Source organism: Rhinolophus ferrumequinum, chromosome X (assembly GCF_004115265.2).
Source record: "Rhinolophus ferrumequinum isolate MPI-CBG mRhiFer1 chromosome X, mRhiFer1_v1.p, whole genome shotgun sequence".
NCBI classification, from domain to species: Eukaryota; Metazoa; Chordata; class Mammalia; order Chiroptera; family Rhinolophidae; genus Rhinolophus; species Rhinolophus ferrumequinum.
Genome location: NC_046284.1, coordinates 25,037,109 through 25,583,289, shown reverse-complemented (window position 1 = coordinate 25,583,289; position 546,181 = coordinate 25,037,109). Strand labels below are relative to the sequence as shown.

At 38.2% G+C, this 546,181-nt stretch overlaps 2 protein-coding genes across 14 annotated transcripts; both read right to left on the bottom strand.

The window, feature by feature from the left end:
- Positions 1-82,499: 82,499 nt before the first annotated feature.
- ENOX2 (ecto-NOX disulfide-thiol exchanger 2) lies at positions 82,500-536,792 on the bottom strand. Of its 13 annotated transcripts, none has more exons than XM_033118206.1 (15): positions 536,468-536,792; positions 535,097-535,158; positions 369,879-370,022; positions 230,541-230,675; positions 210,454-210,609; positions 200,291-200,497; positions 171,954-172,187; positions 169,572-169,784; positions 167,714-167,820; positions 155,016-155,130; positions 135,628-135,809; positions 133,414-133,521; positions 89,773-89,881; positions 87,038-87,123; positions 84,036-84,412 (listed from the first exon to the last, which is right to left on the bottom strand). In XM_033118206.1, exons 4-15 carry the CDS (start codon positions 230,635-230,637, stop codon positions 84,281-84,283), a joined length of 1,746 nt encoding a protein of 581 aa, XP_032974097.1. In that variant the 5' UTR covers positions 230,638-230,675; positions 369,879-370,022; positions 535,097-535,158; positions 536,468-536,792; the 3' UTR covers positions 84,036-84,280. The 13 variants fall into 13 exon arrangements, with proteins under 13 accessions (XP_032974072.1, XP_032974097.1, XP_032974116.1 ...); XM_033118225.1 differs by having other exon boundaries at positions 535,110-535,158; XM_033118283.1 differs by lacking the exon at positions 536,468-536,792 and adding an exon at positions 536,313-536,322 and having other exon boundaries at positions 535,099-535,158.
- Positions 352,874-353,624, bottom strand: LOC117029200 (serine/arginine-rich splicing factor 10-like). Its single transcript, XM_033118297.1, has one exon. The coding sequence runs from the start codon at positions 353,604-353,606 to the stop codon at positions 353,055-353,057; it is 552 nt and encodes a 183-aa protein (XP_032974188.1). The 5' UTR covers positions 353,607-353,624; the 3' UTR covers positions 352,874-353,054.
- Positions 536,793-546,181: the final 9,389 nt, after the last annotated feature.

Sequence of the window (546,181 nt, the reverse complement as noted above, 5' to 3'; positions counted from 1 at the left end):
CATCTATTATAACTTCCCCTTTTTCATTTCTGATTCTGTTTATCAGTGTCTTCTCTCTTTTTATCTTAGTGAGTCTAGCCAAGAGTTTTTTCAATTTTGTTAATGTTTTCAAAGAACCAGCTCTTTGTCACATTAATTTTTTCTATGGTCTTTTTGTTCTCTATTTCATTTAGTTTTGCTCTGATTTTCATTATTTCCTTTTTTCTGCTGAATTTGGGTTTCATTTCTTCTTCTTTTTCTAGTTATTTAAGGTGTAATGTGAAGTTATTTATCTGGGATTTTTCTTGTTTCGTGAGACAGGCCTGTAATGATACTAATTTCCCTCTTAAAACTGCTTTCGCTGCCTCCCAATAATTTTGATAGGATATATTTTCATTGTCATTTGTTTCTATGTATCTTTTGATCTCTGCTCTAATTTCTTCTTTGACCCCATCATTCTTTAAGAGTATGTTTTTAATCACCATGTATTTGTGGGTTTTCCTGCTTTCTTTTTGCAGTTGATATCCAATTTCAAAGCCTTGTGATCAGCGAATATGCTTGGTATGATTTCAATCTTCTTAAATTTGCTGAGGCTAGTTTTAGATCCCAACATATGGTGTATCCTTGAGAATGTTCCATGTACACTAGAAAAAAATGTATAGTCTGATGTTTTAGGGTGAAGTGCTCTATAAATGTCATATAAGTACATTTCATCTAATGTGTCATTTAGGGCTGCTGTTTCATTATTTATTTTCTGTTCTGATGATCTATCCATAGCTGTCAATGATGTATTTAGGTCCCCTAGTATAATTGAGTTTTGGTCAATCTCTCCCTTTACTTCTGTTAGTAGTTGCTTGGTATATTTCAGTGGTCCCTGATTGTGGAGATAAATATTTATGACTGTTATGTCTTCTTGTGGTATAGTCCCCTTTACCATTATGAAATGTCCCTCTTTGTCTCGTTACCTTTTTTATCCTGATGTCTGATTCATCTGATATCAGTATGGATACACCTGAGTTTCTCTTGATACCATTTGCTTGGAGTGTCAATTTCCACCTTTTCACTTTGAGTCTCTGCTTGTCCTTGTAGCTGAGATGTGTCTCTTGGAGACAGCATATGGTTGGGTGTAGTTTTTTGATCCAATCTGCTACTCTGTGCCTTTATATTGGTGAGTTCAATCCACTTAAATTTAGGGTGATTATTGATATGTGAAGATTTCCTTTCATTCTATCTTTAGTTTTTTTGCAAGACTGTGTCTCCATTGTTTCTTTGCCTTTTTGTCATTGTCTATTATTTCTGTGTGGTGGTATTCTATGATTTTTCCCTCTGTTTCTTCTTTTATTAGTATGTGTTTCAGTTCTGGATTTTTTTTTTTTTGAGCAGTTACCATTAAGTTTATGTAAAAGAAAGTTTGATGTTTAGAGTATTCCATTTTCTTCAGCACGCTAACTTCCTCCATTCCTATATTCTGGTTCAGGCCTTTACTCTCCCCCTTTTTATGTTTTGCTTGCTACAAATTGTTCCTGTTTGGTGGTCGAATAGCCTCCTTCAGTATTTCTTCTAGTGCAGGTCGTGTATCAGAAAATTCCCTCAGCTTCTGTATGTCTGGAAAGGTCTTTATTCCTTCTTCATATCTAAAAGATATCTTTGCTGGATATACCATTCTTGGCTCATAATTTCTCTCTTTCAATAGTTTGAATATTTGGTTCCACTCCCTCCTGGCTTGTAGAGTTTCTGCTGAAAAATCTGATGATAATCTAATGGGCTTTCCTTTTTAGGTTACCGTCTTTTTTTCCCTGGCTGCCTTGAGGATTCTTTCTTTGTTGCTGATTTTAGACAGCTTCAATACAATGTGCCTTGGAGAAGGCCTGTTGGGATTGAGGTAATTAGGTGTTCTATTTGCTTCTTGGATTCGAGGATCCAGTTCTTTCCAAAAGTTTGTGAAGTTCTTATAGACTTCCCAAACTTCTGAATATACTCTCTGTTCCCTTCTCTCTTTCTTCTTCTCGTATGCCCATTATTCTTATATTGCTCTTTCTGATGGAGTCAGAAAGTTCTTGTAGAGTTCTTTCATTTCTTTTCATTCTCAAGTCCCTTTCTTCTTCCATCCGTCTCATTTCTAGGTTTCTATCTTCGATGTCACTGATTGTTTCCTCCATCTTGTCAACTCGACTAACTGAACTGACTATTTCATTCTTCATTTCTTCTATTGAGTTCTTAATCTCCAGAAATTCTGTTTGGTTCTTTTTTAAAATTTCAGTCTCTTTGGTAAAATACTCATGTTGTTCTTTGATTGTGTTTCTGAGTTCATTAAACTGCCCTTCTGTGTTTTCTTGCATCTCATTGAGTTTTTTCAGAACTACAATCTTGAATTCTCTGTCATTTAAGTCACATATTTCCATATCTTTAAGTTCATATTCTGTAGACTTTTCACTTTCTTCTGAGCTGTCTTGTTTCCTTGGTTATTCATGGCAATTAATGATTTGTTATTTCTCTTCCTAGACGTCTCCAGGTGTTGGTTCTGCAACAGGGTGATGGAAAGAGTTATTTCTTTTGTTTTCCAGTACTTGTTGGTAGAATGTTTTATTTTCTCTCCTACTGTAGTCTTTTTTTCTCTCTCACCCTGTAGTGTTATGTTTTCTCTGCATTATTCCGGCTTCTCCCATAATGGGGGGGATTCCCTGGAAGGTGGTCTTCTTGTTTGTGAATAGTTTGTCTGGGTCATAGGGTGCAGCGTCTGTGTGGGGATGCGGAGAGCTTTTGAAATTCCAAAGCTCTTCATGCACAAGATTCAGAGCCCATGTGTTTCAGCAGGTCTGTTTCCTCCTGCAGCGATCTGCCCACATAGGTGGGGACGGGGCCTGGGTGGCTTGTGAGAGGTGGCCCAGAGCAATGGCAATGACCACCACCACAGCCAATCCTGCTTCCACAGCTCCCTCTCCTTTGCTGGAACCAGTTGGGCTGCGAATCTGTGTCTGCGGACCACAGTTCTCAGAACTGCATATATTCTGTTCTTTTGATCTGACACTGATACTGTTCTGCTTCTAGCACTGGGCAAGGGGGGGCGGGGCAGCTCTGGGAGGGTCGGGAGAGGGTGACTAGTCTCAGTGCCTAAGGCTTCCATTCTCTGTGGCAGTGAGGGCTTCAACCACCATTTTCAGCCTTTTCTCTTCAGTCTTAGCTCCGAGGTCTCTGCCGTGATTGTTGGGTTCAGCTGTGTTATATGCTGCCCCCTCAGCCCTGTGGGCCATAAGCAGAACCCTAGCAGTCCGAGTTCTTCCCTCTCCCACAGTTTCGGTAGTTCTGGGATGCAGTGAGCTTGGAGCACTGAGCTAGGTCTGTGTCCTGCACCCACGCAGCCCTGTCTCTGCACTTCTCCTTTCCCTCTTCCCCTGCTTGCACAATTTGCCCACCTACCTTTAGATGAATTCAGTTGTGAGCCTCTTCATCTTGCCTGTCTGCTGTGCACATAGTCATTTGTGGAATTATAGTATTTGAATTTGTTGTAAATTCCAGGGGAGATTTCCACAGGCTCACCTCACGCTACCATTTTGATGACATCACTTCTGATTTTATTAATATGGGTCCTCTCTCTCTTTTTTTTTGATGAGTCTGGCTAAAGGTTTGTCGATTTTGTTTATCTTCTCTAAAAACCAACTCTTGGATTCATTGATCTTTTCTATTGTTTTTCTGGTTTCTATTTCATTTATTTCTGCTCTGATCTTTATTATCTCCTGCCTTGTACTCCCTTTGGGCTTATTTTGCTGTTCTTTTTCCAGATCCCTTAAGTGTGAAGATAAACTGTTGATTAGTGATTTTTCTTGTTTCTTTAGGTAGGCCTGCAATGCTATGAATTTCCCTCTTAGGACTGCTTTCGCAGCATCCCATAGATTTTGGGTCATTGTGTTTTCATTTTTGTTTGTCTCGAGATACCTTTTGATTTCTTCCTTGATCTCATGGTTGACCCATTCACTATTTAGTAACACGTTATTTTCTTAAATTTATCAAGACTTGTTTTGTGGCCTAACATGTGGTCTATCTTGGAAAATGTTCCACATGTGCTTGAGAACAACGTGTATCCTGCAGCCTTGGGGTGAAATGCTCTGAAAATATCGATTAAATCCAAGTGGTCCAACGTGTCATTTAAGGCTGTTATTTCCATATTGATTTTCTGTCTGGAAGACCTGTCCCTTGTTGTCAGAGGTGTGTTGAAGTCCCCTACGATGACAGTGTTACTGTTGATCTCTGTCTTTATGTCAGTCAATATCTGTTTTATATATTTAGGTGCTCCTATGTTGGGTGCATAGATGTTTACTAGGGTTATGTCCTCTTGTTGGATGAATCCCTTTATTATTATATAGTGCCCATCTTTGTCTTTTAATATATTCTTCATTTTAAAGTCTATTTTGTCAGATATAAGTATTGCAACTCCAGCTTTTTTCTCATTTCCATTTGCATGAAATATGAAATATCTTACTCCAACCCTTCACTTTCAGCCTGTGTGTGTCTTTTGATCTAAAGTGAGTCTGTTGTGTACAGCATATGCAAGGGTCTTGCTTTCTTATCCACTCAGCCACTCTATGTCTTTTGATTGGAGCTTTTAATCCACTTACATTTAAAGTGATTATTTATAGGTAAATAGTTATTGCCATTTTTTAAATTTGTAGTTAGATTGTTTTCATCTTTCTTCTGTTTACAGAAGCCCTTTTAATATTTCCTGCAATGCTGGCTTGGTGGTAGTAAATTCTTTTAGCTTATTCTTTTCTGGAAGCTCTTTATCTCTCCTTCAATTTTAAATGATAGCCTTGGTGGTTAAAGCAATCTAGGTTGTAGGCCTTTGTTTTCCATCACTTTGAGTATCTCCTGCCACTCCCTCCTGGCCTGCAATGTTTCTGTAGAAAAGTGATTTGATAATCTTATAGGAGTTCCCTTGTATGTTACCCGCTGTCTTTCTCTTGCTGCTTTTAGTATTCTCTCTTTGTCTTTAACCTTTGCCATTTTAACTATAATATGTCTTGGTGTGGACCTGTTTGGGTTTATCCTATTTGGAACTCTCTGCACTTCCTGGGCTTGTATGTTGGTTTCCTTCATCAGGTTGGGGAAGTTTTCGGACATTATTACTTCAAATATGTCCTCCATCCCTTGCTCCCTCTCTTCACCTTCTGGTATTCCTATGATGCACATGTTATTGCGCTTGATGTTATCCCAGAGGCCTCTTAAACTATTTTCATTGGTTTTTATTCTTTTTTCTTATTGTTGTTCCGTTTGGGCGATCTCTGCTAATTTGTCTTCTAAGTTGCTGATTTGATCCTCTGCTTCATCTAACCTGCTGGTAATTTCTTCAAGTGCGTTGTTTATTTCAGTTATTGTATTCTTTAGTTCTAACTGGTTGTTCATTATGATTTCTCTAGCCTCCTTTATGTCATCACTAAGCTCCTAAAACATTCTTATCATCAGTGTTCTGAACTCTGTCTCTGATAGGTTGGTTACCTCTATTTCATTTGGTTAAAATTGTGGAGGTTTCTTCTGTTCTTTTATTTGGGACATGTTTCTTTTTTTCCCCATTCTGGCTGACTCTCTGTGTTTGCCTCGATAAATTAGGTAGATCCCCTAGGGTTCTTAGTTTTTGCTGGGTTATCTTATGTAGTATGTGTCCTTTATATTTGACTTTCACCACTTCCTTCTTCTCCTCTGCGTGTGTTCCAAAGGTGACTCTTGTGTCGTGTATATTGTCCTGTTAAAATTGATCTTTAATTGCTTTTGTTTTGTGAGTAGGTGGGATTGACTCCTAGGCTGACTAGTTGTGAGACTTGGCTCTGCCCACAGCGGATATTATGCTGTGTGAGGGTTGACCGCTTAAATGAGGCTTGGCTTCTATGGGCTCTTGTGCCTGTAGAGAATTCCCTCTGGGTGTATCACTTGTAGGTCGAACCTGGTAATACTCTGGTTTGGTCTGGAGTTGGCCTCTGGGTGTGTTGAATCTTGTGCCTCTTGAGCTGGGCCCTGGTGTAGGGCATTTTCAGAACAAAGCAAATCACCAAGCACAACAACAACAACAAAGAAAAAACCAAATATAGTTACATGTAAGAACAACTGATAACCCACACTCAACACAGGCAAAAATGTCAAAGATACAAAAACAAAACAAAAGCAAAAAAAGCAGCACCAGTCTTGGCTTAAGCCCACCAAGTAATCTCCAGGTTGTCCTCTGCTGTACCAGAGTCCTCTGCGTATTGTGTAGGAAGATCCAGTCACCTGGTGCCCAGAGTGACCTTGGGATTGCAGTTTTAGATGAGTGGGGCTATGGGATCTGGATGGTAGTTTTTACAAAGTTAGTGCAGTTTCTGCTCTTGCCTGCACATATGCGCACTGAGAGTAACACAACCAGCCCTGTGCCCAGGTCTCCTGAGTGTTAGGGCACTTCTTCCGTGTGTGTGTGTGTGTGTGTGTGTGTGTGTGTGTGTGTATGTGGAGGGTGGGAGATTTCTGAGCTGCTGAAAGCCAAGAGCTGCGTTTGCCGCCTACTGCTGATCCCTGGGAGTGTCCCTGCTGTTGTAATTGCCCTGCCCTAGGCAGGCCAGAATGGGTGGGGGCTGGGGATGGAGGAGTCTTCTCTCTCCCAGTCCAGCAGTGTCACACTCTTCCTGCAGGCCAGAAAAGGTGGGGGCTGGGGATGGAGGAGTCTTCTCTCTCCTAGCCCAGCAGTATCACACACTTCCAAACCTCTTCCTGGGGTCAGAGCTACAAGCTGAGTCTTTCCATATCCTGAGCATTACGGCTCCACTGTAATCTGACACTACTCCTCAGTTTAAGGGTCAGCTTGAGTCTCTGGACGGGCAGGAGTAGGATTCGGAGAGTGGTGGGAGGTGCCCAGGTATGGAGTTTATGTCCTTTGTCTGACCTAGGGCCCAGTTGGAGGTCTCAGCCTCAAATGCTGGATATGTTGCTCTCTTGGTGGGAGAGATCAGCTGTGGGACACAGGGAAAGAGCCCACCTCCTGGCTTTTGTGGTATCTGTTCTGTCCTGGGACCCCCTGTGTCTCTGCAGCTGCAGATGCAGGCATGTCTCCACTCTGCTCCCTTCCCTCTTCACCTACTCTCCCATTTGCCCACTTTCAAGTATGATGAGCAGAGAGTCCTTTGATGGGTTATAGATGTTCAATTTGTGGTAAGTTCTGGAGGAGAACTCAAGAAGTCCGCCTCACTGCCACCATTCCTATGACGTCAGTCTGGTTGTCTTCTTGTAAAGACCCCAGTCATATTGAATTAGAGTTCTACTCTACATCAGTATGACCTCATTTTTAACTTACTGAATTATATCTGCAATGACCCTATTTCCAAATAGGTCACATTCTGAAGCACTGGGAGTGAGAACTTCAATATATCCTTTTCCGGTGTCAACATAAGCAACATCCAAACCTGTAGAGTGTTTTTTTTTTTTTTTTTTTTTTAATGAGTTTATTTGAGCCAAACTGACAACAGTTTCTGGCAAGCAAAATCTCAACAGATTGAGAAAATGCTCTGGAGAATGGCTGTTTTACAGCTTATTTTATACATTAGAAGAAAAGGAGGAGATGTAAGGAGGGTGTCATGCAGGGTGACATGCGGGGTTTCTGGTCCCGCTCCCCACATAAGAACGCAGGACATGGTGAGGCCAAAAAGGAACACCCACAGAGCCATAGATAGGGGAATCATACCACTACACTCTTGCTGGCGGCATCCGCCTCTCTGCAATCTGCCCTTGCTAGCCCCCATTTTCTTGCTAGCCCCCATTTTGCTGCTAGCGTAGCCACAACAGTTATATTAGTGGCCAATGGCTCACTGGTTACAGATGACGGCCAACTAGCCACAGCTGATGGCCATCTGTGGGGACAGAGCCAGGAGTGCAGTTTCCAGGCTCTCAGCCTCACGTGGAAAGGTGCTGGCTCAGGTAGTAAATGGCCATCAACTGTGATTGGATGGCCATCAGCTGTGGCTAGTTGGCCATCAGCTGTAACCAGTGAGCCATTGGCCACTAATATAACTGCTGTGGCTATGCTAGCAGCAAATGGGGGCTAGCAAGAAGACGGTGGCTGAGCTAGCAAGTGCGGATTGCAGTTAGCATGGTGGATTGCAGCTGGCAAATGAGATTGGTTGGCAGAGAGAAGTGGACGGCAGGTTGCGGATAGTGTGGCTCCTGCTTGCTGTGTCTCCAACCCCGCTGCCAGCGAGTATATAGTGGTATGACTCCCCTATCTAAGGCTCCGTGGGTGTTCCTTTTTGGTCTCACCATATCCTGCGTTCTTATGTGGGGAGCGGGAGCTGAGACCCCGTGTGACACCCTGCACGACACCCTGCATGACACCATCCAATCACAGTTGATGGCCATTTACTACCCGAGTGAGCTCCTTTCCATGTGAGGGCGAGAGCCTGGGAACTGCACTCCTGGCTCTGTCCCCACAGAGGGTTACATGAAATCCATTGGTGGTAGATAAAGGTGGTGGGAGAAAGCAAAGCAGGGAAATCTCTGGGATTGGATAAAAAGTAAAACAGAGGGACACATACTTCTTTTACATTGGTAGGTACAAGATAGTTAATAATTAACATTTGCAGCACATGGAGATGGTATTTTGGGAACAGAATAACAATGAGGGCTTCTGTGGTCTCATGTTCTGGTGCAGTGGTTGTGCCCTAAGGTGTCTGGAAAAAGATTACTCTGACATTTCAAAGGTTTGTTATCTTAGATGCAAGACAACAATAGACAGGCTCACTTCAGGTAAAGATTGACCTTTGTCGAGAAAGCTATAGGCTCAGGATATGACTACCTGCCATGACTGCTTTTAGTTGGGAATTTTATGTTCAGATCATCCTATGTGGTTAATTTCGATGTCTGAGTTTGTAAGGCCCACCATGCCCATGCAGGCCTCCCCTGAGCTTGTCAGTTTTAGTATATGCCCCTTTTTTTTGTCCACACCAGGGACACAATTCAGCCAATAACTGTCTGCTCTTTGCCTACACCCACCATTCATGTCCTTCCCACATGCAATATACATTCACTCCATTCCAACAGTCCCAAATGTCTTAATCCAATTCATCATCAACTGTAAGTCCAAAATCTCATCTATATATCATCTAAAGCAGGTATAGGTGAGACTTGGGGTATGGTCCATCCTGGAGCAAAGTTCCTCTCCAGGTGTGGGTCTGTGAAACCTACAAAAAAGTTATCTGTTTCCAAGATACAATGGTGGGATAGTCATAGGATAATCATTTCCATTCCAAAATGGAGAAATTGAAAGGTATCATTGGTTTAAAGCAGTTTGCAGTTTAAAGGGCAAATTCCTTTAGAATAATTCTCTATGCCTGTGTTCACTGGACCCACCTCCTCAGCCCTGGATTATGTCCCTGGACAGCAACCCTGTTCCTAAGCCCTGGGTGGAAGCCCCACTCCCTCAAACCAGGACAGCTAACCCACCCTCTGCGTCTGAGGAGGTGACCCCTCGCTCTGGAACCCAGGAGGAGGCCCTGCCCTATGGAAACCAGGAGGTGGTGGGGCCGCCTAGGCCCTGAGTGACAACTTTCCCCCCATGTCTGAGCATTGACCTCAGGCTCTAATCCCTGGTCAGAGATCCCACCCTCTCAGGCCAGGGCTTAGACCCTGCCTAATGGCCCTGTGCAGCAGCCCTGCCCTCTGGAATCCTGGCGGTGATCTTTCTCCCTTTTCCTGAATAGCAGCTTCATCCCCTGGATCCTGGATGGTGGCCCCACTCCCTCATTTCTGGGCAGTGGCTCTGCCCTTTAGAAGGAAGTGGCGGTTCTGTCCTCTGGAACCCGGGAAGCCCATCCATGGCTATTCCAGTCATTAGTCCTTCATTTCGTCCCTCTCTATTCCTTCCAGTCCAGGCTGGTAGTGTTTCTGAGATGCAAAATTCTCAAAAATTTTGTCAGTCTCCCCTGCAATTTGCAGAAGTCTCAGCCATCAGAAAAGAGGGTTCTCCACAGATCATTACTGGATAACTGCATCTCAATTCCTAGCTTCTGCTGAGATGGTTTTCTGGGTCCTTAAGTCACACTCATAATCTTTTTTTTTTTTTTTTTTAAGATTTTATTGGGGAAGGGGAACAGGACTTTATTGGGGAACAGTGTGTACTTCCAGGACTTTTTTCCAATTCAAGTTGTTATCCTTTCAGTCTTAGTTGTGGAGGGTGCAGCTCAGCTCCAGGTGGTTGCCGTTGCTAGTTGCAGAGGCCGCTGCCCACCATCCCTTGCAGACCTCGAGAAATTGAACTGGCAACCTTGTGGTTGAGAGCCCACTGGCCCATGTGGGAATTGAACTGGCAGCCTTCGGAGTTAGGGGCATGGAGCTCTAACCGTCTGAGCCACCGGGCTGGCCCTCATAATCTTTTTATCAAAGGTTGTCCAGCCACACTTTTGTTGTTCTCTCCAGAGCACACTTTCTAATTTTTTTAATGTGGTTAGGCTGAGAATATTTCAAATTTTCAAGTTCTGGTTACTTTTTGCTTAAAAATTTATTTCTTAATTTATCTCTTTTCTCTCTCATCATACTATAAGCAGCAAGGAGAAACCAGGCTATGTCTTCCACACTTAGCTTGGAAATTTCCTTAGCTAACTAAGTTCGTTGATTACAGGTTCTACTTTCTTCCCAACAGAAAATAATTCAGCCAAGTCCTCTGCCACTTTATAATAAGTATCACTTTTCTTCCAGTGCCCAACAACTTGATGCTCATTTCTGCCTGGGACCTCACGAAAAGCACCTTTAACATTCTTATTTCAAGCAACATTCTTTTCAAGGCAATCTAGGCTTCTTCTATCATAAACCTCAAAATTCTCTCAGCCTCTATTCATTATCTAATTCCAAAGCCACTTCCACATTTTAAGTATTTGTTAAAGCAGTACTTTGTAAAGTTTGTTAAAACACTTCCTGATATCAAAATCTGTATTAATTTTCTAGGGCTTCCTAACAAAGTACCATAAATTGGGTAACTTAAAACAATAGAGACTTGAAGCTAAGGAGTACTTGAAGGTGCGCTAATTGGGCGAGCAGGGGAAGGAAAAAGAGGAGCGGAGTGAAAACGCCCGGCTGGCAGCGGCGGGAGAACCCAGCCGCAATGGAGCCTCAGCTGGCGGGGGCGAAAACCGAAAACCGCGGTGGTACCCGCAGTTCCGGGCACGCACGGGATCCCAGGGCGGAACGGAGAGCACAGAGACCAGGAGGGGGGCTCTTTCCCTGTGTCCCACGGCTGATTTCTCCCACCGGGAGGGCGGCCAGAGGGCCTTACGGTGGACAAAGAACACAGTCTCCATACCTGGGCCCCTCCCCCGCCCCGCTCTTCCAATCCTACCCCGCCCTTCCAGAGACTTAAACTGGAAACCGCGGTGGAACCCGCTGTTCCGGGCACACACGGGATCCCAGGGCGGAACGGAGAGCACAGAGACCAGGAGGGGGGCTCTTTCCCTGCGTCCCACGGCTGATTTCTCCCGCCGGGAGGGCGGACAGAGGGCTCTAGGGTGGACGGGGAGCACGGTCTCCATACCTGGGCCCCTCCCCCGCCCTGCTCTTCCAATCCTACCCCGCCCTTCCAGAGACTTAAACCAGCCCCTGAACTGAGGAGTGGTGTCAGATTACAGAGGAGCTGTAGTGCTCAGGCTCTGGGAAGCCTGACGGGCAGCCCTGACCCAGGAAGACTGGGAAGTGTGTGTGATTTTGGCTGCGCTAGGAGAGAAGAGACTCCTCCACCCCCAGCCACCACCTTTTCTGGCCTGCGGGAAGAGGGTGACGCGCGGCTGGGCTGGGAGAGTGAAGACCTCTCCATCCCCAGCCCCCACCTTTCCTGGCCTGCCTAGGGTGGGGCGGGTGCAGCTGCAGAGACACACCTGGAGATCAGCAGTGAGGCAAGCGCACCTCTGGGCTTTCAGCAGATCAGAAATCTCCCGCCCGCACCCATACACACACACACTGAAGAAGTGCCTTAAGACTCAAGAGTACTGGACACGGGACTGGTGGTGCCACTCTCAGTGTGTATATGTGCAGGCAAGGGCAGAAACTGCACTGACTTTGTAAAAACTATCATCCAGACCCCTCAGGCCCACGCATTTAAGTCTGCAGTCCCAAAGTCTCTCTGGGTACCAGGTGACCGGCTCTGCCTGCGCAATAAGCAGGGGGCTCTTTGGTACAGCAGAGGACAACCTGGACATTGCTTGGTGGGCTTAGGCCTAGACTGTCGCTGCTTTTTGTTTTGCTCTGTTTGGTTTTGTTTTGCTTTGTCTTTATACCTTTGATATCTTTGCCTGTGTCGAGTGGGGGTTATCAGGTGTTTTTGCATGTGAATGTATTTGATTTTTTTCTGTGTTGTTGTTGTTGCTGTTGTGCTTGGTGATTTGCTTTGTTCTGAAACTGCCCTGCCGGGGCCCCGCTTGTGAGGTACGGTCAGCAGATCAGAAATCTCCCGACCGCACCCCCCCATACACACGCACACTGAAGAAGTGCACTAAGACTCAGGAGTACTGGACACGGGGCTGGTGGTGCTATTCTCAGTGTGCATATGTGCAGGCAAGGGCAGAAACTGCACTGACTTTGTAAAAACTATCATCCAGACCCCTCAGGCCCACGCATTTAAGTCTGCAGTCCCAAAGTCACTCTGGGCACCAGGTGACCGGCTCTGCCTGCGCAATAAGCAGGGGGCTCTTTGGTACAGCAGAGGACAACCTGGACATTGCTTGGTGGGCTCAGGACGAGACTGTCGCTGCTTTTTGTTTTGTTTTGCTTTGTTTTGTTTTGCTTTGTTTTTACATCTTTGATATCTTTGCCTGTGTCGAGTGGGGGTTATCGGCTATTTTTTGCATGTGAATGTACTTGATTTTTTTCTTTGCTGTTGTTGTTGCTGTTGTGCTTGGCGATTTGCTTTGTTCTGAAACTGCCCTGCCGGGGCCCAGCTTGAGAGGCACGGGATTCAGCATATCCAGGGGCCAACTCCAGACCAAACCGGAGTGCTGCCGGGTTTGACCTGCAGGTCACACACCCAGAGGGGTTTCTCTGCAGGCACTGGAGCCCATAGAGGCCAAACCACATTTGGGTGGTCAACCCTCATGCAGCAGAGCGCCCTGTGGGGGGCAGAGCCAAGTCTCACAACGGGCCAGCCCAGGAGTTAACCCCACCTACTCACAAGCAAAAACCAATTAAAGATCTTCTTGAACTGGACAGTGTACACAACACAAGAGTCACCTTTGGAGCACACGCAGAGGAGGACGACGTGGTGCGAGTCAAATATAAAGGACACATACTACATAAGATAAGCTAGCAAGAACTAAGAACTCTAGGGGATCTACCTAATATTCAAAATAAACACAGTCAGCCAGAATGGTGAAACAAAGATACACGTCCCAAATAAAAGAACAGAAGAAGCCTTCACAACTGGAACCAAATGAAGCAGACGTAACCAACCTCTCAGAGTCAGAGTTCAGAACACTGGTGATAAGAATGTTTAAGGAGCTTAGAGAAGACATAAAGAAGGATGTAGAAATCATAACGAACGAGCTTAGAGAAAACATAAAGAAGGATGTAGAAATCATAACGAACAACCAGTTAGAACTAAAGAACACAATTACCGAAATTAAGAACTCACTTGAAGGAATTACCAGCAGGCTAGATGAAGCAGAGGATCGAATCAGCGACTTAGAAGACAAGGTAGCAGAGATCACCCAAACGGAACAACAGAAAGAAAAAAGAATAAAAAACAATGAGGATGGCTTAAGAGACCTCTGGGATAACATCAAGCGCAACAACATGTGCATCATAGGAATACCAGAAGGTGAAGAGAGTAAGCAAGGGATTGAGAACATATTTGAAGTAATAATGTCTGAAAACTTCCCCAACCTGATGAAGGAAACCAACATACAAGCCCAGGAAGTGCAGAGAGTTCCAACCAGGATTAACCCAAACAGGTCCACACCAAGACACATTATAGTTAAAATGGCAAAGCTTAAAGACAAAGAGAGAATCCTAAAAGCAGCAAGAGAAAGACGGAGGGTTACATTCAAGGGAACTCCCATAAGACTATCAAATGATTTTTCTACAGAAACATTGAAGGCCAGGAGGGAGTGGCAGGAGATACTCAAAGTGATGGAAAACAAAGGCCTACAACCTAGATTGCTTTATCCAGCAAGGCTATCATTTAAAGTTGATGGAGAGATAAAGAGCTTTCCAGAAAAAAATAAGCTAAAGGAATTTATTACAACCAAGCCAGCATTGCAAGAAATACTAAAAGGACTTCTGTAAATAGAAGAAAGATCAAAACAACCTAACTACAAATTTAAAAATGGCAATAACTATGTACCTATCAATAATCACTTTAAATGTAAATGGATTAAATGCTCCAAACAAGAGACATAGGGTGGCTGAGTGGATAAGAAAGCAAGATCCTTGTATATGCTGTATACAAGAGACTCACCTCAGAACAAAAGACACACACAGGCTGAAAGTGAAGGGTTGGAGTAAGATATTTCATGCAAATGGAAACGAGAAAAAAGCTGGAGTTGCAATACTTATATCTGACAAAATAGACTTTAAAATGAAGAACATACTAAAAGATAAAGATGGGCACTATATAATAATAAAGGGATCGATCCGACAAGAGGACATAACCCTAGTAAACATCTATGCACCCAACATAGGAGCACCTAAATATATAAAACAGGTACTGACTGACATAAAGGCAGAGATCAACAGTAACACTGTTATAGTAGGGGATTTCAACACACCTCTGACAACAAGGGACAGGTCTTCCAGACAGAAAATCAATATGGAAACAACAGCCTTAAATGATACATTGGACCACTTGGATTTAATAGATATTTTCAGAACATTTCACCCCAATGCTTCAAAATACACCTTTTTCTCAAGCGCACATGGAACATTTTCCAAGATAGATCATGTTAGGCCACAAAATAAGTCTTGATAAATTTAAGAAAATTGAAATCATACCAATTGTGTTCTCTGATCACAATGCTATGAAATTAGAAATGAACTACAGGAAAAAAACTGGAAGACACACCAATTCATGGAGGCTGAATAACTTATTACTAAATAATGAATGGGTCAAGCAGGAGATCAAGGAAGAAATCAAAAGATATCTCGAGATAAATGAAAATGAAAACACGACGACCCAAAATCTATGGGATGCTGCGAAAGCAGTCCTAAGAGGGAAATTCATAGCTTTGCAGGCCTACCTAAAGAAACAAGAAACATCACTAATCAACAGTTTATCTTCACATTTAAGGGATTTGGAAAAAGAACAGCAAAATAAGCCCAAAGGGAGCACAGGGAAGGAGATAATAAAGATCAGAGCAGAAATAAATGAAATAGAAACCAGAAAAACAATACAAAAGATCAATGAATCCAAGAGTTGGTTCTTAGAGAAGATAAACAAAATCGACAAACCTTTAGCCAGACTCATTAAAAAAAAGAGAGAGAGGACCCAAATTAATAAAATCAGAAATGAAAGAGGAGAAGTGACAACGGACACTGCAGAAATACAAAAAGTTTTAAGAAGTTACTATGAGCAACTATATGCCAACAAATTTGACAATTTGGAAGAAATGGACAATTTTCTAGAGGCGTACAACCTTCGAAGGCTAACTCAAAAAGAAACAGAAAACCTGAATAGACTGATTACCACCACGGAAATTCAATCAGTAATCAACAGTCTCCCAACAAACAAAAGCCCTGGACCAGATGGCTTTACAGGTGAATTTTACAAAACGTTCAAAAAAGAATTATCACCTATTCTCCTCAAGCTCTTCCAAAAAATCCAGAAGGAAGGAAGACACCCAAACACTTTTTACGAAGCCACCATCACCCTGATCTCAAAATCAGACAAAGACACCACAAAAAAAGAAAACTACAGGCCAGTATCTCTAATGAACATAGATGCAAAAATCCTCAACAAAATATTAGCGAACAGAATTCAGCAATACATTTAAAAAATCCTTCACCACGATCAAGTGGGATTCATCCCTGGTATGCAAGGGTGGTTCAACATCCGCAAATCAATTAATGTGATACACCACATTAACAAAATGAAAAATAAAAATCACATGATCATATCAATAGATGCAGAAAAAGCATTTGATAAAATCCAACAGCCATTTATGATAAAAACCCTTAAGAAAGTGGGAATAGAGGGATCATATCTCAACATAATAAAGGCCATATATGACAAACCCACAGCTAACATCATACTCAATGGGGAAAAGCTAAAACCATTCCCCCTAAGATCAGGAACAAGGCAAGGTTGCCCACTATCTCCGCTTCTATTCAACATAGTGCTGGAAGTTCTTGCCACAGCAATCAGACAAGAAAAAGAAATAAAAGGCATCCAGATTGGTAAGGAGGAAGTAAAGTTATCATTGTATGCAGATGATATGATACTATATATAGAGAACCCTAAAGACTCCACCAAGAAGCTATTAGAGCTGATAGATGAATTTAGTAAAGTAGCAGGATACAAAATTAATATTCAGAAATCAGTTGCATTCGTATATACCAATAATAAAACATCAGAAGGAGAAATTAAAAAAACAATCCCATTTACAATCGCTCCAAAGACTATAAAATACCTGGGAATAAATTTAACCAAAGAAGTAAAAGATCTGTACTCAGAAAATTATAAGACATTGAAGAAAGGAATGAAGGAAGATATAAATAGATGGAAACACATATCATGTTCATGGATAGGAAGAATTAATATAGTTAAAATGTCCATACTGCCTAAGGCAATATACATATTCAACGCAATTCCTATCAAACTGCCAACGTCGTTTTTCACAGAAATAGAACATATAATCCTAAAATTTATATGGGACCATAAAAGACCCCGAATAGCAAAGGCAATCTTGAGAAATAAGAACAAAGTGGGAGGTATAACAATACCTGACTTCAAATTATACTACAAGGCTACAGTAATCAAAACAGCATGGTACTGGCATAAAAACAGACACATAGATCAATGGAACAGAATAGAGAGTCCAGAAATAAATCCACGCCTATATGGCCATTTAATCTACGACAATGGAAGCAAGAATGTACGATGGAGTAAAGACAGTCTATTCAATAAATGGTGGGATTTATTGAAACCTGGGAAACCTGGACAGACACATGCAAAAAAATCAAGCTGGACCACCTCCTTACACCATATACAAAAATAAATTCAAAATGGCTTAAAGACTTAAATGTAAGATCTGAAACCATAAAATACCTAGAAGAAAATATAGGAAGAAACTTCTCAGACATTACCCGGAGTAAGATTTTTACTGATATATACCCTCGCTCGAGGGAAGTAAGAGAAAAAATAAACATGTGGGATCATATCAAACTAAAAAGTTTTTTCACAGCAAAGGAAACCATCAATAAAACAAAAAGGGATCCTACTGAATGGGAAAAGATATTTGCCAATGATATGTCTGATAAAGGATTAATATCACAAATCTATGAAAAACTCACTCAACTCAACTCCAAAAAAACAAATGATCCAATTAAAAAATGGGCAGAGGACTTGAAGAGACATTTTTCTAAAAAGGACATACAGATGGCAAACAGACATATGAAGAAATGCTCAACCTCACTAACCATCAGAGAAATGCAAATAAAAACCACAATGAGATACCACCTCACCCCAGTCAAAATGGCTATCATCAATAAATCAACAAACAACAAGTGCCGGCGCGGATGTGGAGAAAAGGGAACGCTTGTGCACTGTTGGTGGGAATGCAGATTGGTGCAGCCACTATGGAAAACAGTATGGAGGTATCTCAAAAATCTGAAAATGGAACTACCCTATGATCCAGTAATTCCACTCCTAGGTATCTATCCGGAGAAATCCAAAACTGCAATTCAAAAATCTTTATGCACTCCTATGTTTATTGCAGCACTATACACAATAGCTAAGACATGGAAACAACCAAAATGCCCATCGGTAGATGACTGGATTAAGAAACTGTGGTACATTTATACAATGGAGTATTATGCAGCCATAAAGGAGAAAGAAATCTTACCATTTGCAACAACATGGATGGACCTAGAGAACATTATGTTAAGTGAAATAAGTCAGACAGAGAAAGATAAGTACCATATGATCTCACTTATTTGCGGAATCTAAAGAAAAGAATAAGTGAATGAACTAATCAGAAACAGTTTTGGAGACAAAGAGGAAAAACTGAGGGTTGCTAGATGGGCGGGAGGGGTGGGGGGTGGGGGGGAGGGTGAGGGGATTGGAGGGCAGTCGGCGACCACAGGATGGCCACGGGTTTGAAAATTAATCTGGGGAACGTAATTTGGTGGTTACCAGAGGGTAAGGGGGTTGGGGGGTGGGGGATGAGGGTGAGGGGGATCAAATGTATGGTGATGGAAGGGGAGCTGACTCTGGGTGGTGAACACACAGTGTGATTTATGGATGATGTGATACAGATTTGCACACCTGAAATCTATGTAATTTTACTAACAATTGTCACCCCAATAAATTTAAAAAATAAAATTAAAAAAAAAGAAAGATTTTGTAGGGTATCCAATGGACACTTTTCTCATTAGGGAGACCACCTCAGGGAAGATGTAGATGCTTGATCACTGCACTGTACACCTGAAGCTGAAGCTGAACAATAATGAATGTCAACTACAAGTTTATATATACATATGTGTGTGTGTGTGTGTGTGTGCGTGTGTGTATGTGTGTGTATATATATATAAAACAAGAAGCGGAGTACAGCATTAGGAATACACACAGTGGAAATATAATGACTGTGTGTGATGTCAGAGAGATTAGTGGATGGGGGAAGGGGGGTTGACACAGTGTGAGGGATATAAATGATAAATGTCTAACTATTACATTGTTTTGTGCGCCGGAAACTAATAAAAAAATAAAAGTGATCTACAACAACAACAACAACAACAACAAAAACAAACAAACAAACAAAAACAATAGAAACTTATTGTCTCAGTTCTGGAGGCTGGAAGTCTGAAATCAAGGTGTCAGCAGGGCCAGGCTCCCTCTGAAACCTGTAGGTGAATCCTTCTTTGTCTTTTCCTAGCTTCTGGTGATTTGAGGGCAATTTTTGTTCTTTGGCTTTTCAACTGCATAACTTCAATTTCTGCCTTCATCATTATGTGACATTCTCCCTGTGTGTCTGTTTCATGTGGCCATCTTCTTATAAGGGCTCCAGTTATATTGGACTAGGGGCCTATCCTACTCCAGTATGACTTCATCTGAACTAATTACATCTGCCACGTTCTGAGGTACTATGGGTTAGGACTTCAATATATCTTTTTTTTTTTTTTTGAGGGGACACAATTCAACCCATAACAGCACCTGAACAAGGTGAGGAGGGTCTTCTCATGTGTGGATGGCCTGATATGGGGAATCAGAGCTGGAGCAGGGTGAGGAGGTCATGTGTGTGGCATCATGAGACATGTCAGATCCTAAGCAGAGTGAGTGTGGAATCTGTGCAAGGGAAAGCCTGGTGAAGGGTTCTGAGCCCAAGCAGGATGAGAACATCTGTGAGGTATGCCAGGTTTCTGAGCCTGAACAGGGTGAGCAGGGCTGTGCTTTACAAGGGGACGGGAGGGGAGGAATGTGTATGGATTTTAAGAGCCTCATGGAGTAGGGAGAAATGCATCCATGTAGGAGAGATGACTCAGCTTGGAGTGCTAGAGTCAAAGCAAGGTGAGGAGGTTAACTGTGTGGACAGCCAGGCATGGGTTATTAGAGTCATCACGGGACATTATTGAGGCAATTGGCATAACTTAAACAGGGTCTGAAAACTTTCATGGTTGTATTGTGGTTATGTAGGAAAATGTTCTTGCTCATATTAAGTACTTAAGTATTTGGGGCATCAAATTGGACACTAGAAAAAAATCTCTTTGACCTGTAGTATCTTTTCTGTAAGTTTCACAGTAGAAACATAATTAAAAACTTGGAAGCACATATGGCAAAATGTTATAATTCTAGAAACTTGGGTAGTATACTCAGATACTTATTATGATTATCTTTAGTTTTCTATCAGATTACAACATTTCAAAATAAAAAAATTCAAAAAGGAAAGGTAATGCCTGCTTATAATAACAAAAAGTCAGTAAATCACTCATGAACTCATTGCTCAAAGACACTGTTAACACTGGGTATATTTTCTTTATGTTGAATAAAGACAATTATCAAAGTAAACTGAACTTGATGGCATAAGCTTTAGAAGGGCGAGAGATTTTTTAAAAAGCAAAATCAGAGAGGTCATTTGCCTTTTTTCACGTTTAGAGGAAAAGTTGAAATTGCTCGAGTTGGTGTGTTAAGATAGATTTAAGGTGCCTGTTCATTTGCAAGTCATTGCTGGAGTCACTAGAGGGCGCAATCCTATCAAAGACCGTACAAAGTTCTGAAAATAAAATGTAATATTTTTTGAAATCTTAAAAAAAAAAAAAAAGCTTCAAATAAACTTCCATCCATCTTTGAAAACACCAGCATGGTATCCTGGTATCCTTTTTATTTATCTTATGTGTGCTTACTTTACTTTTAGAATAATAACAGTGGAATCCATTGTTGTCTACATCGTGGCTGTCAAAATATTAGATTTTCTCTTTAAGTCTAATTCTACCTCTTTGCGGTATGTAATAGTACAAACCCTCTTGAGGTTCTGTAGGTTCTCCCTACAATTTTCTCACACTTCCACAGAGGTGGAATTGTCACAACTACCCTGTCAGTGGTCCTGTCCTAGATATGTCACCCTCCTTTTGGAGTTATGAGACTGTTTTTTTTGTATTTGTGGATTAAGAGTTTTATTTTGTGAGTTTGACGGTTTTGAGAAAAAGTTAAAGAAGTTTTCCCTTGTTTGAAAGGCAAATGAATCCTGATATTGGGATGTATGGGAGGGGTGTAAGAGCTGGGTTTATGTGAGTAGGTGTTTGGGGGTGGCAGTACTTGCTGGTGGATCTTTGGCCATGAAGCAAGCCTATTGCCAGACCTAAGATTGTGCCAGTTTACTGTTGCTGTGATGAATACATCATTGAGACCCCGAGGGTGGCAGCAGTGAGAGAAACCTAAACAAACAACATCGTTTTCTATCAGTATTTAGTGAAATCCTAGGGTTCCACAAATATTTGATGTGAATTTTGTTAAGAATATTTTAAGCCCAAATTTGTACTAAAGGAAAATGTGTGCACTCCAATGCCAGACTAGGTTTTTCTGGGGTATACCTCAAACTAATTACTCTTGGTATCTCAGTACTCATATTTAAACTTCTTTTAAATTTCATTGATTAATAGTAATAGCTGGTTATATACTGGATGCTTACTATGTGGCAAACATTTTACATGCATCATTGGATTTAATAGTGTGGTTAACATCATTATTTTCCCACTTTGCAGATGAGGAAAGAGAGGCTCAAGGGATGAATTTTTAAAGTTCCAATCAGATAGGTAGTTTTCTTTTTTTCACCTCTAAGTAATTTGATCACTTAATTTAGGTCTGTTGGACTCTAAGTCTTATTTACCTAACCATTAAACTATATGGTCTTCACAAGTAGTTTATAACACTATGCTTTCCCCACCAATCACAGCCTACAAAACAGCCTACATGCATCTGTTTATGTCAAGTTGTATAAGCAAATGAGCCACAAAGTGCTTATTGGCCACATTCAGATCAAAGCTAAGCAAGCCTTTGGCAATTTGCACTTGGCACGTGCTCTTGTCACAACAGAGAACATTGAGTGAAAAGACTTGATGGAAACCTGTATGGAAGTTTGAGGGGCAGCAAAGTAGGGCAGTGTGGCTGAAGTAGAGTGAGGCGGAGAATAATAGAAGGGACCAAATTAATAAAAAGGGGACCAGATTTTACAAGGACTTACAGACCTTTGTAAAGCTTTTACTCTGAATAAAAAGTGAACAGATGAGAGACACGATCTGACTCAAAGGTTTAACAAGATCATTTAAGTTGTTGTGTCAAAACTAGACAGTGGATAGTCAAGGGTAGAAACAAGGAAACCAGTTAGGAGGTATATTAGTTTCCTAGGACCAAAACAAAGCACCACAAATTGGGTGGTTTAAAGCAATAGAAATTGATTGTCTCACGGATCTGGAAGCTACAAGTCTGAAATCAAGGTGTCAGCAGGGCCATACTCCCTCTGAGCCTCTGGGTAGAATCCTTCTTGGCCTCTTTCCAGCTCCTAGTTGTGGCTGTTGATACTTGGAATTCCTTGCCTTTGCAGCTGCGGCACTTCAGTCTGTGCCTCTGTTGTCCTATGGCTTTCTCCTTGTGTGTCTCTATCTTCACATAGACATCTCCTCTCTGTGTCTTTCTCTTATAAGGATACCAGTTATATTGGATTAAAGGTCCATCCTACTATAGTATGATTTCATCTGAACTTACATCTGCAATGGCTCTATTTCCAACTAAGGTCACATTCTGAGGTACTGGGAGTTAGGTTTAACATGTCTTTTGAGAGGACACATTTAACTCATAACAGGAGGATATTACAGTAATCCAGGCAAGAGATAAGGGGAACTTGGGCCAAGATGGCAGCAATAGTGCTAGTGAGAAGTTTTCTGGTTATAAATACATGTTGAAGGTAGAGCCAAAAAGTTTTACTGATGAATAGAGTGTGAGGCCTAAGATAAAGAGATAAATATGACTCCAAGGTGTTTTGCTTGAGCAACTGGAAGGATGACGTTAGTAACAACTGAGGTGGTTAATGTAGAAGAGGAGCAGATTTAGGAGAAAATCATGGTTTGATTAGGGACAAATTAAATTTGAGATGCCTATTAGACATTCAAGTAAAAATGTCCAGAATAGAAGGCAGTTAGCTGTATGATCCTGGAATACAGGAAAGAGTTCAGGGCTAGAGACAAAAATTTAAGAGTGACTTATAAGGAGCATGAGATCCCACTTACGATTTGAAGTCATAAAGCTTAAACTGTAACTTGTTCTAGCTAGGATCAGTTTCTGGGATGCAGATGTAGAAAAGATGGAGAGTTGAATTTAACCTTGGTTCAGGTTTTTCCACTTAAATTGCTGGTGAGACCGGGAGTTGGGAGTTGAGAATAGATGTCAAGGAGTGATTATAATAGTGGGTCATGGAATATAAGTTGGAAAAACATGGAAATGAAGATTTGAAGGGGTGATGTAGAGCAAAAAATAAATAAATTGTTAGGGGTGGGAGGATTACTGGAGTGGAGGTATTAGAGGGAATTAAACAGAAAGAGGGAGGAGTGGGAGTGCTTAAAATTGAGATTTTTAAAAAAAATTTATTGGGGTGACAATTGTTAGTAAAATTACATAGATTTCAGGTGTACAGTTCTGTATTACATCATCTATAAATCCCATTGTGTGTTCACCACCCGGAGTCAGTTCTCATTCCATCACCATATATTTGATCCCCCTTACCCTCATCTCCCAACCTCACACCCCTTACCCTCTGGTAACCACTAAATTATTGTCTGTGTCTAGGAGTTTTTGTTTCTCATTTGTTTGTCTTGTTCTTTTGTTGTTTTTGGTTTATATACCACATATCAGTGAAATCATATGGTTCTCTGCTTTTTCTGTCTGACTTATTTCGCTTAGCATTATACTCTCAAGATCCATCCACGTTGTCACAAATGTTCCTATATCATCTTTTCTTACCGCCGAATAGTATTCCATTGTGTATATACACCACAACTTCTTTATCCATTCACCTATTGAAGGACATTTTGGTTGTTTCTATGTCTTGGTCACTGTAAACAAAGCTTCAATGAACATTGGAGCACACGTGTCTTCATGTATAGATGTTTTCAGATTTTTTGGGTAGATACTCAGGAGAGGGATTGCTGGGTCACATGGTAATTCTATTCGTAATTTTTTGAGGAACCTCCACACTGCCTTCCATAACGGCTGTACTAGTCTGCATTCCCACCAACAGTGTATGAGGGTTCCTTTTTCTCCACAGCCTCTCCAACACTTGTTACTATTTGTCTTGTTGATGATAGCCATTCTGACTGGGGTGAGGTGATACCTCATTGTAGTTTTTATTTGCATTTCTCTGATGATTAGCGATGTTGAGCATTGTTTCATATGTCTATTTGCCATTTGTATGTCCTCTTTGGAGAAATGTCTCTTCAGGTCCTCTGCCCATTTTTCAATTGGGTTGTTTGTTTTTTTGTTGTTGAGTTGCATGAGTTCCTTGTATATTTTTGATATTAGCCCCTTATTGGAGGCACTGTTTGCAAAAATCTTCTCCCATTCAGTTGGTTGCCTCTTTATTTTGTCGATGGTTTCTTTCGCTGTGCAGAAGCTTTTAAGTTTCATATAGTCCCATTCGTTTATTTTAGCGTTTACTTCCATTGCCTTTGGAGTCAAATTCATAAAATGCTCTTTGAACCCAAGGTCCATAAGTTTAGTACCTATGTTTTCTTCTATGCAGTTTATTGTGTCAGTTTATATGCCAGTCTTTGATCCATTTTGAATTAATTTTGGTACACGGTGACAGATAGCAGTCCAGTTTCATTCTTTTGCACGTGGCTTCCAATTCTCCCAGCACCATTTATTGAAGAGGCTGTCTTTCCTCCATTGTATGTTTTTAGCTTCTTTGTCAAAAATTATCTGTCCATATTTATGTGGTTTTATTTCTGGGTTCTCAATTTTATTCCATTGCTCTATGTGTCTGTTTTTCTGCCAATACCATGCTGTTTTGATTATTGTAGCCCTGTAGTACAAGCTAAAGTCACGGAGTGTGATACCTCCAGTATTGTTCTTTTTTCTTAAAATTGCTTTGGCTATTCAGGGTCTTTTGTGGTTCCAAACACATCTGATGATTTTTTGTTCTATTTCTTTAAAAAATGCCATTGGGAATTTGATGGGGATTGCATTAAATCTGTATATTGCTTTGGGTAATATGGCCATTTTAACTATGTTGATTCTTCCAATCCATGAGCACGGAATGTCTTTCCATTTCTTTGTGTCTTCTTCAATTCCTTTCAAAAATGTCTTATAGTTTTCAGCATATAGGTCCTTCATACAAAATTGAGATTTTTAAGGTGGTGTGATAATCTGTAATGACAAGGTCTAGGAAATGAGCATGGGAGTGGGTGGCTAAGGCTGGTAAAAGGATAAGATCTTTGGAGCAGAAATCAACTGAAAAACCAGAGTATTACATGGATTGTTTACAATGTAGGTAGGCAATGTATGCACGTATGCAGACTTCACATGGATATCGAAATCTCCAAGAATGATGACATGAGCAGTGTGAGAGAAAATGAGCCATGAGCTAAAATCATCAACGAATAAAGGAGTTTGAACAGGCAGAGAGCAGATGTCTGAAATAAGGAGGTGTAGTAAATGATATATTCTCATAGCAAAGTGATTGAAAGGGACTAGGGTTGGGAATTTATGGAGGACCTAGAGACAGGAAGTGGCAAGGAGGAACAAGGACACGTACCCTACCTCTGGACCCAGTGCTACATTAGGTATGAGAAAAAACAGCCACCACTAAAGAAGGCTATACAGCTGTATCCTAAGAGAGTGCCAAGTTTTTGATAAAACAAGAAGTTCAAGGAAAATTTTGGAAAAGTTGAGGATGTCAGGGACTTTGCAGAGAGCAGGGCAGAAGGGTTTGGGAGGGTTGCAGAGGATTGGTAGATTGAGTCAGATTAGGGGATGTAGGAATTCATTTCCACGTAAATATTGTGAGTAATAATGGATGGTTTAGGTGGTTTGAACTTTTTGTAATGACTGAATAGGCATTTAGAGCCTGGTGAGTTCTCATGATCTCTTGGTGGGTGTGCAGAGGATCAGTTTTAAATATAGTGTCGGAACTGGCGTCTTATGTAGTGCATAGTCATTGATAATGGGGATTATAGGGTGAAGTGGAGCAGTGGTCTCACCAGGAGCATGCTGAACACTGGGCTCCTTTTGATTTTCTCCAGAGAGTCTGGAGGAGACTTGATCTTACCAGGAGGGATTGCAACTCTCAGGCCTCCCTTTTAATCCTGTTGGGTAATTGTAATATTTCATTTCTGGTTTTTATTTTAATAGCCTGCTCATCACTTAAAAATAGTACATTGGATCTTTGTTTTTATAAAAAATGATACATGGATCATTATAAAATATTCAATTAGTTGAGAAAACTGAAATGAAATTTAAAAAACCCCACAAATAAATATCATTAACACTAGGTGAACATCATCTCAGAAAACTGAATTTTTAGATTTGTAACTATTTTGCATACTATTTTGCATGTTCTTGGGGTTCTTTTAAATAACATGGGTTGATTGTTATAGTGTGAACACTATAAACTTATTCTAATCCTCTCACTTTACAAATGAGGACATTGAGTTCTAGAGACAAAAAAAAGACCTGTTCGGGGGCATTCATCCACTCAGTTAAACCCAGGTCTCTTAACTCCCAGTTCAGCGGTTCTTTTTTGTTTTTTTTCAATTAAACTATGCTCCTCTCTTCTTCTCTTACCACCTACATGGCATATCACCCATTGTTTCACTATGTCATAAATCTCTGAGTGGCTCATTTTGCATTTGGATTTGAACATTCATTTAGTCATTCAACAAATATTTATTGGACACTGACTATGTCCCAAGAAAAAGTGCTATCATTGGGGATATGGTGGTGAGCAAAACAGACAAGATCTCTGACCCTATGAAGCTTACATTCTGCAGAATGTACAGAAAATTTATGCCTCACTCCTCAACTTTCTCCAATCAGGACAAGACTCATATAACTATGATTTGTTCATAACCCTAAATACGTCAACGATGATGGGAAAACACAGTCGAGATTGTTAGACTTAAAATCACATCACTAGCACATGGGACGAGATTGTTAGACTTAAAATCACATCACTAGCACATGGGAGTACCAAATGAGTACTTGTAAGTAATAGATATTAACAAAATTCATGAGGTGTAAACCAATTTTCTGTAACTTTTTTGATTCTTTTAAATGTATTTAAAAGTTTAATTTAAATATATCATAGTGCTACGTATGAAAAAGAAAACATGCCCATAACCCAATCATTTAAAACATAAATATATACAATCTATAAAGAGACAAAAGTCCTCTTTAATCCTACTCTCCAGAGGTAACAATTCTAAACAATTTGATGTGAACCCTTACGAACTTTTTCCTATGCTTCTATGTATTTTAATTTTGGTTTTTAATAATAGAAGGAATATGTAATTGTTGCAAAATATTTCAAATGATACAGAAAGACCTATATAGTATAAGAGTGAAAGTTCCTCACTTCCTCACCCCCAATCCCAGTCCTTATGGGTAACCATTAACATATTGATGTGTGTTTGATGTAAATACTTTCAGATCTTTTCTATGCATTTACAAACAAGTGTGTGTGCACACACAGACGTGTGCACACACAGACACACACACACACATGCACATTCAAACAAAAGGGGCTCTTTAAGTTTTCCATTTTAAACCAGCAATGGTTGGAAGTTTAAAGTTCAGTAGTTGAGGGCACATTCCTGTGTTTTTCATTTTCTACAAGTAGAACAATACAGCCATATGCCAGTCCCTCTCTGGATTTAGTACTTGATGCTTGGAATGTGAGCAGATGCTGAAAGCTATTAGCAAAGCCCTTGTAGGGAGGCCCATTTGTGTATGTTGTAGACATAAGGCTAAAGTTGAATGTAGTAACCAACTGAGCAGCTGGCAAGGGGGTAGGAAAATGCAGAACATGCCAACACCAGTTGCAAGTTGATGGGCCATGGGAATCACATCATCCGGAGCAGTGTCCCGGAATTCCTATAATTTTGAAAATGGAAGTAACGCTTAGAGCCTTATAGTCTTTTAACCTCAATTGTGAAATTAGTGTGTTGCAAAACAAAAACGAAAACAAAAATACCCTGATATGGTCTAAATAAGACTAGTGTCTATCATGCCTAAAACTGGAAAACTACAAGATTTTCATTTTTAAATTCCTTAGATACAAAGAATAAGCCACAGTAATGTATGTTTGATTAATGCCAACTCTCTAAACTCATGTCAACTCACTACTCTTCATTACCAAACACCACATGTACTCTTCTTTCACTTTAGGCATACTGACCCAGCTGCAAAAGACACAGTGGTGATTTCTATCATATAAAAATATCAGATATTTGCCTTTTAATCAGATTTCACAAGAAACCTCAATGAAGTCATTATAACCAGACATGAAATAATTATTAGGTTGGTGCAAAAGTAATTGCGTTTTTTGCAATTATTTTTAACCTTTTAAACTGCAATTACTTTTGTACCAACCTGTCTTTTTTTTTATAAATAAAGTTTATTGGGGTGACAATTGTTAGTCAAATTACATAGCTTTCAGGTGTACAATTCTATAATACATCATCTATATATCATATTGTGTGCTCACCACCCAGAGTCAATTCTCTTTCCTTCACCATATATTGGATCCCCTTTACCCTCATCTACCCACTTACCATCTGGTAACCACTAAACTGTTGTCTGTGTCTATGCATTTTTGTTTCTTCATTCGTTTGTCTTGTTCTTTTGTTGTTTTCAGTTTTATATACCATGTATCAGTGAAATCATACGGTTCTTGACTTTTTCTGTCTGACTCATTTCACTCAGCATAATAATTTCAAGATCCATCCATGCTGTCACAAATGGTACTATTTTATCTTTTCTTATGGCGGAATAGTATTCCATTGTGTATATATACCACAACTTCTTTATCTAATCATCTATCAAATGACACTTTTCGTTGTTTCCATGTCTTGGCCACTGTAAATAAAGCTATAAGTTCATTGGAGCACATACATCTTTACAGATAAATGTTTTCAGATGTTTTGGGTAGATACCCAGGAGAGGGATTGCTGGGTCCTACGGTAATTCTATTCGTAATTTTTTGAGGAACCTCCACACTGCCTTCCATAACAGCTGCACCAATCTGCATTCCCACCAACAGTGTATGAGGGTTCCTTTTCCTCTACAGCCTCTCCAACACTTGTAATTATTTGTCTTGTTGATGATAGCCATTCTAACTGGTGTGAAGTGATATCTCATTGTGGTTTTTATTTGCACTTCTCTGTTCTCTGATGATTAGTGATGTTGAGCATTTTTTCGTATGTTTATTGACCATCTGTATGTCCTCTTTGGAGAAATGTCTATTCAGGTACTCTGCCCATTTTTTTCATTGGATTGTTTGTTTTTTTGTTGTTGAGGTGTATGAATTCCTTATATATTTTGGATATTAGCCCTTTATCTGAGGTGTTGTTTGCAAAAATCTTCTCCCATTCGGTTGGGTACCTCTTTATTTTGTTGATGGTTTCTTTTGCTGTGCAGAAGCTTTTCATGTTTTTGTTTTTGTTTTTTGTTTTTCAATTGTGATGATACGTTATCCTGGAAGTAGTTGATTCTGGTCCTCTTGTTGTTCATAATCGCCAGGTGTGTTTCTGAGAGTGCCTATTTCCCTGTACTATTTGGGGTATTTTATACCTGTGTGACCCTTCTCCCTACCTTTCCCATTTTTGATTCTACATCTGTCAATGGACTAAAGTATTTAATGACACTGGGCCCATGGAAAGATGGGGGCAAGTATTCACCTGGGGGCCCAGAGCTTGCCCCAGTTTCCCATAATGGTGCATGCTACCTCTCACCCTCACCCCATACTTTTGTCTACCACAAAAGTATTATAGACATACAAAGTTACTGAAATATCTAGGAGATGTTTGGCAAGGAGGTGTTATTTTTTCATGCCAATTCAGATTGGTTGATTGAAGACAGTGGCTTGGCTAGCTAAGGCCTGGCTTAGTGGAAAGAGAGTGGAAAGCCATGTTCAACATGTGTGAGGAGCACAGTAGACATTTTCCCTTCTTTCCAGTTCTAAGGTCCTATTCAGGCTCTGTGTACTGGTTGAGAGTAAGTGCAACCAGGAAGAGCCAAAAAACAAAGTATCTTCTTTATAGGTTCTTTGGTAACCAGTACTGACATGAGGTTCTTCCTTTCCCCACTCTCAGGGGTCAGAGAAAATTTCTCAAGGTGACTTACATAGCCTCTGTGGCCCAGAAAAGGGACCCTAAGCAAAACCTGATGACAAGAGATCTGTAATGAAGTGGCCGAATCAAAGCGGCCAGGAAGACAAGTCAGAGCAGTTAGTGAGTCAGGAGGACAAGAGAACAGATTTAAGTTTCCTCCTCGCTCCCATTAATGGTTTCTATGTTGCACTAAACACTTGGTAAATGGCGAGGCTAGGGAGTTTCCAAATGATGAAAAGTGGAAGCATGACCCCCGCCTCTTGGAGTTGGCTTTTGTACTTGCCTCCCTCGAGTTGCCCATTTTGGAAAACCCTACTCCCACCTTGAGCGATCCAGTGTGCTTAATGGATATCGTTCTTGTCTTTTAGACAGAATGCCCCTTCCAAAGAAGGATGTCTGTGAGTTCACCCTATGTGTTTATTCAGGTGTTTCTTTTTAATGGCAGTGTTTTGTTATGCTAGATTAGAACTGGGGTCATAGTGATCTCATATCTGTGTGTTCTCTCCCTTTAAGTTTTGTTCCTTCGAAACGTTTTCATTCATTATAGTTCTCAGTTTTAGTCTATGGCTCTCATTTTCGTTGGTTCTCTCTATCTCTCCTCAAGCCCCACCCCAACCCCTCACTCGTTCTTTCTCTCTCTTTTTCTCCTTGCCCTCTCCCACAAAAAAAGCATCTTTGACTGTAATGATCCCTGTAAGTAGCGTAACAACAAACACACACTCACCCTTGCGGTGGGTTTCACATTCTCTTTTGCTGTGAGTCTGAAGAGCTGGGTAGTTACTTTTTTGTCAGTGGAGTGATGTATACTTGCCAGAGTGCCTCCAGGAGAACCCATCCTCCCACACAGTAGCTGTGTGATTAGGGGCAAGTCAACTTCTCATTTTTCATCTATAAAAAGAATGTAATTCTCCATAACCTGTCTGTTTTGCAGGGTTTTTACAAGGATTAAATAAACACTTGTGAAACTTCTTTGTAAGTTATAAACTGCTATGTAAATGTTATTTTATTGCGTCTATCCTTTTGTAAATCTGCCCATCCCACTGTAGGGTACTAATTGTACTGCAAGAGGATATGATTGTCTTTTGTGGCACCTGACCAAGGAATGACAGCTTCTAGGCAATGCCTATCCAGAGTCATTTTCACTTATCTGGGATCTTCTTCCTATTCCCAAGAATGGTGTCTGATTTCCTGACATTAACCATAACATAGCCACATTCAAGAGGGAGAAGCTACTGGGGAACCTTCAGCAGTCAAGGAAACATCATCACTATCATTAGCATGCCACCCACATTACTCAGAGACTTTTATCTTTGCCATCCATAAACTTAGGTGCAGGTCAGAAATCTCCAGATCCTTTCCAACCCACTATAGATAAAATTGTGTAGGAAAAACATGCTTCCAGTGTAGCAATTAGGTTAGGCAGTCTTGTATTTGTATCTCAAATTAAACTCCTTCAATGCTGCATCTGTTTCCCTACTGGGTATGAAAGACAATTGGTGCTCTAGTCTAAGAAAATGATCAATTGCATCTAATCTGTGCTATGCTGCTTCAGAGCAGTTCCTGTGCATAAGCTTTTTAGTTTGATATAGTCCCATTCATTTACTTTAGCATTTACTTTCCTTGCCTTTGAAGTCAAATTCATAAAATCCTCTTTGCACCCAAGGTCCATACGATTACTACCTATATTTTCTTTTATGCAGTTTATTATTTCAGGTCTTATGTTTAGGTCTTTGGTCCATTTTGAATTAATTTTGGTACATGGTGACAGATAGCAGTCCAGTTTCATTCTTTTGCACGTGGCTTTCCAATTCTCCCAGCACCATTTATTGAAAAGACTGTCTTTTCTCCACTGTATGTTTTTTGCTTCTTTGTCAAAAATTATCTGTCCATATTTATGTGGGTTTATTTCTGGGTTCTCAATTCTATTCCATTGGTCTGTGTGTCAATTTTTCTTCCAAGACCATGCTGTTTTGATTATTGTTGCCCTGTAGTACAAGCTAAAGTCAAGGAGTGTGATACCTCCAGCATTGTTCTTTTTTCTTAGGATTGCTTTGGCTATTCGGGATCTTTTGTAGTTCCATACAAATCTGAGGATTTTGTGTTCTAGTTCTTTGAAAAATGCCATTGGGATTTTGATGGGGATTGCATTAAATCTGTATATTGCTTTGGGTAATACGGCCATTTTAACTATGCTGATTTTTCCAATCCATGAGCAAGGAATGTCTTTCGATTTCTTTGTGTCTTCTTCAGGTCCTTTTAAAAATGTCTTACAGTTTTCTGCATATAGGTCTTTCACATCCTTGGTTAAGTTTATTCCCAGGTATTTTATTATTTTTGTTGCAATTGCAAAAGGATTTTGTTTAAATTTCTTATCTGATATTTCATTGTTAGTATATAAGAATGCAATGGAATATTGTACCTTGATATTGTAGCCAGCAACTTTGGTGTATTAGTTTATTGTTGTTAATAGCTTTTTGATCGAGTCTTCAGAGTTTTCTGTATATAGCATCATGTCATCTGCAAAGAGTGACAATTTAACTTCTTCATTCCCAATTTGGATGCCTTTTATTTCTTTCTCTTGCCTGATTGCTGTGGCGAGGATTTCCAACACTATGTTGAAAAGCAGAGGTGATAGGGGACAGCCCTGTTGTGTTCCTGAACGTAGAGCAAAGTGCTTCAGATTTTCACCATTAATTCTGAGATTAGCTGAGGGTTTGTCATATATGGCCTTTATTATGTTAAGGTATTTTCCTGCTATACCTATTTTATTAAGAGTTTTAATCATAATGGATGTTGTATCTTGTCAAATGTTTTTTCTGCATCAATCGATATAATCATATGATTTTTGTCTTTATTTAGTTGATGTGATGTATCACATTGATGGATTTGCATATGTTGAACCATCCTTGTGCCCCTGGGATGAACCCCACTTGATCATGATGAATAATCTTTTTAATGCATTGTTGCACCTGATTTCCTAGAATTTTGTTTAGGATTTTTGCATCTGTATTCATCAGAGATATTTGTCTGTAGTTTTCTTTTTTTGTGTTATCCTTACCAGGTTTTGGTATCAGGGTAATGTTGGCCTCATAAAATGAGTTAGGGAATATTGTCTCTTCTTTTTTTAGGAAGAGTTTGAGTAGGACAGATAGTAGATCCTCTTTGAAGGTTTGGTAGAATTCAATAGTGAAGTCATCTGGTCTCGGACTTTTGCTTTTGGGAAGGTTTCAGATGACTGATTCAATTTCGTTACTGGTGATCGGTCTGTTTAGATTTTCCAGTTCTTTATGGTTCAGCCTAGGAAGGCTATATGTTTCTAAGAACTTGTCCATTTCTTCTAGGTTGTTGACTTTTTTGGCGTATGGTCATTCATAGTATTCTTGGATGATCCTTTGTATTTTGTGGCATCCATGATAAAATCCCCTCTTTCATTTCTGATTTTGTTTATTAGTATCTTTTCTCTTTTTATCTCAGTGAGTCTAGCCTAGGTTTTGTCAATTTTATTAATCTTTTCAAAGAACCAGCTCTTTGTCACATTAATTTATTCTATTGTATTTTTGTTCTCTATTTCATTTAGTTATGCTCTGATTTTTATTATTTCCTTTCTTCTGCTGACCTTGGGTTTCATTTGTTCTTCTTTTTCTAGTTCTTTGAGGTGTAACGTGAGGTTATTTATTTGGGATTATCCTTGTTTCTTGAGATAGGCCTGTAATGATATAAATTTCCCTCTTAAAACGCTTTTGCTGCATCCTCCAAATTTTGGTAGGATGTATTTTCATTCTCATTTGTTTTTATGTATCTTTTGATCTCTCCTCTTATTTCTTCTTTGACCCAGTCATTTTTTAAAGGTGTGTTATTTAATCTCCACATATTTGTTGTTTTTCCTGCTTTCTTTTTGCAATTGATGTCCAATTTCAAAGCCTTGTGATCAGAGAATATGGTTGGTATGATTTCAATCTTCTTAAATTTGCTGAGGCTAGTTTTATGTCCCAATTTATGGTCTATCCTTGATAATGTTTCTTGTACACTAGAACATTTGTATAGTCTGATGTTTTAAAATGAAGTGCTCTATAAATGTCAATTATGTCCATTTCATCTAATGTGTCATTTAGGGCTGCTATTTCATTATTTATTTTCTGTTCTGATGATCTATCCATAGCTGTCATTGATATATTTAGGTCCCCTACTACAATTATGTTTCCATCAATTTCTCTCTTTAGTTCTGTTAGTAGTTGCTTGGTATATTTCAGTGCTCACTGATTGGGGTGTTAAATATTGATGACTGTTATATCTTCCTGTTAGATAGTCCCCTTTATCATTATGCAATGTCCATCTTTGTCTCTTGTTACCTATTTTACCCTGAAGTCTGTTTCATCTGATATCAGTATGGCTACACCTGAGTTTCTCTGGATACCATTTGCGTGGAGTGTCTATTTCCACCCTTTCACTTTGAGACTATGTTTGTCTTTGTAACTGAGATGTGTCTTTTGGAGGCATTAGGTTGGGTTTAGGTTTTTGATGCAATCTGCTACTCTGTGCTTTTTTATTGGTGAGTTCGGTCCATTTACATTTATGGTGATTATTGATATGTGAGCGTTTCCTTTCATTCTATCTTTAGTGTTCTGTTAAGACTGTGTATCCATTGTTTCTTTGCATTTTTGTTGTTGTCTGTTATTTCTGTGTGGTGGTATTCTATGATTTTTCCCTCTGTTTTTTCTTTTATTACGTTATACATTTCAGTTCTGCATTTTTTTTGAGTGGTTACCATTAAGTTTATTTGAAAGAAAGTTTGATATTTAGAGTATTCCATTTACTTCAGCATGCTTACTTTTTCCATTCCCATATTCCGGTTCAGGCCTTTACTCTCTCCCTTTGTATGTTTTGGTTGCCACAAATTATTCCTATTGATGCTGGTTGAATAGCCTCCTTCATTATTTCTTGTAGTGCAAGTCATGTGTTAGAAAATTCTCTAAGCTTCTGTATATTTGGAAAGGTCTTTATTCCTCCTTCATATCTAAAGTATATCTTTGCTGGGTATATTATTCTTGGCTCAAAATGTCTCTCTTTCAATAGTTTGAATATTTGGTTCCACTCTCTCCTGGCTGTAGAGTTTCTGCTGAAAAATCTGATGATAATCTAATGGGCTTTCCTTTGTAGGTTACCGTCTTCTTTTTCCTGGTTGCCTTGAAGATTCTTTCTTTGTCGTTGATTTTTGACAGCTTCAATACAATGTGCCTTGGAGAAGGCCTGTTGGAATTGAGGTAATTAGGTGTTCTACTTGCTTGTTGGATTGGAGGATTCAGTTCTTTCCACAAGTATTGGAAGTTCTTATAGACTTCCCAAACTTTTGAATATACTCTCTGTTCCCTTCTCTCTTTCTTCTTCTTCTGGTCTGCCCATTATTCTTATGTTGCTCTTTTTGATGGAATCAGAAAGTTGTAGAGTTTTTTATTTCCGTTTTTTTTTTTTTTTAACTCTGAAGTCTCTTTCTTCTTCCATCTGTGTAATTTCCAGGTTTCTATCTTCGATGTCACTGATTCTTTCCTCCGTCTGGTCATCTCTGTTACCTAAGGTGGCTATTTCATTCTTCATTTCTTTTATTGAGTTCTTAATCTTCAGAAATTCTGTCCGTGTTTTTTTCTTTTTTTAAATTCAATCTCTTTGGTACAATGTTCATTTTGTTCATTGATTGTGTTTTGAGTTCGTTAAACTGCCTGCCTGTGTTTTCTTGCATCTCGTTGAGTTTTTTCAAAACTGCTATTTTGAATTCTTTGTCACTTAAGTCACACATTTTAATGTCTTGAAGTTCATTTACTTTCTGAGCTGCCTCATTACCTTGGTTATTCATGACAATTAATGAATCATTATTTCTCTTCCTACGCATCTACAGGAGTGGGTTCTGCAACAGATTATAGGAAGCAGGCTTCCTTGTCCTTTCCAATAGGTGTTGGTAGAATGTTTTATTTTCTATCCGACTGCAGCCTTTTTTTCTCTCCCACACTGTAGTGTTATGTTTTCTCTGCACTGTTCCAGCTTCTCACACAATGTGTTGTGGGTGATTCCCTGGAAGGTTGGCTTCTCGTATGTGAGAAGCCTGGGTCACCTGGGTCTCAGTGCACCACCTCTGTGGGTAGATGTGGGGAGCTTCTAAGTTCCAAAGCTCTTCCTGCACCAGAGTCAGAGCTTGTATGTTTGTGCGCCTCAGTTTAGTCCTGCAGGATTCCACCCAGATAGGTGGGGGCAGCAGCAGAGTGGGTTGTGAAAGGTGGCTCTGAGCAATGGTGGAGACCACCAGCACAGCCAGTCCTGCACCCAAGGCTCCCTCCCCTTCACCGGAACTAGTTGGGCCACGAGTCTGCTGCTGCTGGGCTACAGTTCTCAGAACTGCAAATATCTCTTCTTTTGATTTCACACTGCTGCTGTTCTGCTTCTATCACTGGGCAGGTGGATGTGGGGCAAGCTCTGGGAGGGTGAGGAGGGGTCACATAGGCTCTGTGCCTATATCATCTGTCCTCTTCTTGGCAGTGAGGGCTTAATTCATCATTCTCACCCTTCTTCCCTCAGTCTTTGCTCTGAGGTCTCTTTCGTGATGTATTGTTCTGCCGTGTTATATGCTGATCCCTCAGGTGGGACTGTGGGTCATTAGGGGAGCGCTAGCAGTCTAAATTCTTCCCTTTCCCACAACTGCTGTAGCTCTGAAATTCAGGGAGTTCAGGGCTCCAAGCTCCAGTTTGCATCCTGCAGCCCATGTCTCAGCACTTCCCCTTTCCTTCCTCCCCCACTTGCCCAATTTGCCCATCTTTAGATGATTTCCCTTGTGCTTCTCTTAGTCTTGCCTGTTTGCTGTGCAGGGAGTCCTTTGCGGAATTATACCTGTTCAATTTGTTGTAAATTCCAGGGGAGATTTCAAGAAGCTCACCTCATGCCACCATTTCTATGATGTAATCTCCCAAAGTTTTCTTTATTCACTTTTATTTATTGAACAGTTTCATCTTTTATTGTTAAAGCAAGTGAGCGGGATTTCTTATATTTCTTGCCCATAAAACCTAGTTATATATTTCCCTCCCTCCAAAAAAAAAAAAAGATGTGTCCCCCTTTGGGACAGTTGCTCTTAGTAGAAAAAAAGAGTGTCCATCCCTTCTGTGGGGGCTTTGTATTTTGCAGACCTATAGAGAAATAATATTCATAATAAGAACTAGCAACTATTGAGGTAACTTTGTGCCAGCGACTTATACATTAACTGATTCTAATAATAGAACCCACCCCAAATGGTTGTTGTGAAGAGTGAGCAAGCTCATATATATGAAGTGCTTAGTGCAGTGCTGTCAATAAAAGTCAGCAATTATCACTGTTTCACTGCTCTTACTATTACTACTACTACTATTACTATTGAGTTAGTGGAATAAGACACAGCCAATGCCCTTGAAAAAGCAAAGTTCAGGGTATAATAACCAAAATTCTTGCTAGATACAAGGCAGTTCAGAATAGATAGTATATAATTCTTGAGATATGACAGAGGAACAATTGTCTGGAAGCAACAAAAGGAGGAAGAAATAGGCTGACAACTGACTCACTTCCAGCCTTGGGGAAAAGGTATGATTACTTTTGAAGACAGTCTCTAGCAAGGCTAACTATAGTGAATGAGAACACATTCAGATTTGGGTTTCAGTCTTAGCTGTGTCATTCACTAGCTTATGACCTTGGATAAATTACTTTACTATTCAGAGTCTCAGTTTCTTCATCTGTAAAATGGGGACACTAATATAATTTATTTCAGAGGGTTGTGTGATAATCACATATGAGATCATAATACATGTGTAGTTACGTTAGAGTAACTGCTATTATTATCATTAACCTTCCAACCACCCTGCAAAGTAGGTATGAATACCCTCATTTTATAGTTGAGGAAATCAAGACTTAGAGGGCTTGTTCAAGGAACAATTACTAAGTTCAAGGCTAGAATTTGAACTACAATAGATCTGCCTCAAAGCCTATGATGTTTCCCAGAAACATTGTTCTTATTAATTTTTTTAATAATCAGAAATGAGAAGCACAAGGTTAGCCATCACCCTAAAATAGTAACAACAAATTCCAAACATGTGCCTTAGCCCTTGAGGTACCCTGGCTGTTCATTTCACTTGCTTTTAACTCCAGGGAAAAGGAGCTGTTTGTTACCTACAGTTTGGTGGAGCTATTTTTTTTTCTTCTCCAGAGCCCACTTCCCCTTTACAGTAACTTAGTGTCATTTCCATGAAACAAAGGTGTTTCTGATGTTTCAATTTTTTCATCTCCCGCTTAGCATCCACTTTCTGGCAGGTTTTATTTTCAGTTAGATGACTGCTGCCCCAAACACAGGGTCTAAGGATTTTCTGGAGCTTCAATATCTTTGTGAGAATGATGCCGGTGCTGGGCTTAGATTATGCAGGAAATTCTAGACATCACATTTTCAGAAGACCTACATGGTTCTCTCATCCCCCACATGATGCTGTACTCTCACCTTTGACTTCAGTTTTTTGGCACATGGCATTATTGGCTCTGGTATCTGATAATCTCTGCAGCTTTGGTGTTGCTTCTTTTCTTGAAATAGTGTGCCCTTTTAGGTTTCGCTCACATATGTCCTGTTTAGTACTGCTGGCTTATGGTGTTCCTAGAGCCTCACTATTCTTATCTAGCAGAGGGGTGAAAAGGGGCACATTTATCCTGCTGAACTTAGGGAGAGCAAGGATTCAGTAGGATTAATGTCTCAGAGAAATTAATGGAATCATGAATGGGAATCATTATTAATTGCACAATCTGAATTTATTTGACAGAAAATTATTGCATGTGTATTATGAAGAAAGCATTGTGCTGAATACTGCAAGATACAAAGATGTGGTCCTTGTCCTTATGGAGCACATGAGTTAATAGAGGGCTGAAACAACATTTAAAGTCTTTGTAGAGTTTGAAGTCCACAAGAAAAATACAACAAAAAAATCTTTGGGGATCCAGTGTCTTTAGGACCAGAGAAAGCCTCACAGAGGAGGTGATATCTGATCTGGCTGCGGCACAAAATAGGTGTTCAAGAAACATTTATTAAATTGGAGTTAGAAAGGTAAAATATGATAAAGGACATTGTAAATGGAGGGAATGGTGTGAGCAATACTGTGGAAGCAAGAAGAGTTGTAATGTCATAATGGCTATTACAAAAAAAAAAAAGGCAAATGCTGGTGAGGATGTGGAGAAAGGGAAACCTCGTGTACTGTTGGTGTGATTGCAAATTGGTGCAGCCACTATGGGAAACAGTATGGAGTTTCCTCAGAAAATTAAAAATAGAACTACCATATGGTCTAGCAATCCGACCTCTGTGTACTTATCTAAAAGAATTGAAATCAGGATCTGCACACCTATATTTATTGCAGCACTATTCTCAATAGCCAAGAAGGGAACACAACTTACATGTCCGTTGACAGATGAATGAGGTAAATGTGGTATGTACATAAATGAAATACTATTCAGCCTTAAAGAAAAGAAGGAAATTCTGCAATATATGACAATATGGGTGAACTTGGAGAACGTTATACTAAGTGAAATAAGCCAGTCACAGAAAGACAAATACTGCATGATTTCACTTATATAAGGCACCTTAAATAGTCAAACTGATAAAATAAAAAAGTGGAGTGGTGGTTGGAAAGAGAGGAAATAGGGAGTTACTAACCAATCAACACAATCTCAGTTCAGCAAGATGAATAAGCTCAGGAAATCTGTTGTACAACATTGCACCTATAGTCAACAACACTGTATTGTACACTTAAACATTTTTTAAGAGGGTAGATCTTATGTTAAGTGTTCTTACCACAATAAAGTAAAATAAAATAAAACATAAAAGAATGGTCATAATGTGTACTATAAGCAGGATGTGATTTAGGCCAGAGTAAAAGGTGAGAGAGGAATGGGGAATGAGGCTGGGAAGGAGGATCCTTGCCTGGAATGCGAGGCTAAGGAGTTTGACCTTTCTTTAGCAGGCATTAGGGAGCCACTGAAGATTTTTGAGCACTAGAATAATGACATATTTATTTCCTAAGATAACTCTGATGACAGAATTGGTGGACGATTTTTTTAAATAAGTGTTAGAGAGAGGTCAAGAGAATGAAAGTGATGAAAAAGGCCACTATGTTTGGTGATCAGGCTGCACTAAAGACTTCCCTCAAAAATACTTGTGGTAGAATGGTGGGGGTGGAAGCCAGATTTCAAAGATATAAAGGGATGAGTGTGGTAGTGGAAGGGAGGTGAGCTAGCCTTAGCAACTCTAGGGCCCGGGGCCGGAAGGGATGGCTGTGGAGTCAAGCATCTTTTAAGGAAGAGAGGAAGGGGCCTGTGGAGATGAAGACACTGGAAATGCAGAAGATACTCGCTAAACAGATCACAGATGAGGAGGGGCAAGATGGGAGTTAGTGGAAGGGTTTTCCTTGAAAAGGAGCATTATTTTCTTTTTCAGATATGGGACTAAAGGAAGAGAGATGAAAGGAAATGTTTTGAGGAAGACAATGAGCCACAAGAAAAGGAAAGAGTAACAAAACCTTGTTTAGGCCTACATATAGAGCCTCACTCTCTCTGCAGAATGCTCTGAACACACTTCTCAAAGTTTGCCCATCATCCAGGCTTCTTCCAAAAGACTTATGGCCTGATGATTCTCTTCAACTTCAGTCAGAGACAACCTGACAGCTGTAGTCAGCTCAACCCATCTTGCGGTGAGTTGACACCATTTCTGGTGAGCTCAAAGACAGGAGAGGAGGCTATGCTCAGGACCTAGGCAAACTCATTACACAATCAATTAAACTGCTCTCGCTTGAATGGAATTGATGGCAGTTCAAGGTCTGCGTGAGCAGACTTTGCATTTCCACGTTCACACATATTAGTATTACAGTCAAGGAATTCCCTACCACTGCAAGGGGAAGAAGTAAACATGACCTTAGAAACAGTAGATTCTTTCACTTTCTCTAAGGGGAAGTCTCAGTAGATCTTACTCATTAGACAGTAGGAAAGATCCATTTAATCTTTCTGACTGTAAAGGAGTCCAAGAAACCCTATAAATGGTGGGAAGCTCAAACATTTTGCTTTGTTGCACCCATCTGGACCCAGGTATGTCAATTCCTCAGTGTCTGTCCTTCCTGGGGGTTTCTAAGTGAGGTCTCTGGGTGTTGAGTGCAGTAAACCAAAGTTTGGGTTTTCCCCATAGAAAGGCTGGCTATAGTCCTCGTGCAAATACATTTTCCAGAAACTAATTTAGCTGGTTCCACTGAAATGAACTGGGAAATGACACAACAGAAGGACTGAAGTGGGGGGTGAGGGGCAGAGGGACATGTGTTAGTTATACCGTTGCATCAGGAGTGACCACGCTGGGCCTTTTGCTTTCTGTGGGAGAATGTTGACTTTTTGAGTGCAATGTACTTTCCAATCTACTTGACAGTGTTATTTAAATAAATTGCTTTGCTCTTGAGGGACTTTATACTCTTTGGATCAGTGAGAAGCTGGTAGATTGGAGTCCGAAGGAGCTGTCAATGTGGAATCTAATAGTCTCAATGTGGTACTATGAAGGGTCAGGCACAACCTCATTATTAGTTTTGCATCTTGTCATTAGATGACATGGATATTAATATAAAGAGTAAATATGTGAGGAGCACAAAGATTAAAGCTATAAATTGGCTAGAAGAAGTAGGAGATTTCAATGTGAAAGCAAGTTCTTCTATTCAAGAGGAGAACACCAAACCATTCTGCAGATGGCTCAGACTCCCTGCTTTACTCTAATCTCATAGTACTGTTTGCTGTTTGAAATACTGAATATTTTGGATTATTCATTGGTTCTTTCTATTTTTTTTATTTTTTGAGAATTTTTATGAGTTTATTTGAGCCAAATGGATGATAATTGCCAGGAAGCAAAATCTCAAAGGATTAAGAAAATGCTCTGGAGAATGGCAGTTTTGCAGCTTATTTTATACATTAGAATCAAAGGTAGAGACATAAAGAGGGTTACATGAACTCATTGGTGGTAGATTAAGGGGATGGGAGAAAGCAAAGTGGGGGAAAAAGTCTCTGTGATTAGATAAAATGTAAAATGGAGAGACATATGCTTCTTTTACATTGGTGGTTATATCGTGGTTCCCCAAAAATAAGACCTAGCCCGACAATCAGCTCTAATGTATCTTTTGGAGCAAAAATTAATATAAGACCTGGTATCATATTATATTATGTTATGTTATGTAATATCATGTCATGTCATGTCATATTATATTGTATTATAGACCTGGTCTTATAGTAAAATAAGACCGGGTCTTATATAAATTTTTGCTCCAAAAGAGGCATTAGAGCTGATTGTCCGGCTAGGTCTTATTTTTGGAGAAACATGATAGGATAGTTAAAAATTGACATTTACAGCACATAGAGATGGTATTTGGGGAACAAGATAACAATGACTGGCTCTGGTGTGGGTGGGTGTGCCCTAAGGGGTCTGAAAAAGGAGATTACTCTGACATTTTAAATGTTTGTTATCTTAGATGCAAAATGACAATAGACAGGCTCACTTACAGTAAAGATTGTTCTTTGTCAAGGAAGCTACAGGCCTAGAATATGACTACCTGCCATCTTAGTTAGGAATTTTTATGTTCAGACCATCCTCTGTGGTTACTTTCAGTCTCTGATTTTGTAGGGCTTGCCATGCTGGCGTCCACTAAGCTTGTAAGGTTTACTATGTGGCTCCTTTTTATCAACACTTCTTCCTTTTGGTCATAAATCAGTCCAAAGGATGCATTAATGACCAGCCTGTTGGTTGGATAATGTGATCCCACAGTGCTATGAAGGCTCATCCCTAGGAAGTCGTAGTGTTGTCATTTGTCTTGCTGAAATGGTGGACCATTGGAGATGGGGCAAGATCACTGGTTCTTTTTAAACAAGGTCAGGACTTCTTCCTTAGTGGTCCCAGTTGATAAGAGTTCAACAGCAGTGGACTAATGTTAATGGCAGGCTAAACAAACTTAATTAGGGAAGCTGTTCTGCTGTAAAAAATCACCTGCATTCTGAAACTGAACCTACTGTGCTTGTGAATTTTCTATTGTTTTGTATCATCTGCAATACTGCTTTCCTTTTTTCCTGCAAGGCAAGGCACACAGGGGCTTATTATTATCTTGCTGCCCTCCCTCTCCCACTGACTGACTGTGTGACCTTAGCTGAATTACTTAACTCCTCTGAACCTCAGTTCCTCCTATGTAAGATAGAGCTAATAATGGGACTTACCTCTGAAGATTGTTGAGAGTGTTCAGTGAAGTAATGCATCTGGAATGATTAGCACAGGGCCTAACACACAATAGGTACTAAGTAAATTGTAGTGGTTTAATGATAACAATAGCAGCCATTTAAAGCAACTATATACTGAATTGGATGCATATGTGCTTTGAAGGTTGATTCATTTTATTTGACCTGATTAAAGGTGTTTTGAAAAGGAAACATAAACATGAGGACAGAGGGTTAAGGAAAGAAATATATATCCGCATATCTATTTTCTTTGCATAGGAGGATTTTATAATTAAGATTTTAAACTAAGTCACAATGAGAAGGGTGCAATAATCTGCCCTTGCTAAAACTCTCAAAACTCAAGAGAAGACTATAACAAACTTCTTTGTTTTGTTACCCATAACTTATAACATAACTAGCATTATTGGTAATGATACATATTTTAAAAAATATATCAAGGGATGGGACCCAGGGGCCTATACTTGGTATTAGCTGAGGTATGCAGCATCTAATTTCTCTTTGATCCATCATTTTTTTAAATGGACACATCAGAAAAATTGGCACCTGGATTTCCTATAAAAATGCAGTATCTCAGGCCTCTATCCTTAGAGATTGAGATTTAGGAAGATTGGAATGGGGCCCGGGAATCAGAAGCACCATAAGTGACTGAGATGTTAGGATCCAAGAGTCAGTGGGATCCATCCTCTCCTCTACCCTAATGACACCCCTGGCCATTCCATCCTTCAAATCACTCTGCAGTCTGAGATCCCTTAGTATCCTTTAGTAAGCATGGCTTCAGAGCCCTAGTTCACCTCTACTCATCTCTGGCAGAGTAGAAATGGATCCTTAAGCAAAGTTTGCCCTCTCTTCCTGATATGAGCTCCCCCCAGCACTCGCATCATTACCATAATTGTCTCCTAACTTCTGATTAGACATAAATATGACACAAGCAATCATGTTTCATATTCAACTTGTAATTGAATGCAATATGGCGATTAGGCATCCTGATCAAAGGTCATTTCCATGGGATAATAAGTGCTGACAATAATCTCCTTGGGATGCTTTTTTCTTTTGCCTCATAGCTGTATGTCCTGTCCCAACTTCCCTTCCTAAAAAGGGAGAACATGACTTCAGCATGTGCTACTTATTTTGCCTTGATTTTTCTCATCATACACACACACACACACACACACACACACATCTCATTTGGAGCATCTGTTGTAAATTGGCTGCCTCCCACGGCTAGTCCGCCTTCTTGGGCTCTCTCCTTCTTCCAACAGTCCCTCAAATCCTCATGGTCAGTTGGAATGGAATTGATAAAAATGATCTGTGAATCACTTCTGTAGAAGACTAAGTTTTATCCCTCCATCAATACTTCAGAATGTGACAGTATTTGAAAATAGGGTTTTGCAGAGGTAATCAAGTTAAAATGAGGTCATTAGGGAGCCCTCATCCAGTACGACTAGTGTCCCTATGAAAGGGGGATTTGGGGCATAGAGACAGAGAAAGATAGTGCAAATACACACAAGGAGAAAAAGATAGCCATGTGACAGGAATAGTGCATCTATAAGCCAAGCAATGCCAAGGATTGCCAGCAAATGCTAGAAGCTAATAAGAGGCAAGGGAGGATTCTCCCCTAGAGCCATCAGAGAAAGCATGGCCCTGCTGACACCTTGATTTTTGACTTTTAGCCTCAGTAACTGTGAGACAATATATTTCTCTTGATTAAGCCACCCAGTTTGTGGTAGTTACAGCAGCCCTAGGAAATTAATATGCCCACCTTTGATACCCTTATAGTTCCAAAAAGTCAATTTATTAAAGCCAGAGAGAGAAATTTGTCAAAAGGGCAAGCAAGCATCTAACACACAAGGTTTGTCTGCTTTACATTACATTGCATTTGTACTTGGAAACAACAGCAAAAATAAATAAATAAATAAATAAATAAATAAATAAATAAATAAATCCATGGTGTGAGTGTTATGACTGTTGCCATGCCCTCTATTGAATCTATAAAAATTATTTTGTTCTTGTTGTTTTTTAATTATTAGTTTCAGGTGTACAAAACATTTATGCAGCTCACAAAATGATAACCCCAGCAAATCTACTGCCCATCTGACACCGTACATAGCTATTACAATACCACTGACTATATTCTCTATGCTGTACTTTGTATTCCATGACTATATATACGAGGTCCAATAAGTAAGTTTGCGAACTCATCCCAGAAAAAGTGCTACTACATACCTCATTGCTGAATAGCACTACAGTTACCTTCGAAGTACTCCCCTTGGGAAGCTATGCATGGACGCCAGCGCCTAGTCCATTCTTCAAAGCAATTTTGGAACTCTTTCTGGAATGGCCATCAGAGCTCTCATCGTATTACCCTTAATGTCCTGAATGTCATCAAAATGTCTTCCTTTCAATATTCCCTTTTTCTTTGGGTAAAGAAAGAAGTCATTGGGGGCCAGCTCAGGTGAGTAGGGAGGGTGTTCCAATACAGTGATTTGTTTACTGGAGAAAACTCCCTCACAAACAGTGCAGTGTGAGCTGGTGCATTGTTGTGATGTGAGAGCTCCTTTGGGACCATTTTTGCACACACCTGTTTCATGCCAAAATTTTCAGTTAAGACTTTCCTGTTTCCGTATTGATGTTTACTTGGTCTGCTATGCTTCTCACAGTCAGCAGATGATTCTGATGCACAATTTGACGAACGTTTGCAATGTTTTCATCAGTTCTGCCTGTTATTAGCTGCCCTGACCTCTCTTCATCAGTGACACATTCTCTTCCCTCAGAAAATTGTTTAATCCATTTATACACTGCCATTTTCTTCATGGCATTATCCCCATAAACTTTGACTAACGTGTCCCTGATTTCACTTCCACTCTTGCCAAGTTTAACAAGAAATTTAATGTCTGTTCATTGCTCTAATTCAAGCTCAGATATTCTTGCAATGGTACACAAAAACATGCAACAACAATAGTGAACGCCACTCAGCAAGACACCGCCATATGTCGACACGGACACAGCTGTGAGACACTGATATACCATGGTTATGAAACCTTACCGAGCTGTTTGTGCAGTGCTGCCATGTAAGCACATGGTGGTGAGTACACAGACTTAATTGTCAGACCTTGTATATTTTTAAAATTATAATTGACATTCAATATTATTTCCTCCACATTCTCACCAACACGTGATGTTTGTTGATTTATTGATGATGGCCATTCTGACAGATATGGGAGTGATATCTTATTGTGGTTTTTACTTGCATTTCTCTGACTAGTGACATCGCACATCTTTTCATATACCTACGAGCCATCTATATGTCCTCTTTGGAGAAATGTCTGCTCAGGTCCTCTGCCCATTTTTTAATTGGATTTTTTTTTTTTTTTGGTATTGAGTTGTATGAGTTCCTTATAAATTTTGGATATTAGCCCTTTATCAGATGTATCTTTTCCCATTCAGTAGGATGTCTTTTTGTTTTGTTGATGGTTTCCTTTGCTGTGCAAAAACTTTTCAGTTTGATGTAGTCCTATTTGTTTATTTTTTCTTTTGTTTACCTTGTCTAAGGAGATAGATCAGTAAAAATATTACTAAGGATAATGTTTGAGAGTTTACTTCCTATATTTTCTTCTAGGATTTCTATGGTTTCAGGTCTTACATTTAAGTCTTTCATCCATTTTGAGTTTATTCTTGTATACAGCGTAAGAAAGTGATCCAGTTTCATATGTTTTGCCTGTATCTGTCTAGTTTTCCCAGCACTATTTATTCAATAGACTGTCTTTACCCCAATGTATAGTCTTACTTTGTCATAGAGTAAATGACCATATAGACATGGGTTTATTTTGGGGCTCTCTACTCTGTTCCTCAAGCATTTTTATAACCATGTTTTAAACTGTGTCTCTGATAGGTTGGTTGCCTTCATTTCATTTAGTTCTTTTTTCTTGAGGTTTCTCCTGTTTTTTCTTTTGGGACATGTTTCTTTGTTTCCTCATTCTGCCACCTCTATGTGCTTGTTTCTATGCATTAAGTAGATCTCCTATGTTTCTCAGTATTTTCTTGGTGGCCTAATGTAATATGTGTCCTCTGTGGTCCAGTATCACAGTCTCCCTGATCGTGTGTGTGTGTGTGTGTGTGTATGTGTGTGTGTGTGTTCCAGGAGTGTCCCTTGTGTGTGTGTGTTCTTCTCTTGTAGTTCAGCCTTGATTACTTTCGGCTCACCAGTGGGTGGAATTAACTTTCAGGCTGACTGGCTGTGAGAACTGGCTACACCCAGAGTGTATGAGCTGCTGTGTGGAGGTTATCTTTCAGAGGTGGATTCATCCAAGTGGGCTCTTGTGCCTGATGAGACCACCCTTTGGGTGTGCTGCTTGTGGGGCTAATGCTGCTTGTGGGGCTAACCAGCTAGTGCTCTTGTGTGGTGTGAAGCCAGCCTCTGGATGTGTTGTTTCTGGTGTCTCTTAGGAGGACCTCCCATGCAGGCTAATTTCAGCCTTGCCTATGACTGGCCCAGAGCTACCTGGTAGGGGAAACAAAGCTATATGTGGTTGGTCAGTACCTATACTGGACATTGAGGCATGTGGGGGTGGCCTTGCTGTGAACAGAGGCCAGCTATCACCAGTATTGGGCCTGGGGAAGCTTAGCAATAAGCCCAGGGTTCCCCTAGGATTGTCGCCACCTGCCATCTGCCTGTAAGGCTTAGCCATTGAAAGAGCTTCCTTAGATGCTTGGGCTAGGCTGGTTGACTCAGTGTTGACAGCCTCCCCTGCGAAGCAGCACTAGCTGGGTGGGGCAAGGTACCAGGAAATCACAAACTGTTGCTCATGGTTTTAACAAAGTTAATGCAGATTCAGTTCTTGCAGCAGTGTTGGACCACTTTGTAGAATGTCTTGACAACACTGTGGCCAGCCACTGCTCGCCTCGGGCCCACAGATCCCTGAGAGCCACGCAAGAGAGGCTGCAGCACAAGTTGTGGCTGACTGCCCACCACTGAAAGTTCCACAAAGCGTCATGGATTGTCTGCTGCTGTAAAAGTCTTCCTCAGGTTGTGGGGCAGGTCCAGCCACTGAGGAACTGAGAGTACTCCTGGTGATGCAGCACTCGCTGGGCAGGGACCCAGGGCATCATCAAGGTAGTGTTCATATGCGGATTTTACCAGACCAATGTTGTCTCAGATTTGACCCTTTGGGGGAGGGTTCAACATAGTAAAGTTGGCGCCCTCCTGTAGGCTACTTGTGAGGCAGGCTTCACACAGGGACGATGGTGGCTGTCCATCCAGCCCTTGCCCCACCGCCAGACAACTCATTCTTTCTCTGTATGTCTCTGGTGCCTCTGGAATTGTTGCCTCTCCATCAGGGCCCAGGTGAGTGTTTGCAAGAGAGTGAGTCTGTGTGCAGGTCCTTTAAGAGGACATCTGGGTTTCCAGCCATCTTCTGTTTTACTGGGGCAGACAGACAGAGTCCTCACTGATTTTCACTGCAGATGTTGTGGGGACTCCTCTTCCTGGCACAGGATTCCTGGGCTGGAGAGATCAGTGCAGGGATGTGACCCCTCTCTGTTCAAGGGGCAGCTCTGCCAGCAAGGTGTCCCTCCCGGTGATCAACCACTACCTGTGGGTTTGGGGTCAGCCAGTTTCATGTCTCTGCCCCTCCTACCTGTCTCAATGTGTCCTTTTCTTTATATCCTTAGTTATAGGGGTTCTGTTCAGCTAGTCTTCAGATGATTCTTGAGGTTGATTGTTTTATAATTTAGTTGTAATTTTGATATGATCCTGGGAGGCATCAGGCATAGTGTTTATTTAATCCATCATTTTGGACTTTCTCCTCTATTTTGTTGTTGCTTTGATGCTTGTGCCTATTCTGAAACTTAGAAGATTTCTGAGGAGTATGTTTTGGTTGGTGGTTGCATAGGGTAGATGTGCTGGCCAGCACTGTTTCTCTAGACATACATAGTTACAGTTTTTGAGGATTATTATAGGTCTCCTACTTGTGTGGCACTATCCCGATATATCTTTGTTCTCTCATTTTGATTTCGAGCCAGTGAATCTGGGCCATAGTAACTTAAGGTCCTTTATATTATTGCCTTGGTACAGCTGTCACTACTATCTCACAGGACAGTGACAGGATCCAGGGACGATTCTTTTTGCCAAACATCAAAGCCAAGAAATGTATACCAATAACCACCTTCCTCCTCATCCTGGCACTGGTGGAGTTAGTAAGAATTGTCAATGCACGTGTAGTGCTAATCTACACTGAGAAATACCCAGACCAGACCTCATGACAGGTGCTTGGAAATTTTCATAAACAGGGATCTTTGCTTTAAATCCTCTTGATGGTGTCTTCCCAGGGCTGCGTTTGTAGTACTGCTGAAACTTAGATGGCTAAGAGTGTGCTGTGAAGACTGCATTGAGGTCAAGGAGAAGAAACAGAAACAGGAGTTATCTAGCCATGACTAAAGCAATCAATGATGAAAATTGGTGTAACTTTATAGAGGGCATTTTTAATGGGTACTGGGGCAGAATGAAAACAGCAAGAGCTTTGGCATCACTCTGTCTTGGCTTTGAATTCTGTGTTACTTTGGAAATATGACTTAAATTTACTGAGCCTCAGATATACAAGGGGTGACAAAAAATGTATACAAGTGGACACTTTGGTCAACTTAGCTCAAGCAGTAGTTCACCAAAATCAGAAGTATCTGGACGCTGATGGTAACCACTTTGAGCACCTCTTTTAATTGCAGAAGTCAAACATGACTCGTAATCATCTTTTGCTGTCAGTATATATTGAGTATTATAACTTAAATACAGTTTTTCTGTCTTAACATGTGTATACATTTTTTGGCACCCACTGTGTTCCGTGTGGTCCAATATCACAGTCTCCCAGATCGTGTGTGTGTGTGTGTGTGTGTGTGTTCCAGGAGTGTCCCTTGTGTTGTGTGTATTCTTCTCTTATACTTCAGCCTTGATTGCTTTTGACAAAGAAAATGGAAGTGAAGGTGTATTCATTTGCTTGGGCTGCCATAACAAAATACCATAAACTGGCAGGCTTAACAACAGGAATTTATTTCTTAAAATTGTGGAGTGTAGATGTCCAAGATCTAGGTGCTGGCAAATTTGTTTTCCTAGTCCTGGCTTGCAGAAGGCTGCCTTCCTGCTGTGTCTGAGAAAGAGAGCGAGAGAGAGAGAGGAGATTAAAAGGGCACTAATCCCATCATGACATCACTCTCATGACCTCATCCAACCCTTGTTACCTCCCAAAAGCCCATCTCCAAATACCATCACACTGGGAGCTGAGGCTTCAAAATATGAATTTTGAGCGGAGAGGGGACACACTTCAGTCTGTAGCAGAAGGGAAGAGAAGAGAAGAGAGAATAAAAATTGACCAGAACCTGAGAGAGTCCACATGAAGAAAGAGAAGAAGGCAAAGGAGCCAGGGGAGACAGAGACATTGGTCATAGTTGTTATGCCCTGGAGGGTTGGTCTCTTACTGGGTCTCTATCCAGTAAGGGAAAGGGGTTTCTAGGAGATGGGGCCAACAGTGTTGAATGTCTGTAAGTCACTTCAGTGGAGAAGGTCACATGGAAGTGCCCAAACATTGGATTTTGTCACTAGGGATGCTTCAGGGTAGTTGGCCAGCCAAGTGGTGGAGACTGAGGACAGACGGCAGAGGATTAAGGTAGGAGAGAACAAAGTACAAGTGGATGCTGAGGTTGGGTGGGGACAAGGTAAATAGAGGGAGGGGAGATCTCAGGTTGGAGAAAACAAATTTCAGATGGGGGATTCCAAATGATTTTGAATGATTGACTAGAAGAGAGTTCAAGCAAATCAGCAAGAGAGGGCAGTAAATCATTAATGGGGTGACTTCTTGGAGTAGCGGGGAGAGGAAGGGGATTTAAAAAAAATAAATGTTATAAACAATTATAATCATTATTCTTTTGGTACTGATTATCCCAAATTTGACTGGAGGGTTCCCCTTCAAGCTGGCTCTTATGGTCCTTTGATATGATCCCATTACTCTTTGAGTACTCTGTTGCTTTTCAGCACAAGGGGACATTCCAGGTTCACTTTATAGTTTCCCTGCCCAAGACTTGGAATCAGCTGTTTCTATAAAGAGCCTTTGTTTTCTTTTGGTACCAACTGCTAGATATGCTCTTGATACTGCAGTATAATTACTTCTAAGCCATTTTAGTGGACGGAGATACAAAATTTATTTTTTGAGTCATGAGTTCATATTCATAGAAGTAAAATTATTGTGACAAACATCTTTAAGAAGAGCACAATTTTCTGCAATAATTTTATATTCTCAACACCTATACTTTTCTTACTTCTTCTGAGGTTACACTTCATTACTGCTGGGTATTAAATTAGTCTATATTTATTCTAGAAAATTTATATAGAAGCATGTAAAAGAGCAGAAAAAAAATTACTAAAAATCACTGAAACACCATTTTTGATATGCTAGACTGTTTCTTTCCAGACTTTTTATTTAATGTAAAAGTTTTTCTGTATTTTATTTTTTGAATTTTCTAATTTTTTTTATTTTTCAATTACAATTTGCATACTAATATTACATTAGTTTCATATGTACAACATAGTGATCAGACGTTGATATAATCTACAAAGTGATCATCCCGATTAATCTCGAACCCATCTGACACCATACATACTTATTACAGCATTGACTACATTCCCTACACTATACTTTATATCCCCATGACTATTTTGTAACTATCGATTTGTACTTCTTTTTCTTTTCAGGTGCTCAACTATATTATTTACATATTTATTTTTAAAAAATTATTTACTTTTTTTCGGTTAGAGTTGACATTCAATATTATTTATTTTATTTTTTTAATTTATTGGGGTGACAATTGTTAGTAAAATTACATAGATTTCAGGTGTACAATTCTGCATTACATCATCTATAAATCACATTGTGTGTTCACCACCCAGAGTCAGTTCTCCTTCCATCACCATATATTTGATCCCCCTTACCCTCATCTCCCATCTCCCACCCCCCTTACCCTCTGGTAACCACTAAACTATTGTCTGTGTCTATGAGTTCTTGTTTCTCATTTGTCTTGTTCTTTTGTTGTTTTTGGTTTATATACCACATATCAGTGAAATCATATGGTTCTCTGCTTTTTCTGTCTGACTTATTTCGCTTAGCATTATATTCTCAAGATCCATCCATGTTGTCACAAATGTTCCTACAACCAAAATGTCCTTCGATAGATGAATGGATAAAGAAATTGTGGTATATATACACAATGGAATATTATTCGGCGGTAAGAAAAGATGATATAGGAACATTTTTGACAACATGGATGGATCTTGAGAGTATAATGCTAAGCGAAATAAGTCAATATTATTTTAAATAAGTTTCAAGTGTACGGCATAGTGGTTAAACATTTATATAATTTTTGCAGTGATCCCCCAATAAGTCTAGTACCCCCCTGACACTATACATAGTTGTTGCAACATTATTTTCTATATTCTCTATGTTGTATTTTACATCCTCATGACTATTTTGTACCTACCAATTTGTATTTCTTAATCCATTAACCTTTTTCATCCAGCGCCCCGACCCTATTCCCCTCTGGCAACCATCAGTTTGTTCTCTGTATCTATGAGTCTGTTTCTATTTTGTTTGTTCATTTATTTTGTTCTTTAGATTCCACATATAAGTGAGATCATATGGTATTTCTCTTTCTCAGTCTGACATATTTCACTTGGCATAATACCTTCTAGGTACATCTATGTTGTGCCAATGGTAAGATTATATACTTTTTTATGGCTGAATAATATTCCATTATATATATATAGTACCACATCTTCTTTATCTAACCCTCTATTGATGGGCTCTTGGATTGCTTACAAATCTTGGCTATTGTAAATAGTGCTGCAGGAAACATAGGGGTGCATATATCTGTTCAAATTAGTGTTTTGGATTTTTTTTGATAAATACCCAGAAGTGGAATTACTGGGTTATAAGATAGTTCTATAGCTAATTTTTTGAAAAACCTCCAAACTGTTTTCTATAGTGGCTGCACCAATTTGCAATCCTACTAACAGTACACGAGGTTTCCCATTTCTCCACATCCTTGCCAACACTTGTTGTTTGTTGATTTACTGACGATAGCCATTCTGACAGATATGAGGTGGTATCACATTGTGGTTTTATAAATAATTTGCATTTCTCTGATTATTAGTAACATTGAGCATCTTTTCATATGTCTATTGGCTATCTGTATGTCCTCTTTGGAGAAATATCTATTCAGGTCCTCTGCCCACTTTTTAATTGGATTTTTTGTTGTTATTGTTGAGTTGTATGAGTTTTTAAAATAAATTTTGAATATTAACCCTTATCAGATGTGTCATTGGTGAATAGCTTCTCTTATTCAGTAGTGTGTTTTCATTTTGTTGGTGGTTTCCTTTGCTGTGCAAAAACTTTTTAGTTCGATGTAGTCTCATTTGTTTATTTTTCTTTTGTTTTTCTTGCCTGAGGAGAGATGTCAGAAAAAATATTACTAAGAGCAATGTCAGAGAGTTTACCACCTATGTTATGTTCTAGGAGTTTTATGGTTTCAGGTATTACATTTAGGTCTTTAATCCATTTTATTCTTGTATATGGTGTAAGAATGTGGTCCAGTTTCATTTTTTGCATGTATAAATCCAGTTTTCCTAACACCATTTATTGAATAGACTGGCTTTACCCCCATTTTATATTGTTGCCTCCTTTGTCAAAGATTTAATGACCATATAAATGTGGGTATATTTCTGGGCTCTCTATTCTGTTCCATTGATCTATGTGTCTGTTTTGATGCCAGTACCATGTTGCTTTGATTATAGTCTTGTAGCATAGTTGGATATCGGCATGACACATTCAACTTTATTCTTCTTTCTCAAGACTGCTGTGGCTATTCAGTGTCTTTTGTGATTCTATATAAATTTCAGGATTATTTATTCTAATTCTGTGAAAAATGCCATTGGTATTTTGATAAGGACTGTATTGAATCTATAATTTCTTTGGGTTGTATGGACATTTTAATGATGTTAATTCTTCGCTACACAGTACATGCTTCCATTTATTTGTATCTTTTTCAATTTCTTTCTTCAGTGTATTATAGTTTTCCAAGTACAGGTCTTTTATTTCCTTGGTTAAATTTATTCCTAGTTATTTCATTAATTTTTGATGCAATTGTAAATGGGATTGTTTTCTTAATTTCTCTTTCTGACAGTTTATTCTTGGTGTATAAAAATGATACTTATTTCTGAATATTAATTTTGTATCTTGCTAATTTACTGAATTCATCAATCAGTGCTAGTAGTTTTTTTGGTGAAATATTTAGGGTTCTCTTTATAAAGTATCATGTCATTTGCAAATAATGACAGTTTTACTTCTTCCTTTCCAATTTGGATGCCTTTGATTTCTTTTCATTGTCTGATTGTTGTGGCTAAGATCTCTAATACTGTGTTGAATAAAAATGGTGAAAGTGTCTTGTTCCTGATCTTAAGGGAAATACTTTTAGCTTTTTGCCATTGAGTATGATGTTAACTGGGGGTTTGTCATATGTGGCCTTTATTATGTTGAGGTATGTTCCCTCTATTCCTACTTTGCTGGGAGTTTTCATCATAAATGGATGTAGATTTTGTCAAATGCTTTTCTGCATCTATTGATATGATCATATGATTTTTATCCTTTATTTTGTTTATGTGGTGTATCATGTTAATTGATTTGCAGATGTTGAACCAACCTTGCATCCCAGGAACAAATCCCACTTGATCATGGGGTATGATCTTTTAAATGTATTGCTGAATTTTGTTTCCATATATTTTGTTGAGGATTTTTGCATCTATGTTCAACAGGGATATCGGTGTATATATATATATATTTTTTTGTAATGTCTTTGGCTTTGGAATCAGTGTAATGGTGGCTTTGTTAAATGAGGTTGGGAGCCTTCCATCTTCTTGAATATTTTGGAATAGCTTTAGAAGAATAAGTATTACTTCTTTGAATGTTTGGTAAAATTTACCTGGGAGGCCATGTGGTCCAGGAATTTTGTTTGTTGGCAGTTTATTATTTTTTAAATTACTGTTCCAATTTTGTTAGTAGCAATTGGTTTATTTTGATTTTCTGTTTCTTCTTGATTCAGTCTTGGAAGATTGTATGTATCTAGAAATTTAACCATTTCTTCCAGATTGTCCAATTTGTTCGCATGTAATTGTTCATAGTATTTTCTTATACTCCTTTGTATTTCTGTGGTGTCAGTTTTCACTTCTGCTCTTTCATTTCTGATTTTATTTATTTGGGTCCTCTCTTTTTTTCTTGATGAGTCTGATTAAAGGTTTACCACTTTTTTTTTTCTTCAAAGAACCAGCTCTTAGTTTCATTGGTATTTTGTATTGTTTTTTAGACTTTATTTTGTTTAGTTCTGCTCTAACCTTTATTATTTCCTTCCTTATACTCACTTTAGGCTTTGTTTGCTGTTCTTTTTCAAGTTCCTTTAAGTGTAAAGTTAGATTCGTTATTTAATATTTTTCTTGTTTCTTGAAGTACACCTATATTACTGTGAAATTTTCTCTTAGGACTGCTTTTGCTGTGTCCCATAGATTTGGGGTTGTTGTGTTTTCATTTTCATTTGTCTCAAGATATCTTGATTTCTTCCTTGATTTTATTGTTAACCCATTCATTGTTTAGTAGCATGTTATTTAGCCTCCATGTCTAGTGTATTTTTCAGTTTTTATCTTGCAATTGATTTCCAGTTTCATACCATTGTGGTCAGGGAAGATGCTTGATATGATTTCAATCTTCTTGAATTTATTGAGACTTGTTTGGTGGACTAACAGCTCTGTCTATCTTGGAAAATGTTCCATGTGTACTTGAAAAGAATGATATTCTGCTACTTTGGGGTAAAACGCTCTAAAAATATCAACCTTATCTTTTGTGTTATTTAAGTCACCTATTTCCCTGTTGATTTTCAGTGTGGAAGATCTGTCCGTTGCTGTCAATGGGGTGTTAAAGTTCCCCATATGATTGTATTACTCTCAATCTCTCCTTTTATGTCAGTCAATATTTGCTTTACATATTTAGGTGTTCCTATGTTTGGCGCATAAATGTTTACAAGGGTTATCTCCTCTTGTTGTATTGATTGCTTTCTCATTATGTAATGTTCTTCTTTGTCTCTTATTATAGCATTTATTTTAAAGTCTATTTTGTGAGGTATAAGTATTTATACCCCAGCTATTTTTTTTATTTCCATTTGCATGAATTATGTTTTCCCATTCCTTTGCTTTCAGTCTGTGTGTGTCTTTCGATCTGAAGTGGATCTGTTGTAGACAGCATATGTTTGGGGCATGTTTCCATATCCATTCAGCCACCCTATGTCTTCTGATTGGAGGCTTTCATTCATTTATATTTAAAGTCTTCTTGATAGATATGTAGTTATTGCCATTTTATTATTTATATTTATGTGATTTCCCCCCCTTTTCTTCTTAAAGAAGTCCCTTTAACATTTCTTGTAATACTAGTTTGGTGTTGATGAACTCCTTTAGTTTTTCCTTGTTTTGAGAGCTCTTTATCTCTTCTTCAATTTTAATTGATAGCCATGCTGGTTAGAGTCTTAGTCATACGTCCTTACTTTTAATCACTTTGAGTATTTCCTGCTACTCCCTTTTTGCCTACATGGTTTCTGTTGAGAAATCAGCTGGCAATCTTATGGGTGCTCCCTTGTAAGTAACTAGTTGACTTCTTTTTTGCTGCTTTTAGGATTCTCTTTGTCTTTAACTTTTGTCATTTTAATTATGATGTGTCTTGGTGTGGTCCTTTTTGGGTTCATTTTGTTTGGGACTTCTGTGCTACTTGAACTTGTATGTCTATTTCCTTTGCCAGATTAGGCAAGTTTTTCAGTAATTATTTCTTCAAATACTTTCTCAATTCCTTGCTATCTCTCTTCTCCTTCTGGTAACCCTATGATGTGAATGCTGTTATGCTTGGTGATGTCCCAGAGATCTCTTGAACTAAGCTTTTTTGTTGTTGTTCTTTTAGCTTTCTGATTGAGTATTTTATGCTACCTTGTCTTCTAAATTGCTGATTTGATCTTCTGCTGGTGATTTTTTCTAGCACATTTTTCATTTCAGTTATACTTTATTTCTAACCATTTCTTTTCATGGTTTCGCTGCCTTTTTTTTTTTTTTATGGTTGATATCTGTTTGGGGAAGTTCTCACTAAGTTTCTTGAACATTCTTATGACCAGTGTTTTGAGCTCTGCATTTGGTAGATTGCTTGCCTCCATTTAATTTAGTTATTTTTCTGGCATTTTCTTCTGTTCTTTTATTTGGGACATGTTTCTTTGTTTCCTCATTTTGTCTGCCTCTCTGTGTTTGTTTCTATGTATTAGGTAGATCTGATACATCTCTCTCTGTCTTGGCCAGGTGACCTTATGTAGTAGGTGCTCTGTAAGGCTCAGTGACGCAGTCTCCCAGATTACCTGCACCAGGTGCTCCAGAAATGTCCCTTGTGTAGGTTGTGTGTGCCCTCCTGTTATAGTTGAGCCTTGATGGCTGTTTGCATATTATTGGGTGGGATTGACCCTCAAACTGACTTGTTTTGGAATTTGCTCACATCCACAGCTTATGGGCTGCCATGCTGGAGGCTTACCCTGTGGAGCTGAATTTGTTTCAGTGGCTCTGATGCCTGCTGAGACTGCCCTTTGGGTGTACAGCTTGTGTGGCTAATTGGGTGGTAGCCTGCTATGGTCTGAAGCTGACCTCTGGGTACATTGGCTCTGAGGCCTCTTGGTAGGGCTCTGTTGCAGGCATAGGTCAGGCACTGTTTGTGATTGGTTGCAGACAACCTGGAAGGAGCTGCAAAGTGATCTGTGGATGGTCATTGCCTGCGTTGGACCTGGGTGTGCATGGGAGAGGCCATGCTGTAAACCGAGGATGGCTGCCATCAGTACCATGCTTCGGGTTGCTCTGCAGAAAGCCCAGAGCATCCCGAGGCCTGTTGCTAGCTGTCAGTTTCTGTAAGGCTTGGCTGCTGAGAGAGGCTCCTGAGATACACTAGTGTTGATAGGCAGAATGTCAGGGAGTCACCAGGGTGGAATGAAGGATGTTCACTAGGTTAATGTAGATTCTGGTTGGGTGCCTGTTCTCAGCCTGGAGCTACTCAGCAAAAGTCTAAGAGCACACCGACACCAGCCACTGCACTACTGGGGCCCATGGACGTCAGAGAGTTGTCCAAGGAAGAGTGCAGCATGGGCAGGGCTGTTTCCCTGCCACGTAAAATGCCTCCAGCAGTGCACGAGTTGGATGGGGCATGTCCCAGGGAGTCACCAGGGTGGAGCAAGCAGATTTAACCAAGCCAATGAAGATTCAGATTTGGCTATGTTGGGGGAGGGCTTCACACAGGAAAGATGGTGGCTGCCTGTATACTTCACAGGAGGAAAGCTCAACACAGGGATCATGGCGGCTGTTCCTCCAGCCCTCGTACTGTAGCCACACCACTCATTCTCTCCCTGTGTCTTTGGCACCTCCCAAGTTGTCCCTCAGCCAGAGCCCAGGGTGAGTGCCTGGGAGCTAGCAAGTCTGTGCGTGGGCCGTTTAAGAAAACACCTGGGATTTTAGCACTCTCCCACCTCACCCCAAAGGACAGAATACCTGCTGATTTTCATAGCCCGAAGTTGTGGGTACTCCTTTTCTCGGCACTGGAACCCTGGCCTGGGCACCCCAATGTGCAGCTAGGGTCCTCCCCTGGAGAACAGGAGGAACCACCATGGCCAAGATATCCATACCAATTCTCAACTGCCACATGGAAATGTGGGGTTACCCATTCTGCATCTCTGCCCTTCCTACAAGGCTCTACATTTCTTCTTTATATCCTTAGTTATAGGATTTCTGTTTTGCTGGACTTCAGATGGTTCTCCAGGTTGATTGTTCTATAATTTAGTTGTAATTTTAATGTTGTCATGGGAGATGAGAAGTACAGTCTTTATTTACTCCACAAGCTTGGCTATTCTTTTCAATTTGTACTTCAAAATATCTTCCCCTTTCACCCATCTCCCAAACCCCCCTCCCATCTTAAAACCATCAAAATGTTCCCTGGATCTATGAGTTTATTTCTGTTTTGTTTGTTCATTTATTTTGTCTTTTAGATTCCACATATAAGTAAAATCATTTGGTATTTGTGTTTTTCTGTCTGACTTATTTCACTTAGCATAATACTCTCTATGTTCATCACATGTTGTTGCAGATGGCAAGATTTCATTCTTTTTTATAGCTGAGTAATGTTCCATTCTATATATGTACCACTTCTTCTTTATCTATTAGTCTATTTATGAACACTTAGGTTGCTTCCATATCTTGTTAATTGTAAATAATGCCACAGTAAAAATATGGATGTATATCTATTTTCAAATTAGTGTTTTTTTTTTTTTTTTGATAAATACCCAGAAGTGGTATTACTTGGTCCTTCTTAGTCTCTTTGTATAGTCTTTGTTTTAAAGTCTACTATGCCTAGTATAAGTATTGCTACCTCACTTTTTTTTATTTACATTTTCATGAAATACTTTTTCCATCTTTTTACTTTCAGTGTGTGTTTCTTTTGATCTGAAGTGAACCTCTTGTAGGCAGTATATGTAAGGGTCTTGTTTTCTTAGCCATTCAGCCACCTTATCTTTTGATGAGATATTTAATCCATTTACATTTTAAAGTAAATATTGATAGATCTGTAATTATTGCCATTTCATTATTCATATTTTTATCTTTTTTCTTAAAGAAGTCCCTTTAACATTTTTTTGTACCATGTTTCCCTGAAAATAAGGCCTAGCTGGATGACAATCAGCTCTAATGCGTCTTTTGGAGCAAAAATTAATAAGTAAAAATTAATAAAAAAAAATAAGACCTGGTCTTATTTTACTATAATATAAGACCGGGTATAATATAATATAATATAATATAATATAATATAATATAATATAATACTGAGTCTTATATTAATTTTTTGCTCCAAAAGACACATTAGAGCTGATTATCTGGCTAGGTCTTATTTTTTGGGAAACACGGTAGTACTGATTTGGTGGTAATGAACTCCTTTACGTTTTTCCTGTCTGGGAAGCTCTTTATCTCTCCTTCTATTCTAAATGATAGCTTTGCTTTGTAGAGTAATCTTCATTGTAGGTCCTTGCTCTTCATCACATTATTTCCTGCCAATCCTTTCTGACCTGCAAAATTTCTGTTGAGAAATCAGCTGACAGTTTTTTGGGAGCTCCTTTGTAGGTAATTAATTACCTTTCTCTAGCTGCTTTTAAGATTTTCTCTTTGTCTTTGTCTTTTGGAATTTTTATTACGGTATGTCTTGGTGTGGGCCTCTTTGGATTCATCTTGTGTGGAACTTTCTGTGCTTCCTGGGCTGGTATCCTTCACCAGGTTAGCAAAGTTTTCAGTCATTATTTCTTCAGTTGTGTTCTCAATTCCTTGCTCTTTTTCTTTTCTCTTTCGGGTACCCCTATATTGGTATGCTTGATATTGTCCCAGAGGTCCCTTAAACTATCTTCGTATTTTTTTTTCTTTTTGATGTTTGGATTCGGTGTTTTGTGCTACCTTGTCTTCCAAATCGGTGATTCAGTCCACTCATTAATATAATCTGCTGTTGATTCCTTTTTTTTTAAAAAAAAATATTGGGGTGACAATTGTTAGTAAAATTATATAGATTTCAGGTGTACAATTCTGTATTACATCATCTATAAATCCCATTGTGTGTACACCACCCAGTCAGTTCTCCTTCCATCACCATATATTTGATCCCCTTTACGCTTATCTCCCACCCTCTACCCCCCTTACCCTCTGACACCACTAAACTATTGTCTGTGTCAATGAGTTTTGGTTTCTCATTTGTTTGTCTTGTTCTTTTGTTGTTTTTGGTTTATATACCACATATCAGTGAAATCATATGGTTCTCTGCTTTTTCTGTCTGACTTATTTCGCTTAGCATTATACTCTCAAGATCCATCCATGTTGTCACAAAAGTTCCTATATCATCTTTTCTTACCGCTGAATACTATTCCATTGGGTATATATACCACAACTTCGTTATCCCTTCATCTATCGAAGGACATTTTGGTTGTTTCCATGTCTTGGCCACCGTAAAAACAGCTGCAATGAACATCGGAGCACACGTGTCTTTATGGATAAATGTTTTCAGATATTTTGGGTAGATACCCAGGAGAGGGATTTCTGGGTCATATGGTAATTCTATTCGTAATTTTTTGAGGAACCTCCACACTGCCTTCCATAACGGCTGCACCAGTCTGCATTCCCACCAACAGTGTATGAGGGTTCCTTTTTCTCCACAGCCTCTCCAACACTTGTTGCTATTTGTCTTTTTGATGATAGCCATTCTGACTGGGGTGAGGTGATATCTCATTGTGGTTTCTATTTGCATTTCTCTGATGATTAGTGATGTTGAGCATTTTTTCATATGTCTATTTGCCATTGGTATGTCCTCTTTGGAGAAATATTTCTTCAGGTCCTCTGCCCATTTTTCAATTGGATTGCTAGTTTTTTTGTTGTTGAGTTTCATGAGTTCCTGGTATATTTTGGATATTAGCCCCTTATCAGAGGCACTGTTTGCAAAACTCTTCTCCCATTCAGTTGGTTGCCTCTTTATTTTGTCGATGGTTTCTTTTCCTGTGTAGAAGCTTTTAAGTTTCATATAGTCCCATTCGTTTATTTTAGCTTTTACTTCCATTGCCTTTGGAGTCAAATTCATAAAATGCTCTTTGAACCCAAGGTCCATAAGTTTAGTACCTATGTTTTCTTCTATGCAATTTATTGTGTCAGGTCATATGATTAAGTCTTTGATCCATTTTGAATTAATTTTGGTACATGGTGACAGATAGCAGTCCAGTTTCATTCTTTTGCACATGGCTATCCAATCCTGCCACCACCATTTATTGAAGAGGCTGTCTTTCCTCCATTGTATGTTTTTAGCTTCTTTGTCAAAAATTATTTGTCCATATTTATGTGGTTTTATTTCTGGGTTCTCAATTCTATTCCATTGGTCTATGTGTCTGTTTTTCTGCCAATACCTTGCTGTTTTGATTATTGTAGCCCTGTAGTACAAGCTAAAGTCAGGGAGTGTTATACCTCCACTATTGTTCTTTTTTCTTAAAATTGCTTTGGCTATTCGGGGTCTTTTGTGGTTCCAAACAAATCTGATGATTTTTTGTTCTATTTCTTTAAAAACTGCCATTGGGATTTTGATGGGGATTGCATTACGTCTGTATATTGCTTTGGGTAATATGGCCATTTTAACTATGTTGATTCTTCCAATCCATGAGCATGGAAGGTCTTTCCATTTCTTTGTGTCTTCTTCAATTTCTTTCAAAAATGTCTTATAGTTTTCAGCATATAGGTCCTTCACATCACAGTTTATCCCTAGGTATTTTATTCTTTTTGCTGCAATTGCAAAAGGAATTGTTTTCTGTATGTCTTTTTCTGAGATTTCATTGTTAGTATATAGGAATGCAATGGACTTTTGTACATTGATTTTGTAGCCAGCAACTTTACTGTATTTGTTGATTGTTTCTAATAGCTTTTTGGTGAAGTGTTTAGGGTTTTCTATATATAACATCATGTCATCTGCAAAGACTGATAATTTAACTTCTTCATTCCCAATGTGGATGCCTTTTATTTCTTTCTCTTGCATGATTGCTCTGGCAAAGAATTCCAACACTATGTTGAAAAGCAGAGCTGATGGGGACAGCCCCCTCGTGTTCCTGAACGTAGAGCAAAGGGCTTCAGTTTTTCACCATTAATTATGAGATTAGCTGAGGGCTTGTCATATATGGCCTTTATTAAGGTGTTTTCCTTCTATACCTATTTTATTAAGCATTTTAATTATAAATGGATGTTGTATCTTTTCAAATGCTTTTTCTGCATCAATTGATATAATCATATGATTTTTGTCCTTTGTTTTGTTTATGTGATGTATCACATTGATGGATTTGCGGATGCTGAACCATCCTTGTGCACCTGGGATGAACCCCACTTGGTCGTGATGAATGATCTTTTTAATGCACTGTTGTACACGATTTGCTAGAATTTTGTTTAGCATTTTTGCATCTGTATTCATCAGAGATATTGGTCTGTAGTTTTCTTTTTTTGTGTTGTCCTTACCAGGTGTTGGTATCAGGGTAATGTTGGCCTCATAAAATGAGTTAGGGAGTACTGTCTCTTCTCCTGTTTTTTGGAAGAGTTTGAGCAGGATTGGTATTCAATTCTCTTTGAAGGTTTGGTAGAATTCACTAGTGAAGCCATCTGGTCCCGGACTTTTGATTTTGGGAAGGTTTTGGATGACCGATTCAATTTCGTTATTGGTGATTGGTCTGTTTAGATTTTCCACTTCTTCATGGTTCAGCCTCGGAAGGTATATGTTTCTAAGAACTTGTCCAGTTCTTCTAGGTTATTGCATTTGGTGGCATATAGTCCTTCATAGTATTCTTGGATGATCCTTTGTATTTCTGTGGTGTCTGTGATAACTTCCCCTTTTTCATTTCTGATTTTGTTAATTAGTGTCTTCTCTCTTTTTTTCTTAGTGAGTCTAGCCAACAGTTTGTCAATTTTGTTAATCTTTTCAAAGAACCAGCTCTTTGTCACATTAATTTTTTCTATTGTCTTTTTGTTCTCTATTTCATTTAGTTCTGCTCTGATTTTTGTTATTTCATTTCTTCTGCTGACCTTGGGTTTCACTTGTTCTTCTTTTTCTAGTTCTTTAAGGTGTAACATGAGGTTATTTATTTGGGATTTTTCTTGTTTCTTGAGATAGGCCTGTTATGACATAAAATTCCCTCTTAAAACTGCTTTCACTGCATCCCAAAAATTTTGGTAGGATGTATTTTCATTGTCATTTGTTTCTATGTATCTTTTGACCTCTCCTCTAATTTCTGCTTTGACCCAATCGTTCTTTAAAAGTATGTTGTTTAATCTCCATGTATTTGTGTTTTTTCCTGCTTTCTTTTTGTAGTTGATATCCAATTTCAAAGCCTTGTGATCAGAGAATATGCTTGGTATGATTTCAATCTTGTTAAATTTGCTGAGGCTGATTTTATGTCCCAATATATGGTCTATCCTTGAGAATGTTCCATGTACACTAGAAAAGAATGTATAGTCTGATGTTTTAGGATGAAGTGCTATATATATGTCAATTATGTCCATTTCATCAAATGTGTCACTTAGGGCTGCTATTTCGTTATTTATTTTCTGTTTGGATGATCTATCCATAGCTGTCAGTGATGCATTTACGTCCCCTACTATAATTGTTTTGGTCAATTTCTCCCTTTAGTTCTGTTAGTAGTTGCTTGGTATGTTTCAGTGCTCCCTGATTGGGGGCATAAATATTGATGACTGTTATGTCTTCTTGTTGTATAGTCCCCTTTACCATTATGAAATGTCCATCTTTGTCTCTTGTTATCTTTTTCACCCTGCACTCTGTTTCATCTGATATCATTATAGCTACACCTGATTTTCTCTGGATACCATTTGCTTGGAGTGTCAGTTTCCACCCTTTCACTTTAAGTCTATGCATGTCCTTGTAGCTGAGATGTGTCTCTTGGAGACAGCATATGGTTGGGTTTAGTTTTTTGATCCAATAAAAAGGCTACTCTGTGCCTTTTTATTGGTGAGTTCAGTCCATTTACATTTAACGTGATTATTGATATGTGAGGATTTTCTGTCATTCTATCTTTAGTTTTCTGGTAAGGCTGTGTCTCCATTGTTTCTTTGCCTTTTTGTTGTTGTCTATTATTTCTGTGTGGTGGTATTCTATGACGTTTTCCTCTGTTTTTTTCTTTTATTACTTTTATTACAGTATGTATTTCAGTTCTGGATTTTTCTTGAGTGGTTACCCTTAAGTTTAAGTAAAAGAAAGTTTGATATCTAGAGTATTCCATTTTCTTTACCACGCTTACTTTCTCCATTCCCATATTCCAGTTCAGGCCTTTACTCTCCCCCTTTTTATGTTTTGGTTGCCACAGATTGTCCCTGTTCATGGTGGTCGAATAGCCTCCTTTCGTATTTCTTGTAGTGCAGGTCGTGTACTAGAAAATTCCCTCAGCTTCTGTATGTCTGGAAAGGTCTTTATTCCTGCTTCCTATCTAAAGGATATCTTTGCTGGATACGTTATTCTTGGCTCATAATATCTCCCTTTCAGTAGTTTGAATATTTGGTTCCACTTCCTGCTGGCTCATAGAGTTTTTGCTGAAAAATCTGATGATAATCTAATGGGCTTTTCTTTGTAGGTTACCGTCTTCTTGTTCCTGGCTGCCTTGAGGATTCTTTCTTTGTCGTTGATTTTAGACAGCTTCAATACAATGTGCCTTGGCAAAGGCCTGTTGGGATTGAGGTAATTAGGTGTTCTATTTGCTTCTTGGGTTCGAGGATCCAGTTCTGTCCAGAAGTTTGGGAAGTTCTCATCAACAATTTTTTGAATATATTCTCTGTTCCTTTCTCTCTTTCTTCTCCTTCTGGTATGCCCATTATTCCTATATTGCTCTTTCTGATGGAGTCAGAAAGTTCTTGTAGAGTTCTTTCATTTCTTTTAAGTCTCAAGTCTCTTTCTTCTTCCATCTGTGTAATTTCCAGGTTTCTATCTTCGATGTCACTGATTCTTTCCTCCATCTGGTCAACTCTACTACCCAAGCTGGTTATTTCATTCTTAATTTCTTCTATTGAATTCTTAATCTCCAGAAATTCTATTTGATTCTTTTTTAAAATTTCAATCTCTTTTGTAAAATGCTCATGTTCTTTGATTGAGTTTCTGAGTTCATTAAACTGCCTTTCTGTGTTTTCTTGCATCTCATTGAGCTTTTTCAAAACTGCAATCTTGAATTCTCTGGCGTTTAAGTCACATATTTCCATATCTTTAAGTTCCTTTTCTGGAGAGTTTTCACTTTCTTTCTGAGCTGTCTTGTTGCCTTGGTTACTCATGGCAATTACTGGTGTATTATTTCTCTTCCTAGACATCATCAGGAGAGGCTTCTGCAACAGGTTTATAGGAAGAGGTCTTTCTTTTGTTTTCCAGTACTTGTGGGTAGAATGTTTTATTTTCTCTCTGTCTGCAGCCTTTTTTTTCTCTCTCACACGGTAGTGCTATGTTTTGTCTGCACTATTCCAGTTTCTCACACAATGGGGGGATACCCTGGGAGACGGGCTTCTCCTCTGTTAATAGTTCGCTTGGGTCCCAGGGCACAGTGTCCATGTGGGTATGCGGAGAGCCTTTGAAGTTCCAAAGCTCTTCCTGCACCAGATTCATAGCCTGTATTTTCAGCAGTTGTGTTTACTCCTGCAGGGATCTGCCCTGATAGATGGGGCCAGGGGCGGGGTGAGTTGTGAGAGGTGGCCCAGAGAAATGGCAGTGACCACCACCACAGCTGGTCCTGCTTCCACAGCTTTCTCCCCTTTGCCGGAACTAGTTGGGCTGCAAATCTTTGTTTGAGGACCATAGTTCTCAGAACAGCAAATATTCTGTTCTTTTGATCTGACACCACTAATGTTCCACTTCTAGCACTGGGCAGGTGGGGTCGGGCGAGTTCTCGGAGGGTAGGGAGGGGCGGCTAGTCTCAGTGCCTAAGGCTTCTGTTCTGTGTGGCAGTGAGCGCTTAAACCACTGTTTTCAGCCTTCTTCCCTCAGTCTTTTCTCCGAGGTCTCCGCCATGAGTGTTGGGTTCAGCCGTGTTATATGCTGTCCCCTCAGCCCCGTGGGCCATAAACGGAGCCATAGCAGTCTGAGTTCTTCTGTCTCCTGCTCCTGCGGTAGTTCTGGGATGCAGCGCGCTCAGAGCACTGAGCTAGGTCTGCATCATGCACCTGTGTGGCTCCGTCTCTGCTCTTCTCCCTTCCCTCCTCCCTCGCTCGCGCGATTCGCCCACCTTTCGATGAATTCAGTAGCTGGCCTCTTCTTCTTGCCTGTCTGTTGTGCAGGGAGTCCTTTGTGGAGTTATAGTTGTTTGACTAGTTGTAAATTCCAGGGGAGATTTCCAGAGGCTCACCTCACACCGCCATTTTGATGACTTCTCTCCAATTGTTGATTTGTTGTTTCTGTTCCTAGACATCTACAGGAGTGAGTTCTGCAACATGTTGACAGGAAGAGGTCTTTCCTTTGTTTTCCAGTACATTTTGGTAGAATGTTTAACTTTCTCTGCAAATGCAGCCTTTTTCTCTCTCTCACACTGCAGTGTTATGTTTTCTCTGCACTATTCCAGCTTCTCACACAATGGGGGGATTCTCTGGAAGGTGGGCTTCTTTTCTGTTAACAGTTCACCTGGGTCATAGGGCACGGCCTCCTTGTGGGGATGCAGAGAGCTTTTGAAGTTCCAAAGCTCTTCCTGTAGAAGATTCAGATTCTGTGTGTTTCAGTAGTTATGTTTGCTCTTACAGGGATCCACCCAGATAGGTGGGAACAGGGGCGGGGTGGGTTTGAGAGGTGGCGCAGAACAATGGGCGCGACCACAACCACAGTTGGTCCTGCTTCCACAGCTCCCTCCCCTTTCCTGGTATTAGTTGGGCTGCGAATCTGTGTCTGAGGACCTCAGTTCTCAGAACTGCAAATATTCTGTTCTTTTTATCTGACACTGCTACTGTTCTGCTTCTAGCACTGGGCAGGTGGGGGCATGGCGATTTCTGGGAGGATAGGGAGGGGGTGGCTATTCTCAGTGCCTAAGGTTTCCATACTCTGTGGCAGTGATCCCTTAAACCACCATTTTCAGCCTTCTTCCCTCAGCCTTTGCTCTGAGGTCTCTACCGTGAGCGTTGGGTTCAGCTGTGTTATATGCTCTCCCCTCAGCCCTGTGGGCCATAAGTGGAGCCCTAGCAGTACAAGTTGTTCCATCTTCTGCAACTGCGTTAATTTCGGGATACAGCTAGCTCGGAGCCCTAAGCTAGGTCTGTTTCCAGCACCTGTGCGGCTTGATCTTGGCACTTCTCCCATCCCTCCTCCCCTGCTCCTGCAGTTTGCCCACCTTCAGGTGAATTCGGTAGTTAGCCTCTGTGTCTTGCCTGTCTGGTGTGCAGTGAGTACTTTGTGGAGTTATAGTTGTTTGATTTGTTGTAAATTCCAGGGGAGATTTCCAGAGGGTCACCTCACGCAGCCATTTTGATGACGACACAAACCTTTGCCATTTTAATAATGTGTCTGGTTTTGGGCTCGTTTGGGTTCATCTTTTTTGGACTCTCTGTGCTTCCTGGGCTTGTAGATCTATTTTTTTTTTTGTCAGGTTTGGGAGTTTTCCGTGATTATTTCTTCAAATAGGTTTTCAATTCCTTGATGTCTCGCTTCTTCTTATGGTACCCTATGATGAGAATGTTGTTATGCTTGATGATGTCCCAGAGGTCTGTTAAACTGTCCTTATTGTGCTTTAATTCATGCTGTTATATTTGGGTGTTTTCTGCTACCTTGTCTTCCAAGTAACTGATTCAACCCTCTGCTTCATCTAATCCGCAGGTGATTCCTTCTAGTGAATTCTTTATTTCAATTATTATATTACTCACTTTTGACTGGTTCCTTTTCATGTTTACTATGTCATTTTTTGTGCTTGCTACTGCTTTTTTGAAGTTCTCACCAAGTTCCTTGAGTATCCTTATAACCACTCTTTTGAACTCTGTATCTGGTAGGTTGCTTGCATTCATTGTATTTAGTTCTTTTTTTGAGATTTGTCTTATTCTTTTATTTGGCACATATTTCTTTTCCCCCCCAATTTTGGCTTCCTCTCTGTGTTTGTATGAATTAGGTAAATCTGCAATGTCTTCCAGCCTTGGCTGGGTGGCCTTATCTAGTAAGTGCCCTTTCAGACCCAGTGGTACAGTCTCCCTGGTCACTTGCTCTGGGTCCTTCGGGAGTGTCCCTTGTGGACATTGTGTGTGCTCTCCTGTTATAGTTAAGTCTTGATTGCTGTTGGCATGTCAGTGGGTGGGATTGACCCTAAGGCTGATTGACTGTGGATTTTGGCCACATCCGTAATTATGGGCTGCTGTGTGTGGGGCTTACCACATGGAGCGGGATTTTCCAAAGTTGGCTCTGGTGCCTGCCAAGACCACTGTTTGGGTGTACAGCTTGTGAGGCTAATTGGGTTGTGCTCTGATGTGTTTTGAATCTGTCCTCCAGGTGTCTTAGTGTTGGGGCCTCTTGGGCGGGTCTATCATGCAGGCCCACGTCAGCCACTGCCTGTGACTTGCTGGGTATTACCTGGTAGGAGCTACAAGACAATCCATGGTTGGTTGCTGCCTGTGCTAAACCTGGAGGCATGCAGAAGAGGCCATCCTGTGAATTGAGAATGGCTGCCACTAGTACCGGGCCTGAGATAGCTCTACAAAAAACCCATGACACCCCAAGACCTGCTGCTGCCTTCCTGCTCCTGTAAAGCTCAGCTGTGGTAGAGCCTCGTGCAGTACACAAGTTGGGTGAGGCTTGGTCTCAGGGAGTCACCAAGGTGTGACGAGTGCTCACCACATTAAAGTAGATTCTGATTTGGTGCTAATGTTGAGTCTGGAGCTACTCAACAAAAGTCTGAGAACTCACCAAACCCAGGTGCTGCTTTCCTGAAGTCCAGAGACCCCTGAGAGTTATCCAAGAAAGAGTACAATGAAGGCAGGGCTGGCTGCTCATTGAGAAATTGCCTCGGGCTTTGAGCAAATTGGATGCGGTGGGAATTCAGGGAGTCATTAAGGTATAGAAAGAGGAGTTCACTAGGCCAATGCAGATACAAATTTGGTCATGGAGGATGGGGCGTAACACAGCCAAAATGGTACATGTCTGCTGGCTGCACAGGAAGAGGCCTGTACACAGGGAAATCGGAGACTGTCACTCCAGTCCATGCCCTGAAACCACACAACTCAGTCTCTCCCTGAATGTCCCTGCAAGTGAGTTGGTGCATAGGTCCTTTAAGAGAACATCTGGGTTTCCTGCAGCCTCCCATCTTACCCAGAAGTTCATAATCCCCACTGTTTTATAGCCAGATGTTGTGCGAACTCCTCTTTCAGGTACTGGTACTCAGGGCTGGGGACCCTGAGGTAGGGCTGAGTCCTTTGTTTTTCTGGAGGGGACCTCTGTAGCCAAGACATCCCTCCCAATTCTTAACCACTCTACGGAGGTGTGGGACCAGCCCATTTCACATCTCTCTCTCTCCTGCCAGTTTTTTTTTTAAAGTTTTGTCAATTTTACTGATCTCAAAGAACCAGATACTTTTTTTGGGGGGGGGAGAAGGGGAACAGGACTTTATTGGGGAACAGTGTGTACTTCCAGGACTTTTTTTTTCCCAAGTCAAGTTGTTGTCCTTTCAGTCTTAGTTGTGGAGGGCGCAGCTCAGCTCCAGGTCCAGTTGCCATTGCTAGTTGCAGGGGACGCAGCCCACCATCCCTTGCTGGAGTCAAACCGGCAACCTTGTGGCTGAGAGCCCGCGCTTCAACCAACTGAGCCATCCGGGAGGCAGCTCAGCTCAAGGTGCCGTGTTCAGTCTTAGTTGCAGGGGGCGGAGCCCATCATCCCTTGCAGGACTCAAGGAATTGAACTGGCAGCTCTGTGGTTGAGAGCCCACTGGCCCGTGTGGGAATCGAACTGGCAGCCTTCGGAGTTAAGAGCATGGAGCTCTAACCACCTGAGCCACCGGGCCGGCCCCTCTCCTACCAGTTTTGATGTGGCTTCTTCTTTATATCCTTAATTATAAAACTTCTGTTTAGCTAGAGTTCAGATGGTTTTTACAGGTTGATTATTCTATAATTTAGTTGTAATTTTAATGTGGTCTCAGGAGGAGGCAAGCACAACATTTATCTACTCCACTATCTTGGATCCTTGGGAAAACATTTTTTAAAAATTATTACTCTTAGAGTACACATAGAAAATAAGTGAGGGAAAAAGTATGCAGGGGAAATGCATCACTACTTCTCTCTTTCTATTACCATAGTCAATCAAAGAGGTTCTTATTGCACTCTCAACGCTCAGTTGAGCTATGAATGATACCACACGCCAGGGGACTCCCAGTAGTTCCCTGTAGAACTCAGAAGATAGTGTTATTTAGTTACCCACACTTGGTCCCATACACATGCACACATGATTAATCTCCTTAGCCCTGTCTTTCCTTGTCCTTGTTCATTAAAATTCCAGTCTGATGTCATCAGTGATTTAATCTGCTTTATCTATGTCCCATACAGACTGACCCTTGAGTTCCAATATTGCTGGTGAAGAATTTTAGCTGTTTGCTGGTATAACAGGTATGCCCGAGGGTCCATGAATCACCTCTGATTTTCAGTAATCATTATAACAAACTTTCAATGGTATTAAATTTCGTTTTTGCATATGTGGAGTCTCGCCCTATGAAGGGAAAAATAGGCTGTAAATACAATGCTTTCAAGTGAAAGTAGTGATTAGTATTTGACTGCCATCTACTTTGTTTTGCTCTGTGGATTACTTCAGCTAGAATTTCTGGTGCTGCAGAAAACCAGTTGAGAAAATAACAATCCTTTATGAGCAATTTCGGCTTTCTAACCCTTTTGCAATCTTCTGCTTTAATTTATTTTCCATTAGTACATGCTGAAGTGTAAGTGAAAAGAAAGAGCACTGAGCTGGGAGTGGGAGATTGAGAATGTTCCAGCTCTGCCATTCTCTCTCTCTGGGACCGTGGTCAGGTTATTTCCTCTCTCAGGGCCTCAGTTTTCTCATTTATAAATAGAGGGGCTTGAACTGGGTGTTCTGGAAGGGCTCCTCCAGCTTTAATATTTTGCAATTTTAATCAAATATTCTGTTTTCATGGATTTTTTTACACAAAACTAAATTGGTAACACTGGCCATAGCAGGTTTTTCTGTTTGTTTATTTTTGTTTTACCCTTTATTTTCTTTCAATAATAAGCTTCTAGAGGTGGGGTTTCAAAATTAGAATTTCCTGCAGGCTGCAGCCATAATGATAAAACCGTCACATGAGTACTATTCGAGTTAATATTCTTATCTATAGATATCTAGAGAAGTTTAAAAATAATGTTTACAGATCTTTTTGCTGTTTCTCTGTAGGTCCTTTATCCAGAGGTGTTTGTATAACTAATGTATCTTAGTGGTAAGAAAAGTGGAAATGTAATGAGTGAAGGAAAATAAAGCACCTCCTCTTTTTATTTCTGTCCCAACCTTTTCTTGCTTGGGAACCTCAGCATATGTACTGGCACTCATTCACTACTAATAGGGGCTGCTAATAATGTTCTTATCTCCTGTCAGGGCTTTTACAGTTGATGTACTTCTTTTTATGTTTCTGTGAGTTCCATCAAGTTTAATAGCTGAAAATCAAGCTCATTAAGAAGCTCCTTAAGTATTTCAGAGTGAGCTAATTTTCTAAGGCTGGGCCTGGGCACAGAATCTGGTGAGAGGGAATCTAGAAATGGATCAAATAAGCACCAGGGGCTTTATTTCCAGAACTTTGGGAAGAGGGAGAAAAGTGAACAGTAAATGGGATGCCCCAAATGATGGCAAAATTGCCTGGTGACCTCAAGTATTTCTCCAAAGTCCATGCAGTTACTTAATATACTGGCATGTGCATAAAAGCAACTCAAGAATGGTGAGAGATTTTAACTTTAAATCATTCACTCATTCATTTATTTATTCTTTTTTTCCAGGTAACATGTAGATAGTGCAGACTTTGGTAAGACAACTCTTAAAATGATTTCCTCCTACATTTCTATTTGTTTCTTTTCAGTCTTCTTTGCAATTTCCTACTCATCTCTCCAGTTTGTTAATGTTAGAGGCTCTAAGGCTCAGTCCTTGAACTTCTTTTCTTTTCTAGCAATGCCCACTCCCTTTGTGATTTCATCCATGATTATATCTTTAAATATCATCTATGTGCCAACAACTCCCAAATTTATATCTCTAGCACAGACTTTTCCTCTGAATTTATATATCTAACTTACATATCTAACTGCATACTTCACATATTCACTTGGATTTGTAATAGATGTCTCAAACTGAAAATGTCAAAAACTGAATTCCTCATCAAATACCGTGTTTCCCCGAAAATAAGACCTAGCCGTACCAGCAGCTCTAATGCGTCTTTTGGAGAAAAATTATATGAGACCCGCTCTTATTTTACTATAAGATCCGGTCTTAATATAATGTAATGTAATGTGATGTGATGTAATGTAATACTGGGTCTTATTTTACTATAATATAAGACCGCGTCTTATATTAATTTTTGCTCCAAAAGATGCATTAGAGCTGATGGTCTGGCTAAGTCTTATTTTCGGGGAAACATGGTATGTTCATCCCATAGTCTTCCCCACCTCAAGTAATGGCTCTCCAATCTTCCAGTTGTTAAGGCTAAAAACCTGAAGTCATCCTTGACTCCTCTCTTTCTCTGACGCCTCACAACCAATCCATCAGGAAATCCTGTTGATTACAACTTCAATATCTATTTATCTCCTGCATTTAACCATTTATCTCCTGCATTTGATCATTCTGAAGCTAATGTCATCTGTCTTGGATTATTACAATAGCCTCTTCACTAGTGTCCCTGTTTCTTCCCACCTCCCTCACCTCTACAGTGCATTCTATTTTTTTTTTTTGTCATTTATCATACTCTTGTTGGCTTTTACTTTTTTAAAAAAATTTATTGGGGTGACAATTGTTAGTAAAATTACATAGATTTCAGGTGAACACACAATGGGATTTATAGATATTGTAATACAGAATTGTACAGTGCATTCTTAATGCAGCTTTCAGAGTGATTCTTTCAGTGGGTACGCCAGATCATGTTGCTTCTCTGCTCAAATCACCCCCAATGCTCCTCATCTCCCCAAAGATCATCAGAGTCTATAAGGCTCAACACAATCTGCCACCTCTCCTTCAGTTAACTCTCTGACTTCATCTCTTAATAATGTCCCCTTCACTCACTCTGCTCCTTTATGTTCCTCAAACACACCAGACATTTTCTTGCCACAGAGCCTTTGTATTCACTGTTTCTTCCGCAGGAATGCCCTTCCCCATCAGCATGCTCATTCTCTCATCTTCTTTAGGAGTATTCTCTGCTTTAGATTTTACATAACACATGTCATCATCTAACAGATATATCATGTGTGTGCATTTATTGTTTGTCTCTCTCCACTAGAATGTCAACTCCACAAGAAAAGTAGAAAAAATGATCTTTAAAAATTTTTATTGTTCAGTTCCAGTTGACATTAACTATTATATTAGTTTCAGGTGTACAACATGGTGGTTGGACATTTATATAACTTACCAAGTAATTGCCCTGATAAGAAAAATGATCTTTGTTTTCTTCACTGATGTATTCCCCGTTTTCATGGAGTACCCAGATATTTTATTAAACATTATTTCTGGATGTGTCTGTGAGGTTGTTTCTGGATGAGATTAGCATTTGAATTAGCAGACTGAGTAAAGCAGATTGCAATCCCTAATGGGCCCAATCTGTTGAAGGTCTGAATAGAACAAAAAAACCTGACCCTCCTGCAAGTAAGACAATTCTTCCTGTCTGACTGCCTTTGAACTGAGACATTGGATTTTTCCTGACTTTTGACCTAAACTGAAACATTGGCTTCTTCTGGGTCTTGAGCTTACTGGCTCTATGACTGGAACTACACCATTGGTTTTCCTGGTTCTCAACCCTTCAGACTCAAACTGGAAGTTTTACCATCAGTTCTCCAGGCTCTCAAGCCTTTGGACTCAGATTGGAACTACACCATTGGCTCTCTTGGGTCTTAAGCTTGCTGACTGAAGATCATGGAATCTCTCAGCTTCCATAATTATGTGAGGCAATTCCATATATATATATATATATATCCTATTGGTTCCTGTTTTTCTGCAGAACCCTAAATAATACACTTACATTATATTTATTCTTATAATGGCTGTGCAAGCCCTCATTCTCCTCACCCTCCTCAACATTCTTTCATAACCAGTGGGATAAATCATGGAATAAATGATCAAGTGTGGGAGACTAGGTGTGCAGTTCCTGGTCTTTTTATCATCATCATCATCATCATCATCATCATCATCATCATTTTTCATTCCTGTTTACCTAAGAGTAATGACACAGCAACCAATGACAAACTTAGTTTGAATCTATATTGTTTAATAGTTCTCTTTTCTTTCAGCACTGCTGAACTTTATATTAACAATCACCGTCTCATTTTTGAAACATTCTCTTAGGACATTAAGTTATGCTGGATAAGCATAACTATGGACCACTAATGGGTCAGTTCTCAATGTACTGTTTTTTTTTTTTTTTTTTTTTTTTTTTTTTTTTTTTTTTTTTTTTTTAGAATGTCTCTCAAATCCTTCTCCTCTTCTCCAGTCCTATTTCCATCACACTGGTCCAATGATCATCTTGTGCCTGGCAACTTTAATAGCCTTCTGCTTGACTCCCTAGCTTCCAGCTACTTTTTCTCTGTGATGCATCTTGGCATTCTAATTATCCTGCATCTTTTCAAGACTGTGGTTTTAGAATTTGGGGGTTTAAGAAAACAGCAGATACTGCTTAAAATGGAGAGATCAGGAAAGGAGGGCAGAACACTCATCAGCCTTCAGATTTAACTGGTCTAGAGAGAACCATTAGTCCTCAGGTGGGCAGGCTTGCTGAAATATTCTGGGCTAGGGTAAGCATTGGGGTCTAGTACTCAGACTGCAACTTATTAAGGGCTGTGACTAGTGGAACCAAGTACACCAGCAAACAAGCCTCCTGAAGATCCCTTATGATAGGAGGTCAATTGCTCCTATCACCCAGAATGCAATTTTTGTCAAGGGTCTGGGCCAGAAAGAACTCTCTGCTTATTAGCAGAATCTCCATGGGGAGTCCTCATACTTTCCCTGTAGTCACATTTCTTTGATGGTTGCAGTAAGGAGGGATATGTGGAGAAGAGGGTATGGCAACTATTGTTCTGGTTGACTAGTACTTCCCTTTTCAATCTTTTTCAGTCTCTCCCTGTCTACCCAGCTCCCCCCACCCCACAGCCACCTTCATTTTTCCTTGGCATTGCTCAACATTCCAATCCACTTACATGGTTCCCCCAGAAGTGCCCATTTTATTACATGACACTAGCCCCATGGCCACATGGTCTGGGTACTTGAATCAAGTTGGTCAGTGAGTCCTTTCCCAGAGTTTCTGTGTTTAAGATTAGAGAGTAGTTTAGTTATTCCTCCTCTGGGTAGCTGGCTTTGTTAAAATGTGAAGCTCTGGGGTTATTGGTGACAGTGGTGAGGGGGAAAAACTGAAGTCGTGCTCGAGATAGGAATGCAGACAAGAGACATACAGAAGCCTGGCTCATTCTGTGGCTCCAGTCCAGTTGTTTCTGAAGCCCAGAGGGATTCCTGGCCATTGATTCCCTTAGATAGTAAAGATGATAGTTACACATGCATCATTCCACAAGCACTTTAAATAATTTATTTAGGCCTCATAACAACACTATGAGGAAGACAATGTCATCCTCCCCATTTTACTGATGAAGAAATTGAGGCAAGGTTGAGTACCTTGTTTAAGGTTACAAACTCAGGATGTGTACCTTTGCAGTCAGGCTTCATGCTCTTAATCTTGTACTGTCAGTCCTTATAGAAATTCTCTATATTTCTTTGTTTAAGTCAGTTCAAGTGTTCTACAGTCACACGTAGGCAAGAGAAAGAGTCCTAGTGGAGAAGATTACCTTTTGTATGCTCAACTTTAAAGTTTAGTTCTCTCTGGCTCTCTCTCCCTTGCTACCACCCTTCTTCCATTCACTTGCCCTTCCTTTATTTCTCCTTTTATTTTTTCCTCTGTTCTTTCTATTCCACTCCCTCCCTTTTATTTTATTTATTTATTTATTTATTTATTTATTTATTTATTTATTTATTTATTTATTGAGAACAAGTAATTTATTTGGGAGGTGATCCCAGAAAACACCAGTAGGGAAGTAGAGAAGTGAGATAGGGAGGGAAATAAAGCCAATAAAGGTGTGTTTATGAAGCCAGTTGCTACAGTGAGCAATTGTAGCTGGTGTTACTTCACAAACTGTCCGTTACCTTGGATGCCTTGTATCTCTTTCTCTTGCCTGATTGCTCTGGCGACGACTTCGAACACTATGTTGAAAAGCAGAGGTGATAGGGGACAGCCCTGTCGTGTTCCTGAACGTAGAGCAAAGGGCTTCAGTTTTTCACCGTTATTTATGAGATTAGCTGAGGACTTGTCATTTATGGCCTTTATTATGTTAATGTATTTTCCTTGTATACCTATTTTATTAAGTGTTTTAATCATAAATGGATGTTGTACCTTGTCAAATGCTTTTTCTGCATCAATTGATATAATCTTATGTTTTTTGTCCTTTATTTTGTTTATGTGATGTATCACATTGATGGATTTGCGGATGTTGAACCATCCTTGTGCCCCGGGGATGAACCCCACTTGGTCGTGATGAATAATCTTTTTAATGCATTGCTGCATTTGATTTGCTAGAATTTTGTTTAGAATTTCTGCATCTGTGTTCATCAGAGATATTGGTCTGTAGTTTTCTTTTTGTGTGTTATCCTTACCAGGTTTTGGTATCAGGGTAACGTTGGGCCCATAAAATGAGTTAGGGAGTATTGTCTCTTCTTCAATTTTGTGGAAGAATTTGAGCAGGACTGGTATTAGATCATCTTTGAAGGTTTGGGAGAATTCACTAGTGAAGCCATCTGGTCCTGAACTTTTGCTTTTGGGAAGGTTTTGGATGACTGATTCAATTCCGTTACTGGTGATCGGTCTGTTTAGATTTTCCAATTCTTCATGGTTCATCCTAGGAAGGCTATGTTTCTAAGAACTTGTCCATTTTCTAGGTTATTGAATTTGGTGGCATATAGTCCTTCATAGTATTCTTGGTTGATCCTTTGTATTTCTGTGGCATCAGTGATAACTTCCCCTTTTTCATTTCTGATTTTGTTTATTAGTGTCTTTTCTCTTTTTATCTTAGTGAGTCTAGCCAAGGGTTTGTCAGTTTTGTTAATCTTTTTGAAGAACCAGCTCTTTGTCACATTAATTTTTCTATTGTCTTTTTTTCCCTCTATTTCATTTAGTTCTGCTCTGATTTTTATTATTTCTTTCCTCCTGCTGACTTTGGGTTTCATTTGTTCTTCTTTTTCTAGTTCTTTAAGGTGTAACGTGAAGTTATTTATTTGGGATTTTTCTTGTTTCTTGAGATAGGCCTGTAATGATATAAATTTCCTTCTCAAAACTGCTTTCACTGCATCCCCCAAATTTTGGTAGGATGTATTTTCATTGTCATTTGTTTCTATGTATCTTTTGATCTCTCCTCTTATTTCTTCTTTGACCCAGTCGTTCTTTAAATGTACGTTGTTTAATCTCCACATATTTGTGGTTTTTCTTGCTTTCTTTTTGCAGTTGTTATCCAGTTTCAAAGCCTTGTGATCAGCGAATATGCTTGGTATGATTTCAATCTTTTTAAATTTGCTGAGGCTAGTTTTAGGTCCCAATATATGGTCTATCCTTGAGAATGTTCCATGTACACTAGAAAAGAATGTATAGTCTGATATTTTAGGATGAAGTGCTCTATATATGTCAGTTATGTCCATTTCATCTAATGTGTCATTTAGGGCTGCTATTTCGTTATTTATTTTCTGTTTTGATGATCTATCCAAAGCTGTCAATGATGTAATTAAGTCCCCTAGTATAATTGTGTTTTGGTCAATTTCTCCCTTTAGTTCTGTTAGTAGTTGCTTGGTATATTTCAGTGCTCCCTGATTGAAGACATAAATATTGATGACTGTTATGTTTTCTTGTGATAGTCCCCTTTATCATTATGCAATGTCCATTTTTGTCTCTTGTTACCTTTTTCATGCAGAATTCTATTTCATCTGATATCAATATGGCTACACCCACCTTTCTCCATTTTCTTCAGCATGTATTCTTTCTTAATTCCCTTATCCCAGTTCAGTCCTTTACTCCCTTCTTTTGTATATTTTTGTTGTCACAAACTATCCTTATTTAAGCTGTGTGTTGATTTCTGCTCTGCAGTAGCAAGTTGTCATTTTCCTCCTTTTCTTTAAATGTTATTTATTTTTTTTATTTTTTGCCTTTTTTACCCTGTATGTTATGTTTAAGTGTATAGTGTCTTATTTGGTGTAGGTGTTGCCAGTTCCTGCTTATGTCTCTGTGTTCATAATACTACTCATGGTTTTGTATTCTTTTGCTTTTTTGTTTCAGGTCGAATAGCCTCCTTCAGTATTTCTGGTAGTGCATGCCATGTGGTGGAAAATTCCCTCAGGTTCTGTATGTCCTGGAAAAGTCTTTATTCCTCCTTCATATCTAAAGGATATCTTTGTTGGGTATGTTATTCTTTGCTCAAAATTTCTCTCTTTCAATATTTTAAATATTTGATTCCATTCCCTCCTGGCTTGTAGATTTTCTGCTGAAAAATCTGATGATAATCAAATGGGCTTTCATTTGTAGGTTACCATCTTCTTTTCCCTGGCTGCCTTGAGGATTCTTTCTTTGTCATTAATTTTTGACAGCTTCGATATAATGTGCCTTGGAGAAGGCCTGTTGGGATTGAGGTAATTAGGTCTTCTATTTGCTTCTTGGATTCTAGGATCCAGTTCTTTCCACAAGTTGGGGAAGGTGTTATCGACTATTTATTTGAATGTACTCTCTGTTCCCTTCTTCCTTTGTTCTCCTTCTAGTATGCCTATTATTCTTTATTGCTCTTTCAGTTGGAGTCAGAAAGATCTTGTAGAGTCCTTTCATTTCTTTTATCTCTCCAGTCTCTCTCTTCTTTGATCTGTGTCTTTTCCAGATTTCTATCTTTGATATCACTGATTCTTTCCTCCATCTGGTCAGCCGTATTACCTAAACTGGCTATTTTATTCTTTTTTTTTTTTAATTGAGTTCTTAATTTCCAGAAATTCTATTTGGTTCTTTTTTAAAATTTCAATCTCTTTGGTAAAGTGTTCATTTTGTTCTTTGTGTTTCTGAGTTAATTTAACAGCCTGTCTGTGTGTTCTTGCATCTCGTTGTGTTTTTTCAGAACTGCAATTTGAATTCTCTGTCATTTAAGTCTCATATTTCCATGTCTTTAAGTTCATGATCTGGAGACTTTTCATTTTCTTTCTGAGCTGCCTTGTTACCTAGGTTATTCATGGCAATTCATAAATTATTATTTCTCTTCCTAGGCATCTAAAGGAATGGGTTCTGCAACAGGTGGTAGGAAGAGATGTTTCTTTTGATTTCCAGTAAGTGTTGGTTGAACACTTTATTTTCTTTCTAACTGCATCCTTTTATTCTCTCGCTTGCTATAGTGTTATATTTTCTCTTGCACTGTTCTGGCTTCTCACACAATGTGTGGATTCCATGGAACGTGGGTTTCTCCTCTGTGAGCAGGTTTTCTAGGTCTCAGGACACCGCTTCCGGTGGGGAATGTGGAGAGCTCCTGAATTTCTGAACCTCTTCCTGCGCCAGATTTAGGGCCTGTGTGTTTCATCAGCTCTGTTTACCGCTGCAGGGATCCACCCAGATAGGTGGAAGCTGGGGTGGCTGGGTTGTGAGAGTTGGATGTGAGCAATGGCGATGAACCACCAGCACAGCCTGTTTTGCATCTAGGGTTCCCTCCCCTTTGCCTAAATTAGTTTGGCTGGGAGTCCATGGCTGTAGGCTGCAATTCTCAGAACTGCACATATTCTGTTCTTTTGATCCAACACTGCTACTGTTCTGCTTCTAGTACTGAGCAGGTGGGGTTGGGGCGAGCTCTTGGAGTATAGGGAGTGGTCGGCTAGGCTCTGTGACTAAGCCTTCCATCCTCTGATTGGCACTGAGGGCTTAAACCGCCTTTTTCAACCTTCTTCCCTCAGTCTTTGCTCCGAGGTCTCCGCCGTGAGTGTTGGGTTCAGCCGTGTTAGATGCTGATCCCTCAGGTTGGACTGTCAGCCATAAGAGGACTGGTAGCAGTCTGAATTTTTTCTCTCCCATGTTTGTGGTAGCTCCGGAATGCAGGGAGCTCAAAGCTTCGAGCTCTGATCTGTGCCTGTCCTGCACCCTCACTTCCGCTTCCCTCCTTCCCTGCTCACCCAATTGCCCATCCTTTAGATGATTTCAGTTGCGTGTCGCTTAATTTTGCCTCTCTGCTATGGAGGGAGTTCTTTGTGGAATTATAGCTGTTCAATTTCTTATAAATTCCAGGGGAGATTTCAAGAGGCTCATCTCATGCTGCCATTTCTATGTCATCTCCAAAGGCATCTGGGACACTGTTATCCCATCATTCTTGCCACTTTCTGAAGCAGTTCTGGAAGTCGACTTTTGTGAGTGTCGTTAGTTGTGCTGTTGTGGCTGCTTCAGTTTCCTGAATCGATTCAAAACATTTACCTTTTATGGTCATTTTGACTTTGGGGAAGAGCCAGAAGTTACACAGTGTCAGATCCGGTGAATAAGGTGGATGAGGACACACAGTAATGTTTTTATTTGACAGAAATTGCTGTACCAGAAGCAATGTGTGACATGAAGCCCTTTCATTGTGATTGTAAATATGGTGAATGCTGCTGCTGAGTACCATCCAATGGAAAGGCAGGGATCTTTAATACAGAAAGTGGCACATTGAACCTTTGTAACACTGTGTGACAATTTCAACTTGTTTGGTGCAGTCAGCTGGGTGTGAGCTACAGTTGAGAGAAGGTGTGTTTTAAAGTGTGCCATAAATCATCCTCCATCATGACAGTGCTCCGTGTCACACATCGCTTCTGGTATATGGTAATTTCTCTCTGAGAGAGAGAGAGAGAGAGAGAGAGAGAGAGAGAGAGAGAGAGAGAGAGAGAGAGAGAGAGAGAGAGAGAGAGAGAGAGAGAAAGAGAGAGAGAGAGATTTGTTTTAAGGAATTGGCTCATGTGATTATAGGGGTTGGCAAGTTTGAAATTTGTAAGGCTGAGAAGCAGTCTGGAAATTCTGGCAGGCATTAATGCTGTAGTTTGAGTCCAAAAGCAATCTGGAGGTGCAATTCCTTACTTCTCAGAGGACTTCAGTATTTTCTCATAAGTCTTTCAACTGATTGGATGAGGCCCACCACACTACAGAGAGTAATCTGCTTTATTCAAAGACTACTGGTTTCAATGTTCATCACATCTTAAAAATTTCTTCACAACAACATGTAGACTGGTGTTTGACCAACCAACTGGAGCTTACAACTGGAAACACAAAATTAACCATCACAATTAGTATATTCAAGCAGGCTGAGAGGTATACATCTGGACTAAATTGGCAGGAATAATAGGAAGAGACCATTTGTAGTACAAGTAGTAAATGAAGGATACCAAGGGGCCTGGGTGTGGTAGCTGTTGCTTTAAAATTTCATTTAAATAAGAAATAATTGATGTGTCAAATTTCCCTTGATTTCAGATATTATTAAAACAAGACATTTCAGGACCCCTGAGACTGAAGAATCAATGCCTTCTGCAGTGTTCATGACAGAGATGCTCCAGTGAGGAAGCTAGTGTAAAAATAACCCTAGCTTCCTTCTGGTGCCACAGCTGGGTGCTAAAGGGGGAAGCCAACTTTCAGCATGAATGGGTTGCTGTGGAACCCTATTTCTAGTTGTTAAGGCAGAAGGTTTAGCATCTTCTTCCAACATCCTGGTAACTCAAAGGAAGTAACTGAGATGATTTACTGAAGGATTACTTAGCAACAAATTCAAAACAGAACACCAAAATTAGGTATAAAACAGGAATATTTATCTTTTAAAAATACAACTTTGAACACTACCGACATCTCATTTACAAAGTATTTTCCTGAAATACTCTTCATCGGCTAACATCACAAAAGAAAAAATCATCTGTACCTCAGGATAGTAGCCCCAAATCCCCATTCTTTCCTCTCTTTTATCCCCATCAAGCAGGAATTCCTGACTGGTCCACCCATACACTGCCATTGCAATCTGCTGATGGGCACCACAGAACTGGAGGTGTTCCTGGAAATCAGCACTCTAAGTGGAGCTGACCTTTGTAGGAAGACTCACACACCCCGGACAATTATTTATTCATTACTAAGAGTTTTCTATTAATACACATATCAACTTTTTGCAAACATTCAGCATGAAGTAAACAGAGTATTTACAGCAGTACATCGTTTGCAATTCAACACAGTGATAGCAGAAGAAAAGAGACCAACAGACTTTGAAGGCCAGAGGGAAAAGCATATTACAATGAATCCCTTTTGTTAGTGTGTGTGTGTGTGTGTGTGTGTGTGTGTGTGTGAATGTGTGCATGTGTGCACATGTGGGTTTTAATTCATAGGAAACTAAACATGCCCTCCTTTAAAAGAAAACTATTTACAAGGAGATTCTGAATAGCTTGTACACATGCCAGTCATACTGGACACTTGCTTTCTGAACATACATCTAGGTTTTTTTTAAAAAATTCTGAAATTATCCTTTTATCTGATTTGTTAGAGAAAATAACTTTGGAACATTTCTCAACTTTTGGTTCACAGTAATTCTGCAAAACCCACTAACCATGCTTTGTCTTTTAAAAGGTGAACCTGGTCAGGCACCTTCTAGAAGACACAATTCACTTACTGGGGATTGGAAAGATGTCAGTTATGGAGTACCTAGTGCTCCTCACATTCTCCTCACAAGTAGCAACATTAATGTGAAGAGAAATTTTGAAACACAAATCACATACAAATCATTCAAATATTTCAGTTAACAGTGTTTAAAAAAACCCCAAAGTCTACAACAGTAGTACAGACATCGAAAACACCTCTAATACTCTTAAACCTTGGGCTTTTTAAAATACTACTAATTTAAAAAAGACAACCAATTAACAGAAAGGGAGGAAGTTACAGCACTTGAGGTTTGAGTCAATTTATTTTTTAGGGCCTGTAGCTTGAGGTGCTACTCTAGGATCCTTATTTTAACTCAAAAGAGGTTCTAGGAATGAATTGACAAATTTAAAACAATTTGCACCGAAGAACTATTAAAAATACAAATCACTTTTTAAGCTTGTCAAACACACATTTATTTTCAGGATCCCAGATTGTTAGGCAAAGGGATTCAGGTCAGTTTCAAACCCTCAAAGCCACAGAATTTCCACCTCTTCTCCAGACTGGCTCCAACTCCAGTCATTTCTTGCTTGAATGTATGCTGTAGTCTGCTCATGAGACACTCCACATCACTGGTGCAGATCTGTGGGACAGAGAGGACATCTCCATTCAAAACCAATTCTACCTTCCTAATCTGGTTCTTTTTCCCCCAGTGTTGCCTACTTTAGGATGCTGATGCATAGCTGTGTGTTAACGGTGGGATTGACTTCTTCTCCCTTCTTGTGCATGTGTGTGTGTTGGGTGAATGTCTTCCAGATGGCAGCCTTCCTCTGCTGTGACCACCAGACAGAATCCACTGAGCTTTATTTTTGTTTATGTATTTCATAATTGCTTTATTTAGGTATAATTTACATACAGTAAATTCATCTATTTTACATGTACATAATTTACATACAATAAATTCACATATTTTACATGTACAGTTTGATGAGTTTTGGTAAATTTATACAATTGTATAATTTTTTGTATAATATACAGTTGTATAAATTCAGTAAACATACAATTTATAAAACTATCACTGCAATTTAGTTTTAGAACATTCCATCCCCCCAAAAAAATTCCTCTGTGCCCCTTTGCATTCAATCCTCACTCCCGATCTCTGACTCAGATTTTTTCACTATGGTTTTGCCTTTTCTGAAAATTTCATATATGTATAATCATACAATATACAGTCTTTGTGACTAGATTTTTTTCACTTAGCATGATGTTTTTGAGACTGATCACCACTGAGCTTTCAATTGGAAAGAGATGGTGTCAGTCATGTGGAGAGGCTTGGCTTTGTAGCCAGCTGAATGGCAGCTGATCAGTTCCGGTTATCCTATGTGCAGGCCTACTGAAGCTGCGGAGCCTTTTGGGGAGGGAGGCAGACATGGCTTTCTCCAGACCAGAATTCTTCACACGTTTTAGTTCACAAAGGAAAAGTGATAGGAATGGGGAATACTCTGTGTTCCTACTTCTGTACACTGTGTCCCTCTCCTTCCTCCCCTCCTTACACACACTCACGTCAATATAAAAACAAAAACAAATCTGTAGACTCCTTGAGGGCTTGCTTCAGGTGGCCATCTTTATGTTAGTCACGCCTTTCCTAACTGTGGATCTGGGCACTAGGGCTTGACTGAAGAGAACTAGGGGATCCTTAAAGAAACCCCAAGTTGCCACGACACTGAATATTCCTGAAGCTGAAGGGAGGGATTCCCCGATTCTCTTGGTCCCATTTCAGGCTCTCTTTGGGAAATCCTGCCAGTACTCTTGCAGGAAGCTGCTCAGGAGGAACTGGGCCTGGACTAGGAGTGAGCTCAAACTTTCTTCTCCGTGCTAGTAGTAGTCTGTAAGTGAAGTTCCAGTTAAGGAAATGACATTGCAGAGAATCATATAGAGTCGAATCCCCTCTTCAAAAAACATAAATATGTAATGTTTAGCGATATATACACACAGTATAGCTGCAGCGTATATATAGAAAAGAGTTTGAAATAAAGATATGCCAAATTGTTAAGAGTGGTTAACCTTGAGGGGTAAAATTGTAACTTTCACTTTCCCTTTACTATATTTCTATATTACTTACATGTGTAAGACAATATGTACCCATTATTTTTACAATTAAAAACAAGAACCAGATCATTTTATGGACCCATAGTTCAATTTCATGCCACTTCAAGTTAACACTTGGTCCTGGTGCTCACATTCCATCCCTCCCTTAACTGCCAAGTGGGCTATTTAATTGCAGAATAGCATCACTTCCCAAGATGATAAATTATTGGGGAGCACTAGCTAGAACTGAAAAAACTGCCATGAGGATGATGTATTACCACAGCTGGATTCTCAAATGGGCCAGTGCCTCTGTTAAGAGGACATATGCTTAAACGGCTTAACATTTTGGACATACAGCTGCCAGGAGTCTGCATTCCAATGGCATTTCTCAAAAGGCCCAGATCCTGTGTAATAGTGAGTACAATTCATGTGCAGGTTTAACTGAATGCTGCTTCTGAAAAAAATCTATCATGATTTTATTTATTCTAATGGGGTCAAGATTCCCCTCCTCCCTCTACAAGGCATCCTTGTCTTTGTAGGAAACTAGCCCTTACCCTTGCTCCTGATGCTTTGTGAGTTACCCCACAAGATAGTATCCAGGGAAGGAAGTGACCTATGAGATCAACTGTGAGTAAATATTCAGTCTGCCCTACAGATTTATTATTCCATCTTTTTTTGTTTTGTTTTTTTTATTTCCCCCACCTTGATTGTTTCATCTAGATAATGGCAGTGGTGAGGGTGATGTTTGGGGAGGTGGTTAGAGTAAGACTTCCAGTTTGAAAATTAACATTAGCTAATGGCTAAAGGCCCAGGGCAAAAGTTTGATTGGTGAGTAATATTGGCTAACTTGCAGCTTATATGTAAATTAAAAGAAGGAACATTCTTCAAAGATGTACCTTGGAAGCTTGGTGGCCAACTCATTCAGGTTTGCCCAGGACTTCCCCAGTTTAGCACTGGAAGTCCAAAGTCCCAGGAAACCCTTCAGTTCCAAACAAATAGGGACAGATGGTCACCCTACTTGCAAGAGAGAGGCTCTATACTGAATCACAGTGAGAGAATAAGTGAGGGAAATTTCCTTAGAGCGATTACTAATGACCTATTCATGCTTGAGGAGAGTAAGGTCACCAGCTCACAAAGAATCCTATATCTTCTTTGATGCCTATTTCAGGCCCCCACATACCTTATTATCTAGACGGTGCAAGTAGGAACAGATGTATTCAATGCTTGCTCCAAATGGGTGGACATGAAGGAATGTGGAGATAATCCCTATAGAGACAATACCATGGAGGTTACACTTGAGCATTGTATTATTTAAAATGCCACATGATAGTGTATAGCAAGAGCTAACTCATAGATGTACAACATACTATGTACTGGGCACTATTCTAAGTTTACCTGTATTTTACTCATTTAATCTTTACAACAATTCTGTGAGGTAAGTATTATCATTCCCATTTCACAGATAAGGAGACACTGAGGCACAGAAAGTTTAAGCAACCTGCCCAAGGTCACACAACTGGCAAGTGGCAGAGCTTGTATTTGAACCCAGACAATAGTTCTTAACCACTACACATTTCACTACACCATACCACATGTAGAAAAGCTGTCCTTTGAAAAAACACTTCCATCATTTATGATGGCTAAAGATGATCTGAGTTCTACATTTTACAATGAATTTAGATTGTGCTGAACTTTTGCAGTTCCTCTGCATGGTCTTTAAATTTGACTTCAGCCTGTTATGCATTAACAATGTCTTGTTATTGTGGAAAAAATACAAATCATGTACTTGGCCTGATTAACCTTGTATCTCTCACAAGAGAATCCTCTGATTGTATTTGGGTTTTATTCTATGAGTAGCTCTGTAACGAAAAGTCAAACATTTCATTCACTCAAGTGATCACTAATATTTTGTTTGTGCTCAGAGCCCTGAATCTCTTCAAGTAACAGAATTCTTCTAACAGTTTAAAGCTTCCAGGAGTGTGCATGATTTCTACTCAGCCTAAGTCTGGGGTGATTGGCAACTACACATACTGTCTTGATTGTTCTGGCCATCAGGTTAATGGTTCTAATACTTCTTTCACTGGCAGTCAGTAGAATATAAATTGTTCAAAAATCTACTATTTCTTTCTTTAATTTTTTTGAATTCACCTCCTTTCATAAGATGTTAGATACCTCAAATAGATCCAGAATTGAGTTTACTGAAAACTGTGAGGAAATAAAAGCTAAATTTGATTTGGTTTATGAACTACAACTTGTCTGTGTCTTTTAGTGATTGACGAAGAATATCACAAGTTTAAATTGTAGCTTGAAGTTCAAACCAGTTCTTTGTGAAAATCCTCCAAATATTAGATGGCAAGGGGGTGCATTGTGGGATCCAGGAAGAACTGATGGTATGTTTCAAAATCTGTTCAAAATGGATGCTGTTATTTATAACACTACTTTCTTCTTAAATGACTAGGCAAATTGAATTTCTAAACAGTGACTCAACATGAGAAACTTAAATTCTGAAGAAGACAGTCCACGTTCAAAGGAATTCTAGATGCCATGGTCAAGAAAGGCTGTCAAATGCCAAGAAACAACTCTATAGGTTTCAAAACACTAAGCAGTTTTTGTGGGTTCATACCCCCAAAAAAACAATTTAAAAAATAGATTTTTCCCTTCCCTCTGTCAACCCAAGACTACTTTCTTTAGAAACAAATAACAAAAAACAAAACAAGAAACACTTATTCCAAGAATCTTTGTTTCTAGAACTATCCATTTACAGAAGCTTCCCCCTACTCCCAGCTCTTCTCTGATAGGTCTCCCAGTTGCCATGCCAATTTGTTAAAGAACTTTGAATTGGAAAATGGAAATAAATTGTCACTTTTCTTGAAGAATGAATGGCAAATCCCCCTGTGTATCTTTATTAACATATCAAACTGTTAAATCTGAGTACAATATCCATTACCGAAAGAGGCATATCTTAAAAATATGCAGAAGCTGGTCAGTGTGGAGAACTTTTGTGATAGGGGTGGGGCTACTGTGTGGGCTCAGCTTCCTAGAAGGCAGCTAGGGCTATCTGCTGAGGCCCAAGATTAGCCCATTTTAAAAGACTAAATATTTTAGGACCTCAGTCTGCTACTGCTCTCCAAATAGAATTAAAAGTCAACAACCATTTGTGAATAGCACTGTAAGTGCAAAACCTTTCTCATTTATTGAGGTCTTAACTATGGGCTTAGTATGGTACTAAGTGATTTAGATGAATTATTGTATTTCATACTCACAGCTGCCCTTTGACATAGGTAATATTATTATGCCCATTTTGCCGATGGCAGAACTGAGGCTCAGAATGGAAATAGTGTGGTCAGACAGAAGCCAGGTCTGTCTTATTCCTTAACCACTTATTCTATCTTGCCTCTGTGAATGAATTTTTATATAATGAGAGAAATTCTAGAATTTATGTCATCAGAGCCCACCAGTGTCCAACACCCCACAGGCAGCGTCCTGAGTCATCTGCTGGTGACTTGGAAAAACTTAAGAGAGGCACACACTTCCTCTAGAGGCTCATCTGGAAAAGCTCTGCCAAACAAACAGTATCTGCACTGTCCCTTCACTGGGAGTGAGAGGGCTCAGCTATCCTTGCACAGAGATTAAAAAAAAAACACTACAGTGTGTTTCTTTAGCAGACACCCTCTTAGCAAAGTGCTTATACTGACACACTTGATGTGGCAGTGGCCACGAGGAGCTTGAAGAGGGCTGGGGATTGCTGCTATTTGTATGGAAATCTTTATTGTTCCTATCACGTTGTCTTCAGGACTCTGGGTCCTTGCACTGTCATGTTTCATAAATGCTCAGTGTATGTTTATTCATCTTAAGTAAACCCCTCCCCCTCTCCACTGTACTCTATATATTGCATGTGTGTGTTAGCTTCCTTACCTACTAGTAGTGCTTCACGTTCAGATTTGATAGGACTGCTGCTCAGGGTCTTCTCAAGAGGGTAGTCACTATCCTGGCTCGATGCACACAGTCTAGAAGCACAGCTTTCCTGTGGGAATAATATGCTTCCTGGGTCAATTCACCTTATTTGGTAACAGACTTGGTTTCAATTGCATAACAGGGAACTTCTTAACACAGCACCCTAAAAGCAATACTGTCAAATTTTGATTATTGAATGCTAGGAAGGAAAATAGCATAAATTACAAAAGCATCACAGGTAATCCAAAGCTTCCTTATATGGCCTCAAAACAGAAAAAAAAAATAGACATTCATCTCCACCACTTTTAGTTTTCTGCCTTCATCATTTTTAATTACTCTATACAAGAACCAGATCCAACATTTACTGTTTACTAGATGCCAGGCACTGTTAGGTATGAATTATCTCCATTCTACAGATGGGGAAATTGAGGCTCAGATAAATTAGATAAATTGTCTAAGATCACATTTCTGGGTAGTGGTAGAGCCTGGATTTCATCTCAGGCCATCCACTGTTAAAAGAACCATTCTTTCTTATTTTAGGTCTGCACTTGGCTATAGGTAAGTCCCATCTGAATGAAGAATCTGCAATGTAGCTAATCCATTTATAGGTAATCAACTGTTGGCTTTTGAACCAAAAATAGGAGCCTCTATTCATTGACTGTTCTTTCTCTCTCTCTCTCCTCTCTGACAAGGACATTATCAGTTAGGATATTCCTGACTTTACAGCATTTTTCATAAGAGATACTCAGGTGAAATCCATGACCAGTAATCAAACTGAAAAATACCTCTAGACCTTTCATGGATCTTTCTTTTTCTCTTTGGGTACTGAGAACATCTTTTCTGTATTATAAATGTGAAGGAAAAGCCTTCAGAAGAAGGAATAAAAGAAATCATTGTGTAGATGCTGTACAACTGAAGTTGAAGTAGAATAATATCATATGTCAACTATAAGTAAATATATACACACACATATACGTGTGTGTGTGTGTGTGTGTGTGTGTGTGTGTGTGTGTGTCACGGGAGGTGGAGTATAACATAAGGAAGATAGTCAATGGAATTGTAACATCTATATAAGGTGTCAGAGGAGTAGTAGCTTGGAGGAGGGGGATTATCACTTTGTGAGGGGTGTAAATATCTAACTATTATGTTGCTTTGTACACCTGAAATTAATAAAAAAAATAATTGCTTCAGTCTCACTGATATTGTAAAGGAAAATGCTAGGGATATACTCCTGGGGAGCAGATCGTGGCTGACTCAGATGATTTGTCACTTCTTTCCTTCCACAAGCTCTCAGCAGGACAGGTTTCCTTTAAAGATGTCTTCAGAGCTTCCAGGATGCTGCCCTTGAACAAAATTAATGGTCTATGCTGCCAGGCACACTGTTTTCTGGATTTGCAGACTTCTGAGCTGTAGCCAGAAGGGAAACCTTTCTTGATGACCTACTCAACCTTTGGCCTTTAGAATCCAATCCAGGCAGTCATTGTTATGCCATGTTTGTTTAGATTACTGGTTCACTTCTAAGCCATGGGCTGTATATCTGCTTTTAAGTCTCTTAAAACATTAAATGACCTAATAAGCCATTTTTTAAATGTGAGAGTTTAATAGATTGGGGTTGATTTAAGATGTGAAGACATCGTGAGGAGTTCTAGCCAACTTGAATAGAAATGTAGCCTTACTGAAACTTGACTTCAATTTTATTATAGCTAGCATTTAAAACAAAACTAGAAGGTATATTTAAGGGAGGCTTATCACCTTGAATTTTATTAGCAGATACAAACAGCTAGTTCTTTCTGTAGTAGGGCAGACATAAGTCACATTGTTATATTGCAAAAACACTACCAATAACACATACTATGGTTTATTGTCAAGAAACCCAAGGAAAAACAAACAAAGATCCCTCCTCACCAAAGCGTACTGCTTTCCTTTCAACCTAAAATTACTTTTGCAGTCTAATGTGATGGTACTTTGCTTCCAAACCTAATGTGCCAGGTTGAAATATTTGCTCACAAATCAGCTTCCCAGAGTAGATCAGTTTATAATGAACTGTCATGACTTTCTCTGAAAGAAGGTTTGCTTAAAATAACAGGAAAAACCATATTCTGATACACATTTTCCTGATTATCAGTTGGATCCTTTGCCTTGTCCTCTTTAGCTGCTACTTCATTGTATATTCAATTTCAGAATGGGAAGCACTTCAACTTAGGCACAATATGGCAATTTTCTTCTATGCCATTTTGACCTCTTGCTTCTTTAAATTAAATACAGAAAGCTGTTTATGCCAAAGCACTGGAAATGCCATTACGCGCGCACACACGCGCGCATGCGTGCACACACACACACACACACACAATGCCCTTAAAAACCCTGGAAAAAACTGGGATTCTGGTCAAGATGGTGGAGTAGGTAAAGAATGTGTTTGCCTCCTCCCATCACCACATCAAAATGAAAACTAAATTATAGAATAATCAACCTGGAGAACCATCTGAAGACTAGCTGAACAGAAATCCTAAGGATATAAAGAAGAGGCCACACTGAGACTAGTAGGAGGGGTGGAAACACTAAATGGGCTAGCCCCACACCCACGTGTGGCGGTTGAGAACCAGAAGGGATATCTCAACTACAGACTTTTCCCCTGAGGAATGAGTGGTCCCAGCCCCATACCAGGATTCCTAGCCCAGAGCTCCAGTGCTGGGAAGAGGAGCCCCCACAACATCTGGCTGTGAAAACCAGTGACGACTGTGTTAGTTGGGATGAGAGGGAGGCTTCTAGAAACACAGGCATCCTCTTAAGGGGCCTGCACAGAAACTCATTCACTTGCAGGCACTCACCCCAGGCTCTGGTAGAATGATGGTGGCTCAGTAGGCTCCAGAGACATAAAGGGAGAGAATGAATTGTGTGGCTCCAGGGCTAGGGTTGGAGGGACAGCTGCCATTGTCCCTATGTTGAGCCCTCCTCCTTCCCAGCTGGCAGGTGGGTGCCACCTTTCCTGTCTTGAGCCCTTCCTCCACATGGCCAAATCTGAATCTTCATTGGCTTGGTGATCTCCACTTGCTCCACCCTGGCGACTCACGAGAACCCCCACCACCCAAATCACAGACCACCTGAGGCTCTTTCCATGGCAGCCCTCCACCTTTGGCCACACTGCATTATTTATTGGAAACTATTGGGGGTCTGCAAACTCCAGGCAAACCATGGCTGGCCTCACTGTGCTCTGTGCCTTTTGCTGAGTGGACTGGGCTCAGTACTGGTGCCAAATATGAATCTGCATTAACCTGGTGAACACCATTTACTCCACCCTGGTGAAACCTTGAGACTCAGTCTCACCCAACTCACATACCACCTGAGGCTCTGTCAGCAGCTAGACTTACAGGCAGCCAGCAGGTGGCAGCAGGCCTCAGGTGTCCTGGGCCTTTTGCTGAGCTGCCCCAGGCCTGGTATTGGTGGCAGCCAGCTTTGGTTTACAGTGTGGCCTATCCCACACACTTCTAGGTCCAGTACAGGCAGCAACCAACTGCATATCATTTTGTAGCTCCTATCTAGTTGCCCAGGGCTGGTCAAAGGCAGTGGTTGAGCTCCTCACAAGAGGCCCCACAACTAACAGACCCAGTGGCTGGCTTCAGACCACAACAGAGCACCACTTGAATATCCACACAAGCGGCATGCCCAAAGTGTGGTCTGGGCAGGGACCAGAGCCCACTGGGGTGAATCCCACTCCATGGGGTCAGCCCTTGACCAGCAGCTCATATGCTATGCTCATGGCCAATCCTCACCACCAGTCAGCCTGAGAGTCAATCCCATCCATAGATGTGTCAGCAGCAATCAAGACTCAACTACAACAGGAAGGCACACACAACCCACACAAGGGACACTCCTGGAGCAACCAGCGCAGTTTATCAGGGAGACTGTATCACTGGGCCCCACAGAACACCTAATACATAAGGCTAACCTGCCAAGACTAAGAGACGTAGTAAATCTACCTCATACATAGAAACAAACAAAGAGAGGTAGCCAAAATGAGGAGACAAAGAAACATGTGCCATATGAAAGAACAGAAAAAAACGCCACACAAAGAAATAAACAAAATGGAGGCAAGCAATCTATGAGACACAGAGTTCAAAACACTGGCTACGTAGTGGGAACTTGAACAAAGAGATATCAAGTTTATGCTTGATATCTTCAAAAGGACCAGAAACCATAAAAAAGAACCAGTCAGAAATGAAGAATACAATAACTAAAATGAAGAATACACTAGACAAAAATCAACAGCAGATTAGATGTAGAAGAGGATTGAATCAGCAATTTGGAAGACAAGGGGGCAGAAAACATCCAATTATAATAGCAAAAAGAAAAAAGAATTAAAATATTAGGATAGTTTAAGGGACCTCTGGGACAACATCAAGCATAGCAACGTTCAGATTAAAGGGGTTCCAGAAGGAGAAGAGAGAGAGCAAGGATTTGAGAACCTATTTGAATAAATAATGACTGAAAACTTCCCTAACCTGGTGAAAGAAATAGACATACAAGCCCAGAAGTGCAGAGGGTCCCAATCAAGATAAAACCAAACAAGCGCACACCAAGACACATCATAATTAAAATGCTAATGTTTAAAGACAAAGAGAGAATCTTAAAAGCAGCAAGAGAAAGGCAACTAGTAACTTATAAGGGCGCTCCCATAAGACTGTCAGATGATTTTTCAACAGAAACTTTGCAGGCCAGACGGGATTGGCATGAAATATTCAAAGTGATGAAAAGCAAGGACCTACAACCAAAATTACTCTATCTATCAAATCTATCATTTAGAATAGAAGGAGTGATAAAGAGCTTCTGAGACAAGAAAAAGCTAAAGGAGTTTATCATCACCAAGTCAGTATTAAAATAAATGTTAAAGGGACTTCTTGAAGGAGGACGAGGAGGATGAAGAGGGTGAGGAGGAGGTGGTGGCGGAGGAGGAGGAGGAAGAGGAGAAGAAGAAGAACAACAAGAAAAAGAAACATAAATATGAATAATAAAATGGCAATAACTACATATCTATCTGCAATTGCTTTCAATGTAAATGGATTAAATTATCCAGTCAGAAGACATATAGTAGTTGAATGGATAAGAATACAAAACCAATACATATGCTGTCTATAAAAGACTCACTGCAGATCAAATGACACACACAGATGGAAAGTAAAGGGAAGGAAAGATATTTCATGAAAATGGAATTGAAAAAAAAAGCTGGAGTAACAAAACTTATACCAGACAAAATAGACTTTAAAACAAAGACGATAACAAAAGACAAAGAAGGACCCAGTAATCCAACTGCTGGGTATTTATATGAAGAAATCCAAAATGCTACTTCAAGGGGATATGTGCATCCATTTTTTCACTGCATCATTTTTTACAAGGGGCAATATGTGGAGGTAGCCTGGGTATCACAATGGATGAATGGATAAAGAGGAGGAGATATATATATATATATACAATGCAATATTGCTTGGCCATGGAAGGGAATGGGTTCTTGCCATCTGGTGGCACGGATGGATCTGGAGGTATTATGCTGAGTGGAGTATGTAAAAAAGAGAAATATAGACGCAATGTGATTTTGCTTGTATGTGAAATCTAGAGAACAAAATAAATGAACAAACAAAACAAAAATAAACTCATAGAAAGAAGTTTCGATTGTTGCTAGATTGGAGGGGGTCATGGGAGCCGGTGAAAAAGGGGAAGGGAGTAAGAAGAACAAATAGGTTGTTACAAAGTAATCGTGGGGTTGTAAGGTACAACATAGTAATATAGTGAATAATATTGTAATAACTATGTGTGGTGTCAGATGGCTACTAGATTTATTGGGATAATAGATGGGAGGAGTGTTGACAGGCATGGTGAAAAAGGTGAAGGGATTAAGAAGTTCAAATTAGTAGTTACAAAATAGTTATGGGATGCAAAGTAAAGCATAGAGAATATAGTCAATAATACGGTAATTGTGTATAGTTCCAGGTGGGTGCTAGTCTTGTCAGTGGGATCACTTCTTAAATTATATAAATGGCTAACCATTATGCAGTATACCTGAAATTAATACAAAACAATATTGAATGTCAACTGTAAATGAAAATTTTAAAAAGGAGGGTAAAGTTGAAAGTAAATAAGAGGTTCAAATTTCAATGTAAAAAACAAGTCATGGGGATTTAATTTACAGCATAGGTAATATAGTCAATAATACTGTGATAGCATGGTATGGTGTCAGATAGTTTCTGAACTTATCATGGTGATCACTTCTTTATGTTTATAAATGTTTAATAACTATGGTGTACTCCTGAAAGTAATATAATATTGTATGTTAGCTATATTTTAATAAAAATCTTTTTTAAAAAAGAAAATGAAAACACAATGACCCATAATCTCTGGGACATAAGAAAGAAATCCTAAGAGGGAAATTCATAGCAATACAGGGCAACCTCAAGAAACAAGAAAATCTCATAAACAATCTAACTTTAAACCTAAAGGAACTAAAAAAAGAACAGCAAACAAAACCCAAAGTGAGTAGAAGAAAGGAAATAATACAGATAAGAGTGGAAATAAGCTAAATAGAATCTAAAAAACTATACAAAAGATCAAAAAAACCAAGAGCTGGTTCTCTGGAAAGATAAAATTTACAACCTTTAACTAGAGTCATCAAGAAAAAAGGGGAGAGAACTCAAGTTCCAGTCAAGATAGCACAGTAGGTAAACACTGTCTTACCTTCTCTCACGACCATATAAAAATTACAATTAAACTACAGAACAACCATCATTGAGAATCGCCTAAAATCTTGCTAAACTAAAGCCCTACAACTAAAGACATGCGGAAGAAGCTACCTTGAGACTGGTAGGAGGGGCAGAGATGCAGAACGGGCTGGTCCCACACCCATGTGTGACCATTAAAAATTGGGAGGGATATCTCAGCTGAAGAGGTCTGCCCTGGAGGAGTGAGGGGTCCCAGCCTCTCCCCAGCACAGGGTTCTATTGCCGGGAAAAGAAGTTCCCATAATTTCTAGTTGTGAAAACCAGCAGAGATTGTGATTGAGTAAAATGGAGGACAGCTGGAGTCACAGGTGCTCCTCTTAAAGGGACCGAGCACAGACTTACTCACTGAAGGAATCAGTGGATCTGAGCTCCAGTACTGGGGCAGCAGCTGGAGAGGCAGCACAGACATATGGCAGGAAACTAAGTTGTCTGGCTGCACGACGAGGGCTGGAGGGGCAGCTTTCTCTTGGACTGACAAGCTGGGGGAGGCCATTGTTTCTTTGTTGAGTCCTCCCCCTTCACAGCATGCAGACACAGGCAGCCACCATATATAAGCCTCCATTAAGTTGGCTAACTGTTCATTTGCCATGCATTGGTGATTGGAGATACCCCCCAACCCAACTTTTGGGCACATCCAAGTCACTTCTAGTGGCTTTTTCATACAAATGGCTTGCCTTGGTTCATGCTGCAGACTTTCCCAGGATTCTCAAAGTTTTATGAAACCCAGAAAAGCAGCCTCTGACTTGAGCATGTCCTGTATCTCTGCTGAGCAGCCCTAAGCCTGGCACTAGCGGCAGCTGGTTTTGGTGCAAAGCTTGGCCTCTCAAGGCACTTCCAAGCACAGTGTGGGTGGAAGCGATCTGTGGATTGCTTTGTGGCTCCTGCCTGGTGGCTCTGGGTGGGCCATAGGCTGTGGCTGAACTTGACCTGCAGTAGGTCCCCTTTCAGGTGACCTGCAGAATTGCAGCCCCAGTGGCAAGCTTTCAAATGAGCTGGAGCATCACCCAGGCTCCTCCAAGGATGACACACCCAAGGCACAGATTGGGCAGGCAACAGAGCACTGCTGAGGCAGATCCTGCTCTGTAGGGTCAGCCCCAGTGCCACAACTTTTCCACTGTGGTCAAGGCCAGTCCTCACAACCAATAAGCTTCAGGGCCAATCTCTCCAATTGAAGTGCAAGTAGCAACCAAGGTTCAATTACAAGAGGGGGGCACACACAACCCACACAAGGAAACACTTGGAGTGCATAGCACAAGTGACCAGAAAGACTGTGCCACTGAGTCTCACAGCACACCTACACCATAAGGCCACTCTATTAAGACTGGGACACATAACAGCCTTACCTAATACACAGAAACAAACACAGTGAGGCAACCAAAATGGGGAGACAAAGAAATATGCCCCAAATAAAAGAACAGAACAAAGTTCCAGAAAAAGATCTGGAGACAAGTAATCTACCAGACACAGAGTTCCAAACACTAGCTATAAAGATGCTCGATGATCTCAGGGAGAACTTCAACAAAGAGATAGGAAACATAAAAATGGAGATAGAAAACATAAAAAAAGAAGCAGTCAGAATTAAAGAATACAATAATGGAAATGAAGAATATATTACATGGAATCAACAGTGGATTACATGGCGAAGAGGATCAATCAGAGATTTAGAAATAATGTAGCAGAAAACACCCAATCAAAACAGCAAAAAACAAAGACTTCAAAAAAATTAAGAGAGTTTAAGGGGCCTCTGGGACAACATCAAGCATACCAACATTTGCATTATAGGGATACCAGAAGAAGAGAGAGAGCAAGGAATTGAAGCCTCAGCAATCTTGAGAAATAAGAATAAAGTGGGAGGTATAACAATACCTGACTTCAAATTATACTACAAGCCTACAGTAATCAAAACAGCATAGTACTGGCATAAAAACAGACACATAGATCAATGGAACAGAATAGAGAGTCCAGAAATAAATCCATGGCTATATGGCCATTTAATCTATGACAATGGAAGCAAGAATGTACGATGGAGTAAAGACAGTCTATTCAATAAATGGTGCTGGGAAACCTGGACAGACACATGCAAAAAAATCAAGCTGGACCACCTCCTTACACCATATACAAAAATAAATTCAAAATGGCTTAAAGACTTAAATGTAAGATCTGAAACCATAAAATACCTAGAAGAAAATATAAAAAGAAACTTCACAGACATTACCCAGAGTAAGATTTTTACTGATATATCCCCTCGCGCGAGGAAAGTAAGAGAAAAAATAAACATGTGGGATTACATCAAACTAAAAAGTTTTTTCACAGCAAAGGAAACCATCAATGAAACAAAAAGGGATCCTACAGAATGGGAAAAGATATTTGCCAATGATATATCTGATAAAGGATTAATATCACAAATCTATAAAAAACTCACTCAACTCAACTCCAAAAAAACAAAAGACCCAATTAAAAAACGGGCAGAGGACTTGAAGAGACATTTTTCTAAAAAGGACATACAGATGGCAAACAGACATATGAAGAAATGCTCAACCTCACTAACCATCAGAGAAATGCAAATAAAAACCACAATGAGATACCACCCCAGTCAAAATGGCTATCATCAATAAATCAACAAACAACAAGTGCTGGCGCGGATGTGGAGAAAAGGGAACGCTTGTGCACTGTTGGTGGGATTGCAGATTGGTGCAGCCACTATGGAAAACAGTATGGAGGTATCTCAAAAATCTGAAAATGGAACTACCCTATGATCCAGTAATTCCACTCCTAGGTATCTATCCGGAGAAATCCAAAACTCCAATTCAAAAATCTTTATGCACTCCTATGTTTATTGCAGCAATATACACAATAGCTAAGACATGGAAACAACCAAAATGCCCATCGGTAGATGACTGGATTAAGAAACTGTGGTACATTTATACAATGGAGTATTACGCAGCCATAAAGAAGAAAGAAATCTTACCATTTGCAACAACATGGATGGACCTAGAGAACATTATGTTAAGTGAAATAAGTCAGACAGAGGAAGATAAGTACCATATGATCTCACTCATATGCGGAATCTTAAGAAAAGAATAAGTGAATGAACTAATCAGAAATAGTTTTGGAGACAAAGAGGAAAAACTGAGGGTTGCTAGATGGGCAGGGGTGGTGGGGGTAAGGGGGAAGGTGAGGGGATTAGAAAACAACCAGTAACCAGAAGATGGCCACGGGGTTTGAAAATTAATCTGGGGAACGTAATTTAGTGGTTACCAGAGGGTAAGGGGGTTGGGGGCTGGGAGATGAGGGTAAGGGGGATCAAATATATGGTGATGGAAGGAGAACTGACTCTGGGTGGTGAACACACAATGTAATTTATAGATGATGTGATACAGAATTGCACACCTGAAATCTATGTAATTTTACTAACAATTGTCACCCCAATAAATTAAAAAATAAATAAATAAATAAATAAATAAATAAATAAATAAATAAAGCTAAAAAAAAATAATACAGGTAAAACTTACCCTTTTACACTCCTTAGCCTCATCCTGGACCCTCCTCCCCTCCTACCCCTGCAATCAAGTTTGTGTTAATTCTTTCAAATTTTTGGAACAAGTATATTTACATGTCAGTAGAATTTCAGTAGAAAACATATGGCATTGTTAAATTAGAACTGTTTTGCTTTTGTTTTTAGCTGATGGAACGAAATATTCTGAAGTGTCTTATAAAAAAAAAGAAAAGAAACTTTGGTACATTTATACAATGGAGTATTACGCAGCCGTAAAGAAGAAAGAAATCTTACCACTTGCAACAATATGGATGGACCTAGAGAACATTATGTTAAGTGAAATGAGTCAGACAGAGAAAGATAAGTACCATATGGTCTCACTTACATGCGGAATCTAAAGAAAAGAATAAGTGAATGAACTAATCAGAAACAGTTTTGGAGACAAAGAGGAAAAACTGAGGGTTGTTAGATGGGCGGGGGGGTGGGGGTAAAGGGGAAGGTGAGGGGATTAGAGAACAGTCAGTAACCACAAGATGGTCACGGGGTTTTGAAAATTAATCTGGGGAACGTAATCAATAATGTTGCAAAGATTTTGAGGGTATCCGATGGACACGTGTCCCATTTGGGAGACCACCTCAGGGAAGTTGTAGATGTCTGATCACTGCACTGTACACCTGAAGCTGAACAATAATGAATGCCAAGTATAATATTATACATATATATGTATATATATGTATGTATACACTTACAAGAGGCGGAGTACAGCATTGGGAGTGGAGACAGTAGAAATGTGATGGCTCGGTGCGATGTCAGAGAGATAGTGGATGGGGGGAGGGGGGTCCACAGTGTGAGGGATATAAATGATAAATGTCTAAGTATTACTTTGTCTTGTACACCTGAAACTAATTAAAAAAATAATAAAAAATATAAATGAACTACTGCAACATGCCCAATGTAGATTAATCTCAAAACCATAATGTTGAGCAAATGAAGCCAGACACCTAAGAGTACATATTATATCACTGCATCTATATGAAGTTCTAGAACAAACAAAACTGGTGGAAAAAAATCAGAAAAGGGTTGCCTCTGGGGGATGAGTTGGGGGTTTGTATTCACCAGAAAGGGATATAAAGGAACTTCCTAGGGGTTATGGCAATACATTACGTCTTAGTAGAATTTAGGTTACACTTAAGATTTGAGTATTTCACTGTATGTAAATTTTATCCCCAAAAGAAGCCAAACCTCTAAATGATTAAACCCAAGTTATTGATATCCATGCTGACATATTTAGGGGTAAAGTGTACTGATGTTTGCAACTTATTTATTTATTTTTTTTTGACTTTGCAAATCTTTACTAAATACCAAAGAGCAAACAGAAGCAAATATATCTGGAGAACAAAATATAGTAAGATGCCATAGAGAGCACGGTTCCTAATCATACTCTATCTGGTTTACTCTGAGGGCTTTGAAGGCATCACTTCGCTAGTTAGTGACCGAGCCAGGATCCAACCCCTTTTTTTCTGATTCTTTTTTTTTTTTTTAAATTTATTTTTAATTTATTGGGGTGACAATTGTTAGTAGAATTACATAGATTTCAGTTGTGCAATTCTGTATCACATCATCCATAAATCACACTGTGTGTTCCCCACCCAGAGTCAGCTCCCCTTCCATCACCATACATTTAATCCCCCTCACCCTCATCCCACACCCCCCAACACCCTTACGCTCTGGTAACCACCAAATTACGTTCCCCAGATTAATTTTCAAACCCCGTGGCCATCCTGTGGTCACCGACTGCCCTCCAATCCCCTCACCCTCCCCCCCACCCCCCACCCCTCCCGCCCATCTAGCAACCCTCAGTTTTTCCTCATTGTCTCCCAAACTGTTTCTGATTAGTTCATTCACTTATTCTTTTCTTTAGAATCCGCAAATAAGTGAGATCATATGGTACTTATCTTTCTCTGTCTGACTTATTTCACTTAACATAATGTTCTCTAGATCCATCCATGTTGTTGCAAATGGTAAGATTTCTTTCTTCTTTATGGCTGCATAATACTCCATTGTATAAATGTACCACAGTTTCTTAATCCAGTCATCTACCGATGGGCATTTTGGTTGTTTCCATGTCTTAGCTATTGTGTATAGTGCTGCAATAAACATAGGAGTGCATAGAGATTTTTGAATTGAAGTTCTGGATTTCTCCGGATAGATACCTAGGAGTGGAATTACTGGATCATAAGGTAGTTCCATTTTCAGAATTTTGAGATACCTCCATACTGTTTTCCATAGCGGCTGCACCAGTCTGCAATCCCACCAACAGTGCACAAGCGTTCCTTTTTCTCCACATCCGCGCCAGCACTTGTTGTTTGTTGATTTATTGATGATAGCCATTCTGACTGGGGTGAGGTGGTATCTCATTGTGGTTTTTATTTGCATTTCTCTGATGGTTAGTGAGGTTGAGCATTTCTTCATATGTCTGTTTGCCATCTGTATGTCCTTTTCAGAAAAATGTCTCTTCAAGTCCTCTGCCCATTTTTTAATTGGATCGTTTGTTTTTTTGGAGTTGGGTTGAGTAAGTTTTCCATAGATTTGTGATATTAATCCCTTATCAGATATATCATTGGCAAATATCTTTTCCCATTCAGTAGGATCCCTTCTTGTTTTATTGATGGTTTCCTTTGCTGTGAAAAAACTTTTTAGTTTGATATAATCCCACATGTTTATTTTTTCTCTTAGTTCCCTCGCGCGAGGGTGTATATCAGTAAAAATCTTACTCCGGGTAATGTCTGAGAAGTTTCTTCCTATATTTTCTTCTAGGTATTTTATGGTTTCAGACCTTACATTTAAGTCTTTAAGCCATGCAACTTATTTTTAAATGCATAAAAAAAAGGATGACATGAATAGAGGGAAATGAGTAGTGGATATGTAAACTAACATTGTAAAATTAATTGTAGAATCTAGATAGTAAGCATATTATGTTCACTGCATAACTTTTTTTTAGCTTTTCTGTATTTTTGAAAATTTTCATAATAAATGTTAAAAAAATAGAAAAAATAATTATTTTTATATTAATTATTAAAAATAATAATTATTTATGTTAAGATATTTTCCTTCTATGTCTATTTTATTAAGTGTTTTAATCATAAATGGATGTTGTATCTTGTGAAATGCTTTTTCTGCATCAATTGATATAATCATATGATTTTTGTCCTTTATTTTGTTTATGTGATGTATCACATTGATGGATTTGCGGATGTTGAACCATCCTTGTGCCCCTGGGATAAACCCCACTTGGTCATGAGCATTTTATGAATTTGACTCCAAAGCTAAGGGAAGTAAAAACTAAAATAAATGAATGGGACTATATCAAATTTAAAAGCTTCTGCACAGCATAAGAAACCATCAACAAAATAAAGAGGCAACCAACTGAATGGGAGAAGATTTTTGCAAACAATGCCTCTAATAAGGGGCTAATATCCAAAATATACAAGGAACTCATGCAACTCAACAACAAAAAAACAAACAACCCAATTGAAAAATGGGCAGAGGACCTGAAGAAACATTTCCCCAAAGAGGACATAAAAATGGCAAATAGACATGTGAAAAAATGCTCAACATCACTAATCATCAGAGAAATGCAAATAAAAACCACAATGAGATATCACCTCACCCCAGTCAGAATGGCTATCATCAACAAGACAAATAGTAACAAGTGTTGGAGAGGCTGCAGAGAAAAAGGAACCTTCATACACTGTTGACGGGAATGCAGATTGGTGCAGCTGCTATGGAAGGCAATGTGGAGGGTCCTCAAAAAATTACAAATAAAATTACCATATGACCCAGAAATCCCTCTCCTGGGTATCTACCAAAAAAATCTGAAAACATTTATCCATAAAGACAAGTGTGCTCCAATGTTCATTGCAGCTTTATTTATAGTGGCCAAGACATGGAAACAATCAAAATGTCCTTCGATAGATGAATGGATAAAGAAGTTGTGGTATATATACACAATGGAATACTATTCAGCAGTAAGAAAAGATGAAACAGGACCATTTGTGATAACATGGATGGATCTCGAGATTATAATGCTAAGTAAAATAAGTCAGACAGAAAAAGCAGAGAACCGTATGATTTCACTGATATGTGGTATATAAAACAAAAACAACAAAGGAACAAGACAAACAAATGAAGAAACAAAAACTCATAGACACAGGCAATAGTTTAGTGGTTACCAGAGGGTAAAGGGGTGGGGGGTGGTAGATGAGGGTAAAGGGGATTAAATATATTGTGATGGAAGGAGAAGTGACTCTGGGTGGTGAACACATATTGTGATTTGTAGATGATGTAATACAGAAATGTACACCTGAAATCTACATAACTTTACTAACAATTGTCACCCCAATAAACTGTAATTTTAAAAAAAAGAAATAGTGACAGAAAAGTTCCCTAACGTGGTGAAGGAAATAAATATAGAAGCCAGGAAACACAGGGAGTCCCAAACAAGCTGAACCCAAGCAAACCCACACCAAGACACATCATGATTAAAATTCCAAAGGTTAAGAACAAAAAGACTTTTAAAAGAATCAAGAGAAAGGCAGTTAGTTACCTACAAGGGAGCTCCCATAAGTGTATCAGTTCATTTCTCAAAAGATACTTTGCAGACCAGAAGGGATCGGCAGGAAATATTCAAAGTGATGGAAAAAAAAGAACGTACAACCAAGATTACTCTACTGAGCAAAGCTATCATTTAGAATCAAAGGACAGATAAAGAGCTTCCCAGACAAGAAAAATTTAAAGGAGTTAATCATCACCAAACTGGTATTATAAGGAATCTTAGTGGGACTTCTTTAAGACAAACAAAAAAATAAAAAATAAAAAATTGTGAATAATAAAATGGTAATAACTACACACCCATCAACAATTATTTTCAATATTAATGGATTAAATGCTCCAATCAAAAGATAGATGGAGCTGAATGGATAAGAGAACAAGAACTTTACATATGCTGCCTACAAGAGACTCATTTTAGATCAAAAGACAATACAGACTGAAAGTATAGGGATGGAAACACATATTTCATGAAAATGGAAACAAACAAACAAAGGTTGGGGTGGCAATACTTATACCAGACAAAATAGACTTTAAAACGAATACTGTAACAGGAGACCAAGAAGGACCTAATAATCCCACTTCTGGGTATTTATCCAAACAAACCCAAAACGCAGCTTTGACAGGACATTCACATCCATATGTTCATTGAAGCATTATTTACAATAGTAGAGATATGAAAGCAACCTTGGTGTCCTTGAATGGATGAATGGATAAAGAAGAGGTGGTACATATATACAGTGGAATATCATTCAGCCATAAAAAAAGAATGAAATCTTGCCATCTGTGACAATATGGGTGGACCTACAGTGTATTTTGCTGAGTGTAGTAAGTCAGACAGCAAAAGACAAATGTCATATGGTTTCACTTATAAGTGGAATCTAAAGAACAAAATAAACAACGAATGAAACAGAAATAAAGTCATAGATACAGAGGTCATTTTGATGGTTGCTAGATGGGCAGAGGGTTGGGGGTGGGTGAAAAGGGGAAGACAGTAGGAAGTACAATTTGTTTGTTACACAGTAGTTGTGAGGATGTAGGGTATAGTGTAAGGGATATAGTCAATAATATTGTAATAATTATGTATGTTGTCAGATGGGTACCAGAGTTGGAGCAGTGATTATTGGGAGAGGGGAGGGGGCAGGGTGAAAAAGTTGAAGGGGTTAAGAAACCACAAATTGGTAGTTACAAAATAGTCATGGGGATGTAAAGTATAGGCAATATAATCAATAATATGGTAATACCTGTGTATAGTTCCAGGTGGGTACTATTCAGGGGGATTACTTCCTAAATTATATAAATGTCTAACCACACTGCTGTTCACCTGAAATTGACATAAAATAATACTGAATATTAATTCTAATAAAAAAGGAGGGTCATAGATAATGAATAATAAAAGGTTCAAAGTTCCAGATATAAAACAAATAAGGCTTAGGCATGTAATATACGGCATAGGAAATACAGTCAATAAAATTGTGATAGCATAATACAGTGTCAGATGGTTGCTGGTCTTGTCATGGTGATCACTTCTTTAGCATAGGGAATATAATAAATAATGTGGTAATAACTCTGTATAGTGCCAAGTGGGTACTGTTGAATAACTATGATGTACCCCTGAAATCAATATATTATTGTATGTTAGCTATATATTCATAAAATTTTTTTAAAAGAGAGAAGACCCAAATAAATAAAATTAGAAATGAAAGAGAAGTGACAAATTACACCACAAAAATATAAAGGATTATAACTAAAGATTATGAGCAATTATATTCCAATAGTTTGGACAACTTGGAAGAAATGGACAAATTCCTAGAAATATGCACTATTACAAGACTGAATCAAGAAAAAAACAACAACAGAAAATCTGATCCAACTGATTACTACTAACAAAATTGCATCAGTAATCAAAAAACTGCCAACAAACAAAAGTCCTGGACTGGATGGTCTCACAGCTAAATTTAACCAAATATTCAAAGAATAATTAACACTATCCTTCTCAAAGTATTCCAAAAAACTTCAAGAGGAGTGAAGGCTCCAAAGATTACTTTATGAAGCCAACATTATCCTGATTCTAAAACCATATAAAGACATTACAAAAAAAGAAAATTATAGGCTGATATCCCTGATAAACACAGATTTAAAAATACTCAAAAAGTATGAGCGAACGGAATTCAGTAATACATTACAAAGATCATACACCATGATTAAGTGGAATATATTCCTGGCATGCAAGGTGGTTCAATATCCACAAATCAATTAATGGGACATATCACATAAGCAAAATGAAAGATAAAAATCATATGATCGTATGAATAGATGCAGTAAAAGCATTTGAAAAAAAATCCAGCATCTATTTATGATAAAAACTCTCATCAACGTGGAGATAGAGGGAACATATCTCAACTTAATAAAGGCCATATATAACAATCCCACAGGTAACATCATACTCAACAGGGAAAAGGTAAAAGTATTTCTCTTAAGATCAGGAACAAGACAAGTGTGCTCACTTTTACCACTTATATTCAACGTAGTATTGGAAGTCCTGGCCACAGAGATCAGAAAAGAAAAATAAATGAAAGCCATCCAAATTGAACGAAAGAAGTAATATTGTCCCTGTTTGCAGATGACATGATACTATATATAGAGATGCCTAAATATTCCACAAAAAAACTAATAGAACTGATAAATGAATTCAGTAAAGTATAAGAATGCAAAATTAATATTTGGAAATTGAGTGCATTTGTATACACCAATCACAAAGTATCAGAAAGAAAACTTAAGAAAACAATCCCATTTACAATAGCATCGATAAAAATAAAATCCCTAGGAGTAAATTTAACCAAGGATGTAAAAGGTCTGTACTCAGGAAATAATAAGACATTGAAGAAAGAAAGTGAAGAAGATACAAATAAATGGAAGCATATAACATGCTCGTGGATGGGAAGAATTAACATCGTTATAATTTCCATACTACCCAAAGCAATCTATATATTCAATGATATCCCTTTTAAAACACAATGGCACTTATCACAGAACTAGAACAAATAATCTTAAAATTTATATGGAATCACAAAAGACCCTGAGTAGCCACAGCAATCTTGAGAAGAAGAACAAAGTTGGAGGTATCACACTACCTGATAGCTGCAAGCTATTGTTATCAAAACAACATGGTACTGGCATAAAAACAGACACATAGATCAATGAAACAGAATAGAAAGCCCGGAAATAAACCAATGCCTACCTATATGGTCATTAAATCTACGACAAAGTAAGTAAGACTATACATTGGGGTAAAGACAGTTCTATTCAGTGAATGGTGATGGGAAACTGGACAGACACATGCAAAGAAATGAAAATAGACCACTTTCTTACACCATATATATAAATAAAATAAACATGGATAAAGACTTAAATGTAAGCCCTGAAACCATAAAACTCCTAGGAGTAAACATAGGCAGTAAACTCTTGGACATTGCTCTTACTAATATATTTTTGTTTTTGATATATCTCCTCATGCAAGGGAAACAAAAGGAAAAAAACAGACAAAAGGGACTACATCAAACCAAAAAATTTTTGCACAGCAAAGGAAATCATCAAGCAAATGAAAAGACAATCTACTGAAAGGGAGAAGATATTCACCCATGAAACATGAGATAAGAGGTTAATATCCAAAATTTATAAAGAATTCATTCAACTTAACACCAAAACAAACAAACAAACAAACAATACAATTTAAAAACGGGCAGAGTACCTGAATAGACATATCTCCAAAGATTACATAGAAATGGCCAATAGACATATGAGAAGATGCTCAATGCCTTAAAAACACAATGACATATCACCTCACATCTGTCAGAATGGCTATCATCAATAAATGAAAATACAACAAGTGTTCGCTAGGATGTGGTGAAAAGGGAACCCTCATGCACTGTTAGTAGGACTGCAAATTGGTGCAGCCATTATGGAAAATGGTTTGGAGGTTCCTCACGAAATTAAAAATAGAACTAACTTATGACCCAGCAATTCCTCTTCTGGTTATTTATCCCAAGGAATCCAAAACACTAATTCGAAAAGGTATACGTACCCCTAAGTTCATTGTAGCATTTATTACAATAGCCAAGATATGGAAGCAACCTAAGTGCCCATCAATAGACGACTGGATAAAGAAAAAGTAAGACACACACACACACACACACACACACACACACACACACACTGCACATACTGGAATATTACTTCACCATAAAAAACGAACAAAATCTTCTCATTTGTGACAACATGAATGGAACTATAGGGTATTATGGTAAGTGAAACAAGTCAGACTGAGAAAGGTAAATACAATATGATTTCACTTATATGTGGAACCTAAAGAACAGAATAATTGAAAAAAACAAAACAGAAAGACTCATATATACAGAGAACAAACTGATGGTTGCCAGATTGGAGCAGGGTTGGGGAGTTGGATGAAAAAGGTTAAGGGATTCAGAAGTACAAGTTGATAGAAAACAGTCATGGAATTTAAAAGAAATCATAGGGAATATAATCAATAATATTGTACTAACTATAGTGCCAGGTTGGTACTAGACTAATTAGCAGGATCACATCTTAAGTTATGTAAATGTCTAACAACTATGCTGTACACCTGAAACTAACATAAAATAAAATTGAATGTCAATTTTGATTGAAAAACGATTAAAAAAAACCTTGGAGAAAATGCAAACTCACAAAATAGAAATGCAGATTGATTTTGTATCCTGTAACTTTTCTGTATTTCTACATGTTTATTATTCCTAATAGTTTTTGGTGGAGTCTTTAGGGTTTTCTATATTAAGAATGATGTCGACAGAAATGGTGGCATGAGGAGTAGTTCTTGAAATCTCCCCTGGAAGTAATAACAAATTGAACAGCTATAATTCAACAAAGGATTCCCTGCACAACACACAAACATGTCTGAGAGACCCACACATTGAATCACCTGAAGGTGGGCAAATCGAGCTAGCAGGGGAGGAAGGAAGGGGTAAGCGCAGAGACGTGGGCCGCAGGATTGCAGGATACAGACCAGAGCTCACTGCAGTCGGGAGCTCACTGCAATTATGCAAAAGGGAAGAATTCTGGCTGCAGCACACCCACTGTGGCCCAGTCCTGCCTGAGGGAACAGCATATAATACGGCTGAAAGTAGCACTCATGACAGAGACCATGGAGTAAAGATCAAAAAAAGAAGAGTGAGAATGGTGGTTTTAGCCCTCATTGCCAGGCAGAAAACAGAAAATAAAAACATGGAGACCAGCTGCCTTTCCCACTGCTCCCAGTGTAGGAAGTGGGATCCAGAAGAAATGGTAGTACTGTCAGATTAAATAACAGAATATCTACAGCACTGAGAACTGCAGCATCAGTCCTGCAGCCACAGACAGCTAATTCCAGCAAAAGGGAAGAAACTGTAGGGGCAAGAAAACTGTGGGTTGGTAGTACCCATTGCTCAAGCCACAAATGCACCAGCCACCTCTCAGAGGCCACTCCAACCCCACCATTCTGGGTGGAACACTGCAGGGGCAACCAGAGCTGCTGAGACACACAGGATCTCCATGGGGCTGCAGGGGCAGCATTGGAATTTCAGAAGCTCAGAAGTTTATTGCTCTCCACATTCTCCCACAGAGGCAGTGCCCTGAAACCCAGGCAACTGCTCACAGGAGAAGCCCACCTTACAGGAAACCCCTCATCATGTAACAAGCCAGAAGAGCACAAGAGAAAACATAATGCTAGAGTGTGAGAGAAAATAAAAGGCTACAACAGGAGAGACAATAAAACATTCAATCAACACCTACTGGCAAGCATGGAGAGACCTGTTTATATCAACCTGTTGCAGAACCCACTTGCATAGAACCAGAAAGAGAAATAATAATTCATTAACTGCCATGAATAAGCAAGGTAACAAGACAGCTAAGAAAGAAAATAATAATAAAAAAAACACTCCAGAAAACAAACATAAAGACATGGAAATATGTGACTGAAATGACAGAGAATTCAAGATTGCAGTTCTGAAAAAACTCAATGAAATGCAAACAACAACAACAACAACAAAAACAAAAAAAACCCCCACAGATAGGCAGGTTAATGAACTCAGAAACAAAATCAAAGAACAAAATGAACATTTTATTCAAGAGATTGACATTTTAAAAATGAACTAAATAGAAATTCTAGAGATGAAGAATTCAATAAAAGAACTGAAGAATGAAATAGCCAGCTGAGGTGAAAGAGCTGACCAGAAGGAGGAAAGAATGAGTGATATCGGTTAACTTTTGGACGTCATCAAAATGGCAGCGTGAGGTGAGACTCTGGAAATCTTCCCTGGAATTTACAACACAGAAAAACTATAACTCCATAAAGGATTCCCTGCACAGCAGACAGGCAAGACGAAGAGGCTCACTACTGAATTCACCTAAAGGTGGGCAAACTGCGCAAGAGGGGAGGAGGAAAGGGAGAAGTACAGAGACGGGTTCACATGGGCTCAGGATGCAGACCTAGCACAGTGCTCTGAGCTTGCTGCATCCCAAAACTACTGCAGCTGCAAGACAGGGAAGAACTCGGATTGCTAGGGCTCCGCTTATGGCCCACAGGGCTGAGTGGACAGCATATAACACGCTGAACCCAACGCTCACCGCAGAGACCTTGGAGCAAAGAGTGAGGGAAGAAGGCAGAAAAGAGTGGTTTAAGCCCTCACTGCCACAGAGAATGGAAGCCTTAGGCACTGAGACTAGTCGCCCCCTCCTTACCCTCCCAGAGCTCACCCCAACCCCACCTTCCCAGTGCTAGACAGAACAGTAGCAGTGTCAGATGAAAAGACCAGAATATTTGCAGTTCTGAGAAGTGTGGTCCACAGACACAGATTCACAGCCCAACCAATTCCACAAAGGGGAGGGAGCTATGGAAGCAGGGCCAGCTGTGGTGGTGGTTGCTGCCATTGCTCTGGGCCACCTCTCACAACCCACCCCGCCCCTGTTGCCCCCTATCTGGGCGGAACCCTGAAGGAGTAAACAGAACTACTGAAACACACAGGCTCTGAATCTGGTGCAGGAAGAGCTTTGGAACTTCAAAAGCTCTCCACATCCCCAATGGATGCGGCACCCTATGACCCAGGCAAACTGTTAACAGAAAAGAAGTCCGCCATCCAGGGAATCCCCCATTGTGCGAGAAGCTGGAATAGTGGAGAGAAAACATAACACTAAAGTGTGAGAGAGAAAAAAAGGCTGCAGTCAGAGAGAAAATGAAACATTCTACCAACACGTACTGGAAAACAAAAGAAAGACCTCTTCTTATCAACCTGATGCAAAACCCACTCCTGTAGATGTCTAGGAAGAGAAATAATAAATCAGTAATCGCCATGAATAACGAAGGCAACAAAACAGCTCAGAAAGAAAGTGAAAAGTCTCCAGAAAAGGAACATAAAGATATGGAAATATGTGACCTAAATGACGGAGAATTCAAGATTGCAGTTCTGAAAAAACTCAAAGAGATGCAAGAAAACACAGAAAGGCAGTTTAATGACTCAGGAACACATTCAAAGAACAACATGAACATTTTACCAGAGAGATTGAAATTTTAAAAAAGAACCATATAGAATATCTGGAGATTAAGAACTCAATAGAAGAAATTAAGAATGAAATAGCCAGCTTAGGTAGTAGAGTTGACCAGATGGAGGAAAGAATCAGTGTCATTGAAGATAGAAACCTGGAAATGACATGGATGGAAGAAGAAAGAGACTTGAGACTTAAAAGAAATGAAAGAACTCTACAAGAACTTTCTGACTCTATCAGAAAGAGCAGTATAAGAATAATGGGCATACAGAAGTGGAAGAAAGGGAGAAGGGAACAGAGAGTATATTCAAACTAATAGTGGATGACAACTTCCCAAACTTGTGGAAAGAACTGGATCCTTGAATCCAAGAAGCAAATAGAACACCTATTACCTCAACCCCAACAGGCCTTCTCCAAGGCACATTCTATTGAAGCTGTCAAAAATCACCAACAAAGAAAGAATCCTCAAGGCAGCCAGGGAAAAGAAGACGGTAACCCACAAAGGAAAGTCCATTAGCTTATCATCAAATTTTTCAGCAGAAACTCTACAAGCCAGGAGGGAGTGGAACCAATTATTCAAACTATTGAAAGAGAAATTATGAGACAAGAATAATGTACCCAGCAAAGACATCCTTTAGATATGAAGGAGGAATAAAGACCTTCATACAGAAGTTGACAAGAAATACTAAAGGAGGCTATTCGACCAACATCAACAGGGACAATTTGTGGCAAGCAAAACATGAAAAGGGGGAGAGTAAAAGCCTGAACTGGAATATGGCAATGGAGAAAGTAAGCATGCTGAAGAAAATGGAATACTCTAAATATCAAACTTTCTTATACATAAACTTAATGGTAACCAATCAAAAAAAAAAAATCCAGAAATGAAATATGTACTGTAATAAAAAAACAAAAATAGAAGGAAAAATCATAGAATACCACCACACAGAAATAACAGAGAACAACGAAAAGGCAAGGAAACATTGGAGACACAGTCTTACCAGAAAACTAAAGACAGAATGACAGGAAATCCTCACATATCAATAATCACCCTAAATGTAAGTGTAAATGGACTGAACTCACCAATAAAAAGGCACAGAGTAGCGGATTGGATCAAAAAACTAAACCCAACCATATGCTGTCTCCAAGAGACACATCTCAGCTACAAGGACAAGCATAGATTCAAAGTGAAAGGGTGGAAATTGACACTCCAAGCAAATGGTACCCAGAGAAAATCAGGTGTAGCCATACTGATATCAGATAAAACAGACTTCACGGTGAAAAAGATAACAAGAGACAAAGATGGACGTTTCATAATGGTAAAGGGGACATACAACAAGAAGACATAACAGTCATCAATATTTATGCCCCCAATCAGGGAGCACTGAAATATACCAAGCAACTATGAACAGAAGTAAAGGGAGAAATCAACCAAAACACAATGATACTAGGGGACCTAAATGCATCATTGACAGCTATGGATAGATCATTCAAAAAGAAAATAAATAATGAAATAGGAGCCCTAAATGACACATTAGATGAGATGGACATAACTGATATTTATACAGCACTTCATCCTAAAACATCAGACTTTGTATTTTCTTCTAGTGTACATGGAACATTCTCAATGGTAGACCATATATTCGGACATAAAACTACCCTCAGCAAACTTAAGAAGACTGAAATCATACCAAGCATATTCTCTGATCACACGGCTTTGAAATTGGATATCAACTACATAAAGAAAGCAGGATAAACCACAAATACTTGGATATTAAACAACATACTCTTAAAGAATGAATGGGTGAAAGAAGAAATTAGAGGAGAGATCCAAAGATACATAGAAACAAATGAGAATAAAAATACATCCTAACAAAATTTTTGGGTCGCAGTGACAGCAGTTTCAAGAGGGATATTGATATCATTACAGGCCTATCTCAAGACACAAGAAAAATCCCACATAAGTAACCTCACATTACACCTTAAAGAACTAGAAAAAGAAGAACACATGAAACACAAGGTCAGCAGAAGAAAGGAAATAGTAAAAATCAGAGCAGAAATAAATGAAATAGAGAACAAAAAGACAATAGAAAAAATTAATGTGACAACAGCTGGTTCTTTGAAAAGATGAACAAAATGGATAAACCCTTGGCTAGACTCACTAAGACAAAAAGAGAGAAGACAGTAATAAACAAAATCAGAAATGAAAAAGGGGAACTTATCACGGATGACACAGAAATAAAAAGGATAATCTAAGAATAGTATGAAGGACTGTATGCCACCAAATTCAATAACTTAGAAGAAATGGACAAGTTCTTAGAAACATATAGCCTTCCTAGGCTGAACCATGAAGAACTGGAAAATCTAAACAGACCGATCACCAGTAATGAAATTGAATCAGTCATCCAAAACCTTCCCAAAAGCAAAAGTCCGGGGCCATATGGATTCACTAGTGAATTCTCCCAAACCTTCAAAGAGGATCTAATACCAATCCTGCTCAAACTCTTCCAAAAAACTGAAGAAGAGACACTACTCCCCAACTCATTTTATGAGGCCAACATTACCCTGATACCAAAACCTGGTAAGGACAACACAATAAAAGAAAACTACAGACCAATATCTCTGATGAATATAGATGCAAAAGTCCTAAACAAAATTCTAGCAAATCGAATGCAAAAATGCTTTAAAAAGATTATTCATCACGACCAAATGGGATTCATCCCAGGGTTACAAGAATGGTTCAACATATGCAAATCCATCAATGTGATACATCACATAAACAAAATAAAGGGCAAAAATCATATGATTATATCAATTGATGCAGAAAAAGCATTTGATAAGATACAACATCCATTTATGATTTACACACATAAATAAAACAGGTATAGAGGGAAAATACCTTAACATAATAAAGGCCATATATGACAAGCCCTCAGCTAATCTCATAATTAATGGTGAAAAACTGAAGTCCTTTGCTCTACGTTCAGGAACACGACAGGGCTGTCCCCTATCACCTCTGCTTTTCAACAGTATTGGAAGTCCTCCCCAGAACAATCACTCAAGAGAAAGAAATAAAAGGCATTCAAATTGGGAATGAAGGAGTTAAATTGTCACTCTTTTCAGATGACATGATGATATATATAGAAAACCCCAAAGACTCAACCAAAAAGCTACTAGAAAGAATCGATGAATACAGTAAAGTTGCCAACTACAAAATCACCGTACAAAAGTCCATTGTATTCTCATATACTAACAATGAAAGCTAAGAAAAAGAAAGAAAAAAAAATTCCTTTTACAATTGCAGCAAAAAGAATAAAATACCTAGGAATAAACTTAACCAAGGATGTGAAAGAACTATATGCTGAAAACTATAAGACATTTTTAAAAGAAACTGAAGAAGACACAAAGAAGTGGAAAGACATTCTGAGCTCGTGGATTGCAAGAATCAACATAGTTAAAATGGCCATATTACCAAAAGCAATAACAGATTTAATGCAATCTCCATCAAAATCCCAATGGTGTTTTTTTAAAGAAACAGAACAAAAAATCATCAGATTTGTTTGGAAACACAAAAAACCCTGAATACACTTAGCAATCTTAAGAAAAAAGAGCAATACTGGAGGTATCACACTCCCTGACTTTAGCTTGTACTACAGGGCTACAATAATCAAAACAGCATGGTATTGGCAGAAAAACAGACGCATAGACCAATGGAATAGAACTGAGAATCCAGCAATTAAACCACAAAAATGTGGGCACATAATGTTTAACTAAGAAGCAAAAAACATACAATGGAGAAACGACAGGCTCTTCAATAAATGGTGCTGGGAGAATTGGAAAGCCACGTGCAAAAGAATGAAACTGGACTGCTATTTGTCACCATGTACCAAAATTAATTCAAAATAGATAAAAGACTTAAGCATAAGACCTGACACAATAAACTGCATAGAAGAAAACATAGGTACTAAACTTATAGACCTTGGGTTCAAAGTGCATTTTATGAATTTGACTCCAAAGGCAATGGAAGTAAAAGCTAAAATAAACGAATGGGACTATATGAAACTTAAAAGGTTCTGCACAGCAAAAGAAACCATCGACAAAATAAAGAGGCAACCAACTGAATGGGAGAAGATTTGTGCAAACAGTGCCTCCAATAAGGGGCTAATATCCAAAATATACAAGGAACTCATGAAACTCAACAACAGAAAAACAAACAACCCAATTGAAAAATGGGCAGAGGACCTGAAGAGACATTTCTCCAAAGAGGACATACAAATGTCAAAGAGACATATGAAACAATGCTCAACATCACTAACCATCAGAGACATGCAAATAAAAACCACAAGGAGATATCACCTCACCCCAGTCAGAATGGCTATCATCAACAAGACAAATAGTAACAAGTGTTGGAGAGGCTGTGGAGAAAAAGGAACCCTCATACACTGTTGGTGGGAATGCAGACTGGTGCAGCCGTTATGGAAGGCAGTGTGGAGGTTCCTCAAAAAATTACGAATAGAATTACCGTATGACCCAGCAATCCCTCTCCTGGGTATCTACCCAAAAAATCTGAAAACATTTATACATAAAGACACGTGTGTTCCAATGTTTATTGCAGCTTTATTTACGGTGACCAAGACATGGAAACAACCAAAATGTCCTTTGATAGATGAATGGATAAAGAAGTTGTGGTATATATACAGAATGGAATACTATTCGGCGGTAAGAAAGGATGATGTAGGAACATTTGTGACAGCATGGATGGATCTTGAGAGTATAATGCTAAGCGAAATAAGTCAGACAGAAAAAGCAGAGAACCATATGATTTCACTGGTATGTGGTATATAAACCCAAAACAACAAAAGAACAAGACAAACAAATGAGAAACAAAAACTCATAGACCCAGACAATAGTTTAGTGGTTACCAGAGGATAAGGGGCTGGGGGGTGGGAGGTGAGGGTAAGGGGGATCAAATATATGGTGATGGAAGGAGAACTGACTCTGGGTGGTGAACACACAATGGGATTTATAGATGATGTAATACACAATTGTACACCTGAAGTCTGTGTAATTTTACTAACAATTGTCACCCCAATAAAAAAAATAAAAAAAAAATTAATGACAAAAAAAGAATTCTAAAGGCAGTCAGGGGAAAAAAACAGTAACCTACATGGGAAAGCCCATTAGACTATCATCAGAGTTTTCAGGAGGAACTCCACAAAGAGAAGGGAATGGAATAAAACATGGAAACGACTGAAAGAGAGAAATTATGAGCTAAAAATAATATATTCAGCAAACATATCCTTCATATATGAAGGAGGAATACAGACTTTTCAGACATACAGAAGCTGCGGGAATTTTGTAACAGATGACCTGCATCACAAGAAATACTAAAGGAGGCTATTTGACCTGAAACAAAATATCAAAAGAATACAAAACAATGAGCAGTAGTATGAATAGACAGAGAGAAGGATGAAATGGGAACCCATACGCAAAGTAGCACACTATACACTTAAACATAACATAAAGGGTAAAGAAGAATAAACATTAAAAAAAGGAAAAAGAAGAAAAAGACAACTTGTTGCTGCAACTCAGATATCAATTCACAGCATAAGAATGGATAGATTGTGACAACAAAAACATAAAAGGGGAGACAGTAAAGGTCTGAACCTGCAAACAGGAGTGGATATAAGAAGCATGCTGAAGAAAAAGGACTAGTGTAAACATGAAACTTTCTTTTACTTAATCATAATGGTAACCACTCAAAAGAAAAAAAGCTAGAACTGAGATATATAACAAAAAAAGAACCAGAGGGAAAAACCATAGAACACCACCTCACTGAAATAAAAGACAGCAACAAAAAGGCAAAGATACAATGAGTCCTGAGCCACTTGAAAACAAAAGTCAAAATGAGAGGAAATCCTCATGTATCAATAATCACCATAAGTGTAAATGGAGTGTACTCACCAATAAAAAGGCACAGAGTAGCAGATTGGATAAAAACAAAACAAAACAAACAAACAAACAAACAAAAAACTAAACCAACCATATATTGCCTCCAAGAGACACATGTCAGTTACAATGACAAAGATAGACTCACAGGGAAAGGGTGGAAATTGATACTCTAAGCAAATGGTAGCCAAAGAAAAGCAGGTGTAGGCATACCGATATCAGATGAAACAGACTTCAGGGTCAAAAAGGTAACAAGAGACAAAGATGGACATTTCATAATGATAAAGGGACAATCCAAAAAGAAGATATAACACTCATCAATATATGTTACACAATCAGGGAGCAAAGCAACTACTAAAATAACTAAAGGGAGAAATTGACCAAAACACAATTATAGTAGGGGACTTAAATACATCATTGACAGCTATGGATAGATCATCCAAACAGAAAATGAATACGGAAATATCAGCCCTAAATGACACACGAAAAGAAATGGACATAATTGACATTTATACAGCACTTCAATCTAGAACATCAGACTATACATTCTTTTCTAGTGTGTATTGAAAATTCTCAAAGGTAGACCATATACTGGTCTCAGCAAATTTAGGAACATTGAAATAATCCCAACTATATTCTCTGATCACAAGACTTTGAAATTGGATACCAACTACAAAAAGAAAATGGGGAAAACACAAATATGTGGAGATTAAACATGCTTTTAAAGAACGACTGGGTCAAAGAAGAAATAAGAGGAGAGATCAAAAGATACGTAGAAACAAATGACAGTGAAAATGTATCCTGTCAAAATTATTGGGATGCAGTGAAGAAGTAATAAGAGGGAAATTTATATCATTACAGACCTATCTTAAGAAAGAAGAAAACTATGAGATAAACAACCTCATATTGTACCTTTAAGAACTAGAAAAAGAAGAACAAATGAAATCCAAAGTCAGAAGAATAAAGGAAAGAATAAAATTCAGAGCAGAATTAAATGAAATAGAAAACAAAAAGACAGTAGAAAAAAATTAATGTGACAAAGAGCTGGTTCTTTTTAAAGATTAATAAAATTGACACACCCTTGGCTAGACCCATTCAGATAAAAAAAGACACAAATAAACAAAATCAGAAATGAAAGAGGAAAAATTACCGTGACCACCACAGAAATACAAAGATCATGCAATAATACTATGATCATTGCAAAGGATCATGCAATAATACATATGGCCTATATGCTCCCAAATTCAATAACCTAGAAGAAATGCTTAAGTTCTTAGAAACATACAGTTTTCCGAGACTGAATCACGAAGAACTGGAAAGCCTAATAGACCGATCAACAGTAAGGAAATTGAATCGGCCATGTAAAACCTTCCGCAAATCAAAAGTCCAAGACCAGATGGCTGCACTAGTGAATTCTACCAAACATTCAAAGAAGATCTAACACCTGTCCTCCTCAAACTCTTCCAAAAAATTGAAGAAGGGATAATACTTCTAACTCATTTTATGAGGCCAATATTACCCTGATAGAGAAACCAGGTAAGTATAACACAAAAAAAGAAAATTAAAGTCCAAGATCTCTGATGAATACAGATGCAAAAATCCTACCAAACAAAATTCTAGCAAATTGAATACAACAATACATTAAAAAGATTATACATCCTAATCAAGTGGGGTTCAATCCAGGGGCACAAGGATGATTCAGTATTCGCAAATTGATCATTGTGATACACCACATTAAAAAAAAAAGATAAATATCATATGATTATATCAATAGATTTAGAAAAAGCATTTGACAAGATACAGCATGCATTTATGATTAACACACTTACAAAATGGGTACAAAAGGAAAATACCTTAACATAATAAAGGTCATATATGACAAACCCTCAGCTAACATCATAATTAATGGTGAAAAACTGAAGACTTTTGCTCTATGTTCAGGAACAAGACAGGGTTAACAACATAGTATTAGAAGTCCTAGCCAGAGCAATCAGGGAAGAGAAAGAAATAAAAGGCATCCAAATTGGGAATGAAGAAGTTAAAGTCACTTTTTGCAGATGACATAGTTCGTTATTTAGAAAACCCTAAAGACTCCACCAGAAAGCTATTAGAAACAATAAACAAATACAATAAAGTTGTTGGCTAAAAAAATCAATGTACAGGGCCAGTCCGGTGGCTCAGGTGGTTAGAGCTCCATGCTCCTAACTCCGAAGGCTGCTGGTTCAATTCCCACATGGGCCAGTGGGCTCTCAATCACAAGGTTGCCAGTTCAATTCCTTGAGTCACACAAGGGATGGTGGGCAGCGCCCCCTGCAACTAAGATTGAACACGGCACCCTGAGCTGAGCTGCTGCTGAGCTCCCAGATGGCTCAGTTGGTTGGAGCGCGTCCTTTCAACCACAGTTGCTGGTTCGACTCCTGCAAGGGATGGTGGGCTGCGCCCCTGCAACTAGCAATGGCAACTGGACCTGGAGCTGAGCTGCGCCCTCCACAACTAAGACTGAAAGGACAACAACTTGAAGCTGAATGGCACCCTCCACAACTAAGATTGAAAGGACAACAACTTGACTTGGAGAAAAAAAAAAAAAGTCCTGGAAGTACACACTGTTCCCTCAATAAAGTCCTGTTCCCCTTCTCCAATAAAATCTTTTAAAAAAAAAAAGAGCAATGTACAAAAATCCAGTTGCTTACTGATGGGCATTTTGGTTGTTTCCATGTCTTGCGTTTTCTGAATAGTACTGCAATAAACATAGGGGTGCATATATTTTTTCGAATTAGCACGTTGGATTTCTCTGGATAGCTACCTAAGAGTGGAATTGCTTGGTCCTAAGGTAGTTCCATTTTCAGTTTTCTGAGATACCACCATACTTATTTCCATAGTGGCTGCACCAATCTGCAATCCCACCATCTTATTAGGGAGAACACTTCATGGACATTGTAGATGCCTGACCATTGTGCTGTACACCTGAAACTGAATAATATTGAATATCAACTATAATATAATGTAATATTACATATGTGTGTATATATACATACATATATATATATATATATTATATATATATATATAGTCACAGGATGTGGAGTACAGCATAGGGAATAGAGTCAATGGAATTGTAACAGCTATATACGATGTCAGAGGGGTAGTAGATTGGGGGAGCGAGGTTATCACTTTGTGAGGGGTGTAAATGTCTAACTATCACATTGTTTTGTACACCTGAAGCTAATAAAAAAAATCCATCGCATTCCTATATACTAACAATGACACTTTAGAAAAAGAAAAAAAATAATTCCTTTAGCAATTGCAACAAAAAGAATAAAATACCTAGTGATAAACTTAAGCAAGGATGTGAAGGACCTATACACTGAAAACTACAAAATATTTTAAAAAGAAATTGAAGAAGACACAAAGAAATGGAAAGGCATTCCGTGTTCACGGATTGGAAGAATCAGCATAGTTAAAATGGCCATATTACCCAAAGCAAGATACAGATTTAATTCAATCCCCATCAAAATCCCAATGGCATTTTTTAAAGAAATAGAAGAAAAAAATCATGAGATTTGTATGGAATCACAAAAGACCCAGAATAGCCAAAGCACTACTAAGAGAGAAGAATAAGGCTGGAGGTATCACACTTCCTGACTTCAGCTTGTGCTACAGAGCAATGGTAATCAAAACAATATGGCATTGGCAGATAAACAGACACACTGACCAATGGAATAGAATTGAGAACCCAGAAATAAACCCTCATAACAATGGACAGATAATTTTTGAGAAAGGTGCCAAAACATACAATGGAGAAAAGAAAGCCTCTTCAAAAAATAGTGCTGGGAAAATTGGAATGCCGCATGCAAAAGAGTGAAACCAGACTGATCAATCTGTCACCATGTACCAAAATTAACTGAAAATGTATCAAAGACATAAACATAAGCTCTGAAACAATAAACTGTATAGAAGAAAGCATAGGCACTAAACTTATAGACCTTGGGTTCAAAGAGTATTTTATGAATTTGATCTCAAAAGCAAGGAAAGTAAAAGTTCAAATAAATGAATGGGACTATATAAAACCAAAAAGCTTCTGCACAGCAGAAGAGACTGTTGACAAAATGAAGAGGCAACCAACTGAATGGGAGAAGATATTTGCAAGCAACACCTCCCATAAGGGGCTAATATCCAAAACATATAAGGAACTCATACAACTCAACAACAAAAAGGCAAGGAGTGACGTCATAGGAATGGCGGCAGCAGGGCACACTTTCTGAGTTCTCCTCCGGATCTTGTTGCAAACGAGACCTATAACCCATCAAAGAACTTTTCGCTCATCACACAGAATAGCGGGGAGATTCGTGGATTACTTGAAGCTAAGGAGTACTTGAAGGTGCGCTAATTGGGCGAGCAGGGGAAGGAAAAAGAGGAGCGGAGTGAAAACGCCCTGCCGGCAGCGGCTGGAGATCCCAGCCCGCAACGGAGCCTCAGCTGGCGGGAGCTAAAACCGAAAACCGCTGTGCCGGGCACGCACGGGATCCCAGGGCGGAACGGAGAGCGCAGAGACCAGGAGGGGGGCTCTTTCCCTGCGTCCCACGGCTGATTTCTCCCGCCTGGAGGGCGGCCAGTGTGCCCTACGCTGGACAAGGAGCACAGACTCCATACCTGGGCCCCTCCCCCGCCCCGTTCTTCCAATCCTACTCCGCCCTTCCAGAGACTTAAACCGGCCCCTGAACTGAGGAGTGGTGTCAGATTACAGAGGAGCTGTAGTGCTCAGGCTCTGGGAAGCCTGACGGGCAGCCCTGACCCAGGAAGACTGGGAAGTGTGTGTGATTTTGGCTGCGCTAGGAGAGAAGAGACTCCTCCACCCCCAGCCACCACCTTTTCTGGCCTGCGGGAAGAGGGCAACGCGCGGCTGGGCTGGGAGAGTGAAGACCCCTGCAACCCCAGCCCCCACCCTTCCTGGCTTGCCTAGGGCAGGGCGGGTGCAGCTGCAGAGACACACCCGGAAATCAGCAGTGAGGCAGGAGCAGCTCTGGGCTTTCAGCAGATCAGAAATCTCCCGCCCGCACTCATACACACACACACTGAAGAGGTGCCTTAAGACTCAAGAGTACTGGACACGGAACTGGTGGTGCCACTCTCAGTGTGCATATGTGCAGGCAAGGGCAGAAACTGCACTGACTTTGTAAAAACTATCATCCAGACCCCTCAGGCCTACGTATTTAAGTCTGCAGTCCCAAAGTCTCTCTGGGCACCAGGTGACCGGCTCTGCCTGTGCAATAAGCAGGGGGCTCTTTGGTACAGCAGAGGACAACCTGGACATTGCTTGGTGGGCTTAGGCCTAGACTGTCGCTGCTTTTTGTTTTGCTTTGTTGTGTTTTGTTTTGCTTTGTCTTTGTATCTTTGATATCTTTGCCTGTGTCGAGTGGGGGTTATCAGATGGTTTTGCATGTGAATGTATTTGATTTGATTTTTTTCTTTGTTGTTGTTGTTGCTGTTGTGCTTGGTGATTTGCTTTGTTCTGAAACTGCCCTGCCGGGGCCCTGCTTGTGAGGCACGGTCAGCAGATCAGAAATCTCCCACCCGCACCCATACATACTCACACTGAAGAAGTGCCCTAGGACTCAGGAGTTCTGGACAAGGGGCTGGTGGTGCTACTCTCAGTGTGCATAAGTGCAGACAAGGGCAGAAACTGCACTGACTTTGTAAAAACTATCATCCAGACACCTCAGGCCCACGCATTTAAGTCTGCAGTCCCAAAGTCACTCTGGGCACCAGGTGACCGGCTCTGCCTGCGCAATAAGCAGGGGGCTCTTTGGTACAGCAGAGGACAACCTGGACATTGCTTGGTGGGCTCAGGCCGAGACGGTCGCTGCTTTTTGTTTTGCTTTGCTTTGTTTTGTTTTGCTTTGTCTTTATATCTCTGATATCTTTGCCTGTGTCGAGCGGGGGTTATCGGCTGTTTTTTTTTACATGTGACTGTACTTGATTTTTTTCTTTTTTTTTTTTGCTGTTGTCCTTGCTGTTGTGCTTGGTGATTTGCTTTGTTCTGAGGCTGCACTGCCGGGGCCCAGCTTGAGAGGCACGGGACTCAGCATATCCAGGGGCCAACTCCAGACCAAACCGGAGTGCTGCCGGGTTTGACCTGCAGGTCACACACCCAGAGGGGGCTCTCTGCAGGCACTGGAGCCCATAGAGGCCAAACCACATTAGGGTGGTCAACCCTCACCCAGCAGAGCGCCCTGCGGGGGGCAGAGCCAAGTCTCATAACGGGTCAGCCCAGGAGATAACCCCACCTACTTACAAGCAAAAAGCAATTAAAGATCTTCTTGAACGGGACAGTGTACACAACACAAGAGTCACCTTTGGAGCACACGCAGAGGACAACGACGTGGTGCGAGTCAAATATAACGGACATATACTACATAAGATAATCTAGCAAGAACTAAAAACTCTAGGGGATCTACCTAATATATCAAAATAAACACAGTCAGCCAGAATGGTGAAACAAAGATACACGTCCCAAATAAAAGAACAGAAGAAGCCTTCACAACTGGAACCAAATGAAGCAGACGTAACCAACCTCTCAGAGTCAGAGTTCAGAACACTGGTGATAAGAATGTTTAAGGAGCTTAGAGAAGACATAAAGAAGGATGTAGAAATCATAACGAACGAGCTTAGAGAAAACATAAAGAAGGATGTAGAAATCATAACGAACAACCAGTTAGAACTAAAGAACACAATTACCGAAATTAAGAACTCACTTGAAGGAATTACCAGCAGGCTAGATGAAGCAGAGGATCGAATCAGCGACTTAGAAGACAAGGTAGCAGAGATCACCCAAACGGAACAACAGAAAGAAAAAAGAATAAAAAACAATGAGGATGGCCTAAGAGACCTCTGGGATAACATCAAGCGCAACAACATGCGCATCATAGGAATACCAGAAGGTGAAGAGAGTAAGCAAGAAATTGAGAACATATTTGAAGTAATAATGTCTGAAAACTTCCCCAACCTGATGAAGGAAACCAACATACAAGCCCAGGAAGTGCAGAGAGTTCCAACCAGGATTAACCCAAACAGGTCCACACCAAGACACATTATAGTTAAAATGGCAAAGCTTAAAGACAAAGAGAGAATCCTAAAGGCAGCAAGAGAAAGACGGAGGGTTACATACAAGGGAACTCCCATAAGACTATCAAATGATTTTTCTACAGAAACATTGAAGGCCAGGAGGGAGTGGCAGGAGATACTCAAAGTGATGGAAAACAAAGGCCTACAACCTAGATTGCTTTATCCAGCAAGGCTATCATTTAAAGTTGAAGGAGAGATAAAGAGCTTTCCAGAAAAAAATAAGCTAAAGGAATTTATTACAACCAAGCCAGCATTGCAAGAAATACTAAAAGGACTTCTGTAAATAGAAGAAAGATCAAAACAACCTAACTACAAATTTAAAAATGGCAATAACTATGTACCTATCAATAATCACTTTAAATGTAAATGGACTAAATGCTCCAATCAAGAGACATAGGGTGGCTGACTGGATAAGAAAGCAAGACCATTGTATATGCTGTATACAAGAGACTCACCTCAGAACAAAAGACACACACAGGCTGAAAGTGAAGGGTTGGAGTAAGATATATCATGCAAATGGAAACGAGAAAAAAGCTGGAGTTGCAATACTAATATATGACAAAATAGACTTTAAAATGAAGAACATACTAAAAGATAAAGATGGGCACTATATAATAATAAAGGGATCGATCCGACAAGAGGACATAACCCTAGTAAACATCTATGCACCCAACATAGGAGCACCTAAATATATAAAACAGGTACTGACTGACATAAAGACAGAGATCAACAGTAACACTATTATAGTAGGGGACTTCAACACACCCCTGACAACAAGGGACAGGTCTTTCAGACAGAAAATCAATATGGAAACCACAGCCTTAAATGATACATTGGACCACTTGGACTTAATCGATATTTTCAGAACATTTCACCCCACTGCTGCAAAATACACGTTTTTCTCAAGCGCACATGGAACATTTTCCAAGATAGACCATATGTTAGGCCACAAAACAAGTCTTGATAAATTTAAGAAAATTGAAATCATACCAATTGTCTTCTCTGATCACAATGCTATGAAATTAGAAATGAACTACAGGAAAAAAACTGGAAGACACACCAATTCATGGAGGCTGAATAACTTATTACTAAATAATGAATGGGCCAAGCAGGAGATCAAGGAAGAAATCAAAAGATATCTCGAGACAAAAGAAAATGAAAACAAGACGACCCAAAATCTATGGGATATCACAAAAGCAGTCCTAAGAGGGAAATTCATAGCTTTGCAGGCCTACCTAAAGAAACAAGAAACAGCACTAATCAACAGTTTATCTTCACATTTAAGGGATTTGGAAAAAGAACAGCAAAATAAGCCCAAAGGGAGCACAAGGAAGGAGGTAATAAAGATCGGAGCAGAAATAAATGAAATAGAAACCAGAAAAACAATACAAAAGATCAATGAATCCAAGAGTTGGTTCTTAGAGAAGATAAACAAAATCGACAAACCTTTAGCCAGACTCATTAAAAAAAAGAGAGAGAGAGGACCCAAATTAATAAAATCAAAAATGAAAGAGGAGAAGTGACAACGGACACTGCAGAAATACAAAAAGTTTTAAGAAGTTACTATGAGCAAGTATATGCCAACAAATTTGACAATTTGGAAGAAATGGACAATTTTCTAGAGGCGTACAACCTTCCAAGGCTAACTCAAGAAGAAACAGAAAACCTGAATAGACTGATTACCACCACGGAAATTGAATCAGTAATCAACAGTCTCCCAACAAACAAAAGCCCTGGTCCAGATGGCTTTACAGGTGAATTTTACAAAACGTTCAAAAAAGAACTATCACCTATTCTCCTCAAGCTCTTCCAAAAAATCCAGAAGGAAGGAAGACTCCCAAACACTTTTTACGAAGCCACTATCACCCTGATCCCAAAATCAGACAAAGACACCACAAAAAAAGAAAACTACAGGCCGATATCTCTAATGAACATGGATGCAAAAATCCTCAACAAAATATTAGCGAATAGAATTCAGCAATACATTAAAAAGATCATTCACCATGATCAAGTGGGATTCATCCCTGGTATGCAAGGGTGGTTCAACATCCACAAATCAATTAATGTGATACACCACATAAACAAAATGAAAAATAAAAATCACATGATCATATCAATAGATGCAGAAAAAGCATTTGATAAAATCCAACAGCCATTTATGATAAAAACCCTTAAGAAAGTGGGAGTAGAGGGATCATATCTCAACATAATAAAGGCCATATATGACAAACCCACAGCTAACATCATTCTCAATGGGGAAAAGCTAAAATCATTCCCCCTAAGATCAGGAACAAGGCAAGGTTGCCCACTATCTCCGCTTCTATTCAACATAGTGCTGGAAGTTCTTGCCACAGCAATCAGACAAGAAAAAGAAATAAAAGGCATCCAGATTGGTAAGGAGGAAGTAAAGTTATCATTGTATGCAGATGATATGATTCTATATATAGAGAACCCTAAAGGCTCCACCACGAAGCTGTTGGAGCTGATAGATGAATTTAGTAAAGTAGCAGGACACAAAATTAATATTCAGAAATCAGTGGCATTTGTATATACCAATAATAAAACATCAGAAGGAGAAATTAAAAAAACAATCCCATTTAAAATCGCTCCAAAGACTATAAAATACCTGGGAATAAATTTAACCAAAGAAGTAAAAGATCTGTACTCAGAAAATTATAAGACACTGAAGAAAGGAATGAAGGAAGATATAAATAGATGGAAACACATATCATGTTCATGAATAGGAAGAATTAATATAGGTAAAATGTCCATACTGCCTAAGGCAATATACATATTCAATGCAATTCCTATCAAACTGCCAACGTCGTTTTTCACAGAAATAGAACATATAATCCTAAAATTTATATGGGACCATAAAAGACCCCGAATAGCCTCAGCAATCTTGAGAAATAAGAACAAAGTGGGAGGTATAACAATACCTGACTTCAAATTATACTACAAGCCTACAGTAATCAAAACAGCATGGTACTGGCATAAAAACAGACACATAGATCAATGGAACAGAATAGAGAGTCCAGAAATAAATCCACGCCTATATGGCCGTTTAATCTACGACAATGGAAGCAAGAATGTACGATGGAGTAATGACAGTCTATTCAATAAATGGTGCTGGGAAACCTGGACAGACACATGCAAAAAAATGAAGCTGGACCACCTCCTGACACCATATACAAAAATAAATTCAAAATGGCTTAAAGACTTAAATGTAAGATCTGAAACCATAAAATACCTAGAAGAAAATATAGGAAGAAACTTCTCAGATATTACCCGGAGTAAGATTTTTACTGATATATACCCTCGCACGAGAGAAGTAAGAGAAAAAATAAACATGTGGGATTATATCAAACTAAAAAGTTTTTTCACAGCAAAGGAAACCATCAATAAAACAAGAAGGGATCCTACTGAATGGGAAAAGATATTTGCCAATAATATATCTGATAAGGGATTAATATCACAAATCTATGAAAAACTCACTCAACTCAACTCCAAAAAAACAAACGATCCAATTAAAAAATGGGCAGAAGACTTGAAGAGACATTTTTCTAAAAAGGACATACAGATGGCAAACAGACATATGAAGAAATGCTCAACCTCACTAACCATCAGAGAAATGCAAATAAAAACCACAATGAGATACCACCTCACCCCAGTCAAAATGGCTATCATCAATAAATCAACAAACAACAAGTGCTGGCGCGGATGTGGAGAAAAGGGAACACTTGTGCACTGTTGGTGGGATTGCAGATTGGTGCAGCCACTATGGAAAACAGTATGGAGGTATCTCAAAAATCTGAAAATGAAACTACCCTATGATCCAGTAATTCCACTCCTAGGTATCTATCCGGAGAAACCTAAAACTTCAATTCAAAAATCTTTATGCACTCCTATGTTTATTGCAGCACTATACACAATAGCTAGGACATGGAAACAACCAAAATGCCCATCGGTAGATGACTGGATTAAGAAACTGTGGTACATTTATACAATGGAGTATTACGCAGCCATAAAGAAGAAAGAAATCTTACCATTTGCAACAACATGGATGGACCTAGAGAACATTATGCTAAGCGAAATAAGTCAGACAGAGAAAGATAAGTACCATATGATCTCACTTATTTGCGGATTCTAAAAAAAGAATAAGTGAATGAACTAATCAGAAACAGTTTTGGAGACAAAGAGGAAAAACTGAGGGTTGCTAGATGGGCGGGAGGGGTAGGGGGTGGGGGGAGGGTGAGGGGATTGGAGGGCAGTTGGTGACCACAGGATGGCCACGGGTTTGAAAATTAATCTGGGGAACGTAATTTGGTGGTTACCAGAGGGTAAGGGGGTTGGGGGGTGGGGGATGAGGTTGAGGGGGATCAAATGTATGGTGATGGAAGGGGAGCTGACTCTGGGTGGTGAACACACAGTGTGATTTATGGATGATGTGATACAGAATTGCACACCTGAAATCTATGTAATTTTACTAACAATTGTCACCCCAATAAATTAAAAAAAAATTAAAAAAAAATCTAAAAAAAAAAAAAAAAAAAACTAGGACAACTCCCTCTTCAAGGCTCATATACGAGAATGCTATGAACATGCTAGTAACCCCAACAAACAAGTTACAGTTACCTAATCAAAGGGAAAGTGATGGCAAATTATGTTACAAGCATTGTTCCTACTAAAAGTGTTTAAAATCTGCAAATCTATGAGTTCTCATTTTTTAGAAGAAGAGAATAATAAAAACTTATTCTTTAACAGTTAAAATAATAAAAAAAAAACAAAAAGGCAAACAGCCCAATTTAAAAACGGTGATATTACATGAACAGAAAATTCTCCCAACAAGACATACAAATGGCTGACAGATACATGAAAAAATGTTCCACTTCAGTAGTTATTAGGGAAACACAAATCAAAAGCACAATGTGATATCACCTCACACTTGTTACAGTGGCTATTATCAACAAGACAAATAATAACAAGTGTTGGGTAGGCTGTGGAGAGAAAGGAATCCTCATACACTGTTGGTGGGAATGTAAATTGGTACAGCCACTATGGAAAACAGTATGGAGGTTCCTCAAAATTTACGAGTAGAATTACCATATGACTCAGCAATCCCTCTCCTGGGTATCTACCCCAAAATTCTGAAAACATTTACCCGTAAAAATATATGTGTTCTGATGTTCATTGCAGCTTTATTTATGGTGACCAAGACATGGAAACAACAACAGTGTCCTTCCATAGATGATTTGATAAAGAGGATATAGTATATATATACATGGAATACTACCCTCCCATAAGAAAAGATGAAATGCTGCCATTTGCAGCAACATGGATGGATCTTGAGATTATTATGCTAAGTGAAATAAGTCATACAGAAAAAGCAGAGAACCATATGATTTCACTGATATGTGGTATGTGAACCAAAAACAACAAAAGAACAAAACAAACAAATGAGAAACAGAAACTTACAGATACTGACAATAGTTTGGTAGTTACCAGCAGGTGAGGGGGGAACGGGTGTTACATGAGGGTAAAAGGGATCAAATATATGGTGATGGAACAAAACTGACTGGGTGATGAACACACAATGTGATATATAGATGATGTATTACAGAATTGTGCACTGAAACCTATGTACCTTTACTAACAATTGTCCTCCTAGTAAACTTCAATTAAAAAATAAAAATAAATGAGTGGGACTACTTCCAACTAAAAAGCTTCTGCACAGCATAAGAAATCATCAAAAAAAAAAAAGAGGCATCCAACTGAATGGGAGAAGATATTTGCAAACAATGCCTCCAATAAGGGGCTAATTTCCAAAATACATAAAGAACTTGTACAACACAACAACATAAAAACAGGCAATCCAATTGAAAAATGGACAGAGTACCTGAACAGACACATCTCCCATGAAGACATACAAATGGCCAACATATATATGAAAAAATACTCAACTTCACTAGTTATTAGGTAAATTCAAATCTAAACCACAATGAGATGCCACCTTACACCTGTTGGAAGAGTGTTGGAGAGGCTGTGGAGAAAAAGGAACCCTCATACACTGTTGGTGGGAATGTAAATTTGTACAGCCAGTATGGAGAACAGTATGGAGGTTTCTCAAAGAATTAATAATAGAATTACCATACAACCCAGCAGTCTCTCTTCTGGGTATCTACCCAAAAAATCTGAAAGCATTTATCTGTAACATAGGGGTACATTTATCTGTACATTTAAATGTACTCCTATGTTCACTGAAGCATTATTCACGGTGGCCAAGACATGGAAACAGCCAAAGTGTCTTTCAATAGATGATTGGGTAAAGAATACGTGGTATAGTATATACACAATGCGATATTACTTTGGCATAAGAAAGATGAAATACTTCCATTTGCAACAACATGGATGGATCTTGAAATTATCTTGCTAAGCGAAATACGTTAGACAGAAATAGTTGAGAACCATATTACTTCACTCATATGTGGGATATGAAACTGAAATCAACAGAGGAACAAGACAAACAACAACAACAAAAAACTCATACACAGAGACACAGAGAAGTTTGGTGTTTACCAGAGCATAAGAAAACGGGGTGGTAGAAGAGGTAAAGGGGGTCAAATATATGATGATGGAAGGAGAATTGACTATGGGTAGTTAACACAGAATGCAATATATAGATCACATATTATAGAAATGTAACCTATATAACTTGAAACCTATATAATTTTACTAACCAATGTCACCCCAATAAATTTAATAAATAAAAATTTTCTTCAGTCATTTGTTGATGTCAATCTTAAAGAGGATTCTAAGAATGTCATTAGCATAATCCCTAGTGTATCTAAAATCTTCTGGGCACACATTCCATTTTATAGAAGAAGCAGAACAGCTATGTAGGAGCTCTGGTACATTTTAGAACCTCTGGTAGAATGAGGAAAGTCCTGGTAAATAGAGCAGCTTTGGCACTTTTCAGTTAAAAGTTTGATAAATGAATTTCCCTGGGATTGTTTGTGTCTTTAGTAGCATCCACAAAACTAGAAAGTGAGTTGGTTTCATGAAGTGAAAGAATTTAAAAGCATATTGTAAATGGCATCCAGAAGAAAACACTTTCCATGATTTGTTTCAACTACACCATGGTTGTCAGTTCTTAATGGCACTCTGGAGTAAGTCACTATGCTGGCAAATACGCCCAGTGCCTGTATGCATTGCATGTTCCTGAGCCGAGCACAGAAGACAAAGAGCATGCGCTCTTGTGGAACTGTAGCATTGTTGATTTCTGGCTCTTGATCTAAGATCTTAATCTTCTCTTTCTTCTGAGACATTAAAATTTGGCAGTTGTGTTCAACAGGCCTCTCTTTTCAGAGGATAACTTCAGTTGAATGTTCAGGCATAAAGGAAATTAAGAAAGGAAGATGGAGACACCATCAGTAGACTTTACATACTTTAAATAGGCTGGGCTTCCCATTTATGGTTGTGATATATTAATCCACCCAGATGTTAATAGACTTTCGTAGAGGGCCTCACTGGTGGTTCCTATTAGGGAAAGTCCCATCTTGCCTTCCCTGTTTCTATCATCTAACTTTAGAATATTGTGTCTCCTTGTTTACTTTCCATGGTTTCCCCCATTTTGGTTTTGGCTATTTCCTGCAGCTGCTCATTATTACATTAAATGGAGTGTCTGCAAAGAAACATCAATGTTCTAGTTGCACTTGCATTTCGTCATTTAATGAAGTGCTTAACTAAAGGTACTCTGTTACATGAGTTTTCTGTGTTGTTATTTGCTTGACAAGATGAAGCTGAGATGTGGTGTACACTTTGGTCTTCTCCAAGAGGGAATACTGAGGAATTTTAGGGATGTACTGACTTTTTTCATTGAAAAGTACACTCTATAGTACCCTTAGAAATGCCAAGGACTCACACTTAAAAGCAGAGTCTGTGAGTCAAGAGTTACCCTGGAGATGGGGCTTTTAATTTCCAATCAGCCAAACATTCCACATTGATTCCTATTGAAACAACTTCCATGGCATTTTCATTGTCACTGAAAGTGGGGCAGGGGCAAGGGAAAAAGTTCACTTAGGACTCATATACCTTTTCCTTAAGATTTTCCAACCCTTTTTCCACCTGTATCTTGTCATCTTTGATTTTTTCAAGTTCAGCTTCTTTCCTTTTGTATTCCTCTTGGACTTTGAGTAGATGCTACAAGAAAGACCAAAGACAATTAATCTTAAGGAGTCACACTTCATTTAAAAGCCCTGGCTGAAATTAGATATTAGGCTTGCCTGCCTAACTTTACCCCAGCACATACAACCATTTCTCTATGCAGAAATACTAAATGGAAAATCAAGATACTTTTCACTTAAGGTTATTTTATTTGGCTTTTATGAACTTCCTTTGTATTTCTTCATATTTTAGAAAGAGTCTGAGAAACTAACTGAACTAATCACTTAACTTTCCTATTCTAGCCAGGGTAAGGGCAGTGTGCAGTTAATACTGTGTGGACAATATCTTGATTGCTGCATAGAACTGAATTTAATGTTGTAAAACATCCTTGCAAATAGCCATTTTCCAAGCCAAATTCGATTTCTATGAGGAAAGTAATAAAGACTCCAAATTTTACAAATGTTAGTTTCCATAACAGTAAGCAAGGAACTGGATTCATCATCATTAATAATTACAACAAATAATACTTATTAGGATTTAGCATGTGCCAAGCACTGTGCAAAGGATTTCATGTGCATGATCTCAATTAAGACTCACAATAACCCTGTGATACATAATCTTGAGCCTTAGAGAGTTTTAGTTATTTGCCTAAGGCTATTCAGTGGCAAAACTGGGATTTAAATCCAGGTTGGATCAACCCCATAGTTCATGCTCTTAGTCACCATATTAGACTACACATCTTTTTGGGATAATATATGAGAAATCTTATCATTGTTTACAAGGCTATTTTCCAATAAAATGTGATCAAAATGAGTGAAGTTAATTATTCACAAGTAGAGACCTAATTGTCAGGTCTTTGAAGTGATGAAATGAAAAAAAAAATCATTATTTAAAAATTGTATTTAAGTAGCAGAATTGTCCTTATGCGGAATGGTTTCAAAATCAAGGTAAGAGGGGAAACAACAACAAGAAGATATTTCCAGTCTTGTTTTTCAAAGACTTGCAAAAGACTATTGGAACTGCTAAAAGACACAGTACAATGTACATTGTCAAAATTCTTTGAAGTCTAGCTGAGGAGATGCAACTTTTGGTGGAAAGATCTCTGATATAATAATTTGCATGTTCTAATCAAATTCCATGAAGACAGTAAAAGAAAGGTAAGCATTATTTCACACATTTTGCTAACAGGAAAGGTGAAATATTAATATGATATTGCTTGTCACACAGAAAGACAATAGTAGTAGAATTAATAGGAATATGGGGGTCTTAGAGCCAGAAGAGACTTCCTGTTCACAATTTCCATCTAGCCATAAGTTTTGCTCTAGACAATTCCAAGGCAGACAATTAAAAAATTATTGCATAATTTAAGTTGCAAGGAAAACGGCCAGTAGTCTGGCAAGACAGAAGAGGACAGTACCCTTACTTAGATGTACTATTCCTTTACTATAATTAGAACACATATCTTTTCAATTGTAGGCTCACTGTGGTGATGGTTACATGAAATTTCTAGGTATTGAGCACCTGTTACACAATATTGTATTTGAATGCAATTACAGTTGGATGTACTTATTTACTTTACTTTTTATACTTGGAAAATGTGCAGGTAAATTCATTCACATAAATGACTGTGAGAACAAAACAAAATAAAAGCAAAATGATATTAAGTGCCCAAACCATTGGTACTTAAAAACCTATAACACCCCTACTTCCACCCAAATCAAGGGTAGGATTACTGCCACTCCTTCTAAAAGGCTGTATTATTCAGCATTGTATAAACTTGATACTTATTCACCAGCACTTTTCCATATCTAAGTAATTGGGGTTCTTCATTAAGGACTCTGAGGCCCTGTCTAGATCCCAAAGTACCTTCTGAAACATAAAAATTAGATTATGTCCAATGTAGTTTTATTAAATGTTTCACTGAGTTCTCATTCTTTGAAAATTGGTGATCCACTGCTATCTCTGTATTAACCAGAATATTTCATTAACCACAACACATAATCCCTTCCTCAGCTATGCTAGTGAACAGTATGTCAAGAAGAATAAGAGGATTGCTATTGTATTTGCTTGCAGGGGATCCTTTTACAGCTGAGGAGCTAATGCTATCCTTTGAAAAAGCTTAGATAACCAGAATGCCTTTACCTGTTGCATTCCTTGCAGGGCTTGTTGCAGGAGTTTCAGCTGCTGTTCCTTGTTTGGGTCATCTTCTTTGTGGGCTTTGCCTTGTTCTTGCTTTAGCAGTTCTACTTCATTCCGATAGGCATCGAGCTGCCAACGGAGGCTGTCATTTTCTTCCTTCAGAGCTTCTGCCTGTGATACTAAGGCTAAACAATTAATATAAAGTACTAAAACAACATATCCATATTCCTTTGTGCTTTACCTAATTACCACGAAAACTTGGTATTTTAAATTGATGTGTAAAAAAAGCTTTTCAATGAGAAACTGTAGGTCTGAGCTGATCATTGAAGCAAAAGATGGGCCCAAAAGCACAAAGGCCCATTTTTGTAAATGAACACAGGATTCCAACACATGAAACTTGGAATCATGTTTCATATTCTCCATCCCAAATATAACTAAGATATTTCCATGTAACATCCATTACTTTTATTTGAAATACAGCAACTGATAAGAACCCTATAACAATAAGATATAGGGCAAATTGTCTTAAACTACTGACTGTCCACGTAATTCTGTTGACAGTAGTTTTAAAAATGTAGCCTTGACTGGTCCTATAGAGGAATGGTAAATGTAAATATTAAGAAATAAGACTTCAGTTTTTGGTCTAGCTTAGAAGTCACTACTCCATCCTAACAAGTAAAAAGCAGAACACACTGAAAAAGATCAGCAACTCTTCTTAGATCCACCAGAGGAGTGAAGTAACAGGGCTACTACAGCCTAACCACCAGAAGAAGGGAAATACGCAACTCTAGCCCCCTGTAGTCATCCTGTCCTATCTAAGGGGGGAGAAAAAAACTGAAAACACTTGTAAACTTCACAGTCCAGAGGTATGGGCTCATTAAAAGACTGAGACATAATCATAGGACTATAGATTGCTTCCCCTCCACCTGCACCTTACTGCCACACCATTAAAGTCCTATTTACAAGAGTTCCTTTCACCTAGTACATCATGTCCAGATTTCAACCAAAATTACAAGGCATACTAAAAGGTAAAAGCATAGTTTGAAGAGACTAAACAGGGATCAGAACCAGAGTCAGATATAGCAGGAAAGTTGGAATTATCAGACATGGAATTTGAAACAACTATGGTGAGTATGCTAGGATTTAATGGAAAAAAATAGGTAACATTCAAAAACAGATGGACAATGTAAGCAGAGTAATGGAGATTCTAAGAAATAATCAAATAGAAAAGATAGGGATAGAAAACATTGTAACAGAAATGAAAAAAAAAAGCCTTTGATAGGCTTATTAATAGACTGGACGTAGCTGTGGAAAAAATAATCTCTGAGCTTGAGTATATGACAATAGAAATAGCCTAAACTGAAAAGTAAGGGGAAAAAAGACTGAAAAAACAACAACACCCAAACAGAATATCCAAGAACTGTGGGTCAACTACAAAAGATGTAGCACATGCATAATGAGAATATCAAAAGGGAAAGACAAAGGAACAGAAGTAATATATGAAGTAATAATGACTGAAAATTTCCTGAAATTAATGTTATATATCAAATCGCAGACCCAGGAAGCTCAGAGAACATCAAACAGGATAATGCCAAAAAATTAGACCTAAATAGACACCTCATCAGAGATACACCAATGGCAAGTAAACATCATCATAGGTCATCATATATAATTAAGGAATTGCAAATTAAAACAACAATGTGATATCACTACACACCTATTAGAATTGACGAAATCGAAAACAAAGACAACACCAAGTTCTGGCAAGGAGGAACTATCACTGGTATGATCACTGGTAGTGGTAATGCAAAATGGTGCAGCCACTTTGGAAGACAGTCTGGCAGTTTCTTATAAAATTAAACATACTCTTACGATAGGATCCAGCAATCATGCTCCTTGGTTTTTATCCAAGTGAACTGAAAACGTATGTCTCCACAAAAACCTGCACATGGATTTTATAGCAGCTTTATTCATAATTGCTAAAACTTTGAAACAGCCACAATATTCTTTAGTAGGTGATGATGAACAAACTGGTACATCCAGACACTGGAATATTATTTGGCACTAAAAAGAAATGAGCTGAATGCATATTATTAAGTGAAAGAACCAATTGAAAAGGCTACATACTGTATGATTCAGACTACATGACATTTCAGAAAAGTCAAAACTATGGACCTAGTAAAAAGGTCAGTGGTTTCCAGGTGCTAGAGGGAGAAGGAAGGATGAACAGTCAGAGCACAGAGGATTTTTAGTGCAGTGAAACTATTCTGTATGATACTCTAATGCTGGGTACATACATTTTGAATATTTGTCTAAACACATAGAATATACAACTCCAAGAGTAAATTAACTCTAATGCAAACTATGGACATTGGGTGATAATGATGCACTCATCGGTTGCAACAAATGTAACCTATGTAATTTTACTAACCATTGTCACTCTAATGAATTTAATTAAAAAAGTATCCCTGTGGTGTGGGATGTCAATAGAGGAGGAAAGTGCCGGGGTGAGGGGGCGGGGTATTTGGAAAATCTCTGTATTTCCTGCTCAATTTCGTTGTGAACCTGAACCTGCTCTAAAAATTAGTTTATTAATTAAAAAAAATAAGACACATGGGGAAACCTAGGTTAAATTTAATTATTTATAGTTATGGCATAATTTTCAAGGTCAAAAATCATCAAAGCTATTTCAAAAGTATTTAATCAGAAGATTTTCTTTTACTCAACAAATATTTATGGAGTACCTTCCATGTCCTGGACTTATGAGTATGTTAAAAAATGAGATTCTACTAATCTCTATTGTTCACATGCCAAATTAATGGAAACATTTGTAGTTTATTCATGTTTTTATTCCTAACAGAGCATAAGCCCAGAAAAGAGACATTATCAAAGGATTAAAATTACAAATCTGTATATTGAATGTATATGAATGTTGAAAGGTAATTTGACAAAGGTGTGGATTTTTGTCAGCTGTCCATGGGGAGGGATTTTGGATAGAAGAAAGTAAAAGAAAGTAATGGAAATACAAAACTTCAAGATCGCAAATATCTTCTCCCATTCAGTCTGTTGCCTATTTGTTTTTGTTGATGGTTACTTTTGCTGTGCAGAAGATTTTTACTTTGATATAGTCCCATTCTTTTTTTTCATTATTATTAATTTGAACTAAAGTTTATTGCGGTGACAATTGTTAGTAAAGATACATAGATTTCAGGTGTACAATTCTGTATTACATCATCTATAAATCCCATTGTGTGTTCACCACCCAGAGTCAATTCTCCTTCCATCACCATACATTTGATCCCTTTTACCCTCATCTACCACCCGCCTCCCCACTTACCCTTTGGTGATCACTAAACTATTGTCTGGGTCTATGAGCTTTTGTTTCTCATTTGTTTGTCTTGTTCTTTTGTTGTTTTTGGTTTATATACCACATATCAGTGAAATCATATGGTTCTCTGCTTTTTCTGTCTGACTTATTTCGCTTAGCATTATACTCTCAATATCCATCCATGTTATCACAAATGGTCCTATTTCATCTTTTCTTACCGCCGAATAGTATTCCATTGCGTATATATACCACAACTTCTTTATCCATTCATGGATCGAAGGACATTTTGGTTGTTTCCATGTCTTGGCCACCGTAAATAAAGCTGCAATGAACATTGGAGCACACGTGTCTTTATGGATAAATGTTTTCAGATTTTTTTGATAGATACCCAGGAAAGGGATTGCTGGGTCATATGGTAATTGTATTCGTAATTTTTTGAGGAACCTCCACACTGCCTTCCATAGCAGCTGCACCAGTCTGCATTCCCACCAACAGTGTATGAGGGTTCCTTTTTCTCCACAGCCTCTCCAACACTTGTTAATATTTGTCTGGCTGATGATAGCCATTCTAAATGGGCTGAGGTGATATCTCACTGTGGTTTTCATTTGCATTTCTCTGATGATTAGTGATGTTGAACATTTTTTCATATGTCTATTTGCCATTTGTATGTCCTCTTTGGAGAAATGTCTCTCCAGGTCCATTGCCCATTTTTCAATTAGGTTCTTTATTTTTTTGTTGCTGAGTTGCATGAGTTCTTTGTATATTTTGGATATTAGCCCTTTATCGGAAGCACTGTTTGCAAAAATCTTCTCCCATTCAGTTGGTTGCCTCTTTATTTTGTCGATGGCTTCTGTTGCTGTGCAGAAGTTTTAAGTTTGATATAGTCCCATTAATTTATTTTAGCTTTTATTTCTCTTGCCTTTGGAGTCAAATTCACAAAATGCTCTTTGAACCCAAGGTCCATAAGTTTAGTACCTATGTTTTCTTCTTTGCAGTTTACTGTTTCAGGTCTTATGCTTAAGTATTTGATCCATTTTGAATTAATTTTGGTACACGGTGACAGATAGCAGTGCAGTTTCATTCTTTTGCACGTGGCTTTCCAATTCTCCCAGCACCATTTATTGAAGAGGTTGTCTTTTCTCCATTGTATGTTTTTTGCTTCTTTGTCAAAAATTATCTGTCCATATTTATGCGGTTTTATTTCTGGGTTCTCAATCTATTCCATTGGTCTACGTGTCTGTTTTTCTGCCAATACCATGCTGTTTCGATTATTGTTGCCCTGTAGTACAAGCTAAAGTCGGGGAGTGTGATAACTCCAGCATTGTTCTTTTTTCTTAAGATTGCTTTGACTATTCGAGGTCTTTTGTCGTTTCTAAGAAATCTGATGATTTTTTGTTTTATTTCTTTAAAAACTGCCATTGGGATTTTGATGGGGATTGCATTAAATCTGTATATTGTTTTGGGTAATATGGCCATTTTAACTACGTTGATTATTCCAATCCATGAGCACAGAATGTCTTTCCATTTCTTTGTGTCTTCTTCAATTTCTTTTAAAAATGTCTTGTAGTTTTCAGCATATAGGTCTTTCACATCCTTGGTTAAGTTTATTCCTAGGTATTTTATTCTTTTTGCTGCAATTGCAAAAGGATTTTTTTTTGTATTTCTTTTTCTGAGATTTCATTGTTAGTATATAGGAATGCAATGGACTTTTGTACATTGATTTTGTAGCCGGCAACTTTGCTGTATTCGTTGATTGTTTCTAATAGCTTTTTGGTGGAGTCTTTAGGGTTTTCTATATATATCATGTCATCTGCAAAGAGTGATAATTTAACTTCTTTATTCACAATGTGGACGCCTTTATTTCTTTCTCTTGCCTGATTGCTCTGGCAAGGACTTCCAACACCATGTTGAAAAGCAAAGGTGATAGGGGACAGCCCTCTCGTGTTCCTGAATGTAGAGCAAAGGGCTTCCGTTTTTCACCATTAATTATGAGATTAGCTGAGGGCTTGTCATATACGGCCTTTATTAAGTTAAGTTATTTTCCTTCTATACCTATTTTATTAAGTGTTTTAATCATAAATGGATGTTGTATCTTGTCAAATGGTTTTTCTGCATCAATTGATATAATCATATGAATTTGTCCTTTATTTCGTTTATGTGATGTATCACATTGATGGATTTGCGGATGTTTAACCATCCTTGTGCCCCGGGGATGAATCCCACTTGGTCGTGATGAATAATCTTTTTAATGCATTGTTGTACACGATTTACTAGAATTTTGTTTAGGATTTTTACATCTCTATTCATCAGACATATTGGTCTGTAGTTTTCTTTTTTTGTGTTGTCTTTACCAGGTTTTGGTATCAGGGTAATGTTGGCCTCATAAAATGAGTTAGGGAGAACTGTCTCTTCTTCAATTTTTTGGAAGAGTTTGAGCAGGATTGGTATTAGATACTCTTTGAAGGTTTGGGAGAATTCACTAGTGAGGCCATCTGGACCCGGACTTTTGCTTTTGGGAATGTTTTGGATGACTGATTCAATTTCATTACTGGTGATCGGTCTGTTTAGATTTTCCACTTCTTCATGGTTCAGCCTCGGAAGGCTATATGTTTCTAAGATCTTGTCCATTTCTCCTAGGTTATTGAATTTGGTGGCATGTAGTCCTTCATAGTATTCTTGGATGATCCTTTGTATTTCTGTGGTGTCCGGGATAACTTCCCCTTTTTCATTTCTGATTTTGTTAATTAGTGTCTTCTCACTTTTTATCTTAGTGAATCTAGCCAAGGGTTTGTCTATTTTGTTAATCTTTTCAAAAATCCAGCTCTTTGTCACATTAATTTTTTTCTATTGTCTTTTTGTTCTCTATTTCTTTTAGTTCTGCTCTGATTTTTGTTATTTCCTTTCTTCTGCTTTCCTTGGGTTTCACTTGTTCTTCTTTTTCTAGTTCTTTAAGTGTAACATGAGGTTATTTATTTGGGATATTTCCTGTTTCTTGAGATAGGCCTGTAATGATATAAATTTCCCTCTTAAAACTGCTTTCGCTGCATACCAAAAATTTTGGTAGGATGTATTTTCATTGTCATTTGTTTCTATGTATCTTTTGATCTCTCCTCCAATTTCTTCTTTGACCCAGTGGTTCTTTAAAAGTATGTTGTTTAATCTCCCTGTATTTGTGTTTTTTCCTGGTTTCTTTTTGCAGTTGATATCCAATTTCATAGCCTTGTGATCAGAGAATATGCTTGGTATGATTTCAATCTTGTTAAATTTGCTGAGGCTGATTTTATGTCCCAATATATGGTCTATCCTTGAAAATGTTCCATGTACACTAGAAAAGAATGTATAGTCTGATATTTTAGGATGAAGTGCTCTAAGTATGTCAATTATGTCCATTTCATGTAATGTGTCATTTAGGGCTCCTATTTCATTATTTATTTTCTGTTTGGATGATCTATCCATAGCTGTCAATGATGTATTTAAGTCCCCTAGTATAACTGTGTTTTGGTCAATTTCTCCCTTTAGTTCTGTTAGTAGTTGCTTGGTATATTTCGGTGCTCCCTGATTGGGGGCATACATATTGATGACTGTATTGTCTTCTTGTTGCATAGTCCCCTTTACCATTATGAAATGTCCATCTTTGTCTCTTGTCTTTCTCACCCTGAAGTCTGTTTCATCTGATATCAGTACGGCTACACCTATTTTTCTCTGGGTACCATTTGCTTGGAGTGTCAATTTCCACTCTTTCACTTTGAGTCTATGCTTGTCCTCGTAACTGAGATGTGTCTCTTGGAGACAGCATATGGTTGGGTTTAGTTTTTTGATCCAATCTGCTACTCTGTGCCTTTGTATCGGTGAGTTCAGTCCATTTACATTAGGGTGATTATTGATATGTGAGGATTTCCTATCATTCTATCTTTAGTTTTCTGGTAAGATTGTGTCTTCATTGTTTCTTTGCCTTTTTGTTGTTGTCTATTATTTCTGTGTGGCAGTATTCTATGATGTTTCCCTCTGTTTCCTCTTTTATTACAATACATATTTCAGTTCTGGATTTTTTTTTTGAGTAGTTACCATTAAGTTTATGTAAAAGAAAGTTTGATATTTAGAGTATTCCATTTTCTTCAGCATGCCTACTTTCTTCATTCCCATGTTCTGCTTCAGGCCTTTACTGACCCCCTTTTTATGTTTTGCTTGCCACAAATTGTCCCTATTTATGGTAGGCGAATAGTCTCCTTTAGTATTTCTTGTAGTGCAGGTTGTGTATTAGAAAATTCCCTCGGCTTCTGTTTGTCTGGAAAGATCTTTACTCCTCTTTCATATCTAAAAGATGTCTTTGCTGGCTATGTTATTCTTCACTCATAATTTCTCTCTTTCAATAGCTTGAGTATTTGGTTCCACTTCCTCCTGGCTTGTAGAGTTTCTGCCGAGAAATCTGATGATTACCTAATGGCCTTTCCGTTGTAGTTTACTGTCTTCTTTTCCCTGGCTGCCTTTACGATTCTCTCTTGTCGTTGATTTTTGATAGCTTCAATAAAGTGTGCCTTGGAGAAGGCCTGTTGGGGTTGAGGTAATTAGGTGTTCTATTTGCTTCTTGGATTTGAGTATCCAGTTCTTTCCACAAGTTTGGGAATTTCTCATCGACTATTTGTTTGAATATACTCTCTGTTCCCTTCTCTCTTTCTTCTCTTTTTGGTATGCCCATTGTTCTTATATTGCTCTTTCTGATGGATTCAGAAAGTTCTTGTAGAGTGCTTTCATTTCTTTTTAGTCTCAAGTCTCTTTCTTCTTCCATCCGTGTCATTTCCAGGTTTCTATCTTCGATGTCACTGACTTTTCCTCCATCTGGTCAACTTTACTTCCTAAGCTGGCTATTTCATTCTTAATTTCTTCTAATGAGTTCTTAATCTCCAGAAATTCTATTTGGTTCTTTTTTAAAATTTCAATCTCTTTGGAAAATGCTCATGTTGTTCTTTGATTGTATTTCTGAGTTCATTAAACTGCCTTTCTGTGTTTTCTTGCATCTCATTGAGTTTTTTCAGAACTGCAATCTTGAATTCTCTGTCATTTAAGTCACATATTTCCATATCTTTAAGTTCATGTTCTGATAACTTTTCACTTTCTTTCTGAGCTGTCTTGTTGCCTTGGTTATTTATGGCAATTACTGATTTATTATTTCTCTCCCTAGACATCTACAGGAGAAGGTTCTGCAATTTCAGCCTCTTCCATCAGTCTTTGCTCCAAGGTCTCTGTCGTGAGCGTTGGGTTCAGCAGTTTTATATGCTGTCCCCTCATCCCTGTGGGCCATAAGCGGAGCCCTAGCAATCCGAGTTCTTCCCGCTCCTGCAGCTGCAGTAGTTCCGGAATGCAATGAGCTCGGAGCACTGAGCTTTGTCTGCTTCCTCTGCCCGCGCGGCTCTGTCTCACACTTCTCACTTTCCTCCTCCCGTGCTCGTGCACTTTGCCCAACAGTAGGTGAATTCAGTAGTGAGAGTCTTCGTCTTGCCTGTCTGCTGTCAAGGGAGTCTTTTGTGGAGTTATAGTTTTCAATTTGTTGTAAATTCCAGGGGAGATTTCCAGAGGCTCACGTCATGCCACCATTTTGATGGCATTCATTTATTTCAGGTTTTACTTCCCTTGCCTTTTAGGTCTTATTCATAAAATCCTCTTTGAACCCAAAATCTATAAGTTTAGTACCTATGCTTTCTTCTATGCAGTTTATTGTTTCAGGTCTTATGTTTAGGTGTGATCCATTTTAAGTTAATTTTGCTATTCAATGACAGATAACAGTCTCGTTTCACTCTTTTGCATGTAGCCACTATGGAATACAGTATGGAGAATCCTCCAAAAATTAAAAAGAATGACCATATTGCCCAGCAATCCCTCTTCTGGGTATCTACCAAAAAAATGTATAAACATTTATTCATAAAGATATATGTACCCTGATGTTTGTTTATTCATGGTAGCATTATTCATGGAAGCATTATTCATGGTACCTGAGACAAGGAAACAACCAAAGTGTCCTTTGGTAGATGATTGGATAAAGAAGATGTGGTACATATGCACAATGGCATATTATTCGACCAGAAGAAAAGATGAAACACTGCCATTTGAGGCAACATGGATGGATCTTGAGATTATAATGCTAAGCAAAATAAGTCAGACAGAAAAATCGAGAGCCATATTACTTCACTGATATATTGGACATAAAACTGAAAGCAATGAAGGAACAAGACAAACAAACAAACAAAAACTCACAGACACAGACAACAGTTTAGAGGTTACCAGAGAGTACAGGAGTTGGGGGTGGTAGAATAGGGAAAAGGGGGTCAAATATATGGTGATGGAAGGAGAACTGACTCCAGGTGATGAACACACAATACAATATATAGATGATATTTTATATAAATATACACTTGAAACCTATATAATTTTACTAACCAATGCCATCCCAATAAATTTAATAAACAATGAAAAAATATCTTCAAATTGTTAGTTACAAATGGTGGAACAAATTTTCTAAAAGGATTTCAAAGACAAGATTCATCCTCTACATAATGAATGGAAAGAAGTTTTGCTTTACAAATATTAAATATGTAGTTTTTACAATATTATTGACTATATTCCCCATAGTGTATTTCACAACCTTGTGACTATCTTGTAACTACTGATTTGTACTTCTGAGTTCCTTCACATTTGTCACCCATCCTCCAACCCCCCTCTCATCTAGCAGCCATCATTTTGTTCTCTGTATATATGAGTCTATTTCTGTTTTGTTTGTTTATTCTAGTCTTTAGATTCCACATATAAGTGAGATCATATAATATTTGTTTTTCTCGGTCTGACTTATTTCACTTAGCATAATACCCTCTACGTCCATTTGTTGCAAATGGTAAAATTTCATTCTTTTTTATGGCAGAGTAATACTCCATTGTATAAATGTACCACATTGTCTTATCCAATTGTCTATCGATGGGCATTTCAGTTGTTTCCATGTCTTTGCTATTGTGAATAGCACTGCAGTAAATATTAGGGTGCATATATCTTTTTAAATTAGTTTTTTTGGATTTCTTTTGTTAAATACCCAGGAGTGGAATTGCTGGGTCATAAGGTAGTTCCATATCAGATGGGTAGTAGACTTCTTGGGGTTATCACTTTGTGAGGTGTGTAAGTGTCTAATCACTATGTTGCTTTGTACACCTGAAACTAATAATAAAAAGGGGAAAAAACTGTTCTGTTTTAACCTAAAAAATATTAAATATATAGAAGAAAACCATATTCCAAGGGTTAAACGTTCCTTATTCTTAAAAGGAAGCTGCCTCTAGGGAGGTGCTAGGATGTTTAAATCAATGCCTTTAACCAGAGGGTTTTCCTAAAACAATCAGGTACTGATGTAGGCTAATATGATCAGATTGTCTATCCAAAGCAGAGAATGCCGATGTCATAGACAGCGTGCTGGTGAGAAACATTTTCTACTAGTGTTGAGACATGTAGTCAGTGTCCACATTTGTTTTCTCTGTATGGTCATGCAATTATACTCATACGGCTGTTTTAAACCTTACATTTTTGTTTAAAAAATTACAAAAAGCCTCTGGCATGACACATTCATCCTTTGTTTGGTTTTATTACTGATTTTAATTCCTGCTGTAACCATACAGATTTTGTGTCTTTGAAGAGAATCTGTTAGACAGAGACTTGGATTCCCAGCGTTCCAAATAATAGCAATCCTTGCCATCTCTCCCTGCAGCTGGGATAATTGTCATCGGACAGGCATGTTCCTAACAATCAAAACACCAAAAGACGATGCTAAAAGTGAAGATGATTATATATAGGAAACTATATATAAAAAGGGACATTAACTATTTGCCAAAGAGGGGAAGAAATATTTTATTCGCTTGCTGTGTCAGTACCAAGGATAGCATCGCAAGCTGAAGGTTGGCTGACTAGCACAGAGGTTACTCTGTAAATCAAGTGACTGCCATAGATGGACAGTTATTTATTTCTGCTTTGGTTTGCATGTTTGTCCTCTGGTAAACCACATGGCTCAATACAAAATAGTGGTATTTCATCTTCCTCATTTTGTTTCTTCTTGCACAGCTCAAGTGCTACAAGTCATGTGGAGAAACATGGAATGGAAAAGGGCAGAAATCTAGGAGAATGGCTAGAGGCATATTCTCCAGTTTAAATGTGAAAATATTTTCCCTCTGAGAAAATGAGGAGGGGAGGCTGCTTCCCTCCTGGGGGAAAGGGCATGCTGATGAGCAGAGATGGATACCTGCAGCCCAGTAGGAGCGGATAATAATGTCCTAGTTTGAACATGTCACTAAGCAAAAGAAAATGTGATCTATGATGCTACTAGGGGACCTCTCTTACAAAATGCATTTTCTACTCTCTGTAATGAAGGTTTTTCTCATTTTAATGAGGACACCAAAACTTTACTTTTACAGACTTAATATTAATTGGGCCCTTTTCTGAAGGTGGAGTTCTTTGTACAGCGCCAGAACACTGAAAAGTTCAATATTACTTTTTAACAATATGTTTGAGTAGGTGAATCCATCAGTCCTGATACTAAAGAGCATAAATACAGTGTATTTATTCATATCCTGACATCATTAGTTCTCAGCTTCTCCTTTTCGATTCTTTCCTATGTTGGAAAAATGTTTCTCTTTATGAGGATTGCTCCTCAGGTCTTAAGGCTGCCAGTTCATCATGGAAATATGAAAGTATGAAGGCAGCTGTGAACTCCTTTTAGGAGAGCCACTCAGAGAAAAATCCCTAACATGTTTTTTCTTTAACAAAAGATCTAAAAGGATTTTGTGCCATTAAAAAATTAATGCCTATGTTTCTTCAATGGTACAAAGAAAATAAACAAACAAACAAAAATAATGAAAGTAAATCCAGGGAGTCAGCCACTCTTAAAAGTCACATTATAAGAGATGCTAAAAAAAAAAAAAGTTACCAAATTTTAGAAGGAAGATGTTAAAGGAAAGTTTCCAAATTATAGAAGGGAAAATGTGCAACATTCCTCTCAACCTTCATTAAAAATTTGAGCTGGAGTGATTCACAAAGAGAAATTACCAAAAAAGAACAAAGAGTGAGAAGAAAGAGAGGGAGATGATTCGAGTGCAATTCATGGGAGTGGTTGCAGGACAGTTTAGGCGAAATCTCAAGTGAGTTCCCCAGCCTCACAGATGCTTTGCTTTTCTTGCCTCTGCAGGTTATTTTTCAGTAAGGCTTCTACCAGCATGGATGCACCTGGGACCTCATTGTTTCTTCTCTGAGATCTCTAAATTCCCCTGTCAAACACAGTATCTTCATTTGTGAGTTATTTCACCACCCCTCATTACATTGAGACTCTGCTCTCTTTCCTTGCTGGAACTTGTGATCTCTTGCAGTGGCCAACTTCACCCAGCCCATTAACTGCTTTGTGGCTAAACAGATTCAACTGCAAATTCCTAAGTACCCTGTATTCCTTCACCCTCCTGAAAACCCATGGCCAGGCTTGCCATGCCAATCCTTAACTTATGGTCACTTCACTCAACTTTCTCTGCTCCTTATCCTGGACTGCAGAGGACTCTTGTAGGAAGTTGCAGAGCTGGTATTCCTGGTCAATACAGACTCATGTTGGTCCTTGCTGATGGGTCTCTCACCTCTCACTGATTTCTGACTTCCATACCTCCATACAAGTCCTTCCATAGTATTTATTCCAGGTATGCTCCTCTCTCCTCATGGTTTCATTTCTAAATCATTTCTCTAATCAATGGATGACTAATCTCTAGCTACATGGAGAAGCATGGGCTGCATGTATACTTTTAGCGTCACCTCTCTTACCTCAGAGGAAGAGGGTTCTACGTCTCTAAAGCAAACTCTACCTGATTTTGTATCACTTCCCATTCTTTTTCTCTTGGATTTGACTTCCATAATTACACATAAGTACTCTTTCATTTGCATGCATCTTCAACCTAACACTCTTCTTCTCATTTACTTAATAATAAACAGCAACTTAATTTTAACTTTGTTAACAATTCTAGTCACCATTTATAATGCCTGTATTTGTTTTTGCTCAGTTCCCAACTTCTTGACCTGTGGTCTTTCTCTCATCAACGTCATATGTTCTGGCCCCTACCTCTATCACTGTACTAAAATAGCTCGTGTTCAACACTGTTCTCAATTCTTTTTTAAAAATAATATCTGATCACTGTAAACAATGCTGCAATGAACATTGGAGCACACGTGTCTTTATGGATAAATGTTTTCAGATTTTTTGGGTGGATACCCAGGAGAGGGATTGCTGGGTCATATGGTAATGCTATTCGTAAATTTTTAAGGAACCTCCACACTGCCTTCCATAACGGCTGCACCAGTCTGCATTCCCACCAACAGTGTATGAGGATTCCTTTTTCTCCACAGCCTCTCCAACACTTGTTACTATTTGTCTTGTTGATGATAGCCATTCTGACTGGGGTGAAGTGATATCTCATTGTGGTTTTTATTTGCATTTCTCTGATGATTAGTGATGGTGGCCAAGACATGGAAACAACCAAAATGTCCTTTGATAGATGAATGGATAAAAAAGTTGTGGTATATATACACAATTTAATACTATTCAGCGATAAGAAAAGATGATATAGGAACATTTGTGACAACATGGATGGATCTTGAGAGTATGATGCTAAGCAAAATAAGACAGACAGAAAAAGCAGAGAACCATATGATTTCACTGGTATGTGGTATATAAACCAAAACCAACAAGAGAACAAGACAAACAAATGAGAAACAAAAACTCATAGACACAGACAATAGTTTGGTGGTTACCAGAGGGTAAGGGGTGTCGGGGGTGGGAGATGAGGGTAAGGGGGATCAAACATATGGTGATGGAAGGAGAACTGACTCTGGGTGGTGAACACACAATGGGATTTATAGATGATGTAATACAGAATTGTACACCTGAAATCTATGTAATTTTACTAACAATTGTCACCCCAATAAATTAAAAATAAATTAATAAAAAAAATAATATCTGATAATGTTGATTATTCCATACTTATATACATTTTTCTTGAGGGCTCTATAATCCCATGCTTTTCTAGTTGTCTTCGAGCCTCTCAGATTGCTCTTTTTCTAACTCCTCTGAGAACTCCTCTTTCTTACCTTTTCCCTTATTGGTGGGTAGACTCCAAAGTTCTGTATTCAGCCCTTTGTTCTTCTTTCTCACTTGTCTTTCTGTCTTTCACACTCATTCATTCATAGTCTCTGGGCTTTAGCTAACACTTGTGTACTACCACCTTCTACTCCTTATACTTTCTTCAAAGCTGATTTGTATACAAATCCTTTATGTTTATTTCCTAACAATCAGATTTAAAGTTGATATCATTGTATTCTGCAAATGAGTTCCATTCATCTCTCCCATCCCCTCCCAAGAAAAGATACGTTGCAGCCCTCAGAATGTGACTTTATTTGGAAATAGTATCTTTACAGAAGTAATCAAGTTAAAATGACGTCATTAGGGTGGGCCCCTAGATTTATAGGACTGATGTTCTTAAAGAAAGAGGGAAATTGCACACAGAAGCAGACATACATACAGGGAGAATGTCATATGAACATGAAGGCAGAGATTGGGGTGATGCATCTGCAAGCCAGGGGATACCAAATATTGCCAGCAAACCATCAGAAGCTAGGAGAGAGGCATGGAACAGATTCTCCCTCACGGTCTCATAAAGAACCAACCCTGCTGACACCTTGATCTCAGACTTCTAGCATACAGATTTCTAGCACCCAGGACAATAAATTTCTGTTAGGCCACTCAGCTTGTGGTACTTTGTTATAGCAGTCCTAGTGAACTAATATAACCAACAACTCTTCAGTCTCCCAGAGTAGAAAACCGAGACTCATGCTGGGTTCTTTCCTTTCCTTCATCATCTATATCCATTCTGGTACCAAAGACTTTCATTTATTCCCCCAAAATGACTCCTAGCATCTTTAATTTCTGTTGTCTCCTTTTCTTCTACCATTTTTTTCTCAGTTCCTGTTCCATTCAGTCTTGTTCCAACCTTCATCATTTCATATCTCTAGTCCTATAAAAGTCTCTTCTGGTCTCTCTTAATCCAAAATTATCTCCTAAAATATATAATTCATGTTGCCTTTCTCATATTAGAGCCATCACTGAGATATGCTTATAGTGCCATTTTGCATACTATGCTAAATCTGAGCTTGTCATTCATGGTCCCCCATAATCTGGACCCCTCTTACCCACTCAATCTTTTATCCCCATATACACACCACCCTCATTTCCCTCTTTGAGCTCTGCTCCTTCTCCTCTTCCCTGTCTGCATCAAGGTACTTTCTTACTTTCTGTCCTCTCATCCAAACCTGTTCATCTTTCAAGGCCCTAATCAATCAATTTTCACTGACTGTGACTACTCTGACCCACACTAATAATCTATTGTCCTTGTTGCATTTTAATCAGTACCTTCCAGGTTAGCACCAATTGGTATTTCTTATATTTTATGTGGATTTACATATATTACATCTCTATTTACATCAGCTTATAGGACACAGTGCTTGTTAATTAATTGATTAAATTCCTGAAGTGGGGATAATGAGGGGTAGGGGGAGAGAAAGAAGATTAGATACCAAGGGAAGAGAAAATTTGGCTAGAAGGATGAAGGGGAATTTGTCAAAGTTAATGTTTTCCAAATGTGTTCCCTACACCACCAGCACCTAATCATTTAGGATGCCTGGTAAAATGCAGATTCTGAAACCCCATTACAGACCTACTGAATCAGACTCTGCAGTCCAGAATTCTGAATTGTAAGGTAACCCAATGATTCTTATATAAACCAAATCTGAGAACTACTAGTTTAAGTGAACAAGGTAGAAGATAGATGCTGAAAGGGAACAGCTGTTCTTATGTTTACTATGTACATGTACTTTCCATCATGGCTAACAATAGAATGAAATAGTTTCAAGCTATCATGATTTACTTTGATGTTATTCTCATTCAACATATTGCTTTGAGCACAGAAGTCATTTTTTCTATGGCAAGAGTATTTCCAATAATGCATCACAAATATGGGCTGGCTAGTATAGAGTATCTTCAAGAACAGAAATTTTGTGGCACTTCAAAGAAAGGTAACCAAGACTGCTAGGCTATTTTTGACTCTTACTTTTTCTGGGAAGAAAAATTTAACCAGAAACATGGTATACGCTCCTGGAATTCAAATTTGGTAGCATGGAGAGAAAGAAAAAACATCAACTTTGTGATCTAGTCCCTTAAGCTTTTAATTGGAACCAAGCGATAACTAAAACATGTAGCTGATTTAGATAAAAAACTGAGGACCTGGTTACTGGCTCAGTGCAGGATTTCTGCACTTGAGTACTACAGAAGCAAGATAACAAAATTAGATACGATCTAGGGGAAGAAAAACGCACAAAAGTCCTTGAATTAAAATGAATTGAAACCTTTTTGGAGAAAAGCTATTTGGTAAGCCCCATTAAGTCTATTGTAGATAGCTTTATTTCACAAAGCACCATCCTGGCATGTGGAACAGGAAAGAAAATAGCTATAAGATGATCTGTCAGGGAATTTCTAGTCTCTAAAGGAATAAGATTCTGTGCAGTAGCCAGTACAGCTTTTAACTCAAAAGAGATACAGAAGCGAAATGCAATTATATAACCTTAGTAAGTGCATTCAATCTGAATCTTCCATACAACCCTCTCCTCCCGCAATAACTTCTCAAACTCAGCAATTTATCAAGTGGATGCTCAAACTTATTGTTGCATTCATTTCAGTTTAACTCTGGATTAACACTGTATACAGTACTGCAGATTCTGAGGTGGAGACAATTCTACGAGTCAAAGATTGATCATCTATAAAACATCCTGTCTATTCATTTAAATAATTTGAATAGCTCAATTATCATTAAACACATTCGTTTATTTTGGTTATAAGTTTATAGTATGTGTTTGCAGTAATTAGTTCACTGTTCTGAAAATGCTAACTATTCACTGATTACAAAGGGTTTATTCAATATATGTAGGTTTGTATGTTTAGGGATCTAACACATGGCATAAATAGAGGAAATTCAGATGTAGCAACTAACAAATTACTTTTAAAAATTCTGACTTGGTGGTTTTCTTTCTTTAAGACTTCTGTTCATCTCAGAGACATAGAGGAAAAACTGAGGGCTGCTAGACCAACCCTGGGAGAGGGGGTGGGGATAAGGGGGAAGGTGAGGGGATTAGAAAGCACAATCGGTAATCACAAGATTGCCACGGGGATACGAAAGTCAATTTGGGGAATGCAATCAATAATGATGTAAAGATTTTGTAGGGTATCCGATGGACACTTGTCTCATTAGGGAGACCACCTCAGGGATGATGTAGATGCCTGATCACTGCACTGTACACCTGAAGCTGAACAATAATGAATGTCAACTACAGTTCTCTCTCTATATATGTATATAAATATATATATATATATATATATATATATATATATATATATATATATATATTTACAAGAAGTGGAGTACAGCATTAGGAATAGAGGCAGTGGAAATATAATGGCTGTATGCGATGTCAGAGGGGTAGTAGATTGGAGAGGGGGGTTATCACTGTGTGAGGGATATAAATGATAAATGTTTAACTATTACATTGTTTTGTACACCTGAAACTAATACAAAAATGTTAAAAATAAAAGAGTTCTGTTCATGGAGGGAAGATTCCAGGAGCACTCAAATGACTATAGAGCTGCTGACTTCAATATGTAAGTAGTGGAACAAAGAAATTCTGATTTTCATTATAATCAATTTGGTTCTCTCTCTCTCTCTCTCAAACACACACACACACACACACACACACGGTAGGGACAGTATACTACCATATCTCCAGTGTCTAGCACAGTGCTTGGTATGTAATAGTTATTAAATGAATGAATTCATTTAATCATCACAAAATTCATGTTAGACGGTAGTTTTTATAATGTACTTTGTACAAGAGTGGAAGTCGAGGCTCACTGGGAAAGAAGTACTTCGTATGTCAAGAAGAACAGAGCCGGGACTAGAAGTCAGCTGTTTTAACTTTATGTCCAGTGCTTTGTCCACTGTACATTACTGACTCCTAAGATTGTATGGAATGACTTACCTGAAAACACTGGTCTTTTGGCTGATATTTTAATTTCCCCCATGGTAATCCCCTCTCCAAGATGATTTGTTACAAAATTGAACAGTGGTGTGTTATATTGGTAAACTGGTTTGCCTTGTGAGTTCCACTGGGAGCCCACATCATGGCTTCTGTCTCACAGTGAGGTCTTGTCTATACTAGATAAGAGCAAAAGACTTTACCCAGACAAGTCTTTGTAGACTCCTCTTTGGTTGCCAATAAACCCCCAAAGTAACCATAATGGAAGGCAGCAGATAGGTTGACTCATATATTGTAGATATATCCCTTCAGTTTGTATATGCTCTTTTAAATTTGTGATTTTAAAAAAAGAAATATTTAATTTTTATGCAGATAAATTAATCAAAAATATCTTTTATGATTTCTGTCTATGGAGACCTTCATCCCAAATTATATAACCAACTCCTATATTTTCCAGAATTTCTTTTGCTGTATGTATTTTTTTTTACATTTGAATTGCAAATCCATCTGTTATGAATTTTGGTGTAAGGTATAAGTGATGTAGGGATCTAACTAATTTTCCTAAAAGTTTGGCTAGTTACCTATTTATGCATAAGCTCTCTTATGGTTTCTATTGTAGAACACATTATTAATAAATCAAATAAACCAAATATAGAACAATGATGCCTAAAAGTCTATTGCTCCTAGGAAAAGAAAGTCCACTTTTAATTAGGTACTGTGATGGAAGGTGGGAGCTAAATGGAGACCAGAGAAAATCCTGTAGCCACAGGTTGATACTCAGCCAGTTTGAACTTACATGGCCTTAGTAATTGTTCGTAGCTGGTTCAAGTCTGATGTGTTTGGGTTTGTGCCCATAATCTGGGTGTTAATGGTTCTAAAATATCATCTCTGCAAATATATGTTAAATAAAACAAAGCAGAATTATCTTTACCTGATTCCTCAGTTTCTTTTGTTTCTGTTGTTTCTTCTATTTCATCATCAGACATCTCCATTTCTTCTTCTCTCCTGATTCCCATTAATTCATCATTATGTATGTTGCGAATTTCCTAAAGTTAAAATGCATACTTTTTAGGTAGGAAAGTCTTGAAAATGTTGAGAAAATGTTAAGGATAAGATAAAGCAGGTTTTTTGATATATAACAAAACTTCAGAATACTTGTAAGGTAAAAGCAAAGGGGCATGTTGAGGCTGAAATCGTCTCAATAGAACAAAACAGACTTTTATACCCTGTCTTGCATAAGGCTTTCTTTCCATACCTAGAGTTCTGGCAGTCAATAATTCTTGTATCCCTCTCATCTTAGAGAGTACTGTTACCCATGAAAGACCTCTCACCTCTTACATGGATTTCTGAACTTTTCCTTAAGGTTTCTGCCATTTTCACCCTCCCACGTCAAATCTTTTGATTTTACTGCCTTCCATCCTCTTCCCTCTCCCCTTATAGTCTTACTCAACAGAATTCTTAGTCGAACATTTGCAGGTTTAGATGTTATAGCAAAAATGAGCTGTCAAGAGTGAGCTTCTACCAGATCACCCTTTCCATAGATAAAAACTATACTTTCTGAACAAAACACCAAACCAAACCAAACCACACCCCTAACTATTTGATGGCATTGGAAAGTTAACAAAAACAGGCATATTCTGAAGAGTTGCTGACTCTTGGAAGAAGGATGTGGGTCTCCCAGTTTTTAAGAGCATTTGCAGTCTGAGAGCAGACCACAGTTAGCACCTAATAGGGTAGCTAATTTTTTTCTTTTAAAAAAATATTTATTTATTTTTTTCAGTTATAGTTTACATTTAATGTTATTTTATATGTATAGTGCCAGGCGGGTACTAGACTAACTGGGAGATCACTGCATAAATTATATAAATGTCTAATCAGCAGGGTGGCTAAAATTTTAATAGAAATCTCATAGTCTTTATATCCTAAAGAAATCAAAAAGTGAATTCAGGGCAACCACAGCCACTGGAAAGTGAGGAGGGGTGTCTCAGAAAAGAGATAGCCAAAGAAAGAGAGATTGAAATTCTGTGTATCAGATCTGTTCAAATTTCTGCATGACCCTTGAACCACGAAAGCACAGGGCAGATTCCACACAACATAGCTAAGGCTAAACGAACTGAACTGAGATTTAAGCTGCCATCTAAGAGAGAGAATTTTCAGCTTAAATCTAATGTGGTCAATTGACCATTAAAGCTAAAGAAAACAAAGTCAATATTTTTTGTAAGAACATAAGAGAATCCAGAGACTTAAAAGCAAAATATTCACAATATGCAGGAAAACCTCCAAATTATTTGATATACAGAGATGTCCCATTTACAAGAGAAAGCAAAACCAACAGATCAAACTTGAAATAGACTAGATATGGCATTTAGCAGACAAGGAGTTAAAGCAGCTATTACAATTATCTCAATGATGTAGAGGAAATATACTCATAATAAATGAAAGGGTAGGAAGTCTTAGCAGAGAAATAAAAAAATTTTAAAAGAACCAAATTGAAATTCTAAAACAAAAATACGATACCTGAAGATATTTGAAATAAAAGTAATTGGATGAGTCTAACATTAGAATGGAGATGACAAAATAAAGAGAGAACTTAAAGAGAGAACAATACAAATTTATCCAATCTGAAAAACAGAGAGACAATAACTGGCATCACAGAAAAAGGAGAGATTAAATGATTCAAAATCTTTGAAGAAAAAATAGTTGAAGATTTCTCAAATTTGATGAAAGACATTAATCTACATATTCAAATAACTCAGTGAACCCCAGACAGGAATTGTGTGGGGAAAAAAAAAAAGTATGTCTAGGAACACTATAGTAAAACTGCTGAAAACTAAACATTAAGAGAAACTCTTAACTAAACTTATTGTGATAATCATTTCACAATATATGTAAGTAGTCATTATGCTGTACACCTTAAACTTATACAGTGCTGTATGTCATTTATACCTCAATAAAACTGAAAAAAAAAGAAAAACCTTCAAAGCAGCCAGAAAAAATTAACACATTATATACAGGGGGACAACAATTTGAATACTTTGATCTTTTTCAGAAACAATAAAGGCCAGAAGTCAGAGGAATGATATCTTTAAAGTGCAAGAAGAAATAAAAACATCTGTTTATTCAGAGTTCTATATTCAGAGAAAAATCTTTCAAGAATGAAGATGAGATAAATATATTTTCAGACCAAAGTAAATGCAAGAAATTGTCACTGAAAGACTTGCACTATAAGAAATGCTGAAGAAAGTTCTTCAGGCTGAAGGGAAGCACTACCAGATGTAAACACTGATCTTCAGAAAAGCATGAAAAACACTGGAAATGATCAAGATCACACTGTAAAAGTCACCTTTTCAAAAAGAGTAAACATGAGAAGTGTGCATTTTGGAGGAGCTTGCAATCATTTAGAGGCTATTTGATCACTATAAGAGGCTCCTCAGCACTGAGCTGAGAATTCTATGCCTAGATTAGCCCTAAATGGGCCATAATACAGGAAATATCCAAAGCTGTCTCGTGAAAATTACCTCCATTTAGGAGGATTATAAACATTTTAAATGGATTTCTTAATAATTAATGCTGTAGTTAATGACTATCTAAACTAATACCCTCCGTTTTTATTCCTTTTATCAGGAAAATAATGATTTCTATATCAAGTTAAGTTTTCACTAAAGATAAATACAAGTACCTTTTAAAAAGTGAGCTAATCAGTGTTATCACTGATAGGAAGTAACAGAAATATAGAAGTAATAGAAAATAGAAATACTAACATAGCATCTCTCACGTACTGCAGGGGCATTACTTAAAATAGAAGAAAATAATGACTTGCTTGAGAAAAATGAACTTAAAGGACTGTGTCAAGAGTGAGATTTGTTATGTCTTATTTAAACTTGTGCAGAGAAAAAAAATTAATTGCTCATTTCTAAGAATTTATCCTACCTCAGGTGTCTAGGTTTCAGTTATCAAAGTGATGTTCTTGGAAAGGTGATTCTAATGAGGTTTGACACTGGCAAAATCAAATATTGTACCACTTACTGCATCAGGAAAAGTTATGGTTCTCTGAGCTGCCTAACAAAAATGTAGACTGTCAGAGGGTATAAGAAGAGACCAACTCTCAATTCACAAACATGTTGTCTAACTCTAGGAAAGTTAATGTGTTTTTCAGAAAAGTAAATTTTGTTCCTTTTAGGGAAATGTCCCAGGGCAGGAAGATCTAACTGAGACCTAAGACATGTCCTGTAGCTGCTCAGCATCCACAAAGCATCTTTCTGCTTCCAGTGGGGCAAAAAAGTATAGTCTCTTCTCAGAAGTATAAAAAATTTAATAACTAAATGATACAACTTAACTAGAGGTCTTTCACATATTTAAAAATATTCCTAGACAGTAGGATCCCTTTTTGTTTTACTGATGGTTTCCTTTGCTGTGAAAAAAACTTTTTAGTTTGATGTAATCCCATATGTTTATTTTTTCTCTTACTTCCTTTGCCCGAGGGGATATATCAGTAAAAATATTACTCTGAGGAATAGGGTTTTATTCATCTTTTTATATTGATAGCACAGTACCAGGCACAGAGAATATGCTCAATAAATACTTCTTATGTGAAAAGATAAATAAATATTGGTGCTATGTGAAATGTAGTCTACATTTTGTTACATTAACTTATTTGCAGATTTTCTCCAGACTTAACTTGCTCAGACACAATTGCACAAAGAGCTTGCTGTGAAGCTAGTTGTTAGGAATGAAATCCAGAACGTTTGATCTCTGCCCTTTGCAAATCGCTCATAGGAGAAACTAAGACTAAATATTTTTCCCAGAGGATTTCAGGGAGCTGCAGTTTTCCTATTTGTTTGATTTGAAATAATTTAGATGGGCTATGGTGTTAAATAAAGGAGCAAACTTATTTCTTAACAGCATCGACTCCATTATAACTAGTATATATGTATTCTTTGGTATTAACCTAGAGAGTTCAAATTTGACTTAAGAATCGGGAAGGACCAGTGGAAATAATCCATTCCTTGGAGGCTCTGGTCTACAGAGTTCACATGTATGATACTGATGCTTTTGAAATTCTACCACTAAAATGATCATGAGTTAGATTTGCAGATCACTTATTGCTTTTATGTCCATTAATCAATTTGATCCTTACCATGGCTGTCTTTACTGTCTCACAGGGGAGGACTCTGAGGTTAATAGAAGTGAGGAAATATATTAAAGGCTACTTGGTAAGTAACTAGTTAATAAATGTTGAGGCCATTTCCACAGTTTTGCACAATTTACTTGAGAAGAGAGACGGTGATGCTCAGTATCATTTTATTAAATCACTAACCCAACAATAAAATATTTGCTTACAAAACTATTAAATATTTTACTTCATTTTAAAGTTTGCTGAAGCTCAAGTTGGCAAGCAAAATATTTAATTTAGTGGCGCTGTGAAGATACTGCCTCAGTCCTATTACATCAGTGGTTTTCTATGGGATTTATGTGAAGAGGGCTTGACTGAAAATTTTATACTCTGAAATTGAGTATAAAATTTATCACTGAATTACACTATAAATTTACACGTCAAGCCTAAAATTCTAGGTGTTTGAATGGTACAGCCATACAACAGGAAAAATACGGTAACCGAAATAATATTCACCTTACTAGTAATTTTCTGAGGCAAAAAGGATTATGTTGCAGCGTAAAGTGCTTTCTGTTGTTGTTGGCAAGTTCATTGTTCTATGACTCTCTAAGTTATCAATAAAGGCCCTGTTTAGACAAGGAAATGGCTACTGTGGCAGTCCTGGTTTTACTGGGTTCTCTACTCAAATTCCTTTTAAGATGAAGAACTATGTCACATGATTCTCCTTTTCTCTCTTTTTTCCTTATCTTGTTTTCTCCTTCTTTCCTTCTTTCTTTCCTTCCTTCCTTCCTTCCTTCCTTCCTTCCTTCCTTCCTTCCTTCCTTCCTTCCGTCAAAACTATATTTATCCAGACAGAACAAAGACAAACACTACCTGATATCACTTATATGTGGAATCTAAACAAGCCAAACTCGTAGCAACAGAGGGTAGAATGGTGATTACCAGGGGCTGGGGGAAAGGAGAATTGGGGAGATGTTAAAGGGTACTAACTTACAACTAGAATAAATAACTTCTGGAGATCCAATGCACAACATAGTGATTACAGTCAACAATACTGTATTATATACTTCAAAGTTGCTAAGAAACAAGATCTTAAATGTTCTCACCACAAAAAGAAACAATAATCACGAGACATGATAGAGTTGTTAGTTAAAGCTTATGGTGGTAATCATGTTGCAATATATAAATGTATCAAATCAACACTTTGTACACCTTAAATTTACACAATGTTATATGTAAATTATATCTCAATAAAAAATATTAAGCATTTATTCTTGGCTGGGCACTGTGCTGGATAGTCTAGATACAAAGACCAGTGAGTAATGGGCAGCCCAATAAGTGAAAACAAAAAGGGGTCAAATATATGGTGAAGGAAGGAGAACTGACCCTGAGTGGTGAACACACAATACGATATACAGACGATGTATTATAGAAATGTACATTTGAAACATAGTTTTACTAACCAATGTCACACCAATAAATTTAATTAAAAAAATCAAAAAAAAAAAAAAAATATTACTCTGGGTAATGTCTGTAACTTTCTTCCTATATTTTCTTCTAAGAGTTTTATGGTTTCAGATCTTACATTTAAGTCTTTAATCCATTTTGAATTCATTCTTATATATGGTATAAGGAGGTGGTCCAGCTTCATTTTTTTGCATGTGTCTGTCCAGAAGATATTTGTCAATGATATATCTGATAAGGGGGTTAATATACAAAATTTATAAGAAACTCATTCAATTGAACTCCAAAAAAACAAACAACCCAATTAAAAAATGGGCAGAGGACATGAAGAGACATTTGTCTAAAAGATGACACACAGATGGCAAACAGACATATGAAGAAATGCTCAACCTCACTAACCATCAGAGAAATGCAAATAAAAACCACAATGAGATACCACCTCACCCCAGTCAAAATGGCTGACATCAATAAATCAAAAAACAAGTGCTGGTGAGGATGTGAAGAAACGGGATCCCTAGTGCACTGCTGGTGGGATTGCAGATTGGTGCAGCCATTATGGAAATCAATATGAACGTATCTCAAAAAACTGGAAATGGAACTACCTCATGACCCAGCAATTCCACTCCTAGGTATCTATCCAGAGAAATCCAAAACATTAATTTGAGAAAATTTATACACCCCTATGTTTATTGGAACACTATACACAATAGCCAAGACATGGAAACCAAAATGCCCATCAGTAAACGACTGGATTAAGAAACTGTGGTACATTTATACAATGGAGTATTACTTGGCCATAAAGAAGAATGAAATCTTACCATTTGCAACGATATGGATGGACCTAGAGAACATTATGCTTAGTGAAATAAGTCAGACAGAGAGAGATAAATACCATATGATCTCACTTATATGTGGAACCTAAAGAAAAGAATAAATGAATGAACTAATCAGAAACAGTCTCAGAGATATGGAGGAAAAACTGAGTGTTGCTAGATGGGAGGCGAGTGGGGATGAGGGAGAAGGTGAGGGGATTAGAAAGAACAATCGGTAACCACAACATTGCCACGGGGATACTAAAGTCAGTTTGGGGAATATAATCAATAATGTCAAGATTTTGTAGGGTATCCGATGGACACTTGTCTTATTATGGAGACCACTTCAGGGATGGTGTTGATGCCTGATCACTGCACTGTACACCTGAAGCTGAAGCTGAATAATAATGAATGTTAGCTATAATTTTGTATACATATATATTAAATATATATATATATATATATATATATATATATATATATATATATATATTCACAAGAAGTGGAGTACAGCATTAGGAATAGAGACAGTAGAAATATAACTAACGGCTGTATGTGATGTCAGAGGGGGAGGGGGTTATCACTTTGTGAGGGGTATAAATGATAAATGTCTAACTATTCCATTGTTTTGCTCACCTGAAACTAAAAAAAAAAAAAAAAAAATGTCCCTAGAAATATAACAGACTTATGGGCAAATTTTATCTCAATGCTTCAAATTACTTCAGGAACTAGTTACCAGTTCCTTTAGTATATAATGAAATGAGGATAAGAAAAATTAAGGGGAAGCTTGCTCTAAGTTATTCAGTTAGGTTGGAAAAGTGGCAGAACTTGGAGTCCTCTAACCACTAGACAATGTTTTTTTAGCTACAAAGAAACAGACCTGTATCATTATCTATCTATCTATCTATCTATCTATCTATCTATCTATCTATCTATCTATCTATCTATCTATGTATCTATGAGTTTATTTAAGCCAAACTGATGATATATGCTGGGGACCAAGCTCTCAAATGCTCCCTCATTACTCTTCTATAAATATCCAATGCTAAGTCACATGAATAGGATAGAAGGCAAAGAGAACATCAGAGGATAAATGGTACAATACTACAGTAAACTTATGGGAAGCATTTAGTAAATGACAGTACCCCTAAGTAAAGTAAGTGAGATTTTAATTCTTTGAAAACCTTACCATAAAAGGTCCTGATAGCTAAGATACTTACTTTCTGTATTCTCTGGTCGATCAAAAAAGCTCTACTTTGGGAAACCAACCCTAACAAATACTTTCAGAGTGAAAGGGTGAAAGGTGGCATTTACTGAAGGAAGGAACTCCACCTAGCCTGAACATATGTGCAGGCAGAAGGAGGACTCTGAGCCACTGAAGTGCAGGGAGGAAGAGAAATAGCACTACCTCCCAAATTTGCCCCTTTCCCCATTCTGAGATTTGAATCTAGTGCAAAACGAAAAGAGTGGCAATGGCATGCAAAAACATTTTCCAGAAATTTTCATTTGTAAATCTCTACCTGAAATTGAGTCGGTCACATGACTAAGAGACTACATCAAAAAAGGTAAGATAGCCCTCCTAAAGTTTCTATACCACTTACTTGCCCACAGTAGGCCTGTGATAATTTTCATTTAAACAGTGAACTGTTATTGATTTCTGAAAACGCATTATAATGGCTTTGAGTCTGTTCTAATGGTAACTTTTCTGAAGCTTAAAAATTCACACACTACTCCACATTGGAGGACAAAGCACTTTCAACATAGAATAAAAATGAAACCCTAGACAGAGGAAAATGCATGAAAAGAATCAAGTGTGTACCAACTGATATTTTTTATTTATCATAAAATAAGCAAATCATAAATCATTGTATGTTAATTATCTAACTACTATATAGTTCTACAAAAATACGTGAACTTAAATTAATCTTTTATGTACTCATGTTTTGTTACAGGAACATAACTATCAGAAAAGCAAAATTCCTTTTTAATTGTGTAACAAAAGCTTATTTACCCAGACTTTCAACATTATCAGGATACTAGGTGGGGAAGGGGTGAGATGAAGGAATGGAAAGGAGCAGAGGATGGGGAGATAGCTTCTACCCCTATGCAGAGATTTGATTCTGTGATATCATTCAATACAACGAAACAAATCACAAACACAGGTTCTTAATCAATGTCTATTATATGACACATAATGGAAATGCAAATTAGGTTGATCCAAATTGTGTTATTATGTGTTTCGATGGCTGAAAGCCAATAGCTACTATTAGTGAAAATGGGTCCTAAAACAAGGGTATGCAGATGACTTGACCATCTATCTGCAAACAGTTCTCCAGAATATGGAATGGGAAGCCTGGAAATCTAGAGAGAGTTATTTTAACAATCACAGTATTTCATTTTAGTAATCGCCAAGTCTCTTTCCCTCATATTAGGGAGGATGGAAGTGGGTAACTTTAGTGTCTACTGCCATGGCTCCAGTTTCTATATACTTGTATTATCCAAGATATAACTTCTAATCTATGCCAGCTACTCAGTGAGAGAAATTTGCAGGTTTTAAATGATTCTATAGAAAAAGTTTCCACAACACAGAGAACTGCCAGTAAAGTCACTATAGACACTAACTGTTAGTAGGGGATTTTAGCCTTCCTAATTGTTAGTAGGGGACTTTAGCCTTCCCCTACTAACAGTTAATCCTTACTAACTGTTAATAGGGGACTTTAGCCTTCCTTTCAATAGCCTTTCCAATTGTATCAGCAGGAGCCTCACACATATAAATCAGAAAGGTAAACCAGTGAAAATGACTCCTTAGCAAACTAGGCTGCCTGGCACATGCTACCAAAGTGAGAAAATGTCTGCCTTTGGGGACATTTTCTTCTTACTCCATAACCTCTCTCACCAGAGTAAGACAATGTTGGCTGCTGGTAGGAAGATTACAATGAGACAAGGGATAGGTATTTTGTGACATAAGGAGGTCTGGGAGGCTTATTCTTAGAGGCAACTGGTAAAAATGTTCAGTGCCAGAAACTTCCAACTTGATGAACCCCCTTATTCAGGAGTTGTAGCTTCAATGACTAAGTCAAAAAAAGAAAAAAAAAAAGCCAGTCTAGTTGATTTAGTCATGGGGATGCTCTGATTCTCAGTGGGGTGCTATGCGGCAGCCCCAATATAAGAAGACAGTTTTGTCACTTTCTACAGGATACCTCCTTTACTCCTCAGAGTTGCCTGTTACCAAGAGAAAGTATGCAGAGGCTGAAAAAAAGCCATGATTTAAAGAAGCACCAATATAAAGTAGAAGAGGTCTTTTAGGTTTAGGAAATGCAATGCCAGAGGAAGGTGATGAGTTACGTTCTACTCTCAGTTGTTTTACGTATCAAGATTGAGGTATTCTAGGTAGACCTTAATTTAGTCCAATAGGCATGAAGCATTTTCTGGGTTTTTACAAAGTCTACAAGCCACATTATGAAACGTAGTTCTTGGTAAGTCCTGCTAGCCGTATACTTTATCTTCATCACTCTGCCAAGGAAGCTCTGCTACAAAAGTAGGTGATAGGGTATATAGCTCTCAGTTCTCCACAGACACAGAGAAATGTCTAGCTCACTGGCATAGCTATCTTCACTGAGAAGGTAATTAAACAAAAGTATATACCCACCAGATAGGTAAGCTTGATATAACTACAGAGAGCCTTGATGAATAATATTAATGGAAAATATTTTATTGCAAAGTCGTTTATGGAAGAGTTGGGCCTTAGGCAAGTCAGTGCTCCAACGAGAGGTTGCCTTCCTCCTATAAAAAGGCAATGCAGATGCTCCTCCACTTACATAGGGTTATGACCTGATAAACCCATCATAAGTTGAAAATATTGTAAGTCAAAAATACATTTAATACACCTGACCTACCAAACATCATAACTTAGCCTAGCCAGTAGAACACGATATCCAAAAAATGTTGGCAACACAGTACACTGTGGAGTATAGGTTGTTTATGCTCATGATCACATGACTGGCTGGGAGCTGTGGCAGGCTGCTGCTGGCTAGCATGACAAGAGAATATCACACCTCATATTGCTAGACCAAGAAAAGATCTAAATTCAAAATTCCAAGTACAGTTTCTACTGAATGTGTATCAATTTTGTACCAAAAATCTTATGTTGGGACCGCCTGTATGTACTGGCAGGGCTTTCAGTAATGGGTGGAGCAGTTCAGACAGCTTCTTCTTCCACCCCCTAAAAGGGTTATATATATATGTGCATTGAATGGAAGGTAGAAACTTAATACTGCTTTACTACAATTGTAAGACATTGAGCATTTTTCTCTCAACCTTTATTCTTCTGAATTATTCAAACTACACTAAAGAGTTTGGATATTTTAAATTTAGGGCACTAAACTCCACCCTTCCCTTTGATCACTTTTGTTACCCTTCTAGCTCCCTGAAATCCAATGCCATCTCATCCTGCATTGCCTGTCATAATACCTGAGACAGAGAATTCCTCAGTAAATGTTTGAATTGAAATGTTGAATTTTGTTTGTTTGTTGAGGCCCTAGGATTCTAAAATCATTTTGTGTTACAGTAAGACAATAATAGTTCCTTTTTAAAAAAATTCCTAATTCCTTTTAAAAACAATTAAAAATATTACTGGCTTTTCATGATTCCACCCATCCATTGAGCTGAAGTGTTCAGAGATTTCTCCCCAGTGACTCCCGGTCCCTTTGCTGAACAAAAACTGATGGCTCACAGACAATTTATGAGTATGAACAGGGCTTGGCTTATTTTCCCTTAAATACTCTTCACAGTTTTCAAATTTTGCCACACAAGCTGTGTCATGTATTCTCATGAAAGACAGAAAGAATAAATCATTATCTTCATTTTATAGGTTAGGAAACTGAAGTCTACAAAAATTAAATGATTCACTCAAGACCACAAGGCAGTTTATATTAGCATGAGAAGAATTTCTAGTCCTGAATTGACCACTTACTAGTAGTGCAATTTTGTGTATTTCACTTCACATTACTGTTTCAGTTTCCTCACATGTAAAACATGGATACTATACCTAGTTATTAACCCTTATGAGTCATTAATGATAAATTGAAATAATACTATTTACCATTTATATAGCATTTACATTTTTTCAAACTGTCTACATATCTCCCATGTCATTTAATCCTGTATGACTGGTTTCATTATTAACTCCAATGTACCGGTGAAGAAATACAGACTGAGAAAGGTCGACTAACTTGTTCAAAGTCACATAGCTATAATGTGTCAGAGCTGGGATGTGTATTCATGACTGACTCTAAGTCCAGTGTTCTTTCCAACTACACCAAATCTTTTGGTTTGGGAGGTAGGTTAGATAACCAAAGGGAAAATGCTTTATAAAATGTAAATGCTTTACAAATGCTATTTAAATGTTAAGGAATATGACAACTTGCATTGATAGATATAATGGGACTGCTATCAGACTGGCAAAGAGAACTCAGAAACGAAGTTGAAAAAGTGGCTGGACATATAGATCAAAAGTGTCAGGGCTGGGTAATGAAGCTGCCCATAGGACCAGAAGAACTTGAGGTATATGTAACACCATTCCAAAGGCATATCAGTAAAAACATACCTCCCATCTTGGTTTTTAACCTTGGATTCAGAATAGCAACCTCACCACATCAGACACATTCTATTGTTCCGCTAAAAATGTTACTTGAGCACAAGCAGAGAGGTATGTGTCAACCTTAATCTGATATCAGAGTCCCCTGCTACCTTTAAAGTTGTCACCTATAAATATGGCTGAGCAGGTTTGAGAAAAAAACAAAAAAAAACAAACAAAAAAACCCCTCAGAATTTTCAATGCTCCAATGTAATACCAGGCAACTTCCAGCCGCAACTGTCAAGATGCTCTAAAAAAGACAAACCTAATAATACTAACATTAGATACACAGGTCAGTAATTATTATTGTATCTAAGACTACCTAGCTTAGAGAAATAAACTGATCATTTTCATACCTACATTTTCACTACTAAGGTTTCTATCCAGTAGAATGCATTCAAGACGTGTGCACATTTATTACCCTTTCGGCAGTAGGTGGTCTAGACACAGTGACAGGTTATAGAACATATCTTAGTGTTTCATTAGGGCCTAGTTGTGACCATGGGAGCTTGGCACTATTTAATTCTGGCTAAACTCCAAATCAATAACTTGTTAAAGAAAAAAACAATCCCCTTCAGGGGCTATCAGAATAAAAAGTTACCAACCTCAGCTTGTTTGCACCAAACACTGATGTTTTTACGCTGGGCTTTTGTGAAGTGGTCCCATGCCTTTTGTTTGGAGGCAGAATGGTACACAGCTACTATCTGCTCAACTGCAGAGTCAGACCAGCAGTTGAATCAGGCCAGAATATCATCCAGGGATGGCAAAAGAGAGAAAAAACAGAAATAAGAGAAGCATCAGGTTTGTTGTGTCTTCTTGAATAACACTACTAGACTATGGTTGTACTTGGAAAAGGCTACGTGTGTTGGGGTACCATGATTTTAAAGGTGATTCAAAGGTAGAGATATCAATATACAAAAAGAGAAAAGGGAACTCCAGAAGGTTTGAGGTTAAATGGCGACGCAAGTTTTAATACAGCCAGTCTGTATTCATTCAGGCAGGAGAGGCAAGAGTCATGGTGAATGTGATTGAGTGCCATTGACCCTGCACAGCATGACAGCAAACAGTGGACTGTACCAGTTCCTTTTGACCATTGTCTTCTTTCATAAACTAGCCCTCCAAAATGAGCCTCGATGCTTCTTTTCAATAGAATCCATCCTTTTATTTTTCTGAGGTTTGTTTAACCAGAAGCATTAAATCAAAACCTAAGACAGATGGAATCCATTTTAGGTCTACCCATATAGGCTTGTCGACTGGAGAAACGTAAGTTTCATGAAAGAACACTGTAAGTGCAGTCCTAGATAGCATTTTTCAGGGTCTCTTAAAATGTCAAAGGGGAAATGTGTACAAATATTCTGGGGCTTTACCTTAACCAGTTTAAAAGAAGGAAAATTTAGACATGACATTTTTTTGAGAAAGAAATGAAGGACAAGAGCCTATGGATGGCTGAGTGTTCACAGTAAGAAAATCCAGAGGTGCTGTTTCTTTCTTTATAGCCATGCTTGTATCCTGTCAACTAAGTATTTAAGGATTTAAATTCCCATGATGCTTGCTTCTCTCTTTTTCTATTTATTATGAAGTCCTAAAAACATGTGATTTCTCCTCCTGGATTCTATGCCCACATATACTTTAAAAATAAAATGGAAAATGAGATAATTCCTCCTTAATCCTAATCACATATGAGTCAACTATGGGAAGTCAAGTATGAGAAGAGTGGGCCATAACAGTTCAAAAGAAAATCATAAAACTATACCCTTATTCTTAACGTGAATACAGTTTCTTACTCAAAATATATGAGTGCACAATGTTATAATACGGTGAACTAAAAATATTACTTGAGAATTTTTCTGATATGCCTCATTTAAGAGACCTTGGGTAGGTTTAGAGTGGTACTTCATTTTAAAAATGGTCATTTCACTGGCTTCCCATCCTGTCCCAGTGTCTATGACATCTAGTAAAGGAAATGTAGAAGAAAGGAAACTAAAAACAAAAGATTGAATTAGCAAATTTGGCTTTCATTCAATCACCTTGGGAAATATAATTACATTTATCACTAAAATTGAGTACCTGAAAAGCATATTATAACAATGATGCAAATCTTACAAATGGTAATGCTACATTATAACTTCAGCAACAAAATCCCAAACTTTCCACTGAGGCCAGGGGCTTCTTGTAATTTGAGAGCAAGTAAAAGTAGAAGCAGAGGATTGTGGCCTAAGTATCAGCGTTTCTAAGGAGCTGAAGTAGATATACCAGAGAAAATGAACATAGGTGGTCCCCACATGTATCCTGTGAAATTGGAGGAGGGGCACTTGGCAATATAAAGAGAGTGCAAGGCAATGAAGAAGAGAGCCTTGCCCCTTGACACAGAATGACTTTGTAGGGCTGGCTCCTGTGTAGAAAAACTGGTGACTAAGTGAAGTGCCCTCTCATCCTTTCAGCGGAACTGTGATTTCCACTCACATTGAATGAGAATTCCAGAAAGGGACTGTTTGAACTTCTCCTTTGCTTCTTCCATGTCTTTCTCATGGGCAGCTTTCTCATTCACCAGGCGGCGGACATGGCTATTGGCCGACTGGATCATGGAATAGAAGTTGTTAGCGCTGCGACGGTTCACCTCTCCTCGCTCAATCCAGGTGAGCAAGGTCTGCACAGCTTCTGAGAATTTGGAATCATCTGAGAAAAAAAAAAGAATTTAGTTTTAGAGTCAACAAAAGGAACCAAATCTCGATCTATTTCCCCAACATGTTGGCAAGGAGGCCACCATGACTTTATGGCAGTAGTTGTTGAATGAATTGCTGAGAATGAGAAACCATGCATGCACACACATATGCACACAGGCAACAGGCAGGCAGACAGACTGAAAGAATGAAAGACTCATAGTCATTGGTTGTAGTCTATGAAGAATTATTTTCAGAAAGACAATTCTTCCTTCTTTCTTTAAACAAATTTTCGTTTCTGATATAGTTTTGACATATTGCAAATTTCTTAACCTCTCTGATTGTATGTGTACATGTGTGTAATGTATGAATTAGCAGCTGAGAGAACTTCAGAATTCCACAACCTATTTTTTAATAAGAAAAACTAAACTTGAGTCTAACTTCAATTTGACAGTAACTATTTTCCTGGATCCATGGAATTATAGTGTTGGAAGGAGGCTTAAGAAGGAGTTAAATGGGTAATTCTTTAGGAATAAACACTTACATCTTTGACCTTTTACAACATCACTCCTGCAGTCAATCCACAGCCTCAGGCCTTCCAATTAGTCTCAGTCACAATCTATTTCCGTGTAATTCATTCTATTTCTACATTTCTCCGCATAGCGTTTTGCTTGCCTGAGGAAACTTCCAAGTAGATTTCTGTAGCTAGTTAGCAGTTATTCTCTGATGTTAAAATAGTAGCACAGCTCTTCCAAAGCTTCTGGTCTAGCTTCCTGTGATAGCCACTTAATATATTCTCCTGTTAAAGACTCCTGAGAGGTAGAGTCCATTATTATCTCATTAAACACCCAGTTTAATGAGGCTCCACATCCCTCTTTGGCCAGAAACCCTTATGTCCAGTGGAAATATCTCTCACTGCAATTTGAAATTCTTGCCTCTTGCTTTTTTTCAGTGCAGACATATATTGAGAGGTCAGCCTTCCCTTTATAGCAGCTTTGTATTTCACTATTTGCATACAATCTTTATGTGGATGCTCACCTTATGCTTGAGATCCACTCAACCAGCAAATTCTGTTTTTAAAAAATTCAAATTGACTGGTTTGGTATCATGTGAACAGGCAAGTCTTGGACCTGGTATCTTTCCAATGCTTTCAGCCTTTCCAGCTTTCCAAAATGTACCATTACTTCTGTGTCTCTATTCTAGACTCTGTTTTTTGCTTCTCTCTTACAGGAAGACAAAAATCAATCCCCCCAAAAAAGATTTCTTAAATGTGTGAATTCCTTAGGCTATATCATGAAAACACAGTTTGTTGAATGAAACTTATTTTGAAAGTGGAATTAGAAGCATCTTGCTGAGACTACAGCACAAGAAGCAGGGATAATTCACAGCATTAGAGCTGCTGGGTTGGTGTCATCAATATGATCAATGAGACACTAGTATTCATCCAATAAAATCAACCATACTTAAAGAATGAAAAAGACTAAATTTGAGCTACTAACACAGGAGACCAAGCAAGGCTATTAATGTTAAATTAGCAAAATGGTTTTGAGAGTCAAGCAAAGGGAATAGGGATCAAAACTAAAGGGAAAGCAGACTCATTTAGCAATGTCTAGAAGTCTCCATAGTCACTGTGTGAAAAAGTTGGCCATTTTAAATGATCAAACAAGTCCTCTTTTAGTTGGTGGTAGTTAAGTCTTTGAGTGATATAAGAATGTACACTGTGACTACTTTCTGGGCCTCTGTTTTTTCATCTGTAAAATGGAGATTTTACCAGAGTTTTCCAGAGTTGCATCAACTTCGAACATTCTGATTTATAACTCAAAACTAACTTGTTATCCATGATGAAAGGGGCATACTTACTGGTCTCAAGTCATGGATCACAGCTAAAATTCTCTGATGTGGAAAAATGGAAAAAAACTTGTTTCTTTCTAGTTACTTGGCATGTGGAGAGAAAAATGCCATCCCATGAGAGAGTGAAGGAGCAGAGACACAGGTGGGAGGGACAGATTTTCTGGTTTCTGAATTACTAGGTACACCTCTCTATCTGTAAGGCTCCAACACACGAAGTGCTTAGAATCCATTGGTGGAAAACTCAAAGGATAACTGACAACAATACAAATATATTTATTAAATTTCCCCAAAGAGAAGAGTTCTTTTAATCACAAAGCTTGAATGCTTTCTATACCTTTTAGTTTTTCAGCAACAATGCTGCATTCATGATCTGAATAGTGGACCACCGGAGGTGGAGATGGTGGGCGCAATCTTTCTTCTTCCATCCTTCTACGGTGGCGCTCCTCCCTTGCTAGCATACGCTGTTTGCATTCCCACTCATATAGGTCATCTCGAGCCTGTGCAAAATCTACATGTAGCCGGCCTGTGTCCTTCTTGTCAGTGCTAGAGCCCAGGCGAATACGGTAACCTAAGTGCACAAGAGGGAGGGAGAGGAATATAAGAGCAGCCCAGTGAGTGAGCAACTGTTAGTACTTTTCCAGGTTCAGTGCTTCAGATGCAGTTACAGCAGTTTCAAGTGACCACATAACCCCAAATTCTCTCCCCGCTACCAGCAAGGTGAACTATCAAAACACTTGGAGTATAGTCTCATCTCTGATAACAGTTTGCTATTCTATGGGTTGGGTCAGTCTTGTTTGTACGAGCTCCATTCCTCCACCTGCCATCTTACCTCTGGCAGAAGGAGGCTCTGTGGGTAATGGTATCAAGAATGAGCCTTCTACACGTGTCCCATTTGGGAGACCACCTCAGGGAAGATGTAGATGCCTGATCACTGCACTGTACACCTGAAGCTGAACAATAATGAATGCCAACTATAATGTTTTATATATATATATATATGTATGTATACACTTACAAGAGGCGGAATACAGCATTGGGAGTGGAGACAGTGGAAATGTGATGGCTCGGTGTGATGTCAGAGAGATAGTGGATGGGGGGAGGGGGTCCACAGTGTGAGGGATATAAATGATAAACATCTAAGTATTACTTTGTCTTGTGCACCTGAAACTAATTTTAAAAAAAAGTAAAAAAAAAAAAAGAATGAGCCTTCTGATGCAAAAAAAAAAAAAAAAAACCCACAAAAAAAACACAAAACACCCAGAAATAACAAAAGAAAAAAATCAACAAATGGGACTACAACTACTCAAAAGATTCTGCATAGCAAAGGAAATGATTTTAGAAAAGATAACTTACAGAATAGGTGAAAAATTTTGCAAACCATACATCTGATAAAGAGTTAACATCGAAAATACATAAAGAACTCAATCAACTCAACAACAATAAAAACATCAAAACAACCCAACTAAAAAGTGGGCAGAACTAAATAGACATTTCTCCAAAGAGGAAATCAAAATGGCCAACAGACACATGAAAAGGTGCTCAACATCACTAGCTATTAGGGAAATGCAAAGCAAAACCCCAATGAGATGTCACCTCACACCTGTTAGAATGGCTATCATCAAGAAGACAAGTGACAACAGGTGCTGGTGAGGATGTGGAGAAAAGGGAACCCTTATACATTGTTGGTGGGAATGTAAATTTATCCAACTACTATGGAAAACAATATGGAAGTTCCTCAAAAAAATAAAAATAGATCTACCACACTATTCAGCAGTTCCACTTCTGGGTATACACCCAAGAGAAATGAAAATGGAATTTCAATGAGATATATGCACTTTCATGTTTATTCACAATAGTCAAGACGTGGAAACAACCCAAATTCCCAAATGGATAAAAAAAGATGTGGTCATTATACACAATGGAAGATTTTTCAGCCATGAGAAGGTAAGATATACTCCCACTTGCAACAACATGATGGACCTTGAGCACATTGTGCTAAGTGAGATACATCAAACACAGAAATACATGTACTGTAATGATATCACTTATATGTGGAATCTAAAAAAGTTAAACCTATAAGAAAGAGAGTAAAATGTTGGTTATCAGGGTGTGGGAGTGGGGTGATAAGAGTGATGGTGTTTAAGGGTACAAACTTGTAACAGTACTAAATAAGCCACAGAGATCTAATGCACAGTATAATGAATATAGAAAATGAATTGTACTACAACTATGTAATGTGATAAATATTGCTACCTTGTCAATTATATTACAATATACAAATGTATCAAAATAACACACTGTATAACTTTAACTGTCCAATATCCAATATGACAGTGTTACATGTCAAATACATTCAATTAAAAAAAGAATACATCTTATACAGGCTTGGCAGAATGGAAAAAGTAGCCTCAAACTGTGGTGTCTTTGAATAACTTCAAGAGTATCAGTCAAACCACTACACAGAATTTTAATAAAATTTAAATGCATCAGCTTGGCATTTCAATCCCCCAAACTGCTTCCTAGATGTATTTGGTAACTCTGAACTACGTATTTCCAGGGGAAAATATAGATATGATGGGAACTGGTATGTGATCCAGGTGACATATATTTTGGGATCCTTAAAAATAGTGATAGTGTGCTTGTAATATGCTCAATATCCTAGTGCATAGGACTAGGATTCAGAAAACCAGGATTCAAGTCCATGCTTCCATTTTTCTGTGTGCCAGCTGTACTATGCCAGTTAAGTCACTTAACAAAAAATGGGAAAAAAGTTTTTACTAACTTTTTGAGTTTCAGAAGTTGAGCTAGCTGTTTTCCCACATATTTATCTCATTTCATCCTTAGCACAAGCTTGAAAAGTAACTCCTGCCTTAAAAAAACTAAAAAATGTGGACAAAATATACATAAAAATGGGTTTTAAGATACTGGGCAATGAAGACAGCAATTACTGAGCGACAAAAACCAAATGAGGTGATCCCTATGATTTCCCCAGCTTATTACCTGGACAGAGTTTCCAGACCTCAGAACAGGGAGGGGAACCCAGGTACATCATGGTGATTTCCTTGAGTGGAGGAGACTGAACTCAAATCCAGGGAGACTATGGCATGCAGACTTTGTATGGCAGAGTACTGGAAAGAAAAGAGCTATACAGAGAAAGAACTTCAAAGATCTGAAGAGAGTCCTCCATTATTATTTAGCTGAGTACTGATATGTGTGTGTGTGTGTGTGTGTGTGTGTGTGTCTGTGTGTGTGTGTGTGTGAACTACCAGAGCATTGGAGATAACATTTCCTGGAGTTTACACAGGGCTCGATATAGTTCCCTTTCCCACTAGCCAGAAGAGAAAAAGTAACAATTCACAAAGTATAGACTAGAGCAGTCAGAAAGGGTTTTGCCTTAATCAGTGGAGAAAAATTAGCCTAGACTAAATGCTGCTCTGGTTCTGCTGAACAAAGCATAAAAACAAGACTTAAAAAGATAAAAAATTTTCCAAGTAACTGATCTGCATCCCAGAATAAAGTTCAAAACTATTTATAAAAATGAAAAATATCTGGCACCCAATTAGGTAAAAATCCACAATGTCTGATATCCAATAAAAAATTATCCAACATGCAGATAAGCACAAAACTCAAAATGAAGATAAAAAAAAATCAATCAATTAAAACAGACCCAGAAGTGATACAGCGATGCTATAATAATAGATAAGGACATAAGAGCAACTATTACTATACAATTGGATTTCATATACTTATGAAGCTAGAGAAAAGATTGAACATATTAAGTAGAAACACAAGGCATAAAAAAGAACCAAAATCAAACTACTAGAGAGTTAAACTACAATGTATCAGTTGAAAAAAAAGTCACTGGATAGGAACAATGGCAAATTAGACATTTCAGAAGAAAAGATTAATGAACTTGAAGACATAGAAATAGAAACTATTCAAAACAAAACATAGAGAAAAAAGTCTGAAAAAATGAACAGAATACCAGTAAGCAGTGGGACAACTTCAAGGGGCCTAATATATGCCTAATTGGAGCCCTGATTGAAGAGAGGGAACGAATAGAAAAATATTTGAAAAAATAAGGGCAGGAACTTTTCTAAATTTGATGAAAACTCAAAAATGTAAGAATTTCAATGAACTCCAAGCACAAAAAACATGAAGAAAATTACAGCAAAGCACATCGTAATCCAATTGCTCAACATCAGCAATAAAAAGAATATCTTAAAAACTGCCAAAAAGAAATCCCAGACAAAATGGAAGAGTTGGTAAATGCTGTGCTTGCCTCGCACTATGACCACATTAAAATTACAACTAAATTATAGAACAATTAATCTGGAGAACCATATGAAAACTAGCTGAATAGAATCCTATAACTAAGAATATAAAGAAGAGGTTATGTGGAGACCACTAGGAGGGGTGAGGTTGCAAAATCGGCTGGCCCCACACCCACATGTGGCAGTTGAGCATTGGGAGGGAAATCTCAGCTGCAGAGGTCCCCACCGAGGAGTGAGGGACCATAGCCCAACACTAGGCTTCCCAGAACAGGATTCTAGTGCCGAGAAAAGGAATTCCCACATCTGGCTGTGAAAATCAGCAGGGATTCCATCCTTTGGGGTGAGACAGAGGGCTGCAGGAAACTCAGGCATCCTCTTTAAAAAGCCCATGAACAGACTCACCAGCTCCCAGGCATTCACCCTAAGCTCCGACAGAAGGACAACGACTTGGGAGGCACCAGAGACATACAGGGAGTGGCTTCAGGTTGAAAGGGCAGCTGCCATGGTCCCTGTGTTGAGCTCTCCTCCTGTGAAGCCTACAGGTGGCACCTATTTTTCCTGTGTGGAGGCCTCCCCCAACAGAGTCAAATCTGAATCTGCATTGGCTTGATGAAATCTGCTTGCTCCACTCTGGTGACTCCTTGGGACTATGTCCTATCCAACTCACACACTACCGGGGGCACTTTACATGGCAGGGAAACAGCCCTGCCCACACTGCACTCTTTCTTGGAAAACTCTCAGGAGTCTGTGGGCCCAGGAGGGCAATGGCTGGCCTTGGTGTGCTCTGAGACTTTTGCTGAGTAGCTCCAGGCTCAGCATGGGCACCAAACCAGAATCTACATTAGCCTAGTGAACACCCCTCACTCTGGTGACACTGACACCCGCCTAACCCAACTAGTGTACCGCACTAGTGGAGGCTCTGTCAATAACCAAGCTTGATAGGAGCCGGTGAGTGGCAGCAGGCGTCAGGGTGCCCTGGGCTTTTGGCAGAGCAACCCCAGGCCTGGTACTGGTGGCAGTCATCCTCAGTTCACAGTACAGCCTCTCCCATGTGCTTCCAGGTCCAGCACAGACAGCAACCAACTGTGGATTGCTTTTCAGCTCCTAACAGGTAGTTCCCAGTCAGTCACAGGCAGTGGCTGATTTGGCCTGCACCAGAGCCCCTTCCAAGAGACCTCAGAACCAACATACCCATACGTTGGTTTCTGACCACGGCAGAGCACCACACAATTAGCCCCACAAGTGGTATCGCCAAAGGTCAGTCTCAGCAGGCACCAGAGCCCACTGGAACAAATTCATCTCAATGGGATAAAATTCCAGCACAGCATCCCATAAGCTGTGGATGTGGTCAAACCCCAAAACCAGTCATTTTGAGGGTCAATCCTGCCACTGACATGCAAACAACAATCAAGTCTCAATTACAACAGGAGGGCACACACAACACACACAGGGGACACTCCTAGAGCACCCGGCACAGGAGACCAGGGAGACTGCACCACTGGGTCCCATAGAGCAGCCAAGACAGGGAGATATAGGAAATCTACCTCATACGTGGAAACAAACACAAAGGCAGCCAAAATGAGGACAAAGAAATATGTCCCAAATAAAAGAACAGGAGAAAACTCCAGAAAAAGAAATAAAATGGAGGCAAGCAATCTACGAGAAGCAGAGTTCAAAATGCTGATTATAACAATACTCAAGGAACTTAGTGAGAACTTCAACAAAGGTATGGCAAGTATAAAAAAGGACACAGAAACAATAAAAAAGAATCAGTCAGAAATGAAGCATATGATAACTGAAATGAAGAATGCACTAGGAGGAATCAATAGCAGACTATACAAAGCAGAAGACTGAATCAGTGATTTGGAAGACAAGGTAGCCTAAAACACACAATCAGAACCACAAAAAGAAAAAAAGAATCCAAAAAAATGAGAATAGTTTGAAAGACTTCTGGGACAACATCAATTGTAACAGCATTCACATTACACGGGTACCAGAAGGAGAAGAGACACAGCAAGGAACTGAAAAACCATCTGAATAAATAATGACTGAAAACTTCCCTAACCTGGTGAAGGATACAGACATACAAGTCGCGGAAGCACAGAGTCCCAAACGAGATAAATTCAAACAGGCCCACACCAACACACATTGTAATAAAAATGCCAAAGGTAAAGACAAAGAGAGAATTCTGAAAACAGCAAGAGCAAGGCAACTAGTTACTTACAAGGGAGTGCCCATAAGATTGTCAGCAGATTTTTCAACAGAAACTTTGCAGGAAAGAAGTGATTGACGCAAAATATTTTGAATGATGAAAAGTAAGGACCTACAACCATGACTACTCTACCCAGCAAGGCTATTGTTTAAATTGAAGGACATATAAAGAACTTTCCAGGCAAGAAAAAGCTAAAGGAGTTCATTACCACCAAAGTATTTTGCCTTTATTTTTAACCTTCTAAACCACAATTACTGTTGCACCAACCTAATAGCATTACAAAAAATGTTAAAGGGACTTCTCCAAGAAGAAGAAAGGGGTAAAAAGAAAATAAATATGTATAAAAAATGGCAATAACTATGTACATATCAATAACCACTTTAAATGTAAATGGATTAAATGCTCCAATCAAAAGGCATAGGGCAGCTGAATACATAAGAAAAAAAACAAACCCATATATATACTGTCTATAAGAGACCCACTTCAGATCTAAAGACACACAGACTGAAAAAGGGATAGGAAAAGATATTTCGTGCAATAGGAAATGACAAAAAAAAAAAAAAGCAGGGATAGCAATACTTATATCAGTCAAAATAGACTTGAAAATGAAGACTATAATAAGAGACCAAGAGGAACATTGCATAATAATAAAGGGATCAATCCAACAAGAGGATATAACTCCTGTAAACATTTATGCACTCAACATAGGAGCATCTAAATATATAAAGCAAATATTGACTGACATAAAGAGAGAGATCAACAGTAACACAATCATAGTAGGGGACTTTAACACCCCATGGACATCAATGGGTAAATCTTCCAGACAGAAAATGAACATGGAAACAGTGGGCTTAAATGATATACTAGACCACTTTGATTTAATTGATAATTTTCGAGTATTTCACCCCAAAACAGCAGAATATACATTCTTTTCAAGGGTACTTGGAACATTTTCTAAGATAAACCACATGTTAGGCCACAAAAACAAATCTTGATAAATTTAAGAAGAACTGAAATGATGTCAAGTGTCTTCTCTGACTACAATGCTATGAAACCAGAAGTCAATTACAAAAAACAAACTGAAAAATGCACAACACAAGGAGGCTGAATAACATGCTATTAAACAACGAATATGTTAACAATGAGATCAAGGAGAAAATGAAAAGATGCCCGGAGACAAGTGAAAATGAACATACACTGATTTAAAATCTTTGGGACACAGCGAAAGCAGTCCTAAGATGGAAATTCATAGCAATACATAGATGCCTCAAAAAACAAGAAACATTTCAAGTAAACAACCTAAAGTTACACCCAAAGGAACTGGAAAACAACAACAACAAAAGGCCCAAAGTGAGTAGAAAGAAAGAAATAATAAAGATCAGAGCAGAAATAAACAAAATAGAGTCTAAAACAAAAATAAAAAACATCAATGAAACCAAGAGCTGGTTCTTTGAAAAGATAAATAAAACTGATAAATCTTTAACCAGACTCATTAAGAAAAAGAGAGGACCCAAATAAAATCAGAAATGAAAGAGGGGACGTGACAACTGACACCACAGAAATACAACAGTTTATTTATAAAAAAAAGTACTATGAACAATTCCAATAATTTGCACAATCTGAAAGAAATGGACAAATTCCTAGAAGCATGCAATGTTCCAAGACTGAATCAACAAAAAACAGAAAATCTGAACTGACTGACTACTACTAACAAAATCAAATCTGTAATCACACAATGGAATACTACTCTGCCAATAAGAAAAGATGAAATAGTGCCATTTGCGACAAAATGGATGGATCTTGAGATTATTAATATTAGGCTAAGTGAAATAAGTCACACAGAAAAAGTTGAGAATCATGATTTCACTTATATGTGTGATATAAAACTGAAAGCAATAAAGGAACAAGACAAACAAATAAAGAAACAAAAACTCATAGACACAGACAAAAATTTAGTGGTTGCCAGAGGGTAAGGGGGGGAGGGTGGTAGATGAGAGTAAATGGGGTCAAATATATGGTCATGGAAGGAGAACTGACTCTGGGTGGTGAACACACAATATGATACATAGATGATGTATTACATAATTGTACACTTGAAACCTATGTGATTTTACTAACCATTGTCACCCAAATAAATTTTAATAAAAATAAAAACTGCCAACAAACAAACATCCTGCACCAGATGACTGCACAAGAGAATTTTACCAAACATACAAAGAATTACCATCTATCCTTCTCAAACTATTCCAAAAAACTCAAAAGGAGGGATGGCTCCCAAGCTCATTTTACGAGGTCACCATTATCCTTCCCAAATTAGGCAGAGACATTAGGAAAAAAAAAAAATGACAGGCCAATATCCCTGATGAATGTAGATGCAAAAATCCTCAATAAAATATTAGCAAACCGAATTCAGCAATACATTAAAAAGATCATATACCATGATCAAGGGTGATTTATTCCTGGGATGCAAGTTTGGTTCAATATCCACAAATCAATTAACGTGATACACCATGGAAACAAAATGAAGGATAAAAATCATATGATCACAATGGTATTGTAATAGCTATATATGGTGTCAGAAGGTTATTAGACTTGTTGGGGTTCTGACTTTGTGAGGTGTGTAAATATCTAACCACTATGTTGTTTTATATACCTGAAACTAATTTAAAAAAAACAAAATATATTTTTGTCACTTCAAAAAAAATCATATGATCATATCAATAGATGCAGAAGAAGCATTTGACAAAATCCAGTATCGATTTATGATTACAACTCTCAGCAAAGTGGAAATAAAGGGAAAATACTTGAAGATAATAAAGGCCATAAAGGACATACCCACAGTTAACATCATACTCAACAGGGAAAATCTAAAAGCATTCTCTTTAACATAAGGAAAAGACAAGGATGTCCCCTTTCACCACTATTATTTAACATAGTACTGGAAGTCCTAGCCACAGCAATAAGACAGGAAAAAGAAATAAATGGCATCCAAATTGGAAAGAAATAATTAAAATTGCATTATTTGCAGATGACATGATACTATATACAGGGAACCCCGAAAGATTCCACCCAGAAACAATTAGAACTGAGAAATGAATTCAGTAAAGTAGCAGTATAGAAAATTAATATTCAGAAGTTGTTTGTGTTTTTATACACCAATAGCAAACTATCAGAAAAAGAAATTAAGAAAACAGATAGAAATGGTGGCATTCGGTGAGCCTTTTGAAATCTCCCCTGAAATTTACAACAAATTGAACAACTATAATTCCACAAAGGACTCTCTGAGCACCAGACAGTCAAGACTAAGAGACGCTCAACTGAAATCATCTAAAGGTGGGCAAAATGGGTGAGAGGGGGAGGAGAGAAGGGGGAAGTGTGGAGATGTGGGCCACAGCTGACACAGGACGCAGACCTACCTCAGAGCTCTGAACTCCCTGAATTCCGGAGCTACCACAGCCGTGGGACAGGGAAGAATTCAGACAGCTAGCACTCCCCTTATGGCCCAGAATCCCACCTGAGGTATCAGCATATAATACCACTAAACCCAATGCTCACAGCAGAGACCTCAGAGCAAAGACTGAGGGAAGAAGGGTGAAAAAGGAGGTTTAAGTTCCTCACTGCCAAGCAGAGAATGAAAGGTTTAGGCACGGAGCCTCACCACCCCCTCTCCACCGTCCGAGAGAGTCCTCCATTCCCACCTGCTCAGTGCTAGAAGTGGAACAGTAGCCGTGTCAGATCAAAAGAACAGAATATTTGCAGTTCAGAGAACTGTGGCCTGCAGCCGTGGACTTGCAGCCCAACAAGTTCCAGTGAAGAATGGAAGGGAGACCTGGGTGCACGACGGGCTGTGCTGGTACTCGCCATCATTGCTCAAGCCACTTCCACAACCCATCACACCTATCTGAGTGGATCCCTACAGGGGTAAAGAGAGCCGCTGAAACACAAAGACTCAGAATCTAGTCCAGGAAGAACTTTGGAACTTCATAAGATTTCCACATTCCCCACTGGAGGTAGTGCCCTGAGACCCAGGCAACCTGCTCACAGAGGAAAAGCTCACATTCCAGGAAATCCCCCCAATGTGTGAGAAGCTGGAACAATGCAGAGAAAATATGACACTACAGTCTGAGAGAGAATTAAAGGCTGCTGTTGGAAAGAAAAGAAAGCATTCTACCAACACCTACTGGAAAGCAAACACCTCTTCCTACCAACCTGTTGCAGAACCCACTCCTGTAGATGCCTACGAAGAGAAATAATAATTCATGAATTGCCATGAATAACCAAGGTAACAAGGCAGCTTAGAAAGTAAATGAAAAGTTTCCAGAAAATGAACTTAAAGACATGGAAATAGAGTAGAACCTCGGTTTTCGAATGTCTCTGTAGATGAACATTTCAATTTACAAATGCCGTAAACCCAGAAGTAAATGCTTCAGTTTTCAAACATGCCTCAGAAGTCGAAATGTCACGTTGCTTCCACTGAGGCCTAGCTGTTAGTTGTTTTCGAACGTTTCAGAACTCGAACGGTCTTCCGGAACTGATTATGTTCGAAAACCGAGGTACCACTGTATGTGACTTAAATGACAGAGAATATGAGATTGTAGTTCTGAGAAAATGCAACAAGATGCAAGAAAACAGACAGGCAGTTTAATAAAATCAGAAACACAATCAAAGAACAAAATGGACGTTTTATCAAAGAGATTGAAATATTGAAGAAAACCCAAATAGAATTTCTGGAGATGAAGAACTCAATAAATGAAGTGAAGAATGAAAGAGCCAGCTTAGGTAATGGAGCTGACCAGATGGAGGAAAGAATCAGTGACACTGAGATTGAAATCTGGAAATGACACAGATGGAAGAAGAGAGAGACATGAGAGTCAAAAGAAATGAAAGAAGTCTACAAGAATTTTATAATTCAATTAGAAAGAACAATATAAGAATAAAATGGGCATACTAAAAGGAGAAGAAAGGGAGAAGGGAACAGAGAGTGTATTCAAACAAATAGTTGATGAGAACTTCCCAAACTTTTGGAAAGAACTGGATCCTCGAATCCAAGAAGCAAATAGAACACATAAGTATCTCAACCCGAACAGGCCTTCCCCAAGGCACATTGTATTGAAACTGTCAAAAATTAATGGTGGGAGATGACGTCATAGGAATGGCGGCAGCGGGGCGCACTTTCTGAGTTCTCCTCTGGATCTTATTACAAACGGGACCTATAACCCATCAAAGAACTCTTTGCTCACCATGCAGAACAGCTAAGAGACTCGTGGAAGGATTATTTGAAGGACAATATACAAAACACAAGAGTCACCTTTGGAGCAAATGCAGAGGAGAAGAACGAAGCAGTGCAAGTCAAATATAAAGGACACATACTACATAAGATAACCTAGCAAGAACTAAGAACTCTAGGGGATCTAACTAATACATCAAAGCAAACACAGAGAGTCAGCCAGAATGGGGAAACAAAGATACACGTCCCAAATAAAAGAACAGAAGAAACCTCCACAACTGGAACCAAATGAGGCAGAGGTAACCAACCTTTCAGAGACAGAGTTCAGAACACTGGTGATAAGAATGTTTAAGGAGCTTAGAGAAGACATAAAGAAGGATGTAGAAATCATAACAAACAACCAGTTAGAACTAAAGAACACAATTACCGAAATTAAGAACTCACTTGAAGGAATTACCAGCAGGTTAGATGAAGCAGAGGATCGAATCAGCGACTTAGAAGACAAGGTAGCAGAGATCACCCAAACAGAACAACAGAAAGAAAAAAGAATAAAAAACAATGAGGATGGTTTAAGAGACCTCTGGGATAACATAAAGCACAACAACATGCGCATCATAGGAATACCAGAAGGTGAAGAGAGGAAGCAAGGGATTGAGAACATATTTGAAGTAATAATGTCCGAAACTTCCCCAACCTGATGAAGGAAACCAACATACAAGCCCAGGAAGTGCAGAGAGTTCCAACCAGGATAAACCCAAACAGGTCCACACCAAGACACATTATAGTTAAAATGGCAAAGCTTAAAGACAAAGAGAGAATCCTAAGAGCAGCAAGAGAAAGACAGAGGGTTACATACAAGGGAACTCCCATAAGACTATCAAATGATTTTTCTACAGAAACATTGAAAGCCAGGAGGGAGTGGCAGGAGATACTCAAAGTGATGGAAAACAAAGGCCTACAACCTAGATTGCTTTATCCACTAAGGCTATCATTTAAAGTTGATGGAGAGATAAAGAGCTTTCCAGAAAATAATAAGCTAAAGGAATTTATTACCAGCAAGCCAGCATTGTAAGAAATACTAAAAGGACTTCTGTAAATAGAAGAAAGATCAAAACAACCTAACTACAAATTTAAAAATGGCAATAACTATGTACCTATCAATAATCACTTTAAATGTAAACGGATTAAATGCTCCAATCAAGAGACATAGGGTGGCTCAGTGGATAAGAAAGCAAGACCCTTGTATATGCTGTATACAAGAGACTCACCTCAGAACAAAAGACACATACAGGGTGAAAGTGAAGGGTTGGAGTAAGATATTTCATGCAAATGGAAATGGGAAAAAAGCTGGAGTTGCAATACTTATATCTGACAAAATAGACTTTAAAATGAAGAACGTATTAAAAGATAAAGATGGGCACTATATAATAATAAAGGGATCGATCCGACAAGAGGACATAACCCTAGTAAACATCTATGCACCCAACATAGGAGCACCTAAATATATAAAACAGGTACTGACTGACATAAAGACAGAGATCAACAGTAACACTATCATAGTAGGGGACTTCAACACACCTCTGACAACAAGGGACAGGTCTTCCAGACAGAAAATCAATATGGAAACAACAGCCTTAAATGATACATTGGACCACTTGGATTTAATCCATATTTTCAGAGCATTTCACCCTAATGCTGCAAAATACACATTATTCTCAAGCGCACATGGAACATTTTCCAAGATAGACCATATGTTAGGCCACAAAACAAGTCTTGATGAATTTAAGAAAATTGAAATCATACCAATTGTCTTCTCTGATCACAGTGCTATGAAATTAGAAATGAACTACAGGAAAAAAACTGGAAGACACACCAATTCATGGAGGCTGAATAACTTATTACTAAATAATGAATGGGTCAAGCAGGAGATCAAGGAAGAAATCAAAAGACATCTCAAGACAAATGAAAATGAAAACACGACGACCCAAAATCTATGGGATGCCGCGAAAGAAGTCCTAAGAGGGAAATTCATAACATTGCAGGCCTACCTAAAGAAACAAGAAACATCACTAATCAACAGTTTATCTTCACACTTAAGGGATCTGGAAAAAGAACAGCAAAATAAGCCCAAAGGGAGCACAAGGAAGGAGATAATAAAGATCAGAGCAGAAATAAATGAAATAGAAACCAGAAAAACAATACAAAAGATCAATGAATCCAAGAGTTGGTTCTTAGAGAAGATAAACAAAATTGACAAACCTTCAGCCAGACTCATTAAAAAAAAGAGAGAGAGGACCCAAATTAATAAAATCATAAATGAAAGAGGAGAAGTGACAACAGACACTGCAGAAATACAAAAAGTTTTAAGAAATTACCATGAGCAAATATATGCCAACAAATTAGACAATCTGGAAGAAATGGACAATTTTCTAGAGGTGTACAACCTTCCAAGGCTAACTCAAGAAGAAACAGAAAACCTGAATAGACTGATTGCCACCACGGAAATTAAATCAGTAATCAACAATTTGCCAACAAATAAAAACCCTGGACTAGATGGCTTTACAGGTGAATTTTACAAAACGTTCAAAAAAGAATTATCACCTATTCTCCTCAAGTTCTTCCAAAAAATCTAGAAGAAGGGAAGACTCCCAAACACTTTTTACAAAGCCACTATCACCCTGATCCCAAAATCAGACAAAGACACCACAAAAAAAGAAAACTACAGGCCAGTATCTCTAATGAACATAGATGCAAAAATCCTCAACAAAATATTAGTGAACAGAATTCAGCAATACATTAAAAAGATCATACACCATGATCAAGTGGGATTCATCCCTGGTATGCAAGGGTGGTTCAACATCCGCAAATCAATTAATGTGATACACCACATTAACAAAATGAAAAATAAAAATCACATGATAATATCAATAGATGTAGAAAAATCATTTGATAAAATCCAACAGCTATTTATGATAAAAACCCTTAAAAAAGTGGGAATAGTGGGATCATATCTCAACATAATAAAGGCCATATATAACAAACCCACAGCTAACATCATACTCAATGGGGAAAAGCTAAAACCATTCCCCCTAAGATCAGGAACAAGGCAAGGTTGCCCACTATCTCCGCTTCTATTCAACATAGTGCTGGAAGTTCTAGCCACAGCAATCAGACAAGAAAAAGAAACAAAAGGCATCCAAATTGGTAAGGAGGAAGTAAAATTATCATTGTATGCAGATGATATGATAGTATAAATAGAGAACCCTAAAGACTCCACCAAGAAGCTATTAGAGCTGATAGATGGATTTAGTAAAGTAGCAGGATACAAAATTAATATTCAGAAATCAGTTGCATTTGTATATACCAATAATAAAACATCAGAAGGAGAAATTATAAAAAACAATCCGATTTACAATCGCTCCAAAGACTATAAAATACCTGGGAATAAATTTACCAAAGAAGTAAAAGATCTGTACTCAGAAAATTATAAGACACTGAAGAAAGAAATGAAAGAAGATATAAATAAATGGAAACACACATCATGTTCATGGATAGGAAGAATTAATATAGTTAAAATCTCCACACTGCCCATGGCAATATACATATTCAACGCAATTCCTATCAAACTACCAACGAAGTTTTTCACAGAAATAGAACATATAATCCTAAAATTTATATGGGATCATAAAAGACCCCGAATAGCCTCAGCAATCTTGAGAAATAAGAACAAAGTGGGAGGTATAACAATACCTGACTTCAAATTATACTAGAAGCCTACAGTAATCAAAACAGCATGGTACTGGCATAAAAACAGACACATAGATCAATGGAACAGAATAGAGAGTCCAGAAATAAATCCATGCCTATATGGCCATTTAATCTACGACAATGGAAGCAAGAATGTATGATGGGGTAAAGACAGTCTATTCAATAAATGGTGCTGGGAAACCTGGACAGACACATGCAAAAAAATCAAGCTGGACCACCTCCTTACACCATATACAAAAATAAATTCAAAATGGCTTAAAGACTTAAATGTAAGATCTGGAACCATAAAATACCTAGAAGAAAATATAGGAAGAAACCTCACAGATATTATCCGGAGTAAGGTTTTCACTGATATATCCCCTCGCGGGAGGGAAGTAAGAGAAAAAATAAACATGTGGGATTACATCAAACTAAAAAGTTTTTGCACAGCAAAGGAAACCATCAATAAAACAAAAAGGGATCCTACTGAATGGGAAAAGATATTTGCAAATGATATATCTGATAAGGGATTAATATCACAAATCTATGGAAAACTCACTCAACTCAACTCCAAAAAAACAAACGACCCAATTCAAAAATGGGCAGAAGACTTGAAGAGACATTTTTCTAAAAAGGACATACAGATGGCAAACAGACATGTGAAGAAATGCTCAACCTCACTAACAATCAGAGAAATGCAAATAAAAACCACAATGAGATACCACCTCACCCCAGTCAAAATGGCTGTCATCAATAAATCAACAAAGAACAAGTGCTGGCGCGGATGTGGAGAAAAGGGAATGCTTGTGCACTGTTGGTGGGATTGCAGATTGGTGCAGCCACTATGGAAAACAGTATGGAGGTATCTCAAAAATCTGAAAATGGAACTACCCTATGATCCAGTAATTCCACACCTAGGTAACTATCCGGAGAAATCCAAAACTCCAATTCAAAAATCTTTATGCACTCCTATGTTTATTGCAGCACTATACACAATAGCTAAGACATGGAAACAACGGAAATGCCCATCGGTAGATGACTGGATTAAGAAAATGTGGTACATTGATACAATGGAGTATTACGCAGCCATAAAGAAGAAATCTTACCATTTGCAACAACATGGATGGACCTAGAGAACATTATGTTAAGTGAAATAAGTCAGACAGAGAAAGATAAGTACCATATGAACTCACTTATTTGCGGAATCTAAAGAAAAGAATAAGTGAATGAACTAATCAGAAACAGTTTTGGAGACAAAGAGGAAAAACTGAGGGTTGCTAGATGGGCGGGGGTGGTGGGGGTAAGGGGGAAGGTGAGGGGACTAGAAAACAATCAGTAACCACAAGATGGCCACGGGGTTTTGAAAATTAATCTGGGGAACGTAATTTAGTGGTTACCAGAGGGTAAGGGGGTTGGGGGGTGGGAGATGAGGGTAAGGGGGATCAAATATGTGGTGATGGAAGGAGAACTGACTCTGGATGGTGAACACATAATGTAATTTATAGATGATGTGATACAGAATTGCACACCTGAAATCTATGTAATTTTACTAACAATTGTCACCCCAATAAATTAAAAAATAAAAAAAAGAAAAAACAAAACAAAACAAAACAAAACAAAACAAAAAACTGAGGGTTGCTAGATGGGCCGGGGTGGTGGGGTAAGGGGGAAGGTGAGGGGATTAGAAAACAATCAGTAACCACATGATGGCCATGGGGTTTTGAAAATTAATCTGGGGAACGTAATTTAGTTGTTACCAGAGGGTAAGGGGTTTGGGGGGTGGGAGATGAGGGTAAGGGGGATCAAATATATGGTGATGAAAGGAGAACTGACTCTGGGTGGTGAACACACAACGTAATTTATAGATGATGTGATACAGAATTGTACTCCTGAAATCTATGTAATTTTACTAACAACTGTCACCCCAATAAATTAAAAAAAAAATTAATGGCAAAAAAAGAATCCTCAAGGAAACCAGAAAAAAGGAGACGGTAACCTACAAAGGAAAGCCTATTCGATTATCATCAGATTTTTCAGAAGAAACTTTACAAGCCAGGAAGAAGTGGAATCAAATAGTCAAACTATTGAAAGAGACAAATTATGAGCCAAGAATAATATATCCGGCAAAGATATCCTATAGATATGAAGGAGGAATAAAGACCTTTCCAGACCTTCAGAAGCTGAGGGAATTTTCTAACACATGACCTGCACTGAAAGAAATAGTGAAGGAGGCTATTGGACCACAAACAAAAAAGCAAAATAATACAAAACCATGAGTGTATTACGAACAGACAGACAGAAGTAGGAAATGGCAACCCCTACACCAAATAAGACACTATACACTTAAACATAACATACAGGGTAAAGAAGAAAAAAAAAAGAATACTTAAAGAAAAAGAGGAAAAGGCAACTTGCTACTGAGTACAAGAATCAACTCATAGCATAAATAGGGATAACTTGTGATAACAAAAACATAAAGGGAGGGAGAGTAAAGGTCTGAACAACATAAGGAACAAAGAAAGTAAGCATGCTGAAGAAAATGGAATACTTAACCACTCAAAAAAGTCCAGAACTGAAATAAAAGAAGAATTATAGGGAAAAAACATAGAATACCACCACACTGAAATAAAAGACAGCAACAAAAAGGCAGAGAAACAATGGCGACACAGTCTTACCAGAAAACGAAACACAGAATAATAGGATATACTCACTATTATGTCAATCAATTATCACCCTATATGTAAAAGGAATTTATCAATAAAAAGGTACAGAGTAGCAGATTGGATCAAAAAACTAAACTCAACCATATGCTGCCTCCAAGAGACACATCTCATGTACAAAGACAAATATAGACTGAAAGTGAAAAGGTGGAAACTGACACTCCAATCAAATGGAATTCAGAGAAAAACAGGTGTAACCATACTGATATCCGATGAAACAGACTTCAGGATAAAAAAGGTAACAAGAGATAAAGATGGACATTACGTAATGATAAAGGGGACTATACAACAAGAAGACATAACAGTAATCAATATTTATGCCCCTAATATGAGAGAACTGAAATATACCAAGGAACTACTAACAGAACTAAAGAGAGAAATTAACAAAAACACAATCATAGTAGGGGACCTAAATACTTCATTGACAGCTATGGATATGTCTTCCAAACAGAAAATAAATAATGAAATAGCAGCACGAAATAACACATTAGATAAAATGGACATAATTGGCACATACAGCACTTCAATCTAGAACATCAGACTACACATTCCTTTTTAGTGTACATGGAACATTCTCAAGGATAAACCATATTTTCGGACATAAAACTAGCCTCAGCAAATTTACGGAGATTGGAATCATACCAAGTATATTATCTGATCACAAGGCTTTGAAATTGGATATCAACTGCAAAAAGAAAGCAGGAAAAACCAAAAATATATAGAAATTAAACAACACACTTTTAAAGAACAACTGGGTCAAAGAAGAAAGAAGAGGAGAGATCAAAAGATACATAGCAACAAACGAAAATGAAAATACATCCAACCAAAATTTTGGAAAGTAGCGAAAGCAGTTTTAGGAAGGAAATTTATATCATTACAGGCCTATCTCAAGAAACAAGAAAAATCCCAGATAAATAACCTCACATTACTCTTTAAAGAACTAGAAAAAAGAAGAAGAAATGAAACCCAAAGTCAGCAGGAGGAAGGAAATAATAAAAATCAGAGCAGAACTAAATGAAATAGAGAACAAAAAGACAATTAAAAAGTTAATGCAACAAAGAGTTGGTTCTTTGAAAAGATTAATAAAATTGAGAAACCCTTGGCTAGACTCACTAAGACAAAAAGAGAAAAGACACAAATAAAGAGCATCAGAAATGAAACAGGGGAAGTTACCAGGGCTGCCACAGAAATACAAAGATCATCCAACAATGCTACAAAGGACTATATGCCACCAAATTCAATAACGTAGAAGAAATGGACAAGTTCTTAGAAACCTACAGCCTTCCTAGGCTGAATTATGAAGAATTGGAAAATCTAAATAGATCGATCACCAGTAAGGAAATTGAATCAGTCATCGAAACCTTCCCAAAAGCAAAAGCCTGGGACCAGATGGCTTCAGTAGTGAATTCCACTAAACATTCAAAGAAGGTCTAATACCAGTCCTACTCAAGCTCTTCCAAAAAAATTGAAGAAGAGACAATACTCCCTAAGTCATTTTATAGGGCCAACATTACCCTGAACATTATCCTTACCTGGTAAGGATAAAACAAAAAAAGAAAATTACAGACCAATATCTCTGATGAATACAGATGCAAAAATCCTAAACAAAATTCTAGCAAATCGAATGCAACAATGCATTAAAAAGATTATTCATCAAGACCAAGTGGGGTTCATCCCAGGGGCACAAGGATGGTTCAGGATATGCAAATCCATCAATGTGATAAACCACATAAACAAGATGAAGGACAAAAATCATATGATTATATCAATAGATGCAGAAAAAGCATTTGACAAGATACAACATATACTTATGATTAAAACACTCAATAAAATGGATATAGAAGGGAAACACCTCAACATAGTACAGGCCATTCATGACAAACCCTCAGGTAATCTCATAATTAATGGTGAAAAACTGAAGCCCTTTGCTCTATGTTCAGGAACACGACAGGGTTGTCCCCTATCACCTCTGCTTTTCAACATAGTTTTGGAAGTCCTAGCCAGAGCAATCAGGCAAGAGAAAGACATAAAAGGCATCCAAATTGGGAATGAAAAAGGTAAATTGTCACTTTTTGCAGATTACATAGTTCGTTAGTTAGAAAACCCTAAAGACTCCATCAGAAAGCTATTAGAAACAAAAAAACAAATACAGTAAAGTTGTCAGCTACAAAATCAACGTAGAAAAGTCCATTGCATTCCTATATACCGTGTTTCCCCGAAAATAAGACCTAGCCGGACAATCAGCTCTAATGCGTCTTTTGGAGCAAAAATTCAAATAAGACCCGGTCTTATATTATATTATGTTAGATAAGACCTGGTCTTATATTACAATAAAATAAGACTAGGTCTTATATTAATTTTTGCTCCAAAAGACGTCTTAGAGCTGATTGTCTGGCTAGGTCTTATTTTCTGGGAAACACGGTACTAACAATGAAACCTCAGAAAAAGAAATTAAAAAAAAACATTTTGCAATTGTAACAAAAAGAATAAAATACCTAGGAATAAAGTTAACTAAGGATGTGAGAGACCTATACACTGAAAAGTATAATACTTTTTTTTTAAAGGAAATTGAAGAAGACACAAAGAAATGGAAAGACATTCCGTATTCATGGATTGGAAGAAGCAACAGAGTTAAAATGGCCATATTAACCAAAGCAATATACAGATTTCATGCAACCCCCATTACAATCCCAATGGCATTTTTTAAAGAAATAGAACAAAAAAAAATCATCAGATTTGTATGGAACCACAAAAGACCCCAAATAGCCAAAGTAAAACTAAGAAAAAAGAACAATGCTGGAGGTATTACACTCCCTGACTTCAGCTTGTACTACAGGGCAACAATAATCAAAACACCATGGTATTGGCAGAAAATCAGACAAACAGACCAATGGAATAGAATTGAAAACCCAGAAATAAACACACATAAATATGAACAGATAATTTACGACAAAGAAGTCAAAAACATACAATGTAGAAAAGACAGCTTCTTCAATAAATGGTGCTGGGAGAATTGGAAAGCCACATGTAAAAGCATGAAGTTAGAGTGCTATCTGTCACTATGTACCAAAATTAACTTAAAATGGATAAATAACGAAACTTAGGACCTGAAACAATAAACTGCATAGAAGAAAACATGAGTACTAAAGTTATGAACCTTGGGTTCAAAGAGCATTTTATGAATTTGACCTCAAAGGCGAGGGAAGTAAAAGCTAAAATAAATGAATGGGACTATATCAAACTAAAAAGCTTCTGCACATAAAACAAAGCCATCGACAAAACAAAGAGGCAATCAACCGAATGGCAGAAGAGTTCTGCAAACAATGCCTCCAATAAGGAGCTAATATCCAAAAAATATAAGGAACTCAGAACTCAACAACAAAAAAACCAATGATCCAATTAAAAAATGGGCAGAGGACTGGAATACATGTTTTTCCAAAGAAGACATAGCACAAATGGCCAATAGACTTATGAAAAAATGCTCAACATCACTAATCATCAGAGAATTGCAAAGGAACACCACAATGAGATATCACCTCACACCAGTTAGAACGGCTATCATTAACAAGACAAATAACAAGTTTTGGAGAGACTGTGGAGAAAAAGGAACCCTCGTAAACTGTTGATGAAAATGCAGATTGCTGCAGCTGCTATGGAAGGCAGTGTGGAGGTTCCTCAAAAAATTAAGAATACAATTACATATGACCCAGCAATCCCTCTCCTGGGTATCTACCTAAAAATCTGAAAACATCCGTAAGACATATGTGCTCCAATGTTCATTGCAGCTTTATTTACGGTGGCCATGACATGGAAACAACCAAAATGCCCTTGGATAGATGAATGGATAAAGAAGTTGTGGTATACATACTCAATGGAATACTACTCTGCCATAAGAAAAGATGAAATAGTACCATCTGCGACAACATGGATGGATCTTGAGATTATAATGCTAAGCGAAGTAAGTCAGACAGAAAAAATAGAGAACCATATGATTTCACTGATATGTAGTATATAAAACTGAAAACAACAAAAGAACGAGACAAACAAATGAAGATAGAAAACTCATAGACACAGACAATAGTTTAGTGGTTACCACAGGGTACGGGGGGAGAAGGGTTGTAGATGAGTTCAAAGGGGATCCAATATATGGTGATGGAAAGAGAACTGAGTCTGGGTGATGAACACACAATGTGATAAATGGACAATGTATTATAGAACTGTACACCTAAAATCTATGTAACTTTACTAACAATTATCACCCCAATAAACTTTAAGTAAAAAAAAAAGAAAAGAATCCTGTTTATAATTGTATGAAAAAAATAAAATACCTCAGAATAAATTTAACAAAGAAGGTGAAAGACTTGTACTCGCAATATTGTAAGTCACTACTGAAGTAAGAAACTGAAGAAAACACAAATAAATGGAAGCACATACTGTGCTCACAGATAGGAAGTTTAATATTTTTACAGTGTCCATACTACACAAAGCAATCTATAGATTCAATGCAATCCCTACCAAAATACGAATGGTATTTTTCAGAGAACGAGAACAAATAATCTGAAAATTTATATGAAATCACAAAAGACCCCAAATAGCCACTGGCAATGTTGAGAAAGAAGAAAGTTCGAGGTATCACACTACCTGATATGAAACTATGCTGCAAGGTTTTTGTAATCAAAACAGCATTGTACTGGCATAAAAACAGACACATATATCAATGGAACACAATAGAGATCCCAGAAATAATCAAATGAGGGGAAGAATATACAATGGGATAAAGAAAGTTTATTCAATAAATGGTGTTGGGAAAACCAGACAGATACTTCAAAAAAAAAAAAAAATGAAAAAGAAACTAGGCCTCCTTCTTACGCCATATACAAGAATAAACTCAAAATGCATTAAAGACCTAAATGTAAAGCCTGAAACCGTAAAACTCCTGGAAGAAAACATAAGCAGTAAACTCTTTCACATTGCTCATAGTAATATTTTTTCTGATATATCTCTCTGGGCAAGGGAAACAAAGGAAAAAAAATAAACAAGTGGGACTACATACATCAAACTAAAAAGTTTTTGCACAGCAAACGAAACCATGAACAAAACAAAAAGACAACCTACTGAAAAGGAGAAGATAGTCACAACGATACTTCCAATAAGGGGTTAATATGTAATATTTACAAAGAACTCATACAACTCAAGTCAAAAAAAAAATCCAGGTAAAAAATGAGCAGAGGACCTGAATAGACGTTTCTCAGAAGAGGACATACAGATGGCCTACAGCTATATTAAAAGACGCGCAACATCTAATATGATCAGAGAAGTGCAAATTGAACCACAATGAGATATTACCTCACACCCATCAGAAAGGCCATCATCAATAAATCAACAAACAAGTGATGGTGAGGATTCAAAGAAAAGGGAACCCTTGCGCATTGTTGGTGGGATTGCAAATTGGTGGAGCCAAGGTGGAAACAGTTTGCAGGTTCCTCAAGAAATTAAAAATAGAACTACATTACGTCGCAGCAATTCCACTTCTGGGTATTTATCCAAAGGAATTCAAAACACTAATTCAAAAAGACATATGCACCCCTATGTTTACTGCAGCACTATTTACAATAGCCAAGATATGGAAGCAATGCACGTGCCCATCAATAGATGATCAGATAAAGAAGAAGTGGTACATATTGACAATGGAATATTACTTGGCCATAGAAAAGAATGAAATCATTCAAATTGGGAATGAAGAAGTTAAATTATCACTCTTTGCAGATGACATGATGCTATATATAGAAAACCCTAAAGACTCCACCAAAAAGCTATTAGATACAATCAATGAATACAGTAAAGTTGCTGGCTACAAAATCAACGTACAAAAGTCCATTGCATTCCTATATACTAATAATGAAATCTCAGAAAAAGAAATACAAAAAACAATTCCTTTTGCAATTGCAGCAAAAAGAATAAAATACCTAGGAATAAACTTAACCAAGGATGTGAAGGACCTATATACTGAAAACTACAAGACATTTTTGAAAGAAATTGAAGAAGACACAAGAAATGGAAAGACATTCCATGCTCATGGATTGGAAGAATCAACATAGTTAAAATGGCCATATTACCCAAAGCAATATACAGATTTAATGCAATCCCCATCAAAATCCCACTGGTATTTTTTAAAGAAATAGAACAAAAAATCATCAGATTTGTTTGGAACCACAAAAGACCCTGAATCGCCAAAGCGATTTTAAGAAAAAAGAACAATACTGGAGGTATCAAATTCCCTGACTTTAGCTTGTGCTACAGGGCTACAATAATCAAAACAGCATGGTACTGGCAGAAAAACAGACACATAGACCAATGGAATAGAATTGAGAACCCAGAAATAAAACCACATAAATACGGACAGACAATTTTTGACAAAGAAGCTAAAAACATACAATGGAGGAAAGACAGCCTCTTCAATAAATGGTGCTGGGAGAATTGGAAAGCCACATTCAAAAGAATGAAACTGGACTGCTATCTGTCACCATGTATCAAAATTAATTCAAAATGGATCAAAGACTTAAGCATAAGACCTGACACAATAAACTGCATAGAAGAAAACATAGGTACTAAACTTATGGACCTCGGGTTCAAAGAGCATTTTATGAATTTGACTCCAAAGGCAATGGAAGTAAAAGCTAAAATAAATGAATGGGACTATATGAAACTTAAAAGCTTCTTCATAGCAAAAGAAACCATTGACAACATAAAGAGGCAACCAACTGAATGGGAGAATATTTGCAAACAGTGCCTTCGATAGAGGCTAATATTCAAAATATACAAGGAACTAATGCAACTCAGCAACAAAAAAACAAACAACCCAATTGAAAAATGGGCAGAGGACCTGAAGAGACATTTCTCCAAAGAGGACATACAAATGGCAAATAGACATATGAAAAAATGCTCAACATCAATAATCATCAGACAAATGCAAATAAAAACCACAGTGAGATATCACCTCACCCCAGTTAGAATGGCTATCATCAACAAGACAAATAGTAACAAGTGTTGGAGAGGCTGTGGAGAAAAAGGAACGCTCATACACTGTTGGTGGGACTGCAGACTGGTGCAGCCGTTAAGGAAGGCAGTGTGGAGGTTCCTCAAAAAATTACGAACAGAATTATCACATGACCCAGCAATCCCTCTCCTGGGTAACTACCCAAAAAATCTGAAAACATTTATCCATAAAGACACGTGTGCTCCAATGTTCATTGCAGCTGTTTTTACGGTGGCCAAGACATGGAAACAACCAAAATGTCTTTCGATAGATGAATGGATAAAGAAGTTGTGGTATATATACACAATGGAATACTATTCGGCGATAAGAAAAGATGACATAGGAACATGTGTGACAACATGGATGGATCTTGAGACTATGATGCTAAGCGAAATAAGTCAGACAGAAAAATTAGAGAACCATATGATTTCACTGAAACGTGGTATATAAACCAAAAACAACAAAAGAACAAGACAAATAGAAACAAAAACTCATAGACACAGACAATAGTTTAGTGGTTACCAGAGGGTAAGGGGGTTGGGGGGTGGGAGATGAGGGTAAGGGGGATCAAATATATGGTGATGGAAGGAGAACTGACTCCGGGTGGTGAACACACAATGGGATTTATAGATGATGTAATACAGAATTGTATACTTGAAATCCATGTAATTTTACTAACAATTGTCATCCCAATAAATTAAAAAAAAAAGAACGAAATCTTTCCATTTGCAACTACATGCGTGGACCTAGAGGGTATTATACTAAGAGAAATATGTCAGACTGAGAGAGACAAATATCATATGATCTCACTTATATGTAGAATCTAAGGAACAAAACAAACAAACAAACTAACAAACAAACAAAATAGAAACAGACTCCTAGATACAGTGAACAAAATGATGGTTGCAAGAGGGGAAGGGGACTGGGAAGCTGAGTGAAAAAGGTGACGGGATTAAGAAATACAAATTGGTAGTTACAGAGTAGTCTTGGGGATGTAAAGTACATCATAGAGAATATAGTAAATAATGTTGCAACAACTATGTATAGTGCCAAGTGGGTACTAGACTAACCAGGGGGATCGCTGCATAAATTATATAAATGTCTAACCACTATGCTGTATAGCTTAAACTAATATAAGATAATGATGAAAGTCAAATGTAACTGAAAAAAATAAATAAATTATTAAAAAAAATAAGATTGTTGGAATTTTTTTTAAAAAGACAGAGAAAGAATAAATGCATTCCATAAGCAAACTTTCCTATGGTCCTTTACAATTTACAATGCACTTTTACACCCATTCATCTTATTCAATCGTCTGAGCCATCAGAAAAATGGGGCTATTAATGATTACCTTGCCTATTCTCCCAGTATCGCTGACAGGATAAAAAAGAGGACGATATGAATGCTTTCTGTAAACACAGGGAAAATAGTGTGATGCTCTGAGGATGGTGTGCTGTGTGCAATGCCAGCTCCCAAAGGTGTTCAAACTCCCTGTGCCCCCAAAAGATTATTTCTACATACTTAGTCCCCCTTCTAAGGGAGTTTTGTTTGTTTAATCTCTCTCTGTCTCTCTTTATTTACAATGTTGAAGAAGAGCCATCCAATTCAGGAAATTTCTAGCACTTGTGAACTTTCAGGGAGCAGGTTAAAATTTAAAGGGCAATATTGATTTCTTTTCACATTACTGATTGCAATCCCCTTTCCTTTGGCATTCCTGAGAATGTTTCCAGGAGTTGTTTGTTACCACAGGGCTGATTTCAATGATGTATACATACAGAGGGTGCCAAAAAATGTATACACATTATAAGAAAGGAAAAAAAAGTGTATTAAAATTGTAATACTGAATATATACCGATAACAAAAGATGAATACAAGTCATGTATATACGTGTTTTTGGCACCGCTGGTACATGGATGCATCCTGAGCAGCATGTAGTCTTTTATGTACAACTAACTGTTCAAGACTTTTTAAAACTTTTAACTTCTTTTTTTTTTTAAATTAAAATTTATCGGGGTGACAATGGTTAGTGAAATTACATAGGTTTCAAGTGTACAAAACCTTTAACTTCTTATTAAAATAGTCTATTTTGGAATGCTCTGTTACCATTCCTAAATGCTGTCGATTCTTCAGTAGTATGATTTTACAACACCTAGCAAATTTAATGAGTATTCCATATCTGCCTCCTCCTTTCTTTCCCCATGTTACTAGCCTATTTTTTCAAACAGTCATCACCTTTTCCCTGGCCTATTGCAATAGGAGTCTAACTGACCTCCTCTCCTCTTTTCTTTTCTTACCTCTAATTTATTTTTACACGAGGTGTGAGCTTAATCTTTCAGAAACAATCATCTTCCTTGTTCAAAAATTCCTTGAAGAATTCTCTATTACTTGAAGAATGAAGACCCAATTATGTCATTCAAAGTGTGCTAACAGCTGATGTTTTTCCTTCTCTTCTCATGTCTACTCAGTACTCAAACCACTACTTACTGTTTCCTTGAATGTTCATCAAAACTTACCACCTTTGTACCTTTGCTCATGCTGTATGTGTGCCCCATTATCCACATTCAAATTTTTTCTCTTTGACAAAGACTTGGTCCAAATACTACCTTTCTTTATATCTCCAGTCAGGAGTCAGAAATCTTCTCTTCGTCGTCTTCTTCTCTCTCCCACTCCCTCTTCCTCTCCCCCCAACCTCGGAAAGTTTGCCTGCTTTGGTCTTTGCTGTATCCTCAGCAAACTAGCATTCTGCCTAGCAGTGAACAAATATTTGATAACTAACTTACTTCCATAGTTATTCTTGAATATCCACTTTTGTTCCAGGTTATGGGCCAGATGCTGGGGATTCAAGCTAAATAAGACACAGTCCCTTCCTCTAAGGAGTTCATGCTCGGGTGAGTGAGACAGATGTAGAAGGGGACAGTTCTAGCATGGTGTTATAAGTGTCATGTTAGGAGGAAGCAGTGCGTGCTACGGAATCATTGAGGAAGGGGTACCCAAACCAGCCTGGGGCAGAGTGGGGAAAGAAGTCAGAGAAAGCTTCTCAGAGAGGTTATGCTTGAGGTAGAGCTTTAGGGTATGAAGATGTGTGTATGGTGGGTAGGAGTGAAAAAGTAATTCTAGTCAGAGGAAAACGCATAAAACACCATGGCACATTCTGGGAGCTATATGTAGTTTAGTGTGGTTGGGACATGTATGTGAGGGGAGGACTGAGAGATGACTCAGAGATAAAACAGATAATGAAGGTCTTTAGATGCTACAAGTAAGGAGTTTTGGAGTTATCCCATACAAAACTGGAGAACTTTAAAGGAAGAAGTTGGATGGTAACATGTATTTTCTATCTCTGAAGGCAAGAGGGGATAGCATTAAGCCCAGTTTTTAGTTCCCACAGATGTAAATACACCGATCCCCAATCTCTGCATTGTGTCTGATGGGCACAACCCTCGTGACTAAACACCTACCAGAAAGATAAAGGGCTTTGTCCACCATGTACTCCTCAGCAAAGCGAATGTGACAAAAGTTCTTTTTGCTTTTCCGAATAGCAATGATCTCTCCACACTGTTCGAATACTTCCACGATGATCTGCTCTGTCCCATTTTCAGGCAGACCACCCACAAATACTGTTTTGCATCCTGGTGGTCGTTCTCGGGTTGCAGGAGGTGGAAGATCTAAGCATAAGTGCAAAAGCATTTGAAATTAAAATTTTTGCTTGGGACAAACCTCTTAGAAATCTAACATTTCCCAGAGATAGCCCTATTGTCTCCACCAGACTTTTGTCTAAGAGTGCCAGAAGCATGTGGCCCCCAAGGTGCTCACCTCTGCTCTACAGTTAATTGGTTGCATGGATCTGAAAATCATTTTGGTTTGGTGCTTATAATGTCTACAGGATAAAGACTCAGACCCGTCTGTCTCTCCCATCCAGAGTTCTTTAATTTTGTTCTTTACTTTTATTATGACAACTCAGCTATGCTCAATTTTCAGTCATTTTTATTAAGAAGACAGTTAGTTGGGGGAAATCCCACTCAGTTTCAACTCAGGAATTCTCAGAACCAGGGTCACTGAGAGAAAGGTTTGTGTAATTCAGTTTGCAGTTATCATATTCTTTCTGTTCATGCTTACTGGAAGAACTGTTTTAGCATTAATATGACAATGATGGGGTGAACATTTACAAAAATATAGTTCTCAGAATTATTTGGTTGACAATGTCGGCCTGAGTACAAACCATCTTTTTCAGGTTTTCGTTTGATTTTGTGTTTTGATACCACTGAGCCCTTCTTCAAATTCCTTGATAGAGAGGTGAGGTCCAGAGCAAAGCACACAGCATTTAGAGGAAGCTATGAAAGACAGCAGAGAAAGCAAACTCATCCAGGAAATCATTAACTAAAATGAGATAAATTTGGCTACAGAGTCATTAAAAACCTACTTAATGAGATGATTCTCCCTTTATTTAAAAAAAATGTGCTTCCTACTCACTCATCTTATATATAAAGCCTGCTGTATCAGCCAGCTCCTTGTTGCTTTATATATATCAAAGCATTTTCCAAGGAAAATCCTACCATTTATAGCCCCCAAAAGGAAGCATGATGGTCAAAGGTTTTTCTAGTGTTGGTTTTGTATCTGCAAGGATTTATTTTCTGTAATCCGTTCTCTCCATTCAGCTCTTAATAATAATTCTTCCAGCTCAAGATTTGGAGAGCTCAATAACCAGTGATTACAGCTCACATACAAAAATAAATGAGTCTGACTTGTAGATTAGGTCCAGGCCCTCACTTGACTCTTATCCAAGTTGGCAAGCAGATGATTTTGGAGTTTCCTTGGGTATCGGCATCTCTAGCTTCCTCACTTTGCTACCATTGTGTGTCTTAATTAGTGTAGCTCAGAATAATCAGGTTCTAATGATGCTTTCTTTCCCTCTATTTAGTCAATGAAAGAGGCAGGAGGGATTCAGGTAACTTACAAAGTTTCTGTTAATTTTTTTTAAATGTCTGTAATTTCTCATATATATGAGAAATTTAAAGGGAAAAAGAAGATAACCCAGTGAGCAGGAATCTGAAATGTCTTAGTCATGGAAACTGGAGAAGTTACAGTTTTAGCCAAAAAGAGGAAAATGAGGTCCAGAATCTCTTGAGACTCATGCTTCTGAGATTTTAAGAACTGGAAGGGATTCTAGATATCACACTTCCAGTGATTCTCAGCTCTAGCAGCACATTAGAATCAACTTGGGAGTCAAACAAAGAACCAAATAATGCCTGGGCCCCACTCCAATGAATCTAATTTAATTAGCCCGGGGTAGAGCCTGGGTACCATTTTTTTTTAAAGATTCTCAGGCAACTCTAATGTGTAGCTAGGGCTGAAAACCACCAACTTGGTCTAAACTCATATTACAGAGGAAAAATCTTAGCTGAGTAAGGTAGAGTGACTCATTCAAGGTCATCAAGTTAGAAAGATAAGGAACATGAAGTTGGAGCAGGTAAACCTGGATTTAAACTTTAACTTAATTATTCACTGTCTGTGTGACCTTGGGAGAACCTCTGAGAACCTTAGTTTTCATCTCTGAAACAGGGATACTGTCTTCTACCTTGCAAGGGTTTTTGCAGGATAATTGATAACCTACTGTCTACACTGCATGAAATATGCACTTGATAGTTTCCCAATAAATAGTAGTTATTATTGTGTTATTATTATTTACTATTATAGAGCCCAGGTTTCCTAATTACCAATCTGGGCTTTCTAAAACCTTACCACAAGTCTGGAATAGAATGGTAGCTAAGACCTGGACTTCTAAACTCCCAGCTCCTTGCTTTATCCAGATCTTTAGATAAGACTGGGTTTGGGAAGGAATGACTCTTAGTGATAGAAGAATCTACAACTGTGAAGACACATATGGTTTTGATCATGGAACACAACCCAGCCACTGACTACATAGGTAAATAATTTCAAAGAACATCCATATAGTTAGACCAATGTCTTCAAATCAAAGACTTTAGAATAAAATCCTGTTTCAGGATCCTTCTGAAATTTACTGTTTAAAGGAACTTGAAGGTAAAGAATCCTTTTGTGAAGCAAATAATCACCTTTTCATATTGAATTGGCTTAGTTAGGTCTACCTTTAGGTTCACTGAGAGATTCTAAGGAGTGTCTGTGTACTGCTGCAGTTATATGTAACACTGAACACACATAGACTCTTTCCCTTGACTACATTTGTGGAATTTAAAAATTATGTGATGAAGTCATCACCTTGTTCAGATGTTGTGATTATTCTGTGGTGACTGTCTGCTAAGTAAAGGAATATGAAAGCCACTAAGAGTAGAGTCAAGAATGCTGAGGATTTATTTATTTTCCTTGGGTAAATGCAGAAAGCCTCTTTGATAGCATTTTCTGAGATTTAGGTGTATGTCCCAAGCAAGGCAGTGGGCTGTACTATCTTCCTTAATGGATAGTACTTGTTCTTTAATTAATAGCTCAAAGCACTTTGTTGTCTGGGCCTGATTTTCTAATCCCACTGAAATACAGTGATCTGAGCACAGTAATGATAACTCCATAGGAGAGCAAATACAAAGTGTACCTATTAATCAGTAATGTGCTAAACTCTTGTAACATCCCAATCACCATTCTGGATGGAGAAGAAAACTTCCATGTAAAAGTATTCAACATAACTGAGAGTATAAAGAACTCTGCTTTCTGGTAATGGAAAAGGAGGAGTTTCTATTAATTCTAATTACAACTAAGTACCCACTCTGTGGAGCTGTGTTGGGGCAATCAGCATTAAGATTAGAGTCACTGTTGATCTATGAGAAGTGAGGCAGGGAGCAGCACCGAGGACCTATAAACCACTCGCATCTTGCTTTTCAAAGGAGCATACAGATCACTCATCTGGTTTGCCAGAATTCATATACTGCAAAGTCTTTGAGTTGATTTTATTAGACAACCTAAGATTGAAGGCCCCCTAGACAATTAGCAGGGGTCAGATATAGTTTAATGTAATCCCAACTGATTGGAAATAATCAGAAGTCTGGCAAATCTTTATTCTCAATTTACCCACTTTCTCAAATTTTCTTTAGAGAACCCCCAGCCCTAAGGACCAAAGTGAATGAGGTCAGCCTGTTTTGAGAAGGTAAAATGGAAAAAAAAAAAAGCTGTTTTCCTGGCTTCTGGGTGCTTTTCTATGTGCCCAGACACAGATAGAAGATGATATCCTTCCACTTATTCCACCTGTACTGTTATTTCACAGTAAACTCAAAATGCAACCTCTCCATACAGAAGGTCTATCAGCTGGAGTGAAAAATCTTGGCAAAACTGAGTTCTCTGGAGAGATGATACTGCCTACTTTTTTTTCAGTTTCTCATCCCATCTGCTGTAGATTTTTTTTTATATTAGTTTCAGGTGTACAAAACAATGTACTAATTTATACTCCTCACAAAGTGATAATCCTCTCCCCCAATCTACTAACCCTCCGACATCATATATAGCTGTTACAATTCCATTGATTCTATTCCCTATGCTGTACTCCATGTCCTGTGACCACATATATATATGCGTACACCTGAAACTGAATATATATATACATACATACACACACACACACACACACATATGTTATAACTGACATTGAATCTTTATTGCAGCATTATTCACAATAGCCAACATATGGAAACAACTGCAATACCTATCTGCAGATGACTGGATTAAGAAACTGTGGTACATTTATACAATGGAGTATTACTCAGCCACAAAGAAGAATTAAACCTTACCATTTGCAATGATATAGAAGGGCCCAGAGAATATCACATTAAGTGAAGTAAGCCAATAGAGAAAGACAAATACCATATAATCTCACTTATATGTGGGATCTAAAGAACAGAATAAATGAGCAAACTAAACAGAAATAGCCTCAGAGATATAGATGGAAGCGGGGTGGGGATGGGAGAGAAAGTAAAGGGCTTAGAAAATCCAAATTAGTAGCCACAATATTTCCATGGGGATATGAAAAGCAGTTTGGGGAATATAATCATTAATGTTGTAAAGATTTTTAACGTGTCAGATGGGCACTTGTCTTATTAGGGAGACCACTTCATGGATGGTGTAGATGCCTGACCACTGCAGTGTACACCTGAAACTGAAGCTGGATAATATTGAATGTCAACTATAATTTTATTTATGGGATTTGGGGTACAGCATAGGGAATAGAGTCAACAGAATTGTAACAGTACTGCCCTCTTCTTATACCATCAACTGAGAACTGCTAGTTGGGAATGCAGTGAATCTCTGACAGCCACTCTATGAAAAAGTAACTGTGTCCAGAAAGCTTTCTTTTGCCATATTTCTGACTCCTGGGAATCAGAGGATGTTGCTTCTAGGACAATGGGCTATTCAGCATCTATCTTTAGGAGACTGGTGCACAGTTAGCTCCAGTCTAGTTTGATTCATTGAATTTTTAGACCAGAACAGATTTTGCCTAGTCTAGGTCAGTGAGGTTAAGTTATGTACCCAATATCTCATGGCTATTTAGTGGCGGATATCTGGGATATGAAAGCAGGCCTGTGTCACTTCAGGGCTCGAGCACTTAACCACTACACCACACTGCCTGCTCCACTGAAGGTACAAAGCTTTATGTGCCACCTACCAATTTTCCTTTGTTTTACCTAACACATTTTGAGGGGCTTTAGCCTAGGTGAATAATTATTGGGTTAGACACATTTTTAACGTCAAGAATCATATTTTTAGATCTGATGAAACCTTGGAGGTGTCTAGACTAATCTAACCCAATATCCTCACTTTATAGACAAGGAAACTGAAACCCAAGGAGATTATGTGCCTAGCCCAAGATCCCACAGGTAGTTGGTGACAAAAGCTTGTAGTAGAACACAATTCTCTTGACTTTTAATCTGGTAGTTTACCCACTATAATATAACACTGTTTTTTGTTGCACACTTGATGTATATTCACCTAGAAAAGTCTAATGGTCAGTTGGCTATATGTGCCTGAAGCTCAGAAGAGAGATATATCACCATGTGAGTTAATTACCCCATGATTTTTTGGTTTGCTTTCTAGACCTCTGACTTCTCCATCCATCCATCCATCCATTCATCCATCCATCCATCCATCCATCCATCCATCCATCCATCCATCCATCCACCCATCTCTCCCTCCCTCCCTCCATCACTCTAGGAATATTTATTGAATACCTACTATATGCCACACACTTCTAAGTGTTTGGGATACATCAGTGGGGGGAAAAAACAGACAAAAATCTCTGCCTTTGTGGGGTTTACATTCTACAAATTACATATTTTGTTAAAAGATAATAAGTGTTATAATAAAATTAGAGAGAGTAAGTAGGATTGGGAGTGTGGCAGGGAGAGCTACACTTTCAAATATGTTGTCAGGGTCACTGAGGAAGAGACATTTGAGCAAATACTTGAGGGAGGTGAGTGAGTTAGCCATGCAGATATTTAGGGGAAGAGTATTCCAGGTAGAGGGAAGAGCCATTGCAAAGACCCTGTGATGGAAGATTGCCTGGTATGCTCACGGAACAGCATGGAGGTTGTATAACTGCAACTGTGAGTGATGGGGAAGAGAGCAGCAGGAGATAAAGTCAATGAGACAATGTGGAGAGGGAGGGAAAATCACAAGGAGCCTTCTAAGGCATTAAATAGATTTTGGCCATTATTGTGAGTAAGATAGGAAGCCATTAAATGGATTTGAGAAAAGGAGGGACATGAACTGACTTAGGTTTTAAAAAAGACCACTCTGCCTGCTTTCTTGAGAATAGCATGAAAGGGGCAAGGGTGAAAGAGGAAGACCATATAGAAGGCTATTGCAATCGTTCAGAAAAATATATAATTATGAATATAAACTGGGTCATAGCAGTAGTTATCATGAGAGTAGTAGGAGTCTAGATGTATATTTTAAGGTAGACCTGACAGAGTTTTCCAATAGATTAAATATAGTATGTGAGGGAAAGAAAGTAGGTAGGGATGATTGTTAAGTTTTGACTTGAGCAACCGAAAGGATGCAGCTTCCACTATCTGAGATAGGGAAAGACACTAGTGGAGAAGGTTTGGGGGCAAAGATTAAGAGTTTTGTCTTGAACATATTACATTTGAAATGTCTACTTGACATCTAAGTGGAGATATCAGATAGGCAGTCGAATATAAGTTTGGAGTTCAGAGACAAGGTCTGAGCTAAAAATATAATTTAGTGTATTATTGGCATATAGATAGTTTTATAGCCATGTGATTGGATGAGATCATCAAAGGTATGATTGTAGATAGAGAACAGGTCCAAGAACTAAGTCATGAAGATCTCCAATGATAAGAAGTCAGGGAGAACAGAAGATTATCAGCAAAGGAGACTGAGAAGGACCAACCAGTGTGGTGGGAGGAAAACCAATAGTGTGTCTTGGAGTCCAACTGAAGAAAGCATATCGATGAGTAAGGAGTAATCAACTATATCATATATGGCTATTAGGTCAATTAGGAAGAGAACTGAGAACTGACCACTGGATTTAGTAGTATTGTAAGGTCACTAGTATTCTCAAACAAGGGATGTTTTGATAGAGGGGTGGGGTGAAAGCATAAATGAAGATTTATGAGAGAATAACTGGAAACTGCTAGTAAAAATTAAGTCTTTTGAGGATTTGCTGCAAACTACTTTTGCTCTTTTAAATTATGAAATGTTGGAATTCCTCAAGGTGCTCTGCTTGGTCGTCTTCCCTTCTTCATTCTATACGATCTCTCTGCTGGTCTTATTCATTCTTATGCCTTTAAATGAGCTAATGTTTCAAGAAGGATGAAGGGGTCACTAGTACTAACTATAGCAGAGAAATAAAGTAATTTAAGGACTGAAAAGTATCCACTGGATTTAGCACTTAATATTTAAATGGAAATGCATTAGAGTGATGAATGATTAACTACTGCTTTAATTTCAGTACTTTCCACATGGAAGTGTTCCAGGAAAGCATAGACTTGAAGTTGGCCTGGAGAGGAGTGTGATATGAGGAAGCAGTTGAACTTGACTAAAGAGTGGGCAAGTGCCAAGTAGAAATGATGGATTGGAAACAGTCACTTAAAGCAGACCAGTGAAAGGCTTTTAAAGTCAGGAGTTGGACTCTGAATTTGTGGGCAATGGAAGCCCCAGGATTTTTAGGGTTCTGTACATGTGACACACACCTGGATGAAGTGTCAAGTGAGAGGGGAAGGAATTGATGCTAAAAATACTTTCTAATGAAGCAACAAGACAGACACAGATTGGATGGGTGCATAAAGAGACCGAGGGTCCCTAAATTAGACGACCTTATTGCTGAGAGGCCGTGAGTGCAAGAAAATATACCAGAGATAGGAATAAGTACTAGGGTTTATAATCAAGGCCTTATCAGACAGGGTTGGTGGGCTTTGGAGAAGATAAGGTATTTAGTCATACCAAATCCCTGCTTTTCCCGTCTCACCTGCTCTTCCCATTTCACCTACACAAAGTCTTGGGGCTGTTAACAAAAATGGCACTTTTGCTATGCTTTCAGCAGAGAACTAAGGGAGACTTCAGCATTTGTATTTTTCCCACTCAATTAAACTGAGCGCCCTTTTAAGCAAAATTCAAGTTCAAAAAATAAACTAGAACATCAATTTACTTTAAGCTGTGTCAGAAGTGTTATTTTTTTAAATTAATTTCTAAAGCCAGGTTCCTTCCCAGAAGCCACCACTTTATTGGCACTGATTGTCCTGCCAGCATTCTTAACACAAAGCTGAAGAACTAAAGGATTGAGCCACGTGGCTTGTCCAACTCAGGACTGAGAAGGCATGGTTGTAGGTGGGGAGAGATGTCTGTTTCTTTTACTATAGACTACCAAAAGTTAGAGTCTCTTTAAGCCATATATTTCTAAGTTCATTTTAAGACTGCTCAACAATGAGATCTATGTGTTATACACAAGATATCTGTACTATTCTTTCGAAATTCAGGGACAGAATATCTTGTAACGTCATCCCTTGCACCCAACCTAGACATTACAGATTATGAACCATCCTTTTAGGTTTGACTTGATTGAGACTATGAAAGCCTAGTGCAGGATGATTATGTGATAAATGAACGATGAAACCAGCAAGATTCTACCTTTACATCAGCAGGAGGTTTTAACACTGGCAATGCCTAAATTCATGGCTTTTGAAGTGGAAAAAGGTAATATTAGGGATACACAGCTTTCTCTATTCCAAAAGCAACACATGAGAAGGGAGGGTTAAAAAAAAGTCCACTGCCCATTTGTAGGGACAGTGGCACTATGAGTAAGAGACAAAGGTGTGACAGTGGTACTCATTCACCTAGACACTAAACACAAATCTAGGACTGGCCATTTGGGCTTGCAGGTAAAGTCTACTAGGGCCATCTTATTCTCCATTTCCTAATTCTCCTGTGACATGCTAGCTCTTCTCCCAATTGAGTTCTCTGAGATACTGACCTCCTAAATTACTTATTGATCTGGAACGAAGTACCCTGCGAACAATCAAGTTCAAAGACTGGAAAAGGGTATTAAGAACATTTTTACTAGCAAAAGAGGCCAAGATGATTTGTTCAACCAACCCTTCCTTATTCTAAAATTCTCTTGCTTATAAGCAGACCATACTAAATCGAATCTGGGTCCCTCCCAGGGCCTGATTCCATGATTAACTGATTCCTATGTAAGGCAGGAGATGAAATAGTTGTCTGAAGTCACATTGACAAAGTTCATGTTTACCGTGTAAGGCAAGTTTATTTGCTCTATGGCCTGGACCCCTGAGTGTGTCCCTTAACAAACAGCTTTAATCTCTTAGCACTAGAGTGATGACTCCCTTAAGTAAGCCACCCAGCATCTCTAGAACTGAGGGAAAGCTTTAATGAAGCTTGGGTCACGTTAAGAAGAAGCTCTTGATAATTTAAAGTAAATAAAATCACAAATAGATCTGGAAACAAGTTTGAGTCAATTATTATTGCTGCTACATTTAAACTGAAATATGGTCACTATATCTTTGCAGAAGTTTTTAACAGTCTAAGGAGAAAACTATTAATTACTGACAAGATATATGTCTAGACCATTTCTACATGAACTGCATTGGCTGAATGGCTACAAGTAGTTTCACTTAGTCTCAATATTCTTCTTTGCCCTCATAGTAAGTTGAACCTCACCTCACTGTCTGTTACAGCTCATTAGTTAAATAGCAGTAGTTTGAATGATGTGTGAATAGCTGGTAGCAGTGGAGCATTTTTTAGCATCGAGTATATTTTCTCATGTGCCTCGCAGGCTCAGACCACACTATTTCTGCCATCATCAGAATGTAAGCCTATTATGAAAAGGAGAGGCTGCAAATGTGTTGAGCAATTTGTGTCAGGTGTCTCCTGTACTAACACACTTGAATTCCTTATCAGAGAGCATTAGAAATACATTTTAACATTTGTACTGCAACCAGCACACAGAAATCTGTTGCTCTCTGCATAAAATTTAACCTTGGCTAGCAAGAGAAAAATTTCCTGTCTTCTGTTTTCTAGGTGAAGTTTCTGAAAATACATTTAGGAAGCCCTTGGGAATTCTTTTGAAAAAGAAGAGTGTTCCTAGACACCAAAATATTGTGACTTGTGTGGATAAAAAGCAGAATATTACTTGGATTTGGAGGGAAAAGCGTGCAGCTTTTACAGTGTATTATCTCTTTCACTACTGGCATGTCTGGTGGAATTGGAGGAGGTACTATTCCCAAGCCAGGCATCATCGGGGTTATCGGTGGAATTCCAGTCATCATTCCGAGAGCAGGATCAAAGTCTATAAAAGGAAAGAGAGAACCATAAATGACACCAGGCAAAGTCAAGTGGAGGCAGAACGTTTCCTTATAAGTTTCATACCAAAGGTCTATTACAGAGACAGGATATTTAAGAAAACATGATACGTGTATTGGTTATTACCAGGTCTTAAATATTATATTATACTCGTGCATTGTCCTTTTGGGATGGGGCTGTTTGTTTATGTTTGACCAGTGCCATTTGTCTCTACATCTCATTTTGATATCCAAAGCCTTTCATAATATGACTGTGCCTTGTCTATTGATTTTGCCTTCCACTAGTTCCCAACACACACCCTATGCTTCACTCAGACAAGTCTTCCTGTTGTCCCTTGTAACACTTCCTGGCTTTTTGCAGTGTAGCATGGTGTTAAGAGCATACAGTTTTGGGGATTAGGCAGACCTGGGTCCTAGTTCCACCATTTGCTTAGCAGAATGAATCTTTTGAACTTCCATTTCCTCATTTGCAAAACAGGGTTAGTCCCATCTACCTAATAGGGAGCTGTGAGGAATAAATAAAATGATGAATGTAATGTGCTTAGCATAATGCATAGTACAAAATGCTCAATAAAGAACTATTTTTCTGTGCCTTTGTTCATGTTGTTCTTCCTGCATGGAATAATTTGAGCCTCCCCAAATTTTTCCCATGCTCCAAGGCCTGGCTTATGGCCCACCCTCCCTGAAGAATCCTTTCCAGATAATTCTGGTTCATTTTTAACTCTGTGTCTAAAAACGATTTGTTCTACACCTGTTGCCACTGAGTTTTATTTTACATCATCCCTTGCTTCATTCAAGGATACTTCTAGTATGTATGGGGGCCCCCAAACAAATATTTTTTTTTTTGTGGGGCTTGTCTATATTCACAGTTTGACTCACTCCAAATCAGTATTGACACTGCTCTGGTGGCACAATCTCACATGATACCATGAAAGAAATACTGTACCAAACAGCTGGAGTGATTTACTTGCCAGACTACACTCTCCTGGAACCAAAACTCTGGGAAGACTCCATAGGCATGAGTTCTGAAGCTTCATGGGGGCATCTAGTTGACTCCACATGTGGGATAGAGGATTGGGGAGTGACCCAAAGGAGAGAAATGGGAACTGGTATCCACTTAGGTTCAGTTTGAGATTGGGGCTCCTTGCTTAGATGATACCGCAAAACCTGATCAGTTTCAGAAAATGGAGAAAGACTTAGAAAATACCGATACAGGGTTGCAAACCACGGGGTCCCCTGAGGTGCAGGCCCAGGGCAGGGGCCCCACTTGCCTAGGTCTAAAGATGGTACTGACTTGTTTACATTTTTTCTTTATATCCAAATGCAAGTCCTTTGAGAGAAGGGAGTGCATTCTACTTCTTTATTTTCCCACCTCTCACACCTGCCCTCTGCTATAGAATGCACAGTGGACTACAAAAAACCCCAAAGTATTACATAAGGACTTCTGATAATGTAGGGGCAGTTGCAGTAGCAGTAGCAGGTCCTACTCCTGAAAACTTTACTCACCACACAGGCCCAAGGTTGGAATGCCTGAAAGCATGTCTCCAAGGTGGCTCTGTATCCCCTGGGTGGCTCTCTAAGATGTTGTTGAAGGAAATGGATCAAAACAGTTGGAATAATATGTGGTTCCTACAGAAGCAGAACTTCAGGTACAACAGGGCTAGTAGGAGAGAGTCTTATGACTGAGCAGATAAGCAGGCAGGGGGCACATGGGCATCCCCTATTGCAAGCCAACCCAAGAGAGCAAGGGCATTCTCCATCCTCTCACATGCCTGTTATGCATGTCAAGACCCTAGACATGTTTTGGAGGAAAAAAAATTCTTCCAAAAAGTTTTATTTTTCTGAAATGAAATTAACTTTTAGCCCTCACGTCATCTCACTCAACATGCATGTGTACACAGGTGCATGAACACACACACAGACACACACACACACACACACACACACACACACACACACACTCCTCCCCTTCCTCCCTGTGGCTCTCTTGTCCGCATACTAGTTATATGACATTGAGGAAGGTTTGTTAATATCTGTGTGCCTCCATTTCCTTTTCAGTAAAAGTGGGGGTAAATAATGACATTTATCTCAAAGGACGAAAGGACAGAACAGATAAAATATCTCTGGCATGATAGGTGGTAGTCTTGATAGGTGCCGTGTTTCCCCGAAAATAAGACCTAGCCAGACAATCAGCTCTAATGCGTCTTTTGGAGCAAAAATTAATATAAGATCTGGTCTTATTTTCCTATAATATAAGATCGGGTCTTTAATATAATATAATATAATATAATGTAATGTAATGTAATGTAATGTAATGTAATGTAATATAATTAATGTAATATAATATAATACCGGGTCTTAAATTGATTTTTGTTTCAAAAGACGCATTAGAGCTGATTGTCCGGCTAGGTCTTATTTTCGGGGAAACAGGGTAACTCCTTCCTTCCATTCAAAACATGCATACACACACCAATAAATTTACTTATTCAGACATTCATTCCAATATTCCACGAACATTTGTGATAGCCTTCTACATTTCAGGCTCTAAGATGTGGATGGGGGTCTAGATCTTCCTTTCCATCGTGGAGATTTTAAGGCCACTGATATTCTGTCCCTTTGCTGTAGAATAAGAGCACTGTGATTAAGAATGTCATTTATGTCTGGAAAATTCCATTCCTTGTATATAAGATTTTGGAAAAATTGTTAATATTATCTCACCCATTTTACAAACTATTAATTTTTAGCAGGCAAAGATCAGATTAGATTGTGTGCCAACTAAACAATCACATCTATTTTTCCTCTTTTACTGAAATGTTTGCCTTCCTTTTATTGTTCTGCCTGCCTCCTCATTGTTATTCATATAGCTCTGTCACTCACAACTCTACCTTACCACGTATTACAGAAACATCAGTTCATTAAACAAGTTCTGCCACTTCGACAGAGAAAGAAATGCCTGTCTCCATGTACTGTCTACTAATAAATAGAGACAAACAAAAAGCAAATACACAGGATAAATATAACTCCTGAGTGATGTACTCGCCACTCTGCTGTTTCATATGATTACATTAATATTTTATGAAACTCATTTAAAAGCAAATGTATTCATGACATATGGCTAAAGCCAGACTAGATAAACTCCCTTTCTTCATTGTGTTCAATGTGCCAAGAGTTCCACAGGTTACACTGCCCAGCAGGGCTTGCTAGATGGCAAGTTATACATGACATCTCAAAGGCTCCTATAACACTGATTATTTTTTTAATTTATTTTCAACCATTAAGCACCAAAGTAGATGCGAATTTCCAGTGCCAACCAAGAACATAACCATTTGAAATCATGGGCCTCATACAAATATTGTAGAACCTGAAAAATCAAAGAAGTCCAACAATTTAAAACACATTGGGACTAGAACACCAGAGAAATTCTTCCCATTTTCCAGACCCCTGACCTGGCTTGAGGAATACTGTTAGCAAGTACTTACTGTGTTTCCCTGAAAAATAAGACCTAACTGGAAAACAAGCCCTAGCATGATTTTTCAGGATGACATCCCCTGAACATAAGCCCTAATGAATCTTTTGGAGCAAAAATTAATATAAGACCTGGTGTTATTTTCAGGGAAACACGGAAGTATTATCACGTATCTTAGGAATCCAAACTTCTGAAGGATATTTGAAATCATTTTATCAAAGTGTTGTGTAAAAGGCCAAGATATTCCTCCAAAGTCCTTTTCACAATAAATACCCTTTTTTGTTTTTAACATCTCTTCTTCTAGCACTCTTTCCCTACCACTTTCTTGACTCTGGGCATGGCCATTGGTAGAACTGTCATAAGAGTTTGTTTGTGTCTTCCTCTTCTGATTCATGCACTTCCCAAAGTTCCAGCTTACTGCAAATGCTGTGTTTTACTTGGGCTAGCTTGCCCCTCAGAGTTACAATCATGTAATGCCTCAGTGTAGCCTTAAGCCTTCCTACTGCCTAGCAACTTGTACTTACTTAATCTAGAGTAGTTACCTGGCAATATTATCATCCTCCATTCTCTGTACACATTTGAGCCAGGGAGTTGCAATGGAGGCAAGTGCCATTTCTAAGCCGCTGTCCAGTTATCCGTATGTCCATCCATTCAATCTCCAATGCCAGGCTCTCTACCAGGTGTTGGGGTTGAAGGGATGAGTAAGACAAAATCCTTGACCTCATAGTTTATTTTTCAAACAGCCATGCAAACAGTTACAATGTTGTATCATCAACTATTATCATCATTATAATTGTTTATTGGGTATTTACAATGTCCCAGGCACTCTGCTAAGCATTAAACAAGGTAAGCAGAATATGCAGCATGCTTGTGGAATGGAGTGTGATTGGTTAACAGAGTTAACTATTTTCAAAGAATGAAAATAGAAACTGCCTTAAGCACCCAAACTAAACTGACTATGATTTTTCTGATTATTGAAAAGGTGCTTTGGGACCTAGCAGGGCCCCAGGGCCCCTGTCTTGAGCAATTGTTGCTATATTACTGGGCCAGTTGGAACAATGCCAGATGACTGCCACTGTACAAGATGTACTAAGACTAAAGATGTCTACAAAACACTAGAAACTTTAGAGGATGCCCATCTTTGATGCTTGACAAAGACAGCACACATGACAATTTTATGGTTCAATCCTTGATATTTTCTAGCAGACCATTTCACTCTGGTTTTCTTTCTGTAAAAAGCAACCTCCACTTTTGTAGCAAAGTTAAGGGACAGTGTCCATACTACTACTAATTATTAATTGAGCGTATATGAGTTTCCAGGTTTTATACACATCTTCTCATTTAGTTTTTACAACAATCCTAAGGAATGGGTAATATTCCCTATTTTACAGATGAGGAAATTGAAGCTCATAGAGTAACACAGTAAGGCCATACAATAGGTAGGTTTTACTAACTATGTTCTCAATCTTTAGTTTATACTGCTTCCCACAAAGTCCACAGGGAGGAAAAAAAAAGATGCTCTTTGTCAGATTAAGCTGTGTGTCTACCTACTCAACCTGTAGCAAGTCTTGAAATGTTCCTGTCCAAGAGGATACCTTAGGGCTGCTTATCTCTACACCTAGAATTTCCTGTTGAGATATTCAATATATGTATTACCACAGTGTTAGGTAATTTAGATCCCTCTGTTTTAAATCCGTTGTCTCAACTTTGACCCACGGGAGAGGTTGGAATTTTGGCAATGCATGAACTGGACGTAAGCAAAGCTAGGAGGTGACACATGTTTACTATCCTGCTTGCCTTTTCAGGACTGGACTCTGGTTCTGGCTGCCGGGAAGCCCTTTCATAACCTCAGAAAGGCTCTGCCTGCACATTGTGATTTCTCCCCATCCAAGTCCCCCCAGATCCATAAAGGCATTTCCAATCTTTTAGGTATTCTGGAGACCCTTTGAGCACCAAGAGGTAGTGGGCACTTACAGTAAAACCACTAAAACGCAACCATAGATTAGTCCAAAATAATTGTTCCAAATAGGATCTAGTTATATATGCATAATTAAACTGTTTTATAGAAAATTATGATTCCAATTCAGATATACATTACTAGGGCATTCTTGCTATTTCCCAAAAATTCATTGGAAAATTAGGAATTATGCCTGGGTACAAGAAATTTTAACTGACTACAGTTCTGACTGCCTCTGTTCTATGCAGATCCTTGAAAAGACTTTCCAGGAAGTCAACCTGAAGAGAGAACACAGATTTCTAAGGACAGTTTGGCTGAGCTGCAAAATAACCCTGGACTTATCACCTGCCCTTTTGGAAATAGAGCACAGGTTTCCAAATTTTTTGCACAATGACTCTCAAATTCTATCAACATTCCATCCTGTTTCTCCAGAAGATCATCAAAACCTTTGTTTCAGGCCAGCTGAAAAGTTTAGTCAGGGCCTGACTCATCTACAATGTCAAACAAGGTAGCAAACTAAGCTTGGGTGGGTTATGCAGCGTAATTTCAATTCATAAAGATTCTCCCCAATAAATCTCAACTTTGATCCTAAATTTCCACCAATGAAGCTTTATTTCTTTATAAAAGTTTTTGCAAATATCTACCTTTCTAGCCCTCCTCCCCTTTACTACTTCCTACTTATTTATACTGTGTTCTTGCCTCATTAGAACATTTGACAGATTCGGAGTCATACCCTCAACTCTCATCCAGGGATACTGTGAACACCTTTAGAGATGAATAAAAACAAATGAACAAACAAAACAAAAACACAAACACATAGATACAGAGAATGGATCAGTGGTTATTAGATGGGGAGGGGGTTAGGGATGAACGAAAAGCTAGAAGGGGTCAATTGTGTGGTGATGAATAGTAACTAGACTTTTGGGGGTGATCGCTTTGTAGTATACACAGATGTCAAATGATAATCTTGTACACCTGAAACTTATACCGTGTTTCCCTGAAAATAAGACCTAGCCAGACCATCATCTCTAATACATCTTTCGGAGCAAAAATTAATATAAGACCTGGTCATAAAATAAGACCGAGTCTTATATTAATTTTTGCTCCAAAAGATGCATTAGAGCTGATGGTCTGTCTAGGTCTTATTTTTGGGGAAACACGGTATAACAATAAAAAATAAAATAAAATTACCTACATACATATATTTAAGGTTTCCAAACTCTTAATTTGCCAGGAAAACACGTGGGAATAATAGTAGAAACTAACCATGTACCTACCATTCATGTAGTTCATAAAAGACAGAACATTTTTTTTCCAATTGACCAAAATTTTTCTTTTTTTTCTTTTTCTTTTTAATTAAATTTATTGGGGTGACAATAGGATGAATCTTGAGATTATTGTGCTAAGTGAAATAAGTCAGACATTAAAAGTCGAGAACCATATATGACTTCACTGATATGTGGGATATAAAACTGAAAGCAACAAAGGAACAGGCAAACAAATAAAGAAACAAAGACAAAACATTTTAAAACCAAAAATATAGGAAGTCTATAATCTCAGAATAAAGACATATAATAGTTCTTTCAATTGAGCAAATTCAGCTTCATGAAAAATTCACTATATTCTTAGTTTTTACACTTTGAAACAGATTAGGAAAAGTAATATCAACTGTTCCTGGGCTACACACCAGTGTTTGGGATTTAGAGGTCACTCAACTACCTCACTTAATGTATACCCCTATATATGAAGCTCCCCATGAAAACTTCTTTCAGAACTAAAATGTCAAACATACACACACACACACAAAAGTGTTAAGGGCCATGAAAAGTTTGACTTCTCCTGGGGATTGGTGTATTTTCTCTTCATGGACAATGCAAATTATGTAACTGATTAGGTTTCCCTCTTTGTTTTGGCTACCTGGTCACAACTGCAGCTCAACTTTAGAAACCAGGTGGAATCTTATGACCTACACATCTGAATTCTGATTAACCTCCCTACCTGGTCTTCACCTTCTATTCTCATTTATATTTTCCCAGATGCTGGTCTATTTCACTGGTTATTTTTCTCTTTTACTGTAATTTATTATATGCTGCCTCAAAGTCTTTGTGGATAGGTGATATAATTCAACTCAGTATTTAACCATTGTCTCCAGACTGTATATATCTGACCTTTCGGTCACTGATGTATCCTTTCCTCTGCCTGGACTGTTCTTAGTGTTTTTTTTTTTCTTTCTTTTCTTTTTGTTTTGCTTTTGTGTTTGTTATTTTTTCACCTGACACATTCCTGTATACCTCTGCATACTGAGTTCAAATGTTACCACTTCTGTTAATCTTCCCTGACCACCACTACCTACTTCACACCCGCCCCAATGCCACACTGGGTAAAACAATACTTTTCTACATTTCTACTATGACACTTACTATATTGTAGTGTAGTCATGCTGACTTTGTTGCCTCTGCCACTGGACTCTAAGCTTGGAGGCAAGGATTGAGCTATGTCCATTTTGGACTCCCTTGACCTAGCTAAATATATTTTTAATGAATAGATGGGTAAATAAAAGCACAAATGAGCAAAATGGATAAGAAGCCTTTGAGCATTTGTCAGTCAAGAGGCATGGCATACATGAGAACAGGTTTTATTAGGGAGAAAATATGGAGGGGGTGTCTAAAAGTATTGGAATCATTATAAGAGTAGGAATCTTAGTTTTTTTTGTTCACTACTTTATTCCTAGGGATTCTTGCAGTACCTTGCATATAGCAGGCTCCCTAAGTAAATATTTCTTGTATGAATGAATGAATAAATGGTCTCACTCTACCACTCTTCATGATAGTTTCCATGGGGAGTCTTGAGAGTACCATCAGTGGGTAGGATTCAAGTTTGTTTTGGAGAGACATTAATTCTATTTGGTAAAGTATTTTATGTATTATTGGCTCTTGGTGAAGTGTTAATAATGATGGTGAACGGTGCTCTCCTTTCTCAGGATCTCAAACTTAAATGCCACTGAAAGCATATTCTATTTGTAGAAGACATTAAAAATAATGAAAACTCAAGTTCAGGACTCCTTGAGGAGCTTGTAGAGCAGTGATCTGTCATGTGTCATACATCCTCATTCTTTCTTTCTGTTCCCATCAGAATTAGCCTGATGGTTCCAATGAGAACTGCTTCCTTAAGAGTGACAACGGTCATAGATGGGCAGGATCATGCTCTGGGAAGAAGGTCTATGAGTCCATATTTTCCAACATTTCCCATTATGAAGGACGCATAGTCAATATAGTGGAGACACCACAATGAGGGACTCTTGCTTTCTGGGGACATCATGCATTCCACATTTGAATGCTAAGGATATTTTAATTGAGGGTAAAATAAAGGAAGCAGCATGCAGTATTCAATGAGTACCCCTCAACTGGTCCATCCTTGGATTAATTTGGGATGAAGTGCAGAACAATCGTTCCTAAACAAAAGGTGTGACTCTTGTTGGTGCCTCTCTTCATGTGAAAAGGAGCATTGGTTTTATTTGAACAGCTTGGAAAAGCAAACATTCGTTCAGAAAAGACAGCCACCAGCAAGAGGGGACCTCCCAATCCACCTCATGGTGGATTAACTTTATTGAACAGCAGCTGTACAAAACACCATGTTAGATGAAAGGAAGCTCTATCCCAGACCCCAGAGATGGTCTATCTCTGCTCCCCATTTAATGAATATAATAAGCCAGACACTGCCCTGATGACAAATATGTGTCCAAAAGACTCAGCATCCATGACAGTTTGGATTTGAGCTCTCTGGGGGAAATCAAGGAATAGATTTCATCAATTCCGAAAGCCTTTTCTATTGTTACAGATAGGCTAGATAAAACACGACAAAGAAAAGCCTGCTGGCTCAGTAGGAAGCCTCCTAAGGGACAGAGAAGTAGTTGAATTACTGACCCATCGATGGGTGATCTCAGGAAAAAATTGTATGTGGCTCATCTGCTGCCTTTTCCATTATAAGGGATTTTGAGGGGTGGGGAGAGAATAAGGGGGATGTTTTATTCCATCCAGTTACAACGTTACTTAATAAAGATGGCAGACACCCTATTCCCCAGACTTTGGCAAGAAGGGTAGGCAGCATTGGAGGGTGCTGGCACCTTCCATTTCTTGGATTTCCCGCTAGATTTATAGGGAGCAGTCATCAGCACTGTTAGACATGCACTGTTCTCATCACCTGCCATTGTCCAGTGCTTCTTCAGGGAAAAAAAAATGTCACTGCATTCATTATACTTTACTGTTGTTAAGAATATAAATGAGCCATAATTCAACTTTTTGTGAGCCATACATCAGATGTGAACTTGAAACAATAATAATCATAGCTGAGTTCATTGAGAGATTACTGTAAGCCAGCCATCATTCTAAGATTTTACATGTATTAACTTATTAATCCTCATAACGACCCAGTGACATAGGTGCTATTATTACCTCCATTTTACAGATGAAGAAACTGAGGCATACAGAGGTTATATAACTTTGAAAGTTACAGCTACTTAATGGCAGAGCAGGCATTTACTTTAACCTACACAGACTAGATCAGAATCCACGTTCTAATCTTGATGGTTAAACTGCTTTCCTAAAATAATAAAATAAACTGCTTTCCTAAAAAATAAACAGGAGAAAAATTAGTTTACACATAACTCAAGTGATTTTACACATAGCTTTACAAAGTATGTCTCAGTCTAGTGCTATTGTTGCATGTACTTTTAAGACAAGAAGGACACTACTGCACTCAATATCAGTATTTCTAAGACTAGGTTTTAAAAAAAATCAAGTAACTTTCCCTGGAGCACAGCAAAAAGATCACTGAATCACAAGACTGAAGGGGCCTCTGAGAAGCTATCTCTTCATAGTCCTTAAGAAAACAAAATGTAGGCAAAGGGGGCTAGAGGTATAAATTAAAATCACTCTTGAGGTTTCAGATGTCTGGTTGGAGACTGATGTGTGGAACACTTATTAGAGCTGACAGTGGCTGCCTAGCACCCACTTGAATTGAAATACTTTCAATTCAATTGGCAGCTTAGCAGCCATTTGAAGGAAGTATGTTAGTATTTCCATCTTTAAAAGAATGTAATATTATTACTAATAATAATGATGACAGTTAACCTTTATTGAGTGCTTATTATATGTCAAACATTGTGCTAAGTATATTATTTAATCTTCATAGCAATACTATGAGATAGATACTATAATTATTCCCACTTTACAGATAAGGAAACTGAGGTAAAGATAGGTCAAGTAACTTGCTCAAGGTCACAAGGCTAGCAAGTGGCAGAGCAAGTATTCAGACCCAAGTAGTCTGTCTTCAAGACCTGTGTTGTTAAATACTAAGCAAGGTACTGCCTCTGAAGAAATAGCCTTGTGAGCTACTGTTAAAAATAAGATGTGATATATATACTCGTACATAATGGAATATTACTCGGCCATAAGAAAAGATGAAACACTGCCATTTGTGACAACATGGATGGATCTTGAGATTACTATGCTAAGTGAAATAAATCAGATAAAAAAAAGTCAAGAACCGTATGATTTCACTCATATGTGCGATATAAAACTCAAAGGAACAAGACAAACAAACAAAGAAACAAAAATGCATAGAGACAGACAACAGTTTAGTGGTTACCAGAGGGTAAGGGGTAGGAGGGTTGGTACAAGATGGTAAAGGGGGTCAAATATATGGTGATGGAAAAAGAACTGACTCTGTGGGTGCTGAACACACAATGCAATATATAAATGATGTATTATAGAAATGTACACTTGAAACCTATATAATTTTACTAACCATTGTCACCCCAATAAATTTAATAAAGAAAAAAAAAGAAAACCTGCCCTAATTTTCTAGGCTTGATATTGGCCCCAGTGCAAACATTGGGCCTGTAATGATGACTTGTATATATTTTTTTCCTCTCAGTGCTAGGCCTGTTTTGCCCCACAGTATAGATGGGTGGCTAAGCATTGAAGATTATTTTGTGGACATAGACTTATGTTTAGACATGGTGATTTACAAATAATCTGATGTAAGCTAACATTTAGTCTCCTTGGTATCAGAGCAGATCTGGCCTCAATATTTTCCCTGAGACATACACCTATACAGTTCAGATTTCCATAAACTGGTAATACTTAAGACAAATCAGGTAATCAAGTCACTCTAGACTATAAGAGATTGTGACTCTGGACTACTTCATATGGAGCTATAGAACAATATATAATATTTTAGCTTAAATTCTATTATAATGAAATAATGAAAAACTAAATTAAAAAACCCATTACTTCTTTTGTAAGTATCTATGAGAAATATACTAATAATGTTTTTAAGTATTTTAATAGCCAACAGTTTCGAGAACTATGTACTAAGTATTGTGCTAAGCAAAATTTACTTCTCACAACAACCCTAATGGTTAGGTACTATTAGCTTGACTTTATGAATAAGAAAATTTAGTTTCATAGACAATATATAACTACCCAAGATGAAGTAGTAAAAGAAGCAGACTTGGAAGTCAGGCAGACTGACTCCAGAGTCTGAGTTCTTAACCACTATGCCATACCAGCTCCCGTTGTAACACCTGCTGATCCCATATTGGCTCCTCCAGCTATTTAAAACCCAACGACATACATGGTCTAATCACTGTAGCCCTTAAAGGACCCCTGATTGCTCATTTCAATCATGGTTGGTCTAATGTAGTAGGGTGCAGTCTAGTCATCTGCAGCCCACGGTATGAACTACAGTTTGGTGAAACAGTTCTTTGCTTCTGCCACATATAGAATCCAAGCTCCTTTTTTCCTCCACCCATTTCTCATTCACATTTTTTTTTCTTTATGTTTGGCTGCCTTTATGCTTGTCTCTAAGCTTTCAATGCAATAACATTTCTTAATTTATTATTAAGATTATTATGTATCATTGTTGCCTACCCTACTTTATCCCCCTACAGAGATTCAAAATCCAATCTGGAATTGTGAAATTATTTTTTGAGGGTGGGAGCAGCTATATAAACAAATGGCATAACGAAGCAGTATGACTCTAGATCTATTGCTCGATTTTAATGTGCTTGTGAATTACTTGAGGATCGTGTTAAAATGAAGCTTCACCACCCAGAGTCAGTTCTTTTTCCATCACCATATATTGGATCCTCTTTACTCTTACCTACCACGCCCTCCCCCCTTATAGATGAAGTATTACAGAATTGTACACCTGAAATCTATGTAACTTTACTAATAATTGTCACCCCAGTAAACTTTAATTTAAAAAAAAATGCAGCTTCTGATTCAGTAGTTTTGGGCTGGGGCCTGAGATTCTGAAATTCTTAACAGCTCCCAGGTTATGCAGATCACACTTTGAGTAGCAAGGTTCTAAATGGGCTGGATCCTGTCATGCTTTTTAGTAGGACCACAATTAAATGACTCTGGAGAGATTAATGTTTAGGATGCTTGAAAAGAACCCCACGCTTCTCAGGATGGCAATTTTTAATGGTTAATAGCTCTGACAGCCCAGGAAGAAATTTTTGTGTCTAAACTAAAATTTTCAGATGCTGTGGCATTTTTATTCTGTTTTTATCTTTAGTGGAGATGGAGTTAGGATACCATGCCCATTCTCTTATGGGTTATTTTGTTTAAAAAATATGAAAAGTTATTCAATGTTAACTACAGTCTTTGGGATGCTCCCCACCATGTCCTTTCCTTCCCTTTAAGTCTAAGATTTTTGGGATGTCTCAGTCAGTTCTCATTCCAGCTCCATGTTTATTTCTCTCTTCTAAGAAATCCATAAATTAGACAAGATTTATAATTCCTTGCCAAATCATATTGACTTTTATTGCAATGAGTTATTTAAATATTCTGCATATGTCGCTCTCCTGGTGGTCTTGTGCACTCCCGCATTTTGGGAATATATTTTCTTTCTTTTAGTAAATCCTTGGCCTGCTTGCCTTCGTTCATGATGCATTGTTCCTACATCCTGTAATGCCTTCTTGTGATGATACAAGGACCTGATCTCCTCTAACACACAAGATGAGATCCAAAAAATGTTTTTTTAAGCCCCCGCAGTATTGGGGAGCCTGCGAGGATAATTACTGGCTGGGGCACTGCTAGCTCCTGGAAACCGCTGCAGCTGGGAGCTCAAGGACGTGCAGGCAGAGCTTGTGAGGCATGGTCAGCAGATCAGAAATCTCCCGCCCGCACCCATACACACACAAGGAAGAAGTGCCCTAGGACTCTGGAGCTCTGGACAAAGGGATGGTGGTGCTACTCTCGGTGTGCATACGTGCGGACAAGGGCAGAAGCTGCACTGACTTTGTGGAGACTATCATCCAGACCCCTCAGGCCCACGCATTTAAGTCTGCAGTCCCAAAGTCTCTCTGGGCACCAGGTGACCGGCTCTGCCTGCGCAATAAGCAGGGGGCTCTTTGGTACAGCAGAGGACAACCTAATCATTGCTTGGTGGGCTCAGGCTGAGACGGTCGCTGCTTCTTGTTTTGCTTTGTTTTGCTTTGCTTGGTTTTGTTTTGCTTTGTCTTGTATATTTGATATCTTTGCCTGTGTCGAGCGGGGGTTATCGGCTGGTTTTTTTTTTTTTTTTTTTTTTTTTTTTTTTTTTTTTGCATGTGAATGTACTTGATTTTTTTTTTCTTTGCTGTTGTCGTTGTTGCTGTGCTTGGTGATTTGCTATGTTCTGTGACTTCCCTGCCGGGGCCCAGCTTGGGTGGCACGGGACTCGGCATACCCGGGGGCCAACTCCAGACCAAATCGGAGTGCAGCCGGGTTTGACCTGCAGGTCACACACCTAGAGGGGGTTCTCTGCAGGCTCTGGAGCCCATAGAGGACAAATCACATTGGGGTGGTCAACCCTCACGCAGCAGAGTGCCCTGCGGGGGGCAGAGCCAAGTCTCACGGCGGGTCAGCCCAGGAGTTGACCCCACTTGCTCACTAGCGGGAAGCAATTAAAGATCTTGAACGGGACAGTGTACAAAACACAAGACTCACCTTTGGAGCACACACAGAGGAGGACGATGTGGTGCGAGTCAAATATAAAGGACACATACTACATAAGATAACCTAGCAAGAACTAAGAACTCTAGGGGATCTACCTAATATATCAAAATAAACACAGTCAGCCAGAATGGGGAAACAAAGATACACGTCCCAAATAAAAGAACAGAAGAAGCCTCCACAACTGGAACCAAATGAAGCAGACATAACCAACCTCTCAGAGACAGAGTTCAGAACACTGGTGATAAGAATGTTTAAGGAGCTTAGAGAAGACATAAAGAAGGATGTAGAAATCATAACGAAAAACCAGTTGGAACTAAAGAACACAATTACCGAAATTAAGAACTCACTTGAAGGAATTACCAGCAGGCTAGATGAAGCAGAGGATCGAATCAGCGACTTAGAAGACAAGGTAGCAGAGATCACCCAAACGGAACAACAGAAAGAAAAAAGAATAAAAAACAATGAGGATGGCCTAAGAGACCTCTGGGATAACATCAAGCGCAACAACATGCGCATCATAGGAATACCAGAAGGTGAAGAGAGTAAGCAAGGGATTGAGAACATATTTGAAGTAATAATGTCTGAAAACTTCCCCAACCTGATGAAGGAAACTAACATACAAGTCCAGGAAGTGCAGAGATTTCCAACCAGGATAAACCCAAACAGGTCCACACCAAGACACATTATAGTTAAAATGGCAAAGCTTAAAGACAAAGAGAGAATCCTAAAGTAGCAAGAGGAAGACGGAGGGTTACATACAAGGGAACTCCCATAAGACTATCAAATGATTTTTCTACAGAAATATTGAAGGCCAGGAGGGAGTGGCAGGAGATACTCAAAGTGATGGAAAACAAAGGCCTACAACCTAGATTGCTTTATCCAGCAAGGCTATCATTTAAAGTTGATGGAGAGATAAAGAGCTTTCCAGAAAAAAATAAGCTAAAGGAATTTATCACCCGCAGGCCAGCATTGCAAGAAATACTAAAAGGACTTCTGTAAATAGAAGAAAGATCAAAACAACCTAACTACAAATTTAAAAATGGCAATATCTATGTACCTATCAATAATCACTTTAAATGTAAGTGGATTAAATGCTCCAATCAAGAGACATAGGGTGGCTGACTGGATAAGAAAGCAAGACCCTTGTATATGCTGTATACAAGAGACTCACCTCAGAACAAAAGACACACACAGGATGAAAGTGAAGGGTTGGAGTAAGATATTTCATGCAAATGGAAACGAGAAAAAAGCTGGAGTTGCAATACTTATATCTGACAAAATAGACTTTAAAATGAAGAACATACTAAAAGATAAAGATGGGCACTATATAATAATAAAGGGATCGAGCCGACAAGAGGACATAACCCTAGTAAACATCTATGCACCCAACATAGGAGCACCTAAATATATAAAACAGGTACTGACTGACATAAAGGCAGACATCAACAGTAACACTATTATAGTCGGGGACTTCAACACACCTCTGACCACAAGGGACAGGTCTTCCAGACAGAAAATCAATATGGAAACAACAGCCTTAAATGATACATTGGACCAATTGGATTTAATCGATATTTTCAGAACATTTCACCCCAATGCTGCAAAATACACCTTTTTCTCAAGCGCACATGGAACATTTTCCAAGATAGATCATATGTTAGGCCACAAAACAAGTCTTGATAAATTTAAGAAAATTGAAATCATACCAATTGTCTTCTCTGATCACAATGCTATGAAATTAGAAATGAACTACAGGAAAAAAACTGGAAGACACACCAATTCATGGAGGCTGAATAACTTATTACTAAATAATGAATGGGTCAAGCAGGAGATCAAGGAAGAAATCAAAAGATATCTCGAGATAAACGAAAATGAAAACACGACGACCCAAAATCTATGGGATGCCGCGAAAGCAGTCCTAAGAGGGAAATTCATAGCTTTGCAGGCCTACCTAAAGAAACAAGAAACATCACTAATCAACAGTTTATCTTCACATTTAAGGGATTTGGAAAAAGAACAGCAAAATAAGTGCAAAGGGAGTACAAAGAAGGAGATAATAAAGATCAGAGCAGAAATAAATGAAATAGAAACCAGAAAAACAATACAAAAGATCAATGAATCCAAGAGTTGGTTCTTAGAGAAGATAAACAAAATCGACAAACCTTTAGCCAGACTCATTAAAAAAAAGAGAGAGAGGACCCAAATTAATAAAATCAGAAATGAAAGAGGGGAAGTGACAACGGACACTGCAGAAATACAAAGAGTTTTAAGAAGTTACTATGAGCAACTATATGCCAACAAATTTGACAATTTGGAAGAAATGGACAATTTTCTAGAGGTGTACAACCTTCCAAGGCTAACTCAAGAAGAAACAGAAAACCTGAATAGACTGATTACCACCACGGAAATTGAATCAGTAATCAACAGTCTCCCAACAAACAAAAGCCCTGGACCAGATGGCTTTACAGGTGAATTTTACAAAGCGTTCAAAAAAGAATTATCACCAATTCTCCTCAAGCTCTTCCAAAAAATCCAGAAGGAGGGAAGACTCCCAAACACTTTTTACGAAGCCACTATCACCCTGATCCCAAAATCAGACAAAGACACCACAAAAAAAGAAAACTACAGGCCGATATCTTTAATGAACATAGATGCAAAAATCCTCAACAAAATATTAGCAAACAGAATTCAGCAATACATTAAAAAGATCATTCACCACGATCAAGTGGGATTCATCCCTGGTATGCAGGGGTGGTTCAACATCCGCAAATCTATTAATGTGATACACCACATTAACAAAATGAAAAATAAAAATCACATGATCATATCAATAGATGCAGAAAAAGCATTTGATAAAATCCAACAGGCATTTATGATAAAAACCCTTAAGAAAGTGGGAATAGAGGGATCTTATCTCAACATAATAAAGGCCATATATGACAAACCCACAGCTAACATCATACTCAATGGGGAAAAGCTAAAACCATTCCCCCTAAGATCAGGAACAAGGCAAGGTTGCCCACTATCTCCGCTTCTATTCAACATAGTGCTGGAAGTTCTTGCCACAGCAATCAGACAAGAAAAAGAAATAAAAGGCATCCAGATTGGTAAGGAGGAAGTAAAGTTATCATTGTATGCAGATGATATGATACTATATATAGAGAACCCTAAAGACTCCACCAAGAAGCTATTAGAGCTGATAGATGAATTTAGTAAAGTAGCAGGATACAAAATTAATATTCAGAAATCAGTTGCATTTGTATATACGAATAATAAAACATCAGAAGGAGAAATTAAAAAAACAATCCCATTTACAATCGCTCCAAAGACTATAAAATACCTGGGAATAAATTTAACCAAAGAAGTAAAAGATCTGTACTCAGAAAATTATAAGACACTGAAGAAAGGAATGAAGGAAGATATAAATAGATGGAAACACATATCATGTTCATGGATAGGAAGAATTAATATAGTTAAAATGTCCATACTGCCTAAGGCAATATACATATTCAATGCAATTCCTATCAAACTGCCAACATCGTTTTTCACAGAAACAGAACATATAATCCTAAAATTTATATGGGACCATAAAAGACCCCGAATAGCAAAGGCAATCTTGAGAAATAAGAACAAAGTGGGAGGTATAACAATACCTGACTTCAAATTATACTACAAGGCTACAGTAATCAAAACAGCATGGTACTGGCATAAAAACAGACACATAGATCAATGGAACAGAATAGAGAGTCCAGAAATAAATCCATGCCTATATGGCCATTTAATCTACGACAATGGAAGCAAGAATGTACGATGGAGTAATGACAGTCTATTCAATAAATGGTGCTGGGAAACCTGGACAGACACATGCAAAAAAATCAAGCTGGACCACCTCCTTACACCATATACAAAAATAAATTCAAAATGGCTTAAAGACTTAAATGTAAGATCTGGAACCATAAAATACCTAGAAGAAAATATACGAAGAAACTTCTCAGACATTACCCGGAGTAAGATTTTTAATGATATATACCCTCGCTCGAGGGAACTAAGAGAAAAAATAAACATGTGGGATTATATCAAACTAAAAAGTTTTTTCACAGCAAAGGAAACCATCAATAAAACAAAAAGGGATCCTACTGAATGGGAAAAGATATTTGCCAATGATATATCTGATAAGGGATTAATATCACAAATCTATGGAAAACTCACTCAACTCAACTCCAAAAAAACAAACGATCCAATTAAAAAATGGGCAGAGGACTTGAAGAGACATTTTTCTAAAAAGGACATACAGATGGCAAACAGACATATGAAGAAATGCTCAACCTCACTAACCATCAGAGAAATGCAAATAAAAACCACAATGAGATACCACCTCACCCCAGTCAAAATGGCTATCATCAATAAATCAACAAACAACAAGTGCTGGCGCGGATGTGGAGAAAAGGGAACGCTTGTGCACTGTTGGTGGGATTGCAGACTGGTGCAGCCACTATGGAAAACAGTATGGAGGTATCTCAAAAATCTGAAAATGGAACTACCTTATGATTCAGTAATTCCACTCCTAGGTATCTATCCGGAGAAATCCAGAACTTCAATTCAAAAATCTTTATGCACTCCTATGTTTATTGCAGCACTATACACAATAGCTAAGACATGGAAACAACCAAAATGCCCATCGGTAGATGACTGGATTAAGAAACTGTGGTACATTTATACAATGGAGTATTATGCAGCCATAAAGAAGAAAGAAATCTTACCATTTGCAACAACATGGATGGATCTAGAGAACATTATGTTAAGTGAAATAAGTCAGACAGAGAAAGATAAGTACCATATGATCTCACTTATTTGCGGATTCTAAAGAAAAGAATAAGTGAATGAACTAATCAGAAACAGTTTGGGAGACAATGAGGAAAAACTGAGGGTTGCTAGATGGGCGGGAGGGGTGGGGGGTGGGGGGAGGGTGAGGGGATTGGAGGGCAATCGGTGACCATAGGATGGCCACGGGCTTGAAAATTAATCTGGGGAACGTAATTTGGTGGTTACCAGAAGGTAAAGGGGTTGGGGGGTGGGGGATGAGGATGAGGGGGATCAAATGTATGGTGATGGAAGGGGAGCTGACTCTGGGTGGTGAACACACAGTGTGATTTATGGATGATGTGATACAGAATTGCACACGTGAAATCTATGTAATTTTACTAACAATTGTCACCCCAATAAATTAAAAATAAATTAATAATAAATAAATAAATAAATAAATATTCTGCATATCCTGCATCAGATACACCCCAAGCTTGCCAATAATGCAATAGAGAGTATACTAGTAACTACTGGCTACCCAGTCTATAAAGCTCATATTACAAAAATGCACACTTTAGGCAGAATCTGGTAAATGTTAACTTCAAAGTAAATTGTGTCATACTGCTATATTTATGACCACATGGTCAATAAAAATAAATGCTTGTGAGGTGATTAAAAATAGCATACCAGGTAAAATTGGTTGTCCAGCAATTCCCAGTGATGCCATTCCAAGATTATTCATTGCTGTGGCCCATGCAGTTGGATCAGACATAGGTAGCGTCATTGCAGTGGAATCCACATTCAGAGTTCTACTATTATCAGCTAAAAAGAAATGATAAGCAAAATAATTTGTTGTACTAAGGTTTCAGTGTTTAGGTTACTTATCAATGTAAACTCTGACAAATGCTTTAAAAAAATTGACTGATGGACAAGTGATGGATAAAGGCCTGAATTCCAGCTCTTTACAAGTGTTAAAACAATACAGCCTGAACTAGCAGGAAGCCATAGAATTTGAAAGCAGTATACCAGACGGCATTGTAGTGTTTCTTTCTCTTTATCTCTCTCTTCCCCTCACTCCCTCCTTCCTTCTTTCTCTTCTTACCTTCCCTCTTGTTATACACACACACACACACACACACACACACACACACACACACATCATTTTTTAGAGCAGTTTTAGGTTCACAGCAAAACTGAGGGGAAGGTACAGAGATTTCACATATACTCCTGGCACCCAAACATGTACAGCTTCCCCTATTATCAACATCCCCTACCAGAGTGGTTTGTTACAAGTGATGAACTTACATTGACACGTCATAATCACTCAAAAGCCATAGTTTAAACATATTAGGGGTTCACTCTGGTGTTGTACATACTGTGGGTTTGGACAAATGTCAATCATTAGAGTATCATACGGAGTATTTTTACTTCCCTAAAAATCCTCTGTGCTCCACTTATTCATCCCATCACACTCCCCAACCTCAACAACCACTGATCTTTTTTACTGTCTCCATAATTTTGCCTTTTCTAGAATGTTACATAGTTGGAATCATACAGTATGTAGCCTTTTGAGGTTTTCTTCTTTTATTTAGCAATATGCATTTAAAGTTGCTCCATGTCTTTTCATGGCTTCATAACTCATTTCTTTTTAGTGCTAAATAATATTCCATTGTCTGATGTACCACCGTTTATCCATTCCTCTACTGAAGTACAGATTGGCTGCTTCCAAATTTTTGCATTTATGAATAAACTTGCTATGAACATTTGTGTGTATGTTTTTCTTTTCTTTTCTTTTTTTGTGGACATAAGTTTTCAGGTCCTTTGGATAAATACCAAGCAGCACAATCACTAGATCATATGCTAAGAGCATGTTTAGTTTTGTAAGAAACTGTCAACCTGTCTTCCAAACTGGCCATACTATTTTGCACTCCAACCAGCAATGAATGAGAGCTCCTGATGCTCCACATCCTCACCAGTATTTAGTGTTGTCAGTATCCTGGATTTTGGTCATTCTAATAGACGTGTAGTGGCATTTTGTTATTTTAATTTGATTTCCCTGATGACATATGATGTGCAGCATCTTTTTTAATGTTTATTTGCTATCCGTATAACTTCTTTGGTAAGGTGTTTATCAAACACTATGGCACATGTTATACAGGTTATTTGTTTTCTTACTGTTGAATTTTAAGAGTTCTTCGCATATTTTAGATAATAGCCCTTTATAAGTTGTGCATTTTTGCAAATATTTTCTCCCAATATGTAGCTCCTCTTCTCGCTCTCTTGACATTGTCTTTCACAGAGCAGAAATTTTTAATTTTATTAAATCCACTACATCAATTATTTCTTTCATGGACTGTGCCATTGGTGGTGTATCTAAAAAGTCCTGACGTACCCATGGTCATCAAGGTTTTTCCTATGTTACCTTCTAGGAATCTTACAGTTTTCTGTTTCACATGTAGGTCTTTCAATCCATTTAAAAAAAATAAAGTTTATTGGGGTGACAACTGTCAGAAAAGTTATATAGACTTCAGGTGTACAATTCTGTAATACATCATCTATAAATACCATTGCGTGTTCACCACCCAGAGTCAGTTCTCCTTCCATCACCATATATTTGAGCCCCCTTACCCTCATCTCCCATCCACCACCCCCCTTAACCTCTGGTAACCACTAAACTATTGTCCGTGTCTATGAGTTTTTGTTTCTCATTTGCTTGTCTTGTTCTTTTGTTGTTTTCGGTTCATATACCACATATCAGTAAAATCATATGGTTCTCTGCTTTTTCTATCTGACTTATTTCGCTTAGCATTTTACTCTCAAGATCCATCCATGTTGTCACAAATGTTCCTATATCATCTTTTCTTACCGCCGAATAGTATTTCATCGTGTATATATACCAGAACTTTGTTATCCATTCATCTATTGAAGGACATTTTGGTTGTTTCCATGTCTTGGCCACCGTAAATAAAGCTGCAATGAATACTGGGCCACACGTCTCTTTATGGATAAATGCTTTCAGATTTTTTTGGTAGATACCCAGGAAAGGGATTGCTGGGTCATATGGTAATTCTATTCGTAATTTTTTGAGGAACCTCCACACTGCCTTCCATAGCAGCTGCACCAGTCTGCATTCACACCAACAGTGTGTGAGGGTTCCTTTTTCTCCACAGGCTCTCCAACACTTGTTACTATTTGTCTTCTTGATGATAGCCATTCTGACTGGGGTGAGGTGATATCTCACTGTGGTTTTTATTTGCATTTCTCTGATGATTAGTGATGTTGAGCATTTTTTGATATGTCTATTTGCCATCTGTATGTCCTCTTTGGAGAAATGTCTCTTCAGGTCCTCTGCCCATTTTTCAATTGGGTTGTCTTTTTTTGTTGTTGTTGAGTTGCATGAGTTCCTTGTATATTTTGGATATTAGCCCTTTATCAGAGGCACTATTTACAAAAATCTTCTATCATTCAGTTGGCTGCCTCTTTATTTTGTCGAGGGTTTCTTTTGCTGTGCAGAAGCTTCTAAATTTGATATAGTCCCATTCATTTATTTTAGCTTTTACTTGCTTTGCCTTTGGAGTCAAATTCATGAAATGCTATTTGAACCCAAGGTCTATAAGTTTAGTACCTATGTTTTCCCCTATGCAGTTTATTTTTTCAGGTTTTATGCTTAAGTCTTTCATCCATTTTGAATTAATTTTGGTACATGGTACAGATAGCAGTCCAGTTTCATTCTTTTGCACGTGGCTTTCCAATTCTGCCAGCACCATTTATTGAAGAGGCTGTCTTTTTTCCATTGTATGTTTTTTGCTTCTTTGTCAAAAATTATCTATCCATATTTATGTGGTTTATTCTGGGTTCTCAGTTCTATTACACTGGTATATGTGTCTGTTTTCCTGCCAGTACCATGCTGTTTTGATTATTGTAGCCCTGTAGTACAAACTAAAGTCAGGGAGTGTGATACCTCCAGTATTGTTCTTTTTTCTTAAGATTGCTTTGGCTATTCGAGGTCTTTTGTGGTTCCAAACAAATCTGATGATTTTCTGTTCCATTTCTTTAAAAAATGCCATAGGGATTTTGACAGGGATCACATTAAATCTGAATATTACTTTGGGTAATATGGCCATTTCAACTATGTTGATTCTTCCAATTCATGAACATGGAATGTATTTCCATTTCTTTGTGTCTGCTTCAATTTCTTTTAAAAATGTCTTATAGTGTTCAGCATATAGGTCTTTCACATCCTTGGTTAAGTTTATTCCTAGGTATTTTATTCTTTTTGCTGCAATAGCAAAGGGAATTGTTTTTTATTTGTTTTTCTGAGAATTCATTGTTAGTATATAGGAATGCAATGGACTTTTGTACGTTGATTTTGGAGTCGGCAACTTTAATATATTCGTTGATTGTTTCTAATAGCTTTTTGGTGGAGTCATTAGGGTTTTCTATATATAGCATCATGTCATCTGCAAAGAGTCACAATTTAACTCCTTCATTCCCAATGTGCATGCCTTTTATTTCTTTCTCTTGCCTGATTGCTCTGGCGAGGACTTCCAACACTATGTTGAAAAGCAGAGATGATAGGGGACAGCCCTGTCGTGTTCCTGAATGTAGAGAAAAGGGCTTCAGTTTTTCACCATTAATTATGAGGTTAGCTGAGGGTTTGTCATATATGGCCTTTATTATGTTAAGATACTTTCCTTCTACCCATAATTTATTAAGTGTTTTAATCGTAAATGGATGCTGTATTTTGTCAAATGCTTTTTCTGCATCAATTGATATAATCATATGATTTTAGTCCTTTATTTTGTTAATGTGATGTATCACATTGATGGATTTGCAGATGTTGAACCATCCTTGTGCCCCGGGGATGAACCCCACTTGGTCGTGATGAATAATCTTTTTAATGCATTGTTGCATTCGATTAGCTAGATTTTTGTTTAGGATTTTTGTATCTGTATTCATCAGAGATATTGTTCTGTAGTTTTCATTTTTTGTTATCTTTGCCAGGATTTGGTATCAGAGTAATGTTGACCTCATAAAATGAGTTAGGAAGTACTGTCTCTTCTTCAATTTTTTTGGAAGAGTTTGAGCTGGATTGGTATTAAATCCTCTTTGAAGATTTGGTACAATGCACTAGTGAAACCATCTGGTCCTGGACTTTTGCTTTGGGAAGGTTTTAGATGACTGATTCAATTTCATTACTGGTGATAGGTCTGTTTATATTTTCCAGTTCTTCATGGTTCAGCCTTGGAAGGCTGTATGATTCTAAGAACTTGTCCATTTCTCCTAGGTTATTGAATTTGGTGGCATATAGTCCTTCATAGTATTCTTGGATGATCCTTTGTATTTCTGTGGTGTCCGTGATAACTTCCCCTTTTTCATTTCTGATTTTGTTAATTAGTGTCTTCTCTCTTTTTATCTTAGTGAGCCTAGCCAAGTGTTTGTCAATTTTGTTAATCTTTTCAAAGAACCAGCTCTTTGTCATATTAATTTTTTTCTATTGTCTTTTTGTTCTCTATTTCATTTAGTTCTGCTCTGATTTTTGTTATTTCCTTTCTTCTGCTGACCTTGGGCTTCATTTGTTCTTCTTTTTCTAGTTCTTTAAGTGTAACGTGAAGTTATTTATTTGGGATTTTTCTTGTTTCTTGAGATAGGCCTGTAATGATATAAATTTCCCTCTTAAAACTGCTTTCTCTGCATCCCAAAAATTTTGGTAGGATGTATTTTCATTGTCATTTGTTTCTATGTATATTGTGATCTCTCCTCTAATTTCCTCTTTGACCCAGTGGTTCTTTAAAAGTATGTTGTTTAATCTCCATGTATTTGTGGTTTTTCCTGCTTTCTTTTTGCAGTTGATATCCAATTTCAAAGCCTTGTGATCAGAGCATATCTTGGTACGATTTCAATTTTCTTAAATTTGTTGAGGTTAGTTTTATGTCCCAATATATGGTGTATTCTTGAGAATGTTCCATGTACACAAGAAAAAAAAGTATAGTCTGATATTTTAGGATGAAGTGCTCTATAAATGTCAACTATGTCCATTTCATCTAATGTGTCACTTAGGATTGCTATTTCATTGTTTTCTGTTTGGATGATCTCTCCACAGCTGTCAATTATGTATTTAAGTTCCCTAGTATAATAGTGCTTTGGTCAATTTCTGTCTAGTTCTGTTAGTAGTTGCTTGGTGTATTTCGGTGCTCACTGATGGGGGGCATAAATATTGTTGACTGTTATGCTTTCTTGTTATATAGTCCCCTTTACCATTATGAAATATCCATCTTTGTCTCTTGTTACCTTTTCCACCCTGAAGTCTGTTTCATCTGATATCAGTATGGGTACACTTGATTTTCTAGGGATACCATTTGCTTGGGCTGTCAATTTCCACCCTTTCACTTTGAGTCTATGCTAGTCCTTGTAGCTGAGATGTGCCTCTTGGAGACAGCATATGGTTGGGTTTAGTTTTTTGATCCAATCTGCTACTCTGTGCTTTTTTATTGGTGAGTTCAGTCCATTTACATTTAGGGTGATTATTGATATGAGAGGATTTCCTATCATTGTATCTTTAGTTTTCTGGTACACTGTGTCTCCAATGTTCCTTTGCCTTTTTGTCATTGTCTATTATTTCTGTGTTGTGGTATTCTAAGATTTTTCCCTCTGTTTCTTGTTTTATTACAGTATATATTTCAGTTCTGGATTTTTTTTTGAATGCTAAGATTAAGTTTATGTAAAAGAAAGTTTGATATTTAGAGTACTCCATTTTCTTCAGCACTTTCCATTTTCCATTCTCATATTCCTGGTCAGGCCTTTATTCTCCCTCTTTTTATATTTTGGTTGCCACAAATTGTCCCTGTTGATGGTGGTCACATAGCCTCCTTTAGTATTTCTTGTAGTGCAAGTCGTGTATTAGAAAATTCCCTCAGCTTCTCTATGTCTGGAAAGGTGTTTATTATCCTTCATATCTAAAGGATATCTTTGCTGGGTATATTACTCTTGGCTCATAGTATCTCTCTTTCAATAGCTTGAATATTTGATTCCACTTCTTGGCTTGTAGAGTTTTTGCTGAAAAATCTGATGATGATCTAATGGGCTTTCCTTTGTAGGTTACCGTCTTCTTTTCCCTGGCTGACTCGAGGATTCTTTCTTTGTCGTTGAGTTTTGACAGCTTGAATACAATGTGCCCTGAAGAAGGCCTTTTTGGGTTGAGGTAATTAGGTGGCCTATCTGCTTCTTGGATTCGAGGATCCAGTTCTTTCCACAAGTTTGGGAAGTTCTCATCGCCTATTTGTTTGAATATACTCTCTGTTCCCTTCTCCCTTTCTTCTCCTTCTGGTATGCCCATTATTCTTATATTGCTCCTTCTGATGGAGTCAGAAGGTTCTTGTAGAGTTCTTTCATTTCTTTTAAGTCTCAAGTCTCTTTCTTTTTCCATCCATGTCATTTCCAGGTTTCTATCTTCGATGTCACTGATTCTTTCCTCCATCTGGACAACTCTACTACCTAAGGTGGCTATTTCTTTCTTCATTACTTCTATTGAGTTCTTCATCTCCAGAAATTGTATTTGGTTCCTTTTTAAAATTTCAATCTATTTGGTAAAATGTTCATGTTGTTCTTTGATTGTGTTCCTGAGTGCATTAAACTGCCTTTCTGTAATTTCTGGTATCTTGTTGAGTTTTTTCAGAATTGCCATCTTGAATTCTCTGTCATTTCAGTCACATATTTCCATATCTTTAAGTTCATTTTCTGGAGACTTTTCACTTTCTTTCTGAGCTGTCTTTTTGCCTTGGTTATTCATGGCCATTAATGATATATTATTTCTCTTCCTAGACTTCTACAGGAGTGGAGTTTGCAAGAGGTTAATAGGAAGAGGTCTTTCTTTTGTTTTCCAGTAGGTGTTGGTAGAATGTTTTATTTTGTCTCGGACTGCAGCCTTTTTTTCTCTCTCACAGTGTAGTGTTAAGTGTTCTCTGCACTATTCCAGCTTCTGACATAATGGGGGATTCCCTGGAAGGCGGGCTTCTCCTCTGTTACCAGCTTGCCTGGGTAGTAGGGCGCCGCATCTCTGTGGGGATGCTGAGAGCTTTTAAAGTTCTAAAGCTCTTCCTGCACCAGATTCAGATCCAGTGTGTTTCAGCAGTTCTGTTTGCTCCTGCAGGGATCCGCCCAGATTGGCGGGGATGGGGGGGGTGGCTTGTGAGAGGTGGCCCAGAACAATGGCGGTGACCACCACCACAGCCAGTCCTGCTTCCACAGCTCCCTCCCCTTTGCCGGAAGTAGTTGGGCTGCGAATCTGTGTCTGTGGACAACAGTTCTCAGAACTGCATATATTCTGTTCTTTGGATTTGACACTGCTACTGTTCAGCTTCTAGCACTGGGCAGGTGGGGGCAGGGCGAGCTCTGGGAGGGTAGGGAGGGGGCCGGTAGTCTCAGTGCCTAAGGCTTCCATTTTCTGCTTGGCAGTGAGGGCTTAAACCCCCATTTTCTGCTTTCTTCCCTCAGTTTTTGCTCCGAGGTCTCTGCCATGAGCGTTGGGTTTAGCTGTGTTGTGTGCTGTCCCCTTAGCCCTGTGGACCATAAATGGAGCCCTAGCAGTCCAAGTTCTTCCCTCTTCTGCAGCTATGGTCGTTCCGGGATGCAGCGAACTTGAAGCACTGAGCTAGGATTGCGTCCTATGCCAACGGGGCCCCGTCTCCACACTTCTTCCTTCCCTCCTCCACTGTTTGTGCACTTTGCCCACCTTTAGGTGAATTCAGTAGTGAGCCTCTTTGTCTTGCCTGTCTGCTGTGCAGTGAGTCCTTTGTGGAGTAATAATTTTTCAATTTGTTGTAAATTCCAGGGTATATTTCCAGAGACTCACCTTACGCCGCCATTTTGATGACCAGCAAATTTTTCTCAATCCATTTGGGCTCAGTTTTATGAATGGTGTAAGATCTATCTATGTCTAAATTCATTTTTTGGTCCATGTGCATGTCCAGTTGTTCCAGCTCCATTTGTTGAAAAGACTGTCTTTATTATACTGCATTTGCTCCTTTGTCAAAAATCAGTTGACTCAATTTCTGGGTGGTCTATTCTGTTGTAATGATCTATTTATCTATTCTTTCACCAATACTACACTGTCTTGATAACTGTAGCTTTCTAGCAAGCTTTTTTAAATAAAATTTATTGGGGTGAAATTGATACTAAAGTTATGCAAACAGTAAAATTATACAGATAAAGTTATACAGATTTCAGGTGTACAATACTATAATACATCATCTCTAAATATAACTGTATGTTCACCACCCAAAGTCAGTTCCTTTTCCATCACCATATATTTGATCTCCTTTATGCTCCTCTATGAGCCCCCCGCCTCCCTTCCCTCTGGTAACCACTAAATTATTGTCTGTGTCTATGAGTTTTTGTTTCTCATTTGTTTGTCTTGTTCTTTTGTTGTTTTCAGTTTTATATACCACATATCAGTGAAATCATATGGTTTTCGACTTTTTCTGTCTGACTTATTTCACTCAGCATAATAATCTCAAGATACATCCATGTTGTCACAAATGGTAATTTCATCTTTCCTTATGGCAGAGTAGTATTCCTTTGTGTATATATGCCACAACTTCTTTATCCATTCATCTATTGAAAGACACTGTGGTTGTTTCCATGTCTTGGCCATAGTAAATAAAGCTTCAATGAACATTGGAGCACATATATTTTTATGGATAAATGTTTTCAGATTTCTTTGGGGAGTAGATATCCAGGAGAGGGGTTGCTGGCTCATATGGTAATTCTAGTCTTAATTTTTTGAAGAACCTCCACACTGCCTTCCATAGCGGCTGCACCAATCTGCATTCCCAGCACCAGTGTATGGAAGTTCCTTTTTCTCCACAGCCTCTCCAGCACTTGTTACTATTTGTCTTGTTGATGATAGCCATTCTAACTGGTGTGAGTTGATATCTCACTGTGGTTTTGATTTGCACTTCTCTGATGCTTAGTGATGTGGAATATCTTTTTGTATGTCTCCTGGAAATCTGTAGGTCCTCTTTGGAGAAATATCTGTTTTAGGTCATCTGCCTATTTGTTAATTGGATTGCTTGGTTTTTATTGTTGAATTTTATTAGTTCCTTCTATATTTTGGATATTAACCCCTTATCAGAGGCATTGTTTTCAGAAATCTCCCATTTGGTTGGTAGCCTCTTTATTTTGTCCATGGTTTCTTTTGCTGTGCAGAAGCCTTTTAATTTAATATGGTCCCAATTCATTTATTTTAGCTTTTACTTCCCTTACCTTTGATCTCAAATTCATAAAATCCTCTTTGAACCCAAGGTCCATAAGTTTAATACCTATGTTTTCATCTATGCAGTTTATTGTTTCAGGTCTTATGTTTAGGTATTTTTATCCATTTTAAGTTAATTTTGGTACACGGTGACAGATAACAGTCTAGTTTCATTCTTTTGCATGCGGCTTTGTAATTCTGCCAGCATCATGTATTGAAGAGGCTGTCTTTTCTCCACTGTATGTTTTTGACTTCTTTGTCAAAAATTATGTGTCCATATTTATGTGGGTTCATTTCTGGGTTTTCAATTCTATTACATTGGTCTGTGTTTCTGCCAATACCATCCTGTTTTGATTACTGTTGTCCTGTAGTATAGGCTGAAGTCGGGGAGTGTGATACATCCAGCACTGTTCTTTTTTATTAAGATTGCTTTGGCTATTCGGGATCTTTTTAGTTCCATATGAATCTGACAATGTTTTGTTCTATTTTTTTGAAAAATGCCATTGGGTTTTTGATGGGAATTGCATTACATCTGTATATTGCTTTGGGTGGTATGGCCATTTTAACTATGGATTCTTCCAATCCATGAACACGGAATGTCTTTCCATTTCTTCGTGTCTTCTTCAATTTCATTTAAAAATGTCTTATAGTTTTCTGTGTATCGGTCTTTCACATTCTTGGTTAAGTTTAGTCCTAAGTACTTTATTCTTTTTGTTGCAATTGCAAAAGGAATTGTTTTTTATTTGTATTTCTGAGGTTTCATTGCTAGTAAATAAAAATGCAATGGAAATTTGTACGTTGATTTTGTAGCCAGCAACTTTACTGTATTCGTTTTTTGTTTCTAATAGCTTCTTGGTGGAGTCTTTAGCATTTTCTATATTTAGCATCATGTCATCTGCAAAGAGTGACAATTTAACTTCTTCATTCCCAATTTGGATGCCTTTTATTTCTTTCTCTTCCCTGATTGCTCTGGCTAGGACTTCCAATACTATGTTGAAAAGCAGAGGTGATTGAGGAGAGCCCTGTTGCATTCCTGAACATAGAGCAAAAGGCGTCAATTTTTCACCATTAATTATGACATTAGCGGAGGGTTTGTCATATATGGCATTTGTTATGTGGAGATTTTCCCTTCTATACCCATTTTATTTGTTGTTTTAGTCATAAATGAATGTTTTATCATGTCAAATGCTTTTTCTGCATCTATTGATATAATCATAATATTTTTGTCCTTTATTTTGTTTATGTGGTGTATGACATTGATCGATTTGCATATGCTGAACCATCCTTGTGCCCCTGGGATCAAACCCACTTGGTCGTGTGTATGATCTTTTTAATGCATTGTTGCCTTCGATTTGCTAGAATATTGTTTAGGATATTTGCACCTGTATTCATCAGAGATATTGGTCTGTAATTTTCTTTTTTGTGTTATCCTTACCAGGTTTTGGTGTCAGAATAATGTTGGCCTCATAAAATGAGTTAGGGAGTGTTGTCTCTTCTTCAATTTTTTGGAACAGTTCGAGTAGGACAGGTATTAGATCCTCTTTGAATGTTTGGTAAAATTCACTAGTGAAGTCATCTGGTCCCAGACTTTTGCTTTTGGGAAGGTTTTGGATGACTGATTCAATTTCCTTACTGTTGATCAGTCTATTTATATTTTCCAATTCTTTGTGATTCAGCCTAGGAAAGCTATATGTTTCTAAGAATATATCCATTTCTTCTAGGTTATTAAATTTGGTGGCATATAGTATTTCATACCATTTTTGGATGATGCTTTGCATTTCTGTGGCTTCTGTGGTAACTTCCCCTCTTTCATTTTGATTTTATTTGTGTCCTTTCTCTTTTTATCTTAGTGAGTACAGCCAAGAGTTTGTCAATTTTATTAATCTTTTCAAAGAACCAGCTCTTTGATGCATTAACTTTTCATTGTCTTTTTGTTGTCTATTTCATTTAGTTCTGCTCTGTTTTTTATTATTTTTTCCTCCTGATGACTTTGGGTTTCATTTGTTCTTCTTTTTCTAGTTCTTTAAGGTATAATGTGAGGTTATTTATCTGGGATTTTTCATGTTTCTTGAGATAGGCCTGTAATGATATAAATTTCCCTCTTAAAACTGCTTTTGCTGCATCCCAAAAATTTTGATAGGATGTATTTTCATTCTCATTTGTTTCTATGTATCTTTTGATCTCTCCTCATTTTTTCTTTGACCCAGTTGTTTTCAAAAGTATGTTGTTTAATCTCCACCTATTTGTGTTTTTTTCCTGCTTTCTTTTTGCAGTCAATATCCAATTTTGAATCCTTGTGATCAGAGAATATGCTTGGTATTGTTTCAATCTTCTTAAATTGGCTGATGCTAGTTTTATGTTCCAATATATGGTCTTTGCTTGCGAATGTTCCATGTACACTAGCAAAGAATGTATTGTCTGATGGTCTAGGATGAAGTGCTGTATAAATTTCAATTTTATCCATTTCATATGATGTGTCATTTAAAGCTGCTATTTCTTTATTTATTTTTGGTTTGGATGCTCTATCCATAGCTGTCAATGACATCTTTAGGACCCCTACTATAATTGTGTTTTAGTCAATTTCTCCCTTTAGTTCTGTTACTAGTTGCTTTGTATATTTTGGTGCTTCCTGATTTGGGGCGTAAATATTGATGACTGCATGTCTTCTTGTTGTATAGTCCCCTTTATCATTATGAAATGTCCATCTTTGTCTCTTGTCATCTTTTTTATCCAGAAGTCTGTTTCATCTCATATCAGTATGGCTACACTTGGTTTTCTCTAGACACCATTTGATTGGAATGTCAGTTTCCACCCTTTCTATGAGAGCGGACTCTATGTTTCCACTTTGAGTCTATGTTTGTCCTTGTAGCTGAGATGTATCTCTTGGGGGCAGCATATGATTTAGTTTAGTTTTTTGATTCAGTCTGCTACTCTGTGCCATTTTATTGGCGAATTCAGTCCATTTACACTTAGAGTCATAATTTATATATGAGAATTTCCCACCGTTCTTTCTGGTTTTCTGGTAAGATGGTGTCACCATTGTTTCTTTGCCTTTTTTTCACTGTCCAGTATTTCAGTGTGGTGGTATTCTGTGATTTCCCCCCTCTATTTCTTCATTTCTTATGTTATATATTTCTGTTCTGGATTTTTCTTGAGTGGTTACCATTAATTTTATGTAAGACAAAGTTTCATATTTAGAATATTACATTTTCTTCAGTATGCTTCCATTCTCCATTCCCTTGTGCCACTTCAAACCTAATACTCTCTCTCCTTTTATGTTTTTGTTGTCACAAATTATCCATATTTATGCTGTGAGTTGATTTCTGCAAGTTTTCTTTTTCCTCTTTTTTTTTTTTAACTGTTTTACTTTTCCTTCTTTACCCTGTATGTCATGTTTAAGTGCATAGTGTCCTGTTTGGTGTAGGGAATGCCATTTCCTGCTTCTGTCTGTTCGTAATTATACTCATGGTTTTGTATTCTTTTGCTTTTTTGTTTCAGGTTGAGAGCCTCCTTCACTATTTCTTGTAATGCAGGTCGTGTGCTAGAAAATTCCCTCAGCTTCTGTATGTCTGGAAAGGTCTTTATTCCTCCTTCATATCTGAAGGATATCTTTGCTGGGTATATTATTCTTGGCTCATAATTTCTCACTTTCAATAGTTTGAATATTTGAGTCCACTGCCTCCTGGTTTTTAGTGTTTCTGCTGAAAAATCTGATGATAATTTAATGAGCTTTCGTTTGTAGATTACTGTATTCTTTTCCCTGGCTGCCTTGAGGATGCTTTATTTGTTGTTAATTTTTGACAGCTTCAGTACAGTGTGCCTTGGAGAAGGCCTGTTGGGATTGAGGTAATTAGGTGTTCTATTTGCTTCTTGGATTTGAGGATCCAGTTGTTTCCACAAGTTTGGGAAGTTCTCGTCAACTATTTGTTTGAATATACTCTCTGTTCCCTTCTCCTTTTCTTCTATTTTTGATATGCCCATTATTCTTGTATTGCTCTTTCTGATGGAGTTAGAAAGTTCTTCTAGAGTTCTTTCACTTCTTTTAACTCTCAAGTCTCTCTCTTCTTCTATCCTGTCTTTTCCAGATTTCTATCTTTGATTTCACTGATTTCTTTCCTCCATCTGGTCAACTCTATTACCTAAGCTTCTCTTTGTAAAATGTTCATTTTGTTCTTTGTGTTTGTTAGTTCATTAAACTGCCTGTCTGTGTTTTCTTGCATCTCATTGAGTTTTTTCAGGACTGCAATCTTGAATTCTCTGTTATTTAAGTCACATATTTCCATGTCTTTAAGTTCATTTTTTGAAGACTTTTCCTCTACTTTCTGAGCTGCCTCATTACGTTCGTTATTTATTGCAATTATTGAATTATTATTTCTCTTCCTAGGCATCTACAAGAGTGGGTTCTGCAACAGGTTGATAGGAAGAGGTCTTTTCTTTGTTTTCCAGTAGGTATTGGTAGACTGTTTCATTTTCTCTCTGACTGCAGTCATTCATTTTCTCTCCCATTATAGAGTTATATTTTCTTTGCACTCTTGCGGATTCTCACAAAATGGGGGATTTCCTGACAGGTGGGTTTCTCCTCTGTGAACACGTCTCCTGAGTCACAGAGCACCACCTGTCTTGGGGGATGTAGATAGCTGCTGAAGTTCCAAAGGTCTTTGTGCACCAGCTTCAGAGCTCGTGTGTTTCAGTGGTTCTGTTGCCTCGTGCAGGGATCTGTCCAGATAGGTGGGGACCGGGGCGAGGTGAGTTGTGAGAGGTAGCCCAGAGTAATGGTGGCTACCACCAGTATAGCCAATCCTGAACCGAAGGCTCCCTCCCTTTTGACGGAATTAGTTGGTCTCTGAGTCTATGGCTACAGGCCGCAGTTCTGAGAACTGCAAATATTCTGTCCTTTTGTTCTGACACTGCTACTGTTCCACTTCTAGCACTGGGAGGGTGGGGTGGGCTAGCTTGGGGAGGGTGGAGATGGGGTGGCTAGGCTCCGTGCCTATGCCTTCCATCCTCTGCCTGGCAGTAAGCCTTAAATGCCATTTTCACCCTTCTTCCCTCAGTCTTTGCTCAGAGGTGTCTGCCGTGAGCATTGGTTTCAGCTATGTTATATGCTGATCCTTCAGGCGGGACTGTGGGCCATAAGCGGAGCACTAGCAGGCGGAATTCTTCCCTCTCCTGTGACTGCAGTAGCTCCAGAATGCAGGGAGCTCAGAGCAGGGAGCTCAGATATCTGAGGTCAGTCTGCACTCTGCAGCCAGGCACCGCAGCCTGTGTCTCCACACTTCCCTCTTTCCTCCTCCCCTGCTTGCCCAGTTTGCCCATCTTTAGATGATTTCAGTTGCGTGTCTCTTAGTCTTGCCTGTGTGTGGAGTCCTTTGTGGGATTGTAGCTGTTCAATTTGTTGTAAATTGCAGGAGAGATTTCAAGAGGCTCACCTCACACCGCCATTTTTATGACACAATTCTTAACTATCGGAAGATTTAAAGTTGGGTAGCCTCAATCTTCCAAATTTGTTCTCCTCCTTCAATATTCTGTCAGCTATTCTGAGTTTTTGACTCTACATATAAATTTTAGATTTAGTTTGTTGATATCCACAAAATAACTTGCTTGGATTTTGATTGAAATTGCATTGAATCAAGTTGGGAAGAACTGACATCTTGACAAATATTGAGTCTTCCTATCCATGAATATGAAATATCTCTCCATTTATTTAGTTCTTTGATTCTTATCAGAGTTCTGTGGTTTTCTGATTTTCTGTTCCTTCTTATCAAAGTTTTGCGGTTTTATGTGTGTTTTTTTTCCCAAGCAAACACACCCCTGGAGCTTGGGATGATTAAGACGTTTCCCATTCTTCTCATAGTATAGTTGCATATGATTACTTCAGTAGCTTCCATCCAAACTACTATGCATCCTAATCCAGAAAAATAAAATTTAAGGGCTTCCATAGTAGCAATAAAAATGATAAATTATATTCCTGATGCAATTTTTTTTTTAATCTTTGAGGTAGTACCATTGAATAGAACTGGACAATCAACAGACATTATATTAGCCAACTGAGTATTTTTGGAGGTAGCAGAGAATAAGCAGATAAGGGACTTCAAAGGTTATACAAACTAATGGAAAAGACCAATGATGATGGTGATGATGATGATTATTATCACTACTCTCACCATCTCTATCCATTACCAATGTTAATTACCGAACACTTGCCATATGCTGTGGTAAAGCACTTGGAATGCACCATTCTCATTTAACTTTCAAAAAACCCTGTGAGATAGGGACTATTTATATCTCCATTGAGAGGCTTTGAAAGGTCACATATATTGTCCAAGATCACACAGGATGTGTACTTTTAGTCACTGTGTTTCACTATCTCCAATTAAACAATTAGGAGAGAATGAAAAACTCAAATGGTATAGACCAGAAATGTTACTGAAGTTTAAGGAATGAAGAGCTACTGTGGCTTGAGTCGGTGGGGAAGGCCTCCTGGAGAAGATAGTATTTGAAAGAAGGGGCCAGATTTCTATAGAACATGTCTTGAGTGATAGGTAGTTACTAGGGAGGTAAAGAAGAGGGAGGAAGATGCATGGATAACATAAACAAAAACATTTAAGTGAGCTATATATGCGTGTGCATGTATATACTGCACAGTTGGGAGAGATATAATCATAAGTCGTCTGAGCACAAAAATACTTTTATTTTGGGAAATTTCCCTCTGACTATGGATATCCAAAGAAGACACTTTCCATGACTTTTCTCCTACCTCACAGTATGCGGTCCTGCTAATTACATCCCTGAAGGCAACTCTGTTCTAATAGTAGCTTGCTAATGTCTGTCACATCCTCCCAATGTGGTAACATCAGGGATGATCCGTGGCCAGGTTATTTATACAAGTGCTATTTTGGTCACTGATTGGTCAGAACAAGCAAATGCGAATATCCAAAAACATTATTTCTGAAATATTAGTTTTTATTATTTTCCTATGTTGCCTGTGCCTCCTCTTGCACCCCAACACAAATAGCATTTGTGTTGTATATTGTATATACAACTATTGTATATATAATCAATAGTTGGGCTACTCATTGGTTCCGCAGTTCTGGGAAATATAAGAAAATTAGGAATTATTCTCAATAAAGAATTTTGAGATAAAAGAATGAGAACTTACAATGTACCAACGATAGTCAAGCTCTGGACTAATTTGGTGGGGGTGGGGAGAGAATGATCTAAATTATCAGCTTTCTAAAAAAGGACAGCACAGTATTTCTATTTTCAAAATATATATTAATTCAAAGTGCCTGTTAAAATGTTAGCAAGTAGAATTCCTGCTAGACTTGACTACACAAACAGACAAGGAATATGTATAATTAACAGCATTATTTTTGCTACAACGAATTCAGTTCTTAAATTCTTAAGTTGTGCCTTAAATGTCCTTCCCATCTCCTGTCCCTACTCCACCACTCATCTCCGCTTGTCAAATTCTACTCCTTGTTCAAGGGTCATCTCAATGTCACTTAGTCTGTGAAGCCACCTCAATGGAATTAATTAGTCTGTCCTATTTGTTCTCATAACATTTTATCTAGAATTTGATTTTCATGTTTGCTTATTCTTTCCTTCCTTCTCCCCAAACCAAACTTTTATTGAGTCTTACTATATACCAGGTTCTGTGCTAGTGAATAAGAATAAAGATTAAAAAAAAAAAGTTCATTTACTACCTCTGGAAGAACTAGTAATGCAATGAGAAGCATGACATATAAACAACCAAATACAAATTATTGTAATAAGTACTGTAATAAAACTATGAGTAAAGTACTGTGGGAACAGAGTAATTAAATCTGTTGAAATGTGTTTGGATGTATGTGTTTGGGATTGAGAGGGTGGAGGAAATGAGGAATGCCAGGGAAGCCTTCATTGGCAAAGAATCATTTGAAATAAGTCTTTAAGGAGGAATAGTATTTCCCTCCAGGTAGTGAATGGAAGTTTAGTGTTGAACATTCAAGGACGCAAAAACAACTGAACATTTATCATCGACTGCCTTAAATTATAGTGATCGGATACATGTCTCTCTTTTGCTAGCCTACGTGTTCCTTTAGATCAGGGACTGGGTTTTAGGCATCTTTGTTTTCCCGTTTCTTAGTTCAGTGTCTGGTATAAAGCAGGTATTCAAGAAATATTTGAATGAATGAATAAGGAAAATCAACTTACATTAATTTGGGGCAAATAAGCAATCTATGCAATGACACCCATTGATTATTTGTATACCTTTTAGGAATGATAAATTGTCTTAAATAGGATGGCATAATTGCTAAACTGATTCTCTCTCAATGGCAACTGAATTTACATGTAGGGATTTACTTAGAGTTACAACCAGGGGTAGATGCACCCAACTAATAATTCAGTTTGATCTTATTAGCTAGACTCTTTTCGCCATATAGGCACAGTCATACATATAATCAAGCTTGTAAATTTTCACTTTCAAAGAGAAATCTGAGATGATTACCTCTGTCTGGAAGCTCTCTGGATCTAAGATCTGCACTAACAAAATGTGCAGATGATAAACATACATTCGGAATCATCACATAATGGTGGAAAGGTTAAGTCCTGGCCTGATTCACTTTTCAGACTAAAAATAGATATTCAGCAATTTTTTTGTGTTTTATAAAAGTAGTTCTGTGTCATTAAATGAAAAGGTTGTTCATTTCCCCATGAGCCCTACACTCACTGGCTGCAACCAACAATATTCAGAAGGCAAGTGCCAGTGTTTGATAAATGGTCTTCAAAATACCTCACCTACATCTAAAGAACATATCCTGTTATGCTGGTTCTCTCGTTCTTCTTGTGTGGCAACTCCTCAAGAGATCACAGGTTGTGAATAAGTGCCTTCTAGGTAAGTTTGTTGACGATATGGCACTTTGGAACAAGAGTTCATTAGCACCAAAAGGAAAAAAGATTTGGAAGTGATCATCCACTTAAAATTGGTATCACTCCGTAACTATCACATCCCTTCCTTCCATGTGTTTATTTTTATATTGTATATGCTTAGTTGATTAACCAGTCAAAGCTATTTGATCTTGAAGACCACACATGCGTGTGCACATGTGCGCGCGCACGTGCACACACACACACACACACATTCTGTGATACACTCATCCTGTATTGGCGTTAATTATTTTAAATGTTTCCTTTATTTCCTTTAAAACAAGTGTAGTATGTTGGTACCATCTCACCAATTACATTCCTTTATTAAGAAAAAAGCTCTTGTTCTCTGACAATTTACTCTCCTATAATTCTCTTTCTTATGTCCAGGTATCCATTGGTTTTTATTGCAAGCTGAATTGTTTTTTACATAGTATTTTACAAAGTTGAGAGAGGGTTTTTGTTAACAAACATCTATTGAAAGTCTATTAAGAGTAGAAACAATCCTACCTAGTGATCAAGAGCATAGGTCTCAGAGTCAGATGGCTCTGGACTAGAGTCAAGTTCTACAACTTAGTAACTATAATGTGCTCATTCTCTTTCTTTTTATTTTCTTCTCTCTTTGTTGGTCTGCCTTCCAGTCTTGTTTTCATATGTACTGTATGTTCACTGAACATATTCTATGTATCAAGCACCATTCTAGTTGTTGAAGACATTATGGTGAGTGAAACAGGACTCATCTTTGATCTCATAAAGCTATACTCTAGCGCAGGAGGGAGATATTAAAATACACATGGATATAAAATAATTGCACATTGTGATAAGTGCTCTAAATAAATAACTGGGTTTGATGAGAAAAAAGGCAAATGACAAAATTAGGAAAATTATAGTATCTACTCCATAGGTTTGCTGAAGATTAAATTAGACATGTGGGTAAACAATTTAGCAAGACTTCTGGCTCATATTGAGCACTTGGTAAGTAATAATAATAACATGGTAATAGTTAAGATGATGATGATGAAGTGGCCCATCCCTTGAAGGACTCAATGTCTACTGAAAGACACAGAATATATATTAATTATTACAGTATATCATACAGATTTGAAACAGGCACAGAGAGTTTAAGTAATCAGCTCAATATCACACAGCTAAAAGTGATAGAATATAGGAATATGAACCCAGCAGCTCTGATGCCAATGTCCATAGTCTTATCTGTCGCACTAAACTCCCTCCCAAAGAGCCCCTTTATTTTGTCTGTTCTCTTAGCTCAGTGAACACATTACTATCATAGCCTTATTTGTTATAGTTTTATTACCTCTTTCCATGTCTCTCTAGCCTCCTAGAATCTGAAATCCGTTATTCCTCCTTGCTATTCCTAGAACCTAGACATCATGCCTGAGATAGAGTAGATGCTCAATAAATTATTTTAAACAAATGAAGAAAGAAACATATGAGCATATACAAGAGATATTCTGCACAGAATATCTGCACAGGTATTCTTCCCAGAAGCAGGTGTCAAGCTATTCAGAATGGGATACTACTTTGTTGTTGTATTAACATAAAATCTCTTTTGGTGGTATTCTTCTGAGGACTGAATATTACACATTTTAAATGAAGAGCGAGAGGAAGATAAAATGATAATTTGAGGCATTATAATCCTAACATGCTGATAATACGAGAAAATCACAATTACAGAAATACAAGCTTTAAGAAAGATAAATCTGGAGGTGAGTAGATAATTTTTATCACAGAGAAATTCTTCACGGGTAAGAAGGAACTGACTGGGACTTCTTTGAGAATTTAAGGTAATTAGGTTTACTAAAATAAATGTGCATGTAGCAGCCATATTTGTTAGTTCTTTGAGGGCAGGGCATATAAACCTTATCAACTTTTGTATATTCTACAGTGACTAGCTCTGAGTGACTAGCTCAAAGTCAGTGCCAATAAGTATACTTTTAAATAAGTGAACTCTGAAAGAACTCAGCAATTGTACAATGTGGGACTATCCTGCAATGCTTATTATATAGACCCACATACACATAAAATCTCTTTGCATTGTGTGGTCCTGAACCTGGACTTAGCTCTCTAGTCACGTCTGCAGAAGGAAGATAGTGGTGCAAAGCTAGGTGAGACATCAGACCTCTGGAGTGTATCAGGAGTTATATAAATGGTGAATGATATTGGTGATAGTAATTATAACAAAACTAATAATAGTTAACACTTATTTAACACTTAAATGTGCCAGACACTGTTCTAGGCACATTATGCAAATTCATTTAAAACTTACAACTTATGAAGCAGGACCTCTCATTATCCCTGTCATTATCCCCATTTTACTGCTGAGGTACCAGGAACAGAGAAGTTAAGCAACCTGTTCATGGTCATACAGCTAGATTGCAGTGGAGCCAGGATTCAAACCCAGGCACCATGACTCTACAATTCATACTCTAAACTACTATGTTATACTAAACTAGGGAAGTCATGAAGTTATAGAATATTTGAGCTGGGAGGGCTATAGAGCTCATCATTATACAGATGGGTGCTCCCCATGCCCTCTATTGCAGTGGTCTTTAACTGGGGCTAAGTTTGCCCCCAGGGGACATTTGGTAATTTTTGGAAACATCTTTGGTTGTCACAATTGGGGGCTGGGAGGTGCTACTGACATCTAGTGGATAGAGGCCAGGGATACTACTAGACATCCTATATTGCACAGGACGACTCTCCCCGCCACCAAAACAAAACAAAACACACACACACACACACACAACAAAACAAAACAAAACAAAACAAAACAAAACAAACAAAAAAAACTATCTGGCCCAAAATGTCAGTAGTGTCAAGGTTGAGAAACCCTGCTCTGCTGCAGCAATTTCATGTGTTCTTCCTGGAAAGTGCCTTACACCCCTGGTTTCTCACAATCCCTTCCCATCCACCACACATGCAGCCAATCCCAACATCTACAGTTTATGCCCCACTTCCTTATGCCACCTTGCTAAAACTAATCTGATCACCTCCCCCCAACCAATAATTTATTAACATTTTTAGCATGGTTACTTTTATGCTTCACACCAAAGAAACGATCCTCATGGTGGGGAGTCCAGGTGCCATGGAAGGCTGATAGAGTACTGTTTAGAAAGCGGTCCTGGGCCTAGAACTAGGAATGCCATGACAAAGAAAAGAGAAAGAATGTTTAGAAAATGCTTGCACAGAACACAGAAGAAATCCCCATCTCTAGCATATCACACATATACAGTAGGCACTCAAGAAGTATTTTCTGGGAAAGATTACAGCAGAAAGGCAAGATTGGGTGTCCTAGAACTGAATAACATTGTGCTTTCTGTCCTCTGGCTAAGGGAAAGGAAACAGCAGGATAAATCATGTTTGGAGTCTGCATTAATCCTAGGGCTCAAGGTTTTATCTTCTGTTTGGTATTTATCACTCATAAAGCAACATATTGTGCATTGTAGGTATTATTTTGAATCCCTCTTCATTTTCTTGGAAAATTAACAATCTATCATTGTTTGTGAACAACCCACTGAAGCCCCAGGCACATCTCACTCTTCCCATCACAGAGGTCACCAGCAGTGATGTCACAGCTTGCATCATCACTATGCAGGGTGAGAGAACTGAGAGAGGTTTTTGTAAGAAAAGGCTCCCAGGAGACTTGAAAGAGATGACAGACAAAGGTTTTATCTTCTTTTGAGTGTCACCAAGGAAGGCTCAAAGAGCCATTCAAGGGGATCAGGATGTCAGAATATATTCTTCCTTGGGGAAGGGGAGAGGAGAGGAGGGGATGAGAAAAGAAGAGGGAAAGGGAAGGGTTTTTATGCTAGCCTATATAGTAGGTAGTCATTCTCACATGGGCTGTGAGTGTGGCAGGGTGGGGAGTGGGAGATAAAGGTACGCAGATGAGAACCTCAGGGTAGAGGGTGCTTCCATAAACTAAGCCTTATCCTAGAAGATTCACTGTTCTACTCTATAAGCTGAAGCATCCTGGAGATAACCCCCATTCGTACTGGAGAAGTTATAAGGATGTTCAAAGCTTTTAACTAGATCTACAAGAAGCTAGGGCACCAAGCCAGACTTCCAGATGGCAGTTGAAGTGGGGGTGGGAGTGTATTGAAGAAGAAGAAGGCCGTAGGTTTTAGCATGTGCCTCTCCAAGGAACTCACATCATATACCCTACATTTATGAAGGCAATGGGGTATAGGAAAGGAATATAGACCTTGGGGCCAGGTAGATCTAAAATCAAATCTTGACCGTATTATTTACTAGCTTTGTGACTTTAGGCAAGTTTCGCAAACTTTGTAGTCGGTTTATTCACCCATAGTTGGAGATAATAATACCTATCAGGTACTAACTAATGAAAATGATGTTGATTCCTAATATTGACTTGCATGCTTATTATGTGTCAAAAACTGTTTTAAGGCTTTATATGTATTATGTAATTTAATCCTCACAAACCGATGAGATAGGTAATATTTATTATTAGACACATTTTACAGATAAGAAAAGTGAAACACAAAGAAGTAAGGAAGTTGCCCAAGGTTACAGATGGAGTTAGTGCTGGAGTTGAAATTCAAATTCAGGCAGTACGGATCCAGAGCCCATACTTCTAGCCACAGATCTATATATTATCACCACAGTATAAAGAATGCTGAGTGGGATAGCAGACACAGCAAGTACTGAGTCATGAAAATAATGCCACTTCCTTTATCTTTTCTTTCCTTTTTCCCAGTTAGGAAAGAAATGATTCAGTTGCCTTGTGGGGGTCTATTCTCCCACTTCCCTGAGCTGGAACCAGGGATCTCCCTTGTTATTTCAGGGAAGGGTGGCACAGGTTGAAGAATCTCAGGGATAGTCCTTGTCACTTCAAGGTTATTAGCTGAATGTGAGCAAGGAGACTAGATTAAGGTTTAATGCAGGGGTCCTGGAATACCAGTAGGCTCCACCATGGGAACCTTGGAGGACTTCCTCAGTCAGTAAGAACAGTGGCTAACTGTACTAGACAGGCTCTTTGGGGACCTTTTCTGGACTAAGGTCCATAATTCTCCAACCCTGGCTTCTTGGGCTTCTGAAATACCAGTGAATTCATATTACCCTGTTCTAGGGTGAATGGTTGACTGTGGCCCTGTAGTCTTTAGGACTGCATCATCATATTCATTCCATATTTCCTCATCTAACATTTAGATAAAGAACACTGAAAGCATAAATGGGTGGCAAAAATGCTACCTCACCCTAGCTTTTTTAACATCTGCATGAATTGCCTGTTAAGTCACATAGTTTTCTCCTGGTTTTGAAACAGACACATTAATATTACTATCATTCCAAATGTTGTAGCTACTGGCTTTCAACTAGAAATCTTAATATTTAACAAATCAACTAATTGTATTTCAGGTATTGAGCATGCTCTTTAAGTTAATGGTGTGGCTGGTGGTAAAGGAGGGATGGAGAAAGGAAAAATAGAAGCATAAACTCTGTAAGTTTCTAAAGCTCTGTGGCCTAAGCTTGCCTGACTTAAGTTGCATAAGAGATGACTTGGCAACCCTGCTGCTATGCTGTTGGAAGTCTGGCAAGATCTCTTGGAGCAAAAAAAGAAAAAGAAAAAAAAAACAGAAAAAGAAAAAGAAAAAGGAGAACAGCCTGGGGTTAATCCACAAGCCATTTTTGCTTTAGCCCTTATTGTTGAAAATCTATGTAACTTTACTAACAATTGTCACCCCAATAAACTTTAATTAAAAAAAAGAAAGAAAATCTTCCCAACATGTTTTAGTCCACTTCCTCGCCATAGGAGATACAGTACAACAAAGATTAATATACATGGACTAGATCTGGAATGAGGAGGACTGAGTTTGACCTCTGAATCTGCTATGTACTTGCTGTGTAGCCATCACTTACATCCATATCTGTCAAAGTGCAGTCCCACCATGTGCATCACCTGGAGTGCTTATTAAATAGCCAAGTTACAGGGTCCACTGGTGAGATTCTCATCTGGGTGTTGCTGGGGAATTTGCCTGTTAAACAAGCACCCTAGATAACTCTTATATCCACTACAAATTTGAGAAACACAGAGCTTCACTTTCCTCATCTATAAATAAGAACAATCCCTTTCACAAGGTTGGGATGAAAACAACAGGCAGTCAATATGTACCTGAATCTATTTTTTATTGGTTTCAGGTGTATAAAACAATTTAATAATTAGACACTTCACCCCTCACAAAGTGATAACCCCCCCTCTGCCAATCTATTGCCCCTCTGACATCGTATATATCTATTACAAATCTGTTGCAATGTACACCTGAAGCTGAAGTTGAATAATACTGTATGTCAACAATAATTTAATATATGTATAGTCATGGGATATGGAGTATTGCGTAGGGAATAGTCAATGGAAATGTACCTGAATCTTTGAGTGAGATTGTGGCAGGGCTTCAGGATACATTCTGAATATTAACAAACATGTTAAATCCATGCACTATTAGGTCATACCAAGATGAAAAGATCCATATTTCCCTTTCCTTTGAGTGGCTTATACACTAGCAGGAAAGACAGACATGAAAACAAAAACTATTGTATAGATTGATAATAGCTAAACAGGGATATGAAGAAGGTGGAGGCAGTTACTCCACTAGGAGGAGAAGTGGTGATGAAGGACAGAGGGGAGCATAGAGGAAGTGATGTTAAACTACTGAAGGTAACTTTAAAGTGAGTTTTGAAAGATAAGCCAATTATTATGGTACCATGGATACCTTAAAAGGTGTAGGAGATAAGACTATATTTGTGCTAAGACTAAAACCTAGAAAATAAATTGTTCTTGTTTGGGGGAATGGAAATGAGTGGACAATATTTTTCTTATCAATTTACTTATTATTTCTCTCTCCTGCAAGTAGAATGGTAAAACACTGGAGTCATTTTGTATTCTCCAGTTGGTTGGACTCTGAGAAGGATGGGTATTAGACTATATTGTTGATTTGCTCTGCAAGTCACTAACTACAATGCCATGGTCTAAGCCAGGGGGGTGGGACACTGGCCATGACCACTATAAATAAGTCAAGTGTTAAATCCTACTGATAATGGGAACTTTGGCTTGAGAACTAGCTGTCTCAGCAGAGTCATCTGCAAATATTAAGGGCAATGCTATATATACACATACAGATGCAGGAGGCAGTGACTAATGGCTCTGCTTTGGGCTAGCAGCCCTGGCCCCTTTCTAACTTCTTTACCTCTATAGGCAGCCTAACTCGAGTTTTCAAACTCCACTTCAATTTGACAAATAATGAGAAATTTTTACTAAATAGAACTTCACACTGCCCCCACCACCCTTCATATTTTAAAGTGACTAATTTTTTTTCTTTTGAAAACAGCAACACACTTCCATCAATCCCCATTATGCCTTTGGCTAGATCAAGCATGATAAACTCTAAACCCTTAATGCTGTGTGACCCTGAATGAAGAAAGAATGAGTTTTTAACAATAGTTAAGATTATGATCTTTGGGTTAGATCTGAGTTGTTGTAATCTTGACCCGCCACTTATTATTGTGTGATGCTAGGGAAATGACTTAATGTCTCTCTTCTTCATTTTCCGTATCTGAGAAATGAAGATAGTAAGAGTACCTATCTCATAGGGCTGTGATAAGTATTAAAGGAGACAAAAAATGTGAAAGAAAGGCCCATTGCAGAACCTAGCTCAGTAAGTGGTAGTAGAATACTAGTAATTATTATTAATATTTTAACTATAGTGGGCATTTCCTCTGATAGCTATGGAAAATAGGGGCCACTGAGAGAGGAGAGTGTTATAATTCCTTCAGGTGAAAAGGAAAGGACAGTACCAGTAATGGAAACCAGCCATCAATAAAAATGGGGAAAGTAAACAAAAAAAGAACAACATAGCTTCTCTTTAACCTGTTCTTTACCAAGAACACTGCCAGAAAGAACAGAGTAACTAATTTATATGCCTCTCACCTGACTGATGCATTTTTAAAAAAATTTTGATTGATGCCTTTTCTAAAAGTGGTACTGCTAATAAAATCCTCAAAAGATTTTCTGGTGTTTACCTCCTCCTCCACTGTATATACCCCTCAAACCATGACAACTGCTGCCAAAACCCATTGCTTTTCCCCCCAAAAGCATGGATGGCATTTGCACCTGTGCTCTTTCTCTAATGATCACCCCATCTGTGGTGGAGAAAAGCTAGAATAACTTAGTATCACATCTCGATCATCCATGACAAAGATGGGAAGTAATGGGGTAAGCAGAAGAACTTGCTCTTCATGACCAGCTTTCCAATAAAAAAGAGGGAAGTTCTGGCCATGGTTGTGACCTTTGTGACAGCTGGGCAGTGGACACCCACTGTATCAACCTACTCCAGGAATAATCCACATGCAAGTGATTTGGATGGCTGTTTGTGATTCTGGGGCAGTATTAATAGTAGTGCCTTTCCTGGAATCTTTTTTGTACTCGTACATTACATATTTTGCCCCATTTAATTCAATAGTTCTCCTGAATATTTAAACACAGCAATGGTAGTCCAAATAGCAAACACATGTGTGTTATTGACTTTCCTTCCTTTTATCCGCTTCTACCATATTTTAAATATTTTTTCCTGAGTGAATCTCCAGGCCCCTAGTGACATCATTTTTTATCCATTCATGTTCCTTTTTTTTTTTTTTTGATTGGCATTAACATAGAGGAGACATTAGCTGTTAAAAAATAAAAGATGACTAGGTTGGTGATGATGTCCTGAGCAAACCTTACAGGGATTGGTAGAGCAAATTTGATTTGAAAATGATTACAAAGGGTGAATTCCCTGTAAATAATGAATTGGAAGAAAATCAGGCTGGGAGTATTTTCTTATGCACTTATTTCCACATAGAAGAAAAGCCACAGTCCTTGTCAGCTTGTGCTTACAGTGTGCCTAGATTGGCCAGAGAGAAACCAACAAGGATGAAAATAAGTACACAAGCCCAGCCATTCACTGCATTCTCTGTCAGGTCCAGCACCAAGGAAAACCATAAAGATAATAAGTCTTTGGGTAAAAACCCATAAATCCATGGTTACAGTTCAAGCAGTTAACTTCAAATTCTCAAATAACCATGCCACTGTTCTTTGCTCTCCCAGAAGCTAGAAGTTCACTGTCAGAAAGCGGGTAGGGGAGAGGGGAGGCAAGACAACTGAAATACTCAGTGACCGCAGGACAATTCTGGGAAAGCATGCTCTACTCACAAATCACTCTTGAGAAACTAAATGTTATGTCACTGGGAGACACTGTCAGGGCAAACTGGCTGAGGTTTTTATCAAACTGTACCTAGCTTTCAAAAGCAGCATTCCTTAAAAAGGTAAAGCAATATTTGACAAGATACAACATCCATTTATGATTGAAACACTTAATAAAATAGGTCTAGAAGGAAAATACTTTAACATAATAAAGGCCATATATGACAAGCCCTCAGCTAATCTCATAATTAATGGTGAAAAACTGAAGCCCTTTGCTCTACGTTCAGGAACACGACAGGGCTACCCCTCTCACCTCTGCTTTTCAACATAGTGTTGGAAGTCCTTGCCTGAGCAATCAGGCAGGAGAAATAAATAAAAGGCATCCAAATTGGGAATGAAGAAGTTAAATTGTCACTCTTTGCAGATGACATGATGCTATATATAAAAAACCCTAAAAACTCCACCAAAAAAAACTATTAGAAACAATCAACAAATACAGTAAAGTTGCTGGCTACAAAAATAAAGGTACAAAAGTCCATTGCATTCCTATATACTAACAATGCAATCTCAGAAAAACAAATTAAAAAAAATTCCTTTTGTAATTGCAGCAAAAAGAATAAAATACCAAGGAATAAACTTAACCAAGGATGTGAAAGAACTACATGCTGAAAACTATAAGACATTTTTAAAAGAAATTGAAGAACACACAAAGAAATGGAAAGACATTCCGTGCTCATGGATTGGAAGAATCAACATAGTTAAAATGGCCATATTACCCAAAGCAACATACAGATTTAATGTAATCCCCATCAAAATCCCAATGGCATTTTTTTAAGAAATAGAACAGAAAATCATCAGATTTGTTTGGAACCACAAAAGACCCCGAATAGCCAAAGCAATCTTAAGAAAAAAGAACAATACTGGAGGTATCACACTCCCTGACTTTAGCTTGTACAAACAGGGCAACAATAATCAAAACAGCATGGTACTGGCAGGAAAACAGACACATAGACCAATGGAATAGAATTGAGAACCCAGAAATAAAACCACATAAATATGGACAGATAATTTTTGACAAAGAAGCAAAAAACATACAATGGAGAAAAAACAGCCTCTTTAATAAATGGTGCTAGGAGAACTGGAAAGCCATGTGCAAAAGAAGGAAACTGGAATGCTATCTGTCACCATGTACCAAAATTAATTCAAAATGGATCTTAAGCATAAGACCTGAAACAATAAACTGCATAGAAGAAAACATAGGTACTAAACTTATGGACCTTGGGTTCAAAGAGCATTTTATGAATTTGACTCCAAAGGCAATGGAAGGAAAAGCTAAAATAAATGAATGGGACTATATCAAATTTAAAAGCTTCTGCACAGCAAAAAAAAAAACCCAAAAAACCAAAACATCGACAATATAAAGAGGCAACCAACTGAATGGGAGAAGATTTTTGCAAAAAGTGCCTCCGATAAGGGGCTAATATCCAAAATATAAAAGGAAATCATGCAACTCAACAACAAAAAAACAAACAACCCAATTGAAAAATGGGCAGAGGACCTAAAGAGACATTTCTCCAAAGAGGACATACAAATGGCAAGTAGACATATGAAATAATGCTCAACATCACTAATCATCAGAGAAATGCAAATAAAAACCACAATGAGATATCACCTCACCCCAGTCAGAATGGCTATCATCAACAAGACAAACAATAACAAGTGTTGGAGAGGCTGTGTAGAAAAAGGAACCCTCATACACTGTTGGTGGGAATGCAGACTGGTGCAGCCGTTAAGGAAGGCAGTGTGGAGGTTCCTTAAAAATTTACGAATAGAATTACCATATGACCCAGCAATCCCTCTCCTGGGTATCTACCCAAAAAATCTGAAAACATCTACACATAAAGACACGTGTGCTCCAATGTTCATTGCAGCTTTGTTTAAGGTGGCCAAGACATGGAAACAACCAAAATGTCCTTCAATAGATGAATGGATAAAGAAGTTGTGGTATATATACACAATGGAATACTATTCGGCGGCAAGAAAAGATGATATAGGAACATTTGTGACAACATGGATGGATCTTGAGAGTATGATGCTAAGCGAAATAAGTCAGACAGAAAAAGCAGAGAACCATATGATTTCACTGATATGTGGTATATAAACCAAAAACAAGAAAAAAACAAGAAAAACAAATGAGAAAAAGAAACTCATAGACACAGACAATAGTTTAGTGGTTACCAGAGGGTAAGGGGGGAGGTGGGTGGCAGATGAGGGTAAAGGGGATCAAATATATGGTGATGAAAGAACTGACTCTGGTTGGTGAACACATGGTGGGATTTATAGATGATGTAATACAGAATTGTACACCTAAAATCTATGTAACTTTACTAACAATTGTCACCCCAATCAACTTTAATTAAAAAAAAGGTAAAGCGAATTTCTGCATAACAAATCCTATTTTTTCCACTGATTCACACTGTGTTTTTATCATTTTTTAAATTAAACATTGAGTAGATACAAAGGGGAATTTATAAGAAACAAATGTACAGTACAAAAAACAATGATTCAATGAAAATTGTGTACCCAACATGCAGTTAGAAATAAGAATATAACTATTACTGTGAAAAGCCACCACGCGCCCCTCCTTAATTCCTTCCATCTCCTTTCGGAGATAACCATTATTCTAAATTTTGTGTTAATCATTTCTTGCTTATCTTTATAATGCTACTATATATGATGATGCTGTCCCTTCAGAAATGTTTTATATGAATTTCTGAAAGATTCTTTAGGTGCCAGGAGTTTTTAGTTTGTGCTGTTCTTCCTCACATTCTTCCCTTCTCCTTCACTTCTCCCACCCAGCTTGTCCAGTAGTTATGATCTATGAACAAACACAAGTGTCAAAGGTATCATTTGTTAGTGAACCCATATGGAAAGACAGTAATTCTTTTGTAACATGGCTAACATGTTACTAACATGGCTTTCCTTTTGTTTTTTAAGCAAATCCCCGAATGGGCCTTAATTTGTCTACACAGAGGTTTGGAGACATGGAAGTGGCAGTGGAATAGAGATCAGAGTGACAGGGCTGTGTATATTGCCTAGCATGGCAATATACATTGACACCTCAACGTTTTGGAGTCAGAAGAGTGTGGTATTGACTGGCTGTGTGACCTTGGGCAAGTCACTTAATGTCTCTGAGCCTTGGTTTCCTCATCAAAAAATGTAGGAAACAATAATACTAATCTTACAGGGTTGGTTAAACAAGAGATAATTAATTGTAAGCTGGAAGATACTTTATAAATGTTAGTTGTTAATGATACTGCTGCTCTGTTGCTATTGTTGGTGCTATATCAGTTCTGTTAAAGCTAAGGACTAGACGGTGATTAATTTTCTAAGCCTGATGCTAATCCACATTTTATAGTTGCCAGCTGTCTGTCAAAGCTGGCAGAGCACAGACAAAATTAAATTTTCTTTTACAACTCTGTATTACAGGTCTATGTGGAAACTTTTCCACATTTGAACATCTTCCTTAAATCCCATTGTAGCTGCCCAATCTGCATGTGTGGGAGTCGTGTTTGCTCTAACCTACATCAGTGCTGGAGCCTAGGGCAGAAAGTAAGTCACACATTTCAGGCATCTAACATTTTCTCTTCTTAGTCATTTGTCAGAGGATGGTGCCAGCTGGTAACTCAAATAGAAATGTATGCAAGATGTGCTCATCACCTGATCAGTTTGTGCCTGAAGGACCTTCTGTAGGCCTCGGCTTTTGCCTGTGAGATACTAACATAATCATTTGCATGCTATTTCCATTTTGTTTTTAAAAGGGTCTTTCCTTGAAGATCTACAAGAATGAGAGTAAGTAGTGGAGAACCACATTTCCATTCTGCAAATGACATAATCAAATCTGTAAATAGACAAAACTATACACAAGAGACGCTGCATAAAACAGCGGGCAGTTATTTCAGTGAACAGATCCAAGTTGTACACGATTCCCCACAGCTGCCGCAGGTGTTGAAGTAAGAGATTCAAACAACAGAGGGGAAATATTGATCATCTTTTTGAATATGGAGCTAGGCTATTTGTTTGGGTGCCCAGGAGGGGTTGAGGGTGGAAGAGTGCTGGTAATGTTCCCACACATGTTTCCACACCTTGAGGCTGGACAGCCACATGCCCGTCTGCTGCTAAGAAAAAAAATAGACACGGCTTACACACATGGGACAGGCTGTTTGACCTCTGAGGTTGGAAGGCTCTTGCCCTCCGCCTAACAGCTGACGCCTGGGACAAGCAGGCCAATCCCCCATGGCCTCTGCAGGGGCTACTACTAGGGCTCCAGCTGAGGGACGGCTGCAGCTATAGCAACAAACACTCAGGAATGAGTTAACACCAGCCAAAGGGGTTAATGGGAGAGGCAAGGGCTTTTATACAAATGCATTAGGGAAAGAAACTCAATACAGCGGGAATGAGGTCCATTAATAAAGCAGAGTGATAAAATCCACCACCATTCTTAAATTGGACTTGGCTACTTAAACTGCTTTTCTAAATCAATCTCCTGTGTTCTAGCTGTTCATTGAGACACTGAGCTTATTTAAAGATTAAAAAAAACAATACTGTGATATGCAGTATAATAGGAGAAAATAGGATAGGCCAAAGGGTATAAAATTAGACTTGCAAACAATGGAAGGAAGGAAAACAAGAGATGTGTGTAACTATGTTCTGAATATGATTAAACTACTTGTTACTACTAACAATCACCACCTGCCAATAAATTACCCCCCTACATGAGGATTACAAACTGCAGTATTATGATGCATTAGAATCAACCTGAGTACTAATGATAATGACTGGTTGGGTGCCTAAACATGGCCTCCAATTACCGCTGAGTGCCCTTTCCTTTTGTGGCTACAAAACAACCGTCATCAATATTCTCCCATAGACAATGTTTTCTTATCAGCATTATTTCCTCAAAAACATCCCTGGAAGGCAAGTTGATATTGATGGGGTTTTTTGAAGAAAACAGGGAGGCATGGAGAGGTTAAATGAAAATTAGCAGAAGTGGCACCACGATTCCATAACAGGATGTGAGTTATAAAGGGAGCCAAGGTACAGATACAGAGGCAAAGGGCTTTGGGCTGTTCTTTCAATGATGGCAGTGCCTACTGAAGGCAGTGAATCAGAGTTTTTAGTCACTCTTTCAGCTACAGTGAAAAGCACAGATTCCTTAAGCCACTACAGTTGGAATTTCTGATTGTAGCTCAAGGCACAGAAACACAGACAACATTTTTACTTCTGTCAGGTTACAATACAACATCAGAGTAAAATTTTACTTTGGAGAAGAAAAGAAAGAGTGCACTGGAATGCAGAAACCAGTATAATCCATTTTAATAGTATTTCCTAGTTTCATAAATGAACAAATGGTACTTACTGAGCCCCGATTATGCTTTCTGCTAGTGTCTGAGAGGGACACAAGAGAAGCTAAAGACAGTTACTTCCCTCAGATAGCTTATAATTTACTTAAGGTGGAGGTGGGCAAATTCACACACAAAATAAAGACCAATCAAGACTCCATAGAAGGCCTAAGTATAAAGTGACAATCCTCTTTGTCTTTCTGGTTAGAGAAAAAGAATGAGAAAACTTGAAAGATGAGATGTTGGTAAGTTCTTACATGAATGTTACCAGTAGAACTTAAACTGACAAGTATATTAGACATTTCCATCAGCAGCGAATGCACTCACAATAGGGGTGGCCAAAACAGATGAACAGGAGAGAGCATGAAGTAAATTAGAAGGACAAATGAGGTTAAAGGGAAACAGGATGGAGGTGTATGCCGTTATTTGAACATGATCATGTCATTTTTGAACCAAATTCCAGTGATGGGGACTGCTTTCCTGGGGATAGTGCTTCTCAGGCAAGTACATCAGGTTGGCATATCCCTATATACATCTAAGAGCTAGAGGGCAGATAATTCAATATGGGAGTGCTCTGGTGAGCACATGAAAGGCAGAAAGTCTACAGTGTAGGCTGAAGAGAGGCACACATGTTTTAGCTATCAGACATATAAAGTGGCTAAGGTGTCATTCTATTTAAGAAATCAAGGTGCTTGACTTGTATGTCTGTCTAGATGGAGTGTTAGACTCCTCAAGGAGGGATTGAATGTTCCTGCAAAAAGCACTTTGGACTTGTTTCAGTGACTTAGCTAGTGTTCATCGATATTCCAGATGACGCCTTCCTAAGCCACTTTACTCTCCACTTTCCTCTGCTCCATAGCCTCAGGCTACACATTTCACCTTGTCTTGTCTTGCAAACACAACTACCTGTAGGAGACTTGGACAGGGGATATGGATTACTCTATAACACCCAACCACTGAACACACACATTGTCCTGCACACAGTAGGTCAGCAGTGTGACTGTCACAGGTGAAAGCTGAACGTTATAAGGAGCAACCGTTTACAGAGCTTCCCTAGATCACCTAATAAATTTCTCACTGAGAAGAACTAAACTCAAAGTGGCAATCTGACTATATCCCCTTCTACAAGACCTATTCTTTGGAATAGAAAACTGACCGTTGCTATTTCTTTTTAGGAAATTTGAAAAAGAGACAATTACTCCCAAAGGAACTGTCATGCTATAAGAAGTTTGTGATCCCAGCCCCGATAGCTTAATGGTATTATAGCTCTCACATTAGCCTGGATGCTACTTTATAGCCTCAGGGTCCATCTTTGGATTTTTGCAGGAATATAAATGGCAAGTTATTACATGAATGTTACTTGCAGAACTTGAACTGACGAGTATATTAGACACATATATCAGGAGTTCAGAATCTCACAGTAGGGTTGGCTGAAGGAGGTGAGCTGGAAAGAGAGAACCCATGGTAAATTAGGAAGACAGGTGAAGGTTAAAAGGAACCAGGATAGAGGCATCTGCCACTATCTGAATATAATTATGGGTTTTTTTGAGCAAAATTCCACTGATAGGTCCTGCTTCCCCAGGAGCTGGACTTCTCAGGCAAGCAAGCTTAGAAGTCATTTGGGAAGAAATATTTCCTTCCTCTGACATGAGCAGCTAGGTGGAAAAGATGAGCAGACATTTGCTTTTGGGAGCAAGAGGTGCTGAGCTTAATGCCCATCATCTCGCGGAGATGATGATGTATTGTATATACACATAAAATCACTGTGGCTACTTGCTATTTCCAGGGGTTCAGAATACACAGTCTTTTATCTCCAAATGTCTGGTTTTCAATCTGGCTATATCTTGAAATCTGTTTTAAATACAACCAGGAAGGTTTTGGTCAAGCATGCAGTGACTAACCTTGAAGCACAACAGAATGCCAGGAGAACAGCCTGACCTTTGCAATAAAACTAATTTGATGCTTATAATCTAACTCAGAGTCTGTAGCCTTTATACATATGACAGAGTCACAATACAGTTTAGTAGGGATTATGAAATTCCACTTATGCTCATCAGAGGGGAGAAGTGAGGTCGATGTATTTCAGGACACCGGCGAATTGGCCAAACCATGTGGGAAAAGCAAGGAAGATATCCTTCCAGGAATAAAGTGAAAGGGGCTATAATTGATGCACTAGTAAGCACTCCGTGAGAACTGGTTCAGTGAATGAGGCAAAGAGTAAGCTAAATCTGATGTCTAATACCTAGGGAGCCCCTTCCTGACCACTCAACTGGTGCAATGTCAATGCCTAAGAGCTTCTCACACAGGGAAGCCATTTGGCAAGTGCCAGAGACCCTGTCAAAAGGCTGGAAGGTGAGTGGATTAGAGATGGTACAAAACATGCCATCCTGCATTCCCCTTCCCATTCCAGCAGGTGGTAGGAACTCTGGGGCAGAAGATTGCTAATCATAAATGAAGAAAGCCAAATGGATACCAGTGAATTAAGAAGGATGCATCCTCTCCCAAGATGGCTACAAGAACCTCAAGCCAGAAGACTCTGTTGGGTTTCCAGAAAGCCTCTGAAATATTAGTACTAAATCCAAAATTACCCAGGAAGAACCAGTGTTCTAGTCACTGCACTTTAACAAGTGTGTTATATACAAAGGCCTGTTTGTAGTGGGAAATCCTGGTTGGTTTTATTTAGGTAATATAATAATGTAACTTTCTGAATCTGATGCTTTTTATTTGAACATTCATTATAATGATTCATCTCTGCTCTTCTTTCTTTACCAGTGATATTTGTATTCTATTAGCAAATATAATTTCATAGAGGATAATAAGGGAGTCAAAATTATCCAATTTGTTTCCATCATAGGAGCAGAAGGAATCCTTCAATGGTCAGTTTTGTATTGTTCTACTGATTTTAATAAGTTTTTCTTTAATACTAATTTAATATCACAGAGATAATCTGGTTTTGTCTAAGTGAACCCCCTCTTATATTTTTCTCACAGGAACTGAAAAATTTCCAGTTCTCTAGGGGTTCTCTTGTACCATGGGAAATATACTGAGATTGTACCTTTCTAAGAGATATTTAGCGCTAATGTGATTCTCTAAATGGCTATCAGCATTTTACTTTATATGAATAGTTAACTGGGTGCCTGTGATGTTTTCACTGCTGGATTGTAAGAATTTTAACGGCAGGGATGGTACCATTATATATTGTTAACTTACCCCAGGACACGGACTAGTGATTGAACAAATAGCTAGTATAGTGCTATCAATTTTTACTTTCTTCAATCCACTGACAGCGTTGTAATGCCTGCCAATAATTGTGGTTCATACTATTTGCTGTTGCTGTTGTTTTTTAAGTAGAAATGCTTTCCCCAACTTTTACAAACATTCCCCAAAGTTAATCTTGCTAATATTTTCCATATTAATTTCTTCTTTCACTAACTGTACTTAGCCTATGCTAGAGCAATAGACTCCATTAGGGGTCCTCTGGTAAGCTTATTGGTTGTATCTATAAAAATGACCTCTGCTTATGGGACTAAGATCAGAGCAACCAGGAATAGTATTTAAAATATTCAAACACCAGTATGGCATGAGCTTCCAAACAGAATTGAACACTAAACCTAAGCACTAGAGCAGGGCCTGGGAGACCCCATTGTTGTGCTAGACGTCAATCCATTATTGCTAGACTATGGGGAAACCTGGAGGATACCAGGAGGATCAGGGTGCCCTGGGTAACAGGTAGTCACTTAGGGGGATCTGGGCAGTGATTATGTATTGGTCGGAGTTGCCAGTGATCATTTAAGGGGCTCCTGGAAGTACCTATTCACCAACTGGTATAGAAGTTTTTCAATATTTTAAAACTGATATGGCCATCCAGTGTACACTGGCTGAAGATAGGTCGGGGATCTATCTTCACCTGAACATGCAGCATAAGTAAACAGATACTCCTACCTAGGGCTGTAGTCTCCTGAAGTAATCTGTCTTAATGTTCAATGAAACCTTTGTGATCAAAGTTATTCCTTATATTAAACCCAAATGTAAAAACCCTTTCCTACAGAAATATGAATCTACTCTTATTCTGTCCCCCCCAGGGGTTGATACACCAATCACTTTTTATCTGTTAAATGTGCTTTCTTCTTTAAAGAAATTATGATTTAAAATTGCCTCTCAGTGCTGTTTTGAGACAAATAACAACAAAAAAAAAATCTTAACATCTACAGTTTTCCCAATTCATGCAATAAAAGGTGAGTCAGGTAGAGGTAGTTGGGAAGAAGAGATATATGGAAGATACTGAGTAGCTGTCCTTGCTGTGTCCTGCTTGAGTAAATAAAGCAAAAATTAAAAAAAAAAAATGGCAGAGGCTGGACAACACGGAGCTCTCCCTGCAAACCATTAGAAGCAGTGAAAATAAAAATGCCATGTTTTTGTGCCCTTTAAAAACCCTTTGTTATCCTAGTCCGGGTCTCTAGGTGGTATATCTACTCCACTTCAACACACAGTAGCTGCTTAAGTACCTCGCTCTCACCTATCCCCACCTGCACATGTCCACTCACTGGGGCTGTGTCACAATGAATAGCAACTGCTTCTCTACTGAGGGACTGGCTGAATTCCAAGGCTTTGGTTTGGGTAAGCTTGTCTTTGCCATTTACTGTTAATTTTACTTTGTAAGAATGCTAGTGAAATTGCTCAGAAAGTTGTATGGGACATGTGGGAAATCAGCAAGGTGACTAATTTCTGTTTCTGGAAGTGATGGTTGTAGCTATACTAGCTATTGTAAGTAGATACTAGTTGTAAAGTTCCTTAGGTATAGACTGGGTAAAAGGGTAAGTGAGAAACATAATTACTGCCTGGAGGGAAAGTCTAAGCAACAATATTGGGCATGAGGTGTTCAGCATAACCTAGAGCTGGGGAGTCAAACCTGAGTTTCTCTCTTAGTAATAACATCAAATAAGTAGGAATAAATAAAATAATACAGTCAACAATAATAAAATTAAAACGTAGGAATTCTCACAAATGTATGTCAAAAGAAAAGCTCAGGAGCATCATGGATACCTTACTTTCCGGGACACCTCTCAGGTTGCAAGCTGCACAGACAAAGGAACTTGGAGTACACACTAATGAACAGTTTCAAATGGCACATCACATAGTAGCTCCGAGGCAGAGGACTTGCTACTTTTTCAGTAAAGGAGGAGTTTGTACGTGTCATTTGGTCTGCACCTGCCAGGGATACATTGCACTGACATGCAAAAAACATGCTCTTTTCAACAAGATTTAGTCTCATTTCCCTTTTCTTCCCACTCTTTCTCTCTCCAATGACTGGAAGTAGAATGAAACTTCGATTTTAGGATGATTTAGAGGTCTGTGAGTTGGCTCTTTCTTCCCTTGGTATGTGTCCAACTTCAAAGAAGCAATTGTATAATTATTAAGGAAATCAGTTATTTGCCAAGGGACCTTCTGTCAGAAACCAGAATGAATAAATAAGGCCTTCTGTGTCCATCTGAAGAGGGTCTCTGGGCTGAGAGGAATGTGTGGCTGGTGGTCTAGGTTTGCTCACTGGAGCAGCAGGCAGTCAGCTGCTCAAGAATATTGGAATCTAGAGGCTGCGGTGGGTGTGAGGGAAGACAAAGGAAATAGGACAGTAAACAAATTAACAGATGGAAAATATATAGCACACTGCCTCATGGGTGTGCCTGATGGGCCCACCTTTATGTATAGCTACCACTTACTGAGTACCTTCTCTGTCTAAATTACTGCACTAAGAATTTTGTATGGATTTTATCCTTACAAAAACCTTGATACAGGTATTATTATGATTGTAATTTTATGGAGGAGCAAGCTGAGTCTTGTAAGTTCAAAGGCTTCACAACTAGTAAAAGATGGGCCAAGATTTGAACTCAGGTTTCTTTCTTTATACCATAGGTGTCAGGCATTATGTTTGGTACATTTCTTATGCATAATCCTCACAACACTCTTGAGTTGCAGGTTATCTCCATTTACAGTTGAAGAAATGGTGGTTCAAAGAAGTTTAGCAACTTGCCCAAGATCACACAGGCAGTAAGTAGCAGAGTGGTTTCTAATTCAAGCCTGACTCCAAAGTCCATGCTCTTAACCACTAAACTCTGCCACTTCTATTGCAATCTACATTAGACATTCGTTAAATATTTGTCCCCATCCCAATTGGTACAGTGGAGGTAGGTGGAGGACACAGAGTTGAAGGTAACCTGAATTTGGTAGTGAGAGAAGGAGAGGTTGAGTAGTGAAGCTGTAGATAAAGCTTCTATTTTCCCCTGGGGCAGGTATGCACAGGATGTGAAGAGGGGCCATGAAAGACTTAGGGAGACAAAGGGTAACTGATTTCTATTCCCTCATGCCCAAATTATAAGATGAAGAGAGACCCCATAGAACATGAGCTGGGGTTAGGAGCTAACACTATTAGACAGTTACTATTACCTGAGCAGGGTTGGTTGCCTCTTAGCTCCAAATTCACCCTGTTGCTTGCTCTGTGGAAAGCATTCTTGGTCCTTTAAATATTTTACCTTTACCAGCCAGCACAGTGTTAAGCTTTGTCAGTAGGGGCACAAGAGAGATATTTCAGGAATAAGAGGCTTTTCTTTCTGGTTCTGGTGTGCTTGCCTTTGGCAGACTGCTATAGTGCCAGCACCCACCTACCCCTGTGCCTACCGTGTTTCCCTGAAAATAAGACCTAGCTGGACAATCAGTTCTAATGCGTCTTTTGGAGCAAAAATTAATATAAGACCCGGTTTTATTTTACTATAGGACCCGGTTAATATAATGTAATATAATATAATATAATATAATATAATATAATATAATATAATATAATATAATATAATATAATATAATATAATATAATAAATACTGGGTTGTATAAATACCGGGTCGTATATAATAAATACCTGAAATCCTATAGCTTGTGGGCTCCAAAGGGGAAGTGGATATTTGTGATGACGGCCTCAGAATGACCACTCTCTTTAAGAAAATGACAAATATTGAACTCAAAATCTCTATGATTGCCCACAGAACCCTCCTTCAAAGTTCAAGGTTATGTTCCCTCAATTGCTAGAGATAAAATATTTTCCTTTTTTTTTTTTCACCTGGATTTCCTGTGGACACATTACAGAAATTTTCAGGCACCTTAAAATGTCATGAATTCTGGAAAAACTTCTGAGGTGTTTGGAGTTGTTGTGTCAGGATGTTTTCCAAGTGCCACAAAGAGGAATAATTTTCACTACTGATGAAACACCATCATAATTTTTATATTACTCATGGATTTGTGCAGCTGAGTTCTTTTTGAATTTGAATAAAACATTTTTCAAAGCACGTGCTGGTAATTAACCACTACCTTTTTACTTTTGTTCTCTTTATGCCTTCATGCTTCCTTACCCCTCCAACCACCTCAAACTATAAACTGCTTCCCAAAAGCTCAATGAATGCAAAATGGAAGGTAACCAGTTAAGTAGGAGAGAAGAAGGACATGTAAATCTCAAGGTCTGATAATCAACTAAAATGCTCCCTACACATGATACAAGGTCATCTTTGGAGAATTTAGGAAGCAGTGGCCCAGATCAAATTCAGAGACACAAAAAGCATCACAGTTAATCAGCCACTTTGCTCAATTGCTAGGAAGTTTCCAGTATACATTTCCCATATCTTAGAGTCTTCACAGCAATAACAACTGTATTTGGAGCCATAGCAGCTTCTAATAAAGAGCGTTTAGCCAGAGCTGCCTATAATATCAATGGTCTTCAAGAGGCTTCCAGGTGGTCCTCATGATCATCAGAGCACCACGTGTTTGTGTTTGGGTGAAGATCCCAATCAGCATGGGTGAAAGAGAGAAGTTTGAGCTATTTTACACAGTGTGATTCTTTTTCTAGAAAACTAAGGAATTGGAGTTTCAGACAATCAGTCCAACCATAGTCTCTGCTTCCCTCCCTGTGTTTTCTCCTTCCAATCTTGGCCCTGGCCCAAGTTCCTGCTAAAATTCACTAGAATTCCTTCTTTCCCTCTGTCCTCCACATATATACACCCATATACACACAGAGGGATCACATATCCAAGAATAGAATGGGAAAGGGAGCATAGCCTTAGAGCTGTTTGATGGTTTATACTGTAGTAGCTGGTGGGGACAGGTGGAATAGATAACATGTAGGGTTTGCTGCCTCAGTTAGAACTTCTTCTTGAAGAATCAGAAAGCCATTGATATCAACCAGGTGTTGCTGTAAACCAGTGCTGACTTGCCTTCACTTTCAAACAGGAATCAGTCCTCTGCTGCTGCCATCATAACAATGATAGATTAGAGCATTGTCTTTTACCCAGGGGCGTTGGATGGTCTGGCACATGAAGAACTGGTTTTGAGAGGAGTAACCTAGTATTCAAGATGGACTCTAGGATTAATACCTGGTTTTGACTCCCAGATTCACCACTATGAATAAGGTAATTAACTTCTTTGAGTCAGTTTTCCCATCTGCAAAATGGCGATAATAGTATGTGTATTAGGGGATGTTGTGAGGAATATATATAATAAGGTGTGTAAAGTTTTTGGCACACAGCAGAAACCTCATATATGTTAGCTACTATTATTTCTATAGTATTATTTACTAAAAAGCACATTGCCATAACATCCTTGGTTGCCTAGCTCTCTTTGCCAGTTTTAGAGGTGTATATGGAGGACATGTTGCCAGGAGTAAAAAGATGTGATCACACAGATATTCACATTTGATTTTTTACATTGGTGCAAAACCAATTCAATGATTTTCAAAAAATGCTGCTGGGGCAATTGGACATCTGTAGGGAGAAAAAAAGGAAAAAAAGAGAAAAGAAATGAACTAAGTCATATACCTTGTAAAAAATTAACTCAAGATAAAACCCAGACTTAAATGTTAGATGTAAAACTTTATGAAAAAATAGGGGAGAAAAATCTTTGGGATCTAATGATAGGCAGTTCTAAGATTTGACACCAAAATTAAGACTCATAAAGGGAAAAACTGATAAACTAAATTTCATCAAAATTAAAAACTTTTGATCTGTGAAAGACCTTGTTAAGAGGATGAAAATAAATGCTACAGTGGTAGAAAATATTTGCAAATCACATATTTGACAAAGGATTAGTATCTAGAAAGTGTAAAGAATTCTGAAAACTCAACAGAAAAACAAAACAAAATAATTCAATTAGAAATTGGGCAAAAGATGGGAAGAGACATTTCACCAAAGAGGATACATAAATAACAAATTTGCACATGAAGAGATGTTCAACATCATTGACCATTAGGGAAATGCAAATTAAAACCACAGTGAGAGATCACTACACACCTGGCAGAATGGCTAAAGTTAAACAACAACAACAACAACAACAAAAAAAAAAAACCAAAACTACATCAAGTGCTGGTGAGCATGTGAGGAGACTGAATCACTTACACATTGCTGATGGAAATACTAAATGGTACAGTCACTTTGGAAAAGTTTGGCTATTTCTTTAAAAAGTTAAACATGTAACTACCAAATGACCCAATAATTGTACTCTGAACATTTATTCCCAAAGGAATGAAGACTTACGTTCACACAGAAAAACATGTACATAAATGTGTATAGTAGCTTTATTCATAATTGCAAAAAATTGGAAAAAACAAAGCTCTTTTCAACATGTGAATGTTAAACTGTGGTACATCCATACAATGGAATACTACAAAATCAGCTACTGATACACACAATTATCTGAATAAATCTCAAAGGAATTATGCTGAGTGAAAGGGAGGGCAGTGGTAGATGAGGGTAAAGGGGATCAAATATACAAATATATGGTGATGGAAAGAGAAATGACTCTGGGTGTTGAACACACAATGTGATATATCTATCTATCTATCTATATATATATATCTATATAGATAGATAGATAGATAGATATGATGTATTAAAGAACTGTACACCTGGAATCTATGTAACTTTGCTAACAATTGTCACCCCAATAAACTTTAACGAAAAAAAGAAAGAAAAAAGCCAATTCAGAAAGGTTACATACTGTGTATTTATATAACATTACTGAAATGCCCAAATCATGGAAATGGAGAACATATTTGTGGCTAGTGTAAGGCAGAAGGGAGGCAGGGCAACAAGAGGGATCCTTCTGGTGATGAACTGTACTGCCTCTTGACTGTACCAATGTCAGTATCCTGGTTGTGCTATTGTACGAGGTCTGACAATTACATTTGTGAACTCATCCCAGAAAAAGTGCTACATATTTCATTGCTGAATATCACTATGGTCACGTTCGAAGTACTCCCCTTGGGAAGCTATGCACTGACACCAGTGCTTAGTCCACCCTTCAAAGCAAGTTTGGAACTCTTTTTCTGGAATGGCCATCAGAGCTGTCATCGTATTACCCTCGATGTCCTGAATGTCATCAAAATGTCTTCTTTTCAATATTTCCTTTCTCTTTGGGTAAAGAAAGAAGTCATTGGGGGCCAGATCAGGTGAGTAGGGAGGGTGTTCCAATACAGTTATTTGTTTACTGGCTAAAAACTCCCTCATAGATAGTGCTGTGTGAGCTGGTGCATTGTTGTGATACAAGAGCTCCTTCAGGACCATTTTTGCACACACCTTTCTCATGCCAAGACTTTCAGTTAAGATTTTCCTAACTGTTTCTCTATTGATGTTTACTTAGTTAAGTTAGTCCAAGTTTATCCCCATAAACTATGGGGATAAACTTGGACTAACATGTCCCTGATTTCACTTCCACTCTGCTATGCTTCTCACAGTCAGCCAATGATTTTGAGGCACAATTTGACAAATTTTTGCAATGTTTTCCTCAGTTCTGCTCATTACTGGCCACCCTGACCTCTCTTCATCAGTGATGCGTTCTCTCCCCTCAGAAAAACGTTTAATCCATTTGTACACTGCCATTTTCTTCATGGCATTATTCCCATAAACTTGGACTAACATGTCCCTGATTTCACTTCCACTCTTGCCAAGTTTAACAAGAAATTTAATGTTTGTTCATTGCTCTAACTCAAGCTCAGACATTCTGGCGAAGGCACACAAAAACATGCAACAACAATAATGAACGCCACTCAGCAAGACACCACCACATGTCAACAGGAACACAGCTGTGAGACTCTGATATACCATGGTTATTAAACCTTACCGAGCTGTTTGTACAGTGTTGCCAATGTAAGTGCACGGTGGCAAGTTCACAAACTTAATTGTCAGACCTCATACTACAATGTTGCAAGATGTTACTGAATGAAGAGTATATGGAGTCTCTATTATTTCTTACAATTACATGTGAGTCTTTAATTATCTCAAAATTTAAAAACAAAATTTAAAAAAAGAAAAGAAAAAAAGATATGGATAGAAGAAGCCGAGTTGAAACAGGCCTCACTCTTTACAATACAGTTCAGATATGTGTCCCAGATCATAGCACGGTTTCCAGTTTGGCAGGCTAATCCAGTGTACTGCAGAGATCCAGTTTACCTACAGAAATAGCACTTGCTCCTTTCACCGGAATATTAGTTATTGCTCTTACAAATTGGGAAACTGGGAGGCATATGACACAATTAATGAAGGTTAAGAAGCTCTGGATTAGAGTAGAACTAGTAAAGTTGCTGAAAGTCTTCCAAGCAACTCTGTTGCTGGCACCCAGGCTGCTACTGAAGAAGCCTCCTTAAGCTCACTTCAGCACAGGGGATCTCAGAGGAAATAAAATCGTAGTACCTTGGTTTTCGAACGTTTCCATTGACGAACATTTCCGTTTACGAACGCCGTAAACCTGGAAGTAAATGCTTCGGGTTTTCGAACACGCCACAGAAGTCAAACATGTCATGCAGTGTCTGACGAGTGCAAGATCCTGAGGCCTAGCTGTCAGCTGTTTTTGAACGTTTCAGAAGTCGAATGGTCTTCCAGAATGGATTACGTTCGAAAACCGAGGTACCATTGTATTCTTTTCCTTGGCCTCTGAAGAAGAGAGACAAGGGAGAGCAGTGATAGGATGGCTCTCTTCTTGAAGACAGTGTGGAGAAGGGAAAGAGAGCCTGAGAGTGGCACATAGGGGAGAAAAGACTGAAGATCACAGGCTTGACAAGGAAGAAGGCATACATTTCTCTGTCTCCAGGTGTTCGGGTAATTGGGCATCTCTTTATCTATCATGGATGTCATGCAGTACATCAGGCAATTTGGAAGAAAAGTTTTGGGTAAAGACGGAGTGTTGACATCCCATTTTTAAAGGTTAACTGTTCATATGTGAATGATTGTGCAGAATATTAAAGATCAGTCTGTTTTTCCATCTGGATGATGAATCACTACAGGGAGAATGCATTTCTACCACTGGCTGAGTATTTTCAAACAGAAACACTAGGTCTTTCTTGCTGTTCTCTTCTGTGATGTCATTAAACTATTCAATGTGATTAACACTGATTTTTAGGCCTACCCATGTACTGGCTTTCTGTTTACCAAATGCACTGAAAAATGCCCAGCCCCAGTGGTCTACCTACAATCAGCAGAGTTCCTCGGGATCAGATGAATATCCAATGTGTCTGAATTAAGAAATTTTAAGGTGAAGTGAGAGCCCCTGTCATGTGTACTCCTGATGTAGCAATTACGCTGTGGTGTCTCACAGGAGCAGTACAGCGATAGCTCTCACTCTGTATCCCATCTTGCCTAATGCTCCAGAGGCAGAGAGGAGTTTCTTGGGTTTCCAAATGCATTTTGTGTTCAGCCCATTTCCACAGGACATAGTACCTTCCTGCTTTTCCCACCTTCTCTTCTGACTGCCAACTCTATTATCTCCATCAGAAATTTGATCCTGCTAGAAGTGTTATAGGTTGTTTTGTTTGTTTGTTTACTTTTTAATAGAGCCTTCCAGTTTCCTTTGGGCCATTATGTTTTCCTGAAGCAATGTTTCACTGTCAGTCATTAACATTTAATGTCACTAGAAGCTTTTACAAAAACCTATTGATATGCACATGCTTTAGGTGACAAAGTTGTTATTTACTATCGGGTGGGTACACTAATTCAACCTACCCATGAGAGAAGGTGACTTTCTAGTCCTTCTGGCTCTGTATCCACATTAATACAACTGAACCCTGTTGCCATGTATGAAAACATCTGTTTGTCCTAGAAGAGAGGGTTGTAAGATTTTTTTTTTTCTTTTGGGCATCATCAAAGTAACTGATGATTTCTAAAAAATTGGAAAAAATATTTAAAAAACAAGTGTGAAAAGATATGCATATGACGAATGTCTATCATGGCACTGCTATAAGAAGAAAATAAACTAGGGACAACCCAACTGTCCAATAATAGAAAATTGGTTAAATAAATTAAATGATATATTTATATAATAGAATACTTTGTAGGCAGTAGGAATGATGATGTAGATCTGTTTACTGACACAGAAAAATGCCAAGATACATTAACAAGTGAAAAAATCAGGCTAAAAATAGTGTAGTAAAATAATAATAAAAAAAATGATGATGGTAAACAAAGAGTTCTTCCGAACTAAGGAATTCCAATAGTAATAAGAGGAATGTATGGGACTATTTACATTGAATAAAGTTTAGTGAGCATGTCCTTTTAAATAAAGTGAGACAGAATAAATATGTTAAAAAAATAGTATAGTCATCTCCCCTTATCTGTGGAGTATATGTTCCAAAATGCCCAGTGGATGGCTGAAACATATGTGAATATAGTACCAAATGCTCTACATGCTATGTTTTTTCTAAGACACGCATACTTCTGATAAAGCTTAATTTACAAATTAAGCACAGTAAGAGATTAACAACAATAACTAATAACATAGCACAATTATAATGATATGCTATAATAAGTTACGTGAAAGTGGTCTCTCTCAAAGGATCTTATTGTACTGCACTCACCTTTTTTTTCTTGTGATGACGTGAGATGATACAATGCTGAAATGATGAAGTGAGGTGAATGACTTAGGCATTGTGAGGCAGCATGAGGCTACTATATGAGTTACTTGAACACAAGCACTGTGATACAGTGACAGTCAATCTGATAACTGAGATGGCTACTAAGTGACTACTGAGGGTTGCATATGCAGCATGGACATGCTGAACAAAAAGATGATTCATGACTTGGATGGGAGAGAGTGGGAGGGCAGCATCCAACTACTCAGAACAGCACACAATTTAAAAATTAGGAACAGTTTATTTCTGGAATTTTCCATTTAACATTTTTGGACCGTGGTGACCACAGGCAACTGAAACCACAGAAAGTGAAACTGCAGATAAGGGGGTACTACTGTATATACAATATTATTCAATTATTTTCATTTGAAAAATAGACGCACTGGCCAAAAAGCCAGAAAAGATATACACCAAAATGTTAATAGATGTTTTCTCTGGGTGTTGTGATTGTGAATGATTTTCAAATCTTTCTGTACATCTTTCTTTAAAAGCTGTCTGAATTTTTAAAAACCATGCACAGCAAAATTGTTTTGTTAAGAAATACTATGGAATGCATATTTGCATGTATATGAATAAGTATACAACACTAAAGTTTATTATGTTAAAAGACAGGAAATTATAGTAGTAATGATCTTCCAAATGTTATTAGAACCTTTTCCAGAAATACTCTCTATGTCGTCTTGTATTATATAATGGTCTATTTTAATGGAATAAACCAACACTACAAACTTTAAAAAAAAAAAAGAAATACTATGGGATTGTAGCTATACAACTAACAAGTTACTTTGACTTGAAATTGAAATCCATTCAACTCCTAGTTTTTAATCTAGAGCAAAGGTTGGCAAACTTTTTTTGTAAAGGACCAGATTGTAAATATTTTAGGCTTTGTGGGTCATGTAGCCTCTGTCATAACTATTCCATTTTGCCCCTGTAGTGCTAAAGGACCTAGAGACAATATGTAAACAACTGGCATGGCAATGTTCCAATAAAACTTTATTTATCGAAACAAGCAGTAGTCTGGATTTCACCCACAGATTGTAGTTTACTGAACTCTGCTCTAAAATACTAAATAGAGGAGACCAAAGTCCCATGGTGCATTGAAAATTAATCTGGTTTCCTCTCTTCTCCTAGGTCAATGCAGGTTATATTACTAGTTTCTGTTCTCCAAAGATGAGGCCAAAATGTCTTGGAGACATTACTGGAAGTTTTTTCCTACTTGGTTTGAAAATTTTCCTACTCCATACTTAGACCATGCTTTATTTAGGGCCACCCTGCCCACCAAAGTGAACCCTAGATGCTATGGTTACAGAAGCCTGCTAAGCAACTCAAAAGGGTTGAAGAATTTACAACCACCAGCTGAGTGACTGTAGTTAGAACTAGAAAGTTCAAAAGAATTAGTGCTTCCTATAGCCCGCCAGTATTAACACACCCCATAAACCAGTTTTCTGAGGAGATGGATTATAATAGTCTGTCCACAGGAAAGCTTTTAAGGAGTCTTAAAATGTTCAATAACAGCCTAATTTAGGACTTTAAAAAACTTACGTAGCTGAGGCAAAATACACATGAGGAAAAACAGGAAGTTTTAGTGAAGATGATCAGCTACTCCTAGTCACAGACAGCACCCTCATTCCCAGAAGAGCAATGGAACCAGGTTAACTGTATGGATTTAGTTCATGCATTTGCCTTGGCCTTAAGTTACAATCAGTGTTGTGGTTTCTTAATGCAGTTTATTTGGCATAGCCAATCTGCAAAAAGTATTTTCTACCTCTTTTCTCTTTAAAGTAAGAAAAAATAAATTCATTCTCTCTCTCTCTCTCTCTCTTTCTCACACACACACACACATATATGCACCTGAAATGCTTCCAAATTACATAGCTTCCAGATCACCCAATCCTTCTATCTAAAATATTATTCAATTACATTTAATGGTGGCCACTCAAAACAAAGGAAGTCACCTACGAATAGAATATATTAGGTATAGGATCCAGGGAACCAGAGGCAGATACTCTGGATTCTGGGTTACAGCAGAGCTATATGTCCTGACTTTCTAATCTGGGAAAATCTGACATATATCGTAACACCAAAAATGTACTGATAAACTCTCAGGAGTTGGAGGCAGCCCAGAGCGCTTATGGAGAAGCCCAGCACAACAGGACATCCAGAAAAGAGGGAAGTTGACTAAGGTGGGTAAAAAGAAAGGGAAACAGGAAAATGTATTCAAGAGAATCAAAATAATTCAACAGACAGTCTTTCAAAGGTTCAAAAGAGTGTGCGGGATTGAGTAAAGGGGCTGGTTGAGGTAAGTGTGATCTAAAGGTGAAAAGGAGGACCAGAGAGGGAACACACACATATTGCTAGCACTGTGGTTTCTATTTGACAGAGGCATGATAAGTGACTTATTCAAGTTCCCATCAGTTATCTTGAACTGTCAATTCACTCAGTTTCTACTCTGATATTATATCCCACCATGCCACCCAGCTGCTCATGAAGCTAGTGCCTGTTCATTTTCCTAAAGATTTAAACACCTTAGAAATACTGTATAGTATGTAGGTGTGAAATGATTGCTTGACTCTATGGAGAGGGCAGACATTTTAAGGTTTGCAAACTGATTGCTTTAAAACCTGTAAGTGCCTGATTCTAAATAAATGGGGATGGGACATACAGCTGTTCCCGGCTAGTGGATTAGAGGAAGCTTTTCCAATTTAGAGAATGACACTAAAATTGCTATCACTACTTAAAACATTTCAAATTTGTAACTTAAATGAACTGATGCAGAGGAAAAAACAGTGAACAAGAAGTAGGGAGCCTTGAGGAAACCTGGCTTCCAGTGTCAGCTTTGTCACAGATTTTATTGCACAATCTTGACTAAGTCACTTCCTCTCTCTGGCTGTTAGTGCCTTCATCTGTGAGATGAGGAGGTTGGACTCCATAATTTCTAAAGGATCTTTATCCTCTCACATTTTATGACTCTGTGATTCCTGGTGGGTTTTCTCTCCTGACATTTATTTGCAAGGGCCATTCTGCCACCACACAATTCGTTTTCGGTAAATCGCAGATGGTCTTAAATAAAATCTCCCCCTTTAAGAGGGGAAAAGAACAGGATGTTTATGCTGAAATGGCTCATGTCAGGTATGACCTTTTTAATTCTGAGCAGCTCTCTAGTGGTTCATTAACTTACCCCTTGGGCAGCACAGCAAGCAAGTATTATTACAAAAGGCCCCAACTGTGCAGCCAGAGAGTGCTGCCCTATTACCTAGTGAAAACAAAGTGGTTTCCTCTTCGTGCCCACACTGGTCAATTTTTAGATCAGGAACATATGATTCTATCACTGAAGGAATCCTGGCCAACTCACAGAAACCCTGTGCCAAGTCTAACACTTGCTTTGAGGACTAAGCTGAAATCCTTTCCACAGGAAGCGATGGAATTACTTCTACATAATTGATTAAGTGTGGCTCTCTTTTCTAGATAATTTAAAATGCTTAGGAAACATGATAGCAATCATTATATAATAGCCCAGTTTTGCATAGCACTTTATATTTTACAACACATGTCAATAAATGTATTTTCTCACTTATATTTTCTTAATAATCCACTAAGGTGAGGGAAATAGGTATTATTATCCCCATTTATCAGGTAAGGAAACTAGGGCTAAGAGAGATTAAGGACTTGTCCCAGATCTCATAGCAAGTGGTAGAGCCAAGAGTACAACTCTCACATCTTGACTGGTTCAGCTAATTCCCCAATACAATTCGTCAACTGTCCAGTTATACTAATTGTTAGGTGTTGTCAGGAGTGAAAATTAAAGATCAGAGGTTTTAGCACTGTGTCTAAATATTGCAAAGTAATTTTACACTCATTTAAAGACTTCTGATATAGGTTTAATTTCGTGTAATGGGATCAGTGATGAGAACTCTCTGAAAAAATACATATTACACAATTAATTCAATTGATTACTATATTTCTAATAGATTTGAAGCAAATATATATTGAACATCTATATAACTGACCCTGCACATGGTGATATGGAGATATACAAAAATATAGAACATGATTGCTGACTTTAAGGAGATTCATAAGCACTAAATAGTGTATAATAAATAGCTAAATATTGCAGTCACAACAATAAGTGCTATAGGGACATAAAGGAAGGGAGAAATCAGTGAAGAATATTTTCATGGAAGAAATGGAATTGAATTAAGCATTTAAAGAATGAACAGAATTTTATTGGCAGAGAGGAGGAAGAGGACGATTCCCGGTTAAAGGGTGAGTGAAGGGTATGGGAAGAGAATAGCATGAGCTAAAACAAAGAGGAGGCATACATGAAATTGGACATCTGTGAGGATACTGATCTGAGTGGAGAGCAGTGGGGGAGTGTCTGGTAAAGCCACAGTTCATCCTAAGTGTTCAGGCAGAGGGTTGCTTTCATAGCACCCTATTCACTCATGAATTAAAATGGCATCAAAGGTAGACAAAGAGTTTTTAAGAGCTTGGCTCCAGAGTCAGACAGACCGGGTTTTGAGTACCAGGTTTATTACTTACTTGCTGTATTTATTATCTTGGGTTAATTAATTAACCTTTTGGGGCTTAGTTTCCCTCTTTGTAAAATGGGGCTGTAATGTGGAGCCTAATGCCCATCAAGTACTGAGCAAAGTGCTGGAACATTATAAACAGTCATTAAATGGAAACTATAATAAAAGTAATCCATTGAATAAGACTTTGTTTTTATACCTTCATTAAGTTTTTCATATGGATAAACTAAAAAGTAAAACGTATTTTTGGTTCAAACACTTGTTTTAATTTTTATTCAAATTTTGATTAAAAAACATGATGACCACAGTAGTGGGGACAGAGTGAAAGGTGCTGTTTTGAATAGGAAAGTTAAGATCAGATCCTGTAAGATCTTTATCGTTGATGTGAGGAGACTGCCCAGTGGGGAATACATATGCGATATGACTAAGGAGAAGGAGCCAGAGGAATCAGCTCAAGGGTACTTAGCAAACTGCTGGCAAAAGTGTCCCAAGCTTGCAAACTGCTTATCCTTACTTTCATTTGCTCATCCACTTGACACTCTTGCCTCCTCTCATTTTCTAAGGAGCATTTCTTAAAGTTATGGTATGCTGGGCACATTTTCCTTCCCTCATATACTTTCTGATGAATAGAAATTTTGGATCAGCATTTTGTCCTGGAGGCCCTGGGTATAATCACTTTCTAATAAGAGGCTAGGGACATCTAAGACAAGGGTTAGATTCACAGAGGAGTAGTCTGAGAACCTCGAAGGAAGTTAACCCCTTGCTTAAGTGAAGAAGGAGGAAATAACAGGTGCCAACAATGATAAGCAACAGAATCCCAAGAAAGAGCAACTGTTATCTGAGCCTAGAACAGGGGTGTCCAAACTTTTTTCAACGTTTTTCTCCACGGGCCATATGCGGTAAAATACACAAACAGCCGGGCCACTCACTCGAGGTGAAGTACGTATTGCCTCACCTGGTTTATTTAACTAAATATATTTTTGGAATTTGCTGCAGGCCAATTAAAAATGGATTGAAGGCCGCAGTTGGCCTGTGGGCTGCAGTTTGGACACCCCTGGCCTAGAAGGTCATGAATGTGGAGCACATTTTTAAAATAGGAGCCCAGGGACATCGCTGTAATTACCAACCAATGAGCCTCCCCTTGATTCCAGGAAAACAGATGGATACACTAATTAAAGTGGGATGGAGAGGGAGAAACAGAGAACAATGTAATATTTAAATGTGAGGAACTCAAGAGAGTCAAACTAGCTATATTTCTGATAAAGAAAATTATCATCTTACCTCCAGCTATCTATAACGTATGGCTCTCAGGAAAGTAAGTGGTGACCAGAGAAGTCAGTGTAAGAACATGTCTAGTTAAGTAAAAATAATTTTGTTTATTTTTTTCTCATTAAAAAAGAGACTATAATGGCAGCTTTACAGCAAATCTTTCTTATTTTTTTTTCTTTTTTCAGTGTCTTGGGAAGATTTATTTTTGGTGAAATATTCTTTTTTTTTCAATTAAAGTTTATTGGGGTGGCAATTGTTAATAAAGTTACATAGATTTCAGGTGTACAATTCTGTAATACATCATCTATATATCACATTGTGTGGTCACCACCCAGAGTCAGTTCTCCTTCCATCACCATATATTTGATCCCCTTTACCCTCATCTACCACCTCCTCCCCCCTTACCCTCTGGTAACCACTAAACTATTGTCTGTGCAGTGGAAGGCAGTGTGGAGGTTCCTCAAAAAATTACGAATAGAATTACTATATGACTTAGCAATCCCTCTCCTGGGTATCTACCCCTCAAAAAATCTGAAAACATTTATCTGTAAAGATATATGTACTCCAATGTTCATTGCAGCTTTATTTTCAGTAGCTAAGACATGGAAACAACCAAAGTGTCCTTTTATAGATGATTGGATAAAGAAGATGTGGTACTACACACAATGGAATACTATTCTGCCATAAGAAAAGATGAAATATTGCCATTTGCGACAACATGGATGGATCTTGAGATTATAATGCTAAGCGAAATAAATCAGAAAAAGTAGAGAACCATATGATTTCACTGATATGTCATATATAAAACTGAATACAGCAAATCTTTCAAAATTGCCCTATAAAAAAGGTGAAGAAATATGGATCAGATGATAACTTGGTTGGATTCTTAGTTGGTTAAAGAATTATACTCAAAGAGTGATGATGAATGAATTGACAATAACTTGGGGGGAGGTCTCTAACAGTTGCTATATGGCTCTCTACTTGTCCATGTCCTGTTCAACATTTTAATCTACTATATTTGGATGAAGGTATACCAGGCTTGCTTATTACAACTGTAGATAAGACAAGGCTACAACATACTCTTATTAGGTTGCTGCAAAAGTAATTGCAGTTTAAAAGGTTAAAAATTGCAAAAACCGCAATTACTTTTGATCCTACCTAATACTTGATAATAGAATGAGGTTTCAAAAATAATTGTCACCATCATTTATTATCTTCCAGGCACTACTGCATATAAGCTATCTCACTGAAATCTTAAAGCCATAGTAAATTAAGGCTTAGAGAGGCTTTAAGTAGCTTGTCCAAAGCTACACAGCTAGTAAGTGACACCGCCAGGATTTAAACCCAAATCTGTATGCTATTTAAGCTCATGCTATTTCTCATACTACACTGTCAGTCCTACTCTACATTGTCTTGACAAACTAGACTAGAATATGATTTCTCCCGAAGATAGGATGGAACAGAGCAGAGGTTGAAAGCTCTGGGAAACAAGAAAGAATCAGACCACATGGATTCACTATGGCTTTCGTGAAGGATCAGAGTGGTGCTAAGGTGATGGTGAAAAGCAGCACTTGGACTAATACATTTCTAGGAATATTCTGTGCTAGAAGACAGTGAATGTTACTACTTCCAGGTTATATTATTATTTCTATCTTTATATGAGGAAAAGTGGTTGGAATGATGAGCCCAAACTATGAAAATGTAATGTAATACAGGAAAAAATGGGGGGAGTAGCCATAAAAAAACAGAATGGAGAAAATATGACTTAATTGTAACTCATGGTACAAATATCTATGGGGTTTAGTTTGCAACCTTAAAATGAGATAACAATATTAATGGCTTCCCAAAAAGCAGATATAACTCAGGCTGTATTAATAGAAGCACTGTGTGGACTCTAGAGCCTGAGAAGTTGTTACATATTATTTTCTCCTCTTGCCCCTGTGTTCTGCTGTGATGGGCAGGCAATAAAAGCAACACTGAACATCACCAGAGGGAAATGACTGGGGTGAAGTGTTTGGAAACCATCTCTTTTGAGGTACATTTTGAAATAACTAGAATCTTTAGTTTAGTGAGGAGAAAACTTGGTAACATGGGAGCTGTATTCATATATTGGAAGGATAATCATGTGGAAAAAATATTTCGTCTGATATATTTTATAGTGCAAAGCCAGGACTCAGGAGGCAGCTTACGGTTCTATATTAGAAAGAAATCCCTAATAATTAGAGTGTTCCAACCGTGTAGTGATAAAAATAGACAATATTTAGGTACCCAGTACTACACTCCACGGATGATATATTATCTCATGGGATCCCCACAAGAACCCATTAGGTACATGGAGAGGGAAGTGCCTACATTTTAAAGCAGTGATCTTAATGTCATTTGGAGTATTTAAACACAAGCTAGATGGATGCATCTCAGGAATGTGTCATATGTAATTTTGTATTGAGGTGGCAGGATAGGGGGTGGGAGTTGAATTAGAGGCATCGTCTAATCTAAGACTCAGTAAATCTACTTTCTCTGTTTTCAGCTTTATGACATTAAACATATAATCTGATGCTCCAAATATAGCATTTTGAACTCTTCATCAAATTGCTGCTATATGTCTCAATGCACACACACACACGCACACACATGCAATACACCTTTATGTTTTTAATCACACGCACACCAGGGTTTAAGGGGAAAGATGGGGATACCATCTGGATATATGGAGGTTTCGAATACTTTGGAATCCTAACAAATAATCTATTATAAGTCCATGCAATAAAGTGAGAAAGTACAATATGCTGCATTTATGATGGGGCAGGAATTGAAATATACATCACATTTTCAAAAATAGACAATAAGAAAAAATTAGAAAATGTAAATTTCAAAAGGATTTCATCTCAATGTCTGAATCACAGGGTGATTCTCTTGTTCTGTCTTTGTAATGCATAAATATAGTAATTTACTTCTGTGTTAGAAGATTTTAGTGTATTGCTTTATTTAATCCTTGCAACAACCTGACAAGGTTGGTATGAAGATATTTCTATTTTAAAGTTTAAGAAACAGAGTCTTAAAGAGAAGCAAATAATCTACTGTCACACAGTTAGGGCATATCAGTGCCAGAATTTGAACACACATACTTCTGACTTCATACAGTCTACTATGCTAAATCAGTACCTTCCTTCCCTTTTCTTTCTTCTGTTAGCACAAAACACTTTGAAAATCTAAAGCATAGCACAAATGGTAATGGTTATCATTGATAAACAACTATATCATCCAACATCCAGATTCATATGATCCCTGCCTTGAAAAAAAATGTGCGTTCTAACAGAAAGCTTGACCTCTTTAGCACAGATGGTGAGGAATTTGGAGACTCCTGGCCTGTTCTATAGGCTTCACTTTAAGATCACAAGAATGTGCTTGAAGTACTACTAGAGGGAGAAGGCAAAGTAAAAGGTATGCCTCTGTTTCCTGAAATCTAGATTCTAAATTAGGGGAGCTAATTGAGGGAGCTCCCAGTTGTAGGGTGCTAAATGAAAATTCTAAAGCAATGCAGTGAATTTCCTGTTGAGTCTGAGATATACTATTTCACAGCTAGTTATTCTTTGGATGGAGCTTCATGCTCACCCTCTCTCTTTCATTAGTATAAATGAATAAAGTTTAGAGAAAGTCCTGAGTTCAACTGGTTCTTAAGAATTTAAAGCATAGGGAAAACAGATGGCAATGGAGTACCGAAGACTTCCAGGAAAGAAGATTTGGTTGGCTAACTTCAACTTTAAGCCCTTTTTCAGAACCTGTCATTTGTTCTCCACAGCCTGTGATGAATTATAAGTCCCGAATCCAACAGACCACAAGTTCTCACTTCTGAGAAGGCACCAGTAGTGTGAAAAGAAATTGCTACTGTGACAATTCAAGCAATTGGTGAAAGGCCAGTGCATTTCCCAGCTTACACATTTCTCTTAAGCTTCCCGTTAATGAGAGTCAATGGGCTTGCCAGCAGACACTGTTTGTACTATTTTTCCCATCCAGAAAAGACACTCCAGGAACAATTACAGAATAATGAACTTGAGCCACATCCGTAGCCTCGCATAGCTTCATTTCCCTGGACTAATGTGTAACTGCTTTACTGCCAACACAAGAGTCCTCATAAACTCACAGCCTCATCTTTCTTTATATTAAGACCTTGCTTTTTGCCTTCTCTTATGTTTTAGTTAAAATGCCCTCTTTGTTTTAGACACTGAAGATAGTAATGTAACAGCTGCAAAGCAGTTCTTGGTGTCTACCAGAGGCCAGATTTCTTCCTGCCTTAATTAATGCTGTTGTTAACTATCCTTACCACCATCTCCAACTTGATATGGACCTGGGATTCCCATTGCCTTCCAACAAGGATTTCCCATTACAAAAACTGCCTACCATAATGGAAAGAACAAACAATTAAGCTAGTCTCTAAGCACAAATCAATCCCATTTCTAACTAGCTGATGAGGAATGTGAAAGTGAGACTAGGGTCAGTTCAAGGGAGAATAGGGAAGATGATAATATTTTGATCCCTCATCTCCAGCCCCAAACCAAGCTGGGTGGCTATGTCCATGAGGGGCAGGCACTGGCACAGCCAAAATCAGGGCTCCAATGAGGGTTTTCACTCTTCATCACAATAGAATAGCTGTGTGCAAGCCAGAGATGAGTAAACATCTGGAGTCCAGGAGGCCAGTTAACAGGCTATTACACTATAACATAGGCTGGTGACAGTGAAAATGTAAGAGAATTGCTATCCATGCTTACCTCCCACTCTTAAATATTAACTAGGATATGAAGAAAGAAACTGGCATCAAAGTTGTTTGATGGTGGCAATAGCACTGTCACGCGGGGTGTCCGGCGGGGTCTCTGGTCCCGCTCCCACACAAGAACGCAGGATATGGCTAGGCCAAAAAGGAACACCCACGGAGCCATAAGTAGGGGAGTCATATCTCTATACTCTCGCTGGCGGCTGGGTTGGAGAAACAGGAAACAGGAGCAACACAATTCTCAACCCTCACTACGCCGCTTGCAGGCTCAGCCACCATCTTCTTGCTAGCTCCCCCCTTTTCTTCTGCTAGCCTAGCCTCGGCAGTTATATTCATAGCTAATGGCTCACTGGTTACAGCTGACGGCCAACTAGCCACAGCTGCTGGCCATTTGATCACAGTCGATGGCCATTTACTACCTGAGCCAGCACCTTTCTATGTGAGGCCGAGAGCCTGGAAACTGCTTTTTGGGGCTCTGTCCCCACACTCCACCCCTACAGGGTCTTGCCTCACAATCTACGCGACAAGCGTCTTCCACGAGGGGCCCTGTGCGAGGAGCATGGAGGTGAATGCTATTTCCTGGACACAGCCAAGCTCTCTGGTCACAGCCAGGGTTTCTCAGGGCACCACCAGTACTTCTGGGCACAGCCAGACTTCCTGGACTTCTTAGGGTACCACTAGTCTCCCCGGGCACAGCCAGGGTTTCTCAGGGCACCACCAGTACTTCTGGGCACAGCCAGACTTCCTGGACTTCTTAGGGTAACACTAGTCTACCCGGGCACATGAGGGCCTCTCAGGGCACTGCCACTCTCTCTGGACACAGCCAGACTTCCTGGACACAGCCAGGGCTCCCAGGGCACTGCCACTCTCTCTGGGCTCAGCCAGACTTCCTGGACACAGCCAGGGCTCCCAGGGCACTGCCACTCTCTCTGGGCTCAACCAGACTTCCTGGACTCAGCCAGGGCTCTCAGGGCACTGCCACTCTCTCTGGGCTCAGACAGACTTCCTGGGCTCAGCCAGGGCTCTCAGGGCACTGCCACTCTCTCTGGGCCTCTCATGGCACTGTGCTGGAACAACAGCGGCTCACAGTCAAGGTGCTTACATATTCTCAATGGTGGCCGGTCAAGACACAAAAGCAAACATCCCCCAGTTCCACTACATGGTGGTATGTTCCCAAACAGTCAAGCTGTCCATTAAATTAGGGATGGAAGGCAATTCCCCATAGTCCATAGTCATTCGCCAGGGCTGTCCTGGGGGTGAGGGATGACCTTGACCTCACCCTCAGCTCCCACGGAGGACTCAGCAAGCCTTTCCTCCTGGGACTACAAGTCCTGCATCCGGGCTGCCTCAGCAAGCACTTCCCAGCCCACAGGGCCGCAAGGACCTTCGCTTTCTCCGGCCTCTGCTGGTTGGGGAACCGTCCACGTCTTCCCACCCCTCCACGGGGTTCCAGCTCTTAGGCAGCTGCTCCTCCTGGTCTTCCTGCAACTGAGTGTTCATAGGCATAAACTGCTCCACCGCCCTTCGAAGAGCTTTGGCCGACACCGTACCCTGCTCGCTGCGCCATGTGTAGTGCAGGGTATCCTGCCGACTACGCCAAGTGTCACGCGGGGTGTCTGGTGGGGTCTCTGGTCCCGCTCCCCACACAAGAACGCAGGATATGGCTAGGCCAAAAAGGAACACCCGCGGAGCCATAAGTAGGGGAGTCATATCTCTATACTCTCGCTGGCGACTGGGTTGGAGAAACAGTAAACAGGAGCAACACAATTCTCAACCCTCACTACGCCGCTTGCAGGCTCAGCCACCATCTTCTTGCTAGCTCCCCCCTTTTCTTCTGCTAGCCTAGCCTCGGCAGTTATATTCATGGCTAATGGCTCACTGGTTACAGCTGACGGCCAACTAGCCACAGCTGCTGGCCATTTGATCACAGTCGATGGCCATTTACTACCTGAGCCAGCACCTTTCTATGTGAGGCCGAGAGCCTGGAAACTGCTTTTTGGGGCTCTGCCCCCACAAGCACCATCAAAGTCAAATCTTTAAGTATGTGTGGAAGGGTGATTTGAGGCATTTCCCTTGGTCAGGGAGGCAGGGGAGTCAAGTTATGAAAAATATCTGTGAATCACAACTTAATTACTCTAAATGAAGCTCTTATAAGTTATGTGTGGTCTTAGACTGTACTCTCCTAGCAGACAGAAAACAAGTCTACCAAGTTTCTATTTTTATTTCCTATATACCTAAGACAGTAATTAGCCCTTGGCAGGAAGTTTGAATTCCCCTAAACCTGTTTAGATAAGCAATGGCCTTTCAAATGAAAAAGGATGAGCTGTAAAACAAATTGGAATCAATTCCTAGCTTAAGACCCTTTCAATACCAAGAGTTTCAACTTATTTTCAGAACTTAATTCCCCTGTTCAATTTTGTAATAGCCCATGTAGATAAAAGGAGCCCAAGTGCCTCCTAGTCTCAGACAAATATCGATCACTAGCTCTCTGAATTTACTTTGGAGTTTCACTCTTCAGGTGACTCTGGATCCTGTGTATAGATGACCTGTTTTAAGACTCAAAGCAGCTCTGAACTGTGGGCCTAGTGCCCCTGAAGCAGGGCTTTTCAAAGAGCTTCTCTGCTGAGCAAGCTCTTTGCACACTGCAATTAGGCTCAACCAGCAGACAAATGCTTCCCCATCCTATGTGTCTTCCAATAATAGAGATTTGCAGCAATGCGTACCAGACTTGGAGTATCACTCAGATCTACCAAATTCCCAATTTGGGCAAGTGGCTCTGATTAAGTCTGGAGTCTTCAGTTTCTTTGGACAGATGTATTTATTCAACATTTGGAGGCCTATGGGCAATTTGGATTCTAGCTCAGGCTGTAGTCACCATTTAAGAAGGCCCACAGACAATAATCAAAGATTAGAAGCAAATGTGGAGTGATACAGTGATGTAGTTAGAGGGAAATGTTCATTAAGCTCTTGTTTCCCCCAAATTTGTGAAAATTCAGAATAACAACAACAAAGGGCACAGAAAGTTGGTTCTGCAAAAGTAGAGTACATATTAAGCACATTACTACACATTCAGTGGGTACTCTGTACATCCAAGTTTTCAAAGTGAATTGGATCAGGAATCAAGAGACCGTAATTCTATCAAGCCACTTCTTTCTAAGCTAATAAGAGCTAACATATTAAGCACCTATTATGTGTCAGATATTGTTGGAAGCACATTCCTCCTTGTTTACATAATCTCATTTATTTCTTCATAACTGCCCTATGAGTCCTATTATCATCCCAATTTTACAGAAAGCACAGAGAAGTCAAACATTTGCTGAACATAATACAGGTTACACAGAGCCCAAGTGTCATGCAAGGTGTCATGTGGGGTCTCCTGTCCTGCTCCCCACATAAGAACACAGGACATGGTGAGGCCAAAAAGGAACACCCACAGAGCCATAGATAAGGGAGTCATACCACTATAGTCTCGCTGGAAGCTGGGTTGGAGACACAGGAAGCAAACATCCGCCAGCACCCCATCAAGGGGTCTTCCTGCACCACTCTCGCTTGCTAGCTGCAATCTGCCATGCTAACTGCAATACGCTCTTGCTAGCTCAGCCACCATCTTCTTGCTAGCCCCCATTTTGCTGCTAGCATAGCCACGACAGTTATGTTAGTGGCCAATGGCTCACTGGTTACAGCTGACGGCCAACTAGCCACAGCTGATGGCCATCCAATCACAGTTGATGGCCATTTACTACCTGAGCCAGCACCTTTCCACGTGAGGCCGAGAGCCTGGAAACTGCACTCCTGGCTCTGTCCCCACACGAAGTTAGTCTGATGTCTAACTTCTTTGAATCACTGCCTATCTTCCACACTAAACTCACAAGTTATGAGGCTACACTGTTTACTGTATCACCACTCTTCCTTCATTTCCTCACTTATACATGGGTCTTATGGACTGGATGATCTTAGAACTCTCCCAATTCTAAAAATTCAGTAATTTCATAAAGAGTGAGAAAAAAGCTATCTTTTCTTCTAGGAAAGTGTGGATACAGTTCCAGTATACAGCATTCCAACTTCAATCTTAAATCATATTCTGTGTGACGTTTTCTCCTTTGGACAGTAGGTGCTTGATACCTGGGAAAACTGACTTTCCTGTTCATCTCTCTATAGGGTGAGTGGCCTCTACAAAGCCTGCTAGGGAACTTTCCAGTAGACCAGGCTACTCCTGCTCCCTGCACCCCACCTTAGCAAAGCACAAACCATGCAGACTTCTTCTCACTCTTCAGTTCCCTCAGGCTGAATGGCAAATGTCCAGTGGTTCTAAGAGGGAGTCTGAGCTGCTCCTCAGCATCTATGTCACTTGCCATAGCTTTCTCCTTCTGGGCAGGAGCTGGGCTGACTAAAATCACCTGAGAGTCTGAAGCAACAAAATGGCCACCTGTGGAGTTCATCTTATTTATTTGCACATTGTTTATACAGTTGGGGGCAGGAAATATCTGATGCCAGTCATAATTAAGAAAAAGACAGAAGTCCCTTGAAGACATTAAGGTAAAATGCCTCCAGGAAGAAGAGAAATTTCCCTTAGATTTTTCATTTAAAAAATGAAAATAATGTTAAACTCCTTGGATCTGCAGCTGAATATTAAATAATAGAAACGTCTTAGAGAAACTTGCCTGAGAGCTATGTGAATTCTAAACTATGCAAACAAGACACCTAATAGAAAACTGTAAAAGCGGTAAGTTTGCTTTATCAAAGAAACAAAGCATTTTCCTCCAAGGAGGAAGGAAGCCTGATGGGAAATCTGCAAACAATGTACTTCTGAGAGATTTCATGTGTTTGCTTAAAAACAAAAATAACAACAACCCTAACCTCATGTTATTGACAAGGGACAGTATTGACATGGGACAAATGTTTCATACATAATAACACATGGGACCTGGCATATTTCCAGAAGGCAAAATTCAGTCTTCAGACTCCATCCCCTTCCAGGCATGTTTTGAATCTTCCCCCAAATCTCTACCATGTTCCAGGCACCATGCTAAAATTCCTCCTTGTTGTCCCTCATCTAAGGGTAAACAATGAAGGGCATTTACGGTGGTGATGGTGGGGAGCGTGAGGGTGAATCATGAGAGGGTGCCTCTCTTTTTCAATTTGGTTCTCTACCTGCATTTTTGCCAGTCTTTCTCTATGTCAGCATGTCTATTTTTCTGCTGTTTATTTGTAGTTGTTGTTGTTCTGTCTGTTTCCCTGACTGTTTTTCAGTCAGTCTCCCAGCCTGTCCATTTCTTTTTTCTTGTCTTCCCTTGTCTGTTATGACACTGTCTGCCAGCCTTCTTGTTTCCTGATTCTGTATGTCTCACCCTCAGGTTGTCTGTCTCTCTGTTAAGTAATCTGTCTGCCTGCTGCTCTGACAGGTGGCTGTGCATTCTTTCTCTTTCAGTCTGTCTCCCTTCTCTCTTTTTTCCATCCCTCCATCCCTCTGCCTGTCTGAAACTTACTTGGTCTCTCTGTGTTTCTGTTTTTGCTTGCCTGCCTTCTGGTCTGTCTCTCACGGTCTGTCTCTGACCAATGACCTTTGACCATCTCTACCTATTTTTCTCTCTGTTTGAATATCAGTCTCAGCCCATGTCTAGTTCTGTCTGTCTCTTTTGGTCTGCATTCTGGTACTATATGTCTGCCTTCCTGTTTCTTCCTTAGTCTCTCTACCACTGTGTGCCTCTTTCTGTTCATTTGTTTCTGTTTGTCTGTTAATTATTTCTGTATTTCTGTCTCTGTATGTGTCTCTTTTTTGTTTCTCTATCTCTGTGTCACTGTCTTTCTACAATGGTCTGTGCTCTGGCTGTCTAAATCAGCCTGTCTCTCCACCAGCCTGTCTCTGTCTGTTTCTTTGATTGTCTGCATGTATTTATATGCAGTCTGAACTTTGATCTATCTCTTCATCTAGGTGACTATCTTTCTATTTTTTTCTCTCGCTCTTTCTCCCTCTGTATCTATCTGTCTCTCTGCTTCTTTTTGTTGCTGTTTCTCTATATATAGGCCTCTCTGTCATATTGTTTTGCTCTCAGCTCCTCTGTTTCTCATCTTTTGGTCTATCACACAACTGTCTCTGTCAGTCATTTTCTGTCTGTCTGTCTGTCTGCCTGTCTGTCCCTGTCAGTCTCCTCTCTATGTTTGTCTGTTGTTCTTTCTCTTTCCAACAGTCTGTCTCTCTGTCTCATAGACTATTTAGTTCTTTCTCTCTGTCACTCTATCAGGCGGTTAGTTTTCTATTCTCTCTCTCTCTCTCTCTCTCTCTCTCTCTCTCTCTCTCTCTCTCTCTCTCTCTCTCTCTCTCCTTCTCTCTGCCTGTGTCCTACCCTGTGTATCTCACCACAATAGTTCCTTTCTCTGCATTCTCCTCCATATCTACATATTCTGTCTTTCTATCTCCCTGTCTTTTGATTCTATTGTTTGTGCCTGTCTGTTTTTGTCATGATCTCAGTCCATCTGTCTGTCTCCCTCTCTTTGCTGCCTGTGTATCTGTCTGTCTGCGTATCTGTCTGTCTGTTTACCTTTCCCTTTAATGGTTTGTCTGTCTGCCTGGCTCTCTCTCAGCCTGTCTTCCTGTCTCTCTTTCTGTCACTCTGTTTATCATTATCTCTGTCTGTCTTTCTCTGTGTCTGTCTGTCTCTCTCATTTTCTTGGTCCCACTTTTTCTTGTCTGTCTCTCCTTTTATTGAGGTGAGCCTCACGTAACATAAAATCAATCATTTTAAAGTGAACTATTCAGTACCATTTAATACATTCATAATGTTGTACAACTACCACCTCTATCTAGTTCCAAAATGTTTGCATCACCCGAAAAGGAAAGTCAGTTCTCATTAAGCAGTTGCTCCCCATTCCCTCCTCCCCAGCCCCTGGTAACCACAATCTACTTTCTGTCTCTACAGATTTGCTTATTCTTTATATTTCATATAAGTGGAATCACATAACCTATGAATTGTGATTGTGGCTTCTTCCATGTAGCATAATGTTTTCGAGGTTCATCCACATTGTAGCATGTATCAGAATTTCATTTATTTTTGCCCTTCTTTTTTTCCCTTTTCTTTTATTAGGAATTTATTCTTTTTAGGGAAGTTTAAGGTTCATAGCAAAATTGAGAAAAAGATACAAAGATTTCCCATATACCCCCTGCTTCCATACATGCACAGCCTCCCCCATTATCAACATCCCCCAATAGTTGTACAACCAGAGTGGTAAAATTTGTTATGATTGATGAACCTACACCGACACATCATAATCATCTATAGTCCATTGTTTGCATCAGGGTTTGTTCTTGGTGTTGTACCTTCTATGGGTTCTGACAAATGTATGACATGTTTCCACCATTATGGTATCACACAGAGCATTTTCACTGCCCTAAAAGTCCTCTATACTCTGCCTATCAATCCTTAGCCATCCCCAACCCTTGGCAACCATGGATCTTTTTACTGTCTCCATAGTTTTGCCTTTTCCCAAATGTCATACAGTTGGAGTCATACAATATGTAGCCTTTTCAGATCAGCTTCTTTCACTTAGTAATATGTATTTAAGATACCCTCCATGTGTTTTCAGGGCTTGATGGTCATTTGTTTTAAGCACTGAACAATATTCCATTGTCTGGATGTACTACAGTATATTTATCCATTCACCTATTGAAGGACATTGAAGTTGCTTTCAAGTTTTGGCACTTAGGAATATAACTGCTATAAACATCTCACTTGTTGTTAGGACAAAACTCGCTACATGCAGAACTGAACACCAGAAATCCTACTTATTTTTTTTTATGGATGAATAGTATTCCATTGTAGAGATACATCACAATTTGTTTATCTATTCATCCATTGGTGGACACTTTGCACCTGTTGGTTATTGTGAATATTGCTGTTATGAACATACATGTAAATGTATTTGAGTACCTATTTTCAGTTCTCCTTTTTATATACCTGGGAGTGAAATTGCTAGGTCATAGAATAATTCTATATTTAACTTTTTGAGGAACCACCAAACTTTCCCACAATAGCCGAACTATTTTATATGCTCACCAGCAATTTAGGAGGATACCAATTTCCCACATCCTCAAAAACAGTTGATATTTTCCATTTTTAAGATTCTGGCCACCCTAGTGAATGCAAAGTGGTTATCTTTTGGATTTGATATGCATTTTCCTAATTACTAATGTTTTGAGCATCTTTTCATGTGCTTAGTGGCCATTTACATATCTTCTTTCTAGAAATGACTATTCAAGTCCTTAACCCATTATTTGATTGAGTTGTCTTTTTGTTGTTGAGTTAGAAGTGTTTTTTTTTAATATATTTTCTGCATACTAGACCCTTACCAGATATATAGTTGGCAAATATTTCCCCCCAAACTGTTTGCCCTCTTTCTTTTTGCTTTTCATACTTCTTTGACATATAGTTGACATATAACATTACAATAGTTTCACGTGTACAACATAATGATTCAATATTTGTATATATTGTGAAATGATCCCCACAATAAGTCAAGTTAACATCCATTTCTTTTTCTCTCTCGTTTTCTTTCTCTCTCTTTTGGACAGATTGATTTTCTCTTTTTGATTTTTCTGACTACTTTTCTGTTGGTCTCTTTGTATCAATCTGTCTCTGGCATGTCTCCTTTTGTTTGTTATTTCTCCCTCTCCTTCCCCCTTGCTCTCTGTTTCCCCCCCTTTCTCTTTTTCACTTTCTCTTTGTCTTCTTATCAGTCTCCACGTCTGTCACTGACTCCCCTTTTCCTCACTATTTTCTCTCCTCCAACCCATTTCTCAGTCTAACACTCTGTTTATCCATTTAGTTAGCTCTGTGTATTTTTGTCTTGCTTTGTGTCTTTCTGATAACCTCTTTGTTGGTTTGTCTGTCAGTTGATTGATCACTCTATCTTCAGCCTCCATCTCTTTTGGTTTGTCTCTCTCCATCACTCTGTGTTTGCCTTCCCTCTGTCTCTGTCTCCCTAAGTATCTGTCTCAGGATGTCTCAATCTCTGTCTCTGTCATATTATTTTTGACTTTCCTTATTGTTTTCTCTTTCTGTATCTATCTCTTTGTGTAACTGTTTCTTTGGTCTCTTTCTGTTTCTCTTTCCATGCCTGTTTCTCTCCATCTTTTTATTTTTATTTTTTTTAATTTTTTTGCCTGTTAGCCTCTTAGTTTGTCTCTCAGTCTGTCTCTCCACCTATCTTCTGATCTCTCTCACTGTCTCTTTCCCCTGCTTCTCCAGTATATCTCTGTCTGGCTAATTATCTCCGTCTGATCGACTGTTTCACTGGCTCTCTATCTGTTTCTCTCTCACTCTCTGTCTATCTGCTTTTTTGTCTTCCTGTCTCTTGTAGTGTCTCTGGCTCTATGAGCACCTTCCTCTCTTCTCGCTTTCTCCCTTGCTCCTCTCTCACTCAGTCTGTACTTTCCCTCTACTTCTCTCTCTGTCTTTTTGTCTCCCACTCTATTTCCCTTTGTCTCTGTAACTCCTTCTCCTCACTTTTCTATCTGACTGTCTCTCAGGGTGTCTTTCTTTATGAGTGCGACTATATTCCTTTCTCTCTCTACGTCAGTTTCATTCTGTCTCTCTTATTCTTGATTGTTTTTCCTCAATTTCTGTCTCTCCATGTCTCCCTCTGGTTCTTTAGGATTTTCTGTTTCTGGGTCTCCTTTTCTCTCTGTATCACTTTCTCTCTCTGTCTTCCTGACTGTCTACCTCATTCGATATTTTCTGATTGTTTCGTTGTTTCTCTATCTCTCTTTCCCTGTTCCTAGATGTTGTTCCTGTTCCTCTTTCATTTTTTCCCTTTCTTTTTCTGTCTCCTGATCTGTCTCCAGTTTGTCTGCTTCTCCACCTGTCTCTCTGTGTCTGTCTGTCCATCTCGTTTGACATGCTTCTATCTCTCTATATTTGTCTGCTGATCTCTATCCCTTTACCTAGCCATAGTTCCTGCTGCCTCTCTGTTTTTCCATTTGTATGTCCCTGTCTCTGTTTTTTGGTCTATCCTTCCCTGTCTGCTCATCCCTGCTTCTGTCTACCTCTGTCCATTCCTATTTCTATGCCTGTCTGTCTATCCCTCTCTGGCCATTTGTCTGTCCATCTCCACTTTCTCTTTGGAACTGCTATGGAGACTGATATTAATGGCACCAGTCTTTTATGAAAGTTGAACTATACATCTCTTCCCAACCTCTGACAGTTGAACAACTGCATCTCAGAGAAAGGAGTTGAACTATACTGGCTTGACAAAATAGATTGTCTTGACTTTCTGAAATATAAATCTGATCTGTCAATTGGATACCTTTAAAACACAGGTATACCCTAACTGTGATATCTTTCAAGTATGGTTACTTATTTGTCCATTATTGAAAAATGTAACAAAATCTATGTGTTCAAACAATGTCATACACTTTTCATGGGCTTATATCTTAAGTAAGCTTCCAGAAGTCAAGAAAGCTGAGAAATTATTTCAATGGAAATAGGAGTTAAGGAAACACCACATAAAATATAGACTCAAAACAAATTGTTCTTGAAAATCACATCTTCACTAAAACATAGAACACTCCAGAATTCTGGAGACTTGATTACATCAGACCAATCACTTGATTTTAGCCTGATAGTCTACTTTGGTAATTATATGATTCAAAATCCGATAATAAGGAAATCTTTAGAGGCATTGTGGAACAAAGTCATAAAACCTCTGTGTGTCTCAGTTTCTTTGTCTATAAAATGGGGCTTATGATAAATGACCTCAGAGAGTTATTATGAGGAATCAATGAAACAATCCATGTAACGCTTTCAAAACAGTGTCTGGCACAGTAGGAGCTCAAAAAATGTTACTTAGGCCTTGGGTGCCCAGGGTGTTTGGCTGAGCTGCCCCAGGACGGGTACTGGTTGCAGCCGGCCTCAGTTCCCAGCATAGCCTCTCTCATGCACCTCTAGATACAGCACAGACCATGACCAACTACAAATTGTTTTGTAGAACCTACCAGGTAGCCCTAGGCTGGTCACAGGAAGGGGATCATCTTGGTCTGCATGGGAGCCCCTCTGGAGAGACCCCAAAACCAAAACACCCAGAGGCCAGCTTCAGGCCACAATATAGTACCACCAATTATCCCCCAAAGCAGCACACCCAAAGGGTGGTCTCGGCAGGCATAGGAACCCACAAAGGCGAATCCCAGTCCATGGGGTCAGCCTCCACACAACAGCTCATATGTTATGGCTGTGGCCAATCATCACAGAAAATCAGCCTCAGGGTAAATACCACCTACTAACATGCTAACAGCAATCAAGGGTCAACTACAACAAGAGAGCACACACAACCCACACAAAGGATATGCCTCAAATATTCAGCTTAGGTGATCATGGAGAAGGTGCCACTGGGCACCACAAGATACACCTACACAAAAGGCCAGCCTGCGAAGACTACAGCACATCTATATAATTCATAGACACAAACACAGAGCAGCAGCCAAAATGAGGAAACAAAGAAACATGCCACAAATGAAAGAACAGGAGAAAACTCCAGAAAAAGAAATAAACAAAATGGAGACAAACAATCTACCAAATACAGAGTTCAAAACACTGGTTTTGAGGATGCTCCAGGAACTTAGTGAGAACTTCAACAAAGAGATAGCAAGTATAAAAAAGGACATAGAAACCATAATAAAAAAAAAACAATCAGAAATGAAGACTGCAATAACTTAAACAAAGAATACAATAGAATGAATCAACATCAGAATAGATGAAGCAGAGGACGGAATCACCAATTTGGAAGACAAGGTAGCAGAAAGCACCCAAAGAGAACAGCAAAAAGAAAAAAGAAAACAAAAAGACAATTGTTTAAGGGACCTCTGGGACAACATCAAGCATAACAACATTTACATCATACGTGTACCAGAAAGAGAATAAAGAAAGCAAGGGAGTGAGAGATTATTTGAAGAAAAAAATGACTGAAAATTCCCATAACCTGGTAAAGTAAATAGACATAGAAGTCCAGGAAGTACAGAAAGTCCCAAACAAGATGAATCTAAACAGACCCACACCAAGACACATCACAATTAAAATGTCAAAGGTTAAACACAAAGAGAGAATCCTTAAAGCAGAAAGAGAAAGGAAGTTAGTTACCTACAAGGGAGCTCCCATAAGCCTGTCAATGGATTTCTCATCTGAAATATTGCAGGCCACAAAGAATTGGCAAGAAGTATTCAAAGTGATGAAAAGCAAAGACCTGTGACCAACACTAAACCCAGCGAGACTATCACTTAAAATCAAACAAGACAAAAATAACTTTCCTAAGGAAAAAAACTACAGGAGTTCATCACCAACAAACCAGTATTATAAGAAATGTCAAAGGTTCTTATATAAGAACAAGAAAGGGGAAAAAAAGGACATGTATCTGAATAAAAAATGGCAATAAATATGCACCTATCAATAATCACTTTAAATGTAAATGTACTTAATGATCTTATCAAAAGACATAGGGTAGCTGAATGGGTAACAAAATGAGTCCCATACATATTATGTCTACAAGAGACACACTTCAGAATGAAAGACAAACACAGACTGAAAGTAAACGGATGGAAAAACATTATTTCATGCAATGAAAATGAAATAAAAAAAGGCTAGGGTAGCAATACTTAGACAAAATACACTTCAAAACAAAGGCTGTAAGAGACAAAGAAGGGCATTTCATAGCATTGATGGGATCAATCAAATAAGAGTTATTAACTCTTTAATTTTTATTTTAATTTATTGGGGTGACAATTGTTAGAAAAATTACATAGATTTCAGGGGAACAATTCTGTATTACATCATCTATAAATCCCATTGTGTGTTTACCACCCAGAGTCAGTTCTCCTTTCATCACCATATATTTGATCCCACTTACCCTCATCTCCCAACCCCTACCCCTCTTACCCCCTGGTAACCACTAAACTATTGTCTGTGTCTATGAGTTTTTCTTTCTCATTTGTTTGTCTTGTTCTTTTGCTGTTTTTGGTTTACATACCACAAACCAGTGAAATCAAATGGTTCTCTGCTTTTTCTGTCTGACTTATTTCGCTTAGCATTATATTCTCAAGATCCATCCATGTTGTCACAAATGGTCCTATGTCATCTTTTCTTACCGCCGAATAGTATTCCATTGTGTATATATACCACCACTTCTTTATTCATTCATCTATCGAAGGACATTTTGGTTGTTTCCATGTCTTGGCCACCGTAAACAAAGCTGCAATGAACATTGGAGCACATGTGTCTTTATGTATAAATGTCATCAGATTTTTTGGGTAGATACCCAGAAGAGGGATTGCTGGGTCATATGGTAATTCTATCCATAATTTTTTGAGGAACCTCAACACTGCCTTCCATAGTGGCTGCACCAGTCTGCATTCCCACCAACAGTGTTTGAGGGTTCCTTTTTCTCCACAGCCTCTCAAACAAATGTTACTATTTGTCTTCTTGAGGGTAGCCATTCTGACTGGGGTGAGGTGACATCTCATTGTGCTTTTCATTTGCATTTTTCTGATGATCAGTGATGTTGAGCATTTTTTCATATGTCGATTTGCCATTTCTATGTCCTCTTTGGAGAAATGTCTCTTCAGGTCCTCTGCCCATTTTTCAATTGGGTTGTTTGTTTTTTTGTTGTTGAGTTGCATAAGTTCCTTATATACTTTGGATATTAGCCCTTTATCGGAGGCACTGTTTGCAAAAATCTTCTCCGATTCAGTTGGTTGCCTCTTTATTTTGTCGATGGTTTCTTTTGCTGTGCAGAAGTTTTTAAGTTTCATATAGTCCCATTCATTTATTTTAGCTTTCACTTCACTTGCCTTTGGAGTCAAATTCAAAAATGCTCTTTGAACCCAAGGTCCATAAGTTTAGTACCTACGTTTCCTTCTATGCAGTTTATTGTTTCAGGTCTTATGCTTAAGTCTTTGATCCATTTTGAATTAATTTTGGTACATGGTAACAGACAGCAGTCCAGTTTCATTCTTTTGCACATGACTATCCAATTCTGCCAGAACCATTTATTGAAGAGGCTGTCTTTCCTCCATTGTATGTTTTTAGCTTCTTTATCAAAAATTATCTGTCCATAGTTATGTGGTTTTATCTCTGGGTACTCAATTCTATTCCATTGGTCTACGTGTCTGTTTTTCTGCCAATACCATACTGTTTTGATTATCGTAGCTCTATAGTACAGGCTAAAGTCAGGAGTGTGATACCTCTAGTATTGTTCTTTTTCCTTAAGATTGCTTTGGCTATTTGGGGTCTTTTGTGGTTCCAAACAAATCTGATGATTTTTTTGTTCTACTTCTTTAAAAAATGCCATTGGGATTTGATGGGGATTGCATTAAATCTCTATATTGCTTTGGGTAATATAGCCATTTTAACTATGTTGATTCCTTCAATCCATGAGCTTGGAATGTCTTTCCATTTCTTTGTGTCTTCTTCAATTTCTTTTAAAAATTGTCTTGTAGTTTTCAGCATATAGGTCTTTCACATCTTTGGTTAAGTTTATTCCTAGGTATTTTATTCTTTTTGCTGCAATTGCAAAATGAATTGTTTTCTGTATTTATTTTTCTAAGATTTCATTGTTAGTATATAGGAATGCAATGGACTTTTGTACAAGGATTTTGTACGTGCAACTTTACTATATTCGTTGATTGTTTCTAGTAGCTTTTTGGTGGAGTCTTTAGGGTTTTCTATATATAGCATCATGTCACCTGCAAAGAGTCACAATTTAACTTCTTCATTCCCAATTTGGATGCCTTTCATTTCTTTCTCTTGCCTGATTGCTCTGGCAAGAACTTCCAACACTATGTTGAAAAGCAGAGGTGATAGGGGACAGCCCTGTCGTGTTCCTGAACGTAGAGCAAACGGCTTCAGTTTTTCACCATTAATTATGAGATTAGATGAGGGTTTGTCACATATGGCCTTTATTATGTTAACGTATTTTCCTTCTATACCTATTTTATTAAGTGTTTTAATCATAAATGAATGTTGTGTCTTGTCAAATGCTTTTTCTGCATCAATTCATATAATCATATGATTTTTGTCCTTTATTTTGTTTAAGTGATGTATCACAATGATGGATTTGCAGATGTAAAACCAACCTTGTGCTCCGGGATGAACCCCACTTGGTTGTGATGAATAATCTTTTCAATGTATTGTTGTATTCGATTTGCTAGAATTTTGTTTAGGATTTTTGCATCTGTATTCATCAGAGATATTGGTCTGTAGTTTTCTTTTTTTGTGTTGTCCTTACCAGGTTTCGGTATCAGGGTAATGTTGGCCTCATAGATTGAGTTGAGGAGAACTGTCTCTTCAATTTTTTGGCGGAGTTTGAGCAGGATTGGTATTAGATCCTCTTTGAAGGTTTGGTAGAATTCACTAGTGAAGCCATCTGGTCCCGGGCTTTTGCTTTTGGGAAGGTTTTGGAAGACTGATTCAATTTTATTACTGGTGATCGGTCTGTTTAGATTTTCCAGTTCTTCATGGGTCAGCCTTGGAAGGCTATATGTTTCGAAGAACTTGTCCATTTCTTCTAGGTTATTGAATTTGGTGGCATATAGTCCTTCATAGTATTCTTGGATGTTCCTTTGTATTTCTGTGGTGTACCGTGATAACTTCCCATTTTCACTTCTCATTTTGTTAATTAGTGTCTTCTCTCTTGTTATCTTAGTGAGTCTAGCCAAGGGATTGTCAATTTTGTTAATCTTTTCAAAGAACCAGCTCTTTGTCACATTAATTTTTTCCATCGTCTTTTTGTTCTGTATTTCATTTAGATCTGCTCTGATTTTTGTTATTTCCTTTCTTTCGCTTACCTTGGATTTCATTTGTTCTTCTTTTTCTTCTTCTTTAAGGTTAACGTGAGGTTCTTTATTTGAGATTTTTCTTGTTTCTTGAGATAGGCCTGTAATGATATAAATCTCCCTCTTAAAATTCCTTTTGCTGCATCCCAGAAATTTTCGTATGATGTATTTTCATTTTCATTTGTTTCTATGTATATTTTGATCTCTCCTCTAATTACTTCTTTGACCCGGTCGTTCTTTAAAAGTATGTTGTTTAATCTTCATGTATTTGTGGTTTTTTCCTGCTTTCTTTTTGCAGTTCACACCCAATTTCAAAGACTTGTGATCAGAAAATATGCTTGGTATGATTTCAATCTTCTTAAATTTGCTGAGGCTGATTTTATGTCCCAATATATGGTCTATCCTTGATTATGTTCCACGTAAACTGGAAAAAAATGTATAGTCTGATGTTTTAGGATGAAGTGCTCTATATATGTCAATTAGGTCCATTTCATCTAATGTGTCATTTAGGGCTGCTATTCTGTTATTTATTTTCTGTTTCGATGGTCTATCCATAGCTGTCAGTGATGTATTTAAGTCCCCTAGTGTAATTGTGTTTTGGTCAATTTCTCCCTTTAGTTCCGTTAGTAGTTGCTTGGTATATTTCGGTGCTCCCTGATTGGGGGCATAAATATTGATGACTGGTATGCTTTCTTGTTGGATAGTCCCCTTTACCATTATGAAATGTCCATCTTTGTCTCTTGTTATCTTTTTCACCCTGAAGTCTGTTTCATCTGATATCATTATGAATGCCCCTGATTTTCTCTGGGTACCACTTGCTTGGAGTGTCAATTTCCACCCTTTCACTTTGAGTCTATGCTTCTCCTTGTAGCTGAGATGTGTCTCTTAGAGACAGCATATGGTTGGGTTTAGTTTTTTGATCCAATCTGCTACCCTGTGCCTTTTTATTGGTGAGTTCAGTCCATTTACATTTAGGGTGATTATTGATATGTGACGATTTCCGGTCATTCTGTGTTTAGTTTGCTGGTAAGGCTGTGTCTCCATTGTTTCTTTGCCTTTTTGTTGTTGTCTATTATTTCTGTGTGGTGGTATTCTATGATGTTTCCCTCTGTTTCTTTTTTATTACAGTATATATTTCAGTTCTGGATTTTTTGAGCGGTTACCCTTAAGTTTATACAAAAGAAAGTTTGATATTTAGAGTATTCCATTTTCTTCAGCACTCCTACTTTCTCCATTCCCATATTCCGGTTCAGGCCTTTACTGTCCCCCTTTTTATGTTTTGGTTGCCACAAATTGTCCCTGTTGATGGTGGTCGACTAGCCTCCTTTAGTATGTCTTGTAGTGCAGTTCGTGTATTAGAAAATTCCCTTAGCTTCTGTATGTCTGGAAAGGTCTTTCTTCCTCCTTCATATCTAAAGGATATCTTTGCTGGATATATTACTCTTGGCTCACAATTTCTCTCTTTGAATAGTTTGAATATTTGGTTCCACTCCCTCCTGGCTGATAGAGTTTCTGCTGAAAAATCTGATGATAATCTAATGGGCTTTCATTTGTATGTTACCGTCTTCTTTTCCCTGACTGCGTTTAGGATTTTTCTTTGTTGTTCATTTTAGACAGCTTCAATACAATGTGGCCTGGAGAAGGCCTTTTGGTGTTGAGGTAATTAGGTGGTCTATCTGCTTCTTAGATTCGAGGCTCCAGTTCTTTCCACAAGTTTGGGGAGTTCTCATTGCCTATTTGTTTGAATATACTCTCTGTTCCCTTCTCACTTTCTTCTCCTTCTGGTACGCCCATTATTCATATATTGCTATTTCTGATGGAGTCAGAAATTTCCTGTAGAGTTCTTTCATTTCTTTTGTGTCTTAAGTTTCTTTCTTCTTCCATCTGTGTCATTTCCAGGTTTCTATCTTCGATGTCACTGATTCTTTCCTCCATCTCGTCAACTCTACTACCTAAGCCGGCGATTTCATTCTTAATTTATTCTATTGAGTTCTTAATCGCCAGAAATTCTATTTGGTTCTTTTTTAAAGTTTCAATCTCTTTCGTAAAATGCTCATGTTGTTCTTTGATTGTGTTTCTGAGTTCATTAAACTTCCTTTCTGCATTTTCTTGCATCTCGTTGAGTTCTTTCAGAACTGCAATCTTGAATTCTCTGTCATTTAAGTCACATATTTCCATATCTTTAAGTTCCTTTTTTGGAGACTTTTCACTTTCTTTCTGAGCTGTCTTCTTGCCTTGGTTATTCATGGCAATTACTGATTTATTATTTCTCTTCCTTGACATCTACAGGTGTGGCTTCTGCAACAGGTTGATAGGAAGAGGTATTTCTTTTGTTTTCCAGTACTTGTTGGTAGAATGTTTTATTTTCTCTCTGACTGCAGCCTTTTTTTTTTCTCTTTCACACGGTAGTGGTATGTTTTCTCTGCACTATTCCAGCTTCTCATATAATAGGGGGATTCCCTGGGACACGGGCTTCTCCTCTGTTAATAGTTTGCTTGGGTCACAGGGTGCAGTTTCCGTATGCGTATGCAGAGAGCTTTAGAAGTTCCAAAACTCTTTCCGCACCAGTTTCAGAGCCCGTATGTTTCAGCAGTTCTGTTTACTGATGCAGGGATCCGCTCAGATAGGTGGGGCCAGGGGTGGGGTGAGTTGTAAGAGGTGGCCCAGAGCAATGGCGGTGACCACCACCACAGCCGGTCCTGCTTCCACAGCTCCCTCCCCTCTGCCAGAACTAGTTGGGCTGTGAATCTGTGTCTGCGGTCCACAGTTCTCAGAACTACAAATATTCTGTTCTTTTGATTTGAAACTGCTACTGTCCCGCTTCTAGCACCAGGTAGGTAGACGCGGGGTGAGCTCTGGTCGGGTAGGGAAGAGGCGGTTAGTCTCAGCGCCTAAGGCTTCCGTTCTCTGCGGTAGTGAAGGCTTAAATCACCGTTTTCAGCCTTCTTCCCTCAGTCTTTGGTCTGAGGTCTCTGCAGTGAGCTTTTGGTTCAGCCGTGTTATATGGTGTCCCCTCAGCCCTGTGGGGCATAAATGGAACCCTAGCAGTCCGAGTTCTTCCCTCTCCCACAGTTGCGGTATATCCTGGATTCAGCGAGCTTGGAGCACTGAGGTAGGTCTGTGTCCTGCGCCCGCACGGCTCCATCTCCGCACTTCTCCCTTCCCTCTTCCCCCGCTCGTGCAATTCGCCCACCTTTAGGTGAATTCAGTAGTGGGCCTCTTTGTCTTGCCTGTGCAGGGAGTCCTTTGTGGAACTATAGTTGTTCCATTTGTTGTAAATTCCAGGGGAGATTTACAGAGGCCCACCTCACATCGCCATTGTGATGACATCTCTGGGCCAAGAGTAATTAACTCTTATAAACATTTATTCACCCAAATAAGATAAGCTAAAATTATAAAGCAAATATTGCCCAACATAAAGGAAAAGACGGATAGTAATGCAGTCACAGTAGGAGACTTCAACACCCTGTTGACACTGAAGGACAGATCTCCCAGACAGAAAATCTGCAAGGCAGCAGTGGACTTAAATGACACACCAGACCACAATGACTTAATTGGCATATTTAGAGCATTTCACCACAAAGAAGCAGAATATACATTCTTTTCAAGTGCACATGGAATATTTTCCAAGATAGACCACATTAGGAAACAAAACAAGTCTCAAGAAATGTAAAACTATTGAAATCCTATCAAGTGTTTTCTGCAAACACAATGGTGTGAAACTAGAAATCGATTACAAGAGAGAAACTGAAATCCACACAAATGCATGAATGCTAACTAACATGCTACTACATAATGAATGGGTTAACAATGACATTAAGGGAAAAAAGTCAAAAGATACCTTGAGACAAATAAAAATGAAAACCCAATGACCCAAAATCTATAGAATACAGTGAAAGCAGCTCTAAGATGGAAACTCATAGCAATACAGGCCCACCTCAAGAAATAAGAAACATCTCAAATAATCTAATCTTATACTTGAAAGAACTAGAAAAACAACAGCAAACAAAGTCCAAATTGAGTAGAAGGAAGGAAATGGTAAAGATCAGAAAGGAAATAAAGAAACTAGAAAATGTAACAAAAATACAAAATATCAAAGAACCTAAGAGATGGTTCTTTGAAATAATAAACAAAATTGATAAACCTTTAATTGGACTTATCAAGGAAAAACGAAAGAGGACCCAAATAATTAAAATCATAAATGGAAAAGGAGAAGTGACAGCTTACACCACAGAAATACAAAGGATTATATAAAAAAATACCATGAACAATTATATACCAACAAATTGGACAACCTGGACAAATGGATAAACTCCTAGAAATATACAATTTTCTAAGACTAAGTCAAGAAAAAAAATGAAAACCTGAACAGTCTGATTACTCAATAATGAAAAAACTCTGAACAACAACAACAACAAGTCCAGCACTGGATGGCTTCACAGGTGAATTTTACCAAACATGCAAAGGAGAATTAACATCTATCCTTCCTGAAATATTCCAAAAATTTAAGTGGAGGGAAAGCACCGAAGCTTGTTTTACAAGGCCACCAGCGTCCTGATGCCAAAACCAGACAAAGACATTAAAAAAAAAAAAAAAAAAAGGAAATTATGGGCCAATATCCCTGCTGAACAGACACAAAAATCCTCAACAAAATATTATCAAAATAAACTCAACAAAATATCAAAAATATCATACAACACAATCAAGTTGGATTTAGTTCTGGCATGCAAGGTTGGTTTAATATCTGCAAATCAACGTGATACACCACGTCAACAAAATGAAGGATAAAAAGCATATGCTCATATCAACAGATGCAGAAAAAGCATTTGACAAAATCCAGCAGCGATTTATGATAAAAACTCTCAGCAAAGTGGGAATAAAGGGAACATATCTCAACATAATAAATGCCATATATGACAAACCCCAAGCTAACATCATGCAATGGTGAAAAACCCAAAGCAGTTTCTTTAAGATCAGGAACAAGAAAAGAATGTCCACTTTCACCACTTTTATTCAATATAGAAAGACAGATGATTGGATAAAGAAGATGTGGTATATATACACAATGGAATACTATTCTGCCATAAGAAAAGATAAAATAGTACCATTTGTGATAACATGGATGGATCTTGAGGTTATAACGCTAAGTGAAGTAAGTCAGACAGAAAAAGTAGAGGACCACATGATTTCACTGATATGTGGTGTATAAAACTGAAAACAACAGAAGAACAAGATAAACAAATGAAGAAACAAAAACTCATAGACACAGATAATAGTTTAGGGGAGGGAGAGAGGTGGTAGATGAGGGTAAAAAGGATCAAATATATGGTGAATGAAAGAGAACTGACTGTGTGTGGTGAACACACAATGTAATATATATAGACGATATATTACAAAATTGTACACCTGAAATCTACGTAATTTTACTAACAATTGTCACCCCAATAAACCTTAATTTAAAAAAAAGAAAAGAAAGTCTTAGCCACATTAATCAGACAACAAAAAGAAATAAAAGCCATCCAAATTAGAGAGGAAGAAGTAAGACTGTCATTAAACACAGATGATGTGATACTATATATAGATAACCCGAAATATTCCACCAACACTATTAGAACTGATAAATTTAATAAAGTAGCATGACACAAAATTAATATTCAGAAATCAGTTGTAATTTTATACACCAATAACCAACAATCAGAAAGATAAATTAAGAAAAAAATCCCAGGGAATTCCAGTCTGGAAGGCAGAGATAAAGGCTGTGCTTGCCTCCGAACATGACCAGATCAAAATTACAACTAAATTACAGAACAGCCATCACTGCGAATCACAGTAAGTCTAGGTGAACCAAAGTCCTATAACTAAGCACATACAGAAGAATCCACCTTGAGACTGGTAGGAGGAAGAGAGGCATAGATCAGGCTGATCCCACACCTGCATGTGACCATTAAAAATTGGGAGGTATAGCTCAGATGTGCAGTCCTCCCAGAGAAGTGTGGGATCCCTGTACCACACCAGGCTACCAGCCCAGGGTTCCAGTGCTGGGGAGAGTAGTTCCCATAACTTCTAGCTATGAAAACCAGTGGAGGTTATGGGTGAGTGAGACAAGGGTGACTGCATTCCCAGGTTCTCCTCTTAAAGGGCCCACACGTGGACATACTCGCTGACAGACTCATACGCTCTGAACTTCAGAGCTGGGACAACAGCTCAAAAGGCACCAGGGACCTACAGGGAGGAACTGAGTTGTCTGGCTTCAGCGAGAGGGTTGAAGAAGCAGCTTACTTGCAGACAGTTGTGTGGACAGAATCCATTTTTTTTATTGAGTCCTCCCCCATCCTGGCATGCAGACACAGGTGGCTGCCACTTCTGAGTCTCCATCAACCTGGATAACAATGTTGACCCTGCTGATGTGATTCCTTCAGTCCCCACCCCACCCAACTTGTGGGCCCAACCAAGTCGGTTCCACTGGCTTTTCCACACAAACAGCCTGATTTAGTTCATGCTGCGAACTTTCCTAAAATCTCTCAACGTTTCACAAATCCCAAACAAACAGCATCTGGCTTTGGCATGCCCCCTACCTGTTGCTAAGCATCCCAAGACTGGCACTAGTTGTAGCTGGTCTTGGTTCTTGGCTTGGCCAAGCCCTGTGCGGGTGACAGCCATCAGCAGATTGCTTTATGGCTCATGACTGGAGGCCCGCAGCAGGGCAAAGGCTGCAGCTGAGGTTGGCCTGTGATGGGGTCCCTCCCAGAAAGCACTGGGGCTAGCATACTCCATGGCCAACTTTGGACCAAGCTGGAGTAACGCCCGGCAGTCTGCAAAAACGACAAGCCCAAAGGGCAGACTGGGCAGGCACCAGAGACATGCTAAAGTAAATTCTACTCAGTAGGGTCAACCTGGGCCCAACAGGTCCTCCACTGTAGTCATCGCCAGTCCTCACAAACAATCAGCCCAAGGGCTGATCCCTCACATTGATGTGCAAAAAGCATCCAAGTCTCAAATAAAATAGGAGGACACAAACAACATATACAAGGGACACACACAGAGCACCCTGTGACCAGGGAGACTGTGCTACTGGGTCCCACAGGAAACCTACTACATAAGGCCAGTCTACTAAGACCAGAAGACATAGCAGCTCTACCTAATACATAAAACAACACATGGAGGCAGCCAAACTGGGGAGACAAAGGAACATGTCCCAAATTAAAGAGTGGAAAAAAGCTGCAGAAAAAGAACTAAACCAAATGGAGACAAGCAATCTACCAGACACAGAGTTAAAAACACTGGTCATAAGGATGTTCAGTGATCTCAGGGAGAACTCCAACAAAGAAATAGAAAACATAAAAATGGAGACAGAATCATAAAAAAGAAACAATCAGAAATAAAGAATACAATAACTGAATTGAAGAATATATCAGAGGGGATCAACAGTAGATTAAATGAAGCAGAGGATAGAATCAGCGATTTAAAATATAAGGTAGCTGAAAACACCCAATCAGAACACCAAAAAGGAAAAGAAAGAATCCCCAAAACAAGGACAGTTTAAGAATCCCCAAAACAAGGACAGTTTAAGGGGCCTCTGGGACAACAGTCACATCACATGGATACCAGGAGGAGAAGAGAGAGAGCAAGGGATTGAAACCCTATTTGAATAAATAATGACAGAAAACATCCTTAACTTGGTGAAAGAAATAGATATGCAAGCCCAGGAAGTGCAGAGAGTTGCAAGAAAAATGAACCCATAAAGGCCCACACCACGACACACCATAATTAAAATGCCAAAGGTTAAAGACAAAAAGAGATTCTTAAAAGCAGCATAAGAAAAGCAATTAGTTATCTACTAGGGAGCCTCAATAGGACTATCAGCTGATTTCTCAACAGAAATGTTGAAGGCCAGAAAGGACTGATAGGAAATAATTCAAAGTGATGAAAAGCAAGGGCCTACATCCAAGATTACTCTACCCAGCAAAGCTATCATTTAGACTCGAAGGACAGGTAAAGAGCTTCTGAGATGAGAAAAAGCTAAAGGAGTTCATCACCACCAAACCAGTATTACAAGGAATATTAAAGGGAATTTTTTAAGACAAACAAAAAAAATAAAAAATATGAATAATAAAATGGCAATAATTGCATGTCTACCAACAATTATTTTAAATATAAATGGATTAAATGTTCCAAATCAAAAGATACGGTGGCTGAATGGATAAGAAAACAAGACTCTTACATATGCTGCCAAAAGAGACTATGGATCCAAAGGTACACACAGACTGAAAGTAAAGGGTTGGAAAAAGATATTTCAAGAAAATGAAAAAAAAAAAAAAAGAAGAGAAGAAAAGCAATGGTAGCAATACTTATACCAGACAAAATATTCTTTAAAACAAAAGCAAAAATATGAGACAAAGAAGGACCCAGTAATACCACTTCTGGGTATTTATAATATTTTTACTGATATACGTCCTTGGGCAAGGAAAACAAACAAAAAGTGTAAATAAATAGGACAACATCAAACTAAAAAGTTTTTTCACAGCAAAAGAAACCATCAACAAAATAAAAGACATCCTTCTGAATGAGAGAAGATATTTGCCAATTATACATCTGATAAGGGGTTAATATCCAAAATTTATAAAAACTCTTACAACTTAACACCAACCCCCGCCCCCCCAAAAAATCCAATTAAACAATGGGCAGAGGAAACGAAGACATTTCTCCAAAGATGACATAGAGATGGCCAATAGACATACGAAAAGATGCTCAATGTCACTAATCATCAGAGAAATGCAAACAAAAACTACAATGTGATACCACCTCATTCCTGTCAGAATGGCTATCATCAATAAATCAACAAACAAGTGTCTGGGAGGATGTGGAGAAAAGGGAACCCTCATGCACCATCGGTTGGATTGCAAATTGCTGCAGCTACTATGGAAAACAGTATGGAGGTTCCTAAAAAAAATTGAAAAACAGATCTACCTTATGACCCAGAAATTTAACTCCTGGATATTTATCCAAAGAAATCCAAAACACTAATTCGAAAAGATACATGTACCCCTATGTATACTTCAGTGTATTCACAATAGCCAAGATATGGAAACAACCAAAATACCCATCAGTAAACGATTGGATAAAGAAATTGTGGTACATTTATACAATGGACTATTACTCTGCCATAAAAAGGAATGAAATCTTTCCATTTGCAACAACATGGATGGACCTAGAGGGAATTACGCTAAGTGAAATAAGTCAGCCTGAGAAATAAAAATAGCATACGATCTCACTTATATGTGAAATCTATAGAACAGAATAAACGAGGAAAGAAAACAGAAAGACTCAAAGATACAGAGAAAAAACTGATGGTTGCTAGATGGGAGGGGTCTTGAGGGATGGGTGATAAGGTAAAGGGATTTGGAAGTACAAATTGGTAGTCACAAAATAGTCATGGGGCAATGAAATACAATATGGGGAATATAGTCAATAATGCAAAATCTGTGTGGTGCCAGATAGGTATTAGACTTATTGGGGGGATCATTTTTAAAATTATATAAATGCCTAACCACTGCACTGTACACCTGAAACTAATATAAAATAATATTGAATGTCAAATATAATTGAATATATATATATGTGTGTGTGTGTGTATATATATATATATATATATATATATATACACATATATACATATATATATGTATATATATATAAAGGAGCTATTGAAAAAGATTTATAATAGAATTATAAGCAAAAAAGTATAGTGGAAATCATGTTTTCTATTTAAAATTATAAAACTTGAATCCACACCATAATAAATACTTAAAGAAATAAATAATAAAATAAAATATTTTAGTTATTATTCCTTCTATTATTGTTATTATTGCAATTGTTACTGTTATTATATGAACATCCAAACAGCAAGCCTGCTCTCTGAGCAGTTCCCTTATCTAATAAATGAAGATGTACCCTTAAGATCGTTTATGGTTCTATGGTTTTAAATCCCATGTGTCTGAGTACTAAGCACGTAGGGTAATGTCTTAGAGCAGGCTCCATGATATAATTTTTATCCTCAAAAATTTGTCATACCTATAAGTTACAAAGGAAAGAAAAAAGTCACAAGCATAAACTTTTGATTTTTCAAATATTTCTAAAGTGAACCTGACATCTCCAAACCTTTACTTTCTCATTCACTTCCTCATTTCTCACAGGATTATAACAACAACAAAACCACAAATTTAGTAACAACTTTCATTCTAATTCTTTCTCTAATGCTACCCATATCAGATAGTCAGGGTAACTGACATTTCCACAAAGAGATGGGGACTTGGATTCCCTGTTAGCCAGAGTGCCATACTTTTTAATAGGGATGTGGTACTTCGATTCAAATTACTATCTGTGGATGTTGTAATTTTCCTGGGATTGGTATTCATGGATGCTGTGCATCTTTCTTGGGAATGGTCTTTATGGATGCTCCACCTTCTGTAGAAATGCTGTTCGTGGATGTTGTACTTTGTCTCAGAATACTGTCTGAGGACAGTGTATTTTACTTTGGATGCAATTTGTGGCTAAATCATCTCCTACACTGAAGAAGTCTTGCACATAGTTCTACACTGATTTCTTTTTTTCTTTTTTCTTTTTTTACATTGATTTCTTCTTCAAGGTTATTCTCCTGTACACCTGAAGGAGAACTGTGTTTGTGTATATTTGTGTTTTATGTTTCTGGTATTTTGGGTTTCTAACTTGACTATTAGCAAGCTCATTAATACTTTCTTCAGACTAAATGAATCTCATGCTTAAAACTGTGTTTAATAAATATAATCTTTTGGCACACTATTCCCATTTTCTGGATGGATAAGCTGGGGTGGGGGTCTACTAGGGAAAAGGAAGAATATCAATCCACAAATTGACTTTGGGCCTGGGAAAACAGCCTGTGGCACAAAAAGTCTAACTAGTTAGCTAGGAAAAGCAATAGGCAATTGTTGCCTCTGAAAAAGATTAAAACTGTGGAAGCACAACGCATATTTCTTCAGGCAAAAGCTGTTATATTGAAATGTGCTGGCATAATGTACCCTTAACTGTGGCAAATTAATTTTCACCTTTGGAAGCACAATGCTACATAATTTTCCAGAATATTTTCTATGACTAAAGCATAATATTTCCATACATTCTACATGAATTATCAAATCTTATTTACCCATTCTTCTGTTTTCTTCAACTTCAATATTTTCCTTGGAAGGAGAATGTCAAATTTCCTGTAGATATGTAGCAACATTAATCTATCCTTGACACCTGTCTTGTCTCTGCTCCACTAATCTTGCCAGCATTAACATACCTGTGCTTGTTCATATACATGGTGGCTCCATTACAAATTCATGCCCCTCACTCCTGCAATCATGCAGAAAGCATTCTGTCCAAGCAGTACAGGTGAAAGAACAAGGTTATGTATGAAGCAATATTGGCCTAGGGGAGAAGATCCATACAATTTAAACAGAATACCTCCAGGAAGCTTTCTGCTTAGTTCCTACAGCTTCGCATTCTCTATAATAAGGCTAGACAGGCAGCAGAAAAATAACCTGCTGTGGCTGATTATTTGTCTTAAAATGCCCAGAGAAGAAAGGTGAAGATGTCACCAGTTCAAAAATAGCTATATCCAGTTCTTGTTGTTCCATTTTTTTTTTTTTTTACCACTGCTTTTCAGAATGGGGATTAAACTGTACTAGTGTTCTGACCCTTGGGAGTTTATCTATTTGCCTTAATTTTTTTCTTTTTAATTTCACTTTTAATTAGAAATAACTGCACATTCACCTGCAGGTACAAGAAATAGTACAGAGAGATACTATGCATCCTTTATCCATTTTCCCCCAAGGGTAACATTTTACAAAACTATAGTACAATACAACAACCAGAGTGTTGACATTGATACGGTCAAGAAACAGAACATTTCCATCACAAGGATCCCTCATGTTGTCCTTTTATAGTCATACCCACTTCCCTCTCTCAGCAATTCTCTTCTTAATCCCTAGTAACCATCACTCTGTTCTCCAATTCTATAATTTCATAGTTGTAAGAATGTCATATTGTCATAAAAATGGCAGCATGAGGTGAGCCTCTGGAAATCTCCCCTGGAATTTACAACAAATTGAACAACTATAACTCCACAAAGGACACCCTCTGCAGCACAGAGGGAAGACTGGGAGGCTAACTAGGGAAATCACCTAAAGGTAGGCAAACTAAATGAGCAGGAGAGGAGGGAAGGGAGGAGTGCTGAGACAGGGCCACGCAGGCATTGGATGCAGACCAAGCTCGGTGCTCCACGCTCACTGCATCCCAGAACCGCAGCTGCAGGAGAAGGAAGAACTCGGACTGCTAGGTCTCCGTTTATGGCCCACAAGGCTGAAGGGACAGCATATAACACGGCTGAACCCTACGCTCACAGCAGAGACCTCGGAGAAAAGACTGAGGGAAGAAGGCTGAAAAAGGTGGTTTAAGCACTCACTGCCGAGCAGAGAACGGAAGCCTTAGGCACTGAGACTAGCCGCCCCCTCCCTACCCTTCCAGAGCTCACACCGCCCCCATCTGGCCAGTGCTAGAAGCAGAACAGTAGCAGTGTCAGATCAAAAGAGAAGAATATTTGCTGTTCTGAGAACTGTGGACCGCAGACCCGGATTCGCACCCCAACTAGTTCCGGGAAAGGTGAGGGAGCTGTGGAAGCAGGACTGGCTGTGGTGGCAGTGGCCGCCATTGCTCTGGGCTACCTCTCACAACTCACCCCTGTCCCCACCTATCTGGGCGGATCCCTGCAAGAGTAAAAAGAGCTGCTGAAACACACAGGCTCTGAATCTGGGGCAGGAAGAGCTTTGGAACCTCAGAATCTCTCCACATCCCCTCACGGAGGTGGTGCCCGATGACCAAGGCAAACTATTCCTGGAGGAGAAGCCCACCTTCCAGGGAATCCCCCACTTGTGTGAGAAGCCAGAATACTGCCAAGAAAACACTACAGTGTGAGCTAGAATAAACTTCTGCATTTGGAGAGAAAATAAAACATTCTACCAACACAGACTGGAAAAATAAAGAAAGACCTCTTTCTATCAATCTGTTGCAGAACTCACTCCTGTAGATGTCTAGGAAGAGAAATAATAAATCATTAATGGAATAATGGAATAAACAAGGCAACAAGACAGCTCAGAAAGAAAATGAAAAATCTCTGGAAAATGAACTTAAAGATATGGAAATATGTGACTTAAATAACAGAGAATTCAAGATTGCAGTTCTTAGACAACGCAACAAGATGCAAGAAAGCACAGACAGGCACTTTAATGACCTCAGAAACACAATCAAGGAACAAAATGAACATTTTACCAAAGAGATTGAAATTTAAAAAAAGAACCAAATAGAATTTCTGGAGATTAAGAACTCAATAAAAAAAAAAAAAGAGGAATGAATAGCCAACTTAGGTGGAAAGAATCAGTGACATGAAAGATAGAAATCTGGAAATGGCACGGATGGAAGAAGAAAGAGACTTGACATTTAAAAGAAATGAAAGAACTCTACAAGAATTTTCTGACTCTATCAGAGAGACCAATATAAGAATAAGAAGCATACCAGAAGGAGAAGAAAGAGAGAAGGAAACAGAGAGTATATTCAAACAAATTGTTGATGAGAACTTCCCAAACTTGTGGAAAGAACTCGATCCTCGAATCCAAGAAGCAAATAGAAGACTTAATTACCTCAACCCCAACAGGCCTTCTCCAAGGCACATTATATTGAGCTGTCAAAAATCAACAACAAAGAAAGAATCATCAAGGCAGCCAGGGAAAAGAAGATGGTAACCTACAAAGGAAAGCCCATTCGATTATCATCAGATTTTTCAGCAGAAACTCTACAAGCCAGGAAGGAGTGGATTCAAATATTCAAAATATTGAAAGAGAGAAATTATTAGCCAAGAATAATATATGCAGTAAAGATATCCTTTAGATATGAGGAGGAATAAAAACCTTTCCAGATATACAGAAGCTGAAGGAATTTTCTAACACACGACCTACACTACAAGAAATACTGAAGGAGGCTATTCGATTACCATCAACAGGGACAATTTGTGGCAACCAAAACATAAAAGGGGGGAGAGTAAAGGCCTGAACCAGGATACGGGAATGGCGAAAGTAAGCATGCTGAAGAAAATGGAATACTCTAAATACCAAATTTCTTTTACATAAGCTTAATGGTAATGCTCAAAAAAAAATCCAGAACTGAAATATATAGTGTAATAAAAGGAGAAACGGAGGGAAAAATCATAGAATACCACAACACAGAAATAATAGACAACACAAAAAGGCAAAGAAACAATGGAGACACAGTCTTACCAGAAAACTAAAGATTGAATGATAGGAAATCCTCAAGTATCAATAATCACCCTAAATGTAAATGGACTGAACTCACCAATAAAAAGGCACAGAGTAGCAGATTGGATCAAAAAACTAAACCCAACAATATGCTGTCTCCAAGAGATTCATCTCAGCTACAAGGACAATCATAGACTCAAAGTGAAAAGGTGGGAATTGACACTCCAAGCAAATGGTATCCAGAGAAAATCAGGTGTAGCCATACTGATATCAGATGAAACAGACTTCAGGGTGAAAAAGGTAACGAGAGACAAAGATGGACATTTCATAATGGTAAAGAGGACTACACAACAAGAAGACTTAACAGTCATCAATATTTATGCCCCCAATCAGGGAGCATCGAAATATACCAAGCAGAACTCCTAACAGAATTAAAGGGAGAAATTGACCAAAACACAATTATAGTAGGGGACCTAAATACATCACTGACAACTATGGATAGATCATCCAAACAGAAAATAAATAAAGAAACAGCAGCCCTAAATGACACATTAGATGAAATGGTCATAACTGACATTTATGTAGCACTTCATCCTAAAACATCAGAGTATACATTTTTTTCTAGTATACATGGAACATTCTCAAGGATAGACCATATATTGGGACATAAAATCAGCCTCAGCAAATCTCAGATGATCGAAATATACCAAGCATATTCTCTGATCACAAGGCTTTGAAATTGGATATGAACTGCAAAAAGAAAGCAGGAACAACCACAAATATGTGGAGATTAAACAACATACTTTTAAAGAACGACCGGGTCGAAGAAGAATAAGAGGAGAGATCACACAAGATACATAGAAACAAATGAGAATGAAAATACATTCTACCAAAATTTTTGGGATGCATAAGACCTTAAACAATAAACTACGAAGCAGAAAATATAGGTACTAAACTTATGGACCTTGGGTTCAAAGAGCATTTTATGAATTTGACTCCAAAGGTAAGGGAAGTAAAAGCTAAAATAAATAAATGGGACTATATGAAACTTAAAAACTTCTGCACAGCAAAAGAAACCATCGACAAAATAAAGAGGCAACCAACTGAATGGGAGAAGTGTTTTGCAAACAGTGCCTCCAATAAGGGGCTAATATCCAAAATATACAAGGAATTGATACAACTCAACACCAAAAATCAAACAACCCCATTGAAAAATGGGCAGAGGACCTGAAGAGACATTTCTCCAAAGGGGATGTACAAATGGCAAATAGACGTATGAAAAAATGATCAACATCACTAATCACCAGAGAAATGCAAATAAAAACCACAATGAGATATCACTTCACCCCAGTTAGAGAGGTTATCATCAACAAGACAAATAGTAACAAGTGTTGGAGAGGCTGTGGAGAAAAATGAACCCTCATACACTGTTAGTGGCAATGCACATTGGTGTAGCCACTATGGAAGGCAGTGTGGAGGTTCCTCAAAAAATTATGAATAGAATTACCGTATGACCCAGCAATCCCTCCCTGGGTATCTACCAAAAAAATCTGAAAACATTTATCCATAAAGATAAGTATGCACCAATGTTCATTGCAGCTTTATTTACAGTGGCCAAGACATGGAAAGAACCAAAATGTCCTTTGATAGACAAATGGATTAGGAAGTTGTGGTATATATACACTATTCAGTGGTAAGAAAAGATGAAATAGGAGCATTTGTGACAACATCAATGGATCTTGAGATTATAATGCTAAGCGAAATAAGTCAGATAGAAAAAGTAGAGAACCATATGATTTCACTGATATGTGGTGTATAAACCAAAAACAACAAAAGAACAAGACATGCAAATGAGAAACAAAAACTCATAGACAGGGACATAGTTTAGTGGTTACCAAAGGGTCAGGGGGGAGGGGCTGCTAGATGAGGGTAAAGGGGATCAAACATATGGTGATGGAAAGAGAACTGACTGGGTGGTGAGCACACAATGTGATTTATAGAGGATGTAATACAGAATTGTACACCTGAAATCTATGTAACTTTACTAACAATTGTCACCCCAATAAACTTTAATTTGAAAAAAAGAATGTCACATAAAGGGAATCATATATTATGGCTTTCCGAATTTGCTTTGTTGCACATTGAGCATATTCTCTAGAGAGTTATCCATGTTGTTAGATGTATCAATACTTTGATGTCTTTATTGATGATTAGTGTTCTAAAGTATGGATATACCACTATTTTCTTAACCGTTCACACATTACAGGACATTTGGGTTGTTTGTACTGAGCTATTATAAATAACACTGCTGTAAACATTCATGTACAGGTTTTTGTGTGAACAAAAATCTTCACGTCTCTGGGGTCAATGCCCAATAGTGTAATTGCCGAGCCGTGTGGGAATTGCATGTTTAATATTTTAAAGTAACAACCAAACTTTCCCACAGTGGCTGTACCATTTTACATTCCCACCAGCAATGTGTTAGATTCAGTTTCTCCATATCCTGGCCAGAATTCGGTGTTATTAATTTTTATTTTAGCCATTCTGATAACTGATATTACTGTGATTTTAGTTTACAATTCCCTAATGGTTAATTACATTGAGATTTTTTCAAGTCCTTATTTACCATCTATATATATTCATTGATGAAGTATCTATTCATGTCTTTTGCCCATTTTTCAATTGGATTATTTCAGTTTTTACTGTTGAGTTTGAGAATTCTTTATATATCCTAGGTACTAACCCTTTGTTAGATACATGGTTTACCAATGTTTTCCCCTAGTCCATAGTTTGTCTTTTCATACTACTAATAAGGTCTTTTATGGAATAAAAGTGTAATTTTTGTGAAGTCTAATTTATCAATATATTCTTTTATGGATTATGCATTTGGTGTTGTCTAATTAAATTCTTTGCTTAGCCCTAGTTCTTGAAGATTTTCTCCTATTTGTCCCCTAAAAAATTTATAATATAACCTTTTAAAATTAAATCTATTGAGTTAATTTTTGTATAAGGAGTGAGGTTTAGATATCTAGGTTTATTAGGTTTTTTTTTTTTTTTTTTTGCCCATGAATATATAATTGCTCCAGCACCATTGGTTGAAAAGCTTATCCTCCTTCCATTGAATTATTTTTGCACTTTGACAAACCTGTTTTGGGTGCATTTATGTGGGTCTATTTCTCTGTTTTCTATTTTGTTCCATTGATCTATATATCTATTGTTCTATCAGTACCACAAAGTCTTGATTACTGTAGCTACAAAGGAAGACAATATTGGGTAGATTGATTCCTCTGAATATACTTTTTTTCAATTTACTTTGCATTTCTCGGGCCTGTGTCTTTACATGTAACAGTTAGGATAAACTTGTATATGTCTCCAAAAATAACTCTGGAATTTCAATAGGAATTACATCAAACCTAAAGAGATTTGGAGAGTATTCACATCTTTTCTATATTGTACCTTCTGATACATGAACATAGTGTTTCTCCACTTATTTAGGTCTTATTTGATTTCTTTCATTACTGTTTTCTAATTTTAAGAATGCAGATCCTATGCATGTTTTGGTAAATTTATGCTTAAGTATTTCATTTTATTTTGATGATTTTAAATTGGCTGTATTTTAAATTTCAGTGTCTCTGCACTCATTGCAAATACACAGAAATAATTTTTTTTTTGTATGCTCATCTTATATACTGCAACCTTGCTGAAGTCATGGATTAATTCTAAGAACTTTCTTTTTCTTTGTAGATTCCTTGGGATTATCTACATAGATTATACTGCCACTTGCAAATAAGTACAATTTTATTATTCTGATCTATATGCCTTTTATTTCCTTTCCTGCTTTATTTCAATGGCTAAGACCACTAATATTATGTTGAATAAGAGTAGTGAAAAGTGAACATCCTTATCTTTTTCCTGGTCCTAGGAGAAAAGTAACTCACTCATCAGAAAGTAAAATGTTAGGTAAAAATATTGTGCTACTTCCTTCTAGCCTCCACAGTTTGTAATGCAAAATATGCTATCATTTTAATTATTTTTCTCCTGTAGGTAAAGTGTTGTTTTTCTCTGTCTCCTTCAAGACAACTTTTTTCTCTTTAGTTTTCAGAAGTTTATTTATTTTCCATTTTAAAGGTTTTTATTAAAATATAGCTAACATGCAATATTATATTAGTTTCAGGTGTACATTATAGATATTCAACAGTACAAATGTAGCACTATACAGCGTTATTACCACATTATTGATTATATTCCCCATGCTAAGAAGTGATCACTATGGTAAGTCCAGCAACCATCCGAAACTGTACCACAGTATCACAATATTATTGATATTTTCCCCAATATTTGAATTTTTCAATTAGAAATGACATTCAATATTATTTTATATTACTTATAAGTGTATAGCATAGTGGTTAGACATTTATATAATTTAGGAAGTGATCGCCCTGACTAGTACCACCTGGCACTATACATAGTTATTACCATATTATTGATTATATCCCATATGCTTTAATTTACATGCCCACGACTATTTTCTAACTACCAATTTGTATTTCTTAATCCCTTCACCTTTTTCACCCTGCCCTCAACCCCTCCTCCTATCTACCACCCTGATAAATCTAGTACCCATCTGACACCATACATAGTTATTGCAATATTATTGACTATATTCCTTACACTATACCCTATATCCCCATGACTACTGTGTAATAACCAATCTGTACTTTTTAATCCCTTCCCCTTTTCACCCACACCAAAACTCCCTTCCATTGGGAACCATCAAAATGTTCTCTGGGCGTTGGGTCTCGATCAAAAGGGCAGCGTGAGGTGAGCCTCTGTAAAGCTCCCCTGGAATTTACAACTAATTGAACAACAATAACTCCACAAAGGATCCCTGCACAGCAGACAGGCAAGACGAGGGGGCCCACTACTGAATTCACTGAAAGGTGGGCGAATTGCGTGAGCGGGAGAGGAGGGAAGGGAGAAGTGCGGAGACGGAGCCGCACGGGCGGCTGCAGGACGCAGACCTAGCTCAGTGCTCGGAGCTCACTGCATCCCAGAACTGCTGAAGTGGGAGAGGGAAGAACTCGGACTGCTAGGGCTCTACTTATGGCCCGCAGGGCTAAGGGGGCAGCATATAACACGGCTGAACCCAAGGCTCACAGCACAGACCTCGGAGCAAAGACTGAGGGAAAAGGGCTGAAAATGGTGGTTTGAGCACTCACTGCCAAGCAGAGAACGGAAGCCTTAGGCACTGAGACTAGCCAACCCCTGCCTACCCACCCAGAGCTCACCCCGCCCCCACCTGCCTGGTGCTAGAAGCGGAACAGTAGCAGTGTCAGATCAAAAGAACAGAATATTTGCTGTTCTGAGAACTGTGGGCCGCAGACACAGATTCGCAGCCCAACTAGTTCTGGCAGAGGGGAGGGAGCTGTGGAAGCAGGACAGGCTGCGGTGGTGGTCGCCACCATTGCTCTGGACCACCTCTCACAACTCACTTGGCCCCTGGCCCCACCTATCTGGGCGGATCCCTGCAGGAGTAAACAGAACTGCTGAAACATACGGGCTCTGAATCTGGTGCAGGAAGAGCTTTGGAACTTCAAAAGCTCTCTGCTTACCCACACGGACACTGCACCCTGTGACCCAAGCAAACTATTAACAGAGGAGAAGCCCGAGTCCCAGGGAATCCCCCTATTGTACGAGAAGCCTGAATAGTGCAGAGAAAACATAGCACTACCCTGTGAGAGAAATAAAAGGCTGCAGTCAGAGAGAAAATAAAACATTCTACTAACAAGTACTGGAAAACAAAATAAAGACCTCTTCCTATCAACCTGTTGCAGAGGCCACTCCTGTAGATGTCTAGGAAGAGAAATAATAAATCAGTAATTGCATGAATAACCAAGGCAACAAGACAGCTCAGAAAGAAAGTGAAAAGTCTCCAGAAAAGGAACTTAAAGATATGGAAATATGTGACTTAAATGACAGAGAATTCAAGATTGCAGTTCTGAGAAAACTCACGAGATGCAAGAAAACACAGACAGGCAGTTTAATGAACTCAGAAACGCAATCGAAGAACAACATGAGCATTTTACGAAAGAGATTGAAATTTTAAAAAAGAACCAATTAGAATTTCTGGAGATTAAGAATTCAATAGAAGAAATTAAGAATGAAATAACCAGCTTAGGTAGTAGAGTTGACGAGATGGAGGAAAGAATCAGTGACATCGAAGACAAAAACTTGGAAATGACACAGATGGAAGAAGAAAGAGACTTGAGACTTAAAAGAAATGAAAGAACTCTACAAGACCTTTGTGACTCCATCAGAAAGAGCAATATAAGACTAATGGGCATACCAGAAGGAGAAGAAAGAGAGAAGGGAACAGAGAATATATTCAAACAAATTGTTGACGAGAACTTCCCAAACTTGTGCACAGAACTAGATCCTCGAATCCAAGAAGCAAATAGAACACCTAATTACCTCAATCCCAACAGGCCTTCTACAAGGCACATTGTGCTGAAGCTGTCTAAAATCAACAACAAAAAAAGAATCCTCAAGGCATCCAGGGAAAAGAGGACGGTAACTGCAAAGGAAAACTCATTAGATTATCGTCAGATTTTTCAGCGGAAACTCTTCAAGCCAGGAGGGAGTGGAACCAAATATTCAAACTATTGAAAGAGAGAAATTATGAGCCAAGAATAATGTATCCAGCAAAGATATCCTTTAGATATGAAGGAGGAATAAAGACCTTTCCAGACATACGGAAGCTGAGGAAATTTTCTAATACACTACCTGCACTACAAGACATACTAAAGGAGGCTATTTGACCACCATCAACAGGGACAATTTGTGACAACCAAAACATAAAAAGGGGGACAGCAAAGGCCTGAACCGGAATATGGGAATGGAGAAAGTAAGTGTGCTAAAGAAAATGGAATACTCTAAATACCACATTCTTTTACTTAAACTTAAGGGTAACCACTCAAGAAAAATCCAGAACTGAAATATGTACTGTAATAAAAGAAGAAACAGAGGGAAACATTATAGAATACTACCATACAGAAATAATAGACAAGAACAAAAAGGCAAAGAAACAATGGAGACACAGCCTTACCAGAAAACTAAAGATAGAATGACAGGAAATCCTCACATATCAATAATCACCCTAAATGTAAATGGACTGAACTAACCAATAAAAAGGCACAGAGTAGCAGATGGGATAAAAAAACTAAACCCAACCATATGCTGTCTCCAAGAGACACATCTCAGCTACAAGGACAAGCATAGACTCAAAGTGAAAGGGTGGAAATTGACACTCCAAGCAAATGGTACCCAGAGAAAATCAGGTATAGCCATAGTGATATCAGATGAAAAAGACTTCAGGGTGAAAAAGATAACAAGAGACAGAGATGGACATTTCATAATGGTAAAGGGAACTATACAACAAGAAGCCATAACAGTCATCAATATTTATGCCCACAATCAGGGAACACCGAAATATACCGAGAAACTACTAACAGAACTAAAGGGAGAAATTGACCAAAACACAATTATACAGGGGACCTAAATACATCATTGACAGCTATGGATAGATCATCAGAACAGAAAATAAATAACGAAATATCAGCCCTAAATGACACATTAGATGAAATGGACAAAATTGACATACTCTACTAGAGCACTTCATCCTAAAACATCAGACTGTACATTCTTTTCTAGTGTACATGGAACATAATCAAGGATAGACCATATATTGGGACACAAAATCAGCCTCAGCAAATTTAAGAAGATTGAAATCATACCAAGCATATTTTCTGATCACAAGGCTATGAAATTGGATATCAACTGCAAAAAGAAACCAGGAAAAAACACAAATACAGGGAGATTAAACAACATACTTTTAAAGAACGACTGGGTCAAAGAAGAAATTAGAGGAGAGATCAAAAGATACATAGAAACAAATGACAATAAAAATACATCCTACCAAAATTTTTCGCATGCAGTGAAAGCAGTTTTAAGAGGGAAATTTATATCACTACAGGCCTATCTCAAGAAACAAGAAAAATCCCAAATAAATAACCTCATGTTACACCTTAAAGTACTAGAAAAAGAAGAACAAGTGAAACCCAAGGTCAGCAGAAGAAAGGAAATAACAAAAATCAGAGCAGAAGTAAATGAAATAGAGAACAAAAAGACAATAGAAAACATTAATGTGACAAAGAGCTGGTTCTTTGAAAAGATTAACAAAATTGACAAACCGTTGGCTAGACTCACTAAGATAAGAAGAGAGAAGAAATTAATTAACAAAATCAGAAATGAAAAAGGGGAAGTTATTATGGACACCAGAGAAATACAAAGGATCATCCAAAAATAGTATGAAGGATTATATGCCACCAAATTCAATAACCTAGAAGAAATGGACAAGTTCTTAGAAACACATAGCCTTCCAAGCCTGAACCAAGAAGAACTGGAAAATCTAAACAGACCGAAAACCAGTAATGAAATTGAATCAGTCATCCAAAACCTTCCCAAAAGTAAAAGCCTGGGACCAGATGGCTTCACTAGTAAATTCTACCAAATCTTCAAAGAGGATCTAATGCCAATCCTGCTCAAACTCTTCCAAAAAATTGAAGAAGAGACAGTACTTCCTAACTCATTTTATGAGGCCAACATTACCCTGATACCAAAACCTGGTAAGGACAACACAAAAAATGAAAACTACAGACCAATATCTCTGATGAATACAGATGCAAAAATCCTAAACAAAATTCTAGCAAATCGAATACAACAATGCATTAAAAAGATCATTCATCACGACCAAGTGGGGTTCATCCCCGGGGCACAAGGATGGTTCAACATCCACAAATACATCAATGTGATACATCACATAAACACAATAAAGGACAAAAATCATATGATTATATCAATTGATGCAGAAAAAGCATTTGACAAAATACAACATCCATTTCCGATTAAAACACTTAATAAAATAGATATAGAAGGAAAATACCTTAACATAATAAAGGCCATATATGACAAGCCCTCAGCTAATCTCATAATTAATGGTGAAAAACTGAAGCCTTTTGCTCTACGTTCAGGAACAGGACAGGGCTGTCCCCTATCACCTCTGCGTTTCAACATAGTGTTGGAAGTCCTTGCCAGAGCAATCAGGCAAGAGAAAGAAATAAAAGGCATCCACATTGGGAATGAAGAAGTTAAATTATCAGTCTTTGCAGATGACATGATGCTATATATAGAAAACCCTAAAGAGTCCACCAAAAAGCTATTAGAAACAATCAACGAATACAGTAAAGTTTCTGGCTACAAAATCAACATACAAAAGTCCATTGCATTCCTATATACTAACAATGAAATCTCAGAAAAAGAAATACAAAAATCAATTCCTTTTGCAATTGCAGCAAAAAGAATAAAATACCTAGGAATAAACTTAACCAAGGATGTGAAGGACCTATATGCTGAAAACTATAAGACATTTTTGAAAGAAATTGAAGAAGATACACAGAAATGGAAAGACATTCCATGCTCATGGAGTGGAAGAATCAACATAGTTAAGATGGCTATATTACCCAAAGCAATATACAGATTTAATGCAATCCCCATCAAAATCCCAATGGCATTTTTTAAAGAAATAGAACAAAATATCATCATATTTGTTTGGAACCACAAAAGACCCTGAATAGACAAAGAAATTTTTTAAAAAAAGAACATTGCTTGAAGTATCACACTCCCTGACTTTAGCTTGTACTACAGGGCTACAATAATCAAAACAGCATGGTATTGGCAGGAAAACAGACATATACACAAATGGAATAGAATTGAGAACCCAGAAATAAAAGCATATAAATATGGACAGATAATTTTTGACAAGGAAGCTAAAAACATACAATGGAGGAAAGACAGCCTCTTCAATAAATGGTGCTGGGAGAATTGGAGAGCCACGTGCAAAAGAATGAAATTGGACTGCTATCTGTCACCATGTACCAAAATTAATTCAAAATGGATCAGTCTTAAGCATAAGACCTGACACAATAAAGTGCGTAGAAGAAAACATAGGTACTAAACTTATGGACCTTGGGTTCAAAGGGCATTTTATGAATTTGACTCCACAGGCAATATAAGTTAAAACTAAAATAAATGAATGGGATTATACCAAACTTAAAAGCTTCTACACAGCAAATGCAACCATTGACAAAATAAAGAGGCAACCAACTGAATGGGAGAAGATTTTTGCAAACAGTGCCTCCGATAAGGGGCTAATATCCAAAGTATACAAGGAACTCAAGAAACTCAACAACAAAAAAACAAACAACCCAATTGAAAAATGGGCAGAGGACCTGAAGAGACATTTCTCCAAAGAGGACATACAAATGGCAAGTAGACATATGAAAAAATGCTCAACATCACTAATCATCAGAGAAATGCAAATAAAAACCACAATGAGATATCACCTCACCCCAGTCAGAATGGCTATCATCAACAAGACAAATAGTAACAAGTGTTGGAGAGGCTGTGGGGAAAAGGGAACCCTCATACACTGTTGGTGGGAATGCAGACTGGTGCAGCCATTATGGAAGGCAGTGTGGAGGTTCCTCAAAAAATTACGAATAGAATTACCATATGACCCAGCAATCCCTCTCCTGGGTATCTACCCAAAAAATCTGAAAACATCTACACCTAAAGACACGTGTGCTCCAATGTTCATTGCAGCTTTGTTTACGGTGGCCAAGAGGTGGAAACAACCATAATGCCCTTCGATAGATGAATGGACAAAGAAGTTGTGGTATATATACACAATGGAATATTATTTGGCGGTAATAAAAGATGATATAGGAACATTTGTGACAACATGGATGGATCTTGAGAGTATAATGCTAAGCGAAACAAGTCATACAGAAAAAGTAGAGAACCATATGATTTCACTGATATGTGATATATAAACCAAAAACAACAAAAGAACAGGACAAACAAATGAGAAACAAGAATTCATAGACACAGACAATAGTTTAGTGGTTACCAGAGGGTAAGGGGTGTTGGGGGTGGGAGATGAGGGTAAAGGGGATCAAATATATGGTGATGGAAGGAGAACTGACTCTGGGTGGTGAACAGACAACGGGATTTATAGATGATGTAATACAGAATTGTACACCTGAAATCTATGTAATTTTACTAACAATTGTCACCCCAATAAATTAAAAAAAAAAAGTTCTCTGTGTATATGAGTTGGTTTCTGTTTTGTTTGTTTATTTTGTTCTTTAGATTTCATTTATAAGTGAAATCATGTAACATTCATCTTTTACTGTCTGAATATTACACTTATGACAGTATTCTCTAGGTCCATCCATGTTGTTGCAGATGGCAATAGCCCCTGCCTTTTTTACGGCTGTGTAATATTCCATGGTATATATGTACCACATCTTCCTTATCCATTCAGGGAAATGAAGGTAGCCTTCATATCTTGGCTTAAGTAAATAATGCTGCAATGAATATATGAATGAGCACATCCCTTTGAAGTAGCATTTTGGGTTTGTTCAGATAAATTCCCAGAAGTGTGATTACTGGATCCTTCTTTGTCTCATTATAGTCTCGGTTTTAAAGTCTATTTTGTCAGGTATAAGTATTGCTCCCCCAGATTTTTGTTTCTTTGTTTCCATTTTCATGAAATATCTTTTTCCATCCCTTTACTTTCAGTCTGTTTGTGTCTTTCAATCTGAAGTGAGTCTCATGTAGGCATCATATGTAAGGGTATTGTTTTCTTATCCATTCAGCGCCACCTACATTTTGATTGGAGCATTTAATCCATTTACACTGAAAGTAATCATTGATAGGTATGTAGTTATTGTGATTTTTTATTCATATTTTATTTTTTTTAATCTTAAAGAAGTCCTTCTAATTCCTTGCAATATTGATTTGGTGGTGATGAACTTCTTTTGCTTTTTCTTTTCTGGGAAAATCTTTATCTGTCCTTCAATCCTAAATGACAGACTTGCTGGGTAGAGTAATCTTTGTTGTAGGTCCTTGCTTTTCATCACTTTGAATATTTCCTGCTAATCCTTCTGGCCTGCAAAGTTTCTGTTGAGAAATCATCTGATAGCCTTATGGGAGCTTCCTTGTAGGAAACTACTTGATTTTCTCTTGCTGCTTTTAAGATTCTCTCTATGTTTAACCTTTGGCATTTTAATTATGATGTGTCTTGGTGTGGGCCTCCTGGGGTTCATCTTGTTTGGGACTCCTTGTGTTCCCTGGGCTTTTATATCTATTTCCTTCACCAAGTTAGGGAAGTTTTCCATCATTATTTCTTCAAGTAGGTTTTCAATTCCTTGCTCTCTTCTCCATCTGGTACCCCTATAATGGGAATGTTGGAATGCTTGATGTTGTCCCAAAAGTCCCTTAAACTCTCCTCAATTTTGTGGATTCTTTTTTCTTTTTGCTGTTCTGGTTGGGTGTTTTCAGCTACCTTATCTTTTAAATTGCTGATTCGATCCTCTGCTTTATCTAATCTACTGTTGATTTCCTGTAATGTATTCTTCATTTCCGTTAATGTAGTCTTTTTTTGTGACTGATTCTTTTTCATGTTTTCTATCTCCATTTTTATGTTTCCTGTCTATGTTGAAGTTCTCCCTGAGATCATTGAGCATCCTTATAACCAGTGTTTGGAACTCTGCATTTGGTAGATTGCTTGTCTCCATTTTGTTTAGTTCTTTTTCTGGAGCTTTGTTCTGCTCTTTAATTTGGGACATATTTATTTGTCTGTCCGTTTCGGCTGCCTCCCTGTGTTTGTTTCTATGTATTAGGTAGGGCTGCTATGTCTTCTGGTCTTAGTAGAGTGGCCTTATGTAGTAGGTGTGCTGTGGGGCTCTAGTGGCACAGTCTTCTTGAGCCATGTATTCCAGGTGTCTTTCCTGTGTGTGTTGTGTGCCCTTCTCTTGTTGTTGAGCCTTGGTTGCTCTTTGCACAATGGAAGGGATTGACATACAGGCTCATTGGTTGTGAGGACTGGCCATGGTTAGAGCGGAGGAGTTGTGGTGCACAGACTGACCATACAGAGCAAGATCTGCCTCAACAGGGCTCTGGTGCTTGCCCAATCTGCCCCTTGTTTGTGTCATTCTTGGAGGCGGCTGGGTGATGCTCCAGCTCATTTTGAAGCTGGCTCCTGGGAGCGTCAGCCCCAGGACCACCTTGGAAGTTATCGGCTGCAGGTCAAGTTCAGCCATAGCCCTTGCCCAACCCGAACCACCCAGCAGGAGCCACAAAAAAATCTGCAGATGGCCACTGCCTGTGCTGGGCTTGGAAGTGCCTCAAGAGGCCAAGCTGCAAACCATGGCCGACTGCTGCTAGTGCCTGGCTTAGGGCTGTTCAGCCAGAGGTATAGGACATTTTCAAGTCAGATGTTGCTTGTCTGGTTTCCATGAACTTTTCAGATACCCTAGGAAAGTCTGCACCATGCATGAGGCAGGCAGTTTGTACAAAAAAGCCACTGGAAGTGGCTTGGGTGTGCCCAAAAGTGGGGTGGGGGCGGGGCCTCAAATCACCTGGGCATGATGAACAAACAGCATTATACAGTTTAATAGAGTCTCAGGTATGGTGGCAGCCTGCATATGCACGCTGGGAGGAGGGAGGGCTCAACAAAGTAACAATGGCCCCTGCTTGTTCCTCTGTTCAGGAGACAGCTACTCCTTCTTCCCCCGTCCCAAGCCAGACAACTCAGTTCCCCAACATATGTCCCTGTCACCTTTTGCAGCTGCTGCCCCAGCGCTGGAGCTCAGAGCCAGTGATTCTGTCAATGGGTAAGACCACATGTGGTCCCTTTAAGAGGAGCGCCTGGGGCTCCAGCGGCCCTCCATCTCACTCAGTCAACAATATCAGCTGTTTTTCACAAACCAGAAATTATGGAGACTTCTCTCCCTGGCATTGGAATCCTGGGTTGGGGCTGGGCTGGGACCTTTCATTCCTCTGAGGGGAGAGACCTCCACTGCTTAGTTATCCCTCCCAATTTTTAATGGTCACATGCAGGTGTGGAACCAGCCCGTTCTGTGTTTCTGCCCCTCCTATCAGTCTCGAGATGGCTTCTTCTGCATATCCTTAGTTGTAGGGCTTCGGTTCAGCAAGATTCTAGGTGATTCTCAACGATGGTTGTTTTGTAGTGTAGTTATAATTTTGATTGTGGCCATGAGAGAAAGTAAGCACAGCATTTACCTACTATGCCATCTTGACTGGAGCTCTCTAGTTTTCAGAAGTTTAATTATGATGTTTCTTGTTGTGGATTTGTTTGAGTTTATCATGTGGAGAGTTTGCTCACCTTTTTGAAGTTATAAATTTCTATCTCTTGCTTAATTTGGCAAGTTTTCAGACATTATTTCTGTGGGTACTTTTCAGCCTCACCCTCTCTTCTCTCTTTCCTAAACTCTGATGAAATAAATGTTACATATTTCAGTATAGTACCACAGCTCCCTGAGGCTCTGTTCATTATATTTTAGTCTATTTTCTCTCTCAATTGTTCAGCTTGAGTAATTTCCATTGTTGTATCTTCTACTTCACTAATTCTTTCCTCTGTCCTCCCCAGTCTATTGTTAATATCATCCACAGAGTTTTTTATTTTGGTTATTGCTGTAATTTTTTATGTTAAATTTTCTATTTGGTTCTTCTATATAACTTCTATATCTTTGCTGAGGCTTTTAATTTGTTTCATTTGTTTCAAGCATGTTCACACTTGCTAATTAAAAGATTTTTTTTTAAATTAAAGTTTATTGGGGTGACAATTGTTAATAAAGTTACATAGATTTCATTAAAATATTTTTATCAAGTTTTCTTTGAAATCTTTACCAGATAATTCTAACATTTCTGTCACCTTAGTGTTTGCATCTGTTAATAGTTATTTTTCATTCAGTTAGAAATTTTCCTATTTCTTGGTATGATGAGTGATTTTAAATTGAAACCTGTACATTTTTGTATACTGCGTTATGAGATTCTGAGTCTTACATAAACCTCTGTTTTTGTTGGCATAGTTTAACATCATTCTAGCAGAGGGGAGTTGCCCCACTACTGCCAGGCGGAGGCATAAGTCCAGGTTTCCCACTTAGCCTTCACTGACATCTAAAGGAGGTGGTGTCCTCATTACTGATGGGCAACAGTGTTGAGTTCCAGCTTCCCTTGTAGTCTCCACTGACACCTGGTGGGGGTGGCCTTGTTACTGCTGAGTGATGACAGTCATGAATCTCTACTACCTCCTCTGATACCACAACAGTGAGGAGGGTCAGCTTTATAACTTTCAATTGTCAGAGAGGAGTAGAAGTCCAGGCTCCCCAGATTGTCTCCTTCAATGCAGTGGGAGATAAAAGTTCCAGCTAGGTACATGGTCTTTTCTGACACTACCGTGACAGGGGTCCCTAGCACAGGTGTTGGAGTGCCACATTGCAGTCTTGTGGAAGATGAAAATCTAGGTTGCCCGCTTGGCCAGGAGTGGGTGGGAACAGGACTACAGTTTTTCTGTTGTTGTTGTTGATTTTTTTTTTTCCTGTGAAGTTTGACTAGAGTAGAGCACTTAGCCATTTTCTACAAGTTTTCCATCTTAGTAGGCTGCTCATTCCTGGTCCTTTGGCTAGAGAGCAGGCTTTTGTTGGGGCTTTTCTTGGTCTGTACCCATTAGCATTTCTTGGTTCCAAGTTTCTTCACCTCCAAGTGTGAGACATATGAGGCAAAAGGAAACCCAGAGAATTCACCACCATGTTATTGCTCAAGTTCGAAAATCCCTAGACAGTCTGCCTTTTTCTGTGCACCTTTAAGTCCTCTTATGACTTTTTAATATATAATATCCAGAGCATTTCATTGTAATTAGTGGGAGGAGCAAGGAAAAATATGTCTACTTCATTTTCTTGGAAAAAGAAGTCTCCCTATTTGTCATAAATTTTAAGATGCTCATGCTTGAAGAGATATATATAGTCTAATCTCCTCACATTATCCCAGAGAGACTTGGAGAAAGTAGGTAACTTGCCTATGGTTAAATAATAACATGAAGGCAGAGCTTAGACTAAACTCCATGTCCTCTGGCTCCTCATTACTATACTTTTTCCCCTATACTACCCTGTCTTTCTCGCCCTGTTTTCTTTCATACAATTTCATCTTCTGCTAGTCCTTCAGTTTTCTTTTTCATGTTATGCACTAAACTCTCCACCACAAAAATACACTGAAACCAGACAACCATCTCGAAGTCATTTTTTGCCCCCATTGTGACATTAAAAACTTGTTCTTCTAAGAAGTTATACTTCAGATCATTTGATAGTGCTAATAAAGGAATGTTAGTGACAGAGAATGAAGAAGAGATACTATATGAGGTCAAATAAATAAATAATCATAGCTAAAAGACTTACAGACCATGGCTAAGAGCACAGTTTTTTTTCCCTCTAACTACTCATTCATCACATATCATAACTTTCTAGCAGAGTGCTCTAATTCAGTACCATCTGCCACTATTAGATAAAATTACTATCATGATTTTGAGTCATAATATGCCGAAGTTAAAGCTTTCTTGGTGTTGGTAACATCCTAAAAGTATATGTGCAGAGTACTTTTGAAAATTTATTTTTTACCATAGTTTTTATTAGTTTCAGGTGTACAAAGCAATGTAATAGTTGACATGCTACCTCTGTTATATATCAGAGCTCCATGTGTAGGTCTATTTCTGGGCTCTCTACTACAACTAAAAAAAATTAAATTCACTATTTCATGCAGCCTCCACAATAAATAATTTAATATCAATTATTTCATGTAATCCACAAAATTACCCTATGACGTAGGTGCTATTTCCTCCATTTTTCAGATTTAGGACACTATGGCTTAGAGAGGTTAATTACTTATTCAAGATCACAGACTAGTTTCTGGCAGCTTCAAGCCCAAGATTCCAGAGGCCATGGTTTTAAGCAGTAATCAATACTAGCTCTTACCTACTACCACATAAGGATGTTAAAGTCAGTAATTATCACAGGCAGCAAACTATATATTTAGCTCTGTACTAGCTACTCAGTGGTTTGAGATAGGGTTGGGGATAGTGTTGTAAAGAAAAGACTAGATCTCATCTATTCAGTTTTTTCCTGACCACCGTATCTAAATTACAGCCCTTGTTCATTCTGTGTACTCTTACCCTGCTTTATTATATTTTTTAGATAACTGAGTACCTGAACTTATATATCTGTTTATTTGTTATCTGTATTGCCCATTAGAGTGTATGTTCCATGATAGCAGGGACAGACATTGTTTTATTACTTCTATATGTCTACTACCTAAAATAGTGCCTGGCACATACCAGCTATGTAATAAGTATTTATAAAATGAATGAATGAATAAACAATATAAGGCTTCTATTACCGAAGAATTGATAATCTAGCAGGGAATATACTGAGTTCAAGAAAATAACTCCTATTAAATAAGAAAACAAATCCCTCATTCATTTAGTATACAGGGATTGTCAATTAAGTTTGCGAACATGCCACTGTGTGCTTACATTGGCAGCACTGTATGAACAGCTTAATCAAGTTTCATAACCTTGGTATATCAGTGTCTCACAGCTGAGTTCGTGTCAACATGTTGTGGTGTCTTGCTGAGTGCCGTTCATTATTGTTATTGAGTGTTTTTGTGTGTCGTCGTGAAAATGTCTGAGCTTGAATTAGAGCAATGAACAAACATTAAATTTCTTGTTAAACTTGGCAAGAACGGAAGTGAAATCAGGGACATGTTAGTCCAAGTTTATGGAGATAATGCCAGGAAGAAAACAGCAGTGTACAAATGGATTAAACTTTTTTCTGAGGGGAGAGAATGCGTCACTGATGAAGAGAGGTCAGGGAGACCAGTAACGAGCAGAACTGAGGAAAATGTTGCAAAAATTCATCGAATTGTGTGTCAAAATTGTTGGCTGACTGTGAGAAGCACAGCAGACAAAGTAAATACCAAAAGAGAAACAGGAGATGACGTCATAGGAATGGCGGCAGCGGGGCGCACTTTCTGAGTTCTCCTCCAGATCTTATTACAAACGGGACTTATAACCCATCAAAGAACTCTTTGCACATCACACAGAACAGCTAAGAGACTCGTGGAAGGATTACTTGAAGGTGCGCTACTTGGGTGAGCAGGGGAAAGAAGGAAGGGAGCGGAGTGAAAACGCGCGGGCCCGCAGCGGGGTCTCGGCTGGCGGCGGCGGCGGCGAAAACCACGGTGGCACCCGCAGTTCTGGGCACGCACGGGATCCCAGGGCGGAACGGAGAGCACAGAGACCAGGAGGTGGGCTCTTTCCCTGCATCCCACGGCTCATTTCTCCCGCTGGGAGGGCGGCTAGTGGGCCCTAGGGCGGACAAAGAACACAGACTCCATACCTGGGCCCCTCCCCGCTGCTCTTCCAATCCTATCCCTGCCCTTCCAAAGACTTAAACTGGCCCCTGAACTGAGAAGTAGTGTCAGATTACAGAGGAGCCGCAGTAGTGCTCAGGCTCTGGGAAGACTGACAGGCAGTCCTGACCCAGGGAAGAGGCTGGGAAGAGTGTGATTTTGGCTGGGCTAGGAGAGAAGAGACTCTTCCACCCCTAGCCACCACCTTTTCTGGCCTGCGGGAAGAGGGTGACGCGCGGCTGGGCAGGGAGAGAGAAGACCCCTCCATCCCCAGCCCCCACCCTTTCTGGGTTGCCTAGGGCGGGGCAAGTGCTACTGCCGAGACACTCCCAGGGATCAGCAACAAGCAGCAGACGCAGCTCTGGGCTTTCAGCAGCTCAGAAATCTCCCGCCCGCACCCCCCCCATACACACACACACTGAAGAAGTGCCCTAAGACACAGGAGTACTGGACACAGTGCTGGTGGTGCTACCCTCAGTTTGCATATGTGCAGGCAAGGGCAGAAACTGCACTGACTTTGTAAAAACTATCATCCAGACCCCTCAGGCCCACGCATTTAAATCTACAGTCCCAAAGTCACTCTGGGCACCAGGTGAACGGCTCTGCCTGCACAATAAGCAGGGGGCTCTTTGGTACAGCAGAGGACAACCTGGACATTACTTGGTGGGCTTAAGTCAAGACTGGCGCTGCTTTTTGTTTTGCTTTGTTTTGTTTTGTTTTATCTTTATATCTTTGATATCTTTTCCTGTGTTGAGTGGGGGTTATCGGGTGTTTTTACATATAAATGTATTTGAATTTTTTCTTTGTTGTTGTTGTTGTTGTTGTGCTTGGTGATTTGCTTTGTTCTGAAACTGCCCTACCAGGGCCCAGCTTAAGAGGCACAAGATTCAACATATCCAGAGGCCAACACCAGACCAAACCAGAGTACTACTGGGTTTGACCTACAAGTCACACACCCAGAGGGAATTCTCGGCAGGCACTAGAGCCCATAGAGGCCAAACCACATTTAAGTGGTCAACCCTCACGCAGCAGAACGCCCTGCAGTGGGAAGAGCCAAGTCTCACAACGAGACAGCCTAGGAGTTAACCCCACCTACTCACAAGCAAAAAGCAATTAAAGATCTTCTTGAACAGGACAATATACACAACACAACAGTCACCTTTGGAGCACACGCAGAGGAGAAGAATGAAGTAGTGCAAGTCAAATATAAAGGACACATACTACATAAGATGACCTAGCAAGAACTAAGAACTCTAGGGGATCTACCTAATACATCAGAGCAAACACAGAGAGTCAGCCAGAATGGGGAAACAAAGATACACGTCCCAAATAGAAGAACAGAAGAAACCTCCACAACTGGAACCAAATGAAGCAGAGGTAACCAACCTTTCAGAGACAGAGTTCAGAACACTGGTGATAAGAATGTTTAAGGAGCTTAGAGAAGACATAAAGAAGGATGTAGAAATCATAACGAACAACCAGTTAGAACTAAAGAACACAATTACGGAAATTAAGAACTCACATGAAGGAATTACCAGCAGGTTAGATGAAGCAGAGGATCGAATCAGCAACTTAGAAGACAAGGTAGCAGAGATCACCCAAACGGAACAACAGAAAGAAAAAAGAATAAAAAACAATGAGGGTGGCTTAAGAGACCTCTGGGATAACATCAAGCGCAACAACATGCGCATCATAGGAATACCAGAAGGTGAAGAGAGGAAGCAAGGGATTGAGAACATATTTCAAGTAATAATGTCTGAAAACTTCCTCAACCTGATGAAGGAAACCAACATACAAGCCCAGGAAGTGCAGAGAGTTCCAACCAGGATAAACCCAAACAGGTCCACACCAAGGCACATTATAGTTAAAATGGCAGAGCTTAAAGACAAAGAGAGAATCCTAAAAGCAGAAAGAGAAATACAGAGGGTTACATACAAGGGAACTTCCATAAGACTATCAAATGACTTTTCTACAGAAACATTGAAGGCCAGGAGGGAGTGGCAGGAGATACTCAAAGTGATGGAAAACAAAGGCCTACAACCTAGATTGCTTTATCCAGCAAAGCTATCATTTAAAGTTGATGGAAAGATAAAGAGCTTCCCAGAAAAAAATAAGCTAAAGGAATTTATTACCACCAAGCCAGCATTGCAAGAAATACTAAAAGGACTTCTGTAAATAGAAGAAAGATCAAAACAACCTAACTACAAATTTAAAAATGGAAATAACTATGTACCTATCAATCATCACTTTAAATGTAAACGGATTAAATGCTCCAATCAAGAGACATAGGGTGGCTGACTGGATAAGAAAGCAAGACCCTTGTATGTGCTGTATACAAGAGACTCACCTCAGAACAAAAGACACACACGCTGAAAGTGAAGGGTTGGAGTAAGATATTTCATGCAAATGGAAATGAGAAAAAAGCTGGAGTTGCAATACTTATATCTGACAAAATAGATTTTAAAATGAAGAACATATTAAAAGATAAAGATGGGCACTATATGATAATAAAGGGATCAATCCGACAAGACGACATAACCCTAGTAAACATCTATGCACCCAACATAGGAGCACCTAAATATATAAAACAGATACTGACTGACATAAAGACAGAGATCAACAGTAAAACTATCATAGTAGGGGACTTCAACACACCTCTGACAACAAAGGACAGGTCTTCCAGACAGAAAATCAATATGGAAACAACAGCCTTAAATGATACAGTGGACCACTTGGATTTAATCGATATTTTCAGAGCATTTCACCCCAATGCTGCAAAACACACGTTTTTCTCAAGCGCACATGGAACATTTTCCAAGATAGACCATATGTTAGGCCACAAAACAAGTCTTGATAAATTTAAGAAAATTGAAATCATACCGATTGTCTTCTCTGATCACAATGCTATGAAATTAGAAATGAACTACAGGAAAAAAACTGGAAGACACACCAATTCATGGAGGCTGAATAACTTATTACTAAATAATGAATGGGTCAAGCAGGAGATCAAGGAGGAAATCAAAAGATATCTCGAGATAAACGAAAATGAAAACACGACGACCCAAAATCTATGGGATGCCGCGAAAGCAGTCCTAAAAGGGAAATTCATAGCTTTGCAGGCCTACCTAAAGAAACAAGAAACATCACTAATCAACAGTTTATCTTCATATTTAAGGGATTTGGAAAAAGAACAGCAAAATAAGCCCAAAGGGAGCACAAGGAAGGAGGTAATAAAGATCTGAGCAGAAATAAATGAAATAGAAACCAGAAAAACAATACAAAAGATCAATGAATCCAAGAGTTGGTTCTTAGAGAAGATAAACAAAATTGATAAACCTTTAGCCAGACTCATTAAAAAAGAGAGAGAGAGGACCCAAATTAATAAAATCAGAAATGAAAGAGGAGAAGTGACAACGGACACTGCAGAAATACAAAAAGTTTTAAGAAGTTACTATGAGCAACCATATGCCAATAAATTTGACAATTTGGAAGAAATGGACAATTTTCTAGAGGCGTACAACCTTCCAAGGCTAACTCAAGAAGAAACAGAAAACCTGAATAGACTGATTACCACCACGGAAATTCAATCAGTAATCAACAGTCTCCCAACAAACAAAAGCCCTGGACCAGATGGCTTTACAGGTGAATTTTACAAAACGTTCAAAAAAGAATTATCACCTATTCTCCTCAAGCTCTTCCAAAAAATCCAGAAGGAAGGAAGACTCCCAAACACTTTTTACGAAGCCACTATCACCCTGATCCCAAAATCAGACAAAGACACCACAAAAAAAGAAAACTATAGGCCGATATCTCTAATGAACATAGATGCAAAAATCCTCAACAAAATATTAGCGAACAGAATTCAGCAATACATTAAAAAGATCATTCACCATGATCAAGTGGGATTCATCCCTGGTATGCAAGGGTGGTTCAACATCCGCAAATCAATTAATGTGATACACCACATTAAGAAAATGAAAAATAAAAATCACATGATCATATCAATAGACGCAGAAAAAGCATTTGATAAAATCCAACAGCCATTTATGATAAAAACCCTTAAGAAAGTGGGAATAGTGGGATCATATCTCAACATAATAAAGGCCATATATGACAAACCCACAGCTAACATCATACTCAATGGATAAAAGCTAAAACCATTCCCCCTAAGATCAGGAACAAGGCAAGGTTGCCCACTATCTCCGCTTCTATTCAATATAGTGCTGGAAGTTCTAGCCACAGCAATCAGACAAGAAAAAGAAATAAAAGGCATCCAAATTGGTAAGGAGGAAGTAAAGTTATCATTGTATGCAGATGATATGATACTATATATAGAGAACCCTAAAGACTCCACCAAGAAGCTATTAGAGCTGATAGATGAATTTAGTAAAGTAGCAGGATACAAAACTAATATTCAGAAATCAGTTGCATTTGTATATACCAACAATAAAACATCAGAAGTAGAAATTAAAAAAACAATCCCATTTACAATTGCTCCAGAGACTATAAAATACCTGGGAATAAATTTAGCCAAAGAAGTAAAAGATCTGTACTCAGAAAATTATAAGATACTGAAGAAAGGAATGAAAGAAGATATAAGTAGATGGAAACACATATCATGTTCATGGATAGGAAGAATTAATATAGTGAAAATGTCCATACTGCCTAAGGCAATATACATATTCAACGCAATTCCTATCAAACTACCAACGACGTTTTTCACAGAAATAGAACATATAATCCTAAAATTTATATGGGACCATAAAAGACCCCAAATAGCCTCAGCAATCTTGAGGAATAAGAACAAAGTGGGAGGTATAACAATACCTGACATCAAATTATATTACAAGGCTGCAGTAATAAAAACAGCATGATACTGGCATAAAAACAGACACATAGATCAATGGAACAGAATGGAGAGTCCAGAAATAAATCCATGCCTATATGGCCATTTAATCTATGACAATGGAAGCAAGAATGTACGATGGGGTAAAGACAGTCTATTCAATAAATGGTGCTGGGAAACCTGGACGGACACATGCAAAAAAATGAAGCTGGACCACCTCCTTACACCATATACAAAAATAAATTCAAAATGGATTAAAAACTTAAATGTAAGATCTGAAACCATAAAATACAGAGAAGAAAATATAGGAAAAAACTTCACAGACATTACCCGGAGTAAGATTTTTACTGATATATCCCCTCGCGTGAGGGAAGTAAGAGAAAAAATAAACATGTGGGATTATATCAAACTAAAAAGTTTTTTCACAGCAAAGGAAATCATCAATAAAACAAAAAGGGATTCTACTGAATGGGAAAAGATATTTGCCAATGATATATCTGATAAGGGATTAATATCACAAATCTATAAAAAACTCACTCAACTCAACTCCAAAAAAAGAAACGACCCAATTAAAAAATGGGCAGAAGACTTGAAGAGACATTTTTCTAAAAAGGACATACAGATGGCAAACAGACATATGAAGAAATGCTCAACCTCACTAACCATCAGAGAAATGCAAATAAAAACCACAATGAGATACCACCTCACCCCAGTCAAAATGGCTATCATCAATAAATCAACAAACAACAAGTGCTGGTGCGGATGTGGAGAAAAGGGAATGCTTGTGTACTGTTGGTGGGATTGCAGATTGGTGCAGCCACTATGGAAAACAGTATGGAGGTATCTCAAAAATCTGAAAATGGAACTACCCTATGATCCAGTAATTCCACTCCTAGGTATCTATCCGGAGAAATCCAAAACTCCAATTCAAAAATCTTTATGTACTCCTATGTTTATTGCAGCACTATACACAATAGCTAAGACATGGAAACAACCGAAATGCCCATCAGTAGATGACTGGATTAAGAAACTGTGGTACATTTATACAATGGAGTATTACACAGCCATAAAGAAGAAAGAAATCTTACCATTTGCAACAACATGGATGGACCTAGAGAACATTATGTTAAGTGAAATAAGTCAGACAGAGATTATAAAACAATCAGTAACTACAAGATGGCCATGGGGTTTTGAAAATTAATCTGGGGAACATAATTTAGTAGTTACCAGAGGGTAAGGGGGTTGGGGGGTGGGAGATGAGGGTAAGGGGGATCAAATATATAGTGATGGAAGGAGAACTGACTCTGGGTGGTGAACACACAATGTAATTTATAGATGATGTGATACAGAATTGTACACCTGAAATCTATGTAATTTTACTAACAATTATCACCCCAATAAATTAAAAAAAAAAGAAAGTAAAAAAAAACAAAACAAACAAAGAAAAACCAAAGAGAAACAGGAAAACCTTAACTGAAAATCTTGGCATGGGAAAGGTATATACAAAAATGGTCCCGAAGGAGCTCTTGTATCACAACAATGCACCAGCTCACACAGCACTGTCTGTGAGGGAGTTTTTAGCCAGTTAACAAATAACTGTATTGGAACACTCTCCCTACTCACGTGATCTGGCTCCCAATGACTTCTTTCTTTACCCAAAGATAAAGGAAGTATTGAAAGGAAGACATTTTGATGATATTCAGGACATCAAGGTTAATATGACGGCAGCTCTGATGGCCATTCCAGAAAAAGAGTACCAAAATTGCTTTGAAGGGTGGGCTAGGTGCTGGTGTCAGTGCATAGCTTCCGAAGTATAGTACTTTGAAGGTGACTATAGTGATATTCATCAATGAAGTATCTAGCACGTTTTCTAGGATGAGTTTGCGAAATTAATTGTCAGACCTTTGTATTAACTAGGTACCTGCTACGTGTGCAGAACTGTAATGGGTACTGAGGGAAGAGATATAAGGCTGAATAAGACACACTACTTGCCTTCATGAACTTACAATCTAGTGGAATCTAGAGGTGTATATAAATTTCTAAAATACAGGACAAGAAATAAGTGCTACAAGATGAACAAAATGCTAATTTGAGCACTGGAGAAATAATTTAATTGAGACTGGGAGATCAGAGTAAACTTAATGGTACAGGTGGCCATGTTGGACCCGGGCTCTGACAATGTTTTCCTTCAAATAAAATGAAAATTGTGGAAATTTAGTTCATATTTATTTAGCCAAATGCTATTACTTGCAGATATGTTGGCATAAAGTACCCAGTGCTGTGATAAATAGTTTTCATTATGGGGAGCAAATTGGACTTTCCCTGACAAAGAGAAAGAGCATATCCTAGGTAGAGGTAATGGATTGAAAGCACAGGGCATGATCTGTCAAGAAGTCCAATGTTGACATATCAAAGCTCAGGAGAGGGTGGCTGGTAGGAGAGGAGGCTGGAAAGGTAGCCTGCTGGGATTCGAAATCAAGAGCCCAGGGTATTTGAAACTTTTTGGTGCTAAGTATAGTGGAGGCAGGCACACCATTACAGGCAGTTATTTTCTTTTCCCTCCTTTCTCACCTGCTGTCTCATTCTCTTCTTTTCCGTAGCAGAGAACAGTGAAAAAGAAGAGATGATAGTGAGTCCTGGGATCAAATCACAGCTGTCATTGAGCTGTTGCATGTTTGGAAACTCAGTTAAAGTTGAGGGAGAGGACAGTTTTTCAAAACTACACATATGCCCTTCACACGGAAGTTTTACTTAGAAGCCACTACAAGAGCAATACTTGCTTCCAGCCACCACCATACCCTCACAAGGATCACTGCTGTAGTGCCAAATAAATACAAATGCATCTGTAGGGAATATTAGTTGAGAACCACTGGACCAGATGAAAAAAGTGCCCCATCGTTCACATTACATTACCCCTTCTGCCCAATAAGCACTGCATGCTCTGATTCTATTCTTATTCCTAACTAATCTTCCAGTAAACAGTGGGCGCCCTTCTCCCATGGCAGTTGTTTGCCCCTTCTGAAGGTTCTCAGGCCTACAAATTCTTGTCTTGGAAAAAAAAAAAAAAGAAACTAGCCCAGAGTGGCCAAAGGAATCTGAAAGACTTGAATACCTACTCCACAGGGAAGGGGATAGAATTACTTGGCTGATGCTAACTTGCATAAATAACTCCGGAGATCTCTTGGAAGCACAGGCAAGCTGATCCTTTCAAAGAACAATTGTGAGAAATGGTATGAGTGTGTGTGTGTTGAGGGGAGGGCAGGATGCAGAGAGATGGAATTCTAAATTGCAGAGCTTTGCTGGAAGTTCTTATGCTTTAGAAATTCCCCACTGGGTCTAAGCCTCAAATAAAGCTTGGATGGCGGTGAGAGGATAGGGTAGAAAGGGTAAAAAGATGATCAGTCCAATATTCATAGTCATTTTTTTAAACTGACCTATTCTTAAGAAAGTTTTAAATTGCACACAAAAAAATGAAAACGTACACTAAGCATGAAGCTCTATGAGGTCTAATTATCGAGTAAATGTTTACTAAATTTATTTTAAAAATACAATACCAACACTGCCTATTTCATAATCTAGGGGAAGCATTTTCTTCTTAAACCATGTTCAGTGTACAACAGGAAGCCAATTATCACCCCAGAACATTTATCAGTGAAAAATGCATCATTCCTTACAACACTTAAACAGGTTTAAAGCCCCCATGTCACCATTTTCTCTTATTTCTACCATCTAAACAACCAACAATACAAACCAAGATCATTTTCACCATTTTGTATCCTTAAAGTGTCACTGACACTTGGACAAAGGAAATTTTGGCGAAGAACAAGGCAACTTTTTGCTTTCTTGAATGCTCATACAAGCTTTTTCTGAAAACAGAGTATAATAATGGGATCTTAAGAGAAAAATATAGGAAACAAACACTGGTACTAATTAAATAAGTTTGAATTTGGTTTTGTTGCTTTCAGGGAAACTCAGTAGTAATTCTAACTAAAAATCAACTAATATGGTCCCTTTAGAATTCCTAGGGATGTGTTTTTCATCAACAGAAGGGAATAATTTCCATTTATCAGATGTAAAGCACCTTACAGACAAGAGCAAGGTCTTATTCATTTCTCAATTTCTGTTAGAAATTAGCATGTTAATCTACCCTTTCTTTCTATATCACCTGACACAGAGTAGGCATCTAATACATTTTGCTGAATAAACATAGTAGCATATTATTTGTTTGCAACTGTCTACTGCTGAGAATGCTTTAAACTGGCTGCATAAACATGCTAAATACCAACCTGACAGTTTTAAAATTTTGATTAACAAACTTTTAAATTTGTTAGATACAACTAATTTTTACAGTCGTAAAGAATATGGATGGGAATTTAAGATATTTTGTCAGGTACCAAAAGAAGAAGTAACATTTCCCTTTATAGACATCAAGCAGAAATTTTCCAGACTGTGTAACCGAATACTTTCAAGTGACAACCAAAATTCCAAAATGCCTAAGCTGTCTGAGTGTCATAGCAGAAGACAGCTGGGGACACAATGTGGAGAATCACCAGTGCTTACACCATATCCACATTCCCTTTAGCACATACCAGATTCCACAGATAGAAGACAGGTGTGTCCTGCTACCCCATTTTCCTCTCAAAGAGCACCTGGATCCTGTCTAGAAAATAGATAAAGAACTGCACTGCCAATCACTATAGGTGGGATGATTAAAATTTCTAACTCTACAATTGGGAAAACATAATTTGACATATATATTTGTATTTTGGGAGACAACAGAAAAGAACATATAACACTGGGGCGGCACTGAAAAATCCAGAATACGTGGTTTTCTATACTTACAGGAATGAGAAGGGAATCTACAAAAGGGAAATAATAAATTGATGTGAAAGAACAGAACACAAACAATGTTTAAATGCATGAGAAAATATTCACACTACATTTAACAGAAAAAGGATTAATTGCTATGACATAAAAAAGAATAGTTACACGTTCAAATTTTAAAGACAACCATAGAAAAATGGGCAAAAGTTACCATAAATGATTTATAAAAGATACACAAAGGATTAGAAAACATTTGAAAAAGATGCTCCAGGAACCTCCACACTGCCTTCCATAGTGGCTGCACTAATCTGCATTCCCACCAACAGTGTATGAGGGTTCCTTTTTCTCCACAGCCACTCCAACACTTATTATTTGTCTTGTTGATGATAGCCATTCTAACTGATGTGAGGTGATATCTCATTGGGGTTTTTATTTGCATTTCTCTGATGATTAGTGATGTTGAGCATTTTATCATATGTCTATTGGCCAGTTGTATGTCCTCTTTGGAGAAATGTCTCTTCAGGTCCTCTGCCCATTTTTTAATCGGATTCTTTTTGTTGTTGTTGTTGCTGAGTTGTATGAGTTCCTTATATATTTTGGATTTAGCTCCTTATCACAGGCGTTGTTTATAAAATCTTCTCCCATTCAGTTAGTTCCCTCTTTATTTTGTCAATGGTTTCTTTTGCTGTGCAGAAGATTTTTAGTTTCACATAGTCCCATTCATTTATTTTAGCTTTTACTTCTCTTGCCTTTGAGGTCAAATTCATAAAATCCTCTTTGAACCCAAGATCCATAAATTTAGTACCTATGCTTTCTTCTATACAGTTTATTGTTTCAGGTCTTCTGTTTAGGTCTTTCATCCATTTTGAGTTAATTTTGGTACACGGTGATAGGTAACAGTCTAGTTTCATTCTTTGCACGTAACTTTCCAATTCTGCCAGCACCATTTATTGAAAAGGCTGTCTTTTCTCCATTGTATATTTTTGGCTCTTTTGTCTAAAATTATTTGTCCATATTTATGTGGTTTTATTTCTGGGTTCTCAATTCTATTCCATTGGTCTATGTGTCTGTTTTTCTGCCAATACCATGCTGTTTTGATTATTGTAGCCCTGTAGTACAAGCTGAAATCAGGGAGTGTGATACCTCCAGCATTGTTCTTTTCTTAGGTTTGTTTTGGTTATTTGGGACTTTTGTGGTTCCAAACAAATCTGATGATTTTTTGTTCTATTTCTTTAAAAAATGCCATTGGTATTTTGATGGGGATTGCATTAAATCTGTATTTTGCTTTGGGTAATATGGCCATTTTAACTATTTACCATATGACCCAGCAATCCCTCTCCTGGTTATCTACTCCAAAAATCTTAAAACATTTATCTGTAAAGATATATGTACCCCAATGGTCATTGCAGCATTGTTTGCTGTGGCCAAGACAGAAACAGCCAACATTTCCTTCGAAAAGTTGGATAAAGAAGATATGGTGTATATATACACAATGGAATACTATTCTGCCATAAGAAAAGATGAAATACTGCCATTTGCAACAACATGGATCAATCTTGAGATTATTATGCTAAGTGACATAAGTCAGACAGAAAAAGCCAAGAACGATATGATTTCACTGATATGTGGGATATAAAACTGAAAGCAACAAAGGAACAAGATAAAGAAACAAAAACTGATAGACATAGACAGTAGTTTAGTGGTTACCAGAGGGTAAGTGTGAAGGGGGTGGTAGAAGAGGGTAAGGGGGATCAAATATATGGTGATGGAAGGAGAACTGTCTCTGGGTGGTGAACACACAATGTGATATATAGTTGATGTATTACAGAATTGTACACTTGAACTCTATGTAACTTTACTAACCATTGTCATCCCAATAAACTTTAATTAAAACAAAAAAACAGAAAGATGCTCAAACTCATTCTCATTAGAGAAATGCAAATTAAAGCTATAAGGAGCTACAATTTCTCACTTATCTAATGGGCAAAAATTCATAGGATTGATGATTATTCAGGCTGGAAAGAAGATAGGGAATGGCCCTCTCAAAACTAAGGTTGGGAATGTAACTTTGTGAAGCCTTTGTAGAAGTCATGATGGTATTAGCCATCAAAATATACAAAACCCTCAACCTTTCAACTTTGCAAACCTATTTCTTGGATTCTCTTCTAGAGTAATACTTGCTCCCTTGTACAGAGGAGCATGTTCATCGATGTTCTTTGCAGCATTGTTTACAGCAGTCAAAAAACCAGAAATAATCTACAGGAAGATCCCAATAGTAAATTTCCCAATCTCTGACATGGACCCCCAGGCAGTTATTAAAAAGAGGAAGAAAATGTCAGGGCAGAAATGATCCTTCTTTGTGAAGTAAGTGACTGGAAAAGAGCACAAAGTTCTTCTGGGGTGCCAGAAATGTCTGTGCCGACACTTCTCCCAAGAAGAAATACAAACGGCCAACAGATATATGAAAAAGTGCTTAACTTCACTAGCTATTAGGGAAATGCAAATCAAAAACACAATGTGATATCACCTCACATCTGTTAGAATGGCTATCATCAACAAGACAAATAACAATTGTTGGAAAGGATGTGGAGAAAAAGGAACCCTCATACATTGTTGGTGGCAATGTAAATTGGTACAACCACTAAGGAAAACAGTAAGGAGGTTCCTCAAAAAATTAAGAATAGAATTACCATATGACCCACAATCCTTCTGGGTATCTACTCAAAAAATCTGAAAACATTTATCTGTAAAGATATATGTACCCTGATGGTTATTGCAGCATTATTCACTGTGGCAAAGGCATGGACACAGCCAACGTGTCCTTCAATAGATGATTGGAGAAAGAAGATGTGGTATATATACACAATGGAATACTATTCTGCCATAAGAAAGATGAAATACTGCCATTTGCAACAACATGGATCAATCTTGAGATTATTATGCTAAGTGAAATAAATCAGACACAAAAAGTCAAGAACCATATGATTTCATTCATATGTGAGATATAAAACTGAAAGCAACAAAGAAGAAGACAAACAAAGAAACAAAAACTCATACACACAGAGAAGAGTTTAGTGGTTACCAGAGGGTAAGGGGGGAGGAGGTGGTAGAAGAGGGAAAGGGGGAGCAAATATATGGTGATGGAAGGAGAACTGACTCTGGGTGGTGAACACAAAATGCAATATATAGATGATGTATTATAGAAATGTACACTGGAAACCTATATAACTTTACTAACCATTGTCACCCCAATAGATTTAATAAAAACAAAGAAATGGTCTGTGCTTTGTCTCGGGTGCTATTTGTGAAAGTTCATTGGTGTACATGTATGATATTGCACTTTTATGCACTTTAGTAAAATATTTTTAAAAAACAAAAATAAACCAAAAAGCAGATTTGGAAGATGCCATGGTTTAGAGGAAAGAGGACTGTACTGGGAAGAATGAGTTCTGAGTTCCAGCTCCTTTCTGCCCAAACTAGTCAGTGACCTTAGGCAAATAACTTGGGTTGAATTACAGTTGACTCACCTGTAAAAGTGGAGATAATTATATTGTGCTGAAAGATAGATAACTGGGCCTAATAATTTTCATCTCTAGGCTTTATGACTGTTTAAGAGATAACAGTTCAGGATGATTTACCTCCATTAAATTTCTTTTATCTATGACCTCTTTTCCATCCCTACTCCCATAATACAATTCAGGCCCATATTTCACTTCCCTGGGCTATTTCATAAGTCTTCAAGTTTGTCTCTCCAGCTCTACTTCTGCCCCTTTACAATTCATAATAAAAACATTGATTGAACTATCTCTTGAAAGTATAGCTCAGATTATATCATTGCCTTTTTCAGAAACCTTAGGAAGCAGTGGGGCATGGTACACAGAAGCCATCATTAAAAACCTAAGTTTGAGTAGTTTACTGCCTGCCTCATCTTGGGCAAGCCATTGACCCCCCTAAAATTCTATTACTTCATATATAAAATGAGAGTAATAATGAGATTTTTTTCACAGAGTTATATAGAACAGACTTTTAGTTACTGATGGCCTCAAGTCCCAAGTCATATTGAACTTCATCTGCTAGGGCCCAGAGTAAAAGCAGAAAACCAAGTTCCCTAACTACCTTTACTTGACTTACCCCAATCAAGACAGAGAACACTTCTGGGCAGCCTGAGCTTCAACAAAAAGCTCTTCAACTGACAGGAGGACAAAAAGTAAAAGGCATCTCCCTCTTTGATGGCTATACCACAGAGAAAGTGGCACCTCACAGCAAAGGAAAACAACCCCCCCCCCCCAATTACAGTTGGCATACAATATTATATTAGTTTCAGGTGTATATCATAGTGGTTAGACATTTATATAACCTATGAAGTGATCCCCCCCGATAAATCTAGTACCCATCTGACACCATACATAGTTATTATAATATTATTGATTATATTCCCTGTGCTGCAAAGGACAACAGTCTTAATTGACAGCAAACCCCAGCCTGGAATACCTGTCGTCCTCTGTGCACACACCTAATGTTGGTAAGAACTGTTTAACAGAGACCTGGCACAAAATCAAGAAAAGCTGAAATCTTGTGGTTATACTACTGAGATAATTTAGGATGCATTAATCAATGTTCCTCAGGCTGTCCCTCCTAGATCAGGGTTATTATGAAGAGGAATAAAAAAGGCCAGATAAGAAAATAGCTTGCCAGTAGAATCACTATATCTGTATGGGATGATATTTAAATCAGCATCTGAAAAGAGTATGCAGCATCTGAAAAGAGTAAAGAGTATGCAGGCTTGTTGCCTGCTTAGACTTTATGCCAGGTTCTGAAGCAAATTCAGCACTTAGCATTCGTCTCAGAGGGAAAGCCTAGTTCCTGTGGCTTCCCACTCAGCCTTTTAAAATTTCTATCTTGTCAAATACAAACGTCAGTCATCCTGGGGGTGTCCTTCACATTAAACAACTTGCATGATGCCCAGAAACTAATTTTGGGGGAAGAAGGCACTGAACTTGATCTCTCCTCTTCCAAGTGAACTCTACCAAGTATCTCCTGAAATTTTGTCTCCTCCCCCACAGAGCTTCCTTGATTGACCACAAGAACAATAATGGCTTCATTAACCTCACCATATTTTGAAGTAAAATTCCATAAAAATGCCTCCACTCTTCATCCAATTGTGCACTTGCACTCAAATTTCTACCTGGCATAGTGCCTAGCACATAATAGCCATTCAGTAAATATTTTCTCTTATTTACTGAGTATTCACTATAAGCAGTCACTCTTTTATAGCACTTGGCATAATTAGAAACAACTATGCAATTATTTGCTTAATGACTATCTTCCTCACTAGACTGTAATCATCAGAAAGCCAGGGTTTTATTCATAGCTGTACTTTTAATGCCTACCACAATGCCTCATATTTATAAAACTAAATAAATATTTATTGAACAAAAGTATACCAGGTACTAAACAATATTTATTCACTTTCTCACTTAATCCCCAAACAACCTGTACATATGGTATTTTTTTTTACTATAAAAGTTATTTATTCACTATACACAGAACATGTCTCCTATAAAATGCACATGTAAATCACTAAAAAGTATAACTTGGTGAACATTTTCTCAATTACAGAACATAATCAAATCAGTTGGGATAACAGCTCTGTTTGCCTCAAAATAATCTTAATATAGCACCCAGAGTCTCCTTTATGTCTAATGCAAAGTTAAATACTTTTGGGGGATTATTTCCTAATGTGTTTGAGGAGGCAGAATTAACAATTCACTATAATTCTAGTATATTACAGTCACTGCACAATAAATCAGTTTATTACAGATTAAAACATCATTTTTTCATTATTTGTATTAATGGGATGCAAACAAATACCGGATACTTTTAAATGGCAAATAACCACAAAATTACTTATCTTTGATAATATATTGGGTTTTATAATTACATTAGGATATGAATGGTGTAAAATAGTCACAAATAATACACCTCAAACAAAACAATGAGGCTGTGATATTATTCACTAGATTGTGCTCAGTAGATAATTAAGTGAATTTTATTTTTCTCCCCAATTACCCAGTGCAATTTTTGCCCACAGTAAGGGCTCAGTAAATGTTTGCTGAATATACTGACTCGAAAAGAGGTGCGAAAAGATGGAACCTCTTAGCTGTATATCAAGTATTGTCATTGGAATTTACCTGGGAACGATTATTTAAGGAAGATGTAAACCGCACATGGCATACAGGTAAATAAACTCGGATGCCAATAAAACAAACCATTAAGCAGAAAACACTGGCACTAGAATAAACAAAGGCAAGATTTACCAATAGCAAAAATGGAACTGACTTGAAGAGATAACCAAGGAAAAGTTTATATAAAACCATACCTTTTCTTACCCAATTCAGTTTGATACAGACCAAGAGAGGCACTGTAAGAGACTATGACCGTCTTGATATTCAGACATCCTAGTTTCCAGTAATTTATTATGGACCTGTTACCCATGAATTAACATAAACCTATTCAGATTTAGGGATTAGTTTCCACAAGTACAAAGTTGAGTTTCCTTGTATTTGTCCTAACATGCTTACTTTCAAACTTGAAGGGACTTCAATTATTCCATGTAGTTTCAATAACGTTCTTTTATCTTTTCGGACCAGAGTCAAAATACTCATACAGTATTCATACTGCAGCACTTTCCACCCACCCTTTGGTCGCTTGAACTGCCCTTCTTTGGTTCTTTTTCCGCTTTCTCAGATCTTTCTTGAAGTGTAGTAAGCAGAACTGTACTGGGTATTCCAGCTGCAGTTTGGTCTATCATTGTCGGAATGGCTTCTGCTACGCCGTGGTCTTCCAGTCGGTCTACTGTTTCTAGGACTATAAGATCTTCTATAGTTGTAATCAAAGGACCGACTTCTTGATCTCCTTCGTTCATAACTTCGGCTTCTAGAACGTCTATATCTGTCATAATCATTATAGCGTGAAGAACTGTACACATTCCTCCCTTCCTTGGCTTTCATCTGATTTGGAGTCTTCCGATCCCCCTGTGCAAACTGTATTTCAATTTGGCGACCACAAATCCATTTTCTGTCCAAGTTATGTAAAGCATCTTCAGCATCACGAACATCCTCAAATTGAACATAAGCAAATCCTCTTGGACGGCGAGTGTAGAAATCAAGTGGAACATACACATCAACTATAGGACCATAACGACCAAATTTGCGTCGTAAATCTTCAGACCTGGTATCGTCGGCCACGTTCCTTACGAACAGAGACGTGTTGGGGGGGCGCAGGTAGCGGGACATGACCGCGGAGTGAGTCACGGCAGGGGCACTAACAAACCGTCCTCGGCTGGGGCGGCGGATCTCACATATGGTATTATTATCCCTATTTCACAGGTGAGAAAACTGAGGCTCAAAGAGCTGCAATAACTTGCCTAAGATCACAGCCATGATTCTTAGCACGTGGTATTAACAACTATGTTATCCTGCCTCCCTCTTTTTAAGTCCTATTCTACTACTTACTAGCTGTAGCCTGGCAAAGTTTATAAAGTTTCCAAGCCTCAGTTTTCTTATCTATAAACAAAGGAGAAAATGGTATCTATTTTATTGATTAGTTGTGAAGTCTGCTTGAGTTTATATATGTAAAGGACTTGGTTATAGTAGCTGGTATACAATCAATATTTAATAAAAGCTGCTACTCTTGTATTGTTATTGAATCAAATATGCAGAAGAAAGTGACTGTATCTTAGGAATGCCACCTGCTGAAAGTTCTCCCCACCCCCAAGATAGTACATTCCATTTCAGCAATTGGATACATCTCTCATGACTTTCGGTGCCACTTTCATCAACACTCACTCAGCACATTCCAAATAAAACAGTTTGTACATGAAAGTTGCTTTTGCTTAAAATTCAAATGTAGAATAAGCAAAGTACTTTAAAATTAATTATGTTTCACAAGCAATTGGATGAATTTGAAATACTACAACCTGCATGGCTTAAATTGAATAGCTCATGTTATCAAGGGAATTAAAAATTGAGGAAAAAAATCAAGACTGTCTCCTAGCCCATTACAAGAAGGAATTTAATCATCATGGAGTTTTATTTCAATAGATAATAAACAGATATCAGGAAATAGAATAGAGAAAGAGAAAACTACAAATTAGGCAGTCTCTTCTTTCTGTGTTGAAACACCTAGAATGGTCAACATTTATACAAACACTTTATTTGCCACCTTTTGGACTATTGCTTCCCTGCAACTTCAGTTCTTGACAGAAGACTCTAGACATACTCAATCATAGACTACTACAAACATCCAACATTCTGGACCACAGTGGCCTAGGTACACTTACTTACTCTGATGCAGTATGGTTACCTCCACTGGTTTTAAGTCTGGCTACATATTGGAATCATGTGTTATGCTTTTAAAAAACACTGATGCCTGACCCCCTCGAATTCCATTCTGATTCAATTGATTATGGACACTGTTTTTGGAGCCGCTCTTCCTGGGTTTGGCTCTTATGTTCTCTATTTAGTATTTGGACAAATTACTTAACTTCTCTGTATTTAAGTTTCCTTATCAGTAAAATGAGGATAATCATAGAACTGCTATGAAAATCAAATAAGTTAACATATTGTCTGGCACACAGTAGATGTTCCATAATATTAGATATTATTATTAGTCATAAAAAAGTATTTTAATTACTATACTTTGATGTCATGGGAGAGAAAGGAAGGCTTATATAATTTGCAACCCCATGTGAATGACAATGCTGATATGGAAGTAGAGAAGTTCCATGTTTGAAATTCATGAAAATAAAATCTCTTCAATATAAGGTACTACTTTGAGGTAAAACACATGATATGAGGTAGACTATCTGGAATCTGTCTTGATTTTATACGTGGAGAAGTGAAAATCTAAATGTAACACATATGTACTAAAACAACCCTATTTATTTGTACCACAGAATGAACTGGTTTAAAAAAATTTTCCTGGTTTAAAAAAATTCTAATAATAGGACTTTGAAAAATCAAAAGTCATGTTAATCTTCAAATAAACAGCAATGTTGGGACTATGGGGGTTCTTGTCACACTTGTCACCATTCCATGGGGAGGAGGGAGAACCCATTCTATTTGTGAGAGAGGAGTGACAGAACTATAGAAACTTCTCTGAGCTTTCACCCCACCCTTGCTTGCTCCTTGGCATAGGAGGAGGACTGACTTATCTGATTAGAATAAAAATAAGTGCTCATTCATGGCTTAACTTCTGCATTCTGGATAAGACTTCTTCTCTTACAATGTGAGCAGAGCTTAGGGCACAGACTCTGTCTTCCAGAGGCAGGCCAAAAGCCCCATCTCACTATTAATTTCTAGCTGCCAACTGAATTGTGACACAGGCCATCACTCTCAATGACACTGGCAGGATAAGTAGTCTGCTTTGCAGATTCAATCTCCTCTATAGGTGTGTATCAAGGTACAGATTTGGAGCTAGAGATGATAGGAAGCTTCATTAGGCCTTAGCCTCAAGCCATATGCCTCAATACAGTTTTACTCATAATAAAGCTGATACCACATTTTGTTCCTCACATGACTTGTGTTTTTTTCTGTTGATTTGGAACTGGAAGAAGAAAATCATTCACACTCTCAAACTCTAATAAGCAGCAGCAGTAAGTGTAGTATCTTACAGTTTTCAAAACACTTCCCCATTGGGAGGATTCTAAGATGGAGGAATAGATAAACAGTGTGTCTGCCATCTGTCATGACCACATTGAAATTACACTAAATTATAGAACAATCAACCTTGAAAACCATCTGAAGACAAGCTGAACAGAATCCCTATAACTGAGGATATAAAGAAGAGGCCACATCAAGACTGGTAGGAGGGGTGGAGACGTGAAACTCACTGATCCCACACCCACGCGTAGTGATTGAGCACTGACTGGAAGTGATATATTGGTGGAGGAGGACTCCCCTGAAGAGTGAGGGGTCCCAGACACAAACCGGGCTCCCTAATCCAGGAGTCCAGTGCCAGGAAGAGGAATCCCCATAACATCTGGCTGTGAAAATCAGTGAGGATTCTGTCTGTCTGGACAGAAACCAAAGCCGGCCTTGGTTCTCAGTGTGGCCACTGCCACAACCCAGATGTCCTCTTAAAGGGCCTATGACCAGACTCACTCACTCACAGGCACTCACCCTGGGCTCTGGTGGAGGGGCAATAACTTGAGAGGTGCCAGAAACATACAGGAAATTATTGAGTTGTGTGACCTCAGGGTGAAGTCAGCTGCCATTATCCCTGTGTGGACTCTGCCTTACAAATAGCCTACATACGAGCGCCACCTTTCCTGTGTTAAGGCCTCCCCAACATGGCCAAATCTGAGACTGCATTGGCCTGGTGAACTCCACGCAACCCATGCAAGTGACTCCCTGGAACCCTACCCAGTTCGTGTGGCATCACTGGGAGCACTCTCAGTGCCTGATCAGCCAGCCCCACCCTGCACACTGTGGGAGGCTAGGCTCTTTCAGCAGCAGATGACCTACAGCACCTTGTGTGGCCACCTGGGGCAATTTCAGTAGCAGGCAAACAGCCCCAAATCACACTGCAGCTTTTCTAAGACAACTCTCAGGGATCTGCGTGTTGGAGGGGAGCAGCAGCTGGCCTTGGTGTTCTCTGGGCATTTTATAGAGTGGCCACAGGCTCAGCACTGGCACAAGAGTTGAGTGTGCATTAACCTTGTGAACACTAGCCGCTCCACTCCAGTGATTCCCTGGAACCCTGCTCCGCTCAACTCGCTCAGAATCACCTGAAGCAGTTTCAGCACCAGCGCAACTAGCCTGGCCCCGTACACCTAAGGAGGCTCTTCTAGCAGCTGGGCCTTATGGGCCACCAGCAAGTGGCAACAGGCCCGGAAATGCCCTGCACCTTTTGCTAAGCTTCCCCAGGCCTAATACTGGTGGAAGGCAGCCTTGGTTCTCAGCATAGCCATTGCCACATGCCTCCAAGTCCAGCACAGGCAGCAACCAACCACATACAGCTTCGTAGCTCCTACCAGGTAGCCCCAGGTTGATCACAGACAACAGTTAACTTGGCCTGCAAGGGAACGCCTCCTAAGAGGCACCAGAAGCAATATACCCAAAGACCGGCTTCAGCCCACTACAACAGCACTGGATTAGCTCCACAAGTGGCACACCCAAAGTGGTCTCAACAGGCTCAGGAGCCCACTCGGCTGAATTCCCCTCTGAGGGGTCAACCCCCACAAAGCAGCTCATATGCAGTAGGCGTAGCCAATCCTCACAGAAATGCAGACTGAGAGTCAATCCCACCCACTGATGTGCCAGAAACAATCAAGGCTGACCTACAACAGGAAGGCACACAACCCACACAAGGGACACTCCTGGAGCACACAGCACAGGTGGTCAGTAAGACTGCTACTGGGCCACACAGGACACCTCCTACATACGGCCATCTGGGAAAGACTGAGAGACATAGGAGATCTACCTAATACACAAACCTAAGACACAAACACAGAGAAGCTGCAAGAACAGAAAACAAAGAAACATGTCCCAAATAAAAGAACAGGAGAAAACTCCAGAAAAAGAACTAAATGAAATGGAGGCAACCAACCTACTAGAGACACACTTTAAAACACTGGTTATAAGAATGCTCAAGGAACTTAGTGATGACTTCAACAAAGAGATAGTAAGCATAAAAAGGACATTGAAACCATAAAAAAGAACCAGTCAGAAGTGAAGAATACAATAGCTGAGATGAAAAATACACTGTAAGGAATCAACAGCAGATTAGATGAAGCAGAGGATCAAATCAACAGTTTGGAAGGTAAGGTAGCAGAAAACATCCAATCAGAACAGCAAAAATAAAAAAAAATTAAAAATAAAAAGATTTTTTTTTAAAAAAAGTGATAGTTCAAGGAACCTCTGAAACACTATCAAGTGTAACAGCATTCATTCACATCATAGGGTTATCAGAAGGAGAAGAGAGGGAGCGAGGGATTGAGAACATATTTGAAAAAATGATGACTGATAACTTCCCAAACCTGATGAAGGTAATAGATATACAAGGCCAGGAAGTGCAGAAAGTCCCAAACAAGATGGACCCAAAGAGACCCATACCAACATTTCATAATTAACATGGCAAAGCTTAAAGACAAAAAGAGAATCCTAAAAGTAGCAAGAGAAAGGCAGTTAGTTACCTACAAGGGAGCTTCCATAACACTATGAGTATCAGCAGATTTCTCAAGAAACTTTGCAGGCTAGAAGGGAGCAAAATATTCAAAAGAATGAAAAGAAAGGACCTATAACCAAGACTACTCTACCCAGAAAAGCTATCATTTAAAATTGAAGGACAAAGAAGTACCCAGACAAGGAAAAGCTAATGGAATTCATTACTACCAAACCAGTATTACAGGAAATATTAAAGGGACTCTTTAAGAAGAAGAAGGGGGAAAACAAAAAAGGGACATAAATATGAATTAAAAAATGACAATAACTAGTACCTATCAATAATCACTTTAAATGTAAATGGATTAAATCAATGATTGAATCAAAAGAAATAGGGTAGCCGAATGCATAAGAAAACATTACCCATACACTGCTGTCTACAAGAGACATACCTCAGATCAAAAGACACACAAAGACTGAAAGTAGAGAGGTAGACAAAATTATTTCAAGTAATTGGAAAGGAAAAAAGCTGCAGTCGAAATACTTATATCAGACAAAATAGACATTAAAACAAAGGCTATAATAAGAGACAAAGAGGGACATTACATAATGATAGAGGGATCAATCTAACAAAAGAAAATAACCCTTGTAAACATCTGTGCACCCAACATAGGAGCACATAAATAGGTAAAGCAAATACTGTCTGACATGACAGGAGAGAACAAGAGTAATACAGTCACAGTAGGGGACTTTAACACCCCATCGACAGCAATGAACAGATCTTCCACACTGAAAATCAACAAGGAAACAGTGGCCTAGATCAGATGGATTTGGTTGATATTTTTAGAGCATTCCACCCCAAAATAACAGAATATACATTCTTTTCAAGTGCACATGGAACATTCTTCTAAGACAGACAGAGTGTTAGGCCACAAATCAAGTCTCAATAAATTCAAGAAGTTTGAAATCATATTAAGTGTTTACTCTGATCATGATGGTATGAAACTGAAAATCAATTACAAAAAGAAACTCTAAAAAATACACAAACACATGAATGCTAAATAACATGCTACTGCACAATGAATAGGTTAACAATGAGATCAAGGAAGAAATCAAAAGATACCTTGAGACAAATAAAAATGAAAACACAATGACCCCAAATCTATGGGACACAGCAAAAGCAGTACTAAGAAGGCAATTCCCAGTTGTATACGCCTACATTAAGAAACAAGAAAAATCTGAAATAAACAATCTAACCTTACACTTCAAGGAACTAGAAAAAGAACAGCAAATAAAGCCCACACTGTGAAGAAGGAAGGAAGTAATAAACATCAGAGCAGAAATAAACAAAATAGAGTCTTAAAAATGCAAAAAAAAATCAATGAAACCAAGAGCTGACTCTTTGAAAAGATAAACAAAATTGATAAGCCTTTAACCAGACTTATCAGGAAAAAGAGAATACCCAAAAAAATAAAATCTGAAATGAAAAAGTAGAAGTTACAAACTCCACAGAAATACAAAGGAGTATAAGAAAATACTACAAGGAATTATATGCCAACAAATCGGACAATCTGGAAAAAAAAGGATAAACTCCTAGAAACATACAGTCTTCCAAGACTGAATCAAGAAGAAATAGGAAATCTGAACTGACCGATTACTACTACTAAAATTGAATCAAAAACTCCAGACAAACAAAAGTCCTACACCAGATGGCTTCACAGATGAATTTTACCAAATATTCAAAGAAGAATTAACACCTATTCTCTCAAACTATTCCAAAATATTCAAGAGGAGAGAAGGCTCCTGAGCTCATACTATGAGACCACTGTTACCCTGATCCCAAAACCAGACAGAGACATTACAATAAAAAGAAAAGTATAGGCAGATATCCCTGATAAAAATAGATACAAAAATCCCCAACAAAATATTAGCAAACTGAATTCAGCAATACATTAAAAAAATCATACAACATGATACAGTGGGATTTATTCCTGGGATACAAGGTTGGTTCAATATCTGCAAATCAACTGAGGTGAAATACCATACAAACAAAATGAAAAATAAAAATCATACGATCATATCAATAGATGCAGAAAAAAGCATTTGAATAAAATCCAGCATCCATTTATGATAAAAATCCACAGCAGAATGGGAATAGAGGGGACATATCTCAACACAATAAAGGGCATACACGACAAACACATAGCTAACACCATATTCAATGGGGAAAAGGTAAAAGCGTTGTTCTTAAGCTCAGGAACAAGACAAAAATGTCCACTTTACCACTTTTATTCAACATAGTATTAGAAGTCCTAGCCACAACAACCAGACACCAAAAAGAAATAAAGGCATCCAAATTTAAAAGGAAGAAGTAAAATTGTCATTATTTGCAGGCAATATACTATATAGAGAAAACTCTCAAGATTCTACCAAAAAAACTATTAGAACTAATAAATGAATTCAGTAACAGGATACAAAATTAATATTCAGAAATCGGTTACATTTTTATACACCAATAATGAACTATCAGAAAGAGAATATAAGAAAACAACCCCATTTACAATTGCATCAAAAAAAATACATAGAAAAAAAATTTAACGAAGGAGGTGAAAGAACTGTACTCAGAAAATTATAAGACATTGAAGAAAGAAACTGAGGAAGATACAAATAAATGGAAGCATACACCATGAGCATGATTTGCATGAGCATGATGAGCATGAGCATGATTTGCATGCTCATGGATACAAATAATTAATATAGTTAATATGTCCTTACAACCCAAAGCAATCTACAGGTTCAATGCAATCCTTATCAAAACACAAATGGCATTTTGTACAGAACTAGAGCAAACAATCGTAAAATTTATAAGGAACCATAAAAGACCCCGAATAGCCATGGCAATCTTGAGAAAGAAGAACACAGTTGGAGGCATCATGTTACCTGATATCAAACTATACTACAAGGTCATAGTACCAAAGCAGTATAGCAGTGGCATAAAAACAGACAGATAGATCAGTGGAACAGAATAGAGAGCCTAGAAATAAACCCATGCCTATATGGTCATTTAATCTATGACAAAGGAGGCAAAAGTATACAATGAGGTAAAGATAGTCTATTCAATAAATGGTGTTTGGTGCTGGGAAAACTGGACAGATGCATGCAAAAAAAATGAAACTAGACCACCTTTTTACTCCATGTACAAGAATAAACTCAAAATAAAGACTTAAATGTAAGACCCAAAACCATAAAATGCCTAAAAGAAAATACAGGCAGTAAACTCCCAGACATTAATCTTAGTAATATTTTTACTGATATATCTCCTCAGGCAAGGGAAAGAAAAGAAAAAAATAAACAAATGGGAGTATATCAAACTAAAAAGTTTTTGCACAACAAAGAAGCTATCGACAAAATGAAAAGACATCCTACTGAATGGGAGAAGATATCCGCCAATGATACATCTGATAAGGCGTTAATATCCAAAATTTCTAAAGAACTCATACAACTCAACATCAAAGAAACAAACAATACAATTTTAAAAAACACGCAGAAGACCTGAATAGACATTTCTCCAAAGGGAACATACACATGGCCAACAGACATATTTTCATATGCTCAATGTCACTAATCATCAGAGAAATACAAATTAAAACTACAATGAGATATCACCTCATACCGATCAGGATAGCTATCATTAATAAATCAACAAACAGTGTCAGTGAAAATGTGAAGAAAAGAGAACCTTTATACATTGTTGGTGAGGTTGCTAATTGGTGCAGCCAGTATGGAAAACAGTATGGATGTTCCTCAAGAAATTAAAAACAGAACTACCTTATGACCCAGCAATTCCACTTCTGGGTATTTATCCAAAGAAATCTTAATTTGAAGGGACATGCACACCCATATGTTCACTGCAGCATAATTTATGACAGCCCAAATATGGAAGCAACCTAAGTGCCATCAATAGATGACTGGATAAAGAAGATGTGGTACATATACACAATGGGATATTACTCAGCCCCATAAAAAAGAATGAAATCTTATTATTTGTGACAACATGGATGGAACTAGATGATATTATGCTAAATGAAATAAGTCGGAAATAAGAGGGGCAAATACCATATGATCTCACTTATTTGTGGAATGTAAAAAACAAAATAAACAATCAAATAATAAACCAAAACAGAAATGGACTCAGATACAGAGAACAAACTGATGGTTACCAGATGGGAAGGGTGTTGGGGAGATACATGAAAAACTTGAAGGGAGTTAAGAACTACAAATTGGTAGTTATAAAATAGTCCCCGGATTATAAAGTATAGTATAGGGAATATAGTGAATAATATTGCAATAACCATGGTGCCAGGTGGTTACTAGACTTATCGTGGGGATCACTTTCATTAATTATACAAATGTCTAACTACTACACTGCATACATGAAACTAATATAGAATGGTAATGAATGTCAACTATCACTGAGAAATGAAAAAATAAGAACAAAAAACAGTCCATCATTTAATAGATGGGGAAATCAAGGCTTTAAAAAAAGTTTTCTGTGACTTACCTACAGTCAACATACTAATAAGTGGCAAATCCAGTACTAAAAATCACAATCTTCAGTATTTTTACTACATGTCTGAGTAGACTTCTTTTTCTTATTAAGGTCAGTGAGGCCCTTACAGGTAAAGGATGGCAGTTGTTTTCATCACTTTACTAAACTAACAGGAGAGGAAAACAAACTAAGAATCCTCTTACTCTGAAATTGAGTTTTACTAAACTAAAACTGATTTTTTTCTGACAAGTCTTTACCTAAAAAATCAAGAAATTGAAAGCGATCCTTTAGACAAAATTATGAAACAAAGTTTAAATCACAGATAAAACACGATTATATATTTTTTTCCTGATTGGATGGAATGGCCCTAAGTGTGGGCTGGGATGGGGGACAAAAACTGTCCCCTGGCAAGTAAGCAGGTGTCATAAAGAGTTTCTTCTGTGATTTGCTGAGCTTCTGGAATTCAGGTCCACAGAAGCAATTCCCTCATTGGTGTTTCCCAGTCTCAAAGTCCATTCCTATCTAGAGATCAAAAGGCCCTCCCCTGTGCGGCAGGCAGAACAGGATATGGGATCTCATGCACCACTGGGTTAGCTTGCCAGAAATCATGAAATATTATTACCATGGGGAATCCAGCTCATCCAGATTATAGATAAACTTTCTGCAGTTCAAATGAATAATCACATGTTGCAGTCCTAGGCAATTTGATATGATTATATAGGTCTGCTAATAGTTAGTTCTGGTTCTGCCACCAATTAAACATGCGACTTTAGACAAGTCTCATCTCTGGGTCTCAGTTTCTTCATTTGTAAAAATAATGGAGTTAGATAAGGTTGCCTCCAACTCTAAAATACTATGATTCAACATGTACCACTAGCCTCTATATTACTAACACATGAGGCTGACTCACACTTCATGTCTGCTGAGAGATCTCCTAAAGACTCAGAATGAAGTCACAAAGTCGTTCCAAAGCTATTGAAATAGTTGGGGCAACTTAAGAGACAGTGTTTGTACTTTTCTATCCTGCCACTTTTGTGCCACCTTCCATCTCCCTCTCCCCGACAATCCTTTAAGATGAAAAAATTCACACTGAGTTTCTATCAGATCTGAGAAAGAACGAAGTCAGCATACCTTTTTGATTCTCTAGTTATCAAGATATAATTTTATTTCTTGAAATTGTAATCAGATAAAAATGTTCAAAGTACTAAAGAAACTGAGTAGGGCTATTAGTGTACTCTTTTTCTTATTTTAATTCTATCTGAAGGAAGAGTAGGCCCTTCTTACCTCTGGCAATATAATTATTCAGCTGACATGCTAGAAATACCACCCACCAAAATGTAAAATGGTGGCATTTTCTCTCTTTAAAAACAATCAATGCTTTTATTTGTGGCCTTCAAAGTACGTGAGAAATAAAATTCTCAGCCCTGTGAGTTTGAGGTAAATCAAAGGGCTGTAAGTGTCATAGAAAAGTTTCCTGTCCCTCTTCCAGGTAAGAAAGGAAACAAAAGTACCCAAAGCACCCAGGCAGATGCACGTTCATTTCATTTTTATATTTCTCTTCCAAGTGGTCTTAAACAACTTCCCCTGATAACTCATCCCCATGTAGTTCTTCCTATGTCTGACTAAACCTCTCCTTGCTTTTCTGCAGGCCCACTTCCTCTTATTAATCTAGCTTTAGCAATGCAGGAACTATTCACTGTCTTTCATATTGTCAAGTCTTATTTTGGTTCCAGAAACTCTAAAGGAAACTTCGAGAACTGAGTTAGAGGTCTATAATCAAGTTTATATATGATCTCGTGGTCTTTATCATATCATAACCTTCCTGGTAATGCTAGTCTACCTTAGTCAAAGACATTTCTCCTCTCTGGTTACTAGCACCTCATCTGTATAATGAAATGAACATGAAAATATATTAAGAGAAAGAAAGAATCACCATACCAGTGCAAATTATTATTAAATCAAAGAGTCTTCCTAGAGATATAGAACTCTCTGGATTCAATCATAATTGAAAATGGAAAATGGCTAAAAATCTCTTTTTATATTGAGCTATTCATCATTCACATGAACTTTGGCGATACTGCTTTGTACTGAGCATCACATAGTTAAGTGCAAACCTATCTTTCAATACAGAGCTATGAGAGAAGACAATGGAAACAGGACTGTATCCACATCTATATGATCACTCTGATATCATAGTAATTATCCTCATGTTAGTTGCCTACTCTTTCAGAGAGTTGACACCTCCTTTGAATACTAGAGTACCATGATGTTGCTTAAAACAATGCATTCCATTTTAATCATCATCTGGTTGGCCTTGTGGATTCTTCCACTTTAGTGGAAGTATTTGAGAAGAGGATTGATATCTCTGCTTCTTAAAAATACATGTAGATCTCAAACCAGGAGGCAGCTGGAATTTTCTAGACAGGAACTTGGCATTATGATATGATAAGGTTTTAACTATCTTCTACTCTTTGGCCATAGAGTATCATCTGTATGAGTGAAATCACTGCAATCTTAGATAATTTGTGTAGCTGCAGCATCACTGAGGAAATGTTTCATTGGGGGAATGATGAAATTTGATAGCAAATACACTGAAGAATTCTGAGCTCACCTTAAGACAAAAGCTGCACAGCAGCCAGATCCACAAAGAAAGAGTCTGTAGTCAAATATTGCAGTAATATCTAATTCAGATTACTCGTCTACCTCACAGAGGAGTTGGGACAGGACACCCAAATTTCACTTATCAGTTATCCTTGGGCACTCATGAAGTTTCACCTAGTAAAGAGACAAGGATTCCATTAGGGACAGGTATTCTCTTCACAAGCACCCAGATTTGATGTTTGGCTGCTCTGAGGATGTGATTTCATGAATGTCTGATCCTTAGGGACAAGTGAGACATTCAGTTGATCAACATTAGATACCAAGTGCCCAGCTATGCACACAGCTCCACCCTGTGAGTGACAAGAGAATAATAGAGAATATCACGGCAAAGGGAAATCAATTCATCAGCCAGATATCTGATCAATCAACAAATATTTCTTGAGCATCTATTGTATGTAAAACAGTGCATCTCTGCTAAAAAAGACATCAGTCAGGGCCCTTCGAAAAAGGGGCTGACGACTGAGTTGAATGGATAAGACATATTTGTATGAACAGATAACCAATAGTTCAATGTGGCCTATAATCAGTGTCAAGTGATTCAGATGAATATAATGACCAAGGGTTTTCAGAGGTACAAGTGAACAATTCTAATTAGGATGACCCAGAAAGCCTTCTGGAGAAGACAGGACTTGTACTAGGTGCTGTCAGTTGGACAGGATTTTAACAGGTAAAAGAAGAGGAGGGGCATGATAGGTAAAGGAAATGATATGGACAATGTACTGAAGTAGGTGGGCACAGTGCCTGTTTATAGAAAGGTAGCAGATAACCTTGGACGAAATAGAAGACTTGTTTGGGGGATTAGCTGATAAGGAAGAACCATGGCATCTCAGAGTCTGAAGGGATCCTAAAGATGATAAAATCCAAGCTCTGGTCACCATATTCTCACCCAAACATAGCTTTGCCTAGTGTGACACCAGTGTTTACTATACATTTTAGTAATGGGTCCAGATTCCTAACATCTACAGACATAGTAATTCTGGTATAGTAATTAGAGATAGATTTTGAAATTGAAGACCTGCCTAAACTACTCGCTGGATGTTCACCCTTGGGTATTATTTAACTTTTATTTCTTCACCTATAAATGTGAATAACAGTACACTAACTTAAAGTGGAGGCAGGAAGAAAACAAGAAAGAATGCTTGAAGGAGACAGAAAAGGAAGAAGTAGGGAGAATTCAAAGAAGAGGAGGTTGTTAACAGCATCAAATAAAGAAAACAGGTCAAGGTAGTTGAGACCTGTCAAAAGGCCACTCTGACAATCTGGAGGTCACTAGTAACCTTTAAGAAATTATTTTTAGTATAAGAGATGCAGTTTGTAGAAAAAGGTAAGGCAGGAGGGATGGGAAAGGAAGAAAAAGAAATGTGTTGTGAGGGACCGGAGCTGCAGGCAAAAACTCCTCCCTCAGCACTGGGGGGTGGGCTTTGATTAAAGGGGGTCACAGGACTGAGTGATGTAATGACAACATGGGTATCTCAGCTTAGAAATGAAATGGCTGGTAGCTCATGTAAGGACTTCCAACCCTAGCTTTCCTGCTTGCCAAGATGCAGGAAACGGTGACAAAGGACAAAAGAAGTTTCTATTTACAAAATATCTTCCCTTTTCCTTTTGTCTAGCACTACATAGAAAGAAAATAGTATAATAAAGCAATCTGCTCATTTATTATACCATAAGATTGCCACCTGAACAATTATAAGAGACTCCCTATATAGTAAAACCTCATTAATTTTGACTATTGTAATTTGTAATTTGTAGTAATTTAACCTGGGCTAGTTACCTTTGTACTACTTACAAAGAAAAGGTTCACTACGCAAATAATGTGAAAAAGATTTCAATGAAGTTAATTTTGCCTGCCAGGTGCTCATTTCACCTATTTTAAAGAACATACTGTTTTTTTAAGAGCTTCAGTCTATTCAATATTTGAATGCAAATTGATTCTGCCAATTATAGATTAGCATAATCTACTGCTAAAATCCTATATCTGAAACAGTTACTTTGGTCTCACTGAATATGCTTGTTAGAAATAAAACTACAATTCTTTAAAGTTAGTTCAGTAATTCTATCAATACATACCCTCTTTCCCCACTCTCATGAGTTAACTACAGCGCAGGAGGTATTACTCTAAATTAGCCTATCACTTATCATGAACACAGTGGAAAAACTAGTAAGTGATCAAAAAAGGCCTTAGAACAGCCAAAATTAATCTCTTAAAGTTGATGCCCTATATCCTGTAACTCAGTCCACAGCTAATTTAACTCTTACTTAACATACTAATCTGACACACTAACTTGGAGAGCTGGGTTTTTTTGTGTGGTTTTTGTTTGTTTGTTTGTTTTTTTAAGTTCGTAACAGATTAGGAGGAGAAAAAGGGCTGCTACATGAATGGACACTGAGAAAAACTAGAAGTGACTGCGGACTGCAGAAAGGAGACAGAACATGTGTAAAATGTGTCAGTAAATAAATAAATTAAAAAAGCACCAGTCTAGGACAATTTAGTGTAGAGTTAAAAGTACTATACTCCTTAGTAAACCCTAAAAACTATAATAGAGTATTATAGTGTAGTACAATAACTGATGACTAGAATTATGCTTCTAAATGATCAAGCAAAGCTTAGATTATATTGAATGTATGCCTTAAAAAGGCAGAGAACTTTATATCGTGGTGATCACTTCTTAAGGTATATAAATATCTAATCACTATGCTGTACACCTGACACTAATGTAATATTATTGAAAAATAATATTATACTGTTATTGAAAAATAATTTTATACACAGATAAGTTTATACACACACATATATGATTTGTATCCATAATGGTTAACCTAAAAATGTGAAACATGTTGATGCTTAAAAGGTGAATAATATTATCATAATAATATCATAATATTATCATAATATCATATTATCATATAATAATAATTATAACAAAATAAAAGCAAAATTTACTAAATAATTACTATGTGCTGATGTCATGCTAAACACTTTACCTGTATAATTTCATCAAATTCTGCTAACAATCCTAAGAAGTAGGTTTTCATACCATTTCTACATTACAGATGAAGAAAGTGAAAGTCACAGAGGTTAAGGAACCAACCCCAGGCCACAAACAGAGATTGAGCTGAGATCAAAACTCAGGCCAGTTCCTTGGGTATATACTATTCCTTTCCAATGCTCCAGAAAATACAGCTCTCTAAGAATCACTTTTTCTCTTGAGGACTCCATATAGCTAGTCTTTTAATATATGTTTATTTCTCAAACTTGTATTTAACAAATATCTTGATTTATAAGCAGGAAGACCTATGATCTAAGAGTCAGATATGATGTTATATGTTTGTTAACATGCTCCATGTTATAAGTTGAATGTAAAAGTAATAGTAAAAAATGGAACAAAACAAAATAAAAAAGCCACGAACATGTCTAGTAGACCCATTCCAAAATCTCAGATCAGATCAGTCTCTATATACTGAGAATACTATTTTCAAATGAATAGCCAAGTAAAAGATGACATTTTAAAATATCACATTATTAGATAAGATCTGGTTGTCATATACTGTTCCCACTCATTTTGGAGAAATTTAACATGAGAATAGGCCAATGGTGCATGAAGGAAAGGGGAGGGCTACAGGGGAGGCTTTTATAGAGTATTTATCAAAATTTGTTCATCACCTGTTCTAAGAGAGGTATGATGGCAAAAAACAGATGTGAGCATAGTGAGTACTGGGGGAAACAAGGGTAGGGTGGGGAGATGCAAGTATCTTCATTAGCAGTAAAAGTGAGGGTAGCCTGCCACATAGACATATAAAGAAAAATACTGTTAAACCATTCACTCATGCAATTCCTTCTACCTAAATTAATGTTCTTTATTCATCTCTTCAAGGGCCAGCTACAAATGTCACTTCAGCTGTGAAGTGTTTCATGATGCCCAAGGCTGAATTAAACTCCCCTGCCATTTGTGCTCCCATAGCTTTTTTTTCCTTTATACATTTACACAGCACTGATGAGACTCTTATTATTAGAGTTATTTATGTATGTGCTCCCCCACCTTGTATCCCTCCATGAGTTCCTTGAGGGCAGAGGGCTCTCTCATTTCTGGAGTGCCTACAAATCCTAGCACAGTGCCAGCCACATACTAGGCTCCAGGAAAATGTCGACTTAATAGCACTGGCATAAGAGAATGCATTATCACCTAGCTTACCTGAAGGAACATTTGTTCTCTTTCTTTTCTTGTTGGACTCCCCTCCATTCTCAATGAGGCCTTCTGTGACCAGAGGGCCACTGGCACTACCAAACTGCAGGGGCTCGTTGTTGTTGGCAGGGTCAAAGGGCAGCTGGTTCAATCCTAAAGAAGAAAAACAAAAGCCAAAATCCAGACTCCATTAAGGACTGGAATATCTCCATATTTTATTATATGAGCCACTAGAGGAAAACTCTAAACCTTAAAAGCTTAAGAGTAACAAGTGAATTCCTTAAAGCCAGTTGCCCTCTATAATTTTTACAGATCTTGTTGACAAGTAGAATTAAAATAAAAGTTCTTATACTGTGGTTCTGTCATTTGTAATACTGTGATTCTGTCATTTGTAAGATCCCTCCCATTTCTGAGAAATTAACATGTTTGGCCACAAGCTATCAGTTATCTTCTACCTCCTCCCTTAAAAAGATAGAACCCTCTTTATTTTTATTCTTTTCTTTTATTAGTTTCAGGTGTACAAAACAACATAGTGATTAGACATTTATATATCGCACACGAAGTGATAAACCCAATAAGTCTATTACCCATCTGAAAGTCTACAGTTATTACAATGTTACTGAATATATTCCCCATGTTGTACTTTATATCCCCGTGATTTTTTAAAATTATAGTTGGAATTCAATATTATTTTATATTAGTTTCAGGTATACGGCGTAGTGGTTAGACATTTACATATTTTATGAAATGATCCCCCTGATAGGTTTAGTACCTATCTGACATCATACATAGTTTTTATAATATTACTGACTGTCAATGGCACCCTCTTTAAATGTGGCTATAGTTGGACCCATTCTTCCTTTGAAAAAGCTTGGCCATGTATTCCTTAGATTATCTCGTGGCATTTTTCCATTCTTTCATCACAAGGGTTGTTGAATTGATGAAGATATAATCATTAGACTATCCTGACGTCAAAGTCACTTCCAATGATAACATAGAGGTTTCTAAAAAAGAAAACTATAACTACATAGCAAATGAGAAAAGGAAACAAAGATATAAGACTCACAATGGGGGTCGGGGGTTATTTTGTAGTTGGAGTGATGGGGAGTTAGGACCCAGGTTTGGGTAGTGTTAGTCCCATTCTATTCAAATGATGTCAGAAGCACGCTTTCTTATTAGCTGCTGCACAATATAAAATGGCAAAAAGCATTTTCTACTCTCTAAGTCTTAACTTACATGATTCAGCCAAGGATGAACAGAGAGTTTCTTACTCCTCTAGCAGCAGAACCTGTAATTTCAAGTGTTTCTATAAACTTCATGAAATGTGAAATCAAATGCTTTGTTAAAGCCCTAATGTTAGGTGATCTCTCCTGAGCCTTTTATACACTGGTTCCCTAATCCTATCAGAGGAATCAGGTTGGCCTGCCATGGCTCTTTCTCTAACCGTCAATTTTTCTATGACCCACAGCTATACAACTCTTGAGGTAATGTGAAATGTCAATAAAAGCTTGGAACCCAGTCCTATCTCTTTGTGAGTCCTATATCTTTGTCAATCAAGTTTCAGTAAAATGAATGCTAAGGTTCTAACAAAATGCCTTTACATTATTATTTTTAACAAAAAGTGTCCGTATACTAATAAATTCCACTTGGAACACCTGCATTAAATGTCTTCTGGGACATGACAAACATTCTTCCTTTACATCATCTGAATAACTAAGGAATGAAAACTTGCTTCTTTATCTTAAGTCAACCGTTCACTGCATCACATCCATGTCCTATGAAATCCCTACCATGACTAGAACTAAAGAAACAAACACCAGTTGCTGTGTATTAGAAAACGTTCAGATCATGACCAAGACAATTTTCAAAGAACACTAGAGGTTTATATAATTTACAAAGATGTTTTTTGTAACTAAGTAGCTCCAGAGTCAAGTATGATTAGTGTACTATTCCCAAAGGTTTCTTGGTATTTCTTTCTGTGATATTATACTGGCAAAAAGAAGTTCCATGGAAGATTAAATGGTATAGTGGAAACAGTATGTGCTTCAGAGCCTTATAGATCAGAGTTCAAATTTTGGCTCTGTCCTTTATTAGTTGGGTAGCTTTTGGTAAATCTTATAATCTCTCTTAGTCTTAATTTTCATAATGTGTAAAAGGGGAGTGATAATATTGCACCAGATTGTTGCAAAGATATATATATATATATATATATATATATATATATATATATGTATATACCATAACATATATATATATTTAAAGTTACGATTATCTTATTATTATAAATAAATTTAAACAAACATTTTTCCCTATAAGTTTGCAAGTTCTAAAAAAGATTTCTCTCTCTCTCTCTCTCTCTCTCTCTCTCTCTCTCTCTCTCTCTCTCTCTCTCTCTCTCTCCTATCCTACAACTGTATCCCTGGTACTCAGCACCATGCCTCCCACATGTGAGTGTTGAATGAATGAATTAATGCTCAATAGGGTGGGGATAGGTGTCTTGCAGGGCGGCCTGCAGGGCCTCTGGTCCCGCTTCCCACATAAGAATGCAGGATATGGCTAGGCCAAAAAGGAACACCCACGGAGCCATAGTTAGGGGAGTCATACCACTATATTCTCTCTGGCGGCCAGGGGAGACACACGCAGTAGTAGTTACACGATCTGCAGTCCACCATTCACTTCACTGCCTGCCAACCAACCAACCAATCAACACAGCGCCGCAGTTACATCAGTAGCCAATTGGCTAACCGGTTACAGCTGATGGCCTACCAATCACAGTTGATGGTCATTCACTACCTGAGCCAGCACCTCCCCACATGAGGCCGAGAGCCTGGAAACTGCTCTCTGGGACTCTGTCCCCACAATAGGTGACTTATTCTATTAACTCTTGCAGTTAAAGACTTGACAGTTGATAATGAAGAATTAATGGGCATGATCTGGTCAAGATGGTGGAGTAAGTAAACACCGTGCTTTCCTCTTCTCATGATCATATCAAAATTACAGCTAAAGCATAGAATAACCATCACTGAGAATCACCTGAATTCTAGCTGAACCAACGCCCTACAACTAAGGATATAGAGAAGAAGCCACCTGAAGATTGGTAGGAGGGGCAGAGACTTGGAAAAGACTGGTCCCACACCCACGTGTGGTGGTTAAAAATTGGGAGAAATATCTCAGCTGTGGAGGTTCCTCCAGAGGAGCAAGAGGTCCAGCCCTACACCAGGCTCCTCAGCCCAGGTTTCCAGCGCTGAGAGAAGTCCCCACAACTTCTAGCTGTGAAAACCAGCAGAGATTGTGGCTGAGTGAGAAGAAAGGTGACTGGAGTCCCAGGTGATCTTCTTAAAGGGCCGGCACAAAGATTTACTTGCTGACCAACTGACTGGCTCTGATCTCCAGTAGCACTGGGGCAGCAGCTTGAAAGATGCCAGAGACATAAGGGGAGGGACTCATTTTCTGGCTGCAGGGTGAGGGCTGGAGAGGCAGCTTTCTCCTTGACAGAGGAGCTGGTGGAAGCCATTATTTGAATCTCCATGAACCTGGCTAACACCATTCATTTGCCTTCCATCCCTGAAACACCACCCCACCCAATTTTCAGGCCCACCCAAGCCACTTCCAATGGCTTTTCCATATGCATGGCTTGTCTTGGCTCATGCCGCAGACTTTCCTAAAAATCTCTTAAAGGTCCACAAAATACAAACAAGCAGCAGCTGACTTCAGCATGTCCAATACCTCTGGCTGAGCAGCCCTAATCCCAGCACTAGCAACAGCAGGCCTATTCATGGCTTGGTCACTTGAGGCACCTCCAAGCCCAGAGTAGGTAACAGCCATCTGTGGATTGCTTTGAGGCTCATGCTAGGTGGCCCTAGGCAGGGCCAGGATGTGGCTGAACTTGGCCTGCAATGGGGCCACTCCCAGGATGCCCCAAGGGTGGCACACCTGGTGGCTAGCTTTGGACCCAGCAGGTGAATCACCCAGCCACCTGCAGAGATGACACACCCAAAGGGCATACTGGGCAAGCACAAGAACCCTGCTAAAGTGAATCATGCTCTGTAGGGTCAGTTGCTGTATCACAGATCCCCCACTGTAGTTACAGCCTGTTCTCACAATCAATCAGCTTGAGGATCAATCCCTGTCATTGATGTGCAAACAGTGACCAAGGCTCAAGTACAACAGGAGGGCACACACAACCCACACTAGGGACAAACCTGGAGTACCCAGCTCAGGTGACCAGGAAGACTGTGCCACTGAGCCCCACAACAAACCTACTACATAAGGCCACTCTACTAAGACTGGGAGACATAGCAGCCCTACTTAATACATAGAAAAAAACACAGGGAGGTACCCAAAATGGGGAGACAAATAAACAAAAACAAAAAACAAAAAACATGTCCCAAATGAAAGTACGGAACAGAGTTCCAGAAAAAGAACTAAACAAAATGGAGACAAGCAATTTATCAGAAACAGAGTTCAAAACACTGGTTATAGGGATGTTCAATGATCTCAGACAGAACTTCAACAAAGAGATAGAAAACATAAAAATAGAGATAGAAAATATAAAAAAGAACCAGTCACAAATAAAGAATACATTAATGGAAATGAAGAATACATTACAGGGAATCAACAGTAGATTAGATGAAGCAGAGGATCGAATCAGCGATTTAGAAGATAAGGTAGCTGAAAACATGCAATCAGAACAGGCAAAAGAAAAAAGAATCCCAGAAAACTGAGGAGAGTTTAAGGGGCCTCTGGGACAACATCAGGCATACAAACATTTGTATTATAGGGTTACCAGAAGGAGAAGAGAGAGAGCAAGGAATTGAAAACCTATTTGAAGAAACAATGACAGAAAATTTTCCTCACCATGAGAAAGAAACAGATATACGAGCCCAGAAAGCTCAGAGAGTCCCAAACCAGATGAACCCAAAGAGGCCAATACCAAGACACATGATAATCAAGATTCCACAGGTTAAAGACAAAGAGAGAATCTCTCTCTCTCTCTTTTTTTTTAATTAGAAAACATTTTTATTTGTTTCCCACGGACGTTCTTCACCTTTTCTGGTTAAACTTAGGCATTCCCTTGACTTTTCATCTTTAGGCAATAAAAAGTACCTTGGTCACAGTTACAACTGAATAGTTAAAAGTTATAAACTCACCCCAAACCCCTCTGCCACCCCACCACACACACACAGCCAGCATCTGTGGATGGGAGTCCAGGGAGCAGGATGGCCATCTATCCTCCCAGCCTCATGCTTCCACCCTTTCTCCTCCAGCATTCTTTTTTTAAAATTAAAGTTTATTGGGGTGACAGTTTTTAGTAAAATTACATAAATTTTAGGTGTAAAATTTTGTAATTCATCATCTATATATCACATTGTGTGTTCACCAGCCAGTCAGTTCTCCTTCCATCACCATATATTGGACCCCTTCTAATCTCACCAGCCATCTCCCTCCCTCCTTACACTCTGGTAATCACTAAACTATTATCTGTGTCTATGAGTTTTTGTTTATTCATTTATTTGTCATGTTCTTTTGTTGTTTTCAGTTTTATATACCACATATCAGTAAAATCATATGATTTTCCAAAGAGGGAATCTTAGAAAACAGCAAGAGAAAAGCAGTTTGTTACCCACAAGGAAGCTCCCATAAGACTGTCACCTGATTTCTGAACAGAAACACTGCAGGCCACAGAGGACTGGCAAGAAATATTCAAAGTGATGAAAAGCAAGGACCTATAACCAAGATTACTCTATCTAGCAAATCTATCATTTAAAATCAAAAGACAGATAAAGAGCTTCACAGACAAGAAAAAAATAAAGGAGCTCATCAACACCAAGCCAGAATTACAAAGAATCTTAGGCGGACTACTTTAAGATAGAAAAAGAAAAAAAAGATAATATCAATAATAAAATGGCTGTAGGTACATATGTATCACCAATTACTAAAAATGTAAATGGATTAAATGTTCCAATCAAAAGATAGAGTGGTTGAATGGATAAGAGAAGAAGACCCTTACATATGCTGTTTTCAAGAGACTCACTTCAAATGAAAAGACACACACAGACTGGAAGCAAAGTGATGAAAAAAAAAAGATATTTTATGAAAATGGAAACAAACAAACAAACAAACAAAAAACTGCTGGGATAACACTACACCAGACAAAATAGACTAAAACAAAGTCTGTAACAAAAAACAAAGGAGCCGAGAAGACGTCATCAAAATGGCGGCGTGAGTTGAGCCCCTGTAAAGCTCCCCTAGAATTTACAACAAATGGAACAACTACAACTCCACAAAGGACTCCCTGCACAGCAGACAGGCAAGACGAAGAGGCGCACTACTGAATTCACCTAAAGGTGGGCAAATCGCACAAGTGGGCGAGGAGGGAAGGGAGAATGGGGGAGACGGAACCGCGGGGGCGCAAGACGCAGACCTAGCTCAGTGCTCTGAGCTCGCTGCATCCCGGATCTACCGCGGCTGCGGGAGAGGGAAGAACTCGGACTGCTAGGGCTCTGCTTATGGCCCACAGGGCTGAGGGGGAAGCATGTGACACGGCTGAACCCAACGCTCATGAAAGAGACCTCTGAGCAAAGACAGAGGGAACAAGGCTGAAAACGGTGGTTTAAGCCCTCACTGCCAAGCAGAGAACGGAAGCCTTAGGCACTGAGACTAGCTGCCCCCTCCCTACCCTCCCAGAGCTCGCTCCACCCCCACCTGCCCAGTGATAGATGTGGAAAGGTAGAGGTGTCAGACCAAATAACAGAATATTTGCTGTTCTGAGAACTGTGGACCGCAGAAACAAATTTGCAGCCCAACTAGTTCCGGCAAAGGGGAGGGAGCTGTGGAACCAGGACTGGCTGTGGCGGTGATCACCGCCATTGCTATGGGACACCTCTCACAACTCACCCCACCCCTGACCCCACCTATCTGGGCGGATCCCTGCAGGAGTAAACAGCACTGGTGAATCATACGGGCTCTGAATCTGGTGCAGGAAGAGCTTTGGAACTTCAAAAGCTCTCCATATACCCACACGGACACTGCGCCCTGTGACCCAGGTGAACTATTAACAGAGGAGAAGCCCGTCTCCCAGGGAATCCCCCCATTGTGTGAGAAGCTGGAATACTGAAGAGAAAACATAGCTACCGTGTGACAGAGAAAAAAAGGCTGCAGTTGGAGAGAAAATAAAACATTCTACCAACAAGTACTGGAAAATAAAGATCTCTTCTTATCAACCTCTTGCATAAGCCACTCCTGTAGATGTCTAGGAAGAGAAATAATAAATCAGTAATTGCCATGAATAACCAAGGCAACAAGACAGCTCAGAAAGAAAGTGAAAAGTCTCCAGAAAAGGAACTTAAAGATATGGAAACATGTGACTTAAATGACAGAGAATTCAAGATTGCAGTTCTGAGAACACTCAACGAGATGCAAGAAAACACAGACTGGCAGTTTAATGAACTCAGAAATGCAATCAAAGAACAACATGAGCATTTTATGAAAGAGATTGAAATTTAGAAAAAGAACAAATAGAATTTCTGGAGATTAAGAACTCAATGGAAGAAATTAAGAATGAAATAACCAGCTTAGGTAGTCGAGTTGACCAGATGGAGGAAAGAATCAGTCACATCGAAGATAGAAACCTGGAAATGACACGAATGGAAGAAGAAAGAGACTTGAGACTTAAAAGAAATGAAAGAACTCTAAAGAACTTTGTGACTCCATCAGAAAGAGCAATATAAGAATAATGGGCATACCAGAAGGGGAAAAAAGAGAGAAGGGAACAGAGAATATATTCAAACAAATTGTCGATGAAAACTTCCCAAACTTGTGGACAGAACTGGATCCTCGAATCCAAGAAGCAAATAGAACACTTAATTACCTCAATCCCAACAGGCCTTCTCCAAGGCACATTGTATTGAAGCTGTCTAAAATCAATGAGAAAGAAAGAATCCTCAAGGCAGCCAGGGAAAAGAAGACAGTAACCTAGAAAGGAAAGCCCATTAGATTATCATCTGATTTTTGAGCAGAAACCCTACAAGCCAGGAGGGAGTGGAACCAAATATTCAAACTATTGAAAGAGAAAAATTATGAGCCAAGAATAATGTATCCAGCAAAGATATCCTTTAGATATGAAGGAAGAATAAAGACCTTTCCAGACATACAGAAGCTGAGGGAATTTTCTAATACACGACCTGCACTACAAGACATACTAAAGGACGCTATTCGACCACCATCAACAGGGACAATTTGTGGCAACCAAAACTTAAAAAGGGGGAGAGTAAAGGCCTGAACTGGAATATGGGAATGGAGAAAGTAAGCGTGCTGAAGGAAATGGAATACTCTAAATATCAAACTTTCTTTTACATAAACTTCAGGTTAACCACTCAAAAAAATTCAGAACTGAAATACATACTGTAATAAAAGAAGAAACAGAGGGAAATATCATAGAATACCACCACACAGAAATAAGAGACAACAACAAAAAGGCAAAGAAACAATGGAGACACAGCCTTACCAGAAAACTAAAATAGAAAGACAGGAAATCCTCACATATCAATAATCACCCTAAATCTAAATGGACTGAACTCACCAATAAAAAGGCACAGAGTAGCAGATTGGATCAAAAAACTAAACCCAACCATATGGTGTCTCCAAGAGACACATCTCAGATTCAAGTACAAGCATAGACTCAAAGTGAAAGGGTGGAATTAGACAGTCCAAGCAAATGGTATCCAGAGAAAATCAGGTGTAGCCATACTGATACCAGATGAAACAGAGTTCTGGGTGAAAGAGGTAACAAGAGAGAAAGATGGACATTTCATAATGGTAAAGGGGACTATACAACAAGAAGACATAACAGTCATCAATATTTATGCCCCCAATCAGGGAGCACCGAAATATACCAAGCAATTAACAGAACTAAAGGGAGAAATTGACCAAAACACATTTATACTAGGGGACTTAAACACATCATTGACAGCTATGGAAAAATCATCCAAACAGAAAATAAATAAAGAAATAACAGCCCTTAATGACACATTAGATGAAATGGACATAACTGACATATATAGAGCACTTCATCCTAAAATATCAGACTATACTTTTTTTTCTAGTGTACGTGGAACATTCTCAAGGAGAGACCATATATTGGGACATAAAATCAGCCTCTGCAAATTTAAGAAGATTGAAATCATACCAAGCATATTCTCTGATCACAAGGCTTTGAAATTGGATATCAACTGCAAAAAAGAAAGCAGGAAAAAACACAAATACATGGAGATTAAACAACATACTTTTAACGAACGACCGGGTCAAAGAAGAAATTAGAGGAGAGATCAAAAGATACATAGAAACAAATGACAATGAATATACATCCTACCAAAATTTTTGGGATGCAGCGAAAGCAGTTTTAAGAGGGAGATTTATATCATTACAGGCCTATCTCAAGAAACAAGAAAAATCGCAAATAAATAACCTCACGTTACACCTTAAAGAACTAGAAAGAAGAACAAATAAAACCCAAGGTCAGCAGAAGAAAGGAAATAACAAAAACCAGAGCAGAAACAAATGAAATAGAGAACAAAAAGACAATACAAAAAATTAATGTGACAAAGAGCTGGTTCTTTGAAAAGATTAACAAAATTGAGAAACCCTTGGCTAGACTCACTAAGATAAAAAGAGAGAACACACTAATTAACAAAATCAGAAATGAAAAAGGGGAAGTTATCACGTACGCCACAGAAATACAAAGGATCATCCAAAAATAGTATGAAGGACTATATGCCACCTAGAAGAAATGGACAAGTTCTTAGAAACATATAGCCTTCCTAATCTGAACCATGAATAAGTGAAAAATCTAAACAGACCGATCACAGGTAACAAAATTGAATCCATCATCCAAAACCTTCCCAAAAGCAAAAGTCCGGGGCCAGATGGCTTCACTAGTGAATTCTGCCAAAACTTCAAAGAGGACCTAATACCAATCCTGCTCAAACTCTTCCAAAAAATTGTAGAAGAGAGAGTACTCCCCAACTGATTTTATGAGGCCAACATTACCCTGATACCAAAACCTGGTAAGGACAACACAAAAAAAGAAAACTACACACCAATATCTCTGATGAATACAGATGCAAAAATCCTAAACAAAATTCCAGCAAATCGAATACAACAATGCATTAAAAAGGTTTTTCATCACGACCAGGTGGGGTTCATCCCCAGAACACAAGGATGGTTCAACATCCGCAAATCCATCAATTTGATACATCACATAAACAAAATAAAGGACAAAAATCATATGGTTATATCAATTGATTCAGAAAAAGCATTTGACAAGGTACAACATTCATTTATGATTAAAACACTTAATAAAATAGGTATAGAAGGAAAATACCTTAACATAATAAAGACCATATATGACAAACCCTCAGCTAATCTCATAATTAACAGGGAAAACTGAAGCCCTTTGCTCTACGTTCAGGACCACGACAGGGCTGTCCCCTATCACCTCTGCTTTTCAACATAGTGCTGGAAGTCCTTGCTAGAGCAATCAGGCAAGAGAAAGAAATAAAAGGCATCCAAATTGGGAATGAAGAAGTGAAATTGTTACTCTTTGCAGATGACATGATGCTATATATAGAAAACCCTAAAGACTCCACCAAAAAGCTATTAGACACAATCAACAAATACAGTAAAGTTGCCGGCTACAAAATCAACGTACAAAAGTCTATTTCATTCCTATATACTAACAATGAAATCTCAGAAAAAGAAATACAAAAAACAATTCCTTTAGTAATTGCAGCAAAAAGAATAAAATACCTAGGAATAAACTTAACCAAGGATGTGAAAGACCTATATGCTGAAAACTACAATAAATTTTTAAAAGACATTGAAGAAGTCACAAAGAAATGGAAAGACATTCCGTGCTCGTGAATTGGAAGAATCAACACAGTTAAATTAGCCATATTACCCAAAGCAATATACAGATTTAATGCAATCCCCATCAAAATCCCAATGGCAGTTTTCAAAGAAGTAGAACAAAAACTCATCAGATTTGTTTGGAACCACAAAAGACCCTGAATAGCCAAAGCGAACTTAGGAAAAAAGAACAATACTGGAGGTATCACACTCCCTGACTTTAGCTTGTGCTACAGGGCTACAATAATCAAAACAGCATGGTATTGGAATAAAAAGAGACACATAGACCACTGGAATAGAATTGAGAACCCAGAAATAAAACCACATAAATATGGACAAATAATTTTTGACCAAGAAGCAAAAAACATACAATGGAGGAAAGACAGCCTCTTCAATAAATGGTGGTGGCAGGATTGGATAGCCACGTGCAAAAGAATGAAACTGGACTGCTATCTGTCACCATGTACCAAAATTAATTCAAAATGGATCAAAGACTTAAGCATAAGACCTGACACAATAAACTGCATAGAAGAAAACATAGGTACTAAAGTTGTGGACCTTGGGTTCAAAGAGCATTTTATGAATTTGACTCCAAAGGCAAGAGAAGTAAAAGCTAAAATAAATGAATCGGACTATATGAAACTTAAAAGCTTCTGCACAGCAAAAGAAACCATTGACAAAATAAAGAGGCAACCAATTAAATGGGAGTAGATTTTTGCAAACAGTACCTCTGATAAAGGGCTAATATCCCAACTATACTAGGAACTCATGCAACTCAACAACAAAAAAACAAACAACCTAATTGAAAAATGGGCAGAGGCCTGAAGAGACATTTCTCCAAAGAAGACATACAAGTGGCAAATAGAAATATGAAAAAATGCTCAACATCACTAATCATCAGAGAAATGCAAAAAAAGCCACAATGAGATATCACCTTACTCCAGTCAGAATGGCTATCATCAACAAGACAAACAGTGACAAGTGTTGGAGAGGCTGTGGAGAAAAAGGAACCCTCATACACTGTTGGTGGGACTGCAGACTGGTGCAGCCGTTATGGAAGGCAGTGTGGAGGTTCCTCAAAAAATTACAAATAGAGTTACCATATGACCCAGCAATCCCTCTCCTGGGTATCTACCCAAAATATCTGAAAACATTTATACATAAAGACACGTGTGCTCCAATGTTCATTGCAGCTTTATTTATGGTGGCCAAGACATGGAAACAACCAAAATGTCCTTTGATAGATGAATGGATAAAGAAGTTGTGGTATATATACACAATGGAATACTATTTGGCAGTAAGAAAAGATGATATAGGAACATTTGTGACAACATGGATGGATCTTGAGAGAATAATGCTAAGTGAAATAAGTCAGACAGAAAAAGTAGAGAACCATATGATTTCACTGATATGTGGTATATAAACCAAAAACAACAAAAGAACAAGATGAACAAATGAGAAACAAAAACTCATAGACACAGACAATAGTTTAGTAGTTACCAGAGGGTAACGGGGAAGGGGGGTGGGAGATGAGGGTTAGGAGGATCAAATATATGGTGATGGAAGGAGAACTGACTCTGGGTGGTGAACACACAATGGGATTTATAGATGATGTAATACAGAATTGTACACCTGAAATCTGTTTAATTTTACTAACAATTGTCACCCCAGTAAACTTTAAAAAAAACCACAAAGGACCCAGTAATCCCTCTTAATCCACATTTTATATTATCCAGGACCCAATACAGTCTCCAAAGATTTGTAGTTGGAGATCAAGGGCTATAGAAATAACAAAATCCTAGGATACCAGTGTTTCCTAGCTACTTTTATTGTATTGTTTCATTACTCCCCCAAGACAGCACTAAATAAACCAATAAATCAGGAAATCAATAGTTAACAACAGTATCTTTTCTGTGTCATGTATATGTGATCAATGCTGAATGCTATTTTAAGTCAAATAGCTCCCATTAAGACTATTTAAATTCTGAAAAGAAAACCACCACTTTAATTTCAAGAATTCTTGTGGCTGAAATTTCAATCATGACTTAAACATAAAATATTAGCAATTACTATATTGTATTTCTCACTCAAACTATACAATTTATCTTTAAGTCTCTTACGGAAGCTGATTCTACCATTTTTCTAGAAGACATGATGAAACTGAAAAGATACTAGATTAGGAAGAAACTTTTACGGTTATCTAGTTCATTCTACTATGCAAAGTAGGAATCTTATTTATGAATTCCTGACAGGACTAAATCCAGGGGGCATTTTGTAGCCTGGGGACCATTCGTTGCTATGCTCCTAAGGGTTCAGCTTGCTTTCCTTACCTTTAAAAAAACTACCACATATCCTATTTTGAGGGTCACCTTCACCTTCCCCAAATCGCCTAAGATGCATTTTGTTCAACTGTTACTTACAGTCCCTAAAATGAGCACATGAAATATCTAACTTTGTAAGGGTTCTACTGATAATCACTGCTAGAAAAACAAATGAGGGAGTCACGAATAACAGAGAATAGTTAGAAATTTTCCAAAGTCTTACATATTTCTCGTAGTCCTTGCCATTTTATTCCTGAGGATAAATTGAATAACACTTTGAACCTTGATCATTTCTCCTTATATCTTGTGCCCTCATTGCCAAAGCCAATAAAATGTACAATTTGTCTAAAGAGAAGTACAAATTGATAAAATAAAGGAAAGTAGATAATACACATTAGTGTTATAGATTTCTACTGTTTCTACATCTTATGTGCACAATTAAACAAGTCCATGTGGTAATATAATCTCATCTAAAACAAGGTTGACAGGTTTAGACCGGTGACTAGTTATCACATGTCACATCAAAATACAGATTATCTGACTTCATAACACACCTGAGGCCACTTTAGAAAGTATGCACATTGGAGAAGAGTGGGGCTGAGTTCCTTGGAATATGACATTTCTCATCTAATGAAACTAGAGGATTTAATATCTCAGAATGAATTTTGGTTCTCAGTGAATCCTCTAATTTGCAGGTCAAGGAGTTCACATGCAGTGATGTCTGCCATACAGATGCAAATGATTCCTGGGCTTTGAGGAAAGCACTGAAGAATTTTCATGATTCTTGTGAAAGAAGATCAATGACGTCTTTGTGCCCAGCTGCTGTAATAATTACTGTCACAATTCACCATACAGAGCTTTCTACTATCAGGTCAAATTAGGACTAACCTTCATGATGCTATTTAATGCTTTTAATGATTTTCCCAGGTTGTAGTACTAAAATGTGATCCTGTGGGTGCCTGCCACTTATTTGCATCTGTGGCTCACAGACTTTTAAGGTGGAACAACCTTAGCAAAACAGACACATAAATCTACTCTGCATTAGTTCCCTTTAAAAGAAAATAGTTCTTTAAATAGTTCTTTAAATAGTTCTAAAAGAAAATTAGTTCCCTTTAAAAGAAAATCTACTCTGCATTAGTTCCCTTTAAAAGAAAATAATTAGGTCCTGAGAAATCTGGTAAATTCAATTCAAGGCAGCAATCTCCAGACAGAGGGGTGGGTGGTAGAAGAGGGTAAAGGGGTTCAAATACATGGTGATGGAAGGAGAACTGACTCTGGGTGGTGAGCACACAATGCAATATATAGATGATGTACTATAGAAATGCACACTCGAAACCTATGTAATTTTACTAACCATTGTCACCCCAATAAATTTAATTTAAAAAAGGAAAAAATAGAATATCAGTTCTTGGCAAAATGAATATTACCGCTAATTTGTGTATAAACCAAATTTCTGTAACCCAAGTCCTATTTTCAAATTGACTTCAGTTTAAAATCAGATATGGGACTCTGTGTTAAAGGGAAAAAGAGGGTCTCCAAATTAGTTTTTAATTCACAACTTTTAGAGAAATAAAAGGTTAGGATAACGGCCAAGCCCTTAATAGGCCAGCAGGTGCTTTTATAGGATTTATCCATCTCTGTGAGCCCCTGCACCTTCCTTAGTCTGAAAACCTCCGACTCTACATTTTCAGCTCTCACTACACAGCTGCTCTAACTACTACCTCTGAGGGAATTATTTGTAATGTCCAAAAGAGCTGGACTGCAATATCACTCTCCAGCCACAGGGGTTAGTGGCCAAAACAAATGACCATTTATCAGTTCCAGGTCTTAGCTGTTGTCAAACAGATGAAAGCTACTTTGTCAATTTCATGAGTTCAATATTCTGTATAACTGGTTTAGCTGCAGCAAGGGTAATTGTTAAAGACTATTGGGTGAGTGAAGGTAACAGGGAAGTGACGAGAAAGAAAAGGGCCAAAGTCCTCTTCTACTAAGGGGTTTGCTTGAACAGTGGTGAATGTAAGAACTGTCAGAGCAAAACGTATGCTTGAGTTGCCTTTTTCAAGGTGTGATACAGGTCACAGGTGGATTTTCACTGACAGTGATCTTTTGGCAACTTTTAGTGACTCCCCAAACTACATGGTCAGGCATTCAAATCCTTTATAATAAAGCCCCACCCATTCCGAGTGTTGTCTCTTACTATGCTCCAGTTTGTACTCTACCCCAACACTCCTTGAACTTGAATGTGCACACATGCTCCCTGGGCATCTTGTTAAAATGCAGATTTTGATCCAGTAAGTCCAGGGTGTTGTCTACTTTTCTAACAAGTTCCTAGATGATACTGATTCGGTTGGGAATCACATTTTGAGTAGAAAAGCAAAATGGGACTCCTAGCATTCATCAAATCATTCCAGTACTATTCCTACCTCCACACTTTGACTCACACTGCTCTTCCACCTGAGTACTTCTTGATTTCCAACCTTCAATATACTGTCCTTCCTTTATGATTTATCTCAGATGCTATTTCCTTCATGATGCCTTTCTTTATTCACCTCCACCCAACCCAATGTATACATAGCAATGGGGCAGGGCCATCAGAGGAAGTACCACTCCCTAGGTGTTAAGAGTATGCCCTGCTTTACATACATTATCCCATTATGTTGTTTTCTAGTTGTTATTCCCATTTTACAAGAAAGAAAGGGAAACTTACAGAGTTTAAGTAAATTTCCCAAGTTACAGCTGATAAGCAGGAGAACAAGGAACTCGGGCTTTTTTAAGTTCTGAAACACTATTCTGACCCTCCTCCAATCTTAATCTGACTTTTCCTATGCATTTTAGAGCATGCCTAATGTTATAGTTCTTCGAGTGTTTGTCTTATCCTTCCTTCCCACCACCATTAAGTTGTAAACTCCTTGAGGAGAGACATGCCAATCATTTTTTTAAATCTTTCTTCCCCCAAGGTGCCTGACATGGTGCCTTGTACAATACTAAAAGCACCCCAGAAATATGTATGGAAATTAACTCAGCTACAACTTTGTGTACACTAGTTGAGTTTCCCACCCCAGATGCCAAGCAACCTGCTGCTGGGGCTATTATGAAGGGAAGAAGGAAGTATGATTTTTGGATTCGTTCAGCATTCCTGGTATCCCCTCTATCCTAGGATTCCTGAAGACTCTTTGGGGATGGTAGTAGACTATCATACACTGTGGGGACAGAGCCCCAAAAAGCAGTTTCCAGGCTCTCGGCCTCACATAGAAAGGTGCTGGCTCAGGTAGTAAATGGCCATCGACTGTGATCAAATGGCCATCAGCTATGGCAAGTTGGCCGTCAGCTGTAACCAGTGAGCCATTGGGCACTAATATAACTGCCATGGCTAGGCTAGCAGAAAAAGGGGGAGCTAACAAGAAGATGGTGGCTGAGTCTGCAAGCGGCACAGTGAGGGTTGAGAATTGTGTTGCTCCTGGTTCCTGCGTCTCCAACCCAGCCGCCAGCAAGAGTATAGAGATATGACTCCCCTACTTATGGCTCCGTGGGTGTTCCTTTTTGGCCTAGCCATATCCTGCGTTCTTGTGTGGGGAGCGGGACCAGAGACCCTGCCTGACACCCCGCATGACATACACTCTACCCCTAACTTTGACTCTGCATAGCTTCATTCTCCAAGAGGCAAAACAGTCCTTCCACTGTCTAAGATCCTTATAGGAGAAAACAGTATAAAAGAAGCCCCATATAGGGATGGTCTCTTGATATTAATAGTTCTATGGACACGCGGTTACAGATGCTTGCTTTACAAACTACAGTCAAGAAAAGGCAATCCCTAGAGATATATACTGTCCAACATAGTAGACTTACTCACATGTAGCCATTTAAATCTAAGTTTAAATGAATTAAAATTAAATAAAATGAAAAGTTCAGTTCCTCAGTTACACTAGCTACATTTCAAGTGCTCGATAGCCATGTTAGACAGCACAGTATAGAATATATTTCCATCATCACTGAAAATTTTATTGGACAGAGCTGCTCTAGAGTCAGACCTGGATTCAAACCCACATCTGCCACTTACTAGGTGTGCCACTTACAAGGGGTATAAAACAAGTCACTTGATTTCTTTGAGACTGTTTCTGCACTGCAAAAGGGGATGACAATACCCATTCCCCTTACAGGGAAGTGAGGAAAATTAAATGAGAGAATGTATGTTTCGGGTCTAGCACATATTAGACCCTAAGTAAATGCTTGCTCCTTTCTTCTAACGCAATTGGGGATTCACAGGAACTTGCCTCAGAAACGGAATAAGAAAATTTGAGTAATCTGCCCCAGACTACATCTTATTTAGGGCTTGTAAGATATTAGCTTTACATTAATTTCCTAACCCTCTTTTTCTTTCAGGTAATACACAGCCATCAAGGTAAAACACTAATAAATAATGCTGGGAGTACGTAGTCAGTGATTGCTCTTTGCTTGTACTCTTTTTTAGGAGAGGAGACTATATTTGTCACCACCTTGAACTTTCCAACATGAAAGAACCACATTTTCCCCTTACAACTGAAATGCCTCCTCCCAAATCTTTAATCAGTGCTAAGGTTCAGCTGGGTGTTGTATTATTAAAACACTGATAACAGTGACACTAGAGCTGGAAAGGAGAAGGACAATTTTTCTCTAAATCCATATTTCCCTACTCAGAATGTTCTCTGTGGTTTTTCCTGTGGGGTTAATATTCCCCAGGTCTGGTAAAGGTAAATTATTTGAGAAAATTCTGAACTAAATCTGTTAAGGTGTTTGTGTTTCACGAGCAGAAAAGCAAAAAACTTATTTCCAACTTCAAGAAGAAGAATACTTCTGGAGTCTTTTCCCCTGTACAATTTAAGGCTTGGGAAACAGCAAAATCATAGTCCTGAATGACAGCAAAGATCAAAAAATGTTGATTTGATAGAACAGTTTAAAGTGACAGATGGTAGATGGGTGATGCATCCTTTTCTTTAGGATAAAGTCTGGCAGTCTTCAGAGGAACTGAGAAGAGCAAGTCTTATTCTCCTGTAGCTTAGCCCTAGGAACAGTTACAGCAACTGCTCTTCTCTCCATATCTTTGGTGGTGGGAGATTAGAAAGATGGTGATTCATCAGTGCCTGCTTTGAGCTGGCTCTAGGCCATGCTGCAATTCCTGTTGACCAATTTTCCACTTCAGTGACAGGAAAAGGGTAGGTTCCTAACACACGGACCATTAGGTTATCTGTTTAACACTTGTCTGAGAGTGTGCCCAGAGGTACTGTATTATGGGTGTCTCTCTCAAAATTAAATAAATAATTGCAGATTTCAAAGCCGGAGGACAGAGAGTTGTTCTGGTTTTGAAATTAAAGTCCATCTTGTCAGATCTGTAATGATGTCTTCCCTTCAGGCTGATTGATTTCATAAAGCTGAGGTAATGATCAAAAGCAAGCACAGCTCTCCCTGTGGAAACCACTCCCCTGATTTTGAAAACTAGATACTGTAGTCAGCTGAATCTGGTCAGGAGCCTAGGCTGAGCCAGCCATTTCAGTAGGAATAGATACTACACAGAGTACATTAATTCACTCTAAAAGATTCTTCAGACACCAGTAAATAAGTAGTAAACAAGGTTCAGCAAAATAATTTCACATGCTGTAATGAGTGAAAACTGAAGTAGCAGTCAGATAAATCTGCATTTCAGTGTAGGATGCTTTGAGGAAGAGAGTAAGAGCTGGAACTCTTTTTGTCTTTGGAGAATTAATTTTATCAATTAATGCTGGAAGAATATTAGCATCCTTTAGGACTGATGCACTGCATGAATAACATTTGTATCTTTGCTTTTCCCCAAATGTACACACTAATTTCACCAGATTTCCTTTCTTCATTTTTTCGGCCTTCATTAACTATTTATCCAATCACTGTGCTATAATTTTAATTACCTTCTAATTAACCAATGATGAATTTGTGATTTAGCATTCCCTAAAGATATAACTACATAAATACAGTAAATCTTCATCTACATGTTCAAAAATTTTATCCTTCCTCCTTCCCCCCACCCTATTAGTTTTGCTATGCTGTATCATTAATGTTCTGGAGTTATGTTTTCTGCATTCCTAATCTTAGGTTCCTATTTGGACTAGTTTTTCAAGAATGTATGATAAACAACTCTGTTGTTGGCTATGAAATTAAACACACAGGAGAAAACAGAGATTCCTGTAATATGCCAATGCATCTTTATAGATTCATACCTCCCCTATAACAATTCCACCTCAGGAATACCAATACAGTGTGTTGACAAGTGATTAACTCCTTTAGAGAGGTCCCTGGGCTGAAGTCAAACCCACTACTGAAGAGAAAGCTAAAATCTACTCCTTGAGAAGACATTGTGACTGAAAAAAAAAAGAGCCTGCAAAAAATAATTAATCTGTGTTTGAAAAGTCTTACTATAGTTGTTGTATAAAAGAAAAAGTAAGATGTTAATTTTGCTACAGGCTGGAGTCTAACTTTGACAGTCTCCTTATTCATCCAATTCATTCAAACAATACTGTGTGCCTGGCAATATGTTAGGCCTTTGGATTTCAGGACTTGGTAAGACACAGTTTCTTTTCTCAAAAAGATCACAACCAGAAAGGCAGATACATACACAGAAAATCTGGCCCAAATTATTGCATCAGCTTCATCTCTTGCCACTTCCCCCAAGTACCATTTGCTTCATTCATACCAAACTTCTCAAATTCCTCAAATATGCTAAGCCTTTTCATATCTCTGAGCTTCCTTTTAAAATTTTATTTTATTGTGACAATAACACTTAACATTAGATCTACCCACTTAACAAATTTTAAGTGTACAATACAGTATTGTTAACTATAGGCATGATGTTGTACAGATCTCTAGAATTTATTCAGCTTGCATAATTCAAACTTTATGTCTATTGATTAGCAATTTTCCATTTCCCTTGTCCCTCAGCCACTGGTAACCATCATTCTACTCTCTTATTCTATGAGTTTGATGATTTTAGGTTCCCCATATAGGTGGAATCATGCCAATATTTGTCTTTCTATGATTAGCTTGTTTCACTTAGCATAATGTCTTCAAGGTTCATACATGCTCTTGCACATTATAAGATTTCCTTCCTTTTAACGTCTGAATAATATTCCATTGTATGTATATACTATGTTATCTTTATCAATTAAGGTGTTCGTCTTTTAGGTTGCTTCCACATCTTGGCTAGTGTGACTAGTACTGCAATAAACATTGGGGTGCTAATATCTTTCCAAGATCCTGATTTCAGTTCTTTTGGATAAATACCCACAAGTGGGACTGTTGGATCATATGGTAGTTCCGGTTTTAATTTTGTGAGGAACAACCATATGTTTTCCATAGCAGCTGTATTATTTTGTATTCTCACCAACAGTATTTAAGGGTTCCATTTACTCTATAGCCTCACCAACATATACCTATTTTTTTTAATAATAGCCATCCTCACCACTGTGAGGTGATATCTCATTGTAGTTATAATTTACATTTTCCTGATGGTTAATGGATGCTAAGCATATTTTCATATACATGTTGGCCATTTGTATATCTTCTTAGGGAAATGTCTATTCAAATCTTTAGCTCATTTTTAAAGGGTTATTAGGTATTTTTTTGAATGGGCTGTAGTTCTTTATATTTTTGTGGAAATTAACCTCTGATGTTTTCTCCGATTCAGTAAGTTGCCTTATCATTCTGTTGATTGTTGCCTTTGCTGTGTCAAAGCTTTTAGTTTGATGTGATACCACTGACCTATTTTTGGTTTTGTGGCCTGCACTTTTGATGTCATATAATGAAATCACTGCCAACATCATTGTCACGAAGCTTTGCTCCTATTTTCCTCTAGGAGTTCTACAGTTTCAGGTTTTATATTTAAACCTTTAATCCATTTGGAGTTTATTTTTTTATGTGGTGAAAGACATGGATCCAGATTCTTTTGTTTTGTTTCGTTTTTTTGTTTTGTTTTTTGGCTTGTGGATATCAGTTTTCTCAACACAATTTTTTGGAAAGACTTTTTCCCATTGTGCATTCTTGACACCATTGTTGAAGATCAATTGACAGTATATGAATGGATTCATTTCTGGGCTCTACAATTTTCCCTTTTCTCCACTGGAGAGCTTTTACTTATCCTTCAAAACCCTGCTCAAATGTCACTTCCTCAGGGAAATGTTTTCTAATCCCCCAAAATCTCTCCACAGGCGTGCATAGAGCCTTTTTACCAGAGCACATATTGCAGGACCTCAGCATTCATTCTGCATGTTTGTGGATTTGTATGTGTTCTATGTCGGGGGGTCATCACCATCTGATCTGTGACTTAGAAAGCTCACTTAGAAAGCACTGGAGATGAGAAAGCACCAGAGGCAGAGAAACAAGTTAGAATACAAGTGATACAGTGGAAAGATGACAGTAGTGTCACCTGAGATAGTGACAATATATTGAAAGAAATTAATGGATTCCTGAGATATTCATGAAGCAGAATTATCGGGATTTGGTGCCTGACTGGATCTAAGAGTTGAGGGGAAAAGTAAAGTCTGAAATGAATCCATTTTAAAATTCCTAAGTTGCAGTCCTGAAAATCCTGTAAGGTTTGTGGGCTTTGATATAAGAAAAAGTAGAATCCATTGGAAACAGATCCACAATGCTATGCTGAAAAATAAAACTGCTTCCAATCTCTATTTACCATGGCATAAAGGCTATCAGGAAACACCAGCAAATGTCTTACATTTGACCTTTACTGTGTATTCTTAACAAAGACTGTCAAACGACATAAATTCATCCAGAAAAAAATAAAAGCACAATAGTCTCAGAGGCAGGATAACTATTAGGCTAAGGAGGAAGAAAAACATTTTAATAATAGGTCTCAGACTTGGTTTATTTTGTCTATAGCATTCACTGACAAAAGTGACATTGAAGGTCAGGAATATTTAATAGATTCCTTCCCTTTGTCCCCTCATATTTCTCCTTTTCCTCCTCTTCCTAAACAACTCCTCAAAATGGTCTTATTAGAAAATCTTGAATCTTAGTAGCAGTTGTTTTTTGGTTATTATAATATGTTGAGTTAAGCTGACAATTCTACTTTTAACAATACCCAAAGCTTGGAAAAAATAATGCTATGTTGTTTTTCTCTCACCAAAGAATATGGCAATGTAATTGTCTCCTGAAGAAGAAGCACTGTAGTCATCTTTAACTTTAAAGTAAATTCATTTCAGGAAGATGCTTTGAGAGAAACAGTTGACAGAGCAAATCAGGGCTCCTAGGAGACTGAAGTGATGAATTGTGTTGAAGAAGATGCCATACCTGAGTTCAATTCCATGAACATTTTCAACTTAAGAGTTTCTCTGCAACAAAACAGCACTGTATGGGAATTACAGTCATGCCACACCATGGGAGACAGGCTTTAAACACTGCACAGATTCTTAACCCTTATGTGTTCTAGGCACTCAGAGACAGCAAGCGTACAACCCAATTATTCTAATTAAACAACAGAGGAAGTTATTGTACCAGGTGAAGTCAGAGTGTCAAAGCACAGTAACATTATCAAACTGCCTTTAAGTAGAATTCAGGACTGGAAAAGACCGAAACATCCTCTCAATCCAACTAATGTAACTGGGATCTTGGAATGGGTCTCGAAAGCCGAAGTGTTACTCTCATTTAGAAGACCATTTCAATCTTCACTCCCTTCCTAATTAAATTCATCTCTATCTTCCATTGTGGTTGTTTTGTTATTTTGTGAGCCCCTCCCACTTAGGTTTGAGGAAATGTATCCTTTGAAAACAGATTTGGGTTGGTCAATTTATAGCTTTAGAAAATATAGAGGCTCGGAATTTTCCAGAAATTGGGCACTTGCCTAGAATATGGTGGAAAGAAGAAACGGAATAGCAATAAACTAAGGCCCTCAATATGTGACCAAGCAGCCTAGCCTCCTGGGCAGATGCTGAGCATGAACGTATAGCTGCAGTGCAGTAAACCAGTTCTATTTAAGAGTCCTTCCTTTGGGCTTCTAAAAGGAAGTTGTTTTCTTTGATACACATGTGACCCAAATCTGGTTTTCTACAAAGTGAACAGTGCCAAAAGCAGCTCCCCTATTCTTTTGTTCCTCACCAGCTCCTTCCCATATGAATCCAGTCCCCAACCTCACAGATTTATTAGAGTATCTACAGGAGAGATTGAAACTTTAGGACAGTGCGTCTCATCCCTGACTACACACTGAAATCACCCAGGGAACTTCTTAAAAATACCAGTGCCTGGGTCCCATCCCCCAGAAATTCTGATTTAATTGGTCAGGATGGGGCCTAAGCATCTAGTTTTTGAAAGCCACCAGGTGATTCTAATATGCAGCCATGACCGAAAACCACTGCTCTATATGAAGCAAATGAGTGTGCACAGCCTGAAGTGTTGCGAGTGTGTGTGTGTGTTTTAAGTTAAAACCAGATAACACTTATAGGGTAAGTTCATTTACTGATTACCTACAATATGCAGGGTACTATATTGGTTGTGTGGTATAAATAGGTTAGATTTAAATCTGTCCAGTTTGTGATACTTCTGTGGAAAATATAGAAAGATTAGAAGGGTTGCTGGCAAAAACAAAAACAAAACAAAACAAAAAACCCTGAAGTCTTGGGAAACATTTAGGTAAAATATAATTACGAGATTACATTCCTTTCCTTGCTCTAGGAGATACAACCTAAAAAACTTCAGAAATATTGTGTTTGAAGCATATGAAGAAAAAAAAATCAGACACAGACAATAGTTTAGTGGTTATCAGAGGGTAAGGGGAGAGGGGTGTGGTAGATGAGAGTAAAGGGGATCAAAAATATATGGTGATGGAAGGAGAACTGACTCTGGTTGGTGAACACACAATGTGATTTATAGATGATGTAATACACAATTGTACACCTGATATCTACGTAACTTTAGTAACAATTGTCACCCCAATAAACTTTAATTAAAAAAAAAAGAAATATTGCGTCTGCTTTCTTATCTCCAGAGAAAGATTCCTAACTGCTTTGAGGATTAGCCTTGAATCTCCCAATCCTTGGGACTCCAGGCCTGTCATTCCTGTCCTCAAGTAGATCATTCATTTACTCCACTACATGCATAATATCATGAAGAATGTTGGGAAGCACTTCATCTAAACTACAATTAACTTTTAATAAAATTTTGCTGCAATGTGGTTTGCTTATGTCACCTGTCACTTCAATGATTCCTCAGTGATTCCACTGAACTTTAGGAAGGATCTGGTAAAATGTAAAAAATGCAAAGGAGGCAGTTAAGTATAGAGGAAGAACAGGCCACAAAGACACAGGCTCTGGTCTCTGCTCTTCCACTCAGAGGGGAAACTTGGGCAAATCATTCTTGGTTGAGGTTTCTTAACCTGAAAAATAAGAATTGACTCATGTGATTTCTAAGGTCTGAGTTTAAGAAAAAACAATAACAAAGTCTGGATGGAAGACTGTAATAGAAACCTGATATAAAATCCATTAATTGGGTAGAAAACGAGAGAGGATAGAGGCTGGAAGAATGCCTTCCTAGTACAACCTACTCAAAACTTATTTCACAGTCAGTAAATGATTTAATAGTAGTATAGTTAAGGCACACTGAAAAAAAAATCAAAGCTTTTCCAACACTGCCACTGCTCCAAAAAAAAAAAAAAAAAGGAGTCCTTAAGAATTTTGTTAATTATAAACCAGAACTTCTAAAGAAGTGCAGAAAAGTTGTTTTTTAAGATGTTCAAATACCAATAAACGTTCTAAGTAACTTGTTATCAATTAATATTATTTAGAGCACAAGTATTGTGAAACTCAGGATAAGAATCTAATGTTGAAATGCTAAAAGCATGTCCATCATGTTAGGAATAAATTACCCTAATTGACCAAAGCTTTGTACACAATATCAGACACTTCAAAATGTAGTGATGCAATGACAAAACTTCCTGTCTTCCTCTGCTGAAACTATATGGAATGTGATTAAATCCAAGCATGGTATTTATGTACATATACATACCATGTTTCCCCGAAAATAAGACCGGGTCTTATATTAATTTTTGCTCCAAAAGACGCATTAGGGAGTATTTTCAGGGGATGTCTTATTTTTTCATGTACAACAATCTACATTTATTCAAATACAGTCATGTCATCTTCTTCTGGAACATCATCATAACGTACTAAATGGGTCCGTCTGGCTGACGATCTTAACGGGGGCTTATTTTCGGGGTAGGTCTTATTTTCGGGAAAACACGGTAAAAGCAGGCAACAATTACAATCTAGGGATATTTTAAATTTAATCTTTTTTATTTATTAGTATTGTTATGCAGCAATGAGCATTCAGTAAAACCACTAATCAGTGTGCATTACGCAACGATCAGATAAAATACTCCTAATCCTCTGTCATTCTTTTTCTTTGGCCCCTGGGTACTCATTAAAGGTTAATTTATTTAAATCTCTCAAACATTCATTACCTACTTTAATAAACTAATGGATCTTTGGAACTTTGCCTAATCAGTTTATTTTTTTATTTTTATACATCTACAAAATGTTTTTTTTTTTTTTTTTTACTAAGCTCTTTCTTAATAGTTGTCTTCCCACTTGGAAATAGGATTGTGCTTCAGTAAGAATCTGATTTGAGAATCTGGTGACATACAACCTCAACCAACATACAGACATACAGACTGTGGCTTGCCTTTTGCCCTTAAACACAGTTAAATTTTAGAAAATAGCGATTGATTTATGTTTAGCACGATAATCATACTCCAAATCGAAATGGTCATTTCACAGTTTAGTGGGAATGACAATATTAAAGCAAAGCTTCTAACAACTTCACTGCATGTCAAATGCTATGAGGACCTATCAATAAAAAACTCCAGTCTGGTCATTGCAAACCAGAACAATACATGATACATGCCATGTGGATTGGCAAATATAAGTGAAGTCCGAAGAAATCTTCAAAAGAATAGTACCACCTAAATGGAGTCTAAATTTGTATGTTACCATCTGTCTGTCATGTTGAGTATGTTAAATGGTATCTTTGAGGAATCTTTTATATAACAATCTTTAAGTTGAATGTTCTCAGGCTGGTGGCTGATATTCAGGGACAGCACTCCACCCTTTACATCAGAATGCCAGAAACCAAAGTCTTGGAGCACTAGGACATTATTTGTAATTCCTACCCTAACAACACCTGACATTATTACAGAATTTTACAGCTTACCAAGTGCTTCCACAACATCCCTATAATGGAGAGAGGGTTTAATGTCCTTGGTTTGTAGATGAGAAAACTGCAGCTCAGGAGAGCTTCATTGATTTACCCAAAGTTTAACATGAATGTGTGGAGGAGCTGGAACCCAGATCTTCTGGCTGCAATTTTTTTCCCAGTAGCATGTTACCTCACCTGCAGGGTTTATGTTGGGTTTAATGTTTTATTTTTTTCTTATGCATGGTTCACCATCGACAAAAGAAAAAGTGTAAATGTTACTTCCAAGATGTTTCGGTAGGAAAACAATCAAATTGATTAAAAATAATTATGATAAAGTATTCAACATAACACATCTTCATAACAAAGTAATTTATTGGAGTGTAACTTCACATGTAAGAGCTGGATTTCTTAAAAGTTTTGCTTTTATTTTACATACAAATTAATAAAAATAATAAATGTATTCCCCACCCTTGGTCTAAATTTCAAGTATTTAAATTTCTAGTGGAAGTAGATGCTTGACTCTAAGTTACATTACTAAAGGTTTTCCAGTTGTCACCCCTGCTTTTCCAAATAGTAACTCCAAGAAATTACCTTCCAAAGTTCATCGTTAATTCGTTAATTGTCTATCCACCCATTTATCCAACCATCCAAATGACATTTGCGGAATGCCTACTTTGAGCCAAACAACAAGACAGATGTAGATTCTGTCTGAAATTCCTGCTGCTGCCTCATTTCCTTAGACTAAGAACTCCTTGAAGACAGGAATCCTGTCATTCTGCACAGAATATAGCAGGTTCTCTTTGCAGAAAATCACTTAAACTCTTTTTTTGACAGTGAAATTTCTGGTTTCCCCTGCCACCGACTTGCCCCTCCAGACATATGAGAGTTAGGGGAAGAAAGAGCAGTGTCTGCTTATCAAGTCTGACCTTTGGATAATGACTACAGTTCTCCCATTTGAGCTTGCTGCCGTTCTGCCTTGTGGTCAACAAAATGATTCGGCTCAAAATGGCAATATATCTGTTGCTGCTTCCCAGATATCTTCTAGCAAGCTACATTTTTTAAATGGTTGCTTTTGTCCTTCAGCATAGTGGTGAACTCTATCACCAAATGTACTGTCTCATCTGATTCAGTGCGAAGTTGGAGCTTATAGACAAGATGTAGATAAATTTGAAAAAACTGCAAAAGCAGGAACATTCCCTTACTGCTATTAATACATAGATGCTTGATGTTCTTATTTTAACAATAATAACATATATTCAGAAACTGCTATTACCTTTTCAATTCTCCTTCACCTCCACCTCACAGCTCCTTGTGAAGTGAGCAGAGAAGGTATGATTATACAGTTAACATGAAACTCTAAAGCTCAGAAAGGCTAAGTGACTTGTTTCAAATTCCACAGCAAGCCAGTGGCAGAGTTGGGTCGCCCACTTACCACTCCAGGGATCAGGCTGTTACAGCTCCTAGAATCAGGAGAGTTGTATTTTTAAGAATTGCTAGGAATAAAGAAAAACTAATCAGTTATCTCAATTTGTGCCATTCCCTAGTTAATTATTTAGAAATGATTTCCAAGAAACAAGAAGTGAGAAACCATCATGGTAAGCAGGCAATTCTGAACAAGAAATGTCTTTCAAGCAGACTGAGACTTAATTGCTATTCTTCCAAATTGAAGATTAATTAAGCCTAAAAAAGTAGGATTTAAATAAACAAAGAAAGGTACAGATAGTTTCTCTGTATTAGAATTCTTTTTAGTACTGCAAGGATGGAGCTAGTTATGCCTTGATACATCTTTTATTCACAAATAATGAATACATGGCTGATATTACTTATGAGGCATTTCTGTTGTTTCTAGATTTTCTCTAAAATATGAGTATTGGTTTCACATATATTTGAAACAATAATTTTTGTTGGAGCATATGTAATATTTTTAAGTCTAGAATTTGTTAAAAAACCTGAGGGTCTTCTGACTTTTATTATCATTTCTGATTTAATTCTACAAAATAGATTTGCCCAAAACTTTATTTTTTAAATGTTTTATTAAACACAATTACATTTCTTCATCTTTCTAATCCTTTTCTTCTTGAAGATTACCTAGGATTTTATTAACTGATTTTTCTAAGCCTCTGACTGCTTTCTCCCTCACCATAAGTAAACCACAAGCTATATTACACACATATATTTTATTAAAATGTCACTTTTATTGCTTCCTGGACCACCACAAAGGATAGCCCTTTGCGATCCAAGTCAATTTATTCATGATGGAAACTGTTTCAAAAACATGTATTATAACATGATTAGATCTGTACTTCATACATAAGCCAGAAAATGACATTTATGTCTTAATTACCAACCCCAAATAATTAGTTTGAGAGTAAGGAAATAAATTAAATGGCACGCAGCCCAGTCATTCTAGCAAAAGGATAGGAGCTGGGATAACTGTGAGAGAGGTCAAATATGTATGATAGCATTAATGAATAACAAACTTATTAGAGGTGATTCAGAAAAATGAAAAATGCTGACCACCACCAAAAAAATAAAATCCACAATATATTTATTGTAAATGTCACATTAAATTGTTTAATCTACACCTCTCCAAGGATTGATGGAAGCTTGTTTGATATAGTATACTTTCTAGCCTAGCCTAATATAGTGATAAAAGGATCTGAAAACCAGAACTTTCAGCATTTTCTTTAAGGGGCTGATTTTTCTCCCTTATCAGGATTTTTTTTCCAAAAGCTATTCAGTTAGTTCACCTTTTCACAGGGGATGGAGGTCGTGAAATAATGAAATTCATATAAACCTCAAACCTCTCATTTTGGCCCATGGTTTCTTCCTCTTTCCCCATCAGAATCTTCACCGGAGCACTAATAGGTTGCAAAATTGGCTGATAAAAGTGTCATTCTCCTATTCCTTCCCTGCCTACCCGCTGGTAAAAGAACTAATGAGCAGTAAAATTACCAAAAGGCAGACAGCAGAATGGAGAATAAAGAATACCAAGGGTTTGGATAACCCACAAACCATATAATGAGTTCCTGAATAATCAAGATTTGACATTAACCTCAATTATTTCTTACTTAGACCCACCATTCCACACTTTCCTTTAGCTTCTTAAACACAGAATTGCAGTTTACAACCTGTTTGGAGGACTAAGGGCAGGGAGTGATGGCCAAACTTTGGTACTAGAATCACTGTTTGTAGCATTTCTTGAATATCCCTCGGGCACCCCAAGATACTGACAACCTTCATAGGAGCTCTGAACACTATATGAGGTGGTTGATAACTGGAGTAGTACCACTTGTCCCCTTCAGCAAGAATGAGTTGATTCATTAGGAGTCAACATTCAAGGAATATTGTTATATTGTTATGTTGGCTAATTGCCTTTTAGGAATTAAGAATCAGATTTCCCTCTCAGTGCATATTCCAGACTTCAGCTGTGGAGGATCTTTTCCTTTGCATTCTCCAATAATACTGCTCTTTGATTTTTCTTTAAAGCTTTTTCCCCCCATCTTTTACTCCTCATTCGTTAACGTAGTGGGGCCTCTGCACAAAAATACTATCTATCTCCTGCTACTAAGTAGTTGATTTCGTCTTTAGAGTTCATGTTGATCTATGACAGGCTTTCTGTTGTAGCTACTCTACTCAGATCCAGATTTCATTTCTCAACAATGTGTTCTCAAACCTGGTATCTTCCTGCTTCATAAGCCATTAATATCCCAATTCCCAGAGATCTCACACTTCTGGTAAAACTGACTGTTCCACTACAATGATGGTTTCAAGGCATCTTTGGACTTCAAAAATGCTTTTCCATATTTTCAAAAATGTCTTTTCTATAAATAATGTCATCAGTAAAGGGAAAAATTTCTTCTGCAAGAAAATTTGTTTTTAATTAAAGTGTATTGGGGTGACAATTGCTAATAAAGTTACATAGATTTCAGGTGTACAATTCTGTAATATATGGTGATGGAAGGAGAACTGACTCTGGGTGGTGAACACACACTGTGATATATAGATGATGTATTCCAGAAATGTAATCTGAATGTGGTGGAAGGGCAACGATTAATAGTCCAAGATTCCTTAACTTATAGAAAGATTGCTTCCTAGGAGAGACATAGGAGATGGCATCAGTAACTAAGTATTCCTGTGACTCTGCCAACACTGTTAGCACCTTTTCCTTCCCTGGCTCCCCATTCCATATTCTACCTGCATTCCTTTTTGTTTTATAATTGTTTCCAAGTTATTTTGTGTAAGTAGTTTCTTTCTCTTAACCAGATGGCCTTTTGTCTACACACCGTGCTCCCACCCATGGCACAGGTGTGCACACACACACTCACACACTGCCATCATACCATACTGTGTACTCCACAGACACTCAATACATGCCTGGTGACATATTTTGTAATGGTCCTCTGGACACCTTTTCCTGGTAACAACTCATTCTCTTCTTACCATTCTTTATCCTCACTTTCTTAGAGACATGGAACTGAGGTAGACATAGTGAATAGGGTTACCATCTCCTTCACTTAGGGAGCAATATCAACGTTAAAACCCAAAGCAGACTTTTATTTTGTGATGAAAATTATTATTCCTATTTGAAGTTGAAGGGGAAGCGAAGAAAAACAAATTGGAAATTTTAATCCCCAAGGCTTTACTGTAAAGAAACAAGCAATTTTATCAGAAACAAGTGATCCATAAATTGCTTTAAATCAACAGCAGTAATATGCTTAACAGGGAGAGTTCACATGGACATACCGGCATCTGTTTTTAGGTGATTTCCTTTACTACAACTGGCCAGATTGTAGTATTAGAATGCATCATCATTTTAAAAAAGGATGCTATGGTTTACAGTGGACAGAACTGGCAAAGATTTTGCTCTAGTATACAAAGTTTGGTTGATATTTAACATTTGCCAGGGCAAGAGGAAAAATTTACAACCTTCATGCCAGCAGCTTTCTTACCTCATTCAAACCTTTCTACTGTTACAGAACATCACCACTGTTAATACTGCCATTATGTGACTGAGTAGGGAATTGACATCTCTGACTTACTGAAAAAGCATCTTCTGCTTAACAGATTCAAATAAACTGACCTCCATATATAAACTAAACAAAAGTAATTAAAAATGCATGAATAAGAAATGTGTAGTTGCATAAATGCTTCTATTAATTCTTGTGGAAAAGAAGATCAGTGAGTAGTCTATAAGAATATTAAAATATAAGATTGACATCATAAAATGGCGGCATGAGGTGAGCCTCTTCAAATCTCCCCTGGAATTTACAACAAATTGAACAACTATAATTCCACAAAGGATTGCCTGCACAGCAGACAGGCAACACTAGGAGATGCAAAACTTAAATCATCTAACAGTGGGCAAATTGGGCAAGCAAGGGAGAATGGAAGCTGGAAGTACGGAGACGTGGCTCGCGCAGGTACAGGACACAGACCTAGCTTGGAGCTCCAAGTTCCCTGCATTCTGGAGCTACCACAGCCAGGGGAGAGGGAAGAACTCAGATGGCTAGCACACCCCTATGGCCCAAATTCCCGCCTGAGGGATCAGCATGTAACATGGCTGGACCCAACGATCAAAGCAGAGACCTCAGAGCAAAGACTGAGGGAAGAAGGGTGAATTGGTGGTTGAAAGTCTCACTGCCAAGCAGAGGACAGAAAGCATAGGCGCCAAGCCTAGCTGAACCCTCTCACCCACCCAGACTCGCCCCATAACCATCTGCCCAGTGCTAGAAGAGGAACAGTAGTAATGTCACATCAAAAGAACAAAATAATTTGCAGTTCTGAGAACAATGGCCCACACCCATGGACTCGCACCCCAACTAGATTCGGCAAAATGGAGGGAGCCCTGGGTGCAGGATGAACTGTGCTGGTGGTCACTGCCATTGCTCACAACCACCTACCAAACCCACCCCTGCATCCACCTATCTGGTAGGATTACAGCAGGGGTAAACAGAGCTGCTGAAACACACAACACTGAATCTGGTGCAGCAAGAGCTTCTGAACTTCAGAAGCTTTCCACATCCCCCAATGGAGGCGGTATACTGAGACCCAAACAACCTGCTCACAGAGGAGAAGCCCACCTTCAGGGAATCCCTCCATTGTGTGAGAAGCCACAACAGTGCAGAGAAAATACAACACTACTGCATGAGAGAGAATTAAAGGCTGAAATTGGAAAGAAAAGCATTCTACCCAAAGAAAAGACCTCTTCCAGCAAACCTGTTGCAGAATCCACTGCTGTAGATGCCTAGGAAGAGAAATAATAATTCACTAATTGCCATGAATAACCAAGCTAACAAGACAAATCAAAAGAAACTGAAAGTCTTCAGAAAATTAACTTAAGGACATGGAAATTGTGACATAAATGATAAAGAATTCAAAATTGCAGTTCTTAAAAAACTTAACAACATTGAAGAAAACACAGACAGGTAGTTTAATGAAGTCAGAAACACAATAAAAAAAACAAAATGAACATTTTACTTAAGAGATTGAAATTTGAAAAAAGAACCAAATAGAATTTAAGGAGATTAAGAACTCAGTAAAAGAAATGAAGAATGAAACAGCGAGCATAGGTAACAGAGTTGACAAGATGGAGGAATGATTCAGTGACATCGAAGACAGAAATCTGGAAATGACATAGATCGAAGAAGAGGGAGACCTGAGAGTTAAAAGAAATGAAAGAACTCTACAAGAACTTTCTGACTCCATCAGAAAGAGCAATATAAGAATAATGGGCATACCAGAAGGAGAAGAAAGAGAGAAGGGAACAGACAGTATATTCAAACAAATAGTTGATGAAAACTTCCCAAACTTGTGGAAAGAACTGGATCATCGATTCCAAAAGCAAATACAACACCTAATTACCTCAACCCCAACAGGCCTTCTACAAGGCACATTCTACGGAAGGTATTAAAAATTAACGACAAAGACATTTATCCCAAATGGGACATGTGTCCATTGGATACCCTACAAAATCTTTACAACATTATTGATTACGTTCCCCAAATTAATTTTCAAAACCCCGTGGCCATCTTGTGGTTACTGACTGTTTTCTAATGCCCTCACTTACCCCCTTATCCCCACCCCCCGAGCCCATCTAGCAACCCTCAGTTTTTATCATTTATATCCCTCACACTGTGTGAACCCCCGTCCCCCATCCACTATCCCTCTGACATTGCACAGAGCCAGTACATTTCCACTGTCTCTATTCCTAATGCTGTACTCCACTTCTTGTAAGTATATACATACATATGTATATACTGAAAGAGATTATTCGACCTAAAGAAACCAGAGATAGAATGATAGGAAATTCTCATATATCAATAATCACCCTAAATGTAAATGGACTGAACTCACCAATAAAAAGGCACAGAGTAGCAGAATGGATCAAAAAACTAAACCTAACCATATGTTAGTCCAACAGACACATCTCAGCTACAAGGACAAATATAGACTGCAAGTGAAAGGGTGGAAACTGACACTCAAAAGCAGGTATATCCATACTGATATCAGATGAAAAAGACTTCAGGATCAAAAGGGCAACAAGAGACAAAAATGGACATTTCATAAAGATAAAGGGAACTATACAGCAAGAAGACAACAGTCATCAATATTTATGCCCCCAATCAGGGAACAGTGAAATATACCAAGTAATTAATAACAGAACAAAAGAGAGAAATTCACCAAAGCACAATCATAGAAGGGGAACTAAATACATCATTGACAACTATGGATAGATTATCCAAACAGAAAATAAATAACGAAACAGCAGCCCTAAATGACACATTACATGAAATGGACTTAATTGACATTTACAGAGCACTTCATCCTAAAACATCAGACTAAACATTTTTTTTTATGTACATGGAACATTCTCAAGATTAGACCATGTATTGGGACATAAAATCAGCCTCAGCAAATTTAAGAAGATTGAAATCATACCAAGCATATTCTCTGATCACAAGGCTCTTAAATTGGATATTAACTGCAAAAAGAAAGCAGGAAAAACCACATCATGTGGAGAATAAACAACATTCTTTTAAAGAATGACTGGATCAAAGAAGAAATAAGAGGAGAAATTAAAAAAAAAAAAACAACAACCTAGAAACAAATAAGAAAGAAAATACATCCTACTAAAATTTTTGGGATGTAGCACAAGCAGTTTTAAGAGGGAAATTTTTTATTTAATTTATTGGGGTGACAACTGTTAGTAAAATTACATGGATTTCAGCTGTAGAATTCTGTATTACATGATCTATAAATCCCATTGTGTATTCACCACCCAGAGTCAGTTCTCCTTCCATCACCATATATTTGATCCCCCTTAAACCTCATCTCCCACCCCCTCCACCCTTACCTTCTGGTAACCACTAAACTATTGTCTGTGTCTATGAGCATTTGTTTCTCATTTGTTTGTCTTGTTCTTTTGTTGTTTTTGGTTTATATACCACATACCAGTGAAATCATATGGTTCTCTGCTTTTTCCCTCTGACTTATTTCGCTTAGCATTGTACTCTCAAGATCCATCCATGTTGTCACAAATGTTCCTATATCATCTTTTCGTACCGCCAAATAGTATTCCATTGTGCATATATACCACAATTTCTTTATCCATTCATCTATCGAAGGACACTTTGGTTGTTTCCATGTCTTGGCCACCGTAAATAAAGCTGCAAGGAACATTGGAGCACACGTATCTTTATGTATACATGTTTTCAGATTTTTTGGATAGACACCCAGGAGAGGGATTCCTGGGTCATATGGTAATTCTATTCGTAATTTTTTCAGGAAACTCCACACTGCTTTCCATAAAGGCTGCACCAGTCTGCATTCCCACCAACAGTGTATGAGGGTTCCTTTTTATCCACAGCCTCTCCAGGACTTGTTACTATTTGGCTTGTTGATGGTAGCCATTTTGACTGTCGTGAGGTGGTATCTCATTGTGGTTTTTATTTACATTTCTCTCATGATTAACGATGTTGCGCATTTTTTCATATGTCTATTTGCCATTTGTATGTCCTCTTTGGAGAAATGTCTCTTCAGGTCGTCTGCCCATTTTTCAATTGGGTTTTTTGTTTTTTTGTTGTTGAGTTGCATGAGTTCCTTGAATATTTTGGATATTAACCCATTAACAGAGGCACTGTTTGCAAAAATCTTCTACCATTCAGTTGGTTGCCTCTTTATTTTGTCGATGGTTTCTTTTGCTGTGCAGAAGCTTTTAAGTTTCATATAGTCCCATTCGTTTAATTTAGCTTTCACTTCCCTTGCCTTTGGAGTCAAATTCGTAAAATGCTCTTTGAACCCAAGGTCCACAAGTTTAGTACCTAGATTTTCTTCCATGCAGTTTTTGTCTCAGGTCTTATGCTTAAGTCTTTGATCCATTTTGAATTAATTTTGGTACATGGTGACAGATAGCAGTCCACTTTCATTCCTTTGCATGTGGCTATCCAATTCTCCAAGGACCATTTAATAAAGAGGCTGTCTTTTCTCCATTGTATGTTTTTTGCTTCTTAGTCAAACATTACCTGCCCATATTTATGTGGTTTAATTGCTGGATTCTCAATTCTATTCCATTGGTCTATGTGTATCTTTTTTTTGTCAATACCATGCTGTTTTGATTATTGTAGCCCTGTAGTACAAGCTAAAGCCAGGAAATGTGATACCTCCAGTATTGTTCTTTTACTTAAGATTGCCTTGGCTATTCAGTGTCTTTTGTGGATCCAAACAAATCTGATGATTTTTTGTTCTATTTCTTTGAAAAATGCCATTGGGAATTTGATGGGGATTGCATTAAATCTGTATATTGCTTTGGGTAATATGGCCATTTTAACTATGTTGTTTCTTCCAATCCATGAGCACAGAATATCTTTCCATTTCTTGGTGTCTTCTTCAATTTCTTTTAAAAATGTCTTATACTTTTCAGCATATAGGTCTTTCACATTCTTGGTTAAGTTTATTCCTAGGTATTTTATTCTTTTTGCTGCAATTGTAAAAGGAATTGTTTTCTGTATTTCTTTTTCTGAGATTTCATTGTTAGTATATAGGAATGCAATGGAATTTTGTATATTGATTTTGTAGCCGGCAACTTTACTATATTCGTTGATTGTTTCTAATAGCTTTTTGGTGGACTCTTTAGGGTTTTCTACATATAGCATCACGTCATCTGCAAAGAATCACAATTTCACTTCTTCATTCCCAATTTGGATGCCTTTTATTTCTTTCTCTTGCCTGACTGCTCTGGCAAGGACTTCCAGCATTATGTTGAAAAGCAGAGGTGATAGGGGACAGCCCTGTTTTGTTCCTGAACGTAGAGCAAAGGGCTTCAGTTTTTCATCGTTAATTATGAGATTAGCTGAGGGTGTGTCATATATGGTTTTTATTATGTTAGTTTTCCTTCTATACCTATTTTATTAAGTGTTTTAATCATCAATGGATGTTGTATATTTTCAAATGCTTTTTCTGCATCAATTGATATAATCATATGACTTTTGTCCTTTATTTTGTTTATGTGATGTATCACATTGATGGATTTGTGGATGTTTAACCATCCTTGTGCCCCGGGGATGAACCTCCTTGGTCATGTAGAATAATCTTTTTAATGCATTGTTGTATTCGATTTGCTAGAATTTTGATTAGGATTTTTGCATCTGTATTCATCAGAGATATTGGTCTGTAGTTTTCTATTTTTGTGTTGTCCTTACCAGGTTTTGGTATCAGGGTAATGTTGGCATCATAAAATGAGTTAGGGAGTACTGTCTCTTCTTCAGTTTCTTGGAAGAGTTTGAGCAGGATTGGTATTAGATCCTCTTTGAAGGTTTGGTAGAATTCACTAGTGAAGCCATCTGGTCCCGGACTTTTGCTTTTGGGAACGTTTTGGATGACTGATTCAATTTTGTTACTGTTGATCAGTCAGTTTAGATTTTTCAGTTCTTCATGGTTCAGCCTTGGAAGGCTATATGTTTCTAAGAACTTATCCATTTCTTCTAGGTTATAGAATTTGGTGGCATATAGTCCTTCATAGTATTCTTCGATGATCCTTTGTATTTCTTGGGGTGTCTGTGATAACTTCCCCTTTTTCATTTCTGATTTTGTTAATTAGTGTCTTCTCTCTTTTTATCTTAGTGAGCCTAGCCAAGGGTTTGTCAATTTTGTTAATCTTTCCAAAGAACCAGCTCTTTGCCACATTAATTGTTTCTATTCTCTTTTTGTTCTCTATTTCATTTAGTTTTGCTCTGATTTTTGTTATTTCCTTTCTTCTGCTGACCTTGGGTTTCATACGTTCTTCTTTTTCCAGTTCTTTAAGGTGTTACATGAGGTTATTTATTTTGGATTTTTTCTTGTTTCTTGAGATAGGCCTGTAATGATATAAATTTCCCTCTTAAAACTGCTTTCACTGCATCCCAGAAATTTGGTAGGATGTATTTTCATTGTCATTTGTTTCTATGTATCTTTTGATCTCTCCTCTAATTTCTTCTTTGACCCAGTGGTTCCTTAAAAGTATGTTGTTTAATCTCCATGTATTTGTGTTTTTTCCTGGTTTCTTTTTGCAGTTGATATCCACTTTCAAAGCCTTGTGATCAGAGAATATGCTTGGTATGATTTCAATCTTCTTAAATTTGCTGAGGCTCATTTTATGTCCCAATATATGGTCTATCCTTGAGAATGTTCCATGTACACTAGAAAAAAATGTGTAGTCTGATATTTTAGGATGAAGTGCTCTATATATGTCAATTATATCCATTCCATCTAATGTGTCATTTAGGGTTGTTTTTTCGTTATTTATTTTCTGTTTGGATGATCTATCCATAGCTGTCAATGATGTATTTAGGTCCACTAGTTTAATTGTGTTTTGGTCAATTTCTCCCTTTAGTTCTGTTAGTAGTTGCTTGGTATATTTTGCTGCTCCCTGATTGGGAGCATAAATGTTGATGACTGTTATGTCTTCTTGTTGTATAGTCCCCTTTACCATTATGAAATGTCCATCTTTGTCTCTTGTTACCTGTTACATCTGGTATCAGTATGGCTACACCTCATTTTCTCTGGATACCATTTGCTTGGACTGTCAATTTCCACCCTTTCACTTTGAGTCTATGGTTGTCCTTGCAGCTGAGATGTGTCTCTTGGTGACAGCTTATGGTTGGGTTTAGTTTTTTGATCCAATCTGCTACTCTGTGCCTTTTTATTGGTGAGTTCAGTCCATTTACATTTAGGGTGATTATTGATATGTTACGATTTCCTGTCATTCTATCTTTAGTTTTCTGGTAAGGCTGTGTCTCCATTGTTTCTTTGCCTTTTTGTTGTTGTCTTATTATTTCTCTGTTGTGGTATTCTATGATGTTTCCCTCTGTTTCTTCTTTTATTACAGTATATATTTCAGTTCTGTTTTTTTTTTTTTGAGTGGTTACCCTTAAGTTTATGTAAAAGGATGTTTGATATTTAGAGTATTCCATGTTCTTCAGCACCCTTACTTTCTCCATTCCCATATTACGGTTCAGGCCTTTACTCTCCCCTTTTTATGTTTTGGTTGCCACAAATTGTCCCTGTTGATGGTGGTCGAATAGCCTACTTTAGTATTTCTTGTAGTGCAGGTACTGTATTACAAAATTCCCTCTGCTTCTGGAAAGGTCTTTATTCCTCCTTCATATCTAAAGGGTATCTTTGCAGGATATATTATTCTTGGCTCATAATTTCTCTCTTTCAATAGTTTGAATATTTGGTTCCACTCCCTCCTGGCTTGTAGAGTTTCTGCTGAAAAATCTGATGATAATCTAATAGGCTTTCCTTTGTAGGTTACCGTCTTCTTTTCCCTGGCTGCCTTGAGGATTCTTTCTTTGTCGTTGATTTTAGACAGCTTCAATACAATGTGCCTTGGAGAAGGCCTGTTGGGATTGAGGTAATTAGGTGTTCTATTTGCTTCTTGGATTCGAGGATCCAGTTCTGTCCACAAGTTTGGGACGTTTTCATCGACAATTTGGGAATATATTCTCTGTTCCCTTCTCTGTTTCTTCTCCTTCTGGTATGCCCATTATTTTTATATTGCTCTTTCTGATGGAGTCAGAAAGTTCTTGTAGAGTTCTTTCGTTTCTTTTTAGTCGCAAGTCTCTTTCTTCTTCGATCCGTGTCATTTCCAGGTTTCTATCTCTGATGTCACTGATTCTTTCCTCCTTCTGGTCAAGTCTACTACCTAAGGTGGCTACATGTTTCTTAATTTCTTGTATTCAGTTCTTCATCTACAGAAATTCTATTGGGTACTTTCTTAAAATTTCAATCTCTTTCGTAAAATGCTCATGTTGTTTTTGATTGTTTCTGAGTTCATTAAACTGCCTTTCTGTGTTTTCTTGCATCTCGTTGAGTTTTTTCAGAATTGCAATCTCGAATTCTCTGTCATTTAATTCACATATTTCCATATCTTTAAGTTCCTTTTCTGGAGACTTTCACTTTCTTTCTGAGCTGTCTTGTTGCCTTGGTCATTCATGGCAATTACTGATTTATTGTTTCTCTTCCTAGACATCTGAAGGACTGGCTTCTGTAACAGGTTGATAGGAAGAGGTCTTTCTTTTGTTTTCCAGTAGTTGTTGGCAGAATGTTTTATTTTCTCTCCGACTGCAGCCTTTTTTTCTCTCTCACATGGTACTGCTATGTTTTCTCTGCACTATTCCAGCTTTTCACACAATGGGGGGATTCCCTGGAAGACAGGATTCTCCTCTGTTAATAGTTTGCCTGGTTCACAGGGCACAGTGTCCGTGTGTGTATGTGGTGAGCCTTTGAAGTTGCAAAGCTCTTCCTGCACCATATTCAGAGCCCGTGTGTTTCAGCAGTCCTGTTTACTCCTGCAGGGATGTGCGCAGATAAGTGGGGACAGGGGCGGGGTGAATTGTGAGAAATGGCCCAGAGCAATGGCTGTGACCACCAGCACAACCAGTCCTGCTTCCACAACTCCTTCCCCTTTTCCGGAACTAGTTGGGCTGCGAATCTGTATCTGTGGTCCACAGTACTCAGAACAGCAAATATTCTATTATTTTGATCTGACACTGCTACTGTTCCCCTTCTAGCACCGGGCAGGTGTGGGTGAGGCGAGCTCTGGATGGGTAGGGAGTGGACGGCTAGTCTCAGTGCCTAAGGCTTCCGTTCTCTGCTTGGCAGTGAGGGCTTAAACCACCGTTTTCGGCCTTCTTCCCTCAGTCTTTTCTCCGAGGTCTCTGCCGTGAGAGCTTTGTTCAGCCATGTTATATGCTGTCCCTTCAGCCCTGTGGGCCATAAATGGATCCCTAGCCATCCGAGTTCTTACCTCTCCCACAGCTGTGTTTGTTCCGGGATGCATCGAACTCAGATTACTGAGCTAGTTATGCGTAAGTGGGAAATTTGTATCATTACAGGCCTATCTCAAGAAACCTGAAAAACCAAGACAAATAACCTGGCATTACACCTTAATGAACTAGGAAAAGGAGAACAAATGAAACCCAAGATTAGTAGAAGGAAGGAAATAATAAAAACCAGAGCAGAACTAAATGAAATAGAGAACAAAAAGACAATAGAAAAAATTAATGTGACAAAGAGCTGGTTCTTTGAAAAGATTAATAAAATTGACAAACACTTGCTTAGACTCACTAAGACAAAAACAGAAAACACACTAATAAACAAAATCAGAACTGAAAGAGGGGAAGTTATCACAGATGCCACAGAAATACAAAGGATCATCTGAGAATACTATGAAGGACTATATGCCACCAAATTCAATAACCTAGAAGAAATGGACAAGTTCTTAGAAACACATAGCCTTCCTAGGCTGAATAATGAAGAATTGGAAAATCTAAATAGACGGATAGCCAGTAAGGAAATTGAATCAGTCATCTGAAACCTTCCCAAAAGCAAAACTCTGGGACCAGATGGCATCTCTAGTGAATTCTACCAAACATAAAAAGAGGATCCAATACCTTTCCTACTCAAACTCTTCCTAAAAGTTAAAGAAGAGACAATACTCCTTAACTCACTTTATGAGGCCAACATTACCCTGATACCAAAATCTGGTAAGGATAACACAAAAAAAGAAAATTACAGACCAATATCTCTGATGACTACAGATAGAAAATCCTAAGCAAAATTCTAGCAAATCGAAAGCATCGATGTGTTAAAAAGATTATGCATCACGACCAAGTGGGACTATCCCAGTGGCATAAGGATGGTTGAACATATGCAAATCAATCAATGTGACACACCATGTAAACAAATAAATGACGAAAATAATATGATTATATCAACAGATGCTGGAAAAGAGTTTGACAAAATACAACATCAATTTATGATTGAAACACTTAATAAAATAGGTATAGAGGGTAAATACCTTAACATAATAAAGGCCATACATATCAAACCCTCAGCTAATATCGTAATTAGCAGTGAAAAACTGAAGTCCTTTGCTCTACGTTCAGAACATGACAGGGCTCTCCCCTATCACCTCTGCTTTTCATCACAGTATTGGAAGTGTTAGCCAGAGCAACACTTGTTGCGGGCAAGTGAAAGAAACAAAAGAGATCCACATTGGGAATGAAGATGTTGAAGTGTCACCTTTTGCAGAAGACATGTACTATATATAGAAAACCATAAGGATTCCACCAAAAAGCTATTTGATACAATAAACGAATACAGTCAATTGCCAGCTATAAAATCAACGTACAAAAGTCCATTGCATTCCTATATACTAACAATGAAATATCAGAAAAAAGAAATTAAAAAATCAATTCCTTTTGCAATTGCAACAGAAAAAATAAAATACCTAGGAATAAACTTAACCAAGGATGTGAAAGACCTATAGATTGAAAACGATAAGCAATTTTTGATAGAAATTGAAGAAGACACATAGAAATGGAAAGACATCCATGTTCATGGATTGCAAGAATCAACATAGTTAAAATGGCCATATTACCCAAAGCAATATACAGATTTAATGCAATCCCCATCAAAACCCCAATGGCAGTTTTTCAAAGAAATAAAACACAAAATCATCAGATTTGTATGGAACCCAAATTGCTATAGGAATCCTAAGAAAAATGAACAATGCTGGAGGTATCACACTCCCTGACTACAGGTTGTACTACAGGGTAACAATAATCAAAACAGCATGGTATTGACAGAAAAACAGACACATAGAGCAATGGAATAGAACTGAGAACCCAGAAATAAAACCACATAAATACGGACACATAATTTTCGACAAAGAAGCCAAAAACATACAATGGAGAATAGACAGTCTCTTCAATAAATGGTGCTGGGAGAAATGGAAAACTACATGCAAAAGAATGAAACTAGACTATCGGTCACCATGCACCAAAATTAACTCATAATGGATCAAAGACCTAATCATAAGACATGAGAAAATAAACGGCACAGAAAAGAAACATAGGTACTAAACTTACGGACTTTAGGTCAAAGAGCATTTTATTACTTTGACTCCAAAGGCAAGCGAAGTAAAAGCTAAAATAAATGAATGGGACTATATCAGACTCAACAGCTTCTGCACAGCAAAAGAAATCATCGACAAAATAAAGAGGGAACCAAAAGAATGGGAGATTGTTGCAAACAACGCCTCCAATAAGGGGCTAATATCCAACATATATGAGGAACTCACAGAACGCAATAAAAAACAAACAAACAACCCAATTAAAAAATGGTCAGAGGACCTGAATACACATTTCTCCAAAGAGGACATATAAGTGGCCAATAGAATGTGAAAAAATGCTCAACATCACTAATCATCACAGAAATGGAAATAAAAACCACAATGAGATATCTCCTCACCCCAGTTAGAATGGCTGTCATGAAAAAGACAAATAGTAGCAAATATTGGAGAGGCTGTGGAGAAAAAGGAACTCTCATACACCGTTGGTGGGAATGCAGATTGGTGCAGCCACTATGGAAAGCAGTGTGGAGGTTCCTCAGAAAATGAAGAATAGAATTACCACATGACCCAGCAATCCAATCCCTCTCCTGGGTATCCACCCAACAATCTGAAAACATTTATGTATGAAGACATATGTGCTCCAATGTTCGTTTTACCTTTATTTACGGTGGCCAAGACATGGAAACAACCAATGAGTGCTTCGACAGATGACTGGATAAAGAAGTTGTGGTACATATAAACCATGGAATACTATTCGGCCATAAGAAAAGATGAAATAGTACCATTTGTGACAACATGGATGGATCTTGGGATTATAATGCTAAGTGAAATAATTCAGACAGAAAAAGTAGAGAACCATATGATTTCACTGATATGTGGTATATAAAACTGAAAACAACAAAAAAACAAGACAAACAAATGAAGAAACAAAAACTCATAGACACAGACAATAGTTTATTGGTTACCAGAGAGTAAGGGGGGTGGGCGGTGGTAGATGAGGGTAAAAAGGATCAGATATATGGTGATGGAAAGAGAAGTGACTCTGGGTGGTGGACACACAGTGTGATGTATAGATGATGTATTACAGAATTGTACACCTGAAATCTATGTAATTTTATTAACAATTGTCACCCCAATAAATTAAAATAATAAATTAAAAAAAAAAGTCAAAAAGTAGGCCATAATAAAATTTTGAGATTGAGAACTTGACTTTTAGGAATTAAAAAAAGTACTCAGACTCTCTCGATGGACGTCATAAAAATGGCAGCACGAAGTGAGCCTCTTGAAATCTCCCCTATAATTTACAACAAATTGAACAACTATAACTCCACAAAGGACTCACTGGGCAGCAGACAGGCAAGAATAAGATGCACACTACTGAAATCATCTAAAGGTGGGCAAATTGCACGAGCAGGGTAGGAGGGAAGGGAGAAGTGTGGGGACGGGGATGCAAAGGCACAGGACGCAGACCTAGCTGGGTGCTCGAAGTTCCATGCATTCCAAAACTACCAAAGCTTTGGGAGAAGGAAGAACTCAGAATGCTAGACCTCCACTTATGGCCCACAGGGCTCAGGGGGCAGCATATAACACGGCTGAACCCAATATTCGCAGCAGAGACCTCGGAGCAAAGGCAGAGGGAAGAAGGCTGAAAACGGTGGTTTAAGCCCTCACTATCAAGCAGAGAAAGGAAGCCTTAGGAACTGAGGGTAGCATCCCCGTTCTTAACCTCCCAGAGCTCATCCCACCTGCCCCGTGCTAGAAGCGGAACAGTAGCAGTGTCAGATCAAAAGAACAGAATATTTTCAGTTCTGAAAACTTTGCTCCGCAGACATGGACTCGTAGCCGAACTAGTTCTGGCAAAGGGGAAGGCCCATGGAAGGAGGACTGGCTTTGGTGGTGGTCGCGCCATTGCCCTAGGCCACCTCTCACAACACACCTTGCCCCTGTCCCCACCTATCTGGGTGGATCCCTGCAGGAGTAAACAGAGCTGCTGAAAATTACGGGCTCTAAATCTGGTGCAGAAAGAGCTTTGGAACATCAGAAACTCTCCACATCCCCCCACAGAGGTGATGCCATATGACCCAGGCAAGCTGTTCACAGAGGAGAAGCTCGCCTTTCAGGTAATCCCCCATTGTGTGAGAAGCCAAAATAGTACAGAGTAAATATAACATTACAGTGTGAGACAGAATAAAAGGCTGCAGTTGGAGAGAAAATAAAATGTTCTACCAACACCTACTGGAAAACAAAAGAAAGACCTCTTTCTATCAACTTCTTGCAGAACCCACTCCAGTATATATCTAGCAAGAGAAATAATAAATCATTAATTGCCATGAATAAACAATGCACCAAGGCAGCTCAGAAAAAAATGAAAAGTCTCCAGAAAATGAACTTAAAGATATGAAAATATGTGACTTAAATGACAGAGAAGTCAAGATTGCAGTTCTTAAAAAAATCATCGAGATGCAAGGAAACACAGATAGGCAATTTAATGAACTAAGAAACACAATCAAAGAACAAAATGAACATTTAACTAAAGAGATTGAAATTCTTAAAAAGAACCAACTAGAACTGTTGGAGATTAAGAACTCAATAAAATAATGAAGCATTAAATAGCCAGCTGAGGCACTACAGTTGACCAGATAAAGGAAAGAATCAGTGACATAGAAGATAGAAATCTGGAAATGACATGGATGGGGAAAATAAAAAGAAAGAGAGAGACTTAAGAGTTAAAATAAATGAAAGAACTCTACAAGAAATTTCTGACTCCATCAGAAAGAGCAGTATAAGAATAATGGGCATACTACAAGGAGAAGAAAGAAAGAAGGGAACAGAGAGTATATTCAAACAAATAGTGGATGAGAACTTCCTAAACTTGTGGAAAGAATTGGATACTCAAATACAAGAAGCAAATAGAACACCTAATTACCTCAACCCCAACAGGCCTTCTCCAAGGCGCACTGTATTGAAGCTGTCAAAAATTAATAACAAAGAGAGAATCCTCAAGGCAGCCAGGGAAAAGAAGATGGTAACCTACAAAGGGAAGCCCATGAGACTATCATCAGATTTTCAGGAGAAACTACAAGCCAGGAGGGAATGGACTCAAATATTTAAACTATTGAAAGAGAGAAATATGAGCCAAGAATAATAATTCTCCCTCATTCCTCCCCTAGCCCAGATATCCAGCAAAGATATCCTTTAGATGTGAAGGAGGATTACAGGCCTATCCAGACATACAGAAGCTGAGGGAATTTTCTAACACACGATCTGCACTACAACAAATACTGACAGAGGTTATTTGACCACCATAAATAAGGATATTGTGCAACAATAAAAACATAAAAGGGGGGAAAGTAAAGACCTGAACCAGAATATGGGAATGGAGAAAGTAAGCATGGTGAAGAAAATGGAATACTCTAAAAATGAAACTTCCTTTTACATAAACTTAATGGTAACCATTCAAAAAAAAAAAAATCCAGAACTGAATATATAATGTAACAAAAGAAGAAACAGGGGAAAATCATAGAATACCACCACACAGAAATAATGGACAAAAACAAAAAGGCAAAGAAACAATGGAGACACAGCCTTACCAGAAAACCAAAGATAGAATGATAGGAAATCCTCATATATCAATAATCATCCTAAATCTAAATGGACTGAAATCACCAATAAAAAGGCACAGAGTAGCAGATCGGATCAAAAAACTAAACCCAACCATATGCTGCCTCCAAGAGACACATCTCATCTACAAGGCCAAACATGGACTCAAAATGAAGAGTGGAAATTGACAGTCCAAGCAAATGGTATCCAGAGAAAATCAGGTGTATCCATACTGATATCAGATGAAACAGTTGTCAGGATAAAAAGGGTAAAAAGAGACAAAGATGGACATTTCATAATGATAAAGGGGACTATACAAAAAGACGACATAACAGTCATCAATATTTATGTCCCCGGTCAGCAAGCACCGAATATACGAAGCAACTACTAACAAAATTAAATGGAGTAATGGAACAAAACACAATTATAGTAGGGGACCTGAATACATCATTGAGAGCTAAGGTTTGATCATCCAAAGAGAAAATAAATAAAGAAATAGCAGTCCTAAATGACACATCAGATGAAATGAACATGACTGACATTTAAACAGCACTTCATCCTAAAACATCAGACTATACATTTTTTTTCTAGTGTACATGGAATATTCTCAACACCATATACTGGGACATAAAACTAGCCTCAGCAAATTTAAGAAGACTGAAATTACACCAAGCATATTCTCTGATCACAAGGCTTTGAAATTGGATATCGACTGTAAAAAAAAATAGCAGGAAAAACCACATTATGTGGAGATTAAACAACATTCTTTTAAAGAATGACTGAATCCAAGAAGAAATAAGAGGAAACATAAAACAACAACAACAACATAGGAACAAATGAGAAAAGAAAATACAACCCACCAAAATTTTTGGAATGCAGCAAAAGCAGTTTTAAGAGGGAAATTTATATCATTACAGGCCTATCTCAAGAAACAAGAAAAATCCAAGATAAAAAAACCTTGTATTACAACTTAAAGAACTAGAAAAAGAAGAACAAATGAAACCCGAGGTCAGTAGAAGGAAGGAAATAACAACAATCAGAGGCAGAGCTAAATGAAATAGAGAAAAAACAGACAATGGAAAAGATTAAAGCAACACAGAGCTGGTTCTTTGAAAAGATTAAGAAAATTGACAAACCTTTGGCTAGACTCACTAAAACAAAAACAGATAACACACTAATAAAATCAGAAATAAAAGAGGGGAAGTTTTCACAGATGCCACAGAAATACAAAGGATCATCCGATAATACTATGAAGGACTATATGCCACCAAATTCAATAACCTAGAAGAAATGCACAAATTCTTAGAAACACATAGCCTTCCTAGGCTGAATCATGAAGAATTGGAAAATCTAAATAGACGGATAGCCAGTAAGGAAATTGAATCAGTCATCTGAAACCTTCCAAAAAGCAAAACTCTGGGACCAGATGGCTTCACTAGTGAATTCTACCAAACACTCAAAGAGGATCTAATACCTGTCCTACTCAAACTCTTCCTAAAACTGAAGAAGAGACAATACTCCCTAATTCATTTTATGAGGCCAACATTACCGGATACCAAAACCTGGTAAGGACAACACAAAAAAAGAAAATTACAGACCAATATATCTGATGAATAAAGATGCAAAAATCCTAAAGAAAATTCTAGCAAATCAAAAGCATCGATGTGTTAAAAAGATTATACATCATGACCAAGTGGGGTTCATCCCCGGGGCACAAGGATGGTTCAACATACGCAAATCCATCAATGTGATACATCACATAAACAAAATAAAGGACAAAAATCATATGATTTTACCAATTGATGCAGAAAAGCATTTGACAAGATACAACATCCATTTATAAATAAAACACTTAATAACATAGGCATAGAAGGAAAATAGCTTAACGTAATAAAGACCATATATGACAAACCCTCAGCTAATATAATAATTAACAGTGAAAAACGGAAGACCTTTCCTCTACATTCAGGAACACGACAGGGCTGTCCCCAATCACGTCTGCTTTTCAACATAGTGTTGGAAGTCCTCGCCAGAGCAATCAGGCAAGAGAAAGAAACAAAAGTCATGCAAATTGGGAATGAAGAAGTTATATTGTCGCTTTTTGCAGATGACATGATGCTATATATAGAAAACCCTGAAGACTCTACCAAAAAGCTATTAGAAACAATAAACGAATACAGTAAAGTTGCCGGCTACAAAATCAATGTACAAAAGTCCATTGCATTACAATATACCAACAAGGAAAGCTCAGCAAAAGAAATAAAAAAATCAATCCCTTTTGCAATTGCAACCAAAAGAATAAAATACCTACGAATAAACTTAACCAAGGATGTGAAAGACCTATATGCAGAAAACTGTAAGACATTTTTAAAATAAATTGAAGAAGACACAAAGAAATGGAAAGACATTCTGTGCTCATGGATTGGAAGAATCAACATAGTTAAAATGGCCATATTACCCAAAGCAATATACAGATTTAATGCAATCCCCATCAAAATCCCAATGGCGTTTTTTAAAGAAATAGAACAAAAAATCATCAGATTTGTATGGAAGTACAAAAGACCCTGTATAGCCATGGCAATCATAAGAAAAAAAGAACAATGCAGGAGGTATCGCACTCCCTGACTTTAGTTTCTACTACAGGGCAACAATAGTCAAAACAGCATGGTATTGGCACAAAAACAGACAAACACACCAATGGAATAGAATTGAGAACCCAGAAATAAACCTACATAAATATGGACAGATAATTTTTGTGAAAGAAGCCAAAAACATACAATGGAGAAAAGACAGCTTCTGCAATAAATGGTGCTGGGAGAATTGGAAAGCCATGCAAAAGAGTGAAACTGGACTGCTGTCTGTCACGATGTACCAAAATTAATTCAAAATGGATCAAAGACGTAAACATAAGACCTGAAATAATAAACTGCATAGAAGAAAATGTAGGTACTAAACTTATGGACCTTGGGTTCGAAGAGTATTTTATGAATTTGACTGCAAAGGCAAGAGAAGTAAAAGCTAAAATAAGTGAATTGGGGCTATATCAAACTTAAAAGCTTCTGCACAGCAAAAGATACCATTGGCAAAATAAAGAGGGAACCAACAGAATGGGAGAAGAGTTTTTCAAACAGCCCCTACAATAAGGGGCTAATTTCCAAGGAACTCATACTACTCAAGAACAAAAAAGCAAACAACCCAATTGAAAAATTAGGAGAGGACCTGAAGTGATATTTCTCCAAAGGGGACATACAAATGGCAATAGACGTATAAAAAATGCTCAACATCACTAATCATCAGAAAAACACAAATAAAAACCACAATGAGATATCACCTCACCCCAGTCAGAATGGCTATCATCAACAAGACAAATAATAACAAGTGTAGTCGAGGCTGTTGAGAAAAAGGAACCCTCATACACTGTTGGTAGGAATGCAGATTGTTGCAGCCACTATGGAAGGCAGTGTGGAGGTACCTCAAAAAATTACGAACAGAATTACCATATGACCCAGCAATCCCTCTCCTGGGTATCTTACCAAAAAATTGAAAATATTTATCCATAAAGACATGTGTGCTCTAATGTTCATTGCAGCTTTATTTATGGTGGCCAAGACATGGAAACAACCAAAATGTCCTTCGTTAGATGAATGGATAAAGAAGTTGTGGTATATATACACAATGGAATACTATTCGGCAGTAAGAAAAGATGAAATAGTACCATTTGTGACAACATGGATGGATCTTGAGATTGCAATGCTAAGCGAAATAAGTCAGACAGAAAAAGTAGAGAACCATATGATTTCACTGATATGTGGTGTATAAAATTGAAAACAATGAAAGAACAAGACAAACAAATGAAGGAACCAAAACTCATAGACATAGACAATAGTTTAGGGGTTACCAGAGTCTAAAGGGGAAGGGAGGCTCTAGAAGAGGGTAAATGGGTTCTAATATATGGTGATGGAAAGAGAATTGACTCTGGGTGGTGAATACACAGATACAGAGAATGAGATATAGAGAATGTATTACAGAATTGTACACCTGAAATCTGTGTAACTTTACTAACATATGTCACCCCAATAAACTTAAATTTTAAAAAATTATATTAAAAAAAAAGTACTCAAAGAGCAAAACCAGTTTATGCTAGGGGAGGGTTTCATTCATGCAGCGCATCCAGGAACAGAGCAAATAATCCACAAGATTTGAAAAGCTTTGAAATTTCAGATAAATATTTTTAGATTTTTCGTAGCTACCCAGGAGAGGGATTCCTGAGTAATATGGCAACTCTATTCTTAATTTTTGAGGAACCTCCATACTGTTTTCCACAGCGGCTGTACAAATTTACGAGGTCTGACAATTATGTTTGTGAACTCATCCTAGAAAAAGTGCTATATACTTCATTGCTGAATATCACTATGGTCACCTTCAAAGTACTCCCCTTGGGAAGCTAAGCACCAACGCCAGAGCCTAGTCTACCCTTCAAAGCAATTTTGGAACTCTTTTTCTGGAATGGCCATCAGAGCTCTCATCTTATTACCCTTGATGTCCTGACTGTCATCAAAATGTCTTCCTTTCAATATTTCCTTTATCTTCAGGTAAAGAAAGAAGCCATTGGGGGCCAGATCAGGTGAGTAGGGAGGGTGTTCCAATACAGTTATTTGTTTACTGGCTAAAATCTCCCTCACAGGCAGTGTCGTGTGAGCTGGTGCGTTGTTTTGATGCAAGAGCCATGAATTGTTGGTGAAAAGTTCAGGTCGTCTTAACTTTTTCATGCAGCCTTTTCAGCACTTCCAAATAGTAAACTTGGTTAGCTCTTTGTCCAGTTGGTACAAATTCATAATGAATAACTCCTCTGATATAAAAAAAGGTTAGCAACATTGTTGCAACAAGTTCACGAACCAAATTGTCAAACCTCATATACGTATATGTAGGTATTTGAGCAATTGTCTGCCTCAAAACTCAATGAAGGTAAGGACCTTTTAATATCTTTTTTTCACTGCTGTATTTACATTAGCTAGTAGAGTATTTGACATTAAATAGGTACTCAAATAAATTTTTCCTGAATTATGAAATGAATTAATTCCTAGATCATGCCATCCAAAATATTCACCTGGAGAGCTCTTCTTCAGGTCCTCTATAATCACGTATCAACACATTACTATCAAACAAAGATACTCTAAACAGGGGAAAATAATTCTGACTTCGTTAAAAAAAGAATCTGGCCAGTTTCATAATCCCAAACCTTTTGCCAAAATGTAATCAGCAGATTCTGATCTCTCTGCGGTGATCTCTTTCTGAACACAAAAGAACAAAAGAATATCTGCAAAGTTAACTCACATGAGGGACAGGACCTTGAGAACGATAACTGTTTAAGGCTCTCTTTATCAAATATGGTCTCTACCCATGCTTGAACAGAAAGTGAGAGTTACATTTTACTTGGTCATTTTTACCTCAAGTCATTTATTTCTCTGCTAAGTAGCTTATTGATTTTTCAGCATCAATTTAGATGATAGCTGGAATTTACAGCACTCCCATTAGAAATTTTATAGTGCTCAAAATCAATGTTTTGCCCAAATAATACCCTGTCAGTTGTTGAAGATGTAACTCAGGAAAACAAATGTCCTAAAGGTAGAAACTAAATATAGATATCCCCTTATACACACACACTTGGGGTGTGATCTAAGAGCAAAAAGTAAAAGAGAAAAAACTATAACATATGAAAAAATTCAGTAGTATAAGGCGTCTAACGAGGAAAATGTTAGAATTCATTATAGCCTACTACCTCCCACTAATGTTCCATAACAGTTAATTTAGACAGGATGCACAAGGTTGCCAAATGTTCTTGTTCTACGTTTTCTGCACTAGTTTCACATCCTACACATCTACCCTAGTACCAGAAATATTGTCCACGATATTTTACTTCCTGGCTGTAGAGCAGGAGACTTCAAGGTCTTCCTATAAACCTCCAAGACTCAAATTCCAACTTTCATCCTGTAAAACGCACACCTGCCTACGTACACTACACCCTTGTAGCAAAATCTTGGTTATGCTCAAATACTTTCGGATTAGGAATGAGGAAGTCTTGAATTACATATCTAAGTATAATCTAGTAACTGATTGGCCAGACATACACAAGAAAGACCCAAATATTTTAACACTATCACCCCAAGTGTAAGTATTCATGTATAATGACACATATATACAACACTAAATTTCTCTTCACGCTAGAAGGAAAACAGGTACTAAACTTTCCTGAGTCTTAGCCTTGAACATTTAAAAATAACTGCTTTACATGTTCATTTGGAGTTGCAACTCATCTGACTAAGGCACTTAGGGGATTCCCCAAAGTGCACCAGAATTTGGGGATATATGCAATTATAACTATTTTCCATTCCTTTTCTCCAATTTCCTCATAATTGCTCTTCCTAATATAGCCCTATGTTCTTTACAGAACCTTACAAGGAGGCCCAACACACTGGATAGTCTTTCAAAACTGCATGGCCAGGCAGGATCATTCATTCAATAAATATTGCATTGAGTGCCTGTTAGGTGCCAGGTACTATTCTAGAAACTGGCATAACAAGCCCAGGGAAGGGTTGTACAGGTTCAAATGAGCTTAATAAAGTAATGAGAAAGACTTCTGATTTCTGAGGCTGTTTTTCTTTTGTTTTTAATTAGGCAATGGAACAGCAACTGCCATAGGTTCTCTGTAGTCCGTGAGATATCAAATAGGGGTTATCATTCTCCCCAAGGCAACCTGACTTTGGCTTCCCTCCTTTCTAATTATAGCATAGCACATGATCCAGGGAAAGGAGATCTGAAAAATCAAGGCAATTTTGTGCTGAGTTACTGAGACAAATGGAATACTCTCTAAAGGCAGCTCTCCAAACCATCCCTGCCCTGAGCTCAGTTCTCCAATGTCTCTTGCTTTATATCTTGGGTTCAATGTCCTTCACTTTTTTCTCCCCATCAGTCCAATGAAGCACATGGAGGCAGTTCAAGTACACAATTATCTTTACTCAGGTGGGAGGAAACCTCAAAGTAAGTTTCTACACAGATCACTCATTCATTCAACAAATATTTAGTGAGTACCTACTTTAAGTCAGGACGGCTCTCGATGCTTGTGATGTATCAGTGAACAAACGGATAATAAGCCCTACTCTTATGGAGTTTACATTTTAAATGGGGGTTACTGAGATAAGTTACAGTCAATGTTGCAATAATCACATTACTTTATACTAGTTCAGGTCATTACATAGTCCCTTCCTGTTCCTCCTTTCTTTAGCTCCTACTCTAGAGCCCAACCTTTGGGTATATATCTTTTTGCTACTTTTGATGTTTCTGTACTCCACTTCCACTCCAAGGTCTAGCCTTCAGCTACTTCCATTCCCCTCGCAGATCCTCAGGCACACCCTCTTTATTTGTGATTATCCCTAATGAATGGAATTCCCCATACAATGGTAACCCCATCTTTCTTAGATCCCAGTGACAGCAATTTGACTAAAATCACCAGGGCGCTAGATTCTAGTCTCCAAAATCTCTGATTAGCCTTTTCTTAGCCTCTTAGGTGAGCCACAAACTCCATTTATAAATCATTGTTTTCCTTAACTTCTCTCTTATCTTTTCTTTTTGTGTATTTTTTTCCTAACAAACATTTCTCAACCAAGTTGAGAAAGAAAGATAGTTGGAAATAAAGAGCAGGGCTCAATTTATATTTTAAAAAATTCTGGATTGCCAAAGATGATTTGAAAAAGAAAGTTTCTGGGGCCATGTCTTCGTAAGACTCTGATCTCTTATATACACTGTTGCTTCCCGTGCAATTTCTGCAAGCTGTTCTTTAAAATAATTGTGTTGTGTGTTTCTGGGTTCTTATGGGGTTTTAACATTTTGAAACCACTGGGGCAAACATGAAAATTTTAAAAGGTGTTTACTAAGTAGTCAAATAAAATGTTATAAGAAATTTCTCTATCCCCCCCCTCCAATTATTTCCATCCCATCTGAAATAGAAAACAAGTTGAAAATATTTCAGTCCAAAGGGTAATTTTATGAAAAAGATAAGCACCTAGGAACAGGAGCTTTTAATGAAAGTGTCTCCTGCATCACAGAACAACACTAATATAATTCAATAAAGTTTACAAAACCATTCCTGCCAATCAAACTCTAGAAAAGACAATTTCTTGTTTGTGGAAATAGATGTGATACTGAACAGAACCAAATCAGGCTGCAATTAACTCAGTAAAAAAACCTGATATACTAGGCTCAGTTTAGCTAGAGAATCTTGCTGCATTCTAACACATTTGCATACTAGTTTAATAAAACGAACACTTTCAAGAGAATTCTCATTCTAGGGAGTGGGGAAAGGGAACTTACTGAGTTATACAGAAAAAAAGCAACCTAGTAAAAATAGTTACCATTCATTGAGAGTTTACTATGTGGAAGGTACTTTGTTAAGTGCTTTATATACATTTTCTCATTTAATTATCACCATAATTTTAAAAGATGAGTGTTCTTAATATCTCAGTTTTACAGATGAGGTAACTAAGCTCAGAGATGTTAGATGGGTAAATTCACACATGTAATAAGGGGTAAAATTCAGACCCAGGTCTGCTCGTAATTGCTAGGCTGTGTTGCCACTTAGAATATATAACAGATATATCTATATAATAATTATATACAGTCATATGACACTTAATGATGGGGATACATTATGAGAAATGCATCATTAGGCAATTTCATCATTTTGCAAATATGATAGAGTATGCTTACACAAACCTAGTAGGTATAGCCTACTTACATACTTAGGCTACATAGTATAGCCTATTGCTCCTAGGCTACAAGTCTGTACAGCATATTACTGTACTGAATACTGTAGGCAATTGTAACACAATTGCAAATATTTGTGTATCTAAACACATCTAATCATAGAAAAGATACAGTAAAAATATGGAATAAAAGATATGCCTGTAGGAGGTGTGATCAAATAATATGGTGAATATTTAAATTAAAAAAAAACTGTTACAGTAAAAGACACGTTGTCATTAATCCCCCTCAAAATAGTCCTTCATGCTGCGCCCACACATATCTCATAGTTCTTGCCACTTTCTAAAGCAGTTTTGGAAGTCCTCTTTCATGAGTGTCTGTAGTTGTGCTATCATGGCTGCCTCGATATCCTGAATCATTTTGACTTTGGGGAAGAGCCAGAAGACGCACGGTGCCAGATCTGGTGAATAAGGTAGATGAGGACACACCATAATGTTTTTATTTGACAGAACTGTCGTACCAGAAACGATGTGTGACACAGAGCGCTGTCATGATGAAGGATGATTAATGACACACTTTAAAAGACACCTTCTCTCAACCATAGCTCACACCTGACTGACTGCACCGAACAAGTTGAAACTTGTCACACACTGTTACTAAGGTTCAATGCGCCGCTTCCTGTATTGAAAATCCCTGCCTTTCTGTTGGATGGCACTTGGCAGCAGCATTCACTGTATTTTGTGACCACAATGGAAAGCCTCTGTATCTGGCACTGTGCAACTTCTGGTTCTTCTCAAAAGTCAAACTGATTCAGGACATCGAGGCAACCACGACAGCACAACTAAAGACACTCACGAAAGAGGATTTCCAGAACTGCTTCAGAAAGTGGCAAGAATGATGGGATAAGTGTGTTCGAAGTGACGGAGTAATTTAAGGGGAGGGGGAGTTAATGGCAATGTGTCTTTTACTGTAATATTTTTTAAAATTTAAACATTCACCATATTTTTTGATCACACCACATATAGAGCACTTACCATAAATGGAGCTTGCAGGACCAGAAGCTGCTCTGGATGAGTCAGTGAATGAGTGGTAAGTGACAGTGAAGGCTTAGGACATTACTGTACACTACTGTAGACTTTATAAACACTGTACACTTATGCTATACTAAATGTATTTTAAAAATATTTTTCTTCAATAAATTAACCTTAGCTTATTGTACCTTTTTAACTTCATAAGCTTTTTAATTTTTTAACTTTTTGATTCTATTGTAATAACATTAGCTTAAAACACAAACACATTGTATAGCCGCACAAACAATGTTCTTTCTTTATATCTATGTTCTATAAGCTTTTGTCTATTTTTAAAACTTACTTTTTTATTTTACTTTTTAAACTTTTTTGTTAAAAACTAAGACACCAACACACACGTTAACCTAGGCCTACACAGAGTCAAGACCATCAGTATCACTGTCATCTACCTCCATATCTTGTCTCACTGGAAGGTCTTCAGGGAAGTAACACCCATGGAGCTGACTCCTATGAAAATAATGCCTTCTTTTGGAATACCTTCTAGATACCTCCTGAAGGATCTACCTAAGGCTCTTCTTGAGGTGGTATCAGTCTTTTCACAAATATGTATATGGTTGTTTTCTTGGTTTATTATTATTTATCATATGAGATCGGACAATTAAGTTCACGAACTCGTCCTAGAAAAAGTGCTACATACCTCATTGCTGAATATCACTATGGTCGGAGTGACGTCATAGGAATGGCGGCAGCAGGGCGCACTATCTGAGTTCTCCTCCAGATCTTGTTGCAAACGGGAACTATAACCCATCGAGGAAATTTTCGCTCACCACACAATATTGTGGAGAGATTCGTGGATTGCTTGAAGCTAAGAAATTCTTGGGGGTAAGCTAACTGGACGGAGCAAGGAGAGGAGGAGGAGAAGCGGCGTGGGAGCGCCCGGCCGGCAGCGGCGGGAGAGCCCAGCCCCCAGCGGAGCCTCAGCTGGCGGGGGCGAAAACCGAAAACCACGGAGCCGGGCAGGCGCGGGATCCCAGGCAGAGCGGAGAGCGCAGAGACCGGGGGTAGGCCCTTTCCCTGCGTCCCGCGGCTGATTTCTCCCGCCGGGAAGGCGGCGCGCCCTGCGGCGGACGGGGGGCGCAGTCTCCATACCTGGGCCCCTCCCCCCCGCCCTGCTCTCCCAATCCTACCCCGCCCTTCCAGAGACTGGGACTGGAAACCGCGGTGCAGCCCCGCTGTGCCGGGCGCGCAGAGCGCAGAGACCGGGAGGCGGGCGCTTTCCCTGCGTCCCGCGGCTGATTTCTCCCGCCGGGAAGGCGGCGCGCCCTGCGGCGGACGGGGGGCGCAGTCTCCATACCTGGGCCCCTCCCCCCGCCCTGCCCTCCCAATCCTACCCCGCCCTTCCAGAGACTGGGACTGGAAACCGCGGTGCAGCCCCGCTGTGCCGGGCGCGCAGAGCGCAGAGACCGGGAGGCGGGCGCTTTCCCTGCGTCCCGCGGCTGATTTCTCCCGCCGGGAAGGCGGCGCGCCCTGCGGCGGACGGGGGCGCAGTCTCCATACCTGGGCCCCTCCCCCCCGCCCTGCCCTCCCAATCTTACCCCGCCCTTCCAGAGACTTAAACCGGCCCCTGAACTGAGAAGTGGTATCTAACGCTCACGCTTTGGGAAGCCTGACGGGCAGCCCTGACCCAGGCAGACTGGGCAGTGTGCGTGATTTTGGCTGCGCTAGGAGAGAAGAGACGCCTCCACCCCCAGCCACCACCTTTTCTGGCCTGCGGGAAGAGGGCGACGCACGGCTGGGCTGGGAGAGTGAAGACCCCTCCATCTCCAGCCCCCACCCTTCCTGGCTTGCCTAGGGTGGGGTGGGTGCAGCGGCCGAGACACACCCGGAGATCAGCAGTGAGGCAGGCGCAGCTCTGGGCTTTCAGCAGATCAGAAATCTTCTGCCCGCACTCACACACACACACTGAAGAGGTGCCTTAAGACTCAAGAGTTTTGGTCACATATCTGGTGGTGCCACTCTCAGTGTGCATTTGTGCAGGCAAGGGCAGAAACTGCACTGATATTGTAAAAACTATCATCCAGACCCCTCAGGCCCACGCTTTTAAGTCTGCAGTCCCAAAGTCTCTCTGGGCACCAGGTGACCGGCTCTGCCTGCGCAATAAGCAGGGGGCTCCTTGGTACAGCAGAGAACAACCTGGACATTGCTTGGTGGGCTTAGGCCGAGACTGTCGCTGCTTTTTGTATTGCTTTGTTTTGTCTTGTTTTGCTTTGTCTTTATATCTTTGATATCTTTGCCTCTGTCGAGTGGGGTTATCAGGTGGTTTTTGCATGTGAACGTATTTGATATTTTTCTTTGTTGTTGTTGTTGTTGTTGTGCTTGGTGATTTGCTTTGTTCTGAAACTGCCCTGCCAGGGCCCAGCTTGTGAGGCACGGTCAGCAGATCAGAAATCTCCCGCCCGCACCCATACACACACACTGAAGGAGTGCCCTAGGACTCACGAGCTCTGGACAAAGGACTGGTGGTGCTCCTCTCGGTGTGCATACGTGCGGACAAGGGCAGAAGCTGCACTGACTTTGTGGAGACTATCATCCAGACCCCTCAGGCCCACGCTTTTAAGTCTGCAGTCCCAAAGTCTCTCTGAGCACCAGGTGACCGGCTCTGACTGCGCAATAAGCAGGGGGCTCTTTGGTACAGCAGAGGACAACCTGGTCATTGCTTGATGGGCTCAGGCCGAGACGGTCGCTGCTTTTTGTTTTGCTTTGTTTTGCTTTGCTTGGTTTTGTTTTGCTTTATCTTGTATCTTTGATATCTTTGCCTGTGTTGAGCGGGGGTTATCGGCTGTTTTTTTTTTTTTTTTTTTTTTTTTTTTTTTTTTTTTTTTTTTTCTTTGCTGTTGTCGTTGCTGCTGTGCTTGGTGATTTGCCTTGTTCTGGGACTTCCCTGCCGGGGCCCAGCTTGGGTGGCACGGGACTCGGCATATCTGGGGGCCAACTCCAGACCAAATCGGAGTGCAGCCGGGGTTGACCTACAGGTCACATACCTAGAGGGGGTTCTCGGCAGGCTCTGGAGCCCATAGAGGCCAAATCACATTGGGGTGGTCAACCCTCACGCAGCAGAGTGCCCTGCGGGGGGCAGAGCCAAGTCTCACGGCAGGTCAGCCCAGGAGTTGACCCCACCTGCTCATTAGCGGGAAGCAATTAAAGATCTTCTTGAACGGGACAGTGTACACAACACAAGACTCACCTTTGGAGCACACGCAGAGGAGGACGACGTGGTGCGAGTCAAATATAAAGGACACATACTACACAAGATAACCTAGCAAGAACTAAGAACTCTAGGGGATCTACCTAATATATCAAAATAAACACAGTCAGCCAGAATGGGGAAACAAAGATACACGTCCCAAATAAAAGAACAGAAGAAGCTTCCACAACTGGAACCAAATGAAGCAGACGTAACCAACCTCTCAGAGACTGAGTTCAGAACACTGGTGATAAGAATGTTTAAGGAGCTTAGAGAAGACATAAAGAAGGATGTAGAAATCATAACAAACGAGCTTAGAGAAAACATAAAGAAGGATGTAGAAATCATAACGAAAAACCAGTTGGAACTAAAGAACACAATTACCGAAATTAAGAACTCACTTGAAGGAATTACCAGCAGGCTAGATGAAGCAGAGGATCGAATCAGCGACTTAGAAGACAAGGTAGCAGAGATCACCCAAACGGAACAACAAAAAGAAAAAAGAATAAAAAACAATGAAGATGGCCTAAGAGACCTCTGGGATAACATCAAGCGCAACAACATGCGCATCATAGGAATACCAGAAGGTGAAGAGAGCAAGCAAGGGATTGAGAACATATTTGAAGTAATAATGTCTGAAAACTTCCCCAACCTGATGAAGGAAACCAACATACAAGTCCAGGAAGTGCAGAGAGTTCCAACCAGGATTAACCCAAACAGGTCCACACCAAGACACATTATAGTTAAAATGGCAAAGCTTAAAGACAAAGAGAGAATCCTAAAAGCAGCAAGAGAAAGACGGAGGGTTACATACAAGGGAACTCCCATAAGACTATCAAATGATTTTTCTACAGAAACATTGAAGGCCAGGAGGGAGTGGCAGGAGATACTTAAAGTGATGGAAAACAAAGGCCTACAACCTAGATTGCTTTATCCAGCAAGGCTATCATTTAAAGTTGATGGAGAGATAAAGAGCTTTCCAGAAAAAAATAAGCTAAAGGAATTTATTACCACCAAGCCAGCATTGCAAGAAATACTAAAAGGTCTTCTGTAAATAGGAGAAAGATCAAAACAACCTAACTACAAATTTAAAAATGGCAATATCTATGTACCTATCAATAATCACTTTAAATGTAAATGGATTAAATGCTCCAATCAAAAGACATAGGGTGGCTGACTGGATAAGACAGCAAGACCCTTGTATATGCTGTATACAAGAGACTCACCTCAGAACAAAAGACACACACAGGCTGAAAGTGAAGGGTTGGAGTAAGATATTTCATGCAAATGGAAACGAGAAAAAAGCTGGAGTTGCAATACTTATTTCTGACAAAATAGACTTTAAAATGAAGAACATACTAAAAGACAAAGATGGGCACTATATAATAATAAAGGGATCGATCCGACAAGAGGACATAACCCTAGTAAACATCTATGCACCCAACATAGGAGCACCTAAATATATAAAACAGGTACTGACTGACATAAAGGCAGAGATCAACAGTAACACTATTATAGTCGGGGACTTCAACACACCTCTGACCACAAGGGACAGGTCTTCCAGACAGAAAATCAATATGGAAACAACAGCCTTAAATGATACATTGGACCACTTGGATTTAATCGATATTTTCAGAACATTTCACCCCAATGCTGCAAAATACACCTTCTTCTCAAGCGCACATGGAACATTTTCCAAGATAGATCATATGTTAGGCCACAAAACAAGTCTTGATAAATTTAAGAAAATTGAAATCATACCAATTGTCTTCTCTGATCACAATGCTATGAAATTAGAAATGAACTACAGGAAAAAAACGGGAAGACACACCAATTCATGGAGGCTGAATAACTTATTACTAAATAATGAATGGGTCAAGCAGGAGATCAAGGAAGAAATCAAAAGATATTTCGAGATAAATGAAAATGAAAACACGACGACCCAAAATCTTTGGGATGCCGCGAAAGCAGTCCTAAGAGGGAAATTCATAGCTTTGCAGGCCTACCTAAAGAAACAAGAAACATCACTAATCAACAGTTTATCTTCACATTTAAGGGATCTGGAAAAAGAACAGCAAAATAAGCCCAAAGGGAACACAAGGAAGGAGATAATAAAGATCAGAGCAGAATTAAATGAAATAGAAACCAGAAAAACAATACAAAAGATCAATGAATCCAAGAGTTGGTTCTTAGAGAAGATAAACAAAATCGACAAACCATTAGCCAGACTCATTAAAAAAAAGAGAGAGAGGACCCAAATTAATAAAATCAGAAACGAAAGAGGAGAAGTGACAACGGACACTGCAGAAATACAAAGAGTTTTAAGAAGTTACTATGAGCAACTATATGCCAACAAATTTGACAATTTGGAAGAAATGGACAATTTTCTAGAGGCGTACAACCTTCCAAGGCTAACTCAAGAAGAAACAGAAAACCTGAATAGACTGATTACCACCACGGAAATTGAATCAGTAATCAACAGTCTCCCAACAAACAAAAGCCCTGGACCAGATGGCTTTACAGGTGAATTTTACAAAGCGTTCAAAAAAGAATTATCACCAATTCTCCTCAAGCTCTTCCAAAAAATCCAGAAGGAGGGAAGACTCCCAAACACTTTTTACGAAGCCACTATCACCCTGATCCCAAAATTAGACAAAGACACCACAAAAAAAGAAAACTACAGGCCGATATCTTTAATGAACATAGATGCAAAAATCCTCAACAAAATATTAGCAAACAGAATTCAGCAATACATTAAAAAGATCATTCACCACGATCAAGTGGGATTCATTCCTGGTATGCAGGGGTGGTTCAACATCCGCAAATCTATTAATGTGATACACCACATTAACAAAATGAAAAATAAAAATCACATGATCATATCAATAGATGCAGAAAAAGCATTTGATAAAATTCAACAGCCATTTATGATAAAAACCCTTAAGAAAGTGGGAATAGAGGGATCTTATCTCAACATAATAAAGGCCATATATGACAAACCCACAGCTAACATCATACTCAATGGGGAAAAGCTAAAACCATTCCCCCTAAGATCAGGAACAAGGCAAGGATGCCCATTATCTCCGCTTCTATTCAACATAGTTCTGGAAGTTCTTGCCACAGCAATCAGACAAGAAAAAGAAATAAAAGGCATCCAGATTGGTAAGGAGGAAGTAAAGTTATCATTGTATGCAGATGATATGATACTATATATAGAGAACCCTAAAGACTCCACCAAGAAGCTATTAGAGCTGATAGATGAATTTAGTAAAGTGGCAGGATACAAAATTAATATTCAGAAATCAGTTGCATTTGTATATACCAATAATAAAACATCAGAAGGAGAAATTAAAAAAACAATCCCATTTACAATCGCTCCAAAGACTATAAAATACCTGGGAATAAATTTAACCAAAGAAGTAAAAGATCTATACTCAGAAAATTATAAGACACTGATGAAAGGAATGAAGGAAGATATAAATAGATGGAAACACATATCATGTTCATGGATAGGAAGAATTAATATAATTAAAATGTCCATACTGCCTAAGGCAATATACATATTCAATGCAATTCCTATCAAACTGCCAACGTCGTTTTTCACAGAAATAGAACATATAATCCTAAAATTTATATGGGACCATAAAAGACCCCGAATAGCAAAGGCAATCTTGAGAAATAAGAACAAAGTGGGAGGTATAACAATACCTGACTTCAAATTATACTACAAGGCTACAGTAATCAAAACAGCATGGTACTGGCATAAAAACAGACACATAGATCAATGGAACAGAATAGAGAGTCCAGAAATAAATCCACGCCTATATGGCCATTTAATCTACGACAATGGAAGCAAGAATGTACGATGGAGTAATGACAGTCTATTCAATAAATGGTGCTGGGAAACCTGGACAGACACATGCAAAAAAATGAAGTTGGACCACCTCCTTACACCATATACAAAAATAAATTCAAAATGGCTTAAAGACTTAAATGTAAGGTCTGAAACCATAAAATACCTAGAAGAAAATATAGGAAGAAACTTCTCAGACATTACCCGGAGTAAGATTTTTACTGATATACACCCTCGCGCGAGGGAACTAAGAGAAAGAATAAACATGTGGGATTATATCAAACTAAAAAGTTTTTTCACAGCAAAGGAAACCATCAATAAAACAAGAAGGGATCCTACTGAATGGGAAAAGATATTTGCCAGTGATATATCTGATAAGGGATTAATATCACAAATCTATGGAAAACTTACTCAACCCAACTCCAAAAAAACAAACGACCCAATTAAAAAATGGGCAGAGGACTTGAAGAGACATTTTTCTGAAAAGGACATTCAGATGGCAAACAGACATATGAAGAAATGCTCAACCTCACTAACCATCAGAGAAATGCAAATAAAAACCACAATGAGATACCACCTCACCCCAGTCAAAATGGCTATCATCAATAAATCAACAAACAACAAGTGCTGGCGCGGATGTGGAGAAAAGGGAACGCTTGTGCACTGTTGGTGGGATTGCAGACTGGTGCAGCCGCTATGGAAAACAGTATGGAGGTATCTCAAAATTCTGAAAATGGAACTACCTTATGATCCAGTAATTCCACTCCTAGGTATCTATCCGGAGAAATCCAGAACTTCAATTCAAAAATCTCTATGCACTCCTATGTTTATTGCAGCACTATACACAATAGCTAAGACATGGAAACAACCAAAATGCCCATCGGTAGATGATTGGATTAAGAAACTGTGGTACATTTATACAATGGAGTATTATGCAGCCATAAGGAAGAAAGAAATCTTACCATTTGCAACAACATGGATGGATCTAGAGAACATTATGTTAAGTGAAATAAGTCAGACAGAGAAAGATAAGTTCCATATGATCTCACTTATTTGCGGATTCTAAAGAAAAGAATAAGTGAATGAACTAATCAGAAACTGGGAGACAATGAGGAAAAACTGAGGGTTGCTAGATGGGCGGGGGGAGTGGGGGGTGGGGGGGAGGGTGAGGGGATTGGAGGGCAGTCGGTGACCACAGGATGGCCACGGGGTTTGAAAATTAATCTGGGGAACGTAATTTGGTGGTTACCAGAGCGTAAGGGGGTTGGGGGGGGGGGGATGAGGGTGAGGGGGATCAAATGTACGGTGATGGAAGGGGAGCTGTCTCTGGGTGGTGAACACACAGTGTGATTTATGGATGATGTGATTCAGAATTGCACAACTGAAATCTATGTAATTCTACTAACAATTGTCACCCCAATAAATTAAAAAAATAAAAAAAATATTAAAAAAAAAAAAAAAAAAAAAAAAAAAAAAAATATCACTATGGTCACCTTCGAAGTACTCCCCTTAGAAAGCTATGCACCAACGCCAGCACCTAGTCCACACTTCAAAGCAATTTTGGAACTCTTTTGCTGGAATGGTTATCAGAGCTGTCATCGTATTAACCTTGATGTCCTGAATGTCATCAAAATGTCTTCCTTTCAATATTTCCTTTATCTTCGGGTAAAGAAGTCATTGGGGGTCAGATCAGGTGAGTAGGAAGGGTGTTCCGATACAGTTATTTGTTTACTGGCTAAACACTCCCTCACAGACAGTGCCATGTGAGTTGGTACATTGTCGTGATGCAAGAGCCATGAATTGCTGGTGAAAAGTTCAGGTCGTCTAACTTTTATACGCAGACTTTTCAGCACTTCCAAATAGCAAACTTGGTTAACTGTTTGTCCAGTTGGAAAAAATTCATAATGAATAATCCCTCTGATATCAGAAAAAGTTAGCAAAATCGTTGCAACAAGTTCTCAAACATAATTATCAGACTTCGTTGATTTACTTGTAAGAAGATAGTGCACCATGAACATGACTTTGTATTAATGAAAACTTTTTGGTGTTGGGGTCCATGTTTTACAACTTTTTAAGGAGTTTGCTGAGGTCTGTAAAAGCTTCTACCAAACACATCACTGTGAAATTTCTTGAGGGTTCTTCTCTTGCAGTTTCCTTTTTCCTTGCCTCTTCTTCAACTACGCATTCCTGTTGCAGTTTCAACAACTCCTCATTAGTCAATGAACATGAAATTGAGCCCCTCAATGTCATACTTATCCACACCCAGGTTAAAATTGTTTGCCATCTCAACCACAGCTCTGTTGATTTTTGCAACCCTTGCACTACGACATTACAATGGCTATGATGTCACTAGACAGTAAGAATTTTTTCAGCTACATTATAATCTTTTTTTCCCCATTATTTTGGCTCTTTATTTATTTATTTATTTATTTATTTTTTAAAAATATTATTGGGGTGACAATTGTTAGTAAAATTACATAGATTTCAGGTGTACAATTCTGCATTACATCATCTATAAATCCCATTGTGTGTTCACCACCCGGAGTCAGTTCTCCATCCATCACCATATATTTGATCCCCCTTACCCTCATCTCCCACCCCCCAAACCCTTATCCTCTGGTAACCACTAAAATATTGTGTGTGTCTATGAGTTCTTGTTTCTCATTGGTTTGTCTTGTTCTTTTCTTGTTTTTGGTTTATATACCACATCTCAGTGAAATCATATGGTTCTCTGCTTTTTCTGTCTGACTTATTTCACATAGCATTATACTATCAAGATCCATCCATGTTGTCACAAATGTTCCAATATCATCTTTTCTTACCGCCGTGCAATATTCCATTGCGTATATATACCACAACTTCTTTATCCAGTCATCTATCGAAGGACATTTTGGTTGTTTTCACGTCTTGGCCACCATAAACAAAGCTGCAATGAACATTGGAGCACACGTGTCTTTATGTGTAGATGTTTTCAGATTTTTTGGGTAGATACCCAGGAGAGGGATTGCTGGGTCATATGGTAATTCTATTCGTAATTTTTTGAGGAACGTCCACACTGCCTTCCATAATGGCTGCACCATTCTGCATTCCCAACAACAGTGTATGAGGGTTCCTTTTTCTCCACAGCCTCTCCAACACTTGTTACTATTTGTCTTGTTGATGATAGTCATTCTGACTGGGGTGAGGTGATATCTCATTGTGGTTTTTATTTGCATTTCTCTGATGATTAGTGATTTTGAGCATTTTTTCATATGTCTCTTTGACATTTGTATGTCCTCTTTGGAGAAATGTCTCTTCAGGTCCTCTGCCTATTTTTCAATTGGGTTGTTTGTTTTTTTGTTGTTGAGTTTCATGAGTTCCTTGTATATTTTGGATATTAGCCACTTATCGGACGCACTGTTTGCAAAAATCTTCTCCCATTCAGTTGGTTGTCTCTTTATTTTGTCAATGGTTTCTTTCGTTGTGTAGAAGCTTTTAAGTTTCATATAGTCCCATTGATTTATTTTAGCTTTTACTTCCATTGCCTTTGAGTCAAATTCATAAAATGCTCTTTGAACCCAAGGTGCATAAGTTTAGTACCTATGTTTTTTTCTATGCAGTTTATTGTGTCAGGTCTTATGCTTAAGTCTTTGATCCACTTTGAATTAATTTTGGTACATGGTGACAGACAGCAGTCCAGTTTCATTCTTTTTCACGTGGCTTCCCAATTCTCCCAGCACCATTTATTGAAGAGGCTGTCCTTCCTCCATTGTATGTTTTTAGCTTCTTTGTTAAAAATTATCTGTCCATATTTATGTGGTTTTATTTCTGGGTTCTCAATTCTGTTCCATTGGTCTATGTGTCTGTTTTTCTGCCAATACCATGCTGTTTTGATTATGGTTGCCCTGTAGTACAAGCTAAAGTCAGGGAGTGTGATACCTCCAGTATTGTTCTTTTTTCTTAAAATTGCTTTGGCTAGTCGAGGTCTTTTGTGGTTCCAAACAAATCTGATGATTTTTTTTTGTTCTATTTCTTTAAAAAATGCCATTGGGATTTTGATGGGGATTGCATTAAATCTGTATATTGCTTTGGGTAATATAGCCATTCTAACTATGTTGATTCTTCCAATCCATGAGCACGGAATGGCTTTCCATTTCTTTGTGTGTTCTTCAATTTCTTTCAAAAATGTCTTATATTTCTCAGCATATAGTTCCTTCACATCCTTGGTTAAGTTTATTCTTAGGTATTTTATTCTTTTTGCTGCAATTGCAAATGGAATTGTTTTTTGTATTTCTTTTTCTGAGATTTCATTGTTAGTATATAGGAATGCAATGGACTTTTCTACGTTGATTTTGCAGCCAGCAATTTTACTGTATTCGTTGATTGTTTCTAATAGCTTTTTGATGCAGTCTTTAGGGTTTTCTATATATAGCATCATGTCATCTGCAAAGAGTGATGGTTTAAGTTCTTCATTCCCAATGTGGAAGCCTATTATTTCTTTCTCTTGCCTGATTGCTCTGGCAAGGACTTCCAACACCATGTTGAAAAGCAGAGGTGATAGGGGACAGCACTGTCTTGTTCCTGAACATAGAGCAAAGGGCTTCAGTTTATACCATTAATTATGAGATTAGCTGCGGCCTTGTCATATATGGTCTTTATTATGTTAAGGCATTTTGCTTCTATACCTATTTTATTAAGTGTTTTAATCATAAATGGATGTTGTATCTTGTAAAATGCTTTTTCTGCATCAATTCATATAATCATATGATTTTTGTCCTTTATTTTGTTTATGTGATGTATCACATTGATGGATTTGCGAACATTGAACCATCCTTGTGCCCCGGGGATGAACCCCACTTCGTCGTGATGAATGATCTTTCTAATGCATTGCTGTATTCGATTTGCTATAATCTTTTTTTTAGGATTTTTGCATCTGTATTCATCAGAGATATTGGTGTGTAGTTTTCTTTTTTTGTGTTGCCCTTACCAGGTTTGGGTATCAGGGTAATGTTGGCCTCATAAAATGAGTTAGGGAGTACTATCTATTCTTCAATTTTTTGGAAGAGTTTGAGCACGACTGGCATTAGATCCTCTTTGAAGGTTTGGAAGAATTCACTAGAGAAGCCATCTGGTCCCGGGCTTTTGCTTTTGGTAAGGCTTTGGATGACTGATTCAATTTCATTACTGGTGAACGGTCTGTTTAGATTTTCCAGTTTTTCATGATTCAGCCTTGGAAGACTGTATGTTTCGAAGAACTTGTCCATTTCTTCTAGGTTATTGAATTTGATGGCATATAGTCCTTCATAGTATTCCTGGATGATCCTTTGTATATCTGTGGTGTCCGTGATAACTTCCCCTTTTTCATTTCTGATTTTGTTAATTACTTTCTTCTCTTTTTATCTTACTGACTCTAGCCAAGGCTTTGTCAATTTTGTTAATCTTTTCAAAGAACCAGCTCTGTGTCGCATTAATTTTTTCTATTCTCTTTTTGTTCTCTATTTCATTTAGTTCTGCTCTGATTTTTGTTATTTCCTTTCTTCTGCTGACCTTGGGTTTCACTTGTTCTTCTTTTTCTAGTTCTTTAAGGTGTAACATGAGGTTATTTATTTGGGATTTTTCTTGTTTCTTGAGATAGGCTTGTAATGATATAAATTTCCCTCTTAAAACTGCTTTTGTTGCATCCCAAAAATTTTGGTAGGATGTATTTTCATTGTCATTTGTTTCTATGTATCTTTTGATCTCTCCTCTAATTTCTTATTTGACCCAGTCGTTCTTTAAAAATATGTGGTTTAATCTCCATGTATTTGTGTTTTTTTCCTGCTTTATTTTTGCAGTTGATATCCAATTTCAAAGCCTTGTGATCAGAGTATATGCTTGGTATGATTTCAATGTTCTTAAATTTGCTGAGGCTGATTTTATATCCCAATATATGGTTTATCCTTGATAATGTTCCATGTACACTAGAAAAGAATGTATAGTCTGATGTTTTATGATTAAGTGCTCTATATATGCCAATTATGTCCATTTCATCTAATGTGTCATTTAAGGCTGCTATTTCGTTATTTATTTTTTGTTTGGATGATTTATCCATAGCTGTCAGTGATGTATTTAGGTACCCTAGTATAATTGTGTTTTGGTCAATTTCTCCCTTTAGTTCTGTTAGTAGTTGCTTGGTATATTTCGGTGCTACCTGATTGGGGGCATAAATATTGATGACTGTTATGTCTTCTTGTTGTATAGTCCCCTTTACCGTTATGAAATGTCCATCTTTATCTCTTGTTATCTTTTTCACCCTGAAGTCTGTTTCATCTGATATCATTATGGTTACACCTGATTTTCTCTGGGTATCATTTGCTTGGAGTGTCAATTTCCACCCTTTCACTTTGAGTCTATGCTTGTCCTTGTAGCTGAGATGTGTCTCTTGGAGAAAGCATATTGTTGGGTTTAGTTTTTTTATCCCATCTGCTACTCCGTGCCTTTTTATTGGTGAGTTCAGTCCATTTACATTTAAGGTGATTATTGATATGTGAGGATTTCCTGTCATTCTATCTTTAGTTTTCTGGTAAGGCTGTGTCTCCATTGTTTCTTTGCCTTTTTGTTGTTGTCTATTGTTTCTGTGTGGTGGTATTCTCTGATGTTTCCCTCTGTTTCTTGTTTTATTACAGTATGTATTTCAGTTGTGGGATTTTCTTGAGTGGTCACCCTGAAGTTTAAGTAAAAGAAAGTTGGATATTTAGAGTATTCCATTTTCTTTACCACGCTTACTTTCTCCATTGCCATATTCCGGTTCAGGCCTTTACTCTCCCCCTTTTTATGTTTTGGTTGCCATAAATTGTCCCTGTTGTTGGTGGTCGAATAGCCTCCTTTAGTATTTCTTGTAGTGCAGGTCGTGTATTAGAAAATTCCCTCAGCTTCTGTATGTCTGGAAAGGTCTTTATTCCTCCTTCATATCTAAAGCATATCTTTGCTGGATACACTATTCTTGGCTTATAATTTCTCTCTTTCAATAGTTTGAATATTTGGTTCGACTCCCTCGTGGCTTGTAGAGTTTCTGCTGAAAAATCTGATGATAATCTAATGGGTTTCCTTTGTAGGTTACCCTCTTCTTTTCCCTGGCTGCCTTGAGGATTCTTTCTTTGTCGTTGATTTTAGACAGCTTCAATACAATGTTCTTTGGAGAAGGCCTGTTGGGATTGAGGCAATTAGGTGTTCTATTTGCTTCTTGGATTCGAGGATCAAATCCTGTCCACAAGTTTGGGAAGTTCTCGTCAACAATTTGTTTGAATATATTCTTTGTTTCCTTCTCTCTTTCTTGTCCTTCTGGTATGCCCATTATTCTTATATTGCTCTTTCTGATGGAGTCACAAAGTTCTTGTAGATTTCTTTCATTTCTTTGAAGTCTCAAGTCTCTTTCTTCTTCCATCTGTGTAATTTCCAGGTTTCTATCTTCGATGTCACTGATTCTTTCCTCCATCTGATCAAATCTAATACCTAAGCTGATTATTTCATTCTTTATTTCTTGTATTGAGTTCTTAATCTCCAGAAATTCTGTCTGGTTCTTTTTTAAATTTTCAATCGCTTTTGTAACATGCTCATGTTGTTCTTTGATTGTGTTTCTGAGTTCATTAAACTGCCTTTCTGTGTTTTCTTGCATCTTGTTGAGTTTTTTCAGAACTGCAATCTTGAATTCTCTGTCGTTTAAGTCACATATTTCCATATCTTTAAGTTCCTTTTCTGGAGACTTTTCACGTTCTTTCTGAGCTGTCTTGTTGCCTTGGTTATTCATGGCAATTACTGATTTATTATTTCTCTTCCTAGACATCTACAGGAGTGGCCTCTGCAACAGGTTGATAGGAAGAGGTCTTTCTTTTGTTTTCCAGTACTTGTTGGTAGAATGTTTTATTTTCTCTCCGACTGCAGCCTTTTATTTCTCTCACACGGTAGTGCTATGTTTTCTCTGCACTATTCCAGCTTTTCTCACAATGGGGGGATTCCCTGGGCGATGGTCTTCGCCTCTGTTAATAGTTCACCTGGGTCACAGGGCGCAGTGTCCGTGTGGGTATTCGGAGATCTTTTGAATTCCTGAAGCTCTTCCTGCACCAGATTCAGAGCCCGTATGTTTCAGCAGTTCTGTTTACTCCTGCAGGGATCCGCCCAGATAGGTGGGGCCAGGGGTGGGGTGAGTTGTGAGAGGTGACCCAGAGCAATGGTGGCAACCACCACCACAGCCGGTCCTGCTTCCACAGTTCCCTCCCCTCTGCCGGAACTAGTTGGGCTGCGAATCTGTGTCTAAGGTCCAGTTCTCAGAAAAGCAAATATTCTGTTCTTTTGGTTCTTTTGATCTGACACTGCTACTGTTCCGCTTCTAGCACAGGTCAGGTGTGGGCGGGGCGAGCTCTGGGAGGGTAGGGAGGGGGTGGCTAGTCTCAGTACCTAAGGCTTCCATTCTCTGCTCGGCAGTGAGGGCTTAAACCACCGTTTTCAGCCTTCTTCCCTCAGTGTTTGCTCCGAGGTCTCTGGCGTGAGCATTGGGTTCAGCCGTGTTATATGCTGCACCCTCAGCCCTGTGGGCCATAAGCGGAGCCCTAGCAGTGCGAGTTCTTCTCTCTCTCTGGCAGCTGCGGTAGTTCCAGGATGCAGTGTGCTCGGAGCACTGAGCTAGGTCTGCGTCCTTCGCCCACGGGGCTCCGTCTCCGCACTTCTCCCTTCCCTCCTCCCCCACTTGCGGGATTCGCCCACCTTTAGGTGAATTCAGTAGTGGGCCTCTTCGTGTTGCCTGTCTGCTGTGCAGGGAGTCCTTTGTGGAGTTATTTTTGTTCGATTAGTTGTAAATTCCAGGGGAGCTTTACAGAGGCTCACCTCCTGCTGCCATTTTGATCTATTTTATAATCTTTTTTTTTTTTTTTTACATCTTATGGGACCACCATCACATATGCAATCCATCGTTGACCAAAACAGCATTATGCAGTGCATGAGTGTATAATACAAGTATACTTGTGTATGTATATTTGTAATAGATAAATTTTAAATGAATTAGCTAGGCATAAAGCAGCATAACATTGTAGTAAAAACACTTAATTCTGAATCCTGGGTTTTACCTAGGGTCTTATGCTAATTAGCTTCATGGCTCCAGATGAGCCATTTAACATCTGCAGGTCTCAGTTTTCTCAATCAATAAAACAAGGCTATCAAGTTAAACATTCTATGGCATTCCATTTAGCTCTGCCATTCTATTATTCTACTGAGATAAGTTAGGTCATATGTATTACCATGAATGTTTTGCCTTTGGGGATAACATACACTAAAAGAAATTTGAGGAATAAATTCTGCTAAAAAGTGTGTAACCTTGACACAAGCAGATCTGCTAGAAAGAGGGAGATGATTTTTAAAAGAAGAATCTTTTTATGCAGCAAATGGAGCTGCCAACATAGTCTTTGAACTCTCCTTCACTATGAGCTAAAGAGAGACTTCAGTTAATCTTCAGTAAAAATGACAGTCTGCGAGTATTTTAAATCTCCAGGTCGAGGGTAAGTTGGCAAGAACTAAATGGAGAAGAAAAAAAACATTTTATAGGGTCACTTCTAAGCCCAGAATCATGGGATTTCTGAAGAAAGTTTTTATGGGTGACTAAATCAAAGAGCTCCGTTAGGTCAATAAAAACGGTTCTAATAATATAAGAACTGAATACTGAATAGTATTCAGTATTTCTGAAATACTATTGGTGCTTTAAGTAAAGTTGAAATGAGAGAAAGGCTAGCTGTGAAACAGCTAGATCATAGAGAATTCTATTCTCTAGGGGATTGCACTTCTGGGAATTTTATAAAAACTTCACATAACTTTTGCAAGACACATGGACTCACAATCAGTGTAGGTTGACTTTGATTTTTGATTCTTTGTACAATGTAGAATGCCACATTTATCAATGAGTCTCCAGAAAGAATGGACACATTCAAGGACTCAACTGGCCTACTACAGGGATTCCAGCCACTTTGAGGAACAACTGATTGAAGTCTTGAGCTTTTATGTTTGTATTTCTCCAGAGCAGTTCTTGACTAACTTGTCTCTGCTCCATTGCCTTCCCAGGTGACCCACCCATTGTCATGTTTGCCATACAAAGTTGTAATAAGCCACACTCCTACCTGCCTTTCCAATTCTCTCAAGAGCCACTAAGCAAAGGAGGTTAACAATAGTGTCTTCTCATTTCTATCACTGACAGTGACGGGATTACTTAAAGAGCTCATTTTTCTCCTGCAATACTTTATTTTATTTTAGAAAAGTAGCCAAAGAAAGGTAAAGAGAGGCTGAGGGCGAGTGAGAAAGGGTTAGTTATTTAGCCATATGGGTGGGCTATTTTCCTCATGGCAGGTACATTTGTATTTTTAAATTAAATGAAACCCTTTGTGCTCTAGGTGAGAATGCTATATGAATCACAGATGGCTTTTATAATAGGCCAGTATTAGAAATACAAAGGTGTCTGAATGAATAGATAAGTAACATTATCACAAGATTGGAAAGGGAAGAACCATATGGCAGGTTAATGCAAGGAATTATTATAATAAAATGAAGGAGTTGGAATTTGAAAATGGGTATTAAATTCATTTGGATTATAAACTATTGCAATTAGAAAAAAGAACCCTGGAGGCTAATCAGTTTTCATTAATAGATTTCTTTCGAACTTGCCCAGTGATTCCTAAATTTGTTCTTGCAACAGACCCCTGTAATAGCTTCTCTCCATTTGATGGACCAGAGCATTAACTCATCCTTCAGTGTCAAGAGCTCATAAGTAACAGAAGTGAAGCCTGTCCACTCAATGAGCTTTGAGTACCCAACTAATTCCCCCAAAAGAACAGAAAGAGCATGGCTGCTCACTAACCAGTAGATGCGCCAACTTAGACTCATATAATTTTAGAACTGAAATGGGCTTGAGTTTAACTTACTCTTAATCTTGCTCACAGTGAAGGAATCTCATGCACAGCATGCCTGACAGTAGCGTCTAGATTTTGCTTAAATACTTAAGCAGGTCCCTGCTTCACCAGAAACCCATTCCACTACCAGACAATTTGAACAGAAAGGTTTTCCCCTTGTGCTGGCTAAAATTTGCCGTCCTATGGCTATCTGGGTTTACATTCAGGCTCATTGAATTGTATGATTTTGGGTACATTACTTAATCTGTGCTTCAGTTTCCTTATATGTAAAATGGGGGAAAAAAACAGTATCTGTATCATAAGATTATTGAAGGGATTAAACATGTTTAGTATAAGTCAAGTATTTAGCACAGTTCCTGGCACAAAATAAGCGCTCAATAAACGTCAGCTATTATCTTTATTGCTAATACTATTGCTACTTTTACAACTATTACTGTCACAACCACATCAATCCACTTCTTTATATCAGCTCCTCAAATATTTGTAGACTCCTATTTAAAGCATGAGATTTAGAACTGTGTATCAATCTCTGTTTCTTATTAACTCTATATTAGGCAAGTTATCTGACACCTTCAAACCAGGTATCTCCAAGAAATATAATACTTCCTGCATAGGGTGATATGAAGATGGAAGGAAATAATATACGCAGTGCCCACCACACAGTAGGTAGTTAAAAACAGTCAGTTCCCGTCCCCTTCTCCACGTCTTAAGTTTTCTCTTTCCCAGGTACTAAAAGCCCCAATCTCTAACCTTTCTTTATATGACAGGGTCTTTCTTCAGATATGGTGCCTCGGATGGAAAGCCTTATTCCAGAGGTGTGACCCAAATATGCCATGCAGAGTAGAGTGGGACTTCAATATTAAGACTCTTTAATCTTGGGGAGATACAGCTCAGCTAAAGGCATATGTGGGCAAGGCAGGGGTTAGATGTATTCTCTTATCACCATGATTCTTTTTGCTCATTGATTTCATTTTTCTTGACTCACAGGCTAATGAGTGATTGATCTCATCAAAACTTCAAGTTACTTATTGAATCAGAGCAATTGTACTGGCCCAATCCAGTAACTCTTTTTTAGGACTGCTTTCTTAACAGGTTGTGATGCATACATAATGCAGAGAATCCAATTCCTGCCACATATATTGAAGGGCATTACTGTCAAAATGTCTCTTCCAAACCATTTTATATGGTTGCTTTCCACAGCAAATTATTGAATTAAAAGTATAATAATTTTAATCTTGTTGGTTAGTACTGATTAAGTATCTCTAGGCATGTAGAGATGTAGAATGCATGCTTTGAAGTATAAGGCTGGAGTCCACCTTTCCAATTTTCTAGAGGCAGTATAGAATACTGAGAAGATCACTAAGAGTCATGGAACTTGAGATAGAGCCCTGTCTATGCCATTAACTTAGTATATGATCTGGAATAAAGCATTTGATTTATTTTTTTAAAGCTTTGATAATATTTTAAGGAGAAAAATTAGGAAAAATGCAAAATGAACAATCATGCAACAATGTTGATATGAAGTACTCAGTTGTCATTAAAAACTCACAGCAATAAAGACAATATATTTTGTTACAAATGGTAAGATTTCATTCTTTTTAATGGCAGAGTAATATTCCATTGTATATGTGTACAACAATTTCTTTATCCAATCATCTATTGATGGGCATCAGATGGGTAATAGAATTATTGGGGTTATCACTTTTTGTGGTATATAAATGTCTAATCACTATGTTGTTTTGTACACCTGAAATTAATTTTTTTAATTAAATAAATAAATTCCCAAAAAGAAGACAATATAGCAGCCTAAGAATGTTTATGATGCAGTAAGAAAACACAGAATACAAAATTATTTATGATAGCTATTATCATAACTCTGTGATATTTTACGTGCATAAAACAAAGAGGTAAACACTGGCCAGACAATAAAGTCAGTTGAATAGTAGGGAAAATAGACTGTAACTACTGAATTGAAAATAAATTTATGTGAACTTAAGGACACCCGTTTGCAAGAGCAACATATATTAAAACTTTCATTTGAGCTATTTTGATCATAGTTTCCCCATTCGCAAAATGAGAGTGTTAGATTAAATTTTAATGTCACTTCTGGGTCCAATAATGTATATTTCTATTCTGTAGCCTTATGGCTAATTAAATAATTATATTTTCACACACTACAATTACCTTTTTAATCAGTTATTCCTGAGGTATAATGCAGACAAAATGGGATTTTAAAACAACTTTTGTAATTTTAATAGAGAACTGAAACAGTTGAACATTTCTTCTCCCAACGTTTTGCTTATATAATTTTAAAGTAGTTAATTAAATTGTGTTTTACAAAGATTATCATCATATATCCAAGATGAAGGGGAGAGTTCAACATTTACAACTGAGGTACAACAGAGAAAGCTGCATTGAGCAAGACTGTTTATAATGTATTAACCATAGGAAATGGATTGGAACCTGATCTTGAGTAGACAGTATATTTCTCACAGCTCAACTTAGTAATATGCTATGAGAATTCTGAGAACGTATATCGTCCATGACCTTGCATCAGCAATTATATAAGCATGTTTAAAATTTTTGTTATTAATTTAACTCTTCAGGTAGTAGTCAAAAGTACTGTAAAGAAATGCCTTTTTGCCCCCTGGTGCATATAAAATTATTGGTTTATCAGAGGTTTCCAATGTGCAGGTGATCTTTTGGATCTGATATACTCTTTTTTACAGTCCCTAAGAAAACGGTCTATTAAAGCTTTTACTCTACTTATACAAAACCTACAGTTACATTACCCAGCAGAAGTCTTAAGAATCAATATTACTGGTTATATTTATTAATAAAAATGTCCCATAAAACACTGATTTTTTTTTTTGGCTTCTAATTCAAGAAACACCATTTTGAGTGATGAGCTATGAATTCTGGTATTTAGTCTCTGACTGTAGCATCATAGGACTGTTTTAGAGGAGAACATAGCTCTTCCCCTCTATGAGTATGCTCCTGAATGTTAGGAATGTTTATTAAATCACACACACACACACACACACACACACACACACACACACACACACACTGGTGCGGTGGGAGTTCCTACAGTATTTTGCAGGGTATATTCCATTTGCTATCACCTATTTCTCCATCAGACAAAAAGGCAGCATATAGGAAAACAAAGTAAAACAAAACAAAAAAACCATGAAGAATCTCCATTTTCTATATTTTGACATTCTTCGGTTAGATTCATGCATTGGCTGAAAGATAAACCCAAATAAGTGGTGGATGGGGAAACTTTGGCTCACCATAACATCACTTATGCTGATATTTCTAAAGGTCAGAAGAAATTAGGTCCAGACTCAATTCCAATCATTAATTCACTCCAACATGACAACATGTTTCCATGATGATGCGGTCTCTAAATAATCTTCTCTGTGACTACAGCATTAGGAATAGCAGAATTTCCAAAGGCCTATGACATTAGTCTGCTTTTCCCAGGTGGTATCCTTGCTGTTATCCTTGAACTGTGACGAAGAGGCCACTACATAGCAGATGGTAAGAAAAGAGAACCAAAGTTTAAATAACAACCATCACCATCAACATTAAGCCTCCCTTTGAAACAACAGGAACTGTGAAATCTGACTCTCCATCTCTGTTGGACGTGAACAAAGCAGGGTCTTCTTACAGGAGACAGGGTTTACTGCTTTTCTTAGCATAAATGCACCAAGAAAAAAATACATCAAGTATAAGATAATAGTGCATCCCTAATTCAGTAATTGTCATAGGACTCTTTCCTTCTCCTCAATTAAACACTTAACAGGAAGCTGGGATTCACACAAAGAAATTCGCTCCTCCTCCCCTCTTTCCCCAGTTTGATTTATGCATAGCCCTTGGAGACACAAATTAATGTCTTCATCGACCAAAAGCCCCAGCTGTTTTGGAAAACCTATGACAAAGCTTAACTAAGGTTCACACATGCAAACATAAAGCCTCCATAATTACTAAGCTGGGTATTAAAAAGCTGGCTCCTCAATCATGGGCCTAAAGACAGCCTTTTTTGCCTCTCTCATCCCTAATCAGGCTAGTACTGCCTGAGGTATTGTGGATTCTGGGTAGATAGCCACTTAAAGCAAAGTTGAAGAGATATAGAACTGCAGGGATTTAAAACCACAATTCATTGTTTGTTAATATCAGACAGGAGTACTGGGAATCTGTGAAACTCCATTTCTTATGGATCTGATTTATTTGGTTTGATTGTTCTCTTTATAATGGTAAGAAATCAGAAAATGACATGACAAATTTAAAGAAAATACTAAAAGACACTCAACATCCTCATTTTGGTCTTAAGTGAACAAAATACAAGCCTCCTCCCTACCTGCCCCCATACCCTCTTGGACACATGGCCAACATTTGCTGTCCTCATTTCCTCTCCTCGCATCCGCTTCTTAATCACTGCATTCTGGGTTGTGTCTACAGCATTTTAAAGAAACAACCCTTGCAAAAGTAACTGATACTTTTTTGTTGCTAAAGCCAATAATCACTGTTTTAAGTCCTTATCTTACTCTTCTTTCTCTCTGCAGCACTTCCCTCTGCTGACCATTCCTGCTCTTTTGAAACTCTTCCCTTGCCTTTTGCGACACCCCCTCTGACTCTCTATTTTCTCTTTTCCAGTTTCCTTCATGGACTTGTCTTCCTCTATCCATTTCGTAAATGCCAGTGTTTCATCTTTATGCCTCTTTTCTTCTTATTCCACAACCAGGGGTTCTTAATCTAAACATCGTAACGGTTCATGGATGTGCTTCAAGAGGTCTATGAACCTCCTAAAATTGCATGCAGAATTGCATGTGTAAATTTTATGGGGTCTATAGTTGTCAGATACTTAAAGGAGTCTAAGGCCAAATAAAGCCTAAGGGAAACTTCCTCAGTGGGCTCTGGGTGATCCAGTGACTTCAAATCAAATCTTTCTATATCACTGATATCTATATCTTCAGTCCAGATTGTTCTCAGTGTTGGCATCCCATGGGTACCTCGAACTTAATCCATTATCTTTACTCAATAATCCTCCTTTTTCTCTCATGTTATCCACATCAGTAAATAGCACACAACCCACCTAGCTGCTCGGTCCAAAATCCGTATTTTTCCCCTCTCTCATTCTCCACATCCAGTATCCAAGACCTATGGAATCTACTTCCTATCTCAAATGGGAACCCTTCTCTTCATCCCAAACACCATTATCTCAGTCCAAGTAGATAACTGCAACAGGCTCCTCACATGTTTTTCTGCCTTCAACCAACTCTCCAGCTACAGATAGAGTAATCCTTCTAAAAGGTAAATAAGATCATGTCACTCCCTGACTTAAAAATTCTTCAGTGGCTTGTTTATTGCTCTTAGACCACAGAACTTCAAATTCCCTGACATGGTAAGTAAGGTCCTTTATGACCTAGCTCCTGCTTATCTATACAGCCCATATACTACAGTCCCCTTAACCACCACCCCCCCCTGAACCCCTAATTACGCTTTATTCTCTGGCCACACTGAACTTTTTTCAATTCTTGCCTCAGGGATTTGCATATACTTTAACATTAGCCTGGAACACTCTGTCCTACCTCAAACTGGATAACTTTTGCCAGGATGCTGTCCCTAGCCACCTAAAGCTGGGTTGGGCGTGCCTCTTATATGCTCTGCCAGACTTCTACATGTGCTATGGAAACATATTCTGTACTATGATTGCCTATTTCTCTGCTTCTCTATTTCCCACTAGAGTTTAGTGAACAAACTACATATAAGCTCCTTGAGGTAACGTGTCCTTAGCACCTAGCACAGTATCTGGCACATCACAGTTGGTCAATAAATATACGTTAATTAACTGAATGAATTAATGGACAGATGGCAAATCCAGGACTTTGATGTTGTAATCTTAATCTCCACAATCTTTGCCTTCAGCTTGGTATAGGAAACAAAACAATGGACCCCAGAGAAGTCAGCCAATTTAGGCATTCACTGCCTGGGTTTCACTTTCCTCATTTGTGTAACTAAGGAAATATTCCCTGTGGTCCCTTATGGCTTAAAAATTCTCTAATTCACTGCTTCCTTATTATAGCTGATTCTCATGCCCCAAACCCCACTTCAGACCGTCCACCCCCTTCCCTACATGACCCACCCCCATCCAAATGGCACTGTGATAATCTGGTTTGACACAGGCCAGTGTGTGTGTGTGTGTGTGTGTGTGTGTGTGTGTGTGTGTGTAAAGATAAAGGGAGGGAGGGAGGAAGGAAGGAAGGAGAAGAAGAAGGAAAGGAGATACATTGAGGAAATTCCCGGACATCCTTCCCTTCCCATTTATATCCTTTGTAAGGAATGATAGTTGGTCTCAGTGGTCTAATTTTAAGATGCAAATTACAAAAACAAAAAAAAATACTATATGACAAAAATTCCTAAAATTGTTTAAGAACACTCAAACAGGAAAAACAAAACAAAGCAACACAAAACAAAAAAGGTAAGGAAAAAGTTAGAGAGGGCCAAGTACACATAGTTATCTTAAAAAGGCTGAACCCCAGTAACTTGACATACTTTGGTAGAATAAGGCTTTCCAAAAGTTGACAAGGGAACATCTCCTCTAAAATGAGATACAACCTGAACTTTTCTGGTCAAGAGAGGTGGAGGAACTATGGTTACAGAAGCATTTGAAGGTACTACAAAGCTATGGGAATATGTAACAAAAATAACCAGCACTAAGAATATAATAATGTAAGGACTGATCTTCTGCTGGTTCCTGGGGCAGGAACCAGATAGCCTAAAAGACCCATTCTAATCTCTTAATGTATTTGATTGATAAGGAAGGATATGCTTCTACTTAGTTCTCATAAACAACAACCCCTTTTCTCCTCTGTGGACAAAGTTGATGTACTAGCACTTTTGCTTCCAGATATTAAACTCATATTTAATGATATGTGTGCTTGATAATGTATGCATCCAAAAACTTTTGCTGACAAAAATGACCCTGCATTCATCTACTTGTCTTTCAGTTGCTACACACAAATGCAGCAGGAAGTGGAGAATTTCAATGCACAGCAGGCATCTCATGTATTTCTCCATAAACAAGTCTACATATCATGGCAAGAGAAGAAGCAGAGAAAATCTGAGGTGCATTCTTCCCCACAAAGAGACAAATAAAGCTGAAGGGTAGAGTAGTAAGGAGGAAAATGAAAGGATGAAATGAGATTACTAATGTATATCCTTTTAAAAACGAATCAAAAGAACCATTATCCTAGCCAATATTGGGGATGGGTTAAACTCTTTCAGTGCAAAGAAGAAAGAAGAGTGTCCACTTTCCATTATAAACAAAACCAACAGTGTTTTAAGTATCATCAGATAGGTACATTTTTCACTTCAGAAGTGATTATACTTCCAAAGCAAATGGAGTTAGTGTGTCATGTAAAAGGTTAACAAGCAAAATAAGAATATTTGGAATAAATAGCAGCATACAGAAAAAAAAATTAGAAAGCCCTAGCAATGTGGACTGTGCCTGCTGATCTTAGAGACCATGGAACTTGGATAAATAGATAAATACATAATTTGTGGGGCTTCTATACAAATTCCTGCAACATCTCACATATAAACATACAAATGAATAATTATTTTTGATATATTCATCTATGATAGCCAAGCAGAGATCAAGGGGCAGGGAAATACACCCGACTCACTGGGCTAATGAAGTAGGAAGAAACCATGGGAGACCAGGTTGAGAAATCAGGGTCTAACATTGGGGTCATTCTTTGAAAACCTCTATATGAGGATACAGAGTAGAGGTATGTCCTATTTTAAGAAAACCTATTATTATTATTCCTACCCATATCCAATCTACAAATTAGAAAATTTAGGAATGGTTAGAGAAGTTAGGAGAGGTTATTTGTATTAGGAGCAATATTTTAAAATGCCAAGATAACATTGCACATTTAAGTAAGATTTATTTTTTAAATATGGAATTCATATATTTAGTTTCTTACAAACATATTTTTATTAAATTTACTGCGGTGGTGGAGTGACATCAAAACGACGGCGTGAGGTGAGCCTCTGTAAAGCTCCCCTGGAATTTACAACTAATTGAACAACAATAACTCCACAAAGGACTCCCTCCACAGCAGACAGGCAAGACGAAGACGCCCACTACTGAATTCACCAAAAGGTGGGCGAATCGCGCGAGCAGGGGAGGAGGGAAGGGAGAAGTGCGGAGACGGAGCCCTGTGGGCGGGAGCAGGACGCAGACCTAGCTCAGTGCTCCGGGCTCGCTGCATCCCAGAATGACCGCAGCTGCGGGAGAGGGAAGAACTCGGACTGCTAGGGCTCCTATTATGGTCCACAGGGCTGAGGGGACAGCATAACACGGATGAACCCAATGCTCACGGCAGAGACCTCGGAGCAAAGACTGAGGGAAGAAGGCTGAAAATGGTGGTTTAAGCCCTTACTGCCAAGCAGAGAACAGAAGCCTTAGGCACTGAGACTAGTCGCCCCCTACATACCCTCCCAGACCTCACCTCACCCCCACCTGCCTGGTGCTAGAAACAGAACAGTAGCAGTGTCAGATCAAAAGAACAGAATATTTGCTGTTCTGAGAACTGTGGAACACAGACACAGATTTGCAGACCAACTAGTTCTGGCAAAGGGGAGGGAGCTGTGGAAGCAGGACCTGCTGTAGTGTTGGTCGCCGCCATTGCTCTGCACCACCTCTCACAACTCACCAAGCCCCTGGCCCCACCTATCTGGGAGGATCCCTGCAGGAGTAAACAAAACTGCTGAAAAATACAGGCTCCGAATCTGGTGCAGGAAGAGCTATGGAAATTCAAAAGCTCTCTGCATACCCACACAGACTCTGCACCCTGTGACCCAAGTTAACTATTAATAGAGGAGAAGCCTGTCTCTCAGGGAATGCCCCCATTGTGTGAGAAGCTGGAATAGTGCAGAGAAAACATAGCACTACCGAGTGTGAGAGAAAAAAAAGGCTGCAGTCGGAGAGAAAATAAAACATTCTACCAACAAGTACTGGAAAACAAACGAAAGACCTCTTCCTATCAACCTGTTGCAGAAGCCACTCCTGTAGATGTCTAGGAAGAGAAATAATAAATCAGTAATTGCCATGAATAACCAAGGCAACAAGACAGCTCAGAAAGAAAGTGAAAAGTCTCCAGAAAAGGAACTTAAAAATATGGAAATATGTGACTTAAATGACAGAGAATTCAAGATTGCAGTTCTGAAGAAACTCAACAAGATGCAAGAAAATACAGAAAGGCAGTTTAATGAACTCAGAAACACAATCAAAGAACAACATGAGCATTTTACGAACAAGACTGAAATTTTAAAAAAGAACCAAATAGAATTTCTGGAGATTAAGAACTCAATACAAGAAATAAAGAATGAAATAACCAGCTTAGGTAGTAGAGTTGACCAGATGGAGGAAAGAATCAGTGACATCAAAGACAGAAACCTGGAAATTACACAGATGGAAGAAGAAAGAGACTTGAGACTTCAAAGAAATGAAAGAAATCTACAAGAACATTGTGACTCCATCAGAAAGAGCAATATAAGAATAATGGGCATACCAGAAGGACAAGAAAGAGAGAAGGGAACAGAGAATATATTCAAACAAATTGTTGATGAGAACTTCCCAAACTTGTGGACAGGATTTGATCCTCGAATCAAAGAAGCAAATAGAACACCTAATTACCTCAATCCCAACAGGCCTTCTTCAAGGCATATTGTATTGAAGCTGTCTAAAATCAACGACAAAGAAAGAATCCTCAAGGCAGCCAGGGAAAAGAAGAGGGTAACCTACAAAGGAAACCCATTAGATTATCATCAGATTTTTCAGCAGAAACTCTACAAGCCAGGAGGGAGTCAAACCAAATATTCAAACTATTGAAAGAGAGAAATTATGAGCCAAGAATAATGTATCCAGCAAAGATATCCTTTAGATATGAAGGAGGAATAAAGACCTTTCCAGACATACAGAAGCTGAGGGAATTTTCTAATACATGACCTGCACTACAAGAAATACTAAAGGAGGCTATTCAACCACCATCAGCAGGGACAATTTGTGGCAACCAAAACATAAAAAAGGGGAGAGTAAAGGCCTGAAATGGAATATAGGAATGGAGAAAGTAAGCGTGCTGAAGAAAATGGAATACTCTAAATATCAAACTTTCTTTTACTTAAACTTAAGAGTAACCACTCAAGAAAAATCCAGAACTGAAATACATACTGTAATAAAACAAGAAACAGAGGGAAACATCAGAGAATACCACCACACAGAAATAATAGACAACAACAAAAAGGCAAAGAAACAATGGAGACACAGCCTTACCAGAAAACTAAAGATAGAATGACAGGAAATCCTCACATATCAATAATCACCTTAAATGTAAATGGACTGAACTCACCAATAAAAAGGCACGGAGTAGCAGATGGGATAAGAAAACTAAACCCAACCATATGCTTTCTCCAAGAGACACATCTCAGCTACAAGGAGAAGCATAGACTCAAAGTGAAAGGGTGGAAATTGACACTCCAAGCAAATGGTACCCAGAGAAAATCAGGTGTAGCCATAATGACATCAGATGAAACAGACTTCAAGGTGAAAAAGATAACAAGAGACAAAGATTAACATTTCATAATGGTAAAGGGGACTATACAACAAGAAGACATAAGAGTCATCAACATTTATGCCCCCAATCAGGGAGCACCGAAATATACCAAGCAACTACTAACAGAACTAAAGGGAGAAATTGACCAAAACACAATTATACTAGGGGACCTAATACATCACTGACAGCTATGGATAGATCATCCAAACAGAAAATAAATAACAGAATAGCAGCCCTAAATGACACATTAGATGAAATGGACATAATTGACATATATAGAGCACTTCATCCTAAAACATCAGACTATACATTCTTTTCGAGTGTACATGGAACATTCTCAAGGATAGACCATATACTGGGACATAAAATCAGCCTCAGCTAATTTATGAAGATTGAAATCATACCAAGCATATTCTCTGATCACAAGGCTTTGAAAGTGGTTATCAACTGCAAAAAGAAAGCAGGATAAAACACAAATACATGGAGATTAAGCAACATACTTTTAAAAAACGACTGGGTCAAAAAGAAATAAGGGGAGCGATCAAAACATACACAGAAACAAATGACAATGAAAATACATCGTACCAAAACTTTTGGGATACAGCGAAATAAGTTTTAAGAGGGAAATTTATATCATTACAGGGCTATCTCAAGAAACAAGAAAAATCCCAAATAAATAACCTCATGATACACCTCCAAGAACTAGAAAAAGAAGAACAAGTGAAACCCAAGGTCAGCAGAAGAAAGGAAATAACAAAAATCAGAGCAGAACTAAATGAAATAGAGAACAAAAAGAGAATAGAAAATATTAATGTGACACAGAGCTGGTTCTTTGTAAAGATTAACAAAATTGACAAAGCCTTGGCTAGACTCACTAAGATAAAAAGAGAGAAGACACTAATTAACAAAATCAGAAATGAAAAAGGGGAAGTTATCACGGGCACCTCATCCAAGAATACTATGAAGGACTATATGTCACCAAATTCAATAACCTAGAAGAAATGGACAAGTTCTTAGAAACATATAGCCTTCCAAGGCTGAACCATGAAGAACCGGAAAACCTAAACAGACCCATCACCAGTAACGATATTGAATCAGTCATCCAAAACCTTCCCAAAAGGAAAAGTCCGGGACCAGATGGCTTCACTAGTGAATTCTCCCAAACATTCAAAGAGGATCTAATACCAATCCTGTTCAAACTCTTCCAAAAAATTGAATACGAGACAGTACTCCCTAACTTATTTTACGAGGCCAACATTACCCTGATACTAAAACCTGGTAAGGACAACACAAAAGAAAACTACAGACCAATATCTTTGATGAATACAGATGCAAAAATCCTAAACAAAATTCTAGCAAATCGAATACAACAATACATTAAAAAGATCATTCATCACGACGAAGTGGGGTTCATACGCGGGGCACAAGGATGGTTCAACGTCTGCAAATCCATCAATGTGATACATCACATAAACAAAATAATGGACAAAAATCATATGATTATATCAACGATGCAGAAAAAGCATTTGACAAGACACAACATCCATTTATGATTAAAACACTTAATAAAATAGGTACAGAAGGAAAATACCTTAACATAATAAAGGCCATATATGACAAGCCCTCAGCTAATATCATAATTAATGGTGAAAAACTGAAGCCCTTTGCTCTACGTTCAGGAACACGACAGGGCTGTCCCCTATCACCTCTGCTTTTCAACATAGTGTTGGAAGTCCTTGCCAGAGCAATCAGGCAAGAGAAAGAAATAAAAGGCATCCACATTGGAATGCAGAAGTTAAATTATCACTCTTTGGAGATGACATGATGCTATATATAGAAAACCATAAAGGCTCCACCAGAAAGCTATCAGAAACAATCAACGAATACAATAAAGTTGCTGGCTACAAAATCAACGTACAAAAGTCCATTGCATTCCTATATACAAACAATGAAATCTCAGAAAAAGAAACACAAAAAACAATTCCTTTTGCAATTGCACCAAAAAGAATAAAATACCTAGGAATAAAGTTAACCAAGGATGTGAAGGACCTATATGCTGAAAACTATGAGACATTTTTGAAAGAAATTGAAGAACACACAAAGAAATGGAAAGCCACTCCGTGCTCATGGATTGGAAGAATCAACATAGTTAAAATGGCTATATTACCCAAAGCAATATACAGATTTCATGCAATCCCCATCAAAATCCCAATGGCATTTTTTAAAGAAATAGAACAAAAGCAATTTTAAGAAAAAAGAACAATACTGGAGGTATCACACTCCGTGACTTTAGCTTGTACTACAGGGCTACAATAATCAAAACAGCACGGTATTGGCAGAAAAACAGACACATAAATCAATGGAATAGAATTGAGAACCCAGAAATAAAACCACATAAATATGGACAGATAGTTTTTGACAAGGAAGCTAAAAACATACAATGGAGGAAAGACAACCTCTTCAATAAATGGTGCTGGGAGAATTGGAAAGCCAAGTGGAAAAGAATGAAACTGGACTGCTATCTGTCACCATGTACCAAAATTAATTCAAAGTGGATCAAAGACTTAAGCATAAGACCTGACACAATAAACTGCATAGAAGAAAACATAGGTACTAAACTTATGGACCTTGGGTTCAAAGAGCATTTTATGAATTTGACTCCAAAGGCAATGGAAGTAAAAGCTAAAAGAAATGAATGGGACTATATGAAACTTAAAAGCTTCTACACAGCAAAAGAAACCATCGACAAAATAAAGAGGCAACCAACTGAATGGGAGAAGATTTTTGCAAACAGTGCCTCCAATAAGGGGCTAATATCAAAAATATACAAGAACTCAGGAAACTCAACAACAAAAAAACAAACAACCCAATTGAAAAACGGGCAGAGGACCTGAAGAGACATTTCTCCAAGGAGGACATACAAATGGCAAATAGACATATGAAAAAATGCTCAACATCACTAATCATCAGAGAAATGCAAATAAAAACCACAATGAGATATCAACTCACCCCAGTCAGAATGGCTATCATCAACAAGACAAATAGTAACAAGTGTTGGAGAGGCTGTGGAGAAAATGGAACCCTCATATACTGTTGGTGAAAATGCAGACTGGTGCAGCCGTAATGGAAGGCAGTGTGGAGGTTCCTCAAAAAATTACGAATAGAATTACCATATGACCCAGCAATCCCTCTCCTGGGTATCTACCCAAAATATCTGAAAACATCTACACATAAAGACACATGTGCTCCAATGTTCATTGCAGCTTGTTTACGGTGGCCAAGACGTGGAAACAACCAAAATGTCCTTCGATAGATGAATGGATAAAGAAGTTGTGGTATATATACACAATGGAATATTATTCGACGGTAAGAAAAGATGATATAGGACCATTTGTGACAACATGGACGGATCTTGAGAGTATAATGCTAAGTGAAATAAGTCAGACAGAAAAAGCAGAGAACCGTATGATTTCACTGATATGTGGTATATAAACCAAAAACAACAAAAGAACAAGACAAACAAATGTGAAAGAAGAACTCATAGACACAGACAATAGTTTAGTGGTTACCAGAGGGTAAGGGGGGTGGGGGGTGCGAGATGAGGGTAAGGGGTATCAAATATATATGGTGATGGAAGGAGAACTGACTCCGGGTGGTGAACACACAATGGGATTTATAGATGATGTAATACAGAATTGTACACCTGAAATCTATGCAACTTTACTAACAATTGTCACACCAATAAACTTTTTAATAAAAATCACCAAATAAAAATGAACACCTGAAAAGACTGAATTATAAACTCTCAATAGATAATACAAAAAAACTGCACCATGATAGATACACTGCTCTATGAAAATTCACCCATTTAAAAATGATGGGCAACGATAGGATGTCCTTGTCACTCACTATAACAAAGTCAACCCTAAGGAGAAATAAAGTGGAGAACAAAAGAAAAGTGTGAAAGTAGCTTTAAATTAAACATAGCAAACCTAGCATGAACTTTTAAGTGGGGTTCCTATTTATTTATTTATTTCCAGATGGAGACCAAAGTTCTACCTTCGATTTCTATACTTTGGTTAAATGTCTTTCTTTATTATTAGGGTGCTAATAAAAAAGAGGTAACAGCATCCAAAAGCAAAAATATACTGGAATAACAAACAAAACCTAATTCTGTCTCGTCACAAAGCCAATCTGCTCTTTCCCATTGTACTGGCAATAGCAGTAGTAGCAGTGGCTGATGGCAGCAGACTTTCCCTAAAGCAGTCTTAATATCTGTGTCAGAGAGGGAACATTCTGGCCAAACTTGTCCTAGAGGAACTATCTGCAAAATGTGAAATCTAATCCTAAATAACCTCCCCTTGAGGAAACCTCAATATCCTTATCAGTGATATTGGTAATCTGGGCTGGAGAAGGCAACCGACTAAAAAAACAGAGTGAGCAGGCAACAGAGGAGACAATGCAAGAGGGAAAGAACTAACCCCACAAAACTAGGGAAGGTAGTGCTGAAAGCACTAATTGAAACTTGCTAAATGGAAAGAGTGTTGGGGGCTGGGTGAGAAAGGTGAAGGGATTAAGATTACAGATTGGTTGTTACAAAATAGTCACAGGGAAGTGAAGTACAGCATGGGGATTGTAGTAAAAAATATTGTAAAAACTATGCATAGTGTCGGATGGGGTGATCACTTCATAAATTATACAAATGTCTAACCAATACACTCATGTTATTTTATGCTCCTGAAACTAATAAAAAATTAAAAATATATAAAAATAAAATAATAAATAGTATTATTATAAAAACTATTATAATATTTTCAAAAACCCTTGCATCTGTAGAGATGTAGTGAAAAGGGTACAATAAAATGATGATGCAACATAAGTTTTAAAACAAACAAAAAACCCAACCTCACTCTCAAAAGCATTTTTAGTCCAACTTGTGTTTTATATTCACTTATTTATTTTCTTAATTTTGACAATAGACAACTGTTAAGTGTTGTATAATTAAACATGAAAGCTAAAAGCATTCAAGTGATAGCTATGGTTAGATCCAGTTTCCACATCCAGTCCACCTCAAGGACTGAAGTCAGAGAACAAGAGCAGGAAAGTTCTCCAAACAGATGGTGGTGGGGTCAGGGAGGGGGTACTATTAGAACAGAATAGAAGGATTAGAGTGCATTAATCTGGAAAGATGAAACAATTAATCATGGGTAACCACTACCAGTACAACTATTAAGCACTTACTGTGTGACAGTCATTTTGCTAAGTGCAGAGATATTGAGTTACGTCCAAGGAGAGATGAAGTGCTGTCAAAATATATTTTAACATTCTTTATTTCAGTTATGTCATCTATGTATCAAGCATTGTATTGGTCATACACCAGCTGTGAACTAGGAAACAGTAGAATGTCACAGAAAGAACCTCAGATTGGAAATTAGAAGGTCTAGGTTTTAGTTCTGAGAGTATTCATAACTATCTGTGTGACCTTGAACAAATCACCTAACCTTGTTAGGCCTATCTAAAAGATCTATAAGATAGAGATGTTGGACCAATCAGTGGTTTTCAGGGTTTTTGTTTTGTTTGTTTGTTTAAAACAGTCAACACTTTCTTCAAACAAAATCTTACAGCGATGCCTTACATAAAAAAGGGTTGGTGCAAATCTTATACTTGAAGCACAGTGGAGGTCACAACACTCCTTTAGTTCATCTGCTGGGCCTCCCCCATTCCCTGGAAGCAGCCCTAAAGGAATCTATAGATACACTTTGAAAATCTATGAACTAGATGATTTTTTTTTAGTTTGAGGTGTACAAAACAATGTAATTGTTAGACATTTATCATTTATATCCCTCACACAATGATAACCCCCTCCCCCCATCTACAACCCCTCTGACATTGCATACAGCCATTACATTTCCACAGTCTCTATTCCTAATGCTATATTCCACTTCTTGTAAAAAAAAATAAAATTATAGTTGACATTCATTATTGTTCAGTTTCAGCTTCAGGTAAATGATCTTTAAGATCCCTTCTAGAGAGTGGCCTGATGGCTCAGTTGGTTAGAGCGCAGTGCTCTTAACAACAAGGTTGCCAATTTGATCCCCACATCTGCCACTGTTAGCTGTGCCCTCCACAACTAGACTGAAGCAACTACTTGACTTGGAATTGATGGGTCCTGGAAAAACACACTTAAATAAACAAAAAGAGGTTTTAAAAAATCCCTTCTAGATCTAACATCCTGTGACTAACTCTGAAACTTCCCTCACCTATATCTTCAAAAAACATTTATTCAATTCAGCCCCACAAGCATGTGTTGAATGTATAGCATCATAGAAAACACAAGATAGGATTTCCACCCTGGAACTCACCATCTTGTTGGGGAAAACTAAATGAATAAAATGGTGATGCACTTCAAAGGAAAGAGAGTTTTAAGGAGCAGGACACCACCAAGGGCCCATTGGAACAGAAGATCCATTTCTCTATCTTTTTTCGTAGCTGTATAATCAGTACCAGTATAGCAGCTGTTTAATGAATATGAATGAATGTATGAATGTGTGGATGGATAGATGGATGGATGCATGGATGGATGGATAAGGCTATTATCACTCATGTTCACTGATATCCAGCCAAAAGGTGTAGAGTTAAACCTACTTTCCATATTTTAGGAACTTTTTCCTTATAAGCATAGTGCTACAAGAAAAGCAACGAAATGTCATTATTCACTCTACTATACACTTACATGTACTTATCAATGGTGATATTTTATTAGAATAAAAACAAAGCAAAAAAGTATACACCATTATGTTAGCCCCCCAATTTGAATCAGCACAGCACACAAAGGCAACATTCTACCCAGCTATTTGAAATATAATTTTGTGGGACCAAATCATTAGACTAAATTTTGGCAGGAAATCATTTTATCAACAAACCTGTTTATATGAAGGTCAGTAATAAGCAAATCTCCAACGTAGGTAAATCAAGTCAGAAATGAGGGCCATTTTCTTTCTCCCCGCCTTCTCATCTCCATTAGTAGTGGGAAGAAGACAGGGAGGTCAAGAAGGGAGCTGTTTCTCTTTTTTCCTCCCAAGTTTAAATTCTATCCTGTAAGATTTGCTATGTCTTTTTAGACTCAAAGTCAGCCAGCAGGCACTTAAGTAAAATTAAGACAACTGCACCAGTGGCAGAGAATTTGAAGGAAAGCTTGTTGACAGCTCATTTGTGTAAAAGCTTTGCCTGTTCAAGGAACAATACAATTTCTGTAGGAAATCTTTCTGGAAAAGGCCAGTTGGCTTTAGTTTTATTAGCTAAGGTAATATCAGTTATCCAGGACAACTGTTTTATATAACTAATGTTCTAAAACCTGAATTATATTTTCCTAGATGGTTATTACATTTAAAACGACCTTAAGGTAAATTTAAATTCCATTTTTTCTTAGCATAGTCTTGATATTTTATTATGGTATACTATATACTTTTCCTATTCTGAATATGCCTTATGAATGGACATACCTTTATAAACTTCCTGGGAAGATATAAAACAGGTGTTTTGTTTTTGGTTTATTTTTTCCAATCTGTGGTGCCTGAGTTGCTTAGGGAGATATCAAACTAATATATGAAGTGAAAAATATATCACCCACTTCTTGAAAGTCTTCTTCCAAGATGCAATGATATCTTAGGGGAAAAGCTGCATTCCTTCTTCTGCTGTGACAAGTGAAAAGATCCCAGTCTATGTGGGGCTTCATTGGTAACTGCAACAAAAGTCATATTGAGGGGAGAAATATGGCAGGGTTCCGACTGCACAAAATAGATGACATCACTACTTTCAACTATTTGTATGAATCACTCCTCTGTAAAAATTGAATTCAATTCAAGGTCTTGAACTTCATTTGGAAGACCTGCATTTGGAATGAATCCAGTTACTCCAAGGATCACATGAGTTTTAATGTACCTGAGGCAGCTGGCCAAACTGTCACTTGCTTCCATCATCTAAGCAAAATGGAAAAATCTCTAGTCAGGAGTCTTCAACTTTTGAAATTGTGATTTCCCATCAGAGGGCTACAACTGTCTCCTTTAGAAAGACTTTGCTCCTATGCTAAAGTATTTCCATAAAACAAGAAATGTGACATAGATGACAGAAAAAAAAAGAGAGAGAAAAGTTCTTTTATTCCTCTTAAACATTTTGATCTAAGTTTGGTCTGTATATGTCTAAATGAAGGTTACTGTCTAATACCATAATGTTAGTTGGAATTCTTTAGACTAAGTGCCCAGAATTTTCTATTCTCTCCTCTCTCTTCCACCCAAATCTCTTAAGTATTTACTCATTCAATCACTTAAAATTTATTTAGAGCCCACTATATACCAGGGACTTCTCCAAGCACTGGAAATACAACAGTGAACAAAACACAACCCTTGCCTTTATAAAGCTTTTATATTTGGGGGGAGAGAGACAATGAGCAAACACATAAAGTATCAGATAGTGATAAGTACTATGAAGAAAATAAAGCAGAGTAAGTGTACCTAGAATGGTTATGAAAGGCCACATTGAAGAGGTGACATTTGACCATAGTTTTGAATGAAGTAAAAACTCATCTTGGTTTTCCTCCTCATTCAAAAAATCCAGGAGGCCGCTAAAATTACAGAGTTGGAAGTAAGAATAGACATGGTGTTGAGAAATTTGGGAAATACCATGAGGATATTCAGAGAAATCATACTGGAGCTTAATATCATCCACTGAAGGACAACTAAATGATTCAAGGGATAAAAGAAGGCTGAGAGAGGACATGATTGAAATATATCATTTTAATGACCATTATGAATGGAAATCTGTAGGCTGATACACCCAATTCTAAAAAAACACCTTACAAATGGGAAAGTAGAATAATAAAAAGTATATCTGAGTTTTGGTTCCAGGACAAGTTAGAGATGTATTTCTCCCTATTTCTCCCACTATATATATTGAAAAACCTGGGCATTATACATAAAATAAACATAAGACTCTGAAAGGTGGAGAAAAGAATGCAGACTAGAGGCTGCCAGTCAAGATGGCAGAGTAGGTAAACACTACTCTCACCTCCTCCCATGACCACCTTAAAATTACAGCTATAGAACAACCATCCTTGAGAATCACCTAAAATCTTGCCGAACAGAAGTCCTATTACTAAGGATATAAAGAAGAAGCCACCCTGAGACTGGTAGGAGGGGTGGAGATGCAGAACAGAATACTCCCTCACCCACGTGTGGTGGTTAAAAATCAGGAGGACTATCTTGGCTGTGAAGGTCCCCTCTGAGAAGTGAGGGGTCCCAGCCCCGCACCAGTCTCCTCATCCCAGGCTTCCAGTTTAGGGAAGAGAAGTCCCCATACTTTCTGACTGAAAATCAGCTGAAATTTTGGCTAAGTGAGACAAGGGCTGCTGCAGTCCCAGACATTCCTCTTAAAGGGACCCTGCACGGACTTACTTGCTGACTGGACTCATTCACTCTGAGCTCCAATGCTGGGGCAGCAGCTCAAAAGGTGCCAGGGACATACGGAGACAACTAAATTGTCTGGCTTCAGAAAGAGGACTGGAGGGTGGCTTTCTCTGAGACTGAAGTGTTGCCAGAAACCATTGTTCCTTTGTTGAGCCCTACTACCACCCAGCTTGCATGTGCAGGCGGGTGCCATATCTGAGTCTCCATCAAACAGCCCTAGTGATTTCCCATCCAACTTACCAGCCCACCCAAGCCACTTCCAGTGGCTTTTCCATACAAACGGTCTGTCTGGACTCATGCCGTGGACTTTCTTAAAATTCCTCAAAAGATCACAAACCCCAAACATGCATCATCTGGCCGTGGTGTGACAGGTGCCTCTTGCTAAGTAGCACCAAGCCTGTTACCAGTGGCGGCAAGCCTCAGTTCACAACTTAGCCTTTCCCAAGCATCTCCAATACCAGCACAAGTGGCAACCATCTACAGATCACTTTGTGGCTCGTACAAAGTAGCCACGGACAGAGCACAAGCAGCAGCTCACCTTGGTCTGCACCATAGCCTCAACCAAGAGGCTCCAAAACCAACACACCCAGTGGCCAGCTTCAGACCACACCAGAACACCACTCAATCATTTCAACAAACAACATACCCAAAGGACAGACTGGGCAGGTACCAGAGCCCTGCTAAAGTAAAACCTGCTCCTTAGGGTCAACCCCTGCACAGCAGCCCCTCTACTGTAGTCACAGCCAGTCCTCACAACAAATCAGGCTGAGGGGCAATCCCTCCCATTGACATGGCAACAGAAATTAAGGCTGTACTACAACAGGAGGGCACTCACACCACACACAAAGGACACACATAGAGCACCTGGCTGAGGTGAACAGGGAGACTATGCCACAGGACACCTACGACATAAGGCCACCTGGCCAGTACTAGGAGACATAGTCAAAATGAGGAAAATAAACATGCCCCAAATGAAAGAACAGGAGAAAACTCCAGAAAAATAAATAAATGAAATGGAGGCAAACAACCTACTAAATACAGAGTTCAAAACACTAGTTATAAGGATGCTCAATGATCTCAGTAACAACATCAACATAGAGATAGGAAACATAAAAATGAAAATACAAAAAATAAAAAAAGAACCAGTCAAAAATGAAGAAAACAAGAACTGAAATGAAGACTACATTAGAGGAAATCAACAGTAGCTTAGATTAAGCAGAGGATCAAATCAGCGATTTGAAAGATAAAGTAGCAGAAAACACCCAATCACAATAGCAAAAAGGAAAAAGGTATCCAAAGAAATGCAGATAGTTTAACTGGCTTCTGGGACAACATTAAGTGCAACAACATTGACATTATAGGAGTACCACAAAGAGAAGAGAGGGAGCAAGGGATTGAGAACCTATTTGAAGAAATAATGGCTAAAAACTTCCCTGATTTGGTGAAGGAATTTGATATACAAGACCAGGAGGCAGAGAGTCCAAAAGAAGATGAACCCAAACAAGCCTAAACGAAGCTACATCACAGTTAAAATGGTAAAGGTTAAAGACAAAGAGAATCCTAAAGCAGCAAGAGAAAAAACAGCCAGTTACTTACAAGGGAGCTCCCATAAGACTATAAGCTGATTTTTCTATAGAAACTTTGCAGGCTAGAAGAGATTGGCAGGAAATAATCAAAGTGATGAAAAACAGGGGCCAACAACCAAGACTGCTCTACCCAGCAAGGCTATAATTTAAAATCAAACGATTGATAAGGAGCTGCCCAGAAAAGCAAAAGCTAAAGGAATTTATTATCACCAAGCCAGTATTACAGAAAATGTTAAAAGGACTTCTTTAAGCAGAGGAAAGGAGAAAACAAATTAACAAAGACCAGAAATATGAATAATAAAATGGCAATAATTATGTACCTGTAAATAATCACTTTAAATGTAAATGGATTAAATGTTCCAATCAAAAGACACAGGGTAGCTGAGTGGATAAGAAAACAAGACCCACCCATATGTTGTCTATAAGAGACCCAAAACAGATCAAAAGACACACAGAGACTGAAAATAAAGTGACGGAATAAGATATTTCATGCAAATGGAAATGAGAAAAAAATCTGAAGTAGCAATACTTATATTGGACAAAATGACTTTAAAACGAAGATTATAATAAAAGACAAAGAAGGGCATAACATAATAATAAAGGGATCAAGCCAAAAGAGGACATAACCCTCATAAACATCTCTGCACCCAACATTGGAGCACCTAAATATGTAAAACATATATTAACTGACATAAAGACACAGATCAAGAGTAACATAATCATAGTAGGGCACCTCAACACCCCACTGACACCAATGGACAGATCCTCCAGACAGAAAATCACTACAGAAACAGTGGTCTTAAGTGACACATTAGACCACATGGACTTAATCGATATTTTTAGAGCATTTCACCCCCACAGCAGCAGAATATACATTTTTTTCAAGTACAAATGGAACATTTTCCAAGATAGACCACATGTGAGTCCACAAAACTAGTCTCAATAAATTTAAGAAGACTGAAATCATATCAAGCATCTTCTGTGACCACAGTGGTATAAAACTAGAAATCAATTACAAAAAAAAAAAAAGAAAAATACACAAACACATGGAGACTGAATAATGTGCTACTAAATAATGAATGGGTCAACAATGAGATCAAAGAAGAAATAAAAAAAAAGATCTTGAGACAAACGAAAATGAAAACACAATGATGCAAAATCTATGGAGCACAGCAAAAATGGTCCTAAGAGAGAAAGGCATAGCAATACAGGCCTACCTACGAAACAACAAAAATCTCAAATCAACAGTCTATCTTTCCACCTAAGGGAACAGGCAAAAGAACAGCAAAACATGCCCAAAGGGAGTACATGGAAGGAAATAATAAAGATCAGAGAGGAAACAGAGACACACACAAAAAAAAAATTAAAAAGATCAATGAAACCAAAAGATGGTTTTTGAAAAGATAAAAAAAAAAATTGACAAACCTTTAACCATAGTCATTAAGGAGAAAAAAAAAAAAAGAGGACCCAAATAAATAAAATTACAAATGGAAAAGAAGTGACAACAGATACCACATAAATACAAAAAACAAACAAAAAAAATTGTTTTAAAACACTACGAGCAACTATACACCAACAAATTAGACAATCTGGAAGACATGGATAAATTCCTAGAAGCATACAATCTTCCAAGGCTGAATGAAAAAGAAACAGAAAATCTGAACAGACTGATTACTACCAACGAAATTGAATCAGTAATCAACAAGCTCCCAGCAAACAAAAATCCCAGTTCAGATGGCTTCACAGATGAATGTTACCAAACATTCAAAAAAGAATTAATACCACATTGTGTGTTCCCCACCCAGAGTCAGTTCTCTTTCCATCACCATGTATTTGATCTCCTTTACACTCATCTACCACTCCACTCCCCCTTTACACAATGGGATATATAGATGATGTACTACTGAATTGTACACGTGAAATCTATGTAACTTTACTAACAATTGTCACCCCAATAAACTTTAATTTAAAAAATGAATTTTGGTTCAAATACCACATATCAGTGAAATCACATGGTTCTCTGCTTTTTCTGTCTGACTTATTTCGCTTAGCATTATAATCTCAAGATCCATCCATGTTGTCACAAATGGTCCTATTTCATCTTTTCTTACTGCTGAGTAGTATTCTATTGTGTATATATACCACAACTTCTTTATCCATTCATCTAACGAAGGACATTTTGGTAGTTTCCATGTCTTGGCCACCGTAAATAAAGCTGCAATGAACATTGGAGCACACTTGTCTTTATGTATAAATGTTTTCAGATTTTTTGAGTAGATATCCAGGAGAGGGATTGCTGGGTCATATGGTAATTCTATTCGTAATTTTTTGAGGAACCTCCACACTGCCTTCCATAACAGCTGCACCAATCTGCATTCCCACCAACAGTGTATGAGGGTTCCTTTCACACAATGTGATTTATAGATGATGTAATACAGAATTTACACCTGAAATCTATGTAACTTTACTAACAATTGTCACCCCAGTATACTTTATTTCAAAAAAAAAAAAAGAATTAATACCTATTTTCCTCAAACTATTACAAAAAATCCAAGAGGAGGGAAGGCTACCAAGCCTATTTTACGAGGCCACCATTAACCTGATACCAAAACCAAACAAAGACATTACAAAAAAAGAAAACTCTAGGCCAATATCCCTGATGAATATAGGCACAAAAATCCTCAACAAACTATTAGCAAACTGAATTCAGTAATACATTAAAAAGGTCATACACCACGATCTAATAGGATCCATTCCTGGTATGCAAGGTTGGTTCAATATCTGCAAATCAATTAACGTGATACATGACATTAACAAAATGAAAAATAAAAATCATGTGGTCATATCAATAGATGCAGACAAAGCATTTGAAAAAATCTAGCATCCATTTATGATAAAAACTCCCAACAATGTGGGAATAGAGGGAACATATCTCAACAAATAAAGGGCATATATCAGAAACCCACAGCTAACAGCATACTCAATGGGGAAAAGCTAAAAGCATTCCCCCATAAGATCAGGAACAAGACAAGTATGCCCACTTTCACCACTTTTATTCAACATCGTACTGGAAGTTCTAGCCACAGCAATCAGAAATGAAAAAAGAAATAAAAGGCATCCAAATTGGAAATGATGAAGTAAAATTGTCATTATTTGCAGAAGCATGATACTATATAGAGAGAGCCCCAAAGATTCCACCAAAAAACTATTAGAACTGGTAAATGAATTTAGTTAAGTAGCAGTATACAAGATTAATCAGAAATTAGTTGCATTTGTATACACCAATAACAAACTATCAGAAGGAGAAATTAAGAAAACAATCCCATTTACTATTGCTTTAAAAACAGTAAAATACTTAGGAATAAATTTAACCAAGGAAGTAAAAGTCCTGTACTGAAAAAATTATGAGACATTGAAGAGAGAAATTAAAGAAGATACAAATGAATAAATGGAAACATATACCATGTTCATGGATAGGAAGAATTAATATCATTAAAATGTCCATACTACCTAAAGCAATATATAGATTCAATGCAATCCCTATCAAGTTACCAATGACATTTTTCACAGAACTAGAACATATAATCCTAAAATTTATATGGAACCATAAAAGACCCCAAATAGCCACGGCAATCTTGAGAAATAAGAACAAAGTGGGAGGTATCATGTTAACTGACATCAAATCATACTACAAGGCTACAGTAATCAAAACAGAATGGTATTGGCATAAAACAGACATATAGATCAATGGAACAAAACAGAGAGCCCAGAAACAAATCCATGTCTATAACATCATTTCACCTATGACAAAGGAAAGAAGAATTTACATGGGGGTAAACACAGTCTATTTAATAAATGGTGCTGGGAAAACTGGACAGATACATTGAAAAAAATGAAACTGGACTACCTCTTATGCATTATACAAGAATAAAGTCAAAATGGATTAAAGTCTTAAATGTAAGATCCAAAACCATAAAATTCCTACAAGAAATGTAGGAAGTAAACTGTCAGATGTTACCCTTAGTAATACTTTACTGATATATCTACTAGGGCAAGGGAAATTAAAGAAAGAATACAATGTCAGAGGGATAGTAGACTTGGGGGGGTTATCATTATGTGAGGGGTGTAAATGTCTAATCATTATGTTGTTTTGTACACCTGAAACTAATTTAAAAAAATAAAATTAAAAAGTCATCCTATTGTACACTTGAGATCTGTACATATCACCATGTGAAATTTATCTCAATGTTTAAAAACTTTTAATAGCAAAAAGTAACTAGAGACTCTTTTGTCTCAACTATAGAAATTACTAAAAATTACAAATGAAAAAAATTCAAATAATTTTAGATAAATTCACAGACAACAGATTCATAATGGACTACTGAAATAGTTTTTTCCTCCCAAGCACACCTTTACCTATTTTGAGATTGGTATCAGAAAGACATATGATGATTTCCTAATAAAGCCCTCTCAGAAATAGAATACTGGATGACAGATATGCCTCATCATGAACATTTTTTACATTTATACCTATGAATCAAAGGCCACCAGTGGAAACAAATCTAGCTTTATCCTTTTAGCTTATGATAAATGAGTATTAAGTACCCTTTAGAGAGTCCAAGATGACAATACCTTCTTCTTTCTCCCCAGAGGCACAAAGAACTTTGATTCTTCCCATAATACCTTATTTTATATGGTAAAGGTATCCCAGAGAGGCAAATGCAGTAACCCAACAGATTCAAATCTGAGGATTGGCTGTATTACAGTAAAACAGATGTATATTGATTACACTGGGGGAGATGATATCCCAGTGCTATCAAACCCATAGCATATTGTTATTCAGCATGTTGCTCCTGCGTCTGAGATGCAAATCAATTATTCTGTTCCATAACTAATTATATTAGAATTTTAAATTGAAGAATTGGAAACAATTCAAAGTTGTAGAGAAAAATTTATAATCCTCTAAACTGAAACTGACATATCCAGAGGAAGGAGAAAAAGTGACCACTCATTCATTCATTAAGCAGTTATTAAGTGTCTACTATGTGTCAGACCCTGTGCTAGGTGTAAAGCACTGAAAGATGGGTAAAATATCCTCACTGCCACCCAAGAAATAACAGCTTGCATGAGAGAAACAGATAAATAATTATAAAATAGTATGGCCTGGGCAACAATAAAAATATGCACAAGGCATAACTAAAGTACAGAGTTTCCAAAGAAGGTTTTCTGAATGAGACAGTACCTGAACTGAGTCTTGAAGGTTGATGTGATAAGAAGCTAGGGTGACGAGAAATGTGGAGAGGGCATTTCAGGCACAGTGGACTACATAAGCAAAGGCAGAGGCATGGAGGAGAGAAGCAGCTGAGTGTGCATAGGCTACAAGCAGATTATGCATTTTAAGCAAAGGTGTGACAGGATCCAATTTGTGTTTTAAATAGAAAAGTCCGGCAGTGTGGTGGATGCATCAGAAGGCAGGCAAGAAGACCAATTAAGAGACTGTTGTGGTTTACACAAGTAATAATGTAGTGCTAAACTAGGGAGGACAACAGAAATATAGAGGATAAAACAGATTATGGTCAATGGTCAATTTACTTCATTTGGCTTTCAAGATGCCACACTCTATTTTCCTCCTGCCTCTCACTGGCCATTCCTTTTCAGTTTCCTTTGCTGGTTCCACCTCTTTTCCCCAACTTTTTAACAGTGGATTAACTCAGGGCTCAGTCCTTGGATCTATTCTCTGTCTTCACTAACTTGGCTTTAAATACTATGTATGTACTAAAGACTTCAAAATGTGTTGCTCATGCCCAGACCTTTCCAACGGATTCCAGACTCATATATCCACGTACATGTTTGACATTTCCACTTATATGTCTCATAAAAATCTCAAACTAACATGTCCAAAACTGAACTCCTGCACATCATGCTTACTCCGCCTATATTTTTTTCCATCTGAGTAACTGTTACTCCTCAGGCCAAATAACCTTGAATTCATCCATAACTTCTCCCTAGCATATCCAATGTATAAGCACATGCTGTTTATTGTACCCTCATAAGATATGCAGAATCTATCCAATTCTCACCAGATAACACTGTTTCCACTCTGCCTCCAGCCACCATTGCCTCTTACTTGGATTATTGCAGCAGCTTCCTATGTGGTCTCCCTGCTTCCACCTTGCCAGTACTCTCTTCTCAAATAATCTCTTCTCAAGACAGCAGCCAGCATGACCCTTTTAAGAGCCAGATTGCATCATTTTTGCGCTCAAAACCCTCCAAAATTTTCTCATTTTACTCAGGGTAAAAGCCAAAGGCCTTACAATGGTCTCAAGGCCCTATAATATCTGTCCTCTCCCCCAATTATACTCTTCTAAATTAATCTTCTATCATTCCCCTTGCTCACTTCACTCTTCTCTAACCACACTAGTTCCATAAACACTAGTTCCATGAACAATCCAGACACTCTCTTGGTCTTTCTTCTGGTGTTTCCTCTGCTTGAATGTCCTTCTTCCAGATAGTCACTCCCCTTCAAGTAATTGTTTAAATGTCCCTTGTCAATGTGGTTAACCTAAACATCTATTTAAAAATGGAAACTGCATCCACCAATGCTCTCAATCCCCCCAATCATGTTCTATTTCTTCCTTACCACTGACTATACATATATACATATAATCACTTCTCTCCATATATATGCACATATCACCCTGTGTGTGTGTGTGTGTGTGTGTGTGTGTGTGTGAGAGAGAGAGAGAGAGAGAGAGAGAGAGAGAGAGAGAGAGAAAGAGAGAGGGAGAGAGAGAGAGAGACTTGCCTATCTCCTCCTAGAACCTAAGCAATAGGACATATATATATATATATATGTGTATATATATACATATATATACACATATACATACATATATACAAATATACACACACACATATATGTGTGTGTATATATATATATATACATATATATGTGTGTGTGTGCGTGTGTGTGTATGTATGTATATATATATATATATATATATATATATATATATATATATATATATAGTACTTAGATGTTTTCCAGCACCTATAACAGTGTGGGGAACATAGTAGGCACTCAATAAATATTTGATGAATAAATGAATGAGTATGAAACAGAACCTATGTGTGACGAGAAAATGTGGAGCAACCACCTTAGTTAAACCTGAGAAAAGGGAAATTTTAGAAGAAAAGCCTATTTAAAGAGAATCTCCAAGGGGCCTGTAGTGAAGGCTATAGTCACAGCTTCCTTATTATTCTAATGGATTCCAGAACTACAGAAAATCTAAAGGTGGTTTATGTCTGTAAAGCCATTATCTACATTTTTAGTAGGACACAGAAAGACTGTGCATCCTATCGCAAGGTACACAGCACTGCCCCACTTCCATAATTTCCAAAGCCGAGATGTGAACACACACGCATGTGCACATAGATACACACACAGACATATATACATTTGGTAGTGACTCTAATAAATTTTAGGCTAAAATAAGGTTATGGAGATCTCCAGATTTTAATTATGCATGTTATCCCATTCTCCTTACACAAATAACCAACACAAATAACCAAGACTTATACCTCAAATGTACGAATATAATCTGAACATGAACTCAGAATATTAAAGCTTGGAGGGACCCTAGAAATCATCTAATCAAAACTCTTCCTCATTCACATATTATCTTCATTTCTTAGAACACAGATGTCTATTGTCTTTCCAAATAAGAAATGACTACTTCAGAAATGTATCCCTTTTGAAACACATGTACACAAACACACCTCTTTTAAATATTATACATATTTTCTCCTTCCTCAGTTTCACTAGGCATCTGATTTTGTTATGATTAATGAAATATTTTTCTCTCTTACCTTATTCCTTTCTTTGTCTCTGTAGACAAGGACAGAATTACATCTTTTATTTGAATTAAACAGGACATAGTTTATGTATCTAAACGCATACCTATAATTTCTGGATTTAGATAGAACAACCCAGACCTCATGAACTTCATTTAATTAAAAACTGAATTTAAAGATCTGCTGCAAAACAATATTCTTCTTCTTCCTGCTAAATTACCATTTTATCATCAAAATGTATATTTTCATAATTTCAGTTATTAAACTAAATTGTAACAGAAGTAAAGGTAAGAGGAAAAGATGGACAGTTATGACATATGAACTATGAGAGAATCTATAATATGTTTTTAGAATTCAATTTCTCACTTCTTCCGTCTACATTTTCTATCTCTGCCTTGAAATATGCACTAAAAACAATATATGGGGGCTACATTTAACTGTGATTTATATCTTATTTCATAGTAACTTACATTAATTTATTAACAGAAGTTATTAAAATGGAGTTACTGTTAATGTCAAACAACTTCTGCTATATTTCTGGGTGGTTTTGTAATTGTAGGAATCACAGATAAATTTTATCTCTTCAAGTTAACTTTTTTCTCACTTGTCTTTCCAGTTTCTTCTCACAATGTGTTTCATAAGCAGAATGTCTTTAAAAATAATATGTGTGTGTATAAAATTATAATTTAATACACATGTACTTAAGCTTTTGATATTTTTTCTAAAATCCTTTACTTATTATAAAGGAAGATATAAATTTTCATATTTCAGGAGACAGGATGTATTCTTGGTTTCATCACTGAAAGTTGAATTTAGTTCTATATCTTCCGTCTTTCTACAACTTCAGTTGTGTGTTTTGAAGGTAAAACTGGTATCAACAAATCTGTGGTAGGAAACTTCTAAGATAGTCCCCAATAATTCTTGCCTCCTGGTATTCACAAACCCTTCCGCAATTTCCTCCCCTTGAAGGTAGTCTGGATGTATTGATTTATTTCTAACAATTACAGTATGGCTGAAGTGATAGGATGTCACTTCTGAGATTAGGTTATAAAATGACTGGCTTCTGCCTTGGGCATTCTTTCTCACTCTCTTGGATCACTCTATCTGGGGTAGCCAGCTGCCATGTCATGGGTGCAGCCACATGGCTAGGGACCTAGGTTGGCTAATAACCACACAAATGAGCTTGAAAGTGGACCTTCCTGTCCTCAGGCCTTCAGAGGAGACCACATCCTCAGCCAACAGCTTACCTGCAGACTCATGAGAAATTCTGAGCCAGAGGCATCCAGCTAAATGATGTCTAGATCCCCGACCCACAGAAACTGTGAGACGATGTTTCATGTTTAACATGCTAAGTTTGGGGGTAATTTGTTACACTGCAGTTGATCACTAATACAAAAATCCAAGCTCAAAACAGTTGTTGTATAATTGCTTTATGAGGAAATCCATGAATAGCAAATAACTGTTTCCTCCATTAAAATCACCTGTATTCCTCCATTATGGCAACTAATGTCAAAACCGAAATAAACAAACTACTTTAATCACCAAATTGGATGTAGTCTTTTCAAGCTAACCAATGCACTAGTCTTCTAAATGACTTGCAACCAAAATTTATGAACCAAAGCCAAATAAACTAAAAACAAATTTCTTAATGGCTATGATTATGACTGTTTAAATTCCAAAGTAGTTATTCATTTCAATACAACATTATTGCTCCGAACACCAGCAGCAAAAGAATATATCCTATATAGGTTGACAGGACTTCCTAACAGGACTAGAAGGTAAAGCTACCACTTGGGTTTTGGTCTACAGAGTTGTGCAAATACACATACATCATCTACCTCCTTCTGGCTGCCTCACATGAAAGTCAGCAAGGCTACACAATCTACCTACGTTTTCAACGTGCATTTCAGCAACACTGTACTCGCTTCCAATAATAGCGCCTGAGAAGCAAACATAGAGAATCTACAGAGGTTTGTATCTGAAGATGCTGATCATTAGTTATTTCCTTTCAATGTGCTTATATTTGTAAGGTTTGCAAAACTTTTAGCAGCAGTACCCAAGTATATTCATTTATTTATCGATCACCTACTATGTACCAAGAACAATTCTAGGCACTTAGGAAACATTGAGTAAAACATACATTACAAAGATCCCTGCTTTCACAAAGCTTATATTACATATTAAATCTTCTACTTTCTGTAAAATCTGACATGCCTGATTTCCATTTCACTGACACTCTGTCCTCCCTTGGCTTCTGCAATCTATGTTATTCTGTTCCCTTAATAGTCTTCAATTGTTTCTTCAGTCTTATTCACTTGCTCCTCCTATCAAACCTAATACCTTTAGATAATAAGGCTTAGTTCCTGAGTTCCTGATGTATATAATTTGTTCCTCAGAAAACACATTCATGTCCTTAAGCCCAGAGATCATTTCTCTAAGGTAGCCTCTCAATTTTATACTTCTCATCCAACTTCCTATCTAGTGACTCTCTATCCATACATATTTCTATTTGGGTAATCCCACACCTACAACAAAGAAGTTAATAACCTAATAATCATAAACTACCCAAAATGGGTTTCCCTATGCTCTTTTATATTGCATCAATGACACTAGTATTCTCTCAATCATCCACTCTTTTTTTTTTCTTTTTTAATTAAAGTTTATTGGGGTGACAATTGTTAGTAAAGTTACATAGGTTTCAGGTGAACAATTCTGTGATACGTCATTTATATGTCACATTGTGTGTTTACCACCGAGAGTCACTGAACCCTCTATCACCATATATTGGGATCCCTTTTACCCTCATCTAGCACCCCCTCCACCCTACCCTCTGGTCACCACTAAACTATTGTCTGTGTCTGTGAGTTTTTGTTTCTTCATTTGTTTGTCTTGTTCTTTGTTCTTTTCAGTTTTATATAACACATATCAGTAAAATCACATGGTTCTCGACTTTTTCTGTCTGAGTTATTTCACTTAGCATTACAGTCTCAAGATCCATTCACATTGTCGCAATGGTACTATTTCATCATTTCTTATGGCAGAGTAGTATTCATTGTGTATATATAGCACATCTTCTTTATTCAACCATCTATCAAAGGACACTTTGGTTGTTTCCATGTCTTGGCCACCGTAAACAAAGCTGCAATCAACACTGGAGCACATATATCTTTACAGATAAATGTTTTCAGTTTTTTGGGTAGATACCCAAGAGAGGGAATGCTGGCTCATATGCTAATTCTATTCTTAATTTTTTGAGGAATCTCCACACTGCCTTCCATTGCGGCTGCACCAATCTGCATTTCCACGAACAGTATATGAGGATTCCTTTTTCTCCACAGCCTCTCCAACACTTGTTACTATTTGTCTTGTTGATGATAGCCATTCTAACTGGTGAGAGGTGATATCTCATTGTGGTTTTGATTTGCATTTCTCTGATGCTTAGTAATGTGGAACATCTTTTTGTATATCTCCAGGACATCTGTATATCCTCTTTGGAGAAATGTCTATTCAGGTCCTCTGTCCATTTTTTAATTGGATTATCTTTTTTGTTGTTGAGTTGTATTAGTTCCTTATATATTTTGGATATTATTAGCCCCTATCGGAGGCACTGGTTGCAAAAATCTTCTGTCATTCCGTTAGTTGTCTCTTTAGTTTGTCAGTGATTTCTTTTGCTGTGCAGAAGCTTTTAAGTTTGATATAGTCCCATTTATTTATTTTAGCTTTTACTTCCCTTGCCTTTGAAGTCAAATTCATAAAATCCTCTTGGAACCCAAGGTCCATAAGTTTAGTACCTATGTTTTCTTCTATGCAGTTTATTCTTTCTGGTCTTATGCTTAGGTCTTTGATCCATTTTGAGTTAATTTTGTTACATGGTTACAGATAGGAGTCTAGTGTCATACTTTTGCATGTGGCTTTCCAATTCTCCCAGCATGATTTACTGAAGAGGCTGTCTCTTCTCCATTGTATGTTTTTGGTTCCTTTGTCGAAAATTATCTGTCCATAATTATGTGGGTTTATTTCTGGGTTCTCGATTCTATTCCATTGGTCTGTGTGTCTGTTTTTCTTCCAATACCGTGCTGTTTTGATTATTTTTGCCCTGTAGTACAAGTTGAAGTCAGGAAGTGTGATACCTCCAGCATTGCTCTTTTTTCTTAAGATTGCCTTGGCTATTCGGGGTCTTTTGTAGTTCCAAAAAAATCTGATGATTATTTTTCTATTTCTTTAAAAAATGCCATTGAGATTTTGATGGGGATTGCATTAAATCTGTATATTGTTTTGGGTAATACAGCCATTTTAACTATGTTGATTATTCCAATCCATAAACATGGAATGTCTTTCCATTTCTTTGTGTTTTCTTCAATTTCTTTTTAAAACGTCTTATAGTTTTCATTGTATAGGTTTTTCACATCCTTGGTTCAGTTCATTCCTAGATATTTTATTCTATTTGTTGCAATTACAAAATGAATTATTTTTACTTCTTTTCCAAGGTTTCATTGTTAGTATAAAAATGCAATGGACATTTGAACGTTGATTTTGTAGCTGGCAACTTTACTGTATTCGTTTATTTTTTCTAATAGCTTTTTGGTAGAGTCTTTAGAGTTTTCTATATATAGCATCAGGTTTTATGCAAAAAGTTACAATTTCACTTATTCACTCCATATTTGGATACCTTTTATTTCTTTCTCTTGCCTGGTTGCTCTGTCTAGGACTTCCAATAGTACGTTCAAAAGCAGATGTGATGGGGATACCCCTGTGGTGTTGGGGGAACAGAAGAGCAAAGGGCTTCAATGTTTCACTTTTAATGATGTTATTAGATGTGGGGGGGTGGGTTGCCATACATGGCCTTTATTATGTTAAGGTATTTTCCTTCTATACCCATTTTATTAAGTATTTTAATCATAAATGGATGTTGTAGCTTGTCAAATGCTTTTTCTCATCTATTGATATAATCATATGATTTTTGTCCTTTATTTTGTTTATGTGATGTATCACATTGATGGATTTGTGTATGTTGAATCATCCTTGCGCCCCTGAGATGAGCCCCACTTGGTCGTGATGTATAATCTTTTTAATGGATTGTTGCATTTGATTCGCTAGAATTTTGTTTAGGATTTTTGCATCTGTATTCATCAGAGATATTGGTCTGTATTTTCTTTTTTTGTGTTATCCTTAATAGGTTTTTGGTATCAGGGTAATGTTGGCCTCATAAAATGGGTTAGGGAGTACTGTCTCTTCTTCAATTTTTTAGAAGAGTTTGAGTAGGATAGGTATTAGATCCTCTTTGAAGGTTTGGTAGAATTCACTTAAGCCATCTGTTCCTGGACTTTTCTTTTCAAAAGGTTTCGGATAATTGATTTAATTTCCTTACTGTTTATCAGTCTATTTAGATTTTTCAGTGCTTATTCAGCCAAGGAAGGTTATATGTTTCTAAGAACATGTCCATTTCTTCTACGTTATTGAATTTGGTGGCATGCAGTCAGTCCTTCACAGGATTCTTGGATGATCCTTTGTATTTCTGTGGCACCTGTGGGAACTTCCCCTTTCATTTCTGATTTTATTAGTGCCTTTTCTCTTTTTATGTTAGTGAGTCTAGCCAAGCTTTTGTCAATTTTATTAATCTTTTCAAAGAACCAGCTCTTTGTTGTATTAATTTTTTCTAGTATCGTTTTGTTCTCTACTTCATTTAGTTCTGCTCTGATTTTTGTTATTTCCTTTCTTCTGCTGACCTTGGGTTTCACTTGTTCTTCTTTTTGTTGTTCTTCAAAGTGTAATATAAGGTTACTTATCTAGGATTTTTTTCTTTCTTGAGATAGGCCTCTAATGATATATATTTCCCTCTTAAAACTGCTTTCGCTACATCCCAAAAATTTTGGTAGGATGTTCTTTCATTCTCATTTGTTTCTATGTATCTTTTGAAACTCTCCTCTTATTGCTTCATTGACCCAGTCTTCCTTTGTGGTTTTTCCCGCCGTCTTTTTGCATTTGATATCCAATTTCAAAGCCTTGTAATCAGAGAATATGCTTGGTATGATTTCAATCTTCTTAAATTTGCTGAGGCTGATTTTATGTCCCAATACATGGTCTATCCTTGAGAATGTTCCATGCACACTAGAAAAGAATGTATAGACTGATGTTTTAGGATGAAGTGCTCTATATATGCCAATTATGTCCATTTCATCTAATGTGTCATTTAGGGCTGCTGTTTCGTTATTTATTTTCTGTTTGGATGATCTATCCATAGCTGTCAGTGATTTATTTAGGTCCCCTATTATAATTGTGTTTTGGTCAATTTCTCCCTTTAGTTCTGTTAGTAGTTGCTTGGTATATTTCGGTGCTCCCTGATTGGGGGCATAAATATCGATCACTATTATGTCTTCTTGTTGTATAGTCCCCTTTACGATTATGAAATGTCCATCTTTGTCTCTTGTTATCTTTTTCACCCTGAAGTCTGTTTCATCTGATATCATTATGGCTACACCTGATTTTCTCTGGGTACCATTTCCTTGGAGCGTCAATTTCCACCCTTTCACTTTGAGTCTATATTTGTCCCTGTAGCTGAGATGTGTCTGTTGGAGGCAGCATATGGTGGGTTTAGTTTTCTTATCCAATCTGCTACTCTGTGCCTTTTTATTGGTGAGTTCAGTCCATTTACATTTAGGGTGATTATTAACATGTGAGGAATTCCTATCATTCTATCTCTGGGTTTCTGGTAGAAAAGTGTCTCCATTATTTCTTTCCCTTTTCGTTGCTGCCTATTATTTCAGTGTGGTTGTATTCTATTTTTATTTATTTATTTATTTATTTTTTGCCTCTGTTTCTTCTTTTCTTATGTTACATATTTCAGGTCTGGATTTTTTTTAGTGGTTACCATTTCCTTCAGCAGGCTTACTTTCTCCATTCCACTGTACCGGTTCAGGACTTTACTCTCTCCCTTTTTATGCTTTTGTTGTCACAAATTATCCCTATTTATGCTGTGAGTTGATTTCTGTGCTGCGGTAGCAAGTTTTTTTCCTTTTTTTTTTCTTCTTCTTTACCCTGTATGTTATGTTTAAGCATAGAGTGTCATATTTGGTGTAGGGGTTGCCTTTTCCTGCTTCTGTCTGTCTGTTGTAATACTACTCATGGTTTTGTGTTCTGTTGGGTTTTTTTCCAGGTCCAATAACCTCCTTTAGTGTTTCTTGCAGTGCAGGTCATGTGGTAGAAAATGCCCTCAGTTTCTGTATGTCTGGAAAGGTCTTTATTCCTCCTTCATATCTAAAGGATATCTTTGCTATGTATATAATTCTTCGCTGAAAACTGCTCTCTTTCGTTAGTTTTAATATTTGATGCCACTGCTTCCTGGCTTCTAGAATTTCTACTGAAAAATCTGATGATAATCTAATTGGCTTTCCTTTGTAGGTTACCGTCTTCTCTTCACTGGCTGCCCTGAAGATCCTTCTTTGTTGCTACTTTTTGACAGCTTCAATACAATGTGCCTTGGAAAACGCCTGCTTGGATTGAGGTAATTAGGTGTTCTATTTGCTTGGATTCAAGGATCTAGTTGTTTCCACAAGTTTGGGAAGTTCTCGTCAACTATTTGTTTGAATATATTCTCTGTTCCCTTCTCTCTTTCTTTTCCTTCTGGTATGCCCATTATTCTTATATTGCTCTTTCTCATGGAGTTAGAAAGTTCTTGTAGAGTCCTTTCATTTCTTTTAACTCTCAAGTCTCTCTCTTCTGCCATCTGTGTCATTTCTAGATTTCTATCTTCGATGTCACTGATTCTTTCCTCCACATAGTCACCTCTATTTACCTAAGCTGGCTATTTCATTCTTCATTTCTTTTATTGAGTTCTTCAGCTCCAGAAATTCTATTTGGTTGTGTTTTAAAATTTCAATCTCTTTGGGAAAATGTTCATTTTGTACTTTGATTGTGTTTCTGAGTTCATTAAAATACCTGTCTGTGTTTTCCTGCATCTCGTTGAGTTTTTTCAGAACTGCAGTCTTGAATTCTCTGTCATTTAAGTCATATATTCCCATGTCTTTAAGTTCATTTTCTGGAGACTTTTCATGTTCTTTCTGAGTTGCCTTGTTACCTTGGTTATTCACGGCAGTTAATGAATTATTATTTCTCTTCCTAGGCATCTACAGGAGTGGGTTCTCCAACAGGTTGGTAGAAAGAGGTCCTTCTTTTGCTTTCCCGTAGGTGTTGGTAAAATGCTTCATTTTCTCTCCATCTGCAGCCTTTATTCTCTCTTCCGCTGTAGTGCTGTATTTTCTCTGCACTGTTCTGGTTTCTCATTCAATGCAGGGGTGGGAGATGGGTTCCCTGGAAGGTGGGCTTCTCCTCTGTGAGCAGTTCACCTGGGTTTCAGGGCACTGCCTGGATGTGGAGAGCTTCTGAGGTTCCAAAACTCTTCCTGCACCAGATTCAGATCCTGTGTGTTTCAGTGGCTCTGTTTACCCCTGCTGGGATTCACCCAGATAGGTGGGGGCATGGGTTGGGTGGGTTGTGAGACATGGTTCTGAACAATGGTGGCAAACACCAGCACAGCCAGTACTGCACCCAAGGCTCTCTCCCCTTTGCCAGAACTAGATGGGCTGTGAGTCCATGGCTGCAGGCCACAGTTCTCAGAACTGCAAACATTCTGTTCTTTTGATCAGACACTGCTACTATTACATTTCTAGTCCGGGAAGGTGGGGATGGGGTGAGCTCTGGGATGGTAGGGAAGGGTCGGTTATGCTCCATGCCTATGCTTTCCATCCTCTGCTTGGCACTGAGGGCTTAAACCACGGCTTTCACCCTTCTTCCCTCAGTGTTTGCTCTGAGGTCTCTACCGTGAGCATTGGGTTCAGCCTTGTTATATGCTTATCCCTCAGGCAGGACTGTGGGCTATAAGGGAATTGATAGCAGCCTCTCCAGTGACTGCGGGAGCTCCAGAATGCAGGGATCTCACAGATCCAAGCTGGGTCTGCATTCTGTGGTCCGTATGGCCCACGTCTCCGCACTTCCCCCATCCTACCTCCCTTTCTTGCCCAATTTGCCCACCTTTAGGTGATTTCAGTTGTGCGTCTCTTAGTCTTGCCTGTCTGCTGAGCAGGGAGTCCTTTGTGGAATTATAGCTGTTCAATTTGTTGCAATTTTCAGGGGAAATTTCAAGAGACTCACCTCAGGCCACCATTTCTATGACATCATTAGTCATGCAGCCTTAAAATCAATCACTTCTTTTTAATCAATCAAGTCCTGGTTATTTGCCTTTACAATATCTATTCTTTACTTTCCATTCCCATGACTAGGTCCTCATCACTTCATGCATAAATGACCATAATACTGTCTTGATTGATTTCTAATATTTCCGTTTCCAATTTCTCCTTTACACTACTTCCAGATTAATTTTCATGAAATATCACTTTCATCATGTCATCATCCTGAATCACGAATGTTTAATTCCTTACCATTGTCCATCAAAATCTAAATTCCTCATCCTGACATTTAAAGTTCTCCACAATCTCGCTCTAGCCTATTTATTCAACTAATCTCTTCCTATTCACAATGTAAACTATTTATTCCAGTTAGGTTGATCTCTTCACTGTCCTAGAGCATATTATGCTTTTCTTGGACTCTAGTACTTTGCTCATGGCAGTCATCAAACTTGGAAAGAGTCTTCCCCACTCTCTGTACCACAGAATCCTATCTATGCTCAAATCTTTCATTCGAACAAATCCCTTACCACTTTAGTCCACTCTCTTATTTTTCCTGTTTGGGGCCTACTGTCTATGACATTTGTTTTGGCACTTAGTCATGTTTCCATATTATGTTTTTCATTGTCACAAGTTTCCCTTGTAGGAGACCTGGCTACTTTACAGTAACACAAGTGTCATCATTTGTTCCCCTTATCAGTTTTTTTTTCCAGTGGTCCACAATAGCAGTTCCAGAACATTTTGGTATAAGACCCCTTTGTAATTGTTAAAAAATCAAGGATCTCAAAGGTTCTTTGATTTTTGTTGGATATATCTATCAATGTCTTACATTAAAAATTATACCTGTGGATCAAAAAACTACACCCAACCATATGCTGTCTCCAAGAGACACATCTCAGCTACAAGGAGAAGCATAGACTCAAAGTGAAAGTGTGGAAATTGACACTTCAAGCAAATGGTACCCAGAGAAAATCAGGTGTAGCCATAATGATATCAGATGAAACAGACTTCAGGGTGAAAAAGATAACAAGAGACAAAGATGGACATTTCATAATGGTAAAGGGGACTATACAACAGGAAGACATAAGAGTCATCAATATTTATGCCCTCAATCAGAGAGCACCGAAATATACCAAGCAACTACTAAGAGAACTAAAGGGAGAAACTGACCAAAACACAATTATACAGGGGACCTAAATACATCACTGACAGCTATGCATAGATCATCCAAACAGAAAATAAATAATGAAATAGCAGCCCTAAATGACACATTAGATGAAATGGACATAATTGACATATATAGAGCAATTCATCCTAAAATATCAGGCTATACATTCTTTTCTAGTGTACATGGAACATTATCAAGGATAGACCATATATTGGGACATAAAATCAGCCTCAGCAAATTTAACAAGATTGAAATCATACCAAGCATATTCTCTGATCACAAGGCTTTGAAATTGGATATCAACTGCAAAAAGAAAGCAGGAAAAAACACAAATCCATGGAGATTACACAACATACTTTTAAAGAACGACTCGGTCAAAGAAGGAATTAGAGGAGAGATCAAAAGATACATAGAAACAAATGACAATGAAAATAAATCCTACCAAAATTTTTGGGATGCAGCAAAAGGAGTTTTAAGAGGGAAATTTATATCATTACAAGCCTATCTCAAGAAACAAGAAAAATCCCAAATAAATAACCTCACATGTTACACCTCAAAGAACTAGAAAAAGAACAACAAGTGAAACCCAAGGTCAGCAGAAGAAAGGAAATAACAAAAATCAGAGCAGAACTAAACGAAATAGAGAACAAACAGACAATAGAAAAAATAATGTGACAAAGACCTGGTTCTTTGAGAAGATTAACAAAACAGACAAAACCTTGGCTAGACTCACTAAAAGATAAATAAAAAGAGAGAAGACCCTAATTAACCAAATCAGAAATGAAAAAGGGGAAGTTATCACGGACACCACAGAAATACAAAGGATCATCCAAGAATACTATGAAGGACTATATGCCACCAAATTCAATAACCTAGAAGAAATGGGCAAGTTCTTCGAAACATATAGCCTTCCTAGGCTGAACCATGAAGAACTGGAAAATATCTAAACAGACCGATCACCAGTAATGAAATTGAATCAGTCATCCAAAACCTTCCCAAAAGCAAAAGTCAGGGACCAGATGGCTTCACTAGTGAATTCTACCAAACCTTCAAAGAGTATCTAATACCAATCCTGCTCAAACTCTTCCAAGAAACTGAAGAAGAGACAGTACTCCCTAACTCATTTTATGAGGCCAACATTACCCTGATACCAAACCCTGGTAAGGACAACACAAAAAAAGAAAACTACAGACCAATATCTCTGATGAGTACAGATGCAAAAATCCTAAACAAAATTATAGCAAATCGAATACAACAATGCATTAAAAGATCATTTATGACGACCAAGTGGAGTTCATCACCGGGGCACAAGGATGGTTCAACATCCGCAAATCCATCAATGTAATACATCACATAAACAAAATAAAGGAAAAAATCATATGATTATATCAATTGATGCAAAAAAGGCATGTGACAAGATACAACATCCATTTACGATTAAGACACTTAATAAAATAGGTATAGAAGGAAAATACCTTAACATAATAAAGGCCATATATCACAAGCCCTCAGCTAATCTCATAATTAATTGTGAAAAACTGAAGCCCTTTGCTCTATGTTCAGGAACACAACAGGGCGTCCCCTATCACCTCTGCTTTTCAACATAGTGTTGGAAGTCCTTGCCAGAGCAATCAGGCAAGAGAAAGAAATAAAAGGCATCCACATTGGAAATGAAGAAGTTGAATTATCAGTCTTTGCAGATGACATGATGCTATATATAGAAAACCCTAAAGACTCCACCAAAAAGCTATTAGAAACAATCAACAAATACAGTAAAGTTGCTGGCTACAAAATCAACGTACTAAAGTCCATTGCATTCCTATACACTAACAATGAAATCTCAGAGAAAGAAATACAAAAACCAATTCCTTTGCAATTGCAGCAAAAAGAATAAAATACCTAGGAATAAACATAACCAAGGATGTGAAGGACCTATATGCTGAAAAGTGTAAGACATTTTTGAAAGAAATTGAAGAAGACACAAAGAAATGGAAAGACATCCTGTGCTCATGGATTGGAAGAATCAACATAGTTAAAATGGCCATATTACCCAAAGCAATATACAGATTTAATGCAATCCCCATCAAAATCCCAATGGCATTTTTTAAAGAAATAGAACAAAAAATCATCAGATTTGTTTGGAACCAGAAAAGACCCCGAATAGCCAAAGCAATTTTAAGAAAAAAGAACAATAGTGGAGGTATTACACTCCCTGACTTTAGCTTGTACTATAGGGCTACAATAATCAAAACAGCATGGTACTGGCAGAAAAAAAGACACATAGACCAATGGAATAGAATTGAGAACCCAGAAATAAGACCACATAAATATGGACAGATAAATTTTGACAAAGAAGCAAAAAACATACAATGGAGGAAAGATAGCCTCTTCAATAAATGGTGCTGGGAGAATTGGAAAGCCACGTGTAAAAGAATGAAACTGGACAGCTATCTGTCACCATGTACCAAAATTAATTCAAAATGGATCAAAGACTTAAGCATAAGACCTGACACAATAAACTGCATAGAAGAAAACATAGGTACTAAACTTACGGACCTTCAGTTCAAAGAGCATTTTATGAATTTGACTCCAAAGGCAATGGAAGTAAAAGCTAAAATAAACAAATGGGACTATATGAAACTTAAAAGCTTCTGCACAGCAAAAGAATCCATCGACAAAATAAAGAGGCAACCAAGTGAATGGGAGAAGATTTTTACAAACAGTGCCTCCGATAAGGGGCTAATATCAAAAATATACAAGGAACTCATGAAACTCAACAACGAAAAAACAAACAACCCAATTGAAAAATGGGCAGAGGACCTGAAGAGACATTTCTCCAAAGAGGACATACAAATGGCAAATAGACATATGAAAAAATGCTCAACATCACTAATCATCAGAGAAATGCAAATAAAAACCATAATGAGATATCACCTCACCCCAGTCAGAATGGCTATCATCAACAAGACAAATAGTAACAAGTGTTGGAGAGGCTGTGAAGAAAAAGGAACTCTTATATCCTGTTGGTGGGAATGCAGACTGGTGCAGCCATTATGGATGGCAATTTGGAGGTTCCTCAAAAAATTACGAATAGAATTACCATATGACCCAGCAATCCCTCTCCTGGGTATCTACCCAAAAAATCTGAAAACATCTACACATAAAGACACATGTGCTCCAATGTTCATTGCAGCTTTGTTTATGGTGGCCAAGACATGAAAACAACCAAAATGCCCTTCGATAGATGAATGGATAAAGAAGTTATGGTATATATACACAATGGAATATTATTCGGAGGTAAGAAAAGATGATATAGGAACATTTGTGACAACATGGATGGATCTTGTGAGTATAATGCTAAGCGAAATAAGTCAGACAGAAAAAGCAGAGAACCATATGATTTCACTGATATGTGGTATATAAACCAAAAACAAGAAAAGAACAAGACAAACAAATGAGAATCAAGAACTCATAGACACAGACAATAGTTTAGTGGTTACCAGAGGGTAAGGGGGGTGGGGTGTGGGAGATGAGGGTAAGGGGGATCAAATATATGGTGATGGAAGGAGAACTGACTCTGGGAAGTGAACACACAATGGGATTTATAGATGATGTAATACAGAATTGTACACCTGAAATCTATGTAATTTTAGTAACAATTATCACCCCAATAAATTAAAAAAAAATTGTACCTGTAACATTTTAAAAGTATTGCTTTATTTGTTCATTTAAATATAATAACAATAAATTCAATACATGTTAACATAAATAACATGTTTATAAAACATAGCTATATTTTGCAAAACTAAAACAGTGAGAATAGTGGCATTACTTTACAAATTTGCAAATCTTTTTTATTGAAGAGAATTTACTAGAAAACAGCTGGATTTTATGTTCTCTCTGCATTCAACCTGTTATGATATGCTCTTTGGTTAAAGTATGTGAAGAAATTCTGGCCTCAAGTAAATATATACTTGGAAAATGGGGGATTATTAGCATAGCCTTTTCAAATAATTGTGGATATTCTTCTTTAATACTATACCAAAATTTGACAGTGGCAGTTTCTTTAAGATGAATGAAATGGGAACTCTGAATCCATATTAATGAACTTTTTGGACTTTGTTAAAATCCACTGGTCAGTCTTGTACTTTAAATGGAACTTTAATCCAGGCATGATTTTACAACAGCATGCATTGATCATTTGACAAACATTGTATCACTGAGTTACGCAGATATTCCAAATGGTGACACATTTCATCATACTATATTTTAAAAATCACATTAGTTAATATCACTGCTGATCTCATCAGAAAAGGCTGTTAGTATTGGGACACTCTCAAGCTTAGGGTGGCACATATACGTGTTCTAAAATTCTAATTTTCATTTGAAATCTCAAATTTTATCATTGACAAAAAATACTATCAGTTATTTTCCTTGAAGTGAGGGACTTACTTTATTTTGAGAAAATGGCTGCCAAAAACCCAAGTCTGAATAACCATAGTTTTTCAGTTGTTCTTTCCAGTAACACTGGAGTTCTATGTGAAAAGCTGCTAGTTCAGTTCGCAACTCAATCATGCAAATGCTTTACCTCGAGACACTATCATACTTCAGTATGTATCAGAAGTGCTTTATGTATATTCCCATTTGATACATAGATTATGAAAAAGATATGTACTCATCAAATTGTGCACATTAAATATGTACAGTTCTTTGTATATCAATTATACCTCAATAAAGTTGTTTAAAACAAAGATATGGACACAAGTTCAAGATTTAATACAATGAATAATACTTACTAGTTTATCAAAGACATTAAGTGAAAATGGCTTTCTTTTTTAACTGTGAGTGTGGTGGTAAAGAATACAATTACTAACTAGTACAGTTTGGTGCCACTCCTTTGATTTGTGACAAGGTACCAGAAGTTTTACCGCCCCCACCCCCCATTGCTCTTGTACCATCAGAAAAAACATCAACACAGGGAAAAGGCAAGTAACAGAATTCTTTTGAAAATAGTTCTGATCTCTCAGACTCCCTAAAAGAGTGTTGGGGAGCCCAAGGGGTCCATGGACCACATACTGGGAGCCACGCAAAGTGGTTCTACACTATGAGTCTACACTTGAATCTATACTATGAGTCTACACTTTGAGGTTGACACTATACCTGGAACCCTTTCCTTCTTTAGCATTACCTCTGGTCACTGTTTTCAAGTTAAGCTCAGCCCTCTTCTTTTAGCATTCTAAATATTCTCTATGAGTGATATTATTTACCTAAATGATTCCAGCTACCACCTATGAACTAATGATTTCCCCAAATCTGCATCTCTAATGCAGACTTATCTCCTGACCCACAGATCTATATTTTTTATTAATATCATGTAGATACCTGAAACTTGATATACTCAAAACATAATTCATCTTTTCCTGAAAATTCACTTATACTCCTGAATTCTCGATCTAGGCTATTAGCACCTTTGTTGATCCAGTCACCCAGTCTAGAAATCTAGGGGTCATCCTTAACTCCTTCATCTCCCTCACCCATAAAGGCCAGCCAGGTAACATCAATTTGTGATACTGTGATAACATCAATATTGTAACACAATAGGGAGTGGTGAAGCCTATGTCAAACTAGAGAATGCATGTTCCATATAAATGGCATCCATATTCAATCAATACATGAGCCAAACAAAACATATTTGTTGGTTGCCAGTCTGTGATAGCTGGTAACTCTGAAATATCTCTTGATTTTGCACCTGTCTTTCCATTTCCACTGCCATTCTTTTAATTTAAATCCTCCATCATCTCTTATATAGACTATTGCAACAGCCTTATAACTGATCCCCCTGGCTCTAATTTGCACAAATACTTCCAATCCCTGCCCCATCCAGATTTATCTTTCAGGAGGCAAATAGCATGATCTAAAATGCAAATCTGGTCACTTATTTGAAAACCCAGTAATAGTCCCCAATCACCTATAAGGAAAAAAATACATATTACTTAGCACAATGTTAATCTATAATCTGCCCCCCTCCACTTACTACTTCAATTTAGCTCTTCTCCACTTTTTCTATCCAAATGCAAAACTCCAGCTATCAATATCATGATAAGAGCTAAAACTTATTAATCTCTTCTTATATGCCAAGCACTGTTCGAAATTACACATATTAACTCATTAGTCCTCACAACCATTAAGATAGGTATCATTATTAAGCCCATTTTACAGATGAGGAAACTGAAGCACAAGCTAAAGTGAACCGTTGGGAGTTCATCTAAAGTTTCTCATTTTGTTTAAGGATTCTGTGTCTTTGCATATGCTATTTACTCTGATTGAAATGGTTTTTGTTTTCTTTTCTAATGAACTTCTATCATCTTTCAAGATTCAGATCAAACATCATCTCTGAGCTACCTTCTCTGGCTACCCCATCCCCCAGGTAAAGCTAGGTATTCCTTTCCACCTTTGGAATATACATATTCGGAACTACATATTACCACCTACCGGAAATAAACATCTTCCTAGCACTTAAGTACAGTAGAACAGTGGCTTACCTGTAGCAGGCAGTCCTTGCTGTAAGCAATACACTATGTCAAGAACTACAATTTCTACCTTTTATGCAAGAGTGAGAGAAACAAGGTGAGGGTGGTTTTGTTCCTGCTCCCCCTTCCCAATCTCACTCCCCTATAATCACTATCACACTCCCATTGCAGATAGTCCTTTAGGGATAATTCAATCAAAAGTCATAACTTCTACATATTGGATAACCCCTATCTGGGGCCTTGCAATCCAGGAGGCTTAAACCCACTTTATAATCCCTCAATAAGGTAATGTCTTTTTGGATAATTGGAACTGTCAAAATCAATAAGAAAAGTTTTAAAACAGTCATGACAAGCCACTCTGAAATGAGGAAGAGACTATAAGTCACTGATTACTATGATTTTTACAGAGAAAGCTATATAGTCTTTCCTAAATTGAGCGTTCAGGTATAAAAGCTCCTTATTTTTTTTAACACATTTAGAGTTTGAACACATATCTAGTTCAAACTCTAGTATCTTCTATTAGGCAGGAATTTAATGAACATTTTGTGAGAACATCTGCTTATTATTTATCTTTGTCTCATTTTACACATCAGCAAATCCCTTTTTTTTACCACCAGGACAGAATAAAAATCACCATTTTATTATACAGTGTTCATAAATTTAAACTTCAACGGGGGGAAAGAGTAGCAATTGTCAGCACTGTATTCTACCTGATGTTACAAGGAAGTAGTACAAGGGTGAGGAAGTACAGAGTGGAAATGATTAAATATATAAATCCCTTTAACACATACTCTGCCAATGGCTACTGTGTTTTACTGTTCCAGCCACTGCTAAGTAGAATTAAAAGCTTCTGTATTCTTTTTTAGAAGGGTATTCTTTTTTGCCATCTTGAGTTTATATCTGATTAAAAGGATGGTTTTGTCTTAATAAACTTTTTTCTCTATGTTCTACAGAGAGAACTTTAACAAAGAAACAACTAAGATGACCAGGTATAGATCTTTTTCCTCCAGCTTTAGTGAGATAAAATTTACATATAACATTGTGTAAATTTAAGGTGTATAATGTGATGGTTTGATATATGCATATATTGTGAAATGAATACCACAATAACATTTGTTCACACTTTGAAAATCTGGGAAACAAGAGAGAGCTACTATATTTTCTTCAATGCTCCTATTCTATTTCTTGAAGCTACCATATGGTATTTCTAAGTGCTCCTGCTATTCATTATGAGAAGGAGCCAGTATCAAGGCCTTAGTCATCAGGAATGGCCAGTGCCAAGAGCTAAGGCTAGTATGAAGCAGGGAAAGAATGCTGCCAGCTTAGGCAAAGTGGATCAAGTCATTTCTAGGAGTATATCTATCATAATATCTACTTGTAAATGTTGTACACTTTTAGGTAGGTAATAGTATAGAATAAAATCTTAATTATAACTGTAGTTATAGCTTATTTTTCCCCCGATTCAAATACACTGTCCTATATGCCATGGAGAATAATAAAGTAAGGAATAAGAAAGGCACAGTCCTTGCCTTCAAGAATTTATGATCACTTCCTTCCAAAAGTCATTTATCGTGCATATACATCACTAGCCTTATATGAAAAGAACAAGTTTAGCACACATAAACTTACTAAAAAATAGGAGGAGACATAATACCCAATTGAACATTGGATTGGGTGGTATGAATAGTAAACAGTGTTGCAGTTCAGAGAAGTGGAAAATAAATCAACGTAGGCTAGCAGAAGAGAGGGAGGCTTTCTGTGTTGTGTAGAATTTGAGTTTGGTAAATTGGATAGGATTTATAAAGGTGAAGAAGGAGGGCAAACTAAGAATCAAATTAATCTATATCATGCTCCTTCATTCTATCCCAACACTTAAGTTCTTTACTACAGAAGGGTTTTGAAAGTCCCTCCACATAACACCATCAAACAGGAAAGAAGGAGATAAGGAGATGCACATGACCCCCTTACACCTTCCTTTCTAAGCCACTGGGAAACAGAAATCTCAGCTAGGGATTGATCTCAATATATGATTAAAGAAATTGATGCTAAAATATGATTGAAGTTTAACCTTTCCATGAGACATTTGTATCTTAAAAGAGGACATCATCAACCAACACAGAATCCCTAATTAGTACAATTATGTGGAAAATGTATTTTGAAGCTGGGAGACGCCCCCCAGAGCATTTTTCTCCTCTTTGTCCATTTTATACAGTGGTGTTCTCTTCCCCCATATAATCTGCTAGAACTTAAGATATGCAGGATCACCATGGCTAGTACATGCCTTTTCCCCTATTTACAAGAACTTCCTCACCTCATTGCGCTCCTGGATATAAAAAAAGTGCGAATATTGGAAACTACTGTGAAATTGTTCTAAGTAAGTTTCTATTTTCTTCAGCACTAATTTTTTGTTTTATTTTGTAAGGCAAAAGCATTTACAAGATACAGGGAGTCATTTTAGGTTGATGAAAATATAATGCTCATGGATGATACAGTAGTCATTTTTATTTATCTCAGTGATTCTCAACTAGGCTGGTATAATACCCACTGAAGATCACGTTAGAATCTCCAAGAAATCTTTTTCAAACTATGTCCACCTAACCTCAGATATTTTTGCATTTCCACAAGGTGATATATCCCCTCTCTACTTGATTTCAGCATCAGCCTGGACTTAATACTTCCCAACTATTACCTACCTTCATTCCCAATCTACCTTTCCATTCAGATCATCCTACTAATGGGAGCAATGAAGAAAAGAAAAGAAGAAAGAAAGACAGGGATAATTTATTTTAAAATGCTAGAGGAAATATACAACACCAGCTTTCTAGTTGACTAAGCTTTAAAATCCTGATTGAATTATCTTTATTCCTTAAGGACTGGCTTATATTCTCCATCAACTCTAAGAAGTGTTTGTTGTAGCCTAGAATGGTAAACACTCTGTTACATCTGTAACTGGGAAACAGACCTGGTACTTTTGGCACCATCTGAGTCATGGGGTGTGAGGGTATAAGAAAGGCTCTTTAGAACAACTGACTCTTTGGTAGTAAAAGGTGGGAAGAAAGTACAAAGGCCAATAAAGCAGCATCGCAAGGTTGGTAGCACAGGTGATTACTGCAGTGCAGGGAGTTAAGTCAAACTATGGAGATCATATGGATCTAGAGCTTAAGAACCAAGAAGCAAATGCAGAAACTAGTGTCAAGCAAGGCAATGAAAGAAGGAAAGCAAGAAATAAAAGATCATAAACACCCATTTCAGGAGGGATGGCCACATTCACAACTAACTCTGAAATCTCAATAATGTCAGATAAAAGGTTCAAACACCACAAAGCTTCTTTGTAACACCCTAGTCCATTATCAAAAGGCATTGTTGCTAGCTTTCAAAAGCAAAAACAAAACAGAAAGCACAAAAACAACAAACACACATGTACTTGCATACATATATGGATATGCACACATCTGTGCACAAGGATTAAAACGAGAACATGCACAGGGATTCATGTACAAAGCCACTTACCATGAACACACACACACACACACACACACACACACACACACACACACACACTCAGGCACCAAGGATGGGACTGAATGAAAGAAAACTGTCTCTGACTTGGGCAATTTTCCCCTTCAACTTTGTTTCTTGGCTTCTTCACTTATATAGGAATATTCCTAGTCAAATGTAAGAGGTGTGTTGGTCACTTAAACAGGGCACCTCAGTTTGGTTGTCTTATATTACATATTTATATCACAGGTGCTCTGGCTACTTCAGAAATAAAAAAGTAGTTGTAAAAAGTATAGGCTTTTAATTCGGAAGCAGTGTTACTGGTGAGAAAAAGTATATGGAAAATGTGGGGACGTCATCAAAATGGCGGCGTGAGGTGAGCCTCTGTAAAGCTCCGCTGAAATTTACAACTAATTGAACAACAACAACTCCACAAAGGACTCCCTGCACAGAAGACAGGCAACACTAAGAGGCCCACTACTGAATCCACCTAAAATTGGCGAATCGCACAAGGGGGGGGGGGGAAGAGAAGGGAGAAGTGCGGAGACAGAGCCCGAGGGCGGGCGCAGGACACAGACCTAGCTCAGTGCTCCGAGCTCGCTGCATCCCGGAAATACCGCAGCTGTGGGAGAGGGAAGAACTTGGACTGCTAGGGCTCTGCTTATGGCCCACAGGGCTCAGGGGAAAGCATATAACATGGCTGAACCCAACGCTCATGTCAGAGACCTCGGAGCAAAGACTGAGGGAAGAGGGCTGAAAACGGTGGTTGGAGCCTTCACTGCCGAGCAGAGAACAGAAGCCTTAGGCACTGAGATAAGCCAACCCCTCCCTACTCTCCCAGAGCTCGACCCGCCCCCACCTGGACAGTGCTAGAAGCGGAACAGTAGCAGTGTCAGATCAAAAGAACAGAATATTTGCTATTCTGAGAACTGTGGACCGCAGACACAGATTCGCAGACCAACTAATTCCAGGAGAGGGGAGGGAGGTGTGGAAGCAGGACCAGCTGTGGTGGTGGTCCCCACCATTGCTCTGGGCCACCTCTCACAACTCACCCTGCCCCTGGCCCCACCTATCTGGGCAATCCCTACAGGAGTAAACAGAACTGCTAAACAGTACCGGTTCTGAATCTGGTGCAGGAAGAGCTTTGGAACTTCAAAAGCTGTCCACAGACACTCCGCCCTGTGACCCAGGCGAACTATTAACAGAGGAGAAGCCTGTCTCCCAGGGAATCCCCACATTGCGTGAGAAGCTGGAATAGTGCAGAGAAAACATAGCACTACCGTGTGAGAGAGAAAAAAAAGGCTACAGTCAGAGAGAAAATAAAACATTCTACCAACAAGTACTAGAAAACAAAAAAAGACCTCTTCCTATCAACCTGTTGCAGAAGCCACTCCTGTCGATGTCTAGGAAGACAAATAATAAATCAGTAATTGCCATGAAAAATCAAGGCAACAAGACAGCTCAGAAGGAAAGGGAAAAATCTCCAGAAAAGGAACTTAAAGATATGGAAATATGTGACGTAAATCACAGAGAATTCAAGATTGCAGTACTGAAAAAACTCAACGAGATGCAAGAAAACACAGAAAGACAGTTTAATGAACTCAGAAACACAATCAAAGAAGAACATGAGCATTTTACGAACGAGATTGAAATTTCAAAAAAAGAACCAAATAGAATTTCTGGAGATTAAGAACTCAATAGAAGAAATTAAGAATGAAATAAACAGCTTAGGTAGTAGAGTTGACCAGATGGAGGAAAGAATCAGTGACATCGAAGATAGAAACCTGGAAATTACACAGATGGAAGAAGAGAAAGAGACTTGGGACTTCAAAGAAATGAAAGAATTCTACAAAAACTTTCTGACTGTATCAGAGAAAGCCATATAAGAATAATGGGCATACCAGAAGGAGAAGAAAAAGAGAAGGAACAGAGAATATATTCAAACAAATTGTTGATGAGAACTTCCCAAACTTGTGGACAGAACTGGATCCTTGAATCCAAGGAGGAAATAGAACACCTCAATCCCAACAGGCCTTCTCCAAGGCACATTGTATTGAAGCTGTCTAAAATCAACGACAAAGAAAGAATCCTCAAGGCAGCCAGGGAAAAGAAGATGGTATCCTACAAAGGAAAGCCCATTAAATTATCGTCAGATTATTCAGCAGAAACTCTACAAGCCAGGAGGGAGTGGAACCAAATATTCAAACTATTGAAAGAGAGACATTTTGAGCCAAGAATAATGTATCCAGCAAAGATATCCTTTAGATATGAAGGAGGAATAAAGACCTTTCCAGACATAAAGAAGCTGAGGGAATTTTCTAATACACGACCTGCACTACAAGAAATACTAAAGGAGGCTATTCAACCACCATCAACAGGGAAAATATGTGGTAACCAAAACATAAAAAGGGTAGAGTAAAGGCCTGAACCGGAATATGGGAATGGAGAAAGTAATCGTGCTGAAGAAAATGGAATACTCTAAATATCAAATTTTCTTTTACATAAACTTAAGGGTAACCATTCAAAAAAAATCCGGAACTGAAGTACATACAGTAATAAAAGAAGAAACAGACAGAAACATCATAGAATACCACCATACAGAAATAATAGACAACAACAAAAAGGCAAAGAAACAATGAGCCACAGCCTTACCAGAAAACTAAAGATAGAATAACAGGAAATCGTCACATATCAATAATCACCCTAAATGTAAATGGACTGAACTCACCAATAAAAAGGCACAGAGTAGCAGATTGGATTGAAAAACTAAACCCAGCCATATGCTGTCTCCAAGAGACACATCTCAGCTACAAGGACAAGCATAGACTCAAAGTGAAAGGGTGGAAATTGACACTCCAAGCAAATGGTATCCAGAGAAAATCAGCTGTATCCATACTTATATCAGAGGAAACAGACTTCACGGTGAGAAACATAACAAGAGACAAAGATGGACATTTCATAATGGTAAAGGGGACTATACAACAAGAAGACATATCAGTCATCAATATTTATGTCCCCAATCAGGGAGCACCGAAATATACCAAGCAACTACTAATAGAACTAAAGGGAGAAATTGATCAAAACACAATTATACTAGGGGACATAAATACATCATTGACAGCTATGGATAAATCGTCCAAAGAGAAAATAAATAACGAAATAGCAGCCCTAAATGACACATTAGATGAAATGGACATAATTGACATATATAGAGCACTTCATCATAAAACATCAGACTATACATTCTTTTCTAGTGTACATAGAACATTCTCAAGGATAGACCACATATTGGGACATAAAATCAGCCCCAACAAATTTAAAAAGATTGAAATCATACCAAGCATATTCTCTGATCACAAGGCTTTGAAATTGGATATCAACTGCAAAAAGAAAGCAGGAAAAAACACAAATCCATGGACATTAAACAACATACTTTTAAAGAACTACTGGGTCAAAGAAAAAATTAGAGAAGATATCAAAAGATACATAGAAACAAATGACAATGAAAATACATCCTACCAAAATTTTTGAGATGCAGCGAAAGCAGTTTTAAGAGGGAAATTTATATCACTACAGGCCTATCTCAAGAAACAAGAAAAATCACAAATAAATAACCTCATGTTACACCTTCAAGAACTAGAAAAAGAAGAACAAGTGAAACCCAAGGTCAGCAGAAGAAAGGAAATAACAAAAATTAGAGCAGAACCAAATGAAATAGAGAACAAAAAGACAACAGAAAAAATAATGTGACAAAGACCTGGTTCTTTGAAAAGATTAACAAAATTGACAAAGCCTTTGCTAGACTCACTAAAAGATAAATAAAAAGAGAGAAGACCCTAATTAACCAAATCAGAAATGAAAAAGGGGAAGTTATCACGGACACCACAGAAATACAAAGGATCATCCAAGAATACTATGAAGGACTATATGCCACCAAATTCAATAACCTAGAAGAAATGGACAAGTTCTTAGAAACATATAGCCTTCCAAGTCTGAACCATGAAGAACTGAAAAATATCTAAACAGACCGATCACCAGTAATGAAATTGAATCAGTCATCCAAAACCTTCCCAAAAGCAAAAGTCCGGGACCAGATGGCTTCACTAGTGAATTCTACCAAACCTTCAAAGAGTATCTAATACCAATCCTGCTCAAACTCTTCCAAGAAACTGAAGAAGAGACAGTACTCCCTAACTCATTTTATGAGGCCAACATTACCCTGATACCAAACCCTGGTAAGGACAACACAAAAAAAGAAAACTACAGACCAATATCTCTGATGAATACAGATGCAAAAATCCTAAACAAAATCTAGCAAATCAAATACAACAATGCGTTAAAAAGATTATCCATCATGACCAAGTGGGGTTCATCCCCGGGGCACAAGGATGGTTCAACATCCGCAAATCCATCAGTGTGTACATCACATAAACAAAATAAAGGACAAAAATCATATGATTATATCAACTGATGCAGAAAATACATTTGACAAGATAGAACATCCATTTATGATTAAAACACTTTATAAAATAGGTACAGAAGGAAAGTACCTTAACATAATAAAGGCCATATATGACAAGCCCTCAGCTAATATCATAATTAATGGTGAAAAACTGAAGCACTTTGCTCTACGTTCAGGACCACGACAGGGCTGTCCCCTATAACATCTGCTTTTCAACATAATGCTGGAAGTCCTTGCCAGAGCAATCAGGAAAGAGAAAGAAATAAAAGACATCCAAATTGGGAATGAAGAAGTTAAATTGTGACTCTTTGCAGGTGAGATGATGCTATATATAGAAAACCCTCAGACTCCACCAAAAAGCTATTAGAAACAATCAACCAATACAATAAAGTTGCTGGCTACAAAATCAACGTACAAAAGTCCATTGCATTCCTATATACTAACAATGAAATCTCAGAAAAAGAAATACAAAAAAACCAATTCCTTTTGCAATTGCAGCAAAAAGAATAAAATACCTAGGAATAAACTTAACCAAGGATGTGAAGGACCTATATACTGAAAACTACAAGACATTTTTAAAAGAAATTGAAGAAAACACAAAGAAATGGGAAGACATTTCGTGCTCCTGGATTGGAAGAATCAACATAGTTAAAATGGCCATATTACCCAAAGCAATATACAGATTTAATGCGATCCCCATCAAAATCCCAATGGCATTTTTTAAAGAAATAGAACAAAAAATCATCAGATTTGTTTGGAACCACAAAAGACTCCGAATAGCCAAAGCAATCTTAAGAAAAAAGAACAATACTGGAGGTATCACACTCCCTGACTTTAGCTTGTGCTACAGGGCTACAATAATCAAAACAGCATGGTATTGGCAGAAAAATAGACATATAGACCAATGGAATAGAATTGAGAACCCAGAAATAAAACCACAGATATATGGACAGATAATTTTTGACAAAGAAGCTAAAAACATACAATGGAGAAAAGACAACCTCTTCAATAAATGGTGCTGGGAGAATTGGAAAGCAACGTGCAAAAGGATGAAACTGGACTGCTGTCTGTCACCATGTACGAAAATTAATCCAAAATGGATCAAAGACTTAAGCATAAGACCTGACACAATAAACTGCATAGAAGAAAACATAGGTACTAAACTTATGGACCTTGGGTTCAAAGAGCATTTTATGCATTTGACTCCAAAGGCAATGGAAGTAAAAGCTAAAATAAACAAATGGGACTATATGAAACTTAAAAGCTTCTGCACAGCAAAAGAAACCATCGACAAAATAAAGAGGCAACCAACTGAATGGGAGAAGATTTTTGCAAACAGTGCCTCCGATAAGGGGCTAGTATCAAAAATATACAAGGAACTCATGAAACTCAACAACGAAAAAACAAACAACCCAATTGAAAAATGGGCAGAGGACCTGAAGAGACATTTCTCCAAAGAGGACATACAAATGGCAAATAGACATATGAAAAAATGCTCAACATCACTAATCATCAGAGAAATGCAAATAAAAACCACAATGAGATATCACCTCTCCCCAGTCAGAATGGCTATCATCAACAAGACAAATAGTAACAATGTTGGAGAGGCTGTGGAGAAAAAGGAACCCTCATATACTGTTGGTGGGAATACAGACTGGTGCAGCCCTTATGGAAGGCAGTGTGGAGGTTCCTCAAAAAATTACGAATAGAATTACCATATGACCCAGCAATTCCTCTCCTGGGTATGTACCCAAAAAATCTGAAAACATTTATACATAAAGACACGTGTGCTCCAATGTTCATTGCAGCTTTGTTTACGGTGGTCAAGAAATGGAAAGAACCAAAATGTCCTTCGATAGATGAATGGATAAAGAAGTTGTCATATATATACACAATGGAATACTATTCGGCAGTAAGAAAAGATGATATAGGAACATCTGTGACAACATGGATGGATCTTGAGAGTATAATGCTAAGCGATATAAGTCAGACAGAAAAAGCAGAGAACCATATGATTTCACTGATGTGTGGTATATAAACCAAAAACAACAAAAGAACAAGACAAACAAATGAGAAAGAAAAACTCATAGACCCAGACAATAGTTTAGTGGTTACCAGGGGGGAAGAGGGGTGTGGGGTGGGAGATGAGGGCAAGGGGGATCAAATATATCATGATGGAAAGAGAACTGACTCTGGGAGGTGAACACACAATGGGATTTATAGATGATATAATACAGAATTGTACACCTGAAATCTATGTAATTTCACTAACAATTGTCACCCCAATAAATTTTTTAAAAAAAAGGAAAAAGAAATGTGTACGAAGCCACCCCTCATGGGTCCTATTCTAACTGAGGTTTGTGCCTTTTAAAAATAAGTAACTCTATAGATTCAATTAAATCCCTTTCAAAATCCAGGATGGCTTTTTTTTTTTTAAAGAAATTGACACGCTTATTTTATTTTATTTTATTTTATTTTTTTTTCAGTTTTTTTTTTAATTTATTTTTAATTTATTGGGGTGACAATTGTTAGTAGAATTACATAGATTTCAGTTGTGCAATTCTGTATCACATCATCCATAAATCACACTGTGTGTTCACCACCCAGAGTCAGCTCCCCTTCCATCACCATACATTTGATCCCCCTCACCCTCATCTCCCACCCCCCAACCCCCTTACGCTCTGGTAACCACCAAATTACGCTCCCCAGATTAATTTTCAAACCCCGTGGCCATCCTGTGGTCACCGACTGCCCTCCAATCCCCTCACCCTCCCCCCCACGCCCCCCCGCCCATCTAGCAACCCTCAGTTTATTTTAAAATTCATATGAAAATACAAGAGACCCTGAGTATGCAAAACAATGTTGAAAAACAAGAAAAAAGCTGGAAGTCTGCCATTTACTGACTTCAAAAATTACTACAAAGCAATAGTAATCAAGACAATGTGTTACTGGCATAAGGGCAGGTATATAGAACAATGGAACAGAACTGAGTGTCCAAAAATAAACCCTATATTTACCATCAGTTGATTATTGACTAGAGCGCCAGAATCATGCGATGGAGAAGAAATAGTCTTTCCAAGGATGGAGCTGGGACAACTGAACATCCACATGCAAAAGAATCGACCCTGACCTCACGTCATACACAGCAATTAACTAAAATGGATTACAGAGCTATGTATAAAGGCTGAAAATGTAAAACACTTAGAGGAAAACATAGGAGTAAATCTTTGTGACCTTAAGTTAGGGAATGGTTTGTTATATATGACACTTAAGTGACGAAAGAAAAAAAATAGATAAATTGGCTTCATCAGAATTAGAAAATGTTTGCGTGGCAAAAGATACTATCATGAAAGTAAAAAGACAGCGTACAGAGTGGTATAAAATATTTTCAAAACCATGGGATACCACTTCACACTTATTAAAATGGCTTTAAAAAAAAAGAGACAATAAACTTTCCAACTTGGGCTGAGCAGAATGGCTCCTGCAAAGAAGGGTGACAAGAAGAAGATGGGCTGTTCTTCCATCAACAAGGTAGTGACCAGAGAATACACCATCAACATTCACAAGTTCATCCATGGAGTGGGTTTCAAGAAGCATGCCCATCGGTCACGCAAAGAAATCTGGAAATTTGTCATAAAGGAGATGGGAACCCCAGGTTTGCAAACACCAGACTCAACAAAGCCGTCTGGGCCAAAGGAATAAGGAATGTCCCATACCATATCTGGGTGCGTTTGTCCAGAAATCATAGGGAGGATGACGATTCACCAAATAAGTTCTATACATTGGTTACCTATGTATCTGTCACCCCTTTCAAAAACCTACAGTTAATGTGGATGAGAACTAACTGCTGATTGACAAATAAAGTTATAAAACTTTCTTTGGGGAAAAAAAAGACAGTAAGTATTGACAACATTATGGAAAGTTGAAATCCTTATTCATTGCTGATGAAATTGTAAAACTGTGCCACCACTTCAAAAACAATTTTGAGGCTCTTCAAAAAGTTAGCCATAGAGTTACTATATGACCCAAGTATATATTCCTATGTACATACCCAAGAGAAATGAATACTTATGTCTACACAAAAACTTGTACATGAATGCTTATAGCAGCATTATTCACTATATCCAAAGAGTGGGAACAACCCAAATGTCCATCAACTCATGAACAGAAAAACAAAATGTTGTATAGTAACACAATGGAATAGTATGCAGTCATAAAAAGGAATGAAGCACTGACACATGCTACAACATGGATAAGCCTTGAAAACATTATGCTAAGTGAAAGAAGACAAATGCAAAAGGTCACATGTTTCATCATCCCATCCATACAGAATATCCAGAATAGTCAAATCCAGAGACATAGTAGTTTAGTGGTTGTCTAGTGCTGGGGAGAGGGGTAGATTGGGAAATAATGGCTAAGGGGATCAGGAATTATTTATTTTAGGAGTAATGAAAAAGCTATTAAATTGGATTTTTGATGATAGCTGCATAACACTGAATATACTAAAGATCATTAAATTATACACTTAGATAAGTTGTATAGCATGTAAATCATACTCGAATAAAGCTGTTATTAAAAAAAAATTAGTCACTCAGGAAGCACAGGATGCTTTTTTTCCACCATTTGAGGGGTTACCACATGGAACTGGGATGAGGATGCTTGGTGTAAGCCCAAGGGGTAAGCAGAATCAAGGCCACTACACAGTATAACTCCAGAGGGCTTAATTCATGTTGCAGTTTGTGTGAATGTTACCATGCTTAAGAGTAGGAGCAATGGGTAGAGACTGAAAGGAAAGAGATTTTGATTCGTGTATGCAAACATTCAATAACTAGAGCTATTCAAAGATCAAAATGTGCTACCTCATAGTGGAAAGTGCAAAATTATTGGAAGTATTCAAGCGTAAGCTGGGTGACCACTTGAGGAATGAGTAGATGGTTTTACATAACAGACTATATTATGTATGTGGTGGAGGGGGAAGATGTGACTTAATAGGCTTTAAGGCTTCCTATAACCGTAAGATTTTGTTAAGTGCATATATTACAAATTTTCATTTGTAAACCTTTTTTTCTTTCTTAATCATTTCCTCATTAGCCAGGAATAAATGAGTACTTATATATTCTCCCTAGATTCAGAAGTCCTAATAGTGATTTCCAATGAAAGAATAAAACTTGATGCTGTAGTTTAGGTCATTTCTAATATTTATATGCTGTCTCTGGCTCAATCATTTAGCAATGGGCTTACTCGATTACCCTTTTTTGTAGTCTACAGTTTTAAGCACTTCATAAATATTAGTAAGAGCAGGATCCTACATTGTACTTAATACTGATAATACTTAAGTTAATGAATACAAATCACTCTGCACTCTGTCTTTTCTCTCTTTCCACCCTCCTCTGTCCTTTCACCAGATATGGAATACACAGGCTGCTGATTTTTACAAGTTGCTTTCAATGCTCCAGAATGAATCCTTTGGCTGAAGGTTTAAAATATTTTGGCCTAAGTCCACGAATGCCATAAGAAACTGGCATTCTGTTCTGCAATGCTTTTCTCTCTGTCAATAACTTTAACTTGGGGTCATCAAGTGGAATCACTTGTCAGGTGGTCCATTATGATCTCAATTTAAAACCTCATGGGGTAGCAGTCCTCTACAACACTACATTTCAGAGCTACTGGGAATGATTCTATACTGAAAAAGGAAAGTCCAGATACAATGAGAAAAGTTGCTTATTCATTATCTGTTTCACAACAGCAAGGGGCAGTTTAATATCCTGGGAGGGTCAGCTTACCAAAAGTGTCATTGGATCAGAAATGGCTAAACACCTTCAAATCAAGTACCTCCCTCATTGAACTGGTCAAGTACAGGCAACTCATATAGTAGCTGCTAGCTAAATACTAGTGCTGACTGACTTACCCTGGCTCACTGCCATCCTGGGCATATACAAAAACTGTGTATCAAAAATCTCAAGTGGAAAACATCTGCAATGAAATTGTACTCATTGTCCAGCTAGTACACCAGAGCCTTACTATAAATCTCAGCCTCAGGGTTCATGCCTTGGAACTGTGTACTAATGTTCTAACATAGCCCTTCTGTTACTTCCAGTAATAAATCCCCATGGAGAAGTTCCAAGAAGGGCATTGCCTTAGATCGTATTCCATGTTAGAGTGAGGTTCTTCTCCACAGCTTGTGTTTCATCTGGTCTTGATGTGAGGCCAGCAAAGAAAATGTTCTGGAAAGTTCGCTGCTAGGTAGGGATTCTTTTTATTTTAAATAGCTGTAAATATTTGACAATTATGCCCTTGCCACTTCAATTCCTTCAGACCATTTCTTTTCCTTCTTGTTAAAAGCCTCACAAAGCCCATGGGTAGGGCACTCAGGGAATGCTACGAGGAAGGGGGAAAGATACTACTAGAATCCCAGGCTCATTTCTCCAATGGTCATATTTCTGCCTGTGCTTATCCCTTTTTCTGCCAGATTGTGCTCTTTATTGTTCACACCACTCAAAATAGCAATGAACGCCAATATTCAGAATTACTCAAGCTGTCTTTATTGTATTTACTTTGTATCCCACTCTCATAAATCACTCTTTCGAGATTCCTTACGCATTTCAATTGCTCTTTTTCCATTTTAAGCATCTGAATTCCAGAGAATAGGAACTTGGGCATAGTCTTATTACCAATTAAAAAGGGATTCTTACTACCTTGCTTCAAGAAGTTATTTGTCCATATCTGTGTCAGTTACTCAAAACCATGTTGGCTTTTAAAATGCCATATCATATTGCACACTCTTAATATACTTTACTATATCCTGCCATCTATAGACTTTTAAAAGCATGAATCAAATTTACCTTTCCATGATGACCTATTTGTATATTTATAAGGAAGAAAAAAATGTAATATGCCACCTGAAAACCTCTCCAGAATAGTTTGACATACTTGCAGATTATTGTGATTTTATTAAATATGGATTGTGACACTTATTTTATATTATTTATGCTCCTTATCACAAATTTAGATGAATCCAGATTGTACAACTTCCACTGAATAACCTGGCCAAATTTCCACAACTCAGGAGAGCACAACAGAGTTGTAGTTCTTTGCAATTCCTGCCCCACCTCCAAACCAAATGGCAGTGTTTGGGAAAACACCAACCATATTTAGCAGCAAGGGTTAGCACTGTAGGGTAGGGCATGGGTGTGGCAATGAGTAGAGTGTATAGAGAATGTAAAGAAGGCTTTCTATACAACCTCTTCATCAAAAGCTTTAACTGGGCACATCTCAACTCCTGTTCGGTAGAGAATTAACATAGGGAATGTTTTCTTTACATCCCCTCACTTGATACTGATCTGGGATTTTTGTTAGGGAACACCCTAGTGCTATGAAACCCTCCTGTTTATGATAGAGAGAAAGTGGGACAGAGGTGGGTGTAGAGGGAGGGAAGGGGAGACAGAGAGATTGAGAGGTGGGGGAGGGACCATTCCTAAGTATACATAAGTTAAAAAACAACAGAAATGCAGTCTTTGGAGTCTGAACACGGAGCTATAAGCAAATGAGCAGAATATACAGCCTTGAGTAAAGACAACCAACATTTATTGAGAGGGTTAATGAGAATTAAATTAAATAACTTATATAAAGATGCTAGCATAGTCCTAAAATATACCTTACCTTTAAAACATATTTTCCTTCTTCTCCACCCTGGCATGAATTATGAAGGGTCCTGATCAGAGTGAACTTTCTCAGTGAAAGTATAAATGCCTAGCTTTCTAAACAAAGAAAAATGTCACTGAAAATTGAAGACGTAGTTTGGAGGAAGGGAGAAGAAAGGAGTTTAAAATGTATTTTAGATCCAAATGGGTTTTGTCTTTACGCATTTCTTGAAACTGTAGCTTTGGCACTATCTCTTTAGTCCTCAAAACAAAAGAACCTATTTGCAGAGTGCTCCAGGGTGGCCCTGCGTGGTACTCTAAAACACCAGTTTTGAACTCTAGGCAGTTCAGTGAGGCTGGATACAACAACAGATTCTGGGAGCGAGTTTGAATGGTACAAAAAGGCGGAGTGCAATGCTGTCCGTTGAAAACAGAAAGTAGAGCCAAAGAAAGTGAAGAATGTGAAGGGTGAGAAGGGAATTTCAAGATGTGCTAAATCTTTTAGCAACTGAGAAGAGTACAAACAACTGGAATCTAGACAACAGAGGGCTGCTCAAGCAGGCCTAATTATTTATCATATAGTTTCCACAGATAGTAGTAGTCAAGTATATTATTCTACCTATGTGTTTTTCCCAATACTATAGACTTTGACACTGGGTTCTTTTTAGAAAGCCATGAAGTACAATTAATACACATGATGACCTCCACACAATAATAAAACAGAGTACCTAGATGTATGTATCTTTATATAGAGACTACAATCCATTTGTGATTCAAATTCTTCCAAAGTATTCATGTTATCTTAAATAATGAAATCATCCAGAAAAGAGTACACTACTGGTTCAAGGAAGATTTGTCAGAGAAAAAATGAAAACTGAAAAGTAGTGAGTAATGAGTGGTCAAGCAGCTGATCAATCCAAAAGATAATAATGGGTCTATGAGAGCTAATATGCATAAAAGTGTCCATGAACTAAACACTGGAGTTAGGAGAGCTTTCTTCTGGTTAACTCAGCTTCCTCATCCTTAGCTCAGAAACCAAGGCTTAACAGTCAGTTCTCAATAGCAAGCCAATAGGAAAAATAGTACTAATGAGAAATGCAGAGTGTAGATCTCATTTAAATTTAATTGAGATCATAATTTGTAAATTACTCCTGAGAGTAACTTTAGTCCTTTTTTAAAATTTAAATTATTCAAAATAAGAAATGAAATGGCCTATATGTCAAAGGAAACAATGTTCTGTTTTATTTCCCATTGATACAATGGTCACTGTGGCCACCTAGACTCCTAAGAGAATTATTCCTTCTGGATAGCCAAGCTTGCTGCATCCAATCAACACATGTAACTATTTAAATCTTAATTTAATTCAACTGAAATAAAATTAAAAATTCAGTTCCTCAGTTGTCTAGCCACATTTCAGTGCTCCATAGCCACAGGTGGCTAGTGGTACTGTGTTAGACAGTGAAGATTTAGAGTATTTCATCATCACAGAAAGTTCTACTGGACAGCACTGGGTCAGAAACCAGGAGACCAACACTTTCAATGTTAGATTAAAAATTCTAACCATTTTAATGATAGTTTTTCCACAATGTAATGAATATTCATATACATAGAGAATATAAATTAGGAATTTTTTTTTTTTTTTTTTTTTTTTTTTACTTTGGACCGTGATTCTCAAAAGTTGCTTGTACGATAATCATCTGGGGCCTTTCTAAATGCAGGTAACTCAGAGAGTGATTCAGTAGGTCTGGGATGGGGGTCCAGGAATCTGCATTTTAAACATATGTCCTAGGTAATGCTAACACAGGTAGTCCCTAAACCACATTTTGAGAAATACTGTGATTATGCATTCTGATTCCTTTTCTTGTGTAGATTAATATGAATCTGTGTACATAGGCAAGCCCTTGTCTCTCTACAAAAGTGCAAAGTATTCCACAAAGGCAAAAGAAAGAGTTTTCAAGGTATAGTAATCTAAGCAAGGATGAATATAGAGAAAAAAATCAGGAAGACAGTTGCACGAGAAACAAACAAAAAAATCTTTTGGACAGAATATTTCAGAATATCTATGCAGGGTAGAAGCCAGCTAGTTGTTCAGCTTCTGGAACTCTCAGGTTCTGGGAACAGTTTTGAACCTTGAACTAGAAAGAGAGCAGAAAATCTCTTTGGTGGTTAACAGTTTCTGAAGACCTGAATATTGCATGTAAGTGCTGAGTTATATACAAGGCACTAGGCTATGTACTAAGAGACTAGTAGAATAAGGTTTTGCACTTCAAGGAACTCAGTCTAGTGGGGGAAGATAGACCAAAATTAAGTATTATAATAAAGTAGCAGGTGTCATTTGTGCTGAACCTTAAATGTTGAGTAGCTCTAGGGTTGTCGGAGATGTGGAAGAATGGCAATTAAAATATAGAGGACAGCATGAAGAAAAAGCACACGAGCTTGAAAATTTGGGGGATACCTGGTGATTTAGAAGTGGTTTAGAGTGGCTAGTGAACGGATTTTACAGAAGGTGGTGTAGTGTGAGATAGGGGTATAAATGCACTCCGGGTGCCTGGGACAAAGTCATGAATACCCCTAAATGTCTCTTTGGGGGAAAAAATCCTTTAGAAGGGGTTTGAGGAGAGTAGTGGTATGATAAGATCTGTATTTAGGAAGAACACTAACAGCTAGGCATAAAATGGAGTGGAGAGAGAGTAGATATAGGAAAGATGTGCTATGATTTGGTTGTTAGGATGCATGGAAGAAAAACTACTCTGGTTGACAATGTTTGTTCTTGCAAAAAGCTGAGAACTGAGAGAGAGGCAACAGACTATGAAAGATAAATTTTTTAAAGGCTGACAATCTGAAGAAAAAAACATGAGTAGTGACTGTGTTTAGAAAAGCTGCTGGGGATGCAATGATCCACCATGTCTCTGGCAATATAGAATACCAGCAATGAAGGTCAGAAAGAAAGGAGAATTTCAAGCAGTCTGGTGAGCAGATAGCTCTACATTGTCTAAGTCTTCTAAAGACATGGACAATGGGTTATCTGCTCTGGGTGGCATTCGAGTGGGCAAACAGCTTCTTCACTGAAGCGTCCTTAAAGACATACCATGTATTACATAGTGGTTAAGAGCACAGCCTCTGGAGACAGAAATCCTGTCATTAAATTCTGATTCTGCTACTTAATAATTGTGTGACCTGGTAGGCAAGTTGCTTAAACTCTGTCTCGGTGTTTCTACACTTAAAATGGAAATAATACTACCTACCTCAAAGGAATACTGTGAAGGTTGATGAGTCTATACATATAAGGTATTTACAACATGGCCTGGCACAGAGTAAGCACTCAATAAACGTTAGCTATTATTATCAGGTGTATGTATGGGTAGAGGAGACACACTTAACTGTGCTATGTTTGATAACCCTTGAAAGCATCAGTGCTATATCTAAGGGATGGCAATTAATATAGTTTAGCAGACCAAAAGGCATCTGCAGTATCTTGTCTTGCATAGACAGCATGCCTTAACTATTACTCATACTGAGTATCTTAAGTCCTCTTAGGAAAACAGATTTAGTAAATTTTTAAATTTGTAAATATCCCTAATGATGCCCTTCAGTAAGCTAGTGCAAGCTGACTCTAGCACACCACTGGCTGGTGTATACCATCCCTTATACCCCCACCTATAAGACCTGCCTTTCACTCTCCTAAAACACACTCAGAGTAGTACTACAGGAAAAAATTCACCAGACAACCAACTTCAGCTCCCTGAACAACCAGAACCTAGAAATCTAATTGCTCTAATTTATCTGGGCCTTAAACAACACAGGAAAAAATGATTTCGCAGATGAAAGGCTTTTTCTTTCACCAATCAGAAAAATGTCAATTTCTTTAAAAGCCCCAATAAGCTCTTTTTCATTTATATTTAGAGTGCTTGTTCCCAGAAAGAGGAATAGAGTGAGGGGTGTTATCCAGAGCTTCCAACTGCACAGGAAATTTGCCACTTGAAACCAAGTTTAATATGGAGTTTCCAATCACATGCCTAGTTTTCCCAGTTCTCCTCCCTTTAACCTTGACCCATTCCCCCAAGTTCCCTACTGTATTTTTTAAGTGTCAAATTTTATTTAAGTTTGAAGAATGATAAAAGGACTTTGTATCATCCTCCCTTCTTTTTTGCTAGAGTGGAATAATAATATAAGAATAGCTTTGAGATATGTTAAAGTATAAAGATATCATCTCAGATAAGTTTAAATTCTAATTACGTGGTATATTAAACAATATATCCATTACCATCTTTCTAAAGTCTCATAAACAGGTCATAACAATACCTGCCCTAATGCTGAAGAGTTGTCTATAGTATGAACATCTAGTCATTTTCCCAGTACATGGGGATAGTCTCTAATAAATTCACATCTAAAAATGACTGCTTTAAGAACATTTCCTGAAGACGTTTTAAAAGATGCTTTACCAAAGAACTAGTATGAGCTACTCAAGTACCTGGGCTCATCTGTTGAAGTGATAATGCAATTTTAGACAGTACTCCCTTCTTCAGTGGGACAGAAAGTATATTTTTTATTTTCCCATTAAACCAATGAATTTACAATTGAGACACCATTTGGAAATTTAAAAAGATGTGAAAGCTGGTCTACATGAAAGAAAGAACAGAAAAGAAAAGAAAGAAGAAAATGTGAAACCAAGTTAGCTGTATATATTTTTTTTCTGTTGATCTGGATAAAATACTCAAATTTTAAAATGAATAGAACTTCACATTCATGGCTAGTATATTTTAAAATACACAGACTTTTATAAAAACAATCACATGGTGTTTTTTTTGTGCAGAATATTAAAAACGAACTGTTGTCTTGGAAGGAAACTACTCCAATTAACCATTCTGATTTGATATTTTACTTCCCAGTAACTTCATAAGACAATCCCTTCATTCATACTAGACTATAAATTAATCAAAATACTAATATTTTTTATACATCTGTAAATTTAATCTGGAAAGTACTTACATATTAAAATAAATGGATTAAAATAACTTGACAAAATCTCTAGAGTTCTATCAAATTACATATTTTTTAGTAAATGACTAAATTTAGTTTTCGTGATTAGTAGCTTCAGTCAAATTTACCCTGAATCTATCAACTGAGAAGTAGCCTGGTATAAGGGGGAGAAAAGCACAGATTCTTGACTCAGATCATCTAACCCAGGGGTGTCCAAACTGTGGCCCGTGGGCCAACTGCGGCCCGCAATCCATTTTTTATTGGCCCGCAGCAAATTTCAAAAATATATTTAGTTTACTTAAATAAACCAAGTGAGGCAATACGTACTTCACCTCGAGTGGGTGGCCCAGCTGTTTGTGTATTTTACCGCACATGGCCCTTGGTGAAAAACGTTGAAAAAAGTTTGGACAGCCCTGATCTAACCTATGAATTTGGGCTCTGCCACTTGTTAGATGTGCGACCTTAGACCAGTTATTTATCCTCTCAGTGTCAATTTTCTTACACATGAAATAGAGATCATAACACCACTGGATCTCACACAGGGTTGTTATAAGGATAAACTGATCAAGTATATGTTAAATCACTGTGTAAATGTTTTATACCACATCCATTATGAGTCAATAACCAACAACTCTACTACAATTATAAGTTATTTTTAATAGAGAAAAACCATGAAGAAATTAAACATGTATTCACTATTAGCATATAAATAAAATTCAGTCATAAAAGCCACCTAATTGGATTTGACATTATTCATTAGGCCATCCTGGAATTGAGAAATGGCAAGGAGATAATGTCACTTTTTTTAAACATAAACAGTTTTATGCATATTAACGTAGAGAAGTTCTTCCCATATATAGTAATTCCACAGCATAACAAAATCTAACATTTTTCCCTGCCGGAAACTTAAACCAGTAACACAGGTCAATGAGAAACCTCTATTTACTGAACAAACCAACATTTTCCACGAAATATATCTATTTACTTTTGTAGTGGAGAAAAGGAGACATTCTCTAGTTTCGATCTAAAGAGAAAAACCTCAACAACTTCTCACTTTAAAAATGTACAACGACAGTTCTTCTAGAGTCAAGTATGGAGAAAACATCCAACAAGCACAACTCTTCAACACTTAGTGAAACAAACCAACTGAGACCCAAAGAAGAAACTGAAGCTATAAATTCAAATAAATGGGCTGCAGGGAGACTACACAAATCTGTTGTTGCTTTAATTGCAGACAATTCAGCAGTTGTTGGTACAGGCTCTAAGGTTCACTGTATGCTCTTCAGCGTAACCTTGAAATATTGTCACTCACTTCTCCACATCATCTGCATGCTGTCCAATTAATGAGGAGCAAAATCAACTGTCAAACAGTCACGCATCAAAACAGAACATGATCTTTTAGCTCTTAAGCACAGGAGCACAATATTTTAAGGACAATAAAGCAAGAATGGAGGTGAAAGTCCTTGACAATAAATGATATTCAAACTTATTAAAACGTGGTTATAGGAACTAAGCTTCTGTTCTGTTCTGCAAGAAAGTGAAACTTTCTCAAGGTTTTTTCATTTGGAAGGATCCTTTCTGTCTAACTGCTGTATAAGAAGCCTTTTAAACAACATTTACCAAAACCTGATCATTCTTCAAATTCTTCATTATTATGGACCAATATTTTTCTGAAAGCATAGGAGAATATGTAAGGAACACTTCTGGTCCAATAATATTTTACAATACAGATGGTTTGGAGCTGGAATTTTAGCCTTGCTGTTTCTAGCACTTCTTTTTCTACCAGGAGAACAAACAAATAACAATATATAATGTTCATCAATCTGAGTTAAATGACGAAATAAAAATAAATTTACCAAACAAATGTGGTCTTCAATGCTTCCTATTTGAGGTTTCCTTACTCTTAATAAATCAAGACAATCAATTAAGAAAAGCAGGAGGGAAAAAAAAGAAAAACAGGAGTTAATGAACTCAAGAGAAACACAACATATTAAGTGTTTAAAAATTGCTTTTTTGCTTCCAAAGCACTGTGCCTTCTGTGCAAACACTCTAGGCTCCATCACATACTACCAGTTGCAAACGTAAGACTTGAGAAATTCAATACAAGAATATAGGAGAGAAACATGCACAATTAAGGGATAGGGACTACCAATTTAATAGAAAACCCGTATTTTGCACAGCAATCTGCTACACACATTATAGCTAGGGGCAGGCATGTTTTATGCAGCTATTTTGTTTAGCACGTTAAACCTTATTTGTCCTTCAGTACAGTTGAGCTGGAGGTAAAAAGAAGAGAAATGCACTTTGAAACAAAAGGGAAATTTCAGATAAAATAAAACACACTATACCTGTATATTGTACCAGGAACATCGTGATACTCTTCAGGGAACTGTTTCACGTTGTATATCCTGCCGTGAGTTATTCTCCCCTTACCCTCTTCTCTCCACAAGAAGCCAAACCACCCCAAGCCCCCACTACACACTACTCCTAACCCACCCCCCCCATTAATGGGAAAAAAACCCAGCTACAATTCAGCTCAGATCCGATGCTTCTGTTTAGCTCAGCTCCAGCCCAGCAACTGAGCTCTAGCAACAGAGGCCAGGGACGTGGACTCTGATGCCAGTAGCACTTCCATCCACTTCACTCACACAAAAGCAGGCAGTAGAAAATCCAGGAGTCTTAAAGACAAGGGCTGGAACTAGCTTTTATGAATTGCTATTACTGCATGTGTCACCATCCATCTCCAGTGACGGACACTTATAGGCTGAATTGGGAGTGGAGGGGGTGGGGTGCAGGAGGTTGGAGAGCAGGTGGAGAAGCAATTAGCGGTATGTTCATTGGAGAATTCGTTCAGGATTTCATACATCAGTGCCTAAAGAAACAGCATGCAGTTGACAAATCAGAACTTTACGATTTGTATGCCTTAGGAGAAATCTTAGCTCCCAGTCCCTAGCAAAATAATGCTTGCCCACTCTCACAGAGCATCGAAAGTCACCACTCTGCTTTCTCTTTCTTCTAACTACTCTTGTTCCTGAGAAATCAACATTCAAAATGAATATTTGCTAATTTCCCCTAAAGAATTGTATTTAAAAGGATGGAAGCAAAGGAAGAATAAAGAACTTAAATTCTATTGCACATGACATCTCTTAACAAAAGGCAAGAAGCTAATTAGTTTAAGTCAACTTTTCATCCCTAGTCCCATTCCCCAGGTGCAGCTTTCACACCTATTATCAGTGGATCACACAACTTTTGTGCATACATTTAACACTGAAAAGCAATTCATGTATACCTTAAAATAGTTCAGTTAAAATCAAGGTGAAAAGTTAAGAGCTATGTGTAGGACGCTCTCCATAGGTGACCTTACTTAAGAAGATACTTCACCTACCTGTAAGTGTTTCAGCTTTACTCATCTGCTAAACTGAAGCAAATTTTTCTAAACTGATTTCAAAATTAATTTTGAGTATGAACAAAAAGGAGATGGTCTCTTAGAAAGGAAACATAACACAGTTGAAGGAGTACTGGGGCTGGGTGCCAGGAAACTCAGGTTCAGGTTCTAGTTCTATAACTTTTTAGCTGTGTTACCCTGGACAAGTCACTTAACTTCTCTGGGCCTAAGTTCCTTATTTATAAATTGGACATAATAGTACCTACCCTGACTGTTTCACAGGATTGTTATGAAAAGCTAATGAGATGATAGAAACAAAACCCTTTTATAAAGACCTATAAAACTGTATGGATTATTATTATTATACCCTGAAGCAAATCTTGCCTAAATGGCTGAATTGAGGCACCTCTGTCACATAAGGAAAATGAAGAGAAAGGACCAATATAATTTCATGAAACATTCTCCAATTCTTCCAATTTTAAAATTAGAAGGAAATACTGTTTGCTCTTAAAATTCCACAGAGGAGAAATTTTTTGAAAAGGAAACAAAATAAATCTGATATATAATACATCAATAGTTTATTAAAGAGGCTGAAGACCTCTAATTCCTCTTTCCTTTCTGAAAAGTCAGTCCATTTTTCTTTATATGGTCTAGTATTATGTCCCATCTAAAATTCAAGCTACTGGACAGTGTGCATCACCTTTTGACAAATCTTTCTATTAACCTGGTACATCCTCGCTGTCCAGTGTATGGAGGCAGGATTCAGGTTGATTAGTTAAATCTAAATCCAAAAGATAAAAATCCAAAGTCATGCTTTATGAGTCTCTAAGCTGCCTTGATACTATATATACAGTGACCAGCTGGCTTAAGCTGGGACACAATTTTAGCACATGAAGTCCTGGGGTGGCCACACCTGGGGCACTCAATGATCCAGGCAATGTTTGGGGACCTTTGGTTCAGCCAAATCCCACATGTCCTGATTTCCATCTGTATGGTGGTTACCCAAGTGTGTGTCTGTCCACATAGGCCAAATCTGAAGCAGCCAAAAGAAAAGTGGGAGCTATAGCAACAATATCAGATGTCAGTTACCCTTGGCTCCTTCCAATGCCATCTGTGTCCTCAAAAAAGTGCCCATCCCACTTCGTGTGAGAAGAAAGAGAAGTTCTTCTAATTGCCCCCTTTGAATGTCACTGCTAATACTAAAAGTGTCAGTAAAATACAAATCCAAAATCCATGTGAAATTTGGTGGTGATGGTTACATAACACTGTGAATATACTTAATGCCACCGAGTGTACAGTTAAAATGGTTAAAATGGGAAACTTCATGTTTTGTGTATTTTACAATAAAAAATGAAAGAAAAGGCATAGGGGGAAAAATCAATGTGAAATCAATAGGGGAAAATGGATAATATGAATCACCAAGAGATAAGTGACTGGTAGCTAAGAGCAAGTGAGCCATTAAAAGAGGGTAGGGGAAGAGAGGAGAGAAGAGAATTAGGGAGGGGAGAAGAGAAACATGGAGGGGAGAGGGAAAGGGAGGATGAAAAAAATGAATCTAAAGTGAGAATATTTTTCTGAGCAGAAATAAACACACTTGATGGAATCATCCAAAACCTCATCTCGTAGAAAGTGGTTGCCTTTGGAGTTACTGGGAATGGACCTTTTACCATCACAGCTGCAATCCTAGCCTTCCAACTGCTTAGGTAAAAAGTCAAGAGCTTGAAAAAGCACTGACAACCCTAGCACCAGAACTCACTTTTCCTTTGGCATGTGGAAAGCTAAGCAGGTGGGATACAGTTCTCCAGGGGCCTCATCACTGCAACCCTCCACCACAGCCTTACCTGTGGCATGGCTGACCACCAATATAATTGTCAGCCCAATTTCAGGTTCAGCAGAGGCTTCCCTAATTTTTGAAACCACATTAGTAAGAAAGGAACAAAGGCTGTATTTCACAATGTTCTGCCTTTGGTCATTGCAACTAAAATCCTCCACACATTTAAGCTTGAACTTCATATTCCCCCAAGTTCCTAAGAATGGCCATTCAAAGCAAAAGAAAAAGGACAGGGAAGACTAACTTTTGTTACCTTCTTTTCCCACAGTCAAAAGATGAGGATCATAACAAGAACACGACTGACAACATGTCCCAAAAGGCAATGAGGTGGGAGGCAGCAGTTTCAACCCAGAATAGCAAGAACAGAAATGAAAACATCAGAGCATCCTGAGAAATATAAACACACAAACATATACACCAAAAAACATTGCAATGTTTCCATTGTCCTGATTTCAAACTCCAGAATGTAAGCACTAATGGTTCTCTAGTCCACCTGAGCTCCTTCTCAGCAGCCATCACCAAGCCTGATTGATCTTATCAAATGAATTCCCATTGTTAACCACCTTGGATTCTGAGTACTTTTGTCAAAAATAAAAATGCCAGTGGAAGATTTCAAAGAACCAAGAACTTGAACCAAACCATGAAGCTACACAGGGAGAAACAACACTTATTTACTAAACCCCCAACAAAATAGAAATGTTAGCAGTTTGAAAGCAACAATTAGTGAATCTATTTGAACCAGAATAAAGCTTCATGTTTTCTGAGTCTATCAAATTTGTACCAAACCCTAAGAGTTCAATCAGTTCAAGCTCCTACAAAGAACACATACCAAGACTTGGTTTCACCTGCCTAAGACCCCACAAAGGCACCACAGAATGAACACTGGATATGGAGTTGGGGAAAATGGGTTGTCCTGATTTTTTCACTGTTTGACCTTGGTCAAGTCACTTATACTCTTTTAGCTTCAGCTTGCTTGCCTTAAAATGGCTGGGCTGGGGGCCGGCCCGGTGGCTCAGGCGGTTGGAGCTCCGTGCTCCTAACCCCGAAGGCTGCCGGTTCGATTCCCATATGGGCCAGTGGGCTCTCAACCACAAGGTTGTTAGTTTGACTCCTGCAAGGGATGGTGGGCTGCGCCCCCTACAACTAGCAACAGCAACCGGACCTGGAGCTGAGCTGCGCCCTCCACAACTAAGACTGAAAGGGCAATAACTTGAAGCTGAACGGCAACCCCCACAACTAAGATTGAAGGGACAACCTGACTTGGAAAAAAGTCCTGGAAGTACACACTGTTCCCCAATAAAGTCCTGTTCCCCTCCCAATAAAATCTTTAAAAAATGGCTGGGCTGGAATTACCAATATCTCAGGTATAACAGTCTATGCCAATTGTGACATTTAGTCTAGTGACAAAATAGATGATGTCACAATTTGGCCCTAGTCTCCAGGAAGCAGAGAGATGGACCACACCAACCCCCCAAGGGTTCATGTTCCCAGCTTCTTTTGAAATATGCTTTACATAAGAACTGGGCAACTGTCCTTGCTCAGCCTTGGGAATAATCAGCCTAATACCTTTTTCCAGAATGTTTCTCTTCAAAGGAATGTTTCAGGGGCAGTTTGTTTTCCTCAAATGAAAACTACATGTGAGTGGTCTGGTCCCCAAAAGGAAGAAGACTCTAGAATATCTGGAGCACATAGTGTATGCAAAACATGGCATGATACTTTACATTATTTTTTTAAATTAGTCCTCAACAATGCAGCTGTATGGTAGGTACTGTTATCCTCATTTTATGAGGAAACTGAGGCTTAATGATGGTAAATGGCTTGCTTACAATCACTCAACTGGTAAGTGACAAAACTGGGGCTTGAACTCAAGCAATATGAATCCATTACCATACCAATATTCTAATGACTAAAGTCTGAATGACTAAGTTTCTTCTTAATCCAGTGATTCAACTGGACAGGATTAGTGAATAAATCACTTGCTGACTTAATACAGTGAAAGAAAACTTCCTTGCATTTATACTGGGTTGACAATGTAAAAAAAAAAAAATTATTGTCACAATGTGGTTAAGACCACTGGGCTCTGGTCAGAAAAACCGGAGTTTCTTGAATTCTGGCTTATGGACAAGGTACTTAACCAGGCTGAGTCTCAAGTTTTCTTATCTGGCAGATGGGAAAAGAAGTAGTATCTACTTCATTGGGGTTATTGGAAAGCGTTAATGATGTCATAGCAGCTAGCACAGAACTTGATACAAAATAATTATTCAATAAATGCATATTAGAGCTATCTTTGCATTCATAAGCAACAGAGCAAGAAAGAAAATGTTATAAAGGAAAAGGAAACTAGGATTCATTGAACTCAAGTGCACTTTGACCTGTAGTACAGATTTAGTTTAAAAGAACTTTCATGGTAGTTTAAGCCCTCACTGCCAAGCAGAAGACAGAAGGCTTAGGCTTGGAGCCTAGCGGACCCCTCAAACCCACCCAGAGCTTGCCTCACCCCCACCACCCCAGTGATAGAAGCAGAAAGGTAGCAGTTTCAGATCATAAGAACAGAATATTTGCAGTTCTGAGAACTGCAGCCCACAGCCACGGACTCGCAACCCAACTAGTTCTGGCGAGGGAGAGGGAGCCCTGGGTGCAAGACAGGCTGTGGTGGTGGTTACCGCCATTGCTCTGGGCCACCACTCACAACCCACCCCACACCTGTGCCCACCTATATGGGAAGATTCCTGCAGGAGTAAACAGCTGCTGAAATACATGGGCTTTGAAACTGGTGCAAGAAGAGCTTTGGAACTTTAGAAGCTCTCTACATCCCCCAACGGAGGCAGTGCCCTGTGACACACGCAACCTATTCACAGAGGTGAAGCCTACCTTCCTGGGAATCCCCCCCACATTGTGTGAGAAGCCGGAACACTGCAGAGAAAATATACCACTACAGGGTGACAGTAATAAAGGCTGCAGTCAGAGAGAAAATAAAATATTCCACCGACACCTACTGGAAAACGAAGGACCTCTTCCTATCAACCTGTTGCAGAACCCACTGCTGTAGATGCCTAGGAAGAGAAATAATAATTCATTAATTGCCATGAATAACCAAGGTAACAAGACAGCTCAGAAAGAAAATGAAAAGTCTCTAGAAAATGAACTTCAAGACATGGAAACACTGGACCTAAATGACACAGAATTCAAGTCTGCAGTTCTTAAAAAACTCAACAAGACACAAGAACACACAGACGGGCAGTTTAATGAACTCAGAAACACAATCACAGAACAAAATGAATATTTTACCAAAGAGATTGAAATTTAAAAAAAGAACCAAATAGAATTTCTGGAGATTAAGAACTCAATAAAGAAATGAAGAATGAAACAGCCAGCATAGGTAATAGAATTGACCAGATGGAGGAAAGAATAAGTGACATCGAATACAGAAATCTGGAAATGACAGAGATCGAAGAGAGACTTGAGAGTTAAAAGAAATGAAAGAACTCTACAAGAACTTTCTGAATCCATCAGAAAGAGCAATATAAGAATAATGGGCATACCAGAAGGACATAAAGGAAGAAGGGAACAGAGGGTATATTCAAACAAATAATTGACGAGAATGTCCCAAACTTGTGGAAAGAACTGAATCCTCAATTCCAAGAAGCAAATAAAAACTAATTACCTCAACCCCAACAGGCCTTCTCCAAGGCACATTTCACTGAAGCTGTCAAAAATTAATGACAAAGAAAGAATCCTCAAGGCAGCCAGGGAAAAGAAGACGGTAAACTACAAAGGAAAGCCCATTAGATTATCATCAGATTTATCAGCAGAAACCCTAAAAGATGAGGGAGTAGACTCAAATGTTCAAACTAATGAAAGAGAGAAATTATGAGCCAAGAATAACATATCAAAAAATGAAATCCTTTAGATATGAAGGAGGAATAAAGAACTTTCCAGACACAAAGAAGATGGGGGAATTTTCAAACACATGACCAGCACTACGAGAAATACTGAAGGAGGTTATTCGACCTGAAAAAACCAGAGATAGAATGATAGGAAATTCTCGTATATCAATAATCACGCTAAATGTAAATGGACTGAACTCACCAATAAAAAGGCACAGAGTAGCAGATTGGATAAGAAAACTAAACCCAACCATATGCTGTCTCCAAAAGACACATCTCAGATACAAGGACAAGCATAGACTCAAAGTGAAAGGGTGGAAATTGACACTCCAAGCAAATGGTACCCAGAGAAAATCAGGTGTAGCAATACTGATATCAGATGAAACAGACTTCAGGGTGAAAAAGGTAACAAGAGACAAAGATGGACATGTCATAATGGTAAAGGGATCTATACAACAAGAACACATAGCAGCCATCAATATTTATGCCCCCAATCAGGGAGCACCAAAATATACCAAGCAACTACTAACAGAACTAAAGGGAGAAATTGACCAAAAGACAATCATCGTAGGGGACCTAAATATACCATTGACAGCTATGGATAGATCATCCAAACAGAAAATAAATAATGAAACAGCAGCCCTAAATGACACATTAGATGAAATGGACATAACTGACATTTATAGAGCACTTCATCCTAAAATATCATACTATACATTTTTTTTCTAGTGTACATGGAACATTCTCCAAGGTAGACCATATATTGGGACATAAAACGAACCTAAACAAATTTAAGAAGATTGAAATCATCCCAAGCATATTCTCTGATCACAACTCTTTGAAATTGGATATCAACTGCAAAAAGACAGCAGGAAAAACCACACATATGTGGAGATTCAACAACATACTTTCAAAGAATGACTGGATCAAAGAAGAAATAAGAAGAGAGATCAAAGGATACATAAAAACAAATGAGAATGAAAATACGTCCTACCAAAATTCTGGGGATACAGCGAAAGCAGTTTTAAGAGGGAAATTCATATCATTACAGGGCTATCACAAGAAACTAGAAAAATCCCAGGTAAATAACCTCACGTTATGCCTTCAAGAACTATAGAAAGAAGAACAAATGAAACCTAAAGTCAGCAGAAGGAAGGAAATAATGAAAATTAGAGCAGAATTAAGTGAAATAGAACAAGAACACAATAGAATAAAATAATATGACAAAGAGCTGGGTCTTTAAAAAGATTAAGAAAATTGACAAACCCTTGGCTAGATTCACTAAGATAAAATGAGAAAAGGCACAGATAAACAAAATCAGAAATAAAAGTGGGGATGTTACCACAGATGCGACAGAAATACAAAGGATCATCCAAGAATACTATAAAGGATTATACGTCACCAAATTCAATAACCTAAAAGAAATGGACATGTTCTTAGAAACATATAGCCTTACTAGGCTTAATCATGAAGAACTGGAGAAGCTAAATAGACTGATCACCAGTAAGGATACTGAATCAGTCATCCAAAACGATCCCAACAGCAAAAGTCCGGGACCAGATGGCTTCACTAGTGAATTTACCAAACATTCAATGAGGATCTTATACCTGTCCTACTCAAACTCTTCCAAAAAATTGAAAAAGAGACAATACTCCCTAACTCATTTTGTGAGGCCTACATTACCCTGATACCAAAAACCTGTTAAGCATAACACAAAAAAAGAAAATTACAGACTAGTATCTCTGATAAATACAGATGCAAAAATCCTAAACAAAATTCTAGCAAATAAAATGCAACAACACATTAAAAAGATTATACATCACGACCAAGTGGGGTTCATCTCAGGGGCACAAGGATGGTTCAACATATGCAAATCCATCAATGTGATACACCACATAAACAAAACAGAGGACAAAAATCATATAATTATATAAATAAATACAGAAAAAGCATTCGACAAGATACGACATCCATTTATGATTAAAACACTTAATAAAATGGGTATGGAAGGAAAATTCCTCAACATAATAAAGGCCCTGTATGACAAACCCTCAGGTACTTCATCATTAATGGCGAAAAACTGAAACCCTTTGCTCTACGTATTGGAAGTCCCAGCCAGAGCAATCAGGGAAGAGAAAGAAATAAAAAGCATCCAAACTGGGAACGAAAAAAATAAATTGTCAGTTTTTCCAGATGACATGATGTTACTTATAGAAAACCCTAAGGACTCCACCATAAAGTTATTAGAAACAATAAATGAATACAGTAAAATTTCCAGATGCAAAATCAATGTACAAAAGTCCAGTGCATTCCTATATACTAACAACGAAATCTCAGAAAAAGAAATAAAAACAATTTCTTTGGCAATTGCAAGAAGAAGAATAAAGTACCTAGGAATAAAGTTAACCAAGGATTTGAAAAGACTTATATACTGAAAACTATAAGACATTTTTAAAAGAAATTGAAGAAAACACAAAGAAATGGGAAGACATTCCGGGTTCACGGATTGGAAGAATCAACATAGTTAAAATGGCCATATTACCCAAAGCAATATACAGATGTAACGCAATCCCCATCAAAATCCCAATGGCATTTTTTAAAAGAAATAGAAAAAAAAATCATCAGATTTGTATGGAACTACAAAAGACCCTGACTAGCCAAAGTAATCTGAAGATAAAAGAACAATGCTGGAGGTATCACACTCCCTGACTCCCTGGTACTGGCAGAAAAACAGACACACAGACCAATGGAATAGAATTGAGACCACAGAAAGAAACCCACATAAATATGGACACATAATTTTTGACAAAGAAGCAAAAAACATACAGTGGAGAAAAGACAGACTCTTCAATAAATGGTGAGAACTGGAAAGCCATGTGCAAAAGAATGAAACTGGACTGCTTTCTGTCACAATGTACCAAAATTAATTCAAAATGGGATCAAAGACCTAAACATAAGACTTGAAACAATAAACTGCATAGAAGAAAACATAGGTACTAAACTTATGGACCTCGGGTTCAAAGAGCATTTTATGAATTTGACTCCAAAGGCAAGGGAAGTAAAAGCTAAAATAAATGAATAGGACTATATCAAACTTAAAAGCTGCTGCACAGCAAAAGAAACAATCAACAAAATAAAGTGGCAACCAACTCAACGGGAGAAGATATTTGCAAACAGCACCTCTGATAACAGGCTAATATCCAAAATATACAAGGAACTCATACAACTCAACAACAAAAAAACAAACAACCCAATTGGAAAATGGGCAGAGGACCTGAAGAGACATTTCTCCAAAGAGGACATACAAATGGCCAACAGACATACGAAAAAATACTCAACATCACTAATCATCAGAGAAATGCAAATAAAAACCACAATGAGATATCACTTCACCCCAGTGAGAATGGCTGTTTTCAACAAGACAAATAGTAACAAGTGTTGGAGAGGCTGTGGAGGAAAAGGAACCCTCATACACTGTTGGTGGGAATGCAGATTGGTGCAGCCACTGTGGAAGACAGTGTGGAGGCTCCTCAAAAAATTACAAATAGAATTACCGTATGACCCAGCAATCCCTCTCCTGGGTATCTACCCAAAAATCTGAAAACATTTATCTATATAGACATTTGTGCTCCATTATTCATTGCAGCTTTATTTATGGTGGCCAAGACATGGAAACAACCAAAATGTCCTTCGATAGATGAATGGATAAAGAAGTTGTGGTATATACACACAATGGAATACTATTCGGTGGTAAGAAAAGATGAAATAGTACCATTTGTGACAACATAGATGGATCTTGAGATTATAATGCTAAGCGAAATTAGTCAGAAAAAGTAGAGAACCATAGGATTTCACTGATATGTGGTATATAAAACTGAAAACAACAAAAGAACAAGACAAACAAATAAAGAAACAAAAACTCATAGACATAGACAATAGTTTAGGGGTTACCAGGGAGTAAAGGTTGGGGAGGGGGGTTTTGGAAGAGGGTAAACGGGGTCTAATATATGGTGATGGAAAGAGAACTGACTCTGGGTGGTGAACACACAATGTGAGGTACAGATAATATATTACAGAATTGTACACCTGAAATCTATGTAACTTTACTAACAATTGTCTCCCCAATAAACTTTAATTTAAAATAAATAAATAAATAAATAAATATTTAAACAAAAAGAAGATGCGGTATATATACACAATGGAATACTATTCTGCCATAAGAAAAGAAATAGTACCACTTGGGACAACAGGGATGGATCTTGGGATTATTATGCTAACAAAATAAGTCAGACAGAATAAGTCAAGAACCATATGATTTCACTTATATGTGGTATAGAAAACTGAAAACAACTAAAGAACAAGACAAACAAATGAAGAAACAAAAGCTCATAGACAATAGTGTAGTGGTTACCAGACGGTAAGGAGGGTCGGGGATGGTAGATGAGATTAAAGGGGATCAAATATATGGTGATGGAAGGAGAACTGACTCTGTGTGTTGAACACACAATGTGATATATAGATGATGTATTACAGAATTGTACACCTGAAATCTATGTAACTTTCTTAACAATTGTCACTCCAATAAACTTTAATTAAAAAAAAAAAAGTTTTCAGCGGCCCTACCCTACCCTCTAAAACTAAGCTTCATCTTGCAGAAGATTAGTATATCTATGAAATAACATGAAAACACTAATTGGTGGTGCCTAAGCAGCAGCAAGGAGACTTGTCATTTGCTCTGCTGGACAGCAGTTGTCCCTAGTTTCCTGGAACCTATCCTTCTAAAGAGAGTTGGAAAGTAGCAGAGAGAAGTACTACCGGATGTATCAGGTGGGCTAAGGCCTCCTTTTGTCCCCAGTTCTTCAAGCTCTAGCTTCTTTTTCTCCCATTCATTTGTGGCCCTCTTCTCATATACTCCACTGATCCCTTAGTTACTCTAGTGTTATTGTGATTCTTCTCCTGACTCTAGTTCTGTCTCTGCTCATCAGCATCAAGTGGTATTTATGAAATGGGTGTCTGGCACTGCACTAGGTGAAGTGGGGGGAGTCATCCAAAAGTTAATTAAAGAGACATCCATGGCCAAACAGATCTAAGATACACAGGTAGGCTGGAGTTTTGTCGATATAGTAAATGCAGATATATTTAGATGATCTGATTGAGCACAAAATAGTTTGTTAATCATACTGAAGAATTTAGAAGAATTATACAGTGGTCTGCAACTTAATTTGAAATGAATAAAAAGATGGATAGGTGATGAAGTAAATAGAACAAAGTGTTAATTATAGAATCTAAACAGGAGTATATGGGTTTTCACTGTAAATTCTTCAACTACTCTGTATTTAAGAAATTTTCATCATAAAATGTTGAGGAAAACATGAGAGGGGTAAAGGGTACAGCTTTTTCAACCTCATGTTTCAGAACAAAACGATCATACAAGGTGTGATCAAACAACATGGTGAATGTTTAAATCAAAAAATTATTATAGTAAAAGACACATTGCCCCTCAAAATACTCCCCCTCACTTCGAATACACTTATCCAATTGTTCTTGTCACTTTCTGAAGCAGATCTGGAAGTTATCTTTCGTGAGTGTCTTTAATTGCGCTGCCATGGCTGCCTAGATGTCCTGAATCATTTTGACTTTGGGGAAGAGCCAGAAATCGCATGGTGCCAGATCCAGTGAATAAGGTGGATGAGGACACACCGTAATGTTTTTGTTTGACAGAAATTGCTGTATACCAGAAGCAATATGTGACACAGAGCATTGTCATGACGGAAGATGATTTATGGTACACTTTAAAAGACACCTCTCATCCGTAGCTCACACCCGACTGACTGCACCAAACAAGTTGAAACTTGTCACACACTGTTACCAAGGTTCAACACGCAGCTTCCCATATTGAAGATCCCTGCCTTTCCGTTGGATGGCATTTGGCAGCAGCATTCACCATACTGTTTGACCACAGCAGAAAGGTTCCGTGTCACACATTGCTTCTGGTATGGCAATTTCTGTCAAATAAAAATATTACAGTGTGTCCAGAACTGCTTCAGAAAATGGTAAGAATGATGGGATGTGTTTGAATTAAGGGGGAGTATTTTGAGGGGGATTAATGGTGATGTGTCTTTTACTGTAATTTTTTTTTATTTAAACATTCACCATATATTTTGATCACACCTCCTATAGAGAAGTTTAAGTCACATAGGACAAAATTTTTAAAAACTGATGATTCAGAGTGAATGGTATATGAGAGTCTTTATATGATTCTTGTAATTTTTATGTATTTAAAATTATTTCAAGATAAAAAGTTAAAAGATAGTTTCTTGAACATTTCACCTAGTGTTACCATTTTCAGTAGAGAGGGTATTAAGTCAATAGTAGAAGATAAATTGGAAAGAATGGGGGAAACAATAATCAACCCATCGGCATACCTTGGGTACCTACTATATGCAAGACACTGTGCTAGGCACTATGAGGGATTCAAAGAGGTAAAAAACATAGTTTCTGCCCCAAGAGGGCTCACAGCATAGGTGAGGGAATGCCAGAGCAGTGTCTAAAAGAATAACTGGCTACAGCAGAGAAGTTCTATAAGAGAGAAGTATAAAAGTTGGAAAGGTAGGTTGGAGCCAGACTGCAGAAAGTACTAAATGCCAAGCTAAAGAGTTTGGACTTCATCCTATGGATAATGGGAAGCCATTTACAGTATTTGAGTTAGGGAAAGAACATGCTCTAAAACTGGCTAGATAGTACAATTTGTATGGGCACAGGTACCTTCAACATGCATTTGTTTTATACTTATACACTTCTGGCTCATATCTACTTCCCATATCTGGAAGTGGCCTTTACGGATCTCCAACATTCTGGATGCTGTGCATTTTTTAAACAGCCACTTTCTGCCATCTCTTCGGCTTCTGTCCTTTTTCCTCCCCTGAACCCCAAGGGGAGCTGAGCAGCACTCACCTCAGCCCTGCTGACTCAGTAAGCAATAAGTAAGCCTCATGGAATTTTTTAACCTAAACTGCTATGCTTTGAAACTCTGATTTCCTTCATGATAATCAAGCCCTAATTACTACTGGGATCATTGATTTGAGTTGAAAAGAATGAATATTCAGCTGTGCAACATGTGAAGGAGTGCAGGAAGGTATGTCCTATGTATAGAAGAAAACAATTATTCAAAGTGATCTTTGTATACTGAAAAAGCATGGTGGCTAGATGGGAGGGGTGTTGGGGGATGGGAGAGAAGGTGAAGGGATTAGAAAGTACAAATTGATTGGTAGTCACAAAATAGTCATGAGGATGTGAAATACAGTATGGGGAATATAATCAATAATGTTATATGGATTATGTAGGGTGTCAGATGGGTACTGGACTTATCGGGGGGAATCACTTCATAGATTGTGTAGATGCCTGAACACCTGAAGCTGAAGCTGAAGAACAATGAATGTCAACTATAATTAAATATATAATTAAATATATAAATATAAATATATATGTATTCACAGGATGTAAAGTACAGCATAGGGAATAGTCAATGGTACTGTAACAGCTATATAAGATGTCAGAGGGGCAGTAGACTTGAGGGGGGGTTATCACTTTGTGAGGGGTGTCAATGTCCAATAATTATATTGTTTTGTACACCTGAAACTAATATAACAAAAAAAGAAAGAGAGAGAAAGAAAGAAAGAAAGAAAAGAAAGCAAAGAAAGAAAGAAAAGAGGAAAGAAAGAAAACCTAGCAGAGATGGCATTGCTCTCAAAGACTGCCAATTTAAATGGTAGACTTTCTGTCTCCAGTTTTTTCCCCATAAAGCCCATCCTCCCAATCCAATCATGTTATTCCCTCATTTAAAACCCTGTGCTGGTTCATCCCTATCTATAGGATTAAGGTCAAGCTCCTTAGCAAGACATTTCCTTTAGCAACTTGCCACAGGATACCTTTCCAGATTCTTATCCTGCCCCGCTCCGACACTCCCAGTGGTTCACACACAGTATCTTGCCTTTTTCTGAACTATCCATTTTCACACATGTGACTGCATAGCATGTGTTGGTGGTTCCTCTGTCTGAAATCCTTGCCCACCACCACTTTGTCCACCTAGATGTTAGGCAATATCCACTTACCCTTTGTAATTCAGCATAATTAGACTCTGGTTTATAAGTTGCCCACCGCTAGCAGTAATTCCCTCCATCATGCTCCTTTATATATACCTCTTTCTCTGAGCACCTTCCTCATTGTACATAATTATTAGTTTGGGTGTCTATCTCCCCCACTTGATTGTGAGCGCCTTAACAGCAGCCAGGGATTACTTCTAATTCATCACTGTATTCCCAGCATTTAGCCTAGGGTCTGGTCCTGTATATGTGTTCAAATGTCTGTTGAATAAATGAGCTTGAATATGTGCTCCTTGAATTCAAACTCAGCATCTCCTGAAAGGTGATAATTAGAATATTTTGTGACCAAAGTAATCCCAGTCAAGTGTGTTTGAGGACTTGACTGAAGAAGAAACGATAAGACATATTATGGGGCCTTACTATGGGATAGTTTCTACCCCGGAGAGCTCTTACTGGAGTTGTTGCTGGTTAAAAAGAAGAGCAGCTGGAGCAGAAGAGAAGGGCCCTTACTGGGGATTTCCCTGTGGTTATCTTTCACAGTCCACCACTGAGGCAATGTTGTTTAGACAACAATCTCCACACAGTGTTTCAACTCTTCTTCTGAATAACAGCCAAACTTTCGTTTGTGCTTTGCCTACATATACATTTGGACCAGCCTTGCTAATGGGTCATCACTGAAAGTTTTCCAGCTCTTAGTCTCACTTATCATTATTATGCAGAGGAACAACGTTTTGTGGGCAAGGGGCCATTGAAAAACTGAGAGGCAAAAAAGTGAGGGCAGGATGGAGCTAACAAAAACAATATTTTTTTTCTCCTAGATTGCCAATATATTACACCGCACCTCTCATCCTACGTTGTTCTATACTAGTATGTGTCAGTAAAAGGAAAAATGGAAATGAAGACTTTAGCAAAACTTTACACTTTGTAGGCAAAAAAAAAGAGGAAGCAACACTGAGGCCTGGAATATAAATCTTTAGAGACACGATCAGTCGCCACTTCTGGAAAGTAAACATTTTGGCTGTTTTAAACAAACAGCAAAAGCAATTAGTTTTTTCTGTAGACTAAAATGAGGTGTATGTTGAATCAAAAAAAAAAAAAAAAAAAAAAAACTGAGTCTGTTTTGATCTTCAAAAATGTCACACTGGTAAACACTTCACTTTTTTTTTGTACATATAAATCTAAGAGCCCAGCCTAGCTTGAGGAAGATTTAAGATATATAAAATTTGTCTGAGGTGTCTGCCAAATCTCTACAGCAGAGACAGAAACCGTGGAAAAGCTGACATGGTCATAACTCTCACAACATCGCCAGCAGGCTTGTCTAGGGCTGGACACACAGAAAGTCACTGTTCCATTTCTCAAACTGTTTGTAAACAGGAAAGTAGATCATTTGTGGTTACAATATCATCTACTATCTTCCCTATGTTGTATTCTACATCCTGTGACTATATATACCTATATATTTAGTTATAGTTGACATAGCTTGGGGGGTGGGTTATCACTTTATGAGGGGTTTAAATGTCTTAACTATTACGTTGCTTTGTACACCTGAAACTAATTTTAAAAATTGAAATCTATGTAATTTTACTAACAATTGTCACCCCAATAAATTTAAAAAAAATTCAGTGTTTTTCTTATTGGCTTATATGACTTTATTAAATAGTAAATCTACAAAAAAATATATTGAAAAAAAAAGTAGATCATTTGCTTATCAGCTACCTGGTAGCTCATTTTTGCCTATATACCCCACAGAGGAAAGAGACAGGAAAAAAAGAATCCCTACTGGCACATATACTAATTTTTCACCTGGGTAAATTTTCATTTATAAGATGGGCCTGCTTGTTACAATCTTCTCTGTTTCATTTCTTTCTCTTGCACTCATTCTTGTGTATATACTTTCTCTCTCTCTCTCTCTCTCTCTCTCTCTCTCTCTCTCTCTCTCTCTCTCTCTCTCTCTCTCTCTCTCTCTCTTTCTCTCGCATTAAAGGGGGGGACATTTATAACTATCAAGCACAGTGCCTAACAGACTGCTTTGCACATAGTAAGCCCACAATAATTCATCATATAAATTAAAATTCTATCTGTAATTTCTATGTGCAATTTATTTGATCATGGAGTAGGAGAAATACAGATTCTTTTTCCTGGATTATTTAAAAGTGACCATTTCTTACAAGGTAATATAATTTTATTCAGATGATTTGTGATTAGGACTTCTGTTCTTTAAAGAGCATCCATTTTTGTACAATGGGTATTATTTGTAAGCAAAATGTAAGAAAGACCACACTGCAGGATCCTGAATGACAATATGAAAACTGATACATTTTTGTAGAGAAAATCAGATATCCCATCTTCACTTGATTTATGTCATTGTGGTAATCCACTACATATGTCTAAGATCACTAAACAATGCAAGAATATCCTACATGCATGGGCTGCATTCTGTAAATAGGATTAACAGTTGAATTCAACCAAGGTCTTCCCTGGGGACAGATTGCTGGAAAATACATCAACATGACATTTTAAAAAATAAATTAACCAATGACATTGGCTCCCATGAGACACATTGTTTCTTGTACATTCAACTCGATCACAGTTTTCCTTAGCTCTGTGCTGACATCTGCATCCCAAAAGACAGAATTTCAAAACAAAGAAAAACAGAGTGATTGGAGCTATTCCATGCCTCCTACATGAAGTGTTATGTACACAAAGGAAATATTTCTGTACATTAGCACAAAGGGAACTGTGACATGGTAAGAGCATGTCAATCTGAACTGTGCTTGTTATGCTGTGGTCATATACAACTTGCCCAAGGGAAAGAACAAAGTCTCTTTCCCCGCATGCTGACAAAGACTGGCAGGGGCTGCAGGAAAATAAAGTTAGCTGTGTTATGGCAAAAGATTTGGATTTTTTTTCTCTAAAAAAATGTCCATTATTATTTTTTTCTTCCCACTTTTATTTATTTAATTTTCCTCATCTGTAAAATAGAGATAACTATTTTATGTATTTAATATTTTTACTCTGAGGATAAAATGAAATACTAGTGGATTGCCTGGCACACAATAGTTAACTCATAAAATCCACATCGACATTTGGCCAGTGTTAACAAAACACCTATTATGTGCCAGGCACTGACCTAAGACTCTAAGTAAAAGTAAATTGTAAGAGGAAGAAGGGATGTTGGAGAAAAAAAGCAGAGAGCTGATTCGCAAAGGTTTTATAAGCCAGTCTAAGAAGTTTGGATTTTATCTTGAGGACAATGGGCAGCCTTTGAACTATTTTATATAGAGGCAGATAGCTTCAGATTTGCAATTTAGAAAAATCATTCCGTCAGCATTGGTGGAGAATGGATTGCAAGGGAGGCAGGCTGGAGGCAGGAGTAATCTAAACTATAAGTCATGTGTGTATTATAGGGACAGTGTGCCCGAAACTAAGGAAATGGTAATAAGGGTAGATATGGGGAAAACATTTTTAATAACTTTTTAAAAATTAACAAATGTACCATTATAGATTAGAAAATAAAAATATGCAAAAGGTCAAAAATAGTATTCATATGTAATCTTACAATTTATAGCAAACTTCTATTAATTTTTTGTATGTTTAACATTACAGGATTATTCCTATTTATGCATGCACAAATGCGTGTATGTGCATGTGTGCATGTGTGATCTGGGATGTGATAGCTTCATAAGCTGAATTTTCTATTAACATATCATAAACAATTTTCCACATCATTAAATTTTCTTTGGTAATATCAACTTACATGGCTACTTAGTAATTTATTTTATAGATGTACTCTGATTGATTTAATTCAATCCTCTAGTATTTATTGGACATTTAAAATGTTATTTTTTTCTTTTGTATTTTTGCTATTACAAACTATATATATATATATATATATATATTCATATACATTTATTTTTGCTATTTTAGAAACATCCTGGGAACTAAATTTTGGGCAACATTATGTTTATTTCCTCAGCATAGTGTCCTATAAGTTGAAGTGGTAAGTTGAAAGCTATATTCAATTTTAAGATTTTTGACACATATTGACAAATTGCTCGTCAGAAGAGCTATATCAAATTATAGTCCCACTAGCAGTGTCTATGAGTAGGAGACCCACTTGAGAGTGATTTCAAGAATGGAGTCAACTGGACTTGGTAGATGTAGAGAAGGGATGGATTCTTGGCAGAGAATCAGGGCAATGTGACCTCTGTCAAGAGGAGCAGAGCAATGGGCAGGCGAAAGGAACAGGTGGCTGGGTGGGTAAATGATGAGAAAGAAAAAGGTAAGGTAACCACGGGAGAGTGGGAGAAAATGAAGAAAAAAAGAAAAGAAACCTCTAGTGAAATGATGTACTCATGATGAGGTTACTTTTCTTTACTGCTGTGTTCAGCAAAAGTAGAAAAGGTAGCAAACAGCTACTTTTTTTTTTTTTTGTAGCATTTGGCACTCTGTGGTACCAAGATCCAGAGTTATATCAACATGAATATGTTGATCCATTCTTTTCATCCAATAATCATTTATTAGGTGTTTACCATGTGACAAGTGTTGTCCTGGATGCTATGGGTATGAAGATGAATGAGACCTGGTCCTTGCCCTCAAGGAGCTCATAGTCTGGGTCGGGGTGGAGGGACAGAGACAACCATAGACCGACACATTACAGTGTGGTACAAGCCAGGACAGAGGTAAGTGCAGGGTCTTATCAAAGCCAGAAGCCTAACATTGTTTCATGTGTGCATGCATGTGTGTGCGTGGTGGATGGGGTGGAGGAAAGGCTTCACAGAGATCTTGATATTTGAGCTGAGTCTTAAAAGAGGAGTTCCTAGGATAGCTAAGGGTCACAGATCATACTCATATTCCTTACCACCACCTTGAATATTTATGCTACTGCTCTCAAGAACACTTGGTAAGGCAGTGAAGATGCTTGTGTTTATAACCCAAACCCATTTGTGACAACAGCCTCCACCATTACCTTAATGCATATGTGTACATAGCCTGTTTGGACAATAATATGCTCATCTTAGAATATAAAGGATAATAGACAAATGGCATACAGACTTTTTAAATCATTTTGGTGACATGGATAGAATAATCATAGTCACATCTACCAACTCCTACTGATTCTCCCTCCTAAAGGGCTCTAAGATCTGTTCTGTCCCCTCATATGTTGCTCCTTTTGGTCCTTATATCTCTTTGGAATAGAGCACCAGCCTTCTAACTAGTCATGTCCCCATCCAGTGCATTCTAAACTGAAAACCTGATCATTGTGTTCCTCTAGAACACTTTAGTGTGTTTTTTTTTATTATTGCCTACAGCAGTATTTCCCAAATTTCTGTCATTTGAGTACTACTTGAGTATTACCTTTCCCACATTCATACATCATGTTTACTTAATATTTGTCTTTAAATCAACTTAAAACTGATTCACTTTATATTTTTACTAAGCCACATTCTAAGTAACCTTACATTCGATGATGTAATTCAGTTTTACCATTTACAAGACACATTAAAATAGCTAATAAAACTTAAAATATTTGTGGGAATACAACATAACCACTGCTGGCAGATGCCATACACTTTGAGAAACACTGGCCTGTCGGAGCACATCCAAACATCTTAGCCTTTTTTTCAAAGGTTCTCCACAAAACAGCCCCAACCTATGTTTCCAGACTCTTCTACCATTATACCTTCCTTTTCCCAAACAATCTGCACCCCAGCCATGCTGAATTCCTCAATATTGAATGGAGATGCATTGGTCTTGTATAACCACATGTCTCTCACAGACTGCTCCCTCAATCTGAAACACCTCACCACTACTCTTCTCTGTCTGGCAAACTCATTATCCTTCAAGAGCTATCTGTCATGTCACTTCCTCAAAGCCTTTTCCCCGACTCTCCCTGATAGTTAGTCACTCCTTCCTTTACTCTTCCACAGCACTTTGTACCTGTCTCTGTTATACTAGTACTACACACTACATTATCTCAGAATTATGGACCTCTATCTCCCCAACAAGACCCAGGGAGAGCTCACACCTCATACTATACTGCACCCCAATACTTCATGTGGACAAAAGTCATGAAGGAGACCTAGTGACCCAGAAGCTCACTTACAATAAAAGCTAAAATAAAATAAAACCCAAAGTACTGTCCAGGTCCAAACTGCTTAGAGGTATTATGTGTTTTATAAAGAGTAACATCTCTTTATAAGAGAAATAGCTATACTGACTGACAGACACAATAAGCTAAGGCTGTAACAGCAATGAAGCTAATTTGGTTTTGGCAGCTACATTACAGCAGACACATACTGACAAAGAAACTAAGAATGAATCTTTTGGGTACCTGCCAGGATGATCAACTATACCCCACAATAATCTCTTCATACCACAAACAGAAAGTCAAGAGCAAAGGGAACCATGGGACCAGCAAACCATGGTGGACACAGCATGGGCTTTGGAGTCAGATCTGTACACCCAAACCCCGACTCAGCTCCTTACAAGCTACATGACTTTAGGTAGGCTGTTTAACTTCTCTGCATTTTAGTTTCCTCTCCTAGAGAAATGGGAAGAATAGTACGAACTTCCTAAGACTGTTAAGATAAGGCAACAAAGTGCTTATGATAGTACCTGAACATTATATGGGCTTAATTAATAGCAGTCATTGTTGTCACCCACTGAAATGACTACAATTCAGGTAATATGATACACAAGGAAAGCAAATGCATTTCTTAAGAAAATAAATTTATGTCACCAGGCTTTAAACTTGACAACTATAAAGTGTAGCTAAGAACAGCTACAATCAAAACAGTCTATAAGACAAAGTTCTTGGTTTAAACTCACACCTGGAACATACCACCACACTTCTTTGTGTTCGCCAAAAATTGATCTCAAATCAGGTTCCCCTAGGATGAAAAAACAAAAATCACCGAATCTTAATTTTTTTGTCTTTATTTGATACAGAATAATATCCAAATTACGTGAATGCTTCAAAGTGTCCTGTTGTTATGATCCCAAGTTTTTCAACGCTATTTCTTTCCCAGTCTATCCCTGCTGACACCGTTTACTCCAGTCAGGCAAGCCCACTTGCCACACGAGTGCTCCCTCTTTTATCTACCCTTCTCAAATTCCAATCCCAGTATCAGGAAGTATTTCTCCCTCCTCTTTGCCAGAACTCCTCTGGAGCCCAAGTTAAAATTCACCTCCTTCACAAAGCCTACCAGGATTGGACTGGAAGACAGATGCGTTTCAAGCCTTTTGCACTTCCACAGTTAGGCTTGACATTCCATAGGTCAACCCACCCCACCCCACCCCACCCCATCAGTATCACTTCCACTAACACCTCAGCACTTTTTGGATGCCTGTGTAACAATAAAATCATTAATACAGTCTGTTTCGCACAGTCTACTTTATTCTGTAGTCGGTGTGTCCTCTAAAGATTTGTCCACATTAGTGCAATCAGTCCTTGCTGGAAACCCCTAAAACGCTGTTTCAAAAATAAACCTATCTTGCCTTTTACTTTCATCAGAATCCTGCACTGAACCTTAAACACATGTATCTCAAAAGTGAGATTCCTTCCCTCGTCTTCTCTCCATCCCTTCTGAAAATTAAGGGAAAACCTTTTCCATCTGGTCAGGGAAAGGGCGGGTGGCCATAAGAGCCCATGAAAAGTCGGAGACGATCTTTATCTCACCATCAAAGAGGCAAAAAGTGGAAAAATTGACAAAAGTCACTCCCTGAGCATGCCAAGGAATTCCCACGCCCCCAGAGGAAATGGGAAGTGTGTGTTTCGGAAGGGGTGTGTGCCCAAATCTGAAATGTAAATTAAGGGACGAGAGGACAGAGATCACCCAATTCCTCCAAGCAGTAGAGTTCAGACGCCACCTAGGAAACAAACCGGTGGAGAACCCTCACTTCAGACCTCTGAGGAGGCACAAGGCGGAGGCGGAGGGTAGGAGGTAGCATTGTGGAAGAAAAAGACAGCAGGCGATTTGGTGGAAAAAAAACAGAAAAGAAAGCGCGCTCCTGAAGCTCAAGGGAACCAGCACAGAAAGCCCACCTCCAACTCCCAGTCCCTACGCATGGTCCCCCGCAGAGGCGGAGCTGGGCGGAGTTAGATGCGGAGAGCGGCGGCCCCGGAAGCACCCTCCTCCCTAGGCCCCCTCGGTCCCACAGTCCCCAGCCACAGCCACTCAGGCTCTCTGCCTCTCTGACCTCCAGCTCCCCGGCTACTGAAGTGCTACTTCTTATACAGCTGTGGAAAATCGGCCGGCGTGGCAGCTCCTGGGCGAGTAGTGCCCTCGTGGCGCTACATGCCAAGCAACTGTCTTCTGGACTCTCCGCCTTGCGCTAGCCGGCTTAAGCCCGGCACTCAGGCCCAAGGCTGGACTCTCACCTACACCGTGGACGCTGTGGCATCTCCTATTGGTTATTGGTCACCAGGGAAGCCAGAGGTCCAAGCCCTTGTCCTCATGGGAAATGTAGTTTAAGGTCGCTGGAGGCTCTTCTCTTGGTGCAGATCCAGCATTGGCATTGGCGGAGAGACTCAAGTGAAGACAGAGGATTGTGGGAGATGGAGTTGAGACACTTTGTATATACCCACAATCCCGCCCTCCCCTTCCCCCCGCCCCACAGCTCAGATCGTGCCCCGAGTTCAGACGGAGAAGGGTATTATGGGTGTTGTAGTTTGGCGTGCACTGGCTAACAGAATCTCCCTTCTTGTGGTATGAGGTTGTGCTTGTGGGGGCACATGAAGGTTCTAGATTTATTTTATTCTTGGTTAAGCTATTAGCATTTGGGGGGAAGCACTTAATATCGTGATTTGAAATTCTCGTTAAGTTTGGATTGTGTGACTTTATGTTATTTATGCTCTGATAAGTTTAGAATTTTAACTGGTCCTTTAAAATTGTCAAAGTGTGTTTTGTGTGAACCATTTGCATTAGTACCACTTCAGAGGTTCTAGAAAAAATGTATTTTGTTTCTAATTGGGAACCATATTTTTTCCTTTGAAATGGTGTTATAACAATCATAGGAATGTGATCTAAGCAAGCCCAGAAGTCTATTTAACCCATAATGAAGCCCCATTGTTGCCATGAATAACAGTGGCCATATACACTAGTGTGATGCAGCAATTTAGCACAGATAGACAATACAACTTGAATAATAAGAAATAACTTATTTCCTATTAAGAAATATCTTTAAGAAACTATTATTCTTTTTAGTAAAAAATATGTTAAAAGAGGTGATAAAGAAATGGGTGGGGACAGCTAAGCACTTTCAAGTAACTTGAATATTGAGGAAAATGGATGTTTATTAGGGCTAAGTTCACTCCTAACTTTTGACTTTTCTTTATTAGAGATGAATTCTTACAGTTAAATGGATCGTTACAGTTGTGGTTACTAACTACACTTTTACTGAGAAGGATAACTATGTGACTAACAAATGGAATGAAAGTAAAGAAGGAGAAATTGCATTTTGCTAAGGTAATTTCCTAAAATTTTAAAAAAGAGAAGTTAAGGAAGACGAGGATTTAATAGATTCAATAATTTACTCAGCAAACTGCTTTGCGCAAGGCACTAGGCTAGGCACTATTGCCACAGAATTGGAAAACAATCCTTACTCACAAATAGCTCACAATCTAAGAGGGGAAATAGAACATACAACGTGCAAAGTGCCCTAAAAATATCTACATAGGTTTCTATAGGACCATAGAAGAGAAATAACTCATTCCACATCTGCAGGAAGCCATGCTTGAATGATGAGACTTGAAGAACCAGTGAGATTTTTTTTTTTTCAGATTTAGGGCAGGGAGGTCAACCGTATTCCATACAGAGAAATGAGGATGTGAGAGAGTGCATGGACCCCAAAAAAAAAAAAAAAAAAAGTTTTATATTGCAGGAACTAGACAAGGCAGGAATAGGGGACCATACAAATGAGTTCAAAATTTAACCTGAAAGCAGTAAAGAACCTCCAGAGGATTTTAAGCAAGTAAAGTGGTACGATCAAGTGGACTTTGTAATAATTTGGATGTGGAAAGGAAGGAGTCTATTGTGACTCCCAAATTCTGATTTGGAAGACTGGATGTATGGTAGTACCGTTCATTGAGAAAGGGAACCCAGAAAGAATTGCAAGTTTTGTGAGGGATAAGAGGAATTCAGTTTTGGACATATAAAATTTGAGGACTATGTGTAATATTTGGGTGGAGATGCCTGATAGGCTGCCAGGAAATGTAGATCTGAAGCACAGGAGAGAAGTCTGGGTTGGAACTAAACATTTGGGAGACATCAGTATATAGATGGTAATTAAATAAACATGGATTAAATTTCATTTAGAGAGTGTTTAGAATAGTAATTTTTTAAAGGACACAGATTAAGTATGGAACCCTAGAAAATAATAGTATTCAAGGAGTAGGTAGAGGAAGAGGTACCCTTCAAAGGAAGCCAAGAACGAATAGCCAGATTAATGAACCAAGAGAAAACAAAGTAGAATTACTGGAATATAGCACAGAGAGGTCAAATAAGAGAAGGACAGAAGAGTAACAAAGAACTAGTCATTCATCCATTCAACAAATATTTATTGATTACCTCCAGGCATTATTCTAAATGTGGGGAATAGAGAAGTAGGGGGAAAAAAAAGATAACATCCCTTCCCTTTGGAGCTTATATTTTAGTAGGAATAAACTATCAATCAACAAGATTAATAACTCAAATATTTATCTGTGACAAGCAATATTTCTGCAAGGCTTATTAGTGTGTGTGTGTGTGTGTGTGTGTGTGTGTGTGTGTGTACACATATGAGGTCTGACAATTAAGTTTGGGAACTCATCCTAGAAAAAGTATTACATACCTCATTGCTGAATATCACTATTGTCACCTTCAAAGTACTCCCCTTTGGAAGCTATGCACTGACATCAGCGCCTAGTCCAACCTTCAAAGCAATTTTGGAACTCTTTTTTCTGGAATGGCGATCAGAGCTGTTGTCATATTACCCTTGATGTCCTGAATGTCATCAAAATGTCTTCCTTTCAATATTTCCTTTATCTTCAGGTACAGAAAGAAGTCATTGGGCTCCAGATCAGGTGAGTAGGGAGGGTCTACCAATGCAGTTATTTGTTTACTGGCTAAAAACTCCCTCACAGATAGTGCCGTGTGAGCTGGTGCATTGTCGTGATGTAAAAGCCATGAATTGTTGGTGAAAAGTTCAGGTCGTGTAACTTTTTCATGCAGCCTTTTCAGCACTTCCAAATAGTAAACTTGGTTAACTCTTTGTCCAGTTAGTACAAATTCATAATGAATAATCCCTCTGATATAAAAAAAGGTTAGCAACATCATTGCAACAAGTTCGCGAACTTAATTGTCAGACTTCATACAAAAGTGAGAGCTTGATCTATTTTTGGTAGAAAGTATGCTTAAAATTTTATCCAGGAAAAAAATTCTTGAGTATAAGATGAATTTGTGAAATAGCGGCCCAGGGTAAATCAGTCTGGCTAGATTTAAATGTCAATCATTAGGCCAAGTATACATCAATCAAGGTTCCGTCGAGAGTCAGTGTACAACTCAAGTTCTGGCCAGGCATCAGGTTTGCAATGTGGAATGTGTTTGGCTTCAATTTTTGCCTTGGTTAAGACTTAGTCAATCTGTTGCTGTCTTTACAAGTCAGTGTCGATCCCTGGTTAGAGAAACCATAGAACCAAGTTTAGGGCTCAGCTTTGTTAGGCCCCCAAGTTACAGCCATGATTTAATCTGTGGCAAGCATCAGAGTACATTTCTGACAAGTGTGAAAGCTCACTCTGAGACTATTAGTCCAGTGTGGCCTGGATTATACTTCATTATGAAGTCATTGTAAAATATCTGAGACAGTTGTCCCCTAGTATCCACTGGGGATTGGTTCCAGGATCCCTCTCAGATACCAAAATCCATGGAAACTCAAGTATCTTGTATAAAATGGTGTTACATTTGCATATAACATATACATATCCTTCCGTATACTTTAAATCATCTTTAGATTGCTTATAATACCTAATATAATGTAAATGCTATGTCGGTAGTTGTTATACTATATTGTTTAGGGAATAATGACAAGAAAAAAAAGTCTGTACACGTTCAGTGCAGAAGCAGCCATCTTACGCCTAACTTTACAGTACACATCAGCAACAATGTAGCATATTTTCCAAATATTTTTGATCTGCAGTTGGTTGAATCCACAGATGTGGAACCCTCAGATACAGAGAGCTGTGTTAGGATTTAGTCTGTATGTAGGAAGAGGCCTCATTCTGAGATCAGTGTTAGGGTGCAGTCTATGGACCAGCCTTAGACCTCAGCCAGGGTTGGGGCTCAACTCAAGATTTGACTTTAGTTTTTGGTCAGTGTTGGAATTACTTTTATTTCTAGGTTTGGGAATCAATAAAGACCAGCATTATGGCTTTGCCAGGGATTCCAGTCATGCTGATTTTTTTTTTCCTGGGGAAAGGCTAAATTAGAATTTTAACAGGATTTATGTTCAGTCTTTCATCAGGGGAAGTTTCAATTAGTGCTCATGGTTAGAGTTTATACTTGGTCCAGCATTAGACCTCAGTCCGTGGTCAATGTTAAGGCACAGTCAGTGCCTAAATTTAATATTCTGTCTGTTGCCATGTTACAACATTACCTGTGCTGTGCCCTAGAGTTTTGTCTCAGACCAAAGTTAGCATTTCATCTGTAGACAATATTAGAGTATAGATTATGGCCAGGATTTCAACTATGTAAATAAACAGGATTTCTGATGCATATTTGGCCAGAGTAAGTCCAAGGTTTGGTTTCTGACTTCAACCAGTGTCAGGGTTCTGTCTTTGTTGGTAGACCCCCATATCAGGGATGGTCTGTGGAATTAAGTCACAGTGGTCAGTGTTGTACCTTATTCTGTGGCTAGAGCATGGCTCAGTCAGTGACCTGTTTTAGCTCTTTAACTTGACCTGTATCAGAATTGATTCTGCTGGTAGTGGTCCCATTTTGACTTTGTGCTGAGTTTTTGTTCACCAAGTACTGGTGTTGGTGCTATCTGATAAGCTTCTATTTTTCTATTACATTCTGTCTTATATAATTCCAGTATTGTTTCATGTACAGTATACTTACTTTTGCTTATTTAGACACTTGAAGAAGGCTTATAATGTTGGGACAGCAATTTTTCAAACATTTTAGACAAGTTCTTTAATAATGATATTAATTTTAGAGAATTCCTGCCATGGCAAATACTTTTGATTGGTTAACCCAATACCTTTAAAGCACCCTTTTCCCATATCTTAAAATACAGATTCTAAAAGCTAACACTACTTTTCTCAGTTTTTTGTTTTTTCTTGATTTTTTTTTTTTTTTGGTCAGTGTGGCACAAAAATAAATACATTTTGACTAATGGAAAAATGTATTTTCCTGATTAAAGGAACAGAAATCATGGGCAATGCCCTTTCTTCTTTAAAAAAGCTTTATTGAGGTATAATTGATATACAAAAATTCCACACTTTTAATGTATACATATGCATATACCCATGATACCATCACTACAATCAAGGCATTAAATATACCTATCACCTCCAAAATTTTTCTTGTGTTTTCTTTCTAGGTTTGTGTGTGTGTGTAGTAAGAACATTTAACACGAGATCTATCCTCTTAACATTTTTTTTTCTTTTTCTTTTTTTTTAAATTTATTTTTAATTTATTGGGGTGACAATTGTTAGTAAAATTACATAGATTTCAGGTGTGCAATTCTGTATCACATCATCCATAAATCACACTGTGTGTTCACCACCCAGAGTCAGCTCCCCTTCCATCACCATACATTTGATCCCCCTCATCCTCATCCCCCACCCCCCAACCCCTTTACCTTCTGGTAACCACCAAATTACGTTCCCCAGATTAATTTTCAAACCCGTGGCCATCCTGTGGTTCCTCTTAATATTTTAAAGTGCACAATACCATATTTTAAACTATAGGTACTAAGCACTATGTTGTAGAATAGATCTCTAAAACTTATTTATCTTGCATAACTGAAACTTTATAGTCATTGAGCAATAACTCTCTATTTCTGTCTCCCCCCAGCCTCTGGCAACAACCATTCTAATCTCTGCTTCTATGAGTTTGACTATTTTAGATACCTCATATATGTGTAATCGTGCAATATTTGTCCTTCTGTGATTGGCTTTTTCTCTTAGCATAATGTCCTCTACGTTCATCTAGGTTGTCACAAATGGTAGGATTTCCTTTTTTGTTAAGGGTGACTAATATTTCATTGTATGTATGTACCACATTTTCTTTATCCATTCATCTCTCTATGGACATTTAGGTTGTTTCCATCTATTGGCTTTTGTGAATAATGCTTCAATGAACATGGGAGTGCAGAGATATCTCTTCAAGATACTGATTCGTTTCCTTTGGCTATGTATCCAGAAATAAGATTGCTGAATAATATGATAGTTCTATTTTTAATTTTTTGAGGAACGTCTGTACTGTTTTCCACGGTGGATGCACCATTCTCCATTCCTACCAACAGTGCATAAGAGTTCCAATTTCTCTGCACTTTTGGCAGCACATATCTCTTGCTTTTTTGCTAATAGCCTTCCTGACAGGTGTGAGGTGATTATCTCATTGTGGTTTTCATTAGTGATGTTGAGTATCTTTTCACATACCTGTAGACCACTTGTATGTATTCTTTGGGGAAATGTCTATTCAGATCTCTATGAATTTTAAGATTATTTTTTCTGTTTAAAATGCCATTGAGTTTTTATACAGATTGCATCAGCTCTTTAGGCCACTTTGGGTAGTATGGATATTTTGACAATATTATTCTTCTAGTACATGAACAAGGGATCTCTTTGCATTTATTTGTGTCTGCTTTAATTTCTTTCATTGGTGCTTTACAGTTTTCAATGTATACATCTTTTACTTCCTTGGTTAAGTTTATTACTACATATTTTGTTATTTCAATACTATTATAAATGAGATGTTTTCTTAATTTTATTTTCGGCTATATCATTGTTAATATATAAAAAGGCAACTGATTTTTGTATCTGATTAAGCTTCTACCAGAGTTTGGGGGTTACCGATGGCCAGGTTAAGGCTTACTATGAAGAAGGTTTTAGGACTAAGAGAGTAAATGTGTTTCTAGAATTGGCTGTTGATGTCACAGGTCAGTCTACAAATAAGGTTAGTGTGAGAATGGACAAAACATGGGATCCAGCTTGAGTTGAGGCAGAGACTTGGGTTGCAATCAGGGTTTTGGGCTCTGGCTGTTGCCAGGATTTGAATTCAGAGTGTTCATGTCCTGTTGTCAGGTTGGGACTTAGACTCTTGAGTAGTGTAGCAGGCATTCTGATATCAGTAGTAGAGTTCAATCTGTGCTAATTTTTAGTGCCCCTCCTGTGCCCAGTGTCATGTGTATATCTCTCCCTAATTTAGGGTTAGGTTCGTGACCAGACTGATTGCTCAATCTCAAGATAGTGCTAGGACTCAGTCTGTGGCCACTAATATGGTGAATTTTGTTTACAGGTTTAAGACTCATCTGTGATAAAGGTTATTACTCAGTCTTAGTCTGTTGTTAGGTACGTATAATAATAAGAGGAGGGTTTTAATTAAGCCTTGTAGTATTAGGAATCATTCTTCAGCCAGACTTAGGGTTCAGTCTTTGGGTCTCAGATTGTGGGCAGTATTTTATAGTCTTTGTCCCAAGGCAGTAATCAGAATGTAGCCAGGAATAGAAATCAGATCTTGACCATGGTGAGTTGCATCTGTTCTCAGGGTTAGAGTTAAATCTCTTGCTAGGTTTCAAGCAAAGAATATAAAAAGTGTTTTGTTTTATCCTTTATTCATGTTTAAAGTTTGGGATTATTTTTTACCCAGTGTTGGTAAAGAGTTCAGTTTCTGGTATTGGGAATCTGTCTGTGACTAGGGTTAAGGTTAAAGCTGTAGTTGGAGTTAGGATTCAGTCTGGAGATACCAGTTAGTGAGAGATAGGGTTCAGTGTATCTCAAAGATTCATGATCAGTCATTAGCCATATTGGAGGATTGGTTTTATTTTCAGGGTGAAAGCTCGGGTTGGAGGTTAGGCTTATGTGCTCAGTCTGTGATGAGAGTTAGGAATTCAGTCTGTGGTCAGAGATTCAGTTTGTAATCAGTTTAGAGGCTATGAGATTTAAGGGCCAAATTAGGAGAGCCAGTGATGGGTCTCAGCCTGTCCCAGGTGCAGCGGATTATTTCATGGTCAGAGTTATGAACCCAGTATCTGGCCAGGTTTAGAGCTTGGGCTTTGGACAGAGTTACGTGTCAGCCTTTGGCTATATTCAGGGCTCTATCTGTGAGCAGAATTAGGGCATATGCTGTGGTCAGAATACATCCTCAAATTTTGTGGAAGATTTGGTTTCACTTCTTGGCCAGGATTAAGGCACAGTCTTTGACCAAGGCTAGAGTTCAGTCTCTGTACATGTTTTTGTCACTGTATGAGGCCAAATTTAGTAGTCACCCTGTTGCCAATGTTGGGATCATTTTCTGGTTAGTGCTAAGTCTGTGGAAATTGTATCTGGGTTGGTTTCCAAGATCAGATCTCAGGCTATGACACAATTAGAGACTCAGTCTGTGGTCAGGGTGTAGAACTCCGTCAGTATCTATGCTGAGCACTCACTTTGTAGTCAGTGTAGGATATTAAGTATATCCCAGTGTTAGGTCATAGTCTGTAGCTCAGTCTTGAGTCGCAGCCTGTGACAGGTTTAGGTACTATGTCTGATGATAGGTTAGATTTCGGTGTCATGAATTAAGGGCTTATCAATGGCTATAGGGTTCAATAGATCAGGGTTAGAGACTCAGTCTGGGACCAGTCATAGGTACTTACTTACTCTTGGACCATACACAGGCAGTGAGTATGTCACTAGACCCAAAGACTAAATTTAATCAGGGTTAAGGCCTTGAAGTATGGCCAGAAAGAGGCTCAGTTTATGGATAGAATTAAGGTCTCCATCTGGGGCCAGGGTAAAGGGCTCAGTTTGGAATAGGTTTAAGTCTCCAAGTTCAGAGTTAGGCTCTCAGGATATATCTTGATTGATGCCCAAGGTTAAACACACAGGAACTGTATTTAGTGTTGGCAGCTTGGTCTATGACCAGACTCAAGAGACCTGCTGCTCAGCCTATAGTCAGTGATAGTGGTTTGTAATTATATTTGAATAAAGTCATCATAAAATTGTTAAAATAAAGAAGATTCCTTCAAACAAAATAACAGGCATGATACAGGGAAGAAACCGTGGAAAGAAGCTGATTATTAAATCAGGGCCACCAATGTCCTTGGTATCTCAGAATTAAATGCTTGGGAAGGGCAGGGCAAGCCTATGAGACTGAGAGAAAGGAAAATAATTGTAAATAAAAAGTGGATACCCCAAGGAAGTGGGTGCATGCTTCTTAAAGGAGAGAAACTTGTACAAGTTGTTTAGGTGGAAGTAGTACAAGTTGAATTAACACACACCTCACGTTACATGTTTACCTTTTTCTCTTTTTTTGTGAGAACATTTAAGTACTACTCTCTTGACAAATTTCAAGTATACAAACCAATGTACTTTTCAATGCTATGGTCAACACTTAGTCTTTGGCTATATTATGGTGCCCTTTCTCCAGATAAAATCTTGTGCAGGAACTCAGTACGTTAAAAGAGCAAATCAGAGCTGCTATGCTCTAGTCCTTTACTTCCTGATGCCACCCATGGTCAACACTTGACTTCGGTGCATGCAGTGCCGCTATCCTGAGGTCATGTTCTCTGCATGTATAGTGGGCATGACTTTTCCTTAAGTGATCCAAAACTTGACACTGAAAGTGATATGCACTTTGGGGGCATCAGGCTGGAGAACGAGTGCAATCTCTGAGAGAGAGAGAGATTGCACTCATTCTGACTTTCATCAGGCTGACTTTCATCAGGCTGAAG

What these genes read in the sequence shown, in the direction of transcription:
- LOC117029200 (XM_033118297.1), bottom strand. Translation starts at nt 353,606, where the DNA reads ATGTCCCGCTACCTGCGCCCCCCCAACACGTCTCTGTTCGTAAGGAAC.
- ENOX2 (XM_033118181.1), bottom strand. Translation starts at nt 513,430, where the DNA reads ATGTTCCTGGTACAATATACAG. An exon ending in TGGAAAATCTTAAGGAAAAG is followed by an intron (nt 89,882 to 133,413) that starts GTATATGAGTCC and finishes TTATTCCCACAG; the next exon opens with GAAAGCTGTGCTTCTAGACT. An exon ending in TGCACCGTCTAGATAATAAG is followed by an intron (nt 84,413 to 87,037) that starts GTATGTGGGGGC and finishes TCTGTCCCACAG; the next exon opens with ATCTGCACCAGTGATGTGGA.